At 41.2% G+C, this 576,716-nt stretch overlaps 4 protein-coding genes and 2 long non-coding RNA genes across 19 annotated transcripts; 2 read left to right on the plus strand and 4 right to left on the minus strand.

Moving 5' to 3' along the window:
• Window positions 1-664: 664 nt before the first annotated feature.
• Window positions 665-12,976, minus strand: LOC129145130 (uncharacterized). 2 transcript variants are annotated; one of them, XR_008550231.1, is made up of 4 exons: window positions 10,477-10,500; window positions 4,967-5,113; window positions 4,626-4,755; window positions 665-887 (listed from the first exon to the last, which is right to left on the minus strand). It is a non-coding gene; the product is annotated as an uncharacterized LOC129145130 (long non-coding RNA). The 2 variants fall into 2 exon arrangements; XR_008550230.1 differs by lacking the exons at window positions 665-887; window positions 4,626-4,755 and adding exons at window positions 11,044-11,246; window positions 12,705-12,976 and having other exon boundaries at window positions 5,067-5,087; window positions 10,477-10,518.
• A 44,915-nt stretch (window positions 12,977-57,891) lies between these two features.
• FOXI1 (forkhead box I1) lies at window positions 57,892-60,376 on the minus strand. 2 transcript variants are annotated; one of them, XM_037500469.1, is made up of 2 exons: window positions 59,800-60,376; window positions 57,892-58,169 (listed from the first exon to the last, which is right to left on the minus strand). In XM_037500469.1, the coding sequence occupies exons 1-2, from the start codon at window positions 60,374-60,376 to the stop codon at window positions 57,892-57,894; spliced, it is 855 nt and encodes a 284-aa protein (XP_037356366.1). The 2 variants fall into 2 exon arrangements, with proteins under 2 accessions (XP_037356366.1, XP_037356365.1); XM_037500468.1 differs by having other exon boundaries at window positions 57,892-58,451.
• An 11,162-nt stretch (window positions 60,377-71,538) lies between these two features.
• Window positions 71,539-466,893, minus strand: DOCK2 (dedicator of cytokinesis 2). Its single transcript, XM_054691629.1, has 52 exons — window positions 466,805-466,893; window positions 449,470-449,553; window positions 445,739-445,779; window positions 444,558-444,613; window positions 443,970-444,066; window positions 441,431-441,579; window positions 436,127-436,262; window positions 433,303-433,457; window positions 429,014-429,095; window positions 422,375-422,510; window positions 419,823-419,898; window positions 418,893-418,969; window positions 418,201-418,326; window positions 416,675-416,799; window positions 410,969-411,067; window positions 409,143-409,215; window positions 408,927-409,030; window positions 407,066-407,249; window positions 406,795-406,892; window positions 405,104-405,193; window positions 403,847-403,947; window positions 402,799-402,933; window positions 374,796-374,904; window positions 364,741-364,811; window positions 362,866-362,972; window positions 326,752-326,900; window positions 295,701-295,796; window positions 162,810-162,908; window positions 160,701-160,795; window positions 149,121-149,199; window positions 139,156-139,256; window positions 138,998-139,056; window positions 127,727-127,875; window positions 118,920-119,005; window positions 112,165-112,321; window positions 109,904-109,944; window positions 105,957-106,047; window positions 105,194-105,313; window positions 100,236-100,325; window positions 98,603-98,707; window positions 96,554-96,695; window positions 92,661-92,742; window positions 91,320-91,404; window positions 90,873-90,959; window positions 84,758-84,934; window positions 83,277-83,360; window positions 78,698-78,835; window positions 77,006-77,139; window positions 75,513-75,684; window positions 74,536-74,656; window positions 72,969-73,111; window positions 71,539-72,082 (listed from the first exon to the last, which is right to left on the minus strand). The coding sequence occupies exons 1-52, from the start codon at window positions 466,845-466,847 to the stop codon at window positions 72,020-72,022; spliced, it is 5,499 nt and encodes a 1,832-aa protein (XP_054547604.1). The 5' UTR covers window positions 466,848-466,893; the 3' UTR covers window positions 71,539-72,019.
• INSYN2B (inhibitory synaptic factor family member 2B) lies at window positions 165,684-276,895 on the plus strand. 2 transcript variants are annotated; one of them, XM_037501195.2, is made up of 4 exons: window positions 165,684-165,849; window positions 256,004-258,230; window positions 259,388-259,462; window positions 273,992-276,895. In XM_037501195.2, exons 2-4 carry the CDS (start codon window positions 256,885-256,887, stop codon window positions 274,176-274,178), a joined length of 1,608 nt encoding a protein of 535 aa, XP_037357092.1. In that variant the 5' UTR covers window positions 165,684-165,849; window positions 256,004-256,884; the 3' UTR covers window positions 274,179-276,895. The 2 variants fall into 2 exon arrangements, with proteins under 2 accessions (XP_037357092.1, XP_054547612.1); XM_054691637.1 differs by having other exon boundaries at window positions 165,684-165,830.
• On the plus strand, window positions 311,713-326,980 carry LOC119237154 (uncharacterized). 2 transcript variants are annotated; one of them, XR_008550391.1, is made up of 3 exons: window positions 311,713-311,768; window positions 312,331-312,496; window positions 325,596-326,980. It is a non-coding gene; the product is annotated as an uncharacterized LOC119237154 (long non-coding RNA). The 2 variants fall into 2 exon arrangements; XR_005123204.2 differs by lacking the exon at window positions 325,596-326,980 and adding an exon at window positions 312,904-313,079.
• Window positions 466,894-494,130: 27,237 nt separating the features above from the next.
• SPDL1 (spindle apparatus coiled-coil protein 1) lies at window positions 494,131-531,564 on the minus strand. Of its 10 annotated transcripts, none has more exons than XM_054691635.1 (12): window positions 531,386-531,564; window positions 526,713-526,893; window positions 524,735-524,911; window positions 523,025-523,219; window positions 522,337-522,486; window positions 522,139-522,237; window positions 521,952-522,062; window positions 519,877-520,017; window positions 518,190-518,293; window positions 517,649-517,836; window positions 515,321-515,663; window positions 494,131-494,250 (listed from the first exon to the last, which is right to left on the minus strand). In XM_054691635.1, exons 2-12 carry the CDS (start codon window positions 526,869-526,871, stop codon window positions 494,232-494,234), a joined length of 1,686 nt encoding a protein of 561 aa, XP_054547610.1. In that variant the 5' UTR covers window positions 526,872-526,893; window positions 531,386-531,564; the 3' UTR covers window positions 494,131-494,231. The 10 variants fall into 10 exon arrangements, with proteins under 10 accessions (XP_054547610.1, XP_037355254.1, XP_054547608.1 ...); XM_037499357.2 differs by lacking the exon at window positions 494,131-494,250 and adding an exon at window positions 511,111-512,031; XM_054691633.1 differs by lacking the exon at window positions 494,131-494,250 and having other exon boundaries at window positions 514,462-515,663; window positions 531,495-531,564.
• Window positions 531,565-576,716: the final 45,152 nt, after the last annotated feature.

The raw sequence follows: 576,716 nt of genomic DNA on the forward strand, positions 1-576,716 counted from the left end.
GCTCATGTGAATGACACTAAGTTCTCACTTAATGTGGTTGGTGGGTTCTCAGAAACTGTGACTTTAAGTCAAAGGACATACAGCAAAGGGGTAGCATCATTTCATTCATTGTCAGCTAGGGAGTTCTTCTTGTCATCAACATTATAATGAAGCGACACAGAGTAAAAATGACATTACTTGAGCATGTGCTGTGCATTCTTTGACACACAGATTGGGTTTTCAATTCACTCCATAAACCCCAGGCTGTCCCAGAGATGCTTCCAGGCTGGGTGCCTCCCGGACTTGGCCCTGCTCACAGCTGACAGGACAGACTTCTTTGCACGTAGAGAACCAGATAGACCTTTGGCTCTAGAAGGGTGCTGCAGTTTTGTTCCCCAATCAACCTCGGGCCCACACAGTGATTCCCCTCCATGGCATTCACTCTGCTCATGTGCCTCGAGTGATGGGGCGTCACTGCTCACCGTGTTAAATCCTTCACTTTGGAAGCAGTGTAAAGCAGGAGGGAAATTCAGCCAGCACCTGATAGCCACAGAAGCCTTTCAATTTGAACTTTTGATGATTTCCAAATGACTTATACACTTGGTATGTTAAAAAATAGGTGTTCATTTGTTACCTGCAAATTTTGAATCATACCACTCTATTTTGTAAATCTGTTAGTATTTTCTCATTTTTTAATACACTGGGCAGCTGAACTGAAAGAGAAAACAGGATGCGGCTGGGTCCACAATCCCTGTCCCAGAGGGTCTGACAGTGATCAGGACTTTCCTTTCTGGCCTCTCATCTGTGCATTTATAGTGTTTCTGTTCCCTGTGGAGGCTCCAGAGAGCACTGGCTCGGCTGTGCCCTGCTGTTCTTCACATGGTGAAGCCAGGACCGGAGGGCTTTCTCTGAAAAGGAGACTCAAGGTTACTGCCTAGTGCCAACCGCCAGAGCCCTGCAGTTTGGGAGAGGAGGGTAGGGGGTGTGGTGCCCAACCCAGGTGTCTTGGCATCTAGAAAGCCCTGCTCCACGAGAAATGGTGGAAACTTCCCTGCACAGACTGCACACAGCAGTCTGCCCCACTACACAAGCCCAGGGAGCATCTTCCATGGCCTTTCATGTAAATGCCCCCCTGTGGGGTTATGCTATATGGGGGCGCTGATGCAAAGCCCCACCCCAGAGAGCATCCCATCATGAGCTAATGCCACAGCAAGGGGCTGAACCCCAGATCGCTAAAGGTTGGGTTACAGGGAATTCACAGACAACAGCTCACGATATGTGTCCCTCTCTCAACGTGACCTCTTTGTCCTTCAGCCTGATAGCCTTTGCCTCTATTTACACTAAATAGACCCAGCACCATTTGCTGGTTCCTGTATTTTGGGCAAACCGAGCTGGAGGCCCTCATAGCCAGTCTGAGCAGGTAGCTGTCCCGGTGGTGGTCACACACAAGGCCCTGTCCTTCCAACAAAGTTTAGCAAACAGCTTATCTCCCACAAACATGTGAGGCAATGTTTACAAAAGATCATTCTATCCCTTCCACAGATGCTGGGGTGCCCATGTGATCAGCCCGTGCCTGAGAGGAGATTCCTCTCCTCTTGTTTCCTGTCCTCTTCTGCTGCTCCCCTCTTTGGGGGAAAACCACACTGGTGTCCCTTCTTTGGTGGTGAGGGGAGAACAAGACTCTCCAGTGGCCTTCCCCTTGGCTTTCATGTCTCCAACTTTCAAGACATCTTCACAGTTTCTTTGGGAGGTGTTATGGGGCTTACTTCATATATGAGGCAACTGAAGTAGAGAGAAGTAAGGCATCTTAGCTAAAGTTGTGAAGTATGTTGGTGTCTGGGCTTGGGGGCTCAGGGTCCTACCTCTTAAAGTTCCTTCTGAATTGCCTTATTTGTTTTTTAATTTTTTAATTGTTATTTATTTATGCATTCAAGAACTGGGGTATACCCCAGAGGTACAGAGGTGAGAGGATTCACCAGAGACAGAGCGGGGAACAGAACAGGCAGACTGATGAAATACACTGCTGAGGGGAGCAGTGGGCAAGACAGGAGAGGTCTGCTGTGCCATGTGGATCAGCTCCCTGGCCAGGGGTTGAACTCAGGCCACAGCTGTGATAGCATGATAGTTCTGAGACTTAACACCTAGGGGGTTAAGAGAGGCCCTGAACTGCTTTATTTGTGATAACCATTCATTAAGAAAGACTCCTGAGTTTTAATATGAATAGATGAATGCATGGTGGAGGGAGGGAGGGAGGGATGGATGGATGGATGGATGGATGGATGGATGGATGGATTCATGCACGGGTGGATGAGTAAATAGCTAGATTTATAGATAGATGGAGAAAAGATAGCTAGACAAGTGAATACACAGGTGGATAGACAGATAACTGTATAAGTATGGACAGTTCTTGAAGGATACATGAGAAATGATGGACAATAATTGCCTCTGGAAAGGAATGGGGAATCTGAGTGAGAGATGACTTTTTATTTACTTTACTTTTTCTGACCTGGTGGAATGTTCTTTTTGTGCACATTTTAGTTTTTAAAATTCTCCTTTTGGGGCCTCCCCTGGTGGCGCAGCTGTTGAGCGCTGGGCTGCGAAGCTGCCTGCAGCCTCTGCAGTGCAGGTTCGATCCCCGGCCACCGGGTGAGGGTCCCACATGGCGCACAGACCTCTCCTGCAGTGCCCGCTGCTCCCCTCAGCAGTGTACTTCGGTCCTTCTGCCTGTTCTGCTCCCCGCTCTGGCTCTGGTGAATTCTCTCACCCTCCCATGCTTCTGACTGTACCCAGTGCTTGTAAAAATAAATAAATAAATCTTTAAAAAAAAAAAGATTTAAAAAATAAATAAATAAATAAATAAATAAAATTCTCCTTTTGGACCAGGAAAAAGACTAATTAATACAAAGTAAAAATCAAATCAACCAGCAACTATAAACCAGATACACACTAGGGCGGCGGGGGGGAAGGGGGTGGCGGCTGGGAGAGGAAGGATAAGTGTTAAAATAAGGCGGGGGGGTGCAATTGTATGGGGAATACAACCAAAATGAAAATGCATACATTGTGCAAAAATGAAAAATGATGTAAGAATTATGTAAAATAAAATATTAAAAAAAAAAGAATAAAGCTGCCAAGGCTCACTCTCAAAAAAAAAAAAAATTCTCCTTTTCTACTTCTTTGCCTCTCTCTCCCTGTGTGTCTATTCAGGGAAGAGCAGAAGCTGGCACTCTAGTAAAATTGCAGAAGTTTCCTAGGGAGAACCCACTGCCCTCTCCTCTTCAAGAACAGCCTCCTCCAGGTGAAACAAACCCATGGGTTCTCAGATTCACATGCAGCTCGAGCTTATACTGAAATGCGCAACTGGAAGGTGGGTGACACTCAGCCTTTAACATCCGAGAGCCCATATGGCTGCCTTGATTCAGTGCCCAGAGAGCCTGTCAGTAGAGGAGGGCATGAAAGTGTTTATTTCATGTGTACCTCATTCCCCCTTTTCCAGAATACTCACTGGCTTCCCTTCAACCACAGGTCCTTAACACATGCTATTGCCTCTGCCAAAGTCATCTACCCTGTTTCATGTCCACTTATCCTTCTGTGCTCAGCTCAGGTCAATGTTGCCACCTTAGGCAAGGCTTCCTGGTCTACTTGAATTGACTCTGTCCTATTGTACACACGCATATAGAGACTGTCCTTCATAGCTCTTACCCCAGTTACAAAGAGCTTGCATTTATTTACATGGTAACTTTTAAAAATATCTGTATTATTCACTGAACTATATGCTTTGTAAAGCAAGGAATGTATCTTTTTTAAAAAATCCACTTTTTTTCAGGTCCAATTTATGTACAACAGATGTACCCATTTTACACTTCGATGTTGATGAGTGTTGAAAATGTGGGCCTTCCTGGTGGCGCAGTGGGTTGAGCACAGCACTGTGTAGCTGTCTGCAGCCTCTGCAGCGCCGGTTCAATTCTGGCCTGCCAGGGAGATACCCACATGGTGCAGCAGACCTCTCCTGTCTCATCTGCTGCTCCCCTTAGCAGTGTACTTTGGTCTGTCTGCCCATTCTGCTCCCTGCTCTGTCTCTGGTGAATCCTCTCACCCAGCCCGCGCCTCTGGCCTGTACCTCAGTGCTTGTATAAATAAATAAATCTTTAAAAAAAAAAGAGAGAAAATGGGCACAAAAATTTACACACCTGTGCAAATATCACCACGATCAAAATACAGAACATTTCCATCATTTGGATGAACATTTTTTCAACTGAAAAGTTTCTGCCTCTAGCCCCAAGCAACTGTTCTAAAATTATCTAGAGATTCATTGCCTTTTCTAGAGATTCATATAAGAGGAATCATATAGTAGGTATTCTTTTCATCTGGCTTCTTCCACTCAATGTGATATTTTTTTTTAGACACATTGTGGTGTATACCAGTAGTTTTGTCCTCTTTATTGCTGACTGATACTACTCTCTGATTCATTTGTGGTGTTACCTGTCTGTCCAGGTTCTGGAGGGTGGGGTCCCATCTTCTGAGGTTGCTCACACTTGATTGGGCCCTGGCACATGGGGAACCTTGGTGGGACACAGTCTGTTTTCCCTGACTGAGGGCGCATGAGGGTCAGCTCTGCTCCCACACTTGATGGTCATCCCATCACTCACCCTGACAGCCTTCCTCTTCTCCCCTGTAGGCTGACCTTCTGGTTTGGGGAGCCCAGCACAGCTGCATCCCTGCAGTATCACTCTGCTGTTTCCCACAGCCATGGAGAGATCTTCTGGGTCAGCCATGATGCTGTGGGGCAATCATGGGCAGATCATTTCAACACCTTGAGCTGTGTGGAAAGGTGACTGAGGATTCATGAGGGTTCCTGAGGGCCTACTATGTGTTATGGGCTTTATAAGTGGGCACATGTGTTTGAAAATGATGTGTGATAGAGAAATAAGATACAGTATGGGGACTGTTAATTCAATCATCTAACTTCACCCCACACTGTTATACTCACCTTGGGTACCCGGGGCTCCACTTCTTTCTTTGGTTCTTTTGCTTTCTTTATCTGTCAGATGTGGGCTTGCACTAGAATTCCCTATGGTGCTCTCTATCTTGAAACTTCTTGGTTTAAGGCACTGGAATACCAGGGATAGATGCCTATCTGAACATCCAATATTGGGAAAAACTGTGTGATGCATTTAGAAAACAATTGACTTTTCTGAAAATTCTCTTCCTGGGTAAAGGAATCAACTCTAGTTTCCAAAACAAACCCATGTTTTTGCATTACTAAGCTAACATCTATAGCTATTCTTGAGCTCATGGCGGGCAATAGTAGGGCTCCTTAATTCAGGGTACTGGCTGTGCCACAAGACATGTTTTTTTGCTGGCACCCCAATCTCTGATGGGGGAAAGGTATGCCCAAAGTGCTAGTAGAGTAGGAACAGCATTCCCCTTGGTAAGCCAGTAGTTTAGTTCAAGCCACCTCTTCAAACCATGTGCCCCATTATAGATGGAGGAAATTCCTGAGGGCCTACTATATATTATGGTATGTGTTTGTGTGTGTGTGTGTGTGTATGTATAATTATTCTCATCATCTACTTCAACTCCCTTGCTTAACTGATGAGCAGAGGGAGGTCCAGTGAGATGATTTGACTTGCCCAGAGGGACACAGCAGGCTGGTGGACAGCAGAGTCTGTTACCCTGGTCTCCTGACTCCCAGGTTAGAGATTTCCTGGTGCCACACATGCCCAGGGCAGAATGGGGACTGCAGCAGAGACAAGGAAACAGAGAATTGAAAACAAAGCTATTTCAAACCACTGGCTCCAGTATCTGGAATTCAGAGTAAAAGACAGTTCTGGGAACTGGTGATTGGCAACTGTTTCACAACCGACCTTAAACTGGCACAAGCTGGGTCCCTTTCCTGTGACCTTGGGCAGCCTCAAGGACAAATTTCAGAGTAGTCTTTCTGTGAAACAGAGTACCTCCCTCTGACTATTAAAGACCCTCATTCTACAATAAGACCCAAATACTCCAGACAGTAGTTTTCAGTCAAGTAGTTTTCAGCCCTGTTACTGATGGCCCACAGACAGAGTCATTTATGGAGAGTTCAGCTAAATTAGTAAGTTACCTTTGTTACCTTTAGTCATCCATCACAAATTATTTTCCCATTTTATCTTTGTCAAAGACAAAACATGCAGATGCATGTGGGATAATAAGAGAATTGATGGTACCAACGTCAAGTGCCTGCCACCCTGCAGGGGTTATGCTCGATAACGCGTGACATAGCAGCTCATTGAATCCCCCCACCAATGCTTGGAGGGCTTCTCTATAATCACCCCCATTTCACAAGTGCAGGGAGCAATGCTTAGGGATCTTTGTGCTAAGAAGCAATGGAACTGGGAAACATGAGCCCCTGAGCTGTGAGGAGAGGACCCCTCCATTAATCTGTGCAACTTCTCACTGAAGTTAGAAGAATAACCACTCAAGTGTCTTAAACATAGAGCTCTTGACTGCCTCTGAGGTCTTGACAGAGAGCGAATCTTCCACCTAAGGGTTCTTTTCTAGGTTTGAGGGAGCTGAGGAGCTATATAGAGTGAAGATGAGATCCAGGAGACCCCCAACCCTTCTGGGACCCAAGGCCCCCAGCATTGTGCAAGGACATGTTTCCCATGAAGGGAGGCTGGGCCAGATGACCCATGAGGAAGACAGTGGATCTGTCAGCCCAGGGGTTTGTGAGCCAGGCTGACATGGGGTCAGACCCAGATTCTGCCATATAAATGCTGTATGAACTTGACCAAGAGTTTCATCTCTGAAGCCTTGTTTTTTACCTGTAAAATGAGGCCAATACAGCCAACCTCAGTGTTACTTCAGAGGATTCATGGAGAGAAGATGGAGTCTATTGCCTGAAAACAATTGGTGCTTAATAACTAAGAGCTACCATCCTTGTTACTTAGTGGGTGATGTGCCAAGATTACCTCCTTGGCCATAAACCTGAAATAGTCTATTTCTGCCTCACCTACCAAGAGCCTGGAGGACAAATATGATCAGGCTTTGGCTATGGCCCTTGTCATCTCATGTACAAGCTTCCAGGTCCAGAGTAGCCCTCTGTGGGTCACTGCCCCCCATTCACAATCAGGGAATACCTGTGCTTCCTCCATCTGTCAAGGACTTGGGGCACCCCTCCCCTTGCAGGACAATGGTGCTGTGCTCTACAGTTGATGTGAAGATGACAAGCAATTCAAGGCCACAGTAACTGAGAAAAAATGAAAGAGATGAGGGAGACCTGTGGATGGTGACCTTGCTGGCAGGCAGGACATGTAGTGGGTGAAGGACATAGGGACTTGTGTCACACTGGCTCTGTCCTTCTCTCTCTGTAACTTGGGGCAAATAGGAGCTTTCTCTGAGCCTCACTTTTCTCACATGTAAAATGGGAATACTAATGGCTCCTCCTTCAGAAGTTTGTATTTAGAGGTGATTGAACGAGGTAATATACGTAAAGCACAGGTCCTGACTCAAAAGAAGTGGCTAAATAAAACTTAGCCACATTCATCACAATTACAATTATCTCTGAGAAGTAAAGTGTTCATCTAGTTCTATTGAAGATCCTGTACCTTGCAATCCCTTGCCACTCAGTGGGGTCTGAGGGGGGTTCTGGGTGCCAGGTTGCAAGTGTTGCCACATGCAGGAGCAGAGTCATTCCCAGCCTCTTCCCAGGTCTTGTGCTGGGCTAACTGCTCCAGAATGAGGCCTCTCCAAGCAGCCTCTTCGAAGCCTGGACAGAACTCAGAAGCAGAAGTAGCAGGATATGGCCTCCAGGGGGCAGCATGAGTCTGGGAAACCCCAGCTGACTGCAAGGCTGGGAAAGGAGAGAACCCAAGAAATAATCCCCAGACCCTGGAAAGGGGGCTGACCTGCTGCATCCATACTGCCTGCACTGTGGCTGCAAGAGGGGGGAAGCAGAAGGGCACTGAACTAGGAGGTCTGATCCACTTGCACATTCCCTTCTCTCCAGCCAGCCTTTTCCATTCTCTTTGGTAAATAGGGGCTTCACTGGGGTAAGAACCATGGGGGTTCAATGAGACACATTCCCAGGCTTCTGGGGAGCATGTGAGGCCAGTGAAGCCTGCAAGTGGCCAGGCCAGGGATTAGGGTCAGCGGGTGGGGGGACCATCATGCTGGACTCCAGCCCCCTCCTCGGGAATGTCTTAGCATTACCCTTGGACACCCCTGGCCTCTGCAAGAGGTGGCTCAGTCCTCCTGATCAGAGACTTTGTCACCAGTAGACAGTCACCAAAGGAAAATCTATTTTGGGATAATGAAAATATTCTGAAATTGACTTGGTGGGGATGACACAAGTCTGTGAATATACTAAAGCCATTGGATTGTATACTTTAAGTGGGTGAATTGTATGGGATGTATATTATATTAAAAAAAAAACAAACTTGAGAAATAAAAACAAAAAACAGTGTCCATGTGGCTATGGTTCAAACCCAAAAAGGCTGAGAATAGGAGGCAGGCCTGGGTCCTAGACTCCCTGACATTCAGACTCCTTCAACTACTTGGAAGCTAGGCCTTCCAGCTCAGCCTCAGTTTACCTACATGAAACATGGATCTCCTTCATTTGGCCTCATTGGCAAATTGTAAGAATTCCCTAAGATCCTGTGGGAGAAAGAATGAAAACCTGAATGAACAGCACAAATGTCAGTGGTTACTTGGAACAACAGCCACGTGCTATCTTGCTTTAGGATCAAAAATTGGGATCGGTGCAGAGTGAGCCTCTGACCACACTGTCTCTCTCTCCCACTAGTCAAATAAGATTCAAATAGTCCATTTGAATGATCCCTGGGATGACCTTGTAAATCACACGGTCTCTCTCAGTGGTGTCTCTCTTTGCTTGGTCTCCTCAATCTATTTCAACTCTATTCTTGTCTGTCTCGGTTTCTTGATTATTCAAATGAGTTATTACAATGGCTTAGAAGCCAGAAATTTCTTCCCAGATTCCCAAGTCCAGAACTGGCTGAAGAATTCTCCTCCTTCGGATTTCAGTGGATTGAGAAATGCCAAGTCTGCCCCTGTGCTCTGCCCAGTCTTTCTACCCCCTAAGATTTCTATTCTCCCGGTAGGGCCCACGGGATAAAGCATCAGCATCCTCTCCAGCCTGCAGAGATAAGGAAAGAGGTCACTCAAATGGCCTTAAGCAAATCTTTACTGTCTTTTGGTCAATGTGGCATTTGTCCAGGATGTGGACAGATTAGTAACAGGGAAACAAAGAGACAGTGGCATAATAATATGGAGAGTTCTTGGCAGAGAGCGGCCTTGCAGGCAGTCTTACTACCCCCTTTCTAGACAGTGCTCCCTTTCAGAGTCTTCCCGGTCTGCCTGCCCTATTCCCCTGCTCATGACTCAGCCCACAGCAGTGGAGACAGCAGTTCTGTGTCTTCCTGCAACTAGAAAGAGATCTCAGAGTGTGCCAGTCTGGGCAAGTGCCTTCCTCTCTGAGCCTCCATTTCCACATTTGTGTAATGGGCCAGTTCCGGGAGAAGGGAAAAAATTGATGAGGGAGTCCAGGGCAGGCTGTGTTCTTGCTACTTAGTAGATGTCGACCCCAACCTCCCACCAAATCTCCAGGCTTTCTAGAATGTGATTGCTCTGTGATCAACAAATCTAGACTCCTCAAGAAGGGTAAATTGAACTTGTAGCTTGACTAGAAATTGCACTTCTGGAACTTGAACCTGTGGAAATGAAAAGCACAAGGATCCACATGCATGGCTGATCATGACTACATTGGTTGCATTTGTGGAGAAGGAACTGGTGCTCCCCTTAAAATTGGTCTATATCATTTGGGGGGGCTGATGAAACTATGGTATACCCATTGTTTTGGATTAAGTACCTATGAACAATAATGACTTTTTTCTCTTCTGTTTACCTGGAGAGATGACTATGATGCATTCAGTGAAAATGTATGCAGGAAAATATATGTAACATGACTTTCAAAAGAAAGTGAACCCCCTTCCTTTTTCTTTCCATGTTTCTATGAACCTATCAAGAGATGTGGAACGACCCAGCCAGCTGAATCACTGCTCAACTGCCAACGGGGGGCAGAAGGAAGACTTGAGGGGGAGAAAAGAGATTTAAGAGTTTGTTAAATTCATTTCTATTCATCTCTGAACTTTTGGTTTTATTCTAAACATGTGTCTCTTTTTTGTGCAATGATATAAAGTTGTGAGAAAGTCACCACACAGCAAAATTCTTAGTGAATGGAATGAGTGAGTGGAAGAAGTCTGATAATTCTACCTTTCCACTCTTGAAATGACACATGTGTTCATATCTGGATTCTCTGCCAAAAGGCAAATTACCTCCTAGAGGGGCTGATAAAGCCAACAGTGACACTGATGAGGAATCTGAGACTTGTCGGCCTCTGACGTGTGAGTGCGTGTGCTGCGTGTGTTTGGGGGAAAGTGGAAAGTGCTACCTGTCAGATACCTTCTGTGCCTAGCAACGTGCTAGGTGTCTGTGCATACACACCTGAACGCAGACACACTCCTTCAGCGTCGTGATGAGCAGCATCTAATGGACAAGGAAGCTAAGGCTGAAATCTTATTGAAGGCTACAGCCCCAAAGTCTGAGCTGGATGCTGATGCTGACAACCTGACAGTAGGGTGATTCCAAAAGTAGATAATGGGAAACTTCTGCTTTAAACCACCCCCCCCCCCATGATAATAATGGAAGCAGTCAGGGTGTGAGCAATGAATGAGTCTTAGCTTCATCCTTGCCAGACCCTTTGCAAGGTCTTTAGATGCTTATCTCCATTAATGCTCACAGGCCCCATTATGGCTCCCGTTTAATAGATGAGAAAACTCAGCTCAAGGAGGATCAGTGAATTGCAGAAGGACACAGACATGAAAACGAAGAGGAGAAATGTGAATCATGGCAGTCTAAACTCTAAGCCTGCCTCCCTCGACTCTTGGGGCACACAGGCTTAGCATCCAGATGTCTGGGATGACCTGAAGCCAGTGTTACCCCTGAGTCTCATTCCAGCTTGTCAGGCAGACCAGGGAATGGAAGCAAGATGAGACTGCAGTCTGCCTTTACCTGAAGTCAGAAGGCTAGCGTGGAAGTCACTGTTTGGGGTTCCGGGACTGTGTCTTCTTGGACGCAGGCCGAGCTGACTTCCTGCCTTCCACATCCCCCCCAGGCCTCAGTGGCCTGGCTCCACAGTGTTCAGGGATTTGCCAAGGACCTGGCCATTGTCATTTATCTAAGACAGCGGGAGGCAGAATCAGCCACTTCTTGACCTGAAACATTATTGATTTAGTATTTCAATTTAAGTGGGCTTACTGTTTAAGAAGAAGAAAAAAAAGCAACAACAAACCAAACAAACAAAAAATTTCTTACTAAGAGGAAATCTACTGCCATATCTGGAGAATGGCATGGCTTACCGTAGGAGGTTCCTGTAAAGGGAAGGTGACAAGACAGCCAGACATGCTAACAGAAGCCCCCAAACAGGCGTTCAAAACCTGCCTGCTAAACCGGGAGCGAGTGTCTGAGAGGCAGTCAGCCCTTGACATCTATCTAGATGGCTCCTGAACCCCACGAGAAGGCCGGAGAGAAGAGGCGCCACCCCCGTGCCTGGGTGCTGCTGGTTCTGACTCAGAGTGGGGGCTTCTGGGAAGCGCCCTCTAGGCAAGCCCTTTCTCCCTGCCCTGGTGTCACCATGCAGCTCCCACACCACCTCAAGGACGGCTGTGCTCACCGCTTCTCCCTGGAAGGTGCTCGGCCAGAGGACCTGTCTTGCACAGTGACCGTCAGCCCAATGCCCTGTTCCTCAGATTTCTCAGGGGTCTGCTCAGAGAGCCTCCTCAGGAAAAGGGGGTAACATTACCTTTATAATATTGCTGCTGAGAAGGGGAGTGGAATTAGGGGAGACAAATGCTGTGCCTTTTCTGTTATCTGATTTTTATTTAATAGAGGCAATATTTACATATTGCTTAACAACAACAATAATAATGATAATAATAATGAAGAATTCTCTGAGATGGTTTTGCATCCCAGCACACTGTCCAGCCAGCAGTCAAGGTGTCCTGCCAGGGGAGGACAGCTCAAGTGAGCAGAGGATGCCAACCCTCAGCATGGCAGGGAGAGGATCTGCTGCCCTAAGCAAGGCAGGGGCAACTCTCCACTGCAGCCTGAGCCTGGGGGGTTAGGAAACTGGCTTGGGTTTCTGTTCTCCCAGACCCAGAGACACCATACAGCTTGTCCTGGGTTTTTAACTTGGGGCTGAGAATGTGCCACCTGGGTGATCTTGGCGTGTACTTGACCCCTCCGCCTTCATGGTACAAACTACCTTAAAGCCTGCCTGACCACATACTACATGGTGCCCTGTGCCACAGGCCAGGCTGGGGTCTTGGTGGCCAATTTGCTGTGCAAGTTTGGGCAGATCATGATCCCTTCCTGGATCCCGTTCCTCTCACTAGATCTGTGTTCCCCAGTTAAGAGCCCAGACAGATGTTTGTAAACTACAACTTGCTTTTGGATCAGCTGCTAATATTTAAAAGCCAGGTAATCCCACTTAGAAATCCAGGTGCTGCCTGCGTTCTGAGACACCGACACTTCTAGACAGCCCTGGGGCCATGTGGAACTATCCCCAGGAGCTGGGCAGGACCACTTAATCTGCAGCACAATGCCATAATTTCGGGGTGTTCAGAAGTAGGGCTCACCATGTAGGCTTTTAGTTGTTAGGTGTTAGTACTCACAAGAGCTGTGCTTCAGGGATGAGGAAACTGAGGCACAGAGGGATTGGATGACTGGCCCAGGTCATAGAAACATGGTGGAAATGTCAGAACTAGAATCCATGTAGTCTAGTTCTGTGGGTGTGTTGTGCTGCCTCTCAGCTAGAGAGTTAAGCACTGTGTTGGATGCTGGAGAGACATATGGAGGCTGAGTGAGACAAGAGGCTAGTGTTTACCCTTCCTTTGCTCGGGCAGGGCTTGGGGAGGGATAACCCTAGTCTCTTGTCTATCCCTGGCCAGAGGCAAGGATGAGTGTGTGGGACTCACTGGAGGTGAATGATGCAGAGCCCATCCCTGCCCCCATCACAATGATTGTTGACTATGGCAGCAGCTCTGGCCCTGGGTGACCCCCAGCTGGCCCTGGGCAGCCCCAAGGTTCAGGGGTGCAGGGGAGCCCTGTATTGGCTCTCTGTTTTGGATTGGCAGAGGTACATACCTGCCTCCCCAGTCACTCCAGCCCTCCTGTTTACCCTGCAAACAGTCAAATGCTCCACACTATCATTTAGAGGCCAGGGGGCGGCTGCCGCGGGGCACCAGGCGGCCTAGGCCTGTTTGAGCTGTCCTGGGACCTGCTGCCTGCCCCGTGCCCAGAGCCCATTTGCCTAGGAATTAATGGGCCCCCACACCCCTGCTCAGTGCAGACACGAGTCAGGGAGGCATCCAGGGAAGGCAGAGGGGAGGGGTGTTGGAGGGAGGGTGCTGCTGGGCTTGCCTGACTCAGCTTCTCAAGAACCCTGTGACCTTGAGCCTTTGGGGTCGTATGCCTCCATTTCCCTGGACCTGCCCATCTAGAACTCCGGGGAGTCCTCGTCTCATAGACATGGTTTTGGTTCAGGTGAGGCATCTGCTGTGAGCATGGCAGTGGGCCCATCACACCCGATATTTCCCATTTATGGTAGAGCGTTCAAAAACCAGGCATTAAACTAAATCTTTGGAAACTGTGTTACACTTCAATAGCACATTTTCAGAAAAGTGTGCAAGCGATACATGTTCCAAACAATGAATCTTCACACTGAGCATGCCTATGCAGTTAGCATCAGGACAAAGAAAGTACAACAACTCCAAAACCATACAAAAAATCTTCACCTCCTCCCTCTGACCACCAGCCCCATTTGACCCACACCATTGCTTAGTCCTCAGCACAGTTCCACAAGGTGGGTACCAGACCCTTCGGCGTAAATGAAGGAACGCAGGCTGACTGATCACAATAGCTGGTGATTAGGTCAAAATTGGAACCCAGGCCTCGAGCCTCCAGAATCCACACATTACCCACTGTGCTGGGGAGAAGTGTGAGTGTGGGCTAAGGGCCAGACAGGGTTTTGTCACTTAAATATCCTTGTCTTCCAGAAACTTCCAGACTTGGGAAGCTAAGGCAGAAAGTCAGTCACTCCCCAGAAGATGAAAATGTGTTGATTCTCATCTGTAATCCCCAGGGCAGAGGGACAGGGGCCGTGTCTTATCTATTTACCTCGCACAGCCCTGCCTGGTGCCTGGTACGCAGCAGGTGCTCCATAAATATTTTTTGGGTGATGGAATAAATAAATAAGGGAATGATGGAAAAGAAGATGAAGGGAGAAGGGACAGAGTAGGGTTTTGTCCCCAATTGCGGGCTTTCTTCTACAACCAACCTGCTTATCTTTATGGGGATCTGTGTCCATCATTGGATCAGACCTTGGCTCTAGACTCCTCTCTCCAAAATATCTTCTCACATCCAAAATGGTCCCCTAATGCCACAGTGACTGACTAGAAATCAGGCTACCTAACTTAATCTGGACTTAGCCGAGTCCAGAAGAGCCGGTCTCAGAGGTGCTGGCCCCTAGTAGGGTGAATCTTTTCTGCCTGTTCCCCTTTCCAATATTCCATACAGCTAGAAAACCTGAATTTCCTGTCCTGTTTCCATACTAACATCCAATGCTTTTGCTTTGGGGTGGCATTATCCTGGAATCAGGAGATCTGGGTCTCTGCTGTGTGACTTTGAGAGAGGTGGTTTCTCTCTCTGAACTTCGACTTCCTGGTTGGTGAAATAGAGTAAGGGGAGGGAATTAAGATGATGTTTAGAGTTTACAATGTCCTGTCCTCTGACATTCCACCTTTCCTGTAGTTTCTTTAGTTTGTAGAGTCATTCCCTCTTCTCCTACTTAGGGGTATGTCTGACTCTTAAATTAAAATGAATTTTGTTAGGAGAGTTTTCTGAGACCTTAATAGAAAAGGTTTCCAGAAGACTGGAGGTCTTTTAACAGCATTAAGGATACCATTGACAAGGCAAATTGTTGTTATCTATGGAGCTTGTTGCTTGCACCCAGGACTTGCATAGCTAAGTGCAGTGAATCCCAATAACCTTCTGTGGGATGATGACTGTGTGTCCCATTTATAGATGTGGGCACAGAAAGTAAAATGACTGTTCAGGGTTACACCATCAATAGTTGACAGAGCCAATTCCAAACCAGGCCTGTTCTATTCCAGAGCCTTTCAACTTAATGACGAAGCTAGACGCCAGTCTAGACTCCCCTTGGCGGTGCACTTATGCCCTTGGTGGCTTCTTACAACCACTATTCATTGCTCCTTGGGCAGAACCAATGAGGTGCCAGAGGAAGTTATATCAGCCTCTTAGACAAAAAGAAACTGAGGCACTGAGGATTTGGTGACTTGCACAATATAGTGGTTCCCGATTTTGTGTTCATGAACTGTTTTGTGATAATAGAATTTGAGGAACATACTCAAAAGGATTACTAAACAAATACCAGATTCTGTCGCAATAATTTTGGGGGTTATGAAAGTTTTGGGTCAGCTTATTGAGTGTGAGGATGGACGCAAGAATGGAGACCTGTATTTTCAGCTTTGCATCTTTGTCACCTCTAGGAATGGCCACTTTGCAGACGGTGGCACCTACTTTGTTGACTTAAGGAGTGAACGCATCACATGACTCACTCTTAGCATACAGACCTTAGTAACTTAACCAATTCTGTCTGAAGGCCTGGAATCCTGAAAGGTGGAGTAGCCTCATATCCAGCAGCTTTCTGTGACTTCTCAAGGTTTGCAACTCCCACCCACGTCAGAAAATGGCGATAGGAAGTTCTGAAAACAGCTGTTATGCAGCCCAGACCCACAGCAGGTCATTGTGTCTATTTCAAGTTTTAAAATTTTGATACTGGGATGTTTTTGGCTTCAAATAATAAAAGGCCTGAGAAAAAGTGGCTTGACCAGTAAGTTCATTTATTCCACACATCTGTTCCCCACTCTGTCTCTGGTGAATCCTCTCACCCTCCCACACCTCTGGCCTGTACCCTGGTTGTTGTATGCATAAATAAATAAATCTTAAAAAAAAAAAAAGAAGTGTGTTTCATTCCATCAATGGATTGAAAACTGTGCAAGGAAGCCAGGAAGAAAAAGGTCTGTATTTCCAATATCCATCATGGGAAATGGGTTCTTCCTGCAAGGAAGAAGTGGGTGGGAGTTGCAGGAGAATAGCTATTAGTAGGGTACTCAGTATCACCTACCCCAACTGACAAAGAAGAGTCTAATGCCTGCTCCACCAATATAGCTCTTAGTTATTACTCCCCACATGTGACGTGAACTGGGACTGATGGAACCTGGTCCTGCAGGGGTCAAGATGCTAGGGAATGTCTTGTTTTCCAGTCACCCCCTTTCTTCTCACCCCAGACAGGTCACTTCATCCATGAGTATCAGCACAGAGAATCTCCTTACAGAAAAAATTAAAAAAACTGGTTGCCTGGAGTATGCAATGGCCAGGTTCTGTGCCGAACCCCTAACTTACTGTTTCATTTATCCTCACAACCATTCCCATTTACAGATAAGGATGCTGAGGCTCTAAGCGTCTTGGGCAGATACAGATGGTATGAGAAGGAATTAGAGCTGCAACCCAGTACTCTTTGACCCCAGAATGTGTGCCATCTTAAAAACTACTATTAGGGCCTCCCTGGTGGCGCAGCGGTTGAGCGCTGAGCTGCAAAGCTGCTCGCAGCCTCTTGCAGCACCAGTTCGATCCCTGGCCACCAGGCGAGGGTCCCACATGGCATGCAGACCTCTCCTGCCGCCTGCTGCTCCCCTCAGCAGTGTACTTTGTCACTATGCCTGCTCTGCTCTCCCCTCTGGCTCTGGAGAATTCTCTCACCTTCCCGTGCTTCTGACTGTACCCAGTGCTTGTATAAATAAATAAAAATCTTTAAAAACAAAACAAAACAACAGCAACAACAAAAAAACTACTATTAAACCCCCTGACTTAAAGACTCCAGGCCTCCAATTCTAGAGCTTCTGACCTGGAGCCCAAATTTTCAATCTGCTAGCATCTCCCTGGCTTAAAGTTAAGTGGCAATGCACACCTTTCCTACCTGGCCTGGCCTCAGAGGGGTCTGCCTCTGGACTCTATCACCTAGCTGGCTCCTTTGCTCCTACTAGTTACTTTCTTGTGTGTGTTTGGTGGTGGTACCGGGAGTAGTAAGGGAAAGGGGGGGGTCACATCTGCCTGCCTCTCTCCATGCAGCTCAGACCACAGTTGCTCTGAGCTCCCACTTTGCCCCTGGCAGGTCTCAGAAGCTGCATGGGCAATCAGACCTGATCTTGGAATCGCCGGCGTGGAAAATCCAGGGGAACAAATCCTGTTGGCTCTAGGCAGGTGCAGCTGTCACTGTCCCCAGCCCCCCAGTTCTGCCTGGCTGGCCCCCCTCCCTTTGGGCTCAGGTGCAGATTGGGGAGGCGAGGGTGCTGCAGAGGAGGGGTAGGGTTCTGTGCCCACGCACAGACACACCCATGCTGGTGCCAGCAGCCCCTCTGCCAGAACAAACCTGTTCCCCATCCCATCAGAAAACCCTGCTGGACAGAGAGGTTGTATATGCCAAACAAACACAGTTAAGCCTCTTCTGCTGTCAAAAACCATGATCTCCAGGGCCAGGCTCTGTGGCAAGTGCCCCCTCCTCTCACTAGTCGCCAGAAGAAAAATATGGCCCAGGGGAGAGGGCCAGACACATGGTAAAACATCTGCTGCATCAGCTCCATCAGCATCTCACTCTCCACACCCCCTCCTCTGATCTGAATGCCCTCCTGGGAAGGGCACTCATCCTCCTGATCCTATTTGAGGGCAGGAAGTCTGTCACCCCACAAATGTTTCTGGAGGCCCTGCGGTGTGCTCGGTCTGTCCTCCTTAGCTTAGACCCTGCCACGCCAGTGCCCATCTTGAAATGAGTCATCCATTCCCCCGTCTACCCAACAAGCATTTGCTGAGTCCAGGCTGCATGCCAAGCCCCACACCTGACACTGAGGACCAGGGAAGGAGACAGGCCTGCTTGTGAGGAGCTGACCGTGCAGTGGAGGAGACAGACAGGTCAGCCATGACCACAAGGCCCGGCCTCACCAATGAGTTGTCTGTTTAACTGAGCTTTGCCTTCACTGTAGCTCTTTCAGGAGGGGAGGGTGCTCTCAGGAGAAACCCAAGGCAGGGAGTGGCAAGATTTGTGTTTTAGGAAGGACACCATGGACTTGAGAGAGCAGACACTGGCCAGAGGCTGGCCTTTGAGGAGGGACAAAGGGGAGAAAGAGAACTGGTGAGGACGAGGTTGAGCATTATTTGGGAAGTGGCACCAGCCAGACTGGACGGGAGCTGGGACTGAGTGGTGAGGCTCAGGCAGGGTGAAGGGCAGCGTCTCCATTTCTGCCAGGGGCATTGGGTGGATGTCGAGGCCCTTTGCAGGTGAGCAAAGGGTGCTGAGAGAGGTGGACTCACCAGTTCACCATAGTCAGTGGAGTTGCAACAGAGCTCTGATTTCCTGCCCTAGGGGCTTCTGCCCCACGCAATAAGGGCCTTGGGGTGTCCAGGGGCAGAAAGCTGCTGTTGGCTTAGGAGAGAGAGGGAACATTGCTGTCCCCTTAGAGGGGAGGCTTTCCACTGAGGTGCTCAGTCCAGGTACTACTTGTCACTGGAGACATTTTTTGGGCCGGGGTCGGGAACTATGGGCAGCTAGTGGGTAGAGGCTGGGAAGCTGCTGATCATCTGGTAATGTGCAAGAAACAACAAGTTGGCCCCAAATGTCATTGGCCTTGAGGTCGTGAAACCCTCAAGAATAGCAGAGGAGCCAAATAGTGAAATTCAGCCAAGGAGACTTTGGAGCCAGAGGCTGGAGTTCGAATCTCAGCTCTACCATAGAGAAACTGACTGCTAGTTTCTGAGCTGCTTTGTGCCTCGTGTTAAGGGAGCTAGTTCTTGCCAAGAAAGTTGCACGGTGCCCAGTACAGGAAATGAGACTGAGTGGAAGGTGAGCAGCTGCTCAGCTTGTCCACCATTCAAGTCTGATGGCCACTCTGGGCCACATTGCTCAGCTCAGACCCTAGCTCGACACTGTGTAAGTCAGATGTGATCACAATGGTCATAACTGGTCTCCAGCACTAGTTTGGTACCATACATTCGCTTATATGACCCTTAAAATCCCTGTGAGGTAAGGATTTTATTTACATTTTACATTTGGGAAAACTGAGGCTCAGATAGGCTCTGTGCTGGGCACCTGAATATGAAGAAGAAAAGGGCTTAACTAATCTCCAAGACTTTTGCTTAGTTAGGGAGAGGAGAAAATAAATCAACATAATAACATAACAACAGAAAGTGTAAATTTCCACTCTCCCTGATCTAATATGTATTCAAAAAATAATCAGTGAGCATCTACTCCTGTGGGGCAGGACCTGCCTCCATTAGCTGGGTTCCTGCCCCCAAGGGGCTCACAGTCTGGTGGGCAGCTCAGATTCCAGGATAACACAAGTTGTGCATCGCCACCAGCATCCATTGGCTTTGCATTCCCCAGCGCCAGGGCTAACATGCTTTGGCTCATTAATCTTAAAATTTGCTGTGACAAGGTATCATTGCTTTCCTCCTTTTACAGTTTGAGGATGGAGGTTTTGAAAGATTGAAGAATTTGCCTCAACGTTTTGGGGTAAAAACAAATGGTGGAAAGTGGTCAATGGGTCATCTGATGCCAGAGCTCAAGGATGGAACTTGACTCTTCTGAAATGATCAGCCATCAGCTTTGTGCTGCGTGAGGAGAGGGGCCTCCCTTGGCTCCAGGACATGGGATCTTGAGAGAGAGCAGGCAGATGCGTGCTCCCAAGGAGTCCAGATACACAAGAGACACAGCAGAAATGTCCTAGGACATCACGCCCAGCTCAAGACAGTCTCGCGAGGGCACTTGGTGCTCTTTGACAGGCTTGCCTTGCCCTGAGGTCATCAGGAAAATGTAGGTTCAGACTCCGAGAGAGTCTGTGGTCATATGAGTTTCAAAAGAAGAGGAAGAGAGACGCTGAAATGACATCTTATAAAGATGCTCTCACAGGAAGGCAGAAAGTGTCACAGTTCCTAGATTTCTTCCCAAGCTTTCTGAAATGAAACCCAGTTATGTGACTCCAGGGCACTTACCTCTTCACCAAATGCGGGCCAGTGGGTGCCACTGTCCTGGACACAGACCCCGGGGGGCCCTGGAGTTGTGCTCGGGTGTCAGGTATTGACGGAAGCTCGATTGTTTCCTGCATATGGAACAACCAGCAAGTCTTGCACATTTATGTTCAACTCTTTTTATGCCCCATTTATTCTACAAATATTTCCTAAATATTCACGGAGCATTGCTAAGATGTCAGCCACTGGCACCTGAAAGTGATCTTGAGCCAGAATCATAGGGTGAGCCAACTAGTGGTCCAGGAATGTGTTCTGAGCTGAGCTAGGGCTGGGTGGACAGGAGGGTCTGGCCTCTAGCAATAGACAGTCTAACCAGAGGAGCCAAACATGGGCACATCCAACTGGAATGTGCAATGTTCTGAGATGATGGAGTCTGGCAGGGATTCCTTAGTGGGTCTCTCCGAGGTGGGGGGCGCTGACCAGACAGTATTTTCACTGGTGAACTCAGAGAAGCCCTTTCACAGAGAAACAAATTCATAGATGAAGATTAGCTGGAAAACTTGCACTGAATGTGAACTCCACAATCACAGAGGGACAGTGAGGCTTCCACTGGGGCTGGAGCTGAGTTACTGCACAGTCTTTCACTTTTTCAGGCTCATGTTCACTGTACACACATGGGTTGTTTGGCTGGCATGTGCTTTACACAGGTGACCTCATCTCAGCTTCAGAGCAGCTCCGTGAAGTAGGTTCTATCAGCACCCACGTTGTGCAGATATGGAAAGGAAGCTCACTCAGAGAGGGTGAGGATGCTGCCCAAGGTTGCACAGCCAGTAAATTCTGGCTCTGCCATCTCAGCTGCATGAACCCGGCAAGTGATAGAGCCATGATCCTTGATTTTATCACTGAGGATCCTGCCCCACAGCTGAGTGCAACTTCATCACCCCCACAGGGCTTGGCGCACAGCTGCCTACTAGTAAACTCCAAATCACCTTTTTGGCTCCCGCTCTTCTGGGCTGTGCCTCCTTCTAGAACCAAACAGGGCTTGTCTGTCCCTGAAAATTAGTCCTTTCCCCCACCCATTTCTGACTTTCTAAGGGCATCCATGAGGGTGAAGATGAAGGGGGTTGTCAGGATCTCAGGTACTTGGTGTCTATGCCCTGGGGGGGATGCATCCTGCAGAACAGGGTGTGGGGAGGCGGAATTTTTTCCTCAGCCAAGAATTTCAGGACTCGGCTGTCCTATTTCTCATATCTCTGTGCCTGGCACTGCTGCCGGAAACTAGAAGGCAATAAATGTTTTAAATGTAAGGTAATAAAAATTTGGAGGAAAAAAAATTGAAACGCTGCCGAAGTGCTTGCTCCTGAAAGAGCTCATTTGTCTTATTCGGAGCCTGGGGAACCGGTTTTAATGGAAACACTGGTGGCAGTCAGAAACCAGGCTCACCAGAGAGGGATCCCCATACCCTCTAACTCCTGGGGCCCCTGGCCTTAAAGTTGGCATTGGGGAATTGGGAATCCCTGACAAAACCTTCCTGGACCCCCTTGGAGTGTGAACTTAAAAACTCAGTTTGCAGGATAGGAGTCTGGTGGGGTGGAGAGATAAGTAAAGCTGAGGGTTTAATACCAGTTTAGCTGCATCCTGCTCACACTGTCTCTGCCAGGCACTGTGCTGGGTGCCTTAATAAATGCATCAGCTCTGAGCCTTCCAGCAGCCCTACCTGGTAAGAGCATGGACAGTGATATCAGATGTACCTGAAATGTTCTGGCTCCAAGGAGGGGAAGGTGAGGTTGGTACCAGGTTGGTACCTTAAAGTAGGTACCTTAAATGGTAACACTTAAGGATGCCCCCTATCTCAGGGTCAGCAGATTGCAGGCCAGCATTTGAGACTGAAGGTCTCCTTAAGTGCTGTGCCTCGTATCTCCCTTGCCTCAACCTGGTCCCAGCAGTGCTTTTCGTAGGCCTAAATTTTCTCAGCTGTGCTATTGGGTCCAACAATGCCAGCCCCTCAGGGTCATTGTGAGGATGAAGGAAGGCGAGCCATGAGAAAGTGCTGAGATCACCAGGACCACTTTGAAATGTTAGATCAGTAGCAGTCCATTTTATAGATGAGGAAACTGAGGCCTAGAAAGATCACACAGCAAGGAGGAAGGGCTGGAAGAAGTGCAGGTTGGGGTGAGGGTTTCAAAGTAAGAAGAAGGTTGATATGAGGTCTTTGGATTGGAGGCCTGGAGAAAAGGTGAAGAGTAGTAGCCTTGGGGCATTGCTGCCAGATTCTGGATCTATCTTGAAGGAATAAGCCTTGTCTTAGAATCTCATGTCAGCTGGCAACCACCTCCCCCCAAATCTACACATACCACCCAGCATACACCATGTAATCTCAAGAGGTACAGAATTCACTGAAGTCACGCTTGGTCTGCCCATTGAATGGAGTTCTAGATTTTAGGATTTTGAGTGTAAAGACTTTGAATCCTAACCCATCTCTTTCAATGTCCAGCTGTGCTCAGAATTTATGTCCACTGACCTTTCCCTCTTCTTTCCCTTTGCACTGCCCTTTTGCTAGGACCTGCTTGGATATAATGATAGAGTCAGAGGTCCCCAAGTATTCCCCAGGTCTCTGTGTTCTCTGCTTGGGACGCTGCTTATGTGGACCCCAGTGACCCAGGCTGAATCCCACGTCATGCAGCTCCTCTTGTTAGGGGCACTGCACACTGTGTGGGGCCTGGTCAGTTTACAGAAATGGAAGGGGGGGGTGTGGTACTGGTATTTACCTGGAACCCAATAAAGTATGTAGAATATATGCATATTTTGACCATGGGCCTGATAAGATAATGCTATAATTCTTGGTATGTAGCTGGTGTCTTCCTCGTTAGATTGTAAGATCATTGAAGGCAGAGGACAGTGACCTTGTTTTATTCACTTCTGAATAAGAGATAAAATAGGGATGGGAGGAATCAAAAAGGGAGGTGTATGACTTTTGTAGATCTAGCTAAAACATCAGCAGATGAGACTGAGAGACTATCAAGTTGGGCTTCAGATGGTCAGATAGGAGAAAATGGTTGCAACACAGAATGATAGAGAAAGTTCATCTAGATGCTGTTATTGGAACCCCTGGATCCTGCTGAACCTGAAGACAGTTCCCAGTTGAATAAGTCAATACTTTTCTGTTTTGTCCTTTTATTTACCTTCTACACCAAAGGCCAGTTTCTGTGGGGTGTCCACCCCTTCTGATAAGAATCCTGACTAGAATAGACAGAGGGAAGGAGTCCAGAGGGTAGGAGGGAGAGAGTGAGGGAAAATGCCAGCAATGTGCAGGGAGCATGCTGGGACTTGTACCATTTCCCATACAGCAGGCAACCTCAAGGCCTCTGGGACTTCTTTCTCTTGCTGTGGATAAGAGACTAGAATGCAGTCTCCAGAGTGGATGGAGGAGAGGGACTTAGGGCAAGGTGGGGGCAGGGGCAGGCAGAAATCCTGGGAGGCAGGCAGCCAGGACTGGGGAAGCCTAAGCAGCAATTTCCAGTGTTTACAGCAAACAGAAGGCGGGTGCCAGCCTCCCCTGGACCTCAGAGGAGAGAGGAACAGTTGATGGAGAGCTCCTCCCTCTGGCCGCCCCTCTGGGTTATTAGACAGGAGTAGGGAGTGATGGGAGGGAAGTGGGAGGCATGGAGGGGGGTGTCATTCCCCAAGTTATTAACCCCGCCTCCGTGTATCCTTGACTTTTTTCATCGCTTGGCTTGCCCTCGCCACTGCTGCCCAGCAGCCCCTGTTCTGAGCTTTCTCCTTCCCTCCTCCCCACTGCTATTCAGAGATGGAGATCTGGGTTAGGGCTGGGGGATCAGGATCTTATCACACGCGCTAGGTAGTTCTCTTGGGGAATTTCCAGGTTTGGAAGCCAGTGAGCGAAATCAAAATTCTGTTGTACACGTGGGACGCTGAGGACCACGATGGCCAGCACACAGCAGGTCTATGTCTGAACCCTGAACCCGGGCCTGCCCTATAGGGTAAAGAGGTCCGTGTTCACATCTCAGGACATGGGCTGTTTATCTCAGCAGGGCCGGGAGCTGGAGAAGAGCCCAAGCTTCCTGAGCCTCTTTAAACCTGCAGACCTTTGGAGCAGGGTCAAGGTCAGAACCAGCCTCTATGCTGCGAGAAGGTACAGACTGTGTGTCAAGTAAGTCACCTGGCTCTGAGGGAGTGCTTAAGCATCCCCGCCCCCAACTGCAGGGACTGATGACAACCATCAATCAAGTGACTGTCAATGCTTTTCCTTCCTCCTTGGGCCTTTTTGGGTTCCAGGAAGCTTGACCTGCAAATAAGACAGTTACCATGTTTTAATCTTTTGCTCTCCAAGATGGGCGGTGGAGCAGTGACAACACGCAGGAGCTTGCACAAGCACAGACTTCAGACCCCCACAACACCGGCTGAATCAGATTCTGTATTTTAACCCTGGAATGGGTCTCACTGAAGCTGAGGCACACTCTTATATGCCACCGCTGAATGTGAAGTAAGCACAAGTGATTCGGCGGTCACGCAAATTGGCCTCGCTTAGGTACTTGGGTGAGCTGTGAAATATTTGGTGTCAGATGTATTTTTGCAAATCAGATCTCATTGGAAATTCACCAAAGGAATGAGCTGATTAGAATAAAAGAGCAGCAGCAGCAACAGCAGTAATAGTAAGCAGGGGAGTGTTGCTTTATAATGTGATGCACCATAACTTCTCTTAGGAAGTTTGTGTTTTTTCTCATTTAGATTTATTTAAACTGAAGCATGACTGTCTATCCAGTCGTGGCTGGATAGGCTCATTCCTGTACCAGGGTTTGTGTTTGGATGAGAAAATGAACTTGAAGAGATATCTGCACCTACATGTTCATTGCAGCATTGTTCACTGCAGCCAAGGGCTGGAAGCAAGCTGAGTGCACACAGGCAGAGGAGTGAATAAGGGAGATACGGTGTATGCACACAAGGAATACTACTCAGCCATAAACAGGCAATGAACTCCTCCATTTTCAGTGACACAGATGACCCTAGAGGGCATCATGCATAACAGAACAGGTCAGCCAGAGAGAGACAAATATTGCATGCTTTCACTCATATGTGATAGAAAAAACAAAATGAGTGAACAAAATAAAATAAAAACAAACTCTTAGACTGTAAGACTGAAATAGCAGTTTCCACAAGGGAAGGAAGGGAGGGGATGAATAAATCTGGGATGAGGAGTCAGTTGCATGGTGAGGATGCAAACGACATGTTGGTGGCGAATATAATATAGTATATATGGATGGTGACATAGAAGACTGTCATCCAGAAACCTTTACCATGTTAGAAACCTACATTGCTTCAATAGTAAATAAAAGAAAAAGCTCGCAGTGGTAAGCTGTTGGTTGAACCAGGCCCTGTGCTTAGCATTTTACACACTTGACCATAGGGAATACCATAAGCAACCTTTGAGGGGGGTGTTCCTTTGATTCCTATTTTGCAAAAGAGCAGATTAAAGAAAACAGGGTGACGTCACGCTAATTTTTGCATCTCACCTTGCCTTTAACTTTAGTTAAAATCCTTTCCTTATCATATCCCACACCCCAATGTTCTAACTGTGCTTTCTTAGAGTCTGTGTATCTACTTGGCATCTTTCTTCACAGGGCCATACAGAGTATCAGCCAAAGTGGTTGCTGTCTCCTGCCGGTCAGCTTGCCTGGAGCTGGTATGTGCAGGGTGACTGGTCAAGGATAAGCCCCACCCCTTCTCCTCTACTCTTCTCACCCAACACTAATGTTTCCCCTGCCCTGCATCATCCCAGAGCCAGGAACCAGGGTCCTAGAGACCATCCTTACAGCCCAGAGCCCACTGGAATTTTTCACAGGCCAATCCCAAACTCTCCACTCTGCCTTGCCTGGCCTTTCCTGTGAAAACCCCCATCAAGGCTGTGGTCTATGCTTACCTTTCATTCCCATGTCAGCCTCTTGGAGAATGCAAATAAAAATCTTCTTTCAATGGCACTGACCTCTCTGGGCTATTCTTCAGTCACCGCCATAAATCAAAGCCCTGCAGTTACCTATAAAACACCCCATCACTCCCAGGCCATGACTGTCAAGATTTTGGGCCTCCTGGCTTCTGTTCTGGTGTGAACAAAGGCTGATTGTGCAGTGCCTGTCGTGTGCCTGTTAGGGTGGGGGCTCCCTACTCTGAGATGTCTCAAGAATCTTGCTTATCCAGGACTTTGGACAAGGTGACATGTCCAGGAAGGTCATGCTGATCTCCAAGAGAAGGATCTGGGGAAATCAATACTCTGATCTCTCTCTCCTTTTGGTACCCCAGTTGGCATGATCCAATGAGAAGCCAGAAGGAAAAGAGGTCACCAGAAAGTGAGTGTCGTGGGGCTTGGAGGACAGCTGGAGAAACATAGTGAATGCTGTTCACTGCTCTGTGTACCCGTAAATCCAGAGGTCAAAGACTAAACTACCCCCAAGGTGATGGCATTTGGAGGTGACCTTTGGGAGATGATTAGGATTAGGGTCATGAGAATGGAAGCCCCATAGCAGGACAAGTGTCTTTATAAAAAGAGGAAGAGAACCCAGCACTTGCTCTGTGTCTTGTGAGGACATAGAAGGAATGTGGCCGATTACAAGGCAGAAAGAAGCTCTCACCTGAGCTTGGCCCTGCTGGTGCCCTCATCTCAGACCCCAGCCCCTAGAATTATGAGAAATGTGTGTGTGTTGTTTAAGCCACCCGGGCTACCGCATTTTGTGATGGCAGCTTGAGGAGACCAAATGAAGACAGCAAAGTTGGTGGGTAAGAGTCTCTAGTGTCCATCTAATACCAAGGGGAGGTGGGCTGAGCATTCTTCAGTACCCATTGGAGATCCGGCAGGGGTGCCTCACAGCTGGTCTGGGTGACCCTGCACCATCAAAGGCCACTATCACCAGCTTCGCCTCAGTGACTGCTTCTAGGTGAGCAGTTAGCTGGAGAATAAAAAAAAGATCGTGATAATAGTAATAGTAGAAACTAACACATAAAGCACATACAGATTTAATCTTATTATCCCATTTCATCTTCACAATAATCTTATGAAATGGGAACAATTTTTAGTTCTACTGTACTAATGAGGACACTGCAACTCAGTGAGCTCAAAAAACTGCCAGGGATCGGGAACCTGGCTTCAAACCAAGACCATCTGACTCCAGACTTTGGACCTTCCAAAACTGACTTCAACTAAAAATTAAGAGGGAGGGCCTCCCTGGTGGCGCAAGGGGTTAAACACCACACTATGAAGCAATCCGCAGCCTCTGCAGCACGAGTTTGATCCCTGGCTGGCCAGGAAGCAACTCACATGGCAAGGCAGACCTTTCCTGTCTCACCCACTGCTCTCCTCAGCAGTGTACTTTGGACAATCTGCCTGTTCTGTTCCCCACTCTCTGGTGAATCCTCTCACCCCCCTGCCCCTGCATCTCTGGCCTGTGCCCCAGCTCTTGTATGCATAAATAAATAAATCTTTAAAAAAATAGAAATAAATACAAATTAAGAGGGAGATACAAAATATTCTCATATACTCTCCTCCTTGCCACTCACACAGCCTCCTCTATTAGCCACATTCCCCATCGGAGTGAAAAATATGTCACAATTGATGAACTTGTATTGATCCACATTATCATTGAAAGTCTATAGTTTTCATTACTGTTCACTCTTGGGGCTGTCCTTTCATGGGTTTGGGCAAATGTATATAGTACCCTATATCCATAATTGTAGTATCATACATTTTCACTGTTTTAAAATTCCTCCGTGGGGCCTCCCTAGTGGTACAAGGGGTTAAGAAGCAACCAATGAAGCTATCTGCAGCAACCTCAGCACGAGTTTGATCCCTGGCTAGGGAGCTACCCACATGGAGCAGCAGACCTCTGCTGACTTGCCCGCTGCTCCCCTCAGCAGTGTCCTTCAGTCAGTCTGCCTGTTCTGTTCCCCACTCTGTCTCTGGTGAATCCTCTCACCCCCACATCTCTGGCCTGTACCCCAGTTCTTGTATGCATAAAAAATAAATCCTAAAAATAAATAAATAAATAAATAAAATGTTTGGCTGAATTACTTGCATGCCAAAATGTTTTAATGAAGGCACTTCACAAGACTCCTGGGTCAGAGGCAAAGAAATGTTATTCATAGCACTGTGAGCAGCTTACATTTCATATTATATTGTTGTCAGTTTCCCTTGTCGCCTTTCTCACAGGTGGCAGGTCAAAGTGAAAAGGGCCAGGTGATGCTTGCATGTGCAGTAGTGTGTGCTACAGGATAGAAACTGCAAGCTTAGGACACCCAAATATTTTATAATGGGTACTTGACTTTTTCCCCTAGGAAGACATTATTTTACTATTCTGCATAGTAAACTAAACTGCTCTTTGTTCTGGAAGAAGGCAGGATTTCTGCCTTCTAAGGCCGCTCTTTATGCAAATAGTCTTTAAAAAGACTGTCCAGAACAAAGACTGTTCCAAGATGCATGGAAACACAAGAGTCTAATAGAGAATTCCCCTAAAACTCAGAATTCCCAGAATCCTCAGCACTTCATTTCAAAAAGTCAAAAAAAAAAAAAAAATGCTGATCACAATGGCAATAATGATGCCAAAAAATCAATAGAAACAGTGCCATCAATTCTATGGTCAGCATGTGTGAGAAAACAGCCATGTACCTCTGAGTTTATACAGAAATCCCAAGTGTTGTAAAGTCACCCCTTCCTCCCTGCCAACCCCTTAGATTCTCAGGAGCACCCACAAAGGTTTGAACATGGTATTTCCAGAGTCCTGGGTTTCTTCAGAGTTGTGTCAGAACCCCACTAGAAAAAAGAAAGAGTTGAAATGGTAAAGAAAAAAAATAAATGGTAAGAAAGATTTTAGCTAAGACTATAGCAATAGGGAGAGAGATTAGGCTCCACTGTAAATATAGCTGGGGGTTTATGGCAAACAAGAAACATAGGGTACACCCAATCTGGGGTTTTCCTTCATGCCATAGTGTGCCTTTTGACATTTGGGGAAAAAAGTTAAATATTCTGGAAAACTCTTGAAGATTAAGACATCCCCGTAAGTGAAGGGTCTTCAGAGAAATCAAATGTTGGTTTTTCTTTCTCTTGAACTAATGTTAAAAGGCTTTGATTGAGACAAATTGAGCAACGCTGGATACACCCAGGTGACATGTTTCAATATTTGGGCTACAGACTTGGCTTTGATCTGGATGAGAACAGAAAGAACCTGGGAAAAAATTCAACTGAGAGTTAGCAGGCCTGACATTGTTTAGGGTTAGATGGACGCTAACTCAGAAGGGATCACACAGTCATTCCCCCAAATCTGTGACTTTACTTATCCTGGTTTCAGCTACCTGTGATCAACTGGGGTCTGAAAATACCATGTACAATAAATAAGATATTGGGAAGAGAGAAAGAGAGACCATATTCATATTAACTTTTATTACAGGGTGTTATCATAATTGCTCTCTTTTATTGCTGTTATTATTGTTAATCTCTTACTGTGCCCAATTTATAAACTAAACTTTGTCATAGGTATACTTGTAAAGGAGAAAACAGTATTTGTAGGGTTTGGGACTATCATTATTTGAGGTAGCCCCTGAGAAGTCTAGAGTGGTACCACAGTGGATAAAGGGAGGAACTCTTACATTTTGGGGAATTTCTTCTCAAGGCAAGGCAAAGGTCATGAGAAATAACAATCAGAAGCAAGGCAATCTCTGAAAATGCCAGGTAATGAAGAGCCATAGAAGCAAATCTGTCAGTTTGGAAGCTGTGAAATGGACTGATGTCTTCTCCTTTAGTTTAGGCTTGAAACTCTGGCAACGCTGTAAAGCCAACTCATCGTGGCTCCCAGGGGACCTGGACTCAAGTGTCAAACCCCCAAGCCCCCAACCCCTCCACTCCTGTGGTAGCTGCTGTGATCCACAGCAAGATTTGAATCTCACTGAGCTTCAGAACTCCCTTAGATAAAATGGAAATAAAAGGTCTTGTGAGGGCCTCCCCGGTGGCACAGCGGTTGAGCGCTAGGTTGCGAAGCTCCCCATGGCCTCTGCGGCGCCGGTTCCGAGGGCCACCGGAGGAGGGTCCCGCATGGCGCGCAGACCTCTCCTGCCGCCCGCTGCTCCCCTCAGCAGTGTACTTCGGTCCTTCTGCCTGCTCTGCTCCCCGCTCTGGCTCTGGTGAATTCTCTCACCCTCCCGCGCTTCTGACTGTACCCAGTGCATGTATAAACAAAACAAACAAACAAACAAACAAATAAATAAATAAAAACATGCCTCTATAAATTAAAAAAAAAATTAAAATAATAATAAAAAAAAAAGAAGGTCTTGTGAAAGGGCTGTTACAAGAAAGAAGAAATAGAACAGCAGCTGTCAATTGCTGGATGCTTGCTGTTGGTTTGTCAGACTCCTCTCTTCTTGCTTGACCTCATGATGCCAGCGTCCTTGCTGTCCTCCTATTGTCAGGGACACAGAAGCCCCTGGAAAGTGTCACTGATGTCACTGTAGTCATTTTTTTTTTTTTTAATTAAAGGGTTTTTTTTTTTTTTTGTAAGATTTATTTATTTATTTATACAAGCACTGGGTACAGTCAGAAGCGCGGGAGGGTGATAGAATTCACCAATGCCAGAGCGGGGAGCAGAGCAGGCAGAAGGACCGAAGTACACTGCTGAGGGGAGCAGCGGGCGGCAGGAGAGGTCTGCGCGCCATGTGGGACCCTCCTCCGGTTGCCGGGGAGCAGCCGGGGATCGAACCGCTGCTGCAGAGGCTGCAGGCACGTTCTCAACCCAGCCAGCACGCTCAACCGCTGTGCCACTGGGGAGGCCCTGTCACTGTAGTCATTTTAATCACAGACTATGTGCACACCTCATAGTCCAGGGTGGCAAGCTGTTTCTCTGATTCATATAATTGACACCCCAGAAGCCGTCTCTAAACACACAAGAACCCTAAACAAACCTGCCTCATGAGAATTATCCCCTATGATAGGCACAAGCTCTATTGCCCCTTCAAGATTGATTTTGTTTGGAAGTAGATCTGAAGATTTTTCTTCTACGTCTATTATATCTTACTTAATGCTTGCTCAAGTTAGCCATGTCATAACTGCTAAATAATTTTTTTAAAGTTTCTTATGTTTTCCCATTATAGAAACAATTTAAACCTGGAATCTGCCAGAAGTAATTTCTGAAGGACAGCAGATAAAGCTAATTGGTACAGCAAATTTGGAAAGCAAAATTTGGAAAGCAAAATACAATTTTCAGCCTGGTAACTGGGAACATGGAGGTGACTCTGCTGTCTTCTCCAAATCCCAACAAATTGTGACATGTGGCTTATTTGATTCTCAACTGCATGTTGTCCATTTCAGGATGCCCTGAGCCTAGTGCAGTGCCTGGTTGAAGGAACAAGCCTGGCAAGGGTCTGTGCATGTATTGCCAACTTCCCTTGCCCAGGGTATATGTGGAAATGTTGGGGGCAGGAAGTTTTGTTGTCATAAGAACCTGAGTGGGACACTGGCAATTGGGAATGAAAAGCTAGCGATGTGAGGCACAGTCCTGCACAGTCAAATGCCAGAAATACCAAGTTCTATGTGCATGAGACATGGAGTGAATCTGGAAGGACACACAACCCCCTAAGCTAATGCTGGTCATTCTCTAGGCAGCCTGAGGACAGGTGTTTTTAGAATCATTTGCTTTGTGTATCTTTATTTTATTTTATTTTCTGCAAAGAACTTATGTGATATATATGATGTGATCAATTAAAAAATAATGTATTTATTTTCAGATGTTTTCCTTTAAAGATAGGTATTACTTGTAAGTGCAGAGGAAAAATTCATGGAATGAGATGATGCAATGGAGCACTTTTGATGAATCAAGTTGTGGTCAATGGATACAAACCTTCTTTAGGGGCATGCGTTTCCTCACCCTGCTCCTCAAACTTGATCTCGATGGAACCAGGAGGGACAAAAAGAGTCCTTTATCCCTCTCCAGGTCCCACCACAAGCAGGTGGCCTGTGCTTTGGAGGGGCTGGTGAAATGGAGAAGGCTGCTTATCAGTCAGAGTTGGCAGATACTATCACTGTAGCCCAGACGCACAAAGGGCCTCAGCCCTGCCTTGTATTTCTAGCCCGTTCCCTCAAGACTCCCAGACAGCCATCTGATAATATGCATTTAGCTGTCTAGTTTGCATGGTCTTGACAATTTTCATTCAAAACATATGCAAATATTGAGGGCAGGTTGCTGGGGACAGAGGTTATGCTGAAATGCTTCTAAACTTTTAACCAAATGAATCTATTAACCTCAGAAGAGGAGCTTTTGATTTAGGTCTCTATTTGCATTAAAAGGACAGTTAGACCCCTGTTCATTCTTTCTCCCATCTGGCAGCTTATCTCATCTTTTGCAGGGTGAAATTAGCAATGTGACCCAGTGACTTTGTCAAAGTGGCAGGTCTCCTTGGCTCCTGATGAGGTGGCCAAGGGAGACCCTTTACTCTCTCCTGCTGGGCATCATGTGTGATGGAGCTTGGACAGGCTCCAGGCGCCTTCCCCAGCTGCTGAGCAGTGGTTGGAGCCAGCTCTTACCAGCAGCAGGCTTTTGGGTCCTTCAGGGCACCTGCCTGGTGTGTTTACACATGGGCAGTGCCAGAGGGTTGAGAATTAGTGCACAAAAGAGAAAAGTGCTGTGCAAACCCCACTGATTAACGAATGACTTGAAAGCAGTGCATCTGCAGTGGAAATCCGATACCTTGCTTGGGGAAGGGGCTAATCTCCAGGGAGGTTGGGGGAATTTTGAGTGGCATTTCCTGCTTCCTCACCCAGGCCTGGGTGCTCAGGATCTCACCTATTAAATCCCAGACAGGGCCCCAATTCTGACCCTTGGCCTCAGGCAGTCCAGGTTCCTGGGCATGCAACCTGTATAATCACATGGAGGCCTATGCATACAAGGACTCTTTCCTAAAGTTAATGCTTAGCTCTCATTGTCATGAAATTCTTACACATTTTGAACAAGGGACTCCCATTTTTGGTTTGCATTGGGTCCCACAAATTATGTAGTATCCCTGCCAGGATCTGGGTTATGGCACCGAGCTCTAGGGATCACCAAAGGAACTTGAAGCCCCTTGGCTTGGCATTTAAGGCCCTTCCCAATTTCGTTTTCCTGACTACTTTCCCAATCAGTCCCACATTCCACACATTCAGGAACCTGGTGCCTTTGGCCAAAGATTATTCATACATCTCCCTAGCTTTGCTGGTCCTGTACCCCGTTCCCAGTAAGCCTTTTCCTGTATTCATTTCCCTGCAGACGCCTATTCATCCTTCAAGACCCTGGAGAAGAACCTTTTTACCCTTAAGATTTCTTTAAAATCCTGCAGGTAGAGGCAGTGGCTCCATTCTCTTTTCAGAACCCCTTATCACCTCACCTGGTTCTCCATGGACTTTCTCAGTGATTTGTAGAAGCTGTCTCCCAGGACTGTTAAAAAATATCTAATATCTTGTATGACAGAGGAACTAGACAGTCAGAGCTGGGTCCCTGGAGTTACCCTGAAGGGCCTGGGCTTAACCCTCCCCTTGTTGGATCATGGGAATCAGAAGGTGTGGGGGCCCAGAGCAGTGGCTGCTAACCAACCATGATGGAACATTTCAACTTTTTAAAAGTGGGTATTGCTGTCCTGATGTGTCCTGGCTGACCAGAACACATGTAACTTTCTACAAGCATGACACACACATTCCTCATGCTCCAAAGTACAAACCACAATCCCTAAAGACAGGCGCACCCCTTAGAAGTCAGTGTGTGGCCAAGACAGGCATCTGTGGCAAGCTAGGAGGGTTGTCAGATTGTGGGGGTTGCAGGGGTTCCCTAAAGTGAGAGTGCCCAGGGCACTGGGAGGGGTTGCAGAAGCAAGGGTTGATGGTCTAGGTGCTGATGAGTCAGGCCCAGGGGCAGGGGGATGGAGAACTCGACCTTAGGAGGCCCTCTGGACAGCCTTGCTGATCTGGGCAGGAGCCAGTCCCGCCCTCCCCCACGGGCGACTGGGCTCCCACAGAGACACTTTGTCCAGCAGCACCCTTCCACCCTCATGCCCAAGACATGCAGAACCAATTATGAAAATGAAAAATCCAGGTATTGGCCTTAAATGAGTATTTTTCCTTTGTCCATTTGAGTCTCCTGTAATAAGTGCCTGGCCACTAAGGAATCCCAGGAATGTGGCCTTGATAATGAAAATAGGCACCTGGCCCCAGGGGCTGGCTCACTGGGCAGGCACCTAAACCTGAGGAGGTAGCCCCCAAATCTGGAGCACCCTCTCTGCAGGGCAGGGATCTTGCTGAACTTGGCTATCCTGCTGGGCCAGAGCCTGTGTCCACACCCCTGCTTCCAACTGCTCAAGAGAACAAGCATCCTTCATAGCAGGACAATCAACTCCCCTACCTAGTATTTTGTGATTGTTTATTTTCTCATTTAATATCCTATGATACTACTATTATGTCCATTTTCCAGGTGAAGAAGTTGAGGCACAGAAAAGTTAAGTCACTTGCCCAAGGGCTTGTCATAGATCAGGGGAGTTGCTGGGGTTTGAACTCAGACAATTGTTTGTGGAGTTGGTGCTCTAAAGAACTTAACCTCTACTGCCCAGTGAAGTGTCCTCTGTGGCCCTGGGCTGCATTGTGGGGCAACAACCTTGCCTTTGTGGGCACTCTAGGTGGCTGGCATGGTGAGGAGATCCTGGGCAAATGAGAACAGCTGGCTGCTCCAGAGCTCCCTGGCTCTGGGAATACCACTATGCTCCACAAAGACAAGAGGGGGTTATGGGAGGTAGGGCTGCTTGGCTGGGCTGGCCAGGGAAGCCACCTTCCTCAGAGTGCCTCCTGAGATCCCAGTTCTTTTATATTTTACCCCCAGAAAGCATACTTCCAATGCAGACTGCCAGGTGACAGTGTTTCCTGGATAGCAAAGCAGTTCAGGGCCCAGGCTTGGAACCAGGGTTAGGGCAACAAGGCCATCCCTGCTGCTAGTCTAGGTGCTGTCAGATTTCTAACTGCACTTTGGCCTCTCATGTGTGAGCAACAGAGGAAAAGAGGGATGTCACAGAGCTGTGTATATGGGGCTCTCCCGAGATGCTTGATGATTGCTTTGGTGGAAGATGCAGCTGGGGAGGGAGTCATTTAAGGCCACTTGGAGTTAGGGGCACTTGGCAGGGATTCAGTGGCTCACCTCTAAAATAAAGGAAGTGATAAAATCCCATTTCAGGGCCAAGGCCATGAGAGAGTAAGGTGGTAGGGACAGCAAGTGCAGAGGCTCAGAGGTGGGAACTTCCCTGGTTGTTTTTGGGTCACATGTTATTGTGGGTGCTGGACACACAGAGGGCACTCATGAAGCTGAGGCTGCACTGGGCTGGCTCCAGTTTGCAGGCTGAATTTCTCTCCTGGCTCACAAATCCCGGGGACCTGGAGGTTTAAGAGATGGCAACACAATTGAAATGGTGGTTGACTGTGCCCTTTTGTTTCCAGCACCCCTGGGGCCCAGAGTTGGGTTCCCAGAGGAGGGAAGGTCTGCAGAGTGAAGGAAACAGCTTGGCCTGACTGGGAAGGAAGAAAATTCCAGGGCGCCAGGCCCCGGGGCAGGTACCTCCTCCTCCCTCTCCTCCCTTGTGTCCTGGTCCCTCCCCGCACACATACACCATTATGTGGCACTCACAGTGGGCTGATTGTGGGCACAGAGGACCAGGACAGGGCCTGGGCTGTCGAACAATGCTACTAATAATAGCCACCATTTATTAAGGGCTTGCTGCATGCCAGCCACGAAGATAAAAGCTTCCTAGGCATTATGTCATTTAGTCCCAGCCAGCGCTCTATGCTGGTGATTACGTTCCCTATTTCATAAGAAAACAAGGATTCAGAGAGGTTATGTGCTTTGCCCAAAGTCACACAGCTGGCCAGCAGAAGAGACAGGAATCATCTGCAGGTGATCCAATCCCAAGGCCTTACCTTGCACACCTAACTCTTGGCAGCCCTTTTCGATGGTCTGCATCTCTTAAATGGATGATGAAGGGGAAGTGGATACCCTCAAGTCCTCTTTTCAAGCTCACTTGAGTTTACCCCATTTCTTTTTAAGTCCCATTAGTTCAACACGTAAGGAGACCCTTCTCCAAACTGTTTTCTCTATTTAGTATTCTGAGACATCTTTTCTGTTTCAAGAACCACCACTGGTTTCACCATGGCTTTCTGAGAAGGAGAGAGGAAGACTCTAACACAAGGTGCTCTGAATCCTGCTACACTATCATGGGAATATGGGTGCCTTCAAATGGAGGAGATATCGGGCCAGGGTCTGTGGTAAATGCCAGTGATGCAAATGTAAGTAATAAAGTTCACATAGGGCCTCCCAGGTGGCGCAGCGGTTGAGCGCTGGGTTGCGAAGCTGCCCGCAGCCTCTGCAGCGCCAGTTCGATCCCCGGCTGCTCCCGGGCCGCCGGAGGAGGGTCCCACATGGCGCGCAGACCTCTCCTGCCGCCCGCTGCTCCCCTCAGCAGTGTACTTCGGTCCTTCTGCCTGCTCTGCTCCCCGCTCTGGCTCTGGTGAATTCTCTCACCCTCCCGCGCTTCTGACTGTACCCAGTGCATGTATAAACAAAACAAACAAACAAACAAATAAATAAAATAAAAAAAAAAACATGCCTCTATAAAAAAAAAAAATAAAGTTCACATATAAATTCAAGGACTTCTTTGTTCTTTCAAGTAGCCCATACATTATATATAGGTTTTTTATGAAAGTGTAAATTACAGCGATAAAATGCATCCATGTGAACTGGATTCCTTTGCATATGTACACCCACATTACCACTATCCCTTTGGTGAATATTTATTAAATACTATTTTTCAAAGTCTTTCCAGCCTTTAAATGGCAAACATCTGTGTGACGAAGTCTTCCTTTAATGGAGTGCAACATCAGGAAAAAAAAAAAAAGGTCCACAAAATTGCAATTGACTCTTGAACAAAAGGAAAGTTAGAGGCACAACCCCCTCCCCCCACAGTCAAAAATCTGAATATAAATTTTGATTCCCCAAAACCTTTTCTAGCAGCCTGCTGTTGCCAAAGCCTTACTGATAACACAGCTGACAAACACATCTTTGTATGCTAGGTGTGTTACTACTGTATTCCGATAATAAAAAGGCCAGAGGAAAAGAAAATGTTATTAAGAAAATCATAAGGAAGAGAGACTACATTCACAGGCCTGTATTTATTGATACCTTAAGTTTACATTCTACTTATTGAGAAAAAAAAATCCTGCTGGTGGTGTGGCGAGCAGTCAGAGGAGGTTGTGCAGGGTGCCAGGGGGGCTGGGCAGGAAGGCCCACTCCAGGTGGGGCTCTGTGTGTCCTGAGACTCTGGGATGTGAAGCAAGAGGTCTTGTTCAAGGGTCTCCCAGTGCACTGCCTGACTGAAACCTGGGTGCAGTGCAGGGCTGGGTGGGGAGAGGAAACAATAGGCAGGAGAGGCAGTGGCAGACCTGTTCTTGATGAGTACCTGGTGAGTCTGGATTTTATCCAGAAAAGAATGTTTCAGGAAGATGCTCGGCAGGGGCAATCGCAAGAGTGGCTCATGAGGCCTGGTGGCTCTGAGGCCTGGTGGCTTCTCCTGGGAAAGGTCAGTTGAGTCTCCTGTGACATCCCACTGCCATGAGCAGAGTCCCCGGGCACCAGTGTGTGTCTTGGAAGTCCTATTGGAAGGACAGATGTTAAGTTTCATTTTGAGGTCTGCAGTGCCCAGACATGGCACTTGCTTAAAAATAACTTACAGAATGAATGGATTTCCATCTCACAGTTACCACTGATCCCCAACCCTACCATGAACCATTTCACCTCTTACCCCAACAGCCCCTTCTGGATTCAGCACTCCAGATGCTGTCTCCAAGTTTTAAAGACACATTCACAGAACAAGGTTATAGACAAACTTGAGGCCAAATCCTACTTGCTGTGTGACCTTGGGCAAGGTCATTTACTTCTCTGAGACTGTTTCCGCATTTCCTAAATGAGTTTAATACGGTACTTAATTCCCAGGGTGGTGGAGAATGTCCAGTAAACCAATGCAGACTTCCTTGCCCATAGTGAACAACTCATAGGGAGGGAAGAAGTTGATGGGGGGGTTGAAGTGGTCCTCGGTCCTCCTGTTCCCACCCAAAACAGAAGCGAACTGGCTGTAATATATAGGCTGTGGAAATGGATCTAGGGTATCTCCCCCTCTTGTGTGCTGTATCACAGACTGGTGTTTTTCCCAAACTCAATAATCTCTGAAACAATCCAAGAGTGTGTGCTCCTGGGATTATTCAGGGATAAGCTGGCGTCTTCTCTTCAGTAGCTGTGGTGACTCCTGGAGAGAGAACCCACCCCTTCCCTGTGTGACCCAGCCCCCCACTGATCCCTGTCCTACCTAAGAAACACTCACTGCATCTCTAGCATGGAGAGGACTACTGAGATATTGGAATGGGGTGTTTTGCTTGAAAATACAAGGTGATCTAATAAGAATGGGAAAATCTAGAGTTTCAGAATTTAGGACTCAATTGTATGCTTCTTTGCAGAAGCCCTCTGGACAACTTTTCTTAGAAGTGTTGAGACTAGAGAGGCTGGTCATTCCTTGCTATCTACTCCCTGCCCTAGCCAAAGTCTCTCCAGCCTCACTGGCATGAGGGAGTGGTCCATGGTGCCTGGACTCTCATCAGGCTCTTTCTTGGGCCAACAGGTAGGCCCAGGGCTAAGCAGCCACCATCAGGAATCCAGCAGTGGTAGGAGAAGGTCGATTCCCTGTCAGCTTCCATGTGCCAGACACTTAGTAGATGTCAGTAATGGTGCTAAATCCCTGAGGCGGCTGGATCCACAGTCTAACCAAAGACATGTGGGTTCCTTAGGGAGGCATTTAAGGATACCATTTGGAGTGGAAGAGATTGTATTCCAATCCCAGTATTGCCTTTATTTACCATCTGACTTTGGAATATTGGTTGGTATTAAGTTCATGTGCAAAGTAGTAATAAAAAAAACCTCAACTAAATAGGATGGAAGTAAAAGTCTGAAGTTTAACAAGCCCTGAATGATATGGCAGTCCTTAGTGCTGGGGTCTCAGGCTCTGCCATGTATGAATTCTTCCCAAGTTCACCTCATAGGCCAAGATAGCTGCTGAAGCTCCAACCATTATGCCCACATTCTAGCTGGCATGAAAAAGTAAGGAAGGAGAGAGGGAGGACACTTACATCATCTTCCTTTTAAGTATACTACTAACACCTACAACGCATTAAACAACCCTACTCACATGGCTGTATCTGGATATAAAGGAGGCTGGAAAATCATTATTCTGGTTGTCTGTTTGGATGAGAACCGGAGAGTCTAGACATAAGAAACTAGGGAATATTAATATATTGAGGGGCAAATAGCAGCCTCTGCCACCATCGGGAAAACAACAAACCTTTGTTCTGGTGCTCATTTTCTTCCTCTCTAAAATGGGGTTAATGGTACTATTCATAGGATTGTTAGAATATTCTGCAATGTACCAGACACATTGCCTGGGATACGGTGAGTGCACATTTTCTTTCGAGAAATAATATTTCTGTGACTTGTGGTTCCCACCTTTGAATATCTACATTAGGAAACAAAGGAATTGTTCTTTTAAAACCCAGCTCAGGCTGCATTCAAGTAACTCTGGCTCGACTTATGTCATGTCAGCTCAGTGGCAATGCCTGGCCCAGAAGGAAAGCAGAAATGACCCTCACATGGGGATCAGCTACAGCTACAATCATGTCCCTATTTTACAGATCCCCTTGCAAAGGTGAAAGTGCATATGCAAGGTCACCTAATTAACTAAGAGAAGGTGCTAGAATTTGAACCCAATCTTCTTGGCAAGGCTGGGATTGCATGTAGTTGTAAATGCTTATAGGTAAGTGTCCTGTGGCAGGAGACTACCTTTTCTTGTGAGACATGCCTTGTGCTACTGGAACTTTTCCAGTCAACTCTGAATGTTCCTGCAGGATGCTACCCGGACATCCCCTGCCTGGCGATGAGCTCAGAGGCCCATCCAATGCAGCCCCTAGGCCCAGGAGGGAGGCTGGACAGCCCCATGGGGCAGGGTTTTCCTTATTGTGGTCACTATCTGCCATTCTTTCTGGCAGCATGGGCCTTGCTGGGGTCCCAGCCTGAGCCCTAGCAATGTCACTGATTTGGGCTTTTCCACAATAGCTACTAGTGGGTCCTGTCCGGTGCATGGGCTGAGGTTCCGGGTTGGCTGACATACCCAGAAAGAAGCACTATTGCTCGGGGGCCTTCCACCTACAGGAGCCAAGTAAGGCAAGCCAAGGAACCCTGCCAAACCTAACGCCAACTCTGTCCAGGGGGAGGGAGTGGAGAAAACAGGACTCCCTCCCACTTCTCCTGAGCTGTGGACTATCGTGCCCAGGGAACTTAGGCTGAATCCAGAGGACTCAGGCCCAGGCCCTTCTTGTAGTTCTGATGTAGAAAATTCTAGAAGACCTGCTGGGTGGTGGATGAGGAATAGTAGGGATGTACACAGGAAGGTATGCTTCTGAGAGTATTCACTTGGATGCTGGTCCTCACAGTATTTGCCTATGCTGCAGCTGGCTGAAGAATAGAGGTCCAGGATGGGTTGATGAGAGAAGTGACAGGGAACTGGGGAAACAGACTGAGAATCAGTCGGTAACCTCCACAGGCCACATGAGGACAGGGACAGAGACTGGCGTAAAGCAGCCACTTGCCAGGAAGTAAGTTGGATGCTCTAGAAGCTGGGAGGGACAAAGAATGATTCTCCCTAGAATGTCTGGAGGGGGAGAAGTTCTGCTTATATCTTGGGTTTGGACTTCTGGCCTCCAGAGCTGTGAGAGAGCAAATTCCTACTATTTTAAGTCACCAGTTTGTGGTTACTTGTTAAGGCAGACCTAGGGAATGAATACAGTGTCCTTCTCAGGGCTAAGGGGGAGGGGTGCTAATGATTGATCATGATGTCTGTGTAGGCAGGGTGGGCCAGCTTTGCTTCAGTGCTGCCAAATCTTTAGTTGAGGGCTTCCTCTATGTAAGCAGATAGCAGATCATTCTACCACAAAGTGATTCAGCACTAAATGGGACAGAAGCATATCAGGATTTACTTGCTTTGGCTAAAGGGAGGAGAGTGAGGTGTGGGAAGTTAGGGCATCATTGGCTGAAGGAGATAATCCTGAAAGTAGAAAACATTTTGGGAATTTGGGAAAAGTGAATGCAGCAGCTGGTCATCTTTTTTATTCCCCTGCCTGCTGCATCTAGGTAGGACCATGGATAATTATCCAGAATAGATAATGTGGGTGGGGAAGTTAGTTGCCTATTCTGGAGTCTAACAACCCTGCCTGGCAGGCCTCTCTATCACCTTTGAGTCCTTCACATCACCATTAAACCTGGCTTTCCACATCACCATTAAATGGCTTTCCTGCCATTAAACCTGTTGTTTCCTGGCAGTAAACAACAGCCAAACATCTGTTTTCATGAATCAAGAGGGGAGCCAGGGTGGGCACAAGTAATTGGAGACGTAGCCTCGCAACCTGACTTGTCTCCTATCCTGCTGTGTAATCTTGGAGAACTTCTTATCAGTGGTCCTCAGTTTCTTCACTTGCAAAATGGGAAGAAATTCACAATACCTGCTTCTAGGTGTTGCTTTGAGGATTCAACTAGATCACAGATACAGAATTGCTAAGTATGTACAATTTAATTGTACAAAAATATCTGATCTAAAAAAACATTTGAGACAACCAGACACAAAATCAGTTCTACAAAATTCTAGACCCCGTTATTTGTCCTTATGGGTTTTCTTTCCTGGGTATTTGTTAATACTATCTATTGAGCACTGACTGTACCAGCCACCATGTTACAAGCCACTTTATTCAGCCTGTCATGTTGGGATGCTTGATATGCCAATTTAACAGTTGAGGAAACTGAGGCTCGGAGAGATGAGTGGCTTATCTAAGGTGACATAGTAAATGGAAGAGTTGGCTTTTAGTCATTGTCTGGTTGTACCTCTGCAGTAAGCACCCTGCCTCCCCCCTGCTTGGTTTGAGGAGTAGACTGAGGGATCCCCTTTGGCCATAGACACTGAGGAAAGAAAATGAGCTCCTTTCTCTTTACATCCTAAAAATTCCTAGCTGAGTCTGGCACAAGCTATCAATTACTACTTATGTCAGGAAAAGTGAATGAGTGAGTGAGCGGATAAATGAGTAAATTTTATTTTTTTGTATTAAAAATGTATTTTTGTTTATTTATACATACAAGAGCTGGGGTCTGCACCCCAGAGGTACAGGGGGTGAGAAAATTCACCAGAGACAGAGTGGGGAGCAGAACAGGCAGACTGACTGAAATGCACTGCTGAAGGGAGCAGCGGGCGGCAGGAGGGGTCTGCGCGCCATGTGGGACCCTCCTCCAGTGGCTGGGGAGCAGCCGGGGATCGAACCGGCGCTGCAGAGGCTGCGGGCAGATTTGCAACCCAGCGCTCAACCACTGCGCCACCGGGGAGGCCCCCAATAAGTAAATTTTAAAAAACATTTTGTTATTTCAACAAAGTGGAAACTTTGAGCAAAGACCAAGGAAATCTGAGTCACTGTCCACCTATTTCCTGGGTGACTCTATGTGTGCCAGTTGTCACATTTATAAAATGGGGATAATAATGTACTTGCTGCTTTGGCCTGGAGTTGGGGCCAAGGGGTAGTTCCAAAACCCTTCAGCTTGAGCTGAGTAAACTGACTGATCCTGTTCATGCTGCATCCCCAGCAGCGTTTGCAGAATGAGTGAAACATTCAGTCCTTTCCCCAGCCTTTACTGAGTTGTTGAAAGGGGCAAAACGACTTTTATATTGGTGGGACCCTGCACAGCTAAAGTTCCTGGGCCAGGCTCTTCTCTCTCCTGTCAGGACCAGCTACCTGGTTCTTCAGTTGGGGTGGTGCTTATACAGTTACCCGCTGCTGCCCAGAAAGAGTTAAACCTTGGGCTGCATGGCTTGGGTGTTCTCCAGCCCTGCCTTGCCCCAATACCTGGCCTCCAGCTGAGACGGGCCATTAGTTTACTCATAAACAGGTGGCACACTCCACCAGAGGAGGTAGCGATAAGGGCTATTTTCCAGCTGCAGCGCTGAGAGTTGCTCCTGCTGCCCCAGCCTACCCACCACCTCATCTCAGCAGTCTGGGAGGCTGGTCTTTTCAGCAGCTGTGCTCTGTCATTGGGGAACCCCTGAATTTATAGTAAGACTTTGGGGGATTGCACAGACAGAAATGGAATTCAGGATCGGGCTTCTAGAATCAAAGGCATTCTGGATCAGGAGATCTTTCCAAACCCACCAAGGCAAGGGCAGACTGGAGAACCCTCAATCCAGAACTGAGGCTGGGATCTTCCCAAGACTCCAGAAGCTTTTTGTTCCATTGAATATCAACTCTTTGCCCTTCTTCCCAGGTCCTTCTTCCTCTTAGTCAGATAGTAGGCATAACTATTGAACATCAGAGATGTCTCCTGACTGTTCTGATTATGAACAGCTTAACTTGTCGTTGTAGGGGAAGAGAGGAAACACCCCTTCTCTGGCTGCTGCAGCAACCCAATTAACATCGGAAAGATCACTAGAAGAAAAGAACAATATTAATCACATATAAACAGAGAATCTACAAGAATGCAGATTCTAAAGTCAAGGAGACAAAATAAGAGCACATATACTGGGCTAAAAATTAGGAGAGGGGCCTGGGGCTTCCAGAAGAGAGGACAGGGTAGCTCAACCCAAATGATAAAGACCACATGCTTTGTAGTTTGGCCTGTGCCTTGCCATACAGAACAGTTTCTCCTAGAGAAAGGAGAAAACTTCTGATAAAAGTCTGAATTCTGGAAAACCATTTTTGTTCTTCTAAGAGGATAGAGTGGTGGTAGAAGTTTCTTGTGAGCTTAAAGAGCCTGGATTGACTACAGCTCATGTGTAAACCATTTGACAAAATGACATATTAGCAGAACATCTTAGAAAGGCCTATCCTTCTTCATGCTGGGTAAGTTGTTTTTGTAAAGTCACGAGATAAGAATGGTTTTTACATTGTACTGCAGAATGCAAATGATTGAAAAAAAATCCACAGAGGAAGACTTCTTTGTGACATGTGAGCATTATATGAGTCAAATTTCAGTGTCTGTCAGTAAAATTTTGTTGGGACAAGACATCTTGGTTTAAATACCATCTTTGGCTGCTTTTGTTCTCCAGCAGAGCTACGTAGTTGCTGGGAGCCTCACCACTCAGCACCGGTGCTGGCTGCCTTATAAATCACAAGGGCACCACTTCCATCCCCTACTGCACAAAATACACTTTCCACTTGAAATACAGGAAATGCATTACACTCAGCATTAGCTGATGGGTATCAGCAATTGATTTGATGATAAGGGGCACACACTTTGTATTCCAATGAAATGAAAAACCCCATTTTCTCTTTTTGATTAAAAAATTGCAAACTGAGTCTGCCTTGGTGGCCTAGGGGTTAAGTCTCAGAGCCATCACCTCTATGGCCTGAGTTACATCCCCCACCAAGGAGCTAAACCACATATGGTGCAACAGACCTCTCCTCTCTCACCGGCTGCTCCCCTCAGCATTGTATTTCAGTAGATCTGCCTGCCCTGCTCCTCACTCTGTCTCTGGTGAATTCTCTCACCCCCCACACCTGTGGCCTATGCCCCAGTTATTCTACACACAAAAAAATAAATAAAATTAAAAATTGCAATCAATTATTATTATTACTATTATTGTATGTTTCCATCAATATAAATTTTGTAGAATTTTCTCCCTCTCTTTTAGCTTTATAATATCCTAGGTTTTGTCTCTTGGTCCACAAAACAAAAAAATGTTTGCTATTTGGTCTTTCAGATTGCTGATCTTTACCTAGGTCAGAAATTTCATTACTTGGGTCTCTCAATTCCATGTCCTAGGCTGCCTGTGGGATCTAGAAGACCTTCATATAGGATCATAATCAAATTTGGGTTCAAATGCTCTTAACACTCTTTGAGGGTAGGAGAAGCATGCAAAATAAGCACAAACGTATCCCTTCCTTGTCCAGGCATCCTTGATGGCTCACATTTCCCCTCCTGCCATCTCTAATAGCTGCCTTCATATTCTCAGGGAAGCTGCTGTGACTCAGCAAGGGTTCATTGATTTTCTTTTCCTCTGCTCTGCCTCCCCTTAGGAGAAATTTAATTAATCCCGGTCATTTGATAAATCAACGGATACCAAAAATATGGAAAACAAATTCCCTTAAAATTACCATGTGCCAGTGCCTAGATCAGGAGGCAAATCCTATTTGCCATCAATTGCAACCCCCAGGACCATGATGGCTTAGAGGCACTGGGGTCCACTGGGAGGTGGGAATCTTGAGCCGAGACACAGTTTGGGCTCCTCTGTGTTCTAGCTGCTCCATCTCTCCCAGGCGCATGTCCTCCTGTGCCTGTGATGAGGCTCAGGTTGAGTTACCCCCTGGCTGGCTGGCAGACTTATTTTATTTTATTTATTTTATTTTACTTTTTTTTAAGATTTATTTATTTATTTATTTATTTATTTATTTATTTATTTATTTATTTATTTATTTATACATACATACATACAAGCACTGGGTACAGTCAGAAACTCGGGAAGGTGAGATAATTCAGCAGAGCCAGAGAGGGGAGCAGAGCAGGCAGAAGGACCGAAGTACACTGCTGAGGGGAGCAGCGGGCGGCAGGAGAGGTCTGCGCTCCATGCAGGACCCTCCTCCAATGGCCGGGGAGCAGCCGGGGATGGAACCCAGCACTGCAGAGGCTGTGGGCAGCTTCGCAACCCAGCGCTCAACCACTGGCAGACTTATTTCAAACTGGCTCAGCTGCCTGTGGGCACACCTGCCGGGACAGCACAGAGGGCTGGCACTGTCCTCCTCCTCCCTTCCAAGCAGTAAAACCCAGCCCTATAGATTGCTCCATCCTGGGTCTTGGACAAAATGTCTCTTGAAGCATTTGCACTCCCCTCCCCCTACCCACATGCCCCCAGGGAATTCTGGAGCAGCCAGCCTCCCCAGCCCCAGGCGGCCCAACCCAATTTCTTTATCCAGGATCAATTCTTTCTTCTTCTTCTTACCTTAAAGAATAATAATGAATCACACTGTCAACCCCACAACCCTTGCTATTATTCCCTCTCTCTGCCTTTGGATTTCCTCTTTGGTTGTGTAATTTGGCCTTTACAATTTCCTTTCCATGCTAACAAAAATGAAGCACTTGGGAGGAGGTGTGAGAGGACATTTGGTCTTCTATCCCAGGTATTTTGTGAATTCTTGAATCCTGCTTCTCCCTCGCCTCCCACCTCCCTTATAACTTCCTTCCCTAGATCCTGTTGCCTGTTCTTTAAATGTCTCAAGTCGATCTCCTCTTCCAAGCCCCTCGGCCATTGCCTGATTTTGCTGGCCTCTCAGCCTATGGTTGGGCCTCTCTGGTGGCACAGGGCTTAAACTCTAATGCTATCACCAGCCACTGGAGCATGAGTTCAATCCCCGGCCAGGGAGTAGACCCACATGGTGCAGCAGACCTCTCCTGTCTCACCTGCTGCTCCCCTCAGCAGTATGTTTCACTGGATCTGCCTGTTCTGTTCCCCACTCTGTCTCTGGTGAATCCTCTCACCCCCCGTACCTCTGGCCTACACACCGTTCTTGTATGCATAAATTAAAAAAAAAATCTTTAAAAAATAATCTTTCTATGGCTCCCTATTACTCTATGGATAGAGTATAAGTTTCCTTACAATTTTGGTGGCTCACAGCCGAATCTGACATGGTTTGTCCAAAAGGAGTAATTTCTAAAACTGAATTTGGATGTCTTTAGTAGGCAAAGGCACATAATTGGCTCCCAAAGCATCTGAATGTGAACTTCCACCCCCTTCTTTTTCTGCTCATCCCTTGGAAAGAGGCAGGGTCAGAAAGCCACCACTTCCTACCCAGGCAGAACAGAGGTGCAGGACTTCAGCTTGGTTAATTGCAATTGTGCCTTGGGTTTTGGGGCTTGACGTGCACCCAGGTAAGAAATGATTTCTTCAGAAGAAGTGAGGGGCCAGCAATGCAGTTCTAACCTCAGGGCCCCCATGGCAGGCACAGACTGCCCTTGCTGCATTGGGTCTTCCCAGCTCTCACATTCTTCTGTATCTGGTTCTCCAGTCTTACCTTTGTACCCATGAGCCGCTCAAGAGCCTTACTCTGCATCTTCCTACTTTCTACCTGAAGTGATTTTTCTGTTGCATAAAACAAGATATCCAGCTGATTTCCCAACACCATGAGGTCTCCTTTGCTCCTTGATCAAGCTCCTGACTATGCTCTTTCAAGTCACTACAGATTTGTACCTGCTAGTATGGGGCTGAGATGGGGGTAGGAAAGCTGCCAGCCATGTCATAAGAATTTCTTGTTACTTGAGCCAATAAAATTTTGTTGGGTGGGAGTTTTTATTACTTGCAGCCCGAAGAAGTCTGACTAATAGAGTTATTGCATAACACATTTCACTAAATTTAGAAAACATTTACTGAGCACCTACTATAGGTCAGACTCAAGGAGAGATCAGTGCTAAGCTTCCTTACCCAGTGCTTAATTGTTTCCTCCCCCTGCCCCCAGAGCCCTGTTCCCAAGGGGAAAATCAATCAGGGTGCTATTATGGGGAGGAGGCGGGGAATAGGTGCTCAGCAGACCAGGACAATGATCTCAATCTGTTAGCTGGCAGACTGAGGGGCACCCTGAAGCCTGCACATTCTAAAGAGGTTCTGCCATCGATCTCATAAAGGCAAAACATATTTAGTGTGCAAGATCTTTAATAGGAGAGTGTGCATAGAAAGAAAAGAGAAGAAAGGCTAACAGTTTTCCAAGAAAACACCCAAGGTCACCCAACCCCTCGTGGGTAAATACCCAGCCAAACAGGATTTGCCCAAAGTAAGGCTGCTGAGGCCCAAAAGCTTGCCACAAATCTAAGGTACCTTCTGGCAGGGAGCCATAGGAAAGGGGAAAAAGGTCCAGGCAAGTCTGCAATGAAAGGAGCAAGATCAGAGTGCAAATCAAAGTAGCACCTGCCATCATCAGCCTCCCCCTGTGTCTCTCACCCATGTCTCTCCCAAGTGTCTCTACATGTCTTGATTCTACGTGTCTCCTTCCAAGCCCCTCATGCAAGTCCAAAGCCAAGAAACAAGCAGGCCCTTCTTCACATGTCTGTTCCATGTACCTCCTCCAAGTCGCTTCAAAATCTTCTCTCAGTCTCCTTCAGCTTATCTTCCCCACTCCACGCTACCCTTCCTTAGGTGAGGCAGGGAACCTGGAGCCTCTCCTTTTTATGGAGATTACACTGTTGTAAATAGACACCAATGATGATCATTAATATCCTACTAATTTTGAAATTAAGGAAGTATGTTTTCATTAGGAGATGCGGGACCCTGCAGTAGGAGCAGAGTGGAGACTAGCTGTGGAACAGGTTTAGAATGTGCCCCACCAACACCCCGGTCCCACAAGGGGGGGTGAATGTGAATGTCATCAGTGCTGGGGAGATAGTCTTAACCATTTGCTCAAGGTCAACTGCCAACTGACTTTCTACTCACCTCCTTAGCTGTCCCTAATGCAGTCACCATTTTCAATATTACCATGGGGGATCAGAGAGAGAACATGGGGCCATTTCTAATACCTGGTTCTCTTTAGCCTTTTTAATCCCATTTGTTCACGTACAGATTGACATTTCTCCCAAGGTCAAAATTTCGAGCTAAAGACCTTTTCCTGTCTGTCAAGTGGCTTTTATCAAGGTGCCCAGAGCCTTTGCTCCTCAGTTTCCTGAGGGGAGAGTTGACATGCACCATTGACCTTGAAAGATTGTCGTGAAGATTAAACCTGAAACTCCAATTTTTTTTAAAAAGAATTATTTTATTTATGCAAAAACCGGGGTACAGGCCAGATGTGCGGGAGGGTGAGAGGATTCACCAGAGACAGAGCGGGGAACAGAACAGGCAGACTGATGAAATACACTGCTGAGGGCAGCAGCGGACGAGACAGGAGAGGTTTGCTTGCCATGTGGGTTGCTCCGAGGCCGGCGGGGTTCGAACCGGCACTGCAGAGGCTGCGGACAGTTTCACAGCGCTGTGCTCAACTGCTTGCACCACCAGGGAGGCCCTGAAACTCCAATTTTGAACACATTGGGATGTGTGAAGACTCATGGAAATATCGGGGACTACAAAGGAAATGTGTCCCTGTCTCTACCCGAATTAAGCCATCTGGATGGTGTTGCCTTCTCTGTAGATTGAATCAGAAGAGATCTTTTTCAGGTTCACAAAGCCCCACTAACCTGTCCCCTACGAAGCCATCACCACTGTCACCTGTCCTTTCCCCTTCATCTGTCTCTCTTCCCATCCTCAAAAATGCACGACCTCTCCCAAGGATGATCCCCCTGCCCGGCTTAGAGTGTCAGGAGTGGAACCGAATAACACGGTATTTACTCATCGTCCAGGCTCAGCACAGACCTCACCTCCCTCAGAAGCCTTTCCTGATACTCTGGTGCTCTGATGGACACACTCATGGCTCCTGAACTTGACCTTCTTCACTCAGATCTCAGTGGCGATCAATTAATTGTTTGTATGATGAGTGATTTATGTTTTTCTCTTTTACTGAATAGAAGCTCTTTAAGGGCCAAGGCTATGGTAAATGTACTCCACACTGAGTCTCAGACTGGTTAAGAATCTTAGTAAATATTAATTGGAAAAAAAAAACAATAAATGTGCTTGTTATAGATGTTCATTTAATTTCCTCTCTAGAATAGGTGTTGGGGGAGATACTGGCTGACATCAGATATTCTGTGCAATGGACTGTAGAGAAAATTCACCGAGTCATTATTCACCTTCATACCATAGCAATCACTCAGTGGTCATTGGACCTGACAGAGAAAGTTCTCTTTGTAATATTCAGAAATGAAGAGGTGCAGGTGTCACATCCAACATTCTATCTGCAGATAATTAATAAGCAAACACTATGCATTAATTGCTCACACACTGTTGTGCATCTATTGGGAGCCAGGCTCTGTGATCTGCCCTGGGGTATCTGAGAAGAACCAGACATCTGCCCTCAGGGTGTCAACGGCTAGGTGGGGAGACAAAAAATAGACAAGTAAATCATTAAACTGGTCCCACATACTGTTTTCAAAAAAAACGATCTTTATTAATTACCAAGAGTAAAAATTCCACCTGGGTTGCCCCGTGTCATATAGAGGGAGGAACTGAGGTCCGAGGAGAACATATTCGCCCAAGGTCGCTAGCTGCAGTGGCAGGGCTGGACGTTGTCCACTTTGTCACTGAGGGACATTGTTTCTTTGTCTGGCATTTCCTGCAGCCTGAGACTCAGGTGGCATGTGTCACAGGCTTTGTGACTGAGATGGGAGCTGGAATTTTGCATAAGAAGGATTTACCGAAACCAGAGCAGGTGCTGTCGCCTTGCTGCTGGAAGCCAGGTCAGAGCCATCTGTATTTTGGACAAAACAACCCCAAGCAGAAGCAATGCTCTCTGTATAGCTACTGACAAGAGCCCTGGTGGGGGCGGGTCCTAGTTGGGTGCTGAGACCTTCAGAGAGCCCCAGCCTTGCTTTCTTCCATCTCTCCTACATTCTAATCCCCTCCATGCTACTCGTTACTGGCAGTAACATCCAAACTGTCCCCAAGACCTCTAAGGTCCTACCAGGTTCTGCTCCTTCATGCTGCTTAACGCACTGGCCCCCAGGGTTTGTTCCCTGTCCAGGGTCTTTGCATACGATGGTTCCCAGGACCCTGCTTCTCTCAGATCATTGCACAGCTGACTCTTTCACATCCCAAGTCTCACTCAAATGTCATCTCTTCAGAAAGCCTTCTTGGACCTCCCTCTCCAAAACAGTGTCTCCAGTCACTATCTGAACCCTAACCCCACTTGGATGTACTTCCTAGAAACATCTCTGCCTGGCATGGTATTTAAAGTTAAGATAATTCAAAAGCTGCTGCTGTTTCTCCCGTTGGAAAGTAAGCTCCGTGAGGGTAGGGACTTAGCTCACTGCACCTCTCCTGTGATTAGATCAGGCTGGGTGCAGAGGAGGTGTTCAAGCACATCTTGTTAAATGAATTAAATTCACAGAGGCAAAGAAGAAAACCTTCCCCTCCCCCATCAGCTACCCAGTCCTGTGGTTTTACCAAAAGAAACTTCCCCTCTTATGAGACAGGAGAGGGCACTTCCAGCTCTGTGTTCTGTGTGAGTGGCACCCCTTGGGTTCCACATGCTCTGTGGAATGCCATGTGAATCCACCTTTTGGGATTCCAACAATGGGGCATCCTCCCAGGAGCACAAGTCTGAACCCCAGGGGGCTCTGGTTCTGGATTCTAATCTTATTACTCTTTGCCTGTGTAAACTTTAGCATCTAATTAACCTCTTGGTGTCTCAGCTTCCTCATCTATAAAATGGGGATGCAGATGGGACCTGCTTTCTGTGAATCCTTTTTGTTATAAGGATTTGGAAAGCTAATATGCAAAGTGTTCAGCAATGTGGGTTACACATAGCAAGGACTCAAATGTAAAAGTAGAACAATCTAGATCTATGCCTGGTAGGAGCGTAAGTCAGATGCTGGAGACACACGAAGCTATAGCGGCTCAAGTGGAGAGTGGGTAGTAGCCACGGTTATCATTCTAACTAGTGGGTCACAAAGTCAAAAGCCCCCCAAAGGGCAGATCCCTAAAATGGGGGAAGCAGACATGCCAGGGTAGCCGAGCTCCCTCTAAAGGGGGTCACTGCAAGGGGACAGGTCTCATGTTTTGTAGTGGGGATAAGTTGACTCAGTTTTGCCAGAGCTTCTTATTTCTCAGAGAAGCCTACATTTTTACATTTGCCTAAGATCTCACAGGTTTACTGTGAGATCCACTGTTCTGCAACCAACTCTCCTCCAGTAACCCCCGCCCTCTCCCGCCCAGGTTCTAACTAGCTTTTTCACTTCCTGGAATGAATTCCAGAAGTCTCCTTCTATTTTAATCAACATCAGCCGGGAACAATTTACCTTTAATAAAATGCATTTATTTTGAATGTGCCGATCTGTGAGTTTTGACAAATAGATGCGCCCAGGTATGCGCCATAATAAGCAAGCTATGGACCGTTTCCACCATCCAGAGGTCCCCTCCCAGTCAATCTTCACCTCCACTCCAGCCCTGTACAAGCAGTGACCTGCTTTCTGTCACTATAGTTTAGTATGCCTGTTCTAGAATTCTATTTAAATGGAATAACACTTATTTACTCTTTGTCTCTGGGTGCTTTCACACAGCAGAATACTTTGAAACCCTTTTAAATATTGAGAGACGTGTTTTATGGCCCAGCACATGGTGAATGCCCCACATGCTTCTGAAAATAATATGGATTCTGCATTGCTGGGTGCAGTGTTCTAGAAATATCAATTAGGTCAAGGTGGATGCTAGTGTTGTTCAGATCCTGCTTTTTAACCGATTGCTTTGATCATTTGTTTTATCAGCCTTTGAAGAGGTGTTAAAATCCTAACTGGAAAAAAAAAAAAAAAAAATCCTAACTGGAATTGTCTACTGCTCCCTTTCATTCAGCCATTTTTGCTTCATTTATATAAAGTTCTTTCATTTATGGATAATTGTCTACATGATGAATTGACATTGTATTGTTTTAAAATTTCCTTTTTTTCCCCAGTGATGCAGCTGCTCTGTGGTCTACTTTACCCAATGCTCATGTCCTCCCTGCTCCCACACCTTCTGCCTCCTGTTTGCTTCCACTTCCTTCCAACCTGTCTGTGTCCTGTGTTTTTATTGCAGATAAGACCTTGAGCTTCTGAGGCAGGCAGAGCTGGGTTCAAGTCTTATTTTCTGTAGCAATGTGAGCAAAACAATGTCTCTATACCCTTTCTTGCCCCATTAAATGGGGAGAACACCTACCTGGTGGGGTTTAATATCTGGCAGGTGTTTATTGGTGGCTGCTAATAGAAGCCCTTGCCTGTTTGGCCTTTGAAAATTTCTAAGGCATTTTCACATCCAGTAGCCAAACTTAGCCTTGATTTAAAGAGGGGCAAATGTTCTTTAAAGATTTAAAGGCTGGTTTGGAGGGAGAGAGGTGCTTTGAGCTGCGGTGTTAAACAGCGGATTAGGCTTACAGTCACTGTGGGTGGAGGGGCTGCTTCTCCAGGCAGCTGTTAGTGGGGGTCTGTCTGGGTCTCTCTATCATGGGGAGCAGAGGTGGTAAATTTCTATTCTATTTTCCTGAGTCTTTTTCTAAGATTGAGCTGGCATAGATACTCAAAGGCCATTTAAACCCGAGGCAAGCCCAGGTCAAAAAGACTGGGAGATTCTGTCTTTCTTTCTCCAGTTCTGGTACTGAGCTCTGGGGACCCCTGAGGATTGTCTGGGGTCCTGAGAGCCAGAGCGGGGAGGAGTGTCCTAAGGAGAACTGGGAGGAGCTGGCAAAAGCACTGGCCCTTGCTGGGGGCAGCATAGTCCTTCAAAGCCCAGTGACCATATGCTGAAGGTCAGTGGCCCCTGAAAGCTCAGACATCTGTAGAGGTTGGGCAGGACCAGCGAGGCTCCAGAAGGCACTCAGTCTACCTTGGGTGCAAAAGACAGGCAGTTGTGCCCGAGTGAGGATGATCCTGTCACCACCCTGCTGCTCTTGTCTGTGACCTCGGGGCTTTAGATGAAGGAACGGAATGTACATGTGCACAGCATGGCCCTCATTGCACCTCTGTCATGTCCTCGTGGCTGGGCATCAAAGACCCAGAGGTGCTGTGGGAATGAGGTAAGGCCTGTGCTGAGAGATGATTCTCCTGACTGTGGGCCAGGCACGGGCATGCACTTGTTTGCCTTTAACTCTTATGACAGCCTGGAAAAAAGCTATAGTAATGGCGAATCAGTGCTAAGACTTTGAACTCTGGAACCCCAGCTCTTCCATTCGCCAGCTTGTGACCTAGGGCAAGTTGCACTGTCCTCTGTTTCCTAGCCTTTGAAATTAGCTTGATGGTAATCCAAGATTTTGTTGTGCAGATGGAATGGGGTCTTAGCTAGTCACAGTCTGATGCCTATTTGGTTTCCAATGAATGTGGATTTCCCTGATTCGGCTGCAACCCACAGGTGTGCCCCTTCCCTAAATTGGGCATCAGCGGCTCGCTCAGATCTCCTTGAGAGCAAATGTCTACCTCCAAATCATGTAACAACTCCCGGGCAGCAGGAGCAGTCCCCTCCCATGCCCCCACAGCTTCCAGATCCGGGAAGTACAGCTCTGTTCCCCTTCATCCGTCCTCTGGTACTGAGCCCCAGTGTGGAGAACCTGGGTTCTAGGCATGGGGGGCTGAGCTGACAATATGTTCACTGTAATTAAAGATAAGCACAATGAGATCCCCTAATATTTCATCACCACCAATGACTTAATATTTTGTATATGGCATTTCTTGACTTTCCCCCTTGCATTTTTATCTATGAAAATAAATGTTGTATATGATATGATCATATGTATTCTGCTCTGAAGCATATCCTCCCCACCCCTTAACTTGGAAATCTAGATGCTCTAATTTGGGACTTAGGGGTGAGCAATTGGAGCTAGGAGGCTTGAGGATGAGTGTGCAAGCCAGTGGGTTGGAGACCTATTTGCATTAGCCCCTTTATGCCATCTATCTTTTGGCTGTGGTTTTGTCCTCCTTCATGCAGCCCTCCCGGTTTCTCCCAACACACAAGAAACCATTGTTAAAACCCTGTATTGCTGTTGGGGACTGTGTTATCTTTTTGGAACCAAATTGCTGGAGGTTACAACATGTACAAAGTCTATTCATAGCATTGTACACAGGACTGAACACTTGGTGGATAACCAGCTCTTTCTTCTCTCCCTCCCTCAAGCTCTCAATTTGTTTCAGAGGAAGAGAATCAAGAGAAGGGTCAAGAGGTGGAAACTGACTAATCTGAGCAGAAAACTCCCTTCTGCACTTGGGTCTTGCCCTCAAGCAGTTACCCCAGGTGCTTCGCATACCTCCCTTCCCAGAGAACCTGGCACTGCTACTGGAAACTCTCTGTGTCACAGAGAAGAGAACCTGCAGGGTCTTTGTGTGGCCAGAACCCTGCGGACATTACTTTTACTGCTGTGCCCATTAAATTCTGGACTGCAGAAGAATGGAGAGGCCAGTGTTGAACACCTTTGTGTGAAATGAGCATCCCCGTCCTGGGCTAGACTGGTCTCTCCCTGCCTCCCACCTGGGAGCCTTGCCAGCCTGCACCAGTGTGGACCTGCGGGCCTGTGTGGGGAAGGTGTGGGGCCTGAGGAGCAGCAAGAGAGATGGTCAGTGGAGAGGGAGGGATTGCAGAGTCCGTCTAGGCACATTTGGTGGCAATGGGAGCTATTGTAACAAAAATCCTGGCCTTGGCTTCAGGGATGTATGTTTGAATTGTCTCTGACCCAGCTCCCTCCGGGCATCTGTGGCATCCCCTTCTCCTTCCAGCCTCAGGGATGAGTGTTTGGGCAACAAGGGGTCAGCCGATTCAAGTTTTCTAATGCTTTTTGTGGTGTGATGCTGATAAACGGGGTTTCCCAGGAGGGAATCTGGGGGTTTTAGGGAGGTCTTGCTTTTTCTCTTCATGGTTTGCCTGATTTTGCTCTCCTGCAGTGAGTCCTGGCTCCCCAGCACGTGTGCAGTGGGTGAGGATTTTACCCATTTATCCATGGATCTGCGCCGGAGCCCTGACTGTGTCCTTGATGGAGTCACAGAACTTCTCCAGGCCTCAGTCTCCACCTACAAAATGGACAGAGAGTAGCGATTGTGTTGGGTGACTTTGAGGATGAAATGCAAGTACCACCACCATGTCTGGGCATAGTAAATCTGCAGCTCATGCCAATGTCCTGTCATCTTCACCTTCATCATCTTTATCTTTGCTATTGTTGCTATTTACCAGCTGCCTTCTGTAGCTCCAGGAAAGGGTCCCCCAGATTCTGAGTGGGTGGCATAGCATGGCCTGTTCAGGTAGCCGAGGTGTACACCAGCCCAAGGCGGGGGGACCCACACTAGATCTGCCAAGACCTCCAGCTGGCTTTGTGCAGGCGCCCTGGGGACTTGCTTGTCCACCCTGTGGCTTATGTGGGGGTGAAGAGGATTTCACCCGCATGGCACCTGGCCCAGTGCCTGCATGGTCCTCAGTGGACCCTAGGCCACAGTGTTGCGGTCATTGCCATGGCAACCAGCCACCACTGAGGCCATGCTGCAGAGTGATAAGTGGTGGGAGGCAGAAGATCGCGACATGAATGGGCTATGGACTTCAGACAAGTCGCTCAACCACCCTAGCCCTCAATTTTTTCCTCTGTATAACGGGCAGCACCACCCCCTTCTCACAGTTGTTGGGAGATTAAATGATCATTGCACAGTTAGGATGATGGTACAAATTGAAAAGACTGAGACAGTCCAGCCCAGATGGGGTTCCTTCACACGCCTGTTCTCCTCCAGGGTCCTCTCTTTACTGGGGACCATTGTCCTATCTCCACACCAGTGGGAAGCAGAGGAAGATCTGGATGCCTACCCTAACTCTGCTCCTGGTCCCAAAGCCTTCAGCTCTAGGTAGCCCTTGGCCCCAGGCTGAGTTGACCAGATGTTGACAGGAAAACTCACCAGGAAGGAACACACACCTTTTCTTTTTTTTTTTTTTAATTAAAAAGAAAATAAGAAAACCAAACACACATCCCAAGGTGTGCCTCCACGAAACATTATAGGCACGCAAATTACGTACAAAAACAAGAAAAAGAAATGCCAGGAGTTGCTGCTTATACCCCATGCGGGGTCCACGGAGCCCTGCCTGAAGGCACTGCCCTCTCAGACCTCCACCTCTCCAGCTATGAAGAGGAAGTGCTTATGCAGTCTGTTTCTCTTGGAAGACACAGCCACCTCCAGTTCACTGGTCCATGACGTGCACACAGGAAGCTGGGCTTTACAAGAGTTTGCAGGTAGGCAGTGTCGGTTGGGGGCTTGGGGGTGCACGCCGCTCCTTTCCCTGCCCTGCTGAATGTCTCTGGCACTGGGGAAGTGATGTCTCCTGTGGGGAGAGGGGGGATACTTTGTTCTGCAAGTTAAGAGTCTTGGCTTCCAGAATTAAGATGCTGGTGGCTTCTCTCATTGAGTGGTAGCAAGGGGAGTGTCAGCAGTTAAGGTGGGGGCCACAGAATAAGGACTTGGACCCACGCCAGATACCTGGGACTGGTTTGTTATTTTGACGGATGACTCAGAGGCAGCAGGGAGATTTGGTTATGCTTGCCATGCTCAGCTTTTCACACTGACCTTCCTTAGCTGCTCAATCAATTCCTCCATCCCTGCCCCCACTGCTCACCTAGACCCTAGACCTGGGGGACACCTAGACCCTAGACCTGGACTTAACTCCTGGTTCTACCACTAACTGGTTTGTATGATCCTGGGAAAGCTACTTAACTTCCTTGAGCCTCAGTTGCCTCATCTGTTAAATGGGGGGTTCCACATCAACCTCACAGGGTGACGAGGCCTTTCAAGAGCCTCGTGTGGTACACAGAACATAATAAGTGCTCAACTAACAGCTGCCATGATTACTGCTCTCCAGGTGCCAGTGTTCTCACTGAAAAGTGGTACATGTGCATAAATAGAAGATTTACACAATGTTCTGGAAAGAAGATGAATTCCTCTGAGCCTCCTGTGTATGGTGGCAGGTCAGAGGTCTTGGACCACAGGGTGGCTGGCATGACCTCTACTGTTTTTCTCTGGCTGGAAGCTGTTGTTTCTAGACTTCAGTGCCCTCTCTGGGGTAAAGGGTATTATTGGTGTTGATGCTGTTGTAGAAATGAGGACTGAACTGGTTGAGCACCGAGCCCCCATAGCCGAGGGCATTGGTGGTCACGGGGTTGGCCCATTCGCCCGTGCCCCCGTGGCCACTGAGGTTGGTGAGAGGGGTGTAGGAGTTAAAGCTCAGCAAGTTCTGCCCCATCTTGTCCAGGGGCTCAGGGCTCAGTCCTGGCGTGGCCACCGGGCGGCTCATGGGGCTGGAGCCACTCACATAGGTCGTCATGGAGGAGAGGAAGCTGTTGAGACATGGGGTGCCTGGTGGGGGCGGGGAGGAGCGCTTTTCTGGGGAGCCAGTGGTGCCGGGCGAAGCACCGTCCAGGAGGTCCTGGGCCTCTGTGGTCTTGGGGCTGCCCCCCAGGAGACTGTTCTCTGTCTTCTCTGAGGTCAAGGTGCCCATGCTGGAAGACACATCCGATTTTCTCTTTCTCTTCCTGCGGAAATTTCCATTGTCGAACATCTTCTCACAGTTGGGGTCCAGGGTCCAGTAATTCCCTTTGCCTGGGACAAAAGTGGGAGAACATAAGTAGAGAGCCAGACTTGAAGCTTAGCTCCTGCTCCTCCTTATGGTCATAACTAAAGGCAAAGGAAACAGATGCAGAAGACAGAAAACAGCAGGTGGGGGCTAAGAAAGGGAGGGGTTCTCCAGGCCCACCACTCCCACACCCACACCCACTTAGTTAAGCATCCCTTGAATCTAGGGTTTCTGGGGGCACAGAGAAAGGCAGGAGACTCAAAGAAGTACTCAGTGTGGTCCCTTTAAGAAGTTAAGTAATGGGGGGTAGGGGAAGGGGGGTCCTCCATTGTTTGAGTGATAGGAACTCCCTGCAAGTCCTAGGCAAAGTTGGGAGACGGATTTGGGTCTTGGCTTTGCTCCCAACGATGTCAGGGTGCCAGTCTGAAAAGTGGACTGTGCCTTCTTCCTCAGGCTGCTGCCAGGAGGGACATCACCAGATGCATGCAAGGGCTTTGTAACGGTGAGGTCCCACCCCCCAGGGGAGGCCTGAACCCTGCCTGCTGCCTGCTCTCTGCCAGGGTAAGGCCAGCCTGTGGGTGGGTCTCTGCCCTCTGGTGGGGGACTGGGGGGACACAGAGTCCTGCCCTTGCTAGTCTCAGAGTGGGAGGAGGTGGGTGCCTCTACCTGGCTTCCTGAGGTAGAACGAGAGTGGACAATCCCCCGGGACGTGGGTGGATGAGTATTTAATACCGCTATGTTTTTGAAGTGCATCATTACAAGGAAGACGCTCACCACCTTTGGTGTGAGGCTGCCATTCAGATTCACACTCCATCACCAGCACCTCGTGGTGTCACCTCAGGTGGCTGTGGCACCCGAGGGTTATTTCCTCCTCCGTAGAGTGGGTGCGATCAGGGCTACCCTCCAGGGGTGGATTAAAGAGATGGAGTCGGGGGCCAGGCAGCACAGGGGTCCCCTGTAATTGTCACCCCAGTGGGCCTTAGGCGCTTAGGCGCCATCTACCCACATCACTTATCTCCAAGGACTTGCTGTGAACTGTGGGCTGGGGGTCCAGGTAAATCATCAATCACTGTCATCACCCAGCACTGGCGAGCACCAGAGACCTCACATACATCATCTCCTATTCCCACCACAGGCCTACCAAGGCACTCCTGCCACCAGCTCTGTTTTACAGGTGATGAAACTGCAGCTCAGGGATCGAACCTGCCTGAGGTCACAGACCGGTGGGCAGCACAGTCAGAAGAGAGACATCTGTCTCCAGAGTCCGAATTCTACTGCTGACTTCCCTCAGCCCCTAGTCCTGGGGGTGCCGGACACATTCAGACCTTTCTAGAAGGGGCCCTCAGATGGTCTCCCCACCCACGCTTAGCTTACCCGGGTCATCCTCGTCCCGGGGCACCTTCTTGAAGCAGTCGTTGAGTGACAGGTTGTGGCGGATGGAGTTCTGCCAGCCGGCCTTGCTCTTGTTATAGAAGGGGAAGTTGTCGGCCACATACTGGTAGATCTGGCTCAGGGTGAGGCGCTTGTCAGGTGCCCCGTGGATGGCCATGGCGATGAGAGCCGAGTAGGAGTAGGGGGGCCGCACCAGCTTCATCAGCTCCTCCTGTGAGGGGATGGGCAGCCAGCCCAGGTCGCTGCCCCCCAGGCCCGACACGCTCGGCAGCAGCTGTCGCTGTACCCCGTAGGCTTGGGGCAGGAAGGGGCTGGCATTGGGGCTGGGGAGGTAGGGTGGCGGGGTCATGGCTGGCCCATTGAGCCAGAGGTAAGGGTTAGGAGTGGCTCCGTACTCGCCACCCCCCTCAAAGGAGGGGGGCCGCTGAGGGCTGGGCACACCCTGCGGGTGGAAGAAGCTCTCATAGTACAGGTTCATCTCAGGGGGCTCCTGGCCGATGCTGGGGAACTGGGGGCTGCAGCGAGGTGGGGAGGGTGCTGGGAGGTCGAAGGAGCTCATGCTGGGGCTGGCTGGGCAGGAGCCACCTGCCTGGCACCTGCATCAGGAGCTGTCCCTGACAGGTGCTCCGAGGGCCCAGCCTCCCACTGCTTTATACCCCTGTGGGCTGGGCCGGGTGGCCCCACCCAGGGGCGGCTCTGCTGCAGACCCGCCCCTCCTCCAGTGCCCAGTGCCCACTGGAGGGAGGAGGGGAGGAAGGGAGGAAGAGAAGGGGGTGACTTCCCAGCCACCAGGGCAGGTCCTGCTGCTGACAGCCCAGACTGGCTGTCTACCTGCTGTTCATAACAACTGGGCCCCTTTCCTGCCCACCTCCCTTTCCTTGTCCCTGGCTTCATGCTTCCTCTTTTCTCCACCCCCAAGCCTGTCTCTTTTTGTCTCTTTTCCCCCTTTCTCTCCTCAATTTTCCCACCCTTCTCACTTTCTTATCATCCTTTCTGAGTCTTGATCTTTCCTCTCGCTTGCTCTCTCATTGTGTTTCTCCTCTGCTCACCTCTTCTTCTCCTCCCCAGTTGTGTCAGGATCCATGGGGGAATGAATCTGAGGGCTGTGGAATGAATCATGTTTGCAGTGCCTGGGTGCCAGCGGATGAGTTTAGATCCGTGGGTGGAAAGGTCCTTGTGTCTCCCCATGGAAAAGTGAGAGAAGGGTGACTCTGGAGTGTCTGGAGTTAATATTCGTGACTGTCCAGGTGAGGCTTGGGTAGACACACTTGGCATGTCCCTTCAGAAGAGTAAAGCAAAGCAAAGAGGCCCCATTTTTGTTTACAGTTTCTCTACCAGGCCTAGCTTGTTGAGGATGGGACCCCAACTTTTCAAAGAGCTTCACACTGAACCTGCTAAAATGATTGAAACTTCACAAAGAGCCTGGCAAGGGTCACTTCTGATAAGTCACCTTCCTCACAGAATTAAACAGAGCAGTGGATTAGCTACAGAGTGTCAACCCTAGCACTGTTTATGCCCGTAAATAAACTGCAAATCATCTGCATGTCCAACAACAAGGGTGTGCGGGAATGCATTGTATATGACTCAAATGATGAAATATTATGTAGCTGTGAAAAATAGATTACAGAATATTTAGTGATATGGAAAGATGTTAAATTCTAATACCATTATTTGGAGAAATAGGCTGTAGAATGCAATGATTTGGAAGGAGGGGTATAACATATGTATATACTTGTACAGAATGTTCTTGTTCAACGCTTTTTGTTATAATGTTGACAAGAAGAAAGAAATACCAGCTGATGATGAACTAAATGACATTATTTGAGACCTGATTTCATGATATGCTTTTTTGCTTCAAGTCAGTTTTTAAGAACCTTTTGGTGATATTGAGGACTTGCTGTGTAAATACAAACACCAAAACCTGTCAATTCTATCTGGATGGAGAAATGGATGTGATTAAAAGTGTTATTTTTCTGGGCCTCCCCTGGTGGTGCAGCGGTTGAGCACTGGGTTGCGAGGCTGCCCTCAGCCTCTGCTGCTCCGGTTCGTTCCCCAGCCGCTGGCGAGAGTCCTGCAAAAAAAAAAAAAAAAAAAAAAAAAAAAAAAGTTATTTTTCTGTAGTTTCATTTAAATGATTAGAGAAAGATCAATGTACAGGTGGTTTGCTTTGGGTTTACGTTAAAAGGCCAAAAGCAGCAGTGATAGTGGAAATAAATCTGACACAGGTTTGGCACTGAAGACCTGGGTCCAAATTTCATGTTTGCTTCTCAATAGCTGTGCAGACCTTTAAAGCTGATGAAACTTCTCCACCTCAGTTTTCTCAGGTGAAGATGAAAAGGATGCCCCAACATCACACCTGCTGTTGCTATGAGCATGCAGTGGGGGTAATCAGTGCACTCAATGCAAATCCTTTTACATGGTGCCTGGATGGTGCACTTAATGAATATTTTTTTTAAAGATTTATTTGTTTTTGCATACAAGAGCTGGGGTACAGGCCAGAGGTGCAGGGGGGTGAGAGGATTTACCAGAGACAGAGTGGAGAGCAGAACAGGCAGACTGACTGAAATGCACTGCTGAAGGGAGCAGCGGGTGAGTCAGGAGAGGTCTGCTGTGCCATGTGTGTTGCTCCCTGGCTGGCTGGGGATTGAACTCATGCTGCAGAGGCTGCAGACAGCTTCATGAAGTACAACCAATTTCATCTGATATGTGCAATCAGTTGATTGGGTTCTTTTTCAGCAGCCTCAGGCAGGGGAGGTGTGGCAGATGTGTTTACCAGCAGGTCAGAGAGCTGGGAATGCTCCCTGCAGATATGTATTGTGTGGCCAGACCCTACCCTCTTCAAGTGACATCAGAGTGGGCCTCCAGTCATATGTCAGTTCACAGTTGAGCCAGGTAAGGACCCGGTCCCTTTCTTCCATACCTTTTACCTATGGCAAGAGTCTCCTTTTTAGTGGAGACTAAAAAGTGAGCCACCCTTGTCACCCTGGTCCTGATTTTTGTTTCCCACAGATCAGAGGAAGCCAGGTCTATCTTAGGAGGCCTTCCCCATGTTGTGCTTGGGGCTCCCAGTATCCAGTGACCCAGGATCACAACCCCTCAGGCTACTCACATCTCATGCCACACAGCCCAAATCATCCCAGATGTCCCTGTTCCTCCCACAGTCCTTGGGGGTGGGTGATGGGAGCTGCCCGTCCCTAGTCCAAGGGAGGTTTGGAAGTTAAATCCAATTACTCCCAGCCCCAGGTCCTATGGGAAAAGGATGGAATATCTACACACTAGAGTCATTTTGTGGATGAAATTATTTTAATTTTCCAAAAGTGGGAACCCAAACCTGAGAAAGCATGTCCACTTGATCTTGGGTAAGAACTTAAAAGCTGGGCGGAGGGGTTTGAGCCAGTCTGGGTGACAGAGGCTACACTTGACCTATTACAGTTCTGAGGGGGCCTTCTTGAATGGGAATGACCATATGCTCTGAACCCCACACTGGCATGTCTGGGACAAGGCAATAGTGCCTGAAGAACATGGGCCCGGGTTTGGGTTTGGGCGGCACTGGGTTTACACTCCTCGCCTCCCCTCCTCCACCCTACACACAGTTGTCAGCTGTGTGATTCGGCCATGTTTCTTAACCGGGCCTCAGCTTGCTTACCTGTTCAGTGGAGCTGCAAACAGCCCCTGTCTCCTGTGCATTTTCAAGGTCAGAGTGATGTGACATGTGTGAAGTGAAGATCCCTGGGCATGGCCAAAGCTGCTGATGAGGATGATGGTGAAGAGGGCCTGGTGATGGCGGTAGGTGTTGACAGGGAAGCGGCTCTTGGCAGAGGTCCAGCATCTAGCTTCCTCCAGTCACAGTTTGACCATTTGTCTCACCTTGGGACCATCTGGCCATCGGGTGTGACACCTGGACACTGGTCACTCTTTGGGTATGTGCCCAGTGACCAGCTGTCTGTATTACAGGGTCCAGAAGCCTGTGGGAAGGGTGAATGTGTGGCTCACCATGACCAGCTCCCCTGGCCTTGATACTCAGGGGCAGGGTCCTGTAGGAAACTGGCAGGGGAAGATGAGCCAGAAAGAAAGGAGAAGGTTGGGCTCTGAACTGGCTGCAGCTGCTTGGAGTAGTGCTGGGAGCAGAGGGCCCTGTAGCCAGTTTTTGGTTCCCATCCTGATTCTACTCTTGGGGTATTATAATACCTAATAACAGTCAATTGTTCTCAATTTCCTCTTCTATAAAATGGGAAGACCAGCCCTGGAGGAGTTACCTTAAGGATTTAAATGCCAGGCACTTAGCATCTGCTCAGTAAATGTGAGCTGAGGGGAGATGCCAGCACTCTACCAGCCTTGGCTGCTCCAGCCCAAGTTCTTAGAACTTACTGACCTGCTTTCCCCCATTTAGCTAGGATTGTGCTTCTAGGTTCCTCTGCTTTCTACATATGAATGCAGAATGGCCTCCAAGCTTCAGGAATTCCAGAAGCCTGATGGGGGAAGTAGGCTGGGATGAGGAATCAAGGCATTAGTTGGCTCCTCGCTTAAACTGTCTGAGCCACACTTTCTTCATCTGTAAAATGGGGATATGAAACCATGGTTTTCCTATCTAATATCTGCAAACGGTTCTCTGTAAACAGCCATGAGTAGTTATCAGTTTCCTGCCTGGGCTTCAGTGCTCATGAAAGCTGGGTCGCAGTATTCCTTGGGGCTTGCCTGGGCGCTGGTTTCCTGCCCCAAGGGTGGGTTTTGGGAAGTCTGTCTGAAGCTCATGCTGATGCTATCTGCTGCCCTCCGTGTCCCAGGCGCCAGAGGGTGAAAAACATGGGGCAACCCCGCCCTCTGGTGGCCATCTCTTTAAAAGCCGGGAGCAGAGTATGAGATTGGGTGACATTTCAGGACAGGGGTCAAGGGTTTACGAGCCCTTTCAATAAAGGGACAGAGTCCCGTGATGGACAACAGCTTCAAGGAGGAAATGCACCCCTGAGAAAAAGTGTCTCAGCTCTTCTATTATGAAAATATTGGAAACTGGGTTGGCAATGGGGCAAAATGTCTTAAGACGCCCCCAGGCAGCTGTTGGACTGGCTGAATGAGAATCTGACTCCTCCAGTCCTATTTTCTGAGTGCTATGACAGCATTAGTCGCAGAGCCTCCGTTTTCCAGGAGGATGCCCAGGGTTACTTCCCTCAAAAAACTGTTGCAAGGGCTGAATGTGATGAGAAGCAGCGGAAATGCCTTTGAAGTCATGCCTGGCAATAATTCACTCCTTCACTTTTTCAACAGATATTGATCTATTGTCTGCACAGGAGCATTTCCGGGCTGGGGTGCAGGACTCTGTCACTCAAAGCCATGCCATGTCGAGGCTCATGGCCTCTGATTTGTGCATCTATGAGCAGCACTTAGAGTTTGTTGTACTTAAATTTTTTAAAATTGCCTCTCACACTGTTTTTAACTCCATAAATTTAAAATGTTATTTTATTTACTATTTTAATTGACGTAACATTACAATCTGACATCTGTGCACAGTACATTGTAAGCCTCACTTAAAGTCTGTTTTCCATCCACCCCTATATAACTGACCCCCTTTTCCCTGATTTGCCCCACCCCTACCCACTTCTTGGTGATCCTCATTTCATTCTTTTTTTTTTTAAAGATTTATTTATTTATTTATACAAGCACTGGGTACAGCCAGAAGCACGGGACGGTGAGAGAACTCACCAGAGCCATAGCGGGGAACGGAACAGGCAGACTGACGAAATACACTGCTGAGGGGAGCAGTGAGCATGGCAGGAAAGGTCTGTCGCACCAGAGGTCTGCCCTCGCCTGCGGCCCCACAGCCCAGCGCTCAACCACTGCACCACCAGGGGAGACCCCTCATTTCATTCTTAATCTAAAAGTTTGTTTTTGTGGGGCCTCCCTCGTAGCTCAAGGGGTTAAGACGCAGCCTGTGAAGCAATCCAGTCACTGCAGCACGAGTTCGATCCCCCGGCCAGCCAGTGAGCTACCCACATGGCACAGCAGACCTCTCCTGACTCGCCCGCTGCTCCCCTCAGCAGTGTATTTCAGTAGATCTGACTGTTCTGCCCCCACTCTGTCTCTAGTGAATCCTCTCACCATCCACACCTCTGGCCTGTACCCCAGTTCTTGTATGCATAAATAAATAAACCTTTGAAAAAAAAATAAAAGCTTGTTTTTGTTTTTGTTAATGTGCTTATTTTTTAAAAGAAGTCTTAGGTCAGGCATACAGCTTTGTCCTTTGACATCTGACCACAATCACCAACCAACATCTAGCTTCCATTTGCTACCACCTAGTTCACCCCCTTTACATACTTTACTCCTCTGACCCCCTTCTCCTCTGGGGATCGCCCATCTGTAGTCAGAATGTATGGGTTTGCTTTTGTTTTGTCTGTGCATTTGTTTTGTTTCTTTATCTTTCACTTGAGTGAAATCATCCAGGTTATTCACCATTTTCTGTCTGGCTTATTTCACTTAGCGTAGTCCCTTCAAATTCCGTCTGTGTTGTTAGGAATGGCAAGATTTCATCTTTTTGGGTTTTTTTTTCTTGGTGAATAGCTGATAGTGAGCCACTTATACCACATCTCCCTTCTCTCTTTCACTAAGGATGGGCACTTGGGTGCTTTCCTGTCCTGGCTAATGGGAATAGTGCTGTGATGAACATGGGGGTGCAGATATTTTTGAACGAGTGTTTTTCAATTCTTCAGACATATACCCAGAAGTGGAATTGCTGGATCATGTGGCAATTCTATTTTTCACTTTTGGAGCCTCCTTGATCCTGTTTTCCATCGTGGCTGCACCAATTTACATTCCCACCAATGGTGCGTGAGGGCTCCCTCTGTTCCACAACCTCCCCAGGACTTGCTATTTCTTGTGTTTGGGCTGACAGCCATTCTAGCGGGTCTCACAGCCACAGTGGTGTGTCACTGTGGTTTGGATTGCAGTTCCCTGGTGACAAGAGATGATAGACATCTTTTCATGTTGGCTGTCCTCTTTTAACAGGGGGAGAGATGTGAGATAGACCTTTACACCGCAGGGCAGGGACAGATGGCTTGATGGGTTGAACAGAGGACTGTAAAAGAAATAAACTGGGAGAATGATTCCAGGGGCTCTGCATGGTCCAGCAAAAGTAGACCCCAAACTGGTAGTCCACGTTTTTATCTCACCAGAAAAGCCATAGCCCAGTCTCACAACAATCAAGTGAACTAAATGATCAGCCCCATCACTCAGCCTGGCTCCTCAGCCTTCCCTTGCTTGCTCAATGGTTCCCTGAAAGGAGAGGAACAGAGACATCTCCATGAAAGGGATGTGCCAGTTTCCCTGCCCCACCTAATGAGGAGGAGGTGGTGCTGAGCTGCTAGATGGGCTGGATTGGGTCACCTCACCTGCCATGGCCCTCTCGCTCTGTCCACCCTCACCCACCCCTCCATCCCCATGTGCCTCATTCCAGTCCATGGGCTTCTCCCAGAGCCCCATAGCGGCAGAGCCAGGCTGCGAGGGCCTGTGGCCAGGAGGCGGGGAGGCAGCCGTCTGCTCTCTGCAGCCTGGCCATGCTCTGCCCTCTCCTGCTCTGGGCCGGGCTGTCCACGGGCGGCTGCTCTCTTTCCGATGAAGGGAAGAGGTGATTGTAGCTATAAAACACAAAGGCAGGTGGACTCTAGAGGCACAAGTTGACACGGAGAGGGGAGACATGTGGACAAGGGCTTGCTTGCTTGCTCCTCCGCTTTTGATTTGCACCAGGGACTTGGGGAATTTGGAGGAGACACATAGAGGACAGAAATATAAAGACACTTGAAAGAGACCCCTGGGGAGGCTGACAATGGCAGCTATTACCTTGATTTGTGCTTTGATTCATTTTGCTTCTTTTGTCCCAGACTTGCCTGGCCCCTTCTGCCCCTTGGCTATGGTTCCCTGCCAGAAGGTGCCTTAGACTTGTCACAAGCTTTTGGGCCTCAGTGGCCCTGCTTTGAGACAACCTTGTAAATGCCTTGGATAGGCATTAACTCATGAGGGGATGTGTAACTTTGGAGGGCCTATTGGGAAACTATTATCCTTTCTTCTCTCTTTATGCACACTAATCTTAGAGTTCTTTCACACTAACTAAACTTTGTCTTTGTGGGCATGGAAGGCTGTTCCCCATTAGAGCTTGTGAGTTTAGGGGTTCCAAGGTCCCCCTCAGTCTGTGCATTACACAAGCAGGGATTTAAACTCTGCGTGGGTCCAAAGATAGGGGATCTCTGCCTATAAGGTGAGAGAGTTTTGTTACTATTGGTGTCCAAACTGCCAGCAGCAGTGGCTGACCCTGAGTCTGGGGCAGGGCACCATTCTGCAGGTCCATGGACCTGCCACTGCTTCCTCTCCCCATTTCTAACTACCTTAGGACTGCTCAGTGTGAAAAAGCCTGGGCATTCAGTCATTGCCTGAGGGTCTGTTTCCTTGGGAACTGGAACTATGACAGGAAGACAAAGGCACCCAGAGTTCAGATGGAGCAGCAAATGAATGTGTTATAGGTTAGGGTGTCTGGAGCCTGATTTTAGATGCTGGAAAGATCATTTGTTTCTCTCAATTTCTCTCCTACTTGCTGACATAAGCCTCAAGGTCTGCAAGAAAAAAGGCTTCTGTTCTACATTTAGAGATAAGGATAAGAATGATCTTTCCCTAAGGAGAGGGAATTCAAAGCCCTAGATCATGCTAAAGTGTGAATGGCAGATAGCAGCCTGTCTCAAAGGCAGAGGAAGAGAAAGCAGAAAGCCAGGGTGTCTGCATGCTTAAAGATAGGGTAAGGGAGTGACACTGAGGAGGGATTACCCAGAAGGAGACCAGCTTGAAGAGTTAGGCCTGGAGGGCACAGCTGTGTGGTTGGGGTGAGCCATTTAATTCTGTAAAATGAGGGATCTGGATGAATGATCTCTGATGCTCCCTGAAACTCTAATCAGGAAAGACAAAGGACACATCAAATTGAACCTACCTCCCTTTCTCCCAACCCATCCCATTCTACCCCATTCTATCCCATCCCATCCCACCTCCCCTTCCTGGATAATCTGAAGGCATAGGAACACCCCTCCTTGACACTGCTAGCTGCTAGCTAGTTTGGCACAGACATTGCTTACAATAAAGGGACATCCACTGGAACAAAGAGACCTCTGCCACACACATAATGTCCACTCTTCATTTTTCCTGGGTGCCCTCGTTGGCATTATAGGGGAGACTTCTGAAACAGGCATGTTTGTACATAGTACATAATGTACATAGTCTGACAATGAGCTGGGATCAAAGGCAGGAAATGAATGGAATGTGGGGGCTCAGGCCATGAAGTGAGCTGGCTGTGTCCCCTACTAGCCAGGTGGACAGGACACACCACCAACTCCCCCAGTGGGACTTCACACATCAACATGGTTGGGATCTTTGTACCTACCTGATTGAACTGATGAGAGGGTTTCAGGAACGGGTGCTTAGAGTAAGCAGCCGGTAAATGGCAGCTCTGTGACTGTCATAGCTGATGATTACCACCGTCCTGGAGGCCAGGGCTGGTCACCACAGCAGCTGGAGTCCTTCTGGCTAAGGGCCAAGTGGGCCATCCACACAATGACATCCACACAATAACCGAAATGAGATTTGTCGTTCAAACTCAAATAAGAATCTTGGGGTTTGCTCCATTTTTATGGGAAAAGGGAGACATGCCCAAGATCCCTTCAGACGTCACACAAAGCTCACAGGTGATGATAATTGTCATGAAATGGAGCTCAGCAATGTCATGACCAGGGCCAAATACGGGCAAGTGAGGAGATTGGAGAGATGGAATTTTTGAAGTACAGCCTGCTCCTCAGGAGCCCACTCCTTGATGAGCAATCACATCTGCTGTGTTAGGATGTAGGAGCATATCTGAGTTTCTGCAGTTGTGGGAAAAGGGCACCATTTTCTTCTCCTTGCAGAGGATTTTTTTTTTTCCACAAGGAGTTGGATGTTCATGATTTCAAGGCTAAACTTTGGGATTTCCATAGCAAGAAAGCAGGCCTGAGAAGTTGGCACTTATGACCCAGTGAGGATGGATGAAGAGGATGAGGACACTCAGGGCATCAGGAAGAGACCCTGTTGGTCTAGCTCTCTGCCCCTTTGGGATACTCCTCTTGTCGCTGGCACTTTCCTTGCCCCTTTGGAATATAAAATCAGCTGGATTTCAGACATGGGTGATGACTCCTCACTTAGGGAACCCACGAGGTGACCGAGTCCCTAACCCCCACTTGATGGGATTTGCTAGACTGTGAGGACATTGGGGATTAGACTAGACACCAGGAAGAGACTAGGTTCAGGTTGCCGGAGCAGGAAGTGTCTGAGCGAAAGCAGGGTGGGGGAGGCGGGCAAGCTTCCTGTGAGGTTGCCTGGGTTGGAAGTTCGGCCTGTCCCCCTCCCACAGGTATGACTCCGGCCATATCACGCCTCTGTGCTTCAGTTTCTTCAACGGGGTGATAGTCCTACCTACATCCTTGGGTGGCCATCAGGATTTAGAACAGTAATTCTTGTCAGGTCTAAGTCACTGTGCTGGGGACAGGCAGCATGAGGTACATTTCCACTGCTATCTTCATCTCATTCCTCACCATTTATCTCCAGGGACAGCCTCTAAGAAGTGGGCTCCCAGGGGCCTCCCTGGTGGTACAGGGGTTAAAGACAGCACTATCAAGCCATCACCTGCCACTGCAGCATGAGTTCGATCCCCGGGTGGCCAGGAGCAGCCCACATGGCGCAGCAGACCTCTCCTGTCTCACCCGCTGTTCCCCTCAGCAGTGTAGTTCAGTCAGTCTGCCTGTTCTGTTCCCTACTCTGTCTCTGGTGAATCCTCTCATCCTCCCGCGCCTCTGGCCTGTACCCCAGTTCTTGTAAGCATAAATAAATCTTAAAAAAAAAAATAAAGAAGGTCCTCCCTGGTGGCACAATGGTTAAGATGCAACCTATGAAGCTATCGCAGCCACTGCAGCACGAGTTTGATCCCTGGCCGGCCTCTCACCCCCGACACCTCGGGCCTGTACCCCAGTTCTTGTATGCATAAATAAATAAATCTTTAAAAAAATATAAAGAAGAAATGTGTAACTAAAGAAGTGTTTAAAAAAAAAAAAACAAGAAATGGGCACCCACCCATGGTCTCCATTTCTGATCCCATGTCACCAGCCACTACTAAAATCTACCCAGTCTCCACTTCCTTCCCCCAAGCAACCTCCCTTCCAGGCTTCTTGCAGTCTATAGAGGGGGCTCTGCTCCCAACCTCACTTCTGCCTGGGGTTGCTCTGAGCCTCCTGTGGCCTTTCCAGGAAGAGCCACTCCTCTGAACCAGCGACAATGCCAAAGACCATCACTGCATTGGAGCTCAGTCCTAAGCCCCTGACTCTTGAGCCTTTAGTTGGGGCTTTTATTAGAGTGACCACTGTGTGTGGTTTGGGCATCTCTTTCTAGGAAGGGAGAATGTGGGCTTGAAGCTCTCCACCATGCAAATGGCAGGAGGAAGATTCTGGTAGATGTTCCTGGCTTCCCTGTGCTCCAATTGTTCCACTTCTAAGGAACAGGAACTGTGGAGAAGATTTTGGGCATGGTCCAGAGGAGGTGGGGAAACGTGGCCTTGGGAACAGCTAGGTGCAGCCTTGGCCTGCCTACCCTGTTGATCCTCTTTAGGGGCACCCTGCCCAACCTTGGCCTCAGGGATTCAATAAGGAAACGATGTCACAAGGACTCCTCGAGCCTTGGTAATTTTTATTGTTAGTAAGAAATACAACACTTAACAGATAATCAGCCAGAGTAAAGACTAGCTGGTTGCATTGAAAAAAATGAAAAGTACAAAAACTGTTCAACAAAAATAAGAGAATATTTAAAAGGCTATTCTGTTAGAAAATGAAAAAATAATACAGCCCCCTAGATTTAAGAAACTGGGTTATAAAAAGATGTGCCTGGGATGCTGGGGAGATCAGACAGGGAGAGAGCCTTCTGACTGGTTCCTCCTGCAGCCAAGAATCGGGGTACAGGGTCCTCATGACCACCTAGGTCATGGCCCCTAGGTGGGTGACACTCAGGTTCTGAAGCCTTGATCAGGACCTCTGTGTCTTCTGTCTGGGGCGGAGAGGGGGGGGAAGAGTCTTCTTGGAAGCTTCAATGTCTCTCTGTGCCTTTCCTCTTCTGGAAGCTTCTTTCCCTAGCTCCCACGAGCAGCCCTGGTAGCAACATCTCACAGGTCAGTGGGTGGCAAGTCAGACACTTGCTTAGCTTCTTCAGCAGACTTGCCGGCCAGCTATGTGAGAGAAGAGAATAAAACAAACACACCCCAGGTGGGTTTCTCACGAGCACCACAGCCCATCACCAGGGTCCTGCACGGACCCTGCCCAAAGCCCAGAGGACACGAATTGCTGTGACCTTGAGTGTGGTCAGAAAGGCAAGAGCACACGGTGGTTAGCCTGAAGGCTTTGCTGCAGAACCTGACTCAGGAGCCGTATAAAATCCCCACAGGGACAGCAGAAGGTCGGTGGGAAGATGTTTGGAGTGTCCCAGCATGGTGTCTGACTCTCTGCGAGATGGCGGTAAACTTTGCCTTATTATAGTAGCACTGTTCTGCTTTAAGATCATTTTGAGGATGAGAAGTGTCAATGGTCCCCTCTTTATCTTGAGCAAAGACCGACAAGTAACAATAGGAGATAGGACTTGAAAAGTCAGGGCTCGGAAACGAACTTTTAATTAGTAGGATTTTGTAATATAAGTTGAATAGGAAAGTGCTTCCAAAATACTTTGAAAAGCAGTTTTTTCATCCTCTAAAGGCAGCTGGCCCTGTGGTCCTGACAGGAACAAAGAAGGGCAATTTAGGCAAAGGACAGCAACTGGTTCTGGGGTGCCAAGGGTTCAGCAGCCCTCTTAGCACATTCCTGCAGGTAGCACTGGCTAGTCCTAGCCAGAGAGGAAATGGACATGCATGCTAGGCTTTGCCGGCCTGTGGCCCAACTTTGGAGCCCCGACCATGGCTCCTGGGGGGAACACAGATGCACACATGTGCACGTGCACACACACATACACACACACACGCACACACCCCTTTTTCTACTCTTCTTCCTTTTTCTATACTCTTTTCTTTGCTCTCTTCCCTTTCTCTACCACACCCTACTTTTTCTACCCATCTGGGTCCTCACCATGGTCTTGAAGAACTGATTTACTTTGTTTCTTTTGAGAGTCTTCTTGTCACCGTCAGAGATAGAGACGAAGGTCTGGCTGAGACGGGGAGATAAGTTGGCCTCGTCCATCCCAGGCATACCTGTTACAGAGAGTGCGGTGGCTAGAAGGAGAGGGAAGGCCTGCTGAGTGGGCAGGCAGGGGATAGACGGCACACAAGTATAGGACGGGTGACTGGGGGAAGCAGATGGAAGACAGGTTGATGGGCTGCGGGACAGAGTCAGACTGTAGGGGGAACAGGTCAGGTACCAGGTGGGAGGCCCGGAGGCCTGTTTCCTGTTGGTGGGGGCTGTTGAAGCTGTCTTCTCTGTGAGGCTTGCTAAACACTCCTTACAGCACTGGGTCTCTGGGGCCTATCAGAGCCTGGTACTAGGGCTTCTGAATTAGAAACAGGAGACCAAGGAGGGTGAAGACTCCCTGGGTCCTGGGACCCTGACTCCCTCAGGGAACACGGCCTTTTGCCCCAAGATGTGGTGACAATGTGAGGTTACTCCCCCTTCACCTTCTAAACCAAGAAACTGGACTTCTGTTTTCCCAAGGCTGGGCTCATGGGGAGGGGTCTCCCATCCAAGGTGTCATTGTTGCTTGTAGCCCTTAGCCCAGAGCCAACAGGCTGGAGAAATCAGCCATTTCTCTGACTCAGTAAAATGCAGATAAAAGCCCAGGCCTCCAGGTGGTTGTGGGGCCAACTGAGAGGACAGAGTGAACCACCTGTGGGCTGTGCAGGGCTCTCTTGTCTGGTTATGGATATGGTCCTGGCTCAGAGGTTCTGGATCTGAACCCAGAATGCCTTGGTTTCTTCATCTATGTGACAGGGAAACAACACGAGCTCCTTCATGGGTGTGGGTTGAGTGTAAATGAAATCAGGGAGGAGGAGCAGTTACTTACAGAGCTGCCCCACTCAGCACTCAGGAATGAGAGCAGCCTGCTGAATTCCACGGGGCAGTGAGGCTAGTCTTGGCCCTCTACCCTGGAGCCTGACCCAAGTGGCAGACTCCGGAGACTGCTGCATGCCACCTGGGGAGCTCTGGGTGAGCCGCTTTCCCAGTTAGAGTGTTAGGTTCTCCTCTGTGGAGGCAGAACACCCCCCCCAATCCCCGCTGGACAATGAGGATGGGGAATACACATGCTGCAACTCTAAGCTCTAAGATGTGGTGGCAATTTCTGTAAGTTCTAGAAATAGTCCTGCAGCTCCAAAAAGGAAACAGAGGACTTAGGAACATATCAGAGACAGAGACCTACTCCTGTGGAGGCTGGACAAACTTAGAACATAGGGCCACCTGATGTGACCATGGAGTCCCAGTGGCTCCTGAGGACCAGAGTGACAGCAAGCCTCTACTATCCCATGTTCTAGATAACTTTACCCACACAAGGGGGTGTTGGGAGAAATTGGGGGATGGGGGGGGCTGTGAGCAGAGCCTCTTACCCCTGACCTCCTGTGTAGAAATGGTTTTTAGCCATCCTCTACTTTCCAGCGGAGTCTACACTACATTTATTCCCCCATGCTGGTGGTGGCAGTGTGCATACCTGGGATGGTGGGCATCGATTGGCTGGCAAAACTCATCTGAGAGAGAATGGAGGTCCTGGGAGGGATGGCTGTGTGCTCCGAGAGGTTGGTGTCACTCATGAACTCATGCTTCCTGGAAAGCTGGATAAGACATCCCACACACACACACACACACACACCCTTATTATGAGGCAGCTCTGGATCTGAAAAGTCAGTGATGAGGGCTTGGCAAGGCTTCCATGGACCCAACTCCCAAGTTTATTTATTTCGTTTTGTATCATTCCATGCCTGTCTGACATGTACAACTCCAGGAGTTGTATTATACGAATGACCCTCTAGGATTGTGAAACATAGAAGACTTATCGCCAGCCTTTCTCCTCTGGCAAGAGTAGCCTCTGTGGGCCACTGGATAGTTTGTGGAGGTTCTTTTCTTCACTGCAAGGCATTTTAGATGGTCCTTTGTCCTTTCATCTGACATCCCTTCCTTGCCAGTTAATCCCGCTCCTCTTCTGAGACTCCCAGAACACTTTCAACAAACTTATAAACTTCTCTTTCAGGGGAAAGACAGACTTGAACCCAAGGCTATCTGGCACCAACTCTCATTTTAAGAGCAACACATTTAAAGACAAAAGTCCTCCAAGTAAGGGCATTGTGGCCTGGCTCAGCTCCCGGACACTGAGAGGCTTAGTTCTTAGACACTGAGGACCTCCCTAAGGGGGTTCAAATGATCCTGTGGCTGGGGACAGAGGTCCCCAACCAAGAGGCCTCTCTCCTTCAGTGGGTGAAACCAGCTGCTACTCCCTTGCCTTGCAAATCCCTGTGCAATGCTAGGAAGGATGTGCATAGAGTTCGACACCTGGGTTCAAATCCTGGCTCTGCCAGGTCCTCATTTTGAAAGTGAGGCTTGACTGGGACCATGTCTCTGAGCTCTGAACAGTGCCTGGGTGAAGCTGAGATTTAGTAAGGGCATCAGGAGGCAGCCTGCTCAGCCACTTACCCGCTTCATGTCTGAGTCGGCTGCTGCCTTCTCATCTGCAAACACCACGCTGCTCCTCTTGGCCCTCTTCTTGGACCGCCGCAGTTTGACTTCTGGTAGTGTGCTCCCCGGAGAGATTGGGTCCTCTGACTCCATTTTTGGAGTCTTAGGGGGTGCTACTTCCAGGTAAAAGCTAAAGGGCAAGAGGGATAGCAATAGAAACTCGTCAGAGCCTCAGTGGGACTGCCATGCCCAAGTTGTCACTATAGGATTGAGGAAGTAGATCAGATAAATTGGCTCTTTGTGAAGTGACTTACTGACTTGGCAAACATTCAGAACACAGGGTGAATTAAATTGGTGGAGGAGAACCATAAAAAGGAAAGACTGGTAGTGAGAAGAGAAGGGTGGATAAACATATGTTTCTGGATTCAAATCCAGATTCTGCTACATTTTAGCTGAATGACTTTGGGCAAGTCATCAAACTCTTTGAGCTGTTACTTCCTTTTCAGTAACTGGGGGAGTATGCAGCAACCTTGCAGAGTGGCCTGAGATAAGGTCTGAGACCCCTCATACATTCTGGGCCCCTGGAGCATGCTGGTCCATGGCGCCTGTTGTTGTTGCTGAGAGAGAGGCACAGGGGTTCCAGGAAGGTAGAAGGGCAGGCTTTTCCTAGGGTGAGAGAGGGAAGACCCCAAAAGAGGTCTGGAAGGTTCAAGAGGGTTGCTCTGTGGTGGGCTAGGACAGGTTCCAGACTGAAGCAGGTTGTGTGAGGTCTGGCCATAGAACTGCTGGACTGGGTATCCTGGGATCGTGGTATTTTTGCCTGCTGGTATTTAGGCAAAGTCACCTGTCCTGTCCCAGCCTCAATGATCTCTAGCGATGGCACTAAGAAATGAGGCACCCAAATGCCCCCAAATAGATGACTGAATCGAGAAGATGTGGTACATATACACAATGGAATATTACTCAGCAATTAAAAAAATATAAACACATGCAGTTTGCAGCAACATGGATGGAGCTGGAAGGGATCATGCTCAGCAAAATAAGCCAGAAAGAAAAAGAAAAATACCGGATGGTCTCACTCATAGCAGGAATTTAGAAAACTGAAATAAGGGACCAGGAAAAAGACTAATTAATACAAAGTGAAAATCAAAATCAACAAGCAACTATAAACCAGAGACACACTACAGGGGGGGTGGGGCGGGAGAGGAAGGACTAGGGTCAAAATAAGGGGGGGTGCAATTGTATGGGGAATATAACCAAAATGAAAATGCACACATTGTGCAAAGATGAAAAATGATGTAAGAATTATATAAAATAAAATATTAAAAAAAAAAAAAGAAATGAAGCAGCCTCTGGGGTGATGCGAGGGTTCAGTAAAGAAAGGTGGGAGAGGCTTTGAGACATAAGGGCTGGGAGGATTTGAGGAAATTGCTGGGGCAGAAGGAACAGCAGTGATGCTTTGCTGGAGGCTGAGTCAGGGGCACAGGGGGCTGCCTGGGGCTGGGACTGACCTCTCAGAGGTGGTCTTGCTGGGGGTGCTGCAGTCAGAGTTCACGGATGCCATAGAGATGATGGATATCTGCCTGTAGGAACGCAGCATCGACCGGGGGCGGCCCACACCCACACGCTTCTCCTCGAATTCAGGCTGTGGGTGGAGAACCTGGCATTAGCAGTCATTAGGCTGAGAGCAGGGTAGGAGGTGGGGGGACACGGTCTCCAGCTTCCTGCTACCTTCCTCTCCACCTGGGCAGGCGGAGCTGTGGGGCAGACCGGGCATCAGGACAAAAGCTTCTTGGCAGTTTAATAAAGACTTTGCCTGGCACTTCTCCCTGGTTCCTGGGAGGTGATCACTACATCTTTACAATTTCCCTGGTGATGGGAGTGTCTTTGTTATTCCTGGTGGCCCCTCATGCTAATGAAAAACTCAGGAGACTCAGAATGACCCACTTGAGATTACAGGGCTGGGGTTTTGAGCCGGGTGAGATCAACTCAACCTCGGGGGAGAGGAGGGGGCTGGAGGTCGATCTCTGTCACATGGCAAATGATTCATTCAGTCACGCCTACATCATGAATTCCAATTAAACTAAGGACACTGGGCTGGGGCCAGCTTTCCTGGTTAGTAATCATACACGATGTGCTGGTGGGGACAGTGGGGTAACCTGTCCTGAAGACACAGAAACCAATGTCTGGGACCCGCCCAGACCCCAGCTTAGGCATCTCTTCATTTTGCTGGACCTGGTTTGTATCCCTTATGATAAAACTGTAGTCACAAGAATAGTGCTCTCTTGAGGCCTGTGGAATTATCAAGCCTGACGGGCAGTGAGAATATTCACATCTATAAACAGCTGATGAAAAGTGCAGGTGGCTTGAGAACCCTGGTGTCTTTAATGAGGAGAATCTTGTGGAGTCCATGAAATCTGACCCACCTCTGGGTGTTTAAGGTCAGAATTGCACTGGGGTGTCATGTATGGTATGTTGGAAGAGGTGGCCTGTCTCAAGGGAACACTCTTGTATCAGAAACAAGAGTCTGGGGTCTACCTTTAGGCTCTTTTAGCAATGCACTTCTGCACTCTGGGAATCAGTTTCCCCATCTGTAAGTTAGAGGACTGGGTCAGATAGTCTCTAAGGGACTGTACAGCCTCGACATTTTAGGATTCCAATTTCTGGGGAAGAAGATAAAGAAGATGTCCCCGTGACCATCAGACCAATGCTCTCTGTAGGCATAGTGACCAAAAACATTGGCTTGGGAGACCAGCAATCCAGGGATAAAGTCTAGCCTGCATTCATAGCTGTGTAGACTTTGGAAGGTCACTTAGGACCTCTGAACCTCCAGATGAAACACAAGGGTCAAGATCACTCCCATCTCTCAGGCTTGTTCTGAGGACTAAAGTCCTAGGAGATGTCAAGTGCTTCTAACAACCAGGCACATAGTAGGTGCTTCATTAATGTAGCTTGCATTCTTAACAGGGTTCCTTGAGTGCTAAGGGCTCAATTTGTGATTGGAGTTTATTGGAGGGTGACTTTGGGGGACTGAGTGACAATGAAGTTTCCCCTGGATTGATCCAGTTATGATGGCCCTCAGGTCCTTCTGCAGGAGGGCAGGGTCCTGTGCTGGGTTCCTTCCAGCTGTGATCCTCATGACCCACTACCCTCCCAGTCTGGCTCTACCATCTTACTCCTTTGGGCTACAGGGACAGATTTACCATCTCTCTGACACCATATTCCTTCTCCACCTTTACTTTCAAGTTCTTGAAACATTCCTCCATCCGGTCGTGGAATGGCCGCAGATTTTCAGATACCCTTTTCTCATGGATCTTAATTCCAGCTCCCAGGAGGGGAATCTGGAAAGAAAGGTAATAAGTGATGAGCCAGAGTTTGGCCATTTGGCCTTCACCTAGACCCAGCCTATGGAGGTGGCTGAATCTAATATGCCTGCTGAGGAGTCATCGAGGGCCTTAGGGTCCTCTGAGACTTTCATGCAGAGCCCCCAGCCATAGGAAATGGGAAGCTGCATCCTGGCAGCATTTCACAGGAAGGGGGAGGAAGAACTCCAGTTGCTCTTGCCCTATAGGATGGTTGGATCCCCCATTAGAGCCTAATGGGAAGTGCCCTGCTGAAGAATCTATTGTGGGACAGAGTAGGGAGCAGAGGGGAGGAAGCCTTCCCTAAGAAGCCTTCCCTAAGGAGTTCTTGGAATTGCAAAATGGAAAGTATGGATATCAGAATTTGGGAGACTGAAGAAGGGAAGAGGTGAAAGGAAATGTCTCCTTTTATGGGATGGGAGATCAAGTTATACTCCATGTGGTGGCTGAAAAAAAAAAAGTTCATATCAAGCTAAACTGCCTTAAAAAGTGTTGTAAAACCTTGGGAAGATGAGGGAGGGGGACAGAGGTGAAGGGGTTAAGTTCTCAGTTTCCTGCAAAAGGAGGTTCAAGGGTGCTGTTTAAATGGTAGATATGAGAGTAGCCAAACCTTGCTGGCTACCGCTAGAGGGAACCATTGAGGAAGTTTGTATAAATCCCCATTTAGCATCCTCAATAGGTTCTGGAAACTTTGGATTTAAGCAAAATGTTGTGCAACAAATCTAATTTCACCAATTGACATAAAAAAGGGTTAAGTTCCTATGGGATATTTCTGGTTACAAAAACATTGCCAAACTTCTGAATAAAGACCCAAATTGGGGGCTCTCTGGTGGGCTAGGGGTTAAGTCTCAGTGCTATCACCATGGTGGCCTGAGTTTGATCCCCTGTCCCCCACCAGGGAGCTAAACCATATATGGTGCAACAGAACACCCCTGTCTCGCCTGCTGCTCCCCTCAGCAGTGTATTTCAGTAGATCTGCCTGTTCTGCTCCCCACTCTCTGGTGAATCCTCTCACCCCTCCGCACCTCTGGCTTACACCCCAGTTCTTAGATGCATAAATAAATAAGTCTTTTTAAAAATAAAAATAAAGACCCAAATTACTTAACATTCTACAATCATTTGTATTCATTCATTCATTTATTTTCTAACTCATTTATTCTAGTAAAGGGTCTCAGAGGGTAGAGCCTGTCCTGATAACTGAGGGCATAAGGCAGAACCCTATTCTGGACAGGACATCCCTTCCTCACAGGGGGCACATCACACACACACACATGCACACACACTCTCACTTCGACTGGGACAACTGAGACACACGGGTGAACATAATGTGATATCTTTGGGATTTGGGAGCAATCAGAGTACCTGGTAAAAATAACCCAAATGTCCACCACCATAAGAATGGATAAATAAATGAGCATATTATTGGTATATTGCATTCTTGTGATGGAAACAAAAAAGAAAAACTTCCGATCTATGTGGCATACTCTCAAAGGCATTATATTGGACCAAGGAAGGCAGGCACACAAAAGTGCATACTATAATAACATTTATGTGTGCAAGAACAAGTAAGACTAACTTGTGGAGATAGAAGTCAGGCAGTATCTACTAGAACCAGATATTCTCATATATCATAATAGAACAATTCCATACTAGATACACACCCAAAAGAAACAGTGCGTATGTATGTTAAAAAGACATATACAAAGATGCTCAGAACAGCCTGCTTGTGTAACAGCCTCAAACTGAAATCAAACCAAATCTCCAGCAATTGAAAAAGAAATAAATGTATTTTGGTATAGTCATATAACCCAATGCATGGACTACTATACACTAGCAAAAATATCAGTAGATGCATGATGTAGTATACAATGAAATTAATGAATAACATTTGAGCAAAATAAGGAACAGAAGAATGTTCACTGTGTGGGCTCAAGTCTATATAGGTCAAAAATAAGCAAAGTAAACTGTAGTATTTAAAAATGAGCGGTAGGGTGGTAAAACATTTTTCTTTTAAAAAAGCAAGGCCATGATTACTGCTTTTAAGCAGGACAGTGGTCAGCCTTGCAGAAGAGTAGTAATGACCACAAGAAGGTACAGAATCCTGTTTCCTCATCTCGGTGGTAGTCATAAGGGGTATGCTTTGTGAGAAATTGGTTCCCTGTAGGTATTTTTATGTTTACTTTTCTGTATATTTCACAAAACATTTAAAAGAATGTACTATAAGTATTTTTCATGCCAGTAAATATAGAGAAAATCTTTACAAAGAAAAAAAATATTAAGAAGCAGTCATCTTGCAACCGGTAAAGGCTTGAACACAAAAACGTGCTTTGAAAACTTCAGCTTTTGTTGGGTTGCTAGATGAGGTGCAAATACATCCCCCTTTGAAGTCTAAGGTTCTCATGTTTTGAAAAAAGCCAGAGTGTATTTGGCTTTTCAAAACCAAGATCCAACCTAGAATTAAGATCCAAGAAGATAGCAAATGGGTTCAGTTTTGTCCTGCATTATATTCTGCTGCCTGACACAGAATTAGGGCTTGGTTAAAAAGAAGTTGCAAGAATCAATGGAATGGGTGAGGAAGAATTTATTTGCTGAGTGTGAAAATATAAGAAGGTTGTTTTCACCATGAACAGGACAGCATGTTTTAACTGTGTCCATAGTTAGGGTGCCTGTCTCTGGACAGGAGGGACTTGGCTCAGAGCAATCTCCTTTGAGGGGTTCAGTGATGACATACAATATGGTGGCAGGGGATGGGAGGGAAAAAGGGTAATAGGGAATGGTGGCCACTAGAGGGCACTGCCTGAAGAAGTCTTGCTCATTACTGGGACTCTGTACACCTAATATCTGCTCTCAAAATCTTCCTTCTCTGTTTGTAGTACCCCTCCATTAGCTCCTAGACTTTGGCAGAGTTTCCTAGAAGTCATGGCCTGGGTCCATGTGCTGAGGCCAGGGTCCATGCTTTGGGTGTGGGAGACAAAGCATGGAGAAATAATTACCAGGTGCAAAGATACCCACAGTGGAGAGGTGCAGGGCTCTGATATGGATGGAGAGTGACACCCAACCAATAGACAAATTTTTATGATATGTTAGTTTTCTCTGGGGCACCCCAGAAACATCTGAAAAGGGGGACCAATCAGTTGGGCCTTCCTGCTGCCTGAGTTGGGGGTTGAGGAGGAATGTCATTGAGTGTTAAAGGTCACGCAGACCTCAGAAGGCTGGGGATCTTGGGAATATTTGAATTTCACAGGTGGCACAGGGTAAGAAGGGAGAGAAAATTCCAGCCCCACAAGATGCATTCAGAAAGTGTGTCTGTGCGACCAGTGCTTGGCATTTCATTTTTAAAGCCTCACTTTGCATAAATTGGCAGAGGCAGAGAAGGACCTGAATTAGGAATCCTTATTTTAAGAAAAGAGGCTGCACCCAATGCTTCTCATTCCCTGATTTCCCTGGAGTAACAAAAACTCCCCACCACAATAGCTTGCTTTTCTTTGCACAGTGACTGGCAAGAAGGGAGAGAGGGAGGACAGGCAGCTGCAAACTGCTGCCCCTGTTCCCACCCTACCTCCCTCCAGTCCTCTGGAGCCTGTGTTCTGGGTGCTGGGGTTTGCAGAGGGAGACATTTGAGAAGGGGGGAAGCTGGTCCTTTGAATGCCACTGGCGGTGGTGGTGGTGGGGAAAGGGGTGGTCTGGTGGGTTGTTTGTTTTCCAGAAAGTGGAAGAGCAAGAGGCCCAGAGAAGGGGAGAGGGGAGGGAGAAAAAACACAGGAGAGAGAGCCAGAGGAAGGAGGGGAGCAGGAAGCAGGGTTCAGGGTACACTGAAAGAAGGGATCTAAGAAGACAAGCCTACCACAAGAGCCAGCAGCAGGCAGGCAGGAGCTGCTTTCCAAGTCCTCTGGCAGGGCTCCAGAGGGCTAAGCAGCTAGTGCTGAATGCAGGTCCTTTGACCCAACACCAGCCAAATACAGGCCTCAATTATTTTCCAAACCTGATATCCATCTGAGCATTATCCGCAACAAACTGGGTCAGCTTTAGGAGGAGGAGAGGTGGGGGCTGGTGTCTTCTGTTATCTGATTGGCGCCTGCTGGCTGTAGGGGGGAAGGTGGTGGCAGAGGTGTGGGGCCTGGCTTTCATTTCAGTCCCACTGGAATTAAACACCTCCTGAATTTGACATCCAACAAAGCAATCTTAGCAATGGCAGCATAGCATTCAGAGGCTATACAGCCTCTTTGGGTCCAGTGCCCCCCATCCAGGTTACAGGATGCGCCTCCCCAGGTGCAGAGAGGCAGAAGAGCCTAAAGCCCAGGGCCAGGGGAACAAGGAACCAGCATTCCAAGCAGAGGATCCCCAAGGGCAAGTGAACCTGAATCCACTGGGGAGAGAAAGGAAGTGGGGCTGGTTGCTCCCCAGACCAGCTCTGCTTTACCTGCCATGCAATCAGGTCCTTGAGGCGGCTCAGCTTGTCCTGGTCCTCAGGGTGGATCCTGGTGTACTCTTCTGTGAAGAAGGCCTGGGAAGACAGACAGGTGTTGGGTTTCCTGCTCATTTGGCATGGACCTCACAACCCATCTCTGTGGCACTGGGATCGGATTCCATTTGAGGGGGCAAGAATGAGGTCACAAGTATTGGATGGGGTAGGGACTTACAGGGACTGACACTGTTTCCTCTTCCTGTAGTCTCAGATTAGTACCATGGAAATGGATCACAAACCTCACATAAGTAGTTCTCAAAGTGGGATCTGTGGACCAGCAGCCTCAGTATCATCTGGCAAGTTATTAGAGATGTATATTCATGGGTTCACCCAGACCTACTGAACCAGATCTTTCGGGGGTGGAGTGGCTATTCTGTGTGTTAAGAAGCCCTGAAGTGGGTTTCGATGCACATTCAGGTTTGAGAGCATTGCTCCAGGGAGGAGAACTCAGTTAGGGCTTTCACCTTGTAAGTGGTCCAGCTCCCTTCACCAAGTCTTTCATTGTCTGGGAATCTGGCAGCTCCAAGCTCTTTCTGGGGCTCATATCTTATTGTGTGCACACATAGATAAAGACATATCATCCCTAAAGGCTGAACAAAGGGTTACCAGAATGGGTATCTGAGGGTACCTGGTTGGAATTACTGTGGTTAAATTATACTAGAGTGTTTAGTCTTAGTTTTACATCAATGAATGTAAAAGAAAAGATAGTAGGAAATTCATCATGCGAATCATTAAAATGAGGAGTCCTTTTTCCCCTCAATGTCCTCTTAATGCATGGACTAGATGCATTAAGGACTTTCTATTCCACTTCAATGCCAGAAAGAGCTATGCTCTCCTACTGGGAAATTGGTATTTTTCCCTAGTAGAGAATGTGGCTTATCTAACATGACATTTCTCTTTTTGTCATGGACACTAGGAGGCTCAAAATTGAAATCTGTGGCTTAAATATGTGGAGATTTCTAAAGGGATTTTATGACCTGGATATCTAGATTCTAAGTCCTCTACTAGAATTGTTTCTTATTCTTTCTATATGTTCACAGATTCTCATTTTCATTTTTTCCCCCTATTGGTAGCAGTTACTTCAAATCATTAGTGAAAGAGATGGGTTTACTCAGGCGGCGAGCACTTTGATTTGTGGCTCCTAGAATTTTGTGGCCTGGCTTACAGTCATCCCAGAGTCTTTCCTTGATAGAGGGGTATGGGATGTGCCCCTTAAGACGTAGGTACTTTTCACCCCAGCTCCTTCCTATTCTACCAGCATGTGACAATGAAGAAGATGAGAGGAAGGTTGTAAAAACTCTGGTTGTAAAAACCTGAAATTTTCCTTTGGTGGGCAAAAAGTCACATTAAAATGAGTGACATGCAGTTGTGTCTGCCCCTGGACCTGCCTGCCACTGTTTTGCCCCCACCAAGGTCTGCAAAGTAGAAGCCCTTACCTTCTCGTACTTAGCGAAGCCCCCCATGACAGCAGGGTCCACAATCCCATTCAGAAGCATGGAGAATGGGTTAATGGGGAGGGTTTCATCATTCTGGTACTGGTTTATCATCATCAAGATCTTCTCGTTGGCCGCAGACATGGTTTCAATGGCATTCTCCAGAGGGCTAATTGCGGTCTGTTGAAAATGAGATTGCAGGAAGAAAAGGCCTTAGCAGGTCGCTTTAAAAATAGATATAATGATTGGTATTGATTTCATTTTGGGGTTGGAATTCAAATGAGGCGATACTCCCCAAGGGACAATAGTGGGCTCTTCCTGCAATTAGTGAGCTCTGGGGGTTGCCTGCTGTCTGTGGAGAGACAGGCTGACTTTCTGCTTAGTGAAAAAGGGATTTCCCTGGGGAGGCAGAGGCAGGAAGTATCAGGTACTTGCTGGGTTTCAGAGACTGGATGCTCCAGGGAGGGTTTTCTCTTCCTATCCCCCAGTGAAAACATGCACCAATTCAAACCATTGCTACTGCTAGTGCATACTGTGTGTGAGGTCCCAACGAGATGTGCATAGCTGGCAATGTGGTCACCCAGCCTGTCCAATAGTGGTCCTTAGCCTGATGCATGAGGTGGTCACTTTGAAGGTAGATTTGGTTTCTGAATCTAGTCAGCTGAGAAAATAAACTAACGCCTCCCCAACATCTCTTAGAAAGCAATAGAAACAGAACACTATCAAATAATAACTGGCAAAAGTATGATTCTTTAAGAGAATGGCCTCTGGAATAGCAAACCAAATAAGGGATCTGTAAACTTTTTTCTGCAAAAGAAACCAGATAGCAAATATTTTAGGCTCCATGGGTCAGGCAGTCTCTGTGGCAACCACTCTGCTTTGTTATCAGAGAGCAAAAGCAGCTACTGGCAATACGTAAATGCATGAGCCCTGTTACTCCACTGAAACTATTTACAAAAATATGTGGCAGGTGGAATCTGACCCATAGACCATTAAGTTTGCTGACCCCTTAACCAAATCTCAGTTCTGTCATGTTTACTTTTTTTCTAGTCGTGTGATCTTAGGCAAGTTTCCTAACTCTTGAGCCTCAGTTGACTCATGGTAAAATGAAGATAAGAAAACCTACTTTGGGAGAGGGATCAGAAGGAGGGAGGGAGGAGCACAGGGGACTGTGGTGATGGTGCACGGGTGAACTGGTGAAGGAAATTCTATGGGGACTACACCTGGGAGGGTTGGGGGGTGGGAAGCGAACATTGTTTAAAAATGAACAATGATGTAAAATATATATATATATATATATATATGTAAATTTAAAAAAAAAGAAAACCTACTTTCAGAAAGTGACTAGTAGCTATTATTATTAACTTTTGTGGGTATTAGGACAGAGAATAGTAATTGTTCTAAGAAGGGAAGACTCATTGGCTGGGTGAGTTGTGGGCCAGAAGGCAGGGTTAAGCAATCCAAGAAAACCTCATGGAGGAAGGGACCTTACATTTTATCATCCAAGAAATGGTGATACTGTGCCTGCCTACTTAAGCATGTAGTAAAGATTAGTTGAAATAATGTGACACTAGCAGAGTTTTTTTGTTTTCAGATTTTTAATGCAACCTGCTAGTTATTATAGCTTCTGGGATATGAGAAGACCAGAGTCAGGCTCTCTAGGCAGATTCTTGGTCATCATTTTAAGCCATTTCCTTATATCCCTATGAAATCCTAGCATTCTGACTCCTTTCCCCTTTTTTTTGGACATTTTTGAAGATGGCTACTCTCTGTAGGGCCAGAGCCCCAGGAATAGACACTCTCTGTCACTCTTACTCTCTCGTCATTCATACATACATGTATACACATGCACATAACTTCACAGAAACATGGCTATACAGTCTTACACACATGCACCCACATGCACCACACACATATATCACATACACGTGCATCCACACATACAACATGTCCACACATACACTGTGAACTTGAGTGGAAGGCTGCTTGGCCAGGTGGGGCTGCCATCCAGATCTCACCAGCTGTAATCTGTGGTCTAGTTTCTTTCCACCCTGCAGGGGCCTTTCTGAGCCCACGTCTAAACTGAGTTCTAAGGAAAATCCATCACGACCACTTGGATGGAGCTTAGCACCACACCTGGATTTTAATAATAGCCTGGCAAGTCTCAAAGACATGGCTTTAAGGCAAGTTATTAAAAATGGAAAGTCCTATTGATTGGCTTTCTTCCTCATTTCTGAAGCTATTTTTGAATCCCCAAATCTTTAGCCTCATTATAACCACAGGAACAGAATGAGAATGACAGTTCCTTTGGATTCACACCTATGGGCGTTAGTGTAGAATGAGGACATAACTGTCAGAGCAGAGTGATGGGGGAGATGTATTTGTGGAAGGCATGCACGTCAGCAGCTGATAACATCTATGATAGTGGTAAAGGACATGGTTCCATTTATTGCTTGCCTCCTGTGTCCCTGCCCATGCCGAGCATGGCAGGTATATACTCTCAGTTACTTCCCCTGCATGAGGGCTGATGGTGACAAAGCTGGGGAGGGATCTTGGGTATTCCTGATTTCAAAGGCAGGCTTCTTCCACCACACATAGGTTAAGCTTTGCTACCAAACTTGCCTTAAACTGACTTCTGGGGCATGGTCAAGCCCTCAGACCTGTAGTTTCTTTCCTAAGCTGTGTCAGTAGAGGTGTGTAGCCCTTGTCCAACCTTTTGTCAGTGGAAAATGCATTATCAGGAGAAAATAATATTTTGGAAACAATGGGGGATGCATCAGCCAAAAGAGAAAGTGATGGTAATGCCTTGCAATCAAGTGGGATTTAATCATCTTAAAAGGCAGTTCCCTCATATCATCTACTTAAATCCTCAGGGATCCTGAGAGCCACACCAGACACACCTTATTATGACATCTGCCTTGTGTAGCTGAACACCTTGGCAGTTAAAGTCCTGACTTTGGGTCTTCTTTCCTCATATGCAAAATAATAGGGTTAGGCATGAAGCAGAAAGGGTTTGCTATTTGGAGATGGATAGGTAGGTAAGCCTACAGAGTTTGATCATTTCACCATCACAAATCCAAATTTTTAAAAAAGTCTAATTCATTTGAGGGAGTTTGCCACAGCTACCAAAATTCCTTGTGGCCTTAATGTGACTGTTTCACATACTTACATTAGCTTCCTGGGAAACTGAAGGTATTTGATTTTATAGCTCTTTCACTAAATGACCTCTAGAGTCCCTTTCAGCTCTGACATTCCATACTTTTGCATCTGTATTCTAAAGATGATGAAAACGAGGGCCCAGAGACACATACAATGTTTGTCTAGCAGCATATAGCTCCTTAGCGACAGAGTTAAATTTGCTCTCAGAGCCCTAGATCAGGGTTCTTTGTGAAGGTGCTTGTTCTCACGACCAAGAACAAAGAAAGGGTCCCCAATAAGCAGAACTTGAATCCCCTCAGAAAACACACATTGTACAAACAGTACTCTAGCTGTGACAATCCATGAAAGAAACAATATGGAATAAGATACAAACTCAGGTAACACAAAAACAAGGGCTTGGAAATAACTCACTTGGTAGGCATTAAACTTTTGCATCTGACATTCTGGGGAACTCAACCAAGGGAGGCTTGTTAGAGCTCAATTCACTCTGGTCAGCTCTTAGGAGGTTTTCCAACCTCCCAGGCTCCAAAGAGGGTATCAGTATAAAAGAAATAAAACAAAAATTCTGAAGATTTCTTTTCTAACTACAGAATCCTTAGTCCACAGAATAAGGTAACTGGTTCCGACATTGTGGGTCTCAGCATATTAATGGACTCACTGATTTACTTAACAAAAATACTTGCACTCCAGTTATGGACCTGGGACCATTATTGATGCTCAGAGATATGGTGGGGAATGAAATAGACAAGTCTCTATCTTTCCCAGGTTCTAGTCTAATATATTTAAAAATAAACACAGGGATAAATTCCATAGTCTATTAGGAGGTGCTAGGTTATTTGGGGAGAAATTCCATAGTGGAGATGAATGGCGCAGGCAGGAGCTTCTGAGCTTGACTACGGTCTGGTAGGGAAGCTGATGAGGAGGCGCTATGCTGAGCACCTCCTAAGGACAGGGCAGAGCCAGGGTCAGTGGTTGAAGGATACAGATGGATAGTGAGTTTCTGATATCTCGATTCAAAAACGGGATTACGGGCCTCCCTGGTAGCTCAAGGGGTTAAGCACCACAATATGAAGGAATCCGCAGCTTCTGCAGCATGAGTTTGATCCCTGGCCATCCAGAGAGCAACCCACATGGTGAAGCAGACCTCTCCTGTCTCGCCTGCTGCTCCCCTCAGCAGTGCATTTCAGTCAGTCTGCCTGTTCTGTTCCCTGCTGTCTTTGGTGAATTTTCTCACCTCCTGCATCTCTGGCCTGTACCCCAGCTCTTGTATGCATAAACAAATAAAGCTTAAAGAAAAAAACAAAAAAAAGAAACAAAACAGGATTACTACTAGTGTGTATTTTACAGGATTTGTGAGAATGAAGTGGGGTAGATGCTATGGAGCCCCTGACCCAGTGCCTGGAACATTTGCAAAAGCAAATACCCCATGATTAAAAGGCATGCATAGTTTCTTCCTTTCCAGGGTACTCCTTATTGCTGGGGTAGACTGAGGGTGTACGGTGAGCCCAGTCCAGGTGCCTGATATGGCAGGTTATTGTCAAACCCCACCTTTTTTTTTTACTAACCTTGAACCACCCACTAACTCACCGTGCACCTCAGTTCTATTCCTCTGTAAAGTGGAAGAGTAACATTTACCTCGCAAGTGTTGTTGAGGGGTTTCAGTGGGCTCATACATATGAACTGTTGAGCACTTGCTCAGCATTCGCTGATATCATCATGATTATATTTCGGCAATTGGCAAAATATAACTGGGAAAGGAGGTTGGAAGGCTACTAGGCTGCTAGGGGACATCCAGGACTGGAGAGAGATTATTTCAATGCTGATAGAAGCTGTAGCACCCACAGGCCGCGTGCCTCCTCTGCTCAGGATCCAGGTCACTCAGTGGAAAAACCAAGACTTTATGGCAGCCTAGGAGGTCTTACATGATGTGGTATCTCAGACTCCTACTGCTCATCCCACCTTGTTCTAATTCAGGTGTAAGCATTTGCTGGCCCCAGAGCCTCTGCACTTGATAGTCCCTTGCTGGAAAGCCCTTCTCTTCAATATCTGCATGAACCCCTCCTTCATGTCCTCCAGGCATTTGCTCCAAAGCCACTTTAGCAGACAGTCTTTTTCTGATCACCCTACTTAAAATAGCAACCCTTCCTCCATCATCTTTCTTTTTTATTTTTCTCAATAGTGGTTATCATCATCTGACATATTATATATTTACTTAGCTTTTTTAGTCTGTCTTCTCACTAGAATGTAAATTTCATTGCAACATCTGCAGCTCTTGGAACAGGGTTTAACATGTGTGAGGTACTCATTAAATATTTGTAGAATGAATAAATCAATAAGACACTCTGAAGAAGTTCCTACTTTGCGGGTTTCTGGATAGCCACCCTGACCTTTCTTCTGTATCCTGGGATCTGCAGGGTTCTAAACTGAGGGCATATTGAGGAATAAAATACTTGTTATCTTCATGAGAGAGTTCAAATGTTTGCATTCTAGCCAGGGCTTGATTCTGTGGCATTTCTTCTATCTGATCCTCAGTTTATCCAGCCATAAAATGGATTCATAGTGGGTTTCTGCAGAGATGCCCAAATGACTGCTGGGTTGAGAGAACTAGAGGGGTGATTCAGTGGGGGGAAGCTCCAGCACTGCTGCACCCAACCACAGCAGTTCCCCATTCACCAACTTTATTATTGAATTTGACGGGGTGGGGAGGTTCATTTGTGAGGAAAAAAAATAGCTAACTGATGCTTTAAAAAAATCTGAAAAAAGTTATCTGATTTAATAAAAAATCTGAAGGCAGATAATGTGGATGCTCCTTCAGGTGCCTTCCTGCACTGGAACTCTGGGGATCCCCAGGTGGTTTTGAACAAAAGTTTATTCCTTTTCCAGTCAGTGGGGTGGTCTTAGGATAGCTGAATCTTATCTGTCAGGAGGGAGGGGCAAGCCCTGAGGGCCTTGGACTCACCTGGGATGTCTGAACCACTTCGAACCAGCGCAAGATCCCTGGAAGCTTGTAGGCAGTCGTGAAGGAGGTTCTCTCAATCCACATGGACTGTCCACCAGTGAGGGATGACAGAGGCAAGAAAGCAAGACACTTAGGAAAGCTGGCTCTCAGAGAAGCTTAGTGGGGACCCAGGCCTTTCATCTACCCCAAATCAGCATGCTGCAAGACCCAGAAACACACTCCCACCTTACCCATAAGAATTCTTTCTCAATGAGAAATTTAGTCTTCCCTAGACATACACCCAGTACATTTTAACCTGTGGCTGAGGAGTCTATCAGTGATGTCAGTTTTGCCTTCTCTGGCTTTGGATCCAATTCTCTTCTGTTCTGAGGTGGTCAGGAGCACCCTCCAATTGACAAAAGTGGCCCAAGGGAATGCTCATTGCTCAAGGTTAGGAGAGATACTCACAGCAAACTCATTCTCAGGGTCGACAGTCCCCTTGCGCACTGGCCTGGAGTAGTGAAACTTTTGCACGTAGTTGGATTTGTAAAAGCTGAAAGACAAGAAGAGGTGGTGGCTCCTGGTAGCATGCCTGACTACTGACACGGAACCTGACCTGACCCTGTACTATCGGGGAAGCCTACTACAGTAACCCTGGCTGGCATAGGCCTTGGTCCAGTACTGAAAATCAGGCTTTTCTTGCAAGGTGAATTAGGAGGTAGACCAGTCTTAAAACCTCATGAGAACAGCGCACCCCTGAGGGCATTTGAGGAGCTGGAATTCTAGCATGAATGCATACAGAGTTGCTTGGGTCATCATTTTCTGTGCCCGCAATCAAAGATCTAGATATACCTCAGGTCATAGCCTAAATACCCACAGGTATCTTCCAAGGATTTCTTTAAGAGTCTCAGTCACACCAAGAATCACTTTTCCTGGATCTCTAGGGAGTTTTCTCATGGGAACAGGATGCTGTGCTAGATATAGAACTACTGTTTGCTTCCCATGGTGGCTGAACAAGGAGCGGCTGAGATCAAAGTCAAGTTACACCTGCTCAGCAATGTGTACTGGGGAAGGCTCTTGGGGGGCACTTCTCCCTGAAGAAAGGGGCCCTTCTCACAAAGGAGCTCCTACTTCCTCGGTCTGGGCCTCCAAGAGGAGAGGTCTTTACTAAGGCACTCAATATGCTATATGGAGGATCTGTGGGGGGATGTGCCAGGCAGCTAGGAGGGGTGCAGCTTTGTGCCCCACAGACCCCTGCCTCGTGGCCTCATCACTGATCTTGTAATCTGATATGAAACAAATTGATACCTGTCTGCATACTGCTTCCTCTAATGTCCTTTATCATTGTCTGAACACATGTATTATCAGTGCATGCCCTTAACAAGTGCTGGAAAGGTGTCCCTTTGGGAGAATGGACTCAGTTTGAGTATTGCCCCTGCTCCTACCTTGCACATCCCTTGCCCAAACAACACTCTCTGTTTGGGGCCACCCTACAAGCAACTTGACCAACAGTATCTGCACATCCAGTTCAACAACTTCATCAACGTTCATGCCCACCCAGGACCCATGTGCTGCAAGGAGAGCCACACCCTTGTCCCTCCCTTCTTTGTCTGGCTCCAGCCTTTTTAGGAGTAGAGCCCAGGGGACTAATTGGCGCTGTTTCTTCTCCCAAGAGGAAAGGGAGAAATAGACTGGTTAAGAAGGAGAGGAAACTAGAAAGGCATGAGGGCCTGTCCTACAACCAGCTCAGTGTGGTAGTCCGATGGGATTTTCGTCCCCTCCCTCCTTCCAGTGAGTCCCAGGTCTTACTTTGTAATCTGGTCAGGCACTTGCTTATTTTTGAAACTGGGGGGTTCATCGTAGACAGGCTGGACGGTGAAGCACTGGATGTCTGGGGTCCTGTGGTTAAGGGTTTACACCATGTGTCTCACAGCCGGGACAGTTCCAAAAGTGACAGTCCTGGCTGAGACTTTCCAGACAGCCCTTCTGGGACCAGGTTTTTACTGAATGACTGACCTCAGGTTGCTGGCTGCTAAGTAGGTCCTCATGAGCAATTAGCAGTCAACTTGGTCTTCATCAGAGCAGCCTGTCACTTGTAAACTCACCCGGGGCTCAGCCTTACTCAGCCTCTGGTAAGAGTTGGTAAGTGGTCTTTAATGATCGTTACTGCTGTTATTATTAACAATAATGCTATCTAATGGATTACAGCTCTTAATCAATTGCAGAGCATGTCTTTCCCTTGTCCTCTTTTGTTTCTCCAATTTTACTGAGCAGTTATTATGTTAATTGTCTCTGCTTCACAGACATGGTCATGAAGGTCAAAGAGGCCAGGCAACTTGTTGAAGTTTGCACACAGTTTGAAAACAGAGTGGAGGTTTGTCCTGGGTCTTTTAAAATGGAGCTTGAAGTTTGTTGACTCTAGATGTTGACTCAGTGTGGCTCTCTGAGCAACAGCGTATGCATTTTCTGAGAGCTTATTAGAAATGAAAATCTCAGACTTTCTCTCAGACCTACCAGGTCAGAGCCTGTAGTTTTATAGAAATCCAAGATGATAAGCTTGGTTCAGTGTGAGAAGCCCCACTTCAGAGTTTCCAAATAGATGTCATTTTACACTCCAAACTCTGAAATTTCAGATTAACTGCCTGTGGCAGGGTTGTAAGGTCCTGTAGGGGTTCAGTAGGAAAGTGTTACATGATTGACTAGTGATGCCTTGGAAATAGGACATAGTAAAGGGGCTGTGTGGGCCAGAGCTTTGTCATGCTTATTCTAGACCTTTATTTATTTCAGACCTTTCAGATAATAAGGCAGCTCAAATGAACCCAGACACTCATCACTAGTCCCATGCCTTAGCCCTGCTTCCCCTTCCTGACTTCCATGGTTTCTTCACCCATTTCTTCTTTAGGTCTCCAAATTCTCTTGTCCCTCTATCCTACCTGCTGACTACCATGCTCCAAAAAATTTTCTGGGCATGATTTCCTGCCACTAAGTTAACACAAACCCCTCTTGTTGGTATTCAAATGCTCAAATATGACTCCAACCTATCCCCAACCAGTATTTGTCGGTGTCCAACAAGTTCTGTTCACTTGGCTTGGAATATTTTTCCACCTGACCATGTCTCCTTCTAGGAAAATGTAGATTACCATCCAGAAACATTCGACTTCCCCTCACTCAGTTCTCATTTCCTTGCTTGCCTTTCCACGACATTTTGTTTGTGCTTAGGAATCTTATCTCTCCAGCTCCCTGCCTTCTCCTTCCCAGGTCCCTCACCACCAGATTGTGACCCTTCTCATGTTAGAGGGTATGCTTCTCTAGCAAAAAGAAATGGACAAAATGTAATCCCAAGTTCAGCTCAGTTTCTTGCTCCCTTCCATGATAAACTCATGCCATATCCCATAAAAACATATTAGGGAAAAGGAGAGAAAAGGAGGCAGGCTAACACAAACGAATAAACCTCACTGGAAGAATTTTATAATATTCAGGAAAACCATTTTCTTTCTCAAATCATATTGTCAAGAGCCTTTTCTAGGAAGAAAACCACTCTGAAGTAAGGTTAAGACAGGAGTTGACAAACTGACCCAAGTCACTTTGACCCAAGTCTGACTCACCACCTGTTCTTATAAGATCCACAGCTAAGAATAGTTTTTATATTTTTAAATGTTTTGGGAAAAGAATATTTTGTGATGTGAAAATTCTATGAAAGTCAAATTTCAGAGTCCATAAATAATGATTTATTGAAACACAGCCACACCCATCTGTTTGTGTATTATCCAGGGCTTCTCTCCCCCTGCAGCAACAATGCTAAGTAGTTGTGACACAGACCATGTGACACACAAAGACTAAAATATTCCCTGTCTGATCCTTTTCAGAAAAGTTTGCCAATTCCTGTTTAGAGAAGGTTTTAGGTCATGTCTATAGTTCTTAACACTTGACTCTGGTCCAAAAGGAGACTCTAAACCCTTCCTGATGGAGCCAGAGACACCAAAGGCCACAGACCACATCCTGGAGGATGAGGCTGGATGCCTCACCATGTGCTGAAGCCATGGCCCAGCCACACATGTGCTCTCTTCCCAAGTTAAAAGGCCACATTGCTGTTCAGCACAAGGATGTCCACTTAGAAGGACCTTCTTACTAATCCTGTGTCTCGCCTGTAACCAAATTCAACATTTGTAACCAGCCAGCCTCTCCAACAGTTGTATTTCCTCCTGCAAATAACCATGGTACAGCAGGCAAGAAGGGCAGGCGAGCATAATGAAAAGGTTACAGATGAATATTTATCACCCAAGGGAAAAATATTTGGATCAAGGTTCAGCAGACTTAGCCGACCAGCCATGCAACCTGTCAGGCCCATTTTAAAGGCTATAACTTAATTTGTGCTAAAGGGTGCAGTGTGGGGAGTCAGGCTGGGTCAATGTGCCCCCTACTCGGCTGTCTTATTCTTGGGTTTATACACTGCTTGCTACCAGGAATCCTGCCTCCTGCCCTGTGAACACCACCCCTCCCACCCCAACCTTTACCCTATCCAGCCTCACTGGTTTCATCTTCGTTTCCCTTGCCCTCCTCTCTGGATCCTCAGAACTGGCTCCCTCCCTGCCTCTATTCTTCTATCCTTTCTCTATGTGTCTATCCTCTTTCTTTTTCTATTTCTCTTGTTTTCTTTGTCTTTCTATTAATCAACAAGTATTTTCAGAGTGTTGGCTTTGTGCCAGGCACTGTGGGATATGGGGGTCACCAAAGTGAACAAAGAAGCAAAGTTTCTGCTCTCATGGAGCTTATGGGCCAGCTTAGGTATACCTTCAAGAAGCACAAAAGTTTGAGACAGATCTCTAAAGCAAGCAAAGGGAGTTTGTGATTAGTGTCATGAAGAGCTCAGAAAAGCCCAGTTAGATAAGGTGGCCAGGGAAGGCCTCATCGAGTCAGGATATGATGCATGAGAAAGGAGCTGGGGAAGGGCATGCCAAGCAGATGGAACAGACACTGCAAAGGCCCAGAGGTGGGAACAGCGGGGCATGTTTTAGAAAAGAAGCAAGGCTAGTGTGGCCAGGAGGGCAGGAGGGAGGGAAGGAAGAGTCAGAGGCGATCACACTGAGAGGCCCACAGGGGTCAGACAGTCTGGCAGGCCTAATCCAAGAGTTTTGATCTTATTTTAAGAGCAATGTGGAGTCATTTCAGTTTTTAGAACCTGTCATGTTCCCTCCTGCTTCAAGGTCTTTGCAAATGACAGTGCCTCCCTCAGTCAGAATGATCTCCCCACCTCCTGCTAATCCTTCAGCAGATCACTCATCTCAAACATCACCTTCCTCAAGGAAGCCTTCCCCGCCCTCCTGGTCACAGCATCCTGCACAATTCTCTCTTGGCATTAACCACATTTTTATAAATACATAGTTAAGGGAGAAAATGGTTGTTCAATGTCTATTTTTTACTTGCCAGACTACAAACTCTCTTAAGATAGGACTGCATTGTGTATGTAATCTCCAGCATCTTGTGCAATATTGGGCTTAAGAGTACTCATTGCATGAATGAATGACCCAATCACTGCAATATTTAGATTTCTGAAATGGGTAGTTTGGATCCAATTAGACACTAGATAGGAACCACCGCAGAGCTTCTGGCAGGGACCCTGAGTGCTCAGAGGGGGCTCTGTGGGCTGAAATCCCTACAGGGCTGCCATTGCCTAGCCCTCAGCAGGCCTTCTCCAAGGATACACTGGCCTGGGGCATTCTTCACATCATCCCCAGGTGTGGAGGTTGTGTTCATCTTCTCTGCGTTGGGGAACTGGCTCATCAGCTGCATCTGGAAATCTTCTCTTCGTTCATACTCCTTCCCTCTGTAGATGAAAACTTTGTTCTGCAGAAAAATGACCCCCATGAGAGATCCAAGACCCAAGCTTAGAAGACAGGATCCAAGCAATGCTGAGAGACTTGAGGAAAGAACACGGGGTGACTGGCTTTCTAGGTGGGTGCACCACTTCTTTAATAAGATTGGTTCTAAAGGGAGAAAAAATCATGGATGCTGAGAACGTCTTCAAGACATGCTATGTACAGCTTCCAGAAAAATCCCTCACTTAACTTTCACTGTGTCACATCCACGCTCCCCAACAGAGGATCGCAAAATTCCCCCCATGCCTTTAATAGGTCAGGCATGCTGGGCAGGACCAGCATCTGGTTTCTTCATCACTTGATTCCTGGCCCTCACTCCACTGGAAGCATACACTTTACCCTTCTTTGAAACTAAACTCTAGACAAGGAATTTTCAACTGGAAGAGGGATGGTTTTGCCTCATAAGGGACTCTGACAATGACTGGAGATATTGGTTGTTATAACTCGGGGAGGGCCACTATTGGAACCCAGTGGATAGAGGCCTGGCTGCTGTTAAACAGCCTCTAATACACAAGACAGCCCTGCCATGGAGAGGACATTCTGGTCCAAAATGTCACACTACTGAGGTTGAAAACTCTGTTCTAGACATATCCATACCATCTGCACTGCCTCTAATGGCTACAAGTGCTTCTGCCCAAACCCACAGCTGTCACCTCTATATATCAGTGCTGTCAAATTTGGCCAGATCATTGCAGGGGCCTCGGAGACTTAACAGTTCAGATTCCCAGCCTTTACTCCAGACATGCTGAAATGGAAGCTACAGTAGGGCCCAGAAATGTATTTGAAACATGTTTCCCTGGAGATTCTGGTTTGTGAAATCATCACCATTTCACTAAGGAGACCTACACTATCTAGCCCTCTGCTCATGGTGCTTACTACCAGCTCACTCTAACTCCATATGATTGGTAACGGTGAGGAATTTATCTACCTTTGACTAGGTGGGGAATCAGGAGAGGTCAGAGTTCAGGTTTACTATTTCTTTCATCTCCCTGACCTCAGAAATGAACCTGAAGCTCACAAACCAGGTGACCTAATTCAACTCTGCACCTTGAGTGAATTCTGAAACTGTGCTTGGGGACCCTCAAGAGTCCCCAAGACCCTCTCAGGATCTTGCAAAAACAAAAATCTTTTTCATAATAAAGCTAAGCTGTTATTTCCCTTGATCATTCTCATTCTCTCATGAGTATAGAGTTGGAGTTTTCTAGAGGTTGCATAACATAAGATATCGAAGCAGCCTGAATGCAGAAGCATATAGGAAACTGACAGTCTGTTCTTAATCCAGAACTGTGAAACAATTCCATTCTTTGCACAATATTTTTAATTGGATTATATGGCAGTTCTTCCTAAAGATCCAACTGATATTAACAAACCATGAGTTTATTATTGTTATTTTAAATAAATTATTATTTTAAATAAAAATGCCATTTTAAATAAATATTTTAAAATGTTCTTAGTTTTAATTTGGAATATGGTAAATATTGATAGAGTCTACAATGCAGAAGTTTTGAGGGAAACCTTGATAATTTTTAAGATCGAAAAGGGGTCCTGAGACTAGAAGGTCTGAGAATGAGATTGGTTGCTCTATAGTGAGTACCAACTAGCAGAGTCCTTCTGGCCTCTCTTTGAACTCCCTCAGTCTAGTGATGGGGAGCTCACTAGTCTATAAGGCACCACTGGGTGTTGTATATTTAGAAAAATAAGGAGAGGGTAGTGGTGGTGGTGATGATGGAGGAGGCTGGAGAGTGAGCTGGCAGTGGGGGCTGATATGGGACAGTGGAGAATAGCCGCTGAGCATGAGCAGGTCCTCAAAGCACAGCCAGTGGACATACCAGTGCCCTCCACCCCAGCCCATGTCTGGGTCACCCACAAACTCACCCGCAGAAAGGAGGGGAATCCCTGGCCATAGTACCCGACAGCAAAGTAGTCTGGCTTGGGCCTGAGGATTTTCATGATGTTCTCATAGAATTTTGACTGCTGATTCTGAAAGGAAAAAACTCCTGGCATGTAACAACACAGATGTGCATCAAAGACATATTGAACTCTGAGAGGGCATGGTGAAGAAATGTTCTACATACCAGAACCAAAGTGCTAAGTGCACATATTTGCACACTCTTCCTGCACCAGCTTATATATTGTCATCCTCTTAATAACCCTGGAAGTATCGTACTTCCAGTTTGCAGATAAAGAAATGGCATCTGACAGTGCAGTCAGTGAGCATGGAACTGACCTAGCCACCTAGGCAGGGTCCTCACCAGGAACATGCACACCCAGGCACATGTTTACAAAGGATCTGTGGCTGGGTAGAGTCTCTGGATATAGGTATCTACCTGTATAGTCACCCCTAATACATTTCCTCAACTCTAAGAGTTGTGCGTTTTTCACATTTTCACATCTCTGAAAACAGTTTGCATCTTATTTTATAACTGATGGCATCTTATGACTGCTATTTGCCAGATAGAAATCATGATATGGTACATTCAAGAGTGGTGTGCTTTACAAAGATATTTTATATCTGAAACAATCTAAAAGCTAAATGGGCTTGGACCTGGATCCATTCTATGTGACCTGGGTTTGGTGCATGGATGTGGTGCAAGAATATGCCCTGGGTATGTTTGTGTGTGTGCATGGATCTGTGACTGTTAGGTAGTGTCTCTAGATATAGATACATTCCTGTGTAGTCACCCTGTGTATGTGCATGAACACACATTTAGAAAGCACAAGTCCCTCCCCATCCACACATGAATATATAGTGGATATATATTCATGGGACAGATGCAGGTGTGTTTGCATCACCTTAGGACACTATATCCCACACCCAAGCCCCTTCCCTCTCCTCTAAATAAAAGCTCTAAATCCTCTTCCAACATTTTGACTTTTATTAAAGTTCCTGCTAACAGCTGGACTGGCCTCTGGAAATGGACTAAGACAGGGTCGTAGGGCCCTTGCTCTCAGACAACCAGGACATGTGTGGGGGTATGTGAGTGGGGGAAGCAGAGAAAAAAATTGGGTATTCTCTTTGCAGAGGCCACTGCCTCTCCAAGCCCTGGCCTCTGTGGCATAGGCAGGATAGGCTTCTCCCCACCAAATCATGAGCATGGAGGAGCCAATGGGGAATGGCCAGATGGGGAGGATTTTAATGTGATTTATCCGTTAATCAGAAAGCACAAATTTGTGTTTTTATTAATTGGCTCAGTGATTTGTGGGAATTTTACTGCAAATGTAGCACAGTGTTTATTGGGTACGCAGCAGCAGCAGCCCCAGTGCCAAGCAGGTACTTAACATTCCATTGGAAGAACTGTCCCTGATGAGTTTCCCCAGAATGCCTCCTTTTGGAAATAGTCCCCTCTGGGAGGGAAACGCTCTGCACAACCTTCTCAGCCAAGTCTTCTTTCCATTCTTTTCCTGCTGTCCTAGCTTGCCTGGCCTCCTGCACGCCCTCTCCCCCAGCCTCTCTGGTGGACTGAGACCTGAGCACCAGCCCAAGGGAATTCGGTCTCTGATGCCTTACCAGGTTCTGGCTTAGCAGTTGATAGTCGAAGATCTCCATCTCATACTGTTGCGCCAGCTCCTTGCACAGGCTGATGGCCTCTTCCCACATCTGCAGAAAGTCATGAGACAAAGGTCAGCGTGCACATGCAGGTTTGAGGAATGTTTGCCAAAGAAGGGATCCTGGCAGGCTCTGCCTTCTGGGTCTAAGCTATAGCCCCGTTCTGGTTCAGACCTTGTACCATGCATGGGGAACCCCTGCTTCCAGGGGAGGACTCTTCCTCTGCTTCTCGCCTGATATTCCTGATCAAGAATGGGGTAGCCATAGACTAGGCTGAACACCTGGTTTACATGGTTTACATGCTTTCTAGATCTTCACAACCTTGCTTGAGAGGTGGTAATAGCTTCTGCATTTACCAGGTGAGAAATGTAAAGTCATAGAAGCAAAGCTACCGCCCCAGTAGAAAGCAGGGTGAAGATGTCCAACTGGTATTACCTGTGACCTTGCTCTCAATCCTCTGCCTTATATGTGCTACAGAAATGAAGCTTTGCCTCCCTCAGCTTTCCTGTGGGTAGGTGAGGCAGAGAGGTGTTCCCTTGATTTTTCAAAGAGAAACTGTTCATAGAGAATATACAGGTGAATTAAGGTCAGAGAATCTCTGGAAACAGAGTTGGAGTCAGATTCTAGTTCTCCTGATATTCACACTTATGATGTCTCCACTCTGCAATCCTATCTTTCTTTGGTCAACCTCCCTCCCTCTCTCCTTGCTTCCCCTTCTCCTCCTTCTCGCCCTTCCTTCCCTCCTACCTTCCTTCCCTTCTCTTTTCCTTGCTCTTTATCTCTGTTGTAAGAACATATAACATAGGATCTACCCTCCTTACACATATTTTAAAAAATATTTATTTTTTTGGGCCTCCCTGGTGGCGCAATAGGTTGAGCACAGCACTGTGGAGCTGTCCACAGCCTTTGTAGCGCCAGTTCGATTCCCGGCTGGCCAGGGAGAATCCCACGTGGCGAAGAGGACCTCTCCTGCCTCGCCCGCTGCTCCCCTCAGCAGTGCTTTCAGTCTGTCTGCCTGTTCTGCTCTCTGCTCTGTCTCTGGTGAATTCTCTCACCCTCCCACGACTCTGGCCTTTACCCCAGCTCTTTAATAAATAAAAATAAATCTTTAAAAAAAAAGTATATATATATATATTTATTTTTTTGAGATTTTTAAAAAAAAGATTTATTTATTTATTTATTTATTTATTTATTTATATTATATTTATTTATACAAGCACTGGGTACAGTCAGAAGCGCGGGAGGGTGAGGGAATTCACCAGAGCAAGAGCGGGGAGCAGAGCAGGCAGAAGGACCGAAGTACACTGCTGAGGGGAGCAGCGGGTGGCAGGAGAGGTCTGCGCGCCATGCAGGACCCTCCTCTGGTGGCCGGGGAGCAGCGGGGGATCGAACCAGTGCTGCAGAGGCTGCAGGCAGCTTCGCAACCCAGCGCTCAACCGCTGCGCCACCAGGGGAGGCCCTATTTTTTTGAGATTTTTAAGAGCACAACACAGCATTGTTAACCATAGGCCCAGTACTGTGCAACAGATCTCTAAAACTCATTCATGTTACACAACTGAAACGATATGCCCATCACTTCTTTTTTTTAAAAAGACCTGTTTATTTATTTATTTATTTATTTATTTATGGATAGAAGAACTGGGTGTACGGTAGAGGTGCAGGGGAGCAGAGAAGGCAGATTTACAGAAACACTCTGCTAAAGGGAGCAGCTGGCAAGACAGGAGAGGTCTGCAGTGCCATATGTGGGTTAGCTCCCTGGGGAGGGATTGAAGTCAGGCCGTCATGGTGATAGCGCTGAGACTTACCCACTACACCACCAGGGATGCTCTACCCATCACTTCTTAATGGGTATGTGAGTCTCTTTTCCATTTTTAAAAAAGTCTAGAAAGATAAATTCTGGACACAGGGGATGCTTTTCCTCTGTTATGTCTTAGCTGAAGCCAATAGACCATACCACCATCTTAGATTGAAGGGGTCCAGAACCTCTTCAGGGAGGCGGAGTGGGTTGGAAAACTGACAATCCTCGGGACACTCACTACATTTCACTTTCAGTTTAAAATGGAAAATGCACCTAAATGGAGAAGCTGGGGGAGGTGGGGGAGGAGAGAGAGGAGGTTGCCAAAATGCAGTGTGTGCTTTGTAGCAAAAGTGCTCTCTCTGCATCCAGGCATAAAAATAAATAAAAGCAAGTGCAGAGTGAGGCTGTAAACCCATGGACAGCTTAGTGAGCATCATAAAAATGCTTTATGTGCCTGGAGGAACTAAGTTCTTGTGCCAAGTTGGGCTAGGGATTTCTCTTCAGCTTGAACAAGAAAATGGTGGTAATGCCCCTAGGTTGGACCAGGGAGCTATATGGTTGAAGTGAAGGTCTTTGCCAACTTTCCATTATGATATGCCAGAAATGTGCTCCCCATGTTTTAAAAGACCAGGAAGGGAGCAGAATGGGAATCAGAAATTTTCTACCAGGTCTGCCCTAATGGAACAGTAACCCATGTCTCTGAGTCTCATATATCCATTTGAGTACCTGCTGATTTCTAAGCATTGTAAGGTATGCAGTGATGGAGCACATATACAGAGGACAAGACACAGTTTCTGCTTTCACTAAACCTAAGCAGGTAAAGTAAACATAAATAAAGTAATAGCTGGGTTTTGAGGGATGTAGAGGAGTTTACCAGGTGCTGACAGATGGGCTGATGGAGTAGAAACCCATTATTTATATATGGAACAATAAGTTTTCATTGCTTCCATGTGGAGAAAGGAAATTAAAACTTAAGGACTGCTAAGGAGTTTGGGCTTCATTGTAAAAGCTTCCAGAGCAGTGCTTTCACACTGCACTGTACCTATCTGCTCCCTCCTCTCTGCTCCCAAAGTATCTTGGCACCACCCTGTTCCCTCCTCACCTCCACAGTGACTGTATACCACAAGGAAATGTGCAAAAATGAAATCATGGTTGGCATGTCTGTTTAGCCAACTAAAGGTAAGCTTCTTTAGGCTGGGATCATGCCTTTTTTCTTCTCTGCTCTGACTTGAAGTCTAGCAGGAAGGGGGCCCTAGGGATGGCAGGATCTCTGCCCTCAAGGGGCTTATAATGGTAAATTATATGAACAGTGTTCTCCAACTTCTCTCAGTTCTTGGGAATTTACAAGCCCTTTCACAGACGTTACCTCATTTTATCTTTCTAGGGAAGGTGAGGAGATCAGACTAAGACAGATGCAATGAGCTGCAGTGACAGGATAGACCAGAATTAAATGTTAAATACTGTTTTAATGAACTGTGAGAGGCCTTGCAATTCAAAGGAAGGAAGGACTCTAAGTAATCAGAAGACTCAAGAAAGGCTGAATGGGGGCCTCCCTGGTGGCGCAGCGGTTGAGCACTGTGTTGCGAAGCTGCCCGCAGCCTCTGCGGCGCCAGTTCGATCCCCGGCTGCTCCCCGGCCACCAGAGGAGGGTCCCACATGGCGCGCAGACCTCTCCTGCCGCCCGCTGCTCCCCTCAGCAGTGTACTTCGGTCCTTCTGCCTGCTCTGCTCCCCGCTCTGGCTCTGGTGAATTCTCTCACCCTCCCGCGCTTCTGACTGTACCCAGTGCATGTATAAACAAAACAAACAAATAAACAAACAAATAAAACATGCCTCTATTAAAAAAAAAATAAAAAAAAAAATTGAAATTAAAAAAAAAAAAAAAAAAGAAAGGCTGAATGGACAAATGGGCCCATCAACTGCGCCCTTGAAGGTGGAGAGGGTAATAATGATGACAGTTAAACTTAACAAAATATTGATGTATACCAGGTCCTATGCTAGGGGCCCAGCATGCACTTTCTCTTTTAATGTTTGCAATACAGCTAGGAAGTGGCTACTATTGGTATCTCACTATTATGGGTAGGGAGTTGGGGTCTGTGAGGCCAAGGGAACTGTAGGTCATAAAGGAATAGGACTTGAAATCCATGCCAGTCTGGCACCAAAGCCTGGTAATTTAGCTGCCACATCATGTCTCCTACAGCTCGTATTGGTCTTTCTAGAAGGTCCACTAGAGACTGGAAGATAGGCAACAGCTGGTCTGACCAATCTCCTGACCAAACCCAACTAAGCATCGTGTCCTTGTTGTTTGAGGTCAGTGACGGCACCACAATGTCATGTGCATATTCAATCTTATCATTTGTTCAGCATGTAGTTATTGGACCTTGCATGTTAGGTACTTTGCCAGTCATTGGTTATTTAATAGTGGAAAAGTTTCTCTGTGCTTGTGGCATTCTAAAGAAGGGAGACAGACAAATGAACAAGTGAAAACAAAATAATGAAAGTGGTGTCTGAGAGTGACAGGTGTTTTGATGAGACCATGAGGGTGATTCAGGGAAGGGGTGATGCTCTTCTGGGTGTCCAGAGAAGGTCTGCTTGAGATTGTGATAGCCAAACAAAGCCCTAAGTTATAAGAAGGAGGTGTCCATGGAAACAATGGGAGAGGAATGTTCCAAGCTGGGAAAAGCAAGTGCAAAACACTTGGCATAGAGCATGCATACAAGAGGGAAAATGTCAGGGATGAAATTAGAGCAGTTAGGCGATAGCTCATGTGAGTCCCCCCAGGTCATACAAAGAATTGTGGAACTTAATTTTAAGTGGAGTTAGAGAGCCATTGAGGTGATTATAAGCAGAAGAATAGCAATGATCCAACATTTGTTTTATGATACCCTGTTTCCTATGTGGAAGGAGATGTGTTGGGGACAATGGAGGAAATAGAATCTGCTTAGGAACCACTGAATGTCCAGTGAGAGCAATGTTGATGCCTTGAATGGAGGCAGAGAGAAGATGGAAAGAATTGATCAGATTTAGGATTGGGAGGAAGGAGAATTGGGTGTATAAGGTAGGAGAAGATGGTCCTCCCCACAGTCAGGGTCTCCACAGGCAGGAGAACAGGAACAATTTACCTTTCCTTTGTCGAAGTAGCTTATGATGGTCTCATAGAGGGTCCCCTTCAGATGTCGATGGGTCTGGGGATACTGCAGGCCGGTCTGCATGACCTGTGATGCACACTGCTCTTCAGACCACTGCAGAGAGAGGACATGCAGAGTCACCTGGAGCCTAGAGATTGGCTAGGGAAGGTGTTTTTCCCACTGATGAGGAGCAGAAGTCCTGTAATGTCCTCCCAACCCGGCCTGCCAGCTTCCTACCACCCTCAGTGTCAGCAATTAGAGAGTTTCTGGTCTACAGCTTCCTGATTTTGGCCAGGTCATGCTTATTTGACTCTATTGTTTTGTTAATGTGATTTGTAGGGATTTTCTCTGAACCCCTGTGGGACATGGTCCTAGCTCTTCAAAAGCTAAAGGAAATGCTTTTGATTTCATCCAGCTACAGCATTGTTTTCAAGAGAAGGAAAACAGCTCACTCACTGGGATTGCTAACAATTCATAGTTGATGTTTTGGGTGTTATATAAAATAGTTTGGATGTTATATAAAGCCTGAAGATAAACCTCAGGGGGTTACTGTTGCTACGAAATGTGAAGGTCATTCAAAACCTTATGTGACCAGGCGAAGCACTGCTGAAAAATAATCTGCCAGGTCAAGAGTTTGGGGATACAAAGAATAACAAAATTTATTTGACTTATTCTTTTTACTTTTTTTAACTCTTTAACTTGCTGTGAAGACCCTGAGGGGATCCCAGCATGAATCTCCTTTACTATATGGCAGTACCTTGAGAAGCCAAGTGTGGAGGAGGAGGGTATAGGCGGCCTCTGTGTAATTTTCACAGTCCAGGTGAAGATCTCGGAGTTTGTACAGGTACCTGTTTGGGGATGCATGTTAGTTACCAGCTGCAGGTGATAAGGCGATAAGGGACAGATGATAGTACTGGTAAAGTCAGAACAACTGGGTATCTCTCAGGGCCATAAGACAGTCTTCCATCTCAGCTCATAATTCCCTCTGCATGGTGACAGTGACAGCACCTAGCATCTGTGGGGCCCTTAGTCCCTAACAAGTACCATGTCAAGTACTTGAATGCCATAGGTCACTTAATCCTCATGACAACCCTGAGAGATGGGTCTGCTCAAAACTCCCATTTTCAGATGAAAAAACTTTGGCCTAGGCACCATCCCAATCTATATTCAACAGGATATTGAAGGACCTGGCCAATGCAATATGACAAGTAAAGGAAATAAGGGAAAGAGAAATAAATCAATTGTCAGAAATCACATATTAATTAATGGAAGAGCAGGGATGTGGTCCCAGGCTAACCACCTTCAGATGACATGCTCTAATCATTTTATGACTAAAAGATCAAACAAGCCACAGCACTGTATAGGGCAGTTCTGACCCTCTCTTCAGTGTATAAAAGAAGAACATTTCCTTGTAAGAAAAGGATATGTACTGGGGGTACACCTTGTACAGTCACATGAGGACCTTGAGGTATCAACAGGGAGAATCTACCATTCTACCATAATCACATTCCCACTTCCCCACTCCTTTGCAATGTAATGCTCCAGCTCTCAACACCAGGGTGACACTACATTTGTTGGGCAATGAGGACAAGAAGGAGAGCAAAGGAAGAGAGGATCTTGGCTCAATTCTTAGATATTTGATACATGATTGGTAGTAAGGGGCAGTGAATTAACTCCTCTGAACCTCAGTTTGCTCACCTGTAAAGTGACAACACAGCAAGTTGCTGGGCATAGAAAGGACCAAGCAGACCATGTATGAAAGGTCCAGTAAGTACCAGTTAGCACTGCTGCTAATAAATGCAGTGTGTACTGAAAATTATCATCCCATAATCAACAATGAGGGGTGACAGCTATTATCTATTATCATGTGAATTAGGTTTCTCTTCTTGCCACTTCCAGAAACAGAATCTAGAGCCAAAGAACCGTTGCTGTGGTGACTTGCATGTCATCAGGAGCATTTATTTAAACCTAACTCTTAGTCATCTGGTGAAGGGAAGATGCTGTGATACCCTCGGTGCTTTCTTCTGGGAGGAGAGGTGCTACCCATGATCATGCCTATCTAACCATGGTAGTAAAGGGCATCTCAAACATCTACTCTCTAGGCAGGTCTCATTGCTCAGGCTTGGGTTTGTAGAAATTTAACTTTCTGCACAGAATGTCATCAAGGGACGAGTTAGCTGTTAATGTCTCTGGTCACATAAAATATGGTGGTGGGTCAAATGTGTGCTACCTGACCTCAGGGTAGGAACTGCCAAAAATTTGGAGAGGAAGAAAAGCCAGCTAATGGTTTTTATAATCAATGAGCCAGGACATGCTAGTGACCTTTTTTTCATTTTTTGATTCAATCGGCCATCAATCAATTCAATTGGGTTTATACATATGGCGTGTGTACTATGTACTGAGTGTACAGGCATACCAAACATCAGAGATAAATGTTGGAAAAAGTAGACTCCATTCTCAGGGTCTGGAATCTACAGTCTAGAAAAAGAGGCAGAATTTGAATCAAATAATCAAATAAATAAAGTCAAAACCACAACTGTGATAGAACAAATGGGTGTTTTATATACTATATAAACTCATGAGCCCGATAACTCCCCAACAAGTAAGATTGAGAGATCTGTTAAGTGGAGTTCTTAGGGCAGGAAGTTGGCAGAACTAGGTTCAACACCAGTTATTTCTGACTGTATAGTCATGGCTTTTCCATTCTTCTCCCACTTTAACTTTCTGCTGATCAGAGTTATCAGTGAAGCTGCATGTGGTCTGCCTGTAGGGAGTGTTGAGTCCACCTTTAGAAACCCCTAAATGGGGCTTACACATTTTGTACATGGCTGTACCTTGTCTCCTCTTGCCTATACATGGTCCCTCAGTTCCTTGATAGATGAATCCAAAAGCCTTGGTGAGAGCAGAGAGAGGGCTTCCTGCTACTTTCAACTCCTTAATTGATTCATGGGATTTGTAGCTTACAGCAAAGCCCAAAGGAAGACAGAAGAAGAGCTCTGCTGGCCCAACAAGTGACTGAAACTGAAACAGAGGTCTAATGAGCCGGGAGGTGGGCCGGGTGAAATTCAATGGGAGAATGGAGACACTCTCTTGACCATGGCTCTTCTACCCATCTAAAGGGGCTGCCACCACCTAGTTTGGGCAACAGTTGTTGGGACAGGGTGAAGGCTCAGGGATGCCACACCTTCTGAGTTTTTTCACAAGAGAGAGATTTTGATTTTAATGCACAATGTCTAGATTTTTAAAATTTGGCAGCCAATTAAAACTGTTTTTAAATACAATGTCTTCCAAACAAGAACAGGTTTTCAGACTATACCCTATTTACAATGTCTGGTTTAGGCAAATGTGGTTTTCCTAAGATTACTATAGGACTCAAATCTCCAAAGGTTATGGAGATCAGGGATTTGCCATCTTTGTTTCTAAAACAGGAAGGAGAGAAAAGAAGTTGGAGGGAGGGAACCAGGTGCAGGCTCTTTACCTATAGCATCTCATTTAATCTGCAGACTAGAAGGCAGAATGGAAACACACTACAGGAGGAAACTCAGCCCAGGGAGCTTGTGTGATTTATCCAGGGTCATGTGGGTAATGGTGAATAGCCCAGGCCCTACAGATCCCAGGCTTTGGCTACTACAACATCATCTCTACTGATGTTATAAATGCTATCCAAGCACAGGGCAACCTATGATTATCTGGTATCCAAACGATAGTTCCTATTTCTGGAGTCATACTAAACTAAATCCCTAAAAATACTGGCAATGATAACAGAGTGAATACAGGTTTGGAGTCTCTGGACTTTGAAAGAATGTGTCAAAAGCCTTGACAGTGCCATGCTCATTAATCTGATAGATTCCACTTTGCTGCCTCTGGCCTCATAAGGATATATGCAGAGATATATGTTCAAGAATTTTTGTTGTTGTGCTGTTTATGACAGGAACAAGTTGGAAACAACCTAAATGTTCAATAATATAGGATTGACTATATAAATTATAGTATATTTTGGAAAAAGAATTTTTATAGTTTCATTAAAAATGATATTGAAATACATCTGTTGACATGGAATTCTTGCCAACCAAAAAATAAATTATGAGCAATATGATTTGATTTTTGCAAAAAATATGCATGCATAGAATTCAATCTATATATAAATATAAAAGAATCCAGAGATGTATGGATTACAGGGGTTTATTTCATTTTTTAATTTTACTTGTCTGTATTTTACGAGTCTTTTTTTTTTTTTTTGGTTGGGTAAAAAGTATTATTTTTATAATGAGTAAAAATAACAATAATAAAAAAAATCTTTGGAGAAAAAATAGTAGATTCTGAGAAAAATTGGCAAGAGATTTCTTTGCTCTAGGCTAATGTTCAAAAAAAGAAAACCCTTCATGATATGTTGAAATAAATATCTTTTAAATGCTTACAAGGAAATGGGTATCATGCAACTTGGTATTATTTTTCCTTTTGAAACTGTCTGACCACTGGTCTAACTACATGCCTTGTAAATGCTAGATTAGGTCTTCACATGCTGGTCTGAGAAAACCAAGTGATTTTGGGAGTTGATTGCAGAAGAATGGAGGCAGCTGAATTTTGAGCAGATTTATAGGAATGCAAACCCAAGGGACCTGAGTGTTAATATAAGTTTAAATTCTATCCTGAAGGCAATGGGGAGCCAATGATAAATATTGAGCAGGAGAGTAAAAATCTTACCTTATGTACATCTCTTCCCGATTGTTGTCTTTGTAGAAATTCTAGGTGAGAAAAAATAAGGGTGAGAATTTTTCTTTGCAGGGTGGCAAGGGTGGAGGGTGTAGTAATGGAGATGAGAGGAAAACTGCTAGTTACTGTCTGGGGGTTTGGAGATGGGGCAAAACTTTACTTCAGAGGGTTTCTTTAGGTGGGCCTCCCTGGTGGCACAAGGGGTTAAGCACAGCACTGTGAAGCTATCTGCAGCCTCTGCAGCATGAGTTCCAGTTTCAGCCGGCCAGGGAGCTACCCACATGGCGCAGCAGACCTCTCCTGTCTCGCCCGCTGCTCCCCTCAGCAGTGTATTTCAGTCAGTCTGCCTGTTCTATTCCCTACTCTCTCTGGTGAATCTTCTCACCCCCAACACGTCTGGCCTATACCCCAGTTCTTGTATGCATAAATAAATAAATCTTTAAAAAAATGGCTTCATTAGGAAATTCTGCCCTTGCAAGTCACTTCCTAGATCATCAGACTATAAATGGACAGAGGAAGTTTCTAGGCTCTCACATATCAGAGGGTACAGGTGAGCTATGTGGTGCACTGAGAGGAGGGCTGCCAAGATTAAGACAAAGTTACTAGGCTTTTCAAAGGATTTGATTTGAAAATGTCTAATAGGAAATGTAGCTTGGTCTTTAATATCTCAGATACTGTATCCAGGTGGACCTGAGTTGGAATCAGAATAACAACAATCATCAGAGTAATATAATGATCATCGATCCTAGTGATAACAGACCTTATAGCTTGATAATGTGGAATTAGCAGGCATTATGATGAGATTCCACAGCCAAAATCATTTAAACTTCACAATACCGAGGAAGACAAATCTTATTCCAGTTTAAGGGTCATTGAGACCAATAGCTGTCCTGGACTCTGCCACCAGAGATTCTAATCTGTGCATTTTTAAACAAGTCCTTACAGATTCTGAGTCAGGAGGTCATGATCCGATCTATGAGAAAACCGTGTTTTAGTGTAATGCACCCCACACACCTGTGACTCTGAGAGGGGGACGTGACATGTTCCAGGTGTTTCAGGGCACACAGTCAGTGTGTACATAGTTAGAGTAGACCTCAGCTCTCTTGAGGCCTCCCCTATCCAACCCTGAGTTCTTCCCTGATACCATGCTTAAGCCTCACACCAAAACTAGCAGGGTCTAACTGCTGGTGGAACTGCCTGTCCTAAGCTTTCTTTCTGGTCACAGCCTGACTGTTGAAGGTCAATATTTCACCTCTGCTGGTCCAGAGAGAGAAACTGTGAAACTCCTCGAAAAGCCCTCTTCATGCCCTTTATGTAAATTGGACCTGGTGGTATTATTAGCAAAGGATTCCTTTCTGCTGTAATCAGGATTTTTAAACTCCCCTTAGGATTTAAAAAAATCAATGGCAATATCTAGGCTCTTTAAAAAGAGTGCACTTAGGGTTAGTAGAGAGGCTTCACCACAGAATTGTGAGGACAAGATTTATATTTCTAGAGTGCTGAGAATGGCAGGGGGTTGATGTGATGGATGTCATGTGGTCTTTTGGCTGATTTGACTCATTTGAAGCATTTTGGGAGAGCTGAGATGGCAGGTTTGAAGCAACATGGCTGCTACCACCTGTCTCACGTCCACATCTCAGGGACATGTGAGGAAATCTGTTTGGGACCTGACCCATGGTTTGTCCTCTAGGAGTTAAGAGCTTGGTTTTGGTATTAGCTGCTCTACTTAGCCTAACCTACTGTAAATTTCTATAAATTCTGGTTTTTGGTATTACTCCATTCTGTAAGAGAAGGAAAGGAACACATGGTGAGCACTTAATCATGGGCCAGGACTGTACAACCTACTGAAACAGATACTGTAATTTTCCCCATGGAGCAGATAAGCCAATTACACCTTCAGAAAAGTTTCTTGTCTCACCTCTGAATTATCAGAAGGATAAGAACCCATGGGCTGTGATTGCTCATACTTTTAACCCTTTATCCTGCCACCTTCCTTCTATGTGATGCGTTAAGAGCTAAAGGGACTGACTACTCATCCCCATTTCATATATACAGAAACTAAAACATTGAAAGGTGAACTCTCCAGACACAGAGCTAGTAGATGACAGAGCAGGTACTCAATCCCCTGTTTTGTTTGTTCCCCAAAGCCCTAGCCCTGTTTCTTGATCAAGAATCAGAATGAAGCCCAAAGTCAGCCTTGCCCCCAGGATTCTGCTCTGACGTGATGGGGACATGCCCGCCAGCGCCCGTACCAGCAGGTTCACAGTGCAGCTCATGCGGTTGTCTTTGCTCTCATCTGTCATCACGCCCCGGTAATCCAGCAGCTTCTCCAAGAGGCCTTTGACCAGATTCACGAAGCTCTCCACTGACTTGGAAATGGTCGGGTGCTCTGAAGCACACTCCATCAGGCTGTGGGCACAGATGGGGATCAGTGAGCTGATGGCCTGGGGAGAAAGAGTATGCTGGGGCCTGGGGGAGGTGTGGAGGTGAGGGGAGAGTTGAATGCAAGCCAAATAAACCAATGTGTCCAAGCTCCCCAGATTCATAGGCTCATTTCATTGAATCATTTAATCACTTATTCATTTATACACTTATACACAGTAGAGAAGGTATTTAATTTTTTCCTCCACCATTAAAATGGGGGAAAAATAAATCCCAGAATGGCCAGTGGTATGGGGTAATGGTTACCTTTATACATTTACCTTGGGAGAAAGCCAGTACAACTATTGGAGGCAATGATTTTCACAATATTTATCAAAATTGTAAAGGCACATGTCCAACAATTCTACCTGAAGAAATCTACTCTATAGAAATTTCCCAAAAGCATGCAAAATTTTATACTAATAATACTTATAAATTATATCTAATTGTGAAATAGTTGGAACCATCTTAAATGTCCATAAAAGAGAAATGGTTACAAAAATTAAAGCATATTCACAAATGTAGTTCAATGAGGCCATTAAAAAGTATGGGAAACAGATTTGTTTTGACATGAAAACTCAATGTAAAATACACAGTTCAGTGAGAAGAGCAAGTCTCAGAACAATATATGTATATTTTAATCAACTTACATATTGTCTACCATATCACAGGCATCATTCTAAACATCTCACAAACTTTAACTCATTTAATCTCTCATCATCATCTGATGATGGGGAGTCTGCACAGAGAATGTGGAGAAGCTAAGGCACAGAGAATTCAGCTAACTAGTCCAAGGGCACACAATTGATAAATAGCAACAGTCTGCCTCCGGGCTCCATGCTGTCACCCACCACACGCCGTATGTAGTGGAAGAGCATTTCTGTGTTGTGTGTCTGTGTTTATACTTGTGCTGGATGTGGTCAGAGAGATAAACAACAAACTCTTAATGGTGATGGCTTTTTTTTTTTTTTTTTGGCATAGAAGAATTAGGGTTAGGCCAGAGGTGTGGGGCGGGGAGGGGTAAGATGATTCATCAGAGACAGAATGGGGAGCAGAACAGGCTAATTTACTGAAATACAGTGCTAAGGGGAGCAGCGGGTGAGAGAGGAGAGGTCTGCTGCTCCATATGTGGGTTAGTTCCCTGGCCAGGGAACAAACTCACATCGCAGTGACTGGAGATAACTTGATAGTAGTGACTTAATCCTTAGGCCACCAGGGAGGCCTGGTGATGGTTTTTGATAAGGAGTTTAGGTATGTAGGTTATTTGAAATATTGACAACATGTGTTGTAATGTTGATGTCTAAATTTTAAAAAACAAAAATGTCATATTCTTTAAGCATCTATTGCTCAACACTGTGCTAGGCATTGAATGGGGTGGGAATGAGAAGAAAGATGAAAAATTAAGGAATATAAAATGAATCATGTCTACCTCAGAAGACCCACAGGTCAGGGAGAGAGACAGATGGATTACAATTTTGATTAATGATTATATCTTATAAATCCTCATTCTCTACCAGACACTGCAGAAATTTTTTCTTAAGAAATGATCAAAATAATTGTGATAAGTAAAAATTATTCCTCATATTTTACAGATGAAGAAATCAAGGCAGAGAGAGCTAAAATGACCTTTCCAGGATTGCCCAGCTCATGAGCAGTGGTGACCTTGGGAGTCAAGTCAAATACTATTTGCTCAATGTCTTCCACAGAGAGGCAAATGCTGAGGTGATCCTGAGGAGATTACTCAGGCATTACTCAGGCTACTATTTGCATTGGGTTGCTCTCCTCTTGGCAGTTTGAGTCCCAAGGCTCCTTGGAGGGGAAAGGTGAAAAAAGCAAGTACTTCTGAGGGTCATTTCCTCATGGAAGCTAAACCAGGCTGCAAAGAGGCGACATCTCAAACTGTGGCTGCGACCAGACAAATCCATCTTCCGAGGGGAAGCACCTGTTTCAGGCTCTCACTGAGAGATGCAAATAGCCCCGTGATTTAGGCCTGTTTGGTTCAGTCGCAGCTGTGCCTGACTCCTCTGGGACACTCACTTGCAGCCCTGCTCCCACCCTAATGACAATGCCAGGGAACTTCATCCCAGTGTTTGGGGGCCCGGGGGGAAGATTTCTCTAGTCTCCCATGGCATCAGGCATCTCAGTGCCTGAGCCAGGCCAGACCCGTGGTTCTCAGCCATGCCTGCATGTTAGAATCATCAAGGGGTAGGTTGTGGTGGGGTTTGACAAAACTCAGTGGTCACCCAAGTCAACAACTTTAGGGTAGGAGTTAGACTGCAACATGTTATTTTTTTAAGTCCTATAGGTGATTCCTATGCCTTCAAGAGATTCCCATGTGCAGCCAAAATTTAGAATCACTGATTTAGTCCACTGATTTGCAAATGTGAAAGTACATGGAAATCATCTAGGCACTGTGGTAATCCATCCTGATTCAGTAGGTCTGGGCTAGGGCCTAAGATTCTGCATTTCTAACAAGCTTCCTGGTGATGTTAATGCTGTTAGCCCTTAGAGAAGCAAGGATTTATTAGAAGAATAAAGTCTTGACTTTCCTAGCTTTTCTATTCTTTATGGATGAGGTAGAACATTTCTCATATTGTCTAGAATTAGTGAGATGGATGGGTAAATTGATTTTAAGTCACCCATGCATCCACCACCTACCACCATCCATAGATCCATCCATCCATCTACCCATCCATCCATTCAACATATACCACTCTAGGGATATAGAAATCATTAAGGAAGTGACCTCCAGGAATGGCCTCCTCCTGCACTCTAGCAGGGGAGGCAGATATAGAAACTAAAACTAACCATAATATGTAATGATACTACCACTTATTGAGTATTTCCTGTGTTCTAGATGCTATGTCCATTTAATTGTAATATTGTTTAATATTGACAAAAATCTCCTTGAGGTGGGCACTACTGCAACCCTCAACTTACAGATGAAACACAAAGCACACAGGGCTGGGTTCTCATCTCAGCCCTGGCCAGGTCACAGTTTTTTCCTCAGCTGTGACTCCAACAGTGGAGTAAGTGACAATAAAAAGAGCAGTGGCATGAAGATCACTCCCTATCAGGAATAGGAGTAAGACCCAAAGCCTGATTTACTCTCAAGACTTCCTGTCTGGAGAGGCAGAGAGCACTGATCACTGTGAGCTAGTGTTGCTGTTTGGAGGAGGGGGTTGTGGAGGGGGAGTGGCTGGAGGGCAATCATACCACCTTTGAACTCATTTGCATTTAACATAGAGGCCCTGGAAGCAGGGAGCACAGGCCCATACCTCTGTCAGTTCTGATAGAAATGGACTTTCAACTCTGTATGGACTGCCTTTTATTACAGGTCCTCTTTCAGGTACTGAACTGGCTTGGGGAAATCTAGGTTCCAGCACATACATTCTCTGTCCCCTTCAGCCTCTTCCAGCCCCCTCATCTGGGAATGGAAATATCCCTAGGCAGATGGAAATACAGGTGGGTAAAGCGTATCACTTTATTCCAACAAAGTGGGACACTCACTTTAAGACAGAGGTGGACTCGTGGGAGTAGGCTCTCAGGGTAGGGAGGAATGGGATGCAGTTTGTGCCCTGCACAAGAACAACATGGGATTGAAATTCAGCCCTACTCCATGGGCTTAGCTTATGACCAGATGCAAGGCTACAGCTACCACAGGAAGGGGAACTCTGTTCTAGCCACAAAGGTACCATCCAACTACAGAGTCAAGTACCCACTAGACTGTGTGCCTAGAGAGGTCCCTGCATATCAGTGGAAGCTCCAAATTAGGGATTGGGAGGTAGGACTGGAGGGGCCAGGATGACTGTACTGGAAGAGAAGAGAGAGGTAGGATTATGGCTTCAAAAACCGTATCACCTGGAGAATAATAATAATAATAGTAGTTAATACTCCTGGACTACCTACTATGTATCAAAAAATGTTCTAAGCACTTAAACTTTTCTGTTTGATTGCAACAAAAACTCTAAGAGCTAGATAGTACTTTTAATCCTGATTTGTAGATAAGGAAATTGAGGCTCAGAAAATTCAAAGGAGTGAGGACTGGACCCCTGGACATTTTGATGGGCCCTGACTCCTCAGGTTCAGCTTGCTTCATTTTACAAAAATCATTTACACCTCTCTCTCTGGAGAAAAATAATGAGCTGTTTTTAATTGCCTCAACCTCTAAGGATTCTTTTTATAAATAATCACTCAGGAAGGATTTGAAAATCCTGCTGACCATCTGAAGACTGCTGCAGGGCGCTCTCTGGTTATAAAAATGGAAATTGCCAGCACCATTCATGGTTTCATTTCTGGTCAATATTTAGAATTTCCAGGTTTAGAACTTCAAGACAAACTTGGACTAGGCAAAATGTTGCTTTTCCCCCTGGACCATCAGATTGATACCCACCCCACCTCCTCCACTGAGTGGTGCTTGCCTTTTGGGAAATAGTGAAGGCTATGCATACAAGAGGGGGCTGGAGCTCCATGCTGCCTGCTGGGCAGGGCAGAGAGGGTCACCATCAGGGTCATAGCAAGGTCTTTCATGTGCTTTTGTTGCTAAAGGTAAAATATTTAAAAAAGGACTGGGGAAAGAACCCAAAATCTGAGTTATATAAGGGAATCATATAAATCAGGAAATATGCAACAAGAAGAAAATTTGGGTTATCTGAGCCACATTCCTAAATCTTGGGTGAAGATGACAGTGGGGAGGCAAATACATGGTATCAGAGAGAGAAACCGGGAATAGAGTTACTCAGTTTTCAAAATAACCTCAGCAGGCTTATTATCCCTATTACATAGGTGGGAATCCTGAGACCAAAGATGTGTGATTGACCCAATCTTACGTAGCTGGTAACTGGAAGAACCAGAATTAAAACCCAATAACTTTCTCCACAGATACACAATTTGTCAATATGCACATAAAAATACACTTGATATCTTAACCATGAAGAAAATACGAATGAAAAGGACAATGAGATGTCCCTTTGCATCTACTAGGCTGGGTAGATTCTGTATGACAGAACTAACAAGTGCTGAGGAGACTGTGGAGAAATTGGAACCCTTACATATTGTTAGTGAGGATGTAAGCGGTACAGTCTTGGATATCAGTCTAGTGATTTCCCAGAAGGTTAAATATAGAGAGATACCATATGATCCAGAGCTCCACTCCTAGGTATATACCCAAGAGAACTGTAGACATATGTTCGCACAATACTCATAGAAGCATTATTCCCAATAGTCAAAAAGTAGAAACAGACTTAATGTTAATCAACTGAAGGTTGGATAACAAATTGAGGTATATTGGGCCTTCCTGGTGGTGCAAGGGGTTGAGCAAGTTGAGCAAGTGTCAGCATTATGAGGCTGTCTGCAGCCACTGCAGCATGAGTTCGATCCCTGGCCAGCCAGGGAGGTGACCCACATGGCATAGCAGACCTCTCCTTTCTCACCTGCTGCTCCCCTCAGCAGTGTGTTTCAGTAGATCTGCCTGTTCTGTTCCCCACTCTGTCTCTGGTGGATCCTCTCACCCCCTGCACCTCTGGACTGTACACCAGTTTTTGTGTGCATAAATAAATAAATCTTAAAAAATAAAAAAACAAACTGGGGTATAAGCGAACAGTGGAATACTATTCAGCAAGAAAAAGAAATGAAGTCTGGACACATGCTACAGCATGGATGAACCTCAAAGTGTGCAATGTGGAAGTCTGCCACAACAGGCCATATATTGCAAGGCTCCATCTATAAGAAGTGTCCAGAGGAACAAACCCACCAGAAACAGAAAGTGGGCAGGGGTTGGGGGAGGATGACAGCTAAGGGGTGCAGGGCTTCTTTGAGGAGGTAACAAAGAATATTCTAAAGCTGACCATCATCCTGGTATCATAATTCTGTGAATATACTAAAGGGAAGTGAAATGTCATATACTTTAGGTGAATTCTATAGCATGTGAAGTCTATCTCAATACTATTATAAAATCAAAATGGAGTCCCAACTCTGAATCCAGTGCTGTCCACTGTCTGCTGTTTCCTCACCCAGGCCTGTGTACTGGAGTCAAGCAGAGCCTGTTCAGGGTTTCCACTTGTCCACTTGACTAGCTTGGTCAAGTTTTCCTGGATAAGATACTTTCCTGAGCCCTGAGGGCCACCTCTGTGATACCAGGATCAAAGATAGCAAACCTGACCCAAGGAGACAACACAGGGAGGGCACTGCGTCTGGTCCCTCTATATTGCATGTGCTTCATCAGTGTTGGTCAAAATCAATGCCCCTTTAAGATTAACTATGCCAAAGAGGGACAAACAGCAAGAATTATGCCACAGCTAAAAGCAAACAAAAGTAAAGTTTTTGTTGGATTATTTCCCACTTCCCAACACAGCAAATTTCTGTTTCTCTGGCCCTTTCCATCTATATCAAAGAAATAGCCATTCTAGGGAGAAATGTGAAGTTCCCTTTCAAATTGGAATTTATTCAGTACCCACGAGCCTCCAGAGAGTTCTGCAGGGGGTGGGGGGAGAAATACTAAAGCCCTTTCAGCACCCTGGGGTTCTGAGTCCTACAGCTCCCACCCCACTTTACTGGGGGCTTCTCCCATGTCAGGCATGGAACTTACATGGACTCCAGTAGCTGCATGTACTGCTCATCCCCTCGACCCCCTTCCACTTCATGGTCCAGCTTGAGGATGATTTCGTTTTCAAACTGAAGAAGTAGGAGGTGAAAATCAGTATTAGAACAACCTAATTTCAACTTCATTATTTTAACCAAAGTTTCAGGAGCACCCACCCTCTTCAACTTTAGTGCTGGGAAATGGAAATGCAAAACAGAACAGGGCACTACGTCTGTCTTTTAGGAGTTCTCAGACAATGAAGAGGAATAATAGATAAGTGATGGGACAGAAAGATGGGCATAAGGGAGGGAGAGGGAAAAGGAGGAGAGAGGAAGAAAGGTACAGGAGTCAGGGAGGGAGTCTCACAGCCCCCATGCCATTTGAACTTGTCCTCAGTTTATGTTGGAATTTTGCAGAAGATGAAAAGGGGAAGAGTATTCCAAGTAGAGGGCATGGCATGTGCAAAGACATGGAGGTACATGACAGAGCATTGCATCTATAGAGATTGAGATGTTGTCATGCACAGCTATTATTTCTGCCTGCCTGACATTCTTTTCTCCATTATAAGGTGATCACATTGGCCCTAATCTTAGTCTGGGGGACTCAGACTAAGATTATTGTCTATATATCTCCATTAGACCTAGCTCCTAATTTGTATTTTCCACCATCTAACTCTAGAACTAACAAAGGTCCAGGTTAAGGAAGTGAGACTCAAACCTGAAGTTTTGTTGGAAATTTTAGCAAATAGAGTCCCTCTTCTCAACTTGAAGATGAAAGGTCTGAGGATAATGGAGGTAACCACAATGAAAGAGCCTGCCTGAGAGTGACAACAATATAGAGGAAAGCAGAGATGGAGACAGATTGAAACCTGATGGCCTTGTTGAATATCTGGATACAGCCATACCTGAAATTGTTTAGTTACATAGGCTGATGCCTCAGTGTCAAGATTGGTGATAAATGCAATAGTTAGCAATCAGATGATATAAGTGACCTATGAGTATGCACCTATGGTTACACCAAAGCTTGTCACACCGAGGCCAAGAAGTGTTCTATCTCCCTACTTCCAATGTTAAGAAGCATCTCACCCAGTTGAGTTGATGGCTTATTCAACATTTTGAAGGGTCACATTGTGTCTTTTTTATCTGGCTGTAATGCAAAACAGTGTGTACTACTTAATGTCATACCCTGATGAGTTCCTCCACATCAAGCAGTCTGCCCCTCCCTCACATTACCACTAAATAAGAAACTAGCACCAGGAGAAAGGAAAGAGGCCTGAGTGAAGGTCATCAAGGTCATAGAAATGCTTGGACACTCCTAACTTCTATCCCAGCCTCTTTACTCTCAGTCCTCATAATTCCATGGTGTCTGGAGATCGAGAATCATCTTTTAATACAACAAATCATAAGCAGCCAACCCTTGCTTTTAGTGCCACCCTCACAAAGTGTTGGTTATGATTACAGATGAAGAAATAGAGGTTCAGAGAGTTCTTCAAGTTTGTTTGAAGTCTCAGATGGTTGGCAGAGACCATTTAGCAGAACACTTCCAGTCCACAAGGATCAAGCTCAGTCTAATGAGCTGTGATCTCTAGGTGATGAAAGTCAGATACCCTATGCCCTTCCCCCCTGGTTTGAATATCATCCATAGAGCCATTGTTCATTCACCTTTGTATGGGAAAGGCCAAAGGAAAGAACCAGAAGCTTGTGCTGATATAACACAAATGAGAAAGAATTACCTGTGTGTTGCTATGTTTGAAGAGGATTTATTGAAAGAGATACACAAGGCCCAGAAAGATGGGTAGAGCCATGATAAATGTGAAAAGAACAGGCATTCCAGGTGGAGGGAATGGAATTACCAAAGGTGTGGAGGTGAGAATATGGAAAAAAATGAAGAGAGAAGTTCAGCTGGAGCCTTGAGTTCAGAAAGGAAGGGAGGAAATAAGAATGGAGACCTAGATGGGGTAGACCTAGATGGTGAGTGTCAGGGCTGCCACTGCACATGAGCCATGCCCTTTACAAGACAAATTTTGCATGTGTCAAGAATTATCCAAAGTTGGGGCTTGGGGGGATCTCCTGATTAGATCTCTACCATGTCAAGCCTTAGGCAGGAAGAAATACAGATGGGCGACTGAAAGAGTGGACTATGATGTTAGGCTGTGTGGGTTCAAAGGTCTCCTCTATTCCCTCCACCATTTTGGAAAAGTTTAGCTGATCTTTCTAATCCTCAGTTTCTAGTTTGTATCAGGGTTGGCAAACTTTTCTCTAAAAAGCCAGATAGTAAATATTTTAGGTTTGGGGAATCAGACAGCCTCTGTTTTAACCACTCAGCTCCGCTGCTGTAACACAAAAGCAGTCATAGATAATACATAAACAAATTGGCATGGCTGTTCTCCACTAAAAGTTTATTTATAAGACCATGTGGTAGATTTGGCATGTGGGTCCTAGTCTGTGGATCACGATCAGGACAATAGGCATAACAGTGGCTCCAACTGTGCACATGGTTAGGAGGAGCAGAAGCACCCTTATGTACACAGCACTGGAGACACGCTCAGGCTCAGTGTGCACTGGGTCTGCTCGTCTTCTTATGATGACTGCCATGCTACTGTTATCACCACTGAATGTTACTGAAAAGCAGCTTTGGGGGAGAAGAGCAGCATTTTTTTCTTGTGTGAGTCTTTCAGGGGTGGATGTTGGCATAGTTCCCCCCATGAGATGAACTTGCCTCTAGAGCTGAGCAGAGTAGATGGGGTAAATAAGCACTTGTCTAGGGTCACAAAAGAGCCTGCAGGGAGGGAAATAACAGGGTGCCAGGGAGTGTGTGGAGCTGGATGATGCCAGCTCTAAGCCCTCTGGGGTGGGTAGGAGAGTCAAGGTCTCAGTCCAGCATATCCCAGAGCAGACTCTGACCCTTCCTGCCTCCGGAAGGGCACTGTGCCCAGGAGTGGGGATGACCACAGCCTTTGGCATCAAACAGACTTGGTTTTAGTATTGTTTGGGCTTTTCTCCCTGTCATATGACCTTCGGGAAGTTAATAAGCCCTTTGGAGGCACATCACCTTTTCTCATCTATTGAACGGAGATTTAAAACAGCACTTACTTTACAGTGGTACTGAGAGAAGTTAATGAGGAAACACATGTAAAGGTCTAATCTGGTGCCTGGCACAGAGTTGGTACCGAATAATTGTTAGCAATGATCATGATGCCACTGCTGACAAGGTCATCAATAGCATCACAATTGCATTTAATCTTTACAACAATCAAGGGAGAGAACTGCATGTCATCATCTAATTTTACAAACAAGAAAACAGAGGCAAAGTAGGACTCTGCCTAGGTTTCTAGGTGTGGATGAACTTGACCTAGGATGGGCCCGAGGGTCCACATACCCTCCCAAATACAGGTCACATCCCTAACATTGTCATGGTGCAGAGTTTAGGATGCATCTCTAGCTCCTCCAAATAATGCCATTTTCATCCACATCCTCTGTAAGTGACTATATCACACCATTGACTCCCTACTCCACCCCTGCTGGGGGTGGATATTTATCAAGCAGCTCTGCAGATTACTTTTAAAGAAGTCAGATGTCACAGAGGCCCATGAAGAATTATAAGACCTCACTCAGGAAAAAAGAAATGTACTCTAGGAGCCCAGCCCTGCTGAGTGGTTCCCCTTTCCTAGCAGAACAAACCTACATGACCCTCACATGCACATGCAGCCCTATGGTGCATCTGCTGCCTCTCCTGACTGTTTGGCTGTTTTCATCATCCTGTTTGTCTAGAATGTTCCTTGATAGAAGCTCAGCCCCCCTGAAGTGTGCAGCTTAGGGAATAAGAGCTCTTTTTCAAAGGTTTGTTGCTGATAATGACTTGGAGGGGCAGAGATGTATGATGGAACCAGATAGCAGAGCGATAACTAGAACAAAAACTGACACCAGTAAGTCAGCCTAAGCTTCTTAATTTCTTTGTTACCTCAGTTCTGCCTGCTCCAAATTCACCCCCCATGGAGCTTGGGTTTGGGGACTTATTATGATGCCCATTTCACAGATGAAGAAGCTGAGGCTGAAAGAGATTCAATAATTCACTCAAACTATTTGTTAGTAAGCAGCAAGCCTATCTGATCTCAAAGCAGTGTCCCGAAGACAATAAATGCTCAGGACATATTTATTGAATTGATTTGCTCTTTTCCATATTATGTTGTAAGCCGTTTGATTCACCAACTTACTCCACGCCAAGATTCAGTCTCAGTGGAATCTGCCAAACTGATATTTATATCCATTAGGCAGCCTGATTGCCCTGTCTCTTTCTATAAGGGAGCAAGGAAGAGAAGCAATCAGGAAAAATGCTTCAAAGAATGCACACCTAGAGTGAGGAGCCCACAGATGACACCAGTCATGAAAAGCAGGGGTGCCCATGTCCTCGGGATACTGAAATTGGGGCATGCTTTAGGGCAGATAAAACAAGCCACTGGCAAGCTGCTGAAGACATGAGGTCACCCAACACAACTGTCAGCCTTTATTGAGAAATGTCCAGGCTCCCATCTCCTTTGGACATCGCTCACCCTCAGGTACTCAGTGTTTCTTTCGCACAACTGTTTGTGGGACAACTCAAAGGCAGCTGGAGCTCTACCTTTGGCAGGACTGCTATGAATGTGCATGACACTATTGTGTGGTGTGGTCTCTGCACAGTACAAACTGCACAGACTTTGCTTTCCCCTTAAAAATAGCAGATTCCAAACTGCCTTCACTCAATCAGGTGTTCACCTTGTACCCCATGGCTCCACCCCAAATAGTGGGTGTTGTCTCCCCATCTGAACTCCTCTGTCGGCTTTCTCTTCAGGTTCAGTGCAGAGAGAATGGCGGGTCACTGGCCCTGTGAGATTAGAGAAGGCCGGCTTACCCTGAGGGGGAGAGCAGCCTCTCACAGTGGCATCATCATGGCTAATTAGTGTCTCTCTCCTCTTAGAACAATGTTTTTCAAAGAGACTGGCAAAGAGGCGCATCCAATAGATGCTTTTCATGCAGATAAATTTGAGCAGTTAAATGAGTTTGTTTACTATGGAACATTTCAGTGCCCTGACTCTGCTCATATGCACTGGAAATCCACAAGGAAATAAGGAGATGCAGTGCTTTCCTTAAGGTATTTAACCTTGAAATCCTCTTCCCCCAGAGCATGGAACACTAATTAGTGTTTCATGGAACATACCTTGACAGCACCCTGCTTGAAGTGTTGTCACCCACTCTTTAATTCAGGCAACATTTAGACAATCCTAGTGGCTGGACCGTGTGGTGGGCCCAGTGAGGGTTGGGGATCACGGTGATCTGTGTGCTGCAGTCTTAGCTCCACCCCCTTCTTGATATGTGCTTTGGGCAAATGACTTCAACTGTCTATGCTTCTGTGTTTTCATCTTTAAAATGGTGATGATGATGTATGTTTCATTACAACTCTATGTTGTAATGAAAAGGGTTACATGAACTAATGTACTAATGGAAAGTAACTGCAGTGCCTGACACATAATAAACACCCTGCTAATAGCAGTTATGGTCCTTCCTCTTCTTCCTCATCCTCCTGAGGCTCTTCCTTTTCTTCCTCCTTCTCCTCTTCCTCCTCCTCCTCCTCTTCCTCTTCCTCCTCCTCCTCCTCATCATCATATCATCATATCATCATCATCATCATCTTCACTTTTATTAGATGAGAATGAAGAATACACAGAAAAATGCACAGGTGTGAGTATATGCCAGGCAGTATGTAATAATCATAGCTCACATAGATAAGATGATATAGGAATAGAGAGCAAAGATCTCTTAAAGGTCCCGCAGCACTGGGATGGGCCTTTATAGGATTGTTAGGAGTGGGGAAGGAGTTGGCAGGCAGGACTATGAACTCTGTAAGGCAGTAGCAAGAAGACCAGTTGCATAAAGGACACTCCCTGAAGCAACACAATCCAGGTGAGCTGTGGGGATGCCTGGAGAAAGGTGAGGTGGGAGAAAGAGCTCAAGAGAATGACTGAAAAATTTGATTGAAGGCCTGGCAAGGAGGGCTAAGAAGTTAAGGCTTTATTGGGTGAAGATTAGAGAAACAATGAATAAGAAAAGGGTAAGCTTCCTAAGGATGTTAAGGAATGGCAGTTTTTAACACACACAAATATATGTGTATGTATGTATATGTGTATGTATATATCTTAGTGTGATGTTTATTCTTTTCTATTATGCTTATTGAGGCAACATTGGTTTACACACTGTCGGTGGGATGTTATGATACCATACCCAACACCCAAGCCCCAGGAACTCTCTAGCATACTTCATTGGGCTCTCATCCCACCTTCCCTTGCTAGTAGCTTCAGTTCTACTGTCAGACATTAAGGGTTTGTTTTGGTTTGCTTTTGTCTGTTCCTTTGCTTTGTTTCTTTTGTTCCCATGTGAGTGAAGTCACCCTGTATTTGTCATTCTCCTTCTGGCGTATTTCACTTAGCATAATCCCATCTACTTCCATTCATATTGTCAAAAATGGCAAGGTATGATTTTTTTTTTTTATATAGCTGAGTAGTACTCTATTGTGTATAGAAACGGCATCTATTTAACCGCTCATCTATCTTTGGGAACTTATTTTGTTTCCATAGCTTGGCTATTGAATAAATAGTGTTACTATGAAGAATGCAGTGTAAATATACCTTCACGTTTATTTTTATTATTATTCAGGTATATAACTAGGAAAAGGGCTGCTAGATCATACGGCAGATGTGTATTTAATTATTTGAGAAACCATACTGGTTTCCACAGGGGCTGGACCACTTTACATTCCCATAACCGCTATATGAGTGTTCCTTTTTTCCCATGCCTTCATCAATACTTGTTATTTCTGGTCTTTCTGATGTGGGTCATTCTCACATGTTTGAAATCATATCTCATTATGGTTTTGACTTGCATTTCTCTGGTAATAAGTGATGATGGACACTTTTCATGTGCCTGTTGGCGATCTCTATGTCTTCCTTGGAGAAATGTCTGTTTAGCTCCTCTGCCCATTTTTTGAACTGGCTTATTTGTTTTCTTATTGTTGAATTGCATGCTCTCTTTGTAGATTTTAGATTAGCTCCTTGTTGGATGTGTAATGTGCAAATATTTTTCTTCCATTTGGTAAAGTGCCTTTTTGTTTTAATGATAGTTTCTATCTCTGTGCAGAAGCTTTTTAGTTTAGTGTAGTCTCATTTGTTTATTTTTGTTTTTGTTTCCTTTGCCTTTGGAGACAACTCCCCAAAGACATCACTGAAGCCAATGTCATTGAGTGTTTTGCCTGCTTTCTTCTATGGATTTTATGGTTTTGGGTCTTGCATGCAAGTATTTGATCTGTTTTGAATAAGTTTTTGTGTATGGTGTGAGATAGTGGTCTAGTTTCAGTCTTTTGCATGTGGCTGTCTAATTAGAAAAGGCCATTTGCAATCTGCTGCCTTTAAAGTACAGTAAATCCTCACTTAACATCATTGATAGGTTCTTGGAAACTGATACTTTAAATGAAATACAATGAATGAAAAAAGGTTCTCAAAAAAGAATGCTTTGTTCATTCTTTCATTCAGTGTTGGATGGGACTTTTTTTTTCTTTCATCAATGTTATAAAGAAATGACATTAAACAAATACATTATTTGAAGACATATTGTAGCTTTTAAAGAAAATTAATCAGTGGCAGGATATGACATAGAAGAGAGGCAAAAATACTGGAGGATGGAAAAGTAGCCAGTTAAACGGCATGTTTTATTTATTTATTTATTTATTTGTTTGTTTGTTTTGTTTATACATGCACTGGGTACAGTCAGAAGTGCGGGAGGGTGAGAGAATTCACCAGAGTCAGAGCAGGGAGCACAGCAGGCAGAAGGACCTAAGTACACTGCTGAGGGGAGCAGCGGGCGGCAGGAGAGGTCTGCGCGCCATGTGGGACCCTCCTCCGGTGGCCGGGGAGCAGCCGGGGATCGAACCGGTGCCGCAGAGGCTGCGGGCAGCTTCGCAACCCAGCGCTCAACCGCTGAGCCACCAGGGAGGTCCGAAAAGTAGCCAGTTAGAGGTAAATCCAGGCACAAAGGTGGCACAGAGAATAGGATGGTAAGGTCAAAGGGAATGTCTAAAGTACCTTGAAAAGACAAAGACCAACCTTCCTAAATTGGGTGAAACTATAGAAAGCTGCCAGAAACCTACTGCAAAAATAAGTACTTATCCCACTGCCAAAAACTTCTAGAATGACTGGGTCCAGAAAATGGTCTCTATGTTTCAAATAAGGCTAGATTATCTATGAAAATACTTAGCCAATGACCCTTAGGTTTTACATACATGGCTCACTCTTCTAGTCTGGGAAAAGCCTCATACTACCATGCTAATTCACTGGTCTCTCCTGGGTGAAGGGTCAGGTGATTTGCTGTCAACTTTAACTGGCAGGGTAGTTATTTCCAGGCAGAATAGAACTTCCAAGACATCCCAGAAAAGGAGGTGCTAGGCAGAGGTGCATGGGCACATCTTGGCTGGGTGGATGGGGCAGGTCCTCTAGACATCCTTACAGGGAACTCTTAGGCAGGGGAGAGTCGGATTCTCATACTATTGAGAAAGGGGCCAAGCTGCTACACAGCAAGAAAATACATTTTAATCTTGGCCTCAGGCAGGAAAGCATGATAGAATACAGACCAAATCTTATCTGCCAGCTCATCCCAGGCACATGAATAAGTGTCTTCATCCTATCCGTCAAGCTCTGAATGAAGCCCAGGCAGATGGAACGAGGATATCATTATGGGGAAATGGGCTGGGGATTAGGGATGCTGGCATCAGTTTCCAGTCTCATTTTTTACCTTTTTGAAATCCCCACTCCTTTGATATTCACATAGCATCATGTCGAAGAAGATTGGTATGGTGGCTTTCCGGAGCTCAGTCTCAGGGACAAGTGTCATCTCTAATATAGGGCCCACCATGCCCGGGATGAAGCGGATCTTGTTCTGGCCTAAAAGGGAAGAGGGACATGGTCACATGAACCTGATTTTGTTATGCGAGGGTCTCCTCAGACCAAGACTAGAGAAAAAATAAAACAAAAGGAAGGCAGAATCATAAAAACAATAGCATTTATTTAGCTGTGTACCGGAAAACAGGCACCATTTGAATACTTCACATATATTAACTCCTGTAAGGGACACATGGATTATCTCAATGAGCTCTGTTATCAAGGGTAATAACATGCCTGTTAATCCAAAGTGCGTCACTGTTTACAAGGGTTCCCACCTGTGTGGTCTCCTTTGCTGATGGGGTTCGGGTGGAATATTCTAGTGATGGCAAATCACAGGGATGTTTGAAATTATGTCTGCCTGCAAATACAGACCCTGTTTCTGAGATTTGGAAGTCATGCCTTTACCTACTGCTTCATGAGACAAGATAAACCAAATTTCTTGCTAAGCATCCACTACGATAATATGGTTTGTGGAATAGTGAGGATTAAAACATCACTTTAGAGTCAAATGAACTGCAACTTCTTGTTTTCTGGTCTCATTTCAAGGCCTTCCAGGCCTTTCTTCCTTGATGTTATGTTTTCAGTGGTACAAACTCACCTTGGTCCTTCTACTCATAGACCTATGCATACACTGTCCTCTGCTGATATTTTCCCCTCCTGTACCCTAAACCCCCTCTCCATTATGACCTGGCTTTCCCTGGATGGGTTCCTACTGGATGGATGTGCTGAGGAAAGCCCCCACAGTATAGCCACCTCACTTCCAGGTGTCTGGTACCTCATACTGACTTCCTTTGTCTGGCTCCTGTCCCCACTTTGCAATGATATTTTTGTGGAACCATTTCATATGTACCTGTATCCTCTGTGGAGAGCTTTGTGAGAGTAGAGACCATGGCTAGTTTCACTATTATCTGCAACACTGAGTGTAACGCATATTAGATGCTCAATCAATGTCTGTTGCACAAGACATTAAATTTGCCTAGCTCCTGTATTACTAGCTATGTGACTTGTGTGTGTAACAGCAATACTCATGTGTCAAAAAAACATATGAAATATGCCTAGACTGTACTAGGCACAGGGCCTGGAACACTCAGCAGGGATAGTGTTGCCCAGAGGTTAAGGGCACTGATTGCCTGAGTTTGTAAATGGACTCAACCATTAAAAACTAGCTATGTAACGTTGGGTAAGTTGATCTGACATCTGGGCCTCAGTGTCCTCATCTGTAACATGGGATGAGAATAGTATTTATTTCATAGGGTGAAGACTAATAAATAAATAATGAATTACTATTTATCAAGCACCCAGAATGGTGCTTGGTAGCTGACTCACTTTATACAGTGGTATCTGTGACTGTAGTGAAATTTGGCCAAAATGTACCACAAAGGGCAGGCTTGTTGAACAGAACTGAACAGATTCCTTAGAGCATACGAACATTGGAAGTGGCATAGTAGGGGAAGAAAGAGGGGTACTTTGACATTGCAGGGACTTCCTGGGTAGCAAGACAAGCAAATCTAAGCCACCCCATCATTAAAACTGATAGCCTGATGTCAGACAGCAGCAGCTCTCTCTTTCTCATCCTGAGTTTCAGGGCCTCTGGTCTACTCCAGTGTCAGGATGAACACCGGTGGCCCTAGTCTGGAGGCAGCGATCTCCTGGGGGAGCAGAGACTCAGGTGGTATGGTGCTTAGCTTAGTACTGTTGCTTTTGATTAAAGCTCAGAAAAGCAGCCAGGAGGGAAGAGAGCAAGAGAATGAATTTTCATTCAGCCTAAATGAGGCTTAATGATGGCATATTTCCCCAGAATTCAGATAAAGAAGGCATCATCCCAGGAATATTTTCAGTTAGTGAGAATGAAATGGTGAAGTCAGGCAGAGAGTTGAGTGAAATATAAAGATACCTTTCTAGGATTTGGACTTCATTATAGGATGCATTTGGATTACACTTGAGCCTCAAGTCTTCACTTTGGTCCAAACAGAAAAAAATCTTACTTTCTGGCAAGTTTATAGTAATTACTAATCTAGGTTTCTGATTTTGTCCTTCAAGATCCTTTAAGTCCTTTTCAAACCACAGTGGGGTTTTAAAATTCAAAGTCGAGTACAATAATAAGTAGAAGGTAAATGGGAAACTGTCAGATAAGCCACCACGGAATGGAGAAATTGCTTATGCAACAAAGGCCTGTAGAATACTGGAGGGCATTGCGTATGATAAGGATATATTTAAGGTGGTTTAAAATAAAGGGCGGACATGCTGTAGACCAGGGATTTCTTAGGTACTTTTGACCTGTATTCTTTGCAGTGTTCTGAAGAGATGTTTGGAAGAATAGGGAAAGAGAAGAGATAGATGCTTATCTCCAAATATAGCATAATCTCAATGGCCCTTACAATGCTCCATAAAAAATTGTATTCATTTTAGAAAACATGAATTCCAGCACCTCGGATTTTGTGTTCAAATCATCCAAATGTATGCCTCGGTGTGTCTTCATGTACATCACTGCACACACACACACACACACACATATAGAACTAATTGAAGGCTAATCAAATGCAATCTTATTTGGGGGGAAATCCTCATTCAAAAGACACACCTGCTGCTGTGTTGGAAAAAAGGCAAGGGAGGGGGTCTCCACAGGGGGTATTTGCCATGTAATGGAAGAAGAATCTCAGCAGAGCAGATGCCAATTAGAGAAGGCTTTTGAAGTGCCAATAAGGCAGCAAAATAAACCCCAATGTCAAATTACACAGGCTTTGGGAAGGAAAGTGATAGTCCTGAGAGCAGACAGAAGAGCTTGGGTGTGAAAAGGAATCCTGTGTGTTCTCTGGCCTCAGTGTCTATTATGTATAATGGCGTCATCATCACAGCTCTCAGAAGACATTGAGGGTGAAGTGAAAGGTCTGAGGGCACTGAGAAGATGACCTAGAAGGAAAGCAAGAGAGGATGAAAAAAAGGAGGAAGGTAGGAGGGAGAGGGGACCATATATTTATGAACCCAGCTGAGAATGAAGTTGGGTAAATTGCTGACCTTATGAGGGTGATATGGGACAAAAGGGGCTCTGGTTGAGAGTACATTAATTCTTTACTTCATGTCACCATAGGTTCTTGGAAACTTTGGCCAATGTGTAACAAAAGCAGGTCCTCCAATAAAATTGGAATAATATTTCCTTCCAAGATGGCTGGGAATTTTTTCATTTTTAATCAGCATAGTAATAAAATGATGTTGAACTAAAGAATGTTATTCAAGGCCCTGCTGTATATGGCTCTCTAAAGGCTGGCACAGACTCTGAAATAACAGTGAGGAAGGAGGACACGCAGTGACACCCTGTATTTCATATCCCAGAAACTCTGAAGGAAAGCTGGGCTGACCAGAAAAGATCACTTATTCAGTTAAAAAAGGGAAGAAAGAGCACCTATCTCTGCTCATTTCTCAGGCTTGTATCTCCAGGCACATTTCTGAGAGGAGCAGTCCTCTCAACCCAGAACATGCCTGGCCCAGCTTTCCTCTGGGTCCTGTAGAATCTCTGAGTTTTTTCTCAGCACTGTCACTCCATGACCTTGTGGCTTTGTGCCTGTTATTTCACTTTGCTGAGCCTCTGCTCACTCATCTGTAATGTGAAGAATAATACCATCTTGCAGCCTTGTTGAGATGTTTACGAGACTTAATATAAACAAAGAGCTTTGTATAGTGGTAAGTACTTTGGGCTCAGCCTTTTGCTGGATTCTGGAAAAAGCAATATGAAAAGACATGGTCCAAACTTGTGGAGTTAGTTCCCTGGAATTTACACGTTTATCTCTAGAGTAAAGAGCTGGAATGGGAAGAGATTGGGATGTAATTATCGTCTCTCCCATGGCTGCCAGTCACCACCCTCCAAACCCTCTCTAACCCAACAAAATATTCTCTAATCTGTCCTCAAAGATGTTTCAAAGCCATGATCTGATCATGTTGATCCACAGCTTAAGACCTGTGACTTCCACTGTTCCTGGGACGGAGCTCTGCAGGTCCATTTGGTTGGATCCTCTGTCTCCACATCCTATGCCCACATTCCCGCTCTCCATTGACCTGCTTCCTGCTCCTCCCTTCATTGAGCCCCTAGCCCATTCCTCTGGCACACTGCATTTCCTCCTTGGGCATGCACACGTGCCTTCCTCTGCTTGCCATGTTCCTCCCTCCCTCTCTCTGACCTCATTCCCACTCTGAATCCTTTCTCTACAAGCCCCCTTAAGTGAATCCTACTTATTCTCAAAAGTGATTCTATCCACTACAAAAACTACTGTGTCTTTTGAACAAATTAAACAGAGCCAGTCCAAACTGAGATGGGCAATAAGATTTCAAATATGTTCTGAAGAAAAAAAAAACACAACAAAAACTAACATATCTCAATCATGTTTGTATTATTTATGTGTTGGAATACAGGGTTAAATCAAGTATATTTTAACATTAATTTCACTGTTTCTTTTTATGTTTTTAAATAAATGTGGATACTAAAGCATTTAAATTTAGGCAGGTGGCTCACATTCTAGCTCTGTATGACAGTACTGCCCTAGAGACAAAGGCTTCCGTACTTCCTTATTGGGGCCATCTTTGTTTCAATCATTGGGCGGAAGTCCTGTACAGATTTGGGTGCTTTGCAGCTATTTCCCCTTTGCAGGCATATTAAATAGTTCTGCAATTAGTCTGTTCCTATTCAGTGCAATGATCATGAGTCATGAGGTCAGAGGCACTATCTCCAACATGCTTTCAGTAGCCCAGCCACTGGCATACTGCCTGGCATTTAGGTTCCTGTCACTGTGGTTATAAATCACAGCAGACTTAGTGATGTAACACAAGTGTATTATCTAATACTTCCTCAGGTCAGAAGTCAGAAATGGGTTTCATGGGATGAAAATCAAAATGTAAACAGGGTTGAGTTCCTTATGGAGGGGTCAAGGGAGACTTTTTTTCTTCCCCTTTCCAGCTTCTAGACACTACCCACATCCTTAGTTCACAGTCCCTTCCTCATTCTTCAAAACTGACAGCAGAGCTTCTTCCACTCTCTCTCTCTGACTCCCCTGCTTTTTTCCCCTGTCCTCTTTTTTTTTTTTTTTACTTAAAAGAGCCCTGTAATTGCATTAAGTCCATCTATATAGTCCAGGATCCTCTCTCTAATCATCTTCAAGATTCTTAATCACACCTGAAAAGCCTGCTTTGCCATGTAAGGTAATATATATATATATATTATATATATATATATATACACACACACACACACACACACACACACACACACACACATATATATCAGACTCTGGGGGTTAAGATAGGGACATTTGGGGCAGTAGTGATTATTCTGCCTACCACAGTGCTGAATGAATGAATGAATGAATGAATGGATAGATGACTCTATAATCTATTTCTTATTCTTCCCAGGTCTCCCTAACCCTAAGAAGTCATGCTAGCTTATGCTGATTGCTCTCCCTGGAATGCCTGCTCTTTCCCCCTCTTTCTTTTAGTTCTGACTTGGCCACCCTGTGGGATCTAACTCAAAAGTCACTCCTCCTCTCCTCTCCTCCTTTTCCTCACCTCCCTCCCAGCCATCCTATTACCCTCACTTATCTCCTGTTTGCTGAACTGGGTCTCCCGCACACATTTCACTTTAAAGAACATACTCTTGATTTGTTCTTTAAACTCGGTTTGCTCTACTTTTAGAGCTCCATGGCGGGATTTTCCTGCAGGGCAGGGACCCTGCCTTACACTTCTCCAACCCTTTCACCCTTCCCTGGAGCTTAGCACCAAGGAGGAGACTTTGTAGATGCTTAAAAATAATGACTCAGTCGCTCTCATAGCTCTGCCAGGAGTGACCTCCCCAAGTGTGAGGCCATGATGGCAGCCACTGCATTTGTGTTTCTTTCCCATGAACACTGTTCTACTGCAGCCTGATGTTAACTCAAGTGAATGTCAAAAGGCTGAGTATAAAATCATTTTGGTAAAACGTGCGTTGCTTCACTCTAAGCAGACATCAAATGTTATGATGCTATACTACCAGGAAAAGTACATTACATTTGGCACAGTTCCAGGATCCCAAAACACAAATGGCATTAACCATTTAGTGGCTGGGTCCTGGTAACGACATGTGGTCCTTCTCCCATCAAGACCTCCCAGCACACATCCCCTCTCACAAAACAAGCACACACATACATGTCCACATGCACACACACACGCACACACACACAACATTCCTCTAGATTTTCCCTGAAGAATGTTAAATAATCTTCAAGCCTGAGATTATCTGTGTAATTAGTTATCTTATAATCATAGGGCTGTTCAAATCTTTTTCTGATGAGAAGAAGATGATGATGATACTGATGATCATGGTGATGATGCCCTGATTGCTTTGGGCATTAAAACAAAATTTCAAAAAGTTAACATGCATTATGATTTACTCATTATCAGTAGACTTTGAAAAACATAGTTGGCTATTTTATACCCTGTGAAGATAATTTGCATATTCTAAAAGGTTATTAGCAAGAACATTGGACTTGGGATTAAGAGACAGGCTCTTTCGCCTCGCTTGAGTCACTGATTTGTAGTTATGTTGGGAATGTCCTTGTGTATCCCTGGTCTTCAGAAACCTCAGCTGAGAAATTAGGGTGGAGGGGTCTCAGCTGGGGTGATGACAGAATTCTGATTACTGTGACTAAACCGAATGTGTTCTGCTTTAGTTTTCCTTTGTTGTATGAAGCCAAAAGGTGGTCAGGCCAAAGCTGCTCCTTCATCCTTGGAATCTAACTTTTGTCTCTTGACTTCAAGGGGACTATTATACTTCCAGCCATTTTGTTTTCCACAAAGGAATAAGAAGAAAGTTTATGGGCAAAAACTCCCAAGAAACCAACAGGCTGTGCTCAGTGAATGTGCTTCCCCCCTCCCTTTTATTTTAATTGGGGAAAAAAACCTGTTTTCCTAAAGCCCCAACACATTTATTTCTGTTCATTCTCCTTGGACAGAGTTGGGTCTCATGACCATCACCTACTACAAGCCATTTTTAACCCCCAGCACATTGCACATTATATATATATATATATATATATATATATATATATATATATATGCAGTAGAATTCAGTTAGCCTAGAAGAAGGAATGAATGACTACCACATGGGCATTCAGCTGTGGCTGCACAGATAGCTTCGAAGTTGCCTGTGTCTTGGCCATTCTGGGAATTACACTTTAAAACCTATCATTACCCAATGCAGTCTTCTCGCAGCATTGGTCTCTAGTGTGTACACTGCTTTGTGCGAGTTTGTATTAGCAGGTTAACCTCATTAGCATGCTGGGAGGAGGCATGTTAATGCCAGCATCTGTTGGAAGGCAGGATAGGGTGGTCATGGGGAACCATCCAATCACTCTTCTCTATCCTTCTATTCTCTTATACCCTAGGGAAACAAACAAGATGACAGCAGCCATGTAACTAGGGGTAACAGAAAACTCCCTTCAGGCTGATACACTCTCCTTTTCTTCCTCTTCCTTAGAAGCCAGATCAAGAGGTGGGGGAGGGAGGTGGCCAACTTTTCAAAAGCATCCCTTAATTCTTGTTTTCTGCAGTAGAAATCTGTGACTTTGTTGGACCTCTCCATAACTCCTTCCAGTAACATCAGGCTGGATTTTATTTTTGGAAAGTGTTTTCCTCGATGGATGGTCTTGGTGAGAGCACCACCAGAGAGGTCATCAAAGAAGGCTAATAGAATGGTACCTCATGGAGACTGGAGCTTTAGCAGAATGACAAAATAATGGAACATCCTGAAGGCAAGGTTGCACCACCTGCTCTGGAACCCAGAAAGGCTCTGGCCCTGTCCTATAGCCACGTTTCTCCTTGTCCTTGCTAGAAATACCTTTTTTGATTCAGACAGAGACAGTTTCTCTTTCTAGCAACCTCAAAATCCTGACAGGTGTTATTCTTTTAAAGACATTCATTTATCCTACAGGTTATTTGCCAACAGCAAGGAGTCTGTGATGCTTCGAGATAAACATTCAGGCCAGATGTTTCTCCAGATTCTATGGCTAATCCATTGTATGACCTTGTACATGCCTCTTTGCCGCTCTAGGATTCTGTTTCAATGGTAAAATGATGGGTTGGTCCAGACAGGTAGTTTTAAACTATTCTCTGCAGTGCTTCAGGATTTCTCCCCAGAAACCCTCAGGGGTCTATGTGGGGCCCTTAGGAGCATCCTATTATCATGGGCTCTGGGTCCCCCCACACGACTTCAGTTAGAATTGCTTGATTCTCATCCAATTTATATATTGAACCTGAGTTTGTTTGTTTTTTTCTTACTGGTCCTCAGCTAAAAATAAATGTTTTAAAAGTGTTGGCCAGGGCCTCCCTGGTGGCACAATGGGTTAAGCCCAGCACAGTGAAGCTATCCACCTCTGCAGCACAAGTTGGATCCCCGGCTGGCCAGGGAGCTACCCACATGGTGAGGCAGACCTCTCCAGCCTCACCCACTGCTCCCCTCAGCAGTATCTTTCAGTCAGTCTGCCTGTTCTGCTCCCCACTCTGTCTCTGGTGAATCCTCTCACATACTGCCCCCCCAATACCTCTGGCCTATACCCCAGTTCTTGTATGCATAAATAAATAAATCTTTTTAAAAAATTAACAAAATAAAAATGTTGGACAATTTGATCTGTAAAGGGCTCTTCCAGCTCTGATGTGCTGTATTTCTAAGCAGGTGGAATATTTGGTAACATCTTTTCATTCATCAGCATAATTGGGAGCACAGGAATGGCTGCCAAAACACAATCTGTATCTAAATAAAATCTTCTGTGTGCAAAACAATGGCAAGGAAGGACATTCAGCAAAGAGCAGCCTGTGTAGAAGAATGAGTGACAAAGCACAGATTCCTGTTTTGCAATTCTGGCCATGGGACCTAGGAAAGAAGGCTGCCATGGCTTTGTCTTGTCTTTTTTATGGTAAAGCAAAAGACACAACAGTGTATGGAACTGAATCTGAACGCCATCTTTCAGTGGGTGTGGCCAGTGTTTTTAAAAACTTTCAATTAGTTATCATTAATATGCATAAATTGGAAAATGCATTTTGAAGCCCTGTTTCCTGGCTTCTTTAGAAAACTGGAAGAAGTGATAATGTTGGCCTTGCATTCCAGCAGGACAGCTGTCACCCACAGAGGAACAGCAACCAGCCCTTCTAATCTAGGAGCATCTGCTGCATTTTGTTCTAGGCCCAGGCTGGTTACTCCCCACTCCTGACTCTGAGGCCTACACTTGTACCTGCTCTTCTGTTTTCCCCTATTGCAGAAGAATAGTAAATGAAACAAAGTATGTCTTATCTCTCTGTCCTTATCCAAGGTGGAGGCAAAAAACAGAGTGAGAAAGTCATGCTTGTCTAGCAAAACAGGACAAAAATGGCATTTCTTCACAATAGGAACAATTATGCACCTCCCTTTCTTCCCCCACCCAGGGACATTTGGTGATGTCTGCAGACTTTTTAGATTGTAACAACTAGGAAGGGTGCCACTGGCATCTAGTAGGTAGTATGAGGGATATATTAAAGATTCTAAAATGCATAGTGCAGCTCCCACAATAAAGAATTATCCAACCCCAAATGTTGACAAGCTTTATGGGATTACTGTGAATTGAACATGCCTCCTAGACCTGATGATTAAGGAGCCAGAATAGGAAAATTAGGTTCCATTCTGACAGAGCAAAGGTGAAAATAATGATAAAAACTCCAACATGGGTGTGGCTCCCATGTTGTCACTGGCCTCAAGTTTGCTCTATAATCTTCATAAGTGCCTCAGAGGAAAGTGCCATTTCTCCAGCTTATGCCCAGGGTCTCTAAGTCCTCTTGTTTTAGGCTTCAGGCTTGTAAATGACAGGAAAGGGCCCAAGGCATAGATGTGGTAGTCTGCCCTGGGTCTGGTCCCTCCCCTACTACTCCCTTCCTCCCCCACCCCTGTCTCCATTTGATTTTATGAGTCAAACCACAGGCTTCCTGTTACCAGTATGATGCACTCCTAGTCCAAGTCCACTGCTGTCAACAGGCACAGAATTCAGATTGATAGTCACTCTACTGTGCTTCCCCTGCAATGGGATCAACCTTGCTGGAAAGGGGAAGAAACTCCAAGAATCAGATGGGAACTGAAGGACATTAAGAAGGGATGCGAGAAGCAAAGGTTGGGGGAGGTAACTTAGGTTCAACCAATTACTGTAAGTGCTTCTACTGAAAAGTTTCAACATGCCAGGCCCTGGACAGAGCAGGTGGTCAGGAGAGAGTCAAGGAGGGCAATCAAAAACCAAAGGTAAAAACACCTCATTACTCATTACTATTTAAACATTCATCTGTCCATACAACCACCATCCATCCACTCCCCATATTTCCATCCATCCATCCTTTCAGCATAAATTGATGGGACAGGATTCAGGCCTTGGGCAAGTTATGTGGCTCTAATCCTTCTGGAATCAAAATCAAGTTCTGAGACTTGCAGCTGTTAGATCTCAAGCAAGCTATTTTCTTCTTCTGAGTATTCTGATCTACATTAGTAGAGGGAAAGTTTTCCATCTTGCAGGAGGTGATGTGAAGATTTAATAAGGTCTCCTTACCACAGACCTGACTCAGTTCAGACCCTGATTCCATGCCTGTTTCTTTCATCCTACAGGTACCATACAGCTCACATATGACTCCTATAGCTCACAGAGGCAGGGACAGCTTCTGGGGTCACCTTCCAGCTTAATTCATGTCACAGAAGACTCTCACCTTCCACAGAACCAGTTCATCCCCATGAGGTTGGCAGGCCTTCTGTGGTGCAAAGCATAATGCGAGCAGCAGGATGCAGGAAGGCCCAATCAGCAGCAAGCAAGCCTGTGACACGTGAGGATATGCACAGCAGTCCTTATAAATTCCAACTTGGCTTCTTAACCCCTTAGGAGCATCAGGCAGAAGCAGATCCACAGCTGTTTGGGGATTGGGGGGTGGGAGTGAGCACCCTATCTCATCAGGCAGTTATTAAAGACCCGGGGTGCACACAGCAATAAACTGTTATTTCAGGCTCCCACTGCTGAAACCCCTGTGGCCCTCTAACAGATGGTCTTTAAGAAGGAGCTTGGCATGTGCAGATGTGTCTGTCTGGCCATGTGTGCCTACTCACCAAGCTTGTACCACATATCACGGATGGAGAAGCCAATTAGCCGTCTCATGTCCCCGTACCTAGAAGGAACAAACAACGCTGCTTTAGGCACCATCTCAGAGCAGCTTATGAAGCCCTCCCACGCCCTCCCCTTCAGGAGATCCAAACATGCAACCTACTTATTCAGGATTTTGTTGTATTTGGCATGCGAAAACTGCTCCAGCTGCAGAGAATCCTGAGTGATAAAAGCCACTGCCAGATGAAAATAGTTGTTCCACAGCTGTAAATGAAAGAGAGGAGAGCAGTCATGGAGAGGTCTGAAGTGGGAAGGCATATTAAATGCTGGGTAAGGTGAATAATTTATGAAGATGGCAGAAGACAGAGGCAGAACCAGTTTAATTCCATGCACTGCAATTTTCTAACTGGCACTGACTCTGAAATGAAATCCCAGCCAAAGCGAGGACAATGGCTAGATTTCTCCAGGCGCTGACCATGTCCCCTCTCTGACAACAGGATTTGGATGAGGAGTTGTTTAGGACTTTATTTTTTTTGTGTGCTTCATTTTGTTTTTTGAAAGACAAATAACTTGCCCCAGCTGGGTGCCCTGGTGAGCTGGTTCCTTTGCCCTAGAATTAGAGGGGATGTGGCTATTTCAAGGACTCTCAGCCTCTTTGAAAGTCTTCCCTAATTCACTCAATAGCTCAGAGGAACAGCCTGAAGTCCATTCTGTCTTAGAATATTTTGCTTTCTCCTTCCTCTTAGCTTAGTGGTTTCAAAGTGCTGTCTCTGGACAGCAGTGTCGGTATCACCTGAGAACCTGTCAGAAAAGCAAATTCTCTGGCCTAGACTTAGACCTACTTGATCAGACTGGGGATGGGACCCAGATTCTGTATGTTTGCAAGCACTGGGGTGATTGCAGTGCTTGCTGAAGTTCAAGAACCACTGAAGACTCAGTTTTTGCATAGATGGGTCATCATTTTCACATTTACTTGATCTGTTGGTATTAAATACACAGTACTGACACAGAACCCACTCTACTGGCCTGTGATAAAACAGAGCCAGAGAAAGGCTCAGCACATAAGGAGCCCTCCAGGAGCTACAACACAGTGCTTATGGTGCCGAGAGGCGAAAGATAACCAGAGATGGAAACCTAAACAAAGGCATTATTGAACCTCAGTGGACCCATCCACAAAAGGGGTAGAGAGCTGCAGAAAAGATGACATGAGATGTTTAGAGGGCATGGATCTCACTAAGAGTTCAAGAACACCTGTTAGCCTTATTACTGTTCTTTTTGGTACAACAATAAGGTACCAGTGATTTCTTTGGCACCAAAGCAAATGGCTCCTTGGGTGCTCATGGACAATTGTTACTAGATGTCAAGAGCTTGCAAAGTACAGATGGGGAACAACTTTGCTGGGCACAGTCCACACACACCCAGCCCCCTCAAAGCAGTGAATAGTAAGAGGAGGGGTAGCATTAACTAAATAAATCATCTGACATTTTATCCTTAACTCCCTGTATGGAGCATTGACTTTCTTGGGGCCCCTTCATTGCACCTTATTACTAACGTGGCTCTTTTGGACCCTGGGAGATAAAGTTTCCTTATCATTTACTCAAATATGTCTAGTGAAGATTTCAGACAATCAAAAGTAAGAGAGAGGCATTGTCCCTACCCCAAAGACTACTGTCACGTAGGCATGTGGCTCCCAGGTCAGAAAGTAGCAAACCAGCACTCTACATTTACCACAGGCCAGGCACTTTCCCTGCATTCCTCTTTTCAGCCCTCAAATCTTGATTGCTATTCTTGGTCCCATTTTATAGATGAGGAGACTGAGACTTGAAGGGATTATTTTGTGAAGTTACTCAGCTTAATACTGAGCTGGGATGTGAACTCAGGTTTTCTGATTGATGTTCAGGGCTCTTCCACATGCCACGGTCAGTCTTCGAGTATGCATTACCACATACAGGGCAGTAGCTCCCAACCACAGTCCCTGCCCTTGTGCAACTCATATTCTGTTGGGGAATACACTCATCCTTTTCTTGAAACTTTATCTCCCCAGGTCCAAAAGATCCACCTTAATACCTAGGTGACCGAGGGGGCCCCCCAGAAAGTCAACTCTCCTCACAGAGACAAGAAGGATCTTTTTAAAATAAGTCAGATCCTATCATTTCATTCTTCAAAGTGCTGTCAAGGCTTTTTATAACTTTTGGGATCAGACTCTAATCCCTTCACTTCTGTAGCAAACTCCCCTCTCCAAATATACCTGCCGGTAGGTCTCCAAGCCACTCAGATTGTCTTTCCTCATGAGGCCCAGTGCAGGCAGCTCCTGAAAATGTGCTTCTTGGGCCAAACCTCAACCATTTGAGAACCTCATACACATGTCCAATCAAGCCAAATATCCTGCTAGTCTCTATTCTACTTGACTTCATGCTTCAACATTTATTTTCTCTCACCTCATTTCTGATTTCCTTTTTAAAAATTGAGATATAATTCATATGTCATTATATCTAATAACAGTGTATAATTCAGTATTTTTCATATTTTATAAGATCATCACCACTGTCTAATTTTAGAACATTTTCATCACCCTCAAAAAGATACTCCCTATCCTGATAACCTGATAACCCTTAACCCTAATAACCACTCATTTACTCTCTGTCACTGTGGACTTTCTTATTCTGACACTTCACAGGAATGAAATCATATAACATGTGACCCTTCCTGTCTGGCTCCTTTTGCCTAGGATAATGTTTCAGGCTTCATCATGCCATGTATCAGGAATTCATTTCTTTTTATTGTTGAGTAGTATTCTATAACACATTTTGTTTATCCATTTATCCACTAACAGACATTTGAATTGTTGCCTTTTTTGGGCTATTATAAATACTACTACTTGAACTTCTACAACAAAGTTTTTATGTAGCCATGTGTTTTCAGTTCCTTTGAGTATATACTTAGGAATTGGATTTGATTTTCTTTTGATACCCTTTCTTGAAGATCTTCATGGACCATCTGATCCTAGGTTAGAGTGCCCTTCTTATTTTTTAGTGAATCAGATATAGTTCTCCTATGTATCCACACAGTCCTTGCTAGGTTCTGCCTAAGGTCAATGGCTCTGTGACATGCCCTAAGAGGTGAGTAGTGGCTACACCTAGATGCAGCTGGGCACTCATCATGCCTCTGCCCCAACCTTCCTTGACGCTTGTTCCTAAAGAATTGGGGCCAAATGCATTAACATGGCTTTTCAGGTCTCATTCAGTTTCCATTGTTTTCTTCCTCAATAAACTGCTTGTTCTGGGGTGCTATCCTACTCTGTGGCTGCTATGCTAAGTCTCTATATATACAGCAGAAGCATCTTGGCCTCTTCAGATTTGCTCACAGAGATTCCCACTCCTGTAGCATCTCAGTCCTGTTCTTCCATTAAAGTCCAGTTCAAGACCACTTCCTTCTTGAAACCTGCTCAACCCTTCCTAATTTAAATAGCACTTAGTGAGTGTAAGCACAGACTTGGGTCCACTGTTCTGCACCTGATCTTCTGCTCCCTCACTTCCTGAGACAGTTCATCTGCTCCCTCACTTCCTGAGACAGTTCATCAGTGGTTGAGAACGTAAGAATCAGCATCTTGCTGGCCAGGGTGTTTTATCACTTAGTTGCTGGGTTACTTGACCTATTTGGGCCTTACTTCCCTTACCTGTGAGGCTGACATGCAGCCTCTGCAGCATGGGTTTGAACCCGGCCAGCAGGGGAGATACCCACATGGCACAGCAGACCTCTCCTGTCTTGTCTGCTGCTCCCCTCAGCAGTGTATTTCAGTCAGTCTGCCTGTTCTGTTCCCACTCTGTTTCTGGTGAATCCTCTCACCTCCCGTACATCTGGCCTATACCCTGTTTCTTATATGTATATATAAATAAATCTTTAAAAAATGGCAAAAATAATTATAACTGCCATGAAGAACTATTGTTAAGTGCTAGATGATAAAACACAAAGGCATCCACCACAGGTTTGTTGGTGCCAAATACCCAGTGGAGTGGTGCTATGACTGGTGGCACTGTTTATAGAGAATTTGTATGTTCTGTTTTTTTTCTGATCATAAATTCCACATGTAACAAGCGTCCAGTCTTATTCTATTCCTAAAGACATGCTCAGCATAATGGTTTGAATACAGCTGAGCTCCAGAAAATATTTATCTATTCCCATATCCTTCAGTTGTTTCAAAAGGCCCCAGATTTTTCTTTCCTTTCTTCCCCAAGCTTCCTGGTGGCATTTTTACTAAGTGCCCAGTTTAGTTGACTCATAGAAATCACGTGAACATTAGGAAAACACACAGGTTCTTTTTCCCTGGGGAAAAGTTGGGGTGATTTCTCATTGGGAATTTAATATTTTGGAATCTTAGGACAATTGGGAGGTCAGAGCTAAAAAAAACCTTAATGATTACCTGGTCCAACTCCTGTATTTTATAGAGGTAAACAATGAGTTCCAGATTGATTAGGCAACCACTCAAAGTCAGAGGCTAGTGGGTATAATTAAGATTTAGTTACTTTTAAGTTAACTCTCAAAAAACTATAAATGTAACACACACACAGTGAAAATAAAGTTAAATGGTGGAAAAGATTAAATAATAAAAAGTTATTTTCTATCTTTCCTTGGACTTTAGTCTAATTCCCCAGAAGACAATGTGGTTAATGATTTTCTGGATATCCTTCCAGAATTTCTAAAGTATAAACAAATAAATGTGTAAACATCTTTTAAAAAACAATCTGCTATACTTTGCTTTTCTTCTTTCATCAATATATCTTGCAGATGTTTCTATATTAGCATATACAGATCCGCCTTATTCTCTTTTATTGTTGCAGGGTGTTCTGCTATAAGGATGCATTTTAATTTTAACCAATTCCCTATTTATAGACATTTAGCCTGACTCCAACTACTCTTTTCTCTAGCAGCAGTGCTGTAATCAACATTCTTGTTTATACCTCTTTATGCATGAGGAATTATAATGTAGTAGACATTCCTAGAGTTTGGAATTGTCAGGACACAGTGTCTGTGCCGATTTTGCTGCCGTTTGTTTGTTGTATGTGTTGTTTATTTTCATAGATACTGTAAAGTTGCCTTCCAGGATTCTAGTTCCAATTACCAACACTATTATCATAGGCGAGTTGCCTTGTTTCTCTGTCTCAGTTTTCTCATCTGGAAAATGAGGATAATAATATGTAACGGGGGGTAGTTATGTGGACTAAAGAGAAAGTGCTGCCTAGTAAACCGCTCAGCCTTACTATGTGAGTTAAACAAAGACTACTTCCTGGGAAGCCTTCCCAACTTGCCAGGACTAAAGTGGATCTGCTCATTATTCACTCATTACGCCTTGTTTACAGGGTTTTATGATATACCTCAAGCAGAACTAGCTTATTTTTTTGTCGCCTCTACCGGATAGAAGCATCAGGGAGATAAGACTCTCATCTTTGTATTCACTATAGTATATCCAGTGTTCAGTGTTGTGTCTAACACAGCATGTGCTCAGGAAATGTTTGTTGAATGAGTTCATTAAAGGAACCCAGCACTGCCAACTATATTCTCGTTAAATCTTCCCCAGAAACTATGAGATTCCTATTATTTGTCTCCTCGTTTTAGAAATCAGGAAATGAGGCCCAGAGAAATTAAATAAGTTGCCCTAGGTCACACAGCCACAAGAGGGCAAGGTGCCATTAGAACCCAAATTTCTCTCCAGAACTCATGTTCTGTACCTACTCTGCTCTTCTGCTAAAATCACTTTCTTTTTCTTTTGTTATTGGCTAAGATTCCCACTGGTTCAGCTGATAATTTACAGCCTTTACAGCAGGGAGATCAAGGATTTTTGATCCTACAGGATTCATTGTCAATGGACTTGAATTATGCTTTACCCAAATTCCAAATGAGAATAAAAGCCCCCTGTGCATGTGGTGTTGCTGCACAGGCAGAGTGTGCCCTCTCCTGAGGAGCAGAGACACAGCGGCCAAACCACTCTAGTGAAGCTGTTGATTCTGGGAGCAGAAAGTTCCAGCTATGGACTCAGCTTAGGAAGTCAGGCCAAAGGTTGTGTGGGGACCTTGAGCTGAGGCAGGAAGAGTTGAAGAGGCTGTCCCTACGTACATTACCATCTTCCTGCTCACTCTATGTCTGCTCCCTTTCTCACCCTTTCTGCCACAACTGGTTACATTTTCTATTACAAAGACCAAACCTACTTTCATTCTTTCACTAATGGCTGAGAATATTCTGGAAGCTTCTCATTTCACAGGCTTTCCAGAGTAGGTTCAAAATGACCCAAGGTGAACTAATGCCCAAAACTGATCCAGAAATGACTCAAAGCCAAGGTCGGAATTACCAAACAAGGAGCCCATCAGAGCTTCCCCAGGAGAGAACAATCTTAGCAGTCATCAGACAACTGTCTAAACAGACAGACAGAAACAATTTTCCAGGGGCCAAAGAGCACACCCTAAGTGTAACCAATGATTCCTGGGCCAACCAAGAGTTTTCAGCATGGAGAGTCTAATCCTCTGATAGTCACAGAGCACTCTATCTCTGTGCTGGCAAAAATTAGCAAGGGCAGAAGATAGCATTTCTGAGCTAAATAGAGCAATATCCTAGATTTAAAGGAACATTGTTTCTAAGAGACAGTTCAGAAGACTGGAAAGCGTGGGCTTTGTAGATAGGTCTGGGGTTAAATCCCAGCATCCCCACACTTAGCAGTTGGATGATTTTTAACAGAAAAGTCAACCACTTCTCTGAAGCTCAGTTCATTTACCACTAAAAATGGGTACATCCCAACCTAACAGGGTTATGATAAGGATCATAGCCCTAGTAGATGGCTAACAATGTTTAGTCACCTTCAAAAGCTTGGATGATAGAATATGCTTTTACAGCCTTTTGGGGGGACTCCATGATCTTTGAAGGCAAGGCTGCGTTCTGTTTTGCTTCTGTATTTCTTAAAATATACTAGCCTCGACCCATGAGAATTGTTATTAAACAAGCTGAGTTGAATTTAAAATCTTTCATGCAAATGTGGGAAGACCAATGTCCAGCATCCTGAACAGGGCTTGGGAATACAAATTATTTTAGCCCCAAGCAGAAAATGTCATTTTTGTAATTCTCAGGTCTTGTCACCTACAGAGTGGCTCCCACAGAGCTCCTCGCTTTCTGCCCTTTGAATCATAAAACCACAGTTCCGGAAAAGATATTAGGGATAATCTCATTGCATCTGCCCCTCCTTTGGACAACAGCTGCCAAGGCCAGCAGCGCTTTTTGATGGATGCTGTCCCTGCTGATATTAAATGCATAATTAATGAAACCATAAGAAGGAAACAAGGCATGTTCCAGGCAGGGTACAGAGAACAAATCCATTCTCATACAGGGTGAGGGGCAGGTGGGAGAGCAAAGATAAGGTTGAAAAATGATCTTGTTTTTGACTACTTTTCAATATGTATCTGTGAAAGTCTCCTTAGAAAAAAGAGACTTCTTTCATTTTATAAAGTTGACTACTTTTCTTTTTTACAAACTCTTGTGGATGTGATAGCCCTAGGCAATGTCACATTGACCAGAAAGGTGACTCCCTACTGCCCTATTTATGGAGGACTGACATTTGAGTTCCCAACCCCCACACATTTAGGGTCATCTTCCTCCTCATCAAAATGATAATTATAAAGAGCTAATATTTATTATCTAGCCACCATGTCCCTGGCATTGTTCCACATGCTTTACAGGAATTAATTAACTTAAACCTCACAACTATCCAGTGAAGAAGCTATCACTGACCTAATGTGATGTTGAGAAAAGTGAAGCACAGAGAAGTAAAGCAATTTGCCTAATATCACTCAGCTCATAAGCTCAGACTTTCTGAATGCACAACTCTATTTTTCTGGGCATCTCTCAGATGCAGACCTTTTTTCAGGAAGACAGGATAAAACCTAAAAGAATGAGCTAAGCTTTGGAAACAACCCAAATGCCCAAAAATAGATGACTGGATCAAGAAGATGTGGTACATATACACCATAGAATATTACTCAGCATTCAAAAAAATATAAACACATGCAATTTGCAGCAACATGGATGGCGCTGGAAGGGATCATGCTCAGCGAAATAAGCCAGAAAGAAAAAGAAAAATACCGGATGGTCTCACTCATAGCAGGAATCTAGAAAACTTAAATTAAGGGACCAGGAAAAAGAATAACTATAAGAAAGAAAATATCAAAATCAATAAACAAGTATGTACCAGAGACACACTATGGGGGGGGGGGGTAGGGAAAGGAGGGCTTAGGGTCAAAATAAGGGGGTTATAATTATATGGGGAATATAAAAAATAAAATTTAAATAAAATGTGGAAGAAAAAAAAAAACCTAAAAGAATGGCATGAAGGACTAGAGTGGAACTTCTCTTGGAACGTACTCCTTCTGCCTAGGGCCACCGAGGAGAGCCAGAATGTGGAAAGCAGGTCTGAGGCTGTATTGCCTATACCTGTGGAAAGAGATGAATAAACCGGCCAGCAGTTTTATGGCCCCACCTGCCTTGCCAATGGTCCTCAGTATGTCATTCCAAGCTGCTCCTCCATAACAGCAATGAACTTAGGAACCTCCCTGAACACACGTGTAACCAGAACATGTGAGTATCTGGATCACATGTGAAAGCGGTTCCTACACTTCTGATTCAGACTGCCAAAGTGACATGTTTTGTTCCCATGTCAAAGGTTTTTAGCTCTCTCCAGGACTCTGACAGCAGTGAGCTCCCTGCGATGTGGTCTGTGGGTATCAGTTTTGCCACCACTGAACTCCAGTCCCAACTCTTCTCTGACACACAGTGTGACTACCAGCTGAAAACATGACAGTAGAGCCTAACTTGCAGGGAAGAGATGCCCACAAACTGCTTCTTGTAAGATTTTCATATGTCAGATAATGGCAGTTGCTGTTCCTCTCATTGTCATTGTTGGAGTTCAGATGCCTGACTTGAATTAAGTGAGAGAATCTTGTTCAAAGATAATGTTCATCATATACTTATGGGCTGGTATTCTCCAGTTAGGTGTGTCTACCAGACCTCAGCCCAAGTCCCAACTCCCCAAGGAGACTTATTACGTGCCAGGCGTAGAGAACAGAGTCTGTGAATTCAAGGACTTTGTGTTCATAAAGTTTATGTTCTGTAGGAGTGTGAGTGTAGAGAGACAAATAATTTCAAGTAACATTTAGTGCTATGAAGAAACTGCAACAGGCTGAATGGCAATATCTAATGATCCGAGGCCATGGGGGGCCCCTCAGAGAAGTGTCAGTCAGGGGAGGCCTCTTGAAGGATGAAGAATTTGAAGGGAAATTGGTGGGCCCTTGCAAGTGAATTTGTCTTGGCATATTCCAGCTCAGAAGGAGCCCTGTGAGGTAGACAGGGTAGGTGCTGTGAACATTTTATAGATGATTCAATTGAGGCATGGGGCAGTTCGGGCTTTGCCTGAGGTTGCTCAGTGAAGACCAGATAGGATCTCAAGGCCCCAGATGAGTGAGTAGAAAATGCTATTGCCCCAGCTCACTGGCTACTTCCAAAGCTTGCACTGAAAGAGATCCTTGGGGTCTAGAACTTCCTTGGAGAAGGGATCCCCTTTGGAGGAGTTTTCCTTCACTTTTTTGACAAAAGTAACCATCTTAAAAGAATTGTTTCTTCTTGCCTGGGCCTGGGGTGCATGTTCTCTTCTCTTGGCTGCAGGGACATGCTTTGAGATCCACAAGTCTCACAGAGGCCCCTGGTCTTGCTTCTGGAGGAATCAGGAAATCACTGAGATGTACTAGTGAACTTTATTTCTAGGCTCCCATCAGTTGAAAAGTAAGAAATTATGATGTTTTTAAAAGGTAGCATCTACCCTGATAATGAATGAATGCAAGCCATCTCTTCAGCACAGGATACATTATACAGTCTTATTTGTAGATGCTGCACTGTTGATGATTATTTAATAAGGCCTGGTTGCAAACCCTGAGTACTCTCCAACCTGGCCACACTCTTCTGTGGAAGCTCCCACAGACACTGGTATAGCTTATGTGTGATTTGGGTGTGTGGGTGTGGGTAAAGGATCAATCGGTCCAAATGCCAGAGCAGTCCTGCCAGAGGAACTTAAGGGTGCATCTGGTGCCTCACACTCACCTGAAACTCAAAGTTCATGTGTTCCAGGAACTTCTGGTTCATGATTTCTGCAAACTTGTTGATAGCTCTCAGGAAGACCCTGGAAGAGGGGAGAAGGTCAATGATCACCAGAGCATACTTCCTCAGGCTTCCCTCCCCATGCTCCAGCTCTAAGTTCCCTCAGGGACATGCCCAAGACCCCAGGGAGGGGTCCACTGAACCAGATAACCAGATTAACACCTGCTCTCACTGTTGACCTAGGGTCATATTTGCCTTCTAAGAACTCCTGCTTAGTGTACTTCCTTAGGAAATTTGCATTGTCTGTTGTTTAAACTACTATAAAGTTAAGGCAGGAAATTCATGACATCCAGAAAGACAGAAAGAGAAATTTGCCATCACCCCAAATAAATAAACAAGGAACCACCAAATCCTGCTATCTAGAGAAAACCATCATTGACACTTAGACTAACATAATAACAAAGATCTCTCTAAACATGTATATATTTGTGTGCACACATATACACATATATAACACACACATATAACATGTGTGTATACACACACATATATTTTAAAGTTACCATTTTGATAAATGGGGTTAATGATAAATACTGTTTCACAGTCTGTCTTTTTTCTGCAACAATAAATTGTATGTTCCTTTCATGCCAATGAATGCAGATATACATCATCTCTTTTAATCACTGAAGAGTGTTACCTTGCATGGACATTATTACAGTTTATTTAATCAGTCTCTTATTGATGGACCTTTAAGTTGTTTTTCAGCTATTTCTGTTACAGTGCTTCAGTGATGGTTGTTCTTCAATGTGCATTTTGCATTCCCTATCTAGACCTCTTCTCCAATCTTCTTCTCAAAGCAGTAATACTGATCACATTTAGTTATGTATATTTAACAATTTGGCAACTTTTGCGACTTGCATTTCTTCTCAAATGTCTTCCAGTACATTTCTTCCTCTCCTTCCTCCTTGCTTCCCTGTAATTTTGCATCTCTTGCCCTTTCAACCTCAAGAGCGCCTTGCCTTTTGAGGTTTCAATCACGTAAATCACCTACCTTAATGTCTCCCCACTGCTCACAGGATAAATCCAAACTCTTTCTATTGGCCATCAGTGTCCTCCATCATTAATTTCTACTCTTATTTTCCAGACTCATTTCTCACTATTACCCTGTGGTTCTGGTTATTTTTTGAACACATAGCCATGTTCTTCTTTTATATAGATGCCCCTCTCCTTCTTATATCTTTAGGATTAGAGCTGCTATATCCCTGTGTCCCTCAAAAAAAAAAATGCAATTTCCTTTCCCATTAGTTATCAGTCTAGGTTGATTTATTTGTGTGACTCAATGATGTCTGTTTCCTCTAATAGACTGTTTGTTCCTTGAAATCAGAGTTCCTCCATGACCTCATCTACTCTCTAATCTGTATAAGTTTGACTTTGAAGAAAGGGGGCAGTGCTTCCTTACATTGGAATCATATGATTCCTATCTTCATTCCTGGCCTCCCCCTGAGTGCCAGCATGTATTCCAGCTCTCTAATCTATATCCCCACTTCTGTGACTAACACGCATCTCAAGCATCTATGTCCAAACCTCAATGCCTAGTACCTGCTCTCTTTCAGTAGTCTTCTCACCTAAGAGAGGGATAGTGCCATTCTTCCAACTGTTCAAGGTGGGAAAAACAACTCATTGTATTCTTGACTTTTTTCTTTCTCTTACATGCTACACCTTGTCAGACAGCAATTATCTCTAGAATTACTTTCAAAATAGATCCAGAGTTTGACAACTTTTCATTACCCCACTGACATTGACCTGTCCAAGCCACCATAATTTCTTTCTTGGATTTTTGCAAGAGGCTCACATAGGCCACATGGTGAACTGTAGCCATGTCTCCACTGAGTGTGTGTGTGTGTGTGTGTGTGTGTGTGTGTGTGTGTGTGCGTGCGTGCCTGCGTTTGTAAAACTTAAAGAACTGTGGCTGGATCTTACCTATATCATTGTCTATCATTTTTGAATAAAAGTGGATAGTTACCAGCTATTTGTCCATTGAGTGGCTGGTCCTGGGAAAATGTCTATATTACATGCCGTAGATTTGGTGGACATTAGACATTGCTTATTAGGAACTCTGGGATAGGTGTTCATAAAACATTATTGAAGAAAGGGGGCAGTGCATTTTTACATTGGAATCATATGATTTGTGTGCATGTACACAAATATACACACCTCAATGTCATTTCTGATTTTGTCACTTCCAGCTGTGTGGATTTGGGACATATTATATCCCCTTTGACAGTCAGTTTCCTTGCTTGTGAAAAAGCACAAAAGTGGTTACTTGTGAAAGTAACCACTTTCAAAAAGGGACAGCAGGGTTTAATGGCAGATACAAGGTAAGTACTGAGCACAGTGCCTGGCATCAAGAATGTGGCTGCTATGCCTACTTCAGACCCCTTTAGTTTTACTTCATTCTTCTTTCAAAGGCAAAGGAGCAGAATGAGCAGACAGGACAAATTGCTACCAGCACCCAGTTCTGAGGCAGGTGGGGCCAATGAGGACAGGACATAAAAGTTCCACAAAACTTACCACCCCATTAGGTGCCAAAAAAGTGAGGTTTCTTTCATTTTGCTATTCTGACATTTGTTAATATGCTTTTGAAAAAAATCTTTATTTTCTCATTAAAGACTGGTATCTGATTCCCCAGATGGAAATACTTTGAGTGGCTGTCATATTTTGTATAAACATCTTGGAATTTCTAATGTGATACCAAAATGAGGGGTTTTTCATCTAGTAGCAATAAAGCTATTAGTTTCGGTAACAGTCATCATTTTGACTGTCAGCCTAAACCTGTCGCCAGCTCTCTAAACAGGCCAGTCCCATAACCAGGAATTGATCTGCCCCATATGCTGATGGAGGGGCCTGCTTGGGGACAGTAAATCCAGACTTCTCCAGCTCTCTGGATTCTTCTGGAGGCATGCTCTGGGAAACAGAGTATCATTTAACTTTGATTTTTCTTATGTGGGTTTGTTTTCTTTATAAATGTAATTCTACTTGAAACCTAAGCACTAATATGGTTAAGTGGGTTGAAATGAAATCACATTCAACTGTTTCTGTTTCTCTCAACAATGAACTTGAATTGTTGAAAACAAAATTCATGTCTCATTTACAACTTGAAACTTCTTGCATCTCATCCTTATACTTAGCAGACCCTGTAAGGTCAATAAAAATCACAGCCACAGTTATGAATGATGTGCAAGACTCTGCTAAGTTTTAATAAGTACCCTTTCTTTCCCTCTTGCTTCCTTCCTTATTCCTTCTTTCCTTCTTTTTAAATTCTTACATTAACTCTCTGAATTCGATATTGTTCCCATTTGAGAGATGTAAATTTAGATAACTTTCCCAATAACCTAGCCAGCACATGTAGAATCAGAATTTAAACAAAGGCACACTGCCTGCAGAGCTTCAGTATTTAACCACCATGCTATTTTGTCCACAAATAAATCTCTATAATTTGTTCAAAAGAAGTTGTAAGTCCACTTTATTAACGATATCAACAATCATAGTCATTATACATATATCCTACACAAAGGCTCTGCTGACATTTCATTTGCAACTGAGGTAGGTGTTATTGTTATAATCATTTAACAGAAGAGGAAACTGAGCACTGGAAAGACCACCTGGATTCTCACAGGTAATAAGCCTCAGAGTCCAGATCCAACCTCAGGTGTGTCTTTCTCTGAAGACTTTGTGATGAATCAGAAGGATATACTAGTTCCCTTGAAGGCAGCCTGCAGTCTTTTGGGACTTGGCACGATGCTTGTGCCCACCTTTCACACCTTGTCCCTGCCATCCTGCTGCCCTGCCAGTGCTGACTGGGCCCAGGGTCCAACTCTGGCAACCTTATGGATAATCCGATGGTATCCGGTAGGGACACCTAGGCCTGGAGAGTAATTGATCAGGACATTTTAGCCTGTCCAACACAGGCCCACTAGGGAGAGTGTAATGACCTGGGTTCTGAGAGGAAGCTCTGAGATGAGTCTGTGCAGATGTAGAAACCACAAGCAAGAGAAGTCAGCTGCTGTGAGTAAGAAGAAGCTTACAGAAAGAGGAATCAGACCCAATGTTCGTCTTGAACCCAATGCTGATCTTAAAAACTGCTCCACATGAAGCCCCATGGCAGCCTCTAGCTTAGGCCCCCAGTTTCTCATTTTTCTTTGTGTGGTAGAACAAATCCTTATTACTGGTGTCAACCAAGAATTACTAAGTTTTGTCTCCTGAATAAGCCTCAGTGAACAACTGCATGGTCTTTAGATTGGATGCAGGAACAGAGGAGCTTGCAGACTTCTGCAGGTGCTAAGCAGAGCTGTCAGATCAGATTCCAACTCCCCTACTCTCCCTTGCTGAGCCCTGGAGCTGGTTGCATGAACCCTGGGAATCTCAGCTGCCTCTCTATAAGATGAGCCATGTGTGAAGATTAAATGAGATGTAGCATTGGAAGACAGTGGCCCAGCATCTCCACACATAGATGTCGTCAGTAACTGTCACTTCTTGTTGCTATTATTGTCTTTAGCTGCCTGGTACTTTGCAGCTCTGAGGCAGCAGGAGCTGAGGCTGAAAACACTCTGATGTGACAAGCAGTCCACGCCCACAAGTTGTATGATGTGAATAAAAGAGGGAACAGGAAGTGGACATTTTGGTGAGGATACCCAAGGGAGGGAGAGGGCTGTTTTGAATCCCACCCCCTTCCCACTGTGGTTCTTGAGATGTAGTTGATTCTCCTGGTCAAAAGGTAAAGATAGAAATAAAAGAGCTAGCCAAGAAAAGAGAGTTCTCATTCCTCCCCCGAGAAGTACTGAGAAATTCATTCTCCTGGAGTCTTTAAGCTGCTTCCCTCACACCACCCAAAAACTCCAGGCACCAAAAGGATAGAGTGCATCACAGATTCCAGCTTACTGTTGGGGCACCGATCACCCCAAATGCCCCCAATGCATCTCAGGATTCCAGTTAGGATGTGGTAGGCTCCTGGGATGTAGAATCCAGCAGCCAGCTGGATGTAAGGATTAGGTGAGCTGCGCTCGCTAAAAACCCATGAAGAGGCCTCCTTCTGGGTGGTGGGGGTTGGAGGAGGTGATGGCTACAGAGAGGAGCAGGTGCTACAAGTTAATGTGGGTAGGAGGAAGGGGAAGTGATGTCAATGACTTGTTAGCATGCAGATGGATCTCATTGCCAGGCACTGCCCTATTTAACTTCTTAGTGTAAACCATAGTCACCTACTATGTGCTTACTATATACTTGAGACCTTGAAATAAGTTATTGATGAAGGTAGACAAGATCCAGTCAATATTTGCTTCTTCTGTGAAATATTTTGGGTAGTTGCAGACCATAGAGAATATGAAAATAAAAATAAGAGCTAACATTTGCAAAATGCTTACTATGTGCTAAACACTGTTCTAACTACTCTATACATATTCTTTTATTTCATTTTGGTCTTCACAAAAGTCCTGTGTGATCAGTACTATATTAACCTCATTTTACAGTTAAAAAAAAAAAAAAAAGGGAGTCCACAGAACTATTCAGTGGTTGAGACAGGATTTAAACCCAGAGAGTGATAATTCCTAACCTCTCTGGGGGCTCTCTGTGCTGTGAGCTCACAGCAGTGACTGTCGCACTTGGTCACATTCCTGTGACATTGTTCCTGGTTCACCAACTAGACTGTAAGCCCTTGCCTTCTGTGACCATGGTGTTAATGGGCCTGTCCACTCCCATAGAGCTCTGAATGCCCCTGACACTCAATAAATATGTGTTGGTTGACTGCATTTAGAGATGTTTAGGGATGTGCCTAAATCCCAAGCCTCCTCGAAATGTTGGTTTTCCAGATTGAGGGGCAGATGGAAGAAGGGAAGTGTTTCATAGGCATAATTTTGTTAATTTACAAAATTGTAAAGAACTCGATCATTTAAAAATTAACCACGTCACACAAATCAGATCTTCCTGAATGCTGCATCTTACCAAAAGAAAAATGCTCTAACAGGAAGTATTTCTTGCAGTAGACATGCCACTGTGTCTGCATACACAAATAGTGCACTGTTGAGGAGACATTCATACTGGGAAAACTCCATCCTTTCCCTCAACAAGCAGATAAATAGATTATATCTGGCTAATCAATGTGCACACACATACATCGTAAGTATAATAGAGAAATTATAACACAGATAATTTTTAATATGTAAGTAATAAGGAGGAAGGAAGAGGAAGAAATGAATTAACGAAGGTGAGGAGGGAGAGAGGAAGGAAAGGACAGAAAAATCACAAGGTACTGACATAAGTTAGCCTTGGCCACAAAGACGAGTGGTGCTGAGGCTGCTTATTTTTAGAGAGGAGAAAATGTTATTCTGGGGAATACTAGGTTTCGGCCAAACTATGGAGCATGTTCTGTTTGTCCAATTTATGCTGGAATCTTTCACTAACTAGCTGCATGACCTTCAGCAAGTTGCCTGTTTGGGCCTTTTTTAGTTATTTGAGCCAATAAATATGTAGTTGGCGCATCTGTTCAATGCACTTAAATACTACAAGTGTCACTATTTTACTGGATGAAGTAGTAGATTCCATGGCTCAGATTACATGATTTTTTTATTCTTCTCAGCAATGCAATATGAGTAAATTACTCATCTATTTTGGACCTCAATTTCTTCATATATAAAATGTGGATTATAATAGTTCTACATCTTAATGTTGTTATGATGAATAAATGAGCTAATGCACATTAAGTATTAAAAGTAGTGGGGGATCTAGGTGCTTAATGCATGTTAGCTTATACAACAACACACAAAATGCCAAAAATAGTGAGAACGTTTCAAGTGCTCCACAAATGTAAGGGATCATGTGGCCGGAGAATGAAGGAAATCTATTAACTAAGCTATAGATCTGCTAAGAGAAAAATAGTTATCTTTTCTGGTTCACATTAGGTGCATGTTTCTCTAGTCTAAATTGAAATTTTTTTGTCTGCACCTGGAAATACAAAGCTTCCATTTTAGTGAGTTCTTCCAAGGTACCAGCACTGTGGCAAGGAATAACTCATTCTATCTTCAGACATAAACAAACCACACCCCCCTCCAAGAAACAAACAAAACAAAACAAAAAATAGAGATATTATCTCCATCTTCCTGATCAGGGAGATTCCAAGAGATTAAATGATTTGCCAAGAAAGACAAGGTGCCAAACTAAGAAGTGGGAAATCCAGGCTGTGTTTCTGAGTCTAACTCTTTTATTAATATAGAGACATAGTACACAGCTGATCCTTAAGAGAGACAAATGTTTCAATTTAAGAGAAAATTCTACTTTCTCAGGTCCCTTAGAAAATTATGTTCTAATTTTCTAGGTATGAAGAAATAAGAATTATTGTATTATCCAAAGGACACAAAAACATTAACAGTAAACATGTATTATCCAATGTTTACTGCAGCACTGATTACAATAGGTAAGCTATGTAAACAACCCAAATTCCCAAAAATAGACTGAATCAAGAAGATGTGGTACATATATACAGTGGAATATTACTCAGCAATCAAAAAAGATAAACTCATGCCATTTGCAGCAACATGGATGGAGCTGGAAGGGATCATGCTCAGTGAAATAAGTCAGAAAGAAAAAGAAAAATACTGGATGGTCTCACTTATAGCAGGAATGTAGAGGATCCAAATAATGGATCAGGTAAAAAACTAATTACAATAAAGTAAAAATTAAAAGAAAAAAATGAAATAAGTATTATTGTATTATCTTTAGGGACCTATTCCCCTACCCCCTAAATGGACTAGTCCATAGCTAGCTAGGATTTTAAGAGGGCACATGCCTCAGAACTCTTCCATGTGTTACCTCCAGGATGACTATGGGTAACTCTAAGTGGGGACTGGCCTGGTCAGGCTGCAGTCTCTCTGGACTTCCAATTCCTTGTCTGATCCTGTATCAGTGGTCAATGTCTGTGTATTTATTTGCCTGTCCCCCATCCATTCTTCCTTCTGTTAATAATCTATAGATGTTTCTTTGGGGAACTATTTCACTATTTCCTCCCACCATTTGTTCCCAGACTTTGTGGTTTGGGCAGAACTAATCATAGTCTCCCCAGTTCCAAAGATGGGTCATGTGAGCCAAGTCTGATGAGTTAACATATTCATTTTCCTGGCCACAGAGTTTTATGCATAGGCAGTAGCTCTAGCTAGACTTTTCTACATTAGCTAGAAACTTTTGATGCATCTATTGAGGAAAAAGCTTTCATTTCTATTGGGATTGCTAGTCTAACAAGACGTATGTCTAGAACTTGTAGAGCATACTTCCTCTACTACACATAGAGCATTTGCTTGAGAATCAAGTCAATAGAGAAAAGAGAAGGTATAGAGATACGTGGCAAAAATACCAAGACATCATTAACTACAACACTGGGTAAACACATAGGTGCATCCATACATGAAGTCATAAATGAATCTTTTAGGTATCTAAGCCAATAAACTCTCTTTTTCTTTAGGAAAATTCAATTTGAATTCAATTTATTTTAAGAATTCTAACAAATAAGTATCCATTGGATATATAGAGTTCATTGTACTTAGTTATGAATGTCAAACTCTTTGTTAGGATCTGGATAAACTGGGCATAGTTCTGTCCCTCAAGAAGTCCAATCTGTAATGGTCTAATGGTACTACAACAGTACAGTGAGGTAAGTGCTTTAATATATACAGCATGTATGGCTAGCTAGGATTTTAAGAGGGCACATGCCTCAGAGCTTTTCCATGTGTACATAGGTGGAAACTCATTCTATTAACATGAGGGATTCCTATAAGGAGCCATAAACAAGAGGTTACATGGTCAAGAATTTGAAGAATGCTTTCATGTTGAGGTCGGTCTAGAAAAGTGGAGAGCCATAGTTTATGCAAAGTCACAAAACTATGAAACAGTAGATAATGGTGAATTGTTGACTGTTTCTGAGTGTTGGGTGAGTCAAGGATGACTCACTGGGTACTTCATATAATTTGCAAAAACACCAAGATATCATTAAACATCTGGCAAACAGTAAGGGGATGCACATGCAGTTTAGGAGGTGGCTACTACTAGAACATAAGATGACTAAATAATGACCTAGGGTATGACCAGATACATAATTTGTTGAACTCAAGGTACAACAAAACACAAGTCTCCTTATTCAAAAATTAGAATTTCAAGATGGTGACAGCAGAGTATTAAATCTACCAAGGGACCCTTTAGAGTGCAGTGTCCTATGCAACAGAAGAGGTCATAAGTCTAGGAAGGTGACCCTGACATAAGGGGGAGGGAGAGATACATGTCTGATCACAATGTGGCCTGAACCTAATTCCCATCATAACTTGAATCACCATAATCCCTCCTCCCCTCCCCCTTTATAACTTCTCTCTCCTTTGTAAGTTCCTGCATCTTGGCCATTCATGTGAAACATTAATGAACATTATCACATAATAAAAGGAAAAATAAGCATCTGTTTGCAAACAATTACCAGAGTATATTCAACAGCATTTTCTCAAGTAGATGAAAGGACTGACAAGTACAAATCCCTCAGTGGAAAAAAAACAAAAAACAAAAACTTGAATCACTGAAAAGCCATCATCTCATAGGTATGATATAGAGAACAGGGAGAATCAGAGCAAGGTTACCCTAGCCTGAGAATTCTGAAATTTTGTTGCTGGGCTGATTTTCCTCCTCCCACCATATGCACCAATGCACAGGCAGATAACTCTTTCTGCCTTGACAAGTCTTTCCTCCCCTTCAGCTCTTAATGCTAGCCCTAAGCGCATGGTGGAAAAGTGTCTATCAAATCACATGGATAGGTACCTAGGCATCCAAATATGGAAGGACGGACTGAAGAGGATGGAAAAGTAAGGGAGGAAGCCATTTGTGAGCATAAACAGATCTTAGGCATACAGGAAATAGAAACATTCAGATTCTACCCAATGACAAAAGAACTAATATATGTTTATAGTCTTTTCTCTTTGTCTCCCACCTAAGATAATTCTGATTTTGTCTCTTCAATTTCTCCTCTTCTTATCTGCAGATATTTCTGTCCTTTGCTAGGCAACTCTTGGGTTTCATGACAGAGAGCAAAGGTAATAGGTAAGGCAGAACAAGATTTCTAGCCAGTGCAGAGTGAAGAGCTTTCAATGGGAAGGACCTAAAATAAATATAATAGCTAAAGGAAAGTGAGGGAGAAAGGAAAGAGAGGAGTCAAGGAAACTCAGGTTTAAAACAGTTTGTGAAAGGGCATCCCTGGTGGCACAGGGGTTAAAGACACAGTGCTATCAAGCTATCTCCAGCCACTGCAGCACGAGTTGGATCCCTGGCCAGGCAGACAGCAGACTTCTCCTGTCTCGCCTGCTGTTCCCCTCAGCAGTGTATTCAGTAGATCTGCCCATTCTGCTCCTCACTCTGTCTCTGGTGAATCTTCTCATCCCCCTACACCTCTGGCCTACACCCCAGTTGTTCTATGCATAAATTAATGTTTTTTTTTAAATTTTTATTTATTTACTTATTTATGTATACAAGAAACAAGGTACAGGCAGATGTGTGGGAGGGAGGGTGGGAGGATTCACCAGAGACAGAGCAGGGAACAGAACAGGCAGACTGAAACACACTTCTGAGGGGAGCAGCGGGAGAGGCAGGAGAGGTCTGCCACACCATGTGGGGATCTCCCCCGGCCAGCCGGGATCGAACCCACGCTGCAGAGGCTGCGGACAGCTTCACAGCACTGCGCTCAACTGCCTGTGCCACCAGGGCGGCCCAATAAATAAATCTTTATAAAAAATAAAACAGTTTGTGGATAAGAATTAAAAAAAAAAGATCTGTGAAAGATTTGGATGTACCACAGATGTGAGACTTGAATTTCGTTTGAATGAAATAATGTTCATTTAGAGAAAGCATTAAAGAGTGAAATTACTTATAATTACTTTTATTTAATATTGTGCTGGGCCATGTGGGATCTAAGTTATACTTGGGTTACATTGGTATTCTAAGATGTTACTAGGTATTATATTTATGCACAGACACATCCTTTTATACATAGCAAATGGTTCCAGGGACAAATAAATCTGTGAAATGCTGCATCTTATATCCTCCTCTTAGAGAATCACATTAACATAGTAAAGGCCCTGAGAAGTCCTGCAGCACAGAAATCTGTTCAAAGCTGCTTAATCTAATACTTTCTAAACTTCTAAAAATTACATGCAGTAGACTATATTGAAACATTTTAAAATAATACAATTTTCATAAGGCTGACATTAAGCCCTCACATCTCAAGAATTTAAGGATGTCTACACAGACAAAGTATGATATGTTAACTGGCATTTGAAAAATGAAGAGTGGGGCATGGTTAGTGCAGTATATAAAAGGGAATTAAGTATAAAAATAATTGAAAAAGAAGATTCAAAGTTGGCAAGGTGTTCCCTGGGGTGTAAAATGTAGAAGGATCTATTATTCTTCAATTTATTTTCACCAGGGAGAAACTATGCCCACCTTATCTCTATCAGTGCTCTTTGTAGTGACTGCTGGGGTGACATGGTTGTTAGGAAGTCGGTGGCAGCTCACCTGTTCTGAACCATACTCATGGCCATCCAGTCTCCAGGATACACATTTTTCCCAATGAGGTCCTTGAACATGATGAATGTCTCCATCAAGAAGTCCTGAAATGGTAAAGCAAAACATACCTGTCATATTGTTTTATAGAAACTCTCTGGAAGTGCCCAGATCTTCTTGGCTGTTTAAGTTTTTCTTTTTTATTATGTTTTGGTGAAACAGAAAGGGAAGGAACACAGTCTTTCATTAAGGAAATTCAATGAAACCAATAGCAGTGGGTTTTTAAATAGGAACTTAAAATTGGTTAGCAGGAGACTGTTCCGCAAATATAAGAAGGACATGAATATGGAATGAATGTGAAGATGCACAAAATAAAAGCTCTATTAATTCTGTCCTTGGGAGTTAAGAAATAAATGCATTCATTGATGTGGCAATTTTATAATCATCTTTCCAAATATGTATTTGAGAAGGAAATAATCTACACTATACAAAAGCATCTCAGGTCATTGAACAAACAAACTATTATTAAACTGAACATCTAATTAGTGGCACTGTAAACACAGCTAATTCATATATCACAGAAACATACATGGAAATAGAACAGGAACTCTCTTGGTAGACTTTTAAGGGGTTCAAAGTGACCTCAAGACATTTTTTTATTTTTTGCAGTAGGCCAAACCTGTTTTCTACTTTGGGGAACACAAATTTAAGACAAATTCAGATAGCAGAACCACTGGTGCTGAGATCCTCCTGAGCTGAAGGAAATGAAGTCAGACCACCGGGATGCTTTAGGTAAAATTTGAAATCTATAGGAGACAATTCAGAGCTCTTCCCTAACCCAGTGGTTTTCAAATTATTTTAACTGCAGAATTTCTTGTTCTAAGAAAAACTGGAACCTAGAATATAAAATAGATAAAAGTGTAGTATGTCTGGTTGAAATGTGTGTGTAGGTATGCTGCAGGATAGTGAGGCTGGGAGAAATAGAATTTGAAAATCACTGCTTTACACTAAATTGCAAAATACTTGAAATGGGATTGGTTCTTTTTGAGCAATCTTTGCTTCTAGGGGAAATTATCTCAGGGCTTTCAGTCCTGTTTTCCACAACAGCAGAATTGGGATAGCATTCACCTCCAAGAATTACTATGAGGACAAAGTGACACTGAATAAGATGTTTCACAGAGTCAGGCCTGTTGTAAGTGCTCTTTCATGCTCGATGATGATGATGTTATGATTCTTCATCCTTGATGTCATCTGGGAAAGTATGGTTATTGGTACAGGCTCATTCCCTTCCAGTGGTAAAGGTGAAAGTCTCTGGCTTATAAATGAAAAACCTGGCTTCTGGAATGAGCAGATGTAACATGGTGAGGAGTAGAGCAGAGGCTTAAATCCAAAGGAGGTTCAGAAGCCAACTTCCTTGATGCATTTGTTGTCAAATTATAACAGCAAATGCATCACTTAATGGTGGGTTACGTTCTGAGCAATGCCCTCTTAGGTGATTTCATTATTGTGTAAACATCATAGCATGTATTACACAAACCTAGGTGATTTAGCCTACTACACATTGTGGGCGATCTGGTATAGACCATTGGGACCATCAACACATATGCCATCCATTTTTAACTGAACCATCATTAAGCAACACAGAACTTTATTAACTACCTTTTACTAGTCACCTAATATGTGAGTGCTACTTTACTTTTATTTAACCCCTTTACAACTCTGTTACATAAATAACATTGTCTCCACTTTACATATGGAGACTATAAGGTTTTATAGAAGTTAGCTTTCCTGTGGTCCCACAGCTGGGAATTAGTTCTGGACTGAAACCCAAGACTGTGTGGCTCCAATATTCACTCTCTCAAGTCCCCAAATGCCCATGATTCATCAACAAATATTTGTTTGGGCATATTTAGGCTAGACATTCATATCTTATCTCTGACATGGGCTCAGGTTATGTTCCAGGAATGACATATACAAGCCTAAATGGGGATGAGACCAGGGAATCACACATCATGTTGTAAAGGTAGGCACACATATACTTGAGGTCTGTGGGGAGACTTTTGAGAATTGAGAATGAGACACTTCCCCCCTACACTGGTCCTGGGCATCCTACAGACTCACCACAAGTTCAGAGCTGGTCTGGAAGGTCTCAATATAGAAGGAATAGTGCTGGTCACCCATCTGGTTAAGGATGGCTGTCATACATGCCACAAAGTGACTCTGCAAGAAACAAGAAAAATGTTATGAAATAGTGGAGAAAGGACCATAGGCTTCATCTCATTTTCTTGACTTCAGGCTAGAAAACACTCCAAGCACCCTTGGTATAAAGAAAAAGCCTTTAGGGGTAGAGAATCTCTCTAACTGAACACTGTATGAAACAGTCCCAAAAGAAATGCTTCCTTATGGCTCATCCATGGGCTCATTCTTCTGAAAAGCATTTATTGAGCATGTATTATACACCTGAAACTATAAGAGAGGCTCCAGATGTAGGAAATAGAACCTGATTCATTACCTCTCAGGCACTTTGGGAAAAGAACATTGTTTAGTAGCAGGAGCTTAATACTATATCAAGACCCTGGAAACAGTTTGATTGTCACTACACCAATATTAAGAGTAGTGACAACAGGACAGGTCTCTCTACCTGCCTCACCAGATGGGCATCCCTATCTTGCATTTAACAAGTTGGTTTGTTTAACAAGTTTGTCTTCTTGTATCCTAAGGAAAAGAAAGAACATTCCTAAGAAGATAATATGGAAATTAAACACCAAGGGGTTAACAAAGCAAAGCTGGTGCCTACCCTTGCCAATCTCCCCTTTTTTCACTCCTTTGTATAAAAACCCCTGTCCTCTGCCAAAGAGCAAGACCATGGTCTTTCAGACACAAGTATGTTGCCCTCTTCATCTTGTCAACCAATTAAACTACTTTCCTTCTCCTCAAACTGTTTCCATTTTATTTTATTTTTTTTTAAAGATTTATTTTTATTTTATTTATACAAGCACTGGGTGCAGTCAGAAACATGGGAGGGTGAGAGGATTCACCAGAGCCAGAGCAGGGAACAGAACAAGCAGACTGACAAAACACACTGCTGAGGGGAACAGTGGATGTGGCAGGAGAGGTCTTTCGCGCCATGTGGGACCCTCGCCAGCGGCAGGGGATCGAACCAGCGCTGCAGAGTCTGCGGGTAGCTTCGCAGCCCAGCGCTCAACTGCTGTGCCACTGGGGAGGCCCACAAACTGTTTCCGTTTATTGGTTGAGAGAAACTGAGACTGGTGTTTGGTATCATAAGTACCAAGTGTTTCATCTGTAAAATGGGACAATACTCCATCCATATCTACCCTCCAGAGGTGTTTCAAAAGGATCAAATGGCGTGGCTCCTATAGCATGAACGCACTGAAGTTCTCTGCAGAGCAATCAGTTGTTGGACCACTGATCCAATAGTGAAAAGGGAACAGCTTACTGGGTCAGCATTGGTTCTGAGTCAAGGGGAATAAAAGAAATGAGAAGAGGTTGTTCTTGTTCATTAGCAGTTCATGATGTAGTTGGGAAAGCAAGATTAATATTCATGAGTGAAGAAAGTACAAACTCTTGGTTTGTGAAGTTGACCAAGTGCCAGAAGGAGTCATACAAGAGGGAAATCAATATAGCACCGTGGAGAGGAGGTGGGTCTAGAAGGATTCCTGGGTCTAAAGGAGTAAGAACTACATCCTTTTATGCCCTGGACTATATCATCACAATCTTGTGCTTTCTTGTTTGCATATTTTATAGTCTGTGTCAGGTCATGTTTTTGTTTGGGTTAGTTTTTAAAAGCAGCATGCAAGGAGATGTACTCAGGAAACCTGATAAAGGAAGCACTGACCATGAACCCTCGGCAGTGATTGGGGGAGAGCATGGGGTGGATAAACAACTTGAGATTGTCTCCTGCAAGATTCCTCTGGGGTTGCCATCTTGGCCCAGGTAAGCTCCCGGGCAGACATGTGGAAGGTCACCTACTTGGTGCGATCCAGGGAATCCCACGGCTAAAGAGTGTTGGATATAACATATACCAGAAAGGTGGAACCAAGAAAATGGGTTTAGCATCACAATCAATCTTTGGTTAAAAAAAAAAACCAAAACAAAACTTCCTTTGTTAAATAAAAAAGTATAATGAATATGAAAAGTAAATCCTCCCAGGTTTCAGGTTTGTAGTTTAATTACAGAGATGTACAAACAGTCTTAATATCCCTAGAATGCCTCTTCCACATTTTACAGGAATGGGTAATCGCATGTTCCCCAAATCCACATCCCCAAAAGTAGAGCCCAAAGATACAGATTGTCATTTGCATCTAGGTTATTGGCTCTGTAATTTGTGGGGCTCAGAATGAAATGAAAATGCAGAGTCCTTGTTAAAAACAAATTCAGAATTTTAAGACAGTTAAGGGGTCCTTCTACACACAGGTCACCTGCCCAGGAAGCCAGTCCTGCCTGCCATGAGCAGTATACTCAGAAATGTTTAGAAAGCATGCACAGCTGGCACAGAGCATAGAGCTAGGACTCTCAGGGACAACAGTGTTGGACCTGTCCTATGGAGACCTGGGACCTCCACATTGGGGTGAATCTCCTTGGCCATCCAGGTGGTTAAATATCCTGTCCTGTTCAGGTGCCCAGGATTGGTGGTGAGTCTGTGAAAATGTCTGTCCCTTTCAGAGTACGCTGTCCCTGACAAAGTACCAACCACCATCACTGCTAACTTAATCAGATCCCACTTCAACCAAGAAATTAGTGTCACTACTACTCATCTATCCAGTCAGGCTGGATGCAAGAAAGGAGAAATCTTAATCTGAGATGTGTTGGAGTGTGTATTTGTGTGCGCACGTGTGTGCATGTGCACACACACAAGCTGTGTTTCCTCTACTCCCTCCATCTCTTCTTTCCCTTAAAGAATTCAGCCTGTGGCCACTAGAGGTCTTTGCTTTTCACATGGTAGCTGCCGTGCAGTTTGTTCGGCTTTTTATTTATTCCTACGTGAGCAGACCCACTACACTTCTCGCATATAAACAGTGAAAATTACAACATAAAGGACTTATTATTCCTTCTTTTGGAGTAATTCTGCTGCTGACCAAAGGCTGACTCGGTTAGCAAGAGAAGGGAGCTCACCCTCTGCAGGTAATTTCACTGCTTCAAGGTAAGAGATTTGGGTAGGTTTTATTTTTTGTGATTGGTGATCCTCTAGGAGGAAATATTATCGTCTCTTGGACAATAGTTTACTTTTAAAGCTTTGGCTTAAATGACTACTGGGATTGTGAGTGTGCATGCATGTGTGTGTGTGTGTGTGTGTGTGTGTTAGAAAATCCACCATTGTCAGAACTGCAGACTGCCCCAAATGCATAGATATGAATGCTTGTTGTTTCCTATGGCTTGATTTGAATTTGAAGAGGGTGAGGGGGGAGGCAAATACCAAACCCCAGAGCTCAAGTTGCCTAGAATTATCTTAAAGGGGCTTCATTGTCTTAAGACTGCTTTAGAGAAACTTCTACCCTCCATTGTAAGAGAAAATAAAAAGGGGAAGGGGTGTCAAGTCCCAAAGTAGAGAGTGACCATTTTATGAAAGAATCATTATCTTTTTATAAGGAGTTGCTCAAGGCATTACAGTCCACTTGTCAATCAAAATCACTTTCACCAGCTGGTTCATTTCTTTTAACAAACTCAGAAAAATCCAACTGAGTGTCTTGCAGTACGGTTTGTAGTGCTATGTGACTGAAGTTTGGACCAGTTACCTGCATTTGGCTGTTGATAAAAAATGACAGTGTTTTACTTCGGTAAAATAGAAGCCCCTTTTTGTACTATGGTGTCTAGCCCACTTTAGTATCCAACCTGTCAGAAATACACCCATGTGACTGACTGATTTGTGAAATGGCATCAGAAAAGGCTTCTCTCTGTTATTTAAACTTAAAGAACAAACAAACCAAACTAAAAACCTCTTTGTCACACAATGACAAGATGGAACAACAGTATGCTTCTCTGACATTTATCCTTTTTCAGTACTATCTTCAAAATGGCAATCTACCTTTTTGCCTCCTGCCCTCTTCCCTACGCACAAGTTTAAAGACCTTACTTTTGTGTCTATCATGTCTTAAATGTTTAGAAAGGGATCTAGGAATGGGGGGTGGGATGATCCTACTGCATTTTCCCTAGCAACTCAGATACTCTTAATATTGGTGTTATCCAAACTTTATAGTATGGGAGCCCAAACTCCCAGCTCTACCAGCATCATGGAAAAACCTGAATACTGCATGGGGGAAGAGTAGGCTAAAGAGATCCCCTGCAGTCCAGGCTAGTGAGAATCCCTCTCTTCAGAGCCCTGGAAGAAATTTTATAGTCGACACAGATTTACTACCAAGGCATGAGGCAGTCACTCATCCATCCCCAAGCCACATGCCAGGTGCCTGAAAGGGAAATCGCCTCTTAAAACAGAATACCAGGGGACTGGCATATTAAATTCCAGAGAGAAATTGTATCTCTGAGACGCTGGCACAAACCAGGCAGAGTCACCTCCGTTCCATTTGGGGTGGTTTAAAATGTAGCTAATGAATCACAGCATGAAGAGACATGGTTTGAAACTAGGTCAAACGTGTAAAAATAAGTGCAATCATTACAGGCACTTGGCTGATGAGGGGCTACTTAACGCCGTGAGTGGCAGGGCTTATTCGCCGTATAGAACTCTCTTCAGTGATCCACGAAAATCAATCCTCTTAATTAATTCAACCTATCAGTATGTAGGGAGGGTCTTGCCCACCTGGAAGAGAGCTGAAGTTCTAAGGGACAATTGTCAGGTTCTCTTCTCTGGAAATGACAAGAGAGAAAACAAGAAACCCAGTATTGCGTGATTGCAATTAATTAGCTGGGATACTATGTGATTGCCACCAGGAGAGAACCCCATCCCAATTTTTCTACTCCTTTGTATAAAAAAAAAAATCCTTATGTTGTGCTCAACATTCAATTTAAACATATCTATTTAATGCTTCTAATGCACACACACACATATACAAACACACACACACACATACACACAGAGTCAGGACTTATGCAGTGCTGCATGGACTAGGAAGAGGATATCAATTTGTTCTGCCTTGGAGAACAAACGAAACAGGGGAGAGGGCATAGGCACTGCAGATGTGCCCCCCACCTGAGATTAGTGGGAGAGATAGATCGCAGAGAGAGGGAAACAACCAACTTCGGGAGCTAGCTACCTAAATGCCAACATTACTATGCGATACCAGCCGGTGACACGTTGCTATAGAAACTTCAAATAATGTGCACGACCAAAATAAAATAAAATATAGAAAGCACCAAGGAGGAGATGAAGGAAAAGTTTGCATGCTGAGGGAGGCTCATGAGGACATGGAAAGTTTTATCCGTTGGTTCGTCTATTTCCCTTGGAGACTAAGAGTGTGGCCCAAATGCCACTTTCCATTGCTTCTCCATTCACCTCCATGTCTGCCATGCAGTTATATAACAGATTTTATTCTTGGATGGAATTGGCACTGTTGGTGTGGTGGATCCAGGACTGAAGGTAGGAGGCTGTGGTGTCAGGCAAAACAGGCGACTCACGACTCTGACCCCTTCATCTTAGAGCTTTGTCAAGCACCGCAGAGTTGCCGCTTGCATCAAATCTTTGGGGAAACAAGGGTGTGCGATTTGTCTTAACGACCCTCTAGTCCGGGACATTGTACTCTGTGCCACGGGTGCAGTGGTGAGCAGGATGGATAAAGCGGTGCTCCAAAGAGCTTAAATCTGCTTCTGCCAGGATGCAGAGTGTAAGTGTCTGGGCCTAGGAGCAAGCTGGCCTCATTCAAGTCTCAGCTCCAACTCTTACTAGTCATGGCACCTTGGGCAGATCCTTGAGCTTCCCTTTCCTTATCTGTAAATGGGGATAGAAATAGTCCTTACTTCATAAGGTTTTGGTAAGAATTAAAGCAATTCATGTCAAGAACTTGGAATACAGAAGGTCTTCAATAATCATTAGCCATAATTTTAGTTGTTGTTGCTGACTTTGGTCAGCAATTGAGAAATCTATGCAGAATCTAATCTGGAAAACTACGCAGATTAGCATTTGAAATTCCTGCCTTGAAATTCTTCACTCTACCTGCCTGTATGGCTACATTAATCACTGCTTGGGACAAACAGCAGAGTGTCCTTTCACTCTGCTGAGCCTTTGCTTAACAACATGGCCAAAGTCCAGCTGGTTAGTAAGTGGAGTGTGTGCTTCTTGGAGCAGGGCATGTTGGGAGGTTTCTTTCATTCAGGGACAGCTGCTGGCAGGTAGGAAGAGTGACAACAGTGCCCGAATTGTTCAAAAGCATGAAATACAACTGTCTTCAACCAAAATGTGGTTTCCCAGTTATTTGGCTTTCAGGGGTACCTGTCATTGTGTGCAGTAACATTCTTTGGTTCCCCAGGGATCCTGCTATGTGATAGAGTTTACCAAGTCACCTTCCTTCAGGGGGAAATTTCTTGACGGGCAGATCTGGGGGCTCATGTGACCTACTCCCTGCCAAAAGCATAACATCATGGGAAGGCAGAACGGTGCCACTTGCCAGCTGTGCACTCTGGATGTGCCCTGACACATTACCTCTACACAACGCCGCACCCCTGTCTGGCACAGTGGACAGTGAGGATGGGTCAGCTCTCCAGCATCCATAGGGCCAGAGTCACAGGCATAGTATTTCCTTAGAGAGTTATTCTGACTGACAAGGAGAAGCAGAGATAGGTAACAAGGCAGCTTTGAATGGAGGCTGGAAGGAGAGCCTGAATTGGTCACACACTTCTTTCAAACTAACACCTTCTGATTCTGGTTGGAGCCTGTGCTTGTGATTCTGTAGTGTGAGGTCCTTTAAAGCTTCCAAAGGACACAAAGGTAACATTTCATCCCTCGGGGAGGTGGCAGACAAGCAAATCCCATTTATCCATTCCTTGTGCCCAGGATGTTACATTGATCATCTCACTGAATTGTCTGAACAACCTTCTGAACATTATGGTCATTTTATAGATTAGGGAAGTGAGATGCATGGAGGTCAAACAGCTTGTCTTGACAGATATTTAGCATGTGGTGGGAAAGAAATTAAAATCTGGATCTTTCAGACTCTAAAACATGTGTTTTATTCATATACCCACACTGTTTCCCATGTCAACACTGTCAGGTACACCTTGGTAGATATTTTTGTCCATTTATTCACTGCTGTATTACCAGAAGATAGAATTGGATTTGCATATAGTCTGGGTTCAATAAATATTTGTTGGATGAGAGATTGAATTTATTATAGTATTCCTCATCTCAAAAAGACTGTCACAGCCTGCCCACTATGCCTAACTCGCAAAGTCTTAGAAGAGGGTCATATATAGACAATCTTTGCCTTAGGAAAGGTCAGGAATGAAAGAATTTTTATTCTATTTTGAGTGTACTCCATCATAAATTAATTTGATCAAGCTAGAGTGATCTGCGTAATCACACATTCGTTAAGTCAACAAGTATTTCTTGAACACCTCCTGTGCTCCAGGCACAGTTCTGTTAGGGACACACCCATGAATGAGGCCAACAAGGACTTTTTTCTTAAGGAAGTCATTAAGCTCCTTAAGAGGGCCAGAGATGGGGCAACATACCCCATCAACATATATAAGTGAATACCTACATAAGATCACTTCAGGCAGTGATATCTGGTACTAATGAAATATTACCAGGCAATGAGACAGAGATGGAGTGGAAAGGGACCTATTTCCAATAGGGAGACAAAGGTGTTCTGTAAGAGAGCTGACATTGGACTGGAGATATGAATGATGAGAGCTGGTCATGCAAAAATCTGGCAGAACAACATTCAGGGCATTTGAATAGTGGATGCAAAGGCCCTGAGGTGGAATGCACTTTGAGTGTTAGAGAAACAGAAAGAAGGCCATCAAGGTTGGAGGGTACAAGACAAGGGAGGGCACAGTGTCAGATGAGGTGAGAGGGATCTAGGGGGTCAGGAGTGAGAGTTTGGACTTTCTTCCATGTGCAAAGGGAGGTCACTGGTTTGGATTTTGAGAAACCATCTCTGGATGATGTTTGTTTCCAGAACCCCTCCTTAGAGAGAAAGTTTGTATGTCTTTTCACACCAGCTCATCTCTAAGGGACTCACTAGAGTGGTTCACAGGGTCATGGATCTATGAAACGTGCAAGTTTTGTTTTCAGGGCTGACTCTTCCTCTTTCCTGGGAGAGCCACCACTCCTTGTTAAGTTCTCTTTACTGGATGTTGTACAGCTAAGTCTGGTGCTCTTTCAGCAGATAAGGACATGACCTTTAGTTGCAGTGGGTTGGTCTTCAAGTTCAGTAGTTCAGTGAATGTGTTTCCCTGTAACGGAGTGGCATGAAGAGGATCCTGATTCAGTAGCTCCTGGTTTCTGATTAAAGTTATTTAAACACATGGGACCTAAGAAGCCTGCTTACCAGAAGAGGAGCTGCCATTCAGGACCCCAGATTTTCATTGAAGCGAAGATGATTTTTCTAAATGTTTCCAATTATATTTGTGGAGGTGTGTGTGGGGGGAAGTTCACAAATGTGATTGCAAGAACAGTTTAAGAAACAAGGATGTATTCTTGGTACATAGAACAAGATGGTCTTCCAGGTTTCACATTGAATGTCTTGAAAAAGGCTATGCAGAAAAGTCTGTTTGTTTGTTTTTTTTTTGTCCTAGACAATATGCTATTGTCCTCAGTTGACATCTCTTTGAGAAAAATCAAAACCAGAAAAATCACTAGTATGTGGCTCTGGAGAAGTATCTGGAGTAGCCCCTCACTTTACTCTGCAAACCTTTGCATACAGGTTAGAAATAATATGAAGATCTAGCACAGGGAGATAAGGTGCACAAATGGGTATTAAGTCTCAACAGGAAGGTGGTGAGCTAAATAAGAACAGTAACTATCACTTAAGTATGTGTCAGACAATGTGGAAAACTATTTGTTCATCAGTAAGGAATTTTCATAGAATTGTAGCAAGGGGCCAAAAATAATGGAAGAAGAAGATAACAATAGTTGGATATTTACTTGTGCTAAAAAAGGATGCTGATAGTCCCACCAGCTAAAGGGTATTGAGCACTTACAATGGGCCAAGTGTTATATATGCTTTATCTTATTTAATCCTCCCCACATTCAGTAGATGTTGGTAAAATCATGTATACTTTAAAGATGAGGAAACAAGAAGCAGAGAGGTGACATGACTTCCCTAGATCAGCTTGACTCCTGAAGGATTTCATTTTCTTTAATATAAGTTATTAAAGAAAATAATAATATATATTTTCATTTTGTAAATATGATATAATCTTATTAATATGGAAACTTTATAATATTTCAAAGTACAATGAAGAAAGGAAAAGTATACTTAATCTATGTTCTTGTCTAACTCACTTTGAATATTAAGAAATATTCTAGACATTTTTATGTCTATACAGAGATGGAAGCATATATGAGTGAAAGGATGGAGGGGTGAATGGATGGATGGATGGATGGCAGGCAGATGTTATAGGGTGACACGCTGCTACATAGACAAGACCTGTTCTCTCAATGCCTATGCTCTATGGCTTATGAGTCTCCTATGATTTTAAGATCCACTGAGGGTAACCACTCATTTTTCTGCCTTTCTTGGAACTTTGAAGTCCAAGAAGGTTTGGTGTGGGAAAACCAATTCTCTTATATCTGGTCTCCCATAGAAGCAATTTTCCTGGAAGACACTCACAGGATATCCTAAGTCTTGGAATCAAATCCTAGCTCTTTTTAACATGGTCTGGAACTTTGGACAACTGAATTTACCTTTCCAAAGTCTTTGCAACTGGGACTAGTGCTGACTACCAGACTGTTGTTAGGGTGAAGCAGAAGGCAGGGTCAGAGAGTGCTGTGTGGTGCCCGGCACTCAAAGCCTTCTTGCAATGCACAGCCTCAGTGCCCTTTCTGGTTCACCATGAATAGTCTGTTGATCAGCTGGGGAAGTATAGAGTTAGGATTTGGTTGACTCATGGAGGATGATATAAACCTTCCTGCGGACGTAGAGAGCTGCATTGCGGGTGATGATTTGTACAATCTCTCCCTGCCCTTTGTTTCCCTTTACAAAGCATCCACATTTAAAGGAGTGAAGGGGCAGGCAGACGGATATGTTCATGGACACTCAGGCAGCCAGACAAGAGAGTGTGCAGGAGTGATTATTTGTGTATAAAAATATTTCTTTACTTCATCCCTTGTGTTTCCTTTGTAAAGAATGAAGGTCTCTCACATCTTTTAAACCTCAACCAACCTTTAAAAGAGACTTTCCTTAGGACCCTCCCACCCTCTCAGAATAGGTCTAGTTGTTCTTGCTGCAAGTGATCTGTTAGTGGCAGCACACTCAGGTACTAGGGTCTGATGACAGCTTATTTGGGCATATGTGTGGAGGTGGTCTCCTTGCAAGTTTCCTGTATTACTCAACTTGGTGCTTCAATGAAGCAATGGCACACTGTTGGCATAAATCTTAAACCACATCAGGTAAATATTTCTCTCTTCTGAGACCATTCCTAATTCCTCACTTTAATTGGTTAATCAGGAAGCAAATATTTAGTTGGCCCATATTATGTATAAGCAGTTATATTAGACATGATTATCTTCTACATCTTGAAGGTCTCAAAGTAACAGGACAGAATTTCTCTCTCTCTCTCTCTCTCTCTCTCTCTCTCTCTCTCTCTCTCTCTCTCTCTCTCTCCTTCTCTATCTATCTAACATAGTAATCTATCTAACACAGTGATTTTTAACTGGGGGAAATTTTGTTTCCCAGAAGGCAATTCACAATGTCTGGAAACATTGTTTCCTTATATAATTGCAGGAGGGGAGAAGGTTATGATTGACATCTATTGGGTAAAGGCTAGGGTTATTGCAAAACATCCTACCATACAGAGGGCAGCCCCCAAAACAAAGAATGATCTAGCCCAAAACATTACTAGTGCTAAAGTTGAGAAACTGATCTGTCAAGAAATACATGCTATGATACTGAATGAGAAGGTATAAGATGAGTACTATTAGGTAAGTTTTCCTCTAGGCTTTTAAGAAGTGTGAATGACCTTGGTGGATAGGGAGGTCCAATGGAAATTTCACAGAGCATGTGAGATTTGAGGAACTACAAGATTGAGAGAGATTAAGCTAAGGATGGGAAAGGACGTCTCTGATCCATAATAGAAAATACATTTTATTCTATAATATGATTAATTTATTGATAGGTAGTTACTGTATAAAGAACTATGTGGAAAATGATTCTAAAGCCAAGTCCTATCTCATCCAGAAAGACTGTGGTGATCAATTAGTGATGCCTGCTGTAGACAAGGGAGGAGGAGGGGTAGTACATATGCAGAGATACTGCTGTCCCACTTTTATATGTGTAACAGGGTGAGGAAGGAGGCAGAGGTGGAAATGAGCAAAGCGTTTGGGTACAGCAGAAGTTCACATAGGGCGATCATGAGAAATATTTGTAGGAGCAGATTGCAGAAGGGCCTTGAATGTCAGACTGAGGGCTTTGAACTACAGTCTGTAGATAATGGCATGCCATGCAAGCACCTGCCTACTGGGTTGCCTTCAGGCCAGCTCTGCTGACAAGGTCTTGAGAAGCAAAGAAAGCTACCCAAAGTCCTCGCTCTCCATTTCTATAAAGGAAGTACTATTTCATCTGTTAACAGTAAAAACTGGCAGAATCATCATGCTCTGGCTTTTATGGAGCTGATCCCAATGATGAAAAAAATCCTATGAAGCTGAACTCAGAGATAACTGTTTGAAAAGCTGACTCCAAGGGTTCACATTAATGAGCTCCTATAAAGCCCTTTTGGATAGAACATTCCTTCTGATCTCATTCGTGAAAAATACAATAAAATAAAAAAGGCTCAAAAAGGAGGGGGTAAAGGGGAGATGAAGTCTGGTCCTGGGGCTTGGGTTCCAACTGACCCCCAGTGAGGATACTGTACACTGCCTACTGACACTGTGCTTCCTGTCAGCCCCTAGCTCCCCGACAGGCTGGCTCCTTCCTAGGCAGTTTCCTTTCTGCTCTGAGAATGATATCTCATGGATTTATTGGTTTGCAGTTTTCCAAATGACATCATACTCCTTCCCTCATCCCCCTTTCTTTCCCTCCGCTTACCTCCCTCTACTTAAATTCCCATTTGTCCCACTTCCACTTCCCTGTCTTTTGGAATGGTAACAACACCTTCCAATTACCATCCTCTGCAGTCCGCATTAGCTGCCTGCTGACTCCCTCTCCCTGTCATCATTAATAAAGGTGACACTGCAGCTTGGCAAGAATGCGGGTCCTCCCCCATCTGCCCCACCCTCCCCTCTCTGGGAGCAGAAGACTCCCTGGCCACAGAGTTCCTGCCTTTGAAGCTTTTTTCCTGCACTAAGCTCCCATCCTATGTTCTGATCCACACTCAATTAAAGAAAAATCTAGTGACACAATGAAAAATGCCATCTAGAGAGCTGGCCTGGTGATGCCCAGATATCAGATCAACTTACTACAGCCCCATATCTACTAATTCCATCAAGGGAAAAAAAAAGGATGTCACAGTTGTCGGGACTGATTTGTTCTTTAAAACCCTTGCTGACTCCTTCACCCTGGCAGGCCTGGAGAAATCCTGGCAAAGGGCTAATCAAAGTTAAAGCTTAGATTAGATTTGATGGGGAGAGTGATCCTTGGGAGTCCTTGCCAGCCAGCCTCCTTGCAGCACAAATGGAAGCCATGAACCAGAGAAGTTAGGTGGTTTCCCCACGGTCACACAGTCTCTGAAAGTGGCACAGGTCGTATTTAGTATTCAGCTGCTTGGACCATGGTGTTAAATCAGCTTCCCATTTTCTAGCACCTTCAAATGCTGGGCTATGAACCTCCAGGCATCCCACAAAGAATGACTGCACTTTCCAATCCTATTCAGCTAGGGGGCTGTCCTAATACCCAGAATAAATGGACCTCAACTAATAACTAAAGCTGATGTTTGAGATGCACATTCTTCTTTATCTTCCTCACTACATAGGTTTCCAGATTTGGGGAAGAACAAACCATTGAGCACTAATTTCATCTTTCAACAAAATGGAATCCAGTATCTCTAGCATCACTATTCATCCCTGCTTTGATCTACTACATTCTGTGTCCAGCATCCAAATCTGGTTAAGAACATCAAATTAAACACCCAAGGATTGATCACTGGAGTCACTCTGCTTAATGAAAATCGTCTGAATGTGCATTTAGGGGCCTCAGGGCAATGATAGGGTGGGAGGTGGGAGGTTTTGCTTGCGTCACTTACCCAGAGCGCCTCAAACTGGCAGCCCACAGGCCTCTCACAGCCCACAGAAATGCTTTGTTTGGCCAGTTTTTTTTTTTTTTTTTCAAACATTTAACTTTCTTGTCAACACTTAAAGCCCAGAGCCATTGCCTACAGTTCTGGATTTTTAGCTGTTCTTGGACATTTGGAACATTGGGATTTATCAGTTTGTATTTTCATATGGCAGTGTTGGGAGTCACCTCCTGGAGTGGGCAGAGACTGGGGTGTTAAGGGGCATATACCTTCCAGGTATCCAAGGTCTGGTCTTGTTATGGAGTGGCCAACTTGTCCTGGTTTATCCAGGACTCTTCCAGTTTAGCAGTGAAGATGTTATATCCCAGGAAGTCCTTCAGTCCAAGGCAAACCAGAACCTTAGTCACCCTACCTAGGTCTTCTCTGTGGACACTAGCACGTATGGCCTCTTCCCCACTGCTCCCTTTGTGCCCACATGCCTCCTCCCCAGAATGGCATTCTAGGCTTTTTACCATCTGAATCCTGTTTCTATCCTTTCCCCTAAATACCATCTAGTCTCAACTTCTCTTTTATTCCCTTGGCATTTGCAAAAGCTAAGGGTGTCCTCTTTTACACACCATGAAGTCCATTCATTTTAAAGTCTTATGTTAGTGTCATCTCCTTCTCTGGAAAGTCCTCCTGATTCTACATGACTCTTTTCTTCCCTGACAGACCTAGACACTCCCTCCTTGTGCTCATACAACAATCCTTCCTCCTTTCTTTGGCCTCATCAACATTAATACAGCATTGAGTAGGTAGACACTGAGGGTGGTCTTCCTGAGGATGTGAAGAGAGTCAGAATTGTGATAAAATTGAAAAATGGAAAATCATGAAGCTTAATTTGAAGTCCCAGTGACCCTACAGGAGTCACCAAAATGAAAACTGAAACCATCCCTCAAGTATCTGTACCTATTCCATTGTGAGATTTAGCATTCCAACATCTAGGGACATCTGGGTTTTCTGAACATTGACCTCCAACTGTCCTTTTGCCTGTAAAATGGAATCTTTTTAAAAAAATTATAAAGTTACATTTATTGAGGTAATGTTGATTTCCATCACAATAAATATCTTAGGGGTATAGGTTTACACTGCAACATGGAATCTTAACCATACGTCTATATGCCTATGTTCCCCATTAGTCCTAGACACACTCAGGGACAGGGGTACTTCTTCCATATCCTATATCCTCAATCCTGTATTTTATAACCAGTATCCATAATCCTCATGGAAAGTACTCACTAAAAGGTTTCCCAAGTAAGTGAGTGAGTATGTGAACTCCCATCAATCTGGGAGCAATGTCTCATTTACCGCATTTTTTTTTTTTTTTTTTAATAAAGAAGGTCTTAGCTACTCCAGAGCCCACAGCATGTTTGTGGCTTAGCTGACTACCCTCAGCCATGTCACCTACTGGAAAAGTGATAATTGTTGTCAAGTTGCCATTCTTTTGGTCATTTCTCATAAGATCACAAGATGACAAAATGTTGACAACTTTAGGGTCTTTTCTGATAAAGAAAATTCAAGGAGTTCAAATTCCTACTGAACATTTCCCCTAGGATACCTCACAGGTGGCTCATAATAAACATGTCAACATTATCCTTCACCTCTCAGCCCCCTCGTCCTCCATCTTGAGTGTTTCTTCTCAGAACCACCCACTAGCTCAAGCAATGATTCAGTCCTCTGATCTCTCTCCCCCTCTTTCTCTCTTTTCACATTCCATAAATCATTAAGCCCTGGGGATCTAGAAATTTGTCTCAAATGTGATCACTTCTCTGCCTGCTCTCTCACTGCCCTGATGGATGTAACCATCATTTCCAATCTGGACTATTGCAACAGCCTCCTGAGTAGTACCTTACCTCCAATCCTGCCCCCTCTACTCTCCATACTGCAGTCTGAGTCTAAGCATCCTGAAATGGAGATTCTCATTCCTGCCTTAAAATTTTCAGTGCATCCTACTTGCTCTTAGAGTGAAAATCCAAATCTCTTAGCTTAGGGTGCAATTCCCTATATGACCTGGCCCCTTTTCAACTTTATTTCTTCTTCTCCTTTAAACTTTCCATCAGTCCACACAGAATTGGTGTTCATTCTCCTCCATCCCACATGTCCAGCATGTCCAGATCATATTCTGATCACCTCTGACAGCCTGTCCACATACTGTTCCTAGATTCAGCACACATGTACAAATGTGTATGCACAGCCTATACCTACATGTATACACACACTTTAAACAACTAGTTTGATCCCCTCTACTGAACTTCAGGTCTCATATTTGAAATTACTCTCTCTAGAAAAGCTCTGGGCATCACCTTAAAAAGAGTACAGAGTCAGCCAGCTCCTCTACCCTGAGTATTGTAATTTGGAATCACCCACAGTTGAATTTGCTTCTCAGCTCCCTCACTTCTGAGCTGGGTTGGCTTCTGTAAGTCCTGCTGACTTCCTGGTGGTGTTATAAATGTGATTGTATCATTTAAGTGGATAATGCAGTACTGCTCACAGAATGAAAACTCAGTAAATGGTTACAGTCAAGGATACAGGCATGTCATATGGCTAAGTTATCAATGGTTATGAGGTAAGCTACAAAGAAGCAGCTAAGATTTGGGTTGTTCAATTCTGAGTCTTGCCAACCCCCACCTCACCACCAAAATGTATAATATACACATTTGCAGCCCTCATATCTTTAGAATGAAGCAGCTAGCAAAACTGATATTATGTCACAATGAAGACAATAAATGCTTATTGCACTGAATCAAGCCACCAATCATGCTCCTACCATAATAGGATTCTGCATTTTGTTTTGGAATTTTAAAGCCCTTACAACCTCAAGGCATGATCTGTTGCATTCTATCATTTCAAAACTAGCAGATTTTGAAAAAGAACCCCCCCCTCCCCCCTTGTGATGATGCTCCCAGGTCTCATTGGAATCTCTCAGTTCTGACTAGTAGATCAGCATGAAGATGCTTTCCAACAAATACTCAGTTCAGTGTTCCTGGACTCCTTCTTTGGCACAGGAACCAGGTGGGTTATTGCCTTAACTGCTTGGAGCAAAGGGGAAATTGGTCAGTGAGAGCCAAGAAGCCTGAATTCTAGCACTGACTTTGCTATTAATGAGTTGAGTGATCTTAAAAGTATCTCTTAACCTCTGTAAATCTCAATAAACAATAACAAAGAGGCTTAGATCTCCAAATTCTGAAAGTCTATTATTGGTAGCTTCAGTTGGAGAGATGTAAAAATTAGGTTCCTTCCTTCTTGGATGAAGTTCAGTAATAAAGTTACAGTTCCAAAATTTCTGCTACCCATTATTGTGACCTGCCATCCAATTCCACAGACATTGGAATTTTTAATGTCCCCTGGGTGACTCTAAAGTACACCAAATTTGGGTAACCATGACCCTTAAGTAGTCAGTGTAGCTCAACAGACAAAAATGAGGGGAGGCACCCCCTAACTCCAAAGCAATTTTTCCTCATTTATAAATACTTAAGTTTTTTGCAAGCAATACTTGAGATGATTCATGGGCACCTAGAATCTTGTTACTTAAAGTGTGATCCACAGGTCTACAGACCTGTGAACTTGTTAGAAATGCATTTTTCCCCCCTCAGGTCCCAGCTCAGATCTGATAAATCAAAATCTGATTCTAAGATTTTAGATTCAACAGGTAGTAGGTCCGCTGAAGCTTGAGAAACAGTGCTCTAGCACTCAGTAGGTGTATGATAAGATTTACCTCTGAAGTCTTCTCATCAACGCTCCCTTTAGTTCCTTAATCAGTCATCAATGCTTGCAGAATGGGATACTAGACTTCTAGCACAATGACTAGCACATAGTAGGGCTTCAACAGCTATTTGGTGATTGAATAAATGGATACAAAAGGGAATCAGACTTGCCTCCTATTCTCAAGTTGCTATGGTCCAGGATGAAAATTATGTAATGAACCCCAATATCCCAAACAGTACTGGCAATGAAATGATAGGGTTCATCTTTACAGGTACAATTACCATGTGGTAGATATGTGTGCTAAACAATTTACACTTGTTATCTCTTTGAATCCTCCCAAGAAACATTGGGAGTTATTTTACCATTATTATCTACCTTTTGTAAATGACAAAACTTTGCTTCACAAAGGAAAAATAGTTTGCCTAAAACCATACTCAGCTAGTTCCAGTTACTGACAAGCTGTGAAGAGAGGGCAGCCCCAGCCTGGCCTCACTGTCTACACATTTACTGTCACTGGGAGGTAAAGTGCTAGAGGCAATTTCTGACTTCACAGCTTTGACTAGGGTCCTTTCCAGGGCAGCCTGGGCCTCTAGGTGCAGTGGGGAGAGATAGCAGGAGGCCCTGAAGACAGGAACCCTGGTTTCTACTCCCAGCAGAGGAGCTGGCCATAGGGCTGAGTGCTCCCATGGACTGCTTGTCTGACACAGTTCACTGCTTCTAGCTGCCCCTCTCCCTGGCCTCTCTCCTGCTGCTTGGGCATTTTACTTGCAAATACATTCAGCACAAGACTCCAGGCATCTCAATGACAAGACCAAGCAACAAAAAGAAAAATCACTGTATGAACTTGGGGGTGGGGTCGAGCAGAGCAACTTTCTGAAAACTTCCCTAATGTGGGGCAGAAGCCCAGAATCCCAAACCTGAGTGGTGGGTGGAGGATTCTGAGCTCCTGTCCCAAATCGGGGATCTGAGCTCCTGCCTAAGGAGGAGTTGCCAACCAGGGCAGGCCTGGGGTCAGCAGGGAGAAAAGATGTAATCCCCTTGAGTCTTCCTCACCAAACAGAAATGTTCTCAAAAATCCTCATCTAAATCATGTTTTAGCCAATACAATTTTAGCATTCAGCCTGATGTAGGAGATAGCATGGTCATTAATTATTTGAAGCATCTGTGCTTCAATCTTCCTGTAATCTTCCTTCCCCATTGCTGCCTTGCCATTTCCATAGTACTAGTCAGGAATTGTTCCTCCCTTGGGGCAATGTTTTCATCGAGTGGACCTTGATTGAAATGCACATTCTCTGGCCCCACCCAAGACTTGCTGAATCAGAACCTTGGGAAGGGTCTGGAAACCTGTGTTTAACAAGTTTTCTGGGAATCTTTGATGGGGGTGAACATTTCAGAGCTACTGCTTTAGAGGATTTTTGGGCAGAACAGCTTCAGAGAGCAGCTAATGCTAGGAGGAAGGGAGAGGCTACAAATAGACTGTGAAAGGACACTCTTTAGACTCGGGGTGGCGTTTGAAGCTCTTGGTTGCAAATATCAGTAACTCCTGTTCTTGGAATGCCCCGGGAATGGCTGGTTCCCTTGCCCCAGTGGTACTGAACCAGTAAATCCTTGGCAGACACAGAGGGGCCAGGCACAATCATGCAATAGCTAAATCAGGAGTGACCAGGGTGGGTCTCAGACCAGAGAGATCTTCAAGAATGTTCTGCCAAGCACAAGACTCCAGGGGCTTTTGTAGGATTTCTGTATGTGGAGGAAGGAAACTAGGGTTGAATCCTATCCAATGCCAGCTGAGACAGATCAGGATTGCTCTGGGTTAGATTTCATTTGATTTAGAGCAAATCAGGGATTTGTCATATTCTATCAGTTCATGGATATAAATTTATACCCACAATCCTTGAACTAATTTTATGTATTTGTTATTTCTTTTCATGATAAAAAAAATGAGCCATCAGATTTTTAACTGTGATATTATTTTGTTGCAGGAAATGTGATTTGCTAAGGGAATGTTCAAATAATGCTATCAAAGAGATACAACTCAATCAAAACATAATTTCATAAAGTTATGGATTCTCTACTTATTTTCTCATGATGTACCATGGCAGGACTGCCAAGTCTTACCACCAAATTTCTTTCTATTAACTTCATCACTCAACACAGCTGTTTTTTTTTTTTTTAAGAAATATGTGTTGGTTTATTTTTAACCTATGACCATCTTTTTACCCCCTTGGCCCTTTCTTTCTCCCAACCCTCTTACTCCTAACCTCAGAGACCTAACTTGGGTTATCAGCATCCACTTGTTTATAATGATTTTGCTTCATCAGTTTGTCTGCTTCCTTATGCTACCCATATATGCAAATCTATCTTTGTCCAATCTATCTTTCTGGCTTAATTCACTTTGCATAATCCCTTCAAGTTTCTTCTATTTTGTTGTAAGTGGAAAGATTTCATCTTTTCTTATAGCTGAGCGGTATTCCATTGTGTGACTTTACCACATCTTCTTTATCCAATCCTCTGTTAGTGGACACTCAGGTTGCTTCCGTATATTAGCTAATACAAATAGGGCCTACCTGGTGGTGCAGGGGTTAGAGACAGTGCTATTAGAGACAAGCTATTGCCAGCCACTGCAGCACGAGTTCTATCCCTGACCAGCCAGGGAACTACCTACATGGTGCAGCAGACCTCTCCTGCCTCGCCTGCTGCTCCCCTCAGCAGTGTATTTCAGTGGATCCTCCTGTTCTGTTCCCTACTCTTTGTGAATTCTCTCACCCTCTGCACCTCTGGCTTTCACCCCAGTTCTTGTATGCATAAATAGATAAATCTTAAAAAAAATGAATAACACTGCAACACCTGTACTATTTTAAACACTTGTACATTAAAGAACATTCTTGGGTCCTTCCCAACACTCTTTTGGCAATGGCGACAATGCCTTCTGAACAGAGAACAAAAGGGTGGGATGCTTTCTTAATTAATACAGATGTTCCAGTGGAAACAGAGGGATGGCAGCTAAAACCAATGAGATAGTTCCAAACTCTTTTTCAGCGCTCCTCACTTCTAAGGAAGAGAGACATCAGTTTTTTCTAGAGCAAATCTGGCCAATATTCTTTCTTTTTTTTTTTTTAATGTTTATTTATTTATTTAATATTTACTTTATTTATTTATAGAAGCACTGGGTACAGTCAGAAGCGCGGGAGGGTGAGAGAGTTCACCAGAGCCAGAGTGGGGAGCAGAGCAGGCAGAAGGACCGAAGTACACTGCTGAGGGGAGCAGCGGGCGGCAGGAGAGGTCTGCATGCCATGTGGGACCCTCCGCCGGTGGCCAGGGAGCAGCCGGGGATCGAACCGGCGCTGCAGAGGCTGCGGGCAGCTTCGCAACACAGCGCTCAACCGCTGCGCCACCGGGGAGGCCCTGGCCAATATTCTTTCTATTACTCAGCTTGAGCCTCTTCAAAACTCCCATTTTACCCATGCATGTCAATGCTCAAACCTTTGAGTTTCACCCAGTTGTAGCTGAGAACCTTCTACCTTTCACCTTCCTCTACACACCTGGCCTGGAGATAGTTGGAGAGAACTCTCCATCCAGGCAATCAGAGGTGCCACCCCTGTCTCTGTTCTGTTCAATGAGAATTCTCCCTTGTCCTAAGTAGTCCTTGATGCCCTCTTTCCTCACTCTGACTTCTACCTTGATGTCCACTGTTCATCATCTTAGCAAGAAATACTTTCCTTCTCCGCTCAACACATACCAACCTATTTCTTTCTCTGTTTTTTTTTAAAAAAACTCCCTATCTTGTATTGCAATATTTTCGAATATACTGTCTTATGTAATAAGCATTACATTGCTAGAGTTCAGGGATAATATCTTCCTCACATCTTTGAATAGCATCCACCCTACCACCTAACAAGGTTTGGTTTTCAATAAATATTTACAGAATGACTCGGTATATACAGCTATTTATTTGACAACTCTAAGTGGATATATTACAGGCAACTCAAACTCAAGATGTTCAGTTGAAATTCTTCATCTCTACCACTTCACTTAGCTCAAATCTGATCCTCTTCCTTATTTTGCAAATTGCATCTTCATCCCCAAGTGTCTATATGGAAAACTGCAGGCATCTTTCACACTTCCTCTTCCTGACCACACCCAATTGATGAACAATTTCTTTCCAAAATAAAATATGAACTAGATTCTCTCCATTTCTCTCAACCTCAGTTCAGTCCACCGGCACGTCTTCCCTGCACCAAAGCAAAAGCCTAACTAGCCTCTGCTTCCAATCTTGCCCTAACCTCCAGAGTGCAAAGTTGACTTTGAAAAAATCCCATTCTCATTATTCACATATCTATTTAAGTACAACAAAATCTAAAGTCCATTTGGTTTCATCTCCCACTGCTCTGCTCAGACACATGGACTCTCTCTAAGTTGTGGAAGTTATCCTGTTCTAATAGGTTCTTTATTTTATTCTTCTGACAAAAATTTACACTTTTCCTTTTCAATACTTGTCACAATTCTTAAATAGTTAGTTATTTATGTATGTTTAATGCCTGTTTGCTTTCCTTGGTGGAGCCACTTGAAGGCAGGGGTAATGTCTGCCTAGCTCACCATTATCTTTCTAGCACCCAATGCACTGCCTGGATAGAAGAGGTGTACAATGACTATTCTTTGAATGAACACACGTTTAAATTCTAAACATTATGCCCATCAACATTACTCTTGCTCTGTTGTTAAGAGTTGATTGGCTAGCAAAGGTGGTGAGACATTCCCCTGATGTAAGGCGAAACTAGGCAATTCATTTTAATTCTGTTCAGTGAAGTTCAAGTTATTTCAATTACATTTAATTCATTTTAATTTAATTCAACAAACCTTCACAGACACCAGAAATCTGACAACCTCTATGTTGGTTATAAACAAATTAGTGACTGATTCATTCCCTGATCTCAGGAGGCTTCCTATTCATTGATCCTCATATTATGGCCAATGACAACTTGCAAAACGTATAACTGGACTTATATACACTCATGGAATTTCAAATAGATAACTGGTCAATTTAAATTGTATTTCATTGCCATCACTCATTAGTGTAATGTATAGAAGTGTTAATGACATGTATAGAGGTTTGAATATTGCACAGAATGAGTGGAAATGAAGAATGAGATGATAACCAAGAATGGTGAGTCCAATGACTGGTCCTCCATCACTTATCCTTTTCAATAACATAAACTGTCCAATTCATATTGAAAAACTATTCTAGGACCTCATTTTCCTTCCCAGTCAATAAATGTCCCCTTTTACTCTATTTCATCTAAGTAGATGAGGTTTCAGCCAATTCACTTCCCTAAAGATGTGAGATGAATGACAGATTAAAATACAAGACATTATCAATGTCCTGAAGCCAGTCCATCTACTACAAAGAGCAGAAACAGTGACATTTGGGCATCACTGCTGAGCAGATGTACATGCCCAAGGATCTAGTGCTGAATTCTCTGGAAGCCAAGGCAGAAGAAAAAATAGGAAGATATCAGCTTAGTCAGTTTTAATTTTCTGACATGGAAGGCAAGCACAACTTTCTACAGGGGGCACATGTCTTTCTCCTTTGTTACTATACACTGGCAGGAATTCATCATAAGTCCTTATAAAAGGTCTTAAGGAGGGAGAGGGACGTTCCCTAAATCAGATTCACAAAAGCAACTAATGCTGCTGAAGCTGACTATTCTCATATCTACCCTCAATAAAGGCAATTATTTGAGAGATTGATAGAATGAGATCTAATGCTCTGCCTTCTGATCATGTAGCTTTATATTGATTTAATTTTATTTGACCCCACTTACTCTTATCTGCACATCAATAGAAACCAAACAACTGTTTGCTCTCCTTCCTGGTATTAGAAGATTTAGCTCTCTAAGATGCTCTGTTCCCTCTTTTCCAGGTCAACTCCTCCTTTTCAACTTATCACTATATTTACTATTTTTTTCCTGTGAGTATTCTACCTGGTCACCATCCTACTCTTTCTTTGATATTTGTAAATATATAATGGCCTGTAAAATGGGGGAGGCAAAACTAGAAGGGCATTTAATACAATATCTGGCCAAAATTAAAAATAACATAAAATCAGAGGATCTAAGAACTGGAAAGTCTCTCTAAAGTTATTTTACTCATCTTCATGCATGTAGCATCACCAATCCAATAAAAGATCTCCTTGCATAACTCCAGAAAGAGATGCATGTCTGTGTACCTAATCAGGAATTCCCTTCCTTGGTGCATAGTCAGACATGTTAGGAAGTTCTTTCTTATTATGTTGGGCTGTAAACCTCCTCCTGTAACATCAAGACAATGCATTAGATCTGCTTCTAGAGAATGACTATCTAATTCCCCCATAATATTTGGGGAAATTTGTGCTTTTTATACACATCCAGTTTTACTCAAAGGAATATTCTGCTATGTTGCCTAAATTTCCCCATGTTGTTTCTGCCCAACCCTAGGCATAAATGCTTTGAAGCTCAGTAGTTTGTTAATGGAACTTATTCAACCTGGATTCTACATAGTTGCCTCATTCCTTACCAAACTTACCATGAGCTAGTCATGCTGTTAAAACACAGTCAGTTGAGGGATACAAGCATACTATATTTCTCCCCCCACTGTCTCAAAATATTTTTGGCAAAAGCATGAGAGAGAAGCATGAAAAGATGAAAGTCCTTTACCCTGAGTCAATAATGAGGGGACTGGGTGGCTGGTAAATGACAGTCCTTCTGCTTGAATGGTCTCTCTGTGGCTGGGCATTGCTGGCACCCAACTTTTCTCCTAACCTTAGTACTAATTTAGCAATCTTTAGGAGAGCTCTATGACTAACACTGAATCTTAAAGTGTGACATTGTTCTTATAAAATGAATATTTAAACCACATGCTGCAAATTTGTACCAAAGAGAAGGGGGAAGTGCCCCCTTTGCCCTCTATTTTAATAATAAGAAAGAAGGGGGGTCTGGAATGATGAAAACAAGATCCTGTATGTGTGTGGAGAGCTATAATTTAAGTGGGCACATCAGTATTTCTAGCAGAACTTTCTAAACCATCAGCCTTCTTATTCAGATAGTGGGTTTTTCAGACTTTCCATTTGATCTGTTCTTGTTTGTCCACCTCTGGGGTTTTTCATAGACCCCAGAAACTCAACTTTAGAATGAAAAAGGAAGGCAAAAATAGTACCTAACAGTCTCAAAAGCTGCTTATTAACAACAGCACGACAAGCAAAAGGTATGAAAAGCACAGGTTCCTGCTCCTGCAAAACAAAGTTCCCAGACAATCTGTGTGTCCCCCCAGTCAATCATGATTCCTTCCTCAGGGTGAGGGCAGATACGTGAGTTGACTAAAAACCCTGCTTTGGTCTGTGTGCATGAGAACTGCACATTTATCACACATATACCCATCCTCTCTGTTAACAGAAATTATCCATTGGGTGAATTTTAAATGTGCCTGCACTGTTTTAATTTTCAAGCACGTAGCATATCAGGCCTCAGTGGAGGTGAGTTGGCAGACCCTCACCGGGTGCCAAGCTCACCCAGAGTAAACTTTGCTGTGGAAACCTCCCCTTTCTTGCTGGCTCATTGTGTCTCTTAGCAGCCTTATTTAAGGGAATAGTAAGTGTCTGAAAGCATGGGGAAAGGTAAAGGGAGTAGGTAGATGTCCATACTAACTGCAATTTAATCAACTCTGGAGCTAAGGGCAAAGCTAGGACATGCCAGGAGCCTGGGCAACCCAGGATTTCCAGATTCTCCTGAGTTTTCCTAGCACATTGCCTCTAATGGCCCACTAGCAGGAATGAGATCCTCTGCAGTTCTCATTCACTGATTATTCTGCAGTGGAAAGACCCCCTTCTACCTGTGACCTTGGGCAGCACCTGTGATCTCTGAGTCTCAGTTTTCTCATCTACCCAATGGGGATGGTTGGACTTATCCTCATAGCACTGTGGACAGGACAAAAATAAGAGCACTGTGATTAAATGATAACAATAGCTAATGATGATTGAATACTCATAGGTCAGGATATATGTTAGGTGCTACCCATAGCTTGTCTCATTAAACCCCCATCTATCTTATGAGGTATAAAATCTTACTATTGCTGTGATACGGATGCTCTGAGAAGCAGAATGACACTTATCCCTGCCCTCCTTACAGTCTCCTTACTGGTATGTATAAAGTACAGAATAGTGGAATGGAAACAGAATTCCAAATCCCAGCCTGAGCCCTCCAGGAGAAGCCTGCTTGCTGCTGGTATTGATACATGCTCAGGGAGACCCTTCTGGTTCTGCAAATCTTCCAGGGACAGAAACTAGGCATACTGGCCAGGGCCAGAGGGCTCACACATGTTCTTTTATATTTGACGCATTTTCAGATGTATAGGTCTGAAAGGAAACTTGAAAATGAACTAAATCCATTTCTCTGCCTCTGGGAAAGATTCCATTTGTACTTCTCTTTGCCAGAGATATCCAGTCAGGGCATCTCGCTTTAAAAACCTGGTTAAACAAAGCCCATATTTACAAACAGGAGGATTTAAGGGCATTACACTGCCCTTAAGTAGTGAACACTCTTGGTGCATTTTAAATAGGATTGAGTCAATGCATTTTCTTAGCACACAGCTTTTCAGGAATGCAAAATACATCTGTACCTAGCATCGTCAGGTTTCTAAAAGGTAGGTGATGCCTTTCTTCATGTTCTGTTGCATGCATATATTTCCAAAAGAATTTGTATAGAAGTCTTCATTACCTCTAACTTGAAGCCCACATGTGATGCTTAAGGTCACTTTGGTGATCTTTCTAATAGAGCTTAGGAGAAAGCAGCTGAAGGAAGTGGGTGGATCTGGGGTGGATTGCTTCCTTGTCTTGAGAACTCTGGGACAGTCTCTTCGGTTACTAATATCACTTGCAGTTAAATTTTGAAATTTACCTAATTCTCTTCTAACTGCTCTCAATTAGTATGTCTCTGAAAATCCTTTCTTGGAGAAACTTAAAGTAGCATCTGCATTTTATGTCATGTGCTTTTTCTACCAGGATGGATCTTAGAGATCATTAAGTCCAGACGTTGCAAGACAGAGAAAGCTGAGGATCCTGGAACTGAAATAACTTGACCAAGAACACTCAACACATTTGTGGCAAAACTGGGAAGGCTTCCAGACCCCAGACCCCAAACCTGCTGCTCTTGCCTTTACAATCTTGACTCTCCTACCCCCACACCTGACTCTTGCCCTAAGGTCCAGAGCTGTGTCTTGTTCTAATTCTAAGACACCTGCAGCCCAGGTTAAGTACATTAGTTGGCCAAATCTGGCTAGGTTTGACTGGAGCATTACAGTGAGCTCGGGTGTCGGGTTCAGGCCAGAGCACCTTAGTCTTGAGACATGAAGAGGAGCCCAGTCTATGGCATCTTTGCTGTGTAACTATTTGGAGTCTTATTTAGCGAGGTTTTAAAAGTGAGGGTCCCTGGATAAATCTCTGACAGGCTGCAAATACAGTCTATATTCCTTTCTTCTTTAAATACTTATTCCATATGCTTAGTAAATGTTTGGGCCTAGAACTTTGCTATTTTAAAGAAAGGCCCTTTGCTCTCTCAGCATGCCCTGGCACTGTCTGAATGATCTTCTTTCGCCATTGGTCCTGGGCAGGGGCATACCCTTTCCTCTCCTCCACAACCACTCTAAGTCCTAATTAGTTGGCAGAAGCCTGACATTCTCACCCCCATATGGGAATGACCCTGTAGCTCTTTAGCTTTTCATCATTCTGAAAAATCTACAAGATGATGGTGCAGCCTGGCTCAGGATGATACAGAAGTGCTTAACTCTGCCTGGGTTTGCTCTTGACAGGTGGGGTCCTGCCATTGTTCTTTTGACCCCTCAAGTCCTCCTCTTAGAGGCTTGCCAACAGAGGGGAGGCACTGTCTGCTACTGATTCCTAATGTTCCTGCTAAGTTTTAACAATTGGGGAAAATACCTGCTCATATTTCATGGACATGTCCCTGGCTGGCGGTTCAAGTTGTTACTGATTTTGTCATCAGAGGTGAACCCCTCTGAGCCTTCCCAGGCATTAGCAATGCCCTTGACCATTTACGAAGTTGTTCCTCTTCACTTTGGGAGCAACCCTTGAGCATAAAGAAAAACATATTTGGGAAGGCCTGGGACCCTGTAGTTGGGGAATCGAACTTTCCTGTTGACAAGTCATTCCCTTCCTTGGGCCCTTCCATTCATAAAATGGAAGAACAGGGATAGATGAACTCATGGGTCCCTTCTCCATCCAAGTCCCGTCTCACTACTGAGTCATGACTCAGAGGAGGGTCATTGGAGTCTTCCTGGCACTAGCTCACAGACTGTCTTCTATTCCCTTGCCTGAGCCCCAGAAGTTTATTTTACCTTCAAGATACAAAAAGAGAAAACTACAAAATCAAAATGAGCAAATGTTTAATTAAGTGTCTACATAATGTAACATTATGTAAATGCCATTAATTGTTAAATTTGATGTTCATAAAAAATTCATTGCCTTTAGAAACAATTTGTTCCTCAGACTTTCTCACTTTGAAAGAATTTTTAAATATGCCTAGTGATTGCTGAAGGTTTATAGCCATGAGTTAGTCACAGCCAAATGCTTTCAAAAGTCAAATCATTAAAAAAAATCTCTTAAATATTTTATAGCAAAAAAATATTAATGTGGAATGAAAGGTTAACTTTCAATATGTTTCAAAAGATGTGAAGTAAAATATCCAGAAGTAAGAATGCCTAGGGCCTTTGAAAATCTCAAAATTGTCCTTGCACTAGAATATATAATCCTAAGAACTAATATTGATTCAGCACTTAACATGGTGCCAGCTTTTTCTAAGCTTTTTGCGCATATTAGCTCATTAATACTTGAGACCATCATTGGGCTCAGTACAATGACTATTCCCATTTTACAGGTGAGGAAGTTAACTCAGAGGTCAACAACCTTTCCAGTGACACAGGCTAGTTATCAGAACAGTTAGGATGCAGAAGCAACAGTTCTAGTGATCCTGCTCACAGCCACTGTACACACAAAGTGCCCAGGATCCCTGGGCTTCCAGAGAAAACAACCCCTCTGGCCTCATCAGCAGGAATCCATCCCTTGCTTATCCCTCTCTGCTGCTCCACCTGTAGCTCTCTCCTGAACTACAGAAGTCTCCTTTCTGACAGACTCTCAGCTCCACCTACATGCTATTAATAATGAAAAAGTAAGTTTTTTCAAAAAAAGAGCTGATCAACATTCACAGTTCTGCCAGCATTTTATACAGTAATTAATCCCCATTCAATCCGCACACAAACCCTGTCTTACAAACAAGGGAATTTAAAGATGAAATTATTTGCCCATGGTCACATAGCATTCTGAAGTAGTAAGATTTATTCTGAAGCTAGGATTTAGTCTCTTGTCTTATTTGAAAGCCCAAACGCTATTTTATAGTAGGAATGTTATAGGACAGGGAGAGGGGCAGCCCAAACCCCGCAAACCTGCCTATTCTAAATGGGTTCTGCCATCCGCCGCATCAACACAAAACATATGACACTTTAATGGGAAGGAACTTTAATAAAACTAGGAAACAATACAGGTAAGGCAAAGAGTCTAGTTTCTAAATGAAGCACCCAAAGTTACCCATCCCCTCGTGGGTAAAACTCCATCCATATGGGTCGGCCCAGAGCAAGGCCCCAAAGCCTGCCACAAGTCTAAAACATCTTCCAGTGGGGACCCACAGAAAAGGGTCACAAACAACCGGACAAGCCCGGAAGGAAAAGAGCAAAATCAACATCCAAATAAAAGCTGCCATTGTCACCTCCCCATGGGTCTCACCCACGTCTGTGTCACCCAGTCCACAACCCAAAGACAAGCGCAGTTTCTTCACGTGTCTCTAGGCTCCATGCGCCTCCTCCAGGTCTCCTGGCTCCATCCTGCTTCCTTCCTTCCTCAGTCTATTTTGCAGCTTCTCCTCTTCCTGCTCAGCTCCACCCTTCCTTGGGTGGGGCAGGGAACCTGGAACCTCCCCTTTCCTGGGGACCACCCTGTTACAGGAATGTATGTGTTGCTTAAATAATTTGATTAATCAGAAGCATATTGAATAAGAAATGAAGTCATCCCTTTGCCACAATCAACATGCTCCTCTCCCACCTACCTGATTTCCTCTCCCTCTGTGTTTACTGTTAGAAGGTTGGTGGCCATCTTTCCAGACTTTGCTATATATTTACAAATCTGTCTAGGTATCCATTGATCAATTCATTGCTTCCTCCCTTATTTATCCTACTGGATTCACTCTCTAAATCTGGCAACCCCACAGAGAAAAGGCAATGACAACTCTCTACCCAAGATGTTGGCATTTCAAGAGCAAGGCTGACCAGGGCCCTGTTATCCATGGGTACAAGGAAAGCAGGTGGGTGCTTTCCAATTCTTCTATCTCTCTACCTCTTTGTCCAGTAGCTCTGGCTAATAAACCAACTTTGCCTGCTCCTGCAGAGCCTCATGTGCTTAAATGACACAAGGCATTCTCAGCCTCAGAGGTCTCTGGGCTCACTGCTAGCTCAGATCCCACAGGTGGGGAAGCCTTGAGAAGAACAGGACACCTGGGAAAGACTAGTGGCAAAAATATGACTTACTGCTGCTTCTCTGTACTTTGCTTAAAGGGGAATCATAATTAGAATTATCCAGAAGAGAGAACCAGGCAATAGACTGAATTATATGAGGAGAAGTCCACACTACATTGATCTTTTGTATCTCCAGTGCCAAAAGAGCAGCCAGTGCACAGTGGGAACTTAATACAAAGTCAAATGAGTAAGTTGGTAGAATAAGAACAGGATTTCCTCCCAGTGTTTCCGGCAGAAAAGTTCTGTTACAGTGACATTTTTATTTGCAAAGATGAGAGATTTTTAGTCCTCTGGTGGATTTTTTTCCCCTTCTATTTTTGTAGTGACAGTTCAGGGGAAAAGAAAAGCTTCTATCTCTCTGAAATAGTAGGAGAAACCCATGAGATTTAGGTAACTTATTCTACAAGGCTCTCTCTTTCGCATGTTGCAAGGATGGCAATATTTAACAACTTGTACCAGAAATATTATCTGTGTAAAAAGAGTGACTTCCTGGCTGTGCAGTGGTCAGTCTACAATGGTGCCTAGGTGTGGAAGCTGGGAGTCTGCCATCTGGGTTTCTGGTGTCTGTTTCTTAGCTGTGTTGTTTAGGGCAAGTTTCTCCACTTTATAATCTGCAAATGGTGATGATAATAGTACCTGTTTCATGTGGTGTGTGAAGAGGATTGGGTAAGATGGGCTAAGTAAATGACTGAGCATAGTGCTTGATGAATACATACAAGTGTGTGTGTATATAAATAATAGGAGCTCAAAATTAATTATTATTATTATTAGTAATACGCTGATAATGCTTTTTCAATATCCAAGCACTTAATTAATATTGACACCTACTGTTGGAATGAATAAATGAATGAATGAATGAATGTATGTATGCACTAGATTGACCAGGGTGAGGTGCTCAGTCTGGCATTCCACCTAATTGTTCTCTGAATCCCAGGGCTGTGTAGATGGCATATGGCAGACTTACCAGTAAGTTACTGAAAGACCCAAATTCAGAAGACTAAATGGGGACAGGAGACAAAAAAGGGATTAAAATAAAATAAGATGGAAAGGCTTTCAAGATTGTCTATACTAAGGATTGTAAGATCCCGAAATTTTCCATTTTTTGATAAAGAAATGGCTATGGTAAATACAAAGTGTTAATAAGTATGGGAGTATTCTTCTTACTTCTATTCTGTCTCTGACTGAGTGACAGAAAATGAAAGCAACTCATTTAGGAATTGGGGAGGTTAGAGGGAATGGTGGGGATTAGACTGAAAGTCCCCCATCTAAAGTCCTCATCTAGAGCCAATCATACTTGTATTGAAATGTGGGCTCAGCTATGCTAGTTAGTCTGATTTCTGAGTAGCTAGAAATTGGGACATTTATGTGGAACCTCCCATATTTTGTATGTTCTCATCTAACTCAGAATAAATTTTGTAACTTTCAGTGGGTCAGTACATGAAGGACAATCATAACACTATGGGCCAGATTCACCCCATGGGCTGCCAGCACTTGACCTCCTATCAAGACCTACAGGTTCAGCCAACAAATGCTTAAACCGTGAAGCTCAGATCACATAGAAGCCTGCCTATCTGGTAGTTACACAGAGTCAGGGATGGGATCTGGTCCGGCTACTTAACCGATCTTAAGAGATCAAATAATGCTGTGACAGAGTGAGTCTGTTATAAGGGAAATGACAAGCTTCCCAGAAAAACACACCACTAGACAAAATACTCCATAGTTGAAAAGAGCACACCTGAGAGTTCTTGTCACAAGAAAATCCACAGCAGAATCCTGGTGCATGAACCAAAATCAAAATCGAAACATACACACCCCTCAGACAGGGAATGATTCCTCGGCTACAAGTCACGAGTCCCTAAAATTCAAAAGCCTCTTGATTCTGGTCACACCGTGATCTCCACTCCTGTTTATCCAGGTTTGTCTTCCGAAAGCTCCTGTTGTTTGAAAGTCAGAAAAGGCTGTTGTGCTGAGATAATACTAATAATATTTATTGAGGTCTTAGTACATGCCAGACACCGGCTAAGCCCTTTGCATATATCAGTGCACTTAATCCTCAAAAATCCCTATGAGGAAGGCTTACTAGTTCCCAGAAGAGGAAATTGAGGCTCATAAAGGTTAATAACATCCTCAAGGGCTCAGATTTAGAAAAGAACAGTGCTGGGGTTTGAACCCAGACAGGCTGTCTCCAGAATCCAAGTGTTTAGCCATCATCCAGGCAGCTTCCTGCCTTATCTTATGACACCAGAGCAGAGAGAGGGCAAGGAGGGCCCCACATCCAAGGCAAACATTGCAGGATGGCCTATAGGATTCAGTGTGGCTGTAGCTTGAGCATCCCTCTGAACAGGGGACACCTGCTGGGCCCCTTAGTGAACATTATCTGTTATCCCTGAAGGCGCAGACAGACACTCCTCCCTCAGGATGTTTATTTCCCTTTGTGAATGTGAATTCTGCCAGAGGATAATCTAAACTAGCATTCCCTCTCAAAAAAGAAGATATATGAGGATCATTTGCTTACTGATATTGGGGTGCATGTACGTTCAAAGGTCTATTTGCAGCCCCCACTTCAAAAAGAGACCTCTAGCTCTTTTATCAAGAAGTTTTTAATGATAGGGTGATATCCTGCACCATCCTTTAATTAAATCAACTCTGAAAACATTACACCTCTGTGTACACTCAGAAACTCTGCTACTCTGTCCCCTTTTTGATCTTTGCAATTTATGATAAAGATCACATTGAACATTTGCTCTGTGAGCCACAGCCCAAAGAAATCAAATTCTAACCTGATCATAGCATTCTATTCTATGTCACCTTGACCATTAAAAAGCTGCCATGGCTTCTGCCCCCCATTACCATTGCTTCTAAATTAAGTCTAAATTCAGTCTAGACTTGCAGGTTACAACCACCTTCCCAGGTTATTTCCACTTTTCATTGACTGGATCTCCTCCCTTTCAGCTCTCCTGGGCTATTGACTGTTAACCTCCTTCAAGGAATACTTCAGGGACTATCCCTTCACACAGGCCTACTGCACATGGAATGGATTCTGTCCTCTCTCCAGGCACCCATGTTTATAATGTTCCCCATTTGAAATCTGCATTGTCATGATCTCCCTCTTGGGAAGAACAATCAGCAGCAGGGAAAAAATTCTATGTTCAATGAATTCCAATCACATTTTACACATAGTGGGTGTTCAGCAAATATTTCTGAAGTTGAATTAATCACCTGGAAAACTGATGCATGGGTGAAACAGTATTGGGGTTTTGTGTTTATAATCAGAAAGATGTCAAAGAAACTCTATGTAGGGCTATGCACATCTTTGTTGGTGTACTCTGATTTTCACTGAATGACAATCCTCTTTGCTAAGGTACAGTGATTCTAAGGTAGGGAGGCTGTTCCGTGGCTTATATTACACCTCTGTAACTGGATGTGTGTAAAAATAGAGTGGGGATAATCCTTTAACTTGGTAAGTTGACAAACATTTGTGGTGTCTGCCTTATGCTCAAGTGTGTTCAATACAGAGGACATAGGGAAGAATCATGGCTACCAAACACTGGGGAGCTCCTGCTTCAGCAAAGGAGACAAACTGTGCTGAGGGCAGTGCCTGAGTGTCAAAAATTATCTGCTGCAGAATTAAGGGGAGATGGGGGGAAGAGACCTAGAAAGAATATATAAGTGTATGTGTATCTGTAAGTGCAGATAGATTGGTATGTGGATGAGTGGATATATGAATGATGTAGATGGTGGATGGACAGATAGATGTGGATAGACAGATGGATAGACAGGAAAACATAGAAAATGGTGCAAATAATCATTCCCTCCCCACCTATGTCTCCATGTTACACTGTTTTATCTTCTTTATAGCACTTCTCATTATCTGAAATGTATTCACTTACATGTTTATCCTTTCTAAAGGAATTCTGTACCCCTTTACTAAAACATAAACTCTGTGATACCAGGGGCCTTATCTGTTCTGTTCCTCACCCTTTCCTAGAGCCCAGACCATAACAGATAAATGACTATTTGTTAAGTGAATGAAGAAGCCATCATATAGAGTTTACACACTCAGAATTTAAAGTATAAAATAGAGTATTGGTGGAATGGGAGCCTAGTTATTCTCCTGGTGTCTTATAAGAACAGCTCTCTGGGTATCCCTAAGAGTGGGGTTAGCCCCAGGGGGAAAGCTAACTCCCTGAGGGGGGAGTAATAATGGCAATTCCTGACCCTGCTTCTATCAATCGCAAGGATCCCCTCGTTCTTTCCTGGGTAGAGCTTTTTAGAATCCTGCTTAGTGCAGTTTTTTTTTTTTTTTATTTAATGAGATTATTGTGTGCTCATGCCAATCCAGCATGCATGACAGAAAAGGACCTATTTCTCTTCCTTACCTCCAGAAAATAGGTAATTTGAAGAACAATGCATGTGTGCTGACAGCTAGTCATCCCCTCCCCCTATAACAAATGCAATTTTTATTACGGTCTATCACAGTTGGGGATTTTCACTTTCATTTTTAGGGCAACATATAATAAATAATGAAATAAAAGGGAGGCCATTTGATGGGCAGGGTCAGAAATGCTTAAGTTCCAGGAATGAGAGACCCTTATCCTAAGCAGGACAATGTTGTATTAGTTGAATGGCCTTGGGTAGGATGCCTGACCTCTCTTGAACCTTCCTTTCCCATATGTAAAAATGAAGTCTACCTTGGTTGTGAGGATAATGGATGAGAATGCATGGGGCTCAGGACTTGGCACTCAACCTGGGCACTGTCAATGAATACCAATTTCCTCCTTTTCCTTCTGGAAAATGTTCTGTCCTATTCCAAGAGTCATCTCCTCTCCCCAATCTTGGCTCAGTTCACTAACTCAAGTAGGTTCACTGTATGACATGCCAGTTAAAATTATAGACTACACCATTGGACTGCCAGGGTCATTTAGTATATAACCTTGGAAAGGTGAGTAACCCCTCTGAACTTTAGCATAACAACTTTAAGTGGGAACAGAGTAATAGGGATTCAGAGTATGTGAAGGTAAAGTGAATGACACAGATAAGACATTCAGAACTGTACAAAAGACACACTTCAGTAACAGCATACTCAGCATTCTGCTTCAATCCCCACCTTCTTCCTGTTTTACCAACACCCTTTCTGACTCAGGCCTTTGTCTGAGCTATCCCTCTGCCAAGAACACCCATCCCATGTCTGAGCTTATGTATTCACAGTATTCCGGTTCCTGTGTCAGGATTCAGGTCTCTATCTAAAGGCCTTCTCCATGAGATCTTTGTGGGTTACCCAATCTGAATTAGCCTTCATCAACCCTGACACTCTATATGTCTATTGTGTGATTCTTTTTCAGAACCCATATCACTATATGGAATTATTTTTTCACACTATGAAATTATTTGGTTTGTTCATGGATCATCTCTCCCTACCCACTAGAATGTAGCTATATGAGAGCAGAAACCAGCCTGTCTTATTTCCTAAAACAGTGTCTGATGTATGCTGCATCCTCAGCAGATTTGTGGATGGAAGACATGAATGAATGAATGAATGAATGATTGCATAACTATGTCCCCAGAGTAGGAAGTGAGCTGGAGCACCTAGTTCTTTGCTGTGCTTTGCTGTGGTTCTGCTTAGCTGGTGCCCAACACAGGAGGTATGGTAGACGACATTTTCCAAAACTCTCCTGTCCTTTCCTCCAAATATGAAAACTAGCTAATGATATACTTTATGAAGCCTAGAGATAGCTCCTGGGAGAGCCCTCTGGGACTTCCTGTGGCTAATCACCCTCAATCTCCAGTTAAAGGGGAAATTTTATCTCATCCCTTGTATTCTTGCCTCCTGATGCCTCAGGAGGAGCTGCATGTGGGGGCTGGAATACTACCCATTGCTACTTTCCAGAAACATCCTATGTGTCTGGAGGCCTGCTCTTCTCTTCAAGCAGGCAGAACCTTTAGTCCCCTTCTCCCTCAAGGGCACAAAGATTGTTTGATGATTACTGCCTCACAATTACTGCTGCTGCGATTGCCTGTGGGATGATCTGGTTCTTTTGGCTCATAACTAACTGTGGGATGATCTGGTTCTTTTGTTTCTGAGTAGCTTTGCTAGGCTGATGGTGAATGAATAAGGGGCTGGGGACAGCAGGGAAGGGCATGGGTGTTACATTAGTGCTGGAGTCTGCCCGGTCAAGCCCTTTTGGCTACCTGGAGCCAGCAGTGTGTAGGAATGCTCACTCTCTTGAAAAGAATCATATCAATATTCTGGGTGATTCTAATGCAAATAAAGATAAGCCTTGGGCCCTGAAGCCAGGAAAAAAATATGGCTGCACAAAGGACCAAGGCCATGGACAAATCAAAATAATAAGCAAAACCATAGGTGTTGACTGCCGAAGTAAATACTTGGATGCTGAGAGACCCACTGGAAGAATGAGGGACTTTATAGTGTGAGGAACACACCCTCTGTGCCCTCAGCTCCCTCCTTACATAAGAAATTTGCTGCAAACTCTCTGATACAGCCAGGAAGCTGCTCACTGAAGACAGTGAACAACGCATTTAACTTCTGTGAGCCTCGATTTTCTTACCCTTATATTGGGGGCAATGATATCTCCCTGATTTGGGAAGAATTCTTGGAATGGTTAAATGTGGCAAGACAACAAAATTCATAGCACTGTACAGGATGTAGAGTAACAGCTCAATTAATAGTACTAATTATTGTCATTTCAGTTGAATTTATGACCACTGGGAATGCTAATACTCTGAGTTTTGATTTGTTTTATTTTGTAATCTGATCTTTCTGCACAAAAATAACACATCTTCTCTCACTGGAGGAGGGGAGGGAATTATCACACATTATGAATCTAGTACAGCATTAGAAGGTCTTACCTACCCATTTTTTTAATAATACAGTCCCAATGAGGGAAGTAACTTTCCCAAAGCCACAAAGCTACTGAGCAGCAGAGCCAGGGCTATATGGTTTTAAACCATAATTTTTGAACCACAACAAAGGGCTCTTTCTGGGTCTGGAGGAAGAAAAGGGGACCACAGCGTTTTACTAAGTGGGAATAGAGGATTTTCCATGCATATAAATGCTCTTTTGTCTTGCTTGAGTCAAGAAGGTAAGTCTGAAGTTGCAATCAGGATTTATATCCTCCTAGAGTCATTTGGCAAGTATTCTAAGTTAGGACAGACCCCCAGAGAGGAGATGTCTGAAAGAAAAAATTATTTCAGAACACTTAGTGAAACAGAGACAGGGTGATAAGACAAGACATCTGGGAAATGAAATGTTTCCAGCCAATGGAGCCCACTGGGCTAATTGAAGAGGGAGGCTTCTCCATGCAGCCAGAGATCTCTTCAGCTTCTCTATCCTCACAGACAACCCCACACACTTCTAGAGTTTCTGGGAAAGGGTGAGTATGCTAGTATTGATGATGGCCACAACTTATTGGGCTGTTTACAGCACCGAGTGCTTTTTACAAACCTGTCTGCTCATTGAATCCTCCCACCCCTGCAAAGTAGGTAGCTTGTCCCCATCTCACAGACACTGAGGCTCTAGGGAGTGAAATGGCCTCCCCAGATCACACTTTGTAAGGGATGGGGTGGGGCTGGAAACCCACTGAGGACTGAATGTTCCAAAGCCTGGCTGGTACTCACTTAGCCGGGCATTTTACTCTCCCTCTGAACCTACTTTCTCCATTCTTCATCAGTGAGTATGTCTACCTGCTCCTTGTAACTGGGACAGGGACAGGCCACTGCTGCCACCTTGAATTTTTCATAATCCTCCTTGCATGGTAGAGCTTGCCTCTGACCAATTTAAAGGCTAGTCAGCTTTGAGAACTGGCTGTGCCAATGCCATCACATTTCAGACACCTCTCCATACAGGCTGACCACAGGAGGTAGGATATCAGAGAATTAAGGGCTCAAAATGATCCAGTTTACATAAAATCAGGGCTCTCTTTGGCATGGATTTTGATGTGCAAAGTTACATGTCTGTGCCTCATTTTTCTCCTCTGTACAATGGGCCTTCAAGGGAGACCACTGTAACAGAGAGGGTTAAAGGACAACATCCAGGTAAAATGCTTAGCCCAGTCCTGGCAGACGTAAGCACTTCATAAATGCTAATGATAGTTCCCAGCCCTGCAGAATTGTAGAATCCAGAGTGCTAAGAACCCCCAAAAAGGAAGTGACTTCTCTTATGTTTTCATAGCAAGTGGCAGAGAAGATATCAGAAGCAGCCCCCCTCCTTCCCAGGCATAGGCAGTGGTTCCAAATATAACCAGATTTATAGTCACTGGAAGGTGGTGCTGGGCTCCACCCCATAGTTCTGGGCCAGGAGGTCAGGGTTGGGTTTGGGTGGAGGGGTTAGCCTGAATATGTGCATTTCATACCAACCTCCTTCTATCAAGCAATACTGATTCCTTGGGACCTGGGACCCCACCTTGAAAATCATAGCCACAGGGTGTGCACACACTGATTACTGGTGGGCACACATAGCTTATTATAACAGGTAAGCAAGTAGCTGAGACTGACTGGAGATCAAACTGGCTTTGGCATGAGCAGCCCCTTCCAACACAAAATGGTATAATACAAAGACCTGGGTCCAATGTTCCTAGATTTTCTGTTTTTTTAAGAGAAGCCATTAATGGGGCTTTTTTAATGTAAGAAAATTCCTAGTGTTTATGTTAGCAACTAACTTGACATTAAAAAAAAAAGTATTCGAACCCATAGATCATGCTCACACAAATGTGAACTTGGCCCACAGGCCACATGATTTGGACCTCAAGCTGTCCTGTCCATGGGGCCTGGGTCTGAGGGTGGAACCAGTCCTGCAGACAGCTGCTATTTCTCCCGCAGGGGAAGCTAATCCAGAAATCACGGGTTTTCCCCAAAAGGGAGTGTTACAATGAATATTTTAAAAACTATTCATCCAATTCACATTCCTGACACATTCTCCAAAGCTGAAACTCAACTTCAACTGGGTATATTACAAAGCAGGGACATTTCATCTGGATATGGGGAAAATTCAATGTTACCCTCCATTTCACGGCCTAGAGGAGCTGCAGGGGCCCTCCAAAGCAGCATGGACTCATCTAGCCCTCCTGAGATACTCCTATACTTACTCCTCTTTTATTTTTTGCTTATTGGCATCAACAACATTTGTTGTATGTATATGATTTGCCAGATACTTGACATTTAGTGTCTCATTTCATCTTAATATTGTCTCAGTGTGAGTATGCAGTGGTCAGTGAAGGAGGAGGAATTCACTCTGGGACTTAGGAGCATCAAAGACACTTAACCTTCTGGAAGGCTGGCTGGTACTTCAGCTAGTTCCTGAGTCCATGTGGTTGTCCTTACTCAGAACCCTGGACTGTGTCCTCTGTTTCTCTGAGTCCCAGATGGGGTTTAGGCCAGACCCTGCCAGCCTCTTTTCCTTGATGCCTAAAAGCTACAGCCACTGAAACTGGAGCCATCTTGGTGAAAATTCCTCCTCATCGCCAGAGAGGGAGCTTGGGAGGGAAAATTATAGTTTTCTGTAAAATATGGAAATAGATGCCTGAAAATGAGTTCAAGTTTATGGTAATTTCTCCATACCTCCAGACATCCCACTTAAACATCTGCGTGGTTCATGAACAAGTGTGTGAACTGTTGCTAATCAGAAATGAATTTTGCCAGCTCTACAGACTCATATCTTCCCTCTACCTAGTCTCTCTCTAAGTTAATTAGACCGGAGCCTCCCTGGTAGTACAGGGGTTAAAATCTTAGCACTATCAAGCTATCACCAGGCACTGCAGCACAAGTTCCATACCCGGCCAGGGAGCTTGCCCACGTGGCAAGGCAGACCTCTCCTGTCTCACCTGATGCTCTCCTCAGCAGTGTATTTCAGTGGATCTGCTTGTTCTGCTCCTCACTCTGTCTCTAGAGAATCCTCTCACACCCTGCACCTCTTGCCTGCACCCCAGTTCTCTTATGCGTAAATAAATTAAATATAAATTAAGAAAAGATAAGTTGATTAGACCAAGGGAGAAACATGGGTACTCTTCCGTGATATGGAGTAGCCAGACATCTCTGGGGAGGAAAACTGACCAAGGAAAGTTATATCTCAACTTGACAGTTGATTTTTAAATCTCCTCTCTACCACTGATAGATATACTGCCATGAATAAGATATACTACAGACTTTCTCAGCTGTCAACATCTTAATGAGAGAACCCACTTTCTAACACCTCAGAAAAGGTCAATACAGAAATTAGAGACAGGACTGCATCTTTCACATACTGAACTACCTGTATTCATGGCAACTGCAGCTGTGGAATTATTATTTTGCAACTGTGGAGCAGATGTGAAACACAAATTATATGGCAGAGTTTTATTTTTTGAATGATGTATATTTTAAAATTGGGGGAAGGGGTGGGACTTGACATTCATGGGTAATAAGCAGCCCCAGGGAGGTGGGGCTCTATTCTGGAAGGGCCTGTCCCAGTCCCATCCCAGCACCTGGAGAAGGCATGTGGTATTTAACATCTATTGGGCTCCAACAGATTTGTTCTCCAGCCTGTTTTCCACAGCACAGTCAGAGTGACCTTTCCAACCCAAGTGAAATCATGTGGTGAACTGCTGAAGATTTGTCATGGGTACCCACATCCATCTTAGGGTGAAGTTCAGAAATCCCAAGGTGGCCTAAGGTCATGCCTGTCTTGGTTCTTCCTTCCCTCAGCAAGCATCACATCCCCTTCTATTCCAGCCCTTGGGTCTTCAAATACCCATGCCCTCCCACCACAGGACCTTTGCACCTACAGCGACTTGGGCCTAGAATGGTCTCATTTTACCTATCTCTGCAGCCTCCCTGGACTTCCCAGAATAAGGGCCCTGTATGTTCTCTCCTTGATTCACATGTTTTCCCTTCAGAGCAAGTCTTCAGTTTGTAATGAAAGACTCAGTGATGCATAACTTGATTGATACCTGCCTATCCCACTTGAACCACATTTCAGGAGGAACGGATTCTGTTTTACTCACCTCTGAATACCTGACACTTAGCATGGAGCAGGGTTTACCAACCTGGGCACTACTGACAATTTGGGTCAGGTAATTCTTGGAGGCCTCTATCCACTAGATACCAGTAGCAATCCCCACGTTATGAAACCCAAAATTGTCTTCAGATCCTGCTAAATGTCCCCAGGGGGTAAAATCACCTGCCTCTAGTCAGGGGTCACTGGACTAGAGTCTAGCACATAGTAGATACTCAAAAGAGGTCCATCCACTTTCCAAAGTCCTTGGTGCTTTTTGTTTTAAAGCAGAAGATTCCTTTAAAAAAAAATCAGTAGACTACTAATACATAAAAAAGTGGAAAACATGATGCTCCAGCAGGATGGGGACTCTGGGACCAACCTAATTCTCTTTCTCCCCTACCCTCTACAGCTGGCTCCAGGGATCTGTAGAACAGTTAGAAAACTGCGTGCGTTTAGGTTTGGGGGTAATAAATAAAAGACAGCCCTCCCAGGTAAACCTAAGCAAGTGACTTACAGTCAGAGCCTCCATTCTTCACCTGTAAATTGGAAAATTTACAGTCTCAACATTACAGGTTTGTGGTAAAGAATTAACAAGTTAAAGTGAGAAAAGAATCTTATTCAGTGACTGACACACACTAGAGGAGCAAAGTATATGACTACCGCCCTGCCTGCCCCTGCTTTAGATCCTTGAGCACCTTAACAGAGAGCTGAGTTGTTTATAAGAACTTTAGATATGGGCCTCCCCAGTGGTGCAGCGGTTGAGCGCTGGGTTGCGAAGCTGCCCGCAGCCTCTGCAGCGCCGGTTCAATCCCTGGCTGCTCCCCGCCCACCAGAGGAGGGTCCCACATGGCGTGCAGACCTCTCCTGCCGCCCGCTGCTCCCCTCAGCAGTGTACTTCATTAGTCTGCCTGCTCTGCTGTCCCCTCCCCTCTGGCTCTAGTGAATTCTCTCACCCTCCACACTTCTGATTATACCCAGTGCTTGTATAAATAAATAAACAAATCTTTAAAAAAAAAGAACTTTAGATAGCTCATTAAATTTATATAAAACCAAATATTTGGATATGGGAGATGCTAGGAAAAAGGGAGAAATGCTTATTTTTATGCAATGAAAAAGTTGGCAGGAAGAAAGGAAGGAGAGAGAAGGGGGTGGAGGGGCAGAGAGAAAGGAAGGAAAGAAGAAGAGAAAGGAGAAAATGAAGGAAGGAAGGGAGGAGAGGAGGAAAGGAAGGGAGAGGAAGAGAGAGAAAATGAAGGTGGAGTCTACCCTGTGTAGCTCCATAAATAGTTCTTGAATAGCCTGTAAGGTCTAATCTCCACGACCAGTGAATTATAGATACATACTACACGTTAGTTTGAAGGAATGAGTATCTGGCTGTTTCAAAGTTAATGGCTCCCAGGATCTCAGGATTTTAGTCAGCTTGAGTTTCCTCTATTTCCTTCCCACCTATATCACCTGGAGGTGATGTCTCCCTCCCATTACACTGTAACAGGCAGAAGTTGGTCTGAAAGACAAAGAAACAAAACTAGGCTGGCAAGATGGAGAAAAGGACCCACCATCATCTGAGAGAAGACACTTTGATTTCAATGTTGTTAGTGTCCACAAGTAAATTGGTTAACATCCCAGATGTCTGCAAATACCCTGCCTTATAGGCCCAGGGATAATGAAGCACATCCGATTCATGCCAGTGAACAGCTTACGATTCAGGAGAGGAGTTACTTCTGGGCAAAAGTGTTATATAAAGGAGGTAAATAAAAGAGAGTTTAGAAGACAGGGTAAAAGAAAAGTAAGTACTCTTTGTCTTCATGTGGAAAATTTAAATAACTATAATATCAAACTCATAAGATTATTGTGGCTATTAAGTAGTTAAAGAGCCTAGAAGAGGATCTGCTACATAGTAAGTACCCAATGCACATTACTATTATCAGTATTGTTATAGTTATCATGTTGGTATTTTATTGAACACTTTTTACATGCCAAGCACAGATAATCATGTATAATCTCACCTCATCCTGACAGCCTCAGAGGACAGACTTCATATTTCATATTCCTTTGTTTTATGTTTAAGGAAACCATATTATATATATATATATATATATACATACACACACACACATATACACATATATAAAAATACATAGGAGAGAGAAGTGGGAAGTAATCCAAGTTCACAGCCCCAGGAAACGCAGTGCAGGAATAGCATAGATCAGGAAGTAACTGGAAATACTGAGCTCTTCTGTCGTGGGGAAAGCATTCGGACAATGTGTAAAACAAATGGCATGGCTGTGTGCCAATAAAAGTTTATTTATGAAAACAGACAGCTACCTGATAGTTTTCTGGCCCCTCTAAATCACTGCCACTTACTCTAAATCACTGCCACTAAAAGACGTCTTTCAGCTGAAGATGTCAGTAGAAATTTTCAAGACTACGATTTGGGTAATAGAATGTGGACTATGGCATGGCCTTAGGGAAATCACCTAACTGAGTTTTACTCCTGTAAGCTGGGCACTAAACCCCAAACCTCTTCTCCCAGAGTGCCCAAGTGACTGTGTTTGCAGAACAGTGGCAAGTTACAGGGTGGAGTGATTGAAATGATAATCCATGATGGCAAAGCTTTGTTTGATTTTTCTCTAAGGATGTTTGAATTATTAAGTGTCTGGCTCATTAAATGAAGGGTGCTGCTATAATTCTACTACTAGAGACAAAATTGCTATTTAAATTGAGTTTTGCCAATTTAGCTAATTAACTAAGTGGGCATTGCCACGTCTTAATTATTATCCTCTGATCACAGATTATTCATGGGGACACCGCAGTGTTGGTGCACCAGATCTATATAGTCTGGTGCATACCCTGCTGGAGGTTTCTACCCTCTGGGGAATGTTTCACTTGTAGTACCTTGGTAGCCATACTGATTTCCCCAATATTTTCTAAATGTTTCCTAATTCATAAGGAAAGATATCCAAAAATTGCTACAATAAAGATATGTGATTCTCCCTGGCCCCCTCCACAAGACAAAACTATTATTAGTTTTGCTTATCTTTCAACCTGCTGTGTTTCCCTCTCTCCAGGTCTGTCCTTGACTAACAGGAAGAGCTTGGATAAGTCATTTCACTTCCTGATAACTCAGATTCAGCCTTAAAATTGCCAGGACAATGAAGAGTTTAGGAGCAGGGCCTGGATAAATGGGCAGCAGAGAGATGTCCAGGAATGGCCCTGCTCTCCTGAATGTTTCCCCTTTAAATGCGGCACTTGGGCATCTTCCCGGCCCTGGTTCTGTCGTGGAGGTGCATACATTCCCTTCTCTGTACCTTGATGACCCTCAGCCTTATCATTCTTCGGCTTCTTCAAAGAAGTTCCATCTTAAAAAATTCTCTTAAAGAAATCTTCCTTTGATTAATTCTGTGTGCATAGTCAGATGCAGATTTTGTTGATTTTGTTCTTTATCTCCTGAAGGGCAGACAGGTGGTTTTGTAACATTTTCAGACAACTAGAGAACTTTCCCATTCTTATTTGCAAAAATACTCAGGAAGAAAAAAATGCTTTCTTAAAGTAGTTTCCCCTCCCAACTCAAGAAAAAATTCCAGTTAACTCCTAAATACTGTCTGCTTGGCCTTTTATTAGTTGTATTGAGGAGCATGAAACTAGCCATTTCAGGTTGTGGCTGATAGAGAATGTTGTTTTCTGTGTGCTCTACTAAGTAAATGTCATTCCTAATTATTATTTATCTGCAGGACTTTTGAGTTATAATGTCTCCTTCTACCAGAAATGACTGATTTTTTTATATTTTTAGAGAGCCCTCTTTTTTCCCTATGAAGTCAGTGTACTGTGCACAATTTGACAAGTTTTAAGACATAATGTAGCGTTGGTGCTCTAAGCAAAATAACACAGTGATGAAGGATGACTATTCCACATCTGCAGTGTTCATCAATGCCTCACCATGAAGACCTTCATTTCTTCACAAAGTAGGTAGGACCCAATGCGCACCGGCTTCTCGACTCACATCCACTAGAGTTTCCTTTTTCACATGGCCTTTCAAACCTTGACCCAATATTTGAACGGCTGCTGTCTGGAGGGCTCAGTGATTTTAGAAACTGCTTTTCAATTTAAATTTCTGCATTTAGTTTCCCTTTCTGCATGTCATACCTTGGTGACTTAGAAAAAAGGGTAAAAAGAGCTGGGGCCATTGGGTCCTCTGTGAAGGCTCAATGAGATCAGGAAACACCTGGCTTCTAGTGTCCTTACACTGACTTGTGAGTGGAGACCTTACCCTCTGATGATTTGAGATTTTGATCCAATAATGTTCAGGAGAGAGAATCTTGGTTGTAACTCACAGGTCTTGGCTCTTACAAGCACTGTACAAATTCACTCAGTAGTGGCAAGTGCATTACTACAGACCATCCTTGCCCCTGCTGTTCCTCCAATTAAGGGGACTCTTCACAGTGCCGGCCAGTCTTGCCACAGAAATTCTGCCATCTTGTCTTGTCTGCCACACAGCTGCCAGCCTGATGTCCTGTCCAGTGTTCTTTCTATGCGTTACTAGAACATCCTGAGACTAAACTCCCCATCTCAGAGGGCCACAACTTGTATGTTGGTAGCTGATAGTCACATTCTGCTTATGGTGTGTCAGCTTATTCTTACACAGCACTTAAACCTTACAAATCACTTTCTCAGGTGTTTTTGTTTTATTTTAAATAGAATTAATATCAAGGTTAGATGGTTAAAGTTATTTTGGCAACATAAATTTATTTGTCTGTTTGCAGGTGATATTAAAATTAACTTATCACACAGACTATAATGAAATTAAAAATAATAATGGCTTAATAACTAACATTAATGGAGTTCTGCTCCCATAACACTGCACACATGATCACATTTAATACTTCCTTGGTAGGATCCCTCCCCTAGCTCCACTCTGGAAGTAAGAGATGAGGCTTAGCAAGGGGAATTGTCTTGTCCAAGGTCAGGCATCCTTGAAGTAAAGCACAGAATTTAGAGCTAGGTCTGTGAGCATCTAATGTGTGTACTTAGGTTGTGAGAAACATGCTCACTGACAAGCATCCATTACTAGCAGGCATGAATAAATTCCCCTCCTATATTGTAAGTTCTGTGCTAGACCCTTGGAATTGCCTACATTCAAGGGCTTGTGTTTAGCGGGCATGAGGACAGGAAAATCAGTAGGGACAAGTTAGGGTAGGGCTGGCTATGACCCATTTCAGGGACAATGACTGAGTGTCCAGGAGGGGGAGATGTAAATCAGCCCAGATCAGATGTCTTCCCAAGGAGAGATGACAGAGAAGGCTGGTCCCAGGGGACTCATAATTCTGTTCCACTATTACAAATGGAAAATAAATCAAGTGATACAAGTCCTGTGCCCATCAGTGGTTACCACCATTCCATAGCTAACACCCATTGTGTCTCCTTCCTTGGCAATTCTCAGCCTGAGCGGCTCCCCACACCCAAGAAAGATGAACTACAAAGGGGAACGCAGATCAATGTGCCACATGAACAAAGGGGAGATGGGTGCTCTCTGGCCTGAATGGCTGCACGTAACATTAGCCATGGAATCTGTCAAGCTGAGTGAGGGAAAGGGCAAAAAAAAGCAGGTGAGGTCCCCAAGTCAGGACCATTCACGATGCTACTGGAAGTTTGTTCATGAAGTTCCAGGGACGCCCTTTGTTCCTTTTCCTGCCTCCATAGCTTGCATGCTGAAGGGAATGCAAAGGTTATGAGTACTTAGAGCTTGGAGTAACTGACCAGAAAATTACTGTAAGGCTGGTGCACACAGGTGCTCTCCCAGCACGATGATGATATTTCCAGAAAAGAGAGCAGCACACTGCTCCTTTGACTTCCACGCACACTGCTCCTTCTCACCAGGAATAAGACTAACTCAAAGAAAAGAGGAGAAATTGCATAGAGATGCATTATTTCTGAAAGGTGGACAAATGCACAGACAGCTTCTCCAGCTGAATGTGACAAAGTATTAAAATTTAACAAAGTGCAGGATACATTTATACTGATGCTTGATGCTCAGGGTAATGACTAATTTACCAGAACAGGGAGGACTGTCCTAGCGCAGTGGCTCTCAGCCTTGACCTGCACATTAGAATTACCTGGGAATACCCACCTGTGGCACAAACTAATGAAATGGAATTGTTGGGGGTGAGACCTGGTGTCAGTATTTGTACAGCACTGAGGTGATCCAGTGTGTAGCCAAGGTTGAGAACTGCTGTCCTCCAGTCTAACCTGCCACACTCCAACTGAGGAAGCCTCTAGTAAACAGAAGCTGATTTCCATGGCAACATGTTGCTCAGCTTCTCTCCCTTCCAGAGCACACAGAGAGGTGATTTATTTAGTTCCCTGTCTCTGACTCCACCCTACTTCAGGTGATGGAGCCTCGAGTGTCAGGGAATCTCTTATTTAATGACTAGAGGATGAGCTGGAGTCAAGGTATCAGTATGCCTATAAATACCTGCTGGAGAAAGCATTTGTTGGCAGAGAATGGCAGGGAGATGTGGAGCATTCTGAGAAATGGTTAGGACACGACTGTGGGGACAAGAGGGAGGTCTTTCATTGAAAATGGCCATGGCTTGAGGGTGCAGTATTGAACCGGAATATTCCTATAGTTTTCTAGGATTTAGTCCCTGGAAAACCACAATATCAGATCTCTTTTAAAAAACAGAGAAGAGGAAACCATTGTCTACTTTTAAATACTATGTGTGTTTATCCATTTATAGGAACAAATTAGAACAGAGACACATTTCACTTTTAAAATTAGTCACTTGGACCTCCCTGATGGCAGAGGGGTTAAGTTTCAGTGCTATCAAGCTATTGCTGCTACTGCCTGAGTTCAATCCCCAGCCAGGGAGCTAACTCACATATGGCGTAGCAGATCTCTCCTGTCTTGCCCACTGCTCCCCTCAGTATTTATGTAGATTCACCTGTTCGTCTCCCCACTCTGTCTCTGGTGAGTCCTCTCACCCCTGCACCTCTGGCCTACATCCCAGTTCCGGTACGCATAAATAAAAATAAATCTTTAAAAAATAAATAAAATAAAATTAGTTACTTTTGGAGACTGGCATTTGGGGAACAATGAAAGGCACATGGACTTTTTATTTTATACTTGTTAATAAAATTGGATTATTTAAAGCAAGGGATATACAAATATCGGACCCTTTAGGGTCAGCCTGGTCTTCACCCAGTGGTCAGTTCCACATGTCACAGATCTAAAGTACCCCCCTCCCCAAACAAATAGTTGCAAGAGTGTTACCAAGTCATGCACATTTCTGCTGTGGGCTTTGTGGGTTATATCAACTGGGAAATCTCAGGACTTTCACTCTTTACCTGAACACCTGCCCTCCACTGCTCACCCTACTCCATATCACCTACTTGTATCTTCTCTTTGCCTTCTCAACTCTTCTGCAGCCCATTTTCCTAGCTCTAAGTCCCTTCCCCCAGTGTCTTCTGGATCTTTGCCTTCACTCCACGAAATAAAGGATCCACCTTCCTACTCTGTGTACACACAGACACCTGTGATGTTATAGATCACATACCAGCCGTAAACATTAAACAGCCTCCTATCAGCTTCATCATATCCCCTCACTCTACTTTATCTTTCCACATAGCATTAATCACCATCTGATAAGTTGTCTTTGTTTGTTTATTGAGTCTGCACCATCTATTTCCCTCCAAAATATGAGCATCATGAGGTCAGGAGTCTTGTTCAGCGCTGTATCCCTAGCATGTAGCACAGTTCCTGACATGCAGTAGGATCTTAGGGGCATTTATTGGATATATGAATGAATGATATGACCATGATGAAGAAAGAGGAATAAAGAAAAGGGCAGGAATTTGGAAGGCTAGGTTTGGGGGAGGAAGGTTTCAGTTTCTGAGGCTAGCTGGGAATGATCTTCTGGATTCCTTGGTTTAATCTACTAGAACCATGCCAGCCACCTTACCACATGTAAGCCACTGCACTAGAAATGCCACATGCCTCATTTAAACTCTTATCACCCCCTCACTGATGAGGGAACAGGCTCAGGGATGTTTTGTGACTTCACTAGTTAAACAATCTATAAGTGACAGAAATGGGATTAACACATCCCAGTCAGTTTGACTCCAAAATACTACCCTTAAAACCATGCTACTTCCTAAAGTGATCAAATCTCATTTTCTATGCCAGGGGCTTAATGTACCTGGGTAAGGGGAAGGGCTTCTCCAAGGAAGCTTGAAGACTCAAGCAGCTAAGGTGAAAATTCTTCAATAGCTGAGAGAGAGTAATATCAAGCTAAGCCCCTGGGAGCAGTTCTGGTGTTTGTGTCCTTCTTAGCGATCCTCAGCCACAGAGTTGAGGTGAGCAGAGTCACCTACATGTTGGGGGTGCATATGCATTTGTAAGAGGGTTCCCTAGGACTGGGTTCTGTAGGAAGGAGCCATGGAGGCCTGAGGTCAAGGAAGTCAGGAGTAACTTCACCACATGAGCCAACTAGTCACAGTCATTTGTTCCTTTTCCAGGAGTAAAATGACCCCCTGATACCTCATTTTTTCCCAGGTTCTAAGCTTCGTTCTCTCTGGCACATGTGTGTCTGGCATGACTGTGCAGGGACACCTCCTGGGAGAGACAGATGTAGATACTGCTCTCTTATTGTTGTTTCAACAAGCACTTATTTCTATAGCTAAAATGTTGCAAACTAGGGAAGAAAGAAAAAAGCAAACCTTGATGAAGAGTCAAGAGCATGAGAAAAGAAACCAGAAGAGGCAGTCACTCAACAATCTAGCAAGAGAGGCTCATCCATTGAGTTTTTCTAGCCACACTCAGGGTCAAGTAGATGTAGATTTAAGGGAGGGCAACAACCCTTCTTGGAATAAATAATTCAAGGCAAAAATCACAAAAATTAATTGTTTCCTGTCAGTCACAGCTCATCCTTATTTTCTATTATTTTGCACAAATTGATTTGGCAGCATTTAATAGGTACCACATTCATCATTAAAGACTTTCTTGTTATCTATAGGCTGTTAATATGTTCATCCTTCATCTCCTTAAGTAATTCCAGACAGATTTCTACTTTGCTTTGATAAGAGGAAGGAAACTGTCCAAGATGAAATATCATCCTGCAAGATGCATATCACCGGTGCTAAGAGGCTCTGAGGTCCTGAGCCCCCCACCCTCCCACCCCAGCCTAGGCAGGCTGCCCAAGAAGTGAGTGCACATGGAAGGAAGCAAAGCCACAGAGCATTTTGGAGTGGTACCACTATCATATATCCCCATTTAATTTAAATTAACTAACATTAAATGGAATTAAAAGTTCTGTTGATCAGTTATATTAGCCTCATTTCAAGTTCTTGATGAAATGTGGCTAGTGAAGACCATACTAGCCACATGATGATCACTGTTAGCACAAAACAGGATTTCTATCATTGGGTCCATTGGAGAGCACTGGTTCAATGCCTTCAGGTTCCAGTAGGTTCCAGAAGTTATGCATGCAATGCAGCACAATCCATTTTGTAGAAAATCTAGGTGTGAAAAGCTATGGGCTTTGTGTGTGTTCCTACCTATCTTGGATCATCTGCTTCTTGTCAACAGAACAAGGACTAGGGAACATTTATCATCAGGCCAAGGATGGATGAATCAGAGAGAGGAGAATACTGTCTGTTGGGGGCCTGCTAATAAATGTCTCAGGTGTTGAACTCAAGAATACTTCTAACCCCTGCTGTGCTACACTTCCATTTGCACACAAACCTGTGTAGGCTTACAGCATAGACACTCTGGTTTCCTTGTCAAAATAGAGCATGTCAGAACTTCAGTCTACTGGATTAGTGGTGGGCTCAAGATGACCCTGAACACGGCATTCCATCTGCTCTTCTCAGGGTACAAAATTAAAGGAACACATAGATATTGCTCATCCTTTGGCCTTTAGTGTATCTCCAAGCAAATCTTGGCATAATTAATAGTGTAGTTAACTGCCAATTATTCCCCTATTGAAGTAGGGCTAGAAGTGCCCAGGGCATAGAGCGAGCATCGTGTGCACAATGAATAATTATCACTCCATTATTTGTGTAGTACTTAACTTAATAACATTAGATGCACATTATTGGGTTTTGATTGCTGTTTTCTTCCATCCACCCACTTTTGCTAGCTGTTCTCTATGAAGTTGTCATGTATCATTAACAAAACATGTTTAGTTATTATTTTTTTCTGATTTCTTACACTTTCAATAGTTCTAGAGGTATCTGGAGCTCTCTGTCTCTTTTAAAAACTGTTTTTTTCTTTGGCCTCCATGTCTTTGGCCTTCATGTCTTTGCCATGGTTCTTGGCTGTTCTTTTGGGTAAACTGCTTCATGTCACTTATTGGTCTTCCTGCCCATCAAAGCAGCCCTCATAACTTCAACTTGCTTTCAGCAGCACAACCTGATAGGGAGAAGAGGAAGCCGGTGGAACTGACCCGGAAAATTTAACTGACCACATGAAAATAGTGGAACATTCTAAGGCAAAGGAGGGCAAATGCAGATTTGGCTCATTCATGTGGAGGCTGTGTCCCCGGTCAGTGTCATTGGTTGAGGGAGTTAGTTACTTTCATCTTAGGTTGTAAGAAGTAAAGTCCAGGGCCTCCCTGGTGGCGCAGCGGTTGAGCACTGGGTTGAGAAGCTGCCCGCAGCCTCTGCAGTGCCGGTTCAATCCCTGGCCGCCAGGCGAGGGTCCCACATGGCGCGCAGACCTCTCCTGCCGCCCGCTACTCACCTCAGCAGTGTACTTCGTCAGTCTGCCTGTTCTGCTCTCCGTTCTGGCTCTGGTGAATATCTCACCCTCCCACGCTTCTGACTGTACCCAGTGTTTGTATAATTAAATAAAATAAATCTTTTTTTTTTTTTTAAAAAAGAAGTAAAGTCCAGTTTCCAGTAATACGGTAAAGGAGGGAGATGGCAAGGACAACATGGCTCACCTAGTACTACTAGGTATGAGATCAAGACTAACTGTAGACCCCACCTACTGGCAGACTGAGTTTGTAGTCAATATTGGATTGGCCTTGGGCAGGGTCATCCAGTGAGATTTCTGGCCCCAATCTGCAGGAGGAAAGGGTTGGCTAGGAGGGCCTGGAGAAATCCTGGGTTCATAGTATCATATTCCGGCCTCTGTGTGCTTCTTCTCCCACATTTTTACCTTCTCTACCATCTATCTGTGAAAGACTTCTGGATCTGTGAATTCCCATATCCACTGAAACCCATGGAAGATTTCTGCTGACCGTTCCATCTCATATCCACCCCACCTAAGGAATCTGTCCTACATATTTTGCCTTTGGACCTTATGACATTGTAGCTTCAGAGTTATCTTTGATACACCTCCCTCTTAGACCCTACACTGTGACAATCCTATTAGACATATTTCTGACAGGTTTCTCACTGTCTTAGAGCAGTGGTTTTCAAAGTCTGGTTTCTGCACCAGCAGCATCAGCCCAACTCGAGGATATGTTAGAAATGTAAATTTGCAGGTCCCACCCTTTAGAATCAGGAACTCTTTGGCAGTGGGTTCAGCAACCTATATTTAATGAGTCCTCTAGGTGATTCTGATCCACGCCCAGGTTTGAGAATCACTGCCTTGCATTACCACTCCATCCCTTTACTATGACCTCACTAAATAATTAGTTAAGACTATAGAATACATGGCCCTTCTCTGCCTCTCCAAATTCATCTGAAGCCATTAAACGAGTCCATGACTTTTACCACTGGAATGAGTCCTAGGAGCTTTCCACCTTTGTAAATGCCAAATTTTCTGTCTGAAATGCTCTTATTCTCTTTGTTCTTCTTTCCATTTTTCACACAGCAAGCTCTTTTTAATTCTTAGCATAAATGTCGGGGAGGTTACGCTTGGCCACTCTACTACTTCACCTCTGCTCTAACCTTTAGTTTTTTCCTATCTATGTTCCATGATTGTTTTCTATCACAACCTTCTACTATTTTCCTGTTCACTGTTTTTTTGTTTTGTTTTGTTTTTTTGTTTTTGTTTTTTAGAATGTAGAAGTAGGGACACCACTATCTGTCTTGTTCACCCTGTATTTCCACAAGGCACCTGAGACATGGTGAAAGTTCAATAAATAACTAGTTGCTGAATAAATTGTTCTCCTTTAAGAAACGAGTGGGCCTTCACCTTTAATTTACAGAGCATCAAGCCTTTAAGGGCTTGTTTTGTTTTTCTTCAAATGATCTTCCTGGTCCCTTCCAGTTTTATACCTTGGTATGAAGGGTGATATATGATATACAGGAAGTATTATTAGATCTGATTAAATCCTAGACTATCCTACCTTAGCCACTCTTTGAGCCAAGTCACTGCACCCAATTTTTAACCGTATGTAGCAGCCAGATTCATCTTCCACAGTCATCATTTTTACCATGCTCTCCTTGATCTTGGCCATCAGAACTCATAGAAGATCTAAGCAAGCCATCCCATTCCAAGACTCATGCAATTATAAAAAGGGCCTATTTGTTAATAGCAATGCCAAGGATTATATAGCAGTTCAACAAAGGTAGAAGACAAAGCACTCATTTTGCAGACATTCATCATAAATAAGAAAAATGCCATTTAAGTAATGACGTACTTATAATGACTAGGCAGGGGAAGGGAACTGTACGTGGGAGATGAAATGTCAGGAGACGTGTGGCTTTCCAATGGTCCCCAAGCCCAGGCCTGGGTCCACAGTTGTGGATACTCTTGATCCTGGATTTTTTGACCTCACTAACTTTCATGTTTGCCCAGAGAATTCCACCTGTCTCTGAAGACATATTCTCTGTGCCATGGTCAGCTCTGAGACATGGGTCAGAGAACAAAGCTGATGATTCCCTGCCAAGGCATACAGGCCATTCCATGGGCTCTTGGGCACCTTCAGGAAGTTGGAAATGTGAGATGTAAACCAGGGCCTGCTGGAAGGATTCAGCTCTCCTTTAAGAAACTAGAACTCACAAAATACCAGGAATAATGACACTGAGGACCACAGATAGCATTTATGGAAGACATCTTCTATTGGTTTGGCACTCTGTGAAACCCTTTTCAAGAATGAATAATCTGGGCTTCCCATGGTGGTGCAGGCTGCCCGCAGCCTCTGCAGCACCGGTTCGTTCCCTGGGCGCCAGCGAGGGTCCCACAAAAAAAAAAAAAAAAAAGATGCACAAGTGCACAAGAATGAATAATCTTTTTTAATCCTCCTAACACAATCCCATGCACCAGGTAATATCATTATCCAGAAATGCAGATGAAGAAGCTAAAGTACAGAGGTCCCCATAGGCCACCCAGCCAGCCAATGGCAGGGCTAGGATTCTACTAGGACAGTGCCCTTACTGTGGCCCACAAACACAGCATCTTAACATCCCTCCTACATGGCCTGTGACTTGCTTCACTTTATAGTGAAGCAATAATGAAACAGAGGCTATTATAGGCTGTTTAGCTGTACCAGATCCTCAACTCCCTACTCTGAAGTCCATTTTCCTCCACTTTACTATACCCATTAAACTTTTTGGCCTTTGATAAAAAAGAACAGATGGATGGGAAGCAGGGGAGGGTGACATTATAAAAAGAAAGAGCGAAGAAAAAGCACGCAGAGTTTAAAAAAACAAAAAAAAAAAGTGAATTCTAATGTTGCAGGTGGTGAAATTACTTGGAGAAAAGACTAAAAACAGAACTGAAAGCTGCCTTATAAGATTGAAGTTTTTCCAGAAAGACTGAGAAGGAGCAATTGTGTCTGAATGCAGATCATTAATTTTCAGTTCTCAGGGATTCTGTGCAAGTAGTTACTAGTGAAGTCCCCAAATGAGAAATTGTAGTTTGACCTTTGACAATGTGTCTATTTAGCATGCACCAGGCCAAAGAGAATGCCAGAAACCTCTAAATTGATGAAAAGGAAGAAAAAGATAGAAAAGATGGTTTTATTTATTCTTCAGTTTTTGGCTCTCCCCCTATAGAATTATCTCAGATCTGCTGCAATGGCAGAGAGGACGTTCTTCATTTTTAAACAGGATGGAGTTGCTAATGAGAAGTATTAGTCCCTTCAGATGAATTTTGGTGATTGAATGGAGCTTAACAGATGAAAGTGGTGTTCAATGTAAGTCTAAATTGCTATCCAAGAAGTGGCTAACGGATCATCCAGATTTTTAGATCTTCATTTTTCTGGGGAACAAATGAATGAGAAAAATCCTCCCTAATTGAGAGCACACAGGGAAATATGACTTGCCAAAAGGATGATTGAAGTAAAAATGAGTCATTGGACACCAAGAGAGTGATAGGGTATAGTGGATTTGGGGGGAGAATAGGTGAGAAGAAGAAAGGATGGGAGCAGAAGATTCCTATTCCTATTAAAACTAGTCTCTTCCTCAAGACTGATATCTTCTAGACCTGACCTCATTTCCTACTAGCCCAGCACCACAGGGCCAGAGCTCATTTGTTTGGCTGGTATAACTCTCACCCCTGGTACCAACTCATCAGATGGTTGTGTCCTGCTGAGACTTTCCAGACACCATGTAGGCAGCAACATAGTGAGAGGATGCAGGTGCCTCTGTCTCTAAATCCCAGAGGTCACAGCAGGGAGGAGGAAGGGGAATGGCTAGAGGAGGCTGGGGTGGGGGTGGGGGTCAGTTAATCACCAATTACCAAGCCCTTTGCAAACACAGGGCTCCACCTGAATGATAAATGTTATTACTCCAGCTCTGTTTTGCCAACTGCAATGTTTCTACTCACAAATTTAGAGCACTCTCCAAGGGAGCAGCAGATTGCTTATCCCACAAAACCTCCACCCTAGCTCCCATCCTGACTGGTTAAGGGCTGCTGGAGAAAATTCTTCCTGGCAAACTTTCCAAAACACAAGTTGTGTAACATCTATGCAAATGACAGAGAATGGGAACTTTTAAAAATATGTCATAAATGTCTACCTAAACAGAGTAATTCACATTTTTATTGCATATGATGTGTCTCCCTTAGCCCTCCTAATAAAGGTTGCTAGGTGAAGTGCAGAACATGTTCTAATGAGAGAGAGAGAGAGAGAGAGAGAGAGAGAGAGAGAATGAAAGAATGAATGCATGTGCAATTTGCTTACCAATATATCAATTTTAGAACCTAATATAAAGGCTATAATCCTACTCTAGAATAATATTTTTTCTGCACATTCAAAAAACTCTCAATTTCGATCACCCTTGACCTGGTCTTTTTCTACCCAGTCCCACACCTGCATAAACACAAGGGATAAAGGGAGAAGAGCATGGTGTGGCAGTGAAGAGCACAGACTCTGGAGCAAGAAAACCTGCATACAAATCTTAGTTCCCATAGGTGGTGGCTCTGTCTTCAAGAGTGAATTAGCTTCTCTGACCTTAGTTTCCACATCTGTACAATGAAGTAAATTTATATCTGCATAGTAGAAATGAAAAGAAATACATAACTTGGTATTTACAAAGTACTTAGATACCTTCTAAGACAATAAGTAGCATGTAGATATTTATTACATAAAGGGATTATCCAAGCTCAGCACACAAACTCCACACACCCTTTCAAAAGATTCCCCTTGGAAAGTCCCCCGGAATGTATCAGATATTCAAGAGAGACAGGCTATATCCAATCAAATGGCTCTTCTTGAGGGGCTCTGAGAAATGAGACAGTCTAATTTAAGGGGGTTACAGGAGATTGGTTAGGTTCTGCCTCCAGTATCAGCCATATATTAGCTGTGGGATCGTATGCAAATCACTTAACTTCTCTGAGTACTGTATAAGCTGAGGTAATTCTGCCAACCTAGGAAAATAATGTAGGTGATAACTCTCTAAACTGCACAGTCTTCAATTGTTAAGGCTGATTTTCTCATTGTTGTTATTATAATGGTAATGGCCAATATCTACCATAGTAAGATAATGAAATGTGTCAAACCTGGTTCCAGATACAACACCAAGGGCATTAGGAAGGCTCTAACTCAACCAGGTGAACCAGTTCTAAAATATCTGGGTAATAACTTCAATTTATTTGGATTATTGACAGTTTTATGTATTAACATTATTTCTTCGCATTTCTGGTGAATATCACTGTCATCCTAAGCAAATAAATTATGGCTCATCTCTATGGCTCCATCTCTGCATCCATAAAATGAAAGGATTCATTCTTTGGAAGCAGTAGGTACTTAGGTGACACAGACACTCTCCTGGAATTCTTTCTGGAAAGTTCCTCAAAAAGTTGCACTCCAATTATGCAAATATTGAAGAGTAACCATTACTGCAATTCGTGTTAACATTCATGCTCAAAGTTGGAATGTCACTTAAAGCTAAAGAAATGAGGGAACTAAATAGAAAGGTCATTTGGGTTATGACAAAGTTCTGAAATAACATTTGTCTGGTACCAGTATGTACATGCTTTTTGATAGAGAAATATTCTAATGCTCAACCCCTCTGGGGCTTTTTTTTTTAAAATCCCCCTTCCATATTCAAGGAATGGAATGCATACGTTCCCACCAACAAAGGGTCAAAATATTGAGGCTGTGTATTATTCAATTGAGGAATGTAAAAGTTCAGTTAAGATTTGTGGAAAAGATTGTTTGTCACTAAAGCTGTTTACAACCTGTTCTGAACAGAGGGCCCTAATCCTCAGCAAAAGCAATCATGTCTACATCCTCTTTGGGCATAATCCCATCTCTCAAAACAGCTTCTCCTGAGTACTTCCTCTCCACAGACACTATGTAAGGGCTCTTTGATTAAATGAGATTGGAAAAAAGTGTGTTAAATAGACATCTTTTCTGATTGCAGAAATTCTGAGCACTTTAAATGTATATGACAAATTCTGAGAGAAGGATATAGAGGTAACACAGATTCATTGATCTGTGGAATTGTGTGTTTTCATGGGATGTGTTTGGGGAAGTTGGACTTGAATGTAAACCTTATCTTTTAAAAAATATTATGACAGTCCTCAATTACTCAAAAATCTAGGCTCAAAATTTTATGAGAAGAGCAAAAACGTAAGAATAAAGAAAAATAAAGATTATGAGATGACAGAGGGGCTGGTTAACTCATTTGTTTAGAGTAACCAACTCAGTTAATATTAAATATTTCTGTTAGGAAATGATGACCTTAAATGTTACAATCCAACATCTCACAGCAGGAGCAATATGGATTTAGTTAAAATCAAAAACATGAATTCCTGAGTATTTTACCTATTCTTAGACACTTGTCTAGGTTGACACTCACTCCTAATGATTATTACTTATATGCACTTCTTTCAGAGCAGTAAGACTCTGGCATTGGAAATTTCTTCTTTTTAAATATACATTTGTAGAAGAAATTAGAAAATAAATAGCTAAAAGGGAGAAATAATATAATTGGTGGTGGGAATCATACAGGGACTACACCTGAGAGGAGAAAGCATACATTCTACAAAAAGGAAGAATGATGTAAAATAGATATAAAATATAAATAAATAAATATATTTATGTTTATATATATTCATTAAAAAAAGAAAGTGTTTCAAAAAAAAAAAAAAGAAAGTGTTTCTCTGGGCAGAGTGACTACACAAAATGATTTTAGGTCTTTTAACAAATCAACTATATATTTTGACAATAAGCTGTCAATCTCTAGGAAAACATACTTCTGTCACTATGCTCGGCAGAGCTCCAGTTGTCCTTGGGTGAAGGTCAGAAAGCTAAGAAGAGCCTTCCACATAGATCATGGTGAGCTCAGTCATTCAGCTCTTAGTCTTTCCTGTAAGCCCAAAAGAAGGGCCAAGTCCCAGGCATAAATTAAGTTTTCAGAAATGGGAATGTGCTCAGAGCTGATGTGCTCTCAAGGGTTACGTTGTCCATCACTTGCCATTGGGTCTGGACTATAACCTTTTATGACATCGATGGAGTTCTTCAGCAGAGTTACACGCATGCCCTCTTACTAAATCCATCAGTTACTGTCAGTTACTGAGTAAATGATGTGTTGAACCCCCCTGAGTGGTGTGACTCGTGAGATCTTGGGTTGCATTTATCTCCCAAGTGTGAATGCCAGACAGCAAACTATTGAGCCAAGAGTGAAATGGGGAGGGGAATGCCTTATCAACTTTGCCCATACCCACTCTAGAAACTCATAGTTTCTGGAATTCTATAAACAACTCTCATAAAAAAAGTGTCCGCCCCCATTGATGTTTCTGAAACCAAAGTATGCAAATGAGTCCCCACACAGTTAATTGCCTATCATTATATCTTACATAATATTATACTACATTATATTTTGTACAATCATGATAATTAATAATTATTATTATGACATAGCAATATAACAAGGAGGTGAATGGCTGAGTCTCTGAAATCAGATTTCCCTGGTTTAAATGGGTTTTGTCTCCTACTTCTGCAACTCCCCTCCCCAGCCTAGTTGCTAACTTTTAAGAAACCAACCTTTTCTTCACTCTTTATCTATTCAGTGAAGATAAAAATAGCCTAAGAATAATATCCAACTTTTTTTGTGTATTAAATGTTATTCATATAAGGTGCTAGCCTCTACATTCAGCAACAATAATTGTTATAAGGATATGTATTAATGAATAACAGGAAATGGAGTTGTTTGGTATAATTTCAGAAAATTAGGATGGTAAACATCAAAGTTTGATAACATTCTTTGCACTAATACTAATGTGCAGGTTAATGGCTAAGCTTCCATTTTTAAAGTACCATCAAATTTAACTTCAGGTCTTCACCTCTGTAAACATGCATATACTCCAGGGAAGAAGGTTTTAGCTGCTTTCTCTTGTTTATACATTAGTAAGTTTCACTGGGTCTTACAGAATTTCTAGGAAGGGAAAAGTCAAGAACTCACTGCTTCCCTGAGGAAGGAAAGTGACACAAAGCAATGCAAGTGATCCTGTGATCACTGCAAGAAAAATAACTTAGGGACAGCCTTCTCTCAACACCCTTACCACCTCTGCAAACTTTAATAATATCTCCATCAAATTAACACAAGCTGGAGAATTAGAGTCAAAACAATACCAGACAGCAGACTCCAACTATCTGGAATATATTGATGGGCTCAGCAGCCCTGGCTGCTACTTTTTAGTCTGGGGATTAGAGGAAGTAAAATTTGATGAGCACAGTTACGTTTGTGTCAAGCCATTCATTTCCATGGAGTTAAGTCAACTTAATAAATCTTCATACCCACGGAGGAGAGCACTGTCCAGTTGGAGAATAAGAAATAGGTGTCGGAGGTTCATTCAGGCCTATGCTCTACCTCATATTGATGGGATGACCCTAGAAAATGTATGTGGCTCAGCAGGGCACCAGTTATTTAATCCCAAACAATGAGTTGAGTGATATCACCTCTAGTACATTGTTTATAAAATAAAATTCCAACTGAAAATCAGTGATCCACAAATAATGAAAGATTATGATGTCCTTATGAAAAAGCTGAAATGGGACAGTTAAAATCACCCTTAACTAACTAATCAAATTCAACTGAGGCTTACTCCCTAGCACCAATTAGGTAAATATGCTTTCATTTTTCTGTCTTTACATTCTCATACAGGTGGCCTCTGCAATATATTTTAAATAAGCTTGCAGTTTTTGAAGTAACTTAAACATTATCTTATTAGATAATATGCTGAATGTTGTTTCCTTCTCAAGATGTATCTGAGAATTATGCATTTCAGTACATACAGATCACATTCTTTTCATTGCTAATGGTGCTCTTTAGGTTTAACACATGCCTAGTGGACATATTTGTGGTTTTCTATGTTGTGATGGGATAAACAGAACTACACCAACCACTTTGCACACAGGTGTGATCACTTTTCTACGTTAGAAACTGAACAGAGCAATCACCAGGGTATAGAGAGACTGTACTTTTTCATCCAATCAAAGATATTTTTATAGGATGTTAATAATTCTACCAGTATGACAGGCAGAAGCTGGCACTGTCCCAGGCCAACCAGGATGAATGGGCTCCCTAGAAAAGGAGCATGTACATTTTTAAAAAAAAAATGAGTAGTGGTAAATGCTGCCCAATGCAAATTGAATGGGATATTTTTAAACTTCCAAATTCTACTATCTATTCTACTATCTACTAAGTTTGACTTTCCCTGCTCCAAAATGAAGTGTAGCATATCAAAAGCTTATACTAATCCTCAAATACCAGTTAAATACCTTTCCTGGGTAAAAGGCAAAATTCTTTAATAGGGGACACAACAAACTCAATTCTTCTAATCCTCACTTTGATGGGTTGTTACTCCCTCTCCCCTGGAACATGGTGCTATTTGTTATTTATTTCCCATTGCAGTTTCCAGAATGAAAGCTTCAGTGAAAGGGAAAGACCTACTTTAACACAATAACTCCTCCTTAATTACCAGTTTCATCGCTCCACTGCAAAGTCATCATTTTCTACATGGTGTGACCAGAAAAAGGCCCTTTCTGAGCATGGCATTATGGCTTCTGTCATCTTCAATTTGTTTTTCCTGTCTATAGGACTTACCCTATAGGCACATTCTTTTGTCTACTTCTTTTTATGCATATCTGGCTCCTTTGTGACTTTCTAAAGTTTTACAACCACTAAAAAACAGCGAATGATCAATTAAGTAATCATCAACCAACAACAGTCAATTTTCATTTTATCCTACAATTTTCTTGATTGGAAATCAAAGATGATCAGCAGAGATCACTTCAGTGATAGGCTTCTTTGCAGACATAAAATATGATTTCATTATAAACAAGTAATTTGCTCCATTGATAGTCCCAGGATCTAGAAAGCACTAAAGCTCCAACTTTGCACCAGAGGAAACTCTGGAGCTCCTACCTGGATAATGGAAAAATATGTAAGCAATGTAAAAGAATTACTGGTATCAGGGTGCAAAACAAGTGGAGTTAACCCACTGTTTGTATTTATTAAATTTTATGGTGTTCAGCACTGACAAATGTTGTGGAAGATGAGAAGCTGTGTAACTGGACTAGTTTACTAAGGACTTATAATCTAGTTGGGTGAGAGCAACTGAAAACAAGGGAACAAGAATCACCAGCAACTCCTAACCAGCTGTGTCGCTGTCTATTTCACTAAAACGATTGAATCATTTGATCAAGGAAATTCTCGTTTGATAGTTATAATTTCTCCACTGGTTTTAAAACTGTGGATAACATTACACTTGTCTATCTCAGGCTCTCAGAGATCCAGCATATATGCGATGAATGAATTCAGCAGAGTAATGAATGAATCTAGCAGAGTAATTAAAAGCATGGGTTCCAGAGATGAGACTGATGACTGTTTCCAAGTCTGGGTGCCATTACTTAGTAGCTATGTTACCTAGGTATATTGCTAACATAGCTATGCTACATTTTTCTCTAGTGATGATAATAGTATTGTCCTGTGTATTCTGTATATATAGAGTATATAGCAAACACTCTAGTGGTGTACATATATGTAAGTGTTTGTGTATGCTTGTGTGTGATCTGTCAGTCTCCCAAGTCATTTTCCATATGGTCAGGCAAATTGAAGAATGAACCAAATTCATTGGAATATTTGAGTGACTGAATATAGCAGCTAGTTGACCCTGGATTATTCTTTGGGTCTCAAATTCTCATCTATAAAATTAAACAGTGGGTAAAACCAAGGGAGATAGACAACGCACGATATGTCCACAATTAATATTAGCTGTTGTTACTTCTGTTGCTGATTTTGAGTAAAGAATTTCAAAGTGAAAAGCTAACTTTTAGAATACAAATAATCAGCATTAGTTTCCTTGAGTATTATGCCGCTTTTATTTGCTTTTGCTCAACAGTTATTTTTTTCCTTACTCACTTTTGATTCAGTTGGCTCTTATCAAAGAAAACCTCTAAATTTTTGGTTTTGTTGATTTTATTAACTTGCACTAAATCTCTTGAAAATTTCAAGGTGTGGGGGGCTCAATATAAAGGCCCAGAAAGGATAACGAATGGCTCCTGTGGCTTAGGAAAGGGTCACTGTCCAAGGTCTAAATATGCACTGAGTTTGCCTATTGCTGATACAGAATTTTCTGAGTCCCTGCAGATTATTTTTTTTCCGGTTACTGGTTCTGATCCATGTACTCCTTTTGGGGAAAGGCCACATGGTATGAAGTCAGACCATCATAGCTCAGTCAGGCTATAAAGAGAATTCACCGATTATTTATTTACTTGGAGAGGAAAGGATCATAAAACCTGAAATGTTTGTAGGGGTAAGCATATCATATGAATGAGTGCAGCTGACTGGGCCCAAGAAAACATGGTTAAGGCAGAGGTGGCAAAAGGCTTCTCCCATCTTCAGAGTACAATACTGTTCATGTCACAGGAAATATGGATTGGTGACTTATGAGTATGTGGGCCCAGGTCACCACTGAGACACCAAAAGTTCAGATGGTTTCCTATGTGGAATCTCTTGATTTTAATAGTGCCAATTAAGTCAATTTCTAAGACTGTGCAGGCCAAATTGAAAAAAAAAACATTTGTCACACCTGTTAGTTTTCACATTTCTGATGTAGTTGTGTCTTCTGAATCTAAATTTCACGTTTTGCAATGAAGCCTCCACCTATGAGTCTAAGCTCTATAAAACAGAAACCTGTCAATCTGGTTTAAATGATATACCTGATTCAGCACAGGCACTCAATAATGTTTTCCTTTATGCATGAAGAAATCAATGAGATGCATCTGCTAAAGGTTGAGGAAGAGAAAGTTATTGATATGTGTTATGAAAGAGAAAAGGTAGAGTAAGTTTACTTGAGTTTTAGGATATAGCTTGAGGGAAGCATCATGTGGAAACTGAACAAAATCATGGGGGTTAAAGGAAAGAAGGTCAATATGAATAAAGGAGGTTGGCTGGAGCCATGGCTTGCTTGGAAGAGCTGTATTTTGGATGCAAAATCCAGACATCCATGCAACTGAGCTTCTGAGGATCAAGGACATGAATTGTATTATGCCATTCAAAAATTTCATTTGAAAGGGCTTCCTCGATAAGCCTAGAATCTCAATCCAAGCCTTCCAACAACTTGTTGTATGATATAAGTAAGACATTTGAGTTTTCTGAGCCTATTTCCTCCTCTAAAAAATGGACATGATCCAACCTGCTCTATCAGTTTGGTAGGCAAAACTAAGGATTAGAAAAGAGAATGGTTTCAGAAACTCTTGTTTTGTGTAGAAATAGTTCTTAAATGGAATCAACATTGTGATGGTTACTATGATTTAAGTATCTAATCCTTCACTAATGAAATGAGAAGGTTAGACCAATGAGATAATTTTTTAGATCTAATTTGGCTAGAAAATTTTAGAAGCCATAAGACCATACCACTCCCACTGAATTCAGTAGCATAGGCTGGAATAGCTCTGCTCATGAACTGCTCATTTCTAGAAAGCCAAAATCATAGAAATTGCCACAGATAGCATAGGGAGTTTGAGTGAGCTTTTTGCTTTTGTTCTTGTTTTATTTTAAAATTCTAGAGATCTTTTTGGGTAATACATTCAAGTACCATTGTCTAAAGAGTCAAAAAAGCCAGTTGAAAATATAACCAAACTGTATTTCACTGTCAGCGACTATCCTTGGCAATAATGTTACTTGGTTTCCAGCATATTCTTGGGGAAAGAAGAAAACAAGGGAATTCTAAACAGGTTCTAGTAAGGCTCCATATTGTCCCAGCCACACATCAGACTGGTAACAGGGCTCAGGCAGAGTGGAATTTAAATAATGCAACTTTGTGAAAGAGAAAGGTTATCTCTAGTCTTGGGATGTGTAGAGCCAAATAGTTTCCATCAGGAACTGCAAAACTCTCTAAACTTCAGCAGCATTCCAACTTTCCTAACTCTTTGATGAAATAGTATAATTGTCCTTTAAATGTTTATGCCTCAAGTTATGACCTGTTTCAAATGACAGGAAACTAGAGACAACATTTTAATAGTTATGAATGCATTTAGAAAAAAAGGCTTGATGTCTAATGAGAGTTGAGAAGGCACTACAATTGAGGAAGAATTTACTACCAAGAAATCAATTCAAAAATTCTATACAAGATTATCACCCATTAAATTGTCTTTCTTCACAACTGCAGGCCCTAAAATGTTATCTCTGGACTAGAAATTTTACAAACAATAAATGCTAATTAAGTAATCTATTCAAATGAGTTTAATGAAAGGGAAAAAAGGGGAAGCACCTCCTGCTTAAAAAAAAAAAAATCTCAGCACTGGTTATATTGCTGCTACTGCTGCTACTACTGGACATCCTCCTGTCTTTATTAAAAATTAAGTGGCATTGGGCTATCCTGGATCACTCTGCCTCTACATACATGCATTGTGGATATATTGCAATGTAAATGAATGTTTATAAGCAACTGAGGAAGCCAGTATACATCCTAACCAAAAATAAAGACCCTACTTATAGCTGAAAGACAAAAGGCATCAAAGCAGAAGTAAACACAATCTCTTTCTTCCTCTATTATCCAGGTTTCCTCTTATCACCAAGAGTCTTTTAGTAGATGCTGTTTTCTAAAGACACAGGGTCCTTCACTTGTTCTCCAGTAGGACACCCATGGATTCCCAATTCTCTTGTGTCCTCTAATGTCAGAGATCTTGACTAAAAAAGACACTAGTTTTGACACAGCAAACAGCATAGAAATGAAATCAAAAAGATATTCAATAAGTCTGTGGCACTTTAGTACTAAAGACAGTATAGGGCCTCCACTGGTGGTATAGTGGTTGAGCACTGGGCTGCGAAGCTGCCCTCTGCAGCACTGGTTCGATCCCCGGCCGCCGGCAAGGGTCCCACATGGCATGACAGATCTCTCCTGCTGCGCCTGCTGCTCCCCTCAGCAGTGTATTTCGTCAGTCTGCCTGTTTTGTTCCCCACTCTGGCTCTGGTGAACTCTCTCACCCTCCCGCACTTCTGACTATACCCAGTGCTGGTATAAATAAATAAATAAATATTTTTAAAAATATACAGTATAGTCATAATTTCCTCAGCAGTTGCTAGAGAAAATTCCCTCTATTTTCTATCCTTGGGGAGTTTTTCCATGTCACTTTTTGATATGAGCTGGTGACCCCCAAATACCTTCTGTCCCACGCTGGTTTTGCACAACTAGGCAAAATACTTGAAGGCAGTATTTACTATTTGTGTGACAACAACTTCTTGGTTAATTCTGGGAAAACTTAATATTGTGCCTTTTAACTTGAATACAGAAAGAAAAGTTTTGAATACGAGCACTGATTTGACATCATATGAAATTAAGCCTGAAGGACATTATGTCCTCATAAAGCATAATTGCTCTTAAAGCTTTATCTCAAATTGTCTCAGAGGAACTCTTAACAGCAGGTAATTAGCAGACATGGGAAAATGTCACTGGCCACATGAAACATCCCCTAGTATGGACATGGGGGTGGGGGGGAGTGGGGGGGACACAATTTTATGAGCAGTTAAGTGTTATGGGAATAGTTCTGGGTTCTAAAACCTCCACTGGCCCTGATGGCTTACTAACATTGCTACATGAAAAAAGGAGAGAGGGTTCTCTGATAAATAGCAGCTGTATAAGATCTGTATGTGTGCAGAGTACAACATAGACTTGAAAAGGATTTGAGAAAGGCATACAAGTCTTAAATTGCTAATTTTTATTCTACAATCCCCTACTTCACCATGTAGTATATATCTGAGCTGTTAAATGAAGAGGGGCCATTTTGTCAGTATAAAGTAAAATGCAATCAAAATACTAATGAAGGAATAAACCCAGAAAAGGAATGAAACCACTAAGACATTAGCAGTCAGAACTACCATTGCCTACAAGTTTGCCAACAAGCATCAACAAAAGTCAAAATACTTTTGCTGGAAGTCTTGGAGGGACCCAAGGGTATGGCTTGTCTTTCTTACGCCAACTGATGTGCACCCCAAATATGCAAAGGGCCAGAGACTGTGCCTTTTCTAAGATGGCTCCCAGAGTCAGAGTTAACCCACTCTGGTTGATAGACCAAGCAAATGGGCTGGAGAGAGCCTATCATCCAGAGAGACCAGAACCGGTGTCCTCACCAAATGAAAGGACACCTGCCACGTCCTCTGTAAAGCTGTGAGCTGAAAAGTTCACTGTCATCAAGTCCAAATCCCTATAGGAGCCACTGAAAATTGCCTCTGCACTTCTGCTTTTCTTGTAGCTAGAAGCACAATGGTTCATTTTAGGGGCTTGGTTTCCATGTCTGCTGCTAGGTCATCTGCTGTGAATGTGATATTTTGTTCTCACTCAGGGCTGAACACTTAGTGTTGCAAACATCAGAGAAGTTTCTTGGCACAGAGGGGAATGATGCCGAAAACAGGTCAGTGATGTTTTATGAATCAGGCCTGAGAAAAAGCAAGCACGTCTCCAACTCTAGGCAGCACAATCAATCTGCTGATCTTCTTAAAAAAGTTAAAAGAGTAAGCAATAAATCAGCAGTGAGGAGTAGGTCCTTTGCTATCAAACTGTCTCAAGATGCAATTTTAAATGCCTTTGTCGTGACCTTGCCTGTGTAATTTCAGGGCTCAAAAGATTTTCCTTACATATTCCATGTGGCTGACTCCCTTGTAAAAATGTCCTGCTTCTGTCAGATGGACACTCTGACAATTAAATACCTGTCTGGTGATTCTCCTCTTTCTTGTAAAGGGACAGGCTCATGAGCTGGATTTCTGAATCTAAACAGCTAAAGCACAGGAAGCCACCTGGGCCAGGAAGATGTGTCATCAGAACATATGGCTCAGCTAACACCAGGCCACAGACAAGGAAGCAAGCCTGGCTCTGATGCCATTAAGTGTCACCACGGCCACTCCAAGGCAAACGTGCTCCAAGTGTGGAGACAAAGGCACCCCAGTGACTTGCTGAGGAATAAAGCCAGTGCTGAAGATGAGTGGGGTTTTGTAATGTAAGTGTACAAGGGGTGATTGTGTGATAGGAAACAAAGATAGAGGATTAGATCCCAGGAAAGTACACAGGGGTAGTTAGCATAAAGTATATCTGGTGAGATTTTGCTATTGTTTTTCCACTTAGGTCCTTCCTAAATCTCCAAATCTAAAAGATAATCCTTAAAAAGAATGACTCTTGGAGTGTCTCTTCAAAGTTCTTTTATTTTTATTGAGGACTTGTTGCATAAAACAAAGCAGACTATGGGCTTGGAGAGCTGATTTGAACTTGCTTCTTTGCTCTGATACTTTAAGATGCATATGTTGGTCAATTAAACAACTGCAGGGTCTTCATCCATAAAATGAAAACCCGTCCTTTACAGGATGGCCATAAAGATTAGCATAAGGGTAATTCACACATTTAAATCTTCTCTTTTAGAAAGCAAAACCTTAGATTTCTTTTTAAGCTCATTGACCACTGAATAGCAACTTTCTGAAATGCTATTTATCCTACTGGTTTTATTTCCTTATTTAATCACTCTGATACAGTGTCAGTCAAGAGAGGGAAGTGTCCTCACTGTTCAAACATGATAGCCTGTGGCTATTAGCATGGGCAATGTGACTAGTGTGACCAAAGAACTGAATTTCCAGTTTCATTTCATTGTAATTCATTTTAATTTAAATAGCTTCATGTGGTAAATGGCTGCTGTAGTATTAGACAGCACATCTAGCCTAAGGCAGATAGATAAAGAAGGAGGGATTTGGAAATGTGGACATAGCAGAGGTGAGGAAATGAGGCACACACCCACCTCCCCTCCCCCAGAGCAGCTGTGGAAGGCAGGCTGACTGACTGGGTGACACTCACACTTACTCCAGGGGCCAGAGATTACCACAGAAGTAGCATCAGACAGCACTCTCTCTGCCAGAGCTAAGTTTTGTGAACTTGGACAAGTTTCCAATTACTCTGAACATGGTTTCTCATCTATAAAATGGGGATAATCCTAGGAGTTGTTTCAAGGTGAAATTCAATAATAGATGTCAAAACGGACTGAAAGCTGAAGGCCTTGGGACAACTACAAACATAGCTCACTGGATGCTTAGTTTTGTTAACACTGGGCATGATTCCATCTTTCCTCCAGGTTCACTGAGGTATAATCAATGAATAATGTAGTAAGACAGTTAAAGTGCACACTGTGAAAAGATCCTCCCACGCCCCTGATTTAATTAATAAACACATTTCTCACCTCACATTTTTCAATGAGAACACTGAAGTTCTACCCTCTTGGCAAATTTCAATTGTACAATACAGTCACCACATGATACATGAGAGTCTCAGAGCTTACTTAGCTGATAACTCAGGGTTTGTACCCCTTTAACCAACCTCTCCCTATTTCTTCCACATCTAAGTACTGCAGCTACTTTCTACCTTCTATTTCCATAAGTTTGACCTTTTTTCTCCTAAAGATTCCATATGCAAGTGATATCATGTGGTATTTTTCCTTTTTTGCCTGGCTTATTTCACTTAGCATAATGTCCTCCAGGTGCATCCATGTTGTTGGAAATGACAGGATTATCTTCTTTTTTAATACCGAATAATATTCCATTGTGCATATGTGTATATATACACACACATTTATATATACATGCATGTATATATAATTATATATATTTACACATATATACATGTGTGTATGTGTGTACATGTGTGTATATATATATATTTATCCATATCAACAGGCACTTCTTGGCTATTGTGAATAACGCTATAATAAATGGGGGGAGGGGAGTATAGGAGTTTCTTTGAGATAATATTTTCATTCTCTTTGGTTATATATCCAGAATGGGATTGCTGTATGACATGGGAGTTATATTTCTGTTCTCCTAGAGAATCTCCATATTGTCTTTCAAAGTGGTTGTGCCCAGTGACATTTCTACCAAATACACTCCACATCCTAGCCAATGTTTATTATCCTTTGTAATTTTGGTGGCAATTATTCTAACAAGTCTGAGGTGATACTGTGGTTTTGGTTTATATATATTTCCATGATGATTAGTGATGACGAACACCTTTTTCATGTACCTGTTGATAATCTGTCTTCTAAGGAAAATGTCTATTCAGGGCCTCTGTTCATTTTTATTTTTTAATTTTATTTATTTATTTTTTTAAAGAGGCATGTATTATTTATTTGTTTGTTTGTTTGTTTGTTTATACATGCACTGGGTACAGTCAGAAACACGGGAGGGTGAGAGAATTCACCAGAGCCAGAGCAGGGAGCAGAGCAGGCAGAAGGACTGAAGTACACTGCTGAGGGGAGCAGCAGGCGGCAGGAGAGGTCTGCGTGCCATGTGGGACCCTCCTCCGGTAGCCGGGGAGCAGCCGGGGATGGAACCGGCACCACAGAGGGCGCGGACAGCTTCGTAACCCAGCGCTCAACCGCTACGCCACTGGGGAGGCCCTCTGTTCATTTTTTAACTGGGTTATTTGATGGGGTTTTGTTTTGTTGTTGTTATTAAATTAGTGAGTTTCTCATTTCTTATATGTATTCTGGATATTAACTCCTTATCAGATCTATATTTTCTCCCATTCTCCCATTTGATAAGTTGCCTTTTCATTTTGTTGATGATTCCCATTGTTAAGTAGAAACATTTTAGTTTGCTGTAGTCCCACTTATTTATTTTTGCTTTTGTTGCTTTTGATTTTGGTCTCTAATTTACAAAAAAAAAAAAAATCATTGCTAAGTTCAATGTCAAGAAGTTAAACACTTATGTTTTCTTCTGGAAGTTGTACAGTTTCTAGTCTTATGTTCAAGTCATTTATAATTTTATTTATTTGAATGCTATCTATTTTTCTTGATATGCCTGAATTCTATATTTAGTTCATCTCTTCAAATTTCAGCTCTTAGTTACATTGATCATTTCTATTGTCTTTTTAGTCTTTATTTCATTTGTTTCTAGTCTGATTTTTGTTATTACTTTCCTTCTGAAAATTCTGGACTTGGTTTATCTTTTTCTAGTTTCTGAAGGTATAAAGTCAAGTTGTTTATTTATTTGAGTTTTCTTTGTAAGTAAGCTTTTATCTCTATAAATATCCGGAAGTGGGTGTTCCCATTTTTATTTATCTGATGATATTTTATGATTTCTTTCCTGATTTGTCTTTCACCCATTGGTTTTGTAGAAGAGTGTTGTTTAGGCTCACATATTTGTGGATTTTCCAGTTTCCATGATGTGTTTTTCATTTTTTTATCATTGTGGTCAGAGAAGATACTTGATGACTTCAATCTTTTAAAATTTATAAAGAACTCTTTTTCGTCATCTAACATATGATCTGTTTTTGAGTGTTCCATATGTACCTTAGAAAAAGGTTGTTCTGCTGCTGTTGGATGGGGTGTATATGTATCTGGAAATGTCTGTTAGGCCAATCTGATCTGAGGTATAGTTTAAATCCAATTATGATTTTATCTTGCAAGAAGTTACTTGTCTTTATGGGCAGACAAACCTACCATCCAGAATCCATACACTTTGAGAAATTTTTGTCCCATAGCAGATGGGAATTTATGTGTTCATTTCTCTATTAATTCCAAACTCAGTCTATCTCATAACTTATAGGCCACATTCAGCAAAACAAGATTCCTGACCTGGGATTCAATTTTAAAACAGTGCAGACGGAAGTACAGTCTTAGATCATAGATGTGTATGTCTATGTGTACATGAAGAGTCAGCATTTTATTTGCAAATAGCACAAGAATCATGTGCTTATGTATACTTTATTGATTCACCTCAGCTGTTAAAAATGCCTTAATAAATCTACTTGCTACCAAAGGACCAGCTATAAAAATAAAGCCTACCTTAAATTAAAGGTGAAGCTATTAACATTTGTCCTGCAGCCTATAAGATTCTAATGAGTTCCTTTCTGGCATTAGTGAACTTGAACCTTAGCTGAAATGGGGCTGCAAAACCCATTGGGATTTCTCTTGTTCTGTTGTTCATTAAAAGGGAATGGCTTGATCTAAATTGTCCATCACAGATTCTTAGATGAAGACAGAGTAAGCAAGGATGTAAACACACTTCAACAGAGACTAGAAATATTTTCTAAAATGCAAAATACTTTATCAAGAAGCATTTATACAAGAGACATTGGTAATAGCAACAGGGTAAGCACTGGGACTCTATAGTAGGGTATCTCTACATTGGTTCTATTGACATCTGAGGTCAGATAATTAGAGATTGTCTTGTGTTCTGTAGCATGTTTTTATAACATCCCTAGTGTCCTACCCAATTTAGCTAGTAGCAACCTCCTTCCAATTGTGACAACCAAAAACATCTCCATACTTTGAAAATGTCCTCTCGGGGTCAAAATTGCCACTGGGTGAGAACCACTGCTTTACAGAAACTCAGACCTAGTTCAATTCCCTGTCTGACATTTTCTAACTGTGGGGACTCAAATAAGAATTAGACCACTCTGAGCCTTAATTCCTTTATGTATAAAAAAGGGATAACTGAACTTTCAGTTGTATTGGGTTGTTTGTGAAGGTTAAATTAGATAATGTATGTAAAGCATTTACCGTAATGGCTGGCAAATAGTCTTCACTAAGTGGTAGTTACCATTATCATTAACTACTTTTACTTTCTAAAATGTTCCAAGCAAACAAGCTACAGATGCTAGCTCCTTCTCTGCATGAGCCCAATTATCAAGTACTTGGTCCAAATAGACTAAACAGAGAAATAGAAATGGCTAGAATAATCTTCCCAAGATCTTCCTCCTGGAAATGCATTAGTACTACCTCCACCTGAAAGTAGGTTGCCCTCCTAGGATTAGGTTTGTTGATATGAGCAGACACCTTGATTTATCTTCAGTAGCCCTAAGAATGGATGCAAACTAAATGCAAAATCCAGCTGCCTGTTAATAAGCAAAAACCCATTTCATTAGTTACTAAAATGTCTCAGTGGTCATCAGATGTGAGTCTAAAGTTCACTTCCAACCATATTTTGAGTGGGATTTCTAAAACCTCACAGTAACACTTGGCATCTTTCCATCTGCAAGATAGTTACAGACCTTAAGCTTGCTGAGGGCAGCTACTCTGCTCTGTTCACTGCTGTTGCCAGTGACAAGACAGTGCCAGCCCACAGAAGGATTCAGTAGATTTTTATCGGATGGTAGTATTTCCCTCTAAATAGCATCAGTGTCCTCAGCATTCTAACCACTGCTCTATAGTCTATTTCCAGCAGGAGAGAGCTGGATGGAAACAAATACCCCTGTAGTCTCTTCAGAGTTAAACCTAGCACAACTCCCTGGTGCTTTCTGACAGTAAAGTAAGGAAACTAGAAATGGGTTGCCTCCGGTGGGGTGGTTTAGTAGAAAGACAATGGGCTTTGATGACTGGCAGATCTCAGCTCTAACACTTGTTGAATGTGTGACTGTAGAGAAGGTAATTCACTGTTTTAAAACACACTCAGTTTCCTTCTCTGTTAGAAGTGGGGAATCACAGAACCAATCCACAAGGTTGTGGTGATAATTAAAATGAATGATTAATATTTGTTAATATTGATATTTATTGAATGTTGGCCATGTGTATATACTGTTTTATGTAATCCTTTGCATGTCATATGAGTTAGTATTATCATTCCATTTCACATATGAGGAAACTGAGGTTTCCCTAGCAACAGGCAAAGCCTGTTTTTGGTCTCAGAACATTTTTGATTATCTAAGACCCCTTGAATAATGTCTGGTGTGTGGTAGATCCTCAGTATTTTTTGAATGAATGAACAAATGAATGAAAAGGTCAAACTCAGGACTTCTTAGAAATTCTTAATGTGAGAAAAATGTCATGATATTCATCTGCAATTAGTATTCCATCTACTTCCAATGGCCCAACACTTGCTGAGATAGTAAACCAAACATAAGAGAAAATGTTTATGGGTAAAATGGAATAGCAGCTTTCCAAAGGCAACAGACATTTAGACACTGTCAGGTTCAAGAGAGTTGATTTTGGGAAATCATTTTGACGCTGCAAATGAACATTTAGACATCCTCTTGTCAGAGAGTAAAAACCTTCTGGCTGCTATAGTTGCTTGAAGTGTCTCACTTTGTTTAAATATGAAAAGGACAGAGGAGCCAAACAGCAGCAGTGACAAGCAGAGCACATATGCATGGTTTGGAACTCCTGCATGGAGATGCCCACACATTGCTGGTCACTTTCTGGGGACCCTCTTCCACAGCATAAAACATAGCGTAGACCCTGCCACAGACTTCTATTTCAGCTTGATTCACTAACCAGTACACAGAACTTGTGAGTGAGCTATATTAACCAGGAAGAAGTGGGGGTATCTCATTACTTCCAACCTGCCACAGAGGAGTTAGTTACCAACAGCTTTTGTGCCTGGCCACCAGGAGCTATTTATATTTAGGACCCAGTTTTATTTTAGTTCTTGCAGAAAGGAAAATACAGAGGTTGCAAAGGGACAGTTTTCACATGTGTTTGGTTCACTTCCAAAGTATTTAGAAGTTTTAAATCAGTTACCAACAACTACAAGTTGGGTTAGTTAATGCCAAATTTTTACTTTTTCCAAGTACTTGTGGGCTCTAATTAAATATTGAACCTTGATGTTATTTGACAGCAAGATCTGCAGCTGAGCAGCCACTGTTCCCTTGATGGCATTTTTCTCTCTGCCAGTCTTTCCCCAGCCTGCTTTATTCAATTCTGTTGTCCTGAAGGCATTTGAATTTGCAGCCCTTACTAAATGCACTATAGCACTAATAATGATGTCGGAAGCTTGTATTTACTGAACACTCTGCATGGCCTCATATAATACTGACCACAGCCTACTGAGAGGGTTACAAGTAGTTTCTTCATTTTGTAAATGAGCGACTGAGACTCAAAGAGGTTCAATTGCTTGCTTAGGGTCACACAACTAGAAAGTGAAAATAGGACTAAATGTTGTACTGTCCCTGGTTTCTAAGACTGGTTTCTCAGGAACTTCTTTGGTTGGGGAGCATCTGCAAAAGAACCACTTTGCAAACGTGCATGGCTCTCTGTGCAGGCACACATGCATGGAGGTAGAACCTTGTTGGGAGTGATTAGGGGGTTAATAAATCTATAAATTGTCTCCATGAAGTGTTACTGATAGAAATCCCAATATGGCTAATCCATTTAAAGCTGGGTGAGCTGTGGTGTCAATATCAGACTGTCAGTACCTGTTTATATTATGGGAGGCTTCTTAATTGTCTGAGGGGCCCTGATTACAGGGAAGAATCAATTCAGAGGTCATTATGTGATGGAGAAAGGATGAGCTAAGGTTCTGAGGTCACCAGAAACCTAAGAGCCCTTGAAATTTGCCAGTCCTTGCTGGTAAATTCCAAACTCCTATAGGTTCTCTTCCTGGCACCTGCACCTTTCCCTACTTATCCATTCCCATTAGGAGGATCTGCCCCCAAAAGAGACCTAACAGGTGGATTTGACATCTAAGTAGAAATTTCATGGATACGTAAATGATTATAGAGGGAACACGGTTCTTTTTTTTTTTTTCTTTAAATACTGTTAGATTTGGTTTGCATCTATGGTTATGAGACACATTAGTCTGTAATTTTCATTTTTTCCCCACCACACCTTTTATGCCCCTTTGAATTTTTTCCCCTCCTTCATCCCTCTTAATCTCAGAAGCTTCACTTCATTTATTAGTATCCATTACTTTTTATAAGCATTTTGCTTTGTAGAATTATCCACTATAGGGCCTCCCTGGTGGTGCAAGGGGTTAAGCACCGCACTATGAAACAATATGCAGCCTCTGCAGCATGAGTTCAATCCCTGGCTGGCCAGGAAGCAAAACACATGGCACGGCAGACCTCTCCTGTCTTGCCTGCTGATCACCTCATCAGTGTATTTCAGTCAGTCCACCTGTTCTGTTCCCTACTCTGTCTCTGGTGAATCCGCTCACCCCCTTCATCCCTGGTCTGTACCCCAGCTCTTGTATGCATAAATAAATAAATCTTAAAAAAAGAATTATATCCACTATATAAGCATCCAATATTTGCTGTCATTTTGATGTGTTTAACTATATATAATTCCCTTGAACTCCTTTCATTCTGTTGTAATTGGCAACATTTTGTCTTTCCTTATGGATGTGTAATATTCATTGTGTGAATATACCACATTTCTTTGATCCAGTCCTCTATCAGGGGGCACTTAGGTTCTTTCCATGTCCTAACTATTGAAAATAATGCTGCAATAAGTACTGCAGAACATACAATTTTTAGAGTTGATGGTTTCATCTTCTTTGAATAAATGCCCAAAGGTGGAATTGTTGTGTTATACAATATTCCAATATTTAGTTTTCTAAGATAAATCCAGGTAATTTTCCAAAATGGTTGTACCAGTTTACATTCCCACCCACAATGTAATAGCAGTCCTCTTCTCTGCATCCTTTCTAGCACTTGTTGTTAGGGGTCTTTTTAAAATGTACCATTCCTTAGAAACGCATGGCTCTTTAAAGAAATAAAACATATCTCAGCTACTTGGCAAGCCTAAAGTGGAAAGGTAGAGGGATAATTTCCATTAAAACTCTGAAAAGAAACCCTCCTTGGAGCCAAACAAAACCACTACCTGGGGACCAAATCATCTGACCTCTGGCCCAAGACCCTGTCAGCACATCACTTGTTATCAAGTATGCAGACTGACCCAGAGAACATGGTCCTTTCTCCTCCCCTTGAACTCCCTGGAAGCTTCTCTTTGCCTTGGAGTGACATCCAAAATCCTTGACTCAGATGATCTATCCCCCTGCCCACTATTCTCCAAACTCACCTCTTTTCTCAAGCCTGTCCTGCATTCTGCTGATCCAACTGGAGCATCCTATCCTCTGCGTGCTCCAAAGAACCCTGCTCTCTCATATTTCCATTCTTGAAGGCCTCCATGTCTAGTGTTTCCTGAAGTGATTGCCCCTGTTCACCACCCCATTTGCTCCCAACCCCTAAGCCTATCATCTACTCAGTCCATCTCTTCTTCCACACTCACACTAGATGGCCCAACTTTAATGAGCCTTCCTTACCCAAAGCTTCTCACACTCAAACCACCTCAAAAGTAGGGGGCGGGAGGGGAGGAATTGGGGTCAAAATAAGGGGGTTACAATTGTATGGGGAAAATAAAAATAAAAAAAAGTGTATCAAGGGTATATGTTGCTCTGACAGATTGCTGCAGCACCCTGACTTCCTCTTTATGGGTGTCTATCTTACTGTATTTAAATGAAATGTGGTTTTTATGATTCTCTCACTATCCAGTGTGATCTGGAGGAAATTCTCCATTCACCACTGTATCCCTAGTACCCATCCCAGTTGCTGCACATTAAGGGAAAGATCTGAGGAAGGAACACAGAACAGGACGGTGATATGCCCTCTGTAACACATTCAATATCACATTAGGAACCTCGGTTCCCAAATGGCCCTACAGAACCTCAGCAACGTGCAGTCTATAGAATGGTTGAGATGAAACATTCTGCTTTTCTTACCTCAATCAAGGCCGAACTCCTCTCCCACTATGAAGCCACTCAACTTGACTTAATCACCTAGTAGCTAAGAGCATGGGTTTTGGACTATAAGGATATTGGTTCAAACCCCTAATGTACTACTTTCTGCTTTGGGAGTTTGGTAAAGTCACTCAACTTTTCTGTGCCTTAGTTTCCTAAAATGAGCTTACTGGGTCTCTAGGAGGAGTAAACGAAATCATATCCATCACCTTTAATAGATACCTGGCCCACAGTACATACTCAGCGATGTTGTTATTGGGTCTCTTTGTTCCTCTGATAGGTCCTTGTGGCATCCCTCCAGGTTGCCTTGGCCAATCCTTGTTGAGACCTAGGTGACTCAGTCTAGCTCACTCAAAATGTTACTTTCTGTGTCAAACCAAGTCAAGTCAAATTGAATTACTGTCTTTACATCTTTTGCCCATTGCCAACACTCTGAATAATCTAATGCCAAGCCTACCTAAAATATTGTTGAAATTTATCCAATTCTTACCATCTTCGCTATCACCACCAGAATTTATCCAGTTCTTACCATCTTCGCTATCAGGTGCTACCATTTCTCAACTGACTGACTGTAACAGTCATCTCACCAGTTACCCTGCTTCCACTTTTCTGCACAACCCATTTTTCTCAGGACAACCAGAAAAATCATTTTGAAACAAATTATGTTCTCCAACAACTTCTTGCCTCAAGCTAGTGCCCGTAGCTTTTTGCATAGAACACTGTCTTTCCAAGCCCATCTCTTCCACTAGATAGCTACACTATTCTTGCTGAATGCAAATGCCACTTTCTTAGGAAGTATTTCCCTTATTCTTTATATAAATCAGATTTATCTTATTCTCTCACAGGACCAGATTCATTTTTTTTTTTTTTTGTCACTATGCTTAGCACATTTACTGGTGTTTGTTTAATAATACCAGATGTATCCCTCGGTGACTCATTGTGGCAGGCATATAGTGAATGCCTAATCAATTATTTTCATTATTTGATGACTTTTGTTTATCAGTTTATGAGAATTTAATTTCAGAACAGGTTTTACTGGCATCTTGGTAATAGAAAGAAATATTTTTCAGGACTTTTTTTTTAAATCACCAAGAGCCCTTTGGTTGCTCTCCCTCTCACTGTATACTTCATGTATTGAAAGACAGTGGAAAGCAAACTCTACATATTAAATAATAATGAACTTATTTATCACTTTTACTCATCAAAGGCATGTATGAATGCTAATGAGCACTTCTAATTAGTAGCGGTGGCCCGAGGAGACAACAATCTTGACTTAATTACAGCCCATCAGAGTCACCTGACATAAAGTTTGCTTGGACAATGTACAGCTTACCTGAGTTATAAGATGTTGAAAATAGCTCCAGAAGGTCTGTTTGCTCACAAAATCCTTCATACCCTGTCCCCTGCCAGCTAGGTTTCTCCTGACATTTGCCATTTGCTCCTGCCCCACCACAATAACTCTAAGTTCAAGTGGACAAAACAAAGTTCATTTCCACCAAAGTTCATTTGGAAACCAGTCACATCTTTGAGCCTGCTGCTTGAACTCCTACTCATCCTAAAAAGCATGGCTTAAGGGCCCCCTCTACCAGAAAGCCTTTCCTGACAACAGCAAGCGGTTATGTACTCTCACTACGGATATCCATAGTGCACTGCCTGGCCCTTGCCTAGAGCCTGCCTCTATTCCACTTGTCTGTAACTTGCCCATCTCATTCTTTAGACTTGTAGATATTCGTGATGCAGTGTGTAGTTAGTAGAAGTATACTGAAAAGGAGAAAGGAAAGAAAGAAGGAAGGAAGGAGGAAAGAAGGGAGGTGGGAGATGGGAGGGAAGAAGGAAGGAAGGAAAAAAGACTTGGGGGTTTCTGATTTTAGAAAAAGTGTATTTCATGAGAATCCCATAAACTAATATAGAGATGACATAAATAAAAATCAGTACCAATTTGTATATGATTAGAGCAGAAACGCCTAATAACATTGATTAGGGCTGTATGAGAAAAAATATTTTTTTTTCCTGGGAAACCTGAGGCAAAGAAAGTAAGAAATAAGCCCTTAAGGATTTTAAAAGAAAGCAGAGTATAAACACAGGGGAGACCCATTTGTTAGGCAATCTTCCTGCATCAACAAGGAGCCAAAAGGAACACTATAAGCCTCACCTCTGACAGCAATATGTTCCCTGAGCAAAACGTGATATGCAGAGTTATTTGTTTCCAGGGCACTAATATAAAATCAAAAGCAATTCAAAGCCAAGGGTCTACCCAGCCCTACTACAAACTCAAGTCTCCAAGGGGCTCTGTATAGCCCAAGACAAAAATTCATATTCTCCATTACTGATCTTTTGACTTTGCTATCCTCAGATCCACTGGAGGAGGGCAAGCCTGAAATACCATGGCTCATTTCTGACACACACAGAGACTGCAGTTATGACTTGGTGCTAACTTGGCATTATATCTCTAGGTAAGTGGTAGGCAGGCTCTCCCACCATGGTCTCATTATAGCTGCTTCTGCAGGGAGAAAGCCAGAAGTACTGGTTCCATTTACAGACAGTGAAATAGAAGTCTCAAGATAGGTTGCCAGGCACCCTTGGGATTGAAAGCCTTTGCTCTACCTAATGAGCCACACTTTCTGGTATCCTCCAGCCAAGGGGTAGCCATGGTTCTGCTTGGCTTATTTCAGTTCAATAGTCACTTTATCTTCATCACCCTCATTGCTAAAATTTACTGAGCTTATTAAATGTCTGGCTCTATGTCTCATAATCTTAAATTCATACATAAGAAAATTGAAAAAGGTCCCTTTAATATGCCATTTGGCATTATGAAACCAAGGTCCAGAGACTATATACCATTCCCACAAACTAGATCTGTCTTACCCTATAGTTCGAGTCCCTAACCACTGGTTGCTACCATGAAAACCACCATTCTACCAACTTTTATGTCTCTCTTTGAGCCTCTGTGGTTGCCTAAGTTTTCCATTTGCCATCTGACTTGCTGCTTTATATAATTATAAGGATTTACAAGCTACGGCATATATCCTACCCATAAACTCTGTGTATATAAGGTTTTATTGGAATTCCACCAATGCTTATTCATTTATGTGTTATCTATGATATTTTCATGCTATGATGGTAGAGTTGAATAGTTGTGAGAGATAACCTAGCCTCCAGAGTTGTAAATATATAATATGTGACTCTTGATAGAAATAGTTTGCCAACCCCTGATATCATATATCAGACAAACACCATGCTAAAATGTCAAATACTACAATTGTGTGGTGTGGTATGGTGTGGTGTTTCTGTGTTTGTGTGTGTATGTGTGTGTGTGTGTGTTTGTATAGGGTACAATAAACCCCATTTTACAGATAAGGAAACTGAGGCTCAAAGAGCTCAAAATTAGTAAATGATCAGGCAGGATCAAATTCAGGCAGTTGGGCTTCAGGGCTCATGGTCCTAGCCCTATGCCACCGCTGTATACTCTGAGCTGGCACTGCAGAGATCAGATACATTGGTTATACAATGCTGATTAACACATGGCCCTGCCCAGACAGAGACTCTGGGGAAAAAGGAGATTTTGCAATCCAGTTGATGAGCCATGGATAGAGGAGAGCTGGGGTGGGGCTATGGGAGCCCCAGAATGTACATTTGCCTGTGCTAATAGCACCTGGACATACAGGGAGGTTGGTGGCAGGTAACACAGTCACTTCTGACAAGGGGAAGGTTCCCCCAATATGCTGACAATTACTTGGTCAGATGATTTCCCAAGTCTCATCTTAAATAATAATTTCTGAAAGTGATTTAGTTGCTCTAGCCAGCCTGAACGGTTTTGTAGTAAAATATTTTGTTTAGAGTTGTTAATGCACATTCAAGGAAGTAAAGCTTGTCTCATTTTTTAAGGTCTATTCCTACATGACATAGACTTGGAGAACATGGAAGTGACCTGGGAGGCAGGAGTTGTATCTGTGCTCCCAGAGAGTGCAATGAGCCTGCCCACATGGCCTTGCAAGGCAGCCCTCTAGAAACGTCTCACAGACAGGGCACTCACACACCCTCAAGGGCTAGTCCCCTCATTGCTGGATTACTTGAGTAATGTGAAGTTATGTCTTAGAGGAAACTCCATTTGCTTCCTTGAGGCTTCCACCATGGAGTTCTGGTTCAGAAGCATCACAGAAGAATGCTACCCACATTACCCTCCCTGTCATTTCTCTTCACTGGGTTAAAGAGCGCACTTTCCTTCAATCATTTGTGCAGTAATACTTTTCAAATCTCATCCTGATATTTCCTCTTGGAGTTTAGGCCTGAAAGTTTAGATTTTCAAAATAATTCATAATGGATGTTTTTCAGTTCAATTTTTCTTATCATTTAAGACTACAGAAAAGGTCACTGCTGGTGATAAAATGATACGGCTCCAGCACTAAGTAATGATCATGAGCGGTCCCAAGTTTTCCTTTTTGCTCTGGTTTACTAGGACACATCAGAGTTTATGCTTAGTTTCTTTCTCTTTTCCTAACTTTATTTTTTTCTTCTCTCTTTTGTCAATTGCTATTGTTTTTCATTATTATAAACTATTTCATACATCCACTCTTGTTTTATTGATCAAGTCCCATACCCACATGTAGGTAGAGGATGAATGATACATCCACCTGTTTGACAGGTGAGAGTTTGAGTGGCGTGACTGGTGAGTGATATAAGTCTATGTTGGTTCTTACACTTTGATAACAATGCTGCATAGCAATGTTCCTGGTGAAGCTCATAATATGAGTCAATCACTTATTAAATGCTTATGGCTTGCCAGGTACCTTTATGAATACTTTACCAACGTGATTTCACTTAAACCTTACACCAACTTATGAAATAATATAAATCACATGCTACAGATGGGGAAACTGCAGCATAGAAAGGTTATATAACAAACAGCAGATATTCAGAAAGTGGCAGAGCCAGCACTGAAATTGAGGCAGTCTTTCCTTAAAAGCTATGGTTTTGTAGCATCAAAACAAGGGTAGAAAGAGCAGAAATGACTACGGTGATGGTACACTGGTGAACTGCTGGTGGGATTTCATGGGGACTATAACTGAGATGAGAAAACATACATTGTACAAAAGTGAAGAATGATATAAAATAAATTAATTAAAAAAGAAGAAATACAGATAGCCAATATGTACATGAGAAAAATAATCTATGCTTTTATTCACCATGCTCCTTGATCTAAATTACCACACCACTTGAAGTCACTCCACATGGGATTTAAGAGGTTTGTGTATTTCAGATGAAAAGAGCCATTCATAACAACTCTGGACCCATGAGGCTCTGGACCTCAACCTGGGGAGTGCTGATGTGAACTTTGGGGAGTTGCTCACCATTGCCCCTCTGACTCAGTGGTTTTGCCACTCTTGGTTGTGTGTCTTTGTGCTGCAGGTGCTCCTCCAGATCCTGAGTCTCTGTTGAGCAAGCTAGTCTAAGCACAGGACTGGAAAACAGTCAACTGCCCAGCAGGGATCATGGAGGGCAGCCAGTGCCTGGCTTGAGATCATGTCATTTGTATAAAGGTCCCTGTTCAGGCATGATGGGGGATAACAGAGGGTAATCAGGGGACAGTGTCCAGACTGGTAAATAACAAAGAAGGAAGGAAGGAAGCCAAGGATCTGCTGGCTGATCCTTACTCTACCTATTATGTGCCAGACACTTCATTATGTAAGCCCAATATTCTCTCATTCTAAAATGAGGAAACTGAGCTCACAGAGATTAGGTGACTTGTTCTAGGTCATTCATTATGTATAGATGTGAACATGGGAATAACTCTTTGTAGGAAAAGTACCTCATCAAATAAGCATTTCATTCCAGGAAACAGAATGTCACTCCTTCTCCTAGGGGTGTCATTACAGTTGGGGATCTAGAGGGAGGGCAGGACCCCTGATGGCTGCAGTCCAAGGAATGAGTGAGGCACTGGACCTTGCTCTCAACAGGAGAGAATGAATGAATGCCAGCTACTTCTCTCCAGGCTAGGGGGAGGGAGACTGTGAGTACAGGTGGCAAGGAGTGAGCACCCATTCGGCCCCCAGGAAAGGGATCCATCCAGTTCTGTGTCTTTCTATATCTCCACCCTGGAGGCTAAGAAGGGGTTTGGGGAGGTATAGGCTGGACTGCAGCCAAAAGACAATGACACCATGTCTTTACTCACATACCCTTCCTCTGCAAGAAAGGAGAGAAAGGAAGAGAAGGAAAGGTGAAAGAAGGAGGAGAAAGGAATAGATTTCAATGTAAGCTTTTATGCTTTTGTGATCTGATTGACATCCATGTGTCACATGTCAACCCTATGGGTTCATCAAGAATGAGTGAGACCATGAAAGATGCCTTCATAGCCTGTGATTTGCATAGGAGGCAGCTGCGGCTTCACAACTAGCAACGGCAGTGAGCACATCGGAGGGCCCTGATTCTAACAAGGTCCCTGAACTGGGAAGGAGTCAGAAAAGAATAAAAGGATAACAAAAAAACCACAGAGACATCCTTGATACTTTGGCAAATGCCTCATAGAGAACAATGCCAAAACCAGAGAGATATTTTACATTTTCCCTTAAGCTTTTTATTACTTCTGCCCTTAATGTTACCTTACATTTGCCACAGCCACCAGAAGAGATTTTCTAATCCTAGGAATTCATCCTGTCTATATGTGGCCTGGAGCCACAGCCTAACAGTAATTGTGGTAAAAATTAACAGCAGCAGCCACTGTTTATTGAGCACCTACTATGTGCTGCACTTGACACCTCATGGCAACACTAGTTGCTTGTCTGGGAGATGGGGTGGGCTGTTGAGCAGCACTGGAATCCTGTACTTCTGCAAACTGCTGGTTGCCACTGAGTTTTCAGTTCATTGGTGATTAGAGCAGACTGTAAACGACCCCCTCTTCCCTTCTCCTTGTGAAAATTCTGCAGTGTAGGCAGGGATCCAGAAGTGGGAAAACCTTCATTGTGGCTGCCTGCCAATGCTTTGCAGTACCAGGGTGGAAGGCACATACAGAGGCCAGGCCCTGGCAATTGTCCCTAGTGGTTATATATGTTGGGGTGGGGGTCCCCAAAAGCCCCTGCTGAGATCACCCAAGGCACCTTTGATAGGCATGTGACTTCCTCCACGCCCCTGGGATGCTTTCTAACTGGGTAAAGCTTGAGGTCCTTTGGGCCCTGCCAGACCACACTTATATCAAGAAAATCTTTCCTCTCATTTGCACAGTTTCCTCATCTATAAAGGGGGAGTGATAATGCTTGGTCCTTGCAGAACTTGATGTGAAAAATGGGCTGGCAAATCTAAAAGCATTTTGAAACACTTCACATTTCTATTAAAAAGCAAAGGGCCATGGAATCATTCTTATTTATAACATAACTGCTGGTATTTTATTCTATCTTGCTGATACTCACAGTAGCATAGGTCCCTTTGGGATGGGAAGTCTTTCTGATGTTATTCCTATTAATTTAAAACAATCTATAGTACAAGACTGCCAAAAATTAACTTGGACCAATTAATATGGACACAAAGTTCTAAGGTGTCACAAAACCAGAGAAGGTTGTGCTTTGAGGAGGGAGGAGTTTTCTGCCTTCTTCCACTATAATAGGACCCCTGAAAAAGAATGTAGAAGTGGCCTGAGTTGACTCCATATCCTACGAAGAAACATATTTACAGAAGTGCAAGTCATTGGCTCTCCATCTTCTCACTGGCTTTACTGCACTTGAATTGATGGAGAAATAAACAAACCACTTAGCTCTGGCCTCCACTCTCATCTGACCCCCCATATTTACTCTTCTAATGATAAATCCAAAAGGGTCCGGATTCTTCTATATATCTGAGCCAGCAGATCTCCTAGTGTCTGCCTCCAGGAAGAGTAAATCAAATTCTTTAAAGTCAAAATAGTATAACCTAAAAATGGTAAGAAAATGTCATGTAGTGAAATAGAAATGCAATGAGAGATACCAAAAAAGCTTCTGGAAAGAATTCAAAATGCTGAGTGAAATATAGAGATCTCAGGCAATTGCTCTTTTCTCTATGGGAAGAACTGGCCAGCAATTGCATCTGATGGTAGTAAAATTTTTCCTCTGGAGAGAGCAAGCTAGAGGTGACCTTTTAGAAGTAGTAGCAGGAGCAGCCAGTATCTTAGACTGGTGGACCAGAGAACTGTCCTTGTAGGGTAGGTACCCTCAGGATTCTAGGGGAGCCAATCACAAAAGAGATTCAGTGACCATCCTTGACAATGAATAACCAAAAGAAGGAATTACTGACCTATAATCATTTATTAAAGGTGCAAGGGAGCAACGGAAGGCAAGAGAAGATACTGGAGAGACAATAAAGAGAGAAGGGGAGAGGAAGAGAAGGGAAGAGGAGTATGTAAAGAGGGAGACAAAAGAGGGGGCAGTGTGAAAAGAGTTGGGGAGAAGAAAGAAGTAGAGATAGAGTGAGAAATCAAAAGAAATCAGAAGAAAACATCAAGAAGGGGAGAAGAGGGCCTCCTTGGTGGCGCAGGTGGTTGAGGGCAGCACTGTGAAGCTGTCTGCAGTCTCTGCAGTGCGGGTTCTATCCCAGCCAGCTGGCAAGATACCCACACGGCACAGCAGACCTCTCCTGTCTCGCCCACGGCTCCCCTCAGCAGTGTTTTCAGTCTGTCTGCCTGTTCTGCTCCCCACTCTGTCTTTGGAGAATCCTCTCACCCTCCCGCACATCTGGCCTATACCCCGGTTCTTGTATAAATAAATAAATTTTAAGAAAAAAGAAGGGGAGAAGAGAGAAGGCAGAAGAGCAAAGGAAAAGGAGAGGAGAGGGGAAATGGAGAGGAAGGCTTCAATTGGATTGGCGACATTTACCTAAATCTTTTTTTTTTTTTTAATTTTTGCATAGAATAACTGGGTGTAGGCCAGAGGAGCAAGGGTGCGGGATTCACCAGAGAGAGAACAGGCTGATTGACTGAAATGCATTGCTACGGGGAGCAGCCGGCAACCAGGAGAGGTCTGCTGTGCCATATGCGGATTAGCTCCCTGGCCAGGTATGAAACTCAGGCCATAGCAGTGACAGCACTGAGACTTAACTTCTAGGCCACCAGGGAGGCCCATGGATTTGTGACATTTTCTTTCTGAAGCAAGGCTGTAAGTTCATAGTGTTTTCTATGTTCACTTTCACTCCTCTATGCTGTTTTGCAAGTCTGAAACATTTTATTTATTTACTTTTTTATTTTTACAAAAGGAAAAGCAGGGACATGAAAGAGAATAAGAACAGAGAAGATGTAGAAGATGGTAATTATAACTTCCTTGGTTCCTGAACAAATGCAATTAGAGGGCTAGGAGTGGTAGGGAGGAGGAACACGGTCTTAATTACTAAATTGGTTCCAAACAAGCTGCTGAACCTAAACTAGATGGAATTCATGGTCTCGCCACCACCCTCCCTGATGCATTGAAGCCAGAGGCACTAGTCCAGTTCCACTGTCTTTAACTTACTGTTTCACCAGAACAGTCTGAAAAACCTTGTCAGACTCCCTGCTCTGTGACAGCAGCTTACTGAGGCTGGGATATAAATGAAGAATCTGGTTTTTTTGAAGAGTTAACAGGTAGTACAGTACAGTTTGGGATCTGGAGGGAGGGTGCAGGACACCCTCAGTTTCCCCATCTGTAGAATGAATGAATGGGTTTGTCTCAGTGATTTTCAAATCGGGTTTGCTTGGAGTCTGAGGGTCCCAGGGAATGGCTCACAGAAATTGGGAGAGCATCATATCCCTTTTTTTTCTGGAACAGCTTGGATTCTGTATATTGGATATCAGGATTGGATTTACAATTGGATTTAGAATAGGATTCCACAGCTAAAGAAAATTAAAAAAAAAATTAAATAAGATGTTCCCCAAAGAATAAAACTGCAAAGTTATCTAAGGTTGGATGATTTCTTAAAGATTCCAAATGTAAGAATTCATCATTTATTCAGCAAATGCTTATTGGAGTTCCTCAACAAATGGGGGCAGAGGAAATAAAAAAAAAATTAGTTGATAAAACAAGGTACTTCCACAGAGGGACTGGAAGGATGGATACAAGTCTAGGGACAGTCTCCTGGAGAGGACATCCTTGAAGCAGAGGCTTCATGGATGAGAGACACCAGCCTTGGAGAGAGCTGGGGGAAGGTAGTCCACATGAAAGGAAAAGCCAAAGGCAAGTTTAGTTGACCAGAATGAATCTAGCATGTCCAGAGCTGGGGTAACAGGTCATAGAAGGCCAAAGGAATATGTATGAGATGAGATGAAGTCAGAAATGCAGGCAATCTGATTAATTTCTAACAAGACCACTCTGGTTGTTGTATGGAGGATAGATGGTAAAGGGGGCAAGATTGGAGAGCTCTATTTCAGTTGTTTAGATGAGAGTTGATGGAGACATGGGTATATATATATAGCAGAAAAGGTCAAACATGGCATGTAGAAAAATAAGAAAAAGATTTCATGATCATTACATAACCATATCTTTCTAGATTCCAAATATATGAGTATCTTAACCTCTTTTGGTCCCTAATTCTTCCCTCAAGTACATCTATGCTTAGTAATTCTGGATGGCAAAAATAAATCCAGTTACCTTTTTTTTTCTCCCCACCATTTTAGGCAGAGTATAAATTCAGACAGACCTCCCCAAATTGACAAGTTTTCTGCTTCTGTTGAGAAAGCTGATGGGGCAATGGTGAATGGAGACTAAAACTTGGATCATAAATATTAAAACTTTGATTTCCAATGCAGTAATTCTTGCCAACAGATTTGCCAAACCATTTACTGAATATGAATAGAAGGGAATGGAAACTTTGATGTCAACAGCCACAAGGTCCAGGGATGAGTGATTAACAGTTATTTTTGAAGTGCTTCCCATAACTCAACACTGGACAACTAATTGGAGTTGGAGGTAGGGTTTGGAGGGAAGTGAGGAGTTTGGGGTTTCAGTTCCAACTCTGTGACAGAAAAAGTCACCCTTTTGGGTTTGATTTCTCTTCTTTAAACAGTATGATACTTCCCAACCTTCATGCTAGGGGCTACATGGGATTTAAAAATGCGTTTTAAGTTGTAAAGTGTGGTATAAAGAGTAAGGGTTATTATTACTGACTCTATGTACAGAAGGAGAATGGAGATGGCAATGTGTCAGCAAACAGAGCTTTCTCTGAGAAACAAAAACCTAATCAAAATCCTCCTACTCAAAACCACCCATAACTCCCCACTGTCTAAAGCAAGGGTTTGGCAAACTATGCTCCTGCAAGCCAAATCCTTCCATGGCTTGTTTTATAAATGAAGTTTTATTGGAATGCAGTCACAGCCATTTGTTGACGTATTGTCTGCAATTGCTTTCTTGACACAGTGGCAGAGTTGAGTAGTTGCGACAGAGACTGTATGACTGGCCAAGCTGAAAATATTTATTAACAGGCTCTTTACAGAAATAAAACTGCAGATTACTAAACTAAAGGCTAATGCCAAACCCTGTTTAAAATATAAAGTCCCTTGATACTTGAAATGTGATTTGAATACATAAAATCAATCAAATATCTTTCCACAAGTCACCCCCAACTCTACATTCTCAACCACTTCCAGAGACTGATTCGATATGAGGTGTCTTTACAAAGTCCCTTCCTAGTGATACAATAAGGATCAGGTCTTATTCTTTTTATAATCTCCACAATTTTTATAGAGTGCCCAGGTCATAACAGTTTCTCAATAAAATTTAATCAAGTTAAATCTGAATCATAAATAGAGCAAGCATTATACATTAAGGACAGACACAGTTCCTTCATTCCAAAGACCTATTGATGACATACCATTGATAAATAAAATCAAAGAGGAGAGCTACTTGGAAGTGAATTAATTTGCTCTTAATTAGTTACACATACATTTATTATATGCCAACTATACAATTATTTAATGCCTTTGAAGCTAAGATAAGTGACATAATATAGAATTACATTCATTCATTTGACAAGAATTCACCTAATACCTGCTCTGGGTCAAGATGGGGGTAAGGGTTGGGGATTCAGAGTAGATCATATATGCTTTCTGCTCTCAAAGATCTTGTAGTCTAGTTAAAGAGGCTGAAGGTCAGCAGGTAATCTCTGTACAGGGAGAAAAACACAATGTCAAAGTGGCACATGAAGAATGTGGGTGGCTGGGAGATGGGCAGGATTCTTGGGAGTACCATCTTTGTATACTCCCTCCCACAGTTTACTCTCTCCAGGAAACTTGGATGAACCAAGGTACACTCATGAGTTTCTCACAACCTTCAGGTGGATTCTATCCAATGATCATGCTAACCATTTTATAGAGATTGCCTAATGCAATCCTCATAAGTAAAGCCAATTTACTTGTTCCAGGTCAATGTTTAGAAAATGGAAGATTCCAGTCTAAGCCAACTATAAATTAAAGCCTATGCACATCATCCTACACTCTATACAGAGTACATGCATGCTAGAGAGAACTGAGAAGTCTAAAGTTTGTGGCCTTCAGAGAGTGTACTAAATGGTTTTGTACCTACTCAATGGACACAGATTCCAGAAGAAACATTCAACATTGACAAAAAGAAAGGGTAGGACATAAACTTTTGGTTCATGTTAAATAAGTCAATAATCAAGGGAAGAGGAAGAAAGCATTGCAAAGATCAGCAATAACTCCCAGCTAGTTTCTGGGTGCGCAAAAGGAAGCTGCAGTCACCTCTGGGTAGTGATTCTGGATTCTGTCCAGGATATTAATTAAGCCCTAACCACTGGGACTCAGGAAACTTGCTATCAATTAATGGTCAGCTGGGATACTGTAGAGACTGGCCTTCCTCCAGAAGGTCATTGTTTTAGCCAGGACATGTCAGGACATGTCTGTCAAAGGTCATGGTAGGCATTGGGGCAGATGAATTGAAATACAAATATGTACTTTTTTAAAAGTGAAAATTTTTATATGTGCTGAACTTCCTAAGTTATATCGTCGACATAAGCATTTCCACATTAGCTTGATTGTTAAAATTATCCCCTTCAACTTTTTACTCCTTGGCTATACTAAATGTGGTGTAAAAGCAATAAGCATATGGAAAAATGCCCAAACTTAAATGAATTCCAGAGTAAGAAAATGAGATACCATTTCCCTTCCATTTTATTGGCAATAATGGAAAAAAGTCATCAGAAACTGACCAAATCCAGGGACAAAGAGACTTAGGTGTAAAAGCAGTAATAGTGGGGCTGTACATTAGAACTTAATGGAAGGAAAAGTAGTGATATCAGCAAAACATATGGTTACTTTGGGCCACTAATTCTTCTAGAAATCTATTCCAAGGAAGAAATGGGATACTTAAAGTTCACTTACAAAAAAAAACAAAAACAAACCTGTTATTTACAGCATTATTAATAATACTAAATATTTACAACAACCTGAATATCCAAGAAAGGATGCTATTTATATAGATCCTGGTACAAGTTGACAACAGAATCCTACTGGCCTACTTTAAAGGATGGTGTGATGCTACACACCATATGTGGAACTTTCTCTATGGTGTTCAGTTTTTAAAAAAAGCCTTTCTGTAAGCCTGCATGTGTATGCAATGTGTGTGTGAGTGCTGCACGGCTAGGTGACTAGAATGAGCTTCACCAATCCATGGTGCATAGTAGCTCCTTCTGGGTGGTGAGATTTCAGTTAACTTTCTTCATTCCCTTTTTTGTTTTGTTTATCTACATTATTTGAACTTTTACAATGAACATATAATATCTTAAAGAGAAAAAACAATAATTTTTAAAGAACAAAAGGTAACATCTCAAGGGTATATGCATTTCCTGGAAGAGAATGCAGGGCTAAAACCAGAATGATGACTGACCTTGAGAAGGAACACATAGAGGGACTTTAAAACCTGCCTCACAGCCTTGCATGCGCACACACACACACACACACAAAAAGAGTCCTTTCCCAGCCCTGGAAAAGGCAGGAATGCTCAGTGGTTAGGAGCCTGTGCTCCACAGTCGGTATTTGGGATTAAATGTCAGGTCTGTCACTGACCAGGTGGGTGACTTGGAGCAAATAACTTAACCTTCTGTGCCTCAGTTTCCCACTTATAAAACAAGTGACTGATAGCCTCTAAGATTGTCATGAGGATTAAGGAAGAGAATAAATGAGAAACACCTTTTACAATGTCTGGCACATAATCAATGTTCACTAAACATTAGCTCTTGCAGAAACCAGCTTCAGACAATTGTCATCTAAGTGAGTTAACTTTCCCAAAATGAAGCACTAACGAAGAGTTAAGGAGAGAGATAAGGTAAAGGACAATTAGGAAAAGAAATCCACAGCAGAAGTGGTATGGGTACGAGCTGTGTGGTTTCAGGCATGTGACTTAATCTCACCAGTCTGAATGGTTCTTTCTGCGAAATGGGGATCATATGTAGAAGGATGCTTTCAGAATTATCTGTCAAGCTAACACAGAGCTTGATATTAGTCCATTTTCTATTCATATTTGCTACTATTAATAAAAATAATTATTACTGACTATGAGATTAGATAATGAGCTCCCTGTCACTACAGGTTCCTGGCGCTTACCTACAACTTGAAAAGGGTGACGCAGAGAGGACTTAATCAGGGAGTGATTAAGTGGATTACTAGATTCTTCCAGACCTAAAACTTCTGTGCAGCCACTGCAACATGAAATTATTTTAAAAGTGAGGCTTGGGCCTCCCCTGGTGGCGCAGCGGTTGAGCACTGGGCTACCAAGCTGCCCGCAGCCTCTGCAGCGCCGGTTCGACCCCAGTACTGGCAAGGGTCCCACATGGCGCGCAGATCTCTCCTGCTGCCCTCTGCTCCCCTCAGCAGTGTATTTTGTCAGTCTGCCTGTTCTGTTCCCCGCTCTGGCTTTGGTGAATTCTCTCACCCTCCAGTGCTTCTGAATGTACCCAGTGCTTGAATAGATAGATAGATAGATAGATAGATAGATAGATAGATAGATAGATAGATAGATAAGAAAGAAAAATAAAAGTGAGGATTGTTGGGATCATTGTGCAGTGTGAGTCTCTCTAAATGTGTTGGGGTCTTAGTATTTTGTTCTCAAATAGCTGGCATCACCTGTCCTCACACCAAGCAGATCCCAACAGGACAAAGTCATAACCTCACAGGTAAGAACCCAGACTTTGGAATCACAGGCATGTATTCACATCTCAGCACTTCTGCTGAGCACTGACCGACTCTGAGCCTCAGCTTCCTTGTCAGTTCTGTAGGGCACAGGGCTGCATAGGCTCCTTGTAAGGATTGATGTGATCATGCAATCTTGGAAAGCACAGATATTAAGAGTTTAGGCTCTGGGGGTAGATTGCTTAAGTTCAGATTTTACCTCTATCACTAGCTCTGTGTCCCTGAGCAAGTTACTTAACCATTCTGGGCCTTAGTTTCTCTCAACTGTAAAATAGGGCTAAGGATAATATCTACTTCCAGAGGGTTGGAAATGAATGAGTTACAGGTTTAAAAGTGCTTAGAACAGCACCTGGAACATTAGAGTACACTCAGTAAATGAGAGCTGTTATGATTAATGCATGTAAAGTCCTTAGCATGGTAAAAATTAGTGTTCAATAAATGGTAACTGTTATTATTACAAGGTACACTTACCACTGAGAATTTTATGCACATTTATCTTCTGAAAGGCAATTAAAAAATGAAGACATTAGGGGGAAATCTTGTCCTCAGGTAAATGCTACAGTCATAGAAAAGGGGATTCTCACTGGTGTGGCCCTGGCAGAATACTCTAAGACTACCCCCTACCCCACCATACCAAGATTCTCTTTTGCTTCCTAAATACCTGCCCTTCATTCAGTAATACACTCTTTCAACCACACTCATTAAGTACCCACAGTGAGCTGAAAGGAGGCTGGGAATACCCAAGTAGTGAATAAATGACTATGACCTCTTTCCTGCTGGAGCTCACAGGGTAGTGGGGGAGATACTAAATAAATGTACACACAAACGATTACTGAAGGACAGCTTCAATGTGCAAGATGAAGGATGGGGTAAGAATATGTAAGGGGGGCCTAATGTGTTTGAGCATTGGCAGTGTAATGAGGCAGGAGCTATAGGCATGTAAGGAATGCCTGAGTAAGTGGCAAGGAAACTGGGCCTTCAGGGGTGAATAGGAGGTGGCTGGGTGAGGTCTGGGAATGGAAAGAGAGAACCAAGCATGCAAATAGCCATATACCAAGGTCCTGTAGCCACAAGCTGGCCAGCTCACTAGTGGAACAAAAGAAAGGCAGTGGGGTTGACACTTGGCTTAGCCATCCACTCAAAAACTCTCCCCTGCGAGGTGGGAATTTGGAGAGAAAGCCCAGTACATAGGAACTGCCATCTCAATTGTGACTGTGGTTGTTTCCCTTTCAGCCTCTTCTTATCTGCTGGCTAAGACAGCAAGGTCTCAGTCCAACTCCAAGACCCCATGAAGATCGCCAGAAGCTGCAGCCTGGCTCCCTTCGCCCACATGTGAACTTTAGCTAAGACACCATGATGGAGACTCTGCCCTCTATATGCCCTAGATGCTTCAGTCCTGGCCCAGTCACACCCCACTGGGTTTTGTGAGGCAATTTGGGAAATAAATTTCCCTCACTGAAGATAAGGGAAACAGCATGAAAGAAAACAATGGCCCCCAAGGAAGACTTAATGATTGACATAAATGGGGACATTCCCTTAGGAGCATCATGTATCATCAAAGAAGCAAACCCTCAGCTCCTTTATTTTGCTGCCTGTTTACAATCTATGGAAAGATGTGTTTAAGTTTCCTGTAGGTCTAACACTGGGTATTGATGCTTCCGGAAAGAAAGCTGTAGGTTCCAGATGCAGCCAGTTTCTTTTGGAATTCGCTCATTGGGAGTCTGGCACTAGCCCCTAAATGGTACTTTTGTTGTCTTTTTGTTCAAGACAGCAAGTTTCTTCCAGGAAGAAACCGCCTGCTGGCATCCCTTGATAAACAATCCATCAGCCTCTTGGTATATCAGATGTTTAATAATTAGCCTAACTCATTGTTTATCTAAAGAGCAATTATCACTATGATGAAATAATATTTTAAGAGCATTAAGGGTAGATCCTAAGGAGCAACTATAGGCAGGGAATGGCTGGCAGAGTTTCCTGTACTCAGAGGCGAGGACCACTCCATCCTGGCTACCAGATCTCTGTGTCTGAGATGCTACCATTAGATGCTGCTCCAAAGACCTAAGGGAATGTGCCCAGGAGACGTGTACGATTTCAGTCCTTTTAACTGAGGCTCAATGGCCCAGCAAAATATGAAAGTGCGCCCTGTGCTTCTAAAGCGCAACAGCCTAGAGTCAGTGGAGTTTGTGAAGCCACCTCACCACCGCAGGTGCAAATCTCAGCAGGTGCGATTCAAGGAAGATGGGGCCAATAAGACTTCGCCTGGCCTAGTTGAGGTTGATGTCCAAACTTCTGCCGACCCGACTGTGATGGACAAGACTCCAGCACCCAGGCACCATCACCTCCCCACCTACTCGCTCTCCTTTCCCAGGTCCCAGAAGGCAGGGGGTTTTCGGAGCATTGCCATCCAAACCTCCCCCAGTCTCAGGAAGCATTTCCCAGTTTTCAAAAGGAAGAGACTCACAGCCAGCAAGTCCCTGGTAGAAATGCCAACAGCATCCCAAAGTGCCATCCAGGTCAACGGCAACCTCTCCGAACAGGACATTGTGTCTTCTGACCTTGCTTACTTAAGGTTGGCTCAGCATCTGGAGGATGGGCCTCGAAGGGTCAAGGTGCCCCACCCATTTCTCCCTAGAATGTCCAAGGTGCAAAGCAATGGTCCAGTTAGCATATGCTTGGAAGCGGGGATGTGGAGAGCCTCAGAAAAGGCAACAGCTGCCATTCAGGTCCCAGATGATATTTATCACAGTCCTACCTGGGCAGTTGGAGAGTCCACTGTCAGCCCAGAGAGGTGTACTGAAATAAACAACTCCATACCCGCTTTGGTTGATATGTGTCCAGGTGATGGGAGAAGAGTGGTGTCATCAGATTCAGAAAGATTGTCCTCCTGCTTAAATGCCACCAGCGGTGCCGACCACATGCCAGGCACAGGGAAACTTACACCTGAATTGCTTTTGCCCAAAGATGACTCTGATAACAAGGACCTTGGCTCACTGTCATCCCAGTCAAAGGAAATGTGTGTTCCTTCACCTCCACGGACTCACAGCTGCCCCTCACCAGACTCCCACAGCCAGCCAGCCCACTCAGGGGGTGCTTCAGATTGTCCTTCATCGAGTAACAGTCACCAGGACCTGCTGTCACCAAAACCTGACAGTGCATCAAAATCTGCCCCCTTGTGTCAGGAGCAGATGGTGAAGAACCCCACCCAATCTGACACCCCAGAGATTCGAAATTGTCCAGGAAGCAATCACCTCCCATCCTCTCTCCCAAAGATGGAGACCAAACTTCAGAGCAACAGGGAGATCGGGGGGATTCATCAGATTCACCTGGCACAGGGTGAACTCTGCGACCTCCAAGGCAGGCTACAATCTGTGGAGGAATCTTTACACTCCAACCAAGAGAAAATTAAAGTCCTTTTGAATGTAATTCAAGACTTGGAGAAAGCTCGAGCTCTGACAGAAGGGTAAGGTGGTGTATATATACATACTGTAAACATTATGTATATGTATAAGTGTGTGTATACACACACACACACACACATGCATACATATACATATTGTAAGCACTGTTGGGTTGAGTCATTTGTCAGAGCAGGACAGAGAGAGCATGGATTTCTGTTAGTAAAATTTCTCCAAAATATTTGAGGTTCTGATGTTTCCCCACATCATAAGCAGACCTGACTGGGTTCCATTTTCTTCTCAGCTTTGATGGGTTACCATGACTATTTGTTTTTGTTTCCTGATGCCAAGTGGGAAATGAAGCAACAGGTCAAACATGATTTTTATTAATATGGGGGTCCCATTGACAAATGATGGGGGAAAATGATAGCATGCAGGTACTTCCCCTACCCCAATTCTCACGGCAAGTTACAGCATTTGCACAGTATTTCAGCTATGGCTATGTGTCAAAGGATTCGAGGTGGTCACAGCGCTTACAACTGGCCTTTCCCCACTGCTGACTACTTTGATGATTTGGGCCAGTCCATCATTCATCAACTAAACAGGAAATGAAGTGGCATTACAATAAAAAATCTCCAAAGAATGTCATAAAAAACACATTCTTGAGTGACTTGTCACCAATCTGGGAGGGAAGAAAGTTATTTGTTTGGGTGGAGAATGTTTGCCCCTTGAAAATGTGCTCCTCAAAGCTGAGAAGAATGGATGGCTAAAGCTAATAAAAAAAAAAGGGTAAGAGAAGGAGGAATTAACTCCCATTTGCTGATATGAAACAGAGTCAACATTGCCTCATAAGAGAGAAGCACCATGATGATACTCAGATATACGCATTGCACTAAGAGGTCAATAATTTTAACAATCTCCCTTCTGCTCATTTACAAAGTCCCTGTTTCTCCATTTATCACGTGGAGGTAAGAATAACTGACTCATTTCACAAGACTATTATTAGCATTAAAAACCCTCAGATTTGAAAATGCTTAAACCTTTATAGAAATGTGAGGGTCTAAGAACATGGGCTTCTTGTTTCTTTATTTGTAACAGTCACAGAGCTTCAGAGTGTTGCTACCAACAAGAAGTGCAATACTGAGCTATAGGAACAAGCAGAATGCATGCATCTCATGGGGCTTTTCACATGAATTTACCCAGCGAATGCTCTATTTTGCAGGCGCAACTTTTATCGAACTGGCCAAGATCTCAACAATTGCAGCACCTGCCAGAACACGGCATGCATCATATACAGGTACTTGGCCTCAACTGAGGCATTGTAGAGCATGGAATTTGCAGGGTCCACAAGACATTCCCATAAACTCCCTTAGATGCAGAAAGTCAAGAGGAAGGCAAACATAGGAGGTTGTTGAAGCCTGGGCTTAAAAAACAAGGTATTTAACTTTGAAATGTGAACATCTGGTTTCAACACAGGCTTTACTTTGTTTCCTTGCAATAAGATCTATGAGCAAATCCTTTTGAGGTAATCATCCCTACACTTTATTGAACATTAAATGCAGGCACAGTGCTCTGTCTGCATGAACATCTGTATCTCACTTCACCATTATACCTTGTGAAGTAATGTTAATATCCTGGGGTGTTAAGGCCTGGCACATAAAAAAAAATATTTTCAGAGACCAGAAGGGGCAAGACTCAGGACTCCAATCCAGTTCTTTCTGATCCCAAACCTTGTGACTTTGATTTTTCTAACACATTGCCTTTTCCTCAACAGTAGCAATCACATGCTCAGCAGGTACATTATGTCAAGAACTGTGTTAAGCACTTTTTGTTTATTCTAGGTACATCATTTCCTTCCAGCAGGGGATAAACTTGTGGCAATAAAGTGCATTTTTATAAGAAATAGAAGGAAAACATCATAGGATGGTGAAAGCACTAAACTTGGAGTCAAAATCCCCAAGTCTGATGTTCGCTGATTTGTTTAGGGCTCAGTTTTCTCATCTGCAGTATGAGGATCCCATCAGAGCTGACATGTGGGCCAAAAAGTGTAATATATGTGCATGCCTCTAGCAACTGAAAACCTCTGTGTAAATCCAAGGACCTATTACTGTTATTGCTGGGAAAATGAGTGCCTCCTTATTTGAAAGGCCACTTTCAGAAGCATGGTGGAAAAACATCAAAAGAGTCACTTCAGTGGATGGCATCTAATTTTACTTGATAAAAGTGTATAGTTTTGCTTTCTCTATTACTTTTCTCTCTCAGATAAGAAAGCAGCTCAAGACTTCAGCAAACTGAAACCTAATTGGGTTGCCTGAGTCTTTAAAAAAAAATTCATTCTCTCTGGCAGAATCTGAAATTTCATTCTAACAAGGGATGAGGGTTCTGGAAGTCAAGAATCCCCATACTTAGACCCCTCTACTTCAGTATTTTCTCATTGAACTGCCAATTCCTCAAAGCTAGGAGCCACAGGACAAGATATTTTTATGAAATAACGCAATTTTCAGACTGCTCACAGAAAATGTCCTTTAGAAAGGGGCCCCTGGAAAAGTAGTCAGTCTTATCAATTACTTTCCTTTTTTGCTCCTTCTTTTACTTACATCTCATATGTTAAAGAAATGTCCTAGTTATCAGAACAAGAATTATTGACTGTCTAGATAGGTAGGGAGGGCAAAAAACCACTATCCATCATAAACAAGAATTATTTTTAACTAACCTCCATTTAAATTGTAGACAGGCTCTTCAGCAGCCAAATGATGTATTTTCTATTTAAGATGACTTTTTATTTAGACGATGCAAGTGAAAAGGATAAGTGCTTATTTTTTAGTCTACTGGGAGTTTCAGGGCCTGGCTTTGGGCAAATCATTTTTGGCCTCTGAGTTTCTTCATCTGAAAAATGAGGTCTTTAATTAGATGGTCCCTAGGGCCCTTTCCAGTTCTGATGTTCTTATGCTCCACACTGAATTAAAAGGAGCAATATTTGACTAAACTATGACCTTCCAATAAGACTGAAGATGTTTGCATTTTCCTAGTACTTAGTTCAAACATCCCAAGCAAACATTCTAAATTAAGTCACACCCCTGGCTGGGTTAGCAAACCTACATGCACACATCCTTCCCAGCTTTCCAAGAACAGGCAGTGTATGCATCCATCCCTCATTACCATTCAAAACCAGACTGTTCTCTCAGACAGTATCTATATCCTTGTGTCTAAGCCATTGTGAAGGAATAGGCAATTAATTTGATGAAAGCAAAGAGATCAGCACAACATCCCCATCATTGTAACAGTGGGAAGATGAGAGTTGTCATTTTTTTTTTCAACATTTCAAATGACTTCAAACCCTATGTTGTGTCCTGGAAAGTCAGATCTTACAAACTAATGAATAATTGATGTGAAATACTCATCCTCAGGCCTTGTTGAGCTTTGGTCTCACTCCCTGATGATGGATGGACGCAGTGCACGTCACTGTTTATAAAGTACACGGGCTACTGATGGATTGCCTGCTGGGTCTTCTTCTCTGGAGATGTTGCTGTTAGGTTAGTAGCACATAAGTTTTGCTAAGTGGCCACTTGAGACAAAGACTGTGACCATTACTTGCTTTCATGTTACTTGCTCCCACCAAGACATGTAGGACTATTGGTTCTATACGACTCATTCTTTCTGCTTTAAGAGGAACCTTCAGCCTGACCCCCCACCTTCAAACTCCTTGGCTTTCTTCTTACCATAGATCACTTTGGCAGATCCCATATCACCAAGGAGCAAGCACCAATAGTAATGCCAAAAGATTCCATGCATTCTATACAGCAGGGAGAATGGCCTCCTTTGAATTTTGATAGTTGCAGGCTCCAGGGGAAGATGATGGGCAGGGGAGCCATGCCTCGGGCTGGTTCCAGTCTGTGCATTCCCCAGTTACTCTCCTTACCCCTCCTTACTATTAATTCTAGGGCAATCTTTAAAGTGTTGGGCGAATGTCACTTGTAGTACCCAAGATTAAATAACATGGAATTACCTTGTGAGAAAGTTGTTCTCTTTTCAAATTTATTTCAAGCCTTCTTCCCCGGTGGGGAAAATCTGAGATGGGAGATAGAATGTCTGCAAAACCTTTCTAATACTTGCTTATCACACTTCTTTGCCTGGAGAGAGCAGGTATCAGGTTCATAGCCATAGGAAAGCAACAGTATCTAGCCAGAATGCAATGGTTTTTTAATGAAAACTTATTACTTTGAAGATGAGGCACCCCCCCACCCAAGTATTCATTGTAAATGATGCTGCTCTCCATTGTCAAAAGTGATATTGCCTATTTGGTATAAATGTTTTTGCTTGAAAAGTTAATTAAGTTAGAGAGCAAAAAATATAATAATTATGCAAAACCCATGAAGATGGTGAAGTTTGGGAAATGACACCCGAGGGAATGTGCTGCCTTTCCTCTGCTCAAGGGCATGCGGCCTCCTGGAGCCACAGCCTGCTCCCTCCCGCTCCCAGTTCTCTGCTCCTCCAGCCATGTCTCCAGCTCTTCATCTTCACCTTCACTCTAAAAATAGTCCCAGCACTTCTTTGGAGGACTTGGACTACAATGATCATGCATTTATTTCTGGACGTGACTCCTCCCAGGAAAAATCTGTTTGGTTTAAGTTGTGAAATGCTTCAAATGTTTGAAGGAAAAAAATTGGAAGTCTTTCTTGGCAAAATTTTCTTCTACTATCTAAGCATGTTGCTTAGGAAACTGGAAATAAAGAGCAGGCAAGAATTAAAATTTTTTTCAATGGGTTGAAGGGAAAGTTTAACCATGTGAGATTTGAAAAGTACTAGGGAGAGAAATGGAAGAGCTATTTTTAGCCAGGGGTCTACCTTAATATCTATTCAGGCTTAAATTGCGCTCATGGATTTTAGGTTTATTACTGTGAGTCTACCTTCTCTACCTCTTTCATGGTCTCTTCTCTCTCTCTCTCTCTCTCTCTCTCTCTGTCTGTCTCTCTCTCTTCTTCTCTCTATCCCTCTCTCGCTCTCTCTTCAGTATATAACAGCAGCTTCAGAAAAATGCCCTTTATCTCAGTGTTGAACAAGCCCCAGTATCAAACATTTAACTGTGTGTGTTTAAACTAACTATAGCTACTTATATTTTGATATCTCAAATTTACCATATACCAAAACACACTCATTATTTCCCCTCACAAAATTCTCTTTCCATATTTCATCTGTTGTTCAACAGCATTAACCATGACTCCATAAAGAAATCATAGCTCCATCACCTGACTCATCTTCTTCACAACACACATCAAAAATTGGCTACAATTCTACCTAATAGATCCAGCCTCTTAGCTCTAGCCCCCTGTCTCTGGCTGGTAAAGGCCCTTATCACTTGTCACTTGAACTCTAACTGGTCCTTTTGCCATAGCTTGCTTTGGTCCCATCCCAAATAAGCCTTCGCAAAGATTGCCAAATTTCCCGAAAAGTAGAATCTGACTATGTCAGTCATCTACCAAACAATTCTGTCCTGCTTCTTGTCATTTCCTAGCTAGGTTTATAAGATTTTTTAATGCCAATCTTCTTAGCTTTTGTTTTCTCATTTCTCTTTAGTCTCATAGCTGACTTCAAACACCTGTGTTGTATTGGGCCTGGGTGCCTCAGCTCCTGGAATGCCTTCACTGCCCTACTTTGGATGATTCCTGCTCTTGAGCTTAAATCCAGTTCTTCTGAGAGCCTTGTATGTCTCTCGGAGGAGGCCTGCCAGGCATTATTTGTCTCTCTATGCCTGTTATCCTGTTGCATCAGAATACAGTGTTCATGAATTTCTTTCCTTCAGCAAATAGCCAGGGCCTCCAAGTCTTGGGCCAGGGTATAATACATAGTTTCTTTTCCCCATAGATTCTCATCAAAGAAGGGGATGCTTATATTGCCCAAGGGAAGAATAAAAAAATAGTAGTGGGCTTGAGATTGCAAATTCATTGTTATCCTGTGTAACAATGGGGACAGATATGGAGGGTCTAAGTCAAACATGTTCTTATTAGAGAGAGGGATTTTCTAGGTAGCAGATCCTCCTTAGATTTTTTTTTTTAACTGCATCAAACAATAACTGAAGGTTGTACATGGATTGTCAGTTTTCAAATACCTGGAACACTACATATTTTCAACAAGATAGAAACTAATCAAATCTTCCTTTGATGACTCACAGAGCTTGTTGCAATTTCACAGGACATTGAGATCCTTGTTCACGTGGCCATCCAACATTATTACCCAGCATTTCTGAGCAAAGAAGTAGTAGGAAAGGCAACTTTTGACTTGTGGAAAACCATAAAATCCTTCCAGGCAAAATATATTTTCTTTCAATAGAACTGCCTAATGACCTCATTGGTAGAGGGGATTTAGAGATTAAGGTATTAAATTTGCAGGCCTTTTTGGTAAAACATCAAAATCCACTGTGCTGGGCAGAATCATGGCCTTATGCGATTTCCACATCCTTACTCTTGGGCCCTGTGAACATGTTACTTACATGGAGAAGGAGTTTTGCACATGTGATTCAGTTATGGATCTCAGGACAGGGCAAGAATTCTGGATAGTCCAGGTGGGCCAGTGTAATCACAAGGATCCTTCTAAGGGAAGAAGGGAAGCAGGAGAAGCAGAGGTAGAAAAGGTTATATGACAACAGAAGAAAAGGTTGAAGTGATAGCACAAACCAAGAAGGTGGGCAGCTTCTACAAACCACAGCTCCTACAAATCAAGAAGGCAAGGGACAGATTTTCTTATAGAGCTTTTAGATGGAACTCAGCTCCGTAGACACCTTGATTTTATAGGTCTGGGAGACTTCTGACCTTCTGAACTCTAAGAGCAAAATTTGTGCTGTTTTAAACATTTAGGTGTGTGGTAATTTGTCTCAGCAGCAACAGGAAACTAATACACTCAGATGAAACCCTTATAATTCATAAGCTACTCATATTATTAAATAAATACCTTCTTTTGAATGATTTTTACAATAATGATGGCAGGTGAGAGAAAGAAGAGAGATACCACTTAATGAGCATCTACTATTTACTGGCCTTGAAAGTACCTTCATTTTTTTGATTCAATCCTTACACCAAGTGAACTAAAGTTACTTCCCTTTATAGATGAGGACATTGAGGATCCGAAGGGTCAAACACACAATATTCAAATTAAACAACTGAGGCTGAGAGACAGAGCCTCCTGCACAATTACTCTGGAACTAATAACTGGCAATGACAAGATCAGAATCCAGTTGTGTGTACCTGCTAGACAGACTGCACAGCATGTGGCCTTCAGACATCAGAGCAGCTGAGTGGGTATTATCTCTACAGATGTTATATGACTGAGTTCTATTGAGCCAGGGGCATTGTGAGGGTTTGTGTTTTAGATGCAGACCCTAACTAGTGTTCTCAAAATGGGATCCTGTGCTGTCTATATCAGAGTCTTGTGGGTATCTCTAAATAATGGATGTTTGGCATTACGCCACTTCCCAAGCCTTCTGGATCAGAGGGATGGGTGTTGAATAGGAATCTATCATTACTGCATGCTTCCTGTGAAGGTCTGATCCAGCAAAGCTTGGAAAACATTCAGTCAGGTAAAACAGAGGTCTTGAAAGGGGATGGTGGCAGTTAATTTACTGAAAACTTTTGTGACCACCAATCTACATGTCCGTGAATAGAAAATTATTGCTAATGAAATAGCCCAGCAACCACTTTTTGTTGTAAATGCATCACTGGAATGATAACTTGCTTTTCTGCTTGGCTCCAATTATAGGGTTAGATGGTGGTTGAAAGCCTCACTAGGGAGAATAGGTGAGAGTGGAGGGAAATAGGAGGGGCCTTGCTCATGGAGTAAGCATATCTTCTGATGCCTCCTCTTACCGATGAGAGGAGAAAATGAGTCTCTCTTAGTCCACTTTGGAGCCCAGGCTTGCATTATTCATCACCTAGGGGATTCATTTGTAGTCTCTCCTTCCTCCCACATCTCCCAGTTCCTCCTCCAGCCTCATCTGAGATCAGGAATCCAGTGGCAATTCCTGCTGCCATTCCTCCTCCAATTAAGGTTAAGACCAATTAATGCCCAGTCCGGCTCCCAGGCCCAATGCCTGAATGCTAAAAACTGCCTGCTTTTAGGTCCTAGAGGAGCAATTACAACACCTGAAAAAGTGGGTGTGCAGCGCTGCCTGGCACTAACCCCCCTTTGAGAGAAGACACCACCCCATGCTCCCTAACCAAGGAAGATTCAGGCTGAGTGTTAAATCCTCCACTATTCTCTTATTTCCTCAAAATTCACAACTTCATCAGTATTACTCCTCCACTGTTAGAACTCTTTCTAAACCAGACAGAGAAGAGGTCACAGCTATTAAAATGGAGATTTACTGAAAGCACTTCCCTCTGTACTTGGCAACCAGCATCCCAGTGCCTAGTGCTGCCCCTCACAGTTTTGATATTCAGAACTGATCATAGAGAGGCTTCCGGGAACACAGAACAAAGCCATTCAGCCTTGAGCACAGCAGGAGGTGAACCAGGGCTTCATCCTTCCAAAGTAGCAGCTGAGCTCCAGGAGGCAACTGGGGTCATGTAGTCAGTGGTGCTAAGCACCTTCCTTGAGTGTCCATCCATGGTCAAGCTTTTTAGCCACTGTACCTTGACCTCGCCTGCTACTTAAAGCTATTACATAACCAGTGAAGAGGGAATCTCACCAGAAATGCAACATGCTCTGTGGATTTAGCAACCAACTCTCCACTTAAATGATTCAGTAGTTTCCTCTTGTATGTTTATGATGTTCTCTCAGCATGCAGCCAGGTAAACTATGAGAGCCCCATCTTGCAGCCACAGTTTTCTCTCTGGCCATCAACGAAGACCACCATGAAACTGCAAAATACACAGCATATCTGTTCTTCCTAGTAATCACAGATGCATTTGCAGCTCTCATTACATTTCGATATGAAGTAAGCAGCCTTCATTTCAAATGCTGGAATGTGAACTCTACAGCAATACTATCCAGCACCCATAAAATAACCTCCATCAAACACAACTTAAGTTGTCTCTCTAGAAAATAGGCATAGAGTTTAGCGTACATGTGGACATTTCTCTGAGCACCTACAGGTTGTTTTGCAAGACATTTGCATCTAGTTCTTGTTTCTCTTGGGTAGTTTTATTCCCTTCCTCTTCTCCCCAGAGTGTAAGGGAAAAGAACCAGAATTTACAGCATCAGCAATTTATCTGCAATAAAAATGAAATCTATCTTAATGCATTAATAGCTAAAGAGGCTGAAACATGGCATAAATGTAAAATCAAGCAAGCTGAGTTTCACAGCAATAGCAAACGGATGGCTGCTGGCACTGGGCCATAGTTGACCATAGAATGACCCAATCATTATTTTTTTATCACGTTAATGCAGAGCAGATCATTTCCATTTGTCAAACCAGGCACTGTGCCAGGCATTGTGCTAAACGCTATACACATATCGTCTCCTTTCCGACTCCCAGCCACCCTAAAATGTGGATCTGGTTAATATTCCATTTTACAGAGGGGGAAACTAAAACTCAGGGAGGTAATATGATTTGTCCAAGATCCAACAGAACTAGGATTTAACCCAGTCTTATGTTCAAAGGCTTCTCCTGTCCTTTCCCTGCTTATCTTTCACCCTTGTATAACCAGGAATATAGTGTTATACATGGTTATATATGGTCATCTCTGGGATGACCATCCCTTTCTGAGGCTTAACATGAAGACCCTGACAGAACCATAGAACCCAGAACTCAGATTTTCTTTTACAGCAATAAGCAGTGAAGATTTCTGCATCTTGGTCCTACTTTATGTGCTAAGAGAAGAAGCTGGGATACTCTGAGAATCTGTCAATAGACAGATGCCCCAGGAGAAGGGGTACATATGCTAACATGAAATGACTGTGAGTTGGAAGCTTAAAATCATACTCAATAAAAATGAGCAAATTGTTCATTAGAAGAAAGTTTTAGGAACAACATCTCTTCTAGGTTGGAGGGAAATAAACAGACCAACCTACTTTCCCAGACTGGAATTCTTCCCTAAAGACACTTACTAAAGTGGCATGATTTATCCAAGCGGATAGGGTTTAAACTACCCTTGCTGATTCCATTGATTCTTACAACAAATTCTTTAAAAAAGAAAGTTGCTGGAGGCCAATCAATCATTGGTGTACCTGGGTTCTGTGGCAGGAGGACCCAGAGAAACATTCCTACAGAGATGAAGAAGAGGTGGAGAGGGAGTTAGAACAGGTTTTGTCACCAGGGAGGTGGGAAAGATTTATTTCTTAGCTAACTTGCTTGGAGTATATGGTTTGTGGCAGTGGCTTGCCACTGCTTTTATTTATAGAAGAGGAAGATGCCCTGCTGAGAAGGGAGTGCAAAAGGTCCAGGGTAGACCTAGGCAGCCTACCCCAGACCTCATATTGTTGAGCCCAGATATTTCCTTGAGCAATCAGCTTTCTAAGGGAGCACCCACCTTCTCTGGCTTCTCTGGGTGTGCAGTCCCTCTGTGGAACCTCCCTGCAACTTAAGAAACACTACTTTGGGTCCTCTGTGCAGCCCCATTCCAGGTTGGGTATAGTTCCACAGGGCGATTCCAGGTCATTTAGGTATACCAGGCCCTGTGTCACCTCACTCCACCTCCTCCAGCTTCCCACTCCACACACCTTTGGCAACTAGTATCTCACACAGATGAGGGTCACTGAGTTCTTTCAGGGCAGTGTACCTGAGTGCACAGGCTTTGGAGCCAGAAGATCTAGGCTCAAATCCTGGCTCTGTGGCCCAGTAGTATGTGCCTTTGTCAGGACACTTAACCTCCCCTTGCCTCAGTATCCTCAGTTGTGGAATAAAGATACTATGATCTCTCTCCTGGTGCTGAGAATATCATAAAATGCATGAGAACGACTAAGTTTGCAGCATAGTGCCTACAATATAGATTTCACTCCATAGATGGTAGTCGCCCTCTCCTCCTCAGCCCTCCCTATCCCTTCTCCGTCTCTCCCTCTATTCCTCCTTTCCCCCCATTTCCTCCCTTTTTTATTGTTCTTATTAGTACGAATTTAAATTACCATGTGTCCTACCCTAACATTATCCAAACATGCTCCTGCTATTTATTTCTTCTTAGAATAGGACCCGGGTAACAGCCAGGCCCTGGACTGAAACATCTGATCCCTCTTCAGGAAAAACAAAGAACTAGGAAACAGGAAACTAGGTTTAGAATCTGATTGTGCTTCATGGTTTGACTTTCCTTCCTCAACTTGCTTTTCTATTAAATGAAAATAACGACCTTCCCTTCTTCCTGGCTATTGTGAGAATAGAAATGAGAATTCGGATCTGAAGGGCTTGCAAATTTGAAAGTGCTTTATAAGTGTAAGATGTTTCTGTTGTTTCTAAGTAAACTTGTATCTACTTTTGGTTCACCCAGCCAACTTCAGTCTGCCCAGCCAAGACACTGCTTCTATATCCTGGTTCTTTTGTTTGTTTATGTATTTATGTACTATTTGCTTTTCACCATTTCTTCTTCCAGACAAGCCATGACTTATGTTTCTTTCTATTTTCAATTACTCAGGAAACATCCTTCTGCTTTTCACCTAGCATAATGGTTAAAACATTGATCTGTCAGCTAGATTAGTAAAATGCCCTCAGTGTGGTGTCATGCTCAGATTTTCTGGGTGTACAAGGCTCCCCAAACAGTGAGCTGGGCACCACTGACCAAGGGCCAGGTATTCCATGCATCCTTAGAAGAACATCCTCACAGACCTGGAATGCTCCTGGCCATCTCAATGGCCTCAGGTCTGAATCCTGTGTTGTAACGATTTCTTTCTTTTTTTTTTTTTAAGATTTATTTATTTATTTATTTACTTGCTTACTTATTTATTTATTTATACAAGCACTGGGTACAGTCAGAAGCGCGGGAGGGTGAGAGAATTCACCAGAGCCAGAGGGAGAGCAGAACAGGCAGACTGACGAAGTACACTGCTGAGGGGAGCAGCGGGCGGCAGGAGAGGTCTGCACGCCATGTGGGACCCTCACCCGGTGGCCGGGGATCGAACCAGTGCTGCAGAGGCTGCGGGCATCTTCGCAGCCCAGAGCTCAACCGCTGCGCCACCGGGGAGGCCCCTGTAATGATTTCTTAACCACCATTTGCTCCTCATGTGCTAGAGCTCTGCACAACTAAAGAACTCAGCTGCCTCTCTTCTTAGGATCCTGCATGGAATATAGAGTATATGTAGAATATGAATGGCAGAAGATAGTAGGGTTGCAACAGTGGGAAGTGTAAGAAGAAGGGGAGAAGGGAAGGTGAGATTGGAAAAGTTACTGGTATTCTCCCATGACACTAAATTCAAGGCAGATTCATTCCTCAAAATTTACAAACAATAATAGGCAAAGAGTTTGCTTGAATTCTTACCAAGTTACCAATATATTCCCCTTTTCAAGAGGTTGCTGGATATGATGTGGGTTGGCTGAGTATGAAGTTGAGGGGTATCTCATCTTCTCCACCCAGCTTCAAGTAGAGAATAAATAAGAGCGGGCACTGCTCCCTTATCATTTGTAAGGCAGCTGCCACCAAAGCAAAATCGACTCCCTCTCTTCCCCTCCAAAATAAACAGTAGTTTGTCAACCAGATGAATAAGAAGAAAAGGGACTATTTTCCTTTATGTTAATAAATTGCTTTGGCCTAAAAAACACTAATCAATTTCTTTCCAAAGCACACATGCTTCTTGATACTCTGCTATTTGCCTGGCCTTGAAAAGAAAGTCACTTTCAATCCCCTTTAAATTGTCAAGACCAGTGGAGGCAGTTGCAAGAGGAGGGTGGGGTGCTCCCTAAGTCCCAGTGATTATAATGGAACCCTGTGGTGTTTCCATAGAAACATAAAGAGTGCATTCTTCCCTGAATGTACATGGAGGGGAGGGGTGATGAATGATACTGATCGCAAGGTATACAGTTACTGAAGAGGGGAGCGTATGAGTGAGGAGCTAAGTAAGGCATGCAGTTCCTGAGATGGGGAGATGAAAGATTTAGTAAAGAGGTGAGTGGGCAGAGACCATGTCCCACACGAGGGAAGGAATTTCACCTGCTATTGTGTCCCATTTGCACAACTTTTCTGTGGCGTAACTTTATAACCCCTAATTTCAACTCAGTTTTAAAAGAAAAGTAACTTGCCCAAGGTTGCTCAGCTAGTAAGTGGTGCGGTTTCATTTCAAACCCATGTATGTTCCACTCAAGAACTCTTGTTCCGTCCTTTGCATTGGGCTGTACTAGAAATTGTGAGGATGAGACAGAATTTACATTCTGTCTTCCCCAGTCTCTGAATCCATCTCCTTAAGTTTTCACTGTAGACAGTGAGGTATAGGTGGTACAGACAGAAACCCACCCAATGCTGAGAGACATACAGGGGTATAGTACCCAGGAGTATATCCTGGAAGTGGGAGCCTCAATGTATGAGTCTGTGAACACTCTTCTCACTTTCCTGACAAATCCTGGGCTTTGACTAAAAGACCTCTAATAACTCCCAACCTTGCCTAGCACTTACTGAGGACACAGAGCCACTGGATTACAACATCAGAAGGCCAGGGATGTCTGTTTGTCTGTACATCACTCCTCTCCCAGCACATACAGAACAGAGCCTGGCATGTGGACAATACTCAAAAATGTTTGCTGAATGTCTGGCAGAATACACAGTGCCTTGCTGTGTGCTATGTTGTACATGCATTATGTGGTGTAAACTTCAAGGACAGCCTATGAGTAGGCAACATGTTCATTTTGTAGATAAGGGCACTATAGTTTAACAATGAGAAATGATTTCCCCAGGATCTCACAGCTAAACAGTTGCACTATTTTTTTTTGTTTGTTTGTTTAAAAACACAGCCTGGGGCCTCCCTGTTGGTACAAGGGGTTAAGTCTCAGCATTATGAAGCTATACAGCCACTGTAGCATGAGTTCAATTCCCAGCCAGGGAGCTAACCCACATGGCTCAGCTGATCTCTCCTGTCTCACCCATTGCTCCCCTCAGCAGTGTATTTCAGTAGATCTGCCTGTTCTGTTTCCTGCTGTCTCTGGTGAATCCTCTCACTCCCTGCCCCCGCCCCCTGCACCTCTGGCCTATACCCCAGCTCTTGTATGCATGAATAAATAAAATAAATCTTTGAAACAAAGAAAAACACAGCCTGTATTTCCTCCGTTACAGTCAGGTAGGAGTGTGTCCCTGTCTAAGGGACCAGGGAGAAAGCAAAGGGTAAAAGCTGGGATGACAATCTGGGTGAAATCTACCAAAGTTCAGAAATGAAACCATCAGAGGCCCCTCCTAAATGTTCCCCAAGCACCAACACCCCATTGGACAGGCCACAGATAGGTGACTTGACTTTCTGAGGCATCAGCCCTTCCCCATCCATCTCAGAATGCCCAGTGACAGGCACTGACTGGTGGCTTCCTGAGTCACATATGATGATCTTGATTTGCCTTTTCAGTAACACTAAAGTTGACAGTGGATCTCTGGGAGGTTACATGAGAAGGACAAGTATCTGTTTAATGATAACCCCTTTGCCACCATTTGGACAGTCATGCCACTCAAATGCAAATATGGGGTCTTTCCTCTACTACATTAAAGTTTTTCCTTTACCTCCTTGCTAAACCAGGGGAAGGCACTGTTTTCATGACCCTGCATTTCTTTCAGTTGCCATCCTCCTACACTGGCTGTCCATCTCTGGCCTTCTGAGAACTCTGCTCTGAAACCAGGAAACACACAGCTGAAAGTGTTAAGAGCCTGCTTGCAAGCACCTGGACACTGGGAACTCCTCCAGAAGTAAATTTCCAAAGAAGGACAGCAGACATTGAAGGCCAAAGGGATCTTTGGGCAGCTTGCAGGGATGACTACAGGAGTCCAGCTTTCTGGCCTGGCTCTCCAGGTTGTGGGGAGGTTTAGCCAGGATGACAGGCAGGCTGACTGTTCCTGAGGCCTCCTTCCCAAGTCTTCAGAAGCACCTACTCTGTGCATGCCAGAGCTTCTGTGCTCCTGCTGAATTTTTGGGAACCCTGCTTGCCAGCAATGTTGGGTTTACCTCACAGACCTCTGTGCAGACAATACAGCAGGGTCTGTACAGTAACAACTTCAAACTCACAAGTAAAATAACCACCACCAAAAAAGGTGGAATTAGGAAATGGCATGAAAGGAGTGTGTTTAAATATGTCTATGCTGAGAAGTACTAAGCATAAAGTAAAGCTCTCCAAGACCCACCACTGAGAAGGAAGGCAAAGAGCAAGACATATTAGTAGTAATAATGGTAATGATGATAACAATCACAGTAATAGGAGCTTACTCATATGGAAGGCTTACTACCTGCCAGGCACTACTCTAAAGCTTCATTTGTATTCTCACACTCGAGACATTAATTCTAAAGAAAGTCTTTGAGATAGGTGTTATTATAATGTCCACGTTACAGATAAGGAAACAGTTGTCAGTTTTATTTCTCTGTATTATTTAGACCTTTTATAATGAGGCAGCTTTGCAGGTAATGTGTAAAAAAATTGACAATTAGAAGCCATAGTAGGTATAAGAGAGAGATGGGAGCAATATTTACTGGAATGCCTACTATCAGACTGCCCTGTTTCATGCTTCATTTAAAGTTAATAACATCCCCAAGAGGAAGGCATTTGAGATGCCAATTTAATCAATGAGGAGCTGGAGGTTCAGAGGAGTGGCATAATATCCCTAATGTTACACAGTACCTAGTTTCTCAAAGCCCCTCTTTCATGTCAATGGAAGATGCTCTCTTAGAGATGCTAAATCAGTATGTGCTGGTTTAAATTTACTTTCCTCCTTTTCTCTCTGTGTTTTTTCAGTGTAGAATATGATTTTCGACAGCAGGAAGGCAGGTTCCATGAAGTGCTACAGAGTCTGGAGGAAGTGGAACCAGTTGAGGAGGCATCTCCTCCCCCAAAGTCCCTAGCAGAACCACCGGTCCCTGAGAAACAGGACTTGAGACGGAAAACCAAGAAGGTGAAGAAGAAATGTTTCTGGTGGATCTGACCTTGTTGGGACCATTCAATAACTGGCTACCTGAGGTGGGGAACCACTGCCTATGGCCTTCCCTACTTCTCAGCGAAGAAGTCTCTAGACCTGCAAGACAGGAAAGACCGAGGCTGGTTTAGCTGCTGCTGGACCCCTGACCATCAACCTCACCTGAGTGAGTGCCACTGCTTGCTGAGGACTTCATGGACCCCGGAGTGACCACCACTCGCTGTGTTCCCTGTCACACACACCAGGCCACATCCTGGCTTGCTGTTCTAGATCCCTACCATGAGCAACCCCCATGGCACCTTCCAATACCTCTGTGATGCTAAGTTCCTTCCTTCCCATCCTGGGCTCATTAACCCAAAGGAAACAAAGAAAAAAAATGCTATGCAGAGCAGGAAGATAGAGGAAGGTTATAAGCAGATACCCTAGAAAAAAAATTAGAGACATAAACTAGTGATTTTCTAATTTTGGGGGATAAGTAACACAATAGAAGTGAGCAGGGTATAAAAATGCAAGATTAGCCTGCTGGGTTGGGTCATTTTTGGTTTTAATCAGTCCTTGAGTCCAAATCAAGAATTTGTCATTTCACACTATGTGGGCCTTACAGTCTGTGGCAGAGTATGGTTTATCCCAGGGTGTAAGGAATTGTTGCTGTCCTGTGTGTGTAGCTGCTCAGGGTCCACCTTAAACCATCATTCTTCTCTGCCTCAGATTGACTAGCAAATGGGTAGGATCTGGTTCGGGTTGGAACTTTAAAACTCCAGTTAATCCCCCTGAAGCATTTTTCATAAGATCCCATAGCCTGTCTGTCCTTTTCATCTAACTAGCAACATAAACAAGATTAAGATAAGGCACAACATTGGTTCTTACACATTCATCCCTGCAACAGCCTTGTAGATAGGATCAAAAGTATATTAATCTATACAGTCTCTTTTCCTAGTGACCAGGCAATGGCCACCGGAATGAAGCAGCAGCAGGACTGGAGATAAGGGTTATATATATAGAGAGAAAGATATATATATTTCCATTTTAGTATTAAAGATCTTTCCTTCCCAAAGTTTGAATTCTTTTAAAGTCTAATATTTTTAGACAAGACTCCCCCAAACATGGATCCAGTCAACTTACATAGCTGAACAAACTGTGAAAAGTAATATCATTAACTAATTGCTACATGTTCATGGGATGAAAGTTGGTGGGCAAGGGTTACATTCCTTCTCCTTTAATTCTCTACCAGCCTGTGGTTGGACTGATGCTGCTTAAAAAGAGATCCTAAAACCATCCACAAAGGAGGCATTTCCTAATCCCCTTCGCTGAAGACCAGGTGTCTGTGTTAGTCTTTGCAGAGTGCAGCATCTGTGTGAACATAGGATGCATGCACCGCACTGCAAATTGAGACTAACTGAGAAAACCACTCTGACAGTTTCACCTCCCCCTGTCACAGCGCTGCAGTGCAAAAGCTATTTCAGTGAGAGCAGAAAGGAAAATTTGGCAAGGAACCCCGGCTTGCACTATTTAAGTCTTAGAATGTCATTCAAGATGATCTTGTTCTGTTTCTAGTGTAATGTTTAAACCCACAAAATGAGACTGGAATACATAACGTTAAGTTGAAATTAAGATAAATACACTTGTCATACTTAAGAAGCCACATTTCAATAAGATATGTTACCACTGGCTAAAAGCCACAAATCTTTCCGTATCTGCACAATCAACTCTCAGTTGGCCCCAACAACGGAAAAGAACAGCAAAGAGGATAGTCAAATAGAGCAGAATCATTTGGGATCTCTTACATAATTTTATCTTGTAGTAGTGCTTCCATCTTAATTTGCATTGCTTATGCCAATTTTGAAATTAATTCATATTCTCAGGCAGCATGCTAGAATTACAATAATCCCATTCCTGGAATTAAGAGACCCCAGGTAACAGAGCAGTGTGTCTCATATGCCTTTGGTGAAATGCTTGAAATTTCATCATTTTGTCTGTCTATTTTTGAAGAGAGTTATAAACACCTGCTCTACTTACTGTAACTGCTCTGTGCATGCTCCAACATCAAATAAGCAAAATGACCCAGCATTGAACTGGTTTGGCAAAGTGGGCCTGGAATGATGAAGAGGCATCTAAGGTAACTCACACAAGTATATAATACTTGGTAATTAAGAAGTGCATATTGTCATACACATGTTGGGGTCTCAGATAAACCCTCACCTGCAGTAAGTGATAGTGGGGTTGATAAATATGGACATTTCTAGAAATAAAACCAGACCAGATTATATGATTCTATACCAAAGCACAACACAGCATGGCTTGGGTCTCCAAACTGAAAGTGGCAAGGAGGTCATTTCTGAAAATTGAACATTTGAAATCAGTATGAAGGAAAAGTATTCAGTAAACATAAACGATCATTTCTCTGTTAAAAGAAACACACATATACAAATATCCAAACTCTATGCTCATCTACTCATGTGCAAATGGCTTCTTTGTAAAATATTATGTCACGTCTACCTTGATATTCTACAGAAACGCTATACTTGAGGTTATATGGCTTAATGGAAAGATATTAATTTAGCAAAAATTACTTTTATAAAATGGAAGGGAAAGAGATCAATCCATCAACTTAAGTGGCAGGAGTTTATGTAGCTGCTTTCTCTGTAGTTAAAAAAAAAAAAAAAACGTGTATTCATTATACTTGGAACTTAACAGCTCATCTATAGAGCACCTTCTTAAAGACTATGTACTAATGTAAGGTTTTGTAAATTTCTAAACTGTTTTAAATGGGATATTATCTTTTGCAATAAACTTACATATTTTTCCTAGGTTTTAAGACTTGATTACTAACGTGGGTCACTTTTGGTTACAAAATATAAACTTAAGAAAGACACCTTAGTAGTCCTAGGAAAGGGGCTATTTTTCATTACAATCACTTCTATATGTTTCCCAAGGAAACAAAGAACTAATTCAAAATTTAGTGCGGCAATGATCCCATGAAGCACCACATGTCCTGGGAGCAAGCAGGACATGTGAATCAATGGGACAGATCTTAGCTTCATTTATATGGGCACACCTTCCAAATTTTTATCATTATACTTGCATAATAAGCTACATGTGTGAGCTGTGATTTAGTCAATATTTTTCTTTCATTATTTTTCTCATAATTTTCATCCTGAAAAGGCAAATTTTTATCCCTAACATGACAAAAACCAATATGATGTCCCCAAAATAGAACATAAAATCAAAATAATTTTATCAAATTCTTGCTAGAGACTGCTGAGTGTTGAAGGAGCTAAGTCCAGCTCTCTTTGTTAAAAAGGCAGATTAGCAAATACTCAACATGTGTTAAAACCACATTAACACCAAACACATTTTCTACTTGGATAATGAGGAGTTTTGAGACTATTAAAAAGAAAATAATGTACCCATCACATGATTCCATTCTTCCCACCCCTGCATTGTCTGTGAAGCGCTTAAAATCCAGCTCATTAACAATTAAAGAGGGAAAAGAAAATGTTGCCCAAAGAACAGAAGTCTTAGCTTAGGTATTGGTCAGCTGCCTAATTTTTTTATGATGACCTTGAGAAAGTTAACCTCAGTAAGCCTCTTATTCCTTTTCTTATAGTGATGAACATAACCTTTGTCTGCTAGGGGGTCCTGATAATTAAATGGGTGAAAGCACTGAGCACAAATTTAGGCACACAAGTGCTGAATAAATGCACAGTCATTCATTTGCTAAATGAAGTCAGTTGGGAGAGAGGACAGAAGAGATCTTCTTCTTGTTAGGGGGAAAGGATGTCCTGAGCTAATTCCATGCGTGCTTTGTGGACCCCACCCCTACTCCAAACCAAAGCCATCAAGACACTGGGAAAGACAAATCCCGTCACCACCAAAGGGAAGGTGGCTGGGACCTGAGGGTGGAGTTAAGCAGCCAGGGTTGGTATAAAAACCAGACACATGGGCCTTAGGGTCTCTCTCTCGTTTGCCTCCTGGCTTCACGGCTGGTGGCTCGCTCGCGGCCAGCTCTCAAAGTGCCATTTGGGATTCCAGATCGGCGGATCGGATAGGGTGCATTTAAAACTTTGTCTCCCACTTTTCTCCCTGAGTTGTACATTTCCTCATTTGCCCTTTCCTTGTAAACAAACCTTTTATTAACCTTTCGCGTGTGCCTGCAGTAGAGTATTAATAAGTCCTTTTAAGCGCGCGGGTGAGGAAACACAGTCAGGCAACCCGTTTTGTATCAGGGCTGCCCTGTAACAATGTGACCACAAAGGTTTTCAGAATCCAGCTTATTAAGATTTTCTAAGGAAAAGGGTGATAAAGAATCAACTTTTCCTGACCTTATTAAGACCAGAAAATGGCAGTAAATGTTAAGTAACAAAGTCCTCAGTGATCCAGAAGAATATGCAGGCACAGAAAGCACAGCATGGCACTCTGGGAAATGAAGAACTTTTTTTTTTTATGTTTAATGAAATATTTTTTTATTCCCTGTCCACACTCCAACAAAAATATTTTATACCGCTTAATTTTTAAAACATAATATGATAATTGTAATGCAATATCTGCCATTTTAGCCACTTCAAGTGCACTTTTCAGTAGCATTAATTATATTTACAATGTTATGCAATTATACCACACTGTTTCCAAAACTCTTTCATCAACTAGACAGAAACTCTGTGCCTATTAATCAGTAATCCCTTATCCCTCATTCCCTCTAACTCTAAACTCTAATTTACTTCTTGTTTCTATGAACGTGCCTATTTTAGTTTTTTTTTTTAATTTTATATATATTTTACATTGTTCTTCCTTTTTGTACAATGCATGCTTTCTCCTCTCAGGTGTAGTCCCTGCAAAATTCCCATCACCAAATCACCTGTGCACCATCACCATAGTGCCCTGTGCAAGAACACATTCCCTCCCCTGTTTTGATCCCGCTCCCTCCCCTGAAGAGTGTCTCTAATTAATAGTTGCCTGTTTATTTTGTTTTTTAACTTATGATAATTATTTTTTTCCTCATCCCTTATTTGGTTCCCCTACATTTCTCCTATAAGTGAAACCATCCGATATTTTTCTTTTTTGAAATGAAGGATTCTTGTTGTGTGGAATCAAACATCCCAAAGGTGAAAGACACTGCAAGAGTTGGGCTCCTGTCATTTCAAGCACAGGATGATCTGTAAAAGGGCTCCAGCAATCACATAGCAGAAACTGAAGTTGGGAATTATGTGATTGGGTGGAATGTGTAAGGTTCTACCAGATGCCACAGCCCAGGGCAGTTGTAGGAAACAATGACATTAGACTTGAAACCCATTCTTACCTCCAGGTAAGTTTCCTCATTAGCTGCACAGAGGCCTCAATATAACCTTCATAAAAGCTCTCATTTCCAGTTACTCAAGGAAACTTGATATATGCTAAAACATCTCTGCTAGTTCCATATTACTTTTAAGTTTCAAAAACCTAGATATTTTATGGTCATTATGTTATAGAGCAACCCCGATATAAAATAAAACGGGTTGCCTGGCTGTGGGTCCTCACCTGCGCATTTAAAAGGGACTTATTAATGCTCCACCACAGGCACACACAAAAGGTTAATAAAAGGTTTATTTACAAGGGAAAAGGAATTAAGGAAATGTACAACTCAGGGAGAAAATAGGGAAATAAAGTCCTTAATGAGTACTACCTGATCCGATCCGCCGACCTGGAAACCCAAAGGCACTCTCAGAGCTGGCCAAATGCTGTGAGCTGGCGGGGAGCCAAAATGGGGGATCCCCTCCAAAGCCCACGTGTCTGGCTTTATACCACACCTGGCTGCTTAACCCCACCCTCAGGTCCTAGTCACCTTCCCTTTGGTGGTGATGGGATTTGGAGTTCCCAGTGTCTTTTGGCTTTGGTCTGGAGTGGGGGGTGGAGTCTACAAAGCCTGTATGGAATTAGCTTTAGGACATCCTTTTTCCCCCTAACAATTATGCCCATCAAGCATTGTTTTCAATAAAAAGCACTGAGGGACCACACTCAACAGTGTTTGACTGGTTTAATGGGCATAACACCCTTTGGAGTCCTTTTACCTCAACAGCTGTCCTGTCAATCCCCCAGGTCCCCTTGTTCTTGGGATTTTGCTTGGGGCACCCAAACTTGCTGCTGGTTAAGTTAAATGTAGAGTCAGGCAGGGAGCCTCTTACCAGGACAAAAATCTTGATATGAGGATATCTGCTGAAAATATCAAGTAGATATTATAGTCAGATTAGCATAACCAGTTAGACCAACTTGACAGGAAATTAAGTGTAAAACAAAGACTAGAGATAGGATGTTTTGATCAGCAGCAACAATGGACCCCCCCCCCCAAGCAACAGCCCCTATTCATCCTCCCCTAGCTTGTGATAGACTCTTATGCATCCCCAATCCACATCCCCACCAACCACATTCCTCCACACATTCCTCCACAGACTTTCCCACCTTCCCTGAATCTGATAACAAATTAATGTGGACTGGCCCAGAAATTGGCGCTACATCTCTAGAGATGTAGTCCTTCTAGGCCTCTCTCACTCTCACTATGTGGACCTAGAGTTATTTTTTCTTCATCCTGTGCTTCTCTCAAGGTTGCTGCCCTGCGAGACGACATTGTCCCATCTTCTTTTAACCAAGTGACAGCTTGATTTCCTGTTGAGCACAATTAACACTCCTATCATAAATATATGATTCCTAGTTGCATCCTACAGGACTCTCAATCTATGAAGAATGAGCCTAGGGCTTGTATGGTTTTCTCATTGCCAGAGGCAGCCAGGTACCAAGCTCAGCATACCTATCAGTTTTATGCACCCTGATTCAAACTTTCACTCTTCTCTCAATGGCATCCACCAAAATATCCCAACTGGTCTCCCCACACCTACTCTCTTTCCCTTCCAATATATTTTCCATGCAGCTGTGAAAGAAGTCATTGACAAATTTGTATCTGAACCACATCATACTCTGGTGAAAACCATTCAATTGCTTCCTGATAAACTTACAACATAAGACCAGCTATATAGGGATGATCAGAAGGCACACCCTGCATCTCCCTGGAAGCTCCCAACATGGACACTTAAAAGATTTGTGTATACTCCCTAGAATATTCCCCATCACACTACCCTCCCTGTCCAGTTTTGAGGTCTGTTGGGACTTCCCAGGTAAAGCTTTCCATGAGTACCAGCAATGAAGCTCCAGACATACCAAACACCAATCTTATATACTCACCTGACACAGGGGCCCCTCCATCAAAGTCCTTAGCACAGTTGCCTTTGTACATATTGTGTCATTCTTTGATCCAAGCCTTTTGCTTTCATTATCCTGTATTCTTCCTATGATAGAAGTCCTGCTTATTTTTGCATATCTTTGTATCTCAGCACTTAGCACAATGGGATTCAAAGATATGTTGCAGAAACAAATTAATGAATGAATTTGATCCACTGGAGAGACATGAAGAAATTATACCGTGTTTTTCTTCATCTATCTGTGCTCATGTGAGGATGGTACATAGATGTGTGTACATCTCTATTTGTGCTCCCAGAAGTATCCAGCCTTCCACTGACTAGAGCTTGCAGCAGCTAAGCTGCCCAGGGCTTCTAATTCCACTGTGGTCTCCAGGGCATTCAGGACCCAGGAATATCAAGCCACTACCATACTTTCCCACTGCTGCTCTTCCAACACCTTCATCCCAAATAGTGATGGTCTGGCTTAACCTTATTTTGAACAAATTGTTGTCATAATTAAACCCCAATGAGTTTGCACATTTTACCAAAATACTGCCTTCCTGTGTGAGAGAGAAAATTAGTTTTGAAATTAAGGCAGATTGTTAACTATATTCGTTGTAATGTTTCCATTAAAATGGCAGAATTTATTACATGTGACCTCATCCATTTCAGACAAAATGCATTTAAAGGAGACAGAATCTATCTAACTAAAGAAGTATTTTGGGCAAACCATTTTGCCCTGGCTTAAACCACAACTACAATGAAAAGACAATAAAATAACACCACTGGATATTTTCTTCAAAGCAAATGAAAGCTTTATTATCATGATTGCTTTCAAAAATTCTCAGAATCCATAAGTAAATTATATTAAATTCCACTCAGATGAAAGCCATATTTTTTCCTCTTGGCAAAACCTCAATATGCATTTTTCAATCATCTGCTAAACACAGTGACCTGTAATCAGTGCCTGGGCTTGGTTTCCCAGGTAGCAAACACAATGCTGTAATACCCTGGTTATGCTGGCAGAAGAGCCTTCTTTTTCCTGAGCCAAATGAGCTGAGTCATTTTAATTGTTGAAACCTAGAGTAGTTCACATGGCTCTTCCAGCCAGCACACCCAATCTGAGTGACCCAATCCCACAGGTAAAATTCCCAAATGGGTAATGGAAGAAATGAATAGTTACCTGTTGTTATTGTGTTTTGCTTGTTTAACACACACACACATACACATGATGCTTTCTGCAGCATTAGCATAAGGGATCAAAGAGAGCAAAGCAAAGCCACATGGACCATCAACACTCACCAACTCTGACCACCACTTACCTAATTGGATGGCCTGGAATGGATCTCCCCCTCCCTACTACTACACATCCATTAGTTCTAAGGAAATTTCTTAGGTAAACCTCAGTTCATAATTACTTTTTCTTTTTTTTTCCTCCAATAAGCAGTTTTTGATTCCCTTCTCGGTGCCAAGCAAGAGAACTACAGGTATCTCCCAGAGCTTATGACAGTCCAGAGGTGTTCTGATAACAAGCACAAGTTTTGTTCTGACTCAGCCACCTGATGCCACAACCCCTGTTTAGTCCCTCTTAACGCTACCCTGTTACTCTGTTTTGATGGTTGTCTTAAATTACAGCTATCTGTTGTTTTTCCCTTTTTGCCCCCACCATATGTTAAATGTCCTGAGAGTAGAAATTGCTTTGCTCACTTTGTAAAATCCACAAGTCTTTATTGGGTTAAAATGAGACTTGACCCTCATCAGCCCTGTCTGTTCTATGTGGACCACTGCACTGGTCTTTGAAGTCTATTTTCTCTTAGTTTGTCTGCTCCCACACACCCAGACTCTTTCTGGCTGTCTGGGGGATCTCCCTAAGACATACCTTTGACCATGCCACTCCCTGACTTCTGTATCTCTAATAGTACCCTACCACCATCCTAAAGCATACAAATTCTTCTCATGGCAAATAAACTTCCTCAATCTGACTCTTGCCTAGTACAGAAACTTCCTTCCATTCCATTTTCCCTTCTTCTCTTCTCCTTACCTCTTTCCAAAAAGTAAAAGGCTATCACCCTGTCAATGACTTTGCATATGCTGATCCATCCACCTGGGATGCTGTTCCATTACTTATCTATCATGGGATATAATGTGAATGAATTAATAAATAGTAGACACACTACTGATAAAAGTTCTGTTCCTTGAATTTACAATGAATTTACAAGGCTAAGTGCCTTGCTTCCATTATCTTGTTTATTCCTCAAAAGAATTAATGAGGTAGCTAATATTTATACCCATTTTCCAGAAGAATAAATTGAGGCATGGAAGGAGATAAATAACTTGTCAAAGTCCATAGCATGAGGTGGAGAGGCTGAAGCCTTTCAAGGTCTTCCAAACTTGGAAACAAATTGTTAATTCCTATGCCAGACAGTAAGTTGCAATTTAAATGTCACCTCCTCTCTGTAACTTTTTCTGATCATCCCCCGCCCTTGCCATGGGATTAGTCACTCTGTCCTCTGAGTACCCACAGCACTTTGTACAGACTGCTGTTTATATTATCTTGACATTTCTTTTGTCAATCTCTCATGTTCATCTCCACCAGAGAGCAAAGTCCTGGGGGAAAGAATTGTAGCCAGCATCTCTGAGCTGTCTGAGTATTTATCACATTGTTTGAGATGCTATAAATGCTTTATACTTGATTGTTGGATGAATGGGGGCAAAATATGGATAGAAAAACAGTCCAGGGAATATAGACAGACCAGGACAGGGCCAGAAGCCCCGACTTCTGCCCATGACTTTTTGCACAATTTTAAACTTCTGTTTCCATTTCCATCTTTAAAATGAAACCATCTGCCTTTTTGGCTTCACAGGCTGGTCAGAAGATAAGTGAAATTATATATATGAAAATGCTTTAGTTTGACTAATTCATGCATTCCTATTTTTAAAGAAATGGGATTTGAGGTTTTTTTTTTTCCTAATGACAAAAGAAAAGTAAAATCATTTTAAAAAAAGTGAAACTACAGAAATGCACAAATCATGTCTCCATTAGCAGAAGATAATGTTTGTATCTTTTAGCTACAAAACAAGGTTCCCAGGTTGGAACTCTGGAACATCTAGGGTCTCTGGGTAGGGGCTACATTTTTTTTCCCTCATGACCTTCAGGGTACCTTATGACTTTCTTACTGTGGTTGTTTTTATATTCCTGCAATCCTTCTCTATATTTAAGTCATAGACTGTTCTTGGGTTATTAAAAAAATCATCATAAATATTCAGTGGCCACACAAATGCATCACAGTATGAATGTAGCTAAATCTAGAAAAATGGGCTGTGATTTTAAAGGATTATTTGACAGAATTGATTCCTTTGAGTCATGTAAGAAGAACAGTGCCCTGGGTAGGGACAATGTGGACCAGTGACCTGTGAAGCGAGCCTGTTTCATTTGCAGTGTTCCAATAGGGTTTCTCCGTGAGCAGCTTCAGTGGCTCAACAGTTCCCAGGGAAGGACACTCGGTGATGGAATTTGTCCTTCCAGTCTGGGTTCCAGGCCTTTGCAGCAAACATAAGGTGGTCAGTCTCATCTCAAGGGAGCTTTATTCACAGCCCAGCTTAGCAAAAGCTTAATATTACTTCACAATCCAGGAGAGCTCCCAAAGCCATGAAATAGCTTGAAATCTTATTCCTAACACTTGTGTCAAAGCAGGGAGGAAACTATATCCCTGAAGGAGGATAATAATGACTCCATTTGTTAGGTCCTGTGCTACGAGCTTTACACATACATTTCTGTTCAATCCTCAACATAGGTTTGACAGGTAATGACCGTGATTAGCCCCACTGAACAGATGAGGAAGCTGAGGAGCAGAATTGTGAAGTAGAAAAAATTCCTGGTAATGCAATAAGGTCTCCTCCGCCCTCAATATAAACAGGACATTCAAATTCTATACCATGTGCTCTAACTCCATAGCCCTGTGAAAGCAATGCTGGGTATGAAATTGTTCAGTTGATACTCAATGGCAGACATAAAGTTCTACATTTTTCCAAGGACCAGAAAAGGCAATCCTCTCTTCAGGGCCAGGAAATAGGACAGGAGGAAGAGTGGAGTATGACCTTTAAGAATGCATGTAAAAATATTTGTTCCAAAGCAGATCTATCCAAAAGACACTGAGATATTTGTGAGGTGATTTCATTAGGAGGACGACATATTGGCCTTCTGTGACTACATTTTTTTTCTAGTGCTTGATGGGCAATCTTCAAAATTGGTCTCTGCCTCTCCCTCTCTGGGAGCTGACAGAAGCAACCCTGGGAGCCCAGTTGAGCCTCTCTAGGAACCAGCTTCCATAGGGCCTGAGCTCACTTTCCTGCAGACCCACATGGTGCGTCCCTGAGCAACATGTGAAAGTGTTGTGGCATCAGCAGCATGGCAGACACTATCTAGGTACACTCTTTAGTCAAGGCCAATGTCTGCTTGATTGGGCAGGTCAGAGAGAATGCGGTAGCTGTTAGAACAAAATTAGGAACCTCATAATTCCTTTTAATTCCCATTATATGGCCCATCATCGAACAGAAGGCAAGTTTGAAGAATGAAACCAACTCTTTTATGCCTCATATCTCAAATTTTAATGTGTCTAAAATAATTCTATCACAGAGGGCTAGTGAAATAATTGGGAATTTTATATTTTAAAAAAATAAGGAAAAGCCTAACAGGAAACATATCTTTTGTCATCTTATTTTTTAAGTAAGAAGTTTTTTAAAGCTAGACATTAATTTGTCATTGCAATTACTTCTTTCCATTAATTCTCTCCAATCAGCTTGGACTGAGTGTCTGGTACATGCCAAGCCTTCATTCAGTGACTGGGGTCTGAAAGGTAATAGAGCACAGTCCCTCTCCTTACAGATCATAGCCTACTGAGAAACTTACATAGGTCAAGAGAAAATTCCCTTATGACATGTCATGACAAATGGACCCAGAGCAATGATTTCATGATGAAACATGATCTTGAAGAGTGAGAGACTGTTTCAAGGACCAAGAGATGGAGATAAATCGAGAGATGCTGCTCCCACTTACAATGCCCTATTCCTTCCTCGACCTAAAGTTTTCAAGTCAATTAAAAACAAGAACTAGTTCTTTAAATTCTATCCAGTACTGACTTCTCTATGTTATGGGTTCTTTATAAGTTATGCTGTTAATCCATTTTTGACATATTTATTATATTGTATTAAATTTTTATATTTTATTATATATATTATATGTTATAGAATAAGTACAACCTGATATGCAATTACTAAAATCCTTATTCAAGCAAAGCTTCCCCATTCACCAGACATACCCTCCATCTCACCATTCATATTACCATATCAGCAGCAACCAAGCTACCCTGAGGTAATGATGCCATCTTTTGGTTATCAACTGGAATTTCAGGTCTCATATAATTTTTACTACTTTCTTAAACTAATCTATCTTATTAATAACTCTCTCTTTCTAAGGAATTTACTTAGTTCCTTATTAATTTATCACAGGAAAACAATTTCCTAGACATGTCTAGCAAAATGTATAAAATATCAGTTGATGTGGACTGTAGCTTCTTCCTTCCCAGGCATGTGATGCTAGGCAAGGATCTTAAGCAATCTGAGTACTGTTTCTTCTTCGAGAAGGAATCATATTTTTTTGCCATAGATTAAATGTGATAATGCCCTTAAAGCACCATTTCCATCACATCACAGGCTCTCAAGAAATGTTAACTACTATTATTACTGACACATACATCCTCCCCCACACCTTTTTACTTGTCCAGTTATTCAGTAATGACTCTCTCTCCTCCCTTGTTCTCCAACATAAGGCTAATAATAGTAATGCTTATTAAGGAAAAGAATGATGGTTTCTATGTAAATAAAACAGTAGGAATTGCATTCCTTCGGTAGGGGTTCATTGAGATCATCCGGTTTGGCAGGGACACGTGTTTCCTACAGATGCAGAGGTAATGAAGTCAGGAATTATTCTGCAGAACTAAGAAGGATGTTTGCATGATAGTATGATGAGTACATGAAGGACGTTCAAGCTGAAAAGCAGTATGTGGATCAAGATGTGCCTCCCAGGAAAAACATGAAGAAGTAAGAAGTAGAAGGTCTTGAAAGGAAAGGTAAGAAGAGATTATGTGCTGAATGCAGGGAATGACAAGCAGAGGGACACAAAAAGAGTGTTTGGAACTTACAGAGCAGTCTGTTGTGTTGGTATAAAAGTGGAAGGTAAAGACCATGGGGAACGAGACAGGAGCAGACTAGGTACCCTGAGGACCATGGGGAGTATCTGGGTCTTTGTGCTTGGCTACTGTGGGACACTGATGCTATCTTACCAAGAAAGTTCCACTTAAAAGAACACATTGGCCACAATGGCAAGAATTCAAAAGGGAAGAAAGAGGAAACAGTATGTCTGTTAGAAGACTGAAGCAATAGCAGTAGATGGTCAAGGCCATATTCGAGTAAGGAGCAATGTGATGGAGAATAGCATTTGGATTTGAGAAACCTTTATAACAAAAATCAACAGAACCTGGAGAGGCACTAGATGTGGAAAGAGGAGACTCCATCTCCCTTTAAAACCTTTCAGAATCTCCAAGTCTCTATTCTAGTTTTGACTTCTTTGAAGCTTCCTATTTCTTAAGTGCCAACACAGAGACAGTTCTTGTTCTAATTTGATAGGTTTGATGGTAAAATGGCCAGGGTTGAGGTGATGGACCATAGAAATATCATTGCTATAATAAAACCACCAAAAATTCTGTACAGTTTTTATGGGTTTCTGAATGTTGATATTTAGGTAATCTCACTAGATAGCATAGTTTAGGTAGGGCAGCAAAATGGGTTTAAGTTGGTCATTATTACTTTAAAAATATTTGATGCCTAAAAAGAACTTAAGATATTAATAGTGTAGAAGTGAATGAAACAGCATTTAAGAGCAGAGACTCTAGAAACAGTACTGCTTGGGCTCAAATCCTAGTTCTTCCATTGATAATCTGTGTGATTACAGGCAAGTTATAAAATCTCTCTGTGCCTCAGTTATATGCAAAATATGAGATCCTGATGCAGGTTATATGAGGTAAAATATATAGGTGCTTAACTCCTTCACTGGAACACAAGATCTTCCTTCAGTAAGTGACAACTTTATTATCAATATTATTTGTTAACATGGTGTTGGGTTGCTGCACAGTCAAGAGTCCACCAACCATTTCTTTTTTTTTTTTTTAACATTTATTTATTTATTTATATAAGAACTGGGGTACAGGCCAGATGCGCGGGAGGGTGAGAGGATTCACTAGAGACAGAGCGGGGAACAGAACAGGCAGACTGATGAAATTACACTGCTGAGGGGAGCAGTGGGCATGACAAGAGAGGTCTGCCGCACCATGTGGGAACCTGGCCAGCCAGCCGGGATGGAACCAGCACTGCAAAGGCTGCGGACAGCTTCACAGTGCAGTGCTCAACCACCTGCGCCACCAGGGGAGGCCCCCACCAACCATTTCTGGCTGGGATCCCACCAATTCATATCCATGGACCTATAACTAATTATCTTGCTGTAGCCCCGCACAGTCCTTGGGGAGTCTCTGGGCTCCTGTTCCAAAGTAAAGTTTATACATAGGTGCGCCACCCACCATTTGGAAAGGGAACTCAGAGCTTTGAAGCCCATGTTTTCTGATGACTCAGGCATTTTCCAGTGTTGTTGTGAGGTGAAGTGGTGGCGGATGGGGTGAGTTCCTTTTTTTTTTTTTTTTAACAAACTGCTGAGAATATCTGGAGCTGGCATAATACCAACTGCATTTACCTTTATTTAATCACTCAGTAGACTCCTCTGCGAAAACCAGGGTAATTAGGCCCAAAATATATCACCCAAAGTCTTATGTTAACTACCCGATATAAAAGCTAGATCCCAATTTCAACAAAATTACCAGATCATTTCCCTTCCAAGAACTTCTGGCAGTGTTTAAGTTCTCTGGTTGATTCTCTCTATGGGAGGGTCTGTCCCCAGCACTGGGAAGTAGAAGGCAGGGGGGCACCATCTCTAGAGCAGTCAGCAGGATGTACTGGCCAGGGAGGGTTCCCTGAAGTACCCCCTCATCTACTACACACACAAGCCTGGAGAATTTTCCTCACATTGCTTCTGACCTATGGGGCTGAACAATGCCTTACGAAAGGAAACATAGGGGACTGGATAAGTCAGACATCCCTGGGCTCAGATATATGCTGTCTGACTCTGGCCAGGATGCTTCTATACTCTGATGATCAGATTATTCTCGTAACCAACAGGAGATAGTGATAATTACCTGTGAGAACTCAAGGATGTGTTCTACCATATGGTAGGGATTTTCAGTCAAACTTTTTTTCTTATGTTATATTTAACATCTCTGAAGATTATCATTAGTGCAATAATCAACCACTGTGGGGCAGTTTAATTGGTAGCATGTTCTCTTTCTTATGGACATAGAAAATCACGGTGCATCTTATACTTGATAAAATATGACAGAAATTATGACACAGAAACTCTTCCCTGGTAAAACGCAGACTCTCAGAGATTATTGGGGTTTTCCATTACTCTTCTCCTCTTACACCATAACCTTCTTAATGGAACCATGAATATGTAGGAAAAAAAAAAAAGAATATTACCAACACAAGAGCTTTTGGATTGAGTCAGAAAACAACAGTGATTTCTATCAATAGGTAATATTTGCAAATATCCTGCAGACCTCACTGAGCCCCAATCTAATGCTTATAACAGACATATCTAATTACTTTAGCACTTCTTTTCACTAAGGTATAGCCTCTGAATCCTTCTCAACACAGTTCTATAGGCTGCCACTACCAATCCACTAGAACTAGCACATGAAATGAAATCTATTTTATATCCCTGACTCAGGAACTTTGGAAAAGATATTGGCCAAAACAGGAAATGTATATATAAGACAATGACCTCAAAAATGCTAAGAGTTCATACACAGAATAAACCATGATCTAGAGAGATGAATCCAGCATAAAGTCACAGAGCCAACTTTACAGTATTAGTGTGGAGACTTTCTCCTGTTCTCTGTGCTTTCCACCTACCCAGGCTGTCTTTCTTAACATCAAGGTCAAACTTGTTGGTAACAAGTGAACTAACAGATCTCTAATAGACTGGACTCTGGCAAAGAGAGGAAGAGGGGGCAGCAGTCATGTAAAAGGTCTTTTTTTTTCCTTTGCTTGTTGTTTTTGTAAAATTTTCCTTTTGCTCATTTGCCACCATCAACACTTGATTGTGCAGGCAATCTATGGAAAAACTCAGGAACTGCTATTTCCAGCAAATGATAATTACAATGTTCCAGGTACCAGAGGTGATCCATCATAACCCTATGCATCCTGTAATTTTAATAGCTAACACCTTTTATCACAATGTTCCTACTCTTACAAATCAGAAATGAAAAATCACTATGTAACCCCACATAAGGATGTGAGACCAACCCGCTGCCCCACACCTGGTCAAGGACTTCTTGGGATTTCAGAGATACTAGACCTACCTAGTATTTGCATAAATATTGATTGTTTAGTATTCCCAAGCAGTAGAAACTAACAAACAAAAGTCACACCTGGAAAATTAAAAGTGATGGTTGGAATGGAGATGTCTCTTCCTCGTCAAATTTCAATTTGAAATTAAATTGGGGCCTTCACAGCTAAGACAGGGAACTCTGACCTCTGAGTAATTACTTTCTAACACCATTTTTCCCTTTAATTTGGAAGAGATATTTCTAGTTTAAGAATTGCTGAAAAGACCCATTTTATGAAAATGAGGCTAGCTCTTAAGAAAACCCTGTTCATGTCTTCCTTTGAGTTCAGGCACATTCCCATTCCTGTTGAGGTGTGTTTGCTACATACTCTAGTGCTCCCCACTCAGCACTTGCACTGTTGTAATTACACTAGCTAACTCAGGAATCATCGAGACTAATGACACAGCTTACAACTTAGAAACTGAGAGGAATCAGACTAGGAGGTGGGTGGGTGGGGACAGGAAAGTCTGAACAGGCAATTCCTTACACTGCTCTTGCATTCCAGATATTTAGAAAAAAAAAAACAAAACATTCAATGCTGAACTAAGAGTAATCCAAATTGAAGGAAAAGCATGTACAAAAATAAAAAAGTATAACATAAGACAGCATTTTCAGGGATTTGTTCACTTCATCATTTTTCAACATATATTTATCAAGTATCCAGAATACCAGGCACTCTGCTGCATGCTGAGGATGGAAGAATGAGTAAATTCTAATGCCTGCCCTCAAAGAGGCCCATGGAATTTAGGGGTGGAATATAAAAACAGAAAATCATGTTGCATCAGGGGCCCAATGACGGAGAGTATGCAGAGGCTCTAAGAGCAAATGGGGAGCTAACAGGGGAGGCACTGAGGCCAGATGTACTGAAAACAGTAGGACTTGGTAGGTGATTAAAAGTGGCAAGCAGGTGAATGGGGCAGAGTGTGTGTGTGTGTGTGTGTGTGTGTGTGTGTGTGTGTGTGTTGGAGGAGTGGCAGGTATTAAGGGTAGCTCCTCTGTTTCTGTAGGTCAGAACCATAAGTTAAGAACATGAAGTCAGTGAGAGTGTGAGGAAGGCCCTCGGGGGCTGCTAATAAGTAGGGGCTAGACGTGGTGAATTTGAAGTAATTTAGAGACATCCCATTGGAGGAGGTCCTGGTCTTCCTGAGGGCACAGACCATAATAATTCATTTCTGAGTCTTTGTCCTGAGTTTATGAGAGGGCTCATAAAATACCAAATGAATACATAAGTGAATATTATGTACAAGAAATATGTGTAAATGCTTTTTGGGTGTTACTGAATTCTCCCAGCAACTCTATCAGGAAGGTCTATTATTAGCCCACTTTACAGAGAGGTCTAAGTCTAAAATACTTATACTGTGAAAGAGGAACTACAGCACATTCACAGATAAAAATGATTCAAAAAGAGGCAGGGCACATGAAAAGAAGCTCAACATCATTAGTGATCAGGAAACACAAATTAAAATCACAGTGAGATGCCATTAAAGTTGTTATAATCCAAAGGATTGACAACATTAGGTGTTGGTGAGGATATAGATAAACCAGACCCTCACACATTGCTGGTGGAAATGTAAAATATATAGCCACCATGGAAAACAGTTTGGCTGTTTCTTATAAAGTTAAACATACACTTTCCATATGCCCCAAAAATTCCACTCCTAGATTTCTACCCAAATGTAATTAAAATACATTCACTTCATAAAATCTTGCTTGTGAATGTTTGTAGCAATATTATTCATAATTGCCAAGAGTTGGAAGCAATTCAAATATCTCCCAACTAATGAATGGATAAACAAAATGTGATATATTCCTAAAATGTCATACTATTAAATTAGAATTAGGAATTAAGTACTAAAACATCCTAAAATATGGATAAACCTCAAAATATTATGCTAAGAAAGTGGTCAGACACAAAAGACCTCAAATTGTATGAATTCACTTATATGAAATGTCCAGAAAAGGCACCTATAAAGACAGAGAGTAGATTAGTGACTGCTTAGGACTGGGAGGATATGGATGAGATGGGAAATGACTGAAAATGGAAATCTGGGGGATGAAGGTAGATTCTAATTGAATTATGGAGATGGTTGCACAGCTGCATACATGTGTGGAAACTGGTAAAACTGAATACCTTCAATGGTTAGATTTTAAAACATGTAAATTATATTTCAATGAAATTGTTAAAAGAAAAAGAGAATTGAGCAATTTAGAATGGGGGAGGTTGGTGAGTTTCAGGGCAGCTTCATAAGAAAAATACATTTCTCTTGGACTTGAAAAGTAGATAGAATTTTAATAGACAGCAAGGACACAAAAAGGAACTACAGACAGAAAAAGTGGCACGAAAGTGAGAAATTGCCAGGCATGTTTGGGCAATATCCATGGGCATATCCATTTTCAGTGGATACTTGGATAGAGAAAAGTACAGGGAAAGCCTGAACAATTTGATTGTGGCCATATCTCAGAATGACCAGATTAATGCACTTATGACTTAATTTTTTATACAATGGGGAGTCATTAAATATTCTAGAATAGGGGAGTGTCCTGACAAGGATGAATGGGACAGCAGTAAAGTGTGTTGGAAGGGCAAGTGACCAGGACAGAGCATCAAATAAAAAGCTCAGGGAGTTTTTTTGGCTGTAGTGAATGAAGGTCAAACTATGCTCATTTTTCTGTCTCAATAAAGCAAAGGCATAGAGAGATGACTTACATCAGAAAGAAAGGGAAATAATAATGGATATCCATTATTTGGGGATTTCTATGATCCAGGCACTGTTTCAAAGAATCACAGTTATAAAGGAGAGACAGAGAATTAAGAGCTTGCTCTGTACAGAAGGAGCCAAATACGTTGACTACCATCTTTAGGTCTGACTCCAAAGAGAAGGAGATTAGAGAGGTCATAAAATGCTTATCTAAGGAGTTTTATGGGAACTGCAGTTATAAAAACTTGTAACTGAATCAGAAATGGTTGAGACAAATGACAGAGACCAATTTACATGGCTCTGTGCCTCAGAAAGGCAAGAGTGCTTGGCACTGCTGGCTGTCACCACTCCTTTGATAGCCATAATGTACATTAAGTAAATATGCATTGACATGAGCAGACAGAAGCAAATGGGAATAAAAAGATTTCTATTTGATCCCTTCTTGGGATCAAATCCTTGCAAAGTTACTGTCAGAATCACACTCAACACCTTATATACTGTCTCCCTAAGGCAGGATTATAGTATATTGAGAATCAACATTCCACACCTGATGTACATGTACATTTAAAGCAGCGTTCCCAAATTGGTTTTCAGAGAGCTGAAGCTAGCTGTCTTGGGATCACAGAGTGTTTACAGCTATTTTTTTAATTAGCTGGCAACACTTAAAGATCAGGAAATTTCACATAAAGTATAAGGATTTCAGCTTCTCTTGAGACATTGGGGGGTTTGGCAACTATATGGCAAATCCCACATGGTGTTAATCAGAGATGAGTAGCACTTGTCATCCTTAAACCTTAAAGTCCCTACCTGGTACATTTCATTCATTCATTTACTTATTCATATTCAATGACTATTATCAAATACCTACTATATGCCTAGCACTCTTACTGCACTGGACAAAAACAAAACAAAACAAAACAAAACTAAACTCCTTATATTTTTAGAGTCCATATTCTCACAAGACAACATATAAACATATGTGCACATGAGTGTGTGTGTCAGGTGGTAATAAGTACTGAGACAAATGAAGAAGTAAAACACAGATGTTGAAAGAGGGTAAACAGGTGCCAGGCACTACAGACCAGGTAGCCGAGGCAAGAAAATCTCTCTGATTAAGTGACACCTAAGCCAACACCTGATTAACCGGAGGGAACACTCAGACCACTGGAGAAGATAGAACAATTCAAGAGAGTATCAAATGAAATCATGTTTCATCAGGGAGGGGGGGAGGTAACACAAAACTGAATGAGCAAGGGGCAGGAGTTATTTCAGGCCCCAGTTATGGTTTGGATTTTATGAGTGAGTTGGGAAACCATGGGTGGGCTTAAGCAGAGGAGTGATGTTGATGGCTATTGATTCCTGTAAGAATTAGAATTTTTGGCCTTTGGTTTAACGTAAGTATGGTCAAAGGCTAAAAGGACTATTTCCCTCTGGAGAGGGAAAATAATAAAACTGATAAGCAGGAATCTCCTGATTTCTGAATATAGTGTTTGTGCAGAAGAATAGCCTCACTTTTAACAACATTTTGAAGCAACTGGCATCTTCAGTCACATTTCACATTGAATGAAGCCACTTAGACCAAACTCAAGTGCAACTAGGCACTGCTTGATTCCAGACCAGAAAAGAGGTTCTTGGAACATTCTGCTGGACCCACCTATAGACACTGTCTCTCTCAGTTCTCCATCATTACCAGTGACATTCCATCTCCCCTGATATATCAACTTGGTAGATAAGTTCTAAGTCTTTGATAGCCATAATGTACATTAAGTAAATATGCATTGACATGAGCATATAGAAGCAAATGGGAATAAAAAGATTTTTATTTGATCCCTTCTTGGGGTCAAATCCTTGCAAAGTTACTGTCAGAATCACACTCAACACCTTATATTGATAAATTTCAGCCTCTTGAGAAACTCTCATGCTCTCCCAACTCAGACAGAAAAAAATCTAACCCTTGTACTCCAAAGCAAAGCAACAATCAGTGTTGGGTGTTTGACATGATCTGTTCTTCCAGAAAATCCATTCCCTGACCATGAACAATTGGCAATATTGGAAAAGAAGAGGATATGTACTCACAATCAGAACGTGATCCCGCCCCATGGTGATGACCGTCCTGTTCACTGTGCGAAGCAGCTGGACCATGATCTCTTGAATATGGTGGTAGGTGAAAGCCTGTAATACATTCAGAGACATCAGTATGACAACTAGGACATTGTATCTGCACCCCTTCCAAAGGAAATACAACAGTGATTGCATATGGTAGTCATCAAGATTACCACCAAGAGCCCCAGGCTGCCATCTTCCTCTATTTCATCATTATCATCATGGTTGTTGCTGTCATCATATCCCCATTGCTACCAGCACCTGGTATGGGACACCAGAAATTTCACTAACCACCTTAAATATAAGCTAATGATTAAGAACTTAAGCTCTGCAATCAAAATATTTGGTTCAGAATACTGTTAAGAATTATTGTGCTATGTTGGCTGAGTTACTTCTTTGAATTTGGGTTTCTTCATCTGTGTAACAGTCAGAGTCTTACCTTGTAAACTGGGATAAGTAGGAAATTTAATTCAGGTCATTGTTTATACATGCAATAAAGAAGCTGCGACACAAACTAACGTAGAGATTAGCAACAGGAGGAAGCCATTATCATACCTAGACTGGAGGGACAAATAGAGAGGTGCTTCCAGAGTGCTTCCAGAGCCTGGGACTGAGGTTCTATAATGGAAACTGGAACCATGGGGTGCTTTGCAGCACAATATGCATCATCTGCCTTGGGGGTGGTTCAGGGTGAACCAGGTTATTACACTGATTGATTTCTGCCCACTTTAAATATAAACTCCTGAACCTTGGGTAGTGTTTGCTTATGCTTTTTTGCGGTACATAAAAATATTGTGCATATTTCCTAAGATTTTTTTTTGATCCCAGGCCTTAAGGAACAGAATTTCTTCCATAACACCAGGAAAATGGTCTAACCAAATGGAAAGGTCCTGGGATTTTGAACACAGATGCTCTGAGTTCCAACTCTGCACTTGCAGCTGTGTGACCTTCCTTACCATGTAATCTCTCTGAGCCTCAACATTCCTCCTATATAAAATGTGGGTTGTTCTCTCTTGTCTTTTGAGGTTGGAGTGAACATAAAAGTTACAGGTGTACCTATGTTTATTGCAGCACTATTTACAATAGGTAAGCTATGCCCAAAAATAGATGACTGGATCAAGAAGATGTGGTACATATACACAATGGAATATTACTCAGCAATCAAAAAAGATAAACTCATGCAATTTGCAGCAACATAGATGGAGCTAGAAGGGATCATGCTCAGTGAAATAAACCAGAAAGAAAAAGAAAAATACTGGATGGTCTCACTCATAACAGGAATCTAGAAAACCTAAATAGGGACCAGGAAAAAGACTAATTACAATAAAGTAAAAATTAAAATCAACAAGCAACTATAAACCAGAGACACACTATGGCGGGGGGAGGGGAGGCAGGGGAAGGGAGTAGGATCAAAACAAGGGTGGTAGAATTGTATGGGGACTATAACCAAGATGAAAATGCATACATTGTGCAAAAATGAAAAATGATGTAAAAATATATAAAATAAAAAATAAAAATGTTACAGGTGCAGTTCTAGAAAATTCACTCCTCTAATGCCATTGCAGGCATTTCTGTAGGTCAGTCATAGAGCCTGGGCATCTGTGATTTCTGAATTTTATGTGGGTTATTTCATAACTGAGATCCACAATACAATACCCCATGAGGCTCTGGTGATGAACACCAAGGTGTTCGAACAGCCTGTGGCACCAGAACCTTGCCAGAGCCTGACACAAAGAAAGTGTTCAATAAACGGAGGCTGAAAAGGTGATGGCACCCACATTCATTTATAAGCACCTTACTCACCTCTGCTGCATTCAACTGATTCGCAGTTGGGGGAAGGGAAGAAAAAGAAAGAAACCCTCCTACTAAAAACAATCCTCCCCTCCCAACCTGCTTTCAATGTCTATTCCCATCCAACAATGAATGACTCAGAACTTGCTGGCTCTCTTTATCTCAGACTCACTTCTGCATTTTGGTTAATCCCTGATTCTCCAACCCTGTTTGACAAGAGGGTGCTTGTGACCCTCCTCCCCACAGAGCTTCCATCAGAACATATATTTTATGGAAACAAGTCATCATGTTCCATCACCGCAGCCAACTCTCAGTTTTCTGCTCTATCCTCATGTCTGGTATTTTCCTCCTGATGTGCAGGGCTGGGGGAAAGCACATCTTCCTTTATTTCTTGGCTGCAGGTGAAAGTCTCTTTTCTGCTTCTTTATTTCTTAAAAAAATTTGGCTGACTTATAATCTATTTCTAGCACCAGGTAAATGTGAGGTTCATGGTAGTAACAACAACAGAGAATATTTTTTAAGGGCTTCCTAAATGCCTGGGACCTTATTAAACACCTTAGCTCATCTCACAATATGAGAGATATTATGATCTACATTGTTAAAGTAACTTGTCCAGCATCACCTAATTGGAAAGTGAGGGGGAAAGGATTCAAATTAGGCTATCTGTCTCCAGAAATTGCTCCAAATTCACCATGTCAGATAAGCATGGATCTACATTGGGGCCTCATCGGTCTGCTTCCATTTGTCAAGATGGTATGAGCGTGTCTTCAATTGGGTCAACTTCTAACTGCCTTCAGTGATTTCTGATCTTTTCTTTCCCTTTTAAAAAATCTTTGGTGCTACATATTCATTATTCCCTTATCTTCCCTGAATTCCTTGGCAATTTCATCAACCTAAATCCACAGAAAACTGACATAATGGTTTCCATTTGATGTTATTTTCCCTCCAGGATTACACATCTTCCTTAACCAATAGAGATAACAAACCCCTTTTCGCTTGACCTCCTGTCCCCCACTTCTTTTAAATAGCCATTCCTTCTTAGTCCAAAGAGCAGCAATTAGACTGCTCAGGATGTCTGGTATTTAAAAGTGGAGACTGTCCACTTCAATTCATTTCACTCTGAAGACTCTCAGTGTGGGAGGCTGTGTAGCAGAGTGCTTCAGGATCAGACAGACTTGAGTTTGAATCTCAATGCTGCTCACTTGTGATGGGTGACCTTGGGCAAATTACTTTTCCTCTGTGAATTTCAGTTTCTTTATTTATAAAAGTTGGCAAGCAATAAAAACCTTCAAGTACTGGTTTGAGTAAAAAATAAGGTAATGCGGGTAAAGCCCTCGATACTAAGCGTTAGCACATAGTAAGCCCTCCATAAGTAGTAGCAGCAACTCATATTCCCCTTGGTGTGCGTCAGCATTTTGGCCAGGCTTTTGAATTCCCAGCACGTAGCAGAAAGTGCAGTACAAGGCATGCATAATCTAAACTCTGGATGATATCTAAATGTCAACCAAAGAATGTATAGCATATATGCAAATGGAAAACTTTCAAGATGATAAACCTGTATGAAGCAGTAAAAATGCAGCCACAAATCACCCACTGTTAATTGCTGCAGTGCTGGGTAAGTGGAGGGAAATTCTAGGATAGTGTCTTCAGGGCTTGAACTAAACAGTGACTTATAATTGAAATGACAAAGGCATTCTTCCCATGATGGTGCTGGCAAAGAAATGAATGCATCCAACCTAAAGATACTCAAATAATAGTGATATTTTTTCTATTAATAATATATGCTGTGATAACTGGAAGGAATTAGGAGGCCTTTCTTTAAATGGAATCTTACTTGTAAGGCTGACATATAACAAAGCAGAAGGAGGGATGGTAGTGGGGCAGATAGTGGCTGTCTTCCTGGCTCACCCTTGGTCTTAAGGTCAGCCCTTGCACTTTATGAAATGCAGTTCAGAACCTCTGCAATTCAGAACTTCTGATCTCCCACAGTCTTCCCAGAAAACAATAACACATGCCATACTGAGATGATTTAAAGTAATGATTCACAGACACAGCCATTTCATAACCTGGAATCAGATTATGTAAAAGCTATCCCCTTTTGTCATTTTGCTTTCGACCTTCCATTATTATGGAAGAGGGAAGTCCACAGGAAAAATTGGTATATACAACAGCATCTAAATAGAGCTTATTAAAATTGTTTTAATTTTATTGTATATATTTATTTTATTTATTTTTTTTGGCCATCCCCCTCCCCATATTTATTTTTAAAGTTACATTTATGACAAGTGTTTGGGAGAAAGGTTCAAGACTTGGGAATAAAACAAAATAAAGACTGCAAGATTTTGTTTTCCTTTTGCATAAGATAGCCCCTTATGATGACAAATTAGTCAATCTAAAATGTCAGTAATGTCATTGTTCAGAGACCCTAATCTGATCTATTTGTATGGTTCTGCTTTTCTTTCTTTGGCCAGCACATCAGTGGTCTGTGCATTCCTTGTGGACTTGAATAATGTCATGTTGTAATTCCCTCAGTATGCTCAGCAGTATTATTCAAGGTAAACATTGCTTAGGTAGGAGATGAAATGATGCATGCATGAATCAGGCAATATGAGCAGGGGAAAGAGCCCTGGATTATAAGAAGACGCAAGTTTGGTAAAAGCTTCACCACCAGCAGGGTAAATATAAGAGTTGGAATAGATAACGATTTTCAAATTATGCTTCATGGAGCCTTAACAACATCTCACCCACTGCATCTCTTTTATACTATGGAATATGAATGTAATTTCTTATATACTCAGGGCTGTAGGAATTTTTAAATAAAACATTTTTGGCAAGCTCATTTTGGGGGTAAGGGAAGTGAGTCCTCGTACTCTCCCAGGAAATGTAACTTTGTTTGACTAATCACAACAGACTAGAAACCAGAAATATTACAAGGGACTTGTAGAAATTTGACAAAGTATGATATTTGTTTGCTAGTTTACTAAGGTCTGTAATTATATTGCTTGTAGAACGTGTATTTGCCTTACACTAAAAGACAATTGCAAGTGAGCATCTTTTTGTTACATAAAAGCATCAAGACTCTTTTGAACCAGATCTGTTGTTCAGCTTGTCCCCTAACTTATTAAATAAAACTTGGACACATGCTCGTTATCTTATTGCATAAGACACTATTTTTAATCACTTGGGAATTCTACTTTTACATAAGTGATGCCAACTACTTACAGTGGCAGTATAAAAATTTGTTTACTTTTATAAAAGTTATAAATTTATATCACTTAAAAAAACAATAATAAAAAAACAGAAGTCGTTTCTATTCCCATTGCAAGAAGATTTTCTTTACTTCTTTTAGTTGATGTAGTTGTTATTTTGGTATTTACAACCATTAAACTCAAAATATGTTGTATTAAAAATGGTGACCACATTTACTTTTAAATAAATTTTATTTTTAGATTCCCCATACAATTTGCAACCCCCTTATTTTGACCCCAATCCCTCCCCTCCCTGCCCCCTACCCCCCATAGAGTGTCTCTGGTTCATAGTTTTTTGTTGATTTTGATTTTCACTTTCTTATAGTTATTCATTTTCCTGGTCCCTTATTTAAGTTTTCTAGATTCCTGCTATGAGTGAGACCATCCGGTATTTTTCTTTTTCTTTCTGGCTTATTTCGCTGAGCATGATCCCTTCCAGCACCATCCATGTTGCTGCAAATTGCATGTGTTTATCTTTTTTGAATTCTGAGTAAAGTTACATGGTGTATATGTATCACATCTTCTTGATCCAGTCATCTATTTTTGGGCATTTGGGTTGTTTCCAAAGCTTAGCTATTGTAAATAGCGCTGCTATAAACATAGGGGTGCAGGTGCTCTTTGGAATTGATGTTTCTGTGTCCTTTGGGTAAATACCTAGGAGTGGAATGGCTGGATCATATGGAAGCTCTATGTTTAGTAGGTCCAGAAATCTCCACACAGCTCTCCATAGTGGTTGGACCAGTTTGCACTCCCACCAACAGTGCAGGAGAGTTCCTTTTTCTCCACAAACTCGCCAACATTTGTTGTTGCTAGTTTTTTTAATATGTGCCATTCTCACTGGTGTAAGATGGTATCTCATGGTAGTTTTGATTTGCATTTCCCTGATGACAAGTGATGTTGAACATTTTTTCATATGCCTGTTGGCCATTTCCATTTCCTCTTCAGAGAAGTTTCTTCTTAGCTCTTCTGCCCATTTTTTGACTAGATTATTTTCTTTGTTGTTGTTGAGTCTCATCAGCTCTTTGCAGATTTTTGTGATCAGTCCTTTATCATTAGTGTTGTGTGCAAAAATGTTCTCCCAGTTGGTGGGGTTTCTCTTTGTTTTTGTTATTGTCTCTTTTGCTGTGCAGAAGCTTTTTATTTTGATGTAGTCCCAGCTGTTTATCTTTGCCTTTACTATCACTGCTTTGGGTGATGTGTCTGTAAAGATGTCTTTGATGTGAATATCACGCAGTGTTTCACCTATATTTCCTTCTATGTATTTTATGGTTTCAGGTCTTATGTCTAATTCTTTAATCCATTTTGAGTTGATTTTTGTGTATGGTGTGAGGTAGTGGTCAAGCTTCATTCTTTTGCGTGTAGCGACCCAGTTTTCCCAGCACCATTTATTGAACAAACTTTCTTTGCTCCAATGCATAGTCTTTGCTCCTTTGTCAAAGAGTAGTTGACCATAAATCTGTGGGTTTATTTCTGAAGAGAAATCCTATACTATTAAAAAATTAACAAGGATGTGAAACAATGGTACTACATTAAAAAAAATGTGCTCACTTTCTGGCATTATTTATTAACTCTCCACCCAAAACGATAAGAATTTCCCATTAGGAACCCTGTTCCTCCCCACTTTAACCACTTCCCATATAGATGATGTACAATTTTGGTTTGATTGGTATTTGGTGTTTAAAATATTTTGAGTTTGTAACACCATTTTTGTCCAAGCTGTAAATTATGACAAATGTTCATTTCTTATACAATTTCCTTTCCCCAAAAGAAAAAAAAAAACACATAATCTGGAAGGAAAATCTGGTTCTCTGCATGTTTGTTTTTCATACTATCTTTTCCCTGCTTCAAGACTCTTCTTCTCTTTTTCTAAATTCTATTTTTAAAGGTTTGGTTTGCCTCAGAGTCTGTTTTTCCATGCAGTGTCTCTTCTGATTGCTTTTTGTATTCTCTCTTCCACATTAGAGTTTGTCCTTAGTTCTCTAACTACTGTGGTAAGTTCACATTTTGGTGTGGTGACTCATGCTGTTTTCCAACTCTGAGCCTGTAAGCAGAGCTTGCTTTCTGTGAGCATGACTGCAGGGGGCCACAGTTGGGACTCTAAGTTGGAGAGACTCAAATATCCATATACACAAGTCTTTCTTCTCTTGTTGGTCAGATTCCATAGTCACGGATTCTCTGATCTATTGCCTAAAGGGTTAAAGTCTAACTACCAGCAACACAGGAATTGAGTGGGAGGAAAGTGCTGGAGACATCAGCTACCCAGGTACCGTGCTTGGAAACCTTGTTTTAAGTATGGTACTGCTGCCCTCAATTGTACCTAGTGTCTCCTAATCCAGATGCCCTATCTTTTATCTCCTTCATAGAATAAACCTCCAGTGACCCAGCATCACAGAGTCAGGCTGCTGCTTAGAAAGATGTACATCTGATCCTCCTTGCTTAAGTGTTTCTCCCACCTATAAGGACCCCTGCTAGTACTATTTCCTGATATTGGAGGAACCATTACTTTAAAATGGAGGTCTTTTCAGCTTTCCCCATTGTTAGTTTATGAATCACTGCTTTTGGGTCTGGTCATTTTTTTTTTTTTTGACATGATGTCTACCTTCCTTTAAAAAAACAAACTCCCCCCCCCAAAAAAAAACCTCCCCAAAACAAAACAAAATAAAACAAAACAAACAACTCCCTTTGCTTTCCCCACCCCACCCCCAGCAGTTTTCAAGATAGAGTAAAAATTGCTACTGCATTTATCTATCATCTTTACAGAGATCAGACAAACAAATGAAAGCAAACTCTTAGAATATACTAACAGAGTGGTGGTTATCAGAAGAGAAAGTAAAACAGGTGAAAGGGGTCAATGGTTTGGTAGATGCTGAAAGCTAGTCATTTGGTGGTGATCATAGTGAGGTATATATAGATCCATGTTCTCTACCCCCACTTAAATGCTGTCACCTTGGACAAACTACTGGGAGATATGGGTGGAGCTGAGCAGCCAGGTGAAGCTATATGATATGGAAGGCAGGTGGGTTAAAACGCAAGTTCTGAACTCCCCTGCATTGCTGGTGGGAGTGCAAACTGGTCCAACCACTATGGAAAGCTGTGTGGAGATTCCTCAACCTACTAAAGATAGAGATTCCATATGATCCAGCAATTCCACTCTTAGGTATTTACCCAAATGACACAGAAACATTAATTCAAAAGGGCACCTGCACCCCTATGTTTATAGCAGCACTGTTTACAATAACTAAGCTTTGGAAACACCCCAAATGCCCAAAAATAGATGACTGGATCAAGAAGATGTGGTACATATACACAATGGAATATTACTCAGCAATCAAAAAAGATAAACTCATACAATTTGCAGCAACATGGATGGAGCTGGAAGGGATCATGCTCAGCGAAATAAGCCAGAAAGAAAAAGAAAAATACCGGATGGTCTCACTTATAGCAATAATCTAGAAAACCTAAATAAGGGACCAGGAAAAAGAATAACTACAATAAAGAAAAAATCAAAATCAACAAGCAACTATAACCCAGAGACACGCTATTGGGGGGGGGGGCGCGGAGAGAGGAGGGATTGGGTTCAAAATAAAGGGTGTGCAATTGTATGGGGAATATAAAAAATGTTAAAAAAAAAAAGGCAAGTTCTTTCTTCTGTCACCCAACTGCACCCTGGTACTGCTGGGAAGGAGACATGGAAGGAAACACATGGAGGAGAGACATGTAGAGACACTTGGAAGAAACATGTGGGTGAGACACTCCTGGGGAGGCTGATAATGGCAGAAGTAACCTTGATGTGTTGTCTCCTTTTATACCAGCTTTCTGGGTCCAGCTTCAGAACCCCTTTCCTGTAGTTCCCTGACAGAAGGTGGCTTAGATTTGTGGCAAACTTTCAGGCCTCAGTGGTCCCACTTCAGGCCAACCTTATTTGGCTGGGCATTGATCCATGGGAAAATGGTAATTTGGGATATTTTATTGTAAAACTATTATCCTCTCTTCTGTTCTCGCTATGCACATTAATTCTATTAAAAATGTTTCACACTAAGAGTTTCCTTTTCCTCTTTGCAGTGAATGACATGACCCTATTTTAGAGTGTATAAGTTTATGGGGTCCTTTGTACCCCTTGCTCACATGTTAACACGTAAATGTTGAATTATAATGCTGTACTCATGAAACCTACATAATTTTATGAACCAATATTATTTCAATAAATTTATTTTTTTAAAAAGCTCCTTTTTCTTTTGTTCCGTGGGTTTTCAAGAAGGATCAAAATATGTGACTATATTTAACCTATCATTTTTACATGGCTATCTAAATTTTCATGCTTAAATGTTTATAAGTGAGATGATTTAATTAGAAATATTAAAAGTAGATAATGCAAAATAACAAAAATGTGATATATTATGTAATTATCTGAATTTCTGAAAAGAATTCTAGTGTAACTTCTAATTTTACAGAAAGACAAACTTCTGCTTTGAGAAGGGGGGTTGCACAAGATTATGTGACCAGTTAATGTGAGACAAGTGATGTCATCAGGGCTAGAATAAAAACACAGTTCTGAGGAGCAAATGCCCACCCACTGCTCCCTCTACTCCAGCATGCAGGGAGCCTTGCCCTGGTACTCATGCCAAGGACAATCCCAGCAGCTCTTCCTGCTTTGTATTTAGTCCTATTCAGCAGTTAGATGGGGATCACACGGTCAGCTACAGAAGGAAAGTAGAAGTCTTTTTTTTTTTTTTAGCTGAAGAGAAATAATGCATATTCTGAATAGTAAATAGCTGCAATCTATGACTACTACTGTGTCTCTCTGCTCTGTGTTAAATAGAAGAGGTATTTTCAACTCCTTTCTTATCTTGAAGTCACCACAAACCCTCTTGAGGAAAAAAATATCCTAACATTCAAAAGATAATAACAGCTATCATCTCCAGCAGAGTCACCCTCTCCTGTGGCCCCTGGAGGTAATGTGATTTTCTTTATGAGTTTTAGTTCAGCACTGTCTATCTTTTCTCTTGCTGTATGAGCTGATTTCTGTTCCGAAAGTCTTGCCTATACCACACAACACCTCATTGCGTGAAGCAAGAGGCAGAGGCTGCCAGGGACTCCGAGAAGAGGGAGGTAGAGGTCAGCAAATTTGGGTGGGGGATTTTGCTGTAGCTCATCATCTCTGCTTCTCCTATTCACTGGGGAAACCTCTGTCCCAGGTGAGGACTTGGGCAAAATCTTCATGTAGTCTGGTGTCTTGGCTCCTCAGATCAGCATTCTCTAAAAGGGGACAGTTTGAATTGATAGCAGAGGACATAATAAAAAGGAAAGGACATAGGTTCTCATTTGGATATCGCATTACCTAACTAACAAGTTTGTGATATCAACACTGTATGCTAGGAATGGTGCTCATAGCCTTAACCTCTACACTAGGATTTATTTTATTGAAAACCCCAGTGAAGTCACAAATGTGAAATATGAGGATAAGAGAGGTTTAGCAACTTGCACAGAAATGATGTGTCCACAGGGGATAAAGCCTGCACCCAAACTCAATCCCATGTTCTTTTTAGTATATAAACACAGTGGATGTTTTAGGCAATGCTTTTCAGTATTATGGAAATTCAGAGTCTCTCCTTGCACGGGATCTACCATTAACACTGTTGGATCTACCATTAACATTGTTCATTCCCTGTGTTCACCAACTGTACCTATCTGAACCTCAGTTTGTTCATGTGTAAATTGTTCAAAATGGCAACCACTATATCAGAATTGTTTTGAAAAATACTGTGGCTAATCTTAGCTAATATTTTAGTGGTATTAATATTTTATTAATTAGCTAATATTTTCTGGTAGCTAATATTTTCTGAGCTTTTTTTAGATGCTATATACTCATCAAAGTACTTGGTTTACATTAACTTAAGGAATCCTGCAAGTAATTATGAAATAAGAGAAATACTTCCATCACCTCAGGTTTACAGAGAAAGAGATTGAGGTGCTGGCTGTGGTCACAGACCTTGTAATTCGCAATCCAAGTTCTAACCCAGGCCTGTTGACACAAGTCCAGACTTGTCACTGCTACTGCCTCCATCTTCTAGGATCACAGAAATGAAAAGATGTGATCTTTGTAGATAATAAATCATCCTGCAAATTTTTCCAAAGTAAACAATCAGGCAAACGTGTGTGCACAGCTGTTTATAGCATAGTGTACTGTTTATAATATCCACATGGAGCAAGCAAGATAAATGCCACCAAGACAGTGGTCCTATCATATGAGTGATGTGAATTCTACTAGGGGGATTCAGGGAAGGTAACTATGTCTACATCTGAAAGAGCCTTAATATATATATAATAAAAAGAGTCTATAGAGAACCACCTGTAAAATGAGCCCATTGATGTTTCTGAAAAATACTATTCTCTATCTAAAAAGGCCGGGGAAATGTATGACAAAGTATTTACAAAGATATCCATGAGTGGGGTATGAGGGAGAGATGGGAAGTTAAAGGGATAATTCTACTTGCCATCGTTCTTTGGAATTTTTCACAATAATAATGTGTGAAAATAAATAGAACTAACTAACTAACAAGTCATTCTACACACCTGTGAAATCACAGCCACAGAGAACTGAGCAGATTTAAACCAGGGATTGTGGTGCACTGGAGACACCCTTTTGTTTCAGGGAGAAGGCAATTCCCTTGTTACTGAACTGACAGAAAGGCACTATGATGTGACATGGGCTAATACCTTTTCTTTTTTTATATAATAAATTTTATTTTTATATTCCCCATACAATTGCAACCCCCTTATTTTGACCCCAATCCCTCCCCGCTAATACCTTTTCTAAAGACACAACTGTGAAATATTTTATTCTACTTATCAAATGTTTTTAACTTTGTTTCCTAGCAGGTAAAAAAACAAAATCTACTGAAAGCCCATTGTGCCTAGAGAGTAATGTTGCTTTTATTTAGATCCTCTAACTTGATTTGTATATGAGGAGGGGAGACAGGAAAGAGGGTATTAAAGTACACTGGGGTTGGGCCTCCCCAATGGTGCAGCAGTTGAGCTCTGGGCTGCGAAGATATCCGCAGCCTCTGAAGCGCCGGTTCGATTCTCTGGCCGCTGGTGAGGGTCCCACATGGCATGCAGACCTCTCCTGCCATGCCAGCTGCTCCCCTCAGCAGTGTACTTCGTCAGTCTGCCTGTTCTGCTCCCTGCTCTGGCTCTGGTGAATTCTCTCACCCTCCCGTACTTATGACTATACCCAGTGCTTGTATAAATAAATAAATAAATCTTTAAAAAAAATAAAATAAAATACACTGGGGTCTCCAACCTGCAGCCTACAGCAGAAAAAATTAAATACTCCAAGTTTGAAAGCATAACATCCTAAAGCTGATAAATGGAGACTGGTGGGAGGCACTCATAAAGATCCTTGCAGATGATCTATTTCTGTATTTTGGTCTTTGAAAGGGACTCTACAGGGATTGCATAAGGAGAAATGGATAGAAAATACAACTGATTCTTACTATGCCAGGCAATTGGTGTATGGCTTTATATTTGTTATATCCCTATGTCTTGATGAAAACCCTGGGGATAAGTATAACCCCATTTTAAGATATAAAATAAGATATAAGATATAAGATATAAAATAAGACCCATTCTATTTAATTTATGTCATATCATATAATAACTGCTTTACATGCACATCTCATCTAATTCACAGAGTAATCTTATCAATCTGCTATACTGGTTCTCCCCATGTTACAAGTGAGAAAATTTAGAGGTTAATGTTCACAGTCCAGAACCATAGGTGACGGAACTGGATTTGAATCTTTTTTTTTTTTTCTTAGTTGCAAGGCACATGCATTCTGTGCATAACTTTTTTTTTAAAGATTAATTAATTTATTTATACAAGCACTGGGCACAGTCAGAAGCGTGGGAGGGTGAGAGAATTCACTAAAGCCAGAGCGGGGAACAGAACAGGCAGACCAATGAAATACACTGCTGAGGGGAGCAGCGGGTGTGGCAGGAGAGGTCTGTGTGACATGTGGGATACTCGCCAGTGGCCAGGGATCGAACTGGTGCTGCAGAGGCTGCGGGTAGCTTCGCAGCCCAGCACTCAACTGCTGCGCCGCCAGGGGAGGCCCAGCATGACTTTTTATAGCAATTTTGTATTTTGTAAATTCCAATGTAATGAGAATGATACATGTCCAAATAGCCTTGCAGCAATGGGCTCCTAAGGTAGCCACGTAGAAATGGGGGTCTGTGAACTGTTTGTAATGTTTCCCCAAAATTAACATAAATGGTATGAAAGAAGATAAATTCCAGGAAGGCACCCCGCTTAACTCTAATGATTTGAAAATTCAGAAGTGTCCTTATATATGATCATAATTTAATGTGTCAAACATGCTTCTTACTTGGGAGATATATTTTAAAAGATACATTCAGGGGCATGTGATAAGAAATGGTAGCCAAAATTGCCTGCTGGTGAAAACCTTTGCTACTATCTCCAGAAAGCCATTTTAAATATGACTTCCATCCTTCCATGCTCTGACTCCCCAACAAGCAACATCCCTCTTTCCATTACTGCCATCCTCTCTCCTTCTCCACTTGCCAGTCTAGAGCTTCTCCTCTGTTCTCTTCTGTGTAATGCCTTTACTTTATCCCCAAATCTTTACCCCTAATCTTGGCATGACTTTAGCCACAGACTGAGAAGGTGCCTGTAGGGATCAACATCATTCTTCTTCACCCAAATTATTTCCCAAATACACCTCCAGCTGTTTATTGCTATTTGAAGTCGTATGGATTGAATGTCATTCTTTCACTTAAGGCTAATTTTCTCCTGTTAAAATGCAGCCCTGTGTGAGAGCATTAAAATATTGGACTACAAGATCCTCTGAGGTAAGAGTTATGACCTGTCTACTCTTACATGACCTCCTTTCACTGTTGAGCAAATAGACTGTGAATCATCTCCAAATTCCTTGTTAGGGATTAGATCTGTGTCATTATTTTAAGTTCAATGTCTGGCACAAATACCTGACACAAAATAAGTAATCACCACTTTTTTATTAATGGGATGTCAATTTCATTTAATTAGAAAGCTAATATGAAGTGTCGACTAACTGTTGTAGAGATTCTTAGGTGAGCAAGATGGAATCAGACCGGAGAATCTAGACGCCTCTGGACATGTACTTTCTCAACTTGTCTGGCAACACAGCTTGACCTCACACCAATGACTAAGGGGCCCTTAAGCAGGGAGAAGGAGTAATAAAAGAATAAACAATCTTCTACTCTCTTTCCTGCAGTGAAAATACCCCTAATTACCAAGCCATCTTCCAGAGGAAGAACATAGACATCAGAGAACACATTCTGTGGTAATTGATCCAGTTTCCTCAGCAGGATCTCCCCAAATCAAAACTCTATTGCTCTATTTTTTAAAGTGGATTCTTTCCTCCACAAACTCCTCCCAACTCAGGTAGGCTAAGATTGAGATCATAGACAGGTTTCATGAAACAACCCAGAATCATGTGCTTTAGTCAGAATTCAGAGATTATTCAAACTGACACATCCATATAGGGATTGATTACACCAGAAACTTTAGAAATATTTCCATGAACAGGAGGCTTTAAAAATCTTATACTTGAACTTCTTTTCCTTTCCTGGGAAAGGATGGCGGAAGTAGGCCAATGTTATAGGAAGAAAATTGACCAGAAAGAAGCATTAAATCTGAGGAATTAATGTTTATCTTCTGATGTATATCTGTGGTTACACAGACAGCAAGGTTTGCTTTTTTTCCAGTTCAGATTGCATGTAATTAAAACCCTCTGCCAAAGCTCATCTGGATAAAGAACAAGCAATGGAGAATTTGTGACTCTCTCCATGGTGCTGATAAAATCACTGAACAAGAGCACTATCCCTCCCTCCCTTCCTCCCTGCCACTCTCTCTCCCCCTCCCCTCCCTCATCTATCCCCAACAGTATATGTATGTCCCTGCTTTAAGTTGATGTGTGTTTTTTCACTGTCCTCTAATTGTAATAATGATTTCAAAATATTCTTAGAGTTCTTTCATGTCTGTTATTTACTATTATTTTCAATAACTCCTGTTGTGCTTCCTCTCCTCTACTATCTTTCTCTGAACAACTTATGTACCCATAGTTAATTGGGAGAGGGAGAACTAATGAAAAGTATTTATTCCATTTTTTCCAATTTGATCTATGATTTCCAATGGCTTTTCTAGATGAAAAGATGTGTATCTAATTTCCCATTTTCCATAATCTACTCATTTATTTCACTTTTAATCCATGGCTCTAATCCTTCCCTGATCAACCACAAACAAGAAAGTCTTTCCTCTGAATGCTCACCCCCTTTAGAGTCTTAATTAGTGAGAGCCCAGCATAGTTGATTAGTATAATTAATACATCTTTGCCAAATCCTTGTGTTTATTACTAGCTATATAGTAAGATACTTTTCCAATAAGGGTGTAGCATCTAGAAGTAGTCTTTTTTTCCCCTAGTATTCTTAGGTCTGGGGTGAATTTAGAGCATTTTGTGGCTGCCTAAATAGCAAGTTTGCTGTTCCTTACCAAGTTCTCTGCCCTAACAAAAATAAAACAAACAAAAAAAGATGTATAGCATTCATTAAAATTCAGTACAACCAAAAACATTCTCTAATAATCTACTTCTGAGGTTCCTAGTCATTGGTACATTTTTAAGATAACATAGGGCCCTCCTAAATAAATAAAGAATTCATGCCAGGTTCTTCCCCAGACTACTTCTAAATCTCCAGGGCTGAGACCTGGACATTATAATTTTTTGAAAGCTTTGCACATAATACTCATATGAAGCTACTAATTTAATATATGCCATGCTCTGTCCCAAGTGCTGGGGATACAGGAACAGAGAAAGCCTGCTTTTATGATGTCATTGACTGCTGGCTATGTGTGACTAGGAAAGAACCACACAGTGAGGAACGGACAATAACACTTTTATCACAGAGTGCTGAGGAAGCTCAGAAAAAGGTTAAATAATCCAAGGTAGGGCAATCTGGGAAGATGTCTGAAGGACAGTGGTGTCAGAACTAGTCAGAAGAAATGTGTGCCTGTAGGCTCTTTGGGAAAATAAGTGGGGCTTTGTAATAACGATGTTTTCTTCTAATTAGTGTTTAATAACAGGTGAATATCTCTTGTATATTCTTCTCAGCCCATTTTCCTCCATCAGTGCCATGTCACCCTGCTCACACTGAGTCTAGAATTACCTAGAACTCTCAGTAGAATCATCCCACTGTCACCATGTTTCATGGCACAGAGTTCATACAGCTTAGCCTGGGACTGCAGGCAGCCATTTGAGGGAGTTCAGTCATTTGGTTCTGGGGAGGTTTTGTTTTTCTAGGTCCTAATTCAGCCAATCTTGATCAAATCACCCTGCCCACAGAGAGCAACCAGAATGCCTTTGAGAGCATGTTTTTCCCTGTGTGTGATACACCTTCTCCCTGGTTACCTGCCAATCTCTAATCATTGCCTTTGGGAAGTCTTTTCTGGTTGAATTACTCTAAACCTCTACCTCACCATAGGCAGCGTTTGTTGTTTTGTTTTGAAGTTCTACAAAATCATATTTGAACTTCTTGGAATGAGGGGACCACATCTTTCAATTATGAATGTCCAAAGGATAAAATCTACTTGACATGGGATAAGCAGTACAAACATTTAATATATGAAATAAACGTGACCATGTATGGCAGAGAGATGGGAGGATGCATGAATGGGTGAGTGATATTGTCTAAGTTTACTTTACACCTTACCAGTTCAGAGTTTAATCCAAAATAATATATGTACTAAGCTATCTATTCTCAAGAGGCAAAGATGCTGGCTATTTCCTTTTCTTATGTGCACCATCTCCTTTTGTTCTTCTTTTACCCTTTACCCTATAACCAAGGGGATGTAGTGTTGTAAATTTGCTTCCAAAATAAGTTTCAAACAAATAAATAATTAGTCTTCTGGGGTTATTTCAGAAGATTATAACTATTTCTCTCCAAACTTCCCTGAATCATGTTATTCCTTGCCCCCAGATATGAAAACATTCCTTCAGTTCCCTAAGATTGACTTATTCACAGAAAAAAATACTCCACTTTCCACAGATATTGCTTTGAAAATCTATTATTTTGATTTTCAGGTCTTCCATGAGTTCTTTGAGACACATCTTTGAGTTCTTTGAGGCCCTGGGTTATCTACCCTGAGCCACAGTGAAGCCTGTCAAGCCAGAGGGTGACAAAATATTCTAGCTTGCCTACATTCTTACAATTCAGAGCCCTCACAAAAACCTCTAAATGAAATTACAATATCTAACAAAATCAGTTATCTCTCTTTCTTTTCTTATCACACTTTTAACTTAGGCAGAATATTCTTTAAAAAAAAAAAAGATTTATTTATTTATTTATACAAGCACTGGGTACAGTCAGAAGCGCAGGAGGGTGAGAAAATTCACCAGAGCCAGAGCAGGGAGCAGAACAGGAAGACTGATGAAGTACACTGCTAAGGGGAGCAGCGGGCGCGAGAGGAGAGGTCTGCGTGCCATGTGGGACCCTCGCTGGTGGCAGGGATCAAACCGGCGCTGCAGAGGCTGCAGGCAGCTTCGCAGTCCAGCACTCAACCGCTGTGCCACCAGGGAGGCCCTAGGCAGAATATTCTTTTAAAATATTTGTTATCTATTGCATGAACATCATCAGAAACAAAAACAACACAATATACCCACAAGTCCAGCCTTGTAACATAATTAACTTCTCATCCCTCCATGATGCTTTCAAGTCTATCTGAATGAAAAATCTCTATGCAGCACACAGGCAATCTGTATTCTTTTTCCAGTTATCATGACGTAAGTATTTTTATTTACATGATGACCAGGGAAGTTTCTGCTTTTACTTACCCTTTGAAGAGGTGTAGGGAAAAGACTTACATTTAGACAGATTGAATTCTGGCTCTGCCACTAACTCGCTATGCAGCCTGAACCTATTTATTTAAACTCCTGTAAGCCTTGGTTTGCTCCTCACTAACAGGCATAATAACAGCTTACTTGGAGCATTTTAATAAAAATTCATTGAATTCTGCATATAAGATACCTGGCAGACTGTTTGACTTAGAGCTCACATTCATGAAATTGTGTCTCATGAAAAGCTATATTTTCAAAATATGGTCCTATCATGAATATAAAATGTATATGAATAATTAAAATAAAAAATAAGATTGAACTAAAATAAATTCAACCTTTGGTTTCCACTGACAGGACACTGAGAGTTTACATTCAATCATGTGAAATTAGCAATACTTAAGTGGAAAAGCTTGAAAATAACTGAAGTCCACCATCACTCTTTTACAGATGTATTTGCGTGACCTGCCTGAGATCAGAAAGGTTGTCAGAACCACAGGTGGAATTAGCACTCACATGTTCTCAAAAGTTGCTGAAAGGTTTTGATATCAAACATAACCCTCCCTTTAATACCACCTCAACCAATGCAGCATGAAAAACAGATATCATTAATTAATTAATCAAACACTTTCTGAGGGATTACATCAGGGCAAGAGGGAAGGAAAGAATAAAAATATTTTAGGTACCAACCACATGCTCAGCAACATGGTAAGCACAGAGACAGAAACTGAGGCTCAGAGAGGCCATGTAACTTTCCTAAGAACACACAGCTAGGATTTGAATCCATACTGAATCTCTGTGTATCCAAAATTTATAATCTTTCAACTAGAGCTTAAATAAATGAAAACTGACAGATATTTTTTGACTGTCTAACCTGTACCAGCTGCTGGATTTGACTATAGGGGACAAATGCAGTCCTTACATCCATGGAGCTAATGTCTAAATGAGATAACAAACCATTTACAGAGGAGCAAAGTGTGATGAATAGCAGGTAAGATTAAACACTTACAATGTTTGTAAACTATTCATATAATGAGGACAGTAAGTGTAAGCACTTTCTGTCTCAGAGTTTAGTTACACTATAGGTATATGCTCACACAGGCCAGACTAGGACCTTAACCAGTATTATTCTTCTGCATTATTTCTGTGGTAAAATGCATGCTGAATTCCAAACTGATATACAAAGAACTTTGGAAGTACACCCATGCTCAATGTTGATACCTGCTTTTATATGATGTTTTAATGCAGCAGCAGATTTACCTTTCTTGCTTGTTTCTGCTGAGTATAAAAAAATAAAATTAGTGTCAGCATGCATTTATAGAAAGTAGACTAATTGAATATGGGAAGATCAATCAAGCCATAAAGATTAATTATTGAGTATCTGCTCAGAAGTGGGCACTATGCCCAGGCAGTGGAGAAATATAGGAGAAATATAAGACTGAATCAGCCCTGCCCTTGAAGAGTCTGCAAACCAGACATAGGATACCAATATAAAAGCAATTCTAGGAAATAATTCAAATCAAAAGTGTAAAAGACTGAGGTACACACATATTTTTGGAATGGACTGCCTGAGTCAGAGATAAGGGAAGTTGACTAGGTTTCAAAAGACAGCTATAGTTTGCTTCGATATTTAGAAACTTCATTGTATCAGTGAGAGATAAATTAACTATGGAGAAAAGCATAAGGTAGATGTGCCCTGAGAAATGGATAGACTCCTAATACCAAGGACTAGAGTTGGGGAGCACCAGGAAATAAGATCACAGAGGTAGTTTTGAAGGACAGAACATTTTAACTTGATGGCTTTTGGAACCCCAGTGCCCAGAATGGTGACTGACAAACAGTAGGTGTTCAGTTAATATTTAGTGAGCTATACGATGGAAAGACATTGCCTTTGTTGAAAAGAGAAATAACTATAAAAATTTTAGACAGATCTAACATGACAAGAAAAATGTAAAATTGCACATAATTAAGTGGTAAATTCTATAATAAAGTTAAAAGTTGTCCAAATGCAGCCCAGAAAGTGACTAAGACAGGGCAAAATGAATCTTGGATAATTTCATAATCGAAGGGGAAGTTGAGTTGGGCAAGTTTTGGCTCTCAGGGACCACAATTCAGGTGCTCACAGTGGGAGGCAGGTAACATGAACATGTACAGGCAGATTTACTGAAACACACTGTTAATGGGAGTAATGGGGAAGACAGGAGAGGTTTGCTGTGCCATATGTGGGGATCAAACTCAGGCCATAGTGGTGAAAGCACTGAGATCTAACCCCTAAGCCACCAGGGAGGCCTTACAGGGTGACTTTTATTATGTAAATGTCAAACCAAGAGAAATATATCTGTTGGCTACATTCAAATTGTGAACCACCACTGGTGGCCTTAAGAACTGGCAGAGGAAAGAAAAAGATGCCTTCCAGATTGAGAAAAAAGGCAGATGACAAAGAAAGAGGAAAGACATGAAGGCTTAGGAGAAAAGTGAGAGACTTCTCTCTAGGATACAAAATATTAGCTGAAAACAGTAAGAAATGTGATTGGAGGGAAATGTTGAGTTGGAATTCTAGGTAAAAGAAAATGTAACAGGGAATCAAAATGACAGTAGCAGGTTAGGCTGCTTGGAGAAGCTTCTGAAATTCAGTGCTTTACCTTCTAATTTGGGCTGTGTTTGTCTCCATGACTAATGTTATCTGAAATCTCCCTGAAAAAAAAATGTCCATTCTAGAACTCTTGGAGGATGGTTTCTGAAAATTTTCTGGTGCTGTGCCTACCTGTTACCCCAGGTTACATATGACAGCTGAAGCACTATAGACAGATCAAAATCATCTTCAGAAGCGGAGTTCTGTCTTCCTCACTTAACACATTCCACTTAAGGATTTACAATTATACCAGTTGTGCAAATCAAAGTTATAGTTCCCTCAGTAACTGTAACCTGGACCAAGCATAGCTATATTTTTCTGCTGCTGAGTGGGCTTTTAACTCATGCCTCCCAACAGTGAAGGGGAGACTTAATTTAAACATGCAAGAAATGCTTTTTGGAAATCAAGAGGTTGTCCAAGTGAATGTTTAATGTAAATGGCTGTTCCTTTCAATGCATGGTTTTATCCCAGGATTCCCTGCAGACAGAAATCTTCCACAGTCTTGCAGGGTAAATGGGAAGGAAACTTCACTCCTGCAAGCTGCCTTGCTCATTCATTCACAGGTCAAAGTCCAGATTTGTTACTGAATAAGCTAGTGCTGATCAAAAGTATGAAAAGCAGGACTTGGGTGATAGAGCAAGCTGATTGAGGCTCTTGCCAAGGGGCAAAGTTTAAGAGACATCAAAAACTTCAGTAACTGAGATAAAACAATATTAAATCTATAGAGTCTTTCTCTTGTGCTCTCATGGCTGACTAGGGACTGCCCAGTATCAGCGAAGAGGAATGTGCAGCACATTGCTGGCCTGGGGAAGATCAAAATTCAAAAATTGAAGTACAGTTTCTGTTGAGTGGATATCACTTTCATAACATCATGATGTTGAAAAGTCATAAGTTGAACCATCACAAGCAGGGTACCATATGTACTTTAGGGAACTGCTCCTGTGCATTCTTTGTGAGGGTTATCACTTAAGTACTTCAAAATAAGCTTAAATTTTTGATTTTTGGAAAAAATCTTGAATTTATAGAGAAGTTGCAAAAACAGTAAAGAGTTCCTATATACCTTTCACCCAGATTCCCTGGTAGCTGGTATCATTACCAGAGCACAATTTTCAAACCAGAAAATTCATAATGGTATAGTACTATTAACTAAATTATAGACATTATTCTCATTTTTCTCCAGATTTCATTCTAATGTCCACTTTCTGGCATTTGATCCAAAATAGGATGGCACCTATACTGGATAAATTGAACACTCAACCTAGACCAGAGATACATAAATATGTTTTATTCCTCATGACAATTCTTATGCATTGGGAATGATTTCTTTCCTAGTAGTGTTGAGAATTTTCTCAAGTACCCTCTGATCTATATGTGACATGCCTCATTCTTTTGTTTTCTTTCCGTACCTTAACATTTGAAGAGCACTACTCTTGTTATTTTGTAGGACATCCCTCAGTTGGGGTTTGTTGAGTGTTTGCTCAATATGAGGTTGATGTTAGGCATTTTGGGTAAGATTCCCCATATACGTGGTATGGTGATCTTCTCAGTACTTCATGTCAAGGGCAGCTTGATACTAATGTCTGTCCTTCCTGGTCATGTTCCCCTTCATCATTTGGTTAAGGTGAGGTTTCTCAACTGTAAAGTTACTAACTTTCCCTATGTAATTAAAATGTGGATACTTCGGGGAGATTCTTTGAGACAACGCAAATATCCCATTTTTCATCACAGCTTTGCCTATTACTTTTGGTATCTGTCCATGGCTCATCCTTGAAACAATGATGACCATGGAGTTTTGCCTAATCAAAAATGAACTTTCAGCAATCATTAAGTCCTATTTAAGGACTAAAGGTAAATGTTTCCGGGCCTCCCTGGTGGCGCAAGCGGTTAAGACGCAACCTATGAAGTTAACCGCAGCCACTGCAGCATGAGTTGGATCCCCAGCCAGGGAGCAACCCACAGGGCGCAGCAGGCCTCTCCTGACTCACCAGCTGTCCCCTCAGCAGTATATTTCTTTTTTTTCTTTTTTTTAATTTTACATATTTTTTACATCATTTTTCATTTTTGCACAATGTATGCATTTTTATCTTGGTTATACTGCCCGTACAATTCCCACCTCCCTTTGTTTTGATCCCACTTCCTCCTCCCGCTGCCCTGTAGTGTGTCTCTGGGTTATAGTTGCTTGTCGATTTTGATTTTTACTTTATTATAATAAGTCTTTTTCCTGGTACCTTATTTAGGTTTTCTAAATTCCTGCTATGAGTGAGACCATCTAGCATTTTTCTTTTTCTTTCTGGCTTATTTCGCTGAGCATGATCCCTTCCAGCTCCATCCATGTTGCTGCAAATTGCATGAGTTTATCTTTTTTTGATTGCTGAGTAATATTCCATTGTGTATAAGTCCACATCTTCTTGATCCAAATCATCTATTTTTGGCCATCTGGGTTGTTTCCAAAGGTTAGCTATTGTAAACAGTGCTCTCAGCAGTATATTTCAGTCAATATGCCTGTTCTGTTCCCCACTCTGTCTCTGGTGGATCCTCTCACCACCCACACCTCTGGCCTGTACCCCCATTCTTGTATGTATAAATAAATAAATCTTTTAAAAAATAAAATAAAGGTAAATGTTTCCTGAAGTGAAAGATAATCTTCCTGTCAAACCTGCCTTTCACACAGCTGTGTGGAGTAAGTGTCTAGTTTAGGCATTGCTAATTCATGTCACCTGAGTCATTGTCCCCACCACCACCCCCACCCACCTACAGAAGGAATCAGCTTCTCACTTGCCTACTTAAGATCTCAAAATTCTCAACACTACTAGGAAAGAAATCATTCCCAATGCATAAGAATTGTCATGAGGAATAAAACATATTTTTGTATCTCTGGTCTAGGTTGAATGTTCAATTTATCCTAAAATTACCTCATCCCCAGAGGACCCTCCCTTTGAACAGTCCCAGGGGATCTTTCAGATCTAGAGTCACTGGGGAAAAGAGACATGCACAGGCAGTTCCCTTGGGCTTTGGGGTTTTTCTTATTTGGGGCAATTCCTTTGAGTCTCAAGTGTGGTGTGCTGCTAAATATTTATCAATTGGCTCTCCAGGATAGAAATGATAAAGGCCTGGATAAATATGATGAATGCAAATTCTGTATTACATGCAAATACGATGCATGCAAATTAGTTACTCCTTATCTACATCATACTGTTAAACACAGAACTGTAGCTGGGAAGAGATAGGTAGCAGCAGAGAATAAAGTTTCTTCATAGATGTAAATAATGTTAAGAATATAGATAAATACACGAAGTAGTAAGGTAATTAGGAAGTGATGAGTTTTGAGTGTTAATAACCTTTGATTTTAATATAGCTTATTTAATTTTATATATGTATATAAATTTGTAATAATAGCAGTTATTTATCACCCAACTCTCAAGATTCCTAAATATTTTACATTTGGTTCTCATGAGATGGTGTGAGCCAGCTCCATCACATCACCTCACACAGTGATTACCCTGAGCCCTGAGGTTCAAGAACACTCAAAGAAGCCCCTGAAAAGGTAGGTTGACACTTTTCTAAATACCACTGGGAACCCTTATGAGGACCAGATCCCTGCAAGGGAAAACTTTGCTCCAGAAGCAGCATCTGCTGCTTCTTGGCAAGCCTTCCATGGAATCTGCGAGGGCTCCAAAGCATCTGGCTGCTACCAGGGCTGGTGTGAAAGCTGCCTTCATTGCTAATGTGATGCAGAGTCCTCCCCAGGCTCAATACCTGTTCCCCATTCTCCCAAAAGGCCACTTAGCCCTCTACTATAGTTAAAATAATTATAGGGATATGTTAGAAGCAAGGAGTAGTAAGAAGAAGAGGATAGACAAGAAAGGCAAAGTCACAGGGTTGAGTAGAGAAAACAGGTCAGGTACAGTACTGAATGTTTTCACAGATGTTTTTGTTTACTGTCATTCTGACCCATCCAGGGAAACAGCATCTTCCCTTCTACCAACAGATTTCATGACTCTCCAGTTAATAATAATGTTTCCCAGCTAGTAAGAAGCAGAGCTAGGATATATCTCCAGCTCTGCTTGCCAATATGGCCCCAGCATAGAGTAGAGAGCACATGAGAGGCACTATCTGAATGCTTGTGGAATAGACACAGGAAAGGAGCTTGATCTCAAAGCTTGTGCTCTGACCTCTACCAGGGAAATGGTGCTGGTGAAAGTGCTTTCAAAGGGTCAAGTGTGATGTGCAGTGGTAGTGGGCAATGTGGTTTGTGAGGCTGACTTGGGAGTGAGATAGGTATTTCCTCCCAGGCTCTGCCTTTTAGAACTTTCTGAGCTGAGTTAGGACGTCACCTAGACTCTCTCTGAGGCTCAGCTTCCTCACTGGAAAATGGGGATAATAAGTTCTACCTTGACATGTGGTGACCACAAACAAACAATTATGGTGGAGAAATCACTTTCCAGGCTGAATGGTGCTGGGAAAGAAAAAAATTCAGTTTATCACTGTCCATGAAGTGACAATGTCATTCCACTGGCCTGGGAAGGGCATCACATTTGACCCCATGGCAGCAGAGGAAAAACAAGGCCCTTGGAGACAATGGAAAGTGTAGGATTCTCATCTATTTCAACGTTAACTTTGGGTCTTAATTAGCTGCTCTGTTTGGAATTCACCAGACAAAAGAATTTCAGCAAGCTTTTTCTCCCTGTTTTTTGTTTGAAATACGAGGGAACAGATAGGTTAGAAGAAAACCCTGCTGCTTTTGCACATTGGTATGGATTCCCAGGAATTAAATGGTAATACAAAGAGGCAGCAGCAGCCTCCCTTTAGCCCTTCATAAGGCATGCTGCCTGGGATTATCAGAGAGCCCAGAACTCAGGTGGCCATAAGGGGTGCATTGGGAAGACAACGAAGCACAGAGGCAGGTTAAGCTTCTTTCCCACAAGGCAGGTCAGGGACAGTGCTGGACCAAGAAGATCCACTATTCTAGACCAGTCCCTGTGAGTGTCACGGTCCCTTCTGCACACATGTGGACCCTAACAGAGCTGAAGATGCTAGTGCCTTAACTGTTAATGCTGATCCACTTTAAAAGCAGTGCATGAGTGTGAGTGTATATGTGTGTTAAAAAAATACATGCATGCAAAATCACACATGCATATTCAACACATTAGACAAAATACCTATAGCAGATGAGGGAAGTAGGAAAATGAGAATGGGAGATGGGAATAACAGTTAGAAAATAAGTACACACTCGACAAGGGAGGGCCTTGCAGAGGTCAATGACGGCAATGTGTCATAAGATGATGTGATAAATTCAACCCCTTCATGTGACATCCAAAGAAGTCTAAAAGAACAATGAGGATACCTTCCTAGCAGTCAGAGCAGAAGACCTGAAGAAGAAATCAGACCTTGCTGCTGAGTCTCAGGCAAAGTCATATTCATTCTATTATTCATTCCTCCAACAGAGAGCTTCATTAGCCAAGCATTGTGCAGGTGGAGCTGCTGTAGGATTGAGCTCTATTCTTGGGCAGACAGGGCCACAGAGGATGACAACACAGGTGCTAGGAAGAGCAGGAGGAAGCTGTTCCTAGGAAGACAATAGCAGAGTGCAGGAGAGAGTTAGAGAAGGTTTCCTGGGAGAGTGAAGAGTGATTCCTTCCTAAGGCAGCCCAGAAGTGCAAGAATATAGTTTGGTGTGGTGAAGGGTTGAAAGGATTTTAGTGGAGCAGGAGGATAGGATGATGACTCAACTGGAATTGGCAATGGGTGAGGCCTGACGGCCTAAACTCAGTGAAGTCAGGACAGCCAGGCTTGCGCTTGGAATGCTGGTGCTCAGCATCTGGCAGGGGTATACACAGCAAGGGGACCCAAATCAGTCACTGCTGTCATACAAGTCGAAGCCCAGTTACAGAAAACCAGAAAATGATGCCCTTAATTTAGCTGGGTTTGGGAAGAGAAAAAGAGGACAAGCAATTGAGAAGATTTCAGAAAAGAGGTATTATCCGAGCTGAACTTAAAAGAGGTTTAGAATTTTGCTGGCATAGAAAGAATGGAACTGAGGACATTGCAAGCAAGAGAAAGAAAAACATGAGCAAAAGATTTGCATGTTAGTGTCTAAGTTGATGAATAAAAATATCAAAAATCCCAAATCATTCATGACTAATAAAGAGCCTTGGTAAAAATCCCCAGATTTAGTCAAATAGTTATTTTTTAAATAGCTGATTCTGAGCATTCTCTACCTCTGTGGCTCCAGCTAGCACCAACCCCTCCACAGGATTAGGAATGTTTACCCACTTTATGATGGCTAAGCAGGGTTTAAAATGATGACTCCCCTTTCTGTTAGAGGAAAGAAATGTAGAAACAAAAACATTGTTTTAAGAAGGGGGGTGGGAAACCAACTCCCTCTGGGTCTGGCACAAAATTAAATTTTATGAGTTACTCAGCAGCAAGCAAGGCACAGAAGGAAGCCAGTATGAAACTGCCTTTCAAAGTAACTGCAGTTGACAACTAAACTCCCTCAGCTAGGGGGAGAAAAGGAGTTAATAGAGGCAGAAGTCAAGCTTTCATCCTTCACCTGAGTCTGTTCCTTTCATATGCTAAATGCAGCTCAGGCAGTCTGGGTGAGAGAACTCAACACTATCATTAAAAAAATATGGGCACCCAGGCTGAGGAGGACATTTGCCCCTGAGTCATATGCCACCCAGGGTTACAATGGATAAGGTAATAACAGGAAAACATAGCTTCCTCATGCCAGACCTGCTGTGTGGGCTGTAATTACCCAAACAAGGACAATCTACTAAGACAGCATCCTTTCACAACCCCCAAGAGCACAATGCCCCAATTGATGTGGTTCTACCCATAGGCGAAGGGTTCTGGCAGGTAGACAGTCTATGCTTGGCCTGGGAAGATGTGTTGTTCCCTGGCCCCAACAACAACAACAAAACAGTGAAAAATGGACAGTTAGGCTGTTATCAGCAGGGAGGATCCAAACAATCAGGAGAAAAATCCAGGACATTTAGTCTGGGAGCCTTTTTTATTTTTCTTCCAATTTTCTAGTTTTGAGAAGTTGGTGCCTGTGGAAACCAAAAACACATCCAATGGTCTGGCTTTTCAAAGTCAGATATCTGCATAGGCTGTGTCCCCACACCTGCCCCCAAAATGAATTTATGAGTAGAAATGATGTATTTAAAGACTTTGCCACTTTACATTTTATTAAATGCCATCTTGAAAGATTCTAGACTTTATGAGCTGGAACGTGCTCTCCAGTTAAGAAGGTAAAGGACTGGGGATGAACCCAAATGTTCTTCCATTTCCAGCAATGCTACAATGAAAAAGAATGAGACTGCATTACAGTGATGGTTCTGAAAGTGTAGTCCCTGGACGAGCAGTGTCCACATCACCTAAGAATGCATTTGAAAATTAAAATCCAACAGAGGCCTGTTTTACCAAATCCTCCGGGTGGTTCCAATGCCTGCTCAAGTTTAAGACGTGTGCTAGAGGTGTGGTTCTCCACACTGGTTATCTGTTAGCATCACCTGGTGTACTTTTCATTGTGCTGTTTTAGCCAACTCCAGGCCAATTAAATCAAAACAAGCAGGACCAGGCCTAGACACAGCTGTTTTTCAACAGTTCTGCAAGTGATGCAAATTTGCAACCAGTGTGAATAGCTGTTATCTACTAGACCAAGAGCGATTTAGATTGGATACTTTTGGACCTCTGGTTTTCAGCTTAATGGCTACTAAATGAATCTCCTTTGTCAAAGAAAACATAAAATTCCATCTTCATGAGCTGGAACGGCAGAATGTGAAGCCGGAGGAAAGCATCAGAATCTTGTATCAAAATCAATGGTAATAATAGTAACTAATAGCTCATCTAACAGAAACGATTGCTCACCCTGGGGAAGGGGGGCTAACCCCCACAGTCAGAAGTCAGTGTGAAAATGGCACACTCAGAGGCAGTAAAAGTGACACCACACCTCCCACACACCTCAAGTCCAGATGCCACATCCCCCAAGGGGAGCTCAAAGCCTCCCACTTACATCTCAGCTTTGAAGCCCCATGTACTGAGGGTGTGTGAGACCTCAGCTCTTCTCACCCTGTCTGATGCTACTGAATGTGCAAAATGATGATGCCTGTTAAGACAGAACTTAAGGGGTTCATTCCCTTGGGTTGGGCAGAGTCGCAGCATTGCAGCTTTACAACTGAACTGTGAACTGGGGACAAACCTTTTATCCAAAACAGGAAGCTGGCAGTTAACCCACTATGTGTGTTCCTCAAACTGGAGTCCACTGGCATAGACCCAAAGGTCCAGGATATTTTCCCTATTAAAAGGGATTTGAGGGCCTCCCCGGTGGCATAGCAATTGAGCGCTGGGTTGTGAAACTGCCCGCAGCCTCTGCAGTGGCTGTTGGATCCCCGGCCGCAGGGCAAGGGTCCCACATGGCGCAGACCTCTTCTGCCTCCCGCTGCTCCCCTCAGCAGTGTATTCCGTCACTCTGCCTGTTCTAGTTCTACTCCCGGCTCTGGCTCTGGTGAATCCTTTCACCCTCCCGCACTTCTGACTTCACCCAGTGCTTGTATAAATAAATAATCTTTTAAAAAAATGTTATTTAAAAAAAATAAAAAATAAAAGGGATTTGAGCATAACTAAAATGCAAGAAACGTTGTAAATTCTTCTCAATAGGAAGCAGCAACATTCTTAGGATGTTTCTGGAGACAACTTTCATGTCTCTACACTGTAAAAAAATTTTAAAGATCAAGTAGCAAAGACTGGAACCATTTCAACAGCTGGCAAGTGGATATCCTTATGAAAACAGAATCACCCTGACATATAGAGTAAATCTTGAGTTTCCAAGATTTGGGGTATTGTATTTTCTCTCCCCTTGTAACAAGGGTGAGGATAGGAAGGAAATGAGAAGAAAAAGAGCATACTTTTGTATTCCCAATACCTATGGTTATACAGAGTTTAGAATCTGATAAACCTGGATTTTAATTTTGACCCTGTCAATTATTTGTTGACTGGTCTTGAATATTAAGCATACAAATTTCAGGTTTTCCATCTGTAAAATGGGAATAATAATACTTAGCACTTATCAGGATAAGCAGAAAGAAGCCATGGATTACCTTTAGCACAATGCCTAGTAAACAGCAAATAAAGGAGCAGTTGTGATCATTCATTATTCATCCTTGGACACTCAGCTGACTTTGTGTATATTTCCTTGACAGAAATGCTTACCTACAGACACACACTTACAGGTTTTGTATTTGTAGCTCCAGAACTTACAATATGTATCTAGAGCTTAGTCATTATTATTGTAATTGCTCATTTACAGGTCTGTAAAGATTGTCTTAAGGAAAGAGACCATGTCTTTGTAACCCCAATGCCTCAAGCACACTTGATCCATCATATGTATTTTGAATGAGTAAATGAATGAAGGAAGCAATCATTCACTTACCTAGTAACAAGAAGTTAAATTGGCATGGTAAAAAATGAAGAGATAGAAGAGGAAACACACAATCATGGTTGACTCTGGATATAAACTGCAAAAGAATATTGCTTTGCAGAATTTTTGAATTTACTTAATCACAGATAATCCTTCTCTGAGAACTCTCTAAAGGAGGGGAGAGGGTCAGGGATGGTATGCTCATATAATACTTAAAAAAGATTTATTGGTTGGTTGTGTGTACACGGTCCTCTGGAACCAGCTCATCTAAAGACAGATACCTTCCTGACATTACTCAAGGACAAAAGAAGCAAAGTCAAATCAAGAACCCTTATCTTCCTCCTCCATGTCCAAAGAATTCTAGGCCTGAATATAAAATATCGCCTCTTAATCTTTACAGTGGTCACCACTCCATCTTGCTTACCATCTTCTGTAGACTCTGCCTCTCAAAGCCTCCACTTATTCTCAATGAGACTTCCCTTTTGATTCCATCCCTGCCTAATCTCTGAAAGATGACTGTCAAACATGTATTGGTAGCACAGCTATAGCCATCTCCCTACCACCACACCACTCCTCATCCATTCCCAGAGACTAGATCTGGAACATATGCTCATCCAGGAAGTGTCCTAACCATTTCCATGGTCATAGGAGATAAATGGAGAAACAAAACTCAATGAATCAGTTGAGAAACAGGTAAGATTGTTGTTTTGGTCACACGCATAGGAACCTCCCTCTCCTAACCCTGCCAACCAGGGTTTTAGTCAATGGAAAAGTCATCTAAAAAATCTGCAATATGTCCATAACTACACCCTGAGAAAGCCTGCCTGACAAGAAACATGGTGACAAAATGCTACATGCTTAACTACAGTCCCCAAGTCATCTTTCACAACTGTGGGAGTTAGTCACAGAAAAGTAGACCTGCTGAGCAAGCCATTGACTTTTATCTTTAGACTGCAACTGCTATTCATCAGCATCAATATTTTAGAGTTTAATCAACTCAGCCCTAGTCTGAGTCCAGAACATCTACATCATCATGAGGACTTACCGCATCCTGACAGCTGAGGACCTCCAAAATGCTGTTGAGTAATTCAACACAGTACTTCTTCTCCTGGACCTGGTGTTGCATCTCGTCCTTCTGTTCCAGTAGCTCCTTCAATTCTTTGGTGATGACAGGAAGCAGAATGTCTCGGCATTCTGGAATGAAAGCATTTCAGAGGCATTTGAGTTTCCTCAGTTTTGGGTTTCTCTTCTTTTTTAACGATAATTTTCACTAAATAAATAACTCACAAATATACTCTGTTTGTAAAAAAATTAAATATTTAAGATTAGGTTAAGATTTTCTTAGGGCATCATTCACAATTCTGGCACTTCCCCAAGCCCCACTCTGTAGAAGCAATCAGTTATTTTTTATTCTCCACATATGTGTGTTTACCTGCATATAAACACATACGTGTATGTTCATACATGTATATATGCAGATGTACCAGTGTACAATATGTAGTATCATTTTGATTTTCATTTCAGTAAGTCATATCATACTGTGATGATAAACCTTCAAGATCCTTTCATAGACACGTTTCACATATGTATTAATATAAAACATACAATTTTGTTTTCATTTCCTTTTTATAAAAGGTGACCATTTTATTAAAGAGAACAACATATGTATTGTTCTGCATCTTGATTTTTTTCACTTACCAACATTTCTTGGAGCACTTTGTATGTCCTTACCTACAGAGATCAATTTAATAATTTGTAACAGCTTTCAGCATTCTTTTATGGGTATCTTGTATTTATTTGCCATACTCTTTGATGGACATTTTTCTTTAAGATTTATTTATTTATTTATATAAAAACCGTGGTACAGGCAAGATTCAGGGGAGGGTGAGAGGATTCACCAGAGACAGAGCAGGGAGCAGAACAGAGAGCAGAACAGACTGACGAAATACACTGCTGAGGGGAGAAGTGGGAGATACAGGAGAGGTCTGTCACGCCATGTGGGACCCTTGCCGGCCAGCCGGGATTGAACCTGTGCTGCAGAGGCTGCGGACAGCTTCACAGCAAGCGCTCAACTGCCTGTGCCACCAGGGGAGGCCCTGATGGACATTTTTCAATGGCACAAACAGTTTAAAAATGAACTTCTCTCTTACATCTTTGTGCACAGTAGTTTCCATTTTATTTTTTTTCCCTAACCATTATTCTTTATATCCTCTTGTCCTTTCCCTTTCCCCTCCCTCTTAACTTGAGAGTCCTCATGGGTGTTTGTTGACATCCACTAACTTTTGGAAATAAGTTACTTATTGAATGGATGCTATGGAAATGTCCAGTATATATTTTTTATTTCTCTAACTTGATTTTCTACACACAGTCTCTCAAGCTCTCTCTATTTTATTGCAAAATGTTGCATTTGATCCCTTCATAGGACCAAACAGTATTCCACAATGCAGATATACCACATCCTCTTTACCCAATCGTCCATTGATGGACATGCAGGCTGCTTCCATGTCTGAACTATTGTAAACAATGCTGTTATGAACATACTGGAACATGTATTTTTTTTTTTGTATTGATGGTTTCATATTCTTTGGTTAGATGTCTAAGAGTGGGATTGTTGGTATTACTTTCATTTTAAATGAAACTTTCACTAAGAAAGGCATGTCTCCTGATATTTCTGTCTCTGAAAATTTCCAGAAAGTTCTAAAATCCTACACAGTTTTGTTTCTATATTGGTCTTGAAAATGGGAAAACTTGAGCAATGCCCCCAAAATTCCAAAAACTTTTGAAGTCATCCCCACTAAGTTATTTCTTGAGCTGAGATGTAACTCCTATATAACAAGATTTAACTTTAATTTAATACAAGAAATAGGTAATGAATATCTTTTATGTAGAAGTCTTTACATTTCTGGAAGCACAGAGATAAGATGTGGTTCTCACCTATTAGATACTTGAAATCTGACAGCGATTAGCAGTGAAAACCAAGAGCAATGGCAGAAGATAGAATGAGATAAAAGTGGGAAAAATTAGAGAACATCTTTTGTTCTGTCTGCCCAACATATGTGCTCCCTTTTACTGGCATGACATCCAATTTTATTCTGAAGAGCCACCTGCTATGAAATAAAACTCTGGGGACACTTTCCTAAGGATCCTTTACCTTTTCTAGTCAAGGGCTAGACACATAAATTTAATAACAATAATTGCTGACATTGTGCCAGGTACTGTTTTAAATATCTAACATAAATATCTTTTTTTAAAGATTTATTTATTTATGCATACAAGAATGGGGGTACAGGTCAGAGGTGCAGGGGGAGAGAGGATTCACCAGAGACAGAGTGGGGAACAGAACCGGCAGATTGACTGAAATACACTGTTGAGGGGAGCAGCGGGTAAGTCAGGAGAGGTCTGCTGTGCCATGTGGGTACTCCCTGGCCGGGGATCGAACTCATGCTGCAGAGTCTGTGGTTAGCTTCATAGGTTGCGTCTTAACCCCTTGCGCCACCAGGGAGGTCCCTTGCGTAAATATCTTTAATTAAGCCTCCTAGTGACACCAGGAGGTAGATTCTATTATTCCCCATTTTGTTGATCAGGAAACAGAGGGATTTGCCCAAGTATACAAAACCAGTCATTGATGGATCTGATCTAAGACTACAGTGCCTGTGCTCTTAATCACTATATGAAGAGAATAGTCTCTGAAGGTCAACTGTCCTTACAACAGTACCCCAAGAAGGCTGCCCATGGTGTTTCCTACTTCCTCTCCTAGAGCTGCTCTGGATTTCTCTTCTCTTATCACTGAGACTTTCCTCTGATTCTAGCTATTCCTCTGATGAATGACATTCTATGTAATACCCTCTAACTTTCAAATATATTTATTTTTATTAAAACTTACCAGAATAGATTTCTATTGCTTGCAACCAGAGAATCCAAATGGTAGTTATGAAATGCCATGAAAGTTTCTGAAGGGAGAAATATTCCCTGATTGGAAGGTTCACAAAAACCTGTACAGGTTCTTTTAAAGCTGTGTCTCTACTCTCAGAGCACTAACCTCAGTTTGCAATTAACTTCTAAATAGTTTAATTAATTAATGTCCATTTATTCCACCAAAGTATAATCTCCAAGACAACTGGACCAAATATTTGGTACCTTCCAGTACCAGAATCATAGCAGTAATTCTATAAATCTTGGTTGAATAAATGAAAGAAGTGTCATTTGAGATGGTCATTCATAAGTACATAATATTGCCACAGGAAGTATAGAGCTTAAAGAATAGAGAGTGACTTAAAGTACACAAACTAGGATAACTGGAATAGTCTTCTGGAAGTATAATGCCAGGAGATGACATGTAAAAGGAAAGTTCTAAAATGCAATAGAAGGTGTTAGGTTATAGTTGTATGGAGAGATGCTATTGTATGTAAAATTTTTGATTCCACATGCTTAAAATTATAGATGAAGTACTAGACCACAGGTTTAATGGGACTGGATTTGGACTCAAGAAATCCTTGCCTTAATGACTTTTGAGAGTACAAGATACTAAGTTATCCATTACCTCTGTTTAGAGAGATAAAGGGAAAAACAGGATAATATTTACATATGATTACTGGATAATTTGAGTTAAATCTATACTTAGTCCATATCTAGTTACCATAAAATTGAGTCCTGTGCAGATCTACCTATTAAAAATGGTAGAGAAATCTTCTGCAATGCTTATTCAGAAGTTTATTTTAAAAGTTATCTTCTAAACTGCTATTTTGTAACTTTGAAATTTTTGTTGATTAGAGGAAATTATGTATGTTAGAATGCTTGTTAGAGAAAAGCTAGAAGAGTTCATTCAATATGGTAAATTCTTTGTCATTGGAGGTGAGTGACAGAAATTCTGACTTTACTGTTGCTACATATTTATACCCAACAAGATAAAAATTGTGCATTCTCTTGTTAAATAATGATTGTAAATTCTTACTCTTCAAAAATTTAATTTTGAAATATAAATAACAGCTCTAATAAGGGAATTTAAAAAACAACAAAAAGTCTTGTTCTTCTAGTTCTCTGAGTAAGAGGAAATCAACAAAAGTTGTGTTTTAAGGAGATTGATGTTATTACACTATACAGGGTAGTTAGAGAAAGGAAAGCCCCAAGGGCAGAGACCAATGATAATTCTCCTGCAGTAGTCCAAGTGATGATAAAGAAAATAAAATTCTGGGGTTCACCTTCCTACATTCCTAACTTCTAACACCATAGTCTTGTCTTCTGTTGATAAGATCTTGAAGAAAGATAATGTGAAATAGATGAAGTTTGGCCAGTGGTCTTGAACTCGAAACATAAGAAGAAAATGTTTTGAAGCCTAAAGTGCCCTTGCTAATTCAAGGTTAAAAACATTTAAAACTCTCTCCATTTATTAAGTGTGTTTACTAAGACCTATAGGAAGGATATATGCAAAGACAGAGGACTCATCCATTCAGGCAGTTCACTAACTCATTCATTAATTTAGTCAATCTACTACATTTATTAAACACTCCTATTTTGAGATGAAGTTGCCCAGCTATCCCAGCAAGAGAGTCAACTGACAACTGACAGCAATCTACTGTCTTTACTTCTTTGAGTGGCCATAAAAAAGAGCTGTGTTGTAATTTAATCAGGTTTTTCCTTGACAGTGCATTTTGTTGGTTAGATCCCCAAAACATAGATATGAACCAAGGGAAAATGATAATTGATAGATTTTAGGTATTAATGATAATCTCCTTGTGAAGTCACCAGACTTGTAGCTCTACTTAGAATAGAACTTAATTAGATTCAGTAGATTCTCATGAATGTCTGGTAGTGAGCTCTCCATCTCTAGAAGTATTTAAGCTGTAGGTGGCTGTCTACTGACAGGTATGGGTGAAGAATTATTCAAAGTATCAGATAAATGATGGGTATCAGAACTGAATGATGGGTAAGACCTCATCCAAAATTCTATGATTCTATAAAATCTAGGTTCAGAAGAAAAGGCAAGGAGGAGGATATTTGCTAGGTGGAAAGAGTAGACATGAGCATTGTTTATAAACCATTGAGGTTGTGGTTGCTGTGGATCCAGAGCAGCAATGGTTTACCAATCCAAAAGTTGTCTACTTTACAGATAATCAAAACCAACATCCCCACAAGATGAAGGCTCTTGGTGCTGAGAGTCAGCAAGAATTCAGCTGAGGAAGCCATTAATCACATGGCCTGTTTTTCAGAAAGTATTTTACCTTCTCCTTTACCATGATTTCTCAGAAATGTCTGGCTCCTCTGCTTGGAGATGAAATAATTTTTCTCATTTATAATTGGAGCTGTGAAATTATATTATCTGTAAAGCTTCAGGAAATAGCATTTCTAAATTGTGACTTGATTGTCAAGCAAACAAACACAAATCGTTTGAAAGACAAATATTGCAGAGCCTTAAATCAATCTTTAGAGACAGAGGCAACAAGCATAAGTCCTGGGTATCTGATGCCTGACAAAGGCTGGGAGATCTGCCATCAGGTGACAAGTTCACATTGTAATTCAGACCAGGCACTTACAAACCCACAGAACAACTCTGTATTTTCATAGAGAGGAGCTTTTTCTAGTTCAATTGACTGCAGAGAAGAAAATGCAGCGATTCTGGACTCTGTGCCCTTCAAGAAAGTTTTGTCCTATGGGAGACGGTGCTACTACCTGACTTCATAGCTCTCTTGAAGTGTGAACTGCTTGTGCAATAATTTCATGACTCAGGGACATTTCATAGAAAATGGTCCTTTTCCTTGCCATCTTCTCCCCAACAATCAGCTCCATGTAAAGAGCAAAATGGAGATGCTTTGTCTACCTTGAAGAGCTACTCTGGGGGTGTATTAGGCCAAAAAATACCACTACTGACTCTCCCTCAGTTCTAGAATGTGGTACATGCAGACTGATGTATAGGTCTTTGGATATAATGCAAGGTCCACAAAGAGAAGCTATTACCTCCCCATTTCCTACCAAAGCAACAGGGATATGGGAATAACAAAAAGAATCACTGTTAAAATGGATGTGGATGAAATAGCATCTATAACCCTGCTAGGGAAATGCATATCCACCTACAGCCCCAAGTATATCCTGGTTCTACCACCAGATGGAAGAGACCTGAATATATTTTTGAACCTTCTTTTCCTACAGGGAGGAAGTTTAAACACAAGCAACATGTCTGTTTCCTGATTCATTCACATCCTCAATGCAGTCACCTGGTTTCTAAGCCAGCCTGCAGCAGACTTCACTTGAAATTTCACTCCACTCATAGCCAGCCCTTGCTTTGTCACTAGAGCAGGTTAATCGACTCTTCAATCCTGTTCGATTTTCCAGAGGCTTTTAGGTGAAATTCATTCTACTTTGGCCAAGTTCTTATTGACTGAAAAGCAAATTCAGCTCAGCTCAGCTCTCTTGGGAATGAGAAGGAATTGCGGTTGTCAAAGTTCCCTCTGCCTGCCCTCAGGTTCTTTGGCCAGCAGGGAATACCCCTCACTGTCACCCCAAATCCTCCTGGGCTAGGCTAAGTTTTCTTCTATTTGGTTTGGGGAGTATTTGCCGATGTTAGAGGCTACTTGGTTCAATCAACTAGGTATGCAGGAGGACCACTGCAGACACAACTCTAGTCTGACAGATAGCAATTTGTTCTCACAACCTCCTCCTCCAGCCAGGGCAACACAAAGAGAAGTAATTCCACCCACTGGGAAATCAATAACTACCCACAAACTTCATATTCCCAATCAGGTTACAAGCCTTTCACAACTCTACTAGGCTTCTCCCCCAATGCATTCTTCAGCAACACTACATGATTCACTTTTTGCCTCCCCCAAAACATGCCTAATTACAAAATCCAGCATCATTACTAACTAACTCCGCCTCCAGCCTGCCTCTACCATGATGTACACTTCCACTTTATGAACACTGAGGGCCAAAATATTTAGAAATTTTAGAACTCAGCAATGCAACTGCAAACATTCTCTTCAGGTATCTTAGAAGGATGAAAAAATAATCAGGCAATAAATCCCAAAGAAGAAACATTCTTCCAGAAGTGTATCCTAGGTATTCACTTAAACTCCCAACTACATTATTGCTTTTACCATACATCCTTTATATTTAACATAAAACATGATATTGCATTAAGCCTACAAGCAAATGTCCTGTAATAAGTTGGCATTTGCCATTCAGAAGCACAATGACAGCAGGAAGTTAGATTGCTATTTTAAGAGAATATGAGTGTTTGTGTCCAAAAACTGTCACTTTGACTATGGACATATTTTGTAATCTCTAACAGTCTTATGCACCATACTTATATCCTTAAGTACATGGATATTTATCATATCAGACACAGTTCTCATGGTATCCAAAACAATTTAAGATTATATTAAGTATCTGAGGTTGGGTTCTCTAAAAGCAAACTCTGGGTTTAGAACACCCGGTATACTAACAGGGTATCCAAAACAATTTAAGATATTAATGGCCTGAGGTTGAGTTCTCCAGAAACAAACTCTGAGATGAGGGTCAGGTGTATGTGATTTATTTATTAGGTGTTCTGGAAAACACTAGAAGGAAAGCAGTGCCCATGATAGGAAGGAAACCAGGCAGTGTACCAAAGCAAGCAAACATTTCAGCCCCCAAGAGGGCTGGTAACAGTTTGGACCACAGTGACAAAGCAGCCAGAGTATTAAGCCCCTGGGGATGGACTGTCTGAGGCACAATGGATACTCTCAGGACACAAGTAAAGGGGCCCCTGAGTGGAGGGCAGCCCACTGTCCTTTGTTGAGAGAGGAAGTACTTGTAGAGCTATCTTGTGCAGAACTGACTGTGGATCTCAAAAGAGACAGTTACAGTCCGGGGAGCTGGTCCTACAAAAGCAAATACCAATAGCTGTAAGCAACATGGTTAACTGAGTAACTTGGGCAAGAGAGTCTTGGGGGTGTGCAGGAAAGACCTTTACACATGGGGCTATCAAGAAGCCTCTACGAGGCAGAGACACTTGAGTGGGGAACGGAAGGGAAAAGGGAAGAGCCTAAAAGGGCCTCTAGGGAAGCACTGCAGGCATGTGAAGTCTGGGGTGAAAACTTTCATGCTGAAGGAATCGCATAAGACAACCGGGAGCATAGCATGAGACGACAGACTTGGACAGTTTGGCTGGAATCAGTTCTCACTAGGACCTGTGGGCCATGATAAGGAGTTTGAGTAATAAGTAAAGATAAACATATTCTGATTTTGTATTTTTAACAGAGTTGGAGAATTCAAGAGAAAGGCAGGAAAACACTGAGGAGGCTTTTTGTAAAAGTAAAAAAGGGGTCTAATATATATTGAGCCCATACCTTCAACCAGCTGTTATCTCTGTGAAGAGCTGTATCATTATACCTATTTCACTGATGTGGAAACTAAAGTTCAGAGATGTTCAGAAACTTGCCTAGTATCACACAGTGGCAAGGCTGGGATTTAAAACCAGGAAATGTGATTCCAGAGCCCATGTTTACATCCTCCAAGCTATCCGGCCTCCTTACCACAACAGTGGAGGGGAGAAAAGATGAAAGTTTGATTAGTTTGCAGCAGCAGAGACAGCCTTGAGTTGTAGTTTGGAGGCAGCATTGACAGGTGATGGATTAGATGTGATATATATACATTTTCAACATTTGAGTGAAAGAACAACAGATTAATTTTAGGGGTTATCAAATTAGGATCTAATCATGGCAACCATTTTTATTACCTCAACTATAAGTAATGAAAGACTTCACTCATATTTCTCCTACATTGTGAAGTAGCTGCACAAATGGCCTATAACCATGTCTTCTGAAAGTCATGAGGACACAATCGGTGATTTCTGACAGGTCTTGCACTTCCAGCTACCCCTGCATATTTTCTGAGATTACTTAAATGCCATTGCTAACCAGCCTCTACCCTGCCAGCTCACCCATTAAACCTTAACCCAGCTCTGTAGAAAGTAGTTTTAGGAAAATAAATATATGGCCAACTGAGTCATGACCCACAATTTGATTTGTCCCTAATGCTTAGAATGATTAATTTTGCAATGCCATGCCAGATGAGCATGCCTCAGCATGCATCTCCCCCACCTCCTAACCCTGGCTAATGTGAGGAGCAGCAGATGAAAAATCTTGGGGTTTAATCAAGTGGCCTCTGTACTAGATAATCTGAGCAGTCTTTAAAGGAGGATTCCTTTCAAAGCAGTGTGCTCCATTTCAAATTCATGCAAGAGGAGAAATGACTCAGGGAGCTTTTTGACTGTAAAGGGTTGTGTCTTACATGCTTTGCCCCCATTTGGTTCCAATTCAGTGACATCTGGAATTCAAATCAATTTATAAGCACTTAGGATGTCTATTACAACAGTCAGTTCAACCCATATTCCTCCAGGGCTTATCATTCCTGACCCACAGTCTCTCCTCTGCACTATGCTACACAGAATTCCTTAATCCCTTCACCCTGGCCCCTAGCCCCCTCAAACAATTTCTCATTTCCACTTAGCCAGGAACTCTTTCACCTTTAACTCTTTCTGAGCTAATCAAATAGGTTTTCTCAGCAGTTGGAGGCATTATAAAACATACTATAATAAAGGACAGAAATCATTTTTTCTAGAAATCTATTGGGAGTGACAGGGAGTGGGAGAATGGAATATCAAGTATAAGAAATGTTTAATATATGTTGAATTTCTGCTGGATTCCAGGTACCATATTGGGATTTTATTTAATCCCTACCCAAACCTGTATATTTTGTTTTCCCCAAGTTACAATGAGAAAATAAGAACTCTGAACAGTTTTCTCAGGTGACTTAGTGTGACCACAACAGAAGCAAGATTTAAGTGCAGACCTGTCTGACTCCAGTGCTCACGAGGGAAGACAATTACCCCCCAATTCCTGGATTCTGAAGCTTGAAAGCAGCACTTTGAATTAGTTAGCACCATTAAGCTGGCCTCAAATAGAAAATTCAAGACAATGAGTGACTGGTTTATTTAATGGCTAGTTGTTTTGCTTTAGTAAGAGTTACAGTTCCAGGGGAATTAAAAACAGACAAAAAAATTCAATCCTAGAATTAAACAATAAACTGTGTTCATCAACTCAGTGATTTACTTTTCAGTACAGCCACTCCTAGTTTTTGAAATTCAACTAACCATTTATTCAGCTATGATAGGTTGTGCTTACCCATTTCATTGCAACTGGTAGCAAATAACAATCATGATCTTCAAACTGTTCAAGATCTTTCCTTGGATGAAATAAGAACTTGGGCTGAAATACCTACTCTCAATCAAATTGTCTTCTACTGTTCCTAACACAATGTGTGACAGTGTAATCTAATAAGGGGAGGTTGCATGCTCCCTGCCCCACCCAACAAAGGGTAAATATGAGCATTGGGAGAAGCTGAGCAGAAGCTAAAATGGACTGCAAAGATTTAAGGAGAAGATTTGGTGAAGGCAGTAGAGCAGAGAGATGTGAAGAAGCTGTATTTGCTTTTTGGCATTGAACTTGTACCAGGGACTTGAGGAACATGGAAGGAGACACTTGAAAGAGATGTGGGAAGTTGACAATGGCAACCTTTATTTTGACTTGTACTTTGATTTCACTCTTTTCCTTTCAGACTTGTCTGGCCCCTTCTGCCCCTTTCTTAGGGTTCCCAACCAGAAGGTGCCTGAGACATGTGACAAGATTTTGGGCCTCAGTGGCCCCACTTTGGGTCAACCCTGTTTGGGCATTTACCCATGAGGGGATGGGTAACTTTGAATGTTTCATTGGGAAACTATTATCCTTTCTCCTTTCTTTCTCTCTCACTCTTTCTCTCTCTCTCTTGCTCGTATACTAATTCTATTAAAGTTCTTTTCTATTGAACACCAAAAGTATGTTTTTTTCCTTATGCAGTTGATGGCAGAACCTACTTAGTGTTGCAAGTTTGGGGGTCTAGGGTGTCTCTCAGCCCACCCACTAACAAATACTGATCATATGGCAGGATCCTGATAAGTGCTAGATGAATGAACATTTGCTATTTCAGAGAGAACCCTCTCTACCTACACTGAGGGCAGCTGTCAGAATCAGTACCCTATTTAATGTTGGGTTATTTCAATATTTGTGATTCTGTGCTATCTTTGAGGAATCCAGCTGGCAATAGCTGAGGATTGGGGGAGGGGTGATAAAGGAGGAGAACCATGTGTGGTTTCTTCACCTTTTTTTAAAAAAAAAAAAAAAAAAGATTTATTTATTTATTTATTTATTTATACAAGCACTGGGTACAGCCAGAAGCGCGGGAGGGTGAGAGAATTCACCAGAGCCAGAGCGGGGAACAGAGCAGGCAGACTGACGAAATACACTGCTGAGGGGAGCAGCGGGCGGCAGGAGAGGTCTGCACGCCATGTGGGACCCTCGCCCGGTGGCCAGGGAGCGAACCAGGGTTGCAGAGGCTGCAGGCAGCTTCGCAACCCAGAGCTCAACCACTACGCCACTGGGGAGGCCCGTTTCTTCACCTTTAATCCTCCTCTCCACCATCCAACAATCCTTGTAGCAATATCTTCCCATCCATGGTGACTTTACTCTGTCATGGAGCAGATACATAAGTGTGTAAACCCCAGGACCAACAATCTAGGTCTGAATCCCATCCATACTACTGAAGGCTTAAGTGGGCTCAGACAGGTCATTTTATCTCCCCTCCTCCAAATATGGGGATTAAAATCCTTGTTTCATGAGAAGATCCAAACAAAACATCACACATATCCATTTGAAGTTATTAAGTGTGATGAGGTGTGAGGATCTGATGCAAAGCCTAAGAAATTTTCGAGTCCAAAGTAGGGCATATTGAAACTTCAGTTTTTCAGCTGTAGCTAACTTACACACCTGACAGAACACATGGTCCAAGCAGGTTGGAATGAAATGGATTCCAAGTTATTATCTGCATCATTCACACTTTTGTCTGAAATACCAGACTCAGAGAATTGAGTTCTGAGAGGCAGTTACATGTTGAGATGATTGGGATATATGCCTTCAATTTTCATGTTCTCTTTGGTATGTGCATAGTCTAAGGATCACTCAGGCAAGCTTCCTCTGAACATCCTTTTACATTTCGTTTTGCAACTTAGAATAATAATGCCACTTAACTAGCAATCGTCATGCTGCACATGAACGATCCTGTACTGCTGCCATCACAAAACTTACAAATACCAAGGAGAACAAAAACTTACAGCAATGTTTTAGATCAATATAAGCAGCCAGTATTCCATTTCTGGGAAAAATGCACATTAAAAGCCTCTTGTTTACATTTTAAGACTAACAGAGGGGCCCTTCATTTCAGAGAATTAAATGAGAAAATTCTCCTGGATTCAAGCATTAGCAAAATGGAATCGTGTAATCGTTTCCAATCATCATCTGATTCTCTCCTTCCCTCACCTTCCCCATAACAGCTCCCATAAAGGAGTGTAGGCTGGGTCCCAGACATTTAAAATCTAGTGTGCTTTATTGTAAAGGAAAACAGAAAAATGAATGATATTTCAAACAAGTGGAAGGGTTGGAAGGAAACTTCAGAAAGGAAAGGGGAGAAATCTCGGCCGTTTTCCCACCTATAAAGAAAAATAGAAATGAAAACAATTTCTCCTTCTGGCCTGATTTTCTTTTCTAAAAGCATTCAGCTAAGAAGATGAAGAAAAGAGAAAGCCCTGGGGATAGGGGGTGGGCAGTGGGGAGAGGGAGTGGCTTTTGCCTGTTTGCTTTCTCTATTCAAGTTACAGAGCCAAGGAGAGCCCTTACTTGGAAGGCCCAAAGTAAAAGAGAGATGAGAAATGAATCACACACTTAGGCCTGATATTTAATGAGGGATCTAAGGGGCCCAGTTTGGACTTTAAAGTTAATGAAGAGGAAGCAAGGGAAAAATGTGCGAAGGGAGGAAGTAAGGAGAAGAAATATCAGTGATAGGTAATCACCTTTCTATAAAAAGTAAGACAATAGATGGCCCTTACCCTTGGGGCAGTTCAAGCGCAATAAAGAAAACTGATAGGGCAGTGTGTGTGTGTACATGTATAATGAAACATAGTGTGTTTCCATTTATGTTCAGTTCCTGCCAATGAGACTCAAATTATACTCCTTCGAAATTGACTTTACTATTTTACTTGTGGTGTCATGTGTTACTGTAATTGTTATTAGTTATATATATTTATTCTATGCTACCTTAGTCCAAAAAGAATACAAGGGGAGAGAAGATGCCAATATCAAAGCTAATCTTGGAGCTCCGGCTGGCCACAAAATGTGGCTCTTCACCTGTCCGATAGTCTGTCAGGGTAATAAAGGAAACCATGAACATTCTAGAAGAGTGTCGATTCCTTGTAAACAGCAGTTATTGCTAGCACTAAATTCTTATAGAAATTTTCAATAAATTCTTAAGCTAAACTCTCATATGAGTTTTAATGTTATGTTCTATATTTAATTAATAGTGATTAGTTGCTTTTGACATCAACTTGTAGAATTTTAATTCAAGTCGATTGACTGTGTTATGTTCTCATATGAAACATGAAAACAACACATGGAAGTGGCATCCTGACTATAAGGTCCGTAAATGGCACCTTCATTTATTTTTTATGTGAAAAATGTTTATCAAGAACCCGGCAAATGTCAAGCATCGTATCTAAAGGCTGTACAGGACTAGGATAAAAATGGTAAAGACAGACAGAAGTGAGTGACCAGATTCGAGGTGAATAGGAGAAAGATTCAAAGGTCTTACTGACTGACTGAAAATGAAAAATGAAGCACCAGAATATTCGGGGACTAGCTGAATGAATTGCAGAAAAATAGTAAAAGAGAAAAAGGTTTTCATGAACAAAATGAATACAAATTTGGAAATGTTGAGTTTGAGTAACTGAAAGACATCCAATTGGAGATGTCAAGAAGACAACTGGTTAAATATGTCTGAAAATGATCTGATGCAAATGGTAAGCATGAATTCATTTATATGAAAAACATGTTGATTGAGCAAGACTATCTTCCACAAAGAATTGATAATGGGCAACCGCAACACATTTAGCAGAGTGGCTTATTAAAGTTTATTTGAGATGACCATGAAGACCGTGATGAAAGGAAAGAGGGATAAAGGAAAGACTAGATAGAAGAGAAGAAGGAAAAGCAGTCAGTTCCTGGGACTGACTGGGGAGCCATGAATCTGGGAACTTGGGATTCCCATAGGAGCTCAAAGAGGCTTGGAAACATGAAGGATTTTTCTTAAAGTTTTTAAATCATCAGAAGGAAAAGGTTTAGACAAATCTCAAGGGTAGTCAAGAATCCTGAACTGCCACATACCCGGGTAATGTAACCAACAAGCTTGTCCACACTGTTAGTTTACCAAGTAACGCCACTAAGTGGGAGCTGGAGAGCAGGTTTCTAGGGAACAACAGTTGATGACTGTTGAGAGCCCTGACTTAATACTGGGATGGACTAGCGGCTAACACCTGGCACCTACCTTCCAGGTATAGCCTGCATAGCCTCCTAGCCCAAAACAAGGCAGAATAATAAACTGGACTATGAAGAAGAGGGATGGAAAGAGATATCTGCCACTAAGGAGTCTGAGGAGGCTCCATTCTCATTCCTCTGATTATAAGTACAGGTCACATGAGAAGTGTTATATAGTCAATGGTGGAGTGGAGCACAGGAAATTAGGAGCTTAGAATATCAGATATTATATGTGTGAACTTGGGCAAGTCGCATAATCTCTATCTTTGCTTCTTTATCTGTAAAGCAAATATAAAGAAAGCACCTCTTTCACAAAGTTGAGAGAATGAATAAGATAATAAATGTAAAGCATTTAGAGCATTCTGTCTGCTTGGCCTATGGTAAGCAACACAAAACTGTAAACTATTATTATTATTTGATTTTTAAAATATCCATATATAAATTTCTGGGCAATAGAAATATACTCTATCTTGATGTTGTTGCATGGCTGCAAACATATGTAAAAAATTGATTGTGCTGTACACATATTTGTGTATTTTCCTATAAATTATATCAAAATGAAAAATAGATATTGCTGTAAGAGGTATTATTTGTTTCCCTGTTCAACAGGTGAATGCAGTGAGGCTTGAGGAAGACAAACTGCCTGAGGTATTGCACCCAGATTCACACTTGAACCTCAGGCTCCATAGTCTGTGCTCTGGAGGATAGAACTGAATTCCTGGGCCAGCTGATAGGCAACAAGTCAGTAGTTATCCCAAGGTCCTGTCCTCAACACTATTTGAATAATCTCCTGCATGAAAATGAACAATTCTCACCATTCTTTCCTCTACCCTCTATTATTCTCACCTCAGTTCCATCATCTCATCAATTATTAAAATCAAAATCCCTGTGAAGTAACAATCTGGCTAGTGATGAAGTACATACAGGCCAGCAGGGAACCACCCAGCAGAGGACTGGCAGTGATTAAGGACTGAAGGGAACACACTCCAGCTTTCCCAAATTTCACAGGGGTCAAAGATGCCCTGCTACTAATTGAAGTGCACCCACTCTGAAGTATGCCTGAGGCACTTGCCAAGACAAAGAGCGTCAGCCAGAGAAGAGTGAGTGATCATAATTTATGAGGTGCTGCAGAAATTAATTTTGTATGCCTCCTCCATTAGCAGTGTGTCTGAATTAACTTTAATATGCAAGTTATCATGTTAATCTTTGGTACTAAAAAGGAATGTATCATCATTAACCTTCTTAGTCCTGAATTTAGCAATGCAATCTTTTTGTTAGCCATAATAGAAGTAGCAGTATTTCTTGGCATCTTAGGACTACATGTCTGTATGCATACCTATCTGTATGCATTTCCACCAGTCACTTTGGAAAATCTCTGCTGATTCAGAAGCCCATTTTTCAAACATTTGACTCTTAACTACCCATATGTCATCAGAAGTTGACACAACCTTCCCTTTTTTCCCAGATTCCTCTAAATGAGAATAAATTTTCCACTGTAAGAGTATTCTACAGCAAAAAAATACATAATGGCTAGTGGGAGGAGGCCCACAGCATGCGGGACATGAGTGAGTTCTGTGGGGTGTTTATAAAAAGTGAGCTGATGCCACGGGAGCAGTAACTAGTCTTCAAAACTCCAGGACCTCTCCAGGGTAACTAAATTATAGGTAAGAAGGAACTTTTGCTTCAGGGAACAGGAAAATATTAAGTAATATTGAAAGATTTGCTGTTAAAATTAATGGAAAAAATCACCCAAATAGTATAAGCTAGTACATCTTTCTTTTGCTGCCCTCACTTGATATAGGTAAATTATAAATAAAAGAAATGTGGAAATCTCTAAACCTCCACTTTATGAATAATTTTAATGTTCTTATTTCATTCATTCTATACACCTTAATCTCCAAACCATGATAATAATAGGAAAACAGGTAAATTGCAATTTGCCACCTTTTCCTTTAATTCACACCCTCTATTTGAATAGCCAAAAAAAAAAAAAAAAAAAAAAAAAGAAGCTAGAGAAATTCTTAGAAAGGGGAAAAAGACAATAATGAGGTCTAAAATAGAATCATAAGATAGAGCATCAGTCCCTAAAAAATAAAATTAGTTTCTGTTCTAAACAAATGCAACAGCATACGTTTATTATTTAAAATACAAACAAAACAACCCACATACTGAAACTCAATTCACTACCAATCGAACTTTGACTAGTAGGAAAGTTACCAAGAACAAGATTATTAGCATTTTGAATGGATCTCTGGTAGATTGGTGGTTTCTATGTTTTTCTTTGAGAACTTATTAATAGTTTTCTGACCGCTGTATAAAGAAGATATAATATGAATAAGCATGAAACTAGAATTCAGTCACATCTATTCTCAATGGGCTTACAGCATTCTAAAAAGTAAAGTAAAATATTTCCCAAGCTTTATTTAACAATTATTTTTGTCAATGGAGACCCACCATGTACTCTTTATAATTTATAGCCTGCATTATTATTTCCTTAATATTTTGTCATAAAGTAGATTCAGTCTAATCTGCTTGCATTTATTTTAAAAGAAAAATTAATTATTTCAAATGGAAAATCAATATCTCTTTCATAGATGGGAACTAAGTATAACAATCAATACTCTGGAAGCAAAATATGTTTATTAAATTCTAAGAGGGGTTTGAGCCTGAAATCTGCTCCCTCTTCATTATGAAAGGATATTAGTAGACAGAGAGTATAGCAGAGTATACAATCCTTGACATAATCAAAAAGATTGAAAGGGAATTAATTAAAATAAAATTAATGATTTGCTTCTTTGAATCAACACTTGACCTGAGCATACCCATAGTTATCCTACATGTTAAGGAAAATTTTGCATAGAGAGGTGCATATTCATACTCTGAGAAACACAAGTAAGAAGGTAGAAACCAAAGTCAGAATTTCTGGCTTCTGGTACCATCTCTGCCAGTAACTCATGGTGTGACCTTGGGTAGTTCCTGTTCCCATTTTAGACCAGTTTCTTTGGCTGTAAAATGATGAGGCTGAGGCAGCCACTGTCTCCAAGAAGTCGCTCAATTCCATGAGCATGTGTTTTGTGAAACTTTTAAATGTGTTCAAAAACATCTCCTTATCATCCAAAGTATGTGGATGTTAATTGCATTGACCCTGTTATCTGAAAGTCTTGCCAGGAAGATCTAGCAAAAGTTTGAAAGGATCAGCTACTGTAGGGCAATGGAGACTTTTGAAGCTGTTGTGTTGAAAGAAATCGATAAAATCGACTTCCACCCAGGCACAACAGAAGCTGATGGGTCAGGATATATGCCTGAGCATCCCTCAGCTTTGGGAGCCAGTGGGCAAAATGCTGCCTTGAAATTGGCCTTGCAAACCATCGCCTGATCACTGGCTTGAGTCAAGTGATAATTTATGCAGTGTGAGTAATAGAGAGTGCTGCTTCAGAAACAATTCATTTTACCTTCCCCTTCCTATGAGAAAAGTTAACTGAGAGGGAACAAAAACGCAACAATCAGTAGTTAAAATAACAGCAAATCAATAGTTAAAACTGGTAAGTAAAAAACTATACGCTTGTTCATATGCAAGATCCTGTACAATTATCTCTATCTGTGACCATTAGTAAATTGTTACAAGTTTTCTTAAAAAATTATAAAAGTAACTTATCACTATGGCAGCATATATGCTCTATTTTACATTGTTCCCTATCTTGATATTCTGGAAAAGTCCACTTAAGCAATATTTTATTTTTAATGTTCTACATTGGCTCCAACTCTGAACTGATATAATAAAAATGACTATTATAATTATAAATGAATAATTTATGAATATAATAATTATAATAATTTTAAGCTACCACTTATAGAGTGGTACCATTATTTACCATCCAGGAATCTTGCTAAGCATTATTTCATTTAATATTCACATTAATCCCCATCATTGTCCCCATTTATAGATAAACTGAGAACCAAGTAACTGAAAGAAAGTGACAAGACTTTTCCAAAGTCACTGTGAGACACAACTAGAGACTGAAACAAAATGAATAAAATCCCACACTGTCCCACTGGAACTCACTAAGAATTTGGTAAAGAAGATTTACAAGAGAACTCTTTTATACTCTTTTATACATTTCAAGTGAAAAATCATAAAAACAAATCAGAGTTTACCAAAACCCAGTTTAATAAACTGAGAAAGGCTAATGATTCATAGGTTGAAGTTCTCTGGTATTTCTTAGTCTTCTTGTTGTTGTTGTTGTTTTTTAAAGATTTATTTATTTTTATATAAGATCTGGGGTATAGGCCAGAGGCACAGGAGGGTGAGAAGATTCACCAGAGACAGAGCAGGGAGCAGAACAGGCAGACTACAGAAATACACTGCTGAGGGGAGCAGCAGGCGCGACAGGAGAGGTCTGTGGCACCATGTGGGATCCTCACCGGCTGGCCGGGATTGAACCCGCACTGATGAGGCTGTGGACAGCACGGCACTCAATCTGCTGCGCCACCGGGGAGACCCTAGTCTTCTTTGTTAAAACAAGTTTTAGATGTTGTAAAGAACAATGAAAAGTAAAGCCTAGAAAATCATCTAGCTCTCTCCTCTGAAGTCACATAGCGCCTCATTTATATCTCTCCTTTTGTGATTATTCATGGTGCATTTTTTTAAAGATATATTTACACATACAAGAACTGGGGTACAAGCCAGAGGTGTGGGGGGTGAGAGGATTCACCAGAGACAGAGCAAGGAGCAGAACAGGCAGATCTACTGAAATACATTGCTAAGGGGAACAGCAGGTAAGACAAGAGAGGTCTGCTGCTTCATGTGGGTTGCTCCCTGGCCTGCTGGGGATCGAACTCTTGCTGTAGTAGTTGATGATAGCTTCATCGTGCTGCACTTAACCCCTTGCGCCATGAGGAAGGCCCCTCATGGTGCATTTTAATCAAGAGTGCCTTGTGGTAAAAATGAAGATATTTAGAAATGAAACTCTTGAGGGAAGTCACCATAGTTTAGGCATCTTTGTATTTTTTAAATGGTTACTCAGTGCTTTGCTAATAGCAGAGGATCACTAAACATTTACTGAATTAGAAACCCTGTCCTCAATGTTCCCTCTCTTCATTAACAAGGTAGCCCATCTCTCCTGTATGGAATTAGGAAGAGGGAACAATGCATCTTATGCTTAAGGAGTTATTTTCTCCTCTTCCCGCTGAATGACAGTACAAGTCATTCTGCTGTTCACAGACAAATCCTACCATCTAGCAAGATTTGTAACTCACTCTAGGCCCCTGAAATGCCACAAATTTTCCTGAGAAGTAACTGGGACCTGCTTGATTTCTTTGCCTAGGCCTGGAACAGGCAGCAGAGCGTGGGAGTGAAACTCTAGCTACCTAGGCTGCAACTGATTTTAAAACCTGCCACTGCAGCCAGAAGGGAGGCCAGACTCCTCATAAACCAAATCAAACTAAGCAAAGCATCTCATAGCACTGAGGTCCTGGCAAATCTGGGACATCTACTGGGACAAATATGATGAAGAGCAACTCCCTTAGGCTCACAGAAATATTTGCATGGAGACAGAAATCCACCTGCAAGTGAGGCTGTTGTGCTGATTGCTGCCCTTTCTTCAAGGATTCAGACAACTGGAGGAGTCCCAAGTCTCCCAAGAACCCTCTCAGTGACACACCGTGGGCTCAGCTATGACCTGTGGAACAATACACTGCCTGGGATACATCTGAACAACGAGTCCTTCGAGGTCTTTCATGTCAGGCTGACACCAGTGCCCTCAGAACCACAGGATTAACAAAATGCTTTTAAAGCAGCTTTAATAGTACTTAAAAAGAGTGGCTCTTTTTCTATGTCGTTGTGGCACTACAGACCTGCTGACTATGAGAGATGGACAGGAACTTAGAGATCCAACTCTCTGATCATATACAGAAGGAACAGAGCCCAGAGAGGTTAAGTGGTTTCTCCAAGTTCACACAGCTTGTTTGTAGCTTTCTTGGACTAGAGTTTAATTCTTCTAACTCTTAGTAGTGTTTTCTCCAACAGACTATGTTGCCTTTTTCAATTACTTTTCTTTCATCGTTTAGACAGTCATTGAGCACCTACTCAGTACCAATTATTGGGAATACAGAGAAAAGACTCTGCCTGATTCAAGAAGGTGGTGTCATGTGGATAAAAGGAACATCTCAGAAAAGCAGCAGAGGGAGGAAAGTATCTTCGGGTCTGGAATATGTGCATTCTCCTTGCATTTGCTTGACTTCTGATCAACCAAATTTGAACCAGAAGGAACCCTCTCCCTGGCATAAGCTGCCATCAGAGGTACTACATTGGGTGACAACTTCTGTGAACTCATCATGGGAGCAGTTGACACATTTTTCATCTGTTTTGGGGAGCCCATAAAGATTTCACTAGGGGGAAGTATATGATAATGACCCAACACATTTGTAAAAATACACTTCTATTATTTGGTTGGGGTTGGTGGTGCTTAAATCTAGTCAAAGCTGACTCTATCTCTTCTGGGTAACAGAACCAGTGACTGTCAGAGTAGACTGGTAACTAACTCTTAGGGCAAAAATGGGCTCAAGCCAATAGGAAAGGTCCAAATGCTTCTTAGCTCAGTAATGCCAGGTTTGGCAGATCCAGAAGAATCAAGGCCAAAACCACATTAGTAGGGGAGATATACTTTACCAGAATGAGATTAGACTGTGCTGCATATGAGAAGGGAAAAAAAAAAACTTGCCTTGGCAAGGTGTCCCTACTTCTTAGATGACCCAGAAACAAAAGTGGTTATAGCTCTCTCCAGGAGGGAAAATGACATGGAATGAGTTCCTACAGCCAATACCCTCTCTATGGGGTCTGCAGTCTATCATTCCCCTACCCTATGTTCTTGAACTCTGCAGTGGCCTGGGCAAAGGAGAGCTCCAGTGGATGCCAGAAGCAGACTTAAGAAGAGGGCAAGGTGAAAAGTTTCTGAAGGATGAGCATGAAAGCAGCAGACTTAAATAAGGGGCTACAGGAAAAGATGTGGAGGTGAATGGTAAATGGGAGACTCAACAATGATAGACAGAAACACAGACAAGGAGATGGTTAGAATGATACTTCTGGAAGTTAGTGGGCAGTGGGCTGTGCACAGGGTGGACTGGAGCCACTGCCTAATCATCTTGCCAGCTCCACCAGAGGAGGCTCTGGGAAATAATCACCACAGGTGGCTTACATGGGTTCACTGCAGTGACGGTGACACCTGAGAGTCAGCAATGCAAAGACATCCCCCAACAGCCACAGGCATGTGTAATGCCAGTCACCTTCCTAAAGCATTAACCAGCACCCTTAAACCAGAAAGACCCAATCACATTTGATCACACTTCAAGGGAGAACAATCTTTGGCACGTGGACAACTAACTGGCCTTGGAGGAGTCGCTTAATCTTTCAGGTCCTTTTCTCCTCACTGTGTAGAATGGGGGGCGGAAGCATGTAGATCACTTTGTGTGAGTGCATGGTCACTGCATTCTTGACATTTTAAAATATAGGTTTTTTTTTTTTTTAGAGCAGTCTTAGACTCACAGCAAAATTAAGTAGAAAGTGTAGAGAACTCCGTGATCTCTACTCACAATCTCCCCCACTATCAGCATCCTTTATGAGAACCAGACTGACTTTTCAGAGATTTCTTTAGATTTAGAATTTTTCATGGAGATACACATATATGTGTGTACATATATGTATCTATATGCATATGCATATACACATGTGTATATTATATCCATGAAACATATATACATATATATACACACATATAGTATATACTATGTGTACACAATAGAGAGAGAGGGGGAGGGGAGAGAGAGGGAGAGGAGAGTGACAGTTTTGCTCTGGTAGAAGTAGGGAAGTGGGTGGGCTTGCTCTCCCCATTGCCTGAACTGGTGAGAATGACCATCTCTGGGTAACTGGTTGTTAATGTACCTCCCAGCTCAGACATTTTATCAACCTGTGTATACTAAACTCTTTTAATGCATCAAGGACATACAGTCTTTCAGGTAATTCCCCAAGTAACCCATCAGCCAAGAAGAACGTGTGTTAAATGTGTCATTTCTGTTAAATCCTGAGATATCAGGAGCTGCCTCTGAAGTCTGACAAGATCCTCCCTTTGGACTTTCATGCCTACAGTTTGGGGAGGGTTGAGTAAAATACAGAACAGTGCAATGTGAGCAGAGCTCTGAACTCCATCAGTTCCAAAGCCCTGAGTGCAGCCTATAAGAATGTATGCTCAGATATATACCAGCAGTCACTAGACTGACTGCTGGAGACACACTGAAGTGCAGCCCAGATGTTAGGAGCCTGGGGCTGAATCCCAGCTTCCTGTCTATGTCTCAACTTGAAAACCTGCAAAAAGTGGAGAGATTAATAGCACCCATGAGACAGAGTTGATTTGAGGCTCGAGAAAGACTATGTGTGGCTTTCAGCCTATATAGGTACAAAAACCTAGAATGAAAGGAACCTGACATGGGCTCTAATCCAAGCGTCTCACTTGAGACAGAGACTGAGTCACTTCTGAGCTGGAGTAAATAGAAAATAGCAGAGCTGAGAATCCAAGTCTCCTGAATTCAGGTCCATATTCTGTTTCACTATGGGACAATCACAAATAACATCTATCTTAATAATAGCTATTGATGCCAACGATGATGATGATGCTCTATCCATAATCCCTTACAAAGTTTCAGACCCCAGTATGCCCCTCACAGGCATGACCCCATATAATCCCTTTATTTCATAGTAAACCATTGTGGTAATGCATCCTATATTGGTCCCACTTGATAAATGAGGAACTGGATGCTCTTGGGGATATAGTGTCTTGGTTAAGACAGCAAAATCAGGACCTGAGCCAAGCCCATGTTTTGAATAATTGAACCAGTGTGTGGTTCAGTAGTGGGAGGTCTCTCCTCAAATAATTTCACCCTCTTTAGCAGAAGCCATAATTAGAGCTTCATTTGCCTTTGGGTAATTGGCTTCCCTCTCTGCTCTGATGTGTGGTTCCACTTGGGCAGTCACTCCGGCCTGAGGAGGGTGTTACTCTCAGCAAATCCACTTTGGCTGCACGGGGCTAATGAGGGCTCTCTGTGTGGCTGCAATTAAATGCCTGGGATTGCAGAGAAGGTCCACACACAGTCGTAACACTTTAGTCCCCCATCAAAGATAACTGTTCCTCCCAAATTGGACCATGCTCCTCCAGCTCCTTTTGAGAGCACAATGTGTCTCCTTTATGCTGGGTGTATCATCTATAAAATCCTATGTGTCTGAGTGATTGAGTAAGAGTATGCATGTATTCGTGTGTGCCTGGGTGTGTGAAGGGAAGAAAGAAGGGAAAGTCAGAATCCTGGACAAGCACTGGGAATGGGGGGTAGGATTCATGTCCAATAATAAAGAAATAATGAACAAAGAAGATGATGATTTGTCTATTAAGACCAAGAGTTCCAGTAAGTTTTTTTCTAGTATAATACCTAAAGAACTCCAAGGCCCCTAAATAGGAAAATAGTGAAATTGGTCATAATTATAGGTCATTTATACAACAGAGTCCTATGAGGTTCTTAAAAACATTGGGGAAAATGTCCCTGGTAATTCTCAGTGTAAACAGTAGATTACAATACTACAATTATATAAAATGTATAATTATATATATATATATTACAGAGAAGAAGAATATATATATACACATATATGAGAGGAAGAATAAACAATATTTACTTCTAAATTATGAGAACATAAGTACTTTTATATATTTCCAAAAGCATAAAAACAGTATTTTAAAACTACTAATTGCTACAAAAATAAATTTCACTTATGACAACACTGGCTTAGCATCCCCAGGAGTATGTCTGGTACAGCTAACAGTGTGGGTTGAGGGCCCCCCTTAGCAAGGCAATATGGCAGGCAAGGAAGAACCCTGAGTTATCTGCAATCTTGAGAGGCAAAGAGACAGTGCTCTAGCCCGATGTGCCAAGGTCTCCCCATCGACTATTCTCCAGAGAGGACCTGTGTCACATCCATTGTCCTTTAGTATCCAGTTGACATTCCATCTTCTCCATGTTTCTGTCTCCCACATTCCAGAAACATTGCTCTCATTGAATTCTACATAGTCATTCTTATAGGACTATTCGTAAATGATAAATGATAAATTGTGGCATAATAATTTCATTAAAAATCTACAAATTTATTAAATTATAAATTTACGAGAGGTTGTTCTCCTGGATCCATATGCAGATTTTGTTTGGCCTGCATATTGTTTAAAAAATATATCTGCAGGTTCCACATAAAAACCCATTTGGGAGACTTCTTTCAAAAGGGAAGGTGCGGGAAGAGAAGATAAAGCAGCATTGAACCTACATATTGACTGGAAATAACTGGTCGGCACAGATTTACAGACATCTTATACTCCCAAGGCGTAGCTTCCACCCCAGCTCTCACTACTCCCTATTGTATCCCCCTGAACTTACAAGCCATTTATCATTTTAGCTCTTGTTTCCTGCATAGGAAATACCTCTCTGTCAAAGGTGGGGAGATGAATGACTGACCAAAGCTCTGTATTAGGGAAAATATTAAAGGAATCACACTTCTTTGGGAAGCAAAGGAAGTTTTTACATGGTTTATAGGCAAGCAGAAAATCTTTTGCAAAAAATACAACTAAAGATGACACTAGAAATACATATTTGATATACCTATCTTATTAAATGGTATAACTATAACTCTGCACCTTTATTTTTATTAAATTCTTGGTCTATGTGGTCTTGAAGACTTTTGAGGTAAATCTTTCATCTCCCAACTGTAAGCCACACTGCACATGAGTTTAGAGAATGTGCTTGTACATCCTAGCCCTGCCATGCTACTTGATATGTAACTATTAGCAAATTTCTCAACTTTCTAACCTTCTGCTCCTTCACTTGTGAAGTGGGGATATTAATACCTACACTTTACAGGGATATCCTAATAATGAAATGAGATAATGTATGAAAAACTTAGCATAGTGACTAGCACTAAATAATGGCTAAATAAATTATGGCTATCAAATAACATATTACTATTTTCTCTCAGATTCCCCACAGCACAGTACTGCTCATTTGTAGATTTTCAATAAATACTACTTGAACTGAAATAAATCTGCAGCTGACTTTCACTTTAATTGTATTATGCACTTTAGGAAATTTTCATCTATTTTAGGAAGATCTTGGAGACAGGGGAAATTATCAAAATCAAACAAACTTGTCAACATAAAAAACTCAGAACCTTCTGAAACCTCCCTCACTATAATTCAAACCATCCATGATTATAACTGCACAGTGAAAACAAAAAATTTGGGAGTACATGTATAACTCTTTAAAGATTTACAGAAATTCCTTCATTATGTGTTTCTGCTTATACAAAGAATCATTCCAAAACTGGAAAAGAATCCATAGAACATGGATTTAAAAAGTACGAGAACAGTCTGATTTTGTTCTTTCGTCTTAACTGGGTAAAAAAATTGCATAAGAGTTGATTTGGATTGCCATTAAAGAAGTGATCTGGGATTCAACCCCCCTCTCTCAATTAAACTGGACTGCATGTCATTAAAAGGTGCTATTCTAAGTATTTTTGGAGATTCAAGAGGGATGTTTTTCTTTGATTTTAAGCCAATTTTATACTTCAACCAAAAAAAGACACTTTAATAAATCTTTCTTGGATTTGTTCTGTAGCTTATTAAATCACCGTCTTTTCTGATTCTGGATCTGAAGGTTTCTTTCTGAGATTGAATTCTGCGATCAGTCACACAGAAAAGGAAGAGATGTGAGGCACAGCCTCTTCTCAGATCCTCAAGTGTAGAAGGGGCATTTTGGAACTGGATGTAACTTTGTAGCACTGTAGGTAGGAGGGACAGACCCCTATTTCAAGATCTTTGATGGCTCCAAACACTCTGGTGAGAAAAAACTCAGGTCCTAATATTCAACAGCTCTTTCTTAAAGAATATTAATTGGCTCTAGCCCATGATTTCTTTTACCTTTTCTGCAGTTTGGAGTTTGGTTCTGTGACCTGGAAGGCACAATGCAATTTCCTTTCATCCATTTTACCTTTTATAAAAGGTTGCTTGCCCCCAGTTCGGGTAGGACAATTAGAAGTGTTGGGGGAAATATATGGGTGGAGGTGTGTTTAGACACTAAATAGTGCTACAAAGATTCAGTACTATTATCATTGTAGATCAGGGCATGATTTTTTTAAATCATAGATTTTCATTGTTGGCAGAGCCATGAAAAATCTTCTTTGGTGTCATGATTTTATAGTTGTTTTATAGTTACGTGATTTTTGTAAGATCACATAACTGTGCAGTAAAAGACATAATGGACATTTGTGTTTAGCACAGTGCCAGGTGCATAACATGTGCTCTGATCAACACTTGTTGTGGGTGCTACTACTGTTATTATTGTTGTTGCTATTATTCATGTCTCTTTTTTGTATTTAATAATATTCAAGGGATTTCTTTAATGTATTTGTTAATAGAATTTGGAGATAGAGAGAACTTATTAACTCAAAATTTAACTTTGTCAGTTACCATCTTTCTAAATTTTATTTTGTTTTTTTTTTAATTTTGTATATTTTTTACATAATTTTTCATTTTTGTACAATGTGTGCATTTTCATGTTGGTTATAGTCCCCGTGCAATTCCCACCACCCTTGTTTTGATCCTACTCCCTTCTCCCCCTCCCCCCTCCCCGTAGTGTGTCTCTGGTTTATAGTTGCTTGTTGATTTTGAAAAAGACTAATTATAATAAAGTAAAAATCATGCCTCTTTTTATGAAGAAGAAGAGTATTCAGTACTCCTTTTATTAGGTACATGGAGAAATGACAAGAAAGTAGTTCTATTGGCCCAAGCAATTTTTTGCTATAAGAAAAATGATCATTTGAAGAAAGATTCATTTCTTCCCTAACTGAGAAGGTGTCTGGAGAAGTTCTATGACTTGGCACATAATTCCCAGGATGCTAACATAACACAGGAGCCTGACTTGGGAAGGAACGTCTATTCCATTTCCCTGATTCTTCTGACCATTCAATCCTTGGTCAGTAATAGTCACAGAGGAACTGTACAATGTGGGTCACAAATTGAATCTATACTCCAGACCTCCCCTTAAGTCTCCAGGGAAAAGCAAAGTCCTAGAAACACAAAATGCCCAATACTTAGAACAGGGAGCAATGTTTGGCCAAACGGCAAATAAATAAATAAATAAATAAATAGATTTCTACCTCACATCATATATAAAACATAAGCTCTATGGTCTGATTTAATAGGATTTGTATATAAAAAATTATAAAATTCTTAGCAAAAATATAAACTAGTATTTTTGAGACTTTGGAATTTAGAGATACCTGAAACAAGACACAAAAAGGTTTGACTATTAAATGAATGATCAATTTGACTGCATTCAAATGAAGAATTTCTGTTTAGAAAAAATACAACTTAAGTAAAATGAAAAGACAAGTTATAAATGGGAGATGAAATAATCAAAAAACATAAATTATGAGAAGGAAGACTACATAAACTATTCTGCAAACCACAAGAGAAATACAACCAAATCAAAAGTAAAATGAACAAAAGGCATGGACATGCAGATCACAAATATTAAACATAAGTAAAGAAACAAAAAAAGATTTTCATTGTTATTGGTGATCAGGAAATGTAACTAAAACAGTGATGAGATACTTTATACCCATCTTGCGGGTAAAAAATAAATGGAACAATATCCAGTGTTGAAGAGAAAGATGATTCACAGGATCTTTCCTGACACCAGCAGGAGCATCAATGATATAAGCACCTTTGGAAAACAGTTTAATTCTCTCTCCTTAACTGTTCAGATTCCCTATGACCAATCAAGGCTGCTGATAGTTATGTGTCCAAAAGAGATTCTTGAATATTTATAATGAGATATGTACAAGAATGTTCTTAGCATCAATGCTTACAATGGATAGATATTGTAACAACCCAAATGCCTGAAATTGAAAGCATGACTGAATCCACTATTTTTTATTCACAAAGAATTTTCTATAGTCATCAAAACATTGAACTATAACAACCTGTTATGCAGATGAATCTTAGTATAGTATGGCTTGTAAAGGTATAAAAGTAAGCCCACTCAAATTACTTTATAAAAAATATCCTTTTTATAAAAGTTTAAATAACTGAAGCTCTAGGAATATATGGAGATGCAATAAAAAATGCACAGAAAAGGAAAGCAATAGAATGATTAACAAGAGATTCAATAGGGTTACCTTAGGTGAGGATGGACAGAGCCACAGATTATAGGTAGGTAGGTGATTTTTAAACTTCTAGTTGTTTTGGGTAATGAGTGCATAGATGTGAAAATTATTTTTAAAACCAACTAACTGAATGTATAAATAAATAAAAGCAAGTCCTTGTTCAGACCAGTGGTGAAGCACATTATGAATCAAGTCTATGCTGACTCCAGCATTGTGCAACTGAGGTCCTTTTTCCCATTTCCTTTTTCTAAGGGGAGCTGACCATTGAATAATGGTGTGTGTTATGGCCAAGGTCCACAGATTAGTTTCTGGGAATTGATATCAGTAAAGCCCCAAGCAGACTAGATCCATATAGAAATAAAACATATCCCTGATCTGTAAGGAGTTCACTGCATCAGCCTAGACCACGACATAAATAGAAAGAGAAGGAACTATCAAGTATCAGAATACAAGCTTGTGTTGTACATGTGGGGAGCCAGTTCTCTCTGGACACACTTTCCTTTCACCCGCTCAGGCTCTTGGCGCTGGGCTTCAGAGTCTACCTACATCAAAATCCCTTGGCGGGTTATACCATGCCCACCCCTGCTACCTCCCTAGGTCTTCAGCAATAGATTCTTAGGGGTAGAGTCCACGATTTAGCAAGCTAGGAAATTCCCCAGGTACACCTAAGAGCAGAGGAATCTCTCTCTTAAGGTTCTATACCTTGTTTTCTCCCCATTGCGAATCCAGGATAACATTTTGAATCCCTGTTAGTCAGGTCCCTGGCAGCCATTTCACGATTACAGCCCCAGGGATTGGAGAGGGGGGTTTCCTTGGAAGGAAGAAGATTTATGTAGAAGAAGGGCTAACTGCCACTTTGCCTGGTGTTGACATCTGTGGCCAAAGCCATGTGTGTTCTGACATCGCCTATTGAGCCAAAGTCCCAAAGAGAGCCATTTAGGGTAGATTTGGAGGAAGAGCCAAAAGCAGAGTCTTTTTTCCCTTTCCTCCCTGGGATGTTGTCCCTGATGTCATTTTTGAGAGGGGGATTATTTTTAATCAGAATGACTGGTAAAATCTGAGACATTAGGTACCGATAATAGAAATTTTTAAGTTGCCACAATACACAGTAAGGTGGAGATTCAAAAAGAAGATTGAATTAAATTAAAAACAAACCAAAAGCTTTATCATTTTTCACACTGAGCAAAAGTAACTCCCCAGTACCCTCCCAGGGCCTGACCTGCAGTGGGGACTGACCAAGTAAGCATTAGATGGGACTGAGTGGAAATGCCAGAGGTATCAGAGAGGACATACTGCAGATTGGACAATCTGATCTGGGTCCTGAAGGATGCATACGTATTACTGGTTAGTGTGTCTGGGTTGGGGGAAGCAAGAGGGGAGGTAGTTGAAGGTATTCCAGGCAATGTTTGGAAAGGAAATAATTATGGAAGGGTGTGTATGAAAAGTCAGCCACAAGTTTAGAGCATGTCCTGTAAGAGGACTTGTTCCCTCACTGCCTTTTCTGTCAGAACATTCTCAGTTAATGAAACAGCCTGATGTGAACCTCCCAAGTCCAGGACAGTGTGCTGACACACCTGCTTGCTGCAGGGAAGCTGTGCTCTGAAAAGCTGTGATGACATGTCCACCACTGGCATCAAAAGTCCCATCTCCCACCTGGGCAGAGGTCCCTTACACAGCTGTCAGACAGCTGCCTAGCTCTGGGACAAGGGGTACAGGATGGAAGAAAAAGTCCCTCAGGAGGAACGGTGAGGCACTTTTTCTAAAATGGAAAAGGAAGCCGTTCCAACAAGAAAATAAACACAACGTTCTCCTTTGTATTCATTATGAGAACAAAGCATGCTGAGTACTGGAAAGAAGGTGGATTTTGGTTTTCAAATAGCTTGTGTCCAGAATCCAGCTCTAATGTGTACTATCTGTGAGTGGCAAAGATGATGCTCTCACCAAAGATTCTTGTGCACCCCAACATTTCCCAGCATCCCTTGCAGCTAAGTTGGGAACATGTGAAGGGTTCTGATCAATGGACTGTGGATGGAATCAGAAGTGTCGCTTTCAGGCTGAGGTTGTTAAGGGCAATTATGCCTCCTTCTCCCACTTTTCTCCACTGCAGAGAGCCCATTTGTACCAGCTGTTGCAGCTTTGGAAAGAATGAAAGGCATGTGACCTTAATCATACTGTATAAGAGAGAAATAAACCCTTACAATATAAAACCACTGAGATTTCAATATTAACTTGTGACCCAAGCATCATATAGTCTTATATACCAATACCTTAATATAGTGTGTAATCTTTGATCTCACTGGGATGAAAGTTACTTGATTTTTTAGACCTCTGTTTCCCCATTACAGATGGGAATAAGAACACCTATGTCACATTAGGTTGTTGCAGGAATTTGATATATGTTTATGTCTTATATAGCACCTAATACATGGTTGACATTTAAAAAATATGTCCCTTCAAGATGTTGTTAATGTCATTATTAAGCTTGTGGCTATTAATATTAGATGCTGTAGGGCCTCCCTTGGTGGCACAGCGGTTGAGTGCTGGGCTGCGAGGTTGCCCGCAGCCTCTGCAGCACCTGTTCGTTCCCTGGCCGCCGGCGAGGGTCCCACAAAAAAAAAAAAAAATAGACGCTGTAGATGCCTTTTAATGGCAGCAACTGGGTTAGGCACTCTGCTAGTTGTTTTATATACAGAATTCCATTTTTGTAGCTAAAGAAACAGAGAGACTAGGTGTTCAAATGAACATAGTTATTAAGTGCTGAAACCAGGATAAGAAACAAGGATCATCTGATCTAAAGTCCACATTCTATCAGCAATATTCCTTACATTTTCAGCTTTGAAACCCCAGAGGCTCAGGGATGTTATGTAAGTTTACAAAGCTAAATAATAGTAGCTAGAGTGAAGGATTTCTCTATTCCCAGCTGAATGCTACAATGGTTAGAAAAGAGAAACCCACTATGGCATTGGGCATGGATATCTGTGGCCCCCTCCCCCTCACTTGCCCAGGTATTTGGAAACGGTTGTCCCAGCAGCTCTAGACACTCTGGGAAACAGACAAGAAGAGGGGAAGGAAGGATACTATGTCTTGATAAAAGGAAAACTGGGTGCTTTTTGTTCAGAGAAAAGCTTTTCAATACAGTTTACGACAGAAAACCCACTAACTGAAAATAAACATTGAAACAGTGTCCAAATTTCTGTCAGGAGTGAGTGTGTGTGTGTCTGTGTGTGTGTGTCTGTCTGTCATCTCCCTCTGTCAGGTCTCTATCTCTGTGCCTTTGTCTGTCTCTATGTCTGTATCTGTCTCATTCAGTCTCTGTCTCTGTCTTTCTGTATCTCTCCCTCTTTTTCTCTCTCTTGTTTGTTTTAGAATTTGAGAAAAGCTAGCAGTGTGGATCCTAGAGCAGTTTACACTGAACCAGATGGTGCATCTGATTAGCATCAGACTAAAAAGACACATTACTTAGAAATTAGGTTCTCATAGGGACAAATCTGTTCCAAAGGCACAGAAGGTTTGCTTATCCTGTAGACTCCCCTCAGCGTTTTCTCAGGGCATATCTATTCATCCTTTCTCTATCATCACCACCAGGCAAGGATGAGCTTGGGTTGAAGAAGACAGTGAATTGGCCTCTATAGATTTCTCAGCTCTCCTCTTGCTGAACTCTAAAGTCCTTCACACAGGGCTGACCACTCCCTGTCAGACACTGGCTGCTGGTCATTCTTGACTCCCTCATTGTCCAGGCTTACATGCCACATTTTGCCATTGAGTCCCACAGCAACCCAACAAGACCTGTTCTGAGGCTTTTCCTGCTTTACAGATGAGAAAATTAATAATTAAAAGGATTAAGTAATTTACTCAATACTAAGTAAAAGTTGAGGCTAGTGGAAGCTAATTGCCTCCATGAGAGAAAAAAAGGTGTGTGTGTGTGTGTGTGTGTGTGTGTGTGTGTATGTGTGTGTGTGCTCATGCACACTTGTGTTTTAAAAGAGCTACAAGGAGTAAATCATCATAGATGGTGCCTGTCAGGTGTCCCCAAACTATGTGACTATGTTGAGATCTGAAGAAAGCTAAAGAATGAAGTGAGAAGCCACAGACATCTCACCTTGACCAATACTTCTAAGAACACATAACATGGACCCTGTGTAAAAATTAAATAAAATTAAATAAAAATGGGAGAGACAGTTCAAAACTGAAATGGGAAGTACACACAGAACAATTCCTTTTAGTCATCAGATTCTGTGTTTCTCAGACCCTTAGAAAAAACATGTAGCTTCCAAGGAAACAAGGAAGCTTGACTTAGGGTAAAAGTGCAACTATCTAACACAAAGGGGCTCTTACTATAAGGAACATGAAAGTCAGAATTGAATGTGGGAAAATGAAAGGAGCAGCAGAAATAATGACCACAACACCAATAATAACAGTTATCACTTAGTATTGGACATTATATTGTTGATAAATACTTTAAATGCATTGTCCACCTCATTAGCCCACACAACAAACTTTCCTCATTTTGCAGCTGAGCTTGCTGAGGATCAGAGAGGTTAAGTAAATTTCCCACAGCCACACAGCTAACAAGGGGTAGAAAATCCAAACCAGCCCAAGAACCAATCCCTTTAAACAGTAAACCTACTCCTCTTTTCCATAGATCATTTTGAAATAATCTGATAGGATAATCTATCAAAATTTCAGAAAGTGCCTAAAAGCCGCTGGCCCAGCTGTTTGATGTCAATACAAATGTTCCAGGCTGTAGAGTTCAAGCCAGTGCCCTTGCCAGTACTCCAGGCAATTTGCACATCTGGCAGTTAAATAAGTGCAGCCTCAAAGTAAATCACATCCCTGAGGCACAGGATACTTCGTAGGGGGAGAATTACAGGAGGGATTTCATCACTGTACAGACTTGGTCAAAAAATTAAATTCACCTTATTTAAGGATACAAAGAGCACTATGCACCCAAGAAACACAGACACCCAGTAGGTTTTTATGAAGATTGAATATATTAATTTGGAACTTGAGAATCAGAAACGGGAGTAAACTAAAGTTTCTCTTTAGGGCTATTTTGAGAAGATAGTTCACTTAGTACTTAAGAAATGGAGAAGGGGTTACCTTTAAGCTGTGCAAAGGAGCACACAGCTTTCACATGTGAACCTAGTAGGGACAAACTAATAGTCCACTGTATTTAAAAGTCCCCAAAAGGCTCTCTGTTCACCTAGTGTATATAAGTATTAAAAATAAGATTTATTTGGGCCTCCCTGGTGGCGCAGTGGTTGAGCGCTGGGCTGTGAAGCTGCCGGCAGCCTCTGCAGTGCTGGTTTGATCCCTGTCCACTGGCAAGGGTCCCACATGGCACGAAGACCTCTCCTGCTGCGCCTACTGCTCCCCTCAGCAGTGTACTTCGTCAGTCTGCCTGTTCTGCTCCCCGCTCTGGTGAATTCTCTCATCCTCCCACACTTCTGACTGTACCAGTACTTGTATAAATAAGTAAATAAATCTTCAAAAAATAATATTTTTCATTTCCTTTACAACTGTAAAACACTAATGGTGTACAGCTAATGTCAATGAGAAGGATTTTACTGAATCTGAAACTCAGGGACACAGCAGAAGCATCAAGGAACAGATGCCATGCCTGCCCTATGACTATGCTAACCCCCTAGGGCCCCCTGCCCAGCCCAGAAGAGGTAACTCAAGTAATGGAGTTACTCTGGCTTCCACCAGGGTGGAACTGCCAACACATGCCCAATCTAGAATGGCAAAAAACTTCCATCTGACCTCGATGCTAAGCTGTGCCCCTAACAAAGAAGGTGGCTCTAAACAATGAAGGGGAGCCAAGTTGGACCCACACTCTGCTGCCAGTGCAGAGTCATCCTTATCACGTTCCTAGCACAGGACTCAATTCATCCCTACAGCGACACCATCTGAAGCCCAGGAAAGAATTGCTAGGGCAGGAAGGTGCAAGCATATTTCAAAACCTTCTGGTTGATGGCAACTTTTTCTGTCTTCTATGCAAGCCAGAACTTGAAAGCCATGGAAGACTCATATAGAAAAATCCTAGTAATGCAAGGAGTGCAACAATACTCACCAGGATTAGTAGCAAATCACCTTATACAAATGGCCTTGCACAGAGAAACTACATATATGCTGCCTTAATCTGTCACCATACATCTGTTTAAACGGTCAAGAAACTATAAATGTGAATATAAAATCACAACACCCACACTTGTTTCTCCATGCCCTTCTCCTATCTTTAACTGCAGGGGTAGGATTCAGACAGCAATTTTGTATGTAACATATTAAACAGGCATGGGGTTGGGGAGGTTAGTGAAGTGGTTCTTGAATATTTCTGTGATTACCAAGCAATTTGCATAAATATTCAAGCTTCACTTTCTGAATAAAATTCAACTGGCTGATGACTGATTCTCTGCTTTCTAAGATCTCTTGTCACTTACAGTTTCTTGTACAGTTTGCCTCTCATCTTATCACTGCCAGCAGTATGGACAAAGAGGAATTCAAAACTGGAAAGGGTACAAAAATCAATCTCACCCCCAAATGTTTTTTTTTTTTTTCCACCCTTACATACCTGAGTGATGTCAGGACTGTCAAGTGTGGCTGGAGATGAGGTGAGTAGTGAAGACTGATTCAAAAACAGAGAACCTTGAAGCTCTTAAATGTCAGAGGACTAATGGTTACCAGAGGTCATTTAGGCTAACTGAAACTTTGACCACAACTCTTGCCCTAATACACTGTTGCCCCCTGCTCTCCATAAAACATCATTACATAAAAAAAGGCAAAGCCCAGTGAAGCTGTATAATATGCTATTACTGAGTAATAACAATAATGATAATATTAAGAGACCAGGAGATAACATAGACTATATGCATTTGATTGTCCATAGAACGAGAAAGTAGAACTTTCTTGGGCCTCTGGAGAAAGTGTGGGGGTGACTATGTAGGACTACAGGGACCCTTTCATCTCTACCCTTCCACATTTTGCATTTGATTCATGTAAATGCATTACCTACCCAAAAACAATTTACACACTTGAAAACTAAAAATAAATAAAAATAGTAAATTCTCATTCAAATAGAATCTCTGAGATGGGTTGCAGGAGTCTATTTTAACCACAAGCTCCCCAGTTTACTCTTACATTCTTCAAATTTTGAGAAATTCTCTGGTACAAGGTCTTTCTACAAAAAGGAACATCACCTACTTCCCCTGACAGTAAGTGTTAACCAAATGGGGGAAAAAACCTCACAGCAGTATGACCTGAATTATCTGACTTCAATCCTACCAGCTCATTAGACTTTCTTAGAAAAACAAACAATGCAACCTAAATGTTCCTAAAATAAATTTAGATTCTGATATATAAGTTTTTAGTTACTTGCTACTTTTCATGATTATTCAGACCAAGAGAGCTGCTAGAGAAGGTTGTTCTGTCCTGTGAACACAAACACATCAATACCTGACTAACTAGGACGATGCTTTGCACTCACCTTGCTTTTTAAAGAGGTTGCTTTGGACTATCTCATTCATAGACTGGACCTTCTGCTTCTGGAGTTTCACAGGGGGGATGCAGGTATAGAACTCATACAGGAGTTGGCTGAGGACAGGAAAAACAAGAGCATGAAGAGCCTGTGAAACCAGCACCGCTTACCTCATTACACTTACAGGGTTCCTGGACTGTGGACTCTGCAGTTCTGTGGAGGCAGAAATGATGTACATCCTGCTCCCTACCCCCAATTCCTGGCATAGTGTCAGGTGGATAGTAAGCCTTCAGTAAATGTGTGTAGCTGGTGGTGAATACTAATAGCATTCCCAGATAGGTGAAAATATGAAAATAATACAAATAGGCCTTAGTGTACCAGGCACATGCTCTATACTTTACATCCTTTGAGCCATTAAAACCTCAGAGCTCTATGAGGTAGATCCAATACTTATTCCAATTTTATAAGTGGAAAAGCTAAGGTTTAAAAAAATTAGCTAACCTTCCGAAGATTACATAGTTCAAGATTCAAAGAAAGAAGGATTTAAAACTAGGTTCTGACTTCACTATAATGCCATTTTACTCGCTAATGTTTTATTCTCAGTAGTGCTTTCTAAATCTTAAGATTAAAAATGTTCCTTAATTTAAAAAAAACTATAAAAAGTTAAGTTAGAAATAATTTGAGACATTAAAAAGGACAAAGCTCTTCCCAAATAGAATGAAAATGAAAATACCCTCGAAACGAAATTATGGTCCTGTCAACTTTTCAAAATAAGCTCATTGTGCTCATTAATTCTTTCCAGTACTTATGGAGCATCAACTTAGGATGTGACAGCCGATTAGAATAGATTGAGTCTCACTGGCCTGGGACTAACATTATAATGGACGTCGACATACAACACCTGAAGCAAAAAAATCAATACAAGGCAATAGATGTAATGAAGGAAATAAATAGGGAGTATGTCAGAGAGTAATGGTTTAGAGTTGGAGAGGAATTTAATTTATTTACAATATTCAGAGGTAGCTTCTCTGGAGAAGCTATCAATTAGTTTGAGACCTGAAGGATGGAAGGAGTCAGCAGAACTTTTCCATATGCACAGAAAAGGACATCAGTAAAAAAACTGATGAGATCTAAATAAAGTCCAGAGTGCAGGAGTGAATAGAACAGTACCAATGTTAATTTCTCAGTTTAGGTAAATATATCATAGTTATACAAAATAGTAACATGATGGAAATCTGGGTAAAAGGCATGAGAGCATGTTGTACTATCTTTGTTACTCTTTGAGAAAACCTCAAAGTATTTTAATAAATAAAGTTAATTTTTTTAAAAAAGTTAAAATTATTTGAACTCTTGGAACTTTAATGAATTTTAAAAAAAATTAAGAAAAGGGTATATCTGGCTCCAGTGTCCCTATTATAACAGCATAACCACATTGAAAAAAGTGTGTTCATCTTATGAAAGGAATGGAATTAAGGAGAAAACAGAATGGATTCCGTCTTCATTATCCCTTTAGATATCCATAGGCTCTTCTCCATTTGCTACTACAGGGCTTGCAGGGCAAAGACTAGAACCTCAAAAAGCCTTTAAGTCCAGTGGAAACAGAGACATTTATACCAAGCATCAGCTTTTTAAAACTACATGTTTGAATTCTGTACCATTTGCATCACCAATGGATACTCACTTAATAGTTGGTTTTCACCAAAGTCTGGCACAACGAAACTAAAATATAAAATTCTACACTGGAAGCTGAGTGTATAGCTACTTTCATGTGTCCTCCCTGTTCCCAAGCTGGGTGTCCATCTGGAATTCCACACAAGAGACCTCCTTTTCTTCTGAACCCTTGGTTTGCCAACCCAGAGTCTAGGAAAGTACATAAACTCTCACCTGAGTAGCTTCGCATCAAAAACCATTTCCACATCATGAAGGACAGATGGGATGTATTTTAAAGCTGCCACCTAGGTGGAAAGTGAAATAAACATGAATGATGCCCACATCCCACATGGGAGAATGATCCTGTTTCCCAGGCGCTGCTATTCAAGGCTGTATGTAGATTGAAACATCAACTTATACTTCTTTGTATACAGAAGAAAGTCATAATTTCTAGCTTTAAGGAGGCAGCAACACATAAGAAGGTAAGGAACTTTGAGATTACACACCTGTAATAAAATCCTGGTTTTACTCCTTAGTAGCCATGCAGTTTTGGACAAAACACTTAACCTCTCTGATGTGTCTATTTACATCTATGTAAAGCAGCAGAAATAATACCTATTTTGGAGAATTGAGAAGACTGAAAATGAAATATGTGAGGGATCCAACAGAGTCAGGCATATTTTTAGAACTCAGCATGTAATAACTACATTCCCTTTCAGTGAGTATTGGAAGGTAACGTGTCTAAGTTATAATGTTGGTGGCAAGGACGGCTTGGGCAGTGTTATTTATATTTTCTCTCCCTGGACAATTTGTGAAAAAAAATGGGCATATTTTTGTGCACAAGATAGTTTGGACAGCTGTGCTTTTGTGGTACATAGCTTCTTTCTTCTTTGCAAGTTAACTGATGCATATAGGTGTGAAGACACACCCAGCATCCCCTTCTCCCCGCCCTGCATACACACGACACCACCATTTGCTAAGCAGCAGGAGGAACATTACAATTTCCACAGAAGTTGTAAGTCACAGAACTGCATTTTTTTTTAATTTTCTTTTTCTTTTTCTATATATTCCATGAGTTCCATAGTCAACATGTATCACCCTTTAACAATCAGAACAAAATGAAAACAAGAAAAATTCCTTTTTTAAAGAAAATTGTATTCCTAGCCCAATATAATTGAGGTTCTTAATAAAATAAATAACTATTATGACTATTCTCTGAGAAATTTCAGGGAGACAGTGTTCTGAATACCAATAATAGATTATTTTGCTAGACCTTATTTCAGACCCTAAAAGGAAAACACTATTTTCATAAATAAGAAACCTCTGACAGATCAATATTCAATAAAGGAGCCCAAGGTCATAAAATTAATAAGCAGGAGAACCAGGATTCAGATTCAGTCACACTTCTGTTAGAATCACTCCTTTTAGAATCACTCTTTATAGCCCTTAAGTTATATGCCCATCTTACTCAAATAGCCACTGTCCCTCTCTATGTCTCCATTTTTTTTAATCCTGGTTGTTTATGATTTTTAAATATCAGTAAAACATGTTGGAAATAAAACAAATTCACTTAAGATAAGGTATGAGGGTATCCCTGTTCCCCATCTCCCATATTCTCAGAACCAGAATGGATTCCCCAGGACACCAATGTCAACATGGTTGTGAGTTTCCTTCCTACATTCTGTGCATGAGCCCAAGTGTGTCTGTGCATGCATGTGCATGTAATTTACATAGTTTTGCAATTTGCCTTGTACAGCTAACCATATATCACCAGTATCTTTGCTTGCCATTTTCTAAAATGTGTTCTTCATTTCTCACTGCAACTCAGTCATGCTCATATGGGCACACCATGGCTTCTATAATTCCCTCCTCTACTAATGGGCTCCCCATTGTCTGTAAATTTTAGTTATTATAAGATATGTGGTAAGAAAATAGTTAACATGTTTGTGTACCTGTAAGAATCCCCATATTGGGGGGCTACAATTGTATGGGGAATATAACAATAAAATTTATTATTAAAAAAAAATCTTTATCATATACAAAAAAAAAAAAAGAATCCCCATATTGCTCAAAAAGGAATTAATGCATCAAAATGTGTGTGTTCATAAAGATAGAGGATGGATGGATGGATAGATAATTTAGGAAACACTGTTTTATTACCATAGAAAAAGTGGTAACTAATTTCCTTTTACTGTCTTTTCACATAACTTTGATAGCATTTGTTAATACAGGTTCTAATTTTTGCTAATCTGATACATAATTTGTACATGTAATTTGTAGTTCTTTGGCTTTTAGTGCTGCTGGGTACCTTTTTTCATGCCTTTTGAACATCTGTATTTACTAAATTGCTTGTTCATAGCCTTTCTTAAGGGGGTGGGGAGGGTTATTACTTCTTGGGTTGTGGGATTCTTTGTGTACAGTTATTAACCCTTTTACAGTAACATGTTTTCTAAGAATTTCCTCTTGCTTGTCCTGTTGTTTATTGCTTGTCTTTCAACTTTGTTTATCATATCTTTCATTGCACTGAAGGATTTTAATTTGCATGCTGCCAGATTTGTCAGACTTTCTCTTTTTAGTTATTGAATTTCTGTGTTGAGAGATTTATTCTTTATTCTTTAAAATCCAAATGACAAGAGATAACAAGATTCCAAAGTCAAAACTATGCTTGATAGGGACACCCATGTCCTATAGGATGATGTTAGATATTCTGTGAGGAGAAGGGTTTGCAATAAAATAATCACATAAGATAAGGTATTATCTTGGGAAACTCTAGCTTAAGCAAAAGCAAACCAGTGAGTCTTTTTTATAACTACAGAACTTTTTTCAGAATTTTAATATGCTAAGATGCATTATGATATTCCTCCAGGCAGTCAGAGGATACAATTATTTCCTCTTCATTGGTCAATAATCAATATCAGGAAACACCAAACACATACATACAGTAAAAGCAGATCCTTATGTGGCTGGGCAAGCAACAGAAAAGAGTAAAATGGGATGAACATAGGCCAGTGGGAAGTGATGAGGTATGAACCCATACTGTATCCAAAGAATGAATCATTTTGGTTTATCTGTTTGAACACTGTGCTGGCCAAATCAGACACAACTGTAGGCCATACTTCTCCCATGGGCAGCCAGTCTATACCGTCTAAGCTCTGCAAAGATACCATGTGCTGGGTACATGCCCTGAAGAGGCCAGTCTAAGCACTCAGAACAAACTGTCCTTTATTTACTTTTATGTCAAATAATGTAGAACTCTGGGCCTACCGGGACCAGGGCAAGAATCTCAGGTCCTAATGGGCTCCAAGTTATACAGAGATTTTATTTATTATAAGATATATGATAAGAAAATAGTTAACATGTTCGTGTATCTGTGTTCCACTTGGTACCTGCATGCACCCAGTGCTCCACGGGCATCTATGTGTGCCTACGCCTATTTTTTTGCCCTATAAGTCTTGGCATCTTTGTATGAGGTAAAGAAGAGGTAAAATAAAGTATAACATACACCTGGTGTAATGTCCAGCACACAGTAGGCTCCTAAGGGATGTTTGTGGATCCTTATCTTAGCTCTCAAGCACTTGCCCTCATTCCTCAGTGTCTGCACAAAGTATAATGCTTAGTCATCCTAATTAAAATCAAGTAAGAGAACAAAACCCTCAGCAAATTGGGGAGAGCCAGGACTTCAGAGTCTATAGCAAGTTGTTGGCTTTCAAGGGCTGCAAATCATTCCAGGGCTTTGGAGTGATGCTGCAAGAATAGCAGACACCAGAAGTCAACATCAACACTCACACTTAAATGCTTCATCCATTAATGGGGAGTTGCTGGACAGGGCTGGGAGAAGGGCTGCTTCACAGAAGAGCCAATCCTTCCAGCTTCCCTTCGCTGGGCTGGCAATAAAGCAAAACAAACTGAATAGCTGTCACACTGCGAATCACAAGGTGTTATCAACTCAACTGGAGAGTATTAAACTTCCATCTGGTCCAGGCAAGCTCACAGAGAAGTGACAGGCCTGTGGTTTTCTTTTCTAATGGGGACAGCCCATTTCTGACCCAGGAAGTTTGCCAAGCCTGTTGTCACAGCCAGCATTGGCCCCAGGGTTCCCATGCACTGTCCTCCCCTCCACACAGCACTGCTGCAACTGTGAGAGGTAAGAGCAGGTAAGCTTAGCGGTGCTCTCACTAAGCACCTCCAGATGGCAGAGCAGCTAAGCCATAGGCCCTCTGGAGACATCCATGTTTCTAAGTCTGGACACTAGAACATGTCAGCCTTTAAGACCTATATTTCACATAAATTTTAAGAAAAAACACACATATGTTTATATGTATTTATGGACAAATATGCATAAAATAGGATCATCAATCATAGAGTTTTAAAATAGCAACTGCTTTGGAAACTATAAATGTCTAATACTGTGCACGCATGATCTCGTTTCATTCATTCTCTGTGAGTAGATACTGTTACTCCAGTGAGGAAGCTGTGGCACAGAGAGGTGAAATAATTTTCCAGAAGCCACATAATTAGGAGCATAGCAAAAATATTTACCTGATTCCATCATGCCCCGGAACAGTGTGTTCTGCCACTGCCCACCTTGTTCTAGGAAAGGCTTCCTGTCTTGGCAAGTGGAGGTTTGATAGAAAAGAGAAGGCTAGTTGGAGGTGGGGGTGGGGGTGGGGAGGATTACATATAGAACTTTCCCCCTTTTATGAGGATAACCTTGTGAAGGTACAGGTTTTCTAACATCCCTCAGGTTAAGGATCCTACTGTATATATATACATATGGAGATTGCAAGAATGGCTACCAGGAAACTGTTTGCCAGCTCAGCAATTAGTTTACTGTGTGGCACCAAGTGAATTTCCTAGATTAATCATCAATTCCAGATTCCTCTGCCAGCTCTCAAAAAAAAAAAAAAAAAAAAGCAAGACCCAAAACCAGAGAGAAGTCACAGGAGGACACTTGAGAGGATTGATTTCCAGATGGACTTCACCACAACTGATCACCCTGGGCTGCTAAGAAACAGTAAATGTTTTAAAAACCAGACTGCTGTACTCCCTCAAACTCAAAGGGAAATTTTCTTCTGAGTTTTTGCAAGCCTCTCTCTTTCTCTCTCTCTCTCCACCCCCTCTCTCTCCACAAACACACACACACACACTCACACACACACACACACACGTATGCACTGTAAGCATGAACTGTATCAGTCTTCTGGACAAGAAAAACATATATTGCAATGACAGGCAGTCTTACAAGAACACTAGACACCTTTCTCATTTCAGAGAACAGACAATATTCCCACACCACCAATTTTCCATCTTTTATTTTAGTCAACTCATGAATGGTCAAGGCCCAAGAAACTGGACAATCAAATGTCACAAGAATTCACCACCACATGACAAGAGAAGGCAGCTTCCTTAGAGATTCTGAGCTGTCCCTGAGGAAATTCTTGAGACATTCAGCCTCGTCACTAATCTTTCAAGGAAAGAGAAGAGGGACCAACAAGTTCTAGAACATATCTCCATGCTTTCTGTAACACCTAAGGCTTGCAGGAAGACAGAGAGTTCAGTTCTTAAAACAGCTGGCTGAAGAGGAAGACTGTTGACAGAAGGCCAAGGGGATCACTTTTCTCCATGAGGCCTATGGGAAGTTAACTCTGTGCTCCACTTTCCTCATCAGGAGGATGAAGGGAATCATGTCACATAATTCATAGTGTTTATGTGAAAAATGTGTGTTTTTGCTATGATGGTAGCAGCTTCATTGGAACTCATCATCCCCATTGCTGACTCTGGGATGAGAAGGGGACAAGATTATGGAATCATTCAGAGGTTTGAGGTAAAACTGCCACTTTTGCTGTTACTACACATTGCACCTCATTTCTCCTGCCTCTGGCAGTCAGTATTCAAGTGAGGTCCGCTACTCAAGAAAGGACCATGGTCTTTCCTTAGTTCACACATTTGAACATTTTACATCAATTAGTGAGGAAAATAAAGAAAAGGAAGAGGTATCCTTAATGAGCTCCCCTTCATGACAGTGGCCCAAACATTTGCCCATCTTCCTGTGACCTGCTATCATTTATTACTTGCCCACCTGGAATTTTGCCAGAGATTTCATTCTTTAATGAAACTATTGATACTGTGCTTGGTTGTGATAAAGAACTCAAACTCTGGACTTACGAAGTCTGGACTCAAGCCTCAGACCTTAAACTTCTTAGCTGTGATTAAGTTGTTCATCCTCTCTATGCTACCATTTCCTCAGCTATAAAGTAATGATAGGAAGACTATTTGCTTAATAAGGTGTTTTTATAAAAATCAAAGGAGCTAACAATACACACACACTTATACATACATGTATATATACACGTGTATATATGTGTGTGTGTATATGTGTGTATAAAGCTTTTAGCTTAAGGTGCAACACAATAAATGCTAAAACACAAAACTGTGGAAAACAGTATTCATTCATTCAGCCAAAAGACATTCAAGTGCCTATTAAATGACAGCCCAGCCATTTGTTCAGATATTGGAGATATAACCCATGCCCCTGCCCTCCTGGGCACTCCAGAGGCCATCATGATGACCAAGGGAGCATGCATGCCATTCAATATGCATATGCATTCATTTCTACCTGCACCAGCATTACGATGAATTATAGAAGCACAGATGTATATCATGGAATGCTTTTACTCACATTTGAGCTACATCCAGTTCATGAGTATGTGGTGTTTACCCTCTCAACCCACCATCAGTTTTATCAACAATGGCTGTGGGGCCAGCACTGCCAGGGACTTGTGAGCATATGCTCCATTGTTGAAAAAATAAACATCAAAATCCCTGGCCTAACCTATTCTTTGTGGCATGGAGAAGAATGTTAACTTTGGATTTAAGAGATCTGGTTTACTAAAATCCTAATGTCACCACTAGGGATATATATGATTTGTGAAGAATTATTTAACTCTATCAGCTTTTCGTGGACACTGCACACTGATGCCTTGCAGATCTCTGGCAGGATGAAGAGCCTAGCTTCATGCCTGGCACATGGTAGGCGTTCAATTAATGGAAGATGTTTTTAATGTTCTTTCTTCCCTTTTTGAACTGCTGACTTTAAATTCTCCCCAGTTTTGGGTGAGCTGCTGATATGCCAATTCTGAACAATATGGAAAACTACAGAAAGCAATTCACAAAAGCCAGATGAGCCTTAGGAGTGAGAAATAACTTGCTGACATTAAACCAGATCCACTCTACTTCAAACTAAAGCAGGCAAGAATTAGGATTTTCAACCACAGGCAGCTCCCCAGTGGGAAACGTAAAGGCTGAACAAGGAATGCCAATCATTGGTATCCTACTCCACAGCTCACCCACACTTATTGCAAATATTGTGAACAAATCCTAGCTCTCTTCCCACTGCACCTCATGCAGACTCAGAATCAAGGCCCAGTGGTCTTGTACTATTTCACCAGGTGAAACTTAGTCTCCTTTTTTTTGTTCATAGAGTCCATGTTTGTGAATTTATTCTTTCTGAAATCTATATCTGTGCTTCTTGATCTAAATGGATGACTGGGTATCTTAACAGTGTCTAAACCCATGTGACAAAGTTAGGAACACAAATAGCCCCTTTCACATTCTGCTCTAGTAAAATACCTCTACACATTTCTGTTTTATAATGAAGTGAAGGAGGGAGAGGTATACATGACTTAAAACCATTTAAATTGAACCATGTAACAGGTTCTATAAACCATGCCTTACATATATCACTATATTTAATCCTCTAAATAATCCTCTATATTAGGATTTTATAAAATCCATTTTATAAAAGATAAAGGAGGCCCTGGAAATTGAAATGATTTGCCCAATATTACACACCCAAGTACGGATGCCAAATTTTCACTGTACCCCCAGTTCTCTGGCTAGAAATCCAAAACTCTGGCTAAGCCCATAGACTATTCTGTGTGTCAGGTTAGCTGACATCACATGGTCTCTTCTACCTTCATTAGCCCATTCCTCATATCCTAAAACAGCAATGACTTTTTTCAATTGGTATCACTCTCCGTATTTGAATATGATTTTAATTTCTTCTTTTACAGTTTTCAACAGCTGTAGAAATAGGTGGACAGCATTACTGATTTTATGTAAATTCCTGATGCTAAATTTGGCCATTAGAGAAATTAAAAAAGAATGAAGTCCCTTTCCATGGTGCTGGGGTAGAAATGCATAAGGAGAAAGCAGCATAATCTGGACCAAATCCCAAGAAAAACAGGCATTTCTATCACAGGTACCCAAACAAAAGGAACCTGAGTTAAATGACTCATGCCAAAACCAGAGCAATCATGTTAGTTCTCCACCATATTTGCATAGAATTTTATAATTTGCTTTTTTGCAGACAATGTTTATTTGATCCTCACCCAAACAATAAAGTTTTATAGATGAGGAAACTGAGACACTGAGATTTAATGAGCAATATGAGGCCATACCACTGATCAAGAAGAATACCTTCTTGACCCAGGTCTCCTCTGGACTGTAAATACTATTGGCTCAGCTCTGCTTCTTTACTTCCTTTCTTTCTTCTCCTTCTTTTACCCCCCCAACCTTCTTGTTACCTCTCTCCCTTTCTTCATCATAGGGAAATAGGTGCTGCATTGGAAAGAACAGTTCCATTATGGCTTTGTCCATCAGGTTTCTCAAGATCACATGGTCCCTCTCCATGAACCCTCTACATCCCAGGAGGATCTGTTCACTCCTCCCCATCGGGTGGCTTTGTCCATTCATCAACATTTCTGCTCCCTCATAATTCAGCTTCTTGGGAGCCTATTTCAGAAGTGAATCTGTGCGATAGCTTCTCTCACTCAAACTGTTAATTCTGGGCTCCCACCTGATACCCAATAAAGTAGGTGTCTCTCTGGAAGCTCAGTTGCTTCCACTATAGCACCATGAGGTGACAGGTTCCAGCTGTCATACATTTCTTCATGATATTCCAGTTCCTGTTATTCCCTTGGCTTTAAAATAATGAGGGGTTGAAAAGTAAGGGGAATATTTTTTGTTGTTTGTTTTAAATCCAGAAAGAGGGAAGAGAAGGTGGAAATTTTAAGACTGAAGTCCCTACTCATCCCAGAGAAAACAGTCACATCTCCAGGAGGTGCCAAACATACAGTATAAAGAACAATGTGCTGTGACAGCTCAGAGAATGGTCTTTAGAGCCATGCAAGAAGAGACCTGAATCCAAGCATTTCTGCTTCCTAGCATGGAAACTTGAAGAAGTTGTATCAACTCTACTAGTTTCAGTTTCTTCATCTATAAAAATGGAGGTCTTAAAATCTCTCCCAAAGTAGTTCATTCAGTCATTTGGCAGATTTTTATTAAGCATAAACTATAACTAGTACTGTTTCAGGTACTGAGGATCAATGATGAACAAGGCAAAAAGCCATTTCATGGCTCTACACACACACACACACACACACACACACACACTAAGTTCCCTCTCCAACTCAAATCAAAAGAAACTGTTAGCAAAATGATTCCCAAACTTTGTTTTACATTACAATCTGCAAAGTGAATATGTAAATTAGCACCTAAAAGGAGAACATCGATTAAAAGACGCAATCTGTATGAACTCATTGACTTAGATAATGTATTTGCATTTTCTTATTCACAACCCACTGGCAGCTCCTTACTTGCAAGTAAATTCTGTGAAAATTACGACGTTTCCCTGAAACAGCCTCTTCATTTAGCTTCCTTGCTGATAAGACAATGGTGTAGGCTGAAGGTTTCTCAAAGATTTAGAGAGTTCACATATTAGCATCATGCACCACTAATTAGAGGGCCCTTTTCCTCCAAAGTATATCTGTTTTTTTGGCAATTAATTTATTTTATTACATTTTTGTTAATTTTTAGACATCATTTGATTTCAGTATGTTTGGTTAATTAAGGAACCTCTCAAATCCCAATAGGGCATCTGAGTTTATAGTGTTGAGAATAAAAAGTGAATGATGTGAAACACTGCCACCTTAACTACTCTCACTGTTAGAAGTATATCAGGTTTGACCTATTTCTTTCTAGGTAGCAAAAACTTCAGAGCTATTTTAAAAGAGGTACTTTTACCTTTATGGGAAACGAGTAATAAATGTGTTTTTTCCTGCCCCGAAGATAGATCCCTTAGTTGTCACAATCCTTATGCCACACACCAGTCTAGGTATTCAATTAACACAGGGCTGAATATTTCAGCAAAAGTAGACATTATTTCACCATGCGGTTATTTCTTGAAGTACCAAATGAAAAGATAGATTTTTTTGGTAGCATAAACCAACCTGCAAAAGGATGGTTGTCTTATGTTGACTTTTCATCAAGTTGTTGATGGATTCAAAGAGCCTTCTCATGGATTCTTCAAACTCCATCTGTTCTTTGCCTTCATAAAGCCTGAAAGAAGAGGCATCTGAGTATTTTCTCAAGCAAACAGGCAATATCTTTGAAAGTGTATGCCAACAAAAAACTTCATTTAAAATTGAAAAGAGAGGTGTGGGAGGAGGAGCTAGGAGGAAAGAGAGTTGATTCAGCCACTTTTGCAGGCAAAATTCACTCAAGGGCAATATAACCATCTACCATGCTGTGCAGAAACCCTCCAACTGGCACTGTGTAATGAATCTGCCCCCTCCCATCACTTCATTTACACCTTAAAGAAACTCGAAGGAATGAAACTTATCTGAGCTATGGTGAAATAATTAATAATTTCACCCTTCTGCAAGAATCAGAGGAGAGATTGGTCATCACCTTTTCAAAGTGACTTGCAAACATCAAGGAGAAATATTTGGAAACATGCTGTCCTTCCACTTGGCCATTGCCTGCTTGTCAGATGAATACAGGCATGTCAGGAGCATCATTTCCCTGCCGTCTCATCTGAGGAGTATACTTATTTCCAAATTTAAACCTTTGGTTCCTCTATTATAAAGGTCCTATGGTGCTATTGTAAAAAATGCAAACAACAGAAATGCATTACCCCTGTTGTGAAACTCCTCATAATCCTATTGAGGAGATGAGCTACTATTAACATTTTGATGACTATCCTTCCAGAGATTTTCAATGCTTATACTAATATACACATGTGACTTTCTATGCAAAATTTCCTCTCTTATAAAGATCAGTCTCCAGGCCCCAAGTCTTCTTACCCTCTTGGCCCAGTCTTGGAGCATTATTCAGCCCAAAGTCTTCCCAAACTGGTCTTTATTAGGCTGTGAAAAATCCACAGCCTAATCTGTGGCATCCTGTGCAAACACTGAGAAGAGAGCTCCTGCCTCCAATTCAGATAAAGAGAGTCTCCTGTCACATCCCTACACAGTCAAACTCCCCTGGGCTACTGGCCATGGTAAAGGTGTTTTGCTCAGATAAAGCACAGACACACTTAATGGGTTTGTTTGCTCTGGCAATCACAGGACTATGTCCATCACCATCACCTCAGCATTGTCTCATGAAATTCCCACTCAGCCCCTGTCCTTTTCTTTTCTTTCTGCTGCTTTTCTACTTCCTATCTCTGCCCTTAACTGTGTTTCTCTCTTTTGATCTTTTGTGTATTAATCTCTCTCTTTCTCTGGGTATCAATTTCTCTCTCTTACTTTCTCTTTCTGTCTCTCTCTTAGTCACAATCTCTTTTTCTTCCTTTTCCTAAGTAATCTTTTCCTAAAGTTTACTTCCTGAAGTAGACACTTAAGAGGAAGCCATATAGAATAGTTCATTCATGACAGGGACCTTAGTGATTATGGCTGACTTTCTGGATATCTAGTTCAAGGTCATAGACAAAGATATAAGAGGAGCCTAGAGTCCTTCTCTCCCCACCCTCTCCTATACGTCTACCTCTCACCCCTCCTCTTGCCCTCCACTTTTCCCCCTGACCCCTCTTTTCATCCCCTACATTAGTCACTCTTGGATCTTGTAGTCCTGTTGGAACAGAATTGTGCCATAGAATTTGTGTTCTAAAGTGACTAGTCTACCTGTACTAACTGAAGACTGAAGACTTTATTAAATAACAGCAAAGATTATAGAGCAATGCCATGAGGTGCACACCATCATATCCCCATTTTACAGATTACAGTTTAGTCAACATGCCATGGACTTCACAGCAGTCAGTGTGAGAGCTAGTATCCAAAGCTGGCCCTGGGCCCAGAGCTGACCCTTGCAATCAACTCACAGCCTACTTTGCTCTCTGTTTTTCTGACTCTCCTGATACGCTGGTTTCTCACAAAATGTGGCCCTATGTGCAAGCGCGGTAAGGAAACCAGCTTACTCACCAAGTATTCACCACATGCTTGGCCCCAGTAAATATTAGTTGGCTTGCTGTTGTTAATTGTAGGAACAGGAGAGTTATTGCAACCATTTCACATCATGGCAAAGGACACAGAAAACTCTCAAGAAATTGAAACTTGCCCCAATTGCTTCAAAGCTGAAAAGATATCTGGCAGGCAAGAAGAAGGCATCCTAATTCAGAGTGGTGATACTTTTCCCATGAAATGGTGCTGTTAGTTTTTCTTTGTTACCAAAGTAAATCTAATGGATGATCGATGTTCCAAGCCTTTAGCCTTGAAATTCTTTACTCTTTCCACACCCACAGCTGCCTAAAAATGTCCAGTGATATCACGCTCCTGTTACTGGTCTACAGTGTCTCCCAACAATAACACAATATTTAACACCATAGTGGAGTTGTCATTATTTACATACATATGGAAGTTGTCTGTAAAGTATATGGTGTGTGTGTGTGAGTGTGTGTGTGTGAGTGTGTGTGTGTGTGTATGGGGTTGGGGTTCCAACCAGGTCCTTCTCTTAGGAACCACCTGTGCTGCCTACAAGAATGGTCCTACTGAATAACCTTACTCACCACCACTCTCACCCCCACTTCCACAACGGGGTGATCCCAAAGCAGTATCTTTCTCTCTGGACTTTGTCATTTTTAACAGAAAAACAAAAAAATGAGCTTTGTTCTAAGTCACTTGATGGCAATGCTGCAGGGGAAATGTTCTCAACTCCTGCCAGAGATCCCTGAAGCTACTCTGGTTCCTGACCTTCTCTTTCCTGGTTAACTCTTTTTGTACTTTATGAGCTGCACAAATGTCCTTCCAAATCAACAGCTTTTTTTCCTTAGATGAACTCTGATTGGCTTTGCTGTGACCTTTCCGTGTTTGAATCTGTGTGTGTGTGTGTGTGTGTGTGTGGTGGGGGGGGGCGGGTTTTCTTCCTGCAGCTCCCTATAGGTCCAAATCCAGAGCTATAGACACTAAACCAGATTGTACACATGAAGAAATTGAGGGCCAGAGTGGGGAGGTGACTTAGCATCACCTCTGTTTTTTAAATGTCATTTGAGTGAGATGGGGAGGCAAGACTATCAGGCTATAAGTCCAAGTGAAAGCCTACTCAACTTTCACCCTCGTAGGAAACTGAATTTGATTTTTAACAGAAAGGCACATGTGATTTGCTCTAGGTTACAGACTAAACCAGTGGTATAACTCACACAAGATGTCAGCATTCTTCTTCTAACCTCTGAGAATCTAAGAGGAGGGAAGATGACTCAGATCCCAAGAGGCCAACATCAGGGTGGGCATCTGCCTTAGTGGGGATCCAAGCTGCTCCCTGTTATTCATGTCACAAGTTAAGTACCTTAATACCACACTCCAGTCCAGCAAAGGAAATATATTCTACACATGTGTCAGTTTTATAAAGGATAAAAGATAACTCTATGGGGAAATGGCTTACATTTTAAAGTGACTACATTATTAAGTAAAATTGGTATACTCATCACTTATATGTGTAGATTTTTTAAGATTTATTTATTTATACAAGAACTGGAGTACAGGCCAGAGGAGCGGGAGGGTGAGAGAATTCACCAGAGAGAGAGTGGGGAGCAGAACAGGCAGACAACCGAAAACACCGCTGAGGGGAGCAGCAGGCAAGATAGGAGAGGTCTGCCGCGCCATGTGGGTATCTCCCTGGCCAGTCAGGAATCGAACCATGCTGCAGAGGCTGCAGACAGCTTCACAGTGCTGCGCATAACCCGCTGTGCCACTGGGGAGGCCCGATATGTATATTTTTAAGTCTGAGAGTTTACTTGGTGGAATGGAAAGTACAGTTGGAGGAAATGACTACAGTTGAGAAGAAGAAGCAAACAAAAGGTTATTTAGTGTAAAGGGCTTTGCTATCTAGCCAAACTTCTCCAGACACTGTCTGTGCAGCCTCGGATGAATCTTGTCCGTGATTTTACTTTCCCTATTGATAAAACAAAGACATCATGCTCACTCAAAGGATTATTTTAGGATGGGGGAAAAAAACAATGAGATGATGCCAATTAATACTGTAGCTGGTCTGGTAGTGTTAAGTAAATATCAGCTCTTCTTCTTATTGCTGTTGTTGATTCCTACGCATGAAAGTAATCATACTGGCAAACTCTCTGACCTGAATCTACATAAATGAAAGGGCTATTTTGAGGAAGGAGTGACTAAGGCAAAATAAATACACAATGTGGAATAAATAAACTGATGATGGGAGGCCATTCAGCACTGTGGAGCCTCCTCTGAGAAGCATGGAGAAGGAAAAAAAAAATAGTGCTTCATCTATCTGCAAGGTTTTACATGTGGCCATGAAGTCAAGGGCACAGCAGAGGCAGTTTCAAGGTCCTTTTTTAGCACTGGGCTCTGCTGTAGCTTCAGGAGAGAAACATTTTTTTTTTTTTTTTTCTGGTTTCAAAACGCCTAGAAAGATGCTTCAGAAACCAGCTGATCCTGCCAGGGAACGAATTATTGAAGGGCCCTAAGGCCCAGACCACAAGGAAAAGTGGAGCAGCCTGCAAGGCACTGTTCTGGGGCAGGGAGTCGACCGCAGCAAGCTCTCCAGCTCCCAGTGCTTGGATAAATATAGCAGTGCTCACCGTGCATGTGATTCATTAGGAGACACTGTGCACAGCTGAGCACTCACTAAATGCAAATGGGGCCCCATATGGTGTATACAATGCTTGATACCACCTCTTCCACACAGGTACACAAAGCCTCAGCCTTAACTGGAGACATCCACCTCAGGCTGGTGGCCCAGGGGAGCAGAATCTAAACCAAGGCAACCTCAGCCCATGGAAAGTCAGTGGGAAGATCTGCTTTAGAGCTCAGGGGTGTAGCTTTCCCTGGTTCCTGGATCCCATTTCATTTTCTATACCTGAACCATTTCCAGCTCTTCTGAGTACATTCTCAGGCATCTTCCTGATTTCCTTGCTGCCTCTTTGAGGCCATATAGACATTTGAGTAAGATTATATAGATTATATAGCCCGTGCTCCCACTTTTTTTACTGGGATTGACCTTGACTACCTTTCTTAATCTCTAGGAGGCTTAGTTTTCTCATTATTAAAATGCTAGTAGCCCCATAAAGTGATTACAAATCAAATAATGCATCTCAAACAAATAGCACTGTGCCTGGCACACAGTAAAGACTCAACAAGTATTAGTGGTTATATTTTTTCCCTTCCCTTAAAGAGAAATAAATCAGAAATCTAGGGTCTCCCCTGGTGGCGCAGCAGTTGAGTGCTGGGCTGTGAAGCTGCCTGTGGCCTCTGCAGCACTGGTTCGATCCCTGGCCGCCGGCGAGGGTCCCACAAGGCATGACCCCTCCTGCGGGCCCACTGTTCCCCTCAGCAGTGTATTTCACCACTCTGCCTGTTCTGTTCCCCGTTCTTGCTCTGGTGAATTCTCTCACCCTCCTGCGTTTCTGACTGAACCCAGTGCTTGTGTAAATAAATACATAAATCTTTAAAAAAAAAAATCAAAAATCTCATAAACACAATTACCACTTATTGATCGCCTACTGTGTGCCAAGCACTGCAGTGGAGATAAACATGGGGAAGACACCCTGCCTGGGGAGAAATCATGAGTTAAGCTGGCAAGTAAATCATGGCTTGCTATAGAGTAAGGAAAATTGAATAATAAAAGTTTAATGTTATTATTGAGGCCTTCATAAGGGTCAAGCCCTGGGTTAGCTTTTTCACATGGATTAGCTCATCAAGTAAAGGCTATTATTATCTATATTTTACATATAAAAAAGAGAAAAAATAAAGCATGCATGAACAAGGCAATTGGAAGCACAGAGGAAGAAGTGGGGACTCTGGCTGACACTGACCACAGCTTTACCATCTACAAGGTGGTACCTCTCAGCCCTTAGTGCCCACCCATGCCATGTCACCAACAATCACAGTCCGCCCTCCTATTTCTTTCTTGTGTCCCAGGAGCCCTAGAAATCCCCCTTAGGATTAGATCTGGTTCCCAGTCTCTTTCTGTCTCCCTCAAGCAGTCACCTCTTTGCTAATTTTGTTCTTGGAGAGACACACACCTGACTCATTTCACAGGCACCTGGGAGCAAGAGCAGATTATTGGGAGATTCTTAAAATGAAGACTATTTTAGATATCTCCATGATCTTATATGGAACTGAACAAAATCACATACACAACAACGTTGCAACATACTATTTTGTTTTGTGCCCCCCAATATGATGCTGAGCACTTGAGGAACACTGTAGAGGACAGCCAATTACTTAATTAATTCCCTTAGGTGAATGCTATGCCATTCACATAACAGTTAACGCAGACTGTCACAGGGATCAATGCTTCTGTGTCAGACTACTTCACTGTCTCACCACTTACTTGGCTGTCTTCTCCCCTAGAGCATATGCTCCATATAGGCAGAGGTCATGTTATAATTCCCCATGTCTAGCAATAGACTTGAAACATAAAAGCTGAGTTACAAATAAACACATCAAAAAATGAAAAATTGTTAAAATAATGAAATCCAGCACCTTCAATGCGACTATGCAGAAATGTCTTCTGAATCCAGAACTTAACATGGCTCAGCTATTAACAGTACTTAAAGAAGATCTCAAGGATGGTATTAATAGACATCTTCATCCATATAGATGTTTTAGTGTTACCTTTACTACTAAGACTATTATGACTAATAATACTTGCTACTTATTAAGCATTTGCTGTGCACTAGGCACTATGCTAACTGCACAAGGTCATTCAACTACTAAATGGCGAGTGAGAATTTAAACCCAAGGATGTCTGGCTCCAAATTTCACTCCTTTAACCATTAGGCAATACAGCCTCTAGGGAACACTGCAAAATAGCTGATTGCTGGGAACTGAAACATGTCAGAATGGCTAGCAAGAAAGCATCATTTGCACAGGAGATGATGTTTTGGGAAACCAGATGACTGACTCTAGTCTTTTTCTATTCAAGATGACTATGCTTATCTTCCTATCCATCAACCAATAATTTATTTTATTAGAGTTAAGTGTAAATGAAAAGAACCACTGAGTCACTCCCACAGCCATTCTATGGTTTCAGAAGAGTCATTACCCTGGGTAACGCAAAACATCCTAAGGCCGGAACCAACATACTGTTATACTCTCCTTCTACCTTGAACTTAGGATGAAAAATAATTGTAGACAGACAAGTGGCTGAATCTGTGTGAAAATTGTCCTTGCAGGTATTGATCCTACTTATATAAAGAAAATCTTCAGTGCACTCAGCAGGCATATGTAAGCCAAAGCAACAGGGCTGGGACAGACTCATGAAAAAGAGGGTTCACTTCCTGATTCGCATCTTCTTGCATGATCATTTTCATCATTCCCACCTCGTCCCTCACCATCAAGATATATGGATCTGAAGGGAAACTGAAATTCCAGATTACAACAAAGAACTTTGGTACAATGAGCCTGGAAGAAGCTGTCCAACTCAACAATGGTCAGATATTCCCTTCAGAAGAGAAACAAAGTTGAAATGTCAAATAAGTAATATTTTGTCAGAAGAAAAAAAAGTAAAGCTGTGAAAGGAAAGGCTAAGGTAACTATAATATGGCCTGTGAATTATCAAGCAGTCCTGGTGCCCAGAGAGAACTCCAGGCAGATTCCATTTAATTGAATACCAACAGAATTGATAGATCTCATGCCAGCTCCTGGTACCAATCCTTTTGTCAGTGACAAAATCATTTCTACTTAAGCTAGTCCTTTTCTAGAATCTGATATTTGAGGAGGGATCAACCCTTAGGGCAAACTGCAAAGACATTTCCCTAAACAGTCTTTTCCTATAAATCACTCCAGGGAAGAATGATTTGTAGATGAGAGGAAAAAAGACAAACTTAACATGTGGGGATCCTGTTTCGAAAGTGTCTAGAATGAATGAGAAAAATGATTGCAATCGCTGAAGAAAAACTGCCTCAGGTAGAAGTGTAAACAGTCTAAATAAGAAAAAATGAAGTTAACATTATGGAAGAAATGAAAGAAAAACAATCTATCTAAAACATTCACTTTACTTTGAAAATATGGCAACCCTGTGTAATAAATTAATAGTAAATAGGTAATAAGATGCAGGCAAAAGCCTTGAAAAGAACTCTAAGTTATGAATAGAGTATGATGTGTGCCCCATGCCATTCTTCATTCTACTGAGAGGAGCTGCAGCCTTTATGTAATTTGGCAAGAAGAACTAAGTTGCATAATTCTGCACTTAAGTAAATTTCTCTATTAGCATGAAAAATGGTATTCAGAGGTTATTCTCTCAATATAATTAGAAATTGAATGTTCCCAAAACAATGTTCCTAAGGATAGAAACACACACACATACACACACACTTTCATATTCCTAAGACATATAGAGAAAAGTCTAGATTACATCATCTACTTGAAAAAGAAACTGATATTTAGCAGAACTCTCCCAGGTTTTTCTCTTCAGGCCTAGTTGGTGTAAATGTTTGACTATCAAGAAGAAATTGGGTTTTGACTCCTTCTCTTACAATTTCTTCCTTTAATTTTTTAAATGAGAGAGAAAATTAACCTGTGGAATAATTATGCCTATACCTTGTATAATCTGGAAAACTATACAATAAATTGACAATTTTATTACCTCTTGTAAAAGGGATTGTGCACATCAATAGTACCATTATATACTTTTATATTATATTCTGATTTTTAAATAAGAAAATAGTACATTTAATTTTAAAGAGAGATATCAACTATTTGCGGGGGGTGGGGCGGTAACTGTTTCTTGCCCTCCAGCTCCTTACTATAATAATCCTTTTCCCAAAGCCCTTTCTGAATTCTCTTATCCTCACTATGGGAAGTAGGGCTGAACTCAGGGGATCTAGCTCAAGGCCATATAACTGAAGTCAGATTTCCCTGGACAGTCACAGAATGGAGATACTGGTCTTACATCTACCTCCTGGTTTCTGGCACTGACTGCAGCTTGAGAGACAATTGCTTAAAAAATGTCAAGTTATTATTACTCTAAACTGTGGTCATACAAGGCATCTGAACTTTGTCCTTTCAGTTGTGGCTTTCTGAGAAGGATAATTAGCCCCAGGTTTCCTGCTCTGTTCTACTGAGTTCCTTGACATTTGGTTCATGGAGTTAAATAGAATTGTTAACATTTTCCTTACAAATGGTACTGATTTAAAAAAAAAAAAAAAACACATGTGCAGTAAAATTTAGGAACACCTGAGGGAGTGTCAAGTTTTAACATACTAAGTTTGCATTACTGGAGACCCACTTTGACCAGTAGGATGACTGAGGGGCAGAGAAGCTGCCAGCAGAGGCAGGATCCCAGGATTGAATTCTAACACAGAATCAGCAATAGAGTGTCATGACCTTTAGTAAACAACTCCATTCTAGGGGCTGTTTCCCTCCTCTCTAAGTGGACCACATCACCATGAAGGGAAGCCACTAGGACTCTTCACTAGCTTCTTTCTACAGCCCTAGAATACGATAGACATGCTGGTTATCTAAAATCAAACCCCTCCAGTGTTTCCAGACTCAGCATGTGGCCCCATAGATTCCCAAGTCAGAGCCAGAGAGCATGCAGGGGTTGATTCAGAAGAGCTTGAAATCCATTTGATCATTAAGTTCCATTAATTTCACCTTCCAAACCCATTTCTTCCAGCCTAATTGCAGTAGGATTGACATATAACATTGTGTAAGCTGAAGGTGTACGATTAGATGATTTGAAACATGTAAATAGTGCAACATGACTACTACAACAATGTTAGTTAGCACCTATTTCACTGCAATAATTACAATTTTGATGTGTGGTAAGAATATTTAAGATCTACTCTTATTGACTTTCAAGTATATAATACAGAATTGTTAACTGTAATCACCAAAGCCATTCACTAGATTCCATTCTCTTCAGCATTAGCACAGCCTTTGTCAGAGTAACCATTACTTCTGAACCCACCTTTCTTCCTTCATTCTTTTACTTGGATCCATTTTCTACACAATGGTCAAAGGGACTGCCAAATGCACAGATGCAATCATATCATTCTCCCGTCTAAAATCTTTTAATAGCACTTTATTTCCCTCAGTTTAATGTTCAAATGTGAAGGCCTGACCTTCAAAGCTCTGCAAGGTCTGCCCCTTCCTATCTCTGATACTCTATATCACCCCCACTGTAACTGAATTCCAGCCACCCAGGCTTTCCCATAGTTCCACTGAGACAATCCCCTGCAACAATCATAGGTACTTCCTTCCAGCTTTTGTTCACATATTACACATTTTGCACACCCTCAGCTTACACAATGTTTTATGTTAATTTTTCACATATTACCTTTCTCCTCATCACCTACCAACTCTTACTCATCATTCAAGTCACAGTTTAGATCATCTTTAGATGCCTCCCTAACCCCATGATGAGATCTGACTATATATTATATGTTATATATAATATAAATTTAATATATATTATTATGTATATATAATATCTATTAAGTGCTCTCAGAGCACCTCACCTTGATTTCATAAGCACTCAACATATATATATGGGTAGGTAGGTATGTATGTATGTATGTATGTATGTATGTATGTATGTATATCTGTAGAATGACTCCCTTCTCAGCTAGATTAAATTTCCCATGAAGACTAAAGCCTGAGGGCCTCCCCGGTGGTGCAGCAGTTGAGCGCTGGGTTGCGAAGCTGCCCGCAGCCTCTGTAGTGTCAGTTCAATCCCCAGCCACCGGAGAGGCTCCCACATGGCACACAGACCTATCCTGCCGCACCTGCTGCTCCCCTCAGCAGTGTACTTCATCAGTTTGCCTGTTCTGCTCCCTGCTCTGGCTCTGGTAAATTCTCTCACACCCTCCCGTGCTTCTGACTGTACCCAGTGCTTGTATAAATAAATAAATAAATCTTTAAAAAAAAAAGACTAAGCCTGAGTCTGTCCAATTCATTGCTATTCCTGGTGCCTAGCAGAGTGGCCTAGGGGCTATTCAATAAATATTTGTTGGATAAACACTTCATTGCTAATGTAAACCAAATCTCTACCACTAGACGGATATTTCATTTAGATAGAACCTTTCATTATCAGCCCAAGTGCTAGAAAAGAGGAGCCGAGTCATACAGCCTAGTGCAAATAGAACAAATATTAAATGTGTTGGTGCTAAAGGTAAATGTCCACAGGTCTTTTAAAAGTTATAAGGTCCCAGAGCCATTTTTAAAATGTTGATGTGAGCTGTGTACTGAAAACTGCCATCTTTAGATTTTCAGTTTCTAAGATCACCTGTGAATTAGATACAAGGAACACATTCCTCCTCCCCAGGGATGACTTCCAAAAATGGGGTGGGGGGGAAAGCAAAAACCCAGGTCACAAAAGGTGGGCATGTAATGTGCACAGCTGACAAAAGCTTCAGAGTATGATAGCTCAGGGTCCTCAACATGTGTTTGTTTCTAGGGTTTAGGAGAGGCCACCTTTTACTATTTATTACAATGGAGATTACTATATATGTATAATTACATTATATGTTATTTTATATATTATATAGAATATATAATATTACATTAAATCATATCAGAGGAGGAAATGTTGATCAAGGAAGAGAGATTATGTGTGGCCCACACAGGTGAGCTTCAAAATCCAGGGATGCATTTTAGTCAACAAACTGTATCTCCAACCTAAAACCAAATTCAGACAGAGCAATCAGTGACCCCATGAAAACAAACCACTATGGATCAGAGACAACTAAAAAATAATGGAAAACCTAATTTAAAGGGCAACTTTTACCTGGCTTAATCAGATATGCTTAAAGTTTCCATTAGATAATTTAAATAACAAATATTTTTTGAGCACCGCTAGCAATTACCACAAGCACACAGTGAGTGCTCAATGAATATTGCTTGTAAAACATACTTGAAAGACAAAATAAATGGGCAATGAGAACTGAAAGATCTAACTTAGGCAGAAAATGCAGGAAGAATGATGCTTGAGGTGAGACAGGACAGGTGAATAGAGCAAACTAGGAGAAAAGGAGGGGGAAAAGCATTTGGGCCCCAAGAACAGCAAGTGCACAGGCTCTACAGGAGAAGGAAGTTGGTGGTCAGGGAACTAAATTAACCACAAAATCCAGAGTGGAGAAAACCCTGGTGACGTGGGTGGAAAAAGACTGGAGGGGCAGCCAGAGATCTGACATGTAGGTCCTTCCAGGACATATATATTTTTTTCTTCATGCAAGAGAGCAGAAAGAAGAAAAAGAGAGGACTTTAAGAGCACCCAGATCAGATTTGAACTGCATAATGGCCACTCTGTCTGCAGTACAGTTTAAAGATTTACATTTCTAACAGTGTGGAACAAGGAAAAATCTCCCAATAGAAATAACTACCAAAGATGGGTTTTCAAAATGAGCCAGTGAATTGTCTAGAAAGTGAAGAATCCACAGAGATTCTGGAAGTCACAGAGCAATAAAGTCAGACTGTGCCCCGAAAGCAGTTGCCCAACATAGTGTCCTTAAGCTTTTATTTTGATCATTGCTTGGAAAATAGAAGGAATGAGATCAATCCCAACACACTTTCTTTGTAAAGGGGTGTACTACAAGAAGGGGAAAAGTAGAGAAGGAAACCACATCTCCATTAAGAATCAAAAGTTACAATATATTTTACATTCATTTTTCATTTAAAATGATCAATAACCAGTATTTCCAGTAAGACAAAATCCTTCAATATTTCAACCAAAAGAAAATGCTGGAAAAAAATTGAAGGAACATATTAATAAAACAATCTTTTTTTTTTCTTTTTTCTTTAAAAAGAATCAATCCTTAGGGCCTCCCCGGTGGCACAGTGGTTGAGCACTGGATTGAGAAGCTGCCCATAGACTCTGCAGTGCCATTTCAATCCCCAGCCACCGGGCGAGGGTCCCACATGTCGCGCAGACCTCTCCTGCTGCCTGCTGCTCCGGTCAGCAGTGTACTTCGTCAGTCTGCCTGCTCTACTCTCCCCTCTGGTTCTGGTGGATTCTCTCACCCTCCCATGCTTCTGACTGTACCCAGTGCTTGTATAAATAAATAAATAAATAAAATCTTTAAAAAAAAAAAAAAGAAAGAATCAATCCTTAACCAATGTCAGTCCTTATCTGGATGTTGTTTTACTTTTGTTTGGTGTTTGCTTACTTTTGTTTGTTTGTTTCCCAAATTCGTGTTCCTTGCTTAATCCAAAAGCAGAAATTTTAATTTAAAGAGAATTCTGGTTTACCCCAGATGAACAACAGAAGGAAATTCTGATTTTCTTTTTTTTTTTTTTAAAGATTTATTTACTTATGCATACAAGAACTGGGGTACAGGCCAGATACACAGGAGGGTGACAGGATTCACCAGAGACAAAGCAGAGAACAGAACGGGAAGATTGAATGAAATACACTGCTGAGGGGAGCAGCAGGCGAGCCAGAAGAGTTCTGCCACACCATATGGGATTCTTGATGGCCAGCCGGTATTGAACCAGCACTGCAGAGGCTCTGGACAGCTTCACAGCGCTGTGCTCAACCGCCTGCGCCACTCGGGGAGACCCAATTCTGATTTTCTTGAGAAAAATAAAATCTTTAATTCAAGATGAAAAATATATAACTGATAAAGTTCCCAGGAAAATTAACTTTATCAAATAATAACAACAGAATGCATAAGGAATCAAGACCACACAGATAGCAGAATTAGACTCACAAAGAAACCCTATTAGAATTATATAGTAAAGAATACAAAATCTCATATTTAACATGCTTTAATTATCTATATTAAAAAGATGCTTGTAAATGTGATCAATAAACAAAGAATCATAAAAGTGAAAAATTATATTTGAAGAATTAAATGGAATTTCTGGAAATAATATAGTAATTAGAACAAGACCTCAGTCAATGAGTTAAATAGCATATTAAACATAGTTAAGGAGAAAAATTGGCCAGCTGAAAAATAGGTTCAAGAAATTAGCCAAAATGAACCCAAGAGACAGAAAATATGAGAGTTTATAAGACAGGGACAATATTATGCACTCTAACATATATCAGTTGACATTTCAGAGAGATAATAAAATATATGAGGAAAAAATATTAAACAGAAAAATGAATGAGAATTTATTTTGGAATCAGCACTGAAAATTCCAAACTCCCAATCTAGGAAAACTGACTTCTACCTATATAAACAAACTCACACCTAAGCACATCATAGTAAAACTCAGAACATCAAGGACAAAGAGATGATCTGAAAAGCTGTCAAGGAAAAAAAAAAAAAACAAAAACCAGGATGTTTCAAAGGATCAACAGTAAGACCAACAGCTGACAGCTGATCTTAATAGCAAATGATAATAATAATAATAAAAGCCTGTAGTCTCTATCCAGGAAAATCTCCTCCCAATGCTCAAAATAAAATCAGAGTAACTAAGTTTGCATGATTTTTCAAATAGAATTTTCTAGTATTAATTATAAAAGATTTACTTCAATTAAAAAAAAAACAAATATGGAAGTGAAAAGTGATATGAGTAAACTGTTATTTTTACGGTGATAAAAACATAAAAATTACCATCTGAAATATTATCAAGTATATAATACAGTAGTATTGATGAACTTTTACTGATAAAATATATAAACAAATAGTGGATGTTTAAAAGAAAAATATTGTCTGACTTGTATAATTATCAAAAAAAAAAAAGTAAAACTAAATTACTGGACGGGGGCCTTCCTAGTGGCGCAAGGGGTTAAGTCTGAGCACTATCAAGCTATTGGCAGCCAATGCAGCATGAGTTCCATCCCTGGCCAGGGAGCTAACCCAAATGGCACAGCAGACCTCTCCTCTCTCACTGGCTGCTCCCCTCAGCAGTATATTTCAGTCAAACTGCCTGTTGTGCTTTGCACTCTGTCTCTGGTGAATCTTCTCAACTCCCGCACCTCTAGCCTATACCCCAGATCTTGTATGCATAAAATAATCTAAAAAAAGAAACTAAACTAAAATACTGGGCAATTCTAGCATAATATTTAAGAGAGAAGGGACAGTATTCTTCTCAAATCCTTTTATTATTGTAGGTATTATGGAAATATTAGGTCTGGATTCTATTATTAAGTATATATGATAGAATATCTAAGTAGCAATTAACAGAATTGAATAAAAAATGTAACTTTCAAACTAGCTAAGGGAAAAGGCAAAGGAGAAAATTAAAACAATAAAAAGAAGGAAATTAAAAAAAGAAAAAAGCACAGAAAAATTAGGATGGTAGCTAAGATGGTAGAAGTAAATTCAAAATATCAGTAATTATAGTAAAATCTAGTTTTATTTCATGATGAACATTATTATCAAAGGAATAATATAAATGAATTTCTTTAAACTGATAAAAGGCATTGTTTTTTAACTCTAACACAACATAATAATAGATATATAATTACAGATAGAATCGCTTTTATTCAACACTGACCTAGAAAGTAGACAATGCAGTAATATAGTGAAAAAAGAGTAGACAGGGAGAACAAAACTTTCCGCGCAAACAGATGCTTAGTTGTCTACTCAGAAAGTTTAAATGTCCCCATAGCAAATAGATTCCAGGAGGACAAGGATAAAAGCTGCAAGACCACTGGAGAAAGCTAACACAGTAGTCCAGGTAAAGTAACAAGAACTGTGAGTAGGAAGTTGGTAGAAAGGATCGAAAGATGTGGATGAACTGGAGAGACAGGCAAAAGAGGGAAAGGTTGCAACTCCACTGTGAGTTATATGAGAAGAATCAGAGAATGAGATATCAGAAGCAAACCCCACATTTCTTTTTGTGTAACATGTTGGAAGATAGGTTAGGGAGATGGAGGACATCATGACTTTGAACTGCCTTGGAAATGAGAAAGATGAAAATAGCAACTAACTGACTGGATACACAGATCTGGATCTTGGTGAAAGGTGAGGCTAGATTTCTGGGTTTTCTACATAAAAATGTTCGCTGATGCAATGGGTTTGAATTTTTTCACCTATGGAAGGGCAACTGAGTGAAAGGAGATATAGGTCAAGGATCTGGGATATATGAGGCACAGGAAGAGAGTGCTGAGTTATACAAGGCAAAGGAAGAAAATCATTGAGGTAGAGATATATATATATAGCAGTATAAAATGTTGTGGCTCAATCTTTCTGTGATATGACTGTTGACAAAACAGTGTTATCATCTGTGCATAATTCACAAAATATATTTGATCATGGAAAACTCTTCATTTTTATCACCACTATCATAACCAAGACCTCAGGTGGGCCCTTGCTCCAGAAAGTCCATCTGATAGGAAAACAGGAAATAATAAATAATGATGCAAGTTAGTCCAGCAAATTGTTGTTTGAAAGAACATTCTGAGATCTCACCTGTACATGAGTAACCACTTTAGATTAAATGATTGAGCTATCTGCTACCTTTGGTAGCATGAGTTGTAGATCCACACAGTAACAGATAAATTGAGAAGTGACTATGATAGTACATTAAAACAAAAACAAAAACAAAAACTGGCTCCAAACTGCAATTAAAAAATTCATGTTGGCCTAAATATACATTGTGGGTCTGCTAGACTTAAAAGGCCTGCTCAACTGCTATTTTGGTCACATGCACATCTGCATTCCAGTACAAGGTCAGAACAGCCAGGTCAATCAGTTAACTGACCTAAAAGAATACCATATACCAGAACCTACAAATCTTCTTTCAAAGTAAACAAGAGCAAGAGGGAAGCTTCATTGCCCTGGAGCAATGGGCAGGGAACACCTAGGGGGGCCAGTTGACTGATGTATGACTAGCATCCCAGAGACTAATCAGTGGTATGCCTGTTGAGAAGATTGGAACCATGTTTAGGGGTCTGGGGTAAGGTTTCCATTACAGTACCTTGTCATCAAGTGGATAAAAATTCCTGGTCAGCAGACTCACCTCCCCCTAAAGCCCTAGATGATATAAGCTCATTTTTAGTTTCCACCCACCCTTTCTCTTTGTTTTCCTACCCTGTGTAATTGAAGCTGCATGATTATTCTATCAATAAAAAGGACAGAATTTTGCTCTTTAGCAGCATTCTGCCTTGTACAGCCTGCTCCATGACTCCTGATTCTTTGACAGTGTGGTGTGGCTGACGCAACAATACATGGCTTTAAAAATAGTAAGTGTTGTGATTACAAAACAATAATGCTGACCAGAATTGAGAGATTGCAAGGAAAATGAAAGCATGACTCAATCAGTTAAGGAAGCAGAGGTTATGTCTGTTTTCCAATGCACTTAAAGAATGGATAGTTTTGTCATATTGTCTTATATGAGTTCACCAAAGAAGCATACTTTTAATTTTTTTAATTTCAAATTCTAATTATTTGAGCAATTTTATTATTTTTATTTTCACTGCATTTTATTTCTGCTAAAACACTTTGAAATCATTTGTTTATCTCTCTCCACTAGAACACAAGCTCTATGAAGACAGAGACTGTTTTTCGTGCTCCTGTTAGATAGTGGTATATAAGAGGATCACAAAAATCTCTACCCCTGGGCCTCCCTGGTGGCACAGAGGATTGAGTGCAGCACTGTGAAACTATCCACAGCCTCTGCAGTGTGGGTTCGATTCCTGGCCGGCCAGGGAGATACCCATATGGTGCGGCAGACCTCCCCTGTCATGCCCCCTGCTCCCCTCAGCAGTGTTTTTGGTCATCTGTCTGTTCTGCTCCCCGCTCTGTCTCTGGTGAATTCTCTCACCCTCCCATGCCTCTGGCCTATACCTCAGTTCTTGTATAAATGAAAATAAAATCTTTAAAAAAAAAAAAACTCTACCCCTCAAACAACAATTACAATAGACACTAAGTTCACCAGCAGCAGTCAAACAAGGAAATCGTTAGAATCGCACTCTATTTGTGAAAACTGGTAGCCAAAGAATCAGAAGACTCCCAGGCTGGGTTTTAGCATAGCTTTGCATTTAGGTAGTTTCACCATCAGGATCTTTGCTGCAGATATTTTGTACATAATAAGCCACAGACAATTTTTCCATAAAAGAGAAAAGAACTAACCCTAACCTTCACCCTAACCATTTCTTTATGATCTCTTACTCTTCATGCTCCTCTTTTTCTTCTTTCTATTATTGAGGTAGCATTGGTTGATGACACATTATATAATTCAGGGGACTAGGTTCACACATCCTCAGATGTACATCATCACGCTTCACCTACCACTACAGCATCCATATCCCTTTACCATAGACCATTGGGTCACCTTCCCCCTTTTTGTTCCCATAATCCATCCTCCCATTCCCCCTGGCCTCTAGTAGCCTCAGTTCTACAATCAGATTTCTATGGCTTGTTTTGGTTCACTTTTGTCAGTTCCTTTGTTTTGTTTTTCTATATTCCACATCTGAGTGAAATTATCCAGTAATTTTCTTTCTCCCTCTAACTTGTTTTTCAGAATAATCCCCTCCAGTTCCATCCACATTGTCACAAATGGGAAGTTCATCTTTTTTTACATGTCTCAATAGTATCCCATCATGTATATGTACTACATCTTAGTCCACTTCTTTGCTGTTGGGCACTTAGGTGGTTTCCATGACTTGGATATTGTAAATAGTGCTGCAATGAATCTAGGAGAGCAACTATCCCTTTGAATTACAGACTTACTAGTTTTAAGTATTGAATTACTATATATAAAACACAAAATTCTTGCATGACAATTTGTACTCTGCTTGAACTCAGTTCTTTACTGGTGTCCAGGATTGTGTAATTAACACAGAAATTCGCAATTAAGTCACTGCTCACAGAGGCTCAATCCAGGTACCACTAATTAGTCATAGCTCCCTGTGCAGCTACCTACAAATATAGCCTCACAGTCCTCTTCAACAGGGGACCAGGCAGCTACCACCCATCAATCCTCATGGTACATGACAAACTCTCCTTGCCATCTAAGTGTCAGCATGCTGCCTCATGTGCAAAAGTGTTCTGTAGATGCCTCCTGAGGACCTTGCAATACACAGAGAAAAAACTCTGCATGGTGGCCTCTGCCTATGTCTTCAAATTCATCTTTCTCCATTTCTCTCCTTTGCTCACTTCCATTTCAGCCACATTAGTCTTCCCCACTTTCTGAAAAACTTTAAGCTCTTTCTTATTTGAGAGCTTGACTTTTCCTCCTTTATTTGAGAGATTTTCTTTCTACCACTGTTTGGCTGGCTCTTCCCCATCCTTCACACCACAGTTCAAATGTCACTTCTTTAGGATCTTCACAATAACACAGTGAAGAATCCCCACTTCACAGGCAGAACCTAAGCACAGAGATTAAATTGTCTGTACTAGGTTACACAGTGAGTGACAGGGATTCTTCACCAGCATGCTGCACCACCTCTCTCAACCAATCACTTATTTCCCTCACTGGCATTTGTCACAGATTGCAAGTAGTTAGTAAGTTGGTTTGCTTACTTTTTCCTCCTCTCACCAGTATTTTATGAGGGTAGAACTACATCTATCTCATTCATTTCGGCATACTAGCATAGAACTTGGCCATATAGTAAGACTGAAAAATGTGCATTGACTAAATGAATGAGTTAATGTGTCTTTGCTGCCAACTACATTAAGAGGAGAGTAAATTGAAGGACAGTAACCATATGAGCCACATAACTAAGCCCTTTTCAATTTTCCATCCACCACAGAACACAATAAGCTATAAGTCCAACAGCTGAGCAATATATTATTTCCTATTAAGGAAAGAAATTCTGCTTTGGGATGAAGCCTGCCTCAAGTGCATTTGAAGTGGATCACAAAGTACATCTAGTCATCCTGATTCAGTCCGCATTCCTGACAATTTGTTAGCTGGGTGAATTTCACCCCTCGGGTGAACTAGACCCTTTATTATCCTGCATGTTCATATTTAGTTACAGGGGATTTGCAAACACATTTTCTAAATCTACATATTTATTCAGTAAATTGATTTCCCACCCAAGTCATTCTCTGCGGAACTGTCAGCTTCAGCATTTGACAGAAATAGACTTTTTGTGTGTGTGCAAAGGCAAGCATTTTACCAGCAAGTCTGCTCCCAGACTTCTAAGAAAGAGTTAACAAGCAAAGGAAATTGTCTACTACTTCAACCTGAAAGAATGAATATCTCCTGTCCTCCATGGCTTTCCCCTTAACTATCCAAAGCATAGTCTTGTTCTGCAAGATTTAAAAGAGACAGTGGAAGCAGACAAGAGCAGTATCTTATACTTTACTGTGTGTGGAGTATGATATCCTTGCCAAAGAGTTTACCCATCCTCTGAAGGACTGCAGGGGAAAGCCAGTCTAGAATTATGCCCTGGCAAAGCACAATTCACAACGTAGGTAATTAACATGCAGATCATTGGAAACTGATTGCACCTCAAAGCCCGATCCCTAGCTTCCTACCTACTACCCTCAACCTCCAGACTGGATATCAGGAAAGATTCTAAGCTCTAGGAAATGCTTGGCTTATTCACTAAAGATCTCCTAATTATCAGTTTTCAGTCCTTATGACCTCACTGTAGTAGTTGATATTGCCCATTGTGTCTCCTTAAAATACTCCCTTTCCTAATTTCTGGAGTGCCAATCCTTCCTGCTTCCTCTCCAATATTCCTGGGACTCTCTCCTCATCCTTCTCTTCAACATGATAGTCTCTAGGGTCTCATCTTGGTTTTATAGCATTTTTCACCCTATGGTATCGCTTAAGTTTCTCTTTGGATTGACTCATGCCAAAACTCTATCTCTTTTCTCCACTTCCATATACTCCAAATCTATATTTAATTGGTGCTGTATTTCTATTTGGTTATGTGTCAACACACACCTCAAAGTTTACACATCCCAAAGCAAACAACATCTTCCCCCCACAAACCTGCTTCTTGCCTATATGATGCTGAGTAGCTAGGTTTTAACAAATGGGCAACTGAGTTTAGCTTCATATAAGCTTACTTGGCACTTCAGTTCTACTCTCACATTCAGTTAGTTCTAGAAATCCCTGTCTTCTTCCCTTCCTTCTTCTCTAGCCACACTGAAACTTGCTCTTGCCTGGAATGCTGCAACAGCTTCGTTATTGATCTACTGCTTCCACTCTTTTCCTTCTCTGAACTGTCGTCCCCACACTACCCTTACTTCTGTAGTAATCCATTTAAAACATGAATTTAGTTATGTTAATCTCCTGCTTTAGATCTTCAATGACTACTGCTGCCAAAACAGAGATTTCCAAACTGTTCCTAGGGAAAAAAAAAATGTGTAAGTATAATTCCCAAGAGATGATTATTTTTTACCAGATTATATCTATGTAATATTCTAAGTTAAATGTTTATAAAGTTTAATTTCTTCATCTTGAGGCAAAATAGAGAAATTTTAATATTTTTACCTGAATCCAATGGATTAGTCTATGCACCATTGGAGCACTCATTGTATGCTGTGAAATGAAGAGAGGACACCATCTATGCCATTCTCCCCCAGCCTAAAGAATGACATCAAAGGGCCTCCCCGCTGGCCTGGCGCAGCAGTTGAGCGCCAGGTTGCGAAGCTGCCCGCAGCCTCTGCAGCACCAGTTCCATCCCCAGGCACCGGCGAGGGTCCCACATGGCGCGCGGACCTCTCCTCCCGCCCACTGCTCCCCTCAGCAGTGTACTTCGGTCCTTCTGCCTGTTCTGCTTCCCACTCTTGCCCTGGTGAATTCTCTCACCCTCCTGCGCTTCTGACTGTACCCAGTGCTTGTATAAATAAATAAATAAATTTAAAAAAAACAAAAAGAATGACATCAAACTTCTTGGTCTGTCGCAAAATGTTTCACAATTAGGCTTCCACCCACCTCATAGATTCATTGTCCACCACCATCGCCTGACCCAAGAGCCTCTTTTCTCCACAAACATGGTCCATTAATGATGGGTATAGTATAGCACAAAGAGCTTGGCTTTGGTGTCAGATTCTTCCCTTCCAACAACTAGCTGTGTGACTTCAACTCGTTTTTCACACCTTTCCAGCCCTAAATCTCTCCTTATGCAAGATGAACGTAATCATATCTTTAATTTGTAGAGTTGTTTTGAACATTAAGTGAGATAGAGTGAAAACTGATATAGGGTCAGGCATAGAGAAGTGGTTTCATAAGTAGCACTTAGGAGAAAAGAGTAGCCAAAGTGAAAGTTCTATCACAGATGATCCCACTACTTGGGATCCATTCATTTATGATTCCCTTTTCTCTCATGGGCTGGCTTCTTAAATACCTTTCAACGTCTAGTTTAAAACACAACTCCTCTGAGAAGAATTACTGATTCTCTCAAAGTAGATTGTGATTCACACCTGTCTGCTCCACAGGAACCATTCACAGGCCTCTGCTGTTGCATCCATTGCTTATTCCAGGGAACTATGTTTTGATTGCACATATGTCTTAGCCCCCCTGAGAAAGTACAACATTAATTTCAGAGTCCCCTGCACTTAGCAAGTCCCTAGCATATAATATGTCTTCAAAGAAACTTTATAAATATTTCCATATGCAAAGGGAAGAGCAGACTGTTCAAATGTATGTGTATATGTACTATTTCATATTATAATAATGGCAACTTAATGGTTTACAAAACACTTTCACATATGTTTGTAAGAAATGGGCTGTTAGCTCCTTCTCTGCACTAAAGCAACTCATAACATTGATAATAAATTAAAGGGAAGTAACTGCTTAACAATATCCCTTTGATGACAGTTTTCTCTTCCATTCTGATCTGATGCCAAGTTAATGTTATCATAGAATAATTCCATTAACTACAATTGTGCAGTTTACTGAGCCATTACTGTCATCAAAAAGTGAAATTATCTTCAAAACTAAAACCAGGGGTTTACATAGGAAGAAATGGCATTAACATGCAAACAAATTACATACAGGAGAAACAGGAATAGCGATGTGATGGGCATTCCAGCCCAGACTTCACATAAACAGATGATTACATTTTAATATTTATCCATACATGAACAATAAAAACAAATCATACTGGAAAGTGCCTTCAAGTCAAAATCACATTTGTTTAAAAAAGCAGAAACTTATGTACTGCATCCCACTACAGGTGATGCTGAGCATGGCTTATTCAGATAATACTGCTACCTAACATATTCATAACCTGGAGATTGAAGTAGTCTATAATATTTATGCGAGAAGATATTGAACTGATGGAAGGCAAGGTGGGGGCTGGAAAGGGGTATAAGGAATATAAAGCAAGGTGCAAAATAATACGGCAAAAGAGTATAGTTCATCTGATGAGAAAGGCAATTAGAGAAAGGGCAATGATGTCTGACCCTGGGTAAAGTGAGCCTGAAGGGGGGGTGCCCTTCAAGTGTAAACTGTGCTACTTTGATGCCTATGCTAATGGAGTGGCAGCACAAGGGCAGGCAGTGACAAACACAGACCAGGGCTGACTGTCCTGTCCCCCAGGTAAGGCAGGGGAGCAGGATGACTCCAAGGGACTGCTGCTCCTATCAGGATACTGAACACATTTCTCTTTCATGATTAGTGACTCATTTCCAAGGGATGAAAGCTCACTTGGGCTGGCCTAATGATGACTTTTCCTTATTCATTCTTTGGGAGGATGAAATGGGGATAAAGGCATGGTTGCCTAGACAGCTCTGCCAAAATGAGGAAGCATTTTTCAACAATTCCTGCTCTAAGTCATATTTTCTTTTCTGAAATCCTAGTGTGTTTAGGGATGGTACCATGCAAACTACACTAACTACCATGCAAATAGTACCTCCACCCACACAACAAACTCATGCTCTCAGCAGTTCCACCAAAACCCAGTAACTGACCCTCCGTTCAAAGCTACTCTGCTCAGGGCAACCCATTCTCTTGACTGACCACCTCTCACAATGTCTGGCCTGGAAAAGGGTACTGTTCTTAAATTTGCTTAATCAGATGAGGTAGATTGAGAAGCCTTGCTCTGTTATTTCTTAGCTGTGTGTGATCTTCAAGCTTGAATCTAAACCTTAGCTTCCTGACCTGTGAAAGGGGGATGGACATGCTGTCTTGTCTCACAGTGAGCCAGTGCCTACTGCATGCCAGGTGCTCTTCGCAGTGCTTGAGATACAGCAGGGAACAGTTAAGGACTTGAGCTGACATTCAAGCAAGGAGAGGGCAGTAAGCAAAAGCAGAATTAATTATTCTATAGAATGTTCACATGTGACCAATTGTATGGAGAGGAAAGAAGAAACAAAAAGCAGAGTAAAGGGAAGGGGCTAGAGTGCTAGAGGTAGGGGTTGAAATTTTAGATTGTTAAGTAGGCTAGAAAGGGGGAAATTTAAGCAAGGATGTGCAAGCAGCAAGAAAATGGGCAAGAAAATAGAAGGGAAGAGTGCAGAAGCCCTAAGTCAGGGGCTTCACCCCCAATGAGGGGCCTGTGTAGCTGGCTCAGAGCAAGTACGAAATGAGAAGAGATAAAGTGAGGCAATGAGCCTCTCCACTGTATTTTTGTGAAGACCAATGGAGCAAAAACATGCAATGTACTTAGCAGGTAATAACAACCCAGGCATTTGCTAGGTGACAGGCACTGTGCTAAAATACCTAACTTCCATTAGTTCATTTAGTCTGCCTGACAACATTGCAAGAGTTTTTACATATATGCTGGTTTTAAATACAACGAAACTGTACTATAGGCAGACAAAATCATTTGCTCAAGGTCGTAAACATTTACAAATGGTAGTGGTAGGATTTTAAAAAAAAAATTCCAAACCTAAATATCCAAGTTGCAAAGACTGGGCCTTTAAGTGTGGCACTAACTGCCTTTCTCAAGAAAAAGGGGTGGAAGTGAGGGTAGGAAAGGAAGATTCTATGGATGACAGAGCAGGCCAAGGAGACTGGGGTTACATGGAGAAGGAGGAAGCAAGAACTGAACAAGCAGGTCTGTAACAAAAGCAGAAGGCATGATGCAAAGAGGAAAGACAGGCAGAATAGCAAGGCACAGAGATCTAGGTGCACACTGCTTGGGTCAAAAGGGCCAGAGTACACACACAGGAGAAGTGGGGGGCAGCAGACATAATAAGCAGGGCCATTCAATGGGTCAGTCAGAGACCAAGGTGTATTCATGGGGCCACTGCTGTCCTCAAAAAGCACAGACATGTGGTAAAAGCACCCTCTCCTCCTAAACAATAAATAGAAAAAGTTGTTTAGGATAGCATGAATCAAAATACCAGAATTTCATCTTACTAATTTAAACCTGAGTTTTTGAAAGAAACACCCTTGTTGGCTCCTAGGTGAGAACATGATAATAGCTACCAAGTATTGCATTTATGGAATAAACACCAGATATGACAGAGAACTTATAACATTTAATCTCACTTCCTCATCAAAACACTAAAAGTTGCTTTATCCCCATTTGTAAATAAGGAAACTGAGGGTCAAAGAGGCTGGGTGTCTCTCTAAGCCAGGCACTGAGAGGGACAGAAATGCAACTCCCTCCAAGGTGGATCCAATGGGATTACTGACCAATGAACATGGATACAACCATCATCCCATACTGCCTTCTGTGTTTTAGTTTATGGCTATAGAAGGATGGGTAAGGAACGAAAATAAGGGGTGCGGATCCTATTGCAGCACTGTGCTCTGGAGTGTCTCTTTTGAAGAGCTTCCATAAAGAAGCCCTGCAGTCCTATTTCTATGGGCTGGGCTAGAGGTGGGAGAGCTATTTAGTGTCCCTCATGTGGGTCAGGGAAGTACAAGCTGCTCTAGACTGAGTAATTCCACAGCTCAGGAACCTTGGGAATCAGCTCAGTTTGCTGTCAGAGCTTCAGGATAAAAGGCACTGCAAGGAGTTTTGTAAAGCTCCAAGCCTAGAAGATAATCACTTCAGTTCATTCTGAATGTTCCTCACTAAATTCTATATCTCCTGGAGGCTCAGTCATTCTAGAAAAGCACAGTGCATATTGGTCATATTTATGACCACCCAGCATATTTTGGATACATTCCCTACAATTTAGGAACTTCCCACATTTTTACACCTGCCTCCCTATGGCAGAAGGTTGAAACTCTTCTGCCAGCTTCCTCTACCACTCTGCCCAAAGACACCTGCCCCAGACTTTTAACTCAGGAGCTAACAACACAAGATGAGGGGACAGGAAAATCACTTTCGTTGGCTATGTGATAGAAATGCATAATCCTAACAGAAGAATCCCAGTGATTCTCAATAACTTCTCTTCCTCCCTTTGTCAAGTACTTCCTGAATTTTGATACAGGAAAATCCCTAAACCTTGCAAATGTTCATGTGCAATATGTGCAAAGAAAAAATGGCAAGGGAACAACTAATGGGAGCTAGATCTGTTGCAATTATGCGTATGAGGAAAGAGAACAAAGGAATAACAGGAAACAGAAACACAATACAAGACACAATAAGCCCCCAAAGCAATAATTATATTATGATTTCCCACCAGCTGGCTTAGAAATCTCAAAGCATTGAAACTTCTATTTTTCTAGTGTTCCATAAAATGATCTCTTGGTATGGGGAAATACCTCAATTGCTTCCCAATGTTCTCAAGGCACCAGTGAAGAGCAAACCTTTGCTAAATATTCTAACATGAAAAAGCCAAACATAATATGCCTTCCCTGAATGTGGGATCCAGACCCTCCTTGTATGTCAGCCTACATATTTGCTGATGAGAAAGGATTCAAAGTTAGGCCAGGGTTACTTTAGAGACATCTCTTCTGACCAAATACAGTCTTCATCTCCAAAATAGACCTTATTCAACAGACATTTTATGAGTATCAGTGTTCTATCTGTTATGCTTGGAAGATAGCAAGAAATAACAGATCACACTGCTCCTGCAAAGAAACTAAAAGCCACTTAGAGTTCAACAGCCTTAATTTTTTACCAAATAGAAAATTAGCAGCTCTGCAAGACATGTTCTTACGAGATTTACCCTTATATACAACTAGTCACATGTGAACATACAAAATGATCACAAATACCAGCTTTCTTTTGGGAATTCATCTCTCCAGTTAAACAAGTCCAGAGCATAAGAATCTTAGTTGACCCAAGGTGCTAGAGGAGTCCACAATCTTACCCTAGCCACACGGTTTAAGACCTTAGCATATGACGCAGAAGAGTTCTTGGCTTTGTTGGAACAAGAAACCTAAGGTTGCTTAAGCAGTAGAATATGAACCTGAGATTTTCAGTGGCTTCCAAACTGAGAAACTTGCTTCAAAAAGCAATCAACACAAGGAAAGCAAAGCCAACATCTAAAGAGAGGGAGATTATCTGATAACATTGAACATCTGGTTCCAGCTATACCTGAGGTCAATCTACTACCTGGATTTTTCAATAATGTGAAATAAAATAAAGCCCTATTCTCCCAAAGTCCATTTGAATTGCGTGGTCTTCATTTACACTGATAAGAATTTGCAATAACAATATCTTTCCTATGTATTTCATCTTCTTTTCTACCACACAAAACTAACCTGATCATACACCCAGACTCCCTGCCTAACTTGCTTCATAATCAGGATGAACATAAGTCCTTCTTCAGGCTGCACCTGAGTACTTTCATCCCTTAAGTCCTTCAAAAAGGCAGCTAACTCTGTGATATCATCAAACATCAAATCTCTAAGACGCTCTAATACGTCAGCTCACTTGTGGACACCGGGAACTCAAGGATAGATAGTTCAACTGCAACACCAGCTCATCTGTCATGTATAACCTATTAGAGCCAAGTAACTGTCAAACTCCTTGTGTTCTGCTTTCCCCACTCCCAACACCTCTCTCATTGAATATATTGAATCCCTTATTGAATAGATTGGTGGAAAGTTTTTACTATATCACAAATTAAACAAAGAATAGTAGATGAGATAGAGAGGATCCTCAAATCACAAATCATGTTCATTGAGTGAAACACAAGCTACAACATATTATGATTTCTTTTCCCCCCAACTTAACTTAAATGGAGCAATTATTACCTATTTATAAATCTCAAATTTGGATTTTTAAATTAGTTTTGATGGAAGGCTGGTTAATTTTGTAAAGGAATTTCTCTAATGGTTGTTGTATCCCAGAGGAATTGCAGAGCTAGTCAATCACTCTTACATAACAAGTACTCACTGTGAAAATAATGTCCTCGACCGAACAATGAACTTGAACACATATTCTAAAGCTTTTAGAGTTCTTAGGATTGGTTCACATTGCTCCCCTCTGCTGGAGGTATCCAAGTAAGTCTTCAGCACCGTCATCAATTTCCTGAATAAGGGATTAAATTTCCAAAATACGTTTCTTTCTAAGCCACAGTATGGTAATTAGTTTGCACAGTAAATTATAAGACATTCAATCAAAGGTTAAAGGTGGTGGTATAGAGCCATACTCATTCATTCATTTGCAACCGTAAAAATAACACCATTTTAAAAACATATTTAATACAGAGAATAAATAAGTATTTCCTACTCATGAAGAATCAATAAAGAAAAAAATAATGAAGAAAAATTTTTCTGATTAGCAAAGCCAGTGACAATTGGAAGATAAATAATGATTTTTTTTTTTTAGCTTTTTCTTTCTACAGAAAATATTCTCCTAATATCATGGAACCGACCTTGATTAGAAACTTTACATGTTTCTTCATCACTGTTAAGGTAGACTTCAAACCAGCTGACCTGCCTTCCTTTAACAAACTGGCATCCACCAACCTTTCCAGCATTACCTTCCATCTATAATGCTCAGTTCCCAATACCCAAGCTGTATTGAATTACTTGGCATGTATACCTTCTTTCTAAGCTTTGAATTCCAATGTCTACCACAAGTAGTTGCTCAATAAATGATAACTCACTGAATGAATAACCAAACACTTTCATATACTTCTGCCACCAAAGTATTCATTCCAAACAATGGGTTTACATATTTTTTACTTATTCAAAATAACCCAGATACAGATGGTTTCTTAGCAGAAATGGGTCAACTTACACAGAATGGTGACATATATATAGACACACACACACACATATATATATATATAGACACACACATATATATATATATGTAGACACACATACACACACACACACACCCCCCACACACACACTCAAGTTATTCAAGTTTCTTGTGACCCAGCCACCCTAGCAGGACAAATAGACAAGTAATCCCTACATGTATAGTCCCTTACTTGTAAGCCAAGGTAGCACTAAAATGTTGTTGAATATAGGCCTCCAGAACAGTGTTGAAATGCTGGAATTTCCGGTCAGCAATGAGTCCTATTATGTAGATCTGAGAAAAGGCAATAAATCAGTATTTTCAGGGCAGGCACAGGGCAGGCACAGAGCAGGCAGCCCATTTTTATATGGCATAACTGTACCCCTAGCAAAATATTTTGCTCAAGAACCAGTTCATTAATATATCTCTTGTTCTTTTTCATTAAGATAGTGTACCTCCTAAAAAGTCTGCCATGAAGTATACTATAGGGTATTAGAAGACAAAAGGCATTCATGATCAAATAAGCTTGAAAAGAGATAAAAGGGATTCATTGTCAAAGCCCCTGTGAATGAATGACTCTCAAAGCTTGCAAAAGCTCAGGTTATCATCAATGATCGTCTTCTTTAGTGCAGGACTTGTCAGAGTCTTTAATATGCTTAGCTGCTTCATGAAAATCTAAGAGGGTCATGCAATGTTCAACATTTTCCTATGTTATTAATCAAAGGATCTTTTGTCACATAGCTTCTTTCTTTAGGGCTAGCTTTTGTGGAGGTGTTATTAGAAAGCACAGAATTAAGTCACAATTTTCTGAAAATAACCTCTTTAAAAATAAAAATGTCACTGAAGTAAGGGGTTAACATATTAAGACTGTTGGTCACTGATAACTTAATGTGGTTATTTCTTATGTTTATTTTGACATGACACTGGTAAAATATGAGTTAGAACAGAGACAGGATAAAAAAACTATTTTTAAAGATGGAAGGAGGAAAGATCTGGATGGCATAGCACTATACTAGGTTTTGGGTAGGCAGGAGGAGTGTCATGAATCTGGTGAGCTGGACACTCACCAGGTAAAAGAGGGTAAGAAGGTAAAAGGAAATTTAGGAAGGATTTTGGGTATTTTACAACCTGGCCAAGGACTAACTTCCAGCACCCATGGTAAGTCAAAGCAATCATTTACAGTATCCAGCCTCAAGTACTTTCAACCAATGCTACTCTGACACTCTGACATCAACAGTTAAAGTTCCCTTTTCATTTACTCTAACTATGCTTCCAAATGAACTCAAAGCAAATAAAAGTAAACAGGAGTTCATTCTTTGGTCTGCTTGCCCAAACATTGAAAAGCCTCCAAAGAATTCATAAAAAAGGGCCACAAAAGGTACAATTTCTCAGAGTGCTCACAGAGAGAAACACTGAGAATGCCACTGAGCACCTGTCCCCCTTCTCTTACCAAAGCATCAAAGACGAGGATGTCATACTCATTACTTTGAGAATGTTCCATCATGATGTTGAAGAGGGCATCCAGAGTATCCTGGAGAAACTGGACACAATGATAAGGTCTGTGTTAAGACAGCGTGCAAGTGGCCTAGAAATCACACTCACCAGGTATACCCAAGAGAATGAGAACACACATCACCACAGTTGAGGTCAAGAGGTCTAAGATACTTTATTCGCAAGAGCCAGAACTTGGAGCAACTCAATGTTCACCAACAGCAGAATGGATAAATATATGGTGTCATTTTCACATTACTGAATACTACACAGCAATAAAAGAGAATAACCCTCACTCTGTGTAAAGTAAGATGTCAGACACAAAAATGCATGCTCATTAATACACTATTTTTATGAAATTCAAAAACAGACAAACACCCATCTATGATGATGGTAGCATAATTATTTTCCCCAAGTGGGTTACTGATTGAGAAGGGGAATGAGGGAAATACTACAATGCCAAGTATTGTATATCTTGATTTAGGTGGTGGGTAGATCATGTATCAGTTTACGATGTTTTGGTAAAGAACAGACTACATATATGATTGTGATAACAATAGGCTCTGTACCATTCAGCCTAAGTGTAGGATACTATACCATCTAGGTTTGTGTAATTATACTTATGATGTTTGCACAGTGACAAACATCCTAATGATACATTTCTCTGTACTATCGATACACTATAATCTCTACCACCATGTCTGACATTTGCATTGTTTTCTGCTTGTTTCACTGAAAATGTAAGCCCTGATGGCTTTCTCTTTCTCATGTTTAACATATAAAGCTCTTTAAGTATACTTTAACATATAAAGCTCTTCAAGTACCAAGAATACTTTTTATTTCTAAAGGTAATATGTAGGTAATAGTAATAGATTATGCCACTACAGCAAATTATAACAACAAAAAATTAATAGTTATTATTTATTTAACTTGGTATGTCTTATATGTTTTAGTTCAATTATTGTGTTCTATGTATGAGATTTTCCTAGAAAATGTTTAAATAATGTTACTTTGAAAGCCGCTAACAATCCTAGGAAATATGGTACATTCATAATATTATCTCATAAAGATGTCAACTGGGTAAGCTGGGATCTATATGAAGGCTGTACTATTTCCAGAAACTGAGCTGTCATCAAATCAATTCACACTCCAGCTTTCCCTGTAATGGTTTTGTACCATCTTTTTTTTTTTTTTTTTAATAGAGGCATGTTTATTTATTTATTTATTTGTTTGTTTGTTTGTTTTGTTTATACATGCACTGGGTACAGTCAGAAGCGCGGGAGAGTGAGAGAATTCACCAGAGCCAGAACGGGGAGCAGAGCAGGCAGAAGGACCGAAGTACACTGCTGAAGGGAGCAGGGGGCGGCAGGAGAGGTCTGCACGCCATGTGGGACCCTCCTCCGGTGGCCGGGGAGCAGCCGGGGATCGAACCGGCGCCGCAGAGGCCGCGGGCAGCTTCGCAACCCAGCGCTCAACCGCTGCGCCACCGGGGAGGCCCTCCCTGTAATGGTTTTGAACATCAACTTGGGGCACTCAATTGTCAGAGTAAACACTGTCCCACTCCTTCAATACTTAATTTCCCTCTGAAGCCACTCATGATTCAAAGCTCTCTCATAGGCACATGAATACAAAAAATGAAGCCCCACTGACCTTCACCACTTCCTCTCCATCCACGATCTTCAATTTCTCTAAGTTCTCCTGTAGCAATTGAGGCTTCATACGCCACTTCAACAAACCCAGCAAGCCCACTAAAATAGAGTCAAGACAAGCAAAATTACTATTCTTTATCTAAAAATGTCCTTAGTAGGATTCCCCGAGGTCCTGATTGTGCATCCATATACCCCCATGCATGCATACAGGTGAATAACCGCAAATACACACTCACTTGCACACTACACACAACTTTTGATGGTTCCATTACCATTCTGGGTGAGCTTCGTGGAGCACACCAAGGTAGAAATGGAAAACACATCTCTAGAACTGACAGAGAGTCCTCCAACACTGCTGGAGCTTCTACTCAAGGTGGCACCCTTGTTTTCCATGTGGTGTCGATAAGAAGGAAGGGTCAGGTAAGCACTGGAATCCTCCATCTTCTTGCTGTCTCCCTGCAAAAAGCAGCTTGGTTACTTGCCCAATTTAAGAGTACACACCAATGCATCAGAACTTGCAGTGGCCAGATTACACATTTTAAAATGGAGATGGTCAGAAACAATGAGGAATATCATCAGAAAAGCAACAAATATCAGCTCAAAAGTGGGCTATTTTCCACAAAATAGGCAAGAGCTCAATATTATGTTAATAGAAAGGGGCTTGGTCAATCAGTTGAAGACTCTATAGACTTCATTAATGACCCAGAGGGAACTGAAGATTCCCAGTCAGTCATTTTAATTCATCCTAATTTTTTTGAGATCTTAACACATGCCCTCCAAGAAGACAGGAAATCAACTTAAAGAAGTCAGGAATGATACCAGAGTAAAAATGTCCTGGAATCTAGATCCAACACTCATGTCTGTGTTATCTTGGATACATTCTTTGCTACTTTTTCTCATTTTTCTCATGATCAAACTGAGAATTAATAATATGACTTACTTCCTAAAGATTTTGAGTGGACACAAAAGTCCCTGGGAATGCTGAAATGAATGATTCCAAGTAGGCATTATAGGAGTTAACAATCATTGAGCATGTAATCTGAACCAGATGCCACACTAAGTGCTTTAGATGACTTAGTTATTTAATCTAAGCTTAACAACTGTTACTGTTGTAGATACTATTATCTGTTTCAATTTCCAAATGACAAAAAGAAGGCTCATGGTAAATAAGTTGAAAACTGACAGCAAATGGGCCTCTGTCCTCAGAGAGTTTACAATCTGTTGGGAGAATGGCTTTCAAGGCAAGATGTTTCATAACTGAGAAAACAGAAGCTGTACAGAAGAAAGGAGGGTTTCTGGAAAAGTCAGAGGGACAGACTAAAAGGAGAATATCCTGATGAAGGCTTGATGAGGCTGTGTTGGCCATGCACACCAGAGGCAATTTCAGCCTACAAGGCTGAGAAAGCCAAGGGCAAGGGTTAAATCCTTGTGCTGATCCCTTAGCCTCTCCCAATTTCACAACCATATGCTGCTGTGCCTCCAGTCAGGTGTTAGCAGAGGCTTCCTGCTGCCACAAGAGGGGCTGTAAAAAAACATGCAGGTTAGATGAAAACAAATACTTTCTCTCTCCTTGAAAGAAGTCTAAGTCTCACGATGTAAACATAACAAAGGCTGACATCTCTGCCCTTTATATATGGCCCTTCCACACGGGACACCTCTCTGACCTGTCATCACCAATTAAGGAAAAGGAAACTGAGCCTCAGGAAGACATCAGAGATGATACCAGATCTAGCAGCAGGATCAGGGCCCCAAATTCTAAAAATTTTCCCATTAGCTACAGTGAAGCATCTCTCAAATGTTTCCTGCCAGTCACACATTCCAAAGAGGTCCATAGAGAGTCAGCAGCCTATTCTGTGTGTAACAATAAACTTGTCCTTTTATTGAATGTTCCATGTAACTATCATTGTCATGTTTATGTGACGAGTCTCATTTAATTCACACAATTATTCACTGAAGGTTCACAGATGAAGAAACGGAGGCCCTGAGAAACTAAGATTTTGTAGAAGTCTACAAGCTGGCATGTCCTGTTGTATGTGATTCTTGGGTCCCTACTGTTAATCACTAAGCAATCCTGCCATCTCCCCTTTGCTTCTTGTGCCCCCTCACTGCAGTTAGTTGCCAATGATGGTATACCTTTAGGACAACCAAGTCATGGATTCCATCTTGCAGAGTGGTCCCATCTTCCTTCATCAACTTCACATAGGACATGGCAAAGTTCTTTTCTCCTTTGTCTTTAGCTGGAGATAGGATTGTGAGGTTAGGAAGGAAAATGATACATGTGTCACCCAGCTATCCCACTCAAACCTCTCTTAGGGGAGCTGCAGAGATGCCATTTGATTGGGTACTTACATTCCAAGGAGGACCGATGTCGAAACATGAACCGCAGATGGATCTTCTGCATGTCTTCAATAGGGACAGCCACCTCAGCAAACACAGACACCACAGCTCAGAAGACAGTAAGTTAAATGGTCCACCCCACTCCAGTCCCCCATCTCCCAAGGCAGCCTGACCATTTAACTGAGAGTGCTGCATGCTGATTTATTACCCATCCATCAAGCCTGATGAACTGTAAATAAATTACATAAGAACTAGCTATGAAGAGAAAATAAAGTAACAAATGGAATCCATTTGGCAAATTGCACTGTCAGCCAATGAAAAGAGGTCTGCAAATTATAGTAGGGAAAAATGAATCTCCCCAAATTGATATAAAAGTCACATAACTTTAGCACAGGATTTGATGCACTGCAAACTGCACAATACACATTTTCCTTACACACTCCAGGAGTTCTGGCAATTGCAGCAGGGTTTAGCAAATTAACAACAGTCATTAGGGGTTTGCTTGAAGATTCTCACTTATGCAAATTAATATGCTTGAATCCAATAATATTTGTGAAAATCCTAGGGCTCATTCCCATTCTTGGTTAGATACATGTCCAGATGTTTTAACCTCCTTGGCCACTGAGCTAAGACGATCATTCCCTGGTCATGCCAGTTTCATTGTCCAGTGAGGGATCTGTTGGCACCCTTGATTGAGATGCTTTGGCCTGCCTCTGGGCTAGCCTATCTCAAATTTCAGTCTAAGGTGCAATTCATGCCAAAGCAGAGAAACTTAGCTACCCATGAGAAAATTTCTTTGATTTTTAAAAAGGACATGTTTACATAGCACTGAAGACAACTGAAAACCAAACAAATGAATACTTTGGGGTGCTCCCTGCTCCATAAAATGAAAATTGAGTCCAAAAATTTCCACTATTAGTTTGTTTCTTTCATAAGAGCATAAGCACTGAGTCTCCTGGGCTGCTGCATCCCACTAATTCCTTCCCTGTGTATTGAATGATTACTATAGGCCAGTCACTGTGGAACTGCCATGCTGATGTTAAGGCAGAGGTCCTGCTCTCTCTTAAAAAGCTTATGACTCACATAAGGTGACATGTCATTATACCAGACATGTGACCAGGGCTAGCAAAGAGATGTAACTGAGGCTCAAGAGCATAAAGATGAGAAAACCAAACTAGCCCAATAGTTTTCTGACCCCAAATTCGGGTTAGTCATCAATTTGAAGAGATAAGGTACAGAGAGACCCACAGGGGAAAACAGGAATACCAGTGATGAGGCAAGAACCACTGAGCTTTGAACAGCTATCTCAGAAAGGGAAGTCATGTGAAAATCTTGAGTTTGGGTTCAGAGCACAGGGTGAGAGTAAAGACTGCTGCTCATTATAAGGAGAGATATTTGAAGCTGTGATCAAGCTTCACTGTTCACTAAATTAATTCTAAAGTCTTCTTCCAATGCACAATGTTCCCTTCTGCTTAGTGTGACAATCTGGTAATGTGAATATTTGTGGTTAAAGCCACTTCCATCTTTTAGACATTAAGTGGTCTTTTAAAGCCTCACATTTGCTCACAAGATCTGTCACTTCTGAATGCTGAGCAGGATGACACATTTTGATGGGCTGGGAAGTGTCCGCAAGAGGACACTTTGAAAGTTCCACAGAGATTAAGTCTAGGGCCAGTGAAGAGTGATCAAGAGAAGCAGGGTGTTTTTCATTGGGTCACCATTTCCACTGCCTGACATGGTTGGACACAGGCTTAGGTACTGTTTCAGATTTTAGGGAGGTGTCTGAGAGTCACTAAAAACATAATTGCTGCTGCTATTATTAACATTAGTGTTGTTACCTTGACAGTTTCCATCCACTTTGGCTGTTTGACTTGATAGTACACAACGGACCGATATTCATTCATGGGCTTGTCCCCGGCTCCCACACAAATAGCATTCTGATCCAAGAAAAATGAAGAGAGAAAAACAATATAGTATTACCATTTCCTGTGCTTGGAAAATTTGGGTTCCGAGGCCAAGATTGGTCGTAAGTCCTGATTAATTCTGCCTTTCCAAACCCTTCTGCCAGGTAACCCCTCATGGCTTTTCTATATTATAGGTTTATATACCAATGTCCCCAGCCCCGGGAGTGACAGCTGCTTAACTACAGAAATTCTATTACTTTCATTCTGGAAATCACTGGAGCGCACCAGGCACTGACGTGGCTGCCTTATTGTAAATGGTAACCAACCTTGGAATGACTGCACGCTGCCAGTCTTATTAATCCTATTTGTTTCCTAAATCTGAATGTGCACAAAGTTTACAAACAGGCTCAGTTAAGCCATGCAGCAGCTCCTTCAGATGGATTTCTAATGCTAACACACCAAGGCATAGGATCTAGGCAAGGGGAGGAGGGCACAGATTTATAGGCAAGGGCACTGAGGGATCCCACAGTTACAGAGCACTCCAGGGTACCAGGTCTTGCTGAGCTCTGGGCTATGGACATGAGTCAGATATTAACCCATGCACGAGAGCTCCAAGTTTGGTGGAGGGATCATTAGATGTGCACACAAATCACTATGATGAGGGACAGATGCTACTGTGGGGCACAGAGAAGGGACACAAATGCAGCCTGAAGACTGAGGAATGATTTCTTGAAGGAGAGGACAGTTGAGAATTTAAAAGAATGATTCTGAATTGACTCTGAACAGAAGGTTGGAAAGGACATTTTGAGCAGAAACTTAGCACAGAGCAGGCAAACCTGTGGAGAATATCTTTTGCCATAAAAATCACCCTTAGAGTAACAAGGAATTATTTTCTAGTAGAATATGCTAGGCCCTAGTTCTCTCTTTGTTTATTCCAGCAGTTTGGCCCCCAAACAAGATCTAAGTTAGAGTCACCCTGAAAGCCCCAAATGTAATTGTCATACTAAACCAGCAGATTGAATCTCAGGTCTCCAGAATCCTAGGGGCATGAGGATTGGTTTTGGAGCCTCAGGCCCTAAAATTACAAAACCATGTGTCTGGACATTTTTAAGGTCAAAAGAGTCCATGCCTCTCACCTGATCCCATCAAATTCTCCAATGGATCCTTATCCCCTCACCATTTGAATGATCAAAGACATCCTACAGCTCTTGGCACAGTGAACTAAGTCAGCCTGTGGGTAGGAGACTCTCTCCTTATGAGTTATCAAGAAAGAAAGAGCTCAGTTTCAGTATTTGCTGTTCTATGTAGCCACATAGAATGCATTTGCAAATAAGAATAGAGTGTTTTTTCAGAACTATTTCTAAATAAGCGACTATTTCTAAACAGCCAGTGACCTGGAAATAAGGTAAACACACAAACTCTCTTGGTTGAAGACATAAAACCTTTCAGAACTTCCTAAACTAAAATGCTTCCAAAGTTTTTCTGGTTATCTAGGGAGTAGTTTGTGTCCAGTATTGTGCTGAGCCCTTTATACACACTTCCTCACTTAATTCAATCCTCATAAACACCTCAGATGACTACCATCATTATCTCCATTTCAAAACTGAGTAAACTGAGGCTCTGAAAAGTTAAGTCATTTGCCTAAATGTAGTAGAAAAGGACCTTCATCTCAGAACCTCTAATTCTGTGTCCAGTGTTCTTTCTTTAGAAGATGACTTCTAGCTCCCCAAGATTTATATCTCACAGCAGTTACAGTCGTAGTTTCTCTAGCTCCAGTGGATCTCATGAGCTTATAAAATCTGAAAATATGTATATATCTTTAGTGAAATTGAAATTGCTATACGACACATTCCCACGAAACAATCCCAATGATGAAATTTTTTGGTTACTTAAGGCAAAATAAAGAAGTCTCAGAATTATTATAAGAAAGGTTTAAAACAATTTCATCACCTTCCCATCCTCAGAGATAAAACTGAATGTTGCAAAGTGTGTCCAGAGAGCATTATGAACAGGGACTGAGTCCAGCTTTAGGGAATACATAGATTCATATATACCTCAAGGAAGTCTATTTATCATTTTCCCCATTATCCACCTCCTCAGGCCCCAATTAACAGTAAAAGCACCAAATTGGCTTCAGGTCAGTTGAAGAAAATCTGAATAGTAGTCAAGAAGCCTAGATGCAATTGGTGTTGATGTGACCTTGGGAGATATATCAGCAAAAGGAAAAATCAGGCTCTTAACCAAGGCCCCTGTTCACCTCGTAAAAATCACCTGAGGAACAGATGACATACCACTGATGTGAAAGCACTTTGAGAGCCTGAAGTGTCTAATGTAGACAAGGCCACATCATGGGAAAATGACATTAGCATCTACAAGGCTGGAATCAAGCCTAGAGGCAGCTATACTTTTCTGGTAGTAATTACTAACTTGAATGAATACCTATTACATAGTTATCTCATTTGATAGTCACAAGAGTAATGTGTCACTGCCGGTTTTTTTTTTTTTTTTTTTTTTTAAGAGAGTCTTAGGTTTCAAAATATTTAGTAACTTGCTCAAGGTTATCCTGCAAATCTGGGCTGAGCTGGGCTTTGAGTCCGGCTGCCTTAGAGAGGCCATGATCTCATCCCTAGACCACAAGCTCCCCTTGCTCTTCTCACCCTCTTAAACTAACTGGTTTCAGAAGAGCAAAGGTTTCTCCATCTGGCATCTGAGCCTTTTCACTTCTACAACTTGCTTCAGGCATCCACATTTAATTGCCCATGTGAACCAGTTCCTGAACAGGGTTCAACCTGCAGTTGGTCTGTCTTCTCCAAGCATTACCATACTTCCTATTACTCAATATTTACTGCACACCAGGTCTCTTACACCTACTATTTTGTTTAACCTGCAACTCCATGAGGAAGAGACTATTACTCCTCTTTAACAGATGAAAAAATATCTTACTTAAGATCACTCAGTGAGGAGGAGAGGCTCCTCCTTTCAAACCTATTTGAAACCAGAGCCCACCCAGATAGCTTATCTGCTATGACCCCTCCCAAATAATGTCATTCAGACCCCAAAGTGAGTGAAGGACATGTTTAACCTAGTCTGCCAAGAGCAGTGCACACCTGAAGTAGAAGGAGAAATCAGTATCTCTCAAGGGGACTGCTCCCACAGGAATTCACCAGAATCAAACAGAATTGTTTGAGTGTGCCACCTGATGCTTAATTAGGCAGTAATATTTATTTCTGCAAATAAAGAAAGAAAAACCTCCCACAGCTTTCCTTAGCAATTTTCAATAGTCAGTCAACTGAACTCCCCCAGAACTTTCCTAATAGATGAAACTGCAAATTATCACCCTGCCCTACAGTTACCTTTCTATTTCAGCCCCCAGAATGCCTGTACATATATTCATCTTGGATAATTGTTCCCGTTCAGGCTGGTTGGGTGTGACTGAAAAGGGTGGCAAAGGTGGAGGTAAGTATGGTTCCAAAATGAGACAAGACATCCCCTTTGCCACTAACTCCTCCTTCAAATTTGTCCTTTAGCAACACTGAAGGCAAGTATATCCATGTTTTAAAAAATGAAACTGAGGTTAAAAAGTTCTCCAACAGGTAGTTGGGTAAAAATAACTTCAAAGCAATGGTCTATACATTGTGAAATACAATTTTCCTTTCAGATGAAAACCCTCTGTGCTTTCTTTGAGATCCTTTGAGCAAAGTGTCTCTTACTTATTTTATTTTTCAGAAAACTTTCAGAATCCAACAAAAAGAGGATGAGTTAAATGCTTGGATTTTGCTTCAGTAGCTATTAATTATGGGAGACAGTCTCTGCAAACAAAAAGGAAATTGTGGGGGTTTCTTTAAACTTGAAAAAATATTTATGAATCATCACAGAATTTGGTAGAAGTGGCTATTACCCTCATTTTTAATATGAGAAATAAACCAGAACTTTTTTTTTTTTTTGATCTACAGGCTTTAAAGTGAAGTATTTAAGAGGGCCAGGAACCTCATCTGTGCCATATAATAACTTTATCATCTTGGGAAAGTTGTTCCACTGGACAAAGTTCCCCCTCTGTAAGCTGGGAATAGTAATGGCAATGCATTGTACTCATCACAGTGCCTGGCCTTAGCAACTCCTCTCTGAATGCTAATTATTCTTAGGCAGAGGGAAGCAAAATGTGCTGAGCTCCAGGCCCCAAGGCTAGAGTGGGTGGTTTATAACTAACCCCCACCCTATCTATTATCTAAGAGGTTTACTCTTACTGTGGCCTAACAGGAATATTGCCCATGCTAAAACTGTAACAGGGTGGTCCCCAGGAAAGGAGGAGGTTCCAGGTTTCCTGCCCTACTCAAGGAGGGTGGAGCTGAGCAGAGAGAGAAGAAGCTGCAGAGGAGATTGAGGAAGGAAGAAAGCAGGATGGAAAGCCAGAAGGAGGCCTGGAAGAGGCACATGGAGCCTAGAGACATGTGAAGAAACTACACTTGCCTTTTGGTCATGGACTGGGAGACATAGATGTAGATGAGAGACCCATGGAGAGGTGACAATGGCAGTTTTTGTCTTGATTTTGATTTTGCACTTTTCCTTCCAGACTTGTCTGGTTGTTTCTGATCCTTTTCTGTGGGTCCCCACTGGAAGATGCTTTAGACTTGTGGCAGGCTTTGGGGCCTTGCTCTGGGCCAATCTTGCCTGGGTAGACTTTTACCCATGAGGGGACGGGTAACTTTGGGTGCTTGATTTAAAAACTAGATTCTGTGCCTTTCCTGTGTTGTTTACTAATTGTATTAAAGTTCATTTCCATTACAGTCTCATATGTTTTGTGTTGATGTGGTGGATGGCAGAACCCATTTAGAGTAGGCAGGTTTGCGGGGTCTGGGATGCCCCTCTCCCTGCCTTGTAACAAAACTTCCACTGAAAACTGACTATTTTCAGCTAAATATTCTGAAAGGAGAAATTGAGAAGCAAAACCCTCCCACACATTGGCCATAACTGCTGACAACCTTAAAGGAAATATAAGTAAATAAATGTAAACACTCATGACAAATATTGTACAGGACATATGCTGTATAAATATTTATAACAATGTGCTTTGCATTCTTGAATACACTCTGCTGGCCCCCTGGAGACCAATTTAAGAGCAAAGCTTTCCATCAGAATTTCTGGTTGAGTGCTAGGGAGTTAGATTAAATGTTGGGGATGGCTGCTTTGAGGCCATCCTGAGTCTCCACTCCAGCCCAAGGCTCTGTATTGATCCTCTTTCTTGCCATGAATATTTCTGGAATAAACCATTTAGGTGTCGATGAAAATGGCATTTTAACTGCAAAAGGCTAACCTGTAAGCTGGGGTCAAGCAAAAAAGAAGAGGAGGAGGAGTAGAAGGGGAAGGTGGAAGGAGGTAGAAGAAGAGGAAGAAGAACAAGTAGTCATGGAGGGAAAGGAACAGACACTGAAAAACTGCTTTTGTGAAAAAATAACTCCAAGCTTTTTTATGGGCTACTGTGCTAGCCAAGCTCTAAAGGTGTCAATCACATCACTCAACACCATCCCCAAGGGACCTAGCATTCAGAAATCAGAATCAAAAGGGATGGGAAAACAAACTATTCTGAGCAGAGGTACCCAAGGGGGGGCCCCTCCACCCAGAGCAACAGTAAGGGTCCCTTACCGGCAGTGTTTTGCCATCCTCAGTGCACACACACATTATCACTTCCACATTTCTCTGCGTGGTCTTGTTGTACTTGTCAAAGTCGCCTTGTAAGAGAGTGATGTAGATGTCATTCCTGACATCCCCTGAGGGAGAGGATGAGAGAGACAAAAGTTAGAGTTTATGCAGCAGGGGAGACAATGAATAAGAACATGAAAGCACATGTGTGAGGGTGGGTGTGCATGTGTGCATGTGCGGGTGGGGAAATGCCCCCACCTTATTTCTATTCACAAAACTAAAATCAAGTTAGGATGATCAAAATTGGTCATGGTTTTCTCTCCATTAAAATCATTTAATTTTCATCCTCTAGTGACACCTTCTGGGAAGGCAAAGGAAAGCACCAATTGAATTGATCTTGCCCCAGGAATAACATCAGTCATAGACATCCCACAGATGTTCTACTATGTGAAAGAGGGTAAACTGACTTAGCATGTATCCTAAGAACACAGGGTCAGGGAAGAAGTACAAGGGTGGTCATCAAGAACTGGGGGAACTCGCTGCTCCCCTCAGCAGTGTACTTCATCAGTCTGCCTGTTCTGTTCCCCACTCTGGCTCTGGTGAATCCTCTCACCCTCCCACGCTTCTGACTGTACCCAGTGCTTGTATAAAAATAAATAAATAAATAAATCTTTAAAAAAAAAAAAAAAAACTGGGGGAAGATAAGAATTAAAAATCCCACAGGGGGCTGACTGCACAAGGAATTGAAGTCTCAGGTAAAGCATTATATTGAATACAATACGGGCCCCCAAAGGATTACCATTCACTTGCAGAAAGAAGGAATAAACCAATGAAATCAGGTAGAGTCCAAAACATAGGCTTAACAAAGGGAAGTTTCAAAGGAATGTTATCATATATATCATTTGTTTTTCTTTTATTGCATAGGCAGCGTTTTTCCAGCATTATAGAAATAACTTGGAAAATGTTAATAGTAGTGATTTCTTCTAGAGACAAAGATCTGAGGGCGTTTTTAAGGTATCACTTTATACCTTTTCATTCTATTTAAATATTTTAAAGTGAGAATAGATTTTTTGGTAATAAAAAACAATTTAAAAATGTAAGAGATGGGCCTCCCCTGGTGGCGCAGTGGTTGAGCGCTGGGCTGCGAGGCTGCCCGCATCCTCTGCAGCGCCGGTTCATTCCCCAGCCGCCGGCGAGGGTCCAAAAAAAAAAAAGTAAGAGAAAGACAATATTCTCCTGGAAAGAATGGAATTATTCTATATGTGGTAAGGTAGAAAGAATGCTGTCTGTGATAAATAAATGATCAAGCAAGTTGCAATATAATGATACAAAGAGCATGTGTGGATTTACGCGTTTGTGTTTAATATGTAAATGTGTAGAAAATTTTTGGACATACAAAAATTGTTTTCAGAGTTACCTCCAGGGAGAGAAATGGACAAAGACAGTAGAAAAGGAAGTAGTTGACTCTTTAAGGGAAACTGGATTTGACAAGCTGGGCCCTCCCTTCCCTGCCCAGGGAAAGGCCAGACCTGGCATGATGATCTCTGGGAAGCCCAGCTTCCTGGCCACCACAGTGGTCCTGTCCACCAGGTGTGGATAGTCCTTGCGAATCTGAACGATGTCACCCACAAGCATCTTCATGGTCACCCAGAGGCCTAGAAAGGAACATTCACTGAGGAACCACCTTCTTCAAGGTTTTCTCTCAGTCTTCCCTTCCACCATCTGTCCCCTTGGTCTCTTTTTAGAGGAGACCACTAGAAGAAGAGACAGACAACAATATATGCAGTGACCTGGCCCTGAGGGGAGGAAAGTGGTATAGGTGAGGCTCTGGAGGGAATCCCTTTGCATTTGATTCCCACTAGTTACTTCTAGCTGTGTCAGCTTCTGTCAAATTATCCTGCCTCTCCATGCACAACATTTGAAAAGTAGGGTTGATACCATTATCTCACGGGACTAGAAAGATGAAATCAAACAAGGAAAAATATCAAAGTGCCTGGCACACAGGATGTATCTGTTCCTTTGGACACTAGGACATGCCTCCCATTTGTTTTAGGAGATGTGGTTTCTGTTTCTGCATAAGTCACATGTTCCTATTCTTCACATTGGCCTAGACTGAGGGAAGGCTATGTTTATAGGGGTTAGGATGTGGACTCCTTGCTTCACAGTCAGGGGTTCCCAGGTGGGAGTGAGGCCTAGTTAAGTCAGTGATTTTACTTTGTACCTTGCCCTCCACTGTCTCCCTTGGAGGCTATGACTTTGCTCAGTAGGCTGTGTAGGAAGTCATTCTCAGCAGTTACCCTGGAAAGGAAAAGAGAGTGAGACATACTCATGTGGTGAGTATGTGAGCCCCACCTTAGAGTTCCAGGGGCTCCAGAAAGTAGCCAGCCCATCCATCCATAAGCCTTAGGTGAAAGGCGAGCCTGCCTCTGCCAGCATAGGGAGTGCTGCATTAAGAAGCAATTTCTCAAAAGTGCTTCTCTCAGGCCCTCAAAATGATTATCTGCTCAGCAAGGTAGCAACATCTTTAGCTGTACCTGCTAAGACCCTTAACCAGGGTCACTGACCTCATTATCTGGAACAAAACACCTTTCTCCTTGGACCATGCTTGAGGAAGCAAACTAAGGACAGTGCTCTCAATGTGGGGGGTTGTGCTTTTGCAGACTTCTTTGTAGAGCAAGAGAAGGACATTTACCTTCCTTGCTACCCTCCTTTCAAGTCATGGCTGTTTCCACCCACAAGAACCAGGTTTAGATTCCCTATTGTATAAACTGTTGTTTCGTTCATGGTTCCTGTCTGACTTATGATAAACACATTAATCTTTTGTTGGTTCTGTTTAACTCCTCATCTAAATATGTGTTCCATGAGACAGTCATATGGACTGTGTCTACCACTTTATCCCCTATGTGTAGCACAGCACCTAGTCCTCTGCCAGCCTTTAGTCAGTCTGTTGAATAGTGTTTGTGAGTGAAGGGGTGGAAAGCTGCTGGTTCTGGGTACATTTCGCTGGGGCCATCATTCTCATCCTTTCTCCCTCTTTGGGGATCCCACCTGGCTATCATCCACTCAGAGAACAAGTTTATTCTGCTATCCAGTGGCCCTCCATGAGAATGGGTATGATTTAAAAGAATTAAAGAAGTGGGAAATGTCTCACGGGTGAAATGGAATGAAGTGCTGCTTTTCTTCATCACTCTCTGCTTTCCCCTTGATGATATCTGTTATATCCATAACTAGGAAGAAAAGAGAAGTGAGTTAATGGTTTAAAATCCTCCTGCTCTCAGAAAGGGACAATTAGAAGGCACGAGGTTGGTTAAGGAAAGCCTAAAAAGGCAAGCAAGCCAGGTCATACAGTCCATAGACAGTGCGGTTCATCACAGGCAGCGCCTGGCAAACATCTCTGGGCAAAGCCTGCTAAGAGGCCAGCAAGCCATAGAAACATCCAATTGCTCATGGTTTAGCAGAGGCCAAGAGGAAGGAGTCAAAGCAGTGGCTGTGGAATTAGCAATTAGGTTTGGATTTGACATACAGGTATTGTGTGTCTACAGTGCCAACAAAACCCACATGCAGTGTCTGGGTGGGGATCTGAGAATCAGTGAAACCTATTCACTCTCTTTTCATAAACATGTTCACATGCACAGACATAACTCTTGGAGCTTGCAGTTCCAGAGGGATCCTGGATCCCTTGAAACTTTCCATTAATAGTAAGTTGCCATCACAGACCAATAAAACCAAGGTGAAAAACTCCTCCATCAGAGCGAGGAATATAGAAATAAGGGGAGAGGAGTGTTCTGGGAAAAACTGATCAGTCAAAACTCTAGAAACACAAAATGCCTCAATCCCTCCAACACCTGGTCTGTAGTCATTGAAATCGCTTGGATAGTAATCAACCAGTGAATTCACCTACTTTAAGAGGGAGTTAAGGAAGAGAAGGAGGAGATAAGGGAAAAGTGTTATTTGATCCTGACTAGCATTTGTACTCTCAGATTACCCTGCCCCCTCCCTTGTTCTCAATGAGAATGGTTTGGGTGAAGCAATGTCCTGCTGGCTCAACAGTTATTCATTTGACCTGGCCTGGCCCGGCCCAGTAAAGAGTGATCTCCACTGCCTAGAGTAAGTGCTTTGGGGGATAAGCACATGAAATATATATTTAAGCCCCTAGGGTTCCTTCCTTCTGGAACTGATAGTAAAAAGATACTATCATTTCTCTTGGATTGCAAAACTTGTAGGATGCAAGCATGTAATAGCTGGATGATATTTTGCCTACTAATTACACAGCCATATGTAGAATAAGCCAGCCCTCTGCAGAATAAGAATTAATGGTCATTGAAGTTAAAAGATAGAGACATAAATTCATTTGAGTTTCCGGATCCAGCTATGCCTGAGCATTCAATTCCTAAACCTTCAGTTACACAAGATTTCTGTCCCCTGAAACCAAGAAAGGGAAGACTATAGCTAGAAACAAAGACACACGTTGAAGTAAGGCCAAAGGCTCCTCACTACCTTAACAAAGACACTGTGATGCTGGGTGCCCTTCTATAGAATCACAGAATTTTGTAGCAGGTTATAGAGTAGCTATGTCAAGTCAGAAGACGACTACATACCTAGGAAAAATACTTGCCCAAGATCACTAAGCTTGTTATCTAGAAACACGCCAAGTTTGAAAAACATCTAACTCAGCTTAACTTCTTCTACTCCACCACTTAGTAAGTAGTACCAGAGGACTAGATATTTTGTGATTAGAGATCTATGTATCCCAAAGTGAGAAGCCTGAAACACGGGGTTAGATATGGGAGACCGGATTAACAATGGCATACAACTAAATATTTCTACTTTAATAAAAATAATAAAACTGTTGCTGTTTCCAAAGATTTAAATTGTTTCAGAAAAAAAATATGTGCTCTAATTTAAGTAAAGTGGGTTAATCAAAAGAAAATATAAGTGTAAGTGATAGTCAAATGTAACAAAATCCGTGAAGGCTTGGAGGAAAATTCAGAGGTGATATTGCTCTAAAGCAGGCTCAATTGATCACACTGGCCTTCCGATTGTTCATTTCATCTGGACTTTAAATGTGTGGCTGGTGACTCTGTGCACCTACATATCTAGTCCTGGATATATTTTTAAAATGATTTGCTCCTCAAAATTAGATTCTGCCTGGGGCCTCCCCGGTGGTGCAGCAGGTTGAGTGCCACGCTGTGAAGCTGTCCGCAGTCTCTGCACCTTGGGTTCGATTCCTGGTAGGCCAGGGAGATTCCCACATGGCACAGCAGCCCTCTGCAGTCTTTGGTCGTTCTGCCTTTTCTGCTCCCCACTCTGTCTCTAGTGAATCCTCTCACCCTCCTGTGCCTCTGGCCTGTACCCCAGCTCTTGTACAAAAATAAATAAATCTTAAAAAAAAAATTAGATTCTGCCTATATTGTTCTTCTTTCCCCCTGAGCTGAGGAGAAAGGTGCCAACTGTTCAGACTTTGTGGTGATCCCAGAGCTCCTCCGCTCCAGACACAGGGATTCCATTATTCACCGTCCTCGACATAATCTGGATTTAGTCACTAATTATTTCAATTCAGTCACCAGAAATGAAGGCATTAAGGGCTTCCTGGTATAAACTTGCAGTGGAAAGGGGGACAAGGAGGTAAGGGAAAGAAATAATCTTTAAAATTGGGCCATATGCATTCTGTATGCCAAGAGAAGGTGTGTGGTATGTCATTACCTGCCACCCCAAAGGGCCGCCTCAGTCCTTGGGTGAACTTCTTCACATTAGTATCCTTAATATCCATCTTCCCAACTCGGACTATTTGACAAATCAAGTAAATTTTATCCCTGTTGAGGTCTTTGTTCCCAAGGTCCTGCAGGCCAGGAAACAAATTGTTATAGACCAAATATGTAATGAAAAAAGCAGACAAGGAAACTGCCTAAAATTCTGGGAATGTACATAGAATTTAGTGCCATGAACCAGTCAAACAATTAGCCCTGGAAAAGGTAGAAAACAAAACGATGGCAGCTAGGGAAGGGAAGGTTTAGAAAAGAAAATGAAGATCAGGACTCTGGTATTCAACCCCAACCTGCCAACTCAAACTGACAGGAAGAGAAGGGCAGAGGTACAATATCAGTTACACAGGCAAGGTTCCTTATATTCCAGCTGAGGAATTCAAAATAGCATTTGCTACAAAAGACTTCACATACCTCATCATCACTCAGCACCTCTGAGATGCAAAAGAAAGAAGGTAAGCTCCCAACAACTACCATTTACAGAGCATATATGTGTATATATACATATACATACGTGTTATATATACTATATATAATAAACACATTTATACACAAACATACACACATATACATACACACACACACACACACACACACACACACACACACTATAGGGGCAGAAATGACACTGAGCAGGTTTTCTATGATCCCATGCAGACTGGGGTAAAGGAGGAAAGAGTCCAGGAGCCCTCAGTGGCTTTTGCAGGCTTTTATTTGGATTACTAGGTACATGGCAGGCAGGGGCTGGCAAGCTTCCCAGCCCCCAGCAAGTCTTCACTCTATCTGGGCTCTCCGACGTTGTCTCTCTCTCTGCTTCTGTGCTTCTCTCTCGGCTTCTGCTGGCGTCCCCATGATGCTGCCCTTATAAACTCAGTCTCTCAGCCCAGGTGTATCCACTTCAGGTACTTGCCATCAGGCATGCAATCAGGACCACAGGGTTCCCTCATCTATCCTAATGGCGGGAGGGCAGAAAACACACACACACACACACCCACCCCAGCCCCCTCAGGATTATGTTGGTGTGGCACAACACAACCTAAAAAGTTCACATATTATAAAACAACAGAATTTACTTCCAGCTCAGGTTACAGGTCTCATTTACTAACTCTGAGGCCCTGACTGCTGGGTGATCCATCTCAACACAGCAGGTGTTTCCACCGTACCCATTGTAGGTAAGGAAATGTGGCAGCTCATTAAAGCTTTTAAAGCTGCCATGCCATCGCTGACAAATCACCTCCACTCATGTTCTCTTGGCTAAACAAGACCATGGGTTCCCCTTTGCGAAGGACAGTGAACTGTGCTCGGAGGAGGACTACTACAACTGGTGAGCTGCACCGATGACTCATGTACTGTACTGTCTCATATATCATCACCTTATCTGCTCCTTAACAACTCTCTAAAGACAATATTTTGCATTCCCATTTTATAGATGGGGAACCTGAGACACAAGAAGTTAAGGGCTTCCCCAAGATCACGCATTAGCCCAGGGAGACACAACCCAGTCACTATGACACCAAAAGTCCATAAATCTCCCACCATCAAACAGGCACAGAGGAGGGGAAACTACCACTTCAGCATTTAACTGCCTTTCTCAAACCCAAAACCTTCCATGGTCCTGGCACCCCTTTACAGCTGGGAACAGCTGGAAAAAGAATATCAAGGCATAATGTTGGCAACAGAGCAGAGTCCTGGGCCTGGTGTCACTAGAGAACAGTTGCCTCCCCTCCAAGTTAATCCTCATGGAGGCATATGTACTCAGAATAAACTATTAGCTCACAGAACAAGCCATAAGCTATTAGAGCCAGGGCCCCAGTCTGAGCAATCTCTGTGGCTGATGTGGAAGGAAGAGGATAACAAGACTACACAGAATCTCTGCTAACAGACACAGGACCCTGATGTGGTCCACATTTTCCTGCCTTGGGGCTGAGATGGCTAAATTTTGTGTTAACTTGACTAAGTAATCGTGTCTGGTTGCTTGGTGAAGCATTAGTATAGATGATGCTGTGAAGATATTTTATAGATCTGATCAGCACCTATAATCAGTGGAGTAAAGGAGTTTACCCTGAATATTGTGGTTGAGTCTCATCCCATCCAGCTGACAGCCATAGAGCAAAATCTGAGCTTTCCCAGAGAGGGAGGAATTCTGCCTCAAAATTAATATAGAATCCTGCCTGAGTTTCTAGCTGAAGCCTGTTGGAAAGGTTTCAAACTTGCCCACCCCCAAAATATCATAAGCCAAATCATTAAATATATCTATATATTTGTATATCTGTTGAGTTTTTTTTTTCCTCTGGAGAATGCTGTCTGATACAGGGCTATCCTTTCACTAGTTGGAGGGATAGACATGTGCTTCTCCTCTGTCCAAAGTCTCCCCAGTGAGTAGAAAAAGAGGGAATTTGGGGAGAATGGGGCTCTGGCTCCCTCATTTGCATTCCTTGTCTTCCCTATAGACATTTGAACTTTCAGTTCCAATTATCTTGCATACTGATAGTTGGATGGCCTCTGGCCTACCTGACTCCTTCCCCAATTCACCCTCAAAACACCTACAGACTCATCTTTTGAAGCTATTCACCATTTCACTTCATTCCCCTCAAACAACATTAATAATTGCCTATTTCCTTTCCTTTGGTACTAATCTTACCTGGTTGATGTGAAAGATACTACAAAATAATATATTTCCAGCTCTCCTATCCAACTGATTCCCCATTATTCTCTGCATGTAAGTACTCTATTTTTGTATCAAAGAATTCTTTAATGCTCACAAATACACAATTCTCACTTTAAAGTACTTATCTGTACCTCCACCTAAAAGTTTACCTCCTATTCCCCTATATATCCATTCTTTCTATCCTTAAAAGCCCAAGTCTTACTTCCTTTATAATGATCTCCATCCTTAATTCTCTCCTCCCATTATGAGTAGTCATATTTTTGAAATATCTAAATTAAGATTTATCATATTTTTTAAATTGCTAAATTGGTATCTTTCAGAAGCATCCCGTCTGGAATAGATGGTCTGGCACCTGAAAGATTCCTTTTTAGTTATGGATGAATTAAGTTCCCTCTATTATCATATGTCCAAACCCTGGATACCTTCAAATGTGACTACCGTTGAAGACAAAGCCTTTAAAGAGGTGACTAAGCTAACCTGAGGTCATTAGTGTGAGTTCTAATCCAATATGACTGGTATCCTTATAACAAGAGAAAAATTGTACATAGACAAGTACAGAAGGAAGATCCTGTAAAGATACAGGGAGAAGATGGCTATCTGCAAGCCAAGAAGAGAAGAAACCAAGCCTGCAGACATATTATTCTTGAACTACCAGTCTCTATAAACAGTGAGCAAATTAATTTCTATTATTTAAGTTACCCAGTCTGTGATACTTTGTAATGACAGCCCTAGCAAACAAAATACACTAGATAAACCTGGATGTTGCGGGGTAAGTTCCCATTCTGTGAAAATATTTAGACATCATATCTTTAAAATCTGCCTAACTGGCCCTCAGCACTAGCAAATCTTAGCATGTTACATAAATCATAGCAGAATACTTCTGCCAGGTTATTTTCTGAAAAGTTTGTAAAGAGGCAATGCTCACTTAGAACCCCAATCTATGGTATCTCCCAATCATTTCTACTTTAGTCCTGCCAAACTCAGAAGTGTTGGACAATAGTACTTAATATACATGTCATCTGATTTAGTAATGCATCAGTATTGATATCCCCACTCTCTGAAAAAAGAATGTTCTATAAAACATTTCCTATGTTAAAATGGCATAAAGTGAAGAACTGCCATTTAATCTATATGGAAAAATTGTTAAGAGTTCCAAGCTCAAAAACATAACCTACTAAATCATACTATATTACATACAAAATCTAAAATCATACTAACCTATAGTAAAAGCAGGAATGGTATTAAAAATATACAGCTTATATAAAGCTGTCCCTAGGGAAGGAGCTTGGAGGAGTCACTCCTACTGTTCAGGGTGCTGCTGCCTCTAGAAATGCTACAAAACTAATGTTGGATGCTAGTCACACTGTATACCTTTTGTTGTAAAAGAAATGGTTCTCTTTGGTTTTTTTTTGTTATCAAAAACAGTGTATAATGTAGGCCTTTCTTAAAAGTTAAGTGGCAAAACGAGAACTTTCAAAAATCAGAGGATACCTGCTCTAAGGTCAGGAATGGCCACAGTGCAGGTTTTCTGATCCAGCAGAGCCGGTAAAGGAGGAGTCAGAGTCCTCGGTGGTTTTTGTTGGTCTTTTATTATGATTTTCCAGGCATATGGCAGTCAAGGGTGCTGGGGGGCCGGGAGGCTGGCAGTCCTCCCAGCCCCCAGCAAATCTTCACTCTATCTGGGCCCTCTCTGGCGTTCTCTCTGCTTCTCCTTCTCTCGGCTTCCTTTCGCTCTTGGCTTCTCTTTCGGCTTCTACTGGCATCCCTGTGACACCGCCCTTAAAAGCCCAGTCTTAGCCCAGGTGAATCCTATCTACATAAGCCACACCCTATTCTAGGTGTCCGCCATCAGGCATGCACTCAAGGATCCATCATCTATCCTGATGGAGGGAGGGCAGAAAAGCCTGACATTTTTCCCTTACCCTACACCTGCTTTTTGTTGTTTCAAAAGTTTTCAGTTTCAAAAGTCCTTTTATCATTTCAGTATTCCTTCATTTGTGTTAGTAGCAACCCACAAATTGAGATAAATCATAGGATACCTTGAGGCATATGCTGCTCTCCTCTTAGAGCACCAAAGAGGGTGAATGTTTATAAAACAAACAGAAGGGAAGTCCACCATCAATAAGATACACGTGCCAGCCCCTCCAGCTCTCTCCCCATTGGTGGGAACAGAATGAGCTAAAATCCAGAGCAAGAGAAATAAGGCCAGTAAGGCAGATGCCTGCCAAGTAGTACCTCCTCTCTAAGTTAAACGTCACGTCAATGTTCAAATGAAAATTAACTCTCAGTCAAAACTCATCTTTTCATACTGTTCTAATAATATGCATTGAATGGATTGCCTTCTAACGTTTCTCTTGTTTATTTACTCATTGGCTTATTATCTGAATTCCTCTCATCACACCAAATAATAGGGACCTTTCAAATAAATCACTTCTGCAACCCCAGAACCTAGCTCAGAACTTAGAAACAGTGGGTATTCATTGGATAGCTCTTGAATCAATAAAGGAAACTAGTGTACCATGACCTTCCTTGTCCCAAAATGAAGATTCCCATCATTTCAAGAGAGGGAAGTGTCAGCCTATTGAACCAGAAAGCCAAGGTTCTCAAGTTCACTTGCTATGGAAAGGGTAGTGGCACAGACAGCATTCCATGAAGGCAGAATCACATTGCCATTAATATTGAGTGACACAAATTTACCAATGTCCTTTCCCACATGTTTACATCACAAATTGGTTCTCTGCAAAATGAACCACTGATTGATTCCCTGTCCCTCTCCCTCTCATGAAACATCTGTCTCCTGGTTTAATCAGGAAGCCCCATGGGCCTCTCCTATTTATCAGGAAAATAAATAGATTCTTCTTCTAACTAATAATAGATAAACAGTATTGAGGCACATCAGTATATACCAAGAAAACTTTTCCTAAGCAATTAAGACCAATGATCTTACTCTATGCCTCTGGCCTGTTTTCAGACAATAACAAGCAGAATAAATCAGTTGCATTCCAATCTAATTGTGACATAACATAAGACATCGCATTTAATGGGCTGTGACTAGAAAATTATTGTAGAGCAAGGTAGGTTAATCCAGCATGTCGGTCACTCCTGAATCAAGCTCATTGGTGTGGTCAATGCCCAAATCCTCCCTGACTCCACCTCTGTAATTTCCAATGATAACACAGGCAATGCAGTGAAAAAACCTAAATGAGGTGCTCCCCAAAGAAACTTACAGAAAAACCAATATCCTTAGGTGTGTTAAGATCACACTCTTAACACACCCTCATGGAAACAGGACAAAAGAAAAGATAACCTTATTTCCTTCTTCCCACTGTTTCCTTTTCCAGGGCTAAAAATTCAGTTTCACGGTCAGAAATAAATCATCCAAATAACAATTGATTTCAACATTTCTACATATGTCCTGCCCAGTGAATACTGGTATTAGGAAAGAGGATTCTAGAGCCCAATAAGATCTTTAGCCATTTATGACTCATTTATATTCAGAACATCCAATTTACCAAAACAGCCAATATTCTAGGAAGGTTTTTTTTTTTTTTCCTGCTATATTTTAGAAAGATTTCTACAAGCTCTGAAACAAAGAAAGGAACTCAGGTTAATCATCAATTACCAGAAATATCTGAATTCACCTAGATATTATGGCTCAAAGAAGTTTGTGCTTGTTTATATAGTGCTCTGCATGTGTTCTCTGTGTGTACATGAATGATAAAGAGAATGGGAAGGAGGAAATCCATCTTCCCAACAACTTCCCCAGGGCATACAGTCTTCTTTCTGCTCTGCAGAAAGCCCAGAACATGGCTAAGCACTGAGCCCATGCTTGCTCATCAACTGACCCATCTCATTTCTAAGATAATATACTTGTGAGTATGGAACAAGGTAAAGAAGATAGTGAGCACCCACCGTGAAGACCACCTTCAGGTTGTTAAGCATCTCGATCTCCTTTGGGAAGCCCTTGCTGCCCCATCGTACCAGGTAGTTCTCACTGTTGGAAGAGGAGGGGCAATTTGTTATTGCCAGGAGCTTAACATGAGTAAGAATATTCACTAACCATCTACTATGTGCCTGACACCAGAGGGTCACTGAGGACAAAGTAGCATTTGAGGCAGGCGTAGTCCCTCCCTCCCAGAAGTCACTGCCCCATCGGGGAGACAGATGTGAGACAAGCAGAAACAAAGATTTACTAATACACATGTATTTACAACCTCTTTTCCTCCCCCATTTACTGAGCCAATTCTGCCCCTGCTGTCTAATATTTATGAAGAGCACCAACATCTTTGTAGGAGATATTAATAGTGGTGGAAATTTTAGTTTGATTTTCTAGACACTAAAAATGTATTCACAAAAGATACTCAACATTAACCATCAGAGAAAGAAAATCCAAACCACAGATGAGATATCTTCTCATGTCTGTTACACACGTTATCATCAAAAAGACAAGAAATAACAAGTGCTGGCAAGGAAGTGGAAAAATGGAAACCCCATGTATTTTTGGTGGGATTGAAAACTCATGCAACCACTATGGAAAACAAGATGGAGGTTCTTCAACAAATTTAAAATAGAACTATAATATGATCCAGCAATTCCACTGTGGGTGTATATACAAAATAAAACACTCATTTGAAAAAATACACGCACCTCCACGTTCATTGAAGTATTATTTACAATAGCCAAGACATAGAATTTACCTAAGTTTTCTTCAATGGCTAAATGGACAAAGAAAATGTAATATATATTTTTATATTCAATTATATATGATGGGATATTATTTAGTCATAAAAAAGAAAAATCTTTTCATTTGCACACATATAGATGGACCTTGGGGTCATTATGCTAAGTAAAATAAATCATACAGAGGCAGGGTAAAAGGTGGGTAAAATGCATGAAGTAGGTCAAAAGGTAAAAAGTTTCAGTTATAAAATAGATAAGTAATAAAGATTATAATCTCCAGTATTGTGTATTTGAAAGTTACTAAGAGTAGATCTTTAAAATTTTCATTACAATTAAACAATTTTTTGTAACTATGTGTGGTGACAGATGTTAACCAGACTCATGGTGATCATTCCTGAATATATGCAAATGTGAACTCTTATACATTTACATTTGAAACTAATCAAATGCCTTATGTTAATTATACTTCAATTAAAAAAAGGTATGTACTCACTGTTGCTATTCTACTCCCCTTTCAAGAGCTAGTAAATATTTGAATTATTTAAATTATCTGTTGGATGTAGGACTATTTCCTTGACTAGAACATAGAAAGCATTAGCCATATCTGAGATACACTTAAATAACTATTTAAATATGGCTGTAACAACTTTTATATGAAGTATGCTATTAAAGTTCAGAACATTGTGAGAGTACATATTAAAAGGGTATGGTCTATTCAGGGAAGTCTTTGGTGAGGATGACATGTAAATAATGTTGGTTTGGAAAACGGAGTGGAAAGGGAAATGTTTCAGGCACAGCCTACAAGCAAGCAAAGACCATGAGGCAGGATGAAGCTTGATGTAAATAAAAACAAAAATTCAAGAGGAAAGTGTTAACAGAAAAATTAGAGAGGTTGACCACAATTTGTAGGTCTGATAGGCCATTTGAAAATTCTGACTTGATCCTAAGAATAATGGAAAGCAAATTTGAGGGTTTTATGAAGTGGAGTCACATGGTTCTGATGTATGTTCATTTATCATCTCACACCTTCACACAGCCAGTCAGCACCACCTGTGGGGTGCATGCTGGTTATGGAGAATTTTAACACTTCTCTAACTCAGAAGTTTAATACTGTTTGCTGAGGTGAGTCACTAGATGATTTTCCATGCTAGTCAGGAACACAAAGGTAAATGTAAGTCAATGCCATTATCTTGGATTAGGAAAAATACAAAACAAAGAGCAAAACCCAAGTCAATCCTATGGGGCATAATGAGAATTTGGCAAGTTAAAGGGATTTGTCTTATTTTCAGACATCTGTTCTTTCTGACATCTTGTTCCTCTCATTCCAGTCACCCCTAGAAGATTAATAGGAATAGTGTGAGCAAAGTTCAAGGGGGAAATGGAACTGATCCAAAAAACAAAAAAAAAACCAAAAACACATAGCTCAGGATTAACCAATGATTACAACTCAATAAAATTACATGTATCTTTCTTTCTTCCTTTTTTTTAGTAAGATAGAACAATTTTAATAGAATTTGTGGCAAACATACCAGGAAGCCTCCATCCCCCAAATATTATTTGTAATTACTTCCAATTAGTAATTTTTGAATTATCATAACAAAATACTTGGGTATTCCCAAGTATTGTTGCAAACCTCATAAAGTACCAGCCTGCTAGGTCGAACAGCAGCCATCTATAATTTTCTTTAGTACAAATACAATCACAAATAAGAAAAGCAATTTAGAGAGCTGAACTGGCCCCATTCATCCTTGCTCAGGAAGACCTGAGTGCTAAATTCAAAGGCCCACATGACAGTGAGACAGGTGAGACCCCCCTCCATATGACTCCTCTTCACATGGCCTCCTGCTCAACTGAAGGAGGGAACCATTCCAATCTCCCTCAGGTTCTTTTTGGAAATTAGCTTTGCCACTGGTGGTCTGATGCTTGAGTTGCTTCTTTTTGTCCAACAATAATTTACTTTGAATTTCACAAGCCAAATCTTTTCAGGGACCACTGGATTTGGACCATGATTTATCCCAATGTTGAAAGGTTAATCCAGCCAAAACCCACCCTGTTGACATCTGGGCACCACTGAAGATGCCTCTTCTTGTCTATGGTTTATTGTATGTCTTCTCCACCTAAGGCAGGCTGGTGGGGGAGAAGACAAGGTTCTTCTGGGAAGAGCAGCTAATCTGTCAGACATAGGGAGTGCTTCCAAGTTCTCTGTTCCTCTCCTGTACTTCTTTGTTTGTCTTCTGCTCTGTTTGGTCTCCCCTATTTCAGTACTACTCTGCATCCTTCAATCACCTAAGAAATTCCATGCATCCCTGATACCTCAGAGGCATCACAACAAATAGGCATGCCCCATCAAGCACACAGGGAACATCAGGACACATCAGGGAACACAGCTTCCAGTGATGATCCATAAGAAACATCACTGATCCATAGCATCCTTCCCCAGAGCAGGTTCAGGACAACCATCACTTAGATGGGCCCGTAGGCCAGGCATCCTTGTTTTCAGCCATGAAGAGTCCTTCTGTTATTGGAGAGACAGCAAAGTCCCATGAGTACTCTCAGGATCTTTACCAGGAGTGCCTTGGGAGCAGATGGAAGGGAAGAGAAAGGGGCCCATGACATGCAGACCATTTCTAAGGGAGTAGGAATATGGAGTCCTAGCCAGATAGATAGGGCTGCCTCCTTAATACTAGGGATTTAGGTTCATTGTAAGAAGAGCTTTCCACCACAACAGTGCTGAATCTCTGGTGAGAGCCACTCAGGATACGTGACACAACTCTATCTTTGATGACAGTCTAAAATGGGGAACCAACTCATCTTTAGAATCAGATGGACCTGGGTAATAATCTCAGCTCTATAATTTATAAATGTATGCGACATTGGGCAAGTCACTTAACCTCCCTGAGCCTCATCTTGTCCCCTAAATGGCACCAAGAAATGATGATTATATGAAATCAACTCTGTCTTCCTGGGTGGACAGCTCCACATTTTCATAGATGTCTTCAGAAGAATCATTATTTGCTGAAACACCACTATTCACTAGGTTCTGTATATTATCTCATTTAATCATAATAGCCAACCTAGGAGAACATCAGCTACTACTCCTTCAGTATAGGCAGAATTCACCAAGATGTCAACTTAGGCAGATTTCAGAGCCCACATTCACCCCATTGCTGTCACAGAGGTTATGGAGTTTTCACTATTCATTTCTTAACTTATACTTTTAAGTAGGCATTTTTATTCTATCCAGTGCTACTGTCTGAATTTTGTTATTTCTAGTTGTTTTCCAGTAATCACAACCTATTTATAAAACCTGTAACCATAACCCCACTGTGGAAAAAATGTGATAGTAATACTTCCACCTGACTCCAAACCCTAAAGGTTATTGCATATTCTCAGTCAGCCTCAGTTTCTCTTCTACGTGGGAATCTCTCTACAAGTAATGATGAAAAGAAAAAATGCTATGTACACTGCCAACTCCAACCTCCCACAAATAGAGGGGTCCTGGCAATACTGAACACACCTACCTTATGACATTTTGCTTGTTGGGATCATAGAGAGACATGAAGAGTTCAGAGTCTTCCCCAATTCTGCACACAAAATTCCTCACGAAGACATAGAGACTGTGGGTGGGAGATGTGGAGATTCGGGAATATGTTCCATAATCTGCCTGGTCTTTGTACTAAGAGGTGAAAAGAATATAGGAAGATGAAGAAGATTAGCCCAGGACCACTAAGGACAACATAAAGATTTTCCAGGATATTGGGAGTCATCTAAGTTTCAAAGATTCTGGCATTACACTCAACTCTACCACCAAAGTTTTTGCAATCTGAGCCTTACAGAAATCACCTTGACATTCTTGACCCTGATTTTTCCATCTGCAGAACTACCACCACGGACCTAGCCTTTCTTATGAAGTTAATGCCACAAGAGTCACCAACTATTTAAAAAGCCCTTAAATGAATTTCATCAAAACTAAAAATTTTTGCTTTTTGAAAGACACTTTTAAGAAAATGAAAACTCCAGGCACAGACTGGAAGAAAATATATTTTTAAAACATTTAGCTGATAAAGAATTTTTATTCAAAATATACAGTCTTATAATTCAATGATAAGAAAATCAATCCAATTAAAACAGGCAAAATATTGGGGCCTCAATGATTGTGCAGGCAGTTGAGCGCAGCGCTGTGAAGCTGTCCACAGCCTCCACAGTACCGGTTTGATCCCCACCGGCCTTGGAGCAACCCACATGGCGAGCAGACCTCTCCTGCCATGCTTGCTGCTCCCCTCAGCAGGGTATTTCGCCAGTCTGCCTGTTCTGTTCCCTACTCTGTCTCTGGTGAATCTTCTCACCCCCCCATTACCCCCCCCCCCCCGTGCATCTGGACTGTACCCCGGCTCTTGTATAAAGATAATAAATTTTAAAAAAACTTAAAAAAATAAAATAAAAAACAGGCAAAATATTTAAGCAGACATTTCACAAAAGAAGGTACAAAAGACTATGACCAGTAAGCTCAACATCACTAGCCATTCTGGGAAATGTAAATTAAAACCATAATGAGCGGGCCTCCCCGGTGGCGCAGCGGTTGAGCGCTGGGTTGCGAGGCTGCCCGCAGCCTCTGCGGCGCCGGTTCGATCCCCGGCTGCTCCCCGGCCACCGGAGGAGGGTCCCACATGGTGCGCAGACCTCTCCTGCCGCCCGCTGCTCCCCTCAGCAGTGTACTTCGGTCCTTCTGCCTGCTCTGCTCCCCGCTCTGGCTCTGGTGAATTCTCTCACCCTCCCGCACTTCTGACTGTACCCAGTGCATGTATAAACAAAACAAACAAAAAACAAACAAACCAGCAAACAAATAAATAAAGCATGCCTCTATTAAAAAAAAAAAAAAAAAAAATTTAAAAAAAAAAAAAACATAATGAGCTACCATTACACAATGACTAGAATGACAAAAGTTAAAAGACTGACAATACCAAGTGTTGAAAAGAATACAGAGCAACCATAACTTTCACATATTGCTGATGGGAATGCAAAATTATACAATCATTTATGGAAATAGAATGGCAACACCTTAAAAAGTTGAACATACAACTTACATGCTCTAGCAATTCTTTTGCTAGGTGTTACCCAAAAAGAATGAGAATATTTGTCCACAAAAGATATGTATGCAAATGACCTTAATAGAATCTTAACAATACTGGAAACAAATCAAATATCCAACAACTTAATGGTATATCAATGCAACAATGAAAAGGGAAAAACATTACTATACATAACATGAACCTCAAAAACACCATGCTGAGTGAAAGAAGTCAAACAGAAAAAAAACTAAATTTGTATTATTATATAAAATTCTAGGAAAGGCAAATTGTAGTCATAGAAAGAAAATTAGGGGTTACCTGGGGCTTGGGGTTGGGGAAAGAGATTGACTACAAAGGCACAGGAAAAAAGCATTTAGGATGATGGAATCATTCTGTGTCTATGGTGTATATTATGGCATAGTTTACCTAACACACTAAATATTAATAAACTTCATTAATTTGTAAGTGAACTGTAAATGGAAAGTTTAAAATGAATTTTTACAAATTAACTACACCTAAATTAAAAATAAAGTTACTTTCAATTAATACATGGTGGATAAAATGATTTTTAAATTATAAGTCAGATTATGTTAACCCTTTCTTAAACTCTTTCATTGCCTCCTCACCACACTGGGAATAATATCTTAACTCTTTTCCATGACCCTGCAAGCATTATGAGAGCTGGTTCCTGCTATCTACCATTTATTTTGAAGCACTCTCTTAATCACTGCCCTTCCCACTGTTTACCATTGTATCTCCATACTGGCCTCTCTATACCTTGAACAATCAGAACTCAGACCTACCTCAGGGTCTTCGCACTTGCTATTTTCTCTGCCTTGAATACCTTGTCCCCATGTCACTCATGAGCAAAGCCTTTCTTGATGGTGCCTTTTAAAATAGCCCCCACTTCACTCTGATTCAGATAACTTGAGTTTATTGCCTTTAAGTAAGTTACCACCATCTGGAATTAATTTGTCCTTTTATTTGCTTACTTTTTGAGTGGCTTTCTTCTCTCCTCCCCTCTGGCAAATAAAAGCTCTGTGAGAGTGAGAAATTTGCCTACCATTAAACTACCTGTGAGATGGCTGCTGAATGAATTACCAATCTGAGCACAAAAAAAAATGCAGTAAAATGCATGTGGTTAATAATCATCCCAGGTCACAGGACAGATGTACCCTTGAATAATATACAGTCTGGCTAATTAGCCCATTATCTCTAGTTTATGATGTGTTAAATGCCTGCTTTGCTTGGACAAAGTCTATTTCACTAAGCTCACCATTTCTTCCTTGATACGCTCTGTGATTTTATCAGTTGCTTCTTCGTGTGCATGGAATAAGCTGATGACACTGGTATTATCAGGGTCCAAGATATTCCCATCTTCATCTCTGACAATCAGATCAAGTTCAAGGATTCTGAAAAGCAAAAACAGGAGGGGAGGATAAATCAGGGTTGTGGAATCATTTGGATATTGGCAAGTATTTTTTACTTGAAAGCTTACCTGATTTCTATGGATCATAGAGGCCCACAGAGCAGCTCCACACTGATAGCCTCACATTCAGCTGTGAGTCACATTGGTATAGTTCAGTCTCTTTGGGAGGTAATTGTGGCAGTGCATGTTAAAAATTTTAAAAGTATATTTCCTGTGATATTGAAATACTCCACACTTTAACAAGATGTGTTTTTTTGAAGTGTCGTTTGCTTCAGTACTTCACAACACTTCAGCAAAATGTTGTGAAAAAAGTCTCTACCCAGAGGGGTAGGGCTAGATAAATTGGTCTGCAATGGAATTCCATGTAGAAGATTTTTAATGATTTATCATTTTTAAATATGATATCATTTTAATGTGTTCAATGATGTGTCCCAGTGAAAAATATTAAATATGGAAAGATGCATAGTGTTTTTTTTTAGTTTTTTTTTTTAATTTATTTTTGCATAGAACTGGAGTGTAGACTAGAGGTATGAGGGATGAGAGGACTCATCAGAGACAGAGTGAGGAGCACTCTGTGCTAGATATACTGAAATACACTGCTGAGGGGAGCAGTGGCAAGACAGGAAAGGTTTGGTGCACCATATTTGGATAAGCTCCCGGGTTAGGGATAGAACTCAGGCCGTGGCAATGACAGTGCTGAGATTTAACCCCTAGACCACCAGGGAAGCCTCCATACAGTGTTTTATGTTTAAAAAAAAGCGCCAGATATGTCACCTGTATGCATGTACACAGTTAACAATGAACAAGAAAAATCTGGCTAAAAGCACCAAACTACCAATATGGGCACACCTATGAAAACAGGCAGAGCCTTGGGACCTGGGAGAATACAGGAGTTAAAGGAAGCATACGTTTATCTCAACTTGCTTAATACTATATAATGTAGCAAATATAAAAATATAACATAATATAATATCAGATAAGTTATTCCTATGTTAGTTATTCAATGACAATCTGATAATAGCAGAGACTGGAAATCTCAGATACATTGATTGCTCTTCCCTCTTTGGCAGTGATTTGTTTCAACTCACTCTGCCATTCTGAGTGGCATCATTGATACTGATAACAGCATACACACAACATGTGTGATAAGCTCACATATAGTTAATGTCTCACATATATTCATTCAACCCTTATAACAAGCCTATGAGGAGGTACTATTACTATTCCCTTTTTTACAAATGAAGAAAATAATGAGGATACAGGAAATAATTTACTCAAGTTGACGTAACTATTGATAGCTAAAAGTAACAAGAACTTACTAGTTCGCACTCTTAACCTCCATGGCATAGTTTCTAAATAGGGGACATTCAGGAGCAGAGTTGGCTGGGGAATGGGGTAGGTTTGCAGAGGCCTGTACTTAAAGCTGGTTTTGCATTTGATATTGAGATGGAAGACTTCATCTATCCATGAAAAAAGGTAGAGAGAGGTGGCTAATGGAGTCTTTGAGGTGGCCAACAGGGGTTGTCAGAACAAATGAAGGAAACCAAGTTTTTAATCTCTTATTGAAAATCAGATTGAGAGGCACATTACTCATTTCATTCAAATGTAATCAATGGGGAGCCAAGGTTCACCTGTTTGTCCACATTCATTAAGAAATTAACTTCCAACTAGATATGACTCAATGTTGCACAGCTATGTGGCCCATGGGGAGATGCTACAGGAATAAATACTTTTGACTAATGCTGAGCAGAGGCTCATGTGACCTCAGGAAAGATGGATCATAGATGTTACATAATTTAATGCCAAGAGCTCCAGCTCTTTCCCTTCAAAATGTATCAAAGTGGATTTGGTTGTATGAATAAAACATTTTCTGCCGAGTCCAACTCTGAGGGTTTGGAAGAGTCACTGGGGATTCTTCACTCCTTGGATATTTAAGAGCTCATACATTGCTAGTCTCACTTGGAAATTTGGGCGTTTTAGTAATCACAGGGCAGAACTGAGGAGACTCCCACAACCCAAGTTCAGGAGAAGCTGCAGGTCATTTATTTTGAAGCACTCGTATTGACATTTTTCTCTGGAGGTAGCCCTATTGCTCTTTCCTATTCAAGAAAGTGATAAATGAACCTAAGATGAGGACAGTGGGAAAGTTCCACTATATACATCTTTTCAAATAAATTATTTTAAGGAAAAGAACACAATAATGGCTCCTGTTGAGGATCCCCATCACGCTCTGGACAACTTAAACTTCTTCACTTGGTATGTAGGTGACAAGATTCCAATCAGTCTGCCTTTTTTTTTTTTTTTGTCTATGTTCAGCAATTCCCAATTTCATATTCTCTCTCTCTCTCTCTCTCTCTCTCTCTCTCTCTCTCTCTCTCGCCCACCCTAACCTCTTTTTCTCTCTCCTGCTCTGATTTTTTTCACCTAATAATGCCAGTCTTGTTAAACTCAAGGGCAGGTGCCCACTCCTTCCTCCTCCCCTCTCATTCATGCTTTCTCTTCGTGAAATGCACGGCTTCCTATTCTAGTCTGTTTACTTCTCTCTACCCCCCTTAGTAATCTACACAGTTCTAAGAAGGAAAGAGAGCACAATAGTTAAATACTTGAAATCTGGAACTGTTCGGTGCATATTCCAGAGCATCTTGGGCAAAATGATCTAAGCATTCTGTGTGCCTCAGTTTTCTCACTTGAGAAATAGGGATGATCATGACCTAACTTATACAGTTGTCATGAAATTATACTGAGTTAATAAATGAAAAGGACTTAAAACAGCGCCTGGCAGATAGTAGCAGTCAATAAGTCATTATTAGCTCTCATTGTTTGCTTTTTGTTGCTAAATATAGAAGGTGTATGTTGTAAATATAGAAGGTATATAAAGGGGCCTATCTGGTGTTCCACAAAAGATTGATGTCTGCATGAAGGGTGAGAGTAAATGAGATGAAATAGAACAGTTCTTCCCAGTCATCCAGCATTGACGTACTGAAGTGCCTCCCTGGCCCCAAAGCCTGAGACTCACTGACACCTGGCCCAGGGGTCAGTATTCTGGCTTTCAGGAGCAGCCCACCCCACATCAGAGCTCTGAGCCGCCAAGACACGAGGTCAGTGTTAATTTAAGGAGACCAAATCTCTCTCACTTTCACCTGAAGTATTCGGGGAAGGAGGCAAGAAGCCAGAGTCCTTAGCTCAGGTCCTCAGTCTCTCACTTTCCAGAAGGAAATGGACTGAAACTGAAAGCACAAGTTTGGGTCTGGGCGCTGCCGCAGAGTGAGTCTTATTTGGGGAGAGCTCTCTTTCCCCTCTCTCTCCCATTGCTATGTTCCTCCACTCATTCTGTGATTACTCACAAAGCTTTTGCTGTGTGTAGACCCTCTTCCCATCACATATAAATGAATTAGAGGGTCACTGTCTTAGAGAAGCTCCCAGCAAGCAGGGGAGACAGGCCCAGCAAGGGCCTCTGTGATTACCTTCTGGGTGCTAAGGGCCTGCAAAAGCACTTCACCCAACCAGAAATGGGAGGGGGGAAATCAAGGAAGGCTTCCTTGGTCCTTATTCTTAAGAGCCCTCATAAGGAACAGCTAAAGGTCAAATATGCCATTGTAGTAAAAATCATGCTCAGCTGTAAGTGTTCCCCGTACCCCCACCATGGTGGCAAAAGCTGTGTGGCAAATTCATCCACTTCTAGATGATGTGCATTATAACCATATCGGGATGAGCTAGCCAGCAGGGGAACCAGTAGAGAAACTGCTCCAAGGATGGGAAGCAACTAGAAGTTGACCCATATACTTTCCTCATAGGGTCCTCTTCTAAGTACATATGACAAGAAAAAGAAAGTCTAGCTACTGGGAAAATTTCTTTGTATTCCCAGTAATGGGCTCTTTCAACTTCTTCTTAAGCCCCTGTTTGAGCTTTCTGACCTACTTTGCAGGTTCTTGCACACGCCATGCACTGTCATGCACTCCAACCATCCCCTCTCTTTTATCTATTTTTTTAACCTGCTTTTCTTACTTTATTTTTCAAAATTCAGCTTGGAGTCACCTTTTTTTCAGGAAAACACCTTTGACTTACTTCTCTAAATCAAATTAAGAGTATTCTTGCTTCCTAAGCCATCAAACTTACCATAGAATTTAACAAAAGCTTACTTGTAGTTCACTCCTAACTGAACTGCAGTTCCTTAGTGGACAAAGACTTATTTCTACAGCTTCAACATCTAGCAGGAAATAATGCTCAGTATATGTGCTCAGTATATGTCAGTTGTTGGACTGACTAAATAAAGGAGTAAAATGTTTGGAAGGCATTCAACCACCAGGAGGGAGGGGAGGCCTTTACAGTTCTCAAATGCTATCCAAGTAGCATGGTACACGACCCCTGGGCTCTGGAGCTAGACTACTTGAGTTTAAATTCTGGTTCTGCTATTTACCAGCTGTGTCACTAGTAGTGACTCTGGACAAGTCATTTAACCTCTTTTCAGTTTCTTCATCTGAGAAAAATGAGGATAATAAAGCTACATGTCCCATAGAGTTGTTAGAAGAATTAGATGAGACAATGCATGTAAAATACTTAGCATCAAGCCTCATACACAAGTACGGATTGTTAGTTATAAAGTTGTTGTCATTACTACTGTTACCAGTGGGTTGTCCTGCTTCAGAGATGCTTTCACAGTCTCCTTAATTTCACAGCATTCAAACTCCAACCAATTTCTGCTTCCTCCCTTTTGAGGAAATGCTTTTGTAGCTGTTCACATGAGTTCATTGATGGCATGTGGCTTGGATAATTTAGGGTGGGAGTAGTGACATTAGGTCTCATAGTGGGACTTACAGGAGAGTTTTGTAAATGCAGGAATAAAATGACAACTAAGCTGAAGTGAACCAGCATGACTGTGCTCCGCAGGCCCTTGGAAGCAGGTTAAATGAGTGTCTTAAATCTCTAAGCTTGGTAATAACCACTGTAGAAGCAGGCACTCTCTCCATTAGTATGTTCATGATCCCATGAAGGGGAAAGTGAAGGCACACAAACATGGTCTTTGGTAACAGCATTCTCCTAAATTGAAAGTGAAAACTCACAACTAAAAATGAAACTAGTCTTCCTGGGAGGAAAAGAAGGAAGGGGGAGGGTAGGAGAAGAAAGGATCTTTTAGAAGGAAAGAGTGGTTACTTGTTGCCATAGTCAATCTTGGACGTGACTTTCTGCTTCAGTTCCTTCAGCTCATCCTTGGGCAGAGTTCCTGAGAGGAGCTGCGACCGCCACTCCATCAGGTCATACATCATGGACTGCACCTGGAGGAAGCGCTCCTTTTTGCTTGCCTAGGAGACAGGAAAGAATCTTCAATTGCCTCTGCCCATGGTGCTTGGACATCTATTTGGCAAACTGTGCCAAAGTCAGGAGGGCATTCTCAGGGATCATGGCCTGGCTTTCTCTCCAGCTACAAAGGGATTGGGAGTTCATCATAGCATTGACATGTTTCCTCCCTCTGTGCCACAGGAGGTTCCCAAAAGCAAAAGTAATAACCTCAATCACTCCTTGGTTACAGACTGCTATCTGAAAAGATACTTGCTAAGCAGGAATGCCATGAACATTGGTCACATGCGGGTTCCAGAACTCAAGTCCTTAAAAGCTTCTCACCTTTCATTTAAATGGTAGTAAGGCCTATTTCTAGGGCAGTGTTGCCCTAGAAGGACACAGACACAGGATCAAATGCTATGGACCTATGTTGTGATTCTTTTCTGTCCTTCCACTCCTCTCTTCAATGGAAAGAGAATGTTGTAGTTTCATGGTAATATGTCTTTCACCCTTTTTGAGACAGTCTCTGGCTCAGTGCTTTTGACAGGTACTATAGCAAGAATTTAATAACAGTGTCTTACTTTCACTATATTAATTTGATTAAGTTCTGCTAATTGGGCCAAATAGTTTCGGTTTTCCATTTGGGAACCATTTACAGAATAATGAAAAATAGATATATTTGTCCCTGCTTCTGGTCATAGAGCTCCTAAAATTCTTGGAATTTCCTGAGTGATTAAAGTTCCTTTTCTTATTATAATGAGGTTCTTCTGACCAAACCTGAGTTTATACTAATGATGTGGCTTTTGGTCAGTCCCCCTTGAGAACTTCAGGGACTGGATTTTTAAAGCCCACTCTCCTCATTATCCTCTACACCCAACCTCAGGGGGAGATGATTTAGATATTTAATTCATTTGCCAATGGCTGGTACTTTAATTAATCAAGACTATGGAATAAAATATGGATAAAAACTCTTGAACAACAAAGTTCAAGTAACTTCCCAAATAGTCACTTGGATGTTCTGAGAAGGTGGTATGAACACAAAAGGTACAGAAGCTTGTGGCCCCACCCCCACCAGTATCTTCTATGTATCTCTTCCATTAGATTGTTTCTGAGTTGCATCTTTTATAATAAAACTGTAATTGTTGTAAGTATAGTGCTTCCTGTGAGTTTTTCTAGGGAGTTATAAAAAATGAGGTGGAGGTGGGATGGAATTTGTACCACTTTTAGATAGAAGTATGGATAGTTCAGAACCCAGAACTCAAAATGAGAACAATATTGTAGGACTGAACCCTTAACCCTATGGATTCTGACACTAACTGTAGGTAGTCTGTATTAAAATTGACTTGTGCGACATCGGGTTTGTATTGGAGAATTAGAGAACTGTTGGAATGACACTGTATGCAACAAAATTCCTTATGTAAATTACTTAAGTTTACTCCAAAGGGAGACAAGCTATTAAGTCAATATTTCACAGGTGTTATGTAGATGTGACAAAAATGATAAAGGTGATACTGGAATGTAGGAAGTTGAAGGATCTCTTTACGATAGAAAAGAGCATGATTACTTGCATTCAAAGATCCCTTAAGGGAAAATGTCAAGCTTCCATTGTAATGTGATGTGATTTTATTAAAAGGGTATTAGGGTAAATGAACACTTAGGCTACTATTTGTCCCTAAACTTTCTTAACACCTTTTGAGAAATTTGTAGAATTAGATGTTCCAGTTACCATTTTATTTAGAAATGTTTCTATATAGCAGTCAAAATTCATGATCTACAGGTGAGTCTAGAATGGCTGTGTACACCAGCAAGTGCTATAGCAAGTGTGCAGGAAATCTTGGTTGATATTTTTACTCTCAGTTTAATGGTTTTCTTAGCTAATTGCTTTCATTAGGAACTTTAGAAGCATCAAAAGAGGATTTAAAATTATACTTGCTTCAATACAGGGAAAACGCATGCAAAATGCACTTTTATTTTTCCAGGGTCAAAGCCTCCTCATAGATCTGAGGACAATATTCATTATTTAATTAATACATGAGAACAGTATTTCTCAAGGTGTTATCAGCAAACCACCAAATCAAATCCTCACTAATATGGATTAGTGAGCCCCTCTGAAGGAAGCTTTATTTTTTAATTATCTTTCAAGGTAATTTTTACACATATTCAAGTTGGCCAAATTTTGTAAAACCAACTTTGCAAAAACAGAACTCTTTATTGGGGTTGTGTCACTAATTCACTGTGTGGCTTCAAGAAAGTCACATAACCTCCCTGGGCCTTGATATTCTCATAAATAACATGTTCTACTCTGTCACCAAAGCCACCTTGACCTGTGCTGCTCAAGACTAAATTCCAAGCCTGAACCCAACTGAAGACTGCAAGAAGCTTCTGTCCCAAGTATCACGTTTTGAAATCTTACCACGTAGAGCTGTTTCCAGATGCTCCCCCATTCCCAAAGTGTTGTTGCCACTTCTTGTGCCAGAGGAATTTCTGCAGGGATGATGTTCTCAATATTTCTATTTAAGGTGGGAGAGAAAATTATGTGAAATTGAGATTCAGGTGCTAACAAGATAAAATGTGGGCAGATTTGCATTAAACTGCAGCTGCTGAGAGGGGCTTTGTTGGCTTGAGACTGAACTGCCTCCAGTACCCTCACCAATTACACGATGCAAATGAAGGGACTTCCTCCTTAATGTCCTCCCTCACTAGGGTGGGGCCTCTGTGCTCATTATTCAGGACTAAACTACTTTAATACAGTTCAAAGGCAGGTGCCAGAGAAAAGTTCGATTCTCCAAACCTGTTAATACATCCTCAGAATCAGATCTGAACACAAATCAATTTGGATTAGATCTCCTTTAGAGTGAGAGGAGACACACAAATAAACATGGGTATGAAGATGGGTCAAATGAGCATCTTTCACATCTGCCAAGTCGGGTTTTCAAAGTAAACAGGACAGAGACATCCGTGAGCCACTGGAGGGTCAAGTCTGGCAAGAAACGGCAAATACCTTCTTTTCTCAATTGTCACTTCCTTGATGTGGATGAAAGATTTAGGAAAAATCCCCTGTTGGAAATAGGATAAGATAGAATAGAATAATAAATAAAGTGATAAAATGTCATTTTGAAATAACTGACCCCGGGTCCTCATTATTTGTCAAAAACTACTGAGTGCAAAACCTTCAAAATTTAAAGGAATGATCCCAGAATCAGATAAAGCAGAAGGTGGATCATGGATCCACTCACTTAGGTATAGTTTCCATTCAGTTCTCCATCAATTCCTAGATATCTCACAATAGCTTTGCATTCTGGGGTATACTCCAACTCATATTCATTCAACAAGAGGGGCAACAAGGGAGCACTTGAAAGACAGCACTCTGCTTCTCCCCTTTTCTGCCCAATTTCTGGAAAGCAGTCACTTTCATAGTCACAGCTCTAAGGTCAGCTCGTGAAGCAATAGTGCCCCTGACTGCACATGAGCTATCTAACCTTAGGACCTGTTATTCCCTGGATTACTTTATTGTGCATCAGAAAGCTGAGTAGGCTCATGCTTCCCAAACACAGCATGTCAGGGTGTTACACAGACATCTCAAGGGAAAAAAGGAGGAAGCATTTATTATTTCTCTGCTCCATAAACAAGGCTTGCTTAAGAAGAGAAGTATATCAATTACTTGGAAATGCCTTCATAAATTCAACCAACAGGCACACTGGGAATATCCAATCAGTCCCTGGACTAGTCACCATGAGTGATCAGGAGATGAGCAAATCTCTCATGGAGATGAAGGTATAACGTGGGGATGGAACAAGTAAAACACTGAGAGGAGAGACTGGATCTGTCTTTTCTATGTCAGATTGGATTTATAAGTGAGGAAATGATTAAGACCTCAAATACCTCTAAAAGAAGGCAGTGGATAAAAATTTTCACATGGTAAATGTGCAATTCCATAGGGACTACAGCAGGGAGCAGTCATGTGTGACTGATGTGTTGGGAAAAGTTTCTGGTAGAAGACAGTTCTAGAGATCAGCCTTAATGAATGAGTGAAAGGAACTGGCAGGCACATCTAGGACAAGGAGTAAAGGTGGAAAAGCACAGGACACTTTGAGGGAAGATCCATTTGTTGAGAAGCAATGATGGAAGATAAGTGCCATGTAAAGACATCCAGTGATCCCCAGTAAAGCAAATGGACCTTACCTGTAACATTTTGTGTTTTATGAGGTACCCCCTATACCAGTCTGCAAAGAGAAAACAAAAAAATGAGTTGTTTATCTATTCTGACAAGTGTGTTCCTGGTTTGTTGTTGTTCCATCTGTTCGTTTGTTTATAACTTGCAAAGAAACAGCAGAAAGTTATTTTAGACCTTAATTACAGATCAGACTAGATCCCTTATAATCTATTGAAGTGATTGTCAACATCTCAAAAAAAAAAAAAATTCACATAAAACGTAAGTTTCCTTTGTTTGAAAAAGCAGATGTCCCAGCAATGGTGGCCAACACCCTACCACCACCCGTGACTATAGTTTCTTAGTGCTAAAGGGAACCAGTCCCATCAGACAGATGCCTACACTCACCAGCCTCTACCCAGCCCTTGACTCATTTCTATTACCTACCTGGGTCCTGTGTTTCACTGCATATTTTCAAACTCTGTCTGAGGGACATAAAACAGCTGAGGATTTGGGAAAATATCCTAAAATAATAACAGTTCTGAAGCATCAAATGGTGTCTAAAATGTGATTTTCAAAAGTTAATCATTATGAAATAACAAGTTTAGGGATGAGTAAAAGGATGGTGGGAATTTGAAAAGATTCTTTATTGCAGGAATATCAAAAGTGATTCAATTAAGAGAAATTCAAATCACACACAATCCTCTGACAAAACTAGCCTCAGTGTAGCAAGTGTTGATGACCATAATGAGTCCACTGGCCTCTGAAATTATTCAAGCACAGCCAAGTGAAGGCATTTGTCATTTTTGTAAATAAAAATGCGTCTGTCCTGGGAGCCTCATTAGCAAACCCTCATTACTGGACTGACAGCTTGTTGTTGAAATTTGTTCTCAACAGACATACATGCAGGACCCCAAAACAAACAATCTGAAATGCAAGGCCACCCCTCACCATCATGAACCAGCTTGAGGTCTTGATCCTAAAGGAAGTTCTAGAGGAACAGGAGCCCACAATAGCTCCTATCGGAGATACAGAAAGTAGAGAGGAAGGAGAGAGGGAAAATAGAAAGAAAGGAAAAGAAATTGGAAAGAGATAATCTCAGGTTTGAAATAAACCTGGAATAAATAAGCACTCTTCCTCTATGAAGCCTTTTTAATCTTCATAACAACCATGTAAATATAGGAACTATATTCACCCATTTTATACAGGAGTGCTCTGCTTGAGGCAGAGAGGTTAAATGACTGGCACAGTTCATACACCTAGTAAATGACAATGTCCGTGAATGTAACCTAGAAGGTTTCCTGGTTCCCAGAACTTAGATTCACTCCTGAGTGAGGAATCTGCAGTCTCTTACCTCCTGCACCCAGATGCTGACTCCTAGATTCAAGTTCAGGCTGCCCTGATTGTACACTTACTATGTGCATGACACTGGACAAGGTACTTTTAGAAATAAATCTCTAGAGATCCTTTGTGAGAACAAAAAATCTTAATAATCCACATACCAATTCCCCAGCTATCTAGAACCATCTAACAGACTTTTGAACATTATATTTTCAAAGTATTCATGAACCTGGTAATCATGAATCAAATTCGTGTGCCAGCTCTTTCTAAGAAGGTATTTTGTATACTTATTGCAAGGATACATAAAATAAAACTAATAAAGTAGAACTAAAAACCGAAAACCAGAACCCAAGAAGTTAGAAGAAAGGACAGTAATCCCAAAGACAAGTAAATGTGGCTTGAATGTGCTAAGGCAGCCTTTCTGAAACTGCAGCGCTAGACCAGATAAGGATAGCAAGACTACCCGCAACGTGACTGGTCAGTTTATTGCCTTTAAACTCTCTCCAGAGAAATTGCATGAAAAGAAGATGAAGATATTGCTCTGGATTGTGAAAGACAGGACACAAAAAATAATTCCCAAGGTTTTTGCATTGTCTTTGCTGGCTTGAGATGAAGAGAAAGAAGGTCTCCAGGTGTGGGGTGAGAAAACAATCCTTGGCTCTCTGTGTGACTCCAGGAGAGTCATGTCTCATCCCTAACTCTAGGTTCCTATCTGTAAACCAGAGGTCCCCTGCCTGTTTTTCAGACTTTGCATTTACTAGCACACAGAGACATGAAAGAAAATTGTCCCGACATTTTTATTTTCATTCATTGCATTCAGTGAACTCTCTGCCCCTTCCCCACCATTTGCTCATCTGTCATCAGGTAGAACTAGATTTGCACAAGAGATGTGCACTGTGGAAAGGGGGCACTTCCAGTTTCATTCACTCTGTGTGTGAAAGTATTTAATAAGGCCAGACAGGGAAAATTTAGGGGCCTGGATACTGAAAAGCACATGCCATCCCCTCATATGGACCCTGCCCACCCAAATAACAATAATACTAAAGCATAAAAAAAAGTGTAATGAAAGTGAACAAAGTTCTCACTTTCCCCATGATGACTCCTTGAAAGTTGCTTTGAAATATCAAATCCTTTGCTCCCAAAAGACCTTTTTTTGTTTTCTTTTTGTTTTGCATCTCTGTGTGTGTTTGTGCCTGTGTATGTGTGTTACGTGTTTGGTTTTGGAATGCCCATGTGTGTGCACATGTGTGTGTGTGTGTATGTGTGTGTGTACATGTGCACCCCTGCACGAAACCTGTAGAGCTCCCTTTGAAGTAGCATATAGCTAGTACAATACTGGAAGAGGCAATTTGTCCTGCCGGTTGCTGTCAGGAGTAACAAGCTAATGTGCTATAAAAGACATAGCACAGTGCCTATATCTGACACCAAAAGGTGTCTGGTTCTGTCGGTGACCACATTTCTCTGACTCTTTCCTTGAGGAGGCCTTCTTGACAGACCTGCCATCTGCTTACCCCTCATTCCTAGCCCAGGGCAGGTGGAGGACCCTGTCTGAAGGATTAACAGGGAGAAGGATAGGGACTGAGTGCTCAGCCCACTCCAATGTCTGTTCAGCCCAATCACAGGAAACACTCTATGCCTTCCATGCCATACAAGGATTATAGGAAGAGCCAGGCAACAAAAGAATTCTGTTGGTCCAGCAGGGCCACTGAGGTCTGGGAAATCCTGACTGTGGTCAACACATTGAGCTCTTATGCCCCAGTTATGCACCCAATATCAATTTTATCAGTGATATAGATGATATATTGACTTCAAATTGCCTGAATCATGAGTTGAAAGACATTAGCCTTTGTGAAAATTTTAGAAATACTCTATCACCGCCACCATCATGGGTGAACACCATCATGGGTGAGCCCAGTAGGCACTGGGTTTCGCAAGGGGATACTCCTTCTGTGGGAATAAAGGGATGTTGCCTTGCTCCCAGTTTGATGAGAGGATTGAGGAGTGCAATCAACCACAAAGGTGCAATGCATCAACCACATAATTATACATAGCAGTTCTCCTAGAAGCAGGAGCACAATTTTCTGAGCCCTTCAAAACCTTATTTGCTCTTATAATGGCATTGATACTACTAAAGAAGTGTCTCTAGAAAGTGTCACAGACCTAACCAGTCCCATAGCTGTGGCAAATGGAGAGCATAATGAACCTCAAACCCTCCAGTTAAGTCTTCGCTATTAAGCATAAATTCCTAAAACAACAAAGCATTATTAGAGTAAACTCTAATATCTAATAAGAGAAAAATGCATTTAAACAAACAACACAAATTCCAAGACAGGACTAGAGGTATTGGGCATGAACTGCAGGGGTCCCAACATTGTGCACCAAGGGTCTCAGAATCCAAAGGGTGCATGGGCCAGTGACTCACCTCCACAGGTCTCCTGTATTCGTACCACATCACCAACCTGCAGGGAGAGCTGGGGGGCTCCACTGCCTTGGAAGTTGTATATGGCTGTGAAATGAAAGAGATGCAGCCAGGTAAGACCTCTTGATTCCATGCTCCACATTCCAGAATCACTTTTCCTTCCTGCTCTTCTGGCCTGAGTCTATACCATGTCCATGCAGACGGAGTAAACAAAACAGGTGCAGAAACCCATTGCCTAACACAGGAGTCAACACAGGCCCAAAGTGGCCTTTTTTTTAAAGATTTATTTATATTTTTTAAAGCAGAGTACTTGATTTTATTTTTTAAAGATTTATTTATTTATAAAAGCACTGGGGTACAGGCCGGAGGTGCAGGAGGGTGAGAGAATTCACCAGAGACACAGCGGGAAGCAGAACAGGCAGAAGGACCTAAATACACTGCTGAGAGGAGCAGCAAGCGAGAGAGGAGAGGTCTGCCTCTCCATGTGGGAATCTCCCTGGCCAGCCGGGAATCGAACCCGCGCTGCAGAGGCTGCGGACAGCCTCACAGTGCTGTGCTCAACCGGCTGCGCCACCAGGGGAGGCCCTAAAGATTTATTTATTTATGCACACAAGAACTGGGGTACAGGCCATAGGGGTGGGAGGTAAGAGATTCACCAGAGACAGAATGGGTTACAGAATAGACAGATTTACTGAAATACACTGCTGAGGGGAGCAGCAGGCAAGTCAGGAGAGGTCGACTTGCCATGTGGGCAACTCCCTGGCCGGGGATCGAACTTGTGTTGCAATGGCTGTGCACAGCTTCATAGGTTGCATCTTAACCCCTCGAGCTACCAGGCAGGCCCCCAGAGTGGCTTCTAAAGACCTCTTCCTAGCACATGTCCTACACTCCAATCTAAGTGACAAGCAGAGTGTTCATATCATCTATCATGTGTTGCCCTCTTACTATTCATCAGGCATCCTCTCATTTCAACCTCATAGCAACCTGTGAGGTATAAACTATAATGCCATTTTACAGATGAGGAAACAGAGGCCACAAGAGGGTAAATAATTTGACTAAAGTTATCAGGTTATGAAGTAGGAGGAAAGTCAGTATCTAACTTGCATATGCCAACTGTTATGATGGCTATTTGCTTCTCTCCAATTACTCCACCCTGATGACAACAGCCTAAAATGTTAATTTCTCTACTGCTCAATGACCGCAGTTTTCATCATCTAAATATGTCTTTCTTCCATCCAGGTCTAACCAACCTCTGTTCCTTTATCAAAAGATGTCTCAGAGGCCTCCCTGGTGGTGCAAGGGGTTAAGCACAGCACTATGAAGCTGTTGCAGCCTCTGCAGCACAAGTTCTATCTCTGGCCAGCCAGGGAGCAACCCACATGGTGCAGCAGACCTCTCCTGACTCGCTGCTGCTCCCATCAGCAGTGTTTTCAGCCAATCTGCCTGTTCTGTTCCCCACTCTGTCTCTGGTGAATCCTCTCACCCTCCACACCTCTGTCTCATACCCCAGTTCTTGTAAGCATAAACAAATAAATCTTAAAAAAAAAAAAAAAGGCAAAAGAGCTACTTACTTCAATGTGGGGCAATCAATGTAAATTTGGGCAAACAATAATCCCACCAATAAGCCCATTAGGAATGATTTAGGAGTGAAATGCTTTGGAGAACAAGAACTTTGAAGAAGACCCATATTTACCAGGGACTACACCAAGCAGTCTAGAAGGTCTAGCACAGGGTTAGATACATGCTAAACAGATATGAGAAAATACTAAGCTCACAACTCTGACTGACTTTCAAAGTGCATGAAGGTAGGAAGTGCAAACTAAGGCAGAGTTGTAAATGGCCTAGCTAAGCATTGAAGGTATGCTCTTAAATATATACACAGAGCCCAGTTGCAAAGATGAAATTTATTTCTTTCAATTCCATGCATTTAGAAGAATTTGGTGATCACATACAATAAATATTACAGACTTCACAAAAATTAATTTAGAAAAGTCACTAAACAAATAAATCACTACCACCTATATTCAAGCAGTGACAACAAACCCTAGCAAGGAGGAAGAAAATGACTTCCCAGAGTTAGCATATTATAATATTCTAGACTAGCTTTCAACACAAAACCTATGAGGCATGTGAAGACGCAAAAAATATGACCAATTCACAGCGAAATAAAAAAGGAAATTAATAGAAACTCTACCTGGAGGATAGACATTGGACTTATGAGACAAAGACTTTTAGTTAATTGTCTTTAACATGCTCAAATAACTAAAATAAACTAGAGGACAAAAAACAAAAGGAAACCAGGAGAATAACATTATCTCAGAAAATGGAGACTATTATTAAAGAGAAAGAAATTATAAAAAGAAATCAAATAGAAAATTTGGAGCTGAAAAGGTATAATTACAAATATGAAAATTCACTAGAGAGGTTCAACAGTAAATTTGAGTGGGCAGAAGAAAGCTACAATGATCCTGAAAATAGGTTATTTGAGATTAGCCAAACTGAGGAGAAGAAAGGAAAAAATATTAAGAAAAATTAACAGAATCTAAGTGGCCCATGGGACACTATCAAAACACCAACATTCACATAATTGGAGTTCTACAATAAGAGAAGATGGAAAACATGAATCTATACACCCCAAAAGCTCAATGAAATTGAAGCAGGATAAACCCAGAGATCCATATCAAGATATAACAGTCAAATTTTCAAAAACCAAAGATGAAAGAAAGTCTTAAAAGTAGCAATAGGCAACTCATCATATTAAAAAATTGCAATAAAATTAACAAGTGATTCATTTTCAGAAAATGTGGAAGCTAGAAAGCAGAGGGATGATATATTTGTAGTGTTGAAAGATAAAACCCGTCAATCATGAATTATATATCTCACAAAATTATTCTTCAAAAATGTGAGCAATTAAAGTGATAAAAATAGGCAGTTCATCACTAATAGACTATTAGAAAAACAAAGATATAAAACATTTGTAGATCTATGATAATGGGCATGCAATGTACAAAAATATAATGTGTGACAATAAACACAAGAGGAAAGATATACTTGCACGGAAGCAGATATTATGTGTACTACTGATCCTAAATCAATAAATTGGTATTAATTCACACTACATTGTTATAAAAAAAGTCAGCTGTTAACTATAAACCCCAAGTTAACTATGAAGAAATATATAAAGTAAATGAGAAGGGAAGAAAAATGTGAAATACAAAAGAACATAATACTAAAGAAATATGGAATAAAGAGATGCAAAATATATTAAAAACCAACAGCAAAAGAGAACAAGTCTTTCCATACCAGTATATACTTTAAATGTAAATATATTAAACCCTCCTGTCCAAAGACAGAGATTAAAAGAAAGAACTTTTTAAATCACACAATGTTCCAACTATATTTTGTCTATAAGAGATTCACTTTAGATCTAAGGACAACCAAAAAGATCAAAGTAAAAGGATGGGGGAAAGTGTTTCATATTCATAGTAATGAAAAGAGATTTATGACCGCTATAACTAATATCAGGCAAAATAGACTTTAAGACAAAAATTGTTACAAAAGACAAAGAAGGACATTATATATTGGCAAAAGAGTCAATAGACCAAGAAAATATAGCAATTATAAACATATACAAAACTACTAACACCAAAATATATGAAACAAACATTGACACAATTAAAGGGAGAAACAGACAGTTATACAATAATATTGAAGACTTTAATATCCCACTATCAATAATAGATGGAATCAGCTAAAATTAATAAGAAAATAAAGGACTTGAACAACACTGTAAATAAGCAGACCTAACACATATACAATACACTCCATCATACAAAACCTGAATATACATTCTTCTCAATTACACATAGCACATTCTACAGAACAGACCATTTATTAGACCATAAAATAAGTCTTAATAAATTAAAAAGATTGAAATAATCCAAAGCATAAAAAAATGAAATTAGAAATGAATAACAGAAGGGAAAGTGGAAGGTTCACAGATATGTCTAAAACAACATATTCTTAAATGATCAATGGATCAAAGAACAACCCACATAAGAAATTAAAAACTATTTTGATACAAATGAAAATACAAACACATCCTACCAAAACTTATGGACACAGTGATCACATCAGTGAAGATGTCTTGGGGAAGAAATGAGATCAAAACCTTCTTCAAACATAAACAAGTGACTTTTATAATGTTGCTTCACATTCTCAACGATCCTTTCATCTTGTCCTTACAACTAGTGCTTGAAGTAGGTACTGTCCTCATTTTATAGATGAGGAAACTGAGATTCAAAGGGTTAAAGTGACTAAAGACTCCCCTCATGCAACAGATGTTAAGTCACAGAGCCAGAACTCAAACCCAGCCCTAACCCTTGTTCATTCTCTGTTTTTATTGAGTGCCACAGCACCAGGACGGCAGGTATTCCTGTGTTCACTGGGCTTAACTTATGGTTTCTATTTTGTCACATTCTCTAAGTTTATTTTCTAAGGTGAAAGGAGGACACTTACAAGCTATTTAGAACAGGCCACCTACACAAATCAGCCTTTCACCAAGGGACCAGATAATCTTGTGGGCTTCATAGGGATGGAAAATCTGGCTCCTAAGAGATGACAAAGCTTGGGCATTAAGAGCTGATGACTCAGGAGTCAGACCGGTGTGGCTTTTGGGACTTGATTCTACCTTTTACTCGTTCTGGCCCCAGATCCAGGGCCACAGCTTGTGATTTTGCAGGCTGTGCCCTGCACAAAGCCACCCAGCCAAGACATCAGTAGATGCTGGCATTCAACCTGGATCTGCTTGCCAAGGCTTGTACCCTGTCCAGGCACTGTGTCTGCCAGGGGAGAAGTATCTTTCTTTAATGCACACAAAGGCACTGTAGGGTTCCAGTGGGTAGCCTGAATGGGTAGCAAACCTACCTCCTGGAACCTGTTTCCCAAACTATAGAATGAAGTCGATGGCCCCCACCTTGCAGGCACCTAAGAAGCTAAGTTGAAATTAATACACAGAAAGGGCTTGGCTTCCTGTCTGGTCACAGTAAACAGTAAACGCTCAATAAATGGTAGTCACTTTTCCTTCTATTAGCATTACAACACCTCCTAAAGCAATTCATTCAGAAGAACTCTTCCAGAGTTCTTCTTTATGTCACCTTTAAATCTGATTCCCTGCAGTTTGCAACTAATTGTACTGTGGGTCAACACTGAATAAAATTAATCCTTTGTAGAAAAGTGAACCTTGAAAGGGGCCTCAGGGCACTCTTAATTTTTCTACTCCTGCATAAACATGCCCCATTTCTTCATTCCCTCCACACTTGGCCTGATTTCAAACCCGTCCCAACACAGGTTGCTGGTGTTTGGACAAGCTCCAACTTGCTGGTGCCCAAACTCTCAGACTGCATTATCTGCTTCCTCCACCCCCACAGATCTGGACGAGGACCTGCCTACCAACAAGCAAGGCAGGGCCAGGGAGGCAAACTACGGTTTCTAACAGGAAAAAAAAAAAAAAAAAAACTGTCTAAATGCATTTGCTTCTGAAGACTAGCAAATTAGGCTTGTTATCAGATATTTGGAAGGTAGGGCAAGTCTGTGTCTTCTCCCCAACTTTTCTTAGTAATCTTTTCCTCACTGTTTACCTAACTCAGTCAGGAGAGAAGACTCCAATACATTGGTTTCAAAGGGTGTTGTGGACATATCTTGAAACCTAGTATTTATCATGAAGGCTTGTATTTATTTCAAGTACTCACAGTATATGAAAATGAAAGTAGCTGGTGTTGCCATTTAATTTATAAATGCATTTCTGCCTTTGCATAAGGACCTGAGTTCTTAGGACTCCATTTGGGGAAAAGCAAACTTTACTGACAAAGGAAGTGGCTTTGCATACCAATACCCAATTCTGTTAAGTTTTCTAAATGACTAACAGGAAACTTTGAATCAGAATGCCACTCTGCTAAAGTTTGATTGCTTATCTATGACCCTCACTTGAGTTCCAGTGTAAGAACAATTCTTTTTCTTTTCTTCTCCCTGGAGACCTAACTACTCTCAACTTCTGAGTGAGACAGAAAAGGCAGAAAAACATAAGGAAGATATATATTGGCTGGCTGGAGAATAATTAAAAGTCACTGAAATCATAACCAGCCCCACCATAGCCATGCCCACCCACTGAAGATAGATAACTGGGGGACGGATTCCCACAGATGTTTCCCCTTTCACATGCGGCCTCCATGCCTTAGAGGTTATTGCCACATTTCATGGAGATTTTGACTTCTCCCTATATCAAAATACTATACTCAAGAACTAAGGCAGTAACTAGCTACTGATAAGCCAACCCAAACCAAGATAACTCATGGCCAAGGATCAATGGGGTGTTTCAAATACCAGGGCATCTGAGGTCATGGAACCCAATGTGGATTCTCATATTGGGCTGGCAAGCCAGCAGGAGCAGCTACATAAGACAGGTGTGACATCCAGCAAGCCTGGAAATTGAATCCACTGATTAGTCACCAATTCTGTGACTAATATATTGAATATATTGAAGTACCCTGCTTATTTAGAGGCCAAATAGAGAGAAATAAGGGAGAAGTAAACACCATTGCCAAAGCACACTGTTCACAGGAACAACTAAGGTAAGATTTCTGTGCTTTGTGCAATATTAGGAAATTAATATTTCTCTTAAATTTGTAGATTAAAAAACTGAGGCATAGGAAGAACAGACAACTTGTCTATCTAAGTTAGATAAATAGATAACTGATATACAAATGCACACACACACACACACACACACACACACACACGGGGGGGGGGGGGGGCAGAAGTCTGGATTCTAACCTCCACTCCCAAATGTTAAACCTTTTTTGAGTACATACTATATACCAAGAGCAAATGATTTTTCATCAAATAGTCATTTGCTAAATAGTAAGGTTATACCCATAGAAAAGCCAAAAAACAAAACAAAACAGTGCTTTAATTATATCAGCTCATCCTAGCTTCACAGTAATCCTCTAAGGTGTTACCCTCCAAGTAACATAAAAGAAACTCTAAGAGGGATTAAGGAATTTGTCCATGGTCATAGAACTAGAAAGTGAGTTCAAACCCATATTGGAATCCAAACTTCTTATTTCCCTGACCATAATTTCGTGTGTGTGGGGGGGGGCCTTGTTGACCACTGAATTCCCAGCACTAAGAATAGAATTTGACCTATAGTAGAAGTTCAATCAACATTTACTGAGCTTTAATAAATACTTGTTGAACTGAAAGGATATGAACATGAGAGGCAGGTGTGTCCCTTTCCTGGCTAAGCTCTTTCTTGCATTTCTTGAGATTACTTCAAGAAATGATGATCCAGCTTGGCTGACAATTGTGAATTCAGTCATCAAGTGCTCTGTGACTCTTCAGGAAGGATTTGTACCTCATCTGGGTCCTGTCATTTGCTGACATGCTTGAACACCAAGGGTTAACAGAGTTTAGACAAGTTGCCGTAAAAGAGACCAAAAACAATAATGGAGGAAAAGAATGCAATTGTCAGAAGCTCACTTCTCTAGCACCTGAGCTGGATTTGGAGGGTCTCCATTCCAAGGAGAAATAGAAGAAGTTGGCATAGCCACTTTGGATTAAGGTGAAATGGCTTATTAAAATGCAAAGCAGTATTCCTGAAATTTCTGGGCAAGGTGTTGACAGTCTTACCACAGTGGCAATATCCTGATGCGGCATCAGGGAGAGTAACTGCCATGACCCAGCAGAAGCTTCTGGCACCAAGGCCAGAGCTCAATGCAAGTCAGCAACGAATGAGCCAGGAGAATATCAGGGAGCAAAGGAGGATGAGAAGGAGGAGAGGGAAGAAAAGGGGTATGGTGGGGAGGAAGAGACCCTCCACTGACTGGGAAGGACAGAGGAATTACCACCTCTACTGAGCACTTTCTATTTCTATTTAGCAGACACTATTCCAAGGGTTTTACCCACACACTTACCAATTTGATCCTCACCATTTTTATTGTGGGCACAATTATCATCTCTATTTACAGATGGGAAACTGGGTAGCATAAGATGAAGTCAATAGCCCAGGAAGACACAGTACGAAGAAGTCAAGTTAGGTGTGCTGGGTCCAGAGCACACACCTCAGCCATTGAATGACACTGCCTCTCACTAACGGACAGGTATTTAGTGCCTACTCTCCACCAAGTGTTCTAGGGCCCCTACAGGATCTTCATAATAACTTTATAGGTTGTCTATCATTGTGCTCATTTTAGTAGCAAAAGTGACATACCCAGGTAGCAGGAGGAAAGTTGGGATTCTTGGGCTCTCGACAACAGTGATTCTCAATCAGGAACAGTCTTGTCCCCAGTGGAACATCTCTCAATATATGGAGACATTCTGGGGTGTCACAATATTGGGGGGTGGGAACGGGGGTGAAGGACCTCTTAGTATCTACTTGGTAGAGGTCAGGGATGCTGCCAAATGAACTTCAATACCCAGACAGCCCCATAACAAAGAATTATTTGATCCCCAATGTCAATAGTGTTAAGGGTATAAGTCCTGCCTGAATTCATTGTGCTGGATTCACTCCCTCCTTTCCAGTATGCCTATAGGCCCATGTGCATTCACAGACACATAGCTTCACACACTCTTACCCTCTGCTAGATACATACATGTGTGCACGCATACACACACACACGCACATACACACACGAGTTGGATGTGACACTTTATGATAAAATCGAGGATTTTATCAATGTAGATCTACTTCCCATACACAGTGCCTAGAACTCTACTGCATCTGCAAAAGGGTAGAAAAGTGGGATGAGAAGGAATGACTCCTGCTGTCCTGGAGCTTTTGTGAAACCTATTTGAAGAGACAAAAGAAGCAACCAAGAAATCAGAAGTTGCCTTTCAAACAGTGGGGGAAGCTGTGGGCCGTATTAGCTGTGGGCACTCAAAAAGGAAGTGAGACGGGAGGAACAAAGAGGGGCACAGATAGGGCAAGGGGGAGAACTGGAATGAGGGCCTCTGAGGAAGTGGTGGGGAGTGAAGGTGGTAAGGACAGGAAGGAAGGAGGAAAAGCTAGCCTGACATGTGCACATTCCCAATAAATGACAGCAGGGTCATCTGAACGCAGTCCTAGGGTAAGAAATGTGAAATTTGGTGCAGTGGCCAACTCTAGGTCCAGGTGTTTATCTGTATAGATTATTATAGTTTTCGTATTGCTGGCAGTCACAGCTCCAAGAATTAACAACTTGGACAAAATGCCTTTGCTGTGTCTATTGAATTGGTTTGCTAATAGTTACTAAGTACCTGCCACACTCCTGCCAGTGCCTTGGGGCTGGATGGACTAAAATTGACCCCCAATAGAACTCTGCCCTCACACAATATGTTTTCCAGTGGGGAAGAGGACATACAGTTAATAACTAAAAGACAAGGTGAAAAATGAGGACTACAATTAAACAGGAGGGGTTTCTTCCAGGGGTGAGGTACAAGAAAGCTACCTGAAAGAGGCTGCGTTTTAGTGAGACTGTGAAAGTCTCTTTTCCGCATATGTTTCCTCATAAGTGAAATGAAGATAAACATGTTCACCTTTCAGGATGGTTGTGAGGTTAACATGATACCACAATGTGCCATGCCAAAAAGATTAGATATTGTTACTATTTATGACAATATGGATGAAAACTTAGATCAAGGATTTAACATATATGATATGAATTGCATTTTACCAGCCTCTCAGACAAAAAAAAAAATCTGAGTCACCCTCAGCTCTTCTCTTTCTTTCATACCCACATCTAATCAGTGAGGGAAATTCCATTTGCTCCAACTACAACACCTATGTCCAAAATCTAATCTCACCTCCTTCACTGCCACCTCCCTGGTTTGAGAAATTCATCTGGGTTATGATAGTTTCTGGCTCACCTCCCTGTTTTACATTTCATTCTCCTCCATTATAAAACTTCTAAAATAATCCTTCTAAAAACAAAACAAATTGTTCCACAAGTCTGTCCAAAAGCCGATAATGTCCCAACCCATTGCATTTAGAGTAAAAGTCAGAGTCCTCATGATATCTACCTCATACTACTCATTATGACTTCCCTTCAGAGAATTGATTTCCTACTCTTCTATCCCTTGCTCACTCTCCTCCAGCCGCACTGGCCACCCACACACCAGAGACTTCCTCCTGAAGACCTTTGCATCAGCTGTTCGTTTTACCTGGAACACTTTTACTTGACACATCTCCCTTACTGACAACTTAATCTAACCCAACAAATGGTTGCTCAGCACCTTGTCTTTTCAGATGCTGATTTGGATCCTGAGGCATCCACCTATGTCTCCTTTCACCATCCTAATTTTATGCTTTGACCTATGGATCAAGTCAGGAGAATGCCAAGTGCCCTGAACAAAGACAGGAGAGGCACCTGGAAAAGTGCTCACACTATCAAGTAGATTCTCCTCCAGCCCCAGCATCTGTGACTGAGGCTTTAAACCAACGAATAAGCTGACAGTGTCCTAAAGGGGTCAGAGTGGCAAGAAGTGACATTTTCCAAGGAGGACTAAAAATCAAATAAGACTTTAGAAGCTCATAAACTCAGCCTGACTGTTTTTCAACTCACACTAATTAAAGGAAGTAAAAAGAATGGAAAAGGGCCTATTAAAGAGAACATTTGTGGCATCTCTACCCAGATTCCTATGGAGTGGGGTGGTGATAGCATTATCATTCCTCATTTGCAGAACATATGCTATAGAACACAGAGTAGTATTCATATATTACTGACTGTTAAATTAAAGTCCTATAAGCTTTAAAAAAAAAAAAAAAGCAAAAAGAAGGCCAAAGGTCCAGAAACTGGAATATTATGATAACTATGTTGCCTGTATCAAAATATAGTAGCAATATAAAGATGCTGATCTCAGAAGGAAACAGAGCTTAGAGAACACAATCTGTCAAGGTTCATTCCAACATAAACATTATGGTTAGGAGCAAGATGGCCATTGGCTAATGACGCCCCATAAGCCTAGAGATTAGAACAAGTTCCTTATGTGGACTTTAACAACCGGCCCAGCAGGCACTCCAAAAGCACTCCAAAACAATTCAAAGTTGCTGAAGCATCAGAAAGTAGGAGGCCCAAGCACCTAAGAATTGGTAGTAGAAAGGAATTTGAGGCCCTCCTTGGTGGCCCAAGGGGTTAAGTCTCAGCATCATGCTGCTATCTGCAGTCACTACAGCACAAGTTCGACCCGCAGGCAGAGAGCTGACCCACATGGTACAGAGATCTCTCCTGTATCGCCCACTGCTTCCCTCAGCAGTGTATTTCAGGAGTGTATCTCAGTAGATCTGCCTGTTCTGCTCCCCACTCTGCCTCTGGTGAATCCTCTCCCTGCCCCACACCTCTGACCTCTGGCCTACACCCTAGCTCTTGTATGCATAAATAAATAAAATCAATCTTATTTTGAAAAAGGAATTAGAGTTCTAATCCATGTGTTTTTGTTACACAAACTAATTTCTGGGGACCAGGCCAATGACACAGCTGGCCTTTTTTGCAAAGATACATGTCCTAAGATCCCTCCAACCATTTTTTTCTCAAACTATTTTCCCCATTGCTCGGCAGATGCCTTCTCAGTCCATGCAATTTAAGACTTCCCCTTCCCATGTTCTCACTCATGAAATAAACTCCTTTATTACAAAAGGACATATGTGCTTATTGACTTGCCAAGGAACTTGTTTTTCTTCCCCATTGCTCCCAGAATATATGCTCCTACAGGCTAGGAAGCATGCTGACCTAATCCTAGCAATCTCAGTGTCTAGTATAATGCCTAGTACATAGGAAATCTCCAGCAAATATTTAGGAAATAAATGGAGGATGAGTGAGTGAGCAAGTTAATAAGTGAATGATGCTCTCTATCCTTCCTCTTAATTGTTGCTTTTGGTAACAGGAACAGTACAACTGGACCCTCTGCTGTGGTCCTGTTCTGCCCTAACTATATTTCAGATGCATATTACACGTGTGACTCCTATTTAAAGCGTCTGTCTCCCCTCCCACAGTTCCCACTGGAAAAGTAGCAAGCCAATGACTCCACCTTATATTGAATCCTAGAGGGCCGTCACCCTGATCAGAGTGGTACCTATTCGTAGGCTGGCAATGACTTCCAACTTGGGTGGATTTTCTTGAAAAAGAGAGTTAGTCCATTCATATCTTCTCTCTCAGAACTTAGAATGAATTAATACAGAGAGGAGAGACAGAGTTTGTTTATACTACAAAATCATGCAAAGTTGGGACATGCAGCATGCTGGGGCCACCCTGATGATATTATCAGAATATTCTCCCACCCCTCCCCTCACCTTGCTTCTCCTGAAAGAGAGAAGGAGTTATGGAGTTAGGAGTTGAAAGGAAGAGTGATGGAGTTAGGAGTTGGCAAGGTGAGTAAAGATAAGAGAGCTGATGTGCTTAGAAAAGCTGGGAAGTCATGAGAAAGAGACAGAGCTCCCCAGAGCTACCTTCAAGACCTTGCACAGACTCATTGCTCATGCTTCCTGGATTTCTGCTTGATTTTTCCTAATCCTTAGAATACACCACTTTCCTGCCTCACATATATATCACACACTTTCTAATTGGACTAGTTTGAGTGGATTTTGTTTTTGTAGTAGACTCCATGCTTCAAAAGGCTCAAGCATCCATCCCCCACTTCAAATTTTTGTCCATCTTCCCATGGATGAGCTCTGTCCAGGGTTCCTGGCTGCAACAGAATCACCCTGTGTTGGTCTCAGATTCTTCCATATGCCTCAATCAAGATGTGGAAAGAACCTCTTCTTTGCATTTTCAAAGCCTGTTAAGGTTGAATTACGGCTTTCCCCATAAACAAAAGATGTCTTTAGAGTCCTAACTTCTAGTACCTCAAACATTACCTTATTTATAGATTGAGTCTTTACAGAAGTAATCACATTCAAATCAGACCAGTTAGGTGAATTCTAATTCAATATGACTGGTGTCCTTATTAAAAGGGACAATTTGGAGATGACACATACATACAGGGAGCATAATATGTGGAGGCTGGAATAATAATTAGTCTGCAAGCCAACATACTTCACAGATGGCCAGCAAATTACCAGAAGCTTAGAGAGAGCCATGAAACATATTCTCCTCACAACTCTCAGAAAGAATCAACAAATACTCCCCAACCCACACACAGGTACACAATGAAATAAGTTGCACAGAGAACACTTTTCTTAGCATAATTGAAGTCCCCACACACATCTGTCTGAAAGGTGCAGCTTGAACATAAACAAAATGTTTTTATACCTTCACCCTTTACAGGATAACCCCTGCCTTGAATTCCTCATTTATAGTCCCTAAATATCATTTTTTGGTATGGACTTCAACCCCAATAACCTTCTTTCCTCCTTCCTTAGGAATGGAACTCCTAATTTTCAGCTGGCTGCATGGCTATTTACATTACAGGCTGTGTTGTTTACCTTCACTTGCAGCTAAGTTGGTCCTGTGATTAGGTTTTAGTCAATAGGATATAAGAGGAAGTATCAAGTAGACCTTTGAGTAAGAGTCCTTAGAGAAAAGGGTCATTCCCTTGTTTCCTTCATCCTTCTTTCTGCTTGGAAGGTAGTATGCAACAGAACTCTCATATCAAGGAAAGAGTGTGGGAGATAGAATTAGCTATCCTATTATCTCATACTTTCTATGTGAGAGAGAAATAAACTTCTTCCTTGGCTTTTCTGAGATTTTCTGTCACCCATAGTCACACTGAATCCTGATACTTTTAACTTACTCTTTCTACCTCTTCCTTTTCTGCCCTGTTTTCTCTCCTCCAAAAAGAAAGTACTCCTAACTGACAAAAGTCTCAGGCAGAGAGGATTAAGAGTGTAAAGGCCAAAAAGAAAAGTTAATTATAGGTGAACTGCTATGAAGTCTCCTGCTAGATAGTCAGTAGACAGGTATAATAGATTGTGACCCACTTTTGTTCTTCTCTATGTCTAATCCCTGTCCCTCTTTCAACTGTGTTAACTTCTTACAGGTGATGTGCCTTCTCAGAACTCCACTGTTCATAAAATGACGTCCAAACTTGTAAACTTGGCATTCAAAGCCTGTCACTATCTGTTTGCAATCTACCTCTTCACTGTTCTCTTTTACCACATCTACTAAAACCAAACTGGACTGTCTGACCCATACACCACACACATTTCAACCCCCTCTTAGTATAGTGCAAAGGGCCTGAAGTCTGAAGTCAACTGGATTTAAGGCCCATTCCAAGTACTTTCACATTTTGTGAACTCTGGTCCCTTGTTTCTTCATATGAAATAATACAATTCCTCACACATATGTTCTGAAGCCAGACAAAGATTTTGCATGAGATTGGAGCTTGTAAAACATAGAAAAGGACTTGTAAGTCAGGACTGTCCTGAACCTGGTGTTAGGGTGTATATCTCTTTTGGCTCTGAAACTACTAGGTAACTGCCTTTACGTCAGTCAATTACTTTCAATGAGCCAGCCATAGTACTAAGTGCTCTTCACACATTACCCCATTCCTAAGAACCTTAATATCCATCATTATAACCTCCTTTTACAAAACAGGAATCAGCTCCAGATATAAACTCATTCTGATTCTACAGCCCTAGCTTCCAGCCTTACATATAACTCCTTGAGTTCCAAGGAGTGTCTTACAACCTAATCACATGTTTTTGCCTATGGAAACGCCTACCTTACTTCCACCTGAGAGTACTATTTGGAACTCCAGTGGATCTCATGTTAAGGCTCTATCAAGCAAGGAAAAATAACCTGGATAGGGATCTACATGAGTATCATCCTGGCTGCCCACTAGACAGCAAGATGAAAAAGAAGCTGAGTGGTTGTGGTGATGAAGAGGTGGCTCTTGTTAAGTCAACTCTCAAGATAGATACCAGGATCCCTCATCAATTAGGCCAGAGGAAGGATGGCTAAATACCACCACAACTGAAGATGAAAAGCAAAGCTCCAATTCTGGATATATTACAAGAAATGCCCTAATTCTTTATGTGCCTTTGACTCTGTCTTCTATACCCTCCACACTCATATCTCAAAAGCTCATCATAGAGGAATACTTTGAAACAGAAAAGTATTAATACCTCGACTTATGATGACAAGACTAAAGAACAGCTCTCCAGGCTTGCCTTTCCCTTGCATCTGCCCAGAACCTGCAGATGAGTGTTGGAGGTTACCATTCTTGCTTCTGACATTTCTCAGCAGAGAAAAGAGATTCTTCTGATGATCAGGCTCTTACCAAGAGTTTTCTGGCTCTCTAGAGGGTTGTAGGCCTTCTTCCCTCCCCTCCAAAACTTAGGATTTTCATAAGTAGGCATGGAAGTGTCAGTCATATCATCAGATCAAGAAGCCTCTGGGCCTGGAGCCTAATAGAGTCCTCAGTCCCTTAACACAAAGATGGGGTTTCCTCTGTTGGGAAGGAGAGAACCCTATTCCTTTCTATAGCCCCATCCCATCCCGTGGTGTCACATCCTCAACTGGGCCCCCATGCAGGAGACAAAACCTAAAAAAAATAGTTAATGACACTTAGTTTTACTTGTACCTCCTTCTAGGTACATTATGTGCATTAACTCATTTTACCCTCCACAACCCCTGGAAGCAGGTATTCTTATTAGCCCCATCAAACAGAGAGAGATTGAGGTCTGAAAAAAATAAGCAACTTGTCTAAGTCGCAGGGCTGGGGATGTTGGAAGCTGGAATCCAAAAGCAGGCAACCTGGCATCAGGGTCAATGGTCTTCACATCAAAGCACAGGGCCTACACAGCAGGAAGGCACTGTAGCCCATGGGGCGGACAGTAGGCCTCTTCCACTCAGCCACCCTGTAAACTGACCAGATTATCCTGAGCCACCAGTATCAATCCCAGCCTGCTGCCTTGGCAGCTTTGCAGCTTTGCTTTTCTGTCCATACAGTTTATCTCCACATTGACTTCAGCACAAATCTGTTCATGCCCCTCCCCTGCTTGAAAACCATTTATAGCTCCCCACTGCCCAAGAGGAAAAAGTCTCAACTGCATATTGTGCTACTTTAGACATAATCATGTCCAGCCTACTTTAGACATAATCATTCCCTTCAAAGCGCCCTCCTCTCAAGGCAAGAAGTGCTACCACTCTGCTTTCAGGGATGCACATGCTGCCCATCCCCTTGCAGTATCTAATTTTAATCACCTAGACCACATTGGTCCCAACACCTACACTTGCCCCCATTTAACCGTTTTCATCTTCCCTTTATACTGCCAAGTTTTGAAGTGAAAAAGGGCCCTTACTGAGTCTAGTTCAAAGTTCCCATTTTAGAGATGGAATAACTGAGCTCTCTTGAAGTACATAGATTATTTGTTCTCTGGATGGGAGCTATTCATCTCGAACACTCCATGGTGCCTGAAGCCCAGTAAGTGTTGAGCTCTTGGGGCATTCTCTCAAACAGTGGCCTTCGGGCCTCCTATACTTAATTAACTTCTCTTGGTGCCTGCATCCTGCAATGCCTGACCTGCTCAACCCTCATCACTGGGGTGGTGTCTGTTATTTGCCAGTGTAGCAAGCTTCAGAGCAATTTTTAAATTCACATTTAAGTTTGAAAACTACAATGAGTCTATGGAGATTGCACCACAGATGCCACTTAGTAGAAAGAGTCCCTAGTACCTGAAGCCTCCCTTCCCCCAACCACCACTTCCGCCTTGAATTTGCGGCAGAGGCGTTTGAAAGATTAGATGGCTGAAACTGTAAGGCGGGCTTCACAGATCTCCCCAGACGAACTGACAGATTTTCTCCCCCAGAGGCTTTCCAAAGCTGAGTGAAGGATCCCACCTCTCAGGCCTATGCCTCAAGCCTTGCACAGCCCACTGGACTCTGCCAAATCAGAGGTCATCTGACCCAGGAGGAACAGGCAGGGGAAGCAGGCAGATGGTCGTCCCTTTGGACAGGGTTGGAGGGAGAAAAGTTGGGCCAGGCAAGAGAAAGAAGGGCGTCCCTTTATGAGGCCAAGATGGAGTTCACTCCTTGGAGTGCTGGGTCTGGCACATAAAATCTGCTTGCCAAGAGTTCTGCTGGACCCCATCTCAGAAATGCAAAGCATTCAGAGAGGGTGTCTAGTGGAAGGCGGGAGAGGGTGGTCAGAGAAGGGCTGGACAGACTGTCTAACTTGCTCTCCCCATGCCTACCCTTCCCCAAACTTTCGGCCCCACAGCACCTAAAGGGAGCCACTCTGTCGCCCTTAGACCTTGAGTCAGCAGCGCTCCCTCTACACCGGTGCTGCCTGCCTCCACAGCATCTTCCTGCATATGGTTCTCAGGCCACCTGGCCCTTTTCTTTGCTACCAACCCCCTGCCCACACCTACCCACGCCGTGCCGCTCCTTGTCAGTTTTGCGCCAGGGGGCCATGGCTGGGCCAGGGGCCTGCAGCGCTGTGTCCTCCTGTGGGGAAGCAGCCCGGGGATGGCTAGGCACTAGGCAGGGCCCCACTTCCTTCCTCTTTTAAAATCCTTCTCAGGGCCCGCCCTCCCCAGGCCTCCTTGCTCCTCCTCTTCCCCCTCCCTCCAGTAGGGCCGAGGCACACGCAAGTCTTGCTGTCATACCCAACTTTTCCCCTTCTCAAATTGTTAGGGAGAAATGATGTCCTGAGCCAATCCCATACAGGCTTTGTGGACTCCACTCCCAGTCCAGACTAAAACCATCAAGACAGTGGGAAAGACAAATCCCATCACCACCAAAGGGAAGGTGGCTGGGACCTGAGGGTGGAGTTAAGCAGCCAGGTTGGGTATAAAAACCAAACATGTGGGCCTTGGGGGGCTTGCTATCGCTCGCCTCTTGGCTTCACGGCTCCTGGCTCGCGGCCAGCTCTCAGAGTGCCATTTTGGGATTCCTGATTGGTGGATCGGGTAGGACTCATTTAAAACTTTGTCTCCCACTTTTCTCCCTGAGTTGTACATTTCCTCATTTCCCCTTCCTTGTAAATAAACCTTTTATTAACCTTTCGCGTGTGCCTGCAGTAGAGCATTGATAAGTCCTTTTAAGCGCGCGGGTGAGGACCCACAGTCAGGCACCCCGTTTTGTATCGGGGTTGCTCTACAGCAAGATAAGTAGGCAGAGGCCCATCACGTATGTGGGGCCAACTGTGCCAACACCAGAAGTGCAGAAAGTTCCCAATTCCCAAGCCTGATTGATGGGAACCCCCACTCCTTTACCCGTAACATGAGCTCTAGTATCAGATGAGGGTTCAAATCCAGATTCTGTTGGGTATCAGCTAAGCAACTAAGACAAATTGCCTCATTTTTCATCTTTTTTTTTTTAAAGATTTACTTACTTATGCATACAAGAACTGGGGTACAGGCCAGAGATGCGGCGGGTGAGAGGATTCATCAGAGACAGAGTGGGGAACAGAACAAGCAGATTGACCGAAGTACACTGTTGAGGGGAGCAGTGGGCGAGTCAGGAGAGGTCTGCTGCACCATGTGGGTTGCTCCCTGGCCGGCCGGGGATTGAACACGTGCCACAGAGGCTGCAGACCACCTCATAGTGCAGTGCTTAACCCACTGCATCACCAGAGAGGCCCAAATTGCCTCATTTTTCTACATTTATTTTCCCATCTGTAAAATGGGATACTAGTAGCTATTTCTTATGTTTATTGTGAGGATTAGAGAAAAAAACACATGCAGCAGGTGACCCCTAAGAATTAGTGTGAGGATTACAGAGGTAATATACATAGCAGGTGACACATAAATCTTAAATACCCACCTGTAGGGCAAGTCACTTGTGGTTGTATTTTTTTGGTGCCACAGACCCTTTGGAATATGTGCCGAAAGCTCAGGAAACATGCTTCTGAAAATACAGAAGCACAAGATTTATCAACAATGCCAAGTTGTTGAGGGTACTCTAGCAGTCAGTGACCATGGATCCCAGGAAAAAAATCCTAGTGTTAGGCCAATGGAAACATTTCTTTTCAAATTCTCTTTTATGCTGGGAACAGATTCTATTAAGAGACACAAATATCTCCTTGGTCTACAGCGATAAGAACGAATTAAAGTCTTCCTGAATTTTCTTTCATTATTCATAATTCTCACTACCCCTTTCTGTCTTATACTAGAGTCAGAAAGATAGATTAGGCAATATCACAGCTGACAGGCAGCTATGACAAAATGTTAATGTCACTTTAAAGTATTTCTTTTTCAGTTTTCTAGCAGCCCACATTGGGTAATATCTTTCCTATTGGGAAGTTGAAACACCCAGGCTTCCACCAGAGAAACAGAGCCAGAAGAATATGGAGCTAGCTAGCTAGATCTATTGCAAGGAATTGGCTTATGTAACTATGAGACTGGCTAGGCATGTTTGAACCAGCAATCATTCGCATAGAAAACCCCACTCTCCCACACCATAATATGAGTTTTGGTGTCAATCACCAGATAATGCAGACTGGAAACTCCCAGGTAGGAGATGAAACTGCTGGCCAGAGGAGAAATTTCTTCTTTTTCAAGGAAAGTTCAGTTAAAGACTTTCAACTAATTAGATCAGGCCCATTCAGATTATTCAGTATAATCTCCTTCACTTAAAATCAGTTAATTAATGATGTTAATTACATCTATTAAATACTTCCACAGAAACAACTGGATTTGGTGTTTGATTGAATAATTGAGGTCTATAGTCTCTCCAAGTTGACTCATAAAACTAACCACCACAGCAGTATTACACGTTGTATTATACATCAGAGGTTGGCAAACAGTTTCTGTACAGTCAGATAATAAATAATTCAGTCTTTGCAGTCCAAGAGGCAAAATCAAGGATATCTTGCAGGTTCTTATGTAAAAAGAGAGAAAACAAGTTTCCAGAATTTTGTATTGATAAAATACATTCAAAATAAAATACAAAATTTTACATTAAAATTTGAGTATATTCTTTTGTGATATAGGTACTTCTGTGGGGAGATCATATTTCACTTCAGCAGTGTTCCCTGTCATCAAATCTGATTGCAAGTGTTCATCTGTAAATTTTGATGTGTAATGAAATTTCATGTTTCAGTAGCAAAAATGTCTTTTCACAGGGTAGTGAAGAATTAACCCAACTATAAACAAATGTATGTTCTGCTCTGGTCTTTGTTCTCACTACTGAAGGAGTTCTTTAGGCTCTTGAACTGTCATGATTTTCCTGGGTCGCATTGGATAGTGAAAAATATGATTTAAGGTGGGGACTGACCATGCTGAGATGAATGATGAGATGTAAGTGGGGGCTTTGAGCCACAGGATACTAGTTTAGATCAACCTTATGAGCAATCAATCCATCATTCTTACATGACAAAGCCCCAGTAACTCTGGACACCAATGTTTTGGTGAGCTTTTCGGCTTGATAATAATCCATAAGTATTGTTACATATTGATACTAAGAAAGTAATACACCCTGAATCCATGTGGAGTGGACAAAAGAAACATTTAGCTGTTCCCTGAACTCGATGTACTTCCTCCCGGGAAAAAATTAAATTTATATTCTTTCCTTGTAAAGAGTGGTAGCTGAGTATAACAACTTTCAATGTGTTCTGTGCTTCCTTCTAGTGAAATATTGACCATAAGGGTGATCAATATGTAGTTGAAATAAAAAATGAGGATGTGTTTCTGTGGACTTTGTGTCCTCTATCGTTGATAGTTGGCTAACTCACAATTGAGAAAACTCTCAAAGCTACTTACTGCTAAATGCCAGTATCAGTTCATGAGCATGAGATTTTATTAAGCATTTTCACTGCTCAGAAAGCATTTATAGAATTCTATTAAATCTTCTTTTGATGTTTGCTTTTTAGCATGCCATTATATAACAGAGTAATCACTTTCAGTTGTAGGTTAGGTGAAAGCTCCTTAACTGCACAGTAAAATGAATTTTGAAATTTAAAATTTCTTTTGCACTTGTATTTAGGTCTAAAAAACATTGCTGGAATTGTAGTTTGAGCCTGGAAAATCTGTTCAGTGAAAATTTTTTCAGGACAGAGAGCTTACTTTTTGTTTTAATTTTTGACAGCACAAGATGTTTTAAAACAGTTTGAGATTATTCATAATGTAAACATTAATTGCCATCAAAATGACTTCATCATTGGTTTCTAAATGTAATAATTATTTTGCTTTATAATTTTGGTTGAATCCATTAATAAATATTATGAAGTCTGCAGCAAAATATATTTTCCAAAGTCATCAGTGTATAACAACAGTGGTTGAGGTTGTTCTTGTTAAAAAAAAAAAAAAATTCAATCTCAACACTGTGCCCAAAAAGTCACAGATGATTTATTACTGTTACTGTTATATCCAATTGTTATGTGATTGGTAAGTCAGGATATTCAGCTTCTATTTTTAACAAAAGTTCATTAAGGAAAGGTAATGGTTAAGTCCAGAAGAGCTAATGAAATTCACCTTTGACACAGCTGGTTCAATAACACATGATAGATTCAAATATTTTTCACAGATTAACTTTTAGTGAATATTATAATAATTTAACATAAACTTTTAACCTTTTATATTTTCACAAGCTTTGTAAATTTGTCCAAAATGTCTTTTTCTGCTCCACACATATTTTAACCATCAAAAGTGTAACTAACACATCTTAGCAGATTCCCCTTCAGGTTGCATTGAATTAGGGTTTCCTCAATATCTTTGAAAATATTTTTGCCATAGTTCTTCAACATAACTATTCATAGATGTTAATTCTTGATTCATTTCAGAGTCAGCAATGACTTGCCATATAAACAACTGAGCTATATAATCTCTGTTATCTTTTCAAGAACCATGATAAACCACCAGAAATAATTTGCTTTGGGCCTCCCTGGTGGCGCAGGCAGTTGAGTGCCTCACTGTGAAGCTGTGCACAGCCTCTGCAGCACGGGTTCAATCCCAACTGGCTGCTCCCCTCAGCAGTGTATTTCTTCAGTCTGCCTGTTCTCTTCCCCTCTCTGTCTCCGATGAATCCTCTCACCCTTCCACGCATCTGGCCTATACCCTGGTTCTTGCATAAAAATAAATAAATCTTTAAAAAAAAAGGAAGAAATAATTTGCCTTGTTTTTAAATTGATTATTGATATTGCTTCCAATGTCCTCCACAGTTCAAGAAATCACTGTTGCCAAAGGGCTAATAGTTTTAAATGAGCTTGTTTTCTTTGAACAATTTTCTCCCCTGCTACAATCAAACATGATTTAATTAACTCACCATCATTAAATATCTTTCCTTGAATGGTTAATAAATCAGTCACTTTGGTTGTTATCTCATTTTAATTTTTTGTTTTTATGAATAAATTATGCTTTGATGAGATATTGTTTTAAATTTTCTCATTTTCTTGGCCATTGCTTTTCTGTGATTGGAATATTGTGATGACTACTAACTCACTGCATAATAAACACAATGCTTTCCCATCTAATTCAAGAAAAAGATAATGCATCCATTGTGCCTTAAAAGCATAATACTTGTATTTCCCTATTCCCTTCTTTTTGATCTGCTGTGTCTTTACATAGTGGCAATTGTGTTGGTAATTAAGATATAATAAATTGTTGCTTAGTTATAATCATGGCACTTGAAACAAAATGGAGTTATTACCACATATGTGCAATTTGTAGGTTGCTGATAAGCACTGAAAAGCTTTACAGCATGAACTTGTTTGTGGAAGTACCATGTGAAATATCTATGCAAGTACTCAACTCTGTCTTTGTTGCATGAAAGCAGCTATATATGATGTGTAAATGAATGAGGATACCTATGTTCCAATAAAACTTTATTCATTTATGCACAATGAAATTTAGATTTCATAAATGTTCATATCATAAAATATTAGTCATATTGATTTTTCTTTACCATTTGAAAATGTAAAAACTACTTTCAGTTTAGGTTCCATCCAAAATGAGGTGGCATGTCAGATTTGGTCAAGGAATCAATCAATGTCATCCTTGCTATATACATTCTTATTGTGTATAATAAATGTATGGCCATGTGATTTAATTTTTTTTTTTCATCTTAGGTTTTCACATACAAACAAGTTCATATCAACAATGTGATAAAGTACTTGAGAGTAGATGCAAGGGTGAGCACTGATACTGGAATGCAAAATGGTCAATTCTTGGGGAATACTGAAAATTTTGTCCCATTCAGCTTGTGATACAACCTAAAACATGAATCTGCTTTCTAAACAAATTATTCAACATATTTAAAAGGTTGAAAAGTATCATGAGTGAGATAAAATTTGAAAGTTATTTTGATGAAGGTTAATTAACTTAATGGAGTAGTTTTTAATATAGAAAACTTAAACTTTTTTGTTCATTAGGAGATGGCTTTTATATTTCTTAAATATGGAATTTTTATTTTATAGTTAATAATTCTATGGTACCATGAAAATATTTTTATAAGAGAGACTGAAGGTAAAATATAAAAATTTGATTAAAACCACTTAAAGAAATTACAATTATCTTGGTGACATGATTTTACTAAACACCATGTGTTAAATACCTGGCTATTAGGTAGTACACTAATGATGACTAAAATTCCTCATGCACTCTGAGAAATGATTGTAAGAACAAGGTCTTCTTTGGCCAACGTCTCTCCTGAGGACAGGAAAACCCTGTCTCCTACTGTATCATGGACATCTTTTCCCCATCCCACCCCAATTAATGTCTCCATTTCCAAAATTAAGTTCATCACCATAATTATGAAAATGGTAGCCACAGCCCATACCTGTACCTCTTCTGATCACTGCTATCCTACGTAACAGGTGAAATGACCAACCTTTGTGATAAAACTGATGTGCTAGAAGCCCAGCTCTATCATTGACCAAGCTGTGTAGTTTGGAGCAAATTATGTTACCTTTCTAAATCTCAGTTTCTTGAAGAAAAACCAATGTTAACACTTACTGAGCCCTCACAGCATGCCAGTCCCTGATTTAAATACTTTATATGCATTATCTCACATAATTCTCAAAGTAGCCCTATCAGGTAGATACTATTATTATAATATTATTATACTATTATTATACTGTAGGGAATAGGTAAATGGGTAAGACCTCATTTATAGCCATCAAACTACTATGACTGACTGCTTGTGAGTAGTAGCATCATTCTTCATTTCACTTGGTTATCATAATCTCTCTTTTATTCCAAATGATCATCTCAAAAACAGTTCTTTTAATCTGCCCTCTCCTCCATGGCACTACCTTGTCAAGATAATCCTCATTTTAAATGTGAACATACGCTCCTATTTCCAGTCTTGCCTTCTTCCAATCTCTTCACCATGAGACTCTGTCTAAGCAATCACAATCTCCTCAAGCTAGAAAAGACAAACAAAGCAGGTCTAGGGAGATTTACTACCTTTGTGGAATCAAGACATTCCACAGAAAAGCACCACACAAAGTCTCAAACACAAGTCAAAGAAATCCATCTGAATCCATGTTTAGGTAAATTACAGAAAGCTTCCCTAAGACAGCAGAAGGGGGAGCTCTTTATGTCCACCTTTCTTAGATTAATAGATTCATGCCTGAGACTTGGCTATAATTCACTAGTATGTCTATAATGATTACAAAATATTGAAATATTTCCCTATGGATTGCTAAAATGCCACCGTATCGGGGCCTCCCCGGTGGCGCAGTGGTTGAGCGCTGGGTTGAGAAGCTGCCCATCAGCTTCTGCAGCGCCGGTTTGATCCCTGGCCGCTGGATGAGTGTCCCACATGGCGCGCAGACCTCTCCTGCCACCACGCTGCTCCCCTCAGCAGTGTACTTCGTCAGTCTGCCTGCTCTGCTCCCGCTCTGATTCTGGTGAATTCTCTCACCCTCCCGTGCTTCTGACTGTACCCAGTGCTTGTATGTATAAATAAATAAATAAATAAATAAATAAATAAATAAATAAATAAATAAATCTTTTAAAAATAAATAAATAAATAAATGCCACTGTATCAAGCCCCTGGAGTACCCTCCTCCTTTCCTGCCTTAAGTGCCCTTCAAATGCACCACTGGGATCACTATAGTTCTCGTCAGCTCATTCTCCTACATTGCATGGTAGTAGGTCTCCCTACCCCTTGTATCTCCCCAGCTACTTGACAGTGTACACCAGAGTGGGGAGAGAGCACTAGTACATGGGTAGGTAAATGCTGAGGGTCCTCTGGCCTACCTTCCACTGGTATCTGTCTTATGGTTGTCTTTGGGAACTGCAATCTTCATGTATTAGTGATTATTATTATCATTATCTCTTCTTGTGTTGTTCCTAAAAACTATGACAAATAGCTTTTATGAGAATATTCTGAGATGCTCAAAGTTGGAGCTAAAACTTATACTTACTTTTAACTTGCCAAAAAAGACTCCAGATCCCTATCAGAACCAGAGAGAAAGACAAGGTAAGGGCAAGAGTGCTCAGAAATAATTAGCTGTACTAAAGGAAGAAGCAAGGACCACAATAAAGAATATAAGTAGATAATGAGGCATTCAAATAATTCTACCTTAAAGTGACAATCCAATCTCTAGAAGTGAATATGGGAGTGGGGGTTGAAGATGAGGGAGGATACTCTTAATGGATCAGCTGTAGGAGTTAAATAGGTTTAGCTTCATGCCAGTAAATGATAATAGCCCTAAACCTTAGTACCAATTATAGTAACACTCCTCTACAAATTTATTTCTTGTCTCCTCTACACAGCTTCTTCTTATACTTCCCCCCTACCCTCAAAGTTACCCCTTCACACGTACATAATCACTGTACACCTATGACAGCCCATGACAGAGGTTGTGTCTTGCCATACAGTAATATTCAAAGTCCCCTGAAAGTGCCACAAGCTCTCACATCTCTGTCTTGCCCTATCTCACAAAACTCCCCTTCTTCCTTCCTCTGTAGCTAAACTGTTCTGTGAAGACTCTTTTGGGGACCTGCCCCACCTCTCAACTTCCCCAGTTAGATAACCCTCCTGGGTATGTACAGCAGCCCATAAACATGAACTTATATCCTTATTCTTTATTTTTTATTTATTTTTTTAAAGATTTATTTATTTATTATTTATACAAGCACTGGGTACAGTCAGAAGCGCGGGAGGGTGAGAGAATACACCAGAGCCAGAGCGGGGAGCAGAGCAGGCAGAAGGACCGAAGTACACTGCTGAGGGGAGCAGCGTGCGGCAGGAGAGGTCTGTGCGCCATGTGGGACCCTTGCCCGGCAGCCGGGGATCGAACCGGTGCTGCAGAGGCTGCGGGCAGCTTCGCAACCCAGGGCTCAAGCGCTGCGCCACCGGGGAGGCCCTATCCTTATTCTTCATTTTTTTTTTAAATAATAAATTTTATTTTTATATTCCCCCATACAATTGCAAACGCCCCATTCTGACCCCAATCCTTCCCCTCCCGCCCCCACCCCCCAAAAAGTGTCTCTGGTTCATAGTTTTTTGTTGATTTTGATTTTCACTTTCTTATATTCATTTTCCTGGTCCCTTATTTAAGTTTTCTAGATTCCTGCTATGAGTGAGACCATCCGGTATTTTTCTTTTTCTTTTTGGCTTATTTTGCTGAGCATGATCCCTTCCAGCGCCATCCATATTGCTGCAAATTGAATGTGTTTATCTTTTTTGAATGCTGAGTAATATTCCATGGTGTATATGTACCACATCTTCTTGATCCAGTCATCTATTTTTGGGCATTTGGGTTGTTTCCAAAGCTTAGCCATTGTAAACAGTGCTGCTATAAACATAGGGGTGCAGGTGCTCTTTGGAATTGATGTTTCTGTGTCCTTTGGGTAAATACCTAGGAGTGGAATTGCTGGATCATATGGAAACTCTATGTTTAGTAGGTCCAGAAATCTCCACACAGCTCTCCACAGTGGTTGGACCAGTTTGCACTCCCACCAACAGTGCAGGAGAGTTCCTTTTTCTCCACACCCTCGCCAACATTTGTTGTTGCTAGTTTTTTTAATATGTGCCATTCTCACTGGTGTAAGATGGTATCTCATGGTAGTTTTGATTTGCATTTCCCTGATTACAAGTGATGTTGAACATTTTTTCATATGCCTGATGGCCATTTGCATTTCCTCTTCAGAGAAGTTTCTTTTTAGCTCTTCTGCCCATTTTATGACTGGATTATTTTCTTTGTTTTTGTTGAATCTCATCAGCTCTTTGCAGATTTTTGTGATCAGTCCTTTATCATTAGTGTTGGGTGCAAAAATGTTCTCCCAGTTGGTGGGGTTTCTCTTTGTTTTAGTTATTGTCTCTTTTGCTGTGCAGAAGCTCTTTAATTTGATGTAGTCCCAGCTGTTTATCTTTGCCTTCACTATCACTGCTTTGGGTGATGTGTCTGTAAAGATGTCTTTGATGTGCAAATCACGTAGTGTTTCGCCTATATTTCCTTCTATATATTTTATGGTTTCAGGTCTTATGTCTAGTTCTTTAATCCATTTTGAGTTGATTTTTGTGTATGGTGTGAGGTAGTGGTCAAGCTTCATTCTTTTGCATGTAGCGACCCAGTTTTCCCAGCACCATTTATTGAACAAACTTTCTTTGCTCCAATGCATAGTCTTTGCTCCTTTGTCAAAGAGTAGTTGACCATAAATCTGTGGGTTTATTTCTGGATTTTCTATTCGATTCCATTGGTCTGTATGTCTGTTCTTGTTCCAATACCATGCAGTTTTGATGATTATGGCTTTGTAGTATAGTTTGAAGTCTGGGAGTGTGATGCCTCCATTTCCTTCTTTTTTTTTCAGTAGAGCTTTGGCTATTCGGGGTTTTTGGTGATTCCATATGAATTTCATCAATAATTGTTCTATTTTTTTGAAGAATGACATTGAAATTTTGATTGGAATAGCATTGAATCTGTATATTGCTTTTGGTAGGATGGCCATTTTAATAATGTTTATTCTTCCAATCCATGAGCAGGGGATGTCTTTCCATTTCTTTGTGTCTTCTTCTATTTCTTTTAACAGTGTTTTATAGTTTTCTTTGTATAGGTCCTTTACCTCTTTTGTTAGATTTATTCCCAAATATTTGATTTTTTTTGTTTCGATAATAAAAGGGATGTTTTTTTTTATTTCTTCTTCTTCAGATTTGTTGTTTGTGTATAGGAAGGCTACTGACTTTTGCGTGTTGATTTTGTATCCTGCCACTTTACTGAATTGATTGATGAGTTGAATTAGTTTTTCTGTGGAGATTTTGGGGTTCTCTATGTATATTATCATATCATCTGCAAATAGTGATAGTTTGACTTCTTCTTTTCCTATTTGGATTCCTTGGATGTCTTTCTCTTGTCTTATTGCTCTGGCTAGGACTTCCAGTATTATATTGAAAAGCAGTGGTGAGAGTGGACATCCTTGTCTTGTTCCAGATCTTAATGGAATTGCTTTCAGCTTTTCACCATTGAGAATGATACTGGCTGTTGGCTTGTCATAGATGGCCTTTATGATGTTGAGGTATGTTCCTTGTATCCCAAGAATTTCAAGGGCTTTTATCATGAATGGGTGTTGCACTTTGTCGAAAGCTTTCTCAGCATCTATTGATATTATCATATGGTTTTTATATTTCTTTTTGTTGATGTGTTGGATAACGTTGATTGATTTTCGGATGTTAAACCATCCTTGTGTCCCTGGAATGAATCCAACTTGGTCTTGGTGAATTATCTTATGGATACATTGTTGGATTCTGATAGCTAAAATTTTATTGAGGATTTTTGCATCAGTGTTCATTAGGGAGATTGGCCTGTAGTTTTCCTTTTTTGTGTTGTCCTTATTCGGTTTTGGTATTAGTGTAATGTTGGCTTCATAAAACGTGTTTGGTATTGTCCCTTCCTTTTCAATTTTTTGGAAGAGTTTGTGAAGGATAGGCACTAATTCGTCTCTGAATGTTTGGTAGAATTCATTTGTAAATCCATCAGGTCCTGGGCTTTTGTTTTTGGGGAGCTTTTTGATTACCATTTCAATTTCGCTAATTGTAATTGGTCTGTTTAGGTGTTCTATTTCTTCTTTATCTAGCTTTGGGTGATTGTAGAGTTGTAGGAATTTGTCCATCTCCTCTAGATTGTTGAACTTGTTTCCATATAACTGTTCATAGTAGTTACTGATTATTGTTTTGATTTCTGCTGTGTCCGTTGTGATTTCTCCTCTTTCATTTATGATCCTGTGTATTTGTGCTTTCTCCCTTTTTTCCTTTGTGAGCCTGGCTAGGGGTTTGTCTATTTTATTTATTTTTTCAAAGAACGAGCTCTTGGTTTCATTGATCTTTTGGATTGTTTTTTTAGTTTCAATTTCATTTATTTCTGCTTTGGTTTTTATTATTTCTTTTCTTCTACTGGTTTTGGGTTTTTTTTGTTGTTCTTTTTCTTGATCTTTGAGCTTCTAGATTAGGTTGTTTCTTTGAGTTCTTTCTTGTTTTTTGATGTGAGCTTCTATTGCTATATATTTTCCTCTTATTACTGCTTTTGCTGCATCCCATACATTTAGGATATTGGTGTCCTCCTTGTCATTCAATTCAAAGAATTTTTTAATTTCTTCTTTGATCTCCTCGTTAGTCCAGTGGTCTTCCAGTAGTGTGGTTTTTAATCTCCATGAGGTAGGATAGTTCCTTGCCTTCTTTTTATGGTTTATTTCTAGTTTGATGCCTTCGTGGTCAGAAAAGATGGTTGGTATGATTTCAATCTTGGTGTATCTGTTGATGTTTGTCTTGTGCCCCAGTATGTGATCGATCCTGGAGAATGATCCGTGTGCGCTTGAGAAAAATGTGTACTCCATTTTTTTTGGGTTTAGTGTTCTATAGATATCTGTTAAGCCCAAATGCTCTAGGTCCTTATTTAGAGCTTTAGTTTCTTTACTTATTTTTTGTCTTGTTGATCTATCCATTGTTGATAGTGGTGTGTTGAAGTCTCCCACTACGTATGTGTTTTCTCTGATGTCTGTTTTCAGAGAGGACAACAGTTGTCTGATATATTTTGGTGCTCTTTCATTTGGTGAGTATATGTTAATGAGTGTTATTTCTTCTTGAAGTATTGTCCCCTTGATCATAATGTAGTGACCATTGGGGTCTCTTTTTATTTTTTTGAGTTTGAAGTCTGTTTTATCTGATATAAGTATAGCTGTTCCTGCTTTCTTTTTTGGCCCATTTGCTTGTAGGATTGTTTTCCATCCTTTGACTTTGAGCCTATTTTTATCTTTTGTAGCTAAATGTGTTTCCTGGAGACAGCAAAAGGTTGGGTTTTGTTTCTTAATCCAGGCTGCCACTCTGTGTCTTTTTATTGAAGAGTTTAGTCCATTTACATTTAGAGTTAATATTGATATGTTAGCATCTGTATTTGCCATTGTGTTTGTCTTTCCTTTGATTTTATTTATTTATTCTTTTAATAACTTTTTTTTTTTTTTGGTCTTCTTTCGTTGTTATTCGTCCCTCTGAGGTTCTGGCTTTAGGATTCCTTGTAGTATTTTTTGGAGTGGGGGTTTAGTCGTAATGAAATTCCGGAGTTTCTCTTTGTCTGGGAAGGTCCATATTCTTTCTTCATGGAGGAAAGAGAGCTTTGCGGGATAGAGTATTCTTGGTTGGCATCTGTTTTCTTGGAGTCTGTTGACTATATCCCTCCACTCTCTCCTTGCCCGTAGTGTTTCTTCAGAGAAGTCTGATGTCAGCCTGATTGGTTTTCCTTTGAATGTTATCTGTTTCTTCCCTCTTGTCAGCTTCATTATTTTTAACTTGTCCTGGATTCTTGGGAGCTTTACTATTATGTGTCTTGCTGTGTTTTTCCTTTCGTCGTGGAAGTTTGGTGTTCTTCTTGCTTCTTGTATATCAATTTTCAGCTCGTTCTTCGCATTTGGGAAGTTCTCTTCAATTATCTCCTGGAATATTTTCTCTGTTCCTACATCTCTCTCCTCTCCTTCTGGAATTCCTATAACTCTTATATTTCCTTTCCTCATGGAGTCAGATAATTCTGAAGTCTTTCTTCATTCTTTTTCCTTCATACTTCTCTTTCCTTTTCTGTTTTGGTTCTTTTTATTTCTGTGTCTTCAAGAGTACTTATTCGTTCTTCCATTTCATCTATTCTGCTTTCATTGCTTTTCCCAGAGTTCTTTAGTTCCTCCATTAATTCTTTGATCTCCTGCATTTCTTTTACTTCCCTCTTTAGGGACTCAATTTCATTCTTCTGACCATTGTTTTCCCTCTTTAGGGACTCAATTTCCTTCTTCTGATCTATCACTTTTTTAATCATGGCAATTTTAAATTCTCTTTCTGAAAGGCTCAGAAGTTCTTCCAAGCTCCTGTCGTTGCAATCTGGGAGTGGTTTTCTTTTTGTGGTGTGCTTCTTTCCTGAGGAGTTGTTAGGTTGCGTGTGGTTCTTCTACTCCCTACTGTCTGTTTTCTAATTTGTCGTATGCATTGGGACACTGTGTTGCTCAGACTGGGTGGCATCTTGGGTGAACTTCTCCGCTCCCCTCTGGCTCCTCCAGGAGCCATCTCTGGCTTCTGGGGCAGCTTTCTGCTGGTTTTAGGCAGTTTTTACTGAAGAAATGTCCCTGTTCTAAAATGGCGAAGCGGGATGCAGTCCCTGTGCCTCCGGTTTCAGGCACACTCTTCTGCGCACCCGGTCTGCCCTGGACGTGGGTGCCTGCTCCCTCTGTGGGCTCAGACTGCTGGTCGGAAGGGGCCTGGCATGGGCTAACTTCCCGGCTGGCCACTGGGTCCTCCAGAAGCCTTCTGCCCTTTTCAAGCAGTCTTAAGAAATTTCCTGTTCTATGGGGTGTTAGTGACTTTTTTTTTCTGGTCGCTAGGTGGCGCCAGAGATCTCTCCTATTGTCCTTGGGGGGCTGTTTTTCGCCTCCCCCCAACCCGTGGGACAGGGAACAGAGTGGGAATGGTAGGGTAAACCTCAACAGCTTTGGGGTGCTGTGTCTGCCTTGTGCCCCACCGTCGTGGAGAACCCACGCCCCAAATTTCGTGCCCCGGGTCTCAGTTCCAAAGCCCTCAGGTCCAGGACGCGGGCTGTAGCCCAGTTCAGTGGCGTGGGAATGGCGCCTTTTGCACCCCGCTCCCGTGCCTGGGCGCCTGGTTCCTGCTCACTCAGGGAGGGACTTTCACCCCCGTGAGGGCCTCCGCGTGTCTCCCCGCAAGCCTAGGTCACAGGCGCGGGGACCTGGGCAGCGGCGATCCCGGTCTGCATTTGCTTTTCAAGCGTGCTGCCAAGCGCGCTGTCTTTCCGCGCAAGCTTACCGGCAGCCCGGGCTGTGTGCGGGTCTCCCGGGGTCTTTGTTCTTCTCAAATGGCGCCCGGAGCCGTTCGCTCACCGCCGCGGCGAATCCTGCAGGGTTCTCCACAGCTCCCGTTCACAGGGTGTGGTGGCTGCAATAGTTCCTTTCCACTCACAGTCCCGCTTGCTGCGTCGTTTGTTCTTGTTGGCCGTTTTGGTTTGTTGTTTTCCTCCTCTCTGCCGACTCTGTGGGTGGGGGAGGGGAGCAGGGTTCTGCGCTTTCCTCCCTTCTAGTCCTCTTTTATGGCAACTTTCTTCTTCGGGTAGTTTGCTGGAGTTGTCTGTTTATCTTCCGTGTCCCAGTTCTCACTGGGACCTGCCGCTTTTCCTCCCTATTAACTTTTTTTAATGGGAGATCTTACTCGCAGCGTCTCCTCGCCGCCATGTTGCTCTGCCCCCCCTCCTATCCTTATTCTTTAAATGCCTGTTTTGTCCAGGAACTTCAAGAGGAGCTTCCAAGGTTCATACTGCATGTAAAGTGATATTAGCCCAGCTTCTCATTCATTTATGATTCACACTGAATGGTTCCTCATATGGAGACAATGACAGTCAACAGAGGACTTGCATCAGCATTGCAAAGGCTAAATCTGGGGGATGACCTATTTGTGTAATGAGCACTTTTTATTCTCAAAGTGTCCAATTAAAATAACAATAATAATTACAATAACAAGGGATTTCACCTAAATTTGTAGATTTCTAGCTTCTCGAAAATTAATGTGAAGACGTGACAATGCAGAGTTTGCACTTCCACAAGGCAAAAATCTGAGAGATATTGCCTTTCTTTAGATAATGTATGCTTATTTATCACAGTCCCCGATATCTCTCTTCTCCCACAAATACTAATGTCAAGTTTTAATTGCCACTTATTAGATTTACACTATTATATTTCTTAAGGTACAGACAAAAATGAAAAACTACTTGAATTTGTGCTCCATCAAAAGTGGCAAAAACAAGAGAAACTGAGAGTATATATGTTTCAGAAAACTTGGAGAATTTGGAGGAGGGTGTATACACACACACACACACACACACATACATACATATATATTTATAGATGTGAAGAATAGTCATAGATATAGATTAATGTTAAACGAGTTGTTAATCTGCAAGAAGCAGCAGCAGCAACAGCATATTATGTCATGCAATGGAGTTGCCTTCTTAGTCCTAGACATTTGAGTTGCAACCCCTGCTGGGTATATTAAAAATGAAGGAAGCCAACATTTTCTGGCCAAAAGGAAGACCTTAAATTGAGTAATAGCTAGCCAATCCAGATTGGTCTTCTCATTTCAGAAGTTTAAATGGTAGATGTTCCTGAAAAAAGAAAACTTCTAGAGCTACAGATGGCTTTTAAACAAGCTTAGTCTTGGAGAAATCAAGACAAGTGCAAATATATGTCTTAATAGAAGATAACAGATTCCTCATACATATCTAAGTTCTATAAATAAGCTTCCAATAATTTGGGTGTGTGTCTTTCCTAAGAAATGCAATGTACATCTGCACACCACATGTAATTGTTGACAAACTATCCCTCCACCCAATCCTAGAAACTGAGAGCTCCGTTACTCCACAAATATTTGTTGAAAGACCATCATGTGAAAAACAATAGAGTAGACACTCAGGATATACTTTTATGAACAACACAGACATGATTCCTGATCTTATATGTATTGTAAGCAAGCAGGAAAAGCAGAAAATCAACAAGCATACAATAAGGTTTTAAAATATAGATATGAAACAGAGAAATGATAAACAGAAATATCTTGGGGGAAATAGAAAAAAGGATAGTTGAGGAAGGATTCCTGAGGAAGTAATATTTAAGAAATGGTACATAGGAAAATAACCCAGGGATAAGTAACCACAAACATAAAAGTCCTAAGGGGAGAACATGCTTAGAGCATCCAAAAGAGGGGGGAAAAAAAAGGTCACTATAATGGAAACACAGTGACTGTGAGGTAAGAGATGAATTTGGAAATTAAGTATGAAATTGATCATGTAGGACCTTGAATACCAAGGTGAGAAATTTGAATTACATTCCAAGTGCACATGGGAGTGAGAAAGAGACAGCCCCTGACAGTACTGAGCTGGCCTGCCACTCACAGCTATGCCATGACAGGTTCTCCTGTTGAGCATCAAAAGTTTCTTAGAGAGGGCCTCCCCAGTGGCACAGCGGTTGAGTGCTGGGTTGCTAAGCTGCCCGCAGTCTCTGCAGCGCTTGTTCCATCCCCGGCTGCTCCCCGGCCACCGGAGGAGGGTCCCACATGGCGTGCAGATCTCTCCTGCTGCCCGCTGCTCCCCTCAGCAGTGTCCCTCGGTCCTTCTGCCTGCTCTGCTCCCCGCTCTGGCTCTGGTGAATTCTCTCACCCTCCTGTGCTTCTGACTGTACCCAGTGCTTGTATAAATAAATAAATAAATCTTAAAAAAAAAAGTTTCTTAGAATATTAACATCACACAAAGAGCATCTGTGGTCATAATGGATTAAAAATAAAAAAGCAAAACCACCATATAATCATGAAAAAATATAGAAAAAATATGAACATTGTATAAACCAGACAAATGACCAACTATCTCCCAGTCATAGTGAGTGAATGACTACTGTTTTTTTTCCCTTCTAATCTATTTTAGCTTTAGAGTTTAATTTTCCATCCTCCGAGGTGAAATTTATTAACATATCTAATCATAGCATTCACTCTATCTCTTTAATCACTGCCCCATATCACCAAAACAAACCCAATCCATAATAAGATCCCTCCTTAAACCTGCTTATTGAGGCATAGATACAGATCCCCGTTGTATGTGGTCACGAGCAATAAATCCAACTTATTCTACGTTAGGTGTATGACAGTGATCTTCTGATGGAGGGTATCAACAAATATAACTGGCAGATATTAACTAGGGGATAAGAGAATTTTTTTTACGAACAATTATTCTCATTTAAAAAAAAAAAAAACACTACAGGGGCCTCCCTGCTGTCGCAAAGGGTTAAGTCTCAGCACTGTGAAGCTGTTGGCAGCCACTGAAGCATGAATTCTATCCCCGACTAGGGAGCTACCTACATGGTGCAGCAGACCTCTCCTGCCTCTCCCACCACTCCCCTCAGCAATGTATTTTCAGTAGATCCACCTGCTCTGCTCCCCACTCTGTCTCTGTTGAATCCTCTCATCCTCCACACCTCTGGCCTGGGTGATCATATGTTCAACTCCACAGTGTATTGTAGAAAAATCAGTGTATTGTAGAAAAATCAGAAAATTGACAGTGGAGAGAAAAACATAGTCTAATTTGGAGTTAGTTGAGCTCTTATAAGATAAAGAAATAGAAGCAACCAAAGAGTTTCCTTTGTCCCTTCCTTCCTTCACTTATTTCCCTCTCCCCTTCACAGGGGACAAATTTGCACCATGACCTGACAGCATGCTCATTTTTCTTCCCATTTTCTCTCTAAGGTCTCTATGAGTAAATGTCACCAGTACATTATTTTTGCAAGCCAAAACCTGTCTTCAACTATACTTCTTTGAAGTCCTGGCTAATGAAAAAGAAGGCATTAGAGCATATTTCTAGTCTGAAGAGAATGATCCAGGTGTGAGGGGGGAAAGTGATCATATATCAGGGTGAAAGGACCATATAGTTGACAAGTTCTTGAGTACACCAGATGGGATGGAATGTATGACTTTAGATGGCAGTAAAAGGAGGGGAGGGAGGGAATCCTCTGGTGGTACAGCGGTTGAGCGCTGGGCTGTGAAGCTGCCCGCAGCCTCTGCAGCACTGGTTCGATCCCCACAGACCTCTCCTGTCATGCCCACTGCTCTCCTCAGCAGTGTACTTCGGTCCTTCTGCCTGTTCTGCTCCCCGCTCTGGCTCTGGTGAATTCTCTCACCCTCCAGTGCTTCTGACTGTACCCAGTGCTTGTATAAATAAATAAATAAATCTTAAAAAAAATAAATAAAAAATAAAAGGAGGGGGAGAGAGAGGAGGAGGAGAAAGGGAATGAGAGAGGTAGAGGGAGGAAGGAAGGAAGGGAGGGAGGGAGGGAGAGAGACAAGGCATGGGTGCCGATTCAGACCGATGGGTCAATGTGATGGAAAGAGACAAAGTCAGTTCTTTTTATTTCAGCATATCATGAAAGATAATATTGTGAGGTGGGTGAAAGCTAAGGGGGTCAGCTTGACTGGGTTCAAAGCCAAACTCAAGTACTAGCTACATGACTTTGTTTCTCAGTTCCTTCATTGTGATAACGGAGCTCTTCTGCGGCATCTACTTTAGAGAGTGGGAGGATTAAATGAGGCAATACTCGAGAACATGTGCATTTAGTGTTAAGCACATAATCGTGCAAAAAAGTTAGCTATCATTTTCTCAGTAAAATATGAAGAACATCAGCAGATATTAAGGAAGGAAAGAAGGCCAGGAGAGACAAGTGAAATTCCTCTTGAAGATTTAGAAAATGAGTGCACACTGGTCATAAGATTAAAGTGAGAAAAGCAAGATGATTGAGTGTTTTCCTTCTGCCATTTTCAGTTATTTGGGCAAAGATATAAATTAGGCCAGTGATTCTCCACTTTGACTGCAATTAGATTCACCTGGGGAGCTTTTACACTTACTAATGTCTCAGGCCTTCTATTTCCAAATTCTGATTACATTTGTAGAGGAAGGAGTGCAGCAGATTCCTTTTTTTTTCCTAGTTGATTTTAAAAGACTAATTTGCAGCCAGAGCAGAGAAGCACCATAGTAAGGGAAAATTTTCAACAGCTCAAACCTAGTTGGATTTAACTGCGGTTTGGGGGGTCTTTCCAGGAAAATTCAGAGAAGAGATCAAGGGAGGGATTAGTTATGGATATTGTCAGAATTAGTTCAGAAAAAATATTGAAGAATTTCATAATGGACAGTGAAAAAAAATGGTAGAATCAAAGTTTAGAATTTCCACTATAGTAGAATTGTTGACATTGAAGAGCTCTTTAAGAACAAAAGTAGCTCATAATTCTATTATCTTCATCCCAAGTGTCATACACATAGGAATCTCTCAAATGTTCTACTATATGTAAATGACATGAAAATTTAAGTACAGCTGAAAATTATTGTCATTCTGATTACTGTTTTTCAAAAACCTAACAAGCGATTGTTTGAATCCCATTGATTGACCTAAAGCATTTTTGTTTTGAAAGGATCATTATACTGGGAGTTCAGTCCGGACAACAGAATTTACTTTAAGTAGGAAACTATGTATTACAGAGTAAAGTAGATCACAGAATGGACAAAGAGGCTAAAACAACAGACACTGGATCCTGAGGGATAAATGACTACCCAAGCTACACTGTGGAACTGGGTGAGCAGTTTTTACAACCACCATTGTTGATGTCCTCCTTTTGTGGTAAATGAGCAAGATATAGAGCAAAGAAAACTACCAAATAAAGGAGGTGCCAAATATACACCATTGCAACCTAAGTCTTTGCACATTGTTGCCTTAGGTGAGATAGAAAAATGTTAAATAGTGTTGAAAACGATTTTATTGTATAAGGTGTCCACAAAGTCAAGAAACAGGAATGAATTTGTTTATAAAAAGTTATTGGTTACTTTGCAAAATATTTTTTTTTCATCACCCTGAAACTTTTGCAGGTAGTATACCTCCAAATTTGAGGCAATGGGTTTAACTGTTAATCTTAAAAAATGTACAGTAAGGGGACCTCCCTGGTGGTGCAAGGGGTTAAATAGCAGCACTATGAAGCAATCCATAGCCTTTGCTGCACGAGTTCGATCCTCGATCCTCGGCCAGGGAACTGACCCACATGACACAGTAGACCTCTCCTGAATCACCCGCTGCTCCCCTCTGCAGTGTATTTCAGTCAATCTGCCTATTTTGCTCCCCACTCTGTGTCTGGTGAATCCATTCACCCCCTGCATCTCTGGCCTGTATTCCTGGCCCATATCCCATTTCGTCTATGCATAAAAAAAAATTCTTTAAAAAAAATGTACAGTAAATACTATCTTCTCTGATATTATACTTATTTTTCCAGGCTAGAGATTAGAATCATTGCTTTAAATTTAGAACATCACCTGCAAACTTAAGGAACATATTATCTGAAAATATAACTAATGTTAATGTAACAGTTTAAACATAGTTTTCCAACTTTGCAGACAGTTTGTAAAATAAAAGCTGTTTAGGAAAAGTCTCTTCTATTTATTTGAAAACGCAATTCCAAAATGAACATATTTTCAAAATAAGAAAAAGGGTTTACAAAAGATTATTCATGGTAAAGAACGCATTGTAACCAGATAGGAAAGATATTGTTTTAAAATCTGTTCAGTTATGGGAAACCACTTTTTTAGATTTTAAATTTCACAATTCTTATTCTGTTTTAAATTATTCTTTGCCTATGCTTCTTTTTATAGTTTGTTTGCTGATTTTCCTTTGTCCTATTTTTCCATACAAGGCATCTATCAAGGTTCACAGGAAGTACATTATTAAAAAGAACACTAGATATGGGGTCAAATTTTCTTGGATAAAGAGTGGCTCAAAGGATGTTACCTTACTGTACATTTATGTCTGCAATGCATTTATAATTGATATTTGTGTTAGGTGGAGAGAGGGATCAAGGTTTATTTTTTCCTCATATGTTATATAAATTGACCCAGTATTATTTTTGAAAGAAATTGTCTCCCTTCCCCCACCATATTTGTAGTGTCATTTTGGTCATACATCAGGTAAGTATATGTGTTTAACATTATTTATGGTTCTCTATTCTCTATTCCTTTGATCTATTTCTCTGTGTTTGCATTTAAAACACAGTGAATTATCATTTTACAGGTCTCTGTGTCTGTTAGTGTAAGTCCTCTCTCTAACTTTGCTCTTCTTTAAGGTTTCTATGGATATATTTGGCCTTTCGATTTCTATATACATATTAAAGTTAATTTTCCATGTTCCAAAAAAATAAAACTTGCCAAAAATCATATTGGAATTGTGTTGAATCCTTAATTCTATTGAAATCTATTTGGAGAAAAGTGATATCTTCATATGTTATATTCCACTATTTGTTCAGCTCTTTAATTATCTCCAATATGCTTTGTTGTTTTCAGCATAGAGGTCTTGTACATCTTTTTGTTGACTTTATCCCTAGAGGCTATTGCAAATAGCATGATTTTAAAATGTCATTTCTATTTATTTTTAGATAGTATAATCGATTTTTTCGTTGACTCTGTATTTGATAGATACCCTTAGTGAATTCAATCCCGGAGTTTAATAGCTTACTTACAAAGTATTTTAGATTTCTATATACACTGTCAGATCATCTTCAAGTAATGGTATTTTTTAAATTCTAATTTTAATATAATTTCAGACATAGAGAAAAGTTGCTAGAACAGTAAAACAATTTCTGTAAACTTTTTACCCAGATTCTCCAAACTTTACCATATTTGCTTAACCACATTCCTTTCAATATGTTTTTCTGAATCATTTGTGAATAAGATGCAGACATGATGCTTTTTTACCACTGAATACTTCACTGTGTCTTTCTTTAAAACAAGGGCAGTACAATAATTAAATTCAAGAAACTAACTTTGAGGGCTTCCCTGGTGGCACAGAGGTTAAAGACAGTGCTATCAAGCTATCACCAGCCACTGCAGCATGAGTTCGATACCCGGCCAGGGAGCTAACCCACATAGTACAACAGACCTCTCCTACCATGCCTGCTGCTCCCTTCAATAGTGTATTTCAGTAGATCTGCCTGTTCTGCTTCCCACTCTCTCTGGTGAATCCTCTCACATGCCCCCCTCCCACCTCTGGCTTATACCCCAGTTCTTGTATGCATAAATAAATAAAACTAACTTTGACAGAATGCTATCAGTTATTCAAAGTCCTTATTCAAATTTTCCTAGTTGGTCCATTAATACTTTATATTGAAAAGACTATTCCATATCATAAGTAGTATTCAATTATTATGTGTCATCTCCTTTAATCAGGATTAGTTCCTTTACCTTGTCTTTCATTATCTCCACATTTTGAAACATACTCATCAGTTACTGATCTCAGTTAGAGATTTAGGATGTTTCTTCATAGATTCAGGTTATGCATTTTAAGGCAGGAATATCACATAAGTGATATGTTTTCCTCACCACTTTATAGAAGGAGGTATATGTTATTTTTTGGTGATGCTAACTTTGATGGTTGATTAAGTTGATTCAGGTTTCTCTGTGTGAAGGTTACCAGTTTTCCCATTTTAGTTAATGGGTATTTATGCAGAGATACCGCAAGATTCAGCATGCTACAACTCATTCTACTTTACTAGTTTTAGCATCTATTGATGATTACTTTCAATCTGTGGTTACCAAACCATAAGTAGAAATTTTTTAATTCTATAATTTTTCTACATTTATTAAATGGAATTCTGCCATGAGAAAAAGCTTTTCATTCTTTATTCATTCATCCATGCATTTATTCATTTATTTAGAACAATTTAAAACTTTATTTTACTCAATAGGTTATAATTCACAGTAATCATTTATTTTGAAGCTCAAACTATCCTAGATTTGGTTAGTGAGAACCACTTTAAGTTGATCCCCATGTCATTTTAACATGTCCCCACCATTCCTTGATACATTTTTACTTTCTGAGACAAGAGGGTTATCTCTGAGACAAGAGGGTTGTCTCAGCCTTGTTCTTAAAAGTAGCCATTTCTAAAAGACATAGCTGTGGAGGTTCATTTTGATAGAGAATGATATTTAGAAACCAAGATCTGATGCTAAATGTGCTAGATGGGTTGCTACTGAGATGCTTCTAGGGCTTCTCAGAAGTTAGAAGTAGAAAATATACGTATATGTATACATGTGTGCATATATATATATATATATATATGCATGACACTATATGTATGTATACATGTGTACCTATTTAAAATTTTTAAATCTCTTGATGTCCTCAAAACCATGAGTTTAGATTACTGACACCTCCAATTCCTATCCAACACTACACAGGGTTTATTGTTAGCCTTTCTTCTCATTCATTAACCTTCTTCCTCATTCATTTTTACTCCTCTCTACAATAACAAGAAATCTGACTTCAGTTATCCACAACATACTTAATTATTTGCTCAATCCTTCAATTTGTTTATAAACGCTTCCCCAGTTCACTTTTGTTGGGATGATTACCCTCAGGAGATTCCTTAAGGGGTTTCATGGGTATAAAATCCCTGTTTTAGCAGGTTTAAAACTATTTTACTCTAGCCTTGATACCTAGAGACTAGTTTTATTTTTTTTCTCAGTTAACTTACACTTTATTTTTTTTGTAGGCATACTATTTTTATTTTTATATATTTTTACATCATTTTTCATTTTTGCATAATGTATGCATTTTCATCTTGGTTATAGTCCCCATACAATTTCGCGCCCCCCCCCTTATTTTTTTTTTAGATATCACATGACCTATATCATCACTTTTTTTTGTGTGTGCTGAACATCTCATGTAATTTTATTTATTTATTTTTAAATAAATTTTATTTTTATATTCCCCATACAATTGCAACCCCCTTATTTTGACCCCAATCCCTCCCCTCCCCCTCACCCCCCATAGAGTGTCTCTAGTTCATAGTTTTTTGTTGATTTTGATTTTCACTTTCTTATAGTTATTCATTTTCCTGGTCCCTTATTTAAGTTTTCTAGATTCCTGCTATGAGTGAGACCATCCGGTATTTTTCTTTTTCTTTTGGCTTATTTTGCTGAGCATGATCCCTTCCAGCACCATCCATGTTGCTGCAAATTGCATGTGTTTATCTTTTTTGAATGCTGACTAATATTCCATGGTGTATATGTACCACATCTTCTTGATCCAGTCATCTAGTTTTGGGCATTTGGGTTGTTTCCAAAGCTTAGCTATTGTAAATAGTGCTGCTATCAACATAGGGGTGCAGGTGCTCTTTGGAATTGATGTTTCTGTGTCCTTTGGGTAAATACCTAGGAGTGGAATTGCTGGATCATATGGAAGCTCTATGTTTAGTAGGTCCAGAAATCTCCACACAGCTCTCCATAGTGGTTGGACCAGTTTGCACTCCCACCAACAGTGCAGAAGGGTTCCTTTTTCTCCACATCCTCGCCAACATTTGTTGTTGCTAGTTTTTTTAATATGTGCCATTCTCACTGGTGTAAGATGGTATCTCATGGTAGTTTTGATTTGCATTTCCCTGATTACAAGTGATGTTGAACATTTTTTCATATGCATGTTTTGCCCCTAATCCGTCCTCCCTCCCCTCCCCCACCACCCTGGTAGCCTGTCTCTAATTTATAGTTGCTTGTTGATTTTGATTTTTACTTTATTATAATTAGTCTTTTTCCTGGTCCCTTATTTAGGTCTTCCAAATTCCTGCTGATTGAGACCATCCGATATTTTTCTTTTTCTTTCTGGCTTATTTCGCTGAGCATGATCCCTTCCAGCTCTATCCATGTTGCTGCAAATTGCATGAGTTTATCTTTTTCGAGATTAGTTTTAATAAAAATAAAATCCTTAGTTCTAAGTTCTCACTAAAAACCACATCATTAATATCTGTCTCTGAGTGTCGCTTTAGGGAAATCTGATGTCAGGCTAATTCTCTTGCCTCTGTAACTTATTTCACTTCTTTTTTCCTTTGTAAGAATTCTTTAAGATTTTTCTTTACTTAAAAAATCAAATTGTTCTAGATCAATTTTCCTGGTGTGGAGTGTTGTGTTATAATTTTCTTGTCCTTCATCTGGCTTTGGGAAGGGGGTTGGGCAGGAGAACTTATCAATTTATAAGGTGATGTTGTTTTCTGTTTCCTTCCTGTAATAGCTTTACGAGACTTTAGTCCTTTATGACAATGTCATGGAAATCCAAGGTGATTTTACAAGGTACCTGGTTAAAGGGTGCCCTCTTTTGTTAGTGTAGTGAAGTATAATCTTTAATAAATAGTTTTTGTTGTCAGTAATGGGGGAACTGGGAGAAGAGTTCTGAGTCTTCTGCTATTATGGTTCTTTTGTCTTTATAAGGCCTCACATTTACCCTTCTGTTTCTTTTTTCCTCCCATGGCAATTACAAAAGGATGCTCAATAAGAAATTATTTATTGATTTTTATTTTTGAAATTAATAAACCATTTTAGAGTGGTTTTAGGTTTATATAAAAAGAGAGCAGAAAACACATAGAGTTCCCATATATCCATTGTCTCCCACTGGCACAGTTCCCCTTTTTATAAACATGTTTTATAAAACATGTTTTTAAAAAGCATGTTTAATAAAAACATTGCATTGGTGTGGCACATTCCTTACAATTGATGAAACAATATTGATACATTATTATTAAGGACAGTCTGTAGTTTTCATACTCTTTGCTATGTGCAGAAATACAACTGTATGTGTGCAGTTCTATGGGTTTTGACAAATGAAGAATGTCACGCATCTACTAGTATAGCAGCATACATACAGTGTCATTTCAGTATCCTGAAAATCCCCTGTACTTTATCAAATTACCTCTCCTTCCCTTCCTACCCACTCCAACATCCTGGTAATGACTGCTTTTTCCAGTATCTATAGATTTACCTTTTCCAGAATGTCATATAGTTATACCCATATAGTATGTAGTCTATTTAAAACTATCCTTCTTTATATTTACCTATTAAAAGTTGCTGCCTGAGAGTCAGTCTTCTAATTTAGCACACATCTAGGGGCTGACTATGTTCTTCCATGAAGATCAGGCATACTTTCCCTGCCATGTCTCTTTAACCTTAGCCAAGTTATTAGTATCTCCTTAAAAGGAGTTTATATATATTTCTGCTGCCCATTTTTCTGTGGTTGCCATCCAAAGGATAGGGCTCTGGAATGGTTGGCTCTGACAATCAAAGGGGCTTTCACTCACCAGTCCAACAGGAGTGTAGCAAATAAGTAAGCACTTACAAATAGGCACAGAAGCACTGACCTATAGCTATATACCCAGTTCTAGTGCAGAGACAAGAAGCAAACCAGTTCACCTCCAAATTTCTCCCTGGAGCAAACATAAATATATATTTTCCCAGCTGCTGCCTGAGGGTCAGACTTCAAACCATTTTGCATCTAGGTGCTAACTGTTATGCTCCCCTTTGGGACACCACCAAGTTTTATTACATCAACTAGTGGGAACCACAAGAAAAAAGAAGGCAACTTGGCAGTCACAAAGGTCTGAGAGAAACAAGAGCTCAGACTGGATGGGTCAATAAAATTCATCTTCTTTACCAGACCACTCTCAACACTAGGAGAGGTGGCTGTTTTATGTAATGCGCTGAGGACAATACAGAGAATCAAGGAAACAAACTAAAGAACAAGATAAAATTAAAATTCAACTGACTAAAAGAGAAAATCACAAAAGCTGCAAAGGAAAAATAGCTTTTAGTACATGTATAAGGGAAACCCCATAAAATTATCAGCAGATTGTTCAGCAGGAACTTTGTAGATCAGAAAGGGGTATGATGATATATTGAAAATACTGAAAGGAAGTAAAAAAATGCCAGCTAAGAATACTCTACCTGTGCAATATCATCCTTCAGAACTTAAGGCAAATAATGAAGTTTCAATTCGAGAAAAAGCTGACAGCATTCACCACCACTAGACCAGCCTTACAAAAATGTTAAAGCGACTTCTTCAATCTGAAAAAAAGGATGCTAATTAGTAACTGAAAATACATGAAGGTCTAAATCTCACTGGTAAAGGTAAATATATAGTTTAATTCAGAATATTCTAATATTGTAACAGTGATGGGTCAATCATGCTACATAAAGGGTATAAGATGAAATTATCAAAAATAAAAATATAGAATTTGTAAATACACAGGGTTAAAAGTGTTAATTGTAACAGCAAAAACATAAAATGTGTGGTAGGGAAATAAAAATGTGGAGCTTTTGGCCTCCCTGGTGGCGCAGGTGGTTAAGCGCTGCACTATGAAGCTGTCTACAGGCTCTGCAGCGCAGGTTCGATCCTGGCCAGCCGACTAGAATCCCACATGGTGAAGCAGACCTCTCCTGTCTCACCCGCTGCTCCCCTCAGCAGTGTATTTCATCAGTCTGCCTGTTCTGTTTCCCTCTCTGTCTCTGGTGAGTCCTCTCACCCTCCCGCACATCTGGCCTGTACCCCAGTTCTTGTACAAATAAATAAATCTTTAAAAAAAAATGTAGAGCTTTACTTTGCATTTTAGTTTAAGTTGTTTACAGCTTAAAATAGATTGCTATATAGGAGTCTTTATATAACCCTTATGGTAACCACAAAGCAAAAACTTACAGTAGATACATGAAAGATAGAGAAACGAATTTATACATACCACTATAGGAAAACAAAAAATTACAAAGGAAAAGAACAAGAGAGGAACAAAGGAATTAAAAAATACCCAGAAAACAATAAACACATTGGCAGTAAGTATATACTTACTAATAATCAGTATAAACATAAATGGATGAAATTCTCCAATCAAAAGATACCAAAAATGACTGAATGAGTTTTTTTTTTTTAATTTTTTTTTAAGATTTATTTATTTATTTATACAAGCACTGGGTACAGTCAGAAGTGCGGGAGGGTGAGAGAATTCACCAAAGCCAGAGCTGGGAGCAGAGCAGGCAGAAGGACCGAAGTACACTGCTGAGGGGAGCAGCGGGCGGCAGGAGAGGTCTGCGCGCCATGTGGGACCCTCCTCCAGTGGCCGGGGAGCAACTGGGGATCGAACCGGCGCTGCAGAGGCTGCGGGCAGCTTCACAACCCAGCGGTCAACCGCTGTGCCACCGGGGAGGCCCTGAATGAGTTTTTTAAAAGACCCTTTATTTTATTTTATTTTTTTAATATTTATTTATTCATGCATACAAGAACCAGGGTACAGGACAGATATGCAGAAAGGTGAGAGGATTCCCCAGAGACTGGGCGGGGAACAGAACAGGCAGACTGACTGAAATACACTGCTGAGGGGAGCAGCGGGCGAGACAGGAGAAGTCTGCTGTGCCATGTTGGAATTTCTCTGGCCAGCCGGCCGGGATCGAACCCATGCTGCAGAGGCTGTGGACAGCTTCACAGCGCTGCGCTCAACCTCCTGCGCCACCAGGAAGGCCCTTAATAGACCCTTTATATGCTATTTATAAGAACTGAACTTCAATGGAAAGGACACAGACATGTGCAGCGCCAGAAAAAGATATTCCATGCAAATGAAAACTGGATTAGCTATGCTTATTTGAGATAAAGATTTCAAGTCTAGGCTAAGCATTCTAGGTTTGTTTAAGTATACTCCATGACACAGGATATAGAGTCAATATACAAAATCAGCTGTTTTTCTACATATTAACAATTAACTATCAGAGGAAAAATTAAGAAAACAATTGCATTAAAAGCAATTAAATACCTAGTAATAAATTTAACCAAGAGGGTGAAAGATCTATACACTCATAATTATAACTACTATTAAGTATTTCATTCCTGTCCTCCCTTCTTAACTCCTCTCAGAAAGCAGTCTTCAGAAGACTACCATGTCATAATGCATATAATTTTAAGTCCCTTAATTCTAGTACATGCTCTGACAAACCAGGTTTATATTTTCAGTATTTTCACACTTCAAAGTAGCCTTTCTTTCTCGTTGTGGTTAGATCAGTCTTAGGTTTTTGATTAATTTCTTCCTTCTCACATCCATGTATTTTATCTTAGATGGCCTGTGATGAGATATTCAATGGGGTTTGGTAGTTTATTCTTCTACCTACAGGCAAAATGAAGTTTAAGCTTTGTAAAATTTGCAATTATAATGCATGGGTTTGTGTATTTTTGTTATTTGCCGGGGACCAGCCTCCGACAAAACGTCTTGTCAGGGGTTCCTGAAAGGATGAGACGGCCTAAGCGAAAACGAAAGAACTGAAAACTTAAGGCTGAGGGGAAGGGAATGAGGAGACACCGACACTTGGTGAGGTGTTAGTATCTTCTGCCAAGAGACTCAGCAGGTCTTTATTTATTCATTATTAGTAATAATAATAAGAAAATACATTATCAAGTGTAAAGCATAAACAATTAGTATATTATGTTTCCCATAGACTACTGGCCCCTACAGGTCTCAGCTAGACGGCAGCTCTCAAGGTTAACAGATAATAAACCAAACCTAACATTAAAGCTACTTATTTTTTTATTTAGACAATTATTAAAAACAGTGAATAACCGCCAGTGCATCCCTATCAGCTAAAGCCTAAGCATCAAAGGACTATTCTATTCACATGACCTTCAGCCGGAGACCAGCTGCTGTTCAGCTATCAGAACTTTTTCTACCTAGAAACTCCTTAACTCAAATAGCTTCATATTAAAAACTTTCCCAAGAAACTTCAAGAGAAAACAAAATAGAAGGACCTACTATAATTATTGTATTGTAATGCTTGTCAGGTATGCTCAATAAGTTGTCTTCCATTGTCAAGTAGGCCAAATCGTTTAATAATTAGTTTCTAATTTTCCATGCCGTTTATTTGCAATATACTGATGCATATAATATAGTGCCTAATGTACTTTTTTTGGAAAATTTTTTCTTATTTATGACCAAGAACAAAAAGTGAAGGAATGTTAAATCTTCAGCCCCACGGTGTGAGGCACAAGGAATCTTCAGCCCCACGGTGTGAGGCCCTTTGGCTTCGGCCCCACGGTGTGAGGCCCTTTGGGCTTCGCTGCTTGCGGTGTCTTATCTGGCCGGGGCATCAAGGCCTCCTGCAGCAGTTATTCTTACTCTTCTTGCTATTTTCTATTATTCTTGGAGGATAAGTTAGAGACTTTCAATATTTCCATGACCATTACCTGAGTTGTTCCAGAAATCTCAATAACAATCTCTTTTAACACTTGTGATAATGTTAGTTCCTATTTTGCTTGTAAATAGATACTTTAATTTAAAGTCAAATATATTGAGTGAGAGCAGGCAACATTATAGTGTTCTTAATATCAAGTGAAACCTTTTAATGTTTCTCAATTAAGTTCATTTTTAAATTTTGACTTTAGGTAATTTTGTGGATATTCTTAATTAGATTAATAAAATCCCCATCTAGTTTATTTGTTCTGGAGTATTTCTCATAATTAATAATCATTGACATCAAATAATTTTTCTATGTCAATTACACTCCTACGTATCTACTCAAAGAATTCAAAAACACTAATTCAAAGGGATAAATGTACTCCAGAGTTCCTTGATCTCCTATTTACAATAGCTAAATTATGGGAAAAGTCTACATGTTCCAGGACAGAGGAATGGATCAGAAAAATGTGGTATATATAATGGAATACTACTAGATATAAAAAAAAATGAACTCTTGCTATTTACTATAACGTGGATGGAAATGGAGAGAATAATGTTAAGAGAAGCAAGTCCAAAGGAAAAATATAGATACCAGATGGTTTTTACTTACACATGGAATACAGAGTAACAAAACAAAGGGTCTGACAAAACCAAACCAATAACAAACCTCTGACATCTGACTGCAAAAGTGAGGCAACCAGAAGGGGAAGGTGGGAATGAAGAAGGCAGGGAGAGAGCTAACAGAAAATGGTGATGGTAGAGACTTATTGGACAATTGGTGGTGGGTATAGCACAAAAATCTACATTTCTAGAGGTTTAAACCTATAACCCCCAAACAGATAAAATGATGTAAACCAATGTCACCTCAATAAGCATAATGGGAAAAAAATGACGTTACAACAATTTTTTTCCCTTTAATATAGTGCATTAGGATAATTTCCAAATGTTGAAGTAATGTCGTATTATTGGAATATTTGGTTATGGTATATTATTCCTTTTTTGTATCATCACACTTAACAAATATATTATTGAACATTTTGCATAAGAGATTTTTATGAGATATGGATCTGCAACCTTTTAAAATATACTTGTGAACTTTGTCAAAAATATGTTGGTCTCATAACAAAAGTTGGAAAATGCTTTATGCTCATATTCCTTTCCCCACCTCCACCATTCACAAAGAGCTTTTAAGAGTGTTGTTGTCTTTCTGTGTTTGAAAGAATCTGCTAGCAAAATTATTAAGGCCTGTTTTTTTTTTTTGTAGAATTTGTATCATAAAATTCATTGTATTTAATATTAGACAATACAGATTTTTATACCTTATGTCAATTTTTCAAAGTGGTGTTTTTAAAGGAATTTAAACTTTATATCCTGGTGTAATCTGATTACAGCAGTAACACCCATTTTTTTATCTTTTACATTCTTACAAATTCTGTACTGTATTCCCTTCTTCAATTTTGATAGTTATTTGCATTTTCTCTTTTTGACATTTTTGACATCAGTCCTGGTTGGTGTTTATCATTCTTAGTAATTTTTGACTTGATGAATCCTCTATTACAAATTTGTTTACTGTTTCAGTGATTTATTGCCTTATTAATATTTTCTTCTTTTAAATTTATTTTAGGTTTAAATTACTGTGGCTTATATTTTTATAGATTCTTGAGATAAAAGAATGACTATTTGGGCCTCCTTGGTGGCGCGGCAGTTGAGCGCTGGGTTGCGAAGCTGCCCGCAGCCCCTATAGTGCCGGTTCGATCCCCAGCCACCGGGCGAGGGTCCCACATGGCGCACAGACCTCTCCTGCTGCCTGCTGCTCCCCTCACCAGTGTATTTCGTCCGTCTGCCTGTTCTGCTCCCTGCTTTGGCTCTGGTGAATTCTCTCACCCTCCCACACTTCTGACTGTATCCAGTGCTTGTATAAATAAATAAATAAATCTTAAAAAAAAAATTAAAAAAAAATGGCTTCTTATAGCAACTTTTTAAAATTCCAAACATTCTGAAACCTGATATCCATAAGACTTTATGGATTTTTGTGAGAAAGTAAACATATGATAAAATTAACCACCTTAAGATTTTTAAAATTTATAGTTCTGTGGCACTAGGTATATTCACAGTATGCAAAACATCCTTATCTAATTAAAGAATTTTGTCTTCATGAAATAGAAATCCTATACCCATCAAACAACCCTTTCCCATTCTCTCCTCAATCCCTAGACTCTACCAACCATTAAGCTGCTGCCCATAGATAATTTTGGGTATTTCATATAAATAGAAATCATACAGTATATGGCCTTTTGTGTTGGGTTGCTCACTTATTTTCAAAGGTCATCCATGCTGTAGCATGTATCAACAGTTCATTCTTTTTGATGGCTGAGTAATATTTTGTTGCCTACACATACATTTTTTAGTCCACTTGTTCATTGATAGTTATTTTTTTTCCTTTTGATTATTATGAATGCTGCTGCAATAAACACTCATATACATGTTTTAGTTTTACTGTTTGTTTTCTTTTGGGTATATATCTACAAGTGGAATTGCTGGACTATTTAAGAATCAATCCTATGTAAATTTTGAGAAACAGTAAAACTTTCCTAGTGGTGATGCATCATTGTACACTCTCATTAGCAATGTACAGGGGTTTCCATTTCTCTACAACACATTTTTTTTGCTCATTTATTTTTGTTTTATTTATGGCTCTCCTAGTAGGTGTGAAGGGATTTCCTGCTGTGGATTATATTTGCATTTTCCTAGTGACTATTGTTGAACATCTTTTCATGTGTTTCTTGATCTTGTAAACCTTCTTTGGGGAGAAAGTCTATTCAAGAGCTTTGCCCATTTTTAAAAAATTGGGTTGTCTTCTTGCTGCTGAGTTGAAGAAGTTCTTTATGTGTTCTAATATTAGACACCTGTTCTATGATTTGCAAATATTTTTTCCCCTTCTGGGAAAAATCTTGTTATGTGGAATATTTTTTTGTTCACTTGATAGTGTCCTTTGGCACACAAATGTTTTTAATTTTGAAGTTCAATTATTGTTTTCTTTGGATGCCTTCTGCTTTTGATATCACATCTAAGAAATCATGGTCAAATCCAAGGTCATAAAGTTTGGTTCCTATGTTTACTGATAAAAGGTTTATTCTAGGTCTTTGGTCCATTTTGAATTTATGTGTGAGTGTGTGTGTGTGTATATTTATGCATTTGTAACCTAAGGGTCCAACACCATTCTTTTTATGTAATCATCAACTTGTTTAGGCATCATTTTTTAAGGAAATTATTTCATTGAATGATCTTGGCACACTTGTTGAAAATCAGTTGACCATATTTAGATTCATTTCTAAAATCTCACTTGCATTCCATCAATCTATGTATCTTTATGCTACTACCATCTGTTTTGTTTTCTGTAGCTGTGTAAGTTTTGAAATTTGATGTGATTCCTCCAACTCTGTTCTGTCTTCACTAGTGGGACCCCTTGCAATTCCATATAAATTACATAATCAGATTTTCTGAAGGAAAGGCTTTTAAATGGAGTTGTTTCCTTAATTTCATTTTTGAATTGTTTGTTGCTTGGATAGAAAAACAGCTGACTTGTCTGTTGATTTTGTATCTTGCAACTCTTAAATCATTTATTATCTCTAATATTTTGGGAATAAATATTGTAGTATTTTCTACACACAAGAGCATATCATCTGCGGATGTACATATTTTCCTTCTTTCCAATTTGGATGGCTTTTGATTCCTTGTCTAACTGCCCTGACTATAATTTCCAGTACAGTGTTGAACAAAAGTGGCAAGAGCAGACAACCTAGTTTTTCTTCCACTATGAGAGGGAAAGCTGTTAGTTTTTCACCAATAGCTATCATGTTAGGCATAAGTCATTAATGCACTTTACTAAATTGAAAAAATTCCCTTCTATGCCTATTTTGTTGCGTGTTTCTTATCATGAAATGGTATTGGATTTTCCCAAATGCTTTTTCTGCATCAATTGAAATGATCATGTGGAATTTTTGTTGATTCTATGGGTGTGTGTGGTGTGTTGACGAATACCTTCCCCAAATTCATGTTCATCTGGAACCTCAGAATGTGACCTTATTCAAAAATTGGATGCTTGAAGATGCAATTAGTTAAGGAAAAATTAAAATGAGGTGAATTAGAGTGTACCCTAAATCCAATGACTAGCATTCCAATAAGAAGATAGGACAGAGAGAAGTGAGTGATGTGAACAGAGAAGCAGAGACTGAAGAGATGCATATACAAGACAGAGGATTGCTGGGTGCCATCAACAATTAGGAAAAGAAAAAAAGGTTCATTTTTTTAGAGCTTTCAGAAAGATTATGACCCTGCTGATATTTTGGTTTCAGGTATTTAGTCTTTACAAGTGTGAAGCAGGGCCTCCCCGGTGGCGCAGTGGTTGAGCACTGGGTTGCGAAGCTGCCCGCAGCCTCTGCAGCGCTGGTTCGATCCCCGGCTGCTCCCCGGCCACAGGAGGAGGGTCCCACATGGCGGGCAGACCTCTCCTGCCACCCGCTGCTTCCCTCAGCAGTGTACTTCGGTCCTTCTGCCTGCTCTGCTCCCCGCTCTGGCTCTGGTGAATTCTCTCACCCTCCCGTGCTTCTGACTGTACCCAGTGCATGTATAAATAAATAAATAAATAAAAATAAATCTTTACAAAAAAAAAAAGTGTGAAGCAGTACTAAAGTAATATCACGTAGATTTTCACGTTGATTCACTCTTGCATTCATGAGACACATCCCAAGTGATATGCTACTGAATTGAGTTTGCTAGCATTTTCTTGTGAATATACTTGCATTATACTTGCATTCATATTCATAAAGGCTATTGGCTTGTTTTCTTTTCTCATGTCTTTGTCTGGATTTGGATTCAGGGTAACACTTGCCTCCTAGAATGAGTTAGGGAATGATCTCTCTTTTTTTTTGGTTGTGGGGGGGGAGATTTTGAAAGACATAAGTATTAATTCATTTATTTTATTTTATATATATATTTACATCTTTTTCATTTTTTGCACTTTTAATTAATTTCTAAGCATTTGGCAAAGTTCACTAGTGAAGTAACCTGTTCTTGGGCTTTACTTTGTTAGGAAAATATCTATCTTTTTTTGATAGATTCTATTTGGAATTATTCTTGTGGTTTTCTTTAGTTCTTTGTCCATGGTTTCCATTAGTTCTTTGAGTACATTTGCAATTTGTAAAGTTAGTTCAATGACTGGGCTTCATGTGGCTTATTAAAATTTCCCCCATGTATGGATTATACTTTCCTGCAATTTTTCATTGAAAATTGAACATTTTGCATAAGATAATGTGATACTCTGGAAATCAGATTCTCTCTCCTCCAAATACTTTTTTTTTTTGCTTGTCATAGTTGTTACTACAAGTTTTAAATGACCTTTTTACCTTCTCATTTTGTAAAATCTGTGTTCTTTGTTGTGTATGTAACTAAAGTTTCCATTAACTTAGTGGCCAAATATCAATTCCATTAACTTAGTCAGAGATCACCTGAAATTCAATACTTAGCTCATTTTTCTTTATTAGATGTTCACATGAAAAAGGAAACTTCTCCACTGCTGGTGAAAATGTAAACTGGTCCAGCCACTATGAAAAGCTGTGTGGAGGTTCCTCAAAACACAAAAAATGAATCTACCATAAGATCCAGTGGTTCCAGTATTAAGAATCTATCCAAAGAACACAAAAAAACTAATTCAAAACAGGGGAGGGAAGAGCACAAGACACTATGGGTCATGGATGCTATGGTGGTGGGGGAATTACAGTGATGACACCTGAGGGGAGAGATCAAATAATGTATAAAAATGAATGATGCAAGAAAATAAATTAAAAATAAATGTTGTTTTATACAATTAATTACTTTTCAAAGTTCAAGAAAGTTGGTTCTGACAGTTCATGACAGTTTATTTACTGATTTTTGTCAAGGGACTGACTTATGATATTTCCTATGCAGTTTTTTCTGATATCACTCAGTAGTCTATTATCTAAGAAGATGAAAACTACTTATCTTCTATGTAAAGGAAAACTAAACCATAAAACTTATTTTGGTGTGTGTGTGTGTGTGTGTGTGTGTATATATATATATATATATATTTTCTTTACATCATTTGACATTAGCTGACTTCTCCATTGAGGTATAGTGCACATAGTTCTCACACCACCATAGCACCCCTGACCCATCACCATAGTCTCCAGTGCTCTTCCCTCCTGTTTTGACCCCTCACCCTCACCTTCCCCTGCTGTATGACTCAGATCTATGGTCAATTTGAAAGTTTTGTCTTTTTCCTGACCCTTTGTTCCTTTTCTCTATATTTCAGATACAAGTGAAACTATTGGCTATTTCTCTTTTTCCTTCTGACATATTTTGTTTAGCATAATCCCTTCCAGTTCCATCCATGTTACTGCAAATGACATGAGTTTATCTCTTTTGATAACTGACTAGTATCCATGTATATATACCAAATCTTCTTGATCTATTCATCTATTGGGGGCATTCAGGTTGTTTCCATATCTTAGTTATTGTAAATAGTGCTACAATAAACATAGGAATACATGTTTTCCTTTGAATTAGTGTTTCTGTGTTCATCGGGTAGATTCCTAGTACTGGAATCACTGGATCATATGGTAGGTCCATTTTTGTTTTGGTTTTTTTTAAAGATTTATTTATTTTTATACAAGAGCTAGGGTACAGGCCAGAGGTGCCAGCGGGTGAGAGGATTCACCAGAGACAGAGCGGGGAGCAGAACAGGCAGAAGGACCTAAATACACTGCTGAGGGGAGCAGCGGGTAAGACAGGAGAGGTCTGCTGCACCATTTGGGATTCTTGCTGGCTGGCCGGGATCAAACCCCTGCACTGCAGAGGATGCATACAGCTTCACAGCGCTGCGCTCAACCTGCTGCACCACTGGGGAGGCCCCATTTTTAGTTTTTTAAGGGAACTCCATACATGTTTCTATAGTGGCTAGACCAGTTTGCATCTCCACCAGCAGTGTAAGAGGGTTCTTTTCTACACATCCTTGTCAGCACATGTTCTTGCAAGTCTTTTTAACACGGGCTATTCTCGAAGATATGAAGTAGTATCTCATTGTTTTTGGATTTGCATTTCCCTGATAATAAGTGATTTTGAGAATTTTTTTCATATGTCTGTTGGTTATTTGCATTTCTTCTTTGGAGAACTGTCCTTTCAGGTCTTCTGCCCATTTTTTGACCGGGTTGTTTGTTTTTATTGAGTTGTGTAAGCTCTTTGTAGAACTTTGGTATCAGTTCCTTGTCAGTTGTTTGGTGTGAAAATAGTTTCTCCCATTTGGTAGGACATGTCTTCATTTTGGTTATTATCTCTTTTGCTGTATAGAAGCTTTTTAGTTTGATGTAGTCCCAGCTGTTTAACTTCCCCTTTGTTTCCCTTGCTTCTGGAGATGAGTCCTCAAAGATGTTTCTAAGGTGTATGTCATGGAATGTTTTTCCTATGTTTTCTTTTATATATTTTACAATTTAAAACATACAATTTAAACAGTTTCTAGTGGTAGGAGAAAAAAAAGGTGACTGACTTCTTTAGACATGCCTTATTTTGTAGACTGTGTCTTGAAGTAACATAGAGATAACGTACACATGATCATATGTAACATATACATGATCATATGATATATAATACCCATATATCAAATATCTATAATATCATATATAATATCCATATATCAAATTATATATATAATTTAAAACAATATTACTTAAGTTATACTAGAGTTTTAAACTTGCCTAGGCTTAACTTTTATGTAGAGAATTTGAGGTTTGAGTTCAGAAGTCTAACTATAGATGTTACGGTTATTAACTACTATGTTAAACTATGTAGTATTAAGATATAAAATAGGTAAAGCATTTAACTAATCAATAAACAATAGCTCCTTTCTACCAATATCTTACTCAGAGAGGCAAAACAAATATTCAGCCACCTTTTCTCTAGACCTTAATACATAGGGCTCATTACATCTAATTCAGTGAATATAAATAAAACTGAATGGAAAATAAATTGAATAAACATAGGGCTACATTTTTCATGGGGGGGGGGATTCCCTCCTGAAAAGATATAAATCTACCTCACGTTATCCTTGCAAAAATAATGGCTTGCTAGAGACTTATTATTTTTGATTACATAAGGGAATACCAACAAATCCCTTGCCCCTAGCATGGACTACGCAAAAGTACCTGAATAAAAGTGCTTATCAAAACTGAAATTCCTCCCAGTCCTGTTTTCTATTAACATTACCACTTACCCAGTCATGTCAGATGTACCCCTTTCCCCAAAATCCCATATCCTATATTGCCAACATCTCCCAACCACCCTGCCTTCTAAACAGTAACTTGAATCCATTTACCATTCTACAGTCCCACTGCCACTATCTAAATTTGCACTTGTATTTTCTACCTAGACTACCACATGGCTAAACTAGTCTTTCTGGCCTCCTTATCTCTTTCTTTTTCTTCCTTTTTAAAAGATTCATTTATTTATGCATTTAAGAATTGGGGTACAGTCCAGAGGTGTAGGGGGGTGAGAGGATTCACCAGAAACAGAGCTGGGAACAGGAGAATTGACTGAAATATACTGCTGAGCGGGCAGCAGGCAAAACAGGGTAGCTCCCTGGCCAGGGATTGAACTTGTGCTGGAGAGGCTGTGGATAGCTTCATAGTACTGAGACTTAACTCCTTGCACCACCAGGGAAGCCCCTCCTTATCTTTTTCTAAAACCATTTTCTATGAGCGCTCCAGAGTGCTTTTACTAAGAATGCATTGAATAATTTATCGAAATTTTATGAATAATTCCTTAGGAGCAATGCCCAAGGCAAAATTATTTTCAAAATCAAGCAGCATGGAGATGTTTTTGGTAATTGTTTTATTGTTCTTTATTTTACTTATTTCCCCCTACCACCATCACTTGTGTTGGTTATCTTGTCCTTTTCTCTCCCCCTTTCCTCTTAACCTAAAAGCCCTCAGGATGTTTGTTGGTGTCCAGTACATTTTGGAAATGTTTCACACTATTGAATTGTCTGTTGCAAGAATGTCCAATTTTTGTTTTTAACATACAGATTTGCTCTGCCGCATATAATTTTGCAAATTCCCTCCATTTTGTTGAAAATGGCTGCATTTCATACTTCCTGTGGCTATGTAATATTCCATAGTATGTATGTAACACATCTTTTTGATCCATTCAGCCACTAAAGATTTAGTTTGCTTCCATTCCAATAGCTGTAATGTTTGCTTCCATTCCAATATTGCTGTAAATGTTGTAGAACATATGGATTATTTTGATGGTTTCATATTCTATGGCTATATGCCCAAAAGGGATTGCCTGGTTGTATGCATTATTTTTTAAAGGTTTTAAGGTTTTTTAAAGGTTAGTGAGCAATCAAACTTCATTCTTTTATGTGTGGCTTTCCAATTTTCCCTGCACCAATTATTAAAAGAGATTATTTTTCCCCATATTACAGCCATGGATGTTTTAAAATAGATTACATGCAAGAATATGCATGCATTTATTTTTAAAATTTCAATTGGTCCATGTATCTATTTTTATGCCAATACTATATTGTTATTAATACTACTGCTTTATAGTAAAGTTTGAAATCAGATAATGTGTTACCTCCATTTCTCTCCATTTTTCTTAAGGCTGTTTTTACAAATTCATAGACTTTTGTGGTTCCATATACATTTCTATATTTTTTGTTCCATTTATTTGGAAAATATTGCTAGGATTTTGAAGGGGAATGCATTAAATTTATATATTATATTAGGAAGGTAGTCATTTTGATTGTACTGATTCATTCTATCCATAAGCATGGAATATCCTTCTATCTCTGTATGTCATTAAGTCCTTTAGTAACATCTTACAGTTCTCACTATATGGTCTTTTATCTCCTTAGGTTGATTTGGATGTATTTAATTATTTTTGAAGCAATTATAAATGGAATTATTTTCTTAATTTCTTTTGCTTTTGTATATAAACAAGCTTTTAGGATTTTTGGATATAATATCTGCAAATAGTTATAATTTCCCTTCTTTCATTACTTAAATAAAACTTTTATTTCTTGTGTTTGTCTGATAGCTCTGGTCAAAACCTCAAATACTAAGTAAACAGAAATGTTGACACTGGGCATCTTTGTCTTGTTCTGGATCATATGAGGAAAGGTTTTAGTTTTTATCATTATTCATTGGCTGGTGGTTTGGCCTTTTTATATATGACTTTTTTATTATATTGAGAAAGGTTCCTTCTAATTCCATCTTGTTTAGAGTTATTATTATAAATGTTGAATCTTACATGCTTTCGCTGCCTCTGTTGATATTATATGAATTTTATATTTACTTTTGCTGATATGGTGTATTACATAGTCATTTATATTAAACTATCCTTTCATCCCTGAGGTGAATCCCACTTGATTGTGGTGTATAATCCTTGTGATATTCTATTGAATTGTTGATATCATAAAATGTATTAGGGAAGATTCCTTCTTGTAATAAAAAAAAAGAAACAATTTTAGCTAGGTGGGCATTAATCCCTTAAAAGTTTGCTAAAATTCATTTGCAAAGTCATCTGGTCCTGGGCTTTTTTTTGGGGGGAGGAGTAAGATAGTTTATTAGTTTTAATTTCCATGTTTGTGATGCGTTTGTTCAGTTCATCTGTTTTTCCTGGGTTAGTCTTGCTAGATTATACTGATCTAAAAATATATCTATTTATTCAAGATTATTGAATTTAGTGGCATTTAACTTATATGCCAGTTCATAATAATCTTATCAAGTTTTGTATTTCTGTGCTATCTGTAGTGATTTCTCCTCTTTCACTTGTAATTTCCATTTCTCTCTCTTTCTTGCTCCCCTGCTTTAGCCTGATTAGGGATTTATCTAATTTGTTTATCTTTAAAGATCAAAGAAACAGCTCTTTGGTTCATTAATGAATGTCATAACATTTTTGTCCTATATCATTTATTTCTGCTTTTTAAAAAAATATTTCTTTCCTTCTACTAACTTTGTCTTATTTGTTCTTTTTGAAGTTACTGTAGGCATGACATTAGGCTGTTTATTTGGGATTGTTATTGATTTCCCCCTAATTTCTTGCTTTTAAATATGGGCCTGTATTGCAATTACCTTTTCTTTTACCACTGCTTTTGCTGCATCCTATATTCTGGTAATTTATAACATCACTTTCATTCAACTCAAGGTATTTTTTAAATTTGTTTTGATTTCTTTTTTACTCAATTGCTATTAAGCAGCATGTTGTTTAATCTCCATGTACTCTTATTTTTTCCTGTTTCTCTTCCTTTTTATAGTTCACTTTAAGTTTTATGGCATTATAGTCAGAGGAGATACTAGATAGAATTTGAATCTTTGTGTTTATTGACAGTTGATTTAGATACCAAGACACAGTCTATCCTGAAGATGTCCCATGTGTACTCAAAAAAAAAAAAATGTTTATATAGTAGTTTTCGAATTAAGTGTTCTATAGATGTCTACTAAACCAATTTGGTCTAGTTCCTCATATAGACCTTACTGTTTCCTTATTTAAAGCTTGTTTTGTCCACAAAAACATTAGTTCAAAAGGAAACCTGTACTCCTATGTTCACTGCAGCACTATTTACAATAGCTAAGTTATGGAAACAACCTAATGTCCAAAAACAGATGACTGGATCAAGAAGTTATTGGGTTATACTTTGAAATCCATTCAGCTACTCTGCATCTTTTGACTGTTGAGGTAAGCCATTTACATATTCTTTTAATGGTCTCTTATGTTTTGTTTAGGTTCCATTTCCATTGTCTTATGTCTATTTGTGTTATTTTTCACTTGAGGGTTCTGAGGTTAGTAAATGAACCGTCTGTGTGACTCACTGGATGGTCCAGTCTCTGCCTCATTCTAATGGGCACTTTGTTCATTTTTATCTCCTTCATATTAAGTAATTTAGGTATTTTTGGTTTTCTTATTCATTGTCCTATTGTTTTATAACCTCTTCAGGATTTTTTCATATGTTGCTTGACATTTATAAATTCTTTCAGATTTTGCTCCTTACTCTTTCTTCTATCTTGATAATCTTGCTTGTATGCTAGGCTGGAGGACTTTTTCTTTAAGTACTTTGAACATAACTTTCCAAACCTTTTGTTTGCAATGTTTCTGTTGAAGTCTGCTGGTAATCTGGATGATGCTGCTTTAAAATTACCTTTTTTCCTTCATATTTTTAAGATTCTGTCCTTATCATTAGTTTTTGAAAGCTTTGTTATATGTCTTGGTGTATGTCTAGTGGTGTTATTTTGCATAGGTCTCTTGGTTCAAAACTTCTGGTTCATTTCCCAGAGCAAGACTGAATTCAGCGAGTATAGATTTTCTATGCCTCTCTTTCTTCTGGGAACCCCAGGATACATGTTATTTCTCTTCAAGTTGCCCAAGAGAGCTCTTATACCATTTTCATTTTTTAAATTTTTTTCTACTTTGTCTTGTGTTCTCCAGGATTATTATTAAGTTCATTCTCTCCATTGTTCCTGTCTCTGCTGTGAAGGACCTCAATTATATTTTTAAAATCAGCTGTATTGTTTCTTAAATATCAGGATTTCTGAATGTAGCTGCTACATATTTTCATGATTTTTATCTTATCATTTATGTTCTCCTTTATACATATATTTAGGTTCATCAGCATTTCCAGGTATGTTGCCCTGAATCTATTATGCTCTGCAATCCACTAAGGCTCCTCTCATGTTTTGTTTTTTTTTTTTTCCCCCCTGTCATTTGTACTGTATTCTTTTCTCTTAAATTTTTAAAAATTTTCTATGGGTTTTAATAAATTTTCAACTACATTTTGTAGTCTGTTGTAGTCAGTGGGGTGGTAACTGTGAGGGGTAGTAGATCTAAAAAGAGGACTGAGGTAACAGACATAAAAAAATCATCTCCAGTAGATTTAGAAATTTGAAATTTCTTTTGTAAAGCATTTGTGTGTGGGGGGGGGGATATTTTAGATATCTCAATCTTTGATAGTGGTTGTGAGTATTTTGGATGTCTCAACCTTGGCAAAGGGTGGCAGGTGTTTCAGATACTTCAGCCTGGACTTCAGCAGTAGTCTCTTCTATAAGGATGTCCAGTTATTCTGTGTTATGGATCTCAGAGTCAACAGTTCACACTCTTGTCCTCATCTCTGTAGCTCTCCCACAACACACCCTCTTTCCTGGGTGTCTGCTCATGCACGCCCTTATTCAGTGGAGTGCTGGTTCTAAAGAGTCCCAGTGTTAGTATGTACCCAAGTCAGTAGCTATAGTAGGCCTTTCTCCCTCTTATGGGTTGCATTATTACTTTATACTGTTTACTTAAAGTTTTGCTTGCCCCTTTCAGTAGGGTTGATCCTTTTAATATATAGGCTGATAGTCATGTTTTCCTTCAGTGTTTTTGGCTGATTTGTGTGTATGCCTGGAGGAAGAGAACCCTGCATCTTCAATCTGTTGCCATCTTGCCTCTCTCACTCTTCATGACTTTGCTCCTAGCTATCACTTCAAATTCAGTTTACTATTACTGCTTTACAAAGCCCTATATACCCAGTCATTTCTAAGTCTTCAATTTGCAGAATTAATGATTTTTTTCTCCCTTTATTCTTTGAACAACAATTTGTTCTATGGTAATGCTTTTCTTCCTTGGCTTTAGGATACCTATGAAGTAGTCTTAGAGATGAAAAAAATACAGAGTTTCCAGATAATTCCTTGTTCCATCTTTGTTCCTATAGCATTGTGTACACTCTGCTGTTAATAACTTCTATCATTCTTTAACTTCATTCCCCATTTCACCTAGGTCTTTGAACAAGTAATTACCTCTCTGAGGTGTTTTCTCTTTTTCCCCATCTTTACCTATTTTGATAGCATATCCTGTTATCTATGCAGAGTAAGAAAATAGAAGGGCTAAATTACTGCAATTTTATTTTAAATTTCAAAATAACTTTTTCATATGCTGAGATGTAAAATTTAAATCACAAATATGAACATAAAGATGAATATAGGCACTTTAAACACTGACAAAATCCAGCTACAATGAAATAGTTTTTTTTTTTAAAAACAAATAGATATTCTTATAACATAGTGAAAAACTAAGCCATAATAAAGTACATAGGAAAATTATAGTAATTCAAGATTTCGGAGTTCTTTTCAAATATATGGTTCTCAAGGTAAATGTTAATATTGCTTTAAAATTCATCACAATGTAACAATACGTTGATGGTAATTCAGTAAGTAGTTTTTTCATAGTGATTTAAAGATGTTCCACGAAGGTTCCTCACTTAAGGAATTTTGGATAGAATCACAACCAAATTTTGACAGTGGGTAAAAGCGCATGAAAATTCCCGTTCCTGGTGCAATAAGCAGAATGAAATAATTTATAAGATAGTATACTTCAGATATAGACAATCTTACTAAGCTTCAAAATAACCTTTTGAGCAAGTGGTATCTCACTCTCATTAAAGGAAAGTCTTTACTGCTGAGGACACTGGGTCTCTGGAGTTGATTTGGAAGACACATGTAGAATAGGGTGTGATTTCTTACAAGTATCCTTTCCCAATTTGCTTGCAGTTTCCTTCTCTTCTTTAACTTCTGTTTGAAGCCTTGATTCAGCAGCTAACCTACAGGCATTAAAGCATCCACTCTAAATTCAAATGTGGTTAAGTAAAATTACGAAGAAACAATAATGGGTCTCTAGTAAGATATGATTTTCTTTTTGTATAGGAGGAAAAAAATTGTAGTTAACCCTTCAATACCACCAACAAACTAAGTGACTGCCTCTGTAAAAGAATCTTTAATGTATCTATAGAATGATTCTTAAAATGTTTAAAGAACTATAGTTAAGATTCATAAAACATAACACCAAAGTCTAAATTAAAGAATTAAAATATAATGGGATGTCTATTATAAACACACCAGACAAAAATATGAAAATGCTAGAGCACTACTTTAATATTAACATACAAAAGGCAAATTCAAGATAAAAATAACATGGTATGTATGACTATATGTCTATCTGTCTCATTAAAATAAAAATTGAATTTTGACAAGAATAGTAATTTAAGAATAAACAGTAGTGAGATGATTTTTAAAAGCTTGAGATATTTTTTAGAAAGACCATCATAAATTTATAAAGCATGTAATAGTGAGGTACCAAAACAACCCATATTTATTGTTACTATTTTTTTTTAAAGATTTATTTATTTATTTATACATATAAGCCCTGGGTACAGTCAGAAGCGCAGAAGGGTGAGAGAATTCACCAGAGCCAGAGCAGGGAGCAGAGCAGGCAGAAGGACCGAAGTACACTGCTGAGAGGAGCAGCGGGCGGCAGGAGAGGTCTGCGCGCCATGTGGGACCCTCCTCCGGTGGCCGGGTTGCAGCGGGGTATCGAACTGGAGCTGCAGAGGCTGCGGGCAGCTTCGCAACCCAGTGCTCAACCGCTGTGCCACCGGGGAGGCCCTTGTTACAATATTATCACAGGATTGTGTGTCTAAGTTAATCATGCAGAGAATAAAAGAATGGAAAGTCTTAAGTTAGCAGATGGGACTCACACGTACACAAAAACAAATGTTTTGTGGCATTTTATTTGTTTAACTCTCAAGACAAAAAAAATTTCAATGTGCTACTTAATTTATGCCAACAAGTAGGTACATACATACATACATTTACTTAAGTAATTTTTTTCAAGCAAAAACAGCAGAAAAAGAAATGAAGGTAGTAACAAAGATAGCAAGTTCTGCACTGCTCAATTCTGGAAAGCCATTTCCAGAAATATACAATGGCCAAGCACATGTATACAACAAATCACATATATACAAATAACCTGTTGAATTCACTTCCTATGCACACCCACTTGTGATTCCAATCATTTAAAGTTACTTTTTCCTTGAGAATATCAAGTTTTATTTTATGTGATTTATAGGCTATAAATTTCTTAATAAAATGTTAATAAATAAATTTACTTTATTTATTATTATTATTAATTTTTACTTATTATAATATTAATTTTTATTATTAATAAAATGTTAATAATAAATTTCTTAATAAAATGTTCCTTGAATTTAATAAAAATTCAAGGAACAGAATAATCATTACTTTTACATTATTTAATAATAGCAGCTAACATGTTTGAAGTGCTTTCATTGTTGAATACCACCTTTAGTAGCCGTAAAGACTTAAAGAAAAATCAGACAAATCATACAAGAAAGTCTAACCAACAGTGTGCTATATCTTCTAATTCAAATGTACAGGGTGCTTCCCTGGTGACCTAGGAGTTAAGTCTCAGCACTATCACCACTGTGGCTTGAGTTCTATCCCTGCCCAGGGAGCTAACCCACATATGGTGCAGCAGACCTTTCCTGTCTTTCTTGCTGCTCCCCTTAGCAGCATATTTCAGTAAATCAGCCTATTCTCCCCACTCTGTCTCTGGTGAATCCTTTCTCTCTCCCTCTCTCTCTCTCTCTCTCACACACACACACACACACACACACACACACACACACACCCGCCCCATATCTCTGGCCTACATCTAGTTCTATTATGAAATAAATAAATTAAAAAAAAATTCAAGTGTACACTAGAGTAAAATACCTTATTTTTCCCCTCTAAGACTGATAGAGTCCTAGCAGCACCTTTCTTTTTTCCCAACTTGAGGTAATAATGGCTTACAACACTTGGTATTAGAAATATAGGATCTTGGGCCTCTCTGGTGGCGCAAGGGGTTACGTCTCAGCACTATAAAGCAATAGGCAGCCATCACAACAAGAGTTGGATCCCCGGCCAGGGAATTGACCCACATTGTCACACCTGCTCTCCCCTCAGCAGTGTATTTAAGTAGATCTACCTGTTCTGCTCCCTACTCTGTCTCTGGTGAATCCTCTCACTGACATCCCCCTACCCCCACCCCCTGAGCCTATTCCCCAGTTCTTGTACACGTAAATAAATAAAAATAAAATCTTAAAAAAAAAAAAAATATATATATATATATATATATATGATTTTAAATACCTCCTTTCATTAGAGATATTCCAAGCAATCTTCACATCAGTTTTTTTTTAATGTTTATACTTATTTTAAATCCATCGATCTCTCCATTGCATACAGACTAAAATATTTTTAATCTTTTATTATCTTTTTACCTTCTAAGTTCCTCATTTACTTTTTTACTTAATCATGCTCCTGCTGTACACCTGCAGAACTTGTGTTTAGCACCCAATTCTACCCTGCCTTTAGTTACTATTACCTGCCTTTTCCTTCTACTTCCTTTCTCTTACCTTATGGTCTTTATTGAACTTTTTAAAGGATAATGCCCTGAAAACAAAAATTCCTACAGACAGACATGTTCAGCTGACACTTCTGCTTTTAAGTCACAAACTCAAGTATGCAAAACTAGAGGCTTTGAGGTTTTAGTGTAAAACATTAAAATAGGTATCAAAATCTGTCCTTGAAATCTTAAGATAAAGTTTCAAAAATCATTAAATATTTCTCCTAAATTTTCTGTGACACAAATTTCTTAGACTACTGCTCAGCCCTTTTAGAAGGTAAGTTAAACTTTTTTTCCAGTCACTCTTGAACCAGGGGGAAAAAAAAAAAAACCCTAAAAGCAAAAACTGGTATCTTTATTCAAATCAAAACATTTAGAGATGCACTAGACCTTTGGTATTTCTGTTTCAAGAAACAGAAAAGTCTAACTTAAAAAATCATTCTATTTAGGAATCCTTTCCCCTTGCAATCACTTTAGTCTTTCTTAAAGTTTTATAAAAGTTGAACATAGGCATATGAAATTGGGGGATTATATTGCAAGCAATAATAAGGAAATAGACAAAGAAAGAGATAATACAGTTCACGCAGCGACAGAAAAGAGATGGAGAGGTCTGCTCACTGCTTTGAACAAAAGAGGACACTGACCTGGGAGAGTTAGGCGTGTTTCCACTTCTTTCACTTAAGGTTTCAGAGTCATCTGGAACTCCTATAAGTGTCACACATTTCTTTTCCTTTCCTGATTGTATATCCATAGGCAGGTTTTTGTGAGGAGAGAAAATGACTCCTGGTGTGTTTACAGGAACTGTCTTTTTTAATTGCAAGTTGTTATTTTCTAAACTGCTCAGACAGGACTTGGCCTCCTCTTTCTGAAGTGGTAATCTATAAACATCTTCCCCAACAGCACTGCTGGCAAATTCATCCTTAGGGGTGGTTATACCCACAGGCAGTATCTCACGTCTCTTTTTGAGTACAGGCACTTCAATTTTCTCTAAAAATGAAAACCATTAAAAATATATCCAAGTCAATAAATTAAAACAAAGACACAACATAAACAGGTAGAACTAGTTATATTTTCTCCTTTTCCTTTTTTCCATCCTTTTAAAAAAACCTATTCATCTCCGTACTGAAATAGATATATATATATATCTATTTCATTATCTTTATATGAAATATAAAGATATCTATATCTTTATCCTTTTCTTTTCAATGAGTCCATTAACTGTATCTTTTAAAGATTGTCTGGTTATAAATTTTTCTTTGGGAACTCAATATATTTGGCTCTAGGAATGAAATGAACAACTAAATTTTATTTTGGTATTCTGGTAAAAATTATTAGGGGGCTTCATAAGATTTCAGCATGGAAATGAGGAAGGATATAGCAGCTAAGAGTAAATGAATCCAGTAACAAACCCTAGTACTAGAACTTTGCAGCTTGAGCAGTTTGAGAAATTCCAAACTTCTCTGAGCTTTATTTGCTTCGCCTGCAAAATGGAGAGTAAAATCACCTGTACTTCATTTAGTATTGTGTGGCAAGGGGAAAAAAAGATGAAATTCTCTGAATATGGTCCATTTGTCCCACCAAAAAAATGCAGTCAAAATCTAAGTATTTCTACCATGGATCTCTCCTCAGTTCAAACCATAGCATGCCTCATTATAGACTACTGCAATAGTATTCCATCCCCATTGCCGAATACATCGTTCTATCCCCACACTGTTCATACACACTGTCAGTGAATTTATTGCTCTAGTATCTTTTCACTATCCCCACACCAATGTGTCTTTCATTTTCAAAATCAAAATGTTAGTGAACTACACATGGTTAGATGTGCAGCATTGTTCCTGCCCTACACTGTTTTTAAGAAATTTCCTCTTTCTCTTGCACCGCTCCTTTGAAACTCACACGATTTAGATTCACTGCACTCTGTCCTGTCTCGTTGCTGAAGTAAGTTCGCAGACCTTTGAAATTTCTAGTGGGTAATTCTTAATCAGGAGAGCCTATTCAAGTCAGAGAAAAGTACGAGAAAGCAGTCTTTTTAAACTATAAGAAACCCTGCTATTGCTAACAACTTCCCCACTACTGAGAATCCATCTAGTCACAGACAATAATGAAGATATAGTCTTACACCTGTGAACATCACAGGGCATGAACTCGCTGAAAATTTATAACCTAAAACATGTAAATCAACATTAACTTTGAGCTAAGAACCATCACATTTTTTGACATTTTTCTTTTAGCTTATTTTTTAACTCGTATACAGTAAAATTCATGCTTTTCAGTGCATAAAATGCAGAATCTATATGGATAGACTATTATTTTCTACTTCAGTGATTAGACTTGCTAGTCATCCTCTGTTATCTGTTAAATTTATCATCCTTCACAATACGATCCCCAAGATTTAGCTGGGAACCTAGCAATGGAAACTGAAGATTTCATTTCTCAGCTTTTCTTGTAGGCAAGTAAGGCTGCATAAACAAATTCAGTTCAAGCTGATATATGCTGATGAACAATGCAAAGGGAGTCTGGATCCTGACACTGTGACCAGTCCTGGAATGCTTTCTCCAGACTTTCACCAGGGGAAATAATAAATACTTATCTTGTTCAAATCACCATTTTATTAGGCTTTTTAAATAAAAAGTCTAAACTCCCTAAGGTAGCTCTCCAACATCAAGTGCCACAATAAAACTGAACTCTTTCTGAATAAGATACCGCAATTCTTGGTAAAATCACTACCATCAAGATTCCACTATACAGATAACCAAAAGGAATACCTATTATATTCATGTACACCCAGTATGCATTTCTCTTTGAATTTTTCTGCACATCTTGTAGCAGTCAATTTATTTTATTTAGTACAGACACATTGTCATAGACTACTTTATAATGGGAGTTGCACAGTTGTAGGAAGAACAAAATTTGATATGATTTCTCAGGTTCTTATGATTTTAAAAATAAAATATATTAGACATGCATACCTTCAGGTTCATACTTCAGTTTTAATTCATCTAGTTTAGCTCTCAGTTTCATATTTTCACACTGGGAAACCTGGAGGCATCTTTCATTTGCAAAAAGTTTTCGCTCAATATCCAAAGCCCGCTGGCTCTCAAATAGTGCTGTCATTCTTTGTATGGACAATTCACCTTTAGTGCTTTCATTTTCTTTGCTACATTAATTTAAAAAAAAAAGAGAGAGAGAGAGAACCAATAAATATAAAGGAGTATATAAATAAATGTAGTTCATATCTTAGTTTAAATACATTTCCTTGGATTTTTAGTAACAAAGAAACAAAAAGCAATTAAAATAAACTTTAACAACTGTACTTTCACATTAAAAAAAACTCATGAATTTTTAAAGGAAATAAAGGGGAAATGCATTCTTTCCACATTTATGCACGTGTAAATTTCTAAATTTTAAATTGCTATTTATTCTTAAAAAATTTATGTAGTAACTAATACTATTTATCATTAAGCAAGTCAAGAGTCTCCATCTTTCCACCCATCCAATCCAGATACTTACTTTAGGTTGTCAAGCTTTATCTGAAGTAAATCTGTGTAATAGGTGCTATCTTCCACAATACCAGAGTTGGATGAAGACTTAGATTCCATACTTTCATATAAACTCTAAAGAAAACAACAAATCTTACTACTTAAAATAACAAATTAATAGATGTTAAATACTTGACAACACTTATTGAATGTTTATAACAGGGAGGTATTGTGCTCAGCACTATCCATTTAACTTCTAAAATAGGTGAAAGAGTGAGAATTCTCTTACAGATAAGGAAACTGACTTAAAATGCCACAGGCAAATAAACTGAGAAGAGAATCTGAACACAGATCTGTCTCCAAAGCATTTATTCTTAACCCAAACTGTGTCCTATGTTTATTTTCCTGCAATTCCACTTTTAGGTATTTATACAAAGAAAATAAAAATACTATCTTGAAAAGGTATGTGCACCCCCATGTTCACTGCAGTATTATACAGAAATGGAAACAACCTAAGTGTCCATCAATGGAAAATTATTTAGCTATAAAAAAAGAAATCTTGCCTTTTGGAACACATGGATGGACCTTGAGGGCATTGTGCTAAGTCAGACAAAGACAAATACCATGATTTCTAATATGTGGACTTTTTTTTTTTATTTTTATAATTATAAATTTTATTTTTATATTCCCCATACAATTGTGACCCCCTTATTTTGACCCCAATTCCTCCCCTCCCCGCACCCCACCCCCCATAGAGTGTCTCTGGTTCATAGTTGTTTGTTGATTTTGATTTTTACTTTCTTATAGTTATTCTTTTTCCTGGTCCCTTATTTAAGTTTTCTAGATTCCTGCTATGAGTGAGACCATCCGGTATTTTTCTTTTTCTTTCTGGCTTGTTTCGCTGAACATGATCCCTTCCTCACTGATACAGAGAAAAGACTGGTGGTTGCCAGAGGTAAGGATTTGTGGGGTGGGTAAAGGTGGTCAAAAGAAAAAATAACAAGTACTTGCTCAAAGTTAAAAAAATTAATTCTAATTTCATATTAAGATGTGAGTTATTTAAAAATAAAAAGGATTTGCAAAATTGACTACCTTTTTTTTTTTTTAACTTTCATAGTTTATGTTTTCACAACAGTACCAATAAGAAAAAATCCAGAAGAAATACAGACATAGGTATATGGGATATAAAATCATTTCTAGATCAAGGAATTTGAGAATTGATATACTGACTCTGAGAATCTTGAGTTGAGCTCTGGGTGCTTTTCTTTTTTTTTTAAAAGAAAGCATTAATTTGGCAACTTGGCATATATTTTTATCCCACAAAAATTACTTTATCTCTAGTCCTATTTGTATTAGTTTTATTTTTCTTTTTAATCACATTGGAAATTTCAGTGTTTTTTTTTTAAGTAGAAGAGAACAAATGCCTTAGGAAACAGTATATTTGAGACATAGTCTCTAGAACGCCGTTCCCCATGTTTAAAGGGGAAAAAGGTATGAAAGCAAACTTTTTTAAAAGGTAGTATTTTGAAACCACATCTCTCTCACTAAAATATTAATGTTGGCATTTCCTTTCATATCCTTTAATCACAGCATTTTGTGAAAGAGATGTCCCTCTAACAATGAAATAAACACCAGAGGGAAAAAACCTACTGAAGTTAAAAAGTATTAAGATATTCAATCCAAAATGTGGCTGTGATTTTCAGAGGTGTTAAACATACCTTAAATTTCTCCAAATTTCTAATTTCCCCTAACAGATGTTTAATTTCACCATTCTTCTGCTCCAACATGGCCAACAACCGTTCTTGTTGTTCAAATTCAGTTTGGGACCCCTTCATTTGTAGCAATGTAGCAATTTGTAACTAGGGAAAAAAGAACCCCCCAGTACCCAAAGTTGAGTAGGAAAGGAAGATTCTGATAACCACATTTTCAGTAAAATTCATATTTTATACTATATTACTTGACCTCACTTTGGAAACTAGCCACATACCTAGTCTAAAATCTACTAATTTGAAAACATTTACATAAAATAGTTACAGACTTAACTCGAGTACTTACGTTGATTACTTATGAGTGATAATGGAAGTCCATGATAATTACGTACTTCTGTGAAATCTAAAATTGAACTGCATGGATACAGTCTGAAAACATGCCACACAACTGGTAAACAAGTCTGGCCAAATGTTGTACTATACTCATATGCTCTCCATAAACATGGGGTTTCTCAAAAATTTCAATTAACTTCAATAGTACTAGTGGGGGAAATTATTAAGTGATTCATGTTCACAAACATAAGGTTCACAAATAATGAGAATAGAAAGTAAAGGTAAAAGGCAATCTAGAATACCAAAACAGTCTTCAAAAAACATTTATTTTTTAAGAGCAACAACTGACTTACCTAATTATGACTCCACCTTAATTTGCATAGCAATGAAAGTGAAATTATCTAATATGGCTAACCTAGCATTCCTTTCTGCCTTCAGAAATTTCTAGAGTTCTAAAAGGTGGCAATTATTTAAATACAGTTTTAAGTAATGCAAGCAATGAATGAGATGAAGTTGCAGGTATGGTTACAAAAAACAAAAAAGATTTTCAACATTTTTAAGGATCTACTTTTTGTGCCTACTCAATCTATATGCTAGACACATTTAGCCTAAGGAGATTCAGAATGCCACTCACCTCTAAATGCAGTTTGGGCTATCATGGGAACATGGGGAAATTAATAATAGCAGCTCAACAGAAGTAGAAAGAAAACAAATAGCAAATTTACAAATTTTCTGGGAAATCATTCCCAGACTGGACAGTCAATCTAGCAGCATTGTCCTTAGAAATAAATACTTACAAATAAAAGCCATAGCTACTTTTTCTTAAGTCAGCACTTACTTATTTGACACTCACGTAGGTTAAGTATCACTGTGCTTTTATTTAACTCCAGCACAACTCTAAAAGACAGGTCCTATCATCTCCACTTTACAAATAAGGTGAATGATACTGTGAAAAGTTAAGATACTTGTCCAAAGGCACACAGAACACTAGAAAATGACAGAACTAGGAATGAATTCCAAGTTCATCTAACTCCAAATTTTATTCCTTGCTCTTTCCTGTATCTTTGGTAAATCACATCATCCTGAATGAAAGGATGAACATCTTCAATTTAGTTTAGTTCCCTCCATGGAAGAGATGGGCAGAATAGACCAGGGATGAAGATTCTAAAAGCTAGTATACAATCTTTCTAACTCCCACATTTTTCTATTACTGCCTATTGGACTAAAATTTATTTAACTATATTTTAAAAGGGTCTATATGTTTGATTTGAGGAACTTCAAGAAAAGGGGACCCTGAATATCCAAATGCATTCTATAATAAGCCTTATGGGGGAACTGAAGAATGGTGAGCTATTTTTGGTTGAAGTAGGAACCTTAGGGCTGTGTTCAAAAAGATACTAGCTAATAGCAGAAAATGAAAATCTTTTAATTCCTTCCTTCCACACCCACCCCCTCGAAGAAAGACTTATATTTCCTCAGTAAGGCTGGTAAGTAATTATTAAAATATTAGATCAGTCAATGGATGTTAAATATATTATTACTAAATCTTTATTCCAGCACTGTTTTTTAAAAAAAAAACAAAATATTAAAGGATCTTTTGCACAACTCAAATACACTGCATTTTTTCCTAAAATCATGTGGTTCTAGAAATAATTACACAAGTACATTCTTGAAGGAAAAGATGTTTCTAATATATTTATAATGTAATGCTGATAGAAAATAGGTAATAAACCTTTGATGGTGATAAGTACCTTCATTCTTTGCATCTGCTCTCTATTAAATGTATTTTGTTTCTTTAGTGACTGATACTTGACTTTCATACTGATAAACTGACGTTCCATTGCAGCCCTTCGATCTTCTACCTAGAAAATATTAACAAGTTTAATTATCTTGTGTTACATGAAATGCCAGTTTAATCGATGGAATGTTTGTAAGTACCTCTGCAAACAAAGAGTTGCCTTTACTATTGGGGTCCAAGGCTTGCTGGAGAGCCTGGTCTAACTGCACCTGAAGATCTTGATTTGTTACACGAGCTTTCTGAATTCAAAAGAAAACAGTTTAGCTAATAGAAATTAGATTAACATGAAGATAGTTTATTATAAAGTGAAAAAGATGGCATTACAGGAATCATAATACCTCTAAGGCATTATAGTAAGAAACTGCTTCTTTCTCTCGCTCCTCTTTTTCTTCTTTAAGGCAGTCTACTTGGCGCATTAAATTTGTACTAAGAAGTTCCAGCTGTTCTTGTCTGTACTGCAGTTCATTGACTTCTTCTTTGAGGGAGGTCTATTCAAAGGGAATTGAGAAAAAAGGAAACACTCTAGAATAATCCCTATAGCCAATAGTTTCCCAGAGTTTATCAACAGTAGTTCACACCCAAAACTGAAACTAGAGAACTAGTCAAAGATTGTAAGGAATAAAATAACAAAAACTTTTCAACAGAAAACCAAATAAAAGGTTCTGAAGATTGTTTTTCTTTTCCATAAATTTAAGACTTTAATTAACCTTAATGTGCAATAAAAACTGTATCCATATGCATATCAATTTTCACAGGACATTTTGTATTGCGCTTTTATAACACCAACTAGGTTCAGAGTAAATGTCTCTAAATCTTCCAGAGCTTTCTTCTACTAAAGGCAGTATACCTTAAATAATCATGTAGTCTAAGAAAAGGTTTATTATGCACAAAGCAATCCACCTAAAATTAACTTTTTTTAATTAGGCCAAAAGATATTTCTGCCTTAAAACTAGCTCTTCAGGATTATTACAAAAACATGGGGAAAAAAGGAAGAAATCCTCAGCGAAAACATGCCATAAAAATTACCTTTATATTTTCCATTTCAGTAAGCTCAATTTGAAGGGCCAGCATCTCAGAAGACATACTTTCATGTACACGTTCAGACATCATCCGCATTTCTTCTGATTTACTAGAAAGGAGTTCCTTTTGATGCTCTACTTTGTGCCTCAGCTGCTTTTCACTAAGCCTAGCTTCATCTAATTCTGCCTTCAGTTTCTCTATCTAAAGAAAAAAAAGTACACAATCACATATATCAAAAGGTAATTTACAGTATCTGCAGGGTAACTACTTTGGAAAACAGTCAAGTTAAACAAAGTTACTTAACTATTCTTTCTGAAGTGCCAAATAGTTTCAAATCCTGGAAAACTAAAAATAACAGCTTAAAGAGAGAACTTTCAGCAGAAACATGAAGCTGTATGGTCAGGTCTACGTTAATCCTGCCCCAGTTCTAGTCCTCATATGTAAAGTTGGTAAATGATTGTACCTACAATCACTAGGTTACTGTAAGGACCTAACTGTGAAATTGAGTATGTAAAACATTCAGGAGCAGTGAGGAAGATAGGGGTATGAGTGTAGTTTGGTGGAACGGGAAAAAATTCTAACAACAAAAGCTCTTGAGATAGCTGTTGAAGAGAAACCTAAATGAAAAAAATAAATACATTAACTTGAAATTCTACTAAAATAACCCAAATCATAGATTTCATTTTCACATAATTCACCAATAATGCACACATGCAAATACTGTTCCTTTACAAGATTGAGTCACTTCATTTCAACTTAAAAAAAAAGCTCAACTATGTAATTTTATTAATTTAATTACTTAGAATAAAGAAGTATTTAATGAAAATTAAGTAACAGTATAAGTGGTACAAAGATGTAAAAAGATGTTGAAAATTGCAAAGCAGACTTTAGAAAAAAGAGATCAAAAGTTGGGCAAGTTTTGGTAGAGAGGGGTCAGGTAAAGTATGGAATCTATACAAAGAGGAGCCACAATAAAAGTTCGGATGCCTTAGAAATAGAGGTAACCTGAATGCACTGGGAAGATGGGTATGCCTAAAGGGAATGGACAATCACTGAACAATTATTTTGTATTTATACTTGAAATAGAGCCAAAATGTGTCATTAGACTAAGAATAGTTTCTTACAAGGATTATAGGCTTTGCAATCAGACAGGCTTAATTCAAATCTTAACTGAAAATTGCCAGCACTGTAATTTTGTTCAGCATACTCAATCTGTTTAAAACATTGGTTTTCTCATAAGTTATATGGAGATAATGATAACTCCTATATGGAGTTGTTATAACAGTTGGAACATACGACGTATCAATTCTACAAAGTATCAATTCTAATGTACATTAATTTACAAGAAACTATTATTTTCTTGTGGTATTAGAAAGCACACTGCTAGGTGCAGTGAAAGCAGTGGGGACTACTGTTCCTAAGAGACTATAAGCATCATAAGCAAGGTTATTAAACTAAAACTCTGAAACAAATATCCAGTTACTAAAATTAAGTAATTTCATTTAATTAGCAGAATGTTATTTACACAACACTGTACAAATCCCTTAGGTCAACTCTTGTTTCTTTGTGTTCCCACTCCCAACATTAAGATGATGGAGGCCTTGATCTCAGCTAATCTGCACAGATGGTACTAAGAAAATGGTGCCACTTAAAGTTAACAGATGGTTGCACAAGCTAGAAACATTTTGTTTTCCAGAAATACATGAATATCCAAACCTTATTTTTTAGTTCATTCACTTCCTGTCCATGGCTTCTGCTCAGCTGCTCTTCTAATTTCTCAAGGTGCATTTTTTGTTGTTGTTTAATAGCTTCACATTCAGAACTCAAACTTTCTAACATTCGATTTTTGAGCTCAACTTCTCTCTGAAGAGTGTATTTTTCTTGTTCATAATTCTGAAAACAGATTCAATTATAATTCAGTTACATAAAAGTGACTTAAAGCCATCACATATAGGTAGTTCTCACCTTCAACTATTTCAATCCTGTCTCACATATTTGCTGCTAAGTTAACACATGCTAAATCTGGAATAATTTTGTTGGTAATAATCTTAAATGAAGAAAGAGTGAATTAAGTATAAACACAAATACTAGACTAACTTTACTTTCAGATGTAGTCATCTGAGAGATGCTCTCAAAATGACTACTTGAATGAACACATTTGTGAAACAAAAGTATTGAACTTTTGCATATTAACATGGAAGTTAAAGATAAAAAGGGTAGCCATTCAAAATTTTCACCAGGCTTTAATAAAATATCAGTAAGGTAAAATAAATTTAGATTAAATAAATAAGACTTGAAATATTCAGATTATTCCCCCAAAGTCATGCTATTTTAAAAGAATGCAAAGAGAAGCTTAATTACTCAGTAAGCACATATTTGACAATTTATTTCCCAAAATGATTTAATATAGCACAGTTTTAATTTTACTCTTAGAGGTACTTGTAATCTTCACTTTGCCTTTAGGACTTGACATTGAGTTCTGGGTTAAGAATAGTACTATTTGAGAAGAAAAGGGTTGACATTAGTGATTTTATCCATTATATTTAAATTTTGAGATCTAAGTTTAAATGTTACTGAGCATTAACGAAATAAAACTGAGTTATTGTTTCAATAAATATCGTCAGACATCAGGGATAAAGCCGTGAAGATAACAAAATTTGCTATTTCATGGAGCTTATAATCTAGAGATAATTAGCAACACAGAGAATTAACAGTTAGTGACTGCAAGTGTATAAAACTTAGTCACAGGAGGCTTATGTTGAAACTATAACAGAAAACTGAAGGTTGAAGATTTAATCCATGTTAGTGAGAAATGAACAACTCAGATGGTCAACAGCTGGTGTTAAGGCTGAACAAGGGTAAGCAGTTTAAGATGAGGTCAGGTCAGGAGGGGTCAGATCTTACAGGGATCTGCAAACCCAAGTAAGTAACTTGGATTCTGTTGTAAACATAATTGGAAGCCATTGCATATTTTTAGCTGATACATGACAAATTCTTTTATATACACTTCAAGGACCACTTGGCTACTGTGTGAAGAGTGGGTGTTATGAATTGCAATGAGGGAAGCAGGCTACCATAGGACTCTAGGGGAGAGATGACGGTGGTGTGGAATAGAGTGACAGTAGCATAGAGAGTTGCTTTGCAGGTCAAGTTCTTAGAGAATACTCATGGATTAAAAATGAGAAATAAGGATCAGAAAGATATTGTGCAAAATTCTTCGATTTTTAGTTCAAACAACTGGATGAATATTATTATACTTACTAAGTAAGCAAAAGAAAATTGCAAATGAATGTTAGATTAGTGAGCAGGGAATCAACTGTTTATGTTTGAGAGGTCCCTAAGTGGGCGGGTCCAAGTCTAGGCTTTGGAGAACTAAAAGGATTTGGAGTAGTATCATGGGGCATATAAGTATTATCTAGAGCTATGCAATAAGGGAGGTCACCTAGGGAAAGTATAGACAAAACAAAATCTAAAATCCAATACATAGTAAAGAGAGCAACTTGATTTTTCAATTTCAAACACAATGGGTTGGAAAATAATATTAGGAATTCATTTAGTTCATTCCTCTTATGGATTCGGGGTAGGTAGAAACCGTATCTAAAATCTTCAGAAAAAGGATAAAATAATATTAATTGCTAAACAACAAACTGTCAATATTTAAACACAGCTTTGTGAACAGAGTCTAGAGTACTACCTCAGTCATGTTCATCATTTCATTACGACATCTGTCCAATTGATTTTGCAATTCATTCTGGCTCTCCACAAGTTGTAAACCATACTGTGCAGCTTTTAGTCGCTCTTCTTCAACTTCTTTTAGCTTGCATCGGAGATCTGCAATTATATCTGTCTCCATGTTCTTTTCTATTTTCGGCCTACTATACACAGGGAAAATAAAAGTACTTAAGCTTAAACAAAAATTCTACACAATAATACCAATAATAAAAGATATATACGATATACTTTTTATTGGACAATAGTATTCAGTACATATATACATATATATGTACACACACATACATACTCAATGCTACTACACTTTAAAAAAAAATAGTGTTAAAGATTTTCTTCCTGACTTGTAAATGGTCAAATTTGGGTTCCTGTTCTAAGAGCAAGGTCTGACAAATGTGTTAAGTGAGTTGAGACCAAATCAAATAAAGCAAAAAAAAAAAAAAAAAGACAAATACATTTAATTTTGCTTCTAAGGAATTTAGTAATTATTCAGTTGTGTGTTAAACATCCTTAAATGCTAAAGTAGGACAGGTTTCATAGTTAATTACTATACCAGTAATTAAATTAAGAACACAATGAAAGAAATAAAGAAAACTTATAGTAGAATGACTGCTATTTAAATTAGAAAAGGCAGCTTTGAATAAGATTAACAAGGTAAGGCAAGAGCAACTGTGTCCACAATTTCTCATAATGGTGTTAACTTCTTAAATACATTAAATGTGCCTTGCTGAAAACATATTCACTAGTATTTTCCTAGCTCTTCATAAGAGAGCATGCAAAATAGAAACCATGTTCAGAGTAATAAAAGCACATTGCCTTCATTCTAGATTTTCAGGCAAGGACTTTATTATATATAGAAACATTTCACTTTAACTCAACCTCACTTGCCATCTTTTTCAAATTGGTCCCAGTCTCTTAGACCATACTCAAACTCAGCTTTGATTCAAAAAGGACTAGGCCATTACTAAGGAGTCCCTCAAGTGTCCTGCCAATGCATTCATTCATTCAATCTGTATTTCTTGAATGCTTTATATACTAGGCTCCTTTTCTTGGCACTCTGGGTACATTAGAGAGCAAAATAGACCAAAAAAAAAAAAAAAACAACTCTTCTTTCATGAAACTTACTTTCTAGTGGAAGAAGATAAGCAATAATTAAGAGTATAGTACATTAAAACATGAAATGGGGAAAAAAGAATAGGATAAGGGAAGCTGGAAGAGCTAGGGATGGTGAACTAGGATGAAATTTAAAATAAATTATAGGGGAAGGGAGCCCTCAGGTGACTAAGCAAACCCTTACATAAGATGAGAGAATTAGCCATATACCTCTTCAGAAAAAGAACAGTGTAAACAGAGGGAAAGCAGTAAGATGGAAAGAAGTCCAAACATTGAATAAGATATAAGTTTATTCAGAGAATAGAAGGAATGGGCAGATAATGGGAAGAGTGGGCAGATAAGGTCATTTTAAGGATTTTAGAGTAGATATTGGGCACATTTAAAAGGAGCATTTTGGCCATTATGTTGGGGAATTTGGAGCAGGGACCAAGCTAGAAGCTAAGAGATTAGGTGAGATGATAGCTTAGATCAGGGTGATTGCATAGAAGGCGGTAAGGAATTGTAAGATTCTGTATATATTTTTAAAATAAAGTCAACATGGTTTTCTGACAAATGAAATGTGAAATGTGAGAAAACAAAGTTAAGTGAAAAATGCCTCTAAGTCCTCTGGCTTGACTAGAATAGATTGGTTGTCAACTGAGATACTAAAAGCTGGGAGTAAAGAGTATTTAGAAAAGAAAATCAGGGGCTTAAATTTTGGACATGAAAGATATCAAGAAAGCAACTGGCTATGTGCATAAGTGGGTCTAAGCTAGAGATATAAATTTGGTAGTAATCAGCATAAATTTTTGAGACTTGGTATCACAAGAGTGCAAATAAAACTAAAGAGAAGTGGATCAAGATTGAGCCTGTTAAGAAGAAAGATAGCAAAGGAAAAGAACATAGCAAAATATACTCAGGCAGGAAACGTGAGATATGAGGAAAACCAAGAGTACTATCATTGAGCCAGTGTATTAAAGAGGTTGGAGTGACCAATAGCACCAAATTCTTCTGCTAAGTCAATTAAGGTGAGAAGTGAGATATAGCCATTGGATCTGAATTCAGGCGCTGGTGACCCTAAAAGCAGTTTTGGTGGAGAGATGGGGACAAAAGCCTGACTAGAAAGGGTTACAGTGGGAACAGTACATAAATAGGTGACAGCAAGTACGATTTTTGGCAGATAAATGGCACTGCACCTAAACAGAAAGTAGAGTTAAATTTTTGTTGCTTTATTTTTTTTTAAATTATTTATTTATACAAGAAATGGGTTACAGGCCAGAGGCGCGGGAGGCTGAGGATTCACCAGAGGCAGAGCCGGGAACAGAAGAGGCAGACTGACGAAATACACTGCTGAGGGAAGCAGCGGGTGAGACTGGAGGGGTCTGCCCCGCCCTGTGGGATTCTCGCTGGCCAACCTGGGATGGAACCCTTGCTGCAGAGGCTGCGAACAGCTTCACAGTGTGGCGCTCAACAGCCTGCGCCACCCGGGAGGTCCTTTATTTTCTTCTGAACAAATAAAAAGGCATAATAAAATAACATGTTTGTAATGTCATGGTATAGATCTAAGAGAATAAAATCCGATGATATGGTGGACAATGGAGAAGTGCTGAAGTGATAAATAGAGGATGATGTCTAAAGAACTGGAACTGATTTTAGACAGGAAGATATTTCATGTAGAGTAAGGGAAAACAAATTATATGGATACAGACAATGTGAACAAGTAGATAATAATGATGGAAGTCTGCATTAAGTGTCCTTATAACTGTTTCAATTAGTCAGTGAATTAAGAAGAAAAGTCTTTAAGAATGAGGATGAAGGGAATTGAGTTTGAAAAACGTATCCTATCCACTGCTGGCAGTTAGCTACTCTAAAACGAAACTTTTCAAAGCCTGTACTTGAAGGGGCAGGTCAGCCAACTGTTGCACTGATAATAACAAATTATACTTGCTGAGGATTTACCATTTTCCCGGAACAGTGCTTCAAATGTACTAGGGTTAGCCTAAGTGCTACAATCATCAATATTTACCAAAGAAAAACTGGAGCCAGCCTCAAGATATCCTAACCAGCCATGTTTAATGAATTCTAAAAATGAGTTCTCATCCATTCAAAAGATTTGCTGAAATTCCTGTTATGTGTCGGGTACTATGCTATTGCTGAGGATACAATGATGACGCTCAAATTAGACAATATTCCTGTCTTCTATAGTCTTATGGTCTACGAATGGAAAGGCATTGCATCAAACTGAGCTGTAAAATTGCAATTGTGATAAACTGCAAGATGGAGAGATATACTGTGCTGCCTGACCTATAAAATGGGGACGCTTTCCTGTCTGGGTGGTGGGCCTGGGGCAGGATAGAGGAAAATATAGTCAAGGAAGATTTCCCTGAGGAAGTGACTTTTCAGCAAAGGTTTAATGGAAGATAAAGAGTTAACCTGTCAGAGCCTCCCTGGTGGTGCAGCCAATTGAATGCTATGCTGTGAAACTGTCTGCGGCCTCTGCAGCCTGGGGTTCAATTCCCCTCCAGCCAGGGAGAAACCCACATGGTGGGGCAGACCTCTGCTCCCCTCGGCAGTGTCTTCTATCTGTCTGACTGTTCTGATCCCTGCTCTGTCTCTGATGAATTCGCTCACCCTCTCGCGCCTCTGACTGTACTCCAGTGTTTGTATAAATAAAAATAAATCTTAAAAAAAAAAAAGTTAACCTGTCAATCTGCAAAGAGATGATCAGGGTTGAATATCAACAGCAGCTAATAGATGCCAAACATTGTGTGGTGGTACCTTGCATACATCACACATTATCTTATTTAATTCTCTCAACACCCCATAAAATGTAAGATATTACCACGTTTTACACATTTGCAAACTGAGGCACAGAAAGGTTAAACAACTCGCCAAGCATCGTCAGCTAGTAAGGACTAAGTGAGACAGGAGCCAGGATCTAACCTCAAACTCTGATGCTCCTTGCCATTTTTCGGATCTTCTTCTTAAAACATAAGCGTGCACAAAGCATTTAGAAAACAGAACTCTGGAAACAAGGTTGCCTTAGTTCTTACCCTACCTCCACTACTCACCGGCTACAATGAATTTGGACAACTTATTTAATGCCGCCTTCTGTCATTTATGAAACAAGCAGAGTAACATCTACACAATAGGGTTTTGGACATCAAATCTCAAATCCTCTAATGAATATAAAACAATTAGGGTAGAATCTGACATCTGCTGTCCTTGGGGCAGCGCAGCTCCACGGAAATAGCGAGCCACAGATTCGGGCTGTCCTACACGGCAAGCGGCTCTGGTACTGGCCGGTGCAGACCTAGCGTGTGAACCTTCGGGGGCCCAGCGCTTCCATATTTATGCGAACCCCCGGGGTCGGCAAGGCGACCCCAACTGCAGACTGAGGCCCGCTCGGAACCCGGTTAATCAGAACTCCGGGTTCCGCCGCAGAAGCTGTTCTGACTAAAGGCCTTGGGGACCCCCAGGCCCCTGGTTTCCTTCAGCCCTTCTCTCCTCCCCAGACGCCCCCCCTTAGCCGCTCCCCAACAGCACCTCTCTCCAGTCCCCGTGCCCGGACCTCTCTCCTCACCCCTCGCCCCTCCGCGACAGCCGGCAGGGCGAGTTCAAGACGCCCAGGTTGGAGACCGCAACTTCCGCTCACCACTGAGGTGTCGCCCATTCACGCAACACCCGGGTGAGCGCCTGGGCTTTTTGAATTCAGTTCCCGCGATAACCACACTTCTCACGAGATCTCCCGCCGGAGGCGCGCCTCTGGAAACTACGGGGAGGGACTTCCAGCTGCGCGTCCCGCCCCCGCTGCAGCCACTGCGCAGGTGCAAGCGGCGCGCCCTGGGCTTGGCGCAGGGCGTGACTGCTCGCCTCTGTGTTGGCCTTCAGGGGGTCCGCTTTTGATTGCCTCGTTTTATTTATTTATTTATTTAGTTTGTTTTTGCTTTTACAAGAGTGTCTTCTGGAGAGACAGTGTCGCTAGAAGTTTAGGCGGTGGGGAATTCCGAGGTGTGCCGGCCCCACACACCCTGCCAGAGGATTGGCCAGTGTGCGCGCCCATGGCCCTGCCTTCTGCTACGTACTTTATGGTTCCATTAATCTCAATCGGTGAGAGTGCCAAAACGCATCTTAGGACAGAGTCACTGTTACAGTTATAAGAAAGAATGACTATTATAACGGCGTTAATATTTGAATTTTTATTAGGAGCCAGTACAGTGCAGAATATTACACGGATTAACTTCATTTAAGCCCAGAAATAGCCTACTTCCTAAGTAGGGGATATTATACTCTAACAGGGAAACAAAGTCCAAAGAAAAAAAATCTGTGCCAAGTGGTAGAACAAGAATTTTAACTGACCCGCTGCTGCTAGAATCCCAGCGCTTGTAGATTTAAATGATGAATGTGTTGTAAACTTGATGCCTATACATACTCAAAAATTTAAATAATCATATAATAATAACCAACATTCAGTGAGTATTTCAGAGTTTTAGCAACCCTTCTGTGGATCATGTTATGCTTTTGAGTTCATCTTTTCTTGCCCACTTGAGGACTTGCCTCAGAGCTCCTCGCTTTTTCATTATCAGTTTTTTTCTTATTTGTTGGATCCTCCCTGTCTGCAAAGAAACATGCTGTAATGACATCCATCTCAAAATATAATACTCAGCCTTGACCTTAGTCAGTTACTGCCCCATTTAATTGCTTTCCTAGATAACAAAATTTCTGAAGAAAAAAAAAAGTTGAAGCTCAGTATTTCCTTTTTCTTACCTTTTATTCTTTTTATCCCACTTAAGGTTTTGAGTCCCTCCAAAGCAATGAAATGGCTATTGGCAACATAACCAATGTTACCTTGCAAAATTCATTATTTAGTCCTCACTTCACAATTGACAGAGCTAAGCTCATAAGTGAATCTCTGTTTAGGTCTTAGGATGTCACACCCACCTGGCTTGCTTCTCAGTTTTCTTTGCATACTTCTGTTTTTGACTGAGCTAGACCAGGCTATAAAGGATTGAGCTGGGTTGAAGACTGGCAATAATAATGCCTTTCTTTTGCTCACATTATAACTAGTAGATGCATTTTTGGGTCTGAATGAGCCTGATGCTTGTTGATTTGTCATCACCATGTTCTATAAATATTAACTGCTACATCTGCTTGGTATAGTGGAAGGAATCCAGAGATGTGATAATCTCCATCCTTCTCTAGGAGATGCTCACAATATAGTAGGGAATTAAAAATCCAAATATAGGGCCTCCCCGGTGGCGCAGCACTGTGAAGCTGTTCACAGCCTCTGCAGCACGGGTTCGATTCCTGGCCGGCCGGGGAGAAACCCACATGGCGCTGCAGACCTCTCCTGCCTCATCGCCCACTGCTCCCCTCAGCAGTGTCTTCAGTCTGTCTGCCTGTTCTGTTCCCCACTCTGTCTCTGGTGAATCCACTCACCCTCCTGCACATCTGGCCTGTCCCCCAGTTCTTGTATAAATAAATAAATCTTAGAACTATAGGGTTGAATATAAAGGAGTTATGCTAAGGTGTGGGTTCCTATGATCTGGCCACTCATGGGCAACTGTGGTCTATTCACTATCTACAAATCATAGCAGAACATTCCTTGACTATCTACAGAGTATAGCTTGTATCACGAGGCAGGTCTGGGGACCCTAGGCCGCTGTTGACCTGATTATGTGACTCATGGTCTCGAAATAACTTTGCCTGTGATAACATCATGCTTTGCTGAGACAAACGTCTCTTGATACATAGTCATGATGTCCCCTTCCCTGTTCATTGTAAAACTTTGGCCCCCATTCCTATCTATCCTCTGGACCCTTTTTCTCATATCATTGCTGCATGATCAGCTTTTACTGTCCTGTATGATTTCACTTTTTTTTAAACACATTCTTTTTTTTTAAAAAAAAAAGATTTATTTATACAAGCACTGGGTACAGTCAGAAGCATGGGAGGGTGAAAGAATTCACCAGAGCCAGATCGGACAGCAGAACAGGCAGACTGACAAAGTACACTGCTGAGGGGAGCAGTGGGCGGCAGGAGAGGTCTGCATGCCATGTGGGACCCTCGCCGGAGGGCCGGGGATCAAACCAGTGCTGCAGAGGCTGCAGGCAGCTTTGTAACCCAGCACTCAACCACTGCACCACCGGAGAGGGCCTGTCCTGTATGATTTCAATAAATGACAAAAGAACTTCTGCTCAAGTAGCAGAGTCTTGCCTTGCAAACCTGGTCCAAGACCATTGTGTCCCTCATCAATTTCCAGCACAGTGGCAACAAAGTTGCAAGACTAAGGGCAATGATATTTTTCATAATGTTTCGTAGTGCAGGTGGCATTTGAAGATGGCAGAACTAAAGAGGAGTGGGTTCAAGGAAAGGAAACCTCACTAGCAAAAGCATAGACACTATTCAGGAGCTCCCTGGTGGCACAAAGAGTTAAGCACAGCACTGTGAAGCTGTCTGCAGCCTCTGCAGCATGAGTTTGATCCCTGGCTGGCCAGGGATGGCGCAGCAGACCTCTCCTGTCTGGCCTGCTGCTCCCCTCAGCAGTGTATTTATTTCAGTCAGTCTACCTGTTCTGTTCCCCACTTTGTCTTTGGTGAATCCTCTCACCCCCCTGCACCTCTGGCCTGTACCCCAGTTCTTGTATACATAAATAAATCTTAAAAAAGCAAAAAAAAGAAACTATCCATATCATAATTAGGTCATCCTTTAGATACTATCTGGATAGGGTGCTGTCACTACCACTACTGGACACTAGGTGTCACAAATGAAAGCAATGCTATCTGTCCCCACTTGTTTGGATAACTTGCTTAAGATTTACAGTTCCAGATGCGGATCCACATACACAAATGAGGTACACATACCATGCGCTAAATGCCAAGATCAGACAGGCAAAAAGCATTTATCTGTTTTTTCATCTTGCATAATAAAAAATGGGATTTTACCTTTTCCTACACAGTAGTGAATTCATACCAGTCATAGGACGGGCATTTAAGTGTTAGGAAACAATGGAAAAATGTACTTCCCCTATACAATTTCTAATATTATGGCACGTGGCGAGATTTAGGTCAATTAAATAAAATGAAATACGAGGAATCCTAGAAAAATATGTTTTGTTTACCCCCTCTGCACTGAAATGTTGCAGCCTAGAGCTGCCAGCTGCCATGTTGGGTCTGTGAAACTTAAGTCTTGAAATGGAGTCAAAAGCAAAATTAATAAATAGGAGGGAGATATGGTTTGGCCTACATAAAACTCTCATAAAGCTAGGGATATCCCTGAACTTATTAGTTTTCACTCAAATGACATCAGTTAGAGTTTTCTGTTATTTGCAACATCAAGCGTTTTAACCAATACAGTCAATAATAATTAATGTCTAAGCTTGAGTGGATTACTTAAACTGTCAAGCTCCCAGTCTACATTTAGAGTTTTATGAGGCTAAAAATGGAAGTTGCTTACTTGGTGATGGTTCCTCTGAGAAAAACACCTTCTTTTAACTAAAAGGAAGGTTCATCTTATGTGAAGAGGTCTGCTGTTAAGTGGAGGAAAATAAGAATCTAAACAACTTGTCTGGAATCCCTTTCTTGGCACCACTTCACATTATCATGAATCACATATTAAACTAATTTCTTCAGGTAATTTTAGCACCTAAGTCAAGAGTAAATGTTTATATCAGTTTTGGGTTTTACTTGCCAACAGTAGTACCTGCTCTGGTTAGTTTAAAATATATATGTAGGAAGGTTGGTAGGTATGTGTGTGTGTGTGTGTGTGTGTGTGTGTATTTTTAAAATTTTTGTAACTATTCACCAGACTGCAGTTGCTATTTATAATTTCCTATCTTCTAGTACCCACTGTACATTCCTTTTATTTTTTTGACAGTACCTCAACTAATTGGGGCTGTTTATCCTATTCCATGACCCAAATCTACACTGCTGATAAAACATATTCACTGGTCATGATTTATATTTTTCACTATTCTTTGGCCCAAATTTATTTGGTCTGACTCAAAGTGGGATGGGATCAAACTTATAGTCCTCTTCTTTCTCTGAGTGTTTGAAACTGACTACTCTGTGTCTCTGTGTGTGTGTGTGTGTGTGTGTGTGTGTGTATGAAAGAGAGATAGAGAGAGCGAGAGCGAGAGAGCGAGAGAGAGAGAGAGAGAGAGAGAATTCAGTGGAAACAAGTGGTAACTGCCTTGATACTGTAATGATTAGTTTAATGTATTTTATTCCAAGAAGAACCGAGAACTGATTGGGTATACACACAGTAAAAGGGGAAATTTATGAGTTAGCACCACAAGGAAGCAGCTGAATACACATGTTCGGTAGTATTTGCCTTGTAGCTACCTCCTGTCTATTGCCACTAGGTGACAGTCTTTACAAATATTTTATCTGAAGGGAGAATCAGTTACAGAAGTTAGCTTCTATTGGGCGAGATGATTACCTTGCTTTTTTCAGCTAGATTGGCCAGATGCACATATTTGTTATAACCTATGCTTTTGGTCATTTGAGATCTCAGTTATTCTTCAACTGGAACACTCTTCTCCTACTTAGTTTTCTCTATGGTGTAGATTGAACTGTGTTCCTCACCCCAAAATTCATATGTTGAAGGCTTACCCTCCAATATGCCAGTATTTAAGTGGTAATTACAGTTGAATGAATAAAAGTAGGGCCCTAATCTGATGGCATAATTAACTGTATAAGATGAGGAAGCAAAAGAGAGGTGCCTCTACGCACCACATAAAAAAAGGCTTTGTGAGCATACAGTGAAAAGGCATCCATCTGTAAGCTAGGATGAGAGCTCTTACCAGGAATGGGCCAAAATCTTGATCTTGAACTTTCCATCCTCCAGATTCTCTGAAGGTTCTTTGTGACTAATGGTTAAGAGTACATGTTCTAGAGTTGACATCTGGGTTCAACTGCAGGTTCTATTACTTCCTAGCTGTGGTTACCTTTAACAAACTACTTAGCTTCTCTAAGCCTCTCCTCAAGTACAAAGTAGGATCAGCAAAGTACATTATACTTTATTGTGTGACTAAATGAACTAATACTCTAAAGAGTGTTACATTTAATATAATGTCAGCAATGGGAGTTGTTATTATTAAGAGCATTGTTGTCTTAATTCAAATGTCACTCCCTCTTGGACCATTTTCTGAATCCTTAGACCAGGGCTTGTCCATTACATGTAATTCATTGCACTCTGTGTCTATCCTTTGAAACACATACCATAATTTGTATAGTTTATGACTGCCATCCTCACTAAACTATAAACTTTTCGAGGATAGAAAGGACTGACATGTGTGTTGTTCTTTATGGTTTCTACCAGCAAGTATCATAGCACTTGCAACATGCTAGGTATGTTAGGTGCTAGTCAAGTTTAATATATGAACAAAAAATACCTCCTTAAATCACTAGTATTAAATGCAATTCATTGATTTAAATGGGACATTTATAAAGTCTCTTTGAGAGATCAGTGTCAAGTAACTTGTAAAGAGTTACTATTTTTCAGCTCAATCATTTTCCTTTAAAATTTAAAATAAATTTGCTTTATTAAGGGAACATTGGTTTTATAACTTTGTATGTGATTTGGAAATACAGCATTCTACTCTTTCAGTGGTATGCTCCCACACCACTCCTGCTGGAAAATATTGAAAATTTATCAATCAGTTTTTATAAAACAATTAAATGAGGGTACATCAAATAAGTAGTTTAGGGTTTTTGGTAACCTCTGAAATTTTAATGTGCTTTATTCACCTATGACAATATATGTTCCTCACCAATATTTCATCATTGAGAATGTTTCTAGTGAAACATTCTGTAATTACAATACTGTAATGAAAGTATTAAAAATTGTACTAGGGATCTTGGGATATAAAGTAATCCTGTAAGGAAAGGCCTGTAAGGAAAGACCCAAGTCAAAGTAAATATTTACTTTGTTGTAAGTACAGACTTTCAAATACTAAGTTCTCTTAAAGCAAAAGATAACCTTGGTCAACTTAAAGTTTTAAAATTTATGTTTTCCTATTATTTTATTATATCATGAACAGATTTATCTGTTTCCTGCAAAACAAATCTGGCCCAGGTCATCTTACTGTTTCAAAAACATAAAACATTAAGAGAATATATGATTTCAATAATATTTCAAGTCCTTTGGTTATGAAATAGACAAAAATCAAAGCCTAAAAGTGCACTAGTGAGAAATAGTAGCTATCTATATTTAAAAGATAGTTTCATTTTCAGAATTTTCTTAAAATATCAGAAACAGAAAAGTATTTGTGGCTTCACATAATTTATAGACAGTAAAATCTCCCTTCTTTCCTATAATGGTGATAAAATTTGAGGCAGCCCTCATGACCCTTTCTTTGTATTAATCATTGTTTTATCACTTTATTTGCCTCTTCACTATCAGGTGAGATTCTTGGACTGTGGTTTCTTCACAAATGGACCCCATCAACTCCCCCATGACACATGACATGATGGCAGTATTTGACTACTTTTGATAAATTGGTAAGTCTTGCGAAATACTCCCCTAAGGTGAAGTTCTGGAACTCATCAGGTGTCCTCTCTGACAGTCATGTCTTCCTTTGGCTCTCAGATTACCCGACCAGCTGGGGCAAAACCCATTTCCTCCCACAAAGCATGCTTCTTTGGAAATTCAGATCTATTGGCTTTTGGCACTAACAAGTAATGAATGCTCTTGCACTTTCTGTCAGATCAGAGAGGAGTAATCTCTTGGGTCTGAGTAACCTTTCAAATGTTGGAGGACTAATAGTTCTAGGGATCAGTGTGCATTTAGCAGTTTGTAAGGAAGGTCAGAGGACTGCAATGTCCCATTCAAATGCATGCCTCCATTTGAATGTAGAAAGGCTCAGATTGTTTTCTTTCTTGTGAATCAGTCTGGAGATTGGCACCACATCCCTCCCTTCTGTGTAAACCTGTCAGTGTGTACATTAAGCAAATCTATGCACAAATGAAGTATGGTTTCTGAATTATATCAATGTGCAATTGTTGCTATTGTTATTACTACTATTTTATGACTAAGGCAGGGAGTTATGAAATAGTTTTGGGTGACTGTTATTTGCTATCTATAGAACTCCTGGCTAAGGGATTAATATGCATTCTATAAACAGGCTGAATTAAGGTAAACCCCATTCATAGGGTTTAAACCTCCCAGTCAAAATGGGGAAAATAGGTTAAAAAAAGTAACATTTTGTTTAAAAAATACATGGTTGAGATGTCTGATTTTATTCCTACTCCAACAAAAATAAGTACTGCTACCTCATCCTAAGAAATGGAGGTATGCATATTTCAAAGAGTGGTTTTAAACTTTGTTCTCCATTAGAAATACCTGAGGAGTTTTTACAATTCTCGATACCCAGTCTGTACCCAACACTCGTTAAATTGGAATGTCTGGGGTGAGTGCCAGGCATCAGTAATTTTTAAAGATCCCCAGGAGGATGCAATCGGCAGCAAAGTTAAAACATACACTGTCTACCACATTTCAGCTTTTCTTCATTGCCTTTTTATCCCAATGACCCTCATCCTGATCACTCATTACAATCACAGGGCATCTTTAAAAATCCTGTTGTGATTCTCTTGGTCTAGGATAGGGTATGGTAATCAGAATGTGAGAATCAGAAATGTTTAACTGTTGCCAAGTGACTCTAGTGTATAGTCATAGTAGAAAATCACTATAAAGAGGGGTAGGATAAGGTGCATCCTTTGGATTTTTCCTGGCAATTAAGAATTTTCTACATTTTAAAATTACTGTTTACTAGACTTGGTGAATGAATTTCCTCTTCAATTTACTAGTCTCTGAAGTCCAATCATTTTCTTGAATCCACTGGTGGTAAGATTACCTGATACAATACAGGACATCCAATTAAGTTTCATTTAAGTTAAACAACAAATAACCTTTTAGTTATGAAACAGTGTTATAGGGGGGAGGTATAGCCCCAAAAGGACAGTGCCAAGATAGAGGACAGGTCACTGTGGGTTCTCACCAATGCTCTTAATTGAGAGACTTCTCATGCTCAGGAAAAAAAAAAAATAAAAAACAATGGGTTCATTTAACAAACAGGGAAAGAGTTTCTAAGGCCACAAGTGGCCAGCTATCTCACCTCAGATAAGTGCCCACAGTGTCCAAAAATCCCAAACAAAAAGCCACTCATCCAAGATGGTGCTATCCCATCATTGAGGGCCTGGAGCTTGTGATACATTGGCAACTAGTGGGTTAGGTTCCAACTCATTGCAGCTGGGGGTGCTCACAGGTGGGGCTGCTGAGATCGTACTGCAGCAGCCCACAGCAGCAGTCTGAGGGTCAGGATGGACAAAACCAGATGGTAGACTGGACAGCAATGGAGGCAACAGCACTGGGAAACGGTGCTAGATGATCAGGAGCAGTTAACAGCAATCAGAGGTAACCCAGATACCAAGTGCCAGTCTATTGTCCAACTATGCTGGGTAGCACTGTCCAGCAGTGCCAGTCTGCACTGGTCACTAGGAGGTGGTGGTGTCAGAAACACTGTGTTAATAGCTCTGAGTTGTTGGCCCATACCAACAACATACAGTTCTTTGAGACACGAAGCCTGAGGCCTTTGGTGCTCCTTTCAGGCAGTATCAGAGGCAGGCAGGCCCTGCCTCTACAAAGCTCTTCGGCATCTCTGCAAAGCTTTTTGGCTTCTCTTCTTTCTTCAGAGGTTGGCTGCTGGTCCTTCTTCTTTGTTCTTCAGAGGCCAGGAACAGCGCCTGTCTTCTTTCCCCAGAGGCCAGGAACAGGTCCTTCTTGTTCCTTCTAAGGAACAAGAGTGAGTGTCAGAGGGTCTAAGCCTCAGTCTCTCTTCTGAGGCCAGCAACTGAGTGTCTGCCAGTCTGAGATTCCAAGAAGCAATGTGCAAGAGTCCCAAGCTGACTTCTGCCCTGCCTTATGTCCTCTTTCAGTCTGATTGAACTGTTTTCAATCCTATGGCTGATTGGCCCATACCAAGCAGTTCATAGCTCATACCTGATCAGTCCATTACATGATTCAAACACAAAATCCATGTCTGAATCCATGCCATTTCTATGGCCTTCAGCTGGAGCTGGCCCAGTGGGACCCCATGCTCCTGCCTATAGCATGGTAGGGGAACCACTACTGTCTGCCATCACTGCTGGCCTCTGTCTGCAGCTTGAGCCCCCTTGGGGCCACTGGTGATGGGTGGTAAAATACCCATCACCAGCTGCCTCTTGCACTGCCTGCAAGCAGCTTCTAGGGTTGGCCACTGGTCTTGCCCCACAGTTCACGTTGTGGGTCTCCAGTTTCAGTTACAAGTATGTTGATGTAATGTTTGGGGTATGTAGTTTAAAAAGATAGTTTGTTTGAAATTCATATATAACTGATGTCCTGTGTTTTTGTTTGCTACCTCTGGCTCTGCTAATTGGTTGGAGAGCATGGTTTATTCTTGGGAAAATCAGTGACTAAATTTGGAGGGAGTTCCAGCCCTTTAATTTTCTTGTTTTGTGGCCTTTCTGTTGGCTCTTCCCCTTCTACCTACCGAGATAATAGATAAAAAGCTGTGGACAGCCAAAAGGATCCACATGTTCCTTTGGCTTTGGGAGTTGTTGGGTAACCAGAGTGGGGTGTGGGGGGAGGAAGGGAGGACTGATATCACCATGCAAGAAAATAGAAGTGAAGATCTGAATCTTGAGCATAGGCTCTCAAAAGGGGTGTCACTTGGGATACTTGACATTTACGTTTGTTTTTTTGTTTTGTTTTGTTTTGTTTTTTCCATATTATTTCTTCTTAAACTCTTGAGTATCAGATGTTTGCTACATTGTCCGGCATTGAGATGGTTTCCAGGTGAGGCTGTACCCATCATTTACTGAATCTGAATGAATGGAAACTTTGGAAGTCCCTGGAAAGTTTGTAAGAACCCCCTAATCTCAAGAGGCTTCTCAAGCAGTCTGGATGATTTTCAGTCTCAGTCTCCAAGAACTATTCACAACCAGTTGATTTCTAAAATGTCCTCCCTCCCCACCACCCCGAATAGGCCTTGAACTATAAATGAAAGTCGTGTGTGGTATATTTCTTGGCCAATAGCAGGCTTTGTACAAACGAAAAAGGAGCAAGAGTTCATGATAATTCCCAGAAAGCTGGTGTTGTAATGATTTTACCAAAGTGGAGCCTGACAGTTTGATGAACAACTCTTGAGCACCCCTCATAATTTCCTTCATGGAAGAGATAGGCAAATAGGTGATATGTCAAATCCCCCTGTGCTGGTCCAGGTTTACTAATGGCAGGAGGTAAAACAGGTGAAGCACATTAACTTTTAACTTGTTCACATTGATTCCCCGCCCCCAACTAAGAATTAGATATTTTAAAGGGAAATGCACACTGGCAAAAATGAGACAAGACAAAGAGTGATGAAAGGGGATGAAATTCAGCTGGCCTGCATCATGGAACATATTTGCAAGCCAGCTGGGCCCACTTTATACAGATGTTTTTATAGGAACAAGAGGCAGGGCAAGTATTCTAATATTCACATTAGCAAAGCAGTAGAAAATATCTTTCCATGGTGCCCCCCTTTACTTGTGGCTGAGGGTTGGGCTAGGGGATCAGAGGCTTTGGGATAACTTTATTTTTCAATCTGAGCCCAAGGAAATTGTGTATCTTGATAACAATAATTTTTCCCCAGTTAATTTAAGAAAGGTTTTTTAGGATGATAACTCTGAAACCCAAGAGTCCCATGTTTATTCTCCTATGGATCAAGCAATCTAGTCATCATCAGCCTTTTATTAATAGGTAAAAAAATAAATTAACTGTTTGGAGAAAATATTTTCAAATTGGTTGCCTTGGGTCTAAATGTTGAGTTTGTTTTAGCCAAAGTAGATTAAGTGCTCCCTTCCACAGATGGCTGGCTTGACCTTCTACTTTCTGCCTGAATGCTTCCTTCAGTATCATGTCTATCCAGCATGTATTTGAGAAAATTGAGGAAGTCAATTTTTCTATAGATGTTGGAGATTTTCAAATTGGTTTTTCACTATTGTGCTATTTGACCCATACATTGAAGGGGAAAAAAATCTTTGAGCCAAAATTAGAAACTTTCAAATTTATTGCCACTTTCTCTTGAAAACTCAGAAGATTTGGCCATACTGTGCCCACATTTCTCATGGCAACAATCTGACGAATCTTTGCATTTTGTGCTGGATATGTGTTTTCTAATTCAGTGCAGTCCCCATCATTTTGTCATCAGGTTTGCTCTTGCAATAAAAAGGGGACATTTATATTACCTATATGTATGGTTATAATATACATTTGGATTTGTCACCAATGATACAAGGCAAAACTATACTTATTACGTTATCATTCCCTTATACTCAAAGTCGGTTCTTTGATTCTTCTGTATTATACAAATGGGGTTCTTAATATTGTTATAGATGATCTGATACTTTGCTTGAGGAAAGAATTTGACTGTATTTTAGCTCTAAAAGTCATTTCTGTCCTGTTTCAACTTCATCTACTGCATATGTGAATTTATGACTAACAGAATAACTCTTCAATTGATTTTCTTCTTTGATGTGTTTTCATTGATGGAGAATTAAAGTGATCATTTAAATAAGCTTATATATGAATGAAAACTAAAAATTAGTAATTTGAATATTCAAAAGTGGTTGCCTATACAAGTAACATCTAGTGATGAAATACTCAAACATGGACTACTTGACCTTACATGTTACCAGACAACTTTAAAACAAGGCATAACATCTGTCCCCTGTTTTAGAGATAAAACTGAATTTCAGATAGGAAGAGTGACTTATTCTTATCACAGTGTAGGTTAATGGCAGAGTTTAGGCCCAAACTCATCTCCTTAAACTTTAACCAAGGCCAATATTATTTCTATTATCCTTAATTGCCTCTAGTGATATAATTATCACATTGTTTATCAGTTTTCATTGTTGTTTATTGTCTATTGCAATAGGCATTATTCCTGATAGTTATAACATTGTCATAACTACATATTTTATAGTCAGCAGAATTATTCATGTTATTATAAATAATCTCATAGGTACTTTTCTTAGAAGTAGGAAAATTACTTAATGAAAAATTTATAATTTATTTTGATTTAAAAGACTCCTAAATAGTAAGAATGCTAACAGTAGTTGTCTTTGCATAATTTTAGATGACTTCCTCCACTTTCTTTTGTTATCTGAGTCTCCAAACTTTTCTTAATGAATCTATACTACTTTTATAACCATTGGAAGTTTTGAACAGTTATATATTTAAAAAGCAAGGCAAATTTAGTCTCATAGAGACATGAAGCATTCATGTGAAATTAAAATGTTCTCACACCTCATTCATTCCTATGAGTGGGATGTGAAGACCATTTCCTGTGACTCAAAAATGCATAGACAAAGAGAAAGGACTTGACACTTTCCCACAGTGAAAGAAAAATGTCTGGTGGCCATGATTGCAAGGGGCATGTGCTGAGGGCTGTGACCTAAAGCGCATTCCAGGCTGAGTAACACTGACTTCAAAATTAAAAATCTAGCAGTTCCAATTCTCTCAACTGTGATCCCTTCCCAGCGTCTGGCTCATCAGCTGAGCCCAATCTTCTGGTGTGGACTTTTGTTTTCATGGAAATTTTGAAAGGAGAATTCAAGTTTTGATTTACCTTTGTCTAGTGTTAAGGAACTTAAAGAAAGGAAAGTTAGCACCCGACCTTTCTCCCAAAGGCTACTGCCACAGCTGCATGGTTACCAGGGGGAAGAGTTTACTTGGATGGAGAGAGAAAATACTTCTTTATAAATATTCTGTTTTTATGACTCCTGTTTCTGGGAAACCTGATACATACAATGCACTTACAAGTATTGGAGGTCAAGTTCCAACTGTGTTTTTATTAAATATTTGACTGTTTTATGTGTTATTGTAATTGGCTGTGTTTGAGACCTGGGTGATTAAGGAGCTTGTCTGTAAGGATCCTGCCTTTTTCCCTGTCTCTGTACTCCTTTCTCTATCTCCTCTTTTTTCTCATTTTCTTTGAATTTTGAAAACATCAAGTTTTTAAATATGGCTCATTCTACTTTCAAATGCTCCTTAAATTTGATTTCTTTTTTTCCTTGTATGTTTTATTTTATTTTATATATTTTACATCATTTTTTATATTTGTACAGTGTATGCATTTTCACCTTGGTTATAGTCCCTGTGAAATTCCCACCACTCATTCATTCATGATCTATCACCATGGTCCCTTGTGCTCTTCCCACCCTTGTTATTATCCTACTCCTTTCTCCCCTCCCCCGTCTCTGGTTTATAATTGTCTGTTGATTTAATTTTGATTTCTTAAGAAGGTGAAACATCAGAGATTGTTGCATAGCTCATTGTCATTCAATCAATGTCTCCAATCTTTTGATGTCCTTTTGCAAAGCTGGGATGCTTAGGAAAACACTATAGGCAAGTAGATGCAATGTTCTGTGACTATGAGGAAAGTGCTATTTTACTTACTATCCCTCCGTCATAGAAGCCCATTTTACAAAAAGATATATTAAGATCCCAGAGAAACAATTTTTATTCTGAATAACACACACAAAGTTACATCAAGTTTTCTATCAACAGTTAACTCTTAGACTGACTGCTTCCTTTTTTAAATGTTGGTATGTTTCTAGATAAATCACGACTACTTTTAACTTCTAAATCAACATTAAAACAAACACACATACCCACACACCACTGCTGCTTATGGAATTGAACAAAAGAATCCTTCAGGCAAAGCCTGTGACACTCATAACAGAGGCGTGAATCGCCTTCTTCCTTTTTCCCCACTAAGTACAGTCGTGTACCGCTTAATGACATAAGATTTTTTCATCATTAGGTGATTTCATCTTTGTGCAAATGCAACATTAGCAGTGGAATCATATGCTTAGGGATTGTGATGAACAAAACGATATGAGATTAAATGAAGCACAGGGTAAATGGTGCATCAAGAGACACAGTAAACATGATATGATGGCAATAACATCAGTAGGCAGTAAAAATTTGGGGACCACCATTTCACATGTGGTCCATCATTGAACAAAAGGTTATGAAGCACATGAATTATTTTGGTAAATTTCACTTTCTGACATCCTCAGAGTCAGGGGTGATAAGCTATGGCTTCAGGTTGGGCTGGCTAAGGCCCTCTCACACAGACAGAAGAGTACTTAGAAGTACTGAAGAACACTTCCATTTTGAAAGCAGAGTAATCAAAAAATTCCCAGACTGCTCCATGCACTTCTCAGGTCATTCAGGAAACAAACTTACATAGTCAAAACTTCCCCTCTGCCCTGAATCTTCTTATTTCTCGCCATAATGAAGGTATAAAATAAAAGACATTCACAGTTATAGAGAGGTTCATGAGGAAAATTCCAAAGGTGAACTCTACCACAACTTTTGAGTTCTTTTGAACACCTTTAAAAATGGTGGACATAACATAGTATATACACATGTTAATTCTCAGTGATCAACTCTGAGACTTATATGTTATAATGCAATGTTACTTCCATAAAAAATATGTAACTTTTTTGACTCTCTGATGGCCTAGGGGTTAAGTCTTAGTGCTATCAACACTGCTGCAGCCTGAGTTCAATCCCAGGCCAGGGAGCTGACCCACATGGCACAGCAGACCTCTCCTGTCTTACCCACTGCTCCCCTTAGCAGTGTATTTCAGTAGATCTGCCTGTTACTGTTCCCCATTCTGTCTCTGGTGAATCTCTGGCCTGGTTCTTCTATGCTTAAATAAATAAACAAATAAATAAATCTTAAAAAAATATATATATATATATACACACACACAACTTTTCAAATAGTCGTTAGTTTAAAATACTAAAGTTGGAGAATGAGTGAACTTCTCATATTACCTTATAGTTCATGGAGTACTTAGAGGTACATTGTATTAGCTAGTAGGAAAAAATAGAGGAGTTCCCAGTGAGAAATGGGTCGTTCCTGGGAAGGGTAAGTTCTGCCACTGGAGTCAGCAAGTCTCAATTCTGATCTCAGCTTTACTTCTTTACAGGGAGTGGTCTAAGAGTGGGGGCTTTGGAGTCCTGTTACTTGGGTCCAAATCCTGCTTTCACTAATTGTTCTGTGACTGGGCAGCTTCCTTTGTTTCTGTTTTCTCCCTCAGAAAGAAGATAAAACCACTTGTGGGAGTTGTATAGAGTGTTGTGGGGATTAAATGAGATGATATGCATTGTGATTGGAAAGGATCTGCCACCTTGTATGTCTAGTGAATATTAGACATATAAAACCTTAGTAAAGGCCAGTCACATGACCAGCCCCTATCTCAGTGTCCCCAGAAAGATAAGGGGAGACAAGACTTACTGTAAGGTTTAATGGAGAGGATGGGTTTTATTAATTTAATTTTAACCTTTTTACTTAAAAATATTACAAACACACATAAAAGTGGAGACTATTGTGGCCTTAATTCCTGGTTGTACATGTAAGGAGCTTAGAAATCACCATTTCATCCTAACAACAAGGAAAAAGCTGAAGAAGCTGAAAAACTTACAACCCTTCTAGGATCTATAAGAGAAGGAAGGACACAGGGGAAAATGCTGACCCCCAAGGTTAGAGAGACAGGCGGGTAAATACAGGAAGACCCCGCTTCTTGGAGCAGGAGAGTCAGGAGTGGAAACAATAGGGATTGAGCTGGATAGGAAAAACCTCACTGTAATTGATGAACTGCTGGAGTCTCCATGTGGATAAATATGAGTTAAGCACTCCAGGGGGTTCCCACAATATTGTAAGAGTTACCTCTAAGAGTTTGTCCAGATTCTCAAAGCAAATTTGTCCAGATTCTCTGGCAGCTGGGGAACAAACCGGTGCTGCAGAGGCTGCCGGCAGCCTCGCAGCCCAGCGATCAACCGCTGTGCCATCAGGGGAGGCCCTAGAGCATTGTATTCTTAACAAGGCTTGCCCTGGGCAGAAAGTAGTTAACCAGCCGCACAACCTACTAGGGTCTTATTAGAGTCTAACTGGCCTGGGAAAGCTCTAGCTATCCTGTGCCATTTAAAGTGAAAGGGCAGGAGAAAAATACTGAAGATACACGCACAGTTTATAGTGCAGAGGTGTAAGTTCACTAAACACTGAGACCTAGTCACATGAATACAGACTGCTTCCCCTGCCCTCACACCTCACCACCACTTTGCTAGAAGACTATGTACAGTAGTTCCTTCATCCCACGGTTATCAACCTGAATTTGGTGGACTTGCTCTTTCCTCAGAAAGCCACAGACCGAACCACTAGGTATTTTCGAAAAGGAAGTTTTATTTCAGGGATCACTACCATGGGAGCACAGAAGAGGCAGGCACTCTTAAAGTGTCATCTCCCTGGGGCCTCCCCTGGTGGCACAGCGGTTGAGCACTGGGCTGTGAAACTGCAGCACTGGTTTGATCCCCTGCCACCAGGGAGGGTCCCACATGGCACGCAGACCTCTCCTGCCTTGCCTGCTGCTCCCCTCAGTAGTGTATTTCGTCACTCTGCCCATTCTGTTCTCTGCTCTGGCTCTGGTGTATTCTCTCACCATCCCGCACTTCTGACTGTACCCAGTGCTTGTATAAATAAATAAATAAATCTTAAAAAAAAAAAAAGTGCCATCTCCCCACCCACCATTTGAAAGAGTGCATAAATGGCTTCTCATGCAGGTTCTGGAAGGCCCAGACTAGTCTAGTCAACTGACATCTGTCAATGCTTTCATTCTGGAATTCATTCTGGAATGATTCTTTGTTTTCTTACTGAGCTTAAATGAACCCTAGATGGTTTCTGTGGGGCATAGGTGTTGCTGATTATGTGGAAGAAACAGGAACATTCAAAAGGACAATATTGGGAGGCAGTCAGCAACCCTAACTTTGATGGTTACACCAGTATATCCTGTTAGCTATCATGAAAAAATAAGAAGGCATAACAAAATTTATACACACACACACAAACACACACACACACAATTTAAAGAGACAAAGCAAGTATCAGAATCAGACATGGGGGGCCTCCCTGGTGGCACAAGGGGTTAAGACGCAACCTATGGGGCTGTCCGCAGCCACTGCAGCATGAGTTTGATCCCCTGGCCAGCCAGGTAGCTACCCACATGGCACAGCAAACCTCTCCTGACTTGCCCGCTGCTCCCCTCAGCAGTGTATTTCAGTCAATCTGCCTGTTCTGTTCCCCACTCTTTTCTTTGGTGAATCCTCTCACTCCCCCCCCACCCACACACACACCTCTGGCCTGTACCACAGCTCTTGTATGCATAAATAAATAAATCTTTAAAAAAAAGAATCAGACATGGCAGGTATGTTGGAATAATCAGACTAGGAATTTAAATAATCATGATTAATATACTAAGGGCTCTTGTGGATAATGTAGACAGCATTCTACATTCTGTTCTTGTAGATATACAAGAACAGATGGGCAATGTACACAGAGGCATGGAAACCCAAGAAAGAACCAAAAAGAAATGCTAAAAAGGCTAATGTAAATAGCCCCACAGGCCTATCATTAAACTTTAATGATGATCACTTCTTTTCCTTTTTTTGTTTTAACTATTGATTCATCAATTTTTTTCTGGGATCTTTCAAGCATATTACAGACATTGTGTCATCTTGACCTTGAATTCTTTAGCATATAGTGGTTGTAGTTTGCAAGATGGTTACAGTGATTTTCTGTGTGTAGCCCCTTTGCAATATGATTTAGTGACTCCCCCTATAAAAAGGTAGACATTGTTTTTGGCCTTGTGACATGCCTTGACTAGTAAACATAGCAAAAGTGATGTTGCAGAATTCCAAATCCATGCCTTGTAATTCCTATATAAAAGTTGTTCAGCTGAGCCTCATCCAAAATGCTGACCTTGCAGAATTTTAAGTAAATAATACCACTGAGCGTTGGGTGGTTTACTATGCAGCAGTAGATTCCTAAAATATGTGTTTTTTAAAGTGCATAATAATGATCTTCACACAATACAAGCATGATGTTTTTACCTACAGTCCAGGAGACTGAACTTGCAAGGCATATGGCATTTTATAACTGAGGAAGAGTGTCATTGTGCTAGGGTTAGTGTGAAAATAGTATTCCATGAGATTCATCCTGTGCCTGTGGCTAAATTAGATATTCTAGCTTAGGATCCAAAGGTTGGAGATCCTTGATCCAAGATCGCAGTTCCTGAGCTCATAACTCCTTTGACAATGTGATGAAATAAATAAAACTTCTTCCTACACACACACACACACACACACACACACACACACTTATACACACACAGACAACAGTTTGTTTACATCATGAGTGCTCACGACCAGTCATTACATATATAAAATCAGATAACTCTCACCTTGGCTGAACAAACCCTTGATTCCCCAGGGCAATACAGTCAACTCTTCACTGTCATATAATCTGTTTTTAACACTTTTCAAGTGATTTGTTTCCATTGCTATTGTTTTTGCAGCTACTAGTGAATGAAGAAGAAACTATGGGTATGAGTTTCTGGTTAGATTTCAGATTTAGCATCTAAAAGCATCTTGACCAGTGCTTGGTTTAGTCAGATTTATTTCATGACTTTTCAAAGCTTTTCACTCATTCTCCTGGCTCCCGCCTCAGACCTCCCTGTAGCCAAAGCTTTGGGTGACAGAATGCTGGGGAATTTGGCAGCTCCCCAGCATAATCTCAGCCTTGCTTTGCCATTGACAGTGTCTGATGGACTGGAGCCATCCACAAGACTCAGCCACACATTTATTGAAGTTTTTAGTCAATGATTTATTATGCTTGTGCAGACTGTAAATATTGATATTTGCTTTGGTTCTTATTTTATCACTGCTGGATTGTTGTCTACGATTTACCACACACTAGTTTTTCATGATCTTCTCAATGGAGATGGCCAGCTTTGGCCATTGAGTTCATTCTTTGCTAATACTCCGTAGGGTCTAATAGTCAATAGGATTAGGCAAAGATGAAAAGAAGTAAGGACATGCAGAAAATTAGAGAACCAGACCCAAATTCAGATGAACTGAGAAGTTGGAATACTGCTAATGCTGGTAATAAAGTAATTTTAATTGTTGTAAGAGAGAAAAATGAAAGGTATTATTAATAAATATAAAATAGTACCCATTCCCCATTACTTGTAACTCTTTCCACCCTTACTTTGCTATATTCTTTTTTTCTAGCTTTATTGAAAAATAATTGATATATGTCATTCTATAAGATTAGGATATACAGCATGATGGCTTGATTTATGTACATTGTGAAATGATTGCTACAATAGATTCAGCTAACACACCTCTTGTCATAGAGATACAAAGAAAAGAAAGAAAAAAGGAAAACAATTTTCAATATGTGATGAAAACTCTTTAGATTTACTGTTAACACCTTTTAATCAGAGCTTGTTATTCCTACACAAATGATACTCAGCTGAGCCCACAAAGTTAGCCCACACATTAACTACAATCATCATTTTGTACATTACATCTTTAGTATTTCATTATCTTTTGACTCAAAGTTTTTACCTTTTGATCCCCATCCTTCATTTTTTTCTTCTATCCCCCACCTAATAATCATCTGATTATTTTTTATAATAGCTTGGGTTTTATTTGTTTGTTAGTGAGATAATGTTGTATTTGTCTTTCACTTAGCATATGCCCTTAAGGTTTATCCATGATGTCATAAATAATAGGGTTTCCTTTTTTTATTTTTATGACTAAATACTACCCATTTTGTATGTGTATCACAACTTCTTTACCCATTCATCCATTAATGGGTACTTAAGTTATTTCCATTTCTTGGCCGAATATAAATAATACTTCAGTTAATACATGGGTTTCAATATCTTTTAGATGTTTTATTCTTTGTGATAATACAGCATTGCATAATAATACATACTTATTCATTTATTATTTGCTTTTGTCTGTTTTTAATGTATGCTACCTTAGAACATGGGCTTTATTATATCCCCAGAACAGTGGCTGGCTCATAATGGGTGCTCAGTAATTATTTTAATTGTTTTTAGAATGACTAGGTGAACAGTTGAATGAAACAGTGGTATAAACTTGCATTTCCCAAAGTTCTTCCAACACAGGTGATTGTAAGAATTCCCTGGGCAGAGCTTTTAAAAGATGCAACTGCGTGGTTTATAAATTTAGAGATTCTCATCATTAGTGTGAGACTTGAAATCCAGAATCAGATATTCTACCTTTCCAAGAGATGTTAGAACAACTGACCATAGGGAAGGATTTTTGAAAAAGCTGCCTTAGTGACTTATAGTCCCTAAAAAGTTGTACACTAAAAATAATTATCAAAACAATAGAGACCTATCCTTCATCCCTGCCAATTTGAGACAAATAAAAATATAACAAAGCATTTAGAACAATCAAATAGATAATTCAGTAATTCTCATTTAAAATATTTCCTTCTTATAATTCCACCACTGCCCCCAGTTTTCTCCCACTATGCTCCTTAGGTTTTTCTGAGATATGCGCCTCACAAAGGCTGAACATTTCTTTTGGCTAGATATTTCTTTCAAATTAAGAAAAAGTAATAGCCATTGGAAATAAAAAAGAAACATTTGGGAAATTGTCAGACTCCCTTTTGCCACTGGAGTCTTTAATTTAAAGACCACATTGGGGGACACGAACCAAGATGACATCAAAAGAGGTAATTTGCTTTACTCCTGAGAAGATGATCTAACAGATAATCAGAGAGACACTATACTTAGTCACGTGACTTGGAGCAAAACTGGTGCACCTTTTTAACATCAAAAATCAACATAGACTGTGATAGAAAATAGACAGAGAGACACACTGACACACTTCATTGAACAGGAGATAGATGGAGAGAAATACCAGGAGCCTATGGCCCAGGGTAGAGAACACATTGATAGGCTGCCAGGTCAGCCAGGGGCCCTGGAGAAGGAAGAGCAAAATAGTGTAAGGTACACACCCTTGATTGAGAGAAATTCATGTGGAGAAAGTAGGGAGCTCCCCCAGGCCTGATACCCATCTCCCATAAAAAGACACAGTTTGCTGAACTGTATTCCTCCTCCCCCACAATTCAGGACTGGTGCAGATCTCATAAAGCACACTAATGACACATAGACTGCAGAGTTGTAGATCTAGAACCCCAGAGAAGGACATCAGTGTGTCACAAACAGAAACCACTCCCAGAACATTTGTACCAATGCTGGACCCCTCCTGACTTCTCCTATGCTATGACTCAACAACTGCAAGATAATTTCCCCTGACTTTCAGAAGCCAGCAACAACCAAAAAGTTAAAATCAAATAAAACAAGAGTGCTTTCTCTTGTAAAAGTGCAGATAGGAAAATCTAAAACAGCAAAAGGGGCATCAATACATGGCACTTTGAGATCTCAAGGGAATATGACATCATAACAAGAGAACTACTACTCTTCAGAACCCAACCACAAAGAAATGGAAGATTTTATCTCCCTATCATACACAGAGTTTAAATTTTCTATAATAAATTCAAAGAGATTAAAGAAAACATAGGAAATCAAGTCAAAGTGATACAAGAAAACTCAGAAAAGGGCCTCCCTGGTGGCGCAGTGGTTGAGCGCTGGGTTGTGAAGCTGCCCGCAGCCTCTGCAGCGCCGGTTCCATCCCCGGCTGCTCCCTGGCCACCAGAGGAGGGTCCCACATGGCGCGCAGACCTCTCCTGCCGCCCGCTGCTCCCCTCAGCAGTGTACTTCGGTCCTTCTGCCTGCTCTGCTCCCTGCTCTGGCTCTGGTGAATTTTCTCACCCTCCCGTGCTTCTGACTATACCCAGTGCTTGCATAAACAAATAAATAAATAAATCTTTAAAAAAAGAAAGAAAGAAAAAAAAAAGAAAACTCAGAAAAACTAATCAAAGAGATACAGAAAAACTCAGAAAAATAAGTGAATGACCTAAGAAATAAAATTAGTGAATAGGAAATAGAATTGAATAACATAGATTCAAGATGTGGAAGTCTCAATAGATGAGATAAAAAATTCTAGAAAAAGCTAGAATAGGGAGGCAGAATAGACCAAATGTTGGATCAAATTGGTGATCTCAAAGATAGTAATGCACAGAAGTAGATTGTAATACAGTGGAAGAAGAGTGATACAGAAATCCCTCAAATATTGCCAACAGACACTTGAAAAATGCTCATCATCACTTATCATGAAGGAAATGCAAATCAAAACTACAATGAGATACCACCTCACATGTAGGAGATAGGCCCCTATAAAAAAGATCAAAACAAGAGTTAGCAAGGATGTGGGAAAAAAGGAACACACTGTTGGTGGGAATGTAGAGTGGTCCAACTCCTATGGAAAATAGTGTAGAGGATTCTCAAAATATTAAAAATAGATCTACCATGTCATCCTATGACCCACCAATCCTACCTCTATTTGAAGAATGCAAAAACACTCATTCAAAGGGATATATGCACTCCTACGTTCATTGCAGCACTACTTGCAAGAGCCAATAGCCAAGTTATGGAAACAAACTCAATACCCAATAACAATAAGTGGATCAAGAAGATGTGAGACACACACACACACACACACACACACACACACACACACACTCTTATCACCCTGATGATATGGATAGCACTGGAGAGGGTTATGCTAAGTGAAATAAGAAGGAGAAAGACAAGTACTGGATGATTTTGCTCATGTGAGATATAGAGAAACAAACAAAAAAAAAGCAGACAAAATAAACCAAACAAACCCTAAAAATATGGCTGTAGAATTAAGGCTAGGGTTGGAGAGCAAAAGCAAGAAGGGGAACACTGGATTATGCTGGAGGATTATGGATGCTTTGGTGCTGGGAGTGGTGTGGTGACATATATTAGAAGAGGTATGAAACTGAACCACTGCATCATAGATCAACCTTACCTCAATAAATAATAATGCAATATTTTTTTAAAGATTTATTTATTCATGCATACAAGAACCCGGGTACAGGCCAGAGGTGCGGGGGGTGAGAAGATTCACCAGAGACAGAGTGGGGAGCAGAACAGGCAGACTGACTGAAATACACTGCTGAGGGGAGCAGCGGGCGAGACAGGAGAGGTCTGCTGTGCCATGTGAGTATCTTGCCAGTCAGCCGGGATCAAACCAGCACTGCAGAGGCTGCAGACAGCTTCACAGTGCTGCGCTCAACCACTCAACCGTCTGTGCCACTGGGGGAAACCCAGTAATAATAAAATATTAAAAAGTATTTTCATCAAAAAAGTAAAGAGCATATTGGTTACATAATTATATTTTAATGTAACGCTAGATATAACTATCCTGGTGATACTAATTAAGGAGTTACATAGGGATTATGAAGATATACTGAAATGATTATAATAATCAGATGATATAATTAATATATGTTTCTCTGTTGACCTGAGAGTCATTGATGGGATCTCCACTCGGTAGCCTGGAGAATCTGGAAATACACTTTTGCAGCACCGTTGGACCTAGAATTGGCTTTGTGACATATGAAGCCAAAGGGACTGACTGTTACAAAAGCTTCTGCAAAATACTTTGTTTTCCTGGTAGAAATATACAACTTGACCAGCACTTCTTTCCTCTTGCCTGAGCTATTCATCCAGTTATAAGCGCATTTTTTTGTTTTTGTTTTTGTTTTTTTTTTGCAGTTGCAAAAGACATTTTGTGAACTTGAGGCTATAATTGTAGGAGAGGTCAATAGATACAGCCTAAGCCTAACGTGTGGTGCTGCTGAACCAAGCTAGTGTAAGCCTGTGTTCAGATTTCTTCTTATGTGGCAAAGAGAAACTTTGTTTTATTTAAGCTGCTGTTAACTCTTTCATTAGTTGCAACTAAGCACATCCCCAATGGATACAGTGCTCAAAATGCTCAGACATTACTTTTTTTATTTGCATTTAAAAATATATTTTACCTTGCAAAGAAATTTTGTGTGACTCTTTTTTATGGACTCCTAAATGACTAAAATTCAAACTCAATCAGAATTAGAGTTCATCTGCTAAAATTTTACCTTTTTACACACAGAGAGAGAGAGAGAGATTTAAGGAGAGTAAATGAATGACACAAGGCTATGCAACTAACAGTCATATTCTTTTATAAACTGCAGAACTTTGCATGGTTACACCTTCAGGTGGCAATTTCCTTTGTATAAGTCATAAGTCATAAGGTATATGAAGTACATGATGATAGACTATGAATGTCCTACAGCATCTCAATAGATTAACTGCCTGACAAGAAATATGTCTGCTCCTTACCCTGAGCATGGGAACTGCTGGCTGATGAATTCACAGAAGATATGAATGGAAGAATGCTGCCTGGGTGTGTGGGTAGCTGTTCTTCATCATAAGCACTTAAAGAGTCATTTTGTTGGGTGATTTTGGTCACTGATAGAGGCTGAGATTTCCAACACAGCAGTGAACTCATTATTTTTGTCTAAAAGACCAGCTCAGACGCCGCTGGAACATCTTTTTGGGATTTCTGTATCACTCACAACTAATGGGTCTGGGCTTGCCATTTGTATTTTCAAAGTGGATTCCAGTAGTATAATATTTTACATTGAAGATTTAAATGGGAAGGCTGTGGATGTTGAGAGTACAATATAGAACCCATTCACAAGATGTTTCTACTAAACTATATTTAATATGTGCATCGGTATCATGATGTTGACTGTATTTAATTCTATTGAATTTAAATGTGTGCCAAGGAGCCTATTAGAAGACTGGGCTATATCCTGAACAGTTATGAGTGGATCTCAGCTTAAATGTTATCTTCAGTGGGAATGTTCCGGGATCGTTCTGTCTGTGGCAGCCCCAAAAACCACTCCATTTTGTTTCTTCTAGGCTCTTATCACCATCTAAGGAATGTTTTTTTAATTTTGTTCCTTATTCATTATCTCTCTTCCCTTACTAGTGCTAGATGAGAGGCGGCAGGATCCATACAATCTTTTTCACTGTAGTGTCCTCAGCAAAGATGCCAAGCCTCTGAGTAGGAATTAAAAAAAATGTTTTTGAATAAATGAATGAATGATTATGATGGTCTCTCTAACAACTTTGGCTACTAAATCAAGTTAATAAATTGTCTTTTATAAAGGGGAGAGATGGAAGATGCATTCTTTCCACTTCTGGTGATGGCATTGCTAGGTGTGGTAACCGAACACTTGTGCGTCTAAGTGTAAAGAGTTGCAATAGAAATGTGTGGAAGAAACTTTGGCACAATTAGAACTATTGGCACATGACCTTGTCAAAATAAAACTCATGTGTGTGTGTGTGTGTGTGTGTGTGTGTGTGTGTATACACACATATAGGTCAGGCTTGTATAACTTGTTTTCAGTTGATTTGTCAGTGGTCTGTATTACTAAGGAAAAGACACACTTTTTAAATTGTGCTAGAATTATACAGAGTTTTTTCACATTTCACTGCATAGTATGTCATACATAACGTTTTTACAAGATTCACTTGATTCCTTGCTCCACGAATGCATTTGCATTGGTCTGAGACCCCAATATAAATAGTCTCGGAGACCAGGCCAGCATTAGCTTCTCTTTGGAAACCTGCAGGAAGCTTGATTGAAAGGAGACCAAGGGCACCTGCAACCACTTCATAACACAAAAAGAGCATGACATTGTGTCCTCGAGAAAAGAGCCCTTGGAGAGCCCCAAGGATCCTGCCCAACTGAGGGATGGACAGTCCTGTGGGAAGTGGTTCCTCCAACGCATTACTCAGCTCCAAAAAGCAGCTAAGCTGCCAGCAAACTAAATTTTTAGAGTAAGATAAACCGTAATTACAGATGTCAAGATTAGAGTTTGCTTTTTCTGCAAATTCCATGGGGTCTCTAAGTAACTTGATCTTTGAATTCCCGAGGTACTAAAATTCTACAGAGAAGAGATTGTTATCTTAATGTTGCTAGAATCCCCATGTCAAGCACTGCCAAGTAAAAAAATTAGCTTAATGACACACACTACAAGGAATATTTCTGGCTTTTCTTTTTTAGAGGACTGACATTTAAAACACATTTTTAAGCTGATAATTATAACTGCAAATTCTTCCCAAATTCTGTGAGTATGCAAGGTGCCTTGCCTGGGCTTAAAGAAACAAGTGTGTAATCACCAAAATTGGATTTGATTTTAGAAAGCCTTTTCACACACTACTTTTTAAAAGTATTTGTCACTTTAAAAGTGCTTGTCATTTTAACAGAGAAGCAGTTCCCAGAGATGCACTCTGCTGGAAGGCAAAGAACAGAGTCCTCATATTATTCAGAAATATGAAGTCACCTTCTCCTCTCTTCTTGCCCCAGTTCATTAATACTGATCAGAGAGGATCCTTGGAAACAGTATATAGATCAAATTACCATTGTCCCAGGTATGGAATAAGTTACCAATGCCCAAGAAATATGTTAGAACTAAAATGCTGTTTGAGTACAGACTCTCATGTCATAGAAACACAGGAGTACACACACACACACACAAACTGAAGCACTGAAACGTATCTCAACATCAAGCCCCCTTTCTGATGAGTGACATAAAACACAAAATTAGTAACTTGTGGATAAACTCAGTCTTTCCAGGTTTCTCCAGAATACCAAGAAATTCTTTCTCTCTATCTTTCTTCCTGGAGTGAGAAATAGCAGCATAGCCTCAGGGACATGAGTCCACTGCTGGCAATTTCAGATCCCTAGAAGCACTGGAAATGATGCAAAATCTGACAGCTCTGTTCTGCCTTAGATGATGAGGTTTGCTGCCTTGGCCCTCAACACTCTATGCAGCTCTTTACTGTAGCTCACTGTGTAAGGCCATACTTCCAAGGAATCCAGGTAGGAAATGGGAAAGAACCCCCCCGCCATACCACATGTGGGCATTATATAACTTTCTCTTTGCAACAAACACTGGTCCTTTTGCTGAGAAACCCTGATCAGTCTCACTATTTTGTTCTCCTTTCTGATTCTACCCCTCTTTCCCATCTCAACAAGTGTGTTGATTTTGAAAAACTCAATCTTTAGAAAAGTTCTAAGACTAATGTAATGAACATCTGTTTATCTTTTGTGTAGATACACCAATGGTTCAATTTTTGCCTCATTTACTTTCTCTGTCTTTCTGTCTCCACATGCACAACACTTATGGCGCCCTTTTTTCCTGAATCATTGCAGAGTTAGTTGTCTATATTATGGCATTGAGCCCTGAAGTACTTCACCATTATCTAAGAACAAGCATTCTTCTATCTTATCCCATTTGGGAATTTAAAATTGATATAATGTTTTTAGTAATATAAGTAATGTATACCTATATTTGAAGTTGTCCAGTTGTCCCAGAAATGTTCTTACTATTTTCCTTTTCTAATCTAGTATCCAGCTCACATCACTAACTACAGTTAATCATCATAGATCTTTACTTTCTTTTAATTAAGAATATCCATTCAGAGAATTGTTATCTTGTCAGAGAGCAGGAAAGGACAGGAGCTAGAAGTGGGGAAAGAAAAAAAAAATTACTTTGTTCTTTAGGCTTTGATCTTGGTTTTCAAGGGTCAAAAGCCGAGAGATCAATTCTTTTGTACTATTTGCATTTTTGCTTTTAGATGTCTATCCTGCCAGCAGTGAATACCAGCAGAGGATCGTTGGAGGGAGGAAAAACCATGCCTGCTAGTATTATACTTGCCAATTAGTGCTATTACAGAAAAATGGATTTGTGTCGCCCAATAAAGTGGCTTTTTCTCATTGGAAAGGTTTTTATACTTCCCCCAGTGCCATCTTGTTCTGCCTATAGAATTCATTCTCCACAGAATTCATTCTCTCTCAGTCTCTCCCTCTCTTTTCTCCCCTCCCCTGTCATGCCCTCTCTTGCACTTCCCTCTCCTCCATCCTACCCTTCTCCCCTCCCTTCCTCCCTCTGTCTCTCTATCTTCTCTCTCCCCCAGCCTCCCTCTCTCTCCTGATTCCCTTCCTACTGGTATGTTATTGCAATTGATGCCAAAGAGCAAACACTTGTAGTTGGCTTCTTTGAGGGTCATTTTGGCCACTGACTGAATTTACAAGGATGATCATGTGAATCAGATATGAAATCAATATTTCAGGCGGAAATTTATATGACCCTGGTGATAAGGTGAATTGCTTTCACATTATGTAGCTAACAGCATCAGTAGCAGCCTCAACTACAGCAAGTTAAGAGTGTTCTTTGCTTTTTGATAGTGCTGAAACTGTCTTTTAGAAGATGAGCTCAGTTTATTCATTAGAACTGATAACTTGTGAACCTTAAATCAGTTGCAGTTTTTCAACATGACAACCTCGCTACCTTTGAGAGGCTTAAATGATAAAGTCAACAACTTTATGACAATGAACTGATGGCCCTTTGTGCTGTTCTAAGAAGTATTATATTTGACATCAGGGAGATGTTGTGTAAGTACTTCAGTGATGGAAACACAGAAGAGTAATTATTCCTGTTAAAGTAATAACATAAAAAAAATTGAACACAGGAATTTACTCAACTAACTCTTGAAATATGCTTTACTTCTGCCAGAATATTCAGTTAGAAAAATGTCTTTTCTCTGAAAGAATAGTCACAGATTTGTCTATGCACCTATATTTGCTATATATCTCTAGCATAAAAGAGTTATAGCATATTATACATAGAACTCTTACAATTCAATAATAAGAACACAAACAACCCAATTAAAAATGGACAAAAGATCAACGAGGAACTTTGGTTAATAAGCTAATAAACAGGTGCTCAGTAACATTAGTCATCACAGTTACATGTAAACTAGAGTGAGATACCACTTCACGCCTGCTAAAATGTCTAAAATTAAAAAGATTGCCAATGCCAAGTATCAGTGACCCAAATGCACAACATGTGAATATATTAGTATGGCCACATAGTAAAATAAAACTCAGCAAAGCAACAGAAAGGGATGAGTCTCAAAATAACTACATGGAGTGAAAAAAAGTCAGACAAAAAAAGAAAATGTATTATGGATTCCTTTCTTATAAGCTGGGCCAACCTTTCTTATAAAATCCTAGAAAATGCAAAATAATCTAGAGGCAGAAGCACAGCAGTAGGTGCCTAAGGCTGGTGATAAGGAGGAGTGTGTTGGGAGAGAGGTGGATTACACAAGGGTGTAAGGGAATTTTGGGGGAACTTCGGGGGATGATGCAGGTGTTCAGTATCCTGATTGTGGTGATGGTTCCACAGGTGTATAGATATGTCAAAACTCATATGAACAATACTTTAATAAAGCTGTTTTATAAAAAAACAAAGCTTAGATTAAGGGAAAATATTTGCAGTATGTGAGGCTGAATAGGGACTAATATACAGGATATTAAAAATACAAATGTTTCCATAGATTAAAAAGGAAAAAAGACAACCCAGTAGGAAATGAGCATTTTTTTCTAATGGGATATATATCTGAAGCCAGTGGCACAAAAGTGAAACCAGGAGGAAAGTAAACGGAGTTACAGGGATCTAACATCCTTGAGTTTCTTGGAAAGTGGCAAACATACTCATATAAGATTTAAGTATGTTAAGAATACTTTTCAGGAAAATCATTATAATATAAAAATATATGACTAACAAGTTAATAGAGCATGGAAAAAATAATAAAACTGCTCTTTAAATGCTTCACCTCCCAAGAGTTTAAATCTTTCCCATTCTCTAACCATGGCTAGTGTTCAAAAAGGGACAAATGTATAGGTTACTTTTCCCTTTTTCCTGGTTTGTGTGTGTGTGTGTGCACTTCATTTGCTTTTGTTTTTGCTGCTTCTGCCTTTTACTCTTGTTGCGGTTCTTATTTCTACGACTAATTATTTGCTCTATGCTAGAAGGAAAATTATAAAAGAAAATTGAATCTGTTATTTACCCAGCCCATGTAAATACCTTAACTGAGGGTTTGAAACTCTTTTTAAATGCATGATACATGTCTTCTGTAGTTTTGTTTGTATATTAGTGTCTTTTTAAAGTTGGTAACTGAAAGTTAACTGATATTTGCTGTATTTGCCTTTAAAATTTGTTACAGGAACATATATAGAGTCTCATTATATGGATATATTTTGGTTCCTTGGCCTTAAGCCCTACACTCATTAGTTTGCCTAGTCCTTTTCCTGCTCAGTCATGACTGGGGAATGCCAGAGGGTCAGGTGACAGTTTACTTATTTAGACTTAAATATACAATATCTCAAAAATAGATAATAATGACTTTTATCAAGTTGATATGTGGTTATTCACATATTTACTCATGTTTTATTACCTCCTAGTTCTCTGTACTTGACCTGGGATCATTTTCCTCCCACTTGAATAATTTAACTACATTATTTCTCTTTTAGTGAGTCTGATGCTAACAAATGTTCTCAGTATTGTATGATGATATCTTCATGTTACCTTCATTTTAAAAGGATAATTTTGATGAGCAATGAATTAATAATTGACATTCATTTTCTTTCAGCTTTTCATTGTCTTCTGTCTTCTTTCATTGATGTTAAGAAGTCAGTCTTTTTCTTTCAGAAGACTTTATTGTTGAGGATCATTACACAGTTTGTGCATTATTCTTTATGTACCACAAATCTAAAAAATCATGCCATTGTGGTTCTTTTTTAAAAATGATGTATTTATTTATATATACAAGAACTGGGGTACAGGCCAGAGACATGGGGTGTGTATGTGAGAGAGAGGATTCACCAGAGACAGAATGGAGAACAGAATAGGCAGACTGACTGAAATACCCTACTGAAGGGAGCAGCAGGTGAGACAGGAGAGGTCTTCTGTGCCATGTGCTGGCTGGGGATCGACCATATGCAGCAGAGGCTGTGGATAACTTCACAGTGCTGTGCTTAACCCCTTGTGCCACAAGGAAGGCCCTGTGGTTCTTTTCTAGACAGTTATTCCAAAGACTTTCCAGCTTAAAATTTGGAGGCAAATTTTCCTTAATTGGTTATCAAGTACCAATATCTTCAAATTTAGAATATATATATATGTATGTATGTACATATTTTACATCATTGTTCATTTTTGTACAATGTCCGATTTCCCCTGTCAAGTGTAATCCCCGTAAAATTCTCACCACCAGGTTACCAGTGAACCATCATCATAGTCCCTTGTATTCTTCCTACACCCTGTTTTAACCCCTCTCTTTCTCTCCCTCCCCTGCAGAATGTCTCTGCTTTATATTTTCCTGCTAGTTTTGTCTTTTTCCTTTTCCTTTTTTTTCTTGATCCCTTATTTTGTTCCCCTATATGCCTCCTATAAGTGAAACCATCCAAATATGTTTCTTTTTCCTTCTGTCTTAATTCACTGAGCATAAGCCCTTCCAGCTCGCAGCCATGCTGCAAGTGGCATGAGTTTATCTTTTTTGATTGCTGAATAGTATTCTATTGTGTGTGTGTGTGTGTGTGTGTGTGTGTGTGTGTATCACGTCTTCTTGATCTAGTCATCTATTTTGGGGCATTTAGGATGTCTCCTTAGCTCACCTATTATGAATAGTGCTGCAGTAAACATAGGGGTGCAGGTATCCTTTTGAATTAATGTTTTTGGGTCCTTTGAGTAGATACCTAGTAGTAGAATTGCTGAGTCATATGGTATGAGGAATCTCCACACAGCTTTTCATAGTGGTTGGACTGGTTTACATTCCCACCAGCAATGTAGGAGAGTTCCTTTTTCTTTCACATCCTCGCCAACATTTGTTGTTGCCAGTTTTTTTAATATATGCCATTCTCATTGGTGTAAGGTAGTATTTCATTGTGATTTTGACTTGAATCAGACAAGAGAAAGACATACAAGGAATCCAATTAGGATAAACAAAAGTAAAACTATCACTATTTGCAGACATTATGATAATATATACATAGAAAACCCTAAAAACTCTATAGAAAAACTAAATAAACAGTTTAGTAAAGTAGCAGGCCACAAAATCAACCCACAAAAATCAGCAGACTTCCTATATGCAAACAATCAATCTAAAGAAGAAGAAATTAAGAAAACCATCCTATTTACGATTGAAAGTGAAGGTCTTTTATTTCTCCTTTCTATCTAATCAGTCCCTTCTTTAGAGATCATTGTTGCTATTGGCTAGTACTGCCACCTTCTATGCACTCATATCAATATAGATGTGTATGTGTCTATATAAAGGTAAAAATTAATAGGACCACCCAGTACATGTTGTACTGCAATCTTTCCCTCTTAGTGTATTTGCTAAGTTTTCTATGACAGGAGCTACAACTGAACCCTATTCTTTTAAAATGCTGCATAGTGTGTTTTCAAAACAAGAACCATGCTAAAATGTATGTCTACTATGTGCTATGTATCAGGTGATGTTCTGGTCCTTTAAGAGTAGCATCTCATTTAATTATTACTAGAGTCTACAAAGAAGGAAATTTTCTTTTCTTTTTCTTCTCACTGAGATGCTAAGATGTTTGGCTAAAGTCATGTCACTTAAAAGCAGTAAAACTAAAATATACCCCCAAGCAGCCTAGTTCTAAAGACTGTTCCAACCGCTACATCCTACTCCTAGTATAAATATATCATATTTTATTTAGTATTCTTCAATTCATAGACATTTTGGTTGCCCCAATTTTAGGTTATTATAAATGATATTTAATTGAAAATCCCTGTTTATATGCTTTGTGTGTATATGCAAACATTTCTGTTGGCTAGAACACTAAAAATGTACTATCTGGGTCCAAAGGCATGTAGTTTTAAAGTGTGATAGTTTAGGTAAAAGGAGTACTATTGCAATTGTTTAATTATTGACCTTGACCATCACCAAATTCAGAGCAAGATAAGACAGGTACATCTGAAAGACTTGAAAATGTCTGAATTCTCAAGCCTAATTTAGTTTTTCATAATGTGATCTCATCCTTTGTTTCACAGTCCCTCCAAGACTCCTCCCTAATCTACCCAAGGAGAGTTGCCTAGTCCACAAGTCATTCTGCCCAAAATTACTGTTTATTTCATTTGCATTTGACTTGTCTCATCATGATGCAATTAGCATGCAAAGGAGGTCCAAATGCCAAGAGGGTTGTAAATGGGACCAAAGTTCCATCTCATTGGGACCTCCTTGGGTCTCTTTGGTTGTTTGGACTCTAACAACAGTCTTGGTTGTGCTTATTCTAGTGGTCACAAGAATTTGAACAGCTTCTCTGCCTTTTCTTGCTTACTTAAAGATCTCCTTAACCTATACTCTTTTCTGCCCTAAATTTTCTAATTTAAATCCTTACTTTTACTTACTTTCCTTACTCACTAATCTTGCTATCTTTCTGTCCTCCACCACACATATTTGTCTTCTGAAAAATACTGGACACTCAACACAGATGTCATTTATCCAAAGTCACACATTTATGTTAAGTATTTCATAAAGATTGGCACCTTTGTGGAATTCAGAGTGCTGGAATTTCTGAATGGTCAAGTGTTTTTGCCTTGATTTACTTGAAATGCAAGCAGAGATTCTCATTTATGTGCCCTGGACATGGCGTGAACAAGGGATTTGTTATAGAGAGTACAAATTTATATTTAATATGAATTCATCTTTCCCTTGGGATCTACATGTGAGGTTTTCACTGAGTAAGCAAAAAAGGACATTTTTATAAGGGGGTGACTGTGATAATTTTCAGAGATGATAAAATTTAAACTATGCTATTGGTAGAATTGTATTCAGTATTCTTTTTGTTTCCATTTTAAAATGATATATACTTCACTGGCCTCTTAATGAATTCTAGATATTGTATTTTGTTCCTTTTCCATTAAATAAAGTGCTAGTAAAGAGTCTACAAGCAAAATTCGGTTACAGGCCTCCTTATGTATGCCACACAACTCCCTCCGTCAAACATTTTTTTTTTCATTTTAGCTCTCCATAGACTCTTTAAATAATGACCTTTTTCAATCTCCGTAAAGACAGACATAAAATAAAAGTCTTACCATTGAGATAAAGTCAACTACTGAAAAAAATTCTTCTCCACCCATCGGAGCCAGGGGTCCACAAGGACAGGGACCTTCTTCCCAGAGGGGACAGTCTGCCTGTGAGCTGAACAGTAAATCAGCTGTAATCAGACATAAACCATCAGTGGAGATAGTTTAGTGGAATCAAGGGATCTTCCCGACAACAGTACTTCCAGTTATTGTTGCTGGTTCTGCCACAAAAGCATTTCAAGTTCTGGGGCATTTCCCAGATTTGCACCATCTTTTGTGGTCTCCTTTTTGGTAGGAGAATACCCAAGGTTAAGTAACACAACTCAAAGGCAGTCCTGTTGTGGACAATGAACTAGAGAAGATAAGTGAATAGTTCTATTTATACTGATTAGATTTGAGGCACACATTCTGTTTCCTATTAAATCTCATGTCCTAAAAAATACATTTTTGAAAAAGAAAAACACTAGACAAATATTAAACAAAGAAGTTTTGGCCTAGGGGTTATGTTTCAGTGCTATCATTCCTAGGGCCTGAGTTTGATCCCCAGCCAGGGAGCTAATCCACATGGCACAGCAAACCTCTCCTCTCTCACCCACTGCTCCCTTTACTAGTGTATTTCAGTAAAACTGCCTGTTCTGTTCCCCCGCTCTGTCTGTGATCCTCTCACCCCCTGCAACTAGGCCTTGACCTATATCCCAGTTCTACTATGCACCAAATAAATAAATAAATAAATAAATAAACAAATAAAATAAATAAATAAATGAATGAAATTAAAAAAAAAAAGAAGTTTCTATCTTCGTTGAAGTTCCTATTTTGTACTCTCATGGCCAATCAGCCATTGTCAGGCCAGACTAACTGAAAAAGGCAAAAGATGTCCATCATCTAATTTTCAATTTAAGTTTTAGACATTGCCCTTTTTTCTGGTGATTAAAGTACTATCACTAACAGACATAATTTTGAAATTATTTCCTTTTGATTGCTGAGGACTCTTGTTTTCCACAGGAACAAGATAGTATCCTCACAAAAGGTTAAATAATCTTTGTCATCAAAACAGTGCATTTTCACTGAGGAAAACATTATTTTGTGGTTGTAAAAATCTATAAATTTTTATAGCTACTACCCTGCAGCTTATATATATATATATAGATAGATAGATAGATAGATAGATAGATAGATAATATTCGTCTCTCTATTTAGACATCTATACCTATAGTGCTAGTTCTATCTATCTACCTACCTACCTGCCCACCTATCTACCTACCTGCTATATGTGGAAGTTTCCATAGGAAAAGCTAACTCTGTTTATCCTATTGATGTGATAGGCAGGCAAACTTTGCGGGAATTGTTTCCTTTCACACTTCATAATCAGAAAACTATCATACCCCACTTCCCTATGGCACATGAGTGTATGGAAGGATGTCAAAAGAAATCTTTTACCATATATTGACATTATGAGCTATAAGAGCCATATTTGTGCCTCACTCTTAGTCTTGCTTCCAAACCAGCTGAATCCAAGAGGTGTCTGAATAATTCTATCTACAGCTATCATTGAAATTTCTTTTGAACTTTCTGCTGCATATTAATGAATAAACTTTTTTTTTAACTGAATTGCTGCTGGAAAATGTTATTAAATAGGGAAAAAGCTTTTATGGACAGAATTTCCTCAAGCAGGAGAACATATTCAAATCATTGTGAATTCTGAACTGGTAGTATGTTTCAGATTAAGATCCACCTAAACAGATTTCTATTTTTATTTCATTTAGGTATAGATTTTACAATGGAATTATTGGTTTGTTTGACCATTCCATTAAAAGAAAGATAATTTAAAATATATATGGAGTTTCTTTGAATTATTTTTGACATTGTCTATAATAGAATGAGACTGACTTCCCAAGCTACAAATAGTAATCACTTTCAGCTTGCTGCTATGCATCACTGAGAATGGAGCACCATCCTGAACTTGAGGCAATTTAATTGCTGCCCTGACATTTTGCTGACCCAGGCTTCCTAGAGCTGCTGTTCAGACTCCTTGAGTAGCCTGCGCATCTGTAAATATTGCCTATGTCTGGATACCTGTACAGAGAGCTCTTCTTTCAGACCGGATTCCTTCAGATTTTAATTCATACCTGGTTCTAGACTGAGTTTTACATACCCATTTGGGTCCCAAATACTGAACCTTGACCTTGGGAGTCATGTCTAGAACTTATCAATGTCTTATACTCCCAATCCTAGTTGTACCTGTCCCCAGTTTCTCTCTCTGCCCATTAGTTTGTGCCTTTAACAAACTTCACCGGAATTTAACAAGCATATCCTCAGGAAAGGAAAAATGCAAACAAACTTGAGTGTGACTCTCAAACAATAGGTAAATAAATCTACTTCAATAATCTCTGAAAGTAAATCTAATAGTTTTAAGTTACATTTTCTGTAGACATATGATATGCTCCTTTCTGTTTACTTTGATAACTGTGAACTGATTAAATTTCCAGATGCATTGAAATAGTGATTAAGTTATAAGCCACTGGATGTCACTCTTAAGCTATGCAAGAGTGGCTACAATAGAGATTTTCAATAGTGAATTGAAAGTGGACAGTTAAGAGATCTAGCCAGGGATATAAACCATTTTAATTGTTGGGGGTAGTAGGTACATTTGCAATGTCAGTGAGCAAAGTTTGTCCTTAGGATCTTATGTATTTTCTCTGGACTCATTTCTCAGTGGCAGTTAAACAGGAGACTAATAATCATAGAAAATTCCCTTACACCTAAAAACCAAAAGGACATTCATTCATCCACTCTATATGTACATTAATCACATGCCATAAGCAGATTATTGGACTAGTGAACAATGGGATTATTAGAAAAAGTGAATTTACATCATGCTTACACTTAACTTACTGGAATTCAACCATGATAAAAGAAAATGAAAGAAAATTCTGCCTGTTATACCTCTCAGTGAATTTATGCCTCATAGTGATTTTACCTCTTTTTTCTCAGCCTCAAGCTTTGATTTTTTGCATTCTGTTTTATGACACTGGAGCTGGGAATAGGCAAACTACATTTCTTAGCCTTCTCTGCTGACTGACTTCTGATCAGTTTCTGCCTATTATGAGAGTAGAAGGTAATAGGAGGGCAGAAGGAATAGTCTTCACTTTTTCGGTTCTGGTAAGTTTCCCATAGCCTCCGGTTTACTTCTGCATTTTCAGCACCATTTCTACTATGGCCCCTTCTGAGGTGCCAGTGCCAACTGTGTCATTCTTCCTCTTGGGGCTCTCTATCAGAGTCTAAGGAGCAGTCATGTGACATCCTCCTCAGGAATATCTGGTCCTGTTGAGCAGTGAGTGGCACCTTGGGGTCAGCTCTGTGGAGACACTTCTTTCAAGCTCCATGTTCTGGTCACATCATTTCCTCTCCTGACCTGAGAGTGGTAGTGGCTTCTGGAGCTGTAAATACCAAGATTACCTTAGCAACCCTTTTTTTGCTCCTTTAGCCTCTTAATTGCTACATAATGATCCCCTGTATTATTTCTGTCTGAAACACCTAGCATGGTTTTTGATTCCCTGACTGGATCCTGCCTTTAGTGAGCATGACATGAAAGATATGAATGTTCTCTTGCCACATTCAGTATCAAAGTTTGTGTTCTTCTCCTGGTTGAGACATCTTGTGACACTAACGAGATTCCGGTATTCATATTTTTCAAAAGGTATGGGCCTTGGTCACAAGAAAACTAACACTTAGCCAATAAAGATTACAATATAAAGCTTCATACAAATAAAAGGATGATATATTGACCTGTTCCAATACCAAAGGAAACCTGGCTTATTGATCTCGGCCCTTTCCAAGTAATTTCCAAAGATGATTTGGCCATATAAAATGTATTACTTTCTTATTGGTTTTAGACACTGAACTACTCCTAACATATATATCCATATTGCAATTTTGGAAAGTTGAGTGGCAGAATAGTTCTTACCTTTTGGAACTTTTAATCTAATAGGAGGATTAAGGAATGGGTAAACAGAGAGATAATACATGACAGTGTAGGAGCAACACACAAGTACAGACCCATTTGTCATCTATTCATACTCAGACTTCAGGAAATAGATTGAAAGAGTAAAAGGAGAACAGAGAACATGATGCACTGATTCTGCTAGAAATTTTATCTACTCCTTGCAGAAAGCAAAAAATTATTATTATTACTATTTTGGTTTCAAAGACCAATTTTGAAGAAGGTGCTTGTCTAGTTATGGAGTTTTGCTTAGGATAGAACCTTATCTTCTCCTGATATGTTTCAGTGATATTTTATTTCAGTTTTTCTCTGTGTTGGTGGGGAACATCTGATTCCTTCCTCAAGGACCCTCAATAATACACTCTTTAAAGATTTAATAGACCAGTGCTAATTCTTCATTTTGTGCTATCAGATTTTTCTTATTCAGTTTGTTTGTCTGATTTCTTCTCCCTATAAAGCACATGATTATAGTTGCTGGTTCCAATTTCATCGTCCCCATGCCTTCATGTCTCACTTCTTGAACTGATGAAATAATCATTGTCCTTTCAACACAGAATACTGGGTTTAGAAAGACAAGAAAAAGAAATCTTCCAACTCTGGTGCTGGGACCATCAGTCCATGGGAGCGTTTGAACGTCAGTACGTTTCATCCTCTTACTAGGTCATTTATCTTTGAAGGTGGTGATACACTGTGGTGAGAGATGACCTCATGTTGAGGGATGTCTTCACAAGTTATCATTTGAAGAAGTGGCTTTTGAAAAATAAGGAGGAGATATAGGAGGAGGATTAGCAGTGGACTCTTTTGGAATTCAGCATGTTTTCAAAACATATTTGCCTAGAATTCTTCAGGGATTCTTTAAAGGAGAGGAGCAAGAAGAAAATAGAGAGCTTGAGGCTAGAGAGAATATTTGTTGCTTCCCTGCCCTCCATGATTTGAGCTTATTTGAAGTTTTTTGTCCTGCCAAGTGACTTAGTATAAAGGAATTCCCCCAGTTTTGAAAAGCATTGGGGGTGTAGAACAAATTTTCCCTGAAAAATGCCCCTCCTATTACTTTGAACTATATCAAAGCACACTCCATGCATAATTCAGTGTGCTTATTTCCTTTTTATGGCAACTCATTCCAGATGAATGTGACAACCTGAGAGGTACTAATACAATGGAAGTAATAAAGTTTTTTAAAACTGGTTTTACTTTACCCTAAAACAAAATATCCATGTAACTATAGCTTGCTGAGTAGAATGTAAAGCTTTTTACAAATGAAGGACCTAATGAGATACTGATATGTTTTGAATATCGGTGCATGAGATTGTTAGAAGAACTTGGCTGCCTTACAGCATTACGTTATAGGCAAACTTCAGCATGGAGTAATACAATTCATACACACCTTAATAGGAACCTCCTGGCTGTGACTCACAGCAAAAATGAAGCCAAACTCTCCAGTATATAGTGCTTGTTCAAGTTCCTGGATTTAAATCTGGAGACTTATTTACTTTGCATATGTCTTCTGAAATGAATGATATCATGGTGACTAGGGTCCCATGTATAGAACACTAATGGAGAGTTAGGAGAGACTTTACCTTTCAAAAAAATCAATGTCAAAGATTTTCAGAAGGCAAGTCAGATGAGACTTTATTTTCAAACAGAAAAGACATAGACCAGAACTCATGGAGAGAAAGTCATTGGAGGAATTTAGCTTAATTTTGAAGTCATCTAAGCATCATCGGTGGAGAAATATAGTGCTAGATTCCAAAAGAGAAAAAATAACTAAAGGAGTTAAATCTTAGCCTGTAACACCATAACTATAAGAGTATTTAAAAGGATTTCAAACTTGCAGTGAATTATTTTAAAAATGTCAAACCAGCTGTTACTGTCACTTGGGTTAGACAACTGATTGATTGACTAGTCATTTTGCTATCTTATAAAAATGAAACTGGGAATAAGTTTAATGTTAGTCTCATCTATGTAACATAATTAAGTTGCTTCAGGGCAATCAAATTAATATGTTTTACTCTCCCCACAACTGATTGTGTTAAAGGTAATTTGATCCATAATGATGCAGCAAAATTCTGTTTCTAAGACAGGCCTCCAAGGCTGGTTCAAATATGGTTATTTTAGTTGTGAAAACAGTCTCAGTCTCCATGACCTAAGCAATACAGGTGGTTGGGGCAATTCTCCAAGTACTCTAATTCAGAGAAAACATTGGCTCTTCTGGAAATTACCTGGGTCATTTGACATATGTTTTACTTGAGCTAGTTCAATAATTTTTCCAATTCTCTACTTAGCTTTTGCCAGAAAGACACAACCAGTGATGTCTGGCATAAAAATATAAGCTATCAGTGGAAATTTTTCTTTATCTTGCTTTTTCTGGGTTGTGAGGCACAGTCTTACCTAGTATTAGGAAGTGTATTGTTGACCTAGGTCTACAACCCACTGGAAGTGTGAGAGGTGACATAACAAAGATTTCTAACTGTCCTAGGTCAGGAACCAGAATGTCACAGTACTTTGCAGTCAGACTTACAGATGAGGATCATCCATGTCAATGATTTTCAAAATTCATACTTATCTCTAGATCTAATCATCAGGATTTACTAAGTCAGAAAAAAATAAATATTTCAGTAGGAAATACAAACCTAATACCAGGATAAGAAGGCCAAATTAAATGCTAGAGCATAAGACAATACTGCATGGTGGACATTATGACAAATTAGAATATCCTTTCCTGGTCTAAAAAAGGCATCCACTACTCATCTCCAGCAAATGAATACTGTATGCAAATATAGTCCCAGTCTTCCATTAAAAAAAAAAAAGGTCAGAAACTCACATCTTCACATGAAATTTCCCAGTGTTTAAATATCAGTAACCTCTTGGAGGTTGTGTGAGCCAATTAACAGCACCCTCTCTTTCCCTCGAGTTCACTATCAATTGAGAAATGACACAGGAATAAGACAGATGGAGATCAAGATGTCAACACTCTTACTGATAAAACTGATGGAAGAATAGGCAGAAATCTGCAAATGTATCTTTTAATTACCACCCTCCTTAGAAGAAATCTTGGGTATGCCGATCTTCCTTACAAGGGGAGAAAGGTGAAAAAACAGAAGAGAGGGATCATAGTTTTCTCAATTATTAATAGAACAACTCTACCATTAAGAAAGAGAGATCTGAAAACATCAGTTTTAACCTCATACCAGAGTGAGAAATCAGAGAGCTCCACCACCACCAAATACACCTAAAAATACAAGGAAAAAAGTCCAGGAGAATAACAATTCCACCTTACTAACAGCAAGTTGTTTTTAAAAAATGCGCTTCAGTGGCAACACAATGACACTCAGCCCACAGACCTCCAATTTACAACCTCAGGTTTATTTTTGTCCTGTTTTGAAATTTGTCAGTTAGTTGCAATTTTTAGAATTAAAAAAATGCGGGAATATTGTAAGAATAAATACTAAAAATAAAATTTTCTTCACTTTTGTAAAATCTCAGCCTGTCTCTTAGAATACTTTTCGAAGGTTTTATACAGTGATTGGGTAACTGACTGCCTCCACTGGTTTGGCTTTCTCAGCATTATGTATCAGGAGACAGATTTCAGTTTATATCCAGCTCTGTTCTCTCTATTTACCCAACCCCATCAAGACAGTATTCACTGTTTACAGCCCTGGTTCCCACTTCACATGTCTGTCCCACTTACACTTTAGTTTCATATCTGCTAAGACTGTTACCTACCACTTTCTATCCTTGCCCCACCCTTCTGTTCTAACATCTGAAGTCGTTTTCCTGGTGACTGTTTTGACTTGTCCATTATTCTACGCTTTCTCCTCCCCTCTGCATTTCCAACCTTGCTCCCTTGAGGTACTTTGAGTAAACACTCCACTAGGTTCAGCACGAGAGACACTCTCCTGCCTCCCCTACACTGTGTGGTTCTCCCATTAGGCTTACTCCAGACCCTCCAACAGGAAATGGCATTCATAGTTTTTCCATTCTCGGTGGTTCTGGAAATGTTTATTAAATACATTTTACATTGAGTGGACCACTGGCTGGGGCAGTGATATTCATCAAAACAGGATCAGTTTTGTTCTAATGGTTTGGTGTTGTAAGTAAGTTTCTTATTCAGCAGAGAGAGAAAACAAACTCATCCTTGATGGAAATATCTTAAGAAAAGACATTTCTTCCCTAATATGACTGAATCTCAGGACTTTCCCCCTTAAATCTAGCTTTCATTTTTGTAAACTTCTCTTTTAGAATCAAAATTGACTGAAAAAGTTTTTTAATTTCATTGTAGTGGTGGTTTGGGGCATTTTTGATGTGTAGCCTTAATTCACTGCTTGCTCTTTGATTTGTTTTTGATTATTCAAGAGCTGTTTTTTCAGGCAAATGATGCCCAAATATTAAAATGATGTCCCATTCCTTGCATACTATGCCTGGAATTTCCTCATCTGGAGCTTTCTTCCACCAGTATTCAAGGGAGGTCTAGAGGGTCAGAGTGCTTTGAAGGGGGTGCTAAACAGGATGCTGGAATTCAGGCCTCATGTTGCCTGTTTTGTTCTAAGATGGCCTGATTGGATAGATTTACTATCTATGTGTGGGGGCACAGGGAAAATCATCTCAGCTTTGGCTTCTCAGACTGCTTAGCTATGGGTCTTGAACTTCTGCTCCTGCCAGCACAGCCCAGCAGGAATGTTAATCTCCACATGGCAGGCAGAAGGCCAGAAGATTTGGACCCTCTTATCAGAGGCTATGCAATGAGTCAGACCAGGAGTCATAGGCTCTAACTAGGTCGAACCCCAAGCATGCAGCATGCACCAAAACTCAACTCCCAGTTCACTTCCATTTATTGAGTATCTATCACGATTTTGGTTTTGGAGTTATACTAAAAGCTTTACATATATTATCTTCTTTAATTTAGTTCTGGCTGTGACCTTGACACCAGGATCTCAAGGATGAGGAAACTCAGGCTCAGAGTGGTTAAAGATATATACAAGGTCATGCAACTTGTTGGTAGCAGATCTAGGATTTTCACTCTGGGTATCACATCCATACCTGTCAAACACTGCCCACAGGTCTTTTTCCTAGAAAACTGGAAACTATAATATCTTACCTGTTTTTAAAAAACTACCCAAATGGATTCAGAGCTGCCATTCATAGGGAGGCCTTCATATGTTTTACCCAGAGCCCTCAGTTAGGGACTGTCTTAGTATGCTAGGGATGACAAAATACCATAAAGTGGATGACTTGAACAGCAAAAACATACTTCTTCACAGATCTAGAGGTTGGAAGATCAAGATGTCTCTAGGTTTGGTTTCTTCTGAAACTTTTCTGCCTGGTTTCTGGATGACTGTCTTCTCCCTGTATCCACACATGGTTGTCTTCTCTATGTGCATATGTCTGATGTCTGTTTGTGTGACCTAATACCTCATTTTATAAGGACACTAGATAGACTGGATTAGAGCCACTGTAATATCTTTGTTTAAGCTTAATTACATTTAAAGTCCCTATCTCCAAGTATAGTAGCTTTCTGAGGTACTTCAGGGTTAGGACTCAACATCTGGATTTGAGGCAGGGAGGAAGAGTGGGCAGGGGGCACTGCATAGCTCAGACCATAACAGGACTGAGAGCCTTTGCTGATGAAATGAGTACATAGATCCCTAGTGGTTTATCTGACTGCATCACCCCAGCCAAGCTGGAACACACTGCCAACCAAACCATCCTAAAGGAAGGAATCTTTTAGAATGTAAAGGAAATTGAAAATTGAGGCCTTAGTTTTTGTGCCGCATTGCCTCACATCCTGATTTCTACCCCATCTGGCCATCCCACTGAGAGAGACAGAGACCTTGAAACACCTGTTGTGCACATGACTAAAAAGACTGATGCTCAAGACTGTTTTCTTTACTATTTTACTAGGAACTCAGATATATTGCAGTTTATGAACATATTTTTATTTGAGGCTCTTCATTCTCCCCTTAGGATCTCCATTAGATCTTTATACCATTAAGGTAAGTGTGATCTCTCAGACAGATATCTACCTTAACAACCAAAGTTTGAAAATATCTTTTTGGAAGATGCTAACAGTAGAATGTAATGGTTAGGACACAGCTCTGAGATCACATTTCCTGGGTTAATATTTGAGCCTATCTTACCACTGAATGATCTTGGTCAGATTTTTTAACCTCTTATGTCATACTTTCTTCATATGTTAAAGGAAAAACTAATAATTTTTTTTTGTTAGGATTACATGAACTAAAACATATAATGAAAGTTGCACCAATAACACAACTCAATAAAACTTAGATCTATTTATTATTATTATTATTATTATTATAAATATATTTATAGAATTATATTTTATTATTTAGTATTATCCTGGGTAACTTTAAAGAAGTATACATATGTGTATTACAATATTTTAAAAAATTCTGCAAAACAAAATATTCAACTGAAACTGGCTTAAACATGGAAAATAATTTACTGGTTCTTGTAAATCAAGCAATTCAAGGACAAACCAGCTTCAGATATGGCTTAACCCAATTAATGTCATAAGAATTCATTTTTTTCTTTATAGATTTCTCAGCTATGTTGCCTTGGTATTATTGCCATTCTTGGTGGCTCCCTTCTCATGATTGAATGATGAGTGTCATCTTGGACCTGCATGCTTCTTGTTTGAAATCCAGTGAAAAAGAATGAGCATTTTTATACTAGAATTTCCAGAAAACATTCTGGAATTCACTTTGACTTGACTAGGTCAGTCCATGTGCTCCTCTTTCCTCTGATTACTGATGCCATCACTATGCAAGGTTTTGACCAGGTCTGGTTCATTACCCTATTCCTAAGTTAGGGCTGGTTTCCATACCACTGGAAGCACATGGGCTCGAAGTAGGGAGAGCTGGGATGTAGCTATGGGAAGAAAAAAAGCACTTGAGACAGCAAAATAATAAAATGTTTATAGCACGAATGCTTTTGAATAGATTGGGAGAACTTAGCTTATAACTGTGGCACATATTACACACATTACAATTCAGTTCTCTTGTGTGTCCAGACCCTGGA

Source organism: Talpa occidentalis, unplaced genomic scaffold (assembly GCF_014898055.3).
Source record: "Talpa occidentalis isolate TD23 unplaced genomic scaffold, MPIMG_talOcc4v2.1 talOcc4.9, whole genome shotgun sequence".
NCBI classification, from domain to species: Eukaryota; Metazoa; Chordata; class Mammalia; order Eulipotyphla; family Talpidae; genus Talpa; species Talpa occidentalis.

Bases quoted from the DNA above. Each gene is read 5' to 3' on its own strand.
- FOXI1 (XM_037500468.1), bottom strand. From the start codon at position 60,376: ATGAGCTCCTTCGACCTCCCAGCACCCTCCCCACCTCGCTGCAGCCCC. The intron at 58,452-59,799 runs GTAAGCTAAGCG...CTTTTGTCCCAG, and splicing joins CCGGGACGAGGATGACCCGG to GCAAAGGGAATTACTGGACC.
- INSYN2B (XM_037501195.2), top strand. From the start codon at position 256,885: ATGGCCCAGCAAAATATGAAAGTGCGCCCTGTGCTTCTAAAGCGCAAC. The intron at 258,231-259,387 runs GTAAGGTGGTGT...TCTATTTTGCAG, and splicing joins GCTCGAGCTCTGACAGAAGG to GCGCAACTTTTATCGAACTG. The intron at 259,463-273,991 runs GTACTTGGCCTC...GTGTTTTTTCAG, and splicing joins ACGGCATGCATCATATACAG to TGTAGAATATGATTTTCGAC.
- DOCK2 (XM_054691629.1), bottom strand. From the start codon at position 466,847: ATGGCCCCCTGGCGCAAAACTGACAAGGAGCGGCACGGCGTGG. The intron at 436,263-441,430 runs GTAACCACTCTT...TTTGCTTTTCAG, and splicing joins AAGATTGACTATGGCAACAA to AATCCTTGAACTTGATCTGA. The intron at 98,708-100,235 runs GTAAGGCATCAG...TTTTCCTTTCAG, and splicing joins AACTGCTAAGCCAGAACCTG to AATCAGCAGTCAAAATTCTA.
- SPDL1 (XM_054691633.1), bottom strand. From the start codon at position 526,871: ATGGAGACAGATATAATTGCAGATCTCCGATGCAAGCTAAAAGAAGTT. The intron at 522,238-522,336 runs GTATTATGATTC...TTTTGAATTCAG, and splicing joins CTTACTATAATGCCTTAGAG to AAAGCTCGTGTAACAAATCA. The intron at 522,063-522,138 runs GTACTTACAAAC...AATATTTTCTAG, and splicing joins GCAACTCTTTGTTTGCAGAG to GTAGAAGATCGAAGGGCTGC.